The sequence below is a fragment of the Bos grunniens genome, chromosome 23 (genome assembly GCF_055505025.1).
Source record: "Bos grunniens cultivar Pamir isolate PY7600 chromosome 23, Bosgru_T2T1.0, whole genome shotgun sequence".
Classification (NCBI taxonomy): domain Eukaryota; kingdom Metazoa; phylum Chordata; class Mammalia; order Artiodactyla; family Bovidae; genus Bos; species Bos grunniens.
The window spans coordinates 46,205,899-46,782,614 of NC_141187.1; the positions used below are offsets into that span (position 1 = coordinate 46,205,899).

Consider the following 576,716-nt stretch of genomic DNA (forward strand, 5'->3'; position numbering starts at 1 on the left):
TCTATAACTTCACAGTGTCTCTTTAGGAGACCTAGATAACAAACACGGAGAAGGCAATGGCAACCCACTCCAGTACTCTTGCCTGGAAAATCCCATGGATGGAGGAGCATGGTGGGCTGCAGTCCATGGGATCACTAAGAATCAGACACGACTGAGCGACTTCACTTTCACTTTTCACTTTCATGCATTGGAGAAGGAAATGGCAACCCACTCCAGTGTTCTTGCCTGGAAAATCCCAGGGAGGAGGGAGCCTGGTGGGCTGCCGTCTATGGGGTCACACAGAGTCAGACACGACTGAAGCGACTTAGCAGCAGCAGCAGCAGATAACGAACAATGTTCCATGATCAATGACTCATACAATTTTCTCTCAGCCTGAAGCTGGTACCCTAGCTTGTGCTAACATGGCACTGTTTTTAACAAGAGGATTAAAGCAGCATCATGTTCTTGAATCTAACCCGGACACATCTACCTGAGGAATTCTGTGTGTCACTCTGTTGTTAGAACAATAGTCAACAGCCATGGAGATCCATGAGAAGGCATTTTCAAAGAGTAATGTAATTGGATGCATTGTTTTAAGAAAATCAGTTGAGAAACTACAATTCTTTATTCAGACTACCAAAAGGACAATTGCATATACAAACTTTCAGTTCAGTTCAGTCACTCAGTCGTGTCTGACTCTTTGCAACCCCATGGACTGCAGCATGCCAGGCTTCCCTGTCCATCACCAGCTCCCAGAGCTTGCTCAAACTCTTGTCCATTGAGTCAGAGATGTCATCCAACCATCTCATCTTCTGTCATCCCCTTCTCCTCCTGCCTTCAATCTTGTCCAGCATCAGGGTATTTTTAAATGAGTCACTTCTTTGCATCAGGTGGCCAAAGGATTGGAGTTTCAGCTTCAGCATCAGTCCTTCCAATGAATATTCAGGACTGATTTCCTTCAGAATTGACTGGTTTGATCTTCTTGCAGTCCAAGGGATTCTCAAGAGTCTTTTCCAACATCATAGTTCAAAAGCATCAATTCTTCAGCACTCAGCTTTCTTTATAGTCCAACTCTCACATCCATACGTGACTACTGGAAAAACCATAGCTTTGACAAGATGGACATTTGTCAGCAAAGTAATGTCTCTGCTTTTTAATATGCTGTCTAGGTTGGTCATAACTTTCCTTCCAAGGAGAAAACATCTTTTAATTTCATGGCTGCAGTCGCCATCTGCAGTGATTTTGGAGCCCCCAAAAATAAAGTCTGTCACTGTTTCCATTGTTTCTCCATCTATTTGCCATGAAGGGATGGGACTGTATGCCATGATCTTTGTTTTCTGAGTGTTGAGTTTTAAGCCAACTTTTTCACTCTCCTCTTTCACTTTCATCAAGAGGTTTTTTAGTTCCTCTTCACTTTCTGCCATAAGGGTGGTATCATCTGCATATCTGAGGTTGTTGATATTTCTCACAGCAACCTTGATTCCAGCTTGTGCTTCTTCCAGCCCAGCGTTTCTCATGATGTATTCTGCATAGATGTTAAATAAGCAGGGTGACATATACAGCCTTGACATACTCCTTTTCCTATTTGGAACCAGTCTGTTGTTCCATGTCCAGTTCTAACCGTTGCTTCCTGACCTGCATACAGGTTTCTCAAGAGGCAGGTCAGGTGGTCTGGTATTCCCATCTCTTTCAGAATTTTCCACAGTTTATTGTGATCCACACAGTCAAAGGCTTTGGTATAGTCAATAAAGCAGAAATAGATGTTTTTCTGGAACTCTCTTGCTTTTTCGATGATCCAGCAGATGTTGACAATTTGATCTCTGTTTCCTCTGCCTTTTCTAAAACCGGCTTGAACATCGGGAAGTTCTTGATTCATGTACTGTTGAATCCTGGCTTGGAGAATTTTGAGCATTACTTTTCTAGTGTGGCTAGTTAACTTCCACATACAAAGTTTACAAAATCACAAAGATAAAAATGGAGTGACCACAGGATTACCTATCAAAAGCTGTAATTCTATTAATACCACTGGAAGGACCGATGCTGAACTTGAAACTCCAATACTTTGGCCACCTGATGTGAAGAACTAACTCATTGGAAGAGACCCTGATGCTGGGAAAGATTGAAGGCAAAAGGAGAAGGGGATGGCAGAGGATGAGATGGTGGGATGGCAGAGGATGAGATGGTTGGATGGCATCATCAACTCAATGGGCACGAACTTGAGCATATTCTGGGAGAGAGCGGAAGTCAGAGGAGCCTGTCATGCTGCAGTCCACAGGGTTTTGAAGAGTCTGACATGACATAGCAACTGAGCAACAACAAAGACGCTTGACAAACAGCAGGCTTGAAGAATCCCTCACTTAGTGATCATATGATTAAAAACATAAATAAACGTTAGAAGGATTGGAGTCAATTAATGTTGCACAGAACCACAACATATTATTTAAGGAAATCAGGAATACTTGAGGTTCTTGTGCTGAAGGCCAAATTACCATGTTTTCCCACAAAAGTCTTACCCCCTGGCCTTCTCAGACATATAATATTGAGGGGATGGAGAGTATTGTGTTTCCCTATTATTATATGTTTTATTTTTTATCTCCAATTTGAATTTTCTTTCCGTGGATTCCTACAGAATTTTATCTGTACCAACAATATACTAAGTAATCCGTATATGCTGTGCCTTCTATAAATCTATGCATGTCATTTGCTCTACAGAGGTCTTTAGTGACAGAACTAATGATGATAAGGATGATGATGATATAACATAAGATAACATTTATTATACTGTTACTCTGTGCCATGCTTTAGTGGGTTTCAGATTCATTTAATCACCATGCACTCAGCTTTGCATGTCCATTAGGCCTAACAGTACTAAAATAAAATTATCTGTGAAATCAACAAAGGATAAGTAAGTTAAATTGTTTATTTTCCCTTTGAGTATCCTGGGAACATGGGCAGATTTGTTTGAGATCCAAATACACGACCGACTTTTCTCCTTTAAAATTTTCAAAAGCCTCTCCGATCATGCCCTGAGGGCCAGGTCTTCTGAAGGTATGTTTTCCTCCAAGTCCCTAGTGTCACAGGAGTTACCTAACAGGTTCTCAGAAAATGCCCTTAACTCACATATTCCACAGCAACAATTACGAAAAGTGACTTGGCGTAAGCAATAATGGTCTCCTGAGGACACTGCTAAGGACTGTAGACCGTGGACATGCTACCCCTTCAAACCTATAAGCACCAAGAAGATCGTGAGGGATATACGTATACATATATTGGGTGGGTGATGGACAGGGAGGCCTGGCGCGCTGCGATTCATGGGGTCACAAAGAGGTGGACATGACTGAGTGACTGAACTGAACTGGACTGATATTGGGTTGGCCATAACATTCATTTGGGTTTTCCCATAACATCTTACAAAAACCCCGAACGAACTTTTTGGCTTACATGTTTCAAGTAAGCCCTGTGATGAGTTTGAGAGGTCCCTGGATGTTTCTAACTAATTTGACTATATCTTTGTAACAAATTCCAGGAGACAATGAAGGACAGGGAAGCCTGGTATGGTGCAGTCCAAGGGGTTCAAAGAGTTGGACATGACTGAAGACAACAATAAATTCTAGTCCATCTAAAATGTTCTAAAATGCCTGGGTCTGAAGCCTTTTAATACCATGAAAATACTAAAAGAGAAACTGTGTGTGTTATTCTAACACTCCAAAAGGCTTAAAAATAAACTTCAAATATCTGAAAGAAACTCCCACTCTTGGGGAAATTACTAACTTGTGAGTAACATGAAGACATTCTCAATAGCTTCCTAGTTGTATATCCCATTGCCTTCACCGTTTTCTCTTTAATTAAAGTGAGTCCATCCTTTATCTCTCATGAACTCCCAAAGACACACAAGGGCTCGACAAAAATAATCACTCTCCCTACTCCCCTTTCTGCCCCACCCGCCTCCCCTCTAGCACATCTTCCTGAGGTTAGAGTCTCCTGAACCAATGGAGGTTGGGAGAGAGAGGTAGAGGGAGAGGAAGCCAGGGAACCATGGCAACCATGAGCTCCCTCATTATCCTGGAAAATTCTGAAATGGCCTATCTTTGTAACAATCTATGGAATTTGCCTCAAAAAGAAAGCTGGAGAGTTTCCTCCTTTTCTGATGAGGGGAATCTTAGATCCTGGCTTCAGAGTTTATTTCTTCTTGGTGATGGGCGGGAAGTCAAGTGGCTCAATTCCCAAGCCTTCTGGATCTATGTGAAAGTTCTCAGCCTGTACCCAAGCCTTTTTCTCTGCCAAGCGGTGCAATGAAACTTGTGAGAACAGGTTTATCTTGCGAGGTAGCTGATGCATCTACACCCATTTCTGGCAGAAAACCAAAGTAAAAAAAAGATTTGGAGAAAAACTTACAAATATCGAAAGGGACTTGATAGGAATTTGCTCTAGAAATTTAATGACTGCTCAAGGGAATGTGATTCTTGTTTGACCTTTATCTAAGCTGTTTCTCTCCCATCGTGGCACTTACACGTAGCTGTAATTCAGCTTTACCAGCCAGGACTAAGGCAAACCACATTTATTTAGATGAATTATAAGACTTTTACTAGTTCAACATGATCAGCATGTGGTCAAGTAAGTCTTTTTCAACAATGACATTCTACAATAATAAAGCCTTAGAACTGTATGAGCACCGGAGATTTCAAAGGCCTTTGACATGAATTATCACTTTTAATCCTAGGAGAGAATTGCTCCAACTGTACAACAAATTCGTCGATTCTAACACCTCAGTTAAATAAATATTTTCTGTTTCCCATCCTTTCTCTTTGATAAGAAAAAGAATCAAAAGGGAAATATGTATTCTTGTTTTTTATTCAGAAATGCATGGGGACGCAGCTAGCTGCTGCATCTCCTAAGCACTGGGGTCTCAGCCAGCCCTTTGTGGTATCAACGGAATCAGCTTTAACTTTTGCTTCCCCTCCACTCAGACTCAGGACGGTCAGTCACTGAGAAGCTGGGCAATCCCCATCACCCTCTTCTTCGTTCTGCTGTAAGAAGCCCACCATTATCCAACACACACTTGGCAGAGCATCCAAGTAAGGCTCAAGATCACCAACCAATAAGCTGATGAAGACTTATAAAGTGCTTAACTGGTTACCTCATTGAACTCTTAAAACAATGCTTTGGGACAGATACTATTACTTGTCACTTTACAGACAAAAAGTCAGAATTTTAATGAAGATTAAAAGTAACATGCACAGAATCATATAGAACTTGGACTGAATCCATGTCTCACGGCTCTTTGACTTTTGGGGTAAATCCACCACGTCCTTCCTCTTCAGAGCGTGTTCTGGGCACCAGCAGCAATCGCATTACCCAGGAGTTTGTTAGCAATGCAGAGTCTTAGGCCTTCTCCAGAACTGCTGAATCTGCATTCTATCTAGATCTCAGGTAGTCTGCATGCACATTAAAATGTAAGAAGCACCGCTCCACAACATGACTATCTCTAACCAGGAGAGAGTTCAGCTGAAGTTCAGGCGAAGTTCAGCTGAAGCTCCAAAAGCAGAATAACCAAACAAGAGGGGTGTGTCCTTAGGAGGAACATTATGGCCAGCTCCTACTAATGCTGTATTACTCAATTGTAGCTAATTGCAAGATTTAAAGCTCTCCACCTTTCCTAAGTCTGGTGAAACAGAATCTCTCTTTCTGTGGGGCAGGCGCACCTCTGCTCAATGCCTCTGCTCTGGGGTGGGGGTGGGAGCTGGGGGAGGATGGAAAGCATCATTCTCATGTGAATCTTTTCGAAGACCCCTAATGGAAAGAGGCTCTCCTATTAACGCTGGAATCCTAGCTCGTGTCGATCTTTAAAAAACCTGCTTAGTTTGAATGCTATTGAAGATATTTATAGATAAACAATGTCGATTTCTGTTTGAATGAAAGTTAACTGGTAGTTTCAGGGAGTGGGAAAGGGTTGGGGGGAGAGGAACAGTCCTGGGGATCAAGGAGGAAAGCTGCCTCTGACTTCACTCCCTTGCCCACTGAGCATCTCCTACAAGACAGAGCTGAGTAGCCTACTTAGGGCCCGCCTTTGTATGAGTGTGTGTGTTTGTTGCTCAGTCATGTGCAACTCTTTGTGACCCCATGGACTGTAGCCTGCCAAGCTCCTCTGTCCATGGAATTCTCCAGGCAAGGATACTGGAATGGGTTGCCAGTCCCTTCTCCAGGGGATCTTCCTGACCCAGGGATCGAACCCACGTCTCCTGCATTGCAGGCAGATTCTTTACTGTCTGAACCACTGCAGAAGCCCAAGGGCCCACCTTTAAGGTGTTATAATCCAAACAAAAATATTTCCGAGGACCTCCCTGGTGGTCCAGTGGTTGGGAATTCACCTTCCAACCCAGGGGGTGCAGGTTCAATCCCCTGGGGAGTTGGGATCCCATACTTATTTTTTTTTTTCCTCAAGGCCCAAGAGCCAAAAGCAAGGAACAGAACCAATATCATAACAAATACAGTAAATCTCAAAATTGTCCACATCAAAAAAAGAAGAAATCTTAATTTTAAAAAAGTTTCAGTTTTCTTTTCACCTTCTATCCTTCCCACTTTTCCAAAGAAGCAGTCAGGAAATCAAACAGAGATTGGGAAAATTCCAGTTATCCAAAATGCACCTCATGGCCCTGCCTCCAATTCCAGGAATTCTACTAATTAGTATTTCTGCTCAAGGTTGTTTTTTATTTCTCACAGTTGGAATAGTCCTCCTTTTCTCAATGTTGGCTTGGGGACAACTAGAAGATTCAAAATGGCCCAGTCATATGGAGGCTAGTTGTGCTGGTGGCTATGTGGGAGCTTCACTGGACTATTATCTGGGAGCCTCTGTTCTCCTCATGTGGGCTTGTCTATGTGTCTGCTTGGGCTTCTTCACAGCATGGTTGTTAGAGTCTAAGAAGGAGCCTTCCAGAAAGTAAAGGCAAATAAAAGTTAAGACCTTGCCTTGGAGGTACACAGTGTAATTATGAAATACTACACTAATCAAAAGAGTCACTTCCTAATCCAAAGAGGGCAGAGAGGGAAATAAGCTTCACCCCTTTACGAGAGGGTGGCAAGATTACAAAGCAAGAAGGCTGTAAAATGAGACATGGTGTAGACCCCTCGGACACATAACCTATCACAGGCCATTTTAAAAGTCTTCTCGTGTGACTTGAACTGTTTAACACAGCAGGAAAGACCGTTACAAGAACAATACATTTTGAAAGCAAATCAACAGCAGGAAAAACATCATGATGCCACTGTAAGAAAATAGAGGGTGGAAAGCCTGAGATTTGGAGAGTTCTCAAATGAGAGCTACAAGTACATTCTTACTCAATAGATTCAACACATCCCCAATCAGTGCATGGGAAAAAGAAAAGTCAGGGTTCATTTTCACTACTTGACAAAAAGTCAGTTGGGACTGCCGACTAACGGAGCACTGCATGTGTATTACCCTACGGCGATACATGGTGCACGCTCCCTACTGCTAGCACCAGACGGGGTACAGTGGGTGGCACAGGAAGAGGCTGTGCTTGCCCTCTAGCACCTGTATACTTAGATGTATGTTTGAAATGAGAATCCTATTAGAATGGAGCTCCCCAAAGTCTACCCAGTCACATACTCCTGAGTCCTGGGAAGTCGGCCTAAATCTATTAAGAGTTTAACAAACACTTAAATCATTTAAGAAATCATGGCTCGTCTTGCTACAATGCCTCAAAAAGGAATGGTTAGTAGAACCTGATCTAGGGTGAGGTACAGACCATTATTTTGTGGGAAAGAGTCATAGTAGCAAGATCAAATTAAAACCAAGGGCTGTATGGGTGCTCAGAGGAAGAAGGCAGAACCTTGAGGATGTTATCCAGGCATGTGACTCCTAATTACCTACCTCTAATCCTTACTACCTAGCATAGCATCAGAAGCTTTGTTGGATGATCTGAACCTGGACAAAAAGAATATTTTCAAGCATCTTATTACAATAAACTCTGGCAAGAGCAGAGCTGGCACTCTGTACAGTAATCGGAACATTTATCAGAGTACGAGACTACATAGGATTTGTCTGTTGGCAAAATACAAAATCTATTCATTTTTTAAAATAAAAATGTACTTAATTATGTAATGTCCTATGGTAAGCATTCTTCCAAGATAGGGAAATGCTTCATGTCTCCAGATTCGTGGACAGGGTTTGTGTGTGCATGCTCAGTTGCTCCGTTGTGTTTGATTCTTCTCAACCCCATGGACTGTAGCCCGCCAGGCTCCTCTGTCCATGGGATTCTCCAGACAAGAATACTGAAATGGGTTGCTCTTTCCTTCTCTAGGGGATCTTCCCGACCCAGGGATCGAACCCATCTCTCTTGCATTTCCTGCACTGGCAGGCAGAATCTTTCCCACTGAGCCATCAATAGGGTTTCCACCTTTCATAGATATATAATAACAATGAGATCTGATTCCTTGAACTTCTTGATAATGGAGTGTGTAGTACAGCTTTCTACTTGGATTAGAAGGTCACCTTGGGTGTCCTAACTTGTGTGAGAGCAGCACACACATAACAAGCATTCAGCAACTGCTACTGAATGGATAATTTCATGACTGGAACAGACAGGACAGCTTCATTGGATTTTCCAGGTCTCACCACCTGCCCCTAGCTCCCATCTTATACACACAAACCGACCATTTGAGTTGCTTTCAAAGACCCAAGAGACTATAAGCTGCTTCAACTTCTGAGGCATTTCAATTCAAAAGTATAGTAAATATTCCTGAATCTGAACCACACAGACTGCGTTCATTCAGTCTACTACTTTGGAACAGTTGTTTTCTGTAGCAAGACACTCAGCAGTTATAAGTAAGAAATAGGGCTCAAGTGGAAAATATTTATAAAGGGAACAAAAGCAAATGGTGTTGTGTTTGCCAATGACATCTTGGAGAACCAGTGGGTATTAAAAGAGGGAAAACAAAGAGGTCTGATATTATAATATGCCTTTCTTTCAAGCACACAGATACACACAACCAAAATAAGGCAACCCCCTTTCAGGCTCTGAAAGGGGGAACACTTCTGGCAGAAATAATTGCTCTGTACTTATTGCTGCTGGAACTGTGACCCAACAGGGGAATAGAAGGTACAAGGCAATGAAGTAGAGCTGCAAGGGGGACGAATGGGCACTGAACAGCTTACAAAAGGCTCAGTTTGTTCTACCTGGAAAGAGGAGTGTATGTTTTAAAATATCACATTTAATTAACACTTGAAGAGAGGAACCTAATGGCTCATACCAGTAATTCTAGGCAGCTTTTGTATGAAACAGACGAAGGGGAAAAAACCTGATTAGGCACTGGCCGTAAGCACAGTTTCCTTGGATTTCCTTTTTCCTCCTTACCATATAATAACACGGCTGAAAATTAGTTCTGACAGCTAATCAGAGTGAGTGGCTCTTTCTTTTCTTGGAGTGGTTAACAAGTACCGTGCACTATGCCAACACACCATACTGCTGAATGGATGTAGGAAAGAAAGAACTGATTAGTTATTTCACTGCAGCTCTAAACCTCTGTTCAGTTGGATCAGAGGGATTCTGTGGTACTTGGGTCTGTTCTGTGTCTGAGGCCAACCTAGAAGTGTCAGAAGCCAGCTCTGCTAATACAGCAGCCCCTCCTCCTACCTACTGGCCCAGGCCCCACACCACCCCTCTCGAATGCCTCCCACTCAAAGTTACTTCTGTTCCTGGTGGCACATTGGAAAGCAGAACTATGAAGATGGAGTGCTGAACTAAATTTAGACTGTTAAATGATAAAACGGGAATTAGCTAAAGACAAAAGAAGCAGATCAAGTCCAACTCTCCCTTTAAGAGAAGAGCTTGGAACCCAAGAGGCTGGCTCAGACCAGGCTCAGAATTTGCATGTATCAGGCAGATGTGAGCTAAAGCCATCCCAAGTGAATGGGCAGGAGTTTCCCTACCCAAGGAGTGTCCTTTAGTTGGCTGAAGGGAGTCTGCTTGCCTCACCAAGAATTTTGTTTTTATAGTTTGGAATGCAAAAAAAAAAAAAAAAGATTGTTGCTAAAAAGGGCTGTGATGGAATGGAATGGTGGTAAAGAGCTTTAAGATTCTCCAGATGAAAGCTGTGCAAAGGGGTACAGTGATTGCCCCACCAGTTAAAAATAATGGCAACAGCAACGGTGGCCCAAGGGGAGGTGTGTGGGCCAAACAGCCCACGGGATTCCAAATCCTGCCCCCCGAGTTGGGTCTCATTTGAAATCCCAGGAAAGGTGCCTGAAACTACAGCTCCTGACATGTCCCCTTCCTAAGGCAGGAGCCCAGGGAAAGTGTTATGAGCTTAGCAGGGCCATCTCGTAAGCCAAGGCCTGAATGTGGCACCCTCCAATGAGGCTGAGAGTAGCTATGTCCAAGGAATCAAGCTGGAGTGCTCGGTCACAACCCAGTTAGGCTCTGGGCCTGGTTCCTGGAACACTTCCCTTTCAAGCTGTCCCTCGAGGGTGGAATGGGCACTAGTATTCTCCAGGGGGGCTTCCCTGGTGGCTCAGACGATAACACGTCTGCCTGCAAGGCGGGACACCCGGGTTCGATCCCTGGGTCGGGAAGATACTCTGGAGAAGGAAATGGAAATCCACTCCAGAACTCTTGCCTGGGAAATTCCATGGACGAAGGACCTTGGCAGGCTACAGTCCATGGGGTCGCAAAGATAGACACGACTGAGTGACTTTTTCACTTTCATTTTCATTCTCCAGCTCAGTTGTCCTTGGCCCTCTGGAGGGAGGTGAGCCCCTGAAACAAGAACGAGTCTTCTTTAGCACCAATGTCCTGGCATTTTAGGGCTGTGTTTTGCTATGTGTATGCCAGAAGGTCAAAGAAAAAAGAAAAACCAAAATCACTTTATAAATGCACGAGCTGTATCTTGGCTAGATAAACATTTGTCCTATTTTTTTTTTTAATTGTGATAAAATACACTTAACAGAAAACTTATATTTTAATCATTTTGAAGTGTACAATTCAGTGGTATCAAGTACATTCATAATGCTGCTCAACCATCAGCACCATCTGGTTTCAGAACTTCATCACCACGAAAGGAAACTGCTACCCACTGGCAGTAACTCCCTCGTTTCTACCTCCCCCAGTCCTTGGCAGTCACTCATCTGAATGCTGTTGCTATAGATTTGCTCCTTCCTATGTTTCACATAAATAGAACCACACAATATCTGGTCTTTTGTGTCTGGCTTCTTTCACTCTGTATAATGTTTTCAAGGTTCATCCACGTTTTGGCTTGGACTTCATTCCCTTACGGATGAGTAATGTTCTGTGGTGTGGATATAGCCCATTTGGTTTATCCACTCATCAGTGGATGAATATTTGGGTTGTTTACAGCTTTTGCATGTTGTGAATAATGCTGCTGCGAACATTTGTTTACAAGCTTTTGTTTGAACATTTGTTTTCAATTCCTTTGAGTATATACCTACAAGTGGAATTGTTAGGCCCATACGACAAGTCTATATTTAACTTTTTAAGGGACTATGCCCTTTTACATAGATGCTGTACAATCTTACATTCCCATCAGCAGTGAAGGAAGTTTTTGATTTCTCGACGTCCTCACAAACACTGGTCATTTTCTGTTTCACAGTGGCCAACTCTGAGAATGTGAAGTGGTATCTCACTGTAATTTTGATTTGCATTTCTCTAACAACTAAGGATGTTGAGCGTGTTTTCAAGAGCTTGATAACCATTTGAATATCTTCTTTGGAGATGTACAAATAACTACTCAAGTCATTACCTATTTTGATATTATTTTGTTGCTGTTGAGTTATAGGAGTTTTTATGTGTTTTGAATATTAGACCCTTATCAGATATGTAATTTGCAAATAGATTTCTCCCATTTAATGTGTTGTCTATTTACTGTCCTCACTGTCCCATTTTCAAAGAGGGAATACCAAACAAAGCATTCAGATGCTTTTAAGAAAGGACTGCCAGATAAGATAGTAACAATTGTAACAGTTCTGAGCTAAGGAAAGTCTCCCTGCTGTCATTCTTTTACTCTCCTGGCCACAGCCCAACGCTTCCCGAAATAACTAAACCAACAAGTCATGTAAAGAGCCCATGTGCCAGACCGGGTGCTGAGTGCCTTAACTGCATTTTCTGCCATCCTTGTAGCTACATAAGTGTTATGATTCCCATTTTACGGATGAGGAAACTGAGGTGCAGAGGTGTTAATGAGTGACCGTAGGTGTCAATGATCACACACAGCTGTCAGAATCTAAACGCAGGTTTGCCAGACTCCTTCCTACTCATCCACGTGTTCGTTAAATTTTTTCTGGGGAGCTTTAGGGCCTCCATGTGGCTGCCTCTGGGGCTTTCCTGAACACAGAGAGGGGGATCAGTAAAGGGTTTGGGTCTCTGGGGCCAGCACCCACTCCAACCACAGCCCCTCTGCTTTGATTTCTTTTGTAGTTTGGGACTCAGGTATAGGACTTTAGGGAAAAAAAAAAAAAAGAGGCTTCCAGTGTTTTAAAAAGAAATGTTTGAAAACCGCTGCTGAATCATGCTGCTTCATGGGAGGAGAACCCAAAGCTCTTGCAACTTCTTGTAAAATAGAGGTTTAGTTAAAGGAAAACCAGTTCTAAATGCGGAGCTGTTGTTCAATGGGTATACAGTTTCAGTTATGCTAAATGAATAAGTTTGAGAGATCTGCTGTATAACATATGCCTACAGTTAAGACAAGGTCCTGCACTTAACATTTTGTTAGGAGTGTAGATCTCATGTTAAGTGTTCTGATCACAAGAAACAAAAACAATTTAAAAAGCCTAAGGAATACCAGGAAAAGTTGGGAGGTTTCAGAAATGTCTGCTACCTTGATTATAGTGATGGTATCATGTCTTTGCATACATCTGAACTCACCAGTTTGTACACCTTAGATATGTGTGTGCATGCTAAGATGCTTTGGTCATGTCTGACTCTGTGTGACCCTATGGACTGTAGCCCACCAGGCTCCTCTGTCCATGGGATTTCCCAGGCAAAAATACTGGAGTGGATTGCCATGCCCTCCTCCAAAGGATCTTCCCAGTTCAGGGATCAAACTCGCGTCTCCCATGTCTCCTGCATTGGCAGGCAAGTTCTTTACCACTATTACCAATCTGGGAAGCCCTAGATATGTGCAGTTTTCTGTACATTGATACTTCAATAAAGCAACTTCAAAAAAAGGGAATCCAGTTTTTGCCTTCATTGATAGAAACCTTTTGTACTGCATTCACACACACACACACACGCACGCACACCTTCTCCCTCCGTTGCCCTGTTTCTGTACATTCTTCCTTCAGGTGGACAATGCTAGCTCTGCAGGGAGTTGCCTCTGAACACCCACTCACCAAAAAAAAAAAAAAAAAAAAAGTGGCTCTTGCCAGCGACTGTGCCCCACTTCCTGGGAGCCACAGCTGTCCCCATGCCTGTCATTAATCAGGTATGCTGCCTGCTCACCTTTGAGAGCATTCTCAACCAACAGCCAGCCCCAGGGACTCCCCAGACCAGAGTCGCCCTTCTCGTTCTTCTGTTTTGCAACTTAGCATGTGATGACCGTTGTTGGGAACAGAGCCATCCCTGTGGAAACCAACAAGGTGAGGCTAAGTCTTAAGAAAAACAGTTTGCAGGTAAACATCCTACCAGACCAACAGCTGGCTGGGACAGAGAGATGGCTGCATCACCAGGTAAGGGGGTGAGGGCACTGCCCGGCCGACTCAGCGTTTCTGACCTTTGGGCAAGAGGCGGCCAGTGGCTGGTGGAGCTCTGGGTTGGAAGACCCCCTGCACGCAGGAAGCTGGCATGGTCTCGACTCCCTGCCTTTTACTCTTAGGAAACTCGGGCAGCCGGAGGTGAGCTCCATGCCTGGGAGTTGGCATTTGAGCTTTATCAGGGTGTGAAGATGAGCAGTTGTGGAGAGGGCGAGGGGCCCTCCAGCGGGTGGGCAGCGATGTGGATTTGTGTGGCTTCTTAGAACTCCAGCTGGGGTTTCTGAACACTTGTTTTCTGCGCCAGTGAAGTGTTGCCAGATGTCTGCTCAATTCCAGTTCTCATGTGAAATCGCATGGAGAGGTTTAATGCCTTTTAAACTGCTTTGGTCAAAGATGACGGAGGGGTGAGGGGGTAATGAGGAATCTCCCTGCCCACTAGATACATTGAGATCTAAGAGCAGGATGCCCTTTCCTTCTCCACGTGTTCTTTTCTCCAACTTAAACACTATGCAGGGCATCTTGCTTCCTTGTGTTGTTAAAATACCCACTGAAAGTGAGCGTCTATTATCAAACTCCTGTAGGGTAAATGTCAGCAGGGTGTCAGAGAGATGTGCTTTCCAAAACACTGAACGGCCTTCCTCACCTGCACATCCTCCCCAATGATATGCTCAAGTACCCCTCCTCTAATCTAGTGAAAACTTTCCTAAACTTTAAACCACTAAGTCACTATCATGTTAGCTTACCAATACAGCACTGTTGCTGCCGGGAGGCCCCTGGCAAGTACATCTGTCATTGCAGACTCTGTGCTGCTGAGTGACCATCTCTGGAAGATCTAGACCATAAAAATCCAATGAGGCACAGATAAGAGCAAGCCAAGGTGTGTCTGCCACTTGCTGCTTTGGTTTTCACACCAATGCTAGGCCACACCAAACACATCTACCCAGCCAAGCTGTAGTGGGAGGGCCTCAGACACCCAGCATTTGAACGCACCATAAATCATCTCTGGAACACTGAGTGCATACAAGTTGAGAAAATGACCCTTTCCTTCGTCATTCTTCCTTTCAAAGCCTAGGGGTCGAGCTGTAATTTATTCTCTTCTTTACAATCAGAAAAGGGCTTCCCTTGTAGCTCAGTCAGTAAAAAATCTGCCTGCAGTGCAAGAGACCCGGTTTTGATCCCTTTGCTCAGGAAGGTCCCCCAAAAAAGTAAATGGCAACCCATTCCAGTATTCTTGCCTGGAGAATTCCATGGACAAAGGAGCCTGACGGGCTACGGTCTATGGAGTCACAAAGAGTCAGACACAACTGAGCAACTGATGCTTTCACTAACACAATCAGAAAAATTTCCCCTACACCCTGAGAAAGAATAAAGCTGAGAGGAATTTAGCACCGTCTCACTTTCATGCACTGGAGAAGGAAATGGCAACCCACTCCAGTGTTCTTGCCTGGAGAATCCCAGGGACAGGGGAGCCTGGTGGGCTGCCGTCTATGGGGTCGCACAGAGTCGGACACAACTGATGTGACATGGCAGCAGAAGGCAATGGCACCCCACTCCAGTACTCTTGCCTGGAAAATGCCATGGATGGAGGAGCCTGGTAGGCTGCAGTCCATGGGGTCGCTGAGAGTCGGACACGACTGAGCAATTTCACTTTCACTTTTCACTTTCCTGCACTGGAGAAGGAAATGGCAACCCACTCCAGTGTTCTTGCCTGGAGAATCCCAGGGACGGGGGAGCCTGGTGGGCTGCCAGACGTGTATGGGGTCGCACAGAGTCGGACACGACTGAAGCGACTTAGCAGCAGCAGCAGCAGCAGCAGCCAGCCTTATTTCCCGATGTCCCAGGTATTGACATGCACCGTGGTGCCTAGTCTTTTGTCCTTTTATTTTTCAATCAGCAAGATGAGTTACCACAAACAAGCCAGGGAAAGCTTTTGGTGGCAAAGTTTCCAGCTGGGAGCAGCAGAGGGGAAGAAAAGGGCACCCACACACACACCCACTACTGGCCCCTAAGTGCCACTCATCAAGCCTGATGCAATCCTCTCCACCCTGTCACAGCTCTTCAGCCTCTTGGCTTAAAAGGGATGAAACTGATAAGTACTTGAGAAACTCTGAGAAACATCCTGAAGGTGTATGAGAGAGTGGGGAAGAAATCTGTTGGGGGACCACAGTGGCCCCGGAGGGAGGGGAATAGGATAAGGTGCTAAATTCACGTAAACCCTCTGTATCACAGTTTATCTTGCTGGTTAGGATGCGTCATGGTGCTTCTGCTGTTAGATCTTCCTGTTGAACTAAACCAGCAAATCTCAAGGATTTGATTTAGAATGATCCCCAGAATACCTTTCTCTCAGGACTGACATGCTTTCAACGAGCAGCAAATCATAGAATTCTGCTTGAGGATTTGACTTCTGTGAAATCAAGCAACAAGAAACCTTCCTCTCTCACTTCATGAGGGTTTCCCTGAAGCCCTCTGGCACCTCTGAGCCCTCAAGATGTAACCTTAGGCAGCATTTCAAAGTAATTACAGGGCGCACTCTTATTCAGAGGGTTAGATACACAAAATATGGTTACTGCAAGCATTCTTGCTCAATTAATCACAGCTTGCCAAATTAATTCCTATAAGCAAAGAAAGAAGTTAATTTTCTAATGACCCACATTGACTTTTCGAGGTCAATGATGTCTCTAAACAAAGAAAAGAGAAGAAAGTGGTTAAAGTGAACATTGAATTGCAAGAAGACTTTATGAAGAGCCTGAATTTGAAATGGGGTTTTATTTATATTTCAACAATAGCTACCATTCTCTTAATCAGTGGGCATACGTTGAATCCTATCTTCAGAACCACGCCCTGTGTTCATGCTGGTACAGACAGGTCTGGATACACTCAGGATCTGGGGATTAGGCTCATCTATTTAGGGTCTGCATGCTTACTGGGTTTAAGAGGTTCCTAGGAAGTGAATTATTCAACTGTCTCTGTCCTCCTGATTACATAACCCATTTGTGGCAAAAAGTAAAGTGTACAGTTGGATGTCATAAGCTGTTTGTGTTCTTTTAGTGTCTTTTAGTTCTTTTAGTGTGTTCTCCTAGTGTCCCAGCGTCTACCTAAGTCTCACTGTGAACCACAAATCAAGATATCTGATTTAAACAATTGTTTTGGGGAGACTGGCAGGGGTGTGTGTGGCACAGCTGTTAATGAGACATGAATTTGCAAATAACTCTTCGGAAGCTTAAGACTAAAAAGGTATAATTTCTAAAGGATTTAGCATATTTAAAATGGATACATGCAAAACAAGCTTCCTTCTTAAGAAAGAAAATCAATTCTAAGTGTTGCGTCATAGAAACATGGTATTGCATCTGCATACATCTACACCCCTAGCCACACACTCTGCACCTCCGTTTCCCCATTTTAGCAATTCTGTGACACAGGTCATGCTTCTGAGCAGTTGTCACCACGTTATAAAGTCAAGACTGTTTTACTCACTACTAAGGGTGCCTTGATCACCCATTCCCACAGTCTCCTCCAGTTTTCTGGAGATATGAGTACAGCCCAATTATGGACTGCCTGCATGGGAGGGGCGGGGAGGGGATCTTATTCCAAAGGCTGATTCTTCCCCAGATCCACTGAAACAGAATCTCTTGGGTTGGAATCAGCGGTTAAAAAAGATCTCTAGCTAATTCTCATGCACAATGAAGTTTAGTGACCGCTGACAGCAAGACCACAAGTAAATTGGTCCATAAAGGAGCCGACCCAATGCCTTGATTTCATTCTCATATGTATCCCATTAACTGTATCTCCAGTTCACCACCAGTCTCCAATGGTCCAGTGATAAGAAAAAGAAATGTACAAGAAAGGTTTAAATGTGAGGGAGCAAAATAAGAGAAATAAAACCTAAGTAATTCATGCTAAAATGTGAAACATTTTAACTCTTTTTAATGACACCAAGACACCTAAGACATAATTACTTTTAAAGCCATTGTGATTCAGGTAACCAAGATGACTGAAATTACAAACACATTTTAATACGGATGCCTATTTAGAGCAAATGAACTAGAGACAGCAAAGCAAAGCAAAATAAAACAAAACAGAAAGAGGGGTTTTTCTTCAAAATATTTTTTTAAAATGCTTTATTAAAACATATGGATAGACAGTAAAAGTGTTAGTTGCTTAGTCATGTCTCACTCTTGGCAACTTTATGGATTGTAGCCCACCACACTCCTCTGTTCATGGAATTATCCGGGCAAGAGTACTGGAGTGGGTAGCCATTCCTTTCTCCAGGAGATCTTCCAGATCCACGGACTGAACCCTGGTCTCCTGCTTTCCAAGCAGATTCTTTACTCTCTGAGCCACCAGGAAAGCCCTGGATAGATAGTTCAGTTTAGTTCAGTTGCTCAGTCGTGTCCGACTCTTTGCAACCCCATGAACCACAGCACGCCAGGCTTCTCTGTCCATCACCAACTCCCAGAGCTTACTCAAACTCAAGTCCATCGAGTCAGTGATGCCATCCAGCCATCTCATCCTCTGTCGTCCCCTTCTACTCCTACCTTCAATCTTTCCCAGCATCAGGGTCTTTTCAAATGAGTCAGTTCTTTGCATCAGGTGGCCAAAGGACTAGAGTTTCAGCTTCAACATCAATCCTTCCAATGAATATTTAGGACTGATCTCCTTTAGGATGGACTGGTTGTATCTCCTTGCAGTCCAAGGGACTCTCAAGAGTCTTCTCCAACACCACAGTTCAAAAGCATCAATTCTTCAGTGTTCAGCCTTCTTTATGGTCCATTGCTCACATCCATACATGACTACTGAAAAAAATATAGCTTTGACTAGACAGACTTTTGTTTGCAAAGTAATGTCTCTGCTTTTTAATATGCTATCTAGGTTAGTCATAGCTTTTCTTCCAAGAAGAAAGCATCTTTTAATTTCACAACTGCAGTCACCATCCGCAGTGACTTTGGAGCCAAAAAAAATAAAGTCTCTCACTATTTCCATTGTTTCCCCATCGATTTGTCATGAAGTGATGGGACTGGATGCCATGATCTTAGTTTTCTGAATGTTGAGCTTTAAGCCAACTTTTTCACTCTCCTCTTTCACTTTCATCAGGAGGCTCTTTAGTTCTTCACTTTCTGCCATAAGGGTGGTGTCATCTGCATATCTGAGGTTATTGATATTCTCCTGGCAATCTTGATTCCAGCTTGTGCTTCATCCAGCCCGGCATTTCTCATGATGTACTCTGCATATAAGTTAAATAAACAGGGTGACAATACACAGCCTTGATGTAGTCCTTTCCCGATTTGGAACCAGTCTGTTGTTCCATGTCCACTTCTAACTGTTTCTTCCTGACCTGCATACAGATTTCTCAGGAGGCAGGTCAGGTGGTCTGGTATTCCCATCTTTTTAAGAATTTTCCACAGTTTGTGGTGATCCACACAGTCAAAGGCTTTGGCATACTCAATAAAGCAGAAATAGATGTTTTTCTGGAACTCTCTTGCTTTTTCGATGATCCAGCAGATGTTGGCAATGTGATTTCTGGTTCCTCTGTCTTTTCTAAATCCAGCTTGAATATCTGGAAGTTCACAGTTCACGTACTGTTGAAACCTGGCTTGGAGAATTTTGAGCATTACTTTGCTAGTGTGTGAGATGAGTGCAATTGTGCGGTAGTTTTAACATTTTTTGGCATTGCCTTTCTTTGGGATTGGAATGAAAACTGACCTTTTCCAGTCCTGTGGCCACTGCAGAGTTTTCCAAATTTGCTGGCATATTGAGTGCAACACTTTCACAGCATCATCTTTTAGAATTTGAAATAGCTCAACTGGAATTCCATCACCTCTACTAGCTTTGTTTGTAGTGATGCTCCCTAAGGCCCACTTGACTTCGCATTCCAGGATGTCTGGCTCTAGGTGAGTGATCATACCATTGTGGTTATCTGGGTCATGAAGATCTTTTTCGTACAGTTCTTCTGTGTATTCTTGGATAGACAGAATACCAATAAATATACATATACTGGGGACAGAGTTCAAAAGTTTTCTTGATAAGAATACATAATCAAAGGTGTTGGGAGACTACTGCTTTATTTCATTCCTTCACAATCTTGGTAGTTCAGATCAATCTAATAAATTTTTGAATTACAAAATGATACAAATACATGGTCCTCTGTGACCCCTCTTAGAAGATATCTGTATTTTAACAGGGGACAATGCTTACTCCAGAGGAAGCCACTCAAGGTGAGTTTCAGGCTTGCTGGCTGGCAGGTAGATGAGACTTTGGGGTAGAGAAGACTTTCCCATGAAAAGCATATCCAAGAAGAAACTTCTAAGGGTTCTTAACCCTTCCCTTGGCTGGGAGGAGGAAATCAAGACAAGCATGGTTTTTCAGTGAATTCATCAATTACCTTCTATTTTCCCACCTGAGTGGGCTTCAAAATTTGCTCAAGTAGGTTACTGATGGTGTCCTCAGGTAGTCTGAGGATAAGTGTCTTATTGGTGTTTCCTATATTCATATTTTTATTGCAGTTTTACATAGGCTATTTCAGTTTGAAGAATCAACTCCATGAGCACATTAATCCTTTCATTTGAAAGAATATTTTTTGTGTGTTTTGCTTGGGAAGGAAAACTCAGTTCCTTATCTTGCCTCTGTGTTTCTCTCCCTTTCACTCTACACTATAGCCAGCACATGTCTAATTCACGCTTCCCAAAATGCCAAACATTATATCTGCTTTAGAGTGATTGAGTATCCTAGTTTGCCTGGGATTGTCTTGTTTTAATGTTGAGTGTCCTGCATTCCCAGTCTTGCTCACCCAGAGCTGCACTACCCAATATGATCCTCACTTTGTTGCTGTTTAGGTGCTCAGTCGAGTCCGACTCTCTGTGACCCTATGGACTGTATTCAGCCAGGCTCCTCTGTCCATGGGATTTCCCAGGCAAGAATACTGGGGTGGGTTGCCATTTCCTTCTCCAGGGGAGATTTCTGACCCAGGGATCAAACCCACACCTCCTTCATTGTGGGCGGATTCTTTACCACTAAGCCTCCTGGACTTCCCCACTAGCCACATAAAGCAAGTTAAGTCTCAGTAAGTTAAAACAGATAAAACAGCTCCTCACTTGCACTAGCTATAGTTGAAATGTTTAATAACTACATGTGGCTTGTAGTTACCTTATTGGCCAAGGTAGACGTAAAAATCTCCAGCGTTGCAACAAGTTCTGTTGGGTAGTGCTGAGCTAGAGGGTTTTTCCAGCAATTACCTAGAACTAACATCTTTGAAAGCCGTACCCTGGTCAGGCATCACCAGTTGGTTGAGCAAACTCATGTGATGGGGCCTGCCGTCTCAGTGAACACACAGAGTGTGCTAGCTCAGCAAAGCCTCAGTGAAAACTTTTGTTTTTCAGAGTTCACATTTCCTGATGCATCAGGCTTCTGGAACCATGCCCCTAATCTTCCCGGCTCCTGGGGATTCATAAACAGTTGTTGGCATTTAGTGAAAATGGGGACATGGCATATGAAGCGAACATGACAGCAAGAAAAGACAATCTGCCTCCTCTTAAATTGTGTCCGTGAGGGATGAGGGAGCACACCAATTGTGTTCCCGTTTGTGGATTTTCCCCTGATGCACAACACAGCAAAGAGGGGAGCTGGACCTGACTGAGTTAGAGCCAAAGGAGGACATGCAAGAGGAAAACTGTCTTAGGAATGGGGGCTTTTAAGTCAGTTGCATCCCGACCCCAAGCCATCAGCTGGCTGGAGCAAGGATGCTTCTCTTACAAAGTGGCCAAGAGTCACGGAGGACACAGCACTTTGACAACACCCCTGCTCCTCCAGGTCTAAGGAGAATTAGAAACAGAAGCAGGAACAAACCGCCCATTGGTCAGAAGAGTCTTTCCTGCGAGATCTAATTGTGAGCACAGGGATTTATTTGTTTCAATAATAGGTTAAGCACCTACTATGGGCCCTACTCTTGAGTCGTTCATTGTCTAGGAGGGGGGATTAATATGTTCGCTGGCTTTTAAAATATAAAGTAACCAATGGTTGTTTGTGAAGACAGTGATGATGATAATCATGACGGTGATGACTAACATTTATTGAGAGCTTTCCACGTGGCAGGCTCTACTCTGAGTGTTCTACGTGAAGAAATAAAAAAAACACTTAGGAATATAGATGCCGGAAGAACCCCCAGGTGACTATGTAACACACTTTCAAAACTTCCAGGAAATTTAGCAAATAAACAAAGCAAAAGTCTCACAAGTTGCTTGAAAAAATAGCCTAGTAAATCGATTTAGACAATGAATGTTATTTTTCAAATAACCTTCTTTATTTTGGAATGACTTTAGATTCACAGAGTAGTTTCAAAGAAAGCACAGAGTCCCCATATGATAATTGGTTTCTGAGTCAGAGAGAAATGCCTTCAAGTCCCAGTTCTGCTATTTACTGTTATGCCCTTGGATAAGTTATTTAACCACTCAGATCCTCAGATGTGGCTTCCTCAATTGTAAAACAGCACAATAGAAGCTACTTTGGAGGGCCGTGGGAAGGAAAACAATGAGAGAATTTGTGTAAAGTGCTTTGTACATGCTTGGGCCACTGATGTGCTTACTAAACAGTGCATTATTATTTATGTGGGTCAGATCTTTGTTTTAATGAATTAATGAAAATAATATGTCATAATAATTTTAAATGGCCAATACTTAATAGCTATGGTTTTAGCTGGGAAAGATTGAGAGCAGAAGGAGAAGGGGGCAACAGAGGATGAGATGGGTGCATAGCATCACCAACTCAGTGGACGTGAGTTTAAGCAAACTCCGGGAGATAGTGAAGGACAGGGAAGCCTGGTGTGCTGCAGGCCCTGGAGTTGCAAAGGGTCGGGCACGACTGAGCGACTGCACAACAATAACCGCGTAGTTTCCGCACTTCAGAGGACATGTTCTATTTCCTCATCTTGGTCCTTTTCTCAGGCAGTTGAAGAGGTGCTCAGTCTACCCTTCAACAGACTCAGTCTGCATCAGGCCAAAGGGATGCAGCCTCACTTTGTCTCACAGTGTGAACATGTCTCTGCCCACCCACAGAGATGGAGGGGCAGTGGAGTGTACGTACCCACTGTCTTAGATAGCTCAGGCAGAGACAACCAAAACACCACAGACTGGGTGACTTAAGCACAGAAACTTATGCCACATGGTTCTGGAGGCAAAAAGTCCAAGACCAAGGTGCCCGCAGACCCAGTGTCTGGTGTGAGACCACTCTGTGGCTTGTAGATCATCGTCTTCTCATTGTATCTTCACAAGGCAGAGAGCAGAGACAGGAAGCAAACTGTCCAGTGTATTCTCATAAGAGCACTAATCCCGTCTTGAGGGCTCCAGCCTCATAACCTAATTACCCCTCAAAGCGTCTCCAAACACCGGCTAGTTGGGAACTACAGTTTCAACACGTGAGTTCTGAGAGGACACACTCTGACCATGGAATCCATGCAGGATGCGAGGCTGAAATACCCTCCTCTGGTCTGCTCAGGGGGGTCCCTGAGAGGGCTCACACTGCACCCCCTCGGGAGCCCTAGACATGGGCCCAGGGGCTCCTTCTTCTGTGCACTTGGGGAAAGTTCCATAGCTCAGGGTCCCGCTGTCCCCCTGCTGGGCTGGGGCTGGAAGCGGCAGGGCAGAGAGACAGGAGGACGTTTTACAACTTCTTCCCTTTTCTTTCCCGTCTACGATCTCTGTGGTCCTGAGAGCTGTTTCTCTGTTTCTCAAACTCAGAGAACTCCCAGGATCCTTGGGCCCCTGTGTGTCCATCAGAGCCACACACGTGTGTCCCCATCTGAGTGGAGGAAGAGTCACTCCTGCTCTCTGATTCCTTCAGAAGAAAATACTAACTAGATAATATTTGGGCTATGAATTCAAAATCAGTTTTCGGAGGCTTCAGAATTTGGTCAACAGTTGAACACACTTGAATTTTTCCATATGTCACTCTGTTAGCAGAAGACTTCTGATTATTACTTACAATCCCCCTTGATTAAAGCCAAGACTCCAGGTCAACACTTAGCATTTACTTTTCTTCTTATCTACCCTTGCCCACATGAACTCGCCCCCATTACACACACACACACACACACACACACACACACAAAGAAAGAGGTGTGATAATCCACAAACCTTGGACTTCAAGTCTATTTCAGTTGCTCTTTTCAATTCCTAAGAAGCTACTCAGGGTGCACTGGGAAATTCTGAGTTACAGACTTAATGGAAAGCCCCAGGTCAAGAGTAACAGCTCTTCTTCAGTTTAAAAGTTAATGTTGACCTTAAGAGAATTCTAAAATATGCTTGGAAATTGTTCCCATCAAATGTTTTCTGCAAAGAGTTCAGCCTTCTTGCAACGAAGAACCTATTTGACAGATTTAGCACCTCAGCATGCCCTTCACCAAAGATACACTGTGAAAGTTGGCCCTGCCACTTTCCGTTCCTGTACTTTCTAGCAGTGAGGTACCTGTCGGTTAGACGGGCATTCTGACCAGGTGCCAGCTGTGAGGACAGACGGGCTGGGGGTAATTCCCATCATGAAACCTAACACTGACTGAGTACTTACTTAGCACTTCACATGTACTGTCTCATTCAACATCTGATGAGTTGGGCACTCTTATTATCCCATTTTACAGTTGAAGAAACTGAGATTCAGAGATTCATTCACTTGCTTGCTGTCACACAGGTGAGGAGAAGTGAAACTAGGATTTGAAGAAGGACACACTGACTTCGGAGCCCACACTCTTGGCCATTAAGTGACCAGGCTTTGCCTCACTTCACTCCGGAGTCCACGCTTCTTTGGAAGTCAACATTTAGCTGCAGACCAGCAGGCTCACCAAACAGAAAGCAATCTGAGGCCCACCCAAATCATCCAGCATTTTGCAAACCCTTCCTCAGTCACCCCCTCTCTCTCAGTAGCGCTGTAGTGATGTCCCTGATGGGAGAAGAGCAGCAGTGCTGGGACTGCGCGCTGGGTTTTCCTGTGTGGCACTTGGCTTCTAGGCCCAGTGTATTCTCTCTTAGCTCCTGAGACGGTCCTCACTTTGAAAGCTACAACTAGACTCATAGGACCAGGGATGCTCTCTTTAACACCATCAAAGACCCAAAAACTTTGTAAAAGCTGTTCTGTGTTATTACAACAGTTGGGAGTCAATAGGCCTGCCGTGAAACAATCACTGTTTCCGAGAACAGAAAAAAAGTCACCTCCTCAGCACTTCAAGTAGCTCATTGGCGAAGAGGGCTCGTGGTTTGAGGTCAGCCTTGAAGACAAGTGGCTAGGCTTCATCTACTCCCTATGTAGACCTTTTCCATATCATTTTAACATTACTCCCTCTGAATCTTGGAAGGTGGATAGGGAAGGGGAAAAGGCAGAATATCATGGGAAAAGTTTTGATATCTTTGAAGACAAGTATACAAAGGGTTGATACTGGAGTAGAGGGTCAGGAAGAGACCTTACCTCTGACCAGCTGAGAAGCCGCTGTGCTTCTGTCAACAGGAGCTCACAAGCCATAAAACATTCTCATCCTGAGCAGGCCAGGTTTCAAAGAAATCTACTGTTCTTGAAGGTAAGAGAGAGATGTTGAGTTTATTCTGCATTGGCATGTGATTTATTTTTGGCACCAATAAAAACTGGAATCCCTTTGAGTAGCCCCAAAATGCCATGATTCTGGAGGAGAATGATGGAAAATGTACCTCCACCAACCAGACAATGTGAAACATTCTAGATGAATAATTGATACATAATGATTCAGACAGGGTTGGCAGACAGAAAATGCCAAAGGGGCCTACAGATTTGACCTTAAACTTCAGCCATTTTGTAAACAAGTATTCCGGGAGGTTTCACTTCATTTTCATACAGGTCAAGTGTGGCATTTCTATTCAGGGGTCAGTCGAGTAAATTATTAACCAAAACAACTCCTTTTGACCAAATGAGTCAACTCTACAATGAACAATTTGGCAGTTTGTGTGTGTTTTTGGATCTTTTTGTTTACTTTTTTGTTAAGGGGATTTAAAAACAAAACAAAACAAAAAACACAGCAACTTTTTCCTTGCTTTTATGAAACACTGCCCTATGTTTCCAGGCAGAAAAGCAAAAAAACTTTCAAAAGGTCGCCTGATGTCATTTCAGCAATGCAGAAATGAGAAGAAAACCAACTAACATGAAAAAAAAAAAAGATGTATTGGATAACAATCTTTGGCAGATGTCTTAAAGCAGAATGTATAAATATGCCTGCCATAGACGTAATACTAAGAGGATTTCACCTTGAAACTCGATAGCTGTAGTTCCTTAATAAAGACCACTTGTTTGTCAAGGGCTAGATTAATCTCTGAGCTGGGTTCTACAGGAAATCAAATTCTGGTCCATTATAGGAGTCATTATCAATATCCTCCCTGAGCATAAATTTGAGATGGAACAAGAGGCAAATAAAGCCTTTCCTCATTCCAAGCCAGTGCATGTAAACACAGACTGAGGTCCTGAGGTGCTTCTCCAAAGCGTCAGGGGAGAGCATGCTCCCATCTCCCCACAGGATCATGGCCTGGTCCATATGGAGGACGTTGAATTCTTCTGGTTTCTATAGAGTAATGGTCTTCACTTTAGGGGTGATTTTCTCCCCATGGACTTTTGGTAACGTCCAGAGATACTTTTGGTTGTAATATTGGGACCCCGGTGGCACCAAATACACAAAGTAAATCAAGGTAGCATCACAAAGGCTCAGGAAATTAGGTTGTCATTGGAACCATGGTCTACGAAAGTCAGGCCAGGACCTGTGTGCTAACCTTAACAGGGTGACTGATCGCTCAAATAAAAGATTTAAATAGGATTCAGAGAGTCTTAAGATAATAATCAAAATTTCTAGGATACAACTGAAAACCCTGGCCATAACAAGAACCAGAAAAAGCGCAGCTTGAATTCAAAGAAACAATCAACTTCTACCAACACAGAAATGAATAGGATATTGGATTTATCTGACAGAGAGTGTAAAGCAGCTTTACATTAATTTAATATGAAGCATTAAAAAATGCTTTAATGGGCAGTTGAAAATTCTCTTGAAACAGATAAAAAATAGAAAATATCCACAAAGAAGTAGAAGCTATAAAAAAGAACCCAATTAAAATTATAGAATTGAAAGATACAGTAATAGAAGAAAAACAAAAAACCTCACTGAATGGGCTCAGTACCAGAGTAGAGATAACAGAGGATACAACCAATTAACCTTTTTTTTTTTTTAAAGGAAGTTCCATTTATTTATTGAAGGATAATTTTTTTACAGAATTGTGCTAGTTTCTGCCAAATATCATTTCTGGACCAATTTACTCAAGTCAAAAACCAGAGAGAAAATAGACCGGAAAAAAACAAAATCTAATTAGAAGAGCCTTTGGGAACTGTGGGACAACAACTAAAGATCCAAAATTCATACCATTGGAGATCCAGAAGGAAAATAGAAAAAGAGTTAGATTGAAAGAGCATTTTTTTTAATGGCTGAAAATTTCTCAAATTTGGTAAAAGATATAAATCTACAGACTTAAGAAACTACACAATCTCCAAATATGGGAAGTCCAAAGAAATTCAAGCCACAACACATTGTAAATACACTTCAGAAAACTAAAGATAGTTTTCAAAACAACCAGAGACAAATGAAGCATTAACCATAGCGGAACATAGCTTCAAATAAAAGCATGTTTCTTACCTAAAACAGTGGAGGCCAGAAGGAAGTTGCACAGTATTTTCAAGTGCTGAAAGAAAAGAACTGTTAACAGTGAATTCTGTATCTTAGAAAACTATTCTTTAGGAATGAAAGGGAAATAAAAACATTCTCAGATGAAGGAAAACTTAAAAGAATTTTGTTACTAGCAGACTTGCCCTTAAACCATGGCTACAGGAATTACAGTCAGCCCTCCCTATCTATAAAGACCCTGGTGGCTCAGTTGGCAAAGAACCTGCCTGCATGCCGGAGACCTGGATTCGATCCCTGGGTCGGGAAGATCCCCTAGAGAAGGAAATAGCAACCCATTTCAGTATTCTTGCCTAGAAAATTCCATGGACAGAGAAGCCTGGCGGGCTACAGTCCATGGGGTTGCAAAGAGTCAGACATGACTGAACATGTCCATATCTATGAGCTCCACATCTACAGATTCAACCAACTGTGGGTCAAAGATATTCCCCACCTCCCAAAATTCCAGAAAGTTCCAAAAAGCAAAAGTTGAATTTGCCAGACAGAAATTATTAACATAAAATTTTTATTGTTTTTGTAACTATTCATAGACACACCTCATTTTCTTGCACTCTGCTTCATTGTACTTCACAGATAATTGCCTTTTTTTTTTTTTTAAATTGAAGGTCTGTGGCAACCCTGCATCAAGTAAGTCTATCAGCACCAACTTTCCAACAGATCTGTCACTGCGTGTCTCTATGTCGCATTTTGATAACTCTCACAATATTTCAAACCTTTTCATTATTATTATATCTGTTTGGTGTTCTGTGATCAGTGAGTTTTGATGTTTCTACAATGACTCAGATGATGGTTAGCATTTTTTACTAATAAAGTATTTTTTAAATTAAGTTATGTACATTCTTTCAGAAATAATGCTACTGCACACTAAATAAACTATCAGATCAGATCAGATCAGATCAGTCACTCAGTCGTGTCCGACTCTTTGCGACCCCATGAATCGCAGCACTCCAGGCCTCCCTGTCCATCACCAACCCCCAGAGTTCACTGAGACTCATGTCCGTTGAGTCAGTGATGCCATCCAGCCATCTCAGCTTCTGTCGTCCCCTTCTCTTCCTGCCCCCAATCCCTCCCAGCATCAGGGTCTTTTCCAATGAATCAACTCTTCGCATGAGGTGGCCAAAGTACTGGAGTTTCAGCTTTAGCATCATTACTTCCAAAGAAATCCCAGGGCTGATCTCCAACTATAGAAGGCTGTAAATACAATTTTTATATGCCCTGGGAAACCAAAAAATTGTGAGTGACTCACTTTATGATGTTATTTGCTTTATTGTGGTGGCCTGGACCTGAACCTGTAATATCCCCAAGATCTGCCTGTACATAGCATTTATTCTACAGTAGGGACTATAAGTAATTTAGAGATTTAACACGTACAGGAGGATGTACCTAGGTTATAGGCCAATGCTACACCATTTTATATAAGGGACTTGAGCATGTTTGGATTTTGGATCTGCAGGAGGTCTTAAAATTAATCACCCAAGGATCTTGAGGGATGTCTATAATTCTAACTGGAAGACGATGACAAAAGGATGAAGCTTGAAGCATCAGAAAGGATGAAAGAACAATGTCGAGAGCAGATATGTGGCCTAAACAATCGACTAACTCTTCTCATGAGTTTTAAAAATTACTTGATGAGGAGAACAAAAACTGTAACACAATCTGATTTCTAAGAGTATGATATTAAAAGTGGGGAAAGTGAAGGGAGTAAAATGGAAGTAAGAAATCCAAGAGGCAAACTGTAATGCCAGCAGGCTGTAATAAGCACGTGTGTGTTGTCATACCCAGAGCAGTCATTAAGAAAACGACACAGACACATACACTCAAAAATACTATGATTAAACCAAGACAGACTCTTAAGAAGTGTTTAATGAACACACAGCAGGCATGAAAGGAGGAACAGTGGTAAAAAACAAACAAAAAACAGAGGAAACAAGTAACTAAGTGGAAAACTTAAGTCCTAATAAACTAAAACCTACCTTAACTGTAATTGCCTAAATATATCTATTGAAAGGCAGAGACTGGCACAGTGCCTCACAACTCGTCTATGATACTTACACGAAACTTGCTTTAATGTCAACAAAATAGATAGGCTGACAGTAAAAAGATTAAAAATATGTACCATGTAAGCATTCATTCAAAAAGAAAGAATAATATTAATATCAGATAAAGTAGGCTTTATCTGAGCAAAGAAACTTATTAGAGACAAAGTGATACATTACAAGTGTTACAAGGATTAATCACCAGGAAGGTAAGTGATTCTGAAGTTGTATATACCAAATAATAGAGTCTTATACACATAAAGGAAAAACTGAAAGGCTGGAAAGTAGAGATAGCCTAATTTATAATTATTGTTAGGGCCTTCAATACTGCTCTTCAACAAATGACATAATTATTAGATAAAAAATCAGCAAATTAGAGTGCAGTTTCTATATACAAATATACATGACTCAAACATGGTACTGTACAGGCTGCTAAAACAAGGTAGCCAGAGCTTAACCGCTAACCTTCTTGTGGTGAATTTCCCAGGAAAATAGGCATTCACATGAGTTTTAAAAGGTTGAAACTGGAATTACTGATTGGTCAATATTGAATACATTTCTTAACTTTGCTGATTAGTTCAACATGTAGAAGTCTATCTGAAATATCTGAGTTCTTTCATGAGAAAACTCACACATTTCTGATTAACACAGTTTTGCAAAACATGGAATCTGACATGGCATTAAAAAAGTCATTTGTAGGTACACAGCTTCTCTTTAATAACTTCATCAGACCTCACATAATCAAGTGATACACTAATTCAAGCAAGAGAAATACACTTGAAAATTTTAGAACTTGGGTACAAAACAAAGTAATTCAAGAAATAGTGAAAACTCACTGGCCTGATTGTTAAGACACTTGTGTTCTGGTCATTGGTCCCCCCATTAATAGCTGTGTGATTTGGGGCAAGTCCCTTAACCTCTCTGAGCTTTAATTTCTCATCTGACCTCAAACCGTTCTTTCCTGCTCTAAACCTTCAAGACAATGTGAGTCAATTTCATGCTTGTAAACAGGAAGAGTTCTTTGGCCTTGCAACTGAAAACGCACCATTAAAATTATCAAGAGAACTCAGCTCCTTTGAGTGGGTCCAAGAAGGTTAATACAGACACTGCATTCTACTGTGAAAGCAGAGCTGGATTAGAGAGTAAGGTAGATCTGGATCGGGTTTCCCAATGCAACAGCCAACATGAAGGCTAGGAAAGTTCTCATAGATTGGAAAAGGGAAAAAAAAAAAAGGTTCTGATGCCTTTCAGAGTTGGCTTGGTTTGGTGACTGGAAACCCACACGTGGTTTCACCAAACGGACTTCAGATGGGAACCTTTAATAAATGTTCTAGCTTTTAAAAAGCAGGGCAGTAACAATGACATCTAAGAGAAACAAGTGCTGTTAGATGGGACATAAATAACCCAAAGGGTGAAACACTTCATTCTAACTCAGTCCTCAGCCGCTTGTACAGCAAATGGATGAGGGGCCCTAGGGATGCAAAGTCCACTGGAAGGAAGATGCTAATCTCCCTGAACTTGGCTTCAACTGGGCATGACACACATTTAATTATTTCCAGAAACATCTACTTTTTACTGGGGGAAAGAGCCATTAGACGACTGTGGGGGTGATATTGGTTCAGAGGCAGCAGGGCTTCTAGATAAATACAAACAGCTCTGGGTGATGAGAGCAGTAAAGATCAGGAAATCCAAGGGTAAGAGAAACTTCCCCTGCCCCAGGCAGATATTAAGAAAACCACAATACCAGAACTGATCCATGCAAACAAAGTTTATTAGCATCTAGAATTTACCTGCTATCTTAAACAGTGCTGGCTTCCCAGGAGGCTCAGTGGTAAAGAATCCACCTACCAATGCAGGAGATGCAAGTTTGATCCCGAGTTGGGAAGATCCCCCGGAGAAGGAAATGGCAACTCCAGTATTCTTGCCTGGGAAATCCCCTGGACAGAAGAGCCTGGTGGGCTACAGTCCACAAGGTCACAAAAGAGTCAGACACGACTTAGTGACTAAACATCAACAACAAATAAAAAGTGCTGAGGACCCAGAGGTGTATCAGATACCCCGGGAGGCGCTCATAATCTGATTGGCTCCCCAGAATTGCAGCAGAAAGAGGTAGCCCCCACTCAGCTGGGAATTTAATAATGGGACTGTTCACTAAAGGGTGGATGAAGTGAAGAGAGTGTGCAAGGGCTGTGGAGGTATAGATCAACTTTGAAAGGAATGAGCCAAATTGAAATGGCTCTTTATAGGTTAACAGGGTAAGTGGAATACAGATAAGTTCCACCAACTTGTCTTGAAGCTTAAAGGGACTAAGATTGACCAGTTAGTTTGCTTAGCATCGTCAGCTGGAGGGGTCCCTCCCTTGCGCAAGAATGAAACCATAATCCTTCAACCTTTTCGCCATAACCTCAAGAATTTTGAGCTCCACGGCCCTTAATTCCCTCTCACCATTGGGCTACCCGCGGCCATCACTGTGAAGGGTCTTCCACTAACCCTTCCACTGTGGTTGGTGCTATGGCATGCCTGGAAGTGGGTGTGCATCTGCGAGGGCATGGGGCTTCCCTCCAGTCTCTTTAGAGGCAAGCCCCCTTCAACTACTCCTTTAGCCCAGTAGACATCCTGGCTTTAGGAAGCGAGACAATCACCACCTCTTACTTGAGGGAACTAACACCCCAATGGAAGCCAACGTCTGACCAGCTCAAGGTCACGCAGTAGATGCAAGCCCACATTTGAGCCCCTGCCCTTTTGCACTTCATCATTCTGTGGGTGGCCTAGGAATGGGTTATCGTTTCTGTCAGACAAAACTGTTCCCTGTGTTGGTGGCCATAACAACTTTGTTCAGGGAGATGACATTAATTCTTACTTTCTCCTGCACAACCTCCAGAGTCTCCCCTGCTTTAGTCAATGCATTCATCCTTAACTCTGTCTTCTGTATATTTAGAATGACAGAATAAATTTGCAGGCTAATTTAGGCTCCATTAGTACGCTCTGCCTGCCTCTATTACAGTACTTATCACATCGTGCTATAATTTTTTGTTTACATATCTGTCTCTGCCATTTGACTGTGAGTTCCTACAGGGATTAGCCTATGTCTTGCTCATTGTAGTACTGTACCTCCTCCCCAGAAGCCAGCAGCTGAACATTTTGAGTATAGTAGGTATTTAATGAATGAAACAGCTTTATAGTAAGGTTCAATAGACAAGGGGCTTCCCTTGTGGCTCAGCTGGTAAAGAATCCACCTGCAATGCGGGAGACCTGGGTTTGATCCCTGGATTGGGACGATCCCCTGGAGAAGGGAAAGGCTACCCACTCCAGTATTCTGGCCTGGAGAATTCATTAGACAAACACACCCACTATGCACATATTCATTTATTCAACAGATATTTATAAAGTTCTTATTGTGTGCTTAACACTATGCTAAGCTCTAGGAATCAAAACACACCACCTGTCTGTGTTTGAGAGATAATGGGACACACAAAAAGATAAATTCCTAATTGTTATAGACTGTGTTTCTCCAAAATTCATGAGTTGAAATCTTACCCCCAAAGTGATGGTATGGGGAGATGTCACCTTATGAAGGTGATTACGTCATGAGGCTGGAGCACTGGTGAGGGGGCTGGAGTCACTACAAACGGTGCCCCAGAGAGCTGCTGGCCGCTTCCCACACGTGCAGCAATGTGACTGTCTGGAAAGCAAGCTCTCACCAGACAGGATCTACCGGCATCTTAGCCTTGGACTTCCCAGCCTCCAAAACTGAGATAAATAAGTTTCTGTTGTTGAAAAGCCACTCCATCTGTGGTATTTTTGTTACAGCACTAAGACACTAATCATCATGCAATTTGCAGAGATGCACAGGGTATTAAGGGAGACTAGAAGTGGCTATTCAACATGGCCTGGTTGAGGAGAGGTTCAGGTAAGGGTTCTAAGAGAAGGAAACTGCTGAGCTGTATTAGTAAATGGTTATGGGATACCAAGTCAAAGACATGTTAGGAGGAGGCCTCCAGGGAGAAGAAACAGTAAGGGTAAGGGTACAGGACGTGACATAGCCGGTGTAATTGGAAACTCTGCCAATTTGGATTGTAGGAGGAGCATTAAGTATGAGACAAGAGTGCGGCAGGAAACAGCATCAAAGCTAGGTGAGAGGGGCCACTTCATCAAGTTATGGGACTTGGATATTATTCTATTAATGATACCGACACAGTAAAGGGACCTGAGTTGAGGAGAGACAGAGATGTTATAAGGTTGGCATTTTAGGTTGAATCACTCCCTGACCGTGTGAAGAACACAGTTGGGGGATGAGGCGAGAATTAGGAAAATCAGGTAGAACAGAGTTACTGTAGTACTAGAAAGAGATGAAGACTTGCACTAGGGCAGCTGCAGAAGAAATGGTGAGAGGAGGACTGGCTCGGGCTGGATTGGGAGATGAACTTGGCACCGTGAGAGAGAGGAAACAAGGAGGACTCCCAGGAAGAGAATGGGTCCATACTCACAGAGAAGGGAGGGAACAGTCAGGTGTGGGGCAAGGTAGTGAGTTCATCTTATACATCTTGAGTTTGGGGCGCATCTAACTAATTGAGGGAATGTCCAACATGTAGCTGAAGATATGCTTGAAGCTTGATGGGGATGGGGAGAGGGTTGGGACCAGAAGTATGAAATTTTGACCACAAGCTAGAAAGCAGTGGTAGAGACCAAGATGATGGCAAAACCACTGCGGTAATACATAGTGTGAGATGGACAAAGGGCTGGACCAGCTCCCTGGGAAACGCCAGGGAGACTGAGGCCTTTGTCTCCTCTCCTTTCCCAATATTTCTTCAAATCCTTACCCATCTGCAGACCTGTGCTTGAGATTTTGTATAAAGAGATAAAAGTCCCTCAATCCATGATGATGCTTACTAGGAATCCATCCTGGGGGATATAGCACAGGGAGTCACATGAGCACCAAGTTTTAAGATGTATCTGATCCTTTCCTGAGAGAATTTTCTGATGGAAGAAGTAGAGGAAGTGGAGAAATATTGCAAAGGGAGTCTGAGGGTGGACAGAGCACATATGGTTCCTTTGTGGTTAGGCATGATGGCTCAGATGGTAAAGAATCCACCTGCCATGTGGGAGACCTGGGTTCGATACCTGGATTGGGAAGATTCTCCAAAGAAGGGAATGGCTACTCATTCCAGTATTCTGGCCTGGAGAATCCCCACGGACAGAGGAGCCTGGTGGGCTACCGTTCATGGGGTCGCAGACTTGGACACAACTGAGCGATTTTCACTTCACTCTGGTTAGGGTTCAGACTGGAACTCAACCTGCCTCTTAGTTTCTGTTGAATGCATTCAGCTCGGGCTTCAATTTTCTCATCTGAAAATGAGGATTACACTAGAACGTGCTTCATAGCGGTGTTTAGAGTGCTGCACAAAGCACTTGGAACAATACCTCCCGCACGATAAGTACTATATTAGGCAATATTGTTATATTCGGTGTTAACTTGGGCTGTGGACCTGTGTATGGGATTTTATATTTCTCATTTCCCAGACTGCCCTTTCCTTTGAGAATGGTTCCAATGCAGACCTTATACTGTTGGCTCAGGCTTGCTCTTCCCTCGTGTTTAGCACCTGATGTCTAGGATCCAGTGATTCCTAGGAGGTAGTTTGCTTGTGTTTTGCACTCCAGGTACAGCCTGCTGTTCTTTCCCCTAGTTCCTGCGAGCTCTGATTAAATCACCAAGCACCGCCCACTCCAGACTTACTAACTGCACCAAGAGCACTTCCCTCAGGGACCTGCTCAGAACCCTCCGAGCCAGTTGCCCGGGGGAAACAAGCTGGTGATGTCACAAGGTAGACACTTTCAGACCTCTCTGAGGCCCCCTCTGTAGGGCCTGTGGCAGGGCCCAGTTCTGAAAACTTTGCCCAGCCTGAGCATATTCTTGTCCACTCCAAGGCAATGCAGAGACCCTCATTCCCTTCCAGCGGTGTCCGAACTCAGGTATGTTGGGGTCATGGCCACACGTCTCTTCCTGGTTCTCTGGCTACAGACCTCTTGCTGTACTTCTTCCCTCCCAGGGAATAGAAATGCCTATGCAAATGGAGTGTGTGGGACAGCTCTCAGTAACTCTTGGTTCTCTAGCATACAGATAAAAATCCGGGGGGTGGGGGGAGGCAGCTAAAACCCTGGGGCTGATCGATAGAGGATCAAAGGTTATTTCAGATTTCAGAGGGCCTCAGAGACCTTCGGAGCAAGATTACAACACCCTTCCCATTTCTAGTTGCTCCCGTCTGTGTGCTAAACGTACCCACAATCTCTTCCACCAATCTTTTCCACCAGGTTTGTCAACCTCATTCTCATTCTCTCAGGATATATTATGGCAACTTCCTCACGCTTTCCTTTCCCCAAAGGACAGGGTAGAAAAGAGAATATCTGGCTGTGAGGATATTTCACTAGACTTGACTTACCGATGAGGTCATTTAATCATGCCCCACCCTAGCCAAATAGTGCAAAGGGCACTTCTTGCATTGCTCTCTGCCCTCTTCAAAGCCTAAATACTGAAATGCACAAGCAAAGCTGCACATTCCCCGCTACTTTCTAAATGAAGGCATCTGAGACTCAGCCGTAATCCTGTCCCCCACGTTTATCAGGAACAGGAGCCTATGAGGGAAGCAAAACCCAGCTGCGTTGGAGTTGTCAGTCCCAGAGGGGTGTGTTTTACGGTGCTCGTCTCTGGCCTGCCCTAGGGCTTCTGCTGTTACAAGGACTCTGGAAGGAAGCTGCTCACTGCTCTCTGCTTAGACCTAGCCATGACGAGGACATCTACGTGTGTATATCACTTGTTTGTCTTGAGCTGGTATATCTTCCTCAACTTTTATATCTCACGAGAAGGAGAGGATCCGCGGAAATCCCAAATCTTTCTAAATGGGGGACAATGGAAGTACCTAACATTCCTTAATCTGGTAAGTACGCATCAGGAAGCAAGCTATTTGTCTCTAATATCAGTGCCTTAAACGTTAACACCCTTTGATTTTATCCAGTACAAAATTCCATGATCTTTCTTCTTCATAGTTTGTGAGTTTGGGGATTCTCTTTTACTTGGCAATTTGCTCTGAGAAACCCACTTTGGGAGTTATCCATAGCTACCTCTTGTGCTGACTAATTGTGAAACACTTTTTAAAATTCTCTTTTAAAGAAACTTATCTCTTTTTTTAAAAATTATTAAAAATTGTTATTTTTAAAAATGTTTAACTGGAAGATAATTGCTTTACAATGTTGTGTTGGGTTCTGCCATACAACAGTTGGAATCAGATATTAGTCAGTTCGTCCCGCCCACTCCTTCCCCTGCTGTGTCCACAACTCCTTGCCCCCATTGGATGTTTATTTCTCCTCTGCTCAAGCCCCCTCATGAATATGCATGTTCCCTTAGCTTGAAACCTCCCCAGTTTTGCTATTTGGGGAGACACTACTTGAGGAGAGATCCCCAGTGTTCTCCTTACCTGCTACAGGTAATAAATCCTTCCTTCTCAGGAAAAAAAAAAAGAATCTTACCCTGAAGTGCTTCTCAGATGAGCCTAAACGAGGAACTAAAGTCATAGTCTCATGGTTTCCTTATGACATTGACAACATATGCAGAAGAGATTTTGAACTTTGCTTGGGGAAGTCTGTGAGGGAAGGCAGAGTGGCGTATGTTGCGTAGGAAGTGCAATTTCCAGTGGAGGAATAATGCCATTTTACAGCACACCCAGACTAACAGATTTATCTAAGAAAAGCAAATACATTTTGCCACATTCAGATCCCACTTCAATTTTTTTATAGGCTCAGGCTCTATCTTAAAGGACAAATCACCCAACCAAATGGCAAATGCACATTTTCAACCATCCACAAACCAATCATATCGCTTGCTCCTTTCTTCTCTTCCTAGCCCAGCTGACCACAATGGGATGAATGAAATGATGAAGTATAAGTGAACGGGAGAAAAATAGATTTCTAAAAAACATTTGGGGAATATGTAACATTATTTTTGGAGTTAAAAGCTAAGAATGCTGTATCCTTTGGAGATGCTAATTTAAGCTTTGAAATTTTTAACCTAAATGTAGGGTGCAACATAAGTATCTGATTCCAATTCTTTGGCATCATGATCCAGGCATACGTAATGCATGGTAAGAAAAAAAAATGACTCTCTGTAATGCTAAGGAGAGGAAATTCAGAAAGCTCAGTTCACAGAGGCCTGGAATTTCAGCTTCCTCCTCACTGGTAATCTGACTTTGGTACCTGAAGTTTGAGATTTGAGCTCTGTGTACATGCTAAGTCGATTCAGTCATGTCCAACTCCGCAAACCTACGGACTGTAGCCCACCAGGCTCCTCTGTCCATGGGGTTCTCCAGGCAAGAATACTGAATGGGTTGCCATGCCCCCGTCCAGGGGCTCTTCCTGACCCAGGGATCAAACCCTTATCTACTGCGTTGCAGGCGGGTTCTTTACCACTAGTGCCGCCTGGGAAGCCTGAGTACAGCTCTGCCATGCTTGAAAAACATCAAAGTGACTGCCTGTTTCAATTGTAGAATTTTATGAAAACAAGTAAGCAGAAAACAATAACAAAAAATGATTTTGTTGAATTAGAATAATACAGCAAAAGTCTCAGCTTTCTGTATCTATTTGCTTTATATTAAGAATGGTCAATGTAAAGGGAGCAGTGTCAGCCAGGACTCATGATCTAATCACATCTAAATTCTAGTATGGCTGTCCTATCTCACTCTCAGGTCAGTTCCGTCACTCAGTCGTGACCAACTCTTTGCAACCCCACGGACTGCAGCACTCCAGGCCTCCCATCCATCACCAACTCCCGGAGCTTACTCAAACTCATGCCCATTGGGTCGGTGATGCCATCCAACCATCTCACTCTCTGTCGTCCCCTTCTCCTCCTGCCTTCAATCTTTCCCAGCATCAGGGGCTTTTCAAACGAGTCAGTTCTTTGCATCAGGTGGCCAAAGTATTGGAGTTTCATCTTCAACATCAGTCCTTCCAATGAACATTCAAGACTGATTTCCTTTAGGATGGACTGACTGGATCTCCTTGCAGTCCAAGGGACTGCAACACCAACAGTGTTCTCCAACACCACAGTTCAAAAGCATCAATTCTTCAGCACTCAGCTTTCACACTAAGCGTGGCTAACAGCAGATTCATCACCTATTCCCTCAAACCAGCTTAGTGACTTCTAGCTCAGTTACATGTCCCAGAGCCATCACATTTCCAAGACCAGAGAAAGACACTCATCTGTCAAAGACACATTTCCTAGTGCTAATTCCCTGAGTAACAAAAGGAAGACTTTTCTGCATTCTTGAGCACTATAGTCTCTTTGGACATCTTTGGGCCCTTTGAAATGGGCTGAGAGGGGCTTACCTGTGGCTGTTTCCTTTTTTTTAGTTGTCATCTTGAAAATGTGACTTAATGAAGCATTTTCCAATTGATAAAGATGGGTTAAAAATATTTTTAGAGGATTAATTTAAGGTCAGATTTCAAATACGTGACTTCATGTATGAGCCACATATGAGTAATGAACCACCAAGTCCTGTTTCCCCTCTTGCTAGGCTCTCCCCTTCTCCCCTAGTTGTATCGCCCCTCTCATTGTAGGCACTTATTAATTGGTACCTAGATGACCAGATCATCTCTTCACTGTCCTCTCACTATCAGTCCAACCATCCATCACTCAGATTTCAGATTAATCTTCCCGACAAATGGTTTTGGTTTTATTTTGTTTCAAACATCGTGAGCCTGATTGGGAAGTGTGGTCAGCTATTCAAGAAACTAGAGTGGCTCCCTCCTACCTCACAGGATCAATCGAAAGTCCTGATCTGGGAGCTCACCTGCCTACTTCGCTCTCTTTCTGGAGCTCCCCTCCCCAGTAAGGCTGGTCCGTCTCCGGGAAGCCCTGTGTCTTCTCCAGTGTTGGTCCCCAGGCTTCTGCGGTCACTGCTCTATCCACAGTCACACCATCCTTGAACAAAAGGCCCCCCTGCTTCTCCACCACGTTGCTGCTTTCCCAGACCACATGAAATCTCAGATCTTCCTTAAAAATCTCTGCTGAGCCTCTTTGTTTTTTCCAGATTTGTTTTTCCCTTTCCCTGAGTTTTTCCAGCATCTGTTAGTCTCTGCTTATTTATGTATTGTTTGCACATCTCCACCCACATGTGATTCTTAACATTTCAATTTGTAAATAGCTCTAGAACAGTAGTTTGATCTCCAGTCTTCACCAGCCCTAACATTCTACGAGTCTCCATTGTATTATAGTGATGGGCACAGATTATCCCCATAATAAAAATTTGGTGCCTTTGTATATTGACTGGACTTGACCTCAGATTTTTCTGCATTCCTGAGCAGTACAGTCTCTTTGGACAGCTTCAGGCCCTTTAAATGGGCAGAGAGGGGCTTACCTGTAGCTGTTTCCTTTTTGTTAGGTGTCATCTTGAAAGTGTGACTTAATGAAGCATTTTCCAATTGATAAAGATGGGTTGAATATGTTTTAGAGGATAAATTTAAGGTCAGACTTCAAATATGTGACTTCACGTGAAATACTGGGCCTTAAAATTTGTAGCTCTTGAGGTCTTAAAGGATCGTGTTTCCTAATGATTAGTGTTAGCAAATGACTAATTAACTAATGGTTGCATTTATAAAGTCACAGAGGTCTCATAACTTACTATAACACTCTTGGATTTATTTTACGTAAATTTACTGAAGTCAGTACCCCATCCTGCTTCCAGGAAATTTACACCCCTCGCCTTTAAATGGGGCTTCCTAGGTGGCTTCTTAGTGGTAAAGAACTGCCTGCCAATTCAGGAGACATGAGAGATGCAGGTTCGATCCCTGGGTCAGAAAGATCCCCTGGAGGAAGGCATGGCAACCTACTTCAGTATTCTTGCCTGGAGAATCCTATGGACAGAGGATCCTGGTGGGCTACAGTCCATGGGGTCGCAAAGGGTCAGTCAGACATGACTAAAGTGACTTAGCATGCCCGCACTTCTTTAGACAGCCTTAATTTCTAGTGGGCTGAATATCCATTATGGACCCTGAGAACAAAGTCTGACTTAATACAAGTCAGCATTCTAAGAGTGTCTCATTTCTTTCTGAGGCCACCTCAGGGGATTCAAAGGATTGACGCCTGGGGTGTGAGGTGATTTGTGGGAATTTCACGGAGACTGGTCACCATGACCGATTCCTGCCTGGTGCCTAAGGAGAGTAGAGGAAGGAGAGGAGAGATGTGAGTCTCTGAGGGAGTAAACTGACCCAGGGAAGAGGCAGCCAGTTCTCTGTGGAGAGGGAAGGCAGCATGGCCTAGCGGTTATCATTGGCTCTAGGAGCATGGGCTGTGTGGGCAGCTCCTCGGTTCTACCACTCCTGACCCCAGGCTGGATATTTCTTTGTCTCTTACTTCCAAATCTGTCAGACAGAAAAAAAATAGTGCTTAACCACAGACTGACTGTGAGGGACAAAGGACCTGACATGAGGGAAGCACCCAGAATGGTGTTAAGCAGTAAACAGTGGAATGAGAAGATGGGAGAATGCTGGTGAGTTTCTAGTCATCTCAGCTAGAGCAGGGGTGGGGCAGAGGGGAGGGGATTTTGTGGGACATCAGTCCCCTCCCTGAGCACCATGGGTGGTGGGTCATGGATTCAGGCAAGGATCACCCACGTGCCTCACTGCTCAAGTATCTGCCTCCATGGGCTTTGTGCTCCAACTCCCCAGCTGGCAGAGGCCCACAGTGGAGTCCCTGCTTTATCTACGTAACAGAGGCCCAGTGGATGCTCAAGGGGGTGGGGGCGGCACCCTAGGGGAGAGTCTGCAGGCTCAAGTAGAGGGCAGTGAATCCCACTGAATGTGAAAGCTCCCAGAAGCTGGGCGTGGAGATCAGGCAGTGCTGTCGGACACCCTCCGGGTGCTCATGTTGGCAGGGCTTCCAGAGCCTTGATCTTCCACAAACGTTACGTTCCCTCCACTCTGTCTGCTCCACTTCCATCCAGGGGTGGTCCTGGATTCCCCAGGGAATGCAAGCTGGGGAGAGGAGATAGAGGGAATTTTCAGCTACAATTTAAATTGGCTTGCAGAATTCATAGAGTTTGCTGGATTTTCCTCTTTTGAAAAATAAACTTCCTTCTGAAACGTGGTTGGAGGTGGTGCCTCATAACTGGGATCTCCAGGGGAGATTCTGGGCAAGCCCCTCCCTGTTTCCCACGCCCCACTTCATCGACAGAGGCACTGATATTTCCCTCCGCTCTTCATATAAAATTGCCCAAGTCAGGCAGCTCTGACTCGAGTATCATCAAGCTGTCTGGCTCTTTGGCTTCCCTGGTGGCTCAGATGGTAAAGAATCTGCCTGCCAATTCAGGAGCCCCATGTGTGATCTCTGGGTCAGGAAGATCCCCTGGAGGAGGAAATGGCAACCCACTCCAGGATTCTTGCCTGGAGAATTCCATGGACAGAGGACCCTGGTGGGCTACAGTCCATGGGGTCACAAAGAGCCAGACACGACTGAGCTACTTTCACTTTCACTTTCAGGCTCTCAGGATGACAACAGCAACTCCAGTGCATAGGTCCTCAGGGATGGCAGAGCAGGGCCAGGGGGAGAGAGATGCTTGGGGACATCTCATCGTCCAAAGTCCAAGGTAACCCGTGAACAGTGAGAAGACAGGGATTCATTTACAGTATACAGAGCCCACTTCCATACTTGGGACCAACCTCTGATTTCCATCATCAGTCTAATATATTCACTCTCAAGCTCAACAGAGTCAGAAATAAATATACTTAACTGTCTATTCCACAAAAACGCTTGAGATCACTGCTTTTACCTCTCAGAGAGCGGAAAGAATGTGGGCTGATAGGAGGGGAGAGTCCCCACCCAAATAAAAGAACTGCAATTTATTGAGTAACCACGACAACCTTTTGGGAGGTTCACTCTGCACAGTATAAAGACTAGTGGCTGAAGGAAGGCCTAGCTTCCTGGGTGCCCCTCACTTGCCATGTTCTCCTGAGTGAGTTACCTACCTTCTCTGTGCCTCGTGCATAGTGGCTGTGTGGTGTGGCGCACGGACTCCTGCCCTTCCCAGCCTCAAGGTACTCAATCCCCAGCTCCTGGGAGGAGGGTTGACTGCTGATTCCTTACATGCGAGCGCCTGTCCCGCAGCTGTCCTCGGCAGAAGGGAGCAGCCAGGACCAGGGCTTAAGGCCAGTGACCAGCGGACCTGGGCTCCAGAGGCTGGCCTCCAGGACAACTCTGAAGGCAGAGCGAGCTCCAGAGCTCCTTCCCAGAGTGCGAGAGCAGCTGATGGCCCTCAGCTGCACTGCCCTTCCGGTTTTCCTGGCTCCCTTCCTCTTGAGCCCTCCTCTTTGAACACTCGGCATGTAGCTCTCAGCATCTCAGATGCTGTTTCTCGAGGAACCTGACCCACAAAATGTGAGTCAATGTACAGAAACAGTTCCTCTGCCACCGCCTCTTTCTTCTTCTTCCTAATAAAGACATATTAACATAGAGCCTGCCCTGGTCTGTATCATGTCTAATTTCTGGCACCTAACAGACATTCTGTGAATGTTGGCTGCACATGATTAAAACATGACTCCCACTGGTAAGAGTGACTTTCTAGAGAAGCCCATCCCACTGGTAAGACAGTCTACCCCATGGCCATCCTTCCCCTACACAGAAGCCAGCTGTGATCAGCTGCACAACACGGGCCAAGCACTCTGACAAATATATCTTCCTTCCAACCTGTCCCTCAATGTTCTTAATTCACCACTAGATCTCCAGGGAAGCCCCAGTTCAGATCCATTTGGCAAAGGCTTCCTCTACTTGCCCCAAGCACCACCACCCTGACCACCACAGTTATATATTAATAAAACTCCTCAGAACTAATCCCCATTTGCTGCTTTATTCTGGATTAATCTCCAGTGCAAGTGTTGCATCATTCTGAAGGCGAGACCTGAGAAAGTCCCAGCCTGTCTGAGTCAGGCACGGAGAGCTGAGCTGGGCGTTGTATTACTTGACTCATTCAATCAGAGCTGTAATGCCTTGCTCAGGAAATTTGTGGAATCTCCCTCTGTGGAATTATTTTTAAATGAAGCAATTCTCATTTCCTGGGATAGGTTAATAGGGTTCTGGCTTAAAGCAAGGAAAATAAACTTGATGGCTTAGAAAGGTTAATAAGCTTCTGTGTTCTCAAGATTTTTGTGAATCTTGTGAAGACGTACAAATGTAAAAACTGAATATCCTTTAGCTGTGGTTTCTTAAATTGCACTAGTTATAAAAAATGTAAATTAAGCTCTCCCAGGTGGTAAGTTTGTCAGCTAGCAATAAAAATGGAAGACGGTGAACAAACTTAGATCAGCAGCATTTCAGGAGAAGGCATCAAAGAGCCAATGGAATTACGCAAGAAAAGATAAATTAGAGGACAGCAACTCTGAAGTAAACCCTGACTGAGAAGATACCATCAGCTCTGCTTTTCTGAGTAGCCAAAATAGTTGAGGAATGTAAACAACAGTAGTTTTGTTGTAAGAGCCATAAAAGGTGGCCAGTGGTCCTATCTTCTTTGAATGCTACTGTATTAATTTGCTGCTATAACAGCGCACCACAGGCTAGGGGACTTGAACAGCAGAAATTTCCTCAGAGTTCTGGAGGCCAGAGGTCCATGACCAAGCAGTAGCGGGGTTGCTTCTACAAGCCTCTCTCGTTGGCTTGCAGATGGCTGCGTCTCCCTGTCTTCACGTGGTCTACCCTCCGTGTGGTTCTGTGTCCTTATCTCCTCTTCTTATAAGGACACCGGTCCACCCTACCGTCCTCATTTTAACTTCATCAGCTCTTTAAAGGCCCTACGTCCAAACACAGCCCCTTTCTGAGATACTGAGGGTTATAACTTCAACATGTGAATTTGGGTGGGGGAGTGGGTACCATTCAGTCCATAACAGCTGCCATGTTCCCCTTGACTATTCTTTCTGTGAGTGTCTTCTCAACATTCCAGTGTATCATCCTTAGAGAATGAGCAGACGAGTGTCCGTTTTGTGAGCTGATTCAAACCTGGCCTCAAGGCCTTCCCTGAAGCCTCCCTCTCCTTGCTCCCAGCTCTGCTGTGAGCATCCTCTAGGCCCTGTGTGCCTGCTCAGTCGCTTCAGTCCCATCCGACTCTGTGGCCCCATGGACTGTAGCCCACCAGCTCCTCTGTCCATGGGATTCCCCTGGCTAGAATACTGGAATGGGTAGCTATGCACTCCTCCAGGGGATCTTCCCAACTCAGGGATCAAACCTGCATCTCTCATGCCTCCTGCATTAGCAGGAGGGTTCTTTACCTTTGAGGGCTTCCCTGATAGCTCAGTTGGTAAAGAATCCGCCTGCAATGTGGGAGACCTGGGTCCGATTCCTGGGTCGGGAAGACCCCCAAGAGAAGGGAAAGGCTGCCCACTCCAGGATCTGGCCTGGAGAATTCCATGGACTGTATAGTCCACGGGGTCTCAAAGAGTCAGACACGACTGAGCACCTTTCATTTTCTTTACCTTTAGGGCTACCTGGGAAACCCTCAAGCCCTCACTCTCCCTTATTTATTTCTCTTGGCAACCCCCTATCCCCTGCCTCCTGGGCTCCTCCACAAGGGCCCCATAGAGACTCCTTGTTGATGCAGATGGTGGCGCGGCACTGCGGGTGGAGATCAGTGAAGACAAGGCTGCCTCACGTCCACAGTGGGCATCTCTCCAAGGCAGCGTCCGCCTGCGAGCTGAGGGGAGAGGGGAGACGGGGTTGATGGGTTTGTGGGCTCAAGTTGTGTCGGAGAAGGAGAAGCCCCAGAGGCTGTGAGTAAGAGCCGGTGAGAGCCCACTTTCCGTGTTCCGCAACTGGGAAAAGGCAAGAGAAAGTCAGGATGCGCTTGACGTGGGATGACACGAGGAAGGTCCCTGCGGAAAGTGGTCACGTGGACTTCACATGCTGGGCGGAGGCCACTCTCCCTGAGGAGGGAAAACCTGGCAGACGCTCAATGCTCAGTGCGTGATGAATTGCCGTGTTGACAGAACGGTGCAGGCCTCCTCACCGGGGCCCAGGCCCCCGCCGGCCCTCCCTGACTCCAGCAGCTGCCTGCGCTGTCCTCGGGGGGCGAGCTGAAGGCCGCTGGGGAGGAAGGAGGGAGAGGCCTCTGCAGCCAGCTTCCGCGGGCAGAGGCTGCCCCCCGGTTCTGCAGCTCTGAAGGGGCAGAACAGCAGGAGTGAATGACAAGTCCGGGGGTGGTGGCAGCCTCTTCCTGGCCTTTAAAACTGTTGCCCACGGTGGTGCCAGTGGTAAAGAACGCGCTTGCCCATGCAGGAGACTTAAAGAGACATGCGTTCGATCCCTGGGTGGGGAAGATCCCCTGGAGGAGGGCATGGAAACCCACTCCAGTATTCTTGCCTGGAGAATCCCATGGACAGAGGAGCCTGGTGGGCTAGGGTCCCATAGCGTTGCAGAGTCCGACACGACTGAAGTGACTTCCCACACTTTGTTGCACACCCATCCTCGCTGGAAGGCCCCCTTCTGGCTTGAAGCTTCCTCCTCAGGGTCAGATAGGCGTTCTTGCATGTTCCTGCTTTTCTATCATCTGGTCATTCTTGGCTACTTTGCGGCCCCTCCTGCCCCTTAGAGGAGGGTGTTTCCTCAGCCTTGGCTGCCGGCTTCTCTCCTCTTCCTTCTGTCATCTCTTCAGAAACCTCATTCCACCGTGGAGCTTCACTTTCTGCATCTGGGCAGCCCCGCCTCCCTGGAGACTGCGAGGTCTGCGTTTGCAAAAGCAAGTTCCTCTAGACAAGTGATTCTCAACCTTGGCTGCTCTGATGGAATCGCCCGAGAGAATGTTTTAACATCCTGAAGCTAGGTTGCACCCGAAGACTCATTACATTAGAATCTTTGGGGGTTGAGAATCAGACTTCGGGATTTTTTGGAGTCATTTTTAATTCTCCCACCTGGAGACAGTGGTCTCTGGTCTGAGCTCCCACAGTGGTTTCATCTTTGTTCTTAGACAACTGACACGTGGTTTGTTTGTTTGTGGGTTGTAAAGTCTGGCTTGAAAAACAAACTGGGTTTCCTGGCCTTGATATTTATCAACCATGAGACTTCAGGCAAGTTTCTTCAGCCTCAATTTTCTCGTCTGTAAATGGGATGTGGAGAGGAATAATACTACTTACCTCAGGGGGTTGCTACAAGAAACTGAAAGCTTAGATCAGTGCCTGGCATACAACAGGAAATCAATAAAAGTCAACTATTACCCCCAAATCAGCTATCATAGTTTTGAGTAGTCAGTAAGATTTGTAAATGATAAATTTGTGTCTAATCCAGTGGTTCTAGAACCTAAGCCTTTAAAAAGATCACCTGAAGAGTTTATTAGAAAACAAATTCCTGGGCTCTATCCCCAGAGTCTCTGATTCTGCAGGCTGGGGATGGGGTGGGGAGGGGCTGAGCACCCTCATTTCTAACAGACTGGGGGGCATTGCAGGTCTGAGGACCCAGGCGGGAGCGTCCCTGCCCTCTTCCCCCAGCGTCCTTTCCTGCTCACCCCTGCTGCCGCAGGAGTGGCAGGGGGCCAGCTTGGCTAGAGGTCTTCTAGAGTCCCGGACACCGAGATTGTTTTCCAGCCACCGACGTGGTTGATCATTAATTAGTCCAACTGCCCAGGTACCAGAACTTGCCTGACTCAGACTCGGAGCAGAGTCCAGGCTGTTCTTTCCGTACCAATCAGAGCTCTCAAGGAACAGGATGGATTCTGAGGCAATAACTCAAAACCAGCTCCTAGTCTGTACTGTCATGACACTTTTTAGAAGCTGTGGGTTTGTGGCAAACTGTGCGAATGGACAGAGTCTGCTCTGATTGTGATCTATGTCCTCAAAAACGACCCTGCTTCTTTTTTCAAAAATAAAAAATTATTTATTTTTAATTGAAGGATAATTGCTTTACAATATTGGTTTCATTTCTGTCATACATCAGGGGGGGCTTCCCTGGTGGCTCAAACGGTAAAGAATCTGCCTTCAATGCAGGAGACTCAGGTTTGATCCCTGGGTCGGGAAGGTCCCTGAAGAAGGGAATGGCAACCCACTCCCGTATTCTGGCTGGGATGGTTCCACAGGCAGAGGATCCTGGTGGGCTACAGGTCGCAAGGAGTCAGGCGCGACTGAGTGACTAACACTTGCACTTTCACTGGCAGATATCAGCTGGAATTAGCCGTAGCCAATGTACATATGTACATAGCCATTGTACATATGTCCCCTCCCTCTTGAACCTCCCTCCCACCTCCCACCTCTCGGGCGAGGAGAACAGACTTACAGAGACGGGCAGGGGGGAGGAAGGAGGGGGTGAGACGGACAGAGAGAGAAGCAGGGAAGCACATACGCCGCCATATGGGACACAGATAGCCAGTGGGGATTTTCAGGATGACGCAGGGCACTCAGACTGGTGCTCCGTAACAGCCTGCTTCTGTTTTACCCTCAAGGTACTCAGATGTACCCGAGCCCACCAGGTGCTCTATCCCTGTGGACTGAAATCACTCCCTCAGACAGATAGTCTCTGCAAAGCCTTCAGATTGACCCTCTTTGTTTTTAGGTGTTTTTTTTTTTAGTTTATTTATTTTAATTGGAGGCTAATTACTTTACAATATTGTAGTGGTTTTGCCATACATTCTCATGAATCAGTCCCCTCTTAATGAGGCGAGGAGGGGGCACTGGCTTCTTCCTCAGACACGCAAGATGCTGCTGTGTGGGTCTCCCCCGGGGGAGCACAGAGGTCCTTCACGGTGCTCTTGACCCTGATTCTGGCTTCTCTAATGAGATTGCAGCACCAGGCTTTTAAAGCCATTTTCTTCCGAGGAAGGAGCCAGAACACATCCACCACTGAGTCTGGTGCTGTGCCCTGGTGCTGTTTACTTGATTTTCCCCTCCTCTGTGCAGCCAGGGCATCTATCTCATTACATTCTCCTGTTAAGCGGACTCTATTCTGTTTCCATTTTCGCTCAAGTCCATTATGCTAACTACTGTACACATTATTATCCCCTAAACAACTTTACACATTCCGTTTTAGTGAGCAAGGTCAGGGCCCAGTGAGCTGAAAGACCAGCCTTCCAGTTGGCTCCCAACCAGAACAGCCAGCAGCCCCCTGCTTCTCAAATCAACCCTGCTCCCAGAGGGATGGCGCTTCACGTCAGTGAAGAATGTATTAATTAAAGGAAATGAAAATGTGCTCATTTGTTGTAATGAATTTAGGTCTTGCAGGCCATTTTCTTCGGGGTGGCCTGCCTGGAAGATGTGCTGAAAAGAACCAAAGGGAAAAAAGACATTAAGTTTGTAACGGCCTTCAGGGACCTGCTTTTCACCACACTGGCTTTTCCGATATCCACAGTAAGTTACAAAGATATACAGGTGATATAATGCACGTGTCATATGGACCAACGGTTCTCCTAGGCAGCAAGAGCCCATTACTGTAATCCATGGCAACTGCATTTGCATAAATAGCCCGAGGACTGCATTGCACTGCCCAGTGTCTTGGGGAAATAAGACACATCACTGCCAAGATTTATCATTAGCTTTTGTATCTTTGTGAATGTTTGATACGAGATCCTTACTACTGTCTGGCAGGGAAGTCTAAAGGACCTTTCTTAACCAAAATACATCCAAGATAACCTTGGTTCCAACAAGATGACGGGAATGGAGGGTGCTAAAGATGGACAGGGAGGCCTGGCGTGCTGCGATTCATGGGGTCGCAAAGAGTCGGACACGACTGAGCGACTGAACTGAACTGAAAGAAGGAGATGAATAACTTGCCTTTCCTACATTTGGTTTCACTTGAACCATAAGCATTTGTTACTTTTGCAAGTGGAAACCATTTTTTTAAAAAAGGTATGAAACCTTCCAAAGTTGACATTTTGAGAGGAGAGAGACAGTCTGTCTGAAATACCTGGGGTGGGGCCCAGGTGGGTGGTGCCTCATGCATTTTGTTGAATGAGTGGACATCGGGAAAAAGCAAGACATATGCCAGGGGCAGTTGTAGCTGGTACTGTCCACATTTCTACAACATCACTCACGATCTCATTCAGTAGTTAGAATGAAAACAAACTGAAGCCAGGCACGCCAGCGGCCCAGCAGGGCCTGTAATGAAAAATGACTATCTCCTTCCACCTGTCATTGTCCTGCTTCCTACAGTATTGAGACTTTAAACTTAAATCCAGCATGAAACTCTCCAAGCACTAATGAATTCTCAGATGGCAGAGCAAGTACTGGCATTCCAATCTTACTTTGCAGGACACCTTGTCCTCCACCCCCAAAAATCTTCTAAAGCCCAAGTTGCTTAACAATGGAGTTTATTCATTTTTTCTAAGAGTTAGAAATTGAGCCTTTGGAATTTAAGAAGATAGGACAATCAGAAGATTAATGTTTTGTTTTGTTTTTTTATCTCTGCATTGATTTTGTAGCATGGAAGGCAGAGACTGAAAAGATAGCCAAGGGGTACAAGAGGATGGAGATCAATCCAGAGTTCTGAGCAAGAAAGAGATCCAACTGTCAGTTAACTAGCTTGGTGGATTATCCTGGGGGCTTGTCACTTATCCTCCCCCCCAACCCCGACCCCGTCTCCCTGCTCCCCTGGCCACGCCTACCTAGAGAGTGGGCAAGCCCCGCGTAAGGCTTAGCCACTCCATTTGGCTGCTTTCAACCTCCTGGGGAAGCTTAGAGAAGAGAAAAGTCATTGGTTAAAATGAAATGACTTAACGATCTGCAAATTCTGTTTCTCTACATCCTCTTTGCCTGCCACAATGACAACTGATTCCTAACTCTCTCAAGTCCCCAGAGACTGAGCGTTGTAATTCTGTGATTAATAATTTTTTCCTTCATTTAATAATTCTATATAAGAATGTATCTTTAAAACTAGTATCTATTTTTATTTTGCTATGTTTTCTCAACTGTCTTAGGAAGCACTGATTGAAAATAAACCTAATGGTGTTATTTTTCTGTTCTATTTTGCAGTTTGTATTTCTGTCATTCTGGATTCTCTTTCTCTATGATAGAGAACTCGTTTACCCTAAGGCCCTAGATAACATCTTTCCAGTGTGGCTGAATCATGGAATGGTGAGTAAAAGGAAAATTTAGTGAATCCTGAAAAGCAGTTAGACTCTGTTCTGAGAACTCCAAGTGCCTTATTTATGTTTCCAAGCTTCTCCTCAAGCCCCGGCATCCCACTCACTCCTCCCGCTTCACCCTGTCACTGTTTATTTAAAGAGCACACAGGACATGAAATGAACAAAAAGTGGTGCTGTAGTCAGAATCACTGAGAGCAGATGGGATGTCCAGGCAAAACTCTTGCCAAGTTGCTTATGAAGTCATCGAAAAGACATGAAACCAAACGGACAGGCAACTTCTTGGAGGTTCCAGTCCTGAAAGAGAAGCACCTTCAGCAAATATTAATAACGTGTAATGAGATTCCTACCTGGGAATTGAATCAAGCAAGCTTTAAAATTAATCCATCCTGAACGTTAACTAGAGTTACCATGGTAAACATTTTGCCGTACATACGAACGTCAGATCATTATGTTGTACTCCTGAAAGTAATATGTAATTCCTGTCGATTATACTTAAACACCTCCCCCACCAAACCACCCAAGTGTTCAAAGCATATGTCACAGCTCAGAAGTAATTTCTTAGTCAATACCTGATCAGGAACATTTATCACAAAGTGTTCTGCATAATTCTGTTTCCCATTTGATTTTTTTAGTCATGCATTTATTTTTGAGGAACTGAAGAGTAAACAGGACCTGTTCTGAGTATTCAGGTCACAGTATCTGGATGCCCCTGCCAGTGGCCTGCACAAGCAGAGCTGGAGCAGGACTGCCCAGGTCTGGGATGAAGGAGGAGGTCTGAGTCATGGGCACAAAGCAATCGTTCAGAGTGTTTGCTCCACTTCTCAGTATTTACAAAATGTATTTCCACGTTAGTCAGGTGTTCAGAAGGAGGTCCGAGAGTCTGTGAAGCAAATGACGTTTAAAAACCTCCGGGAAATCACAAGGGAGTTGCGTGTCCAGGCAAAAGGAGAAGGGGTCAGCAGAGGAGGAGATGGTTAGATAGCATTACTGACTCAATGGCCAAGAACTTGAGCAAACTCTGGAAGACCGTGGAGGACAAAGGCACCCGGCATGCTGAGACCACGGGGCCACAAGGACCCAGACTTGACTGAGCAACTGAACAACAGAGTGTGTCAAGGCTCCTCGGGTTCACGGACTTTCTTGCACCCTCAACTTTTCCACTGTCCAAAACGTACACGATTAGCAGTTTGGAAAAGCGGCTCCGTCCACTAACTCTGCTCTGCCACATGGCCTGCCCCTTAGGAAAAAAACATACTTTCACTTGAAACATGTTCTCAGTGAGACACTAATTATTAACTAAGGTATACAATTCCAATCGCATTTAGAGTTCAGGACCAAATGTATTAAATAAATCCCAGTGCTCAGAGACCCCTCCTACAACCTTCTCTGTGTCAGATCACCTCCTCACCGTCCCAGCTTCCCATGAGCATTAATCTGAAACCCTTACATAGGGAATATTCTGAATATTTGATGGCACTTACACTGTTAAACGGGCTTCCCAGATGACTCAGTGGTAAAGAATCAGCCTGCCAATCTGGGAGACACAGGAGATGTGGGTTCAGCCCCTGGGTCAGGAAGATCTCCTGGAGGAGAAAATGGCAACCCACTCCAGTACCTGGAAAAATCCCATGGACAGAGGAGCCTGGGGGGCTACAATCCATAGGGTCGAAAAGAGCAGGACATGACTGAGACTGCACTCACAGACACACACACACACTGTGTTAAGCCTTTTCCTCAAATAGGAGCCCATTTAATTCACACAACTTTCTTTAAATAACAACTATAATCCTGACTTTTTTTTCCAAATTTAAAAAACACTCAGAAAATTTAAGTGATTTACCTGGGGCCACTGAACTCATAAGTGGGACAGTATTTAAATCCAAGGCTGATTCACTCTTCGTCACCTTATATTACAGTAAGTGCAGAACTTTTGGTTTGATCTGGTTTCATAATTCACCAGGCAATCAAAAAAGATGTCACTTTGCTGATTAACATAGCAAAGTGAGTATTCTCACTTAAAAAAATCCAAAACCCCCATCTGCCTGCTAATAAGCCAAAGCACTACTTAAGAAAATGAAGCTATTTGAGACAACTGACTGAGCTAGACGTTACTGAAATAAAAAGGCAGAGTATTGAAAGTGTCTTTTATCTGGAGCCAAATACATATATCAAATAAATAGCTTTTCGAGGTTTTGTTAGCCCAGCTAGTAGTTTTCTTACATCTATTTCAAGCTTCCTACCTCTTTGGGGTACCATTTTCCCTCATGGAAGTAAAGTTAGGTTTCTTCCAAATAGTTGTGATGGTGATGCCCAGCACTTGTGAGCTTGCTAAACAGCCATATGGATTTTTGGTACTTTTGGAAGCAGACAGCTTGATAATGTACATCCTATCCATCAGTTAATTAGCCAGGCAGATACTATACAACAGAGAACACAAAATAGTTGCATACCTTCACAATTGGGGGTTTCTTTTGACCCTGCTCCTTGACTTTTGGCCAATCAGGTAACCCGAATCCTTTAACGTGAAAGGTCAAAAAAGGTGGGATGAGAGTGAAAAAGAGAGCAAAAAAGGCAACCTGCCCTGTGTCAGACACAGACTCTTCTGTGATTTTGTTAATTTAATTGGAGAACCTCTCAAGAGAACCATTTCTGGTGACAATGTTGGTGTCAGCAAAACCAGCATTGGGTACACCCAGTGGGATCATCCCCAAACTTCCAGGCTCCTTTTCATGTCTGACCCACATCCAGTGTGCTCACGACTGCCTCTCATCCCTCTCCCCCAGCCTGCCACCCCTACTCGGGACATTTTCTGTCCTCAGTATTAAAGTCTCCTGGTCTGTGGCCTCAAGGAATGCTCTCTGTTAATTTTCTAAATACTGGTACAAAAGAATACAGAAATGACTGTTACTGGGTTAATTTGTCAACACTTCCTACATTGTAACAGTGTCCTCGTGTGACAACTCAAATGAGTAAATAAAAATACCCAGAAACCACCACTGTGGCGGCCAAAGTGATGATGGGTAGTCAAACCGGCATGGATCTAGTTGTCTCCACGTGGGGCTGGGCCTGGCCTTAAAAGGAACCGGTATTGTTCCTTTTTTTCTTTCCACACTATAAGAATTTCTTCTGTACAAATCCAGTGTTATGCTTTCCTGAAAGGGCCTTTCATTTCACAACAGCATTTGCGTTTGCTATTCCTTAGCTTTGGAATATCCTTCCTGTTGTCATTTGCGTTGCTGCCCTGGGATTATTGATATTTGTGCAGTCCTTCGTAGTTTGTAAGGTGCTTATATACACATGCTCAATAATCGGGTGGTATTTTCAAATGCAGAGGGCCTCTGCGGGGGTGGGTGGGGTTCTCTGATATTTTCACCTTTCATTTGGAGAAACCTGAATGATGTAGGTTGATTTCCAGAGAAATAAGTTCCCCAGACACCCCAGGTTAGGATCTAACTGTTTCCTCAGTTACTGAGTCCTCCTCCTGCTGTTTAAATCTGTCTTTTCTGGTTCTGTCTTTAGTAGTCTTTTAGATAATGCCTGAGGAGTTAATGTTTTCCTGGCAAAACCTGGTGGAATACTTTGTCGTTTCTTTCCCTTCTTTCATGAAGACTGGAGAATGCTTAGCAATAAAACAGTTAGGTTGATCTACTTTAAATAAGGCAGCCTGACCGTGGTGGATGTAGGCATTTAACCGATGTTACTGTTTGGTTTGAATATACAGCAAGGATAGAAAAATGTCAATTAAAGGTGATGATCAGCTTTGCACGGTCTTACTGCAATGGCAAGTCCATTATGAACTAGAGGGGTTAGACTGGAAGGAGACCAAAGACTTGAAACATAAAGGTTTTAGAACTACACTGTGTCAAAGGGGAGAGTGGTATTTCTTCATTTGACAAATATTATGTCACTGTAAGATGATCACTGGATTTGCAGTAGTGATCTCTGGTGACTTGCAGGAGAGAAGTTTGATCAAGGGGGCCAAGGAGAGCCTTGGTAGTGCTGTATGTATTCGATTCCTGCTGCTGCTGTAACAAACTAACACAAACTTAATGACTTAAAACAGTACAAATTATTATTTTGCAGTTCTAGAGGTCAGAAGTTCAAGGGGTTTCCCTCGTAGCTCAGTTGGTAAAGAATCTGCCTGCAATGCAGGATACCTGGGTTTGATTTCTGGGTGGAAAAGATCCCCTGGAGAAGGAAATGGCCACCCATTCCAGTACTTTTGCCTGGAAAATCCCATGGACAGGGGAGCCTGGCAGGCTACAGTCCATGGGATCGCAAGAGTTGGATATGACTTAGCGACTAAACCACATGTTCAAAACGGGTCTTAAATGGGCTAAACTCAAGGTGTCAGAGCACCGCTCCTCCTGGCAGCTCTAGGGCAGAGTCTGTTTCCACGCCTTGCCCATCGACAGTCTGCCTGCATTCCTCGGTCCATGGTCTCCTCCTCCTTCACATCTGTTGCACCATTAAATTCTTAAATCTTCTCTGAACATTTTGTACTCTAGACCAAGTCCACGTTAGAAAAAAAAAGCTGTGACTGTCAACAATGACCAGAGAAGGGTGTTGGGAAATAACTTGTCATGTGACTCTGCAGAGGGAAGAGCGGCTCTAGCTAAGCCAATGACTGGATGTGTCAATGCTGTAACCACAGGAAAGATCCTTTTTCACAGCCCTGCCCTAAAGCTCCTGGGCAAGAATGAAACTAGAATCATTCATCACACCTTGATATTTACTTTGGTATTTTTTTCAGGTTTAATCACTACAGTGTTATTTATAAATTGTCCTCTCGCTTTAAAATACCTTATTCTTTCCATTCATCTCCTAATCTAAAGTAGATTAGGCTCTCCAATGGGACTAGAGAAACACTGAGAAGTTAAATGAATGCTTAAAACTCAGCAGTGAAATCAGAAGCTAAGCTGGGATTAGAAGGCAGAGTGAGTTGAGTAAGGACAATAAAGCCATCTTGCCCCTCAGGAAGTCTTAAGGTAAACAGAGGAGATTCTGATAATGAACTTCCAAAGGATTACCAGTCCACTTAGAGTTTTATATAACTAGAACCAATCAATCACAGTGCCTGCTTTCTTCATCACTTGAGAGCAGGAACCAGAATGGTGAAAGTATATCTTTTTTTTTTTAATCCCAATTCAGAGAACTTCCAATGTATGCTAAAGAGTAGCTTTCTTTAATAATTCTATTATCCAGTGATACTCTATCAAGGGGCTGCCTTTTAAATAGAAGAACACCAGTAGAAAATACATCCCAATTTCAAAATCAAGGTCAAAGATTTTTAATGACCAAAAATTATACATGTCTTCTAAGAAGTTACTGGGAATTTGAATAAGTGAAATCATTTGGTGCCCTTGAGGGTTTGCTAGCAGTTCTCCCCTCCTGTGTGATGTAATTAATCCCCACTTCCATGGGAACCATGTGCAATACCACCAAGAGGATGCTAGAGAATAACCAGGATGGAGAAACTCACAACAGAAGATCCTAAACCTCCCTGAAATTCCAAGACAGATAAATAGAACCTAAGTAGGTTCAGTTCAGTTCAGTTCAGTCACTCAGTCATTTTCGACTCTTTGCGACCCCATGGACTGCAGCATGCCAGGCTTCCCTGCCCATCACCAACTCCCAGAGCTTACTCAAACTCATGTCCATCGAGTTGGTGATGCCATTCAACCATCTCATCCTCTGTCATCCCCTTCTCCTCCTGCCTTCAATCTTTCCCAGCATCAGGGTCTTTTCAAACGAGTCAGTTCTTTCCATCAGGTGGCCAAAGTACAAAGCTTCAGCATCAGCCCTTCCAATGAATATTCAGGAGTGATTTCCTTTAGGATGGACTGCTTGGATCTCCTTACTGTCCAAGGGACTCTCAAGAGTCTTGTCCAATACCACAGTCCAAAAGCATCAATTCTTCAGTACTCAGCTTTCTTTATAGTCCAACTCTCAGATCCATACATGACTACTAGCAAAACTAAAGCTTTGACTAGACAGACCTAAGTAGGTAGGGGAGCATTAAAGTCCCATGATCTCAGAACAGAAGTGAAAATGCCCACAAGCAGCCTGGTAGAAAGTGGGAAAGCCTTCTCTGATAGATCTGAATGGACATCCCCTTCCTAATTAGGGAGCCAGCACAGAAAAGCCCCTTCATGCTTCTAGCTGCTTCATTACCCGGCAGCAGACACTGAGAGCTGCAGAGTCCTGCCCTTGAACAGGGAGCTGCTGACAGACTCAACCAGCGCCCACATCTCTTTCCCTGGTCTCTTTATCTTCTCTGCCTACAGAGCAATCACTCATGCCTAACTGGGAATTGAGCCTCTCCAAGTCCTCTAATCTTACTCTCACCTCCAGGGCTTTGGGTTACCAACCAGGAGATGATTTCTATGAGCTTCCTTGGTGACTCAGTGGTAAAGAACTAACCTGCCAGTGCAGGAGGTGCTGATTCCATCCCTGGGTCGGGAAGGTCCCCTGGAGGAGGAAATGGCAACCCACTGCAGTATTCTTGCCAGGGAAATCCCATGAACAGAGAAGCCTGGTGGGCTGCAGTCCATGGGGTTGCAAAATGTCACACAGGACTTAGCAACTAAACCACCACAACAACAAGATTTCTATAGAGAATTATCTAGTCTATTTGATGGTGATTCCACTTGCCCACATATTATACATCCATCGCATGGTTTCCTAGCTCTCACATGCTTATATTCAAAGTTTTGAATTCCCAGCCCTGCCCTCTGTCCCTCCCAACCCAATGGGCACATTCATTTATATATAGGTACTTGCTTGCCAGGTGCTTCCTAAATCTCAACAGCTCTTCCAACCCACCGTAACTTACCAGCTTCAGCCCTTTTCTATCACCTTCATGTACTCATTAGACTCATGCATTTTCTCTAAAAGTTTATATTTAGAACAAAGCCGAAGAGGAGTGAGAACATGGAGATGAGAATGAACTCTTTCTCTAGGGACCTAGGGAGTTTGTGAGTGTTGAGCCACGTGAGACGGGGTGACTGCCAGAGCCTATGGGAGTATGAGCAAAAGATTTGCTCAAAGAGAAGATCCTGCTCTTAAGCTCAGTGATTCTACACTGAGTGCTGAATGTATATGCACCGTCTTTTAATACTGGTCTGACAGCCAAAATGGCCCAGATGCCGTTAAAGAGCATCTCCATTATTATGAAAATCTGTAGGCAGGTCGTGCCCACTCCCCCTAGTCACTCAACGAATCAGCTATCTAATTATGAATGTTTAATAACAGAATAAAAACCTGACGTTAGAAACAAGGCTGCCGATCAGGAGCAAGAGGGCATGGCCATTGATTACTTGAAAATACCATTTTTGCTATTGTTTTAGGACATGTGACTAACAGACAATAATGTAGTGATATTTCCCTTTTTAGCCAATTCGTGCTTGACATTCTTTAGCAGCAGTGATTGGCAGAGATACTAAAATACTTAACCTATCAAACGGTATTTAATAAAAGTCTTTTGTCTCCAATCAACCTAGGGAGTTTAGTTTAAGGCTTATATGTGGGAACATTTTTAATTAATATGCATACTTTTTCTGACATATTTTAAAATACTTTGTGAACCTAATCATGTCAGAGTTAGTGGCATTAAAATATCACAGTGATCACAGAAATTGTAAGCTTAGCAAAAAAGGTGCTTAAGAAATATTTGTTGAATGATATTTGACAACTGGAATATTAAGCTGCCTATCCAATGGGAATGACACTTAATATCTTTTGAGACAGTGACTTTTAGAGCATGGTATATATAGTCTAAGACAACTCCAGGTGCAGATCAGCAGGAAATGTGCCATCTGGTGAACCAAACTCTATCTTCACAAAAGCCCTTTCACATCTGTTAAGGTTCTTCTTGGGCTAAAAAGTTTGAAGGGATAAATATTAGGAAGAAAGGTGCTGACCCTTGATCCCTAAACCTCAGTTGGGGATGAGTGGAAGCAAAATGTCTTGGCTCTGGGTCTCAGTTGCAGAAATGGTTGATCTCAGATCAACAAGTTTTCTACACGTTAAAGTTCGATTTAATGTAAAGATTTTACTTAGGTACCAGAAAATCTCAGTTCTAGCCCCATTTCTGGGATTGTCTTGCTGTGTGGTGTTTGGGAAAGCTAATAGACTTACATTGGGTATTAATTCCTTAAAATAGGTGTGTTTACTCTTCTTAATTCTCCCTGATGCTATTGTTGTTCAGTTGCTAAGTTGTGTCCAGCTCTTTGTGACCCCATGGACTGCAGCACGCCAGGTTTCCCTGTCCTTTACTATCTCCCCGAGTTTGCTCAAACTCATGTTCATTGAGTTGGTGATGCCATCCAACCATCTCATTCTCTGTCATCCCCTTCTGCTCTTGCCCTCAATCTTTTCCAGCATTAGGGTCTTTTCCAATGTGTCAGCTCTTCAAATCAAGTGGCCAAAGTATTGGAGTTTCAGCTTCAGCATCAGTCCTTCCAAGGAATATTCAGGGTTCATTTCCTTTAGGATGGACTGGTTTGATCTCTTTGCTGTCCAAGGGACTCTCAAGAGTCTTCTCCAGCATCATAGTTTGAAAGCATCAATTCTTCAGCACGTAGTTTTCTTTATGGTCCTACTCTCACATCCGTACATGATTATTGGAAAAACCATAGCTTTGTTGACAAAGGTGATGCTATTAGGAGCAAATAAAATAATATGTGTGCAACATAAATGCTATCAGGGATATGTATCAACCTACGCCAAACTGTTGTGAACTTGGAATCATCGTCACCCCTTATCCATCCTCCTCTGTGTAGCAAGGGGTAAGCTTGGAACCACACGCCAGCTCCTAGAATCTCTTTCTCCATATGGTTCCAGGTAAGAACCATGTGCCAATGAGAGGCACACCCGTGAGATGTAAAAGTGGAGATGTAAAGTAAGGAAGCCATTTTTATCTAATGTTCGTTGAAAACAGTTGTGCAGACATGAGATTAGCATCAGCTCCTGGACAGGCACCCAGGAATCACAGGCTTTTATCCTCAGCGGCTAAGTTCAAGGGAGGCAGTGCCCAGAGACTGCTGAGATTTGCTGCAGCTTCTTGGCCAGCTCCCTTGATCGTTCTCTCGTAGTGGAAGTCTCTGTGACTTTCATTGCTTTCCCTTTTCCAATAACTGCCAATGCCTCTAAAACCTTCATGCTTGAAAACCCTCAACGGGCTCCCCTGTTCTTGGGGGATCCTGACTGATAATGAGAGTGAATTCCTGCATCTTTCCAAATCATGCCCTCAACCCTTAACAAGAGGAGAGAGTCATTCATCCAAAGGAAACAAGGTCCTGAGTGATGGCAGTTTCTGGCTACAGAGAGCAAGAGTAGCTTGAAGCAAACACACACACACACACACACACACACACACACACACACTTTACAAGACATCTCAAATGTCAAACAAAATATTTTAAAAATATTAGTAAACATTTGACTTACAAAAAAATAATGGAAATTCTCCAAAGCTAAAATAAAATAGAAGAGGAGCTAAGGAAGAGTGATGTGCAGGCAATATTTGAAGAGAGAATCACTCATTATTTCTTGGAATTTATGAGAAACTAATCCTCAGATTCAAAAAGTGCAATTAAATATAAGACCTACACAGGACACAGAGCATCCATGTCTTGTATGACATCACAGACACCTTAGACAAAAAGATCCTAGAAGTAGCCAGACTAATAAAGTGCATCTTCCCAAAAGAGAACATTGCTACACTGATAGCTGATTTCTCAGTATCAACAAAGAAGCCAGAAGAGGTGGAATCACAGCTTCAAATATCGAAGAAAAAAATGGCCAACCTATTTCCTCACTGAAAGTGTCTTCTGAAACAGGGACAAAGTAAAGACGTGTTTAGACACATCAAAACAGACTTTATCACCTGCAGACCTACATTAGTGGAAAATGCTAAAGGTTATGCTGCAGGAAGACGGAAAATGGCCTCCAGAGGGAAGTATGAGATACCAAAAGTGATGACAAGTAACATGTTCAGTTTATGGTGATTTTAAAAAGAATGAACTAAAATCCTGGATGAAAATAGGGTAAGTTGAGAGAGAGCTGATTAGAATTAAGTTATACCCCTCCTCGATTGCTGGTGGGGAGGGCTGGAAATAATGATTTATATTAGCCATTACCACATTAAATAAGCATGTTTTAATGTCTAGAATGGGCTTACCTGGAGGTTCAGAAGGTAAAACAATCTGCCTGCAACGCAGGAGACCCAGGTTTGATCCCTGAGTCCGGAAGGTCCCTTGAAGAAGGGAATGTCTACCCACTCCAGTATTCTTGCCTGGAGAATCCCAGGGACAGAGGAGCCAGGTGGGCTATATAGTCCATGGGGTCGCAAAGAGTCGGACACAATTGAGTGCCTAACACTTTCACTACACTAATGTCTAGATTCGCTCAGTTCAGTTCAGTCCCTCAGTCGTGTCCGACTCTTTGTGACCCCATGAATCGCAGCACGCCAGGCCTCCCTGTCCATCACCAACTCCCGGAGTTCACTCAGACTCATGTCCATGGAGTCAGTGATGCCATCCAGCCTCTCATCCTCTGTCGTCCACTTCTCCTCCTGCCCCCAATCCCCCCCAGCATCAGGGTCTTTTCCAATGAGTTGGTTCTTCGCATGAGGTAGCCAAAGTACTGGAGTTTCAGCTTCAGCATCAGTCCTTCCAATGAACACCCAAGACTGATCTCCTTTAGGATGGACTGGTTGGATCTCGTTGAAGTCCAAGGGACTCTCAAGAGTCTTCTCCAACACCACGGTTCAAAAGCATCAATTCTTTGGCTCTCAGCTTTCTTCACAGTCCAACTCTCACATCTATACATGACCACTGGAAAAACCATAGCCTTGACTAGACAGACCTTTGTTGGCAAAGTAATGTCTCTGCTTTTGAATATGCTATCTAGGTTGGTTATAACTTTCCTTCCAAGGAGTAAGCATCTTTTAGCCACATAGAAATGGAGTGTATGAATTCTACATCAGTAGAAAGGTAAAAAATGAATAGGAAAAAAAACTGATGAAAATTCAAATCCATAGTGAGAGGCTACTCTAAGATGTGGAGACAAGCATGGGAACAGGACCCAGTGTAAAGTAGATTCAAAGAAAGACCTGTTCTGCAGGATTAAATTCCCGTAACTGAGCTATTTCAGTTAATAATGGAGTCAGATATGCTGGGGGGTGGGGATGGGTGCAGTGGCATTATGGGAAGGTCAGAATATATTTGAAAGGGAAACACAGTTTCTGCAGTACTCATTTTAAAGGGATCGACAGAAGCCAAGAAGGAAAGAACGATTAAATCACCCTCTTTGTTCATCCATTTATTAGGGACAAGAGCCCCATCCCTCAGGTTATTCCACAGGCTGCTATTTAATAATACTAAATTGTGATTATAGATGAATTTGGTGGTATGTTCTCCTTTCTACTTCTGGCGACTGTCCCTGGAGAGGAGGTCCTGAGAGTTTCCTGGCAATTAAGAAAAGGCTCTTGATCCTAAAGTGATCTCTGGAGGTGATCAAATTGCTTGCCTTTCATACTAGGCAATGTAACAATTAAGCACAAGTTTGGTTTTTTTGGGGTGTTTTTTTTTTTTTTTTTTTTACTATTCTGGTACATGCTGTGTATTTATTCGCGTATAATTAAAGTTTCAGGATTGGGTTTTAAAGTCCCAAGATTGCCTGATTTACCTTCCTGTTAATGTCAACAGGGCAGTTCTGCACACACATCTGCAGAATAATCTGGACCTACTAGTGAGTGGAGGGGTGAGATGCATGTCCTACTTGTTAACTGGGATTTCTCCCACTGAGAGAGCTAACTGGAAACCAAGCTCTCAGCTCTCCCCTGAAGCTGCCCAGTGCCCCCACATGGAGACTTTACCAACAGAGGCATGCATGCGTGCTAAGTCCCGTCAGTCATGTCCAACTCTGTGCGGCCTTATGGACTATAGCCCACCAGGCTCCTCTGTCTGTGGGATTCTCCAACAAGAATACTAGAGTGGGCTGCAGTGCCCTCCTCCAGGGGAATCTTCCCAACCCAGGGATGGAACTCACGTCTCTGTGTGTCCTGCGTTGGCAGGTGGGTTCTTTACCACTAATGCCACCTGGGAAGCCCTCGGGGGCTACAAAAGAAAGTGAAAATGAAGTCGCTCAGTCGTGTCCGACTCTTTGCAACCCCATGGATGTAGCCTACCAGGCTCCTCCATCCATGGACTTTTCCAGGCAAGAATACTGGAGTGGGTTGCCATTGCCTTCTTCAGGGGATCTTCCCCACCCAGGGATCGAACCCGGGTCTCCTGCATTGCAGGCAGACTTACTGGGGGCTGTGTGGTTGGCTAATTAGGAGTCTCTTTCAGGGCAGATGCTTCTATTCCAGCCACACATACTAGAAGCAGGCGTGCCTTTCCAAACAGAGCAGCGCCCAAGAGCACTGCCCCAGACCCACACGTGTTCCGTGTACATTTTGCTCATCCCTCTTACTCTGCTCGCCAAGTGTCCCCACGCCGCCAAACCCAGGGCTCCTGCATCCACCCCATCTCACTTGCCTCTCAGCAGCATTAGGCCCACTCCACTTCTCCTTCCCTGAAACTCTGCTTTTTTTGGCTCTACTGATAGCAGACCGACTAGTTTTCCTCCTACCGCAGTCTCTGACGTGCCCTCTGCCTGCCCTAAACGATGGTGTTCTTTAAGGCCAACGCGCTGGTGTCCCCCTTCATTCCTCATGTAGACCTCCAAACTGATCTCCCTGCTTCCATCCTCAACCTTCTCTGTAGAGCAGCAATAAACAGGAAATCCGGTCTCTCTCCTAGTGCCTGCAATGGCTTTCCATTATACTTAGAATAAAGCTCGAACTTCTCCTGGGCCCGGCTGAATGTTCTAGACTCTGGTGGAGCCTGTCTCCCCTGACCCTGTGTTACAGCAGCTTCAGCTCTGCTTTGTCCGTGCATCTGTCAGAGCTCTTTCCCACACGAGGACCTCTGCATATGCTGTCCCCCTTCCCTGGAATGTTCTCTGTCCGCTCTTCCATGCCTTGCACTTACCATATACATCCCAGCTTAAAAACAACCTCTCCAGAATGACCTTCCTGGATTGCGTTATGGAAAAGCAAGCGCCTCCCTCCACTTTCCTTCCGATGCGTAGAGTTTCTTAGCACACTTATCATGACTGGAATCTGTGTGGTTGTTTAGTTGTTTATGGAAAATCTTGCTGGTTAAACTGTAAGGTCTACAAGGCAGGGCTCATATTTGTCTACATTCAATCCCAGCACCTCGTACAGCACATGGCCTGGGGTACACATGCCATGAAATCGAACGGCTGCGCCAAAGAATGAACCAAGTTTTCCCCTGTTGCCCTGGCAGCTCCTCTGTGCCCTTGACTGACCCCAGAGTTCCTCCTCAGGTACAGAGAGAGGTGCGTGGGGCCAAAGGGCATTGAAGGCGGAGAAAAAGCCTTTAGCAGCCCTGCCTTCAGAGTCTGTGGCTGATATTATATACTTGAAACTTTGAGGTGTTCTTTTGTACAGAAAGTTAGGAGTGACGAAAATTATAGAGAGATTATTGGTACCTTGAAGTATCTCTGGTGTTTTAGTTGTTTTATCTGAGATATAGGACTGATTTATGCTCAAAGAGTTGACAGAGTCATAGTAATGACATATCTTTTATTAAAACAGTTGATATTTGTTCTAATTTGGACTGAACTGTGGCTCAAAAACGGTTCTGGAGAAACCATTTCCAGGCTTACACTTTCCTCTGCTATCACCATTCTCAGCTGTTATTTAGGTAACTGAGTATTCATGTAGCCAAAGAGAGTTCAAAAAAACCCATTAAATCAAGAAGGAGGGGTGGCAAAGGCTGAACTTAAGAAGAGGGATGAAGAAATGACCATGGTGAAAAGAAAACCAGATGAAAGAAAAGCAGTCAAAGGGAAGAGGAGAAGAATCAGTTGCAAAAATAGCCTCTTTATTTATTTATTTATTTGTTTTTTTACCTCTATGAAAGTGTGTGAAAGGTCAGTTTCCCCTTCCTCTTTCTGGCTGGGCTAGCCCTGGCTCTGAGACAGACTCTTGATAAGATCCAATCGGGGGTTCTTGTTAATGGGCAGAAGCGAGTAAGTATGGGGTGCATTAGTATATGTGAAAAGTAAGCCCAGTAATGTGGAATCCCACCAATAGAAAAAGAACAGCAACTTAGGTGGCTGCATGGAACCTGATGTTTTAAGAATGCCATCATAATGAAGAACCTTATGTTGAGGGCAGAACAGAAAGTGAAAAAAAAAAAAAGGAAGGACTCATAAGGGCAAGGGAGATTTTAGCATTTCACTTCCCTTACTGAGAACAGAGTTTACCAGTGAAAATTCAGATCTGAAAGCTATAAAAACTAAACAGAAACAAAACAAAAACCTTTGTGCTATTTTCCCCCTGAGTTTGGAAACCAGAAAATGCAAAAATCATTTCAGAGGGGCATCCTGGAGAGCTCAGCTAGCACAAACTGGTTGGGAATTAAAACTCGTGTGTTTTGAGCATCTCTCTCCAAACACATCTAGGAACTCATACAAGCCGCATTTTACTATTCCGTGGTAAGAGGGAATTTTGTGACCTTTTGAGAAACTTGTTTTGTCTTTCCTAAGAAGACCACAATAAGGAAGTCAGCCACATTTCTTGGCAATGGGACACTATTTCAGTCCCCAGGCTTGCATTCCTGGGAGTGGAGAGGGCTCTGAACAAGCGACTTGTCATCAGCTTGTCCCACACGTAGGCTCCCAAAATGTACACTTACAAACATGTCTAGATTTCCACCCACTGCTGGGGGTTTATAGAACAGAAGGCCATGGTAACCATGGAAGCATCTTTATGTTAACCTTCTCCCAGACCCAGGGGCTCCAAGGTCCAAGTCTAACAATACTATGAAGAGGAGGTTGAAACCCAAAGATGCAGGAACCTGGACCAGAAACATGGCAGTCGGCCTAGGAGGAAGAAGGAGCAACCGGGACGTGGTGGCAAGCTCCTTTCTGCCCACCACATGTTCTCAGCCCTAAAACCAGGGGCACTACACCTTTCCTTGGCATTGGAGCACATCTTTTCCTCAAAATACTCTCTGCCTTTACCTTACCGTAGACTGTCTGACACTCCTTTTCAACTACTTCTGCAAGATGGACTTCTTTTGTCCATCACTTAAATCAGGGATTTTCAACTGGGATTGCTTTTGCTCTCCAGGGAACACATGGCAATATGTGGAGACAGTTGTGATTGTCACAACCAGGGCTGGGGGGTGGCGGGGGGCGCTCCTGGCTTCTAGTGAGTTGAAGCAAGGGCCGTGTCACGCCTCCTACAAGGCAGAGTCAGCCCTCAATGACCAGGTATTATCTCTTCAACATCAGTGGTTCAGAGACTGAGAAACCCTGGCTTTCACAGTGTTTATTTCTAGATTCCTTACCATTATTCTCACTCTCATGCATTCTTTGGGTTATCTCATCAACTACCACTAAAAAATCATCCTCGCTCTGATGGCTCACACAGCTCTATCTCCAGCTAGCTTTCTCTTTTGAGCACCAAACTTGCGTATCTACTATCCTATCCAGGCTTCTTCCGTTTACTGTCCTATAAAGGTTCCTTTTGTTTTCACTGTTGGGCTTTTTGATGCTCAGCAAGAAAAATAATTGTTCATAACAGAAAAAGTAGTCTGTGATTATAGCTATCTGCTTTTAATAAAAGAGAATGAAGATTGACTGTTATTTTGAGAGAACAAAACGCAGCTTAGTGACTGTCTATGAGACGTTAAGATACAGACTGTCTTGACACTCCTTTTCTGGGATGCCTCGAAAGCTGTTTGGGAGAAACCCTTGAGTCTCTTAGGTGTGAAGAATTCTTACCTAATGTGTCTTTGCGGTGAACGACAACTTGTTCTCTTTGGTTGTGGACTACAAGGGCTCAACCCAGTGCCGCCTGCTGCTACTTAATGCTGTCAAAGCCTCCACGACAGAGAACCTGCCCAGGTCTGTGTGCAACCTGTAGTGTTAGAGTCAGTGTAAGTTGAAATTCATCAGTATCTTTGTGAGTTCCAAGACCATATCTTCTGGACCTTTTAATGGCCTGGAATGCTGAAACATCTCTGCTGCTCACGAGGTGGTTGATGGATATCAGATGAGGGCACTTCCCAAGCAAACTTTTCTTTTGCTTCCAGACCCCATTCCGATCCATCTCTTCCTTTACGGGGGAGACACAGTGAACTCATGTACCCCCCTCATACAGACTAACTTACAGGCTAACCCTCAATCAACCACTTACATATATCTGGGAAAATCCTCAGTGAGCAACCGCCATTCTTGCCAAACAGCGGGTGAGTCCCTTTAGAGACAGTGTGGAAATGATCCACCGCAGGATCCATCACCTGGAAAGTTTGGAACTTTGCCCCCAGTGCCCGTGCTGACCCGGGGAGGAGAGAGTCGTCGAGAGAAAGGACAGCGTCCTGAGAGACGGGGGCTCTAAAGCAAGGGCGGATTCTTGCGCTTCCCAAACTCTCTCTTTCTTGAAAAGAACAGTCTCCTTCCTCCAACTTGGAGCAGCTTTCTAGAGAGCTGCCCATCTGTCTATGTCTTAAAAACAAGTCTCCATGTGTGCTCTGTGGAGCCAGGCACAGCGGCATGGAGGAAGCATGGATTACAGATGGACAGAGAGGAGGGGTTACAAGGAGGACAGCGGACAAAGCCTGGAGAGTTTCCATCTGGCCCAGTCTCAGAATGGAGGGCCCCAGCCAGTGGGCCCCAGAAAAAAAGAGTCTGCTGGCTCAGCACCTCCTGATTTCCTGCAGGGCTGCAGGGAGGGTGACCCATCTTTACTGAGTCTGTAGTTTAGTTGCCATCATGTGGGCACCCAGAGGTTGTTCGCAGGAGTCACATTTTCTTACAGGTGCTCCTGTGACCCGCAACATACCGGTTTTCAGGATTTGGAGTGCCATCTATAGCTTCCCTGGTGGCTCAGTGGTAAAGAATCTGCCTGGAATGCAGTGAGTACAGGAGACGCATGTTCAATCCCTGGGTGGGGCAGATCCCTTGGATGAAGGCATGGCAACCCACTCCAGTGTTCTTTCTTGCCTGGAGAATCCCATGGACAGAGGAGCCTGGCGGAATACAGTCCATAGGGTCGCAAAAAATCGGATGTGACTACAGCAACTTAGCACACGTGCACGCACTATAGCCATGACAAAGGGTAAAGGTGGCCAGCCTGAAGTGGGGTTGACTCTGTGGCCCTGCTAACCATGGGCATAGCCTAATCTGCTGCTGCCAAGGCCAGCTGAGTCTAGCCTGTGGCTGTTGTCCTCTTGCTCTGCAACACTGACTGTCTTCCCAGGCTATGCAGAAGAACCCTTCTTTCTCTTCTGTCCCACTCTGCTGTTTCACTGATTCAAGCATTAATGCCATAGGTATTCAGTGGCCAGAGAGGTTAAGCCCCATGTTAGACACTGGAGGTCACCTGGAGACAGCCCTCCGCCTCAAGTTGTTTCCATCTCTGGAAGGTCTGGCTAGAATTGGGCGAATGAGATAGTGTGATGCTGTGATGCAGGTGAGCAGAGGGGTGATCCAGCCCTGCCAAGAAAGGCTGCCTGCTAGAGGTTCCGTTCTGCCCTGGAGGCTGTGATACCTACCCTGAGCCCTACAAGGAGAGAAGGTGGAGGGGGCTGAGGAAGGAGAGACACAAGTGTGTGTAATGTACCAGGGGTGAGAACGGGGACCGTGGGTGGAGGGCAGTGTAGTCGGGGGGTAAGGGCCGGGTGAAGGTCATAGGAGAGGGGCTTCGCAGAGCAAGGAAGTCAGATGGGGCAGGCAACTGGATCACGGCGAGCTTTGCAGGCCATGCTGCTGCTAAGTCATGTCAGTCGTGTCTGACTCTGTGCGACCCCATAAACGGCAGCCTACCAGGGTCCGCCGTCCCTGGGATTCTCCAGGCAAGAACACTTGAGTGGGTTGCCATTTCCTTCTCCAATGCATGAAAGTGAAAAGTGAAAGTGAAGTCACTCAGTCATGTCCAACTCAGCGACCCCATGGACTGAAGCCTACTGGGCTCCTCCATCCATGGGATTTTCCAGGCAAGAGTAGTGGAGTGGGTTGCCATTGCCTTCTCCATTGCAGGCCATATTAGGGGTTTAATTCTTTGTGACACACAGGTTCCAATGAAGAAAATCAGTCAAAAAGTATGATTTGATCAGAGGGTGAAAGGGAGTCCTGAAAAAAAATAGGAGGTGAGAGCTTTGACCTTAAATTGTTTATAATCTAATTGAGAATAGAAGAAAAATACATGAAATCAACAGTGTAAAAATGCAAACTGAATATAATTAAGCACAGAAGAGCCTGATGTAAACCGAAAGAGCTGCAGGAGGGGCAGCGAGAGTCCGCATCTCAGGCAGAAGCAGGATGCGTCAGGGGTGGAACACGCCTGTGACTTGGGCCCCAGAGGTGGCAGAAAGGGCTGGCCGCTCAGCTCTGAGAGGCAGGATGGTTTCTGTGGTGAGGCTGCTTACTTGCAATAAAAGAATGTCAGCACCACCACTGACTCTGAATTCCTGCAAGCCTTTAGATCTCTGCGTCATCAACAGTGTATAAAACCTACACTCTAGGGTCTAAGCAGAGAAGGAAACACTGGCTGTTGTCTGACTCACAGGGTGAAAGCCCACAAAAGCACTCGTGGCAGAGATGTTTTTTCTGGAGTCCCTCTATCGCTCAGAAGCCTAGGTAATCGTACAGTGTTATCCCCTTACTGGCAGAATCCCCTTCAAAGTATGTTTTATTATTTTGCCTCCAGATTGTATCAGATTGTATCATTTTAGGGTGTGAGGTCTCTGAAATGTTTTGCTATGGGGACACTGGGGAGACCGGTGCACTATTACTTCAGTCAGTCATTTCAGTCACTCAGTCATGTCCAACTCTTTGCGACCCCATGGACTGCAGCACACCAGGCTTCCCTGTCCATCACCAACTCCCAGAGCTTGCCCAAATTCATGTCCTTTAAGTCATTGATGCCATCCAACCATCTCATGCTTGGTTGTCCCCTTCTCCTCCTGCCTTCAATCTTTCCCAGCATCAGGGTCTTTTCAAATGAGTCAGTTCTTCGCATCAGCTTCAACATCAGTCCTTCTAATCTATATTCAGGACTGATTTCCTTTAGGATTGACTGATCTGATTTCCTTGCTGTCCAAGGGACTCTCAAGAATCTTTAACACCACAGTTCAAAGACATCAATTCTTCGGCGCTCAGCTTTCTTTATGGTCCAATTCTCACATCCATACATGACTCCTGGAAAACCATAGCTTTGACTAAGACAGACCTTTATTGGCAAAGTAATGTCTCTGCTTTTCAATATGTTGTCTAGGTTTCTCAGAGTTTTTCTTCCAAGGAGTAAGCATCTTATAATTGCATGTCTGCAGTCACCATCTGCAGTGATTTTGGAGCCCAAAAAAATTAACTTCTGTCACTGTTTCCATTGTTTCCCCACCTATTTGCCATGAAGTGATGACATGAAGATGCCATGATCTTAGTTTTCTGAATGTTGAGCTTTAAGCCAGCTTTTTCACTCTCCTCTTTCACCTTCATCAGGAGGCTCTTTAGTTCCTCTTCACAATAAAATGCAACAGAAAAAAGTTCTTTGAGGCCTAATTACTAGTGAAAAAGCTTAATTTCCCCTAGAAAAGGAACTGTACATGTTCTCTTTCTTTTCATTCTGGCTCTTGAATGGAACTGCTAAGTTTGAATCTCGACCACAGCAGTCCAGCAAACCTCTGGCAGGCGCGTTCCTGTTTCAGTCTTCTGGGTCCTCATGACCTTTCACATCTTCTCATGTTAATGTGTGTGCTTTTGGTTAGGAGGCATCTCAAAGGTGTGTGGGTCTGACTGAGAGGGAAGAATTGAGAAAAGAGTTAGGTAGATGAGAAGAGGGAGGAGTTCTAGAGAAGGAAACAGAATGGAACACAATAATGAGGAGCTGGGGTTGAGTGGAAGCCTGTGGAGATACTGTGGGAAATTCGAGAGACAGATGAGGTCAGAGGAGTGGACAGTGGGCTGAGGCAACAGGGAGCCACAGAAGTAACACGAAACTTGCCTTAAGAGGTTTGGTCTAATTGCAATGTTGAGTATGTACCAAAATAGGAGAAAGTGAGCGAGGTGAAACTGGGGAAGATAAAAGGAATAGGAGGCCATGGGAAACATCTGAGGGGGGAAGTGAATCGAGTTTGGATTGAGAAGGAAAAGAAATGAGTCACTGATTACAGCTGGTGTCTGGGGTGTTATTATTGCTGGAAAGAGTCAGCTTAGAAGAAGGGGTTTGGGTGCTTTGGAGAGGCAGGGACAGAGAGGAGGAGAACAGGAAGAGGCAGGTATATTCCTGACTGCAGCGTCCTAAGAGCCCAGATCTTTCTTTTGTCTCATCCTTAACTGGATAGAATCTAAATGGGCACTCCTTCACCAGGCTGGACACCATCAGAGCCAACTAGCTTCCTATTTATAGAAGAACTCTGCTTTGAAATGTTGGCTAAACTACTTATTAACCCGAAGGACAATAGCATAGTAAGTAAAAAATCACTTAGAAAGTTCAGAAGATTCAGAAAGTTATCTTTTAACCACCTGCTCAAGTCACATACAAGTTCATAAATAATGGCATGCTTTTCTTCCTCAGCCCAATGGAGCATTCATTTCACTTTCCAGGTCCGTAAGACTATTCACATTGCTCCCAACATTTTATTAGGAATATTTTTAAACATAAAGCACAGCTGAAAGAATTTTATAGAGAACACCTGTAACCTGCCTGATAGGTCCTACTATTAATAGTTTACTGTATTTGCTTTGTCATAAACCTATGTATCTATCTATCCACCAACTCATCTTATTTTTGGTGCAGTTCAGTTCAGTTCAGTCAGTCAGTCATGTCCAGCTCTTTGCAACCCCATGAACAGCAACACACCAGGCCTCCCTGTCCATCAGCAACTCCCAGAGTCCACCCAAACCCATGTCCATTGTGTCAGTGATGCCATCCAACCATCTCATTCTCCGTTGTCCCCAGAGTAAACTGCAAACATTACTACTCTTCTGCAATAAATAAAACTATTGTTTTTTAACTTCTGTTCTCTGAATTTTTACCCAACTGGGCTGTGTCAGCCCACCTAGGTAGACTCTGAAGATCAAAGAGAAGCATTTAGCTCTTTCCATGGGTGGCTTATCTTCCCAGTCCCTCATATCCAAGCACTGACTCTTTGATTACAGTTCAGTCGCTCAGTCCTGTCCGACTCTTTGTGACCCCATGAATCGCAGCACACCAGGCCTCCCTGTCCATCACCAACTCCCGAAGTTCACTCAGACTCACGTCCATCGAGTCAGTGATGCCATCCAGCCATCTCATCCTCTGTCATCCCCTTCTCCTCCTGCCCTCAGTCTTTCTCAGCATTGGGGTCTTTTCCAATGAGTCAACTCTTCGTATGAGGTGGCCAAAGTACTGGAGTTTCAGCTTTAGCATCATTCCTTCCAAAGAAACCCCAGGGCTGATCTCCTTTAGAATGGACTGGTTGGATCTCCTTGCAGTCCAAAGGACTCTCAAGAGTCTTCTCCAACACTACAAAAGCACCAATTCTTCGGTGCTCAGCTTTCTTCACAGTCCAACTCTCACATCCATACATGACCACAGGAAAAACCATAGCCTTGACTAGACTGACCTTTGTTGGCAAAGTAATGTCTCTGCTTTTGAATATGCTATCTAGGTTGGTCATAACTTTCCTTCCAAGGAGTAAGCGTCTTTTAATTTCATGGCTGCAGTCACCATCTGCAGTGATTTTGGAGCCCCCAAAAATAAAGTCTGACACTGTTTCCACTGTTCCCCCATCTATTTCCCATGAAGTGATGGGACCAGATGCCATAATCTTCATTTTCTGAATGTTGAGCTTTAAGCCAACTTTTTCACCCTCCACTTTCACTTTCATCAAGAGGCTTTTTAGTTCTTCTTCACTTTCTGCCATAAGGGTGGTGTCATCTGCATATCTGAGGTTATTGATATTTCTCCCGGCAATCTTGATTCCAGCTTGTGTTTCTTCCAGCCCAGTGTTTCTCATGATGTACTCTGCATATAAGTTAAATAAGCAGGGTGACAATATACAGCCTTGACGTACTCCTTTTCCTATTTGGAACCAGTCTGTTGTTCCATGTCCAGTTCTAACTGTTGCTTCCTGACCTGCATACAGATTTCTCAAGAGGCAGGTCAGGTGGTCTGGTATCCCCATCTCTTTAGAATTTTCAAGTTTGTGCTGATTCACACAGTCAAAGGCTTTGGCATAGTCAATAAAGCAGAAGTAGATGTTTTTCTGGAACTGTCTTGCTTTTTCCATGATCCTGTGGATGTTGGCAATTTGATCTCTGCTTCCTCTGCCTTTTCTAAAACCAGCTTGAACATCTGGAAGTTCACGGTTCACATATTGCTGAAGCCTGGCTTGGAGAATTTTGAGCATTACTTTACTAGCATGTGAGATGAGTGCAATTGTGTGGTAGTTTGAGCTTTCTTTGGCATTGCCTTTCTTTGGGATTGGAATGAAAACTGACCTCTTCCAGTCCTGTGGCCACTGCTGAGTTTTCCAAATTTGCTGGCATATTGAGTGCAGCACTTTCACAGCATCACCTTTCAGGATTTGAAATAGCTCAACTGGAATTCCATCACCTCCACTAGCTTTGTTCGTAGTGATGCTTTCTAAGGCCCACTTGACTTCACATTCTGGGATGTCTGGCTCTAGGTGAGTGATCACACCATCATGATTATCTGGGTCGTGAAGCTCTTTTTTGTACAGTTCTTCTGTGTATTCTTGCCACCTCTTCTTGATATCTTCTGCTTCTGTTAGGTCCATACCTTTTAGTAGTGCCTAATCTGTGCCCTTGGAGAAGGCAATGGCAACCCACTCCAGTACTCTTGCCTGGAAAATCCCATGGATGGAGGAGCCTGGTAGGCTTCAGTCCATGGGGTCGCGAAGAGTCAGACATGACTGAGCGACTTCACTTTTACTTTTCACTTTCATGTACTGGAGAAGGAAATGGCAACCCACTCCAGTGTTCTTGCCTGGAGAATCCCAGGGACGGCAGAGCCTGGTGGGCTGCCATCTACGGGTCCCGCACAATCGGACACGACTGAAGTGACTTAGCAGTAGCAGTAGCAGTAATCTGTGCCCTTGAGTTCCTAGTAAGTAGAAAAGGGAATTTTTACAAACCCAGTTATCTTCCATAAACTCTAGTATTTGATATGGAAAAGACTCCTGGTGGAAGAGTGAAAAAAAGTCCCTAAGATAAATAAGTAATATAACCTATGTCTACATACCTAGATTGCCATCTATGCAGCAAAACTGCACCTTTAGTAACGCAAGGGCCACAGAGAATACAGATGGTTTCTGCTTTTGGATACAAAATATTCCCAGAAAGACCATCACCCCTGTCCCAAACTGTGGGATTTAGAGGCAGAAACTACAGTGAGAGAAGCTGGTGAGGAGTGAGGTCAAGTTTTTTAGCTGGCAAATGGATATTATCAAAACCAGAGATTGCCTTACTAAGATTTACAAAACAACCATTTACTGTGTGTGTTTCACCGTGCGTAGTTTTCAAGCTTAAGGAACATGATCTGCCACTGTAATAACAAGCCCGGGTACAATGGTGTTCTATTAAGATTTGTTTTGCCTCCATCTTCATGTCTATTGTTTTATTTATGTTTACGTTTTAATTGATGTTTTGACCATGTGGTTGCCTTGAGGAGATTTTGTGAAGGCTTCCATTTTGAAACACATTTTAAAAATAATATATTTAATGTACAGTAAGCAAAAATATTCTTGTGTATGTACCCAGAAGTAAAATCTTACTGGTGCACTAAAACTTCATTTTAAATGTCTATCCATTAGTATGATAAACAAACCAAAGACGTGATCTTAGAGTCTCGAGAGAAAGAACCTCAGTTTGGGGAGAGCCAATAGAAGGAACTAATTCTCAGATCCAAGTGCTGCCGAACAGAGAGGAAGGAGGGAGAAGACTGAAGCAAATGTGAACTGGGCAATGTTACATCAGCTCAGGACAAGGAACAGCACATGGAGGAAAAAGCCTCTCGATGACCAGTCTGAGAAGGTGGAGGCTTCTCAGACTGGTCAGCTCAGTCTGGTTGACTGAGTCGGTCAACTCAACCTAAGTTGGTCAACTCAACCTAAGGGCTGGTGTCGTAAGGAAATGAAATAGAGGAAAGAGGCAGAGAACTGACTTTAAAATGTTATTGTCTGATTTTTAAAATGTCTCGGCTCTCTGAGTTTCTTTCGCTGAAAACAATCAAGTGCTCTTGGATCCCCAAAAATCTTGGAGATAAGCGTGTGGCTATCCTAGCCTTCCAAAGGAGGGAGATTTGTCGCCTCTGTGGGTAATCTGAGTGATCAAGACTTGGGTCTTTCTCAATAGTCAGGCAAATGCATCCTGTTTTAATTTGAACCTCAGACGCAGGGAAGCTATTTAGAGCAGCTACTTGTCTACTATGAAGTTAGTAAAACTAAGTGCTCGTTACTTTCTGTGTTGCCATTCGTATAACCTTACAGGAATTCTCCATAGGCTGGTAAATTTTAGTACTTACCTGCAAGGCTACTTTGCAACCACAGACTCTGAAGTGCAATTACTATATGATACTTAAATCAGTCTTTCATGCTTATGTTTCTGTCTCCAAGATGTTCAGATGGAAGTAGGTATCACACAAAGGACAGAAGGAAAGGTGTAACTTAGTAGGAAAAGATGAAAAGAAAGAACAACACTTGCCTTTTAACCAATGCTCTTGGAATGAGGTATTTAAATAAAAATCGACCGAAATGATGGCTCAGTTGACGAGGAAAGATAGCTTCCTCCCATCCCCTCTGTTTACGCATACTATTGTTGCAGCCCATGATGTTTTGTTTACTTTGGAAGGAAATATTTTACCCCCTCAGAGATAATTAATTTTTGTCAGCTTCACTGTTTATAAGGGAAACTGAGAAACTGTTAATTGAAATACAGAATGAGTCACTGTTTTCAGTAATTTTTGGCAGCATTCTAATTTGTGTCAATCCCAGCCCAATTATTAGATTTTTTGGAAGCAGAAAGCATATTTGATTTTTCTCTTACTAAATTTTTCTCCTGTTTTTTTCAAAAATATGTGCTGCCTGACAAAGGTTATGTAATTTATGTCAACGTGAGGTGAAATGCCAGTACCTGTGGAACACCAGGAGGTTTATGGCGTCACACCTGGCTCTTCGCACTGGCTCAATATTTAGAAAGCTCACAGAATACAATCTTCCTCTTTTCCACACTCCTACCCCTCAGCCCTGATCAAACAATGTGATTCTTTTAAAGACCTTTTAGCTGGTATTAAGCCACAGTATATGGCCCATCACTCATGACATCCCTGAAGTAAACTTCCCAGAAGCCATCAGGGAGAACTCATTTGGAAATCCAATTGAATGTCGCTTGCAAAGGGCAGGCTCCTAGAAGAGGCGACCAGTCATGCATTCCTGAGTTATTTGTCCTAAAAGCATTAATCACTGTGAACTCATTTGCTCCCGATGCAAACTCGCCACACTGTAGCACAGGAATTCTGTTCCAAGCGATCATTAACGTAGAGAACAGAAGCTGCTGACTGTGGGCAGGGATAATAAACTCTGTCAGATCAGTGGCCAGTATAATGGGACTGTTAATGGTTCCTAATAGAAGTCGGACCTTCCTGCCGGAGTGAAGGTGGAGCAGAGAGGCAGGCAGCTCCCCTGGGCAGACAGCCCCATCTCTGGCCTGCTGGAGGATGAAAGGAGCATCAGTGGCGGTCACAGAGCATTGCTAGGGCTCTGAGGTGGCCATCGCTGGGAGCATGGGCAGCAGCTATGGGTTGGGGAGGGACCCGTGGAGACGCAACCACACTCCAGCTGGTCGCCGGCCGCAGGCAAGGTTGCCGTCGGACATCTGGCGCTGTGGACATCCCAGAACCTTGAACTCACCCCACTCCACGCTGGGTCACCACTGACAGGGAGGATGGCAATCACAGGGACGATAGCACAGCCGGGCACGGGAGCATGTGACGCGGCTCTGTGACATTCCTAAGCCCCGGCCACTGCTGTGATTGAGGTGCTGACACGGCTGTCCCGGGGCTCAGCAGTGGGGCTCAGTGGCTTCCAAGAGCTGAGGGAACTGGGGAGAAGGGATGGAAGAGGGATGCTCGCTTTAAACATAAAAAGTGTAAAGTACTAACACTGCGAGATATTTGCCAATAAGCACAGAGTATCACAGTGGAACTGAATCAACGCGTTTAATAGATGAAAGGACATTGCCAATAGACTCCAGTCACCTCTCCCAGATGAGTTCCCAGAAACCAGAGCGGAGTGGGACACGCCAGTCTGTGCCAGAAAACACCACTCATCCTCGATTACGTTGTTTACTAAAACCTAGTGTTCAAGAGTTTGAAAGATGTGAGAAAACAGATGGTTATAAAGGAGGAGGTGAAGCAGGGAAAGCGCCGGGAGAGTTTTCAGAGGAGCCTCTCCCCACCCCCTGCCCAGCACCCATCACCGTCAGCAGGACCGTCCCACGGAACTAGGCACCCCACAGCGGGCAGAGATGGGCTGATGGCTTCTCGGCCTCTCCCCCACAGAGCCGACGAACCTGCGCCGAGAGTGCTAGACTCCACGGCACGGGGTATAAATGCAGCGGCACTGGGGGAGCGAAACCAGCAAGAGGGAAATTCAGAGACAGCGGCGTGGAAGACTGCGCTGGCTGTGAACAGCGTGGACGAGATGAACCCGGGGGTGGGGGTGGGGTTCACACAGACTGTCGAGGCATGAACAGGAGTGTGAAGGGGGAACAGCATGCTGAGTGCAAAGAGGGAAGGAAGCAGCCTGGTTCGGTGACGGAGTGTTGCATATGCGTGTGTGTGTGTGTGTGTGTGTGTTAAGATAGTGGAGCAGCAGGCAATACGCAAGACCAGAAGGGTGGTCGCGTGTTACAAAGAGCCTTGGTAGCCAGACAGAGGAGTCCGGATCAATGTGGTGGGCAGTAGAGACCCGCTGTAAGCCCTTGGCCTCTGAGGAGCAGAGCCAAGCCAAGTTCTGGAAAGTTTCATCTGGTGTCTGTGTAGGAGGGGAGACTGGAGGGGAAGAGAGAATTGGGGGCGCTGGGGGCAGCTGGGGCGCCCTGACTTGACTAGCTCTCACCGTTCCTCCTGCAGCACACGTTCATCCTGCCCTTCTCACTAGTTGAGGTCATCCTCAGACCACACTGCTACCCACTGAGGAAGAAAGGACTCACTCTGTTGGCCGCTGCTTGCCTCGCCTATGTCAGCAGGTAAGACTGGCAGAGAGAAAAATCAACTTGGACTGGTCATTCCAGACTCTGAGGAATATTCCAGAAGCAGCACACTGTTCTATAAGCGTGCCTTCATCTTGGGACAGCAGGGATTTCACCATCTTCTAATTTGCAAGAAAAAATGAATCGTATTGCTTGCTTTTGCTGCTCGTGGAGACATCACTTGCCCAAGAATACGTAGGTATGCGTGCGTGCACACACAGCAGGTCACGAGCTCTCCCAACCCCTCGTGAAGAATTCATCTTTGTAAAGCTATGCATGTTACTTTCCCTAGGAAAACATTGATCTTTGGTTCCATCTGTAATTAAAATGTTTGAATGCTTGAATGACCTAGGGCACCTAAACATATTCCATCTGAAAAGTCATTTGACAGATTGAGGGGCCGAGGTTTGTTCCATCCGTCTTGCCTGGATCACCATGGGCTTATTTGCATCAACATCTGGCACTTGAGCACCGAGAGGGCATTTGGGCAACTGCCCAGGGGCTTGCAGAACAGCCTAGCTGGAGGCCTGGGAGATAATACAAGGAGCTGGCCTAGCTTTCATCATTCAGCCACCTGGCGACACTAATTCTCAGAAATTTTGCCCAGTGTCTGTAATCAAGGGAAAGTGCTTGGCCACGCACTGGTAACTGGAAACCCCCCTTTCCATTCCACAGCCTTCTCATCCACGGCCAAGCTCTGGCTCTACTGGGAGGGGCTTACCAAGGAAAATACCTGCAGATTGCATGTAAATCATGGTGTTCCTACGTTAGCCTCGACTCACCTGAGCTTTTCACATCTGCCAATTTGGCTAACTCCCCAACCCCCACTGGGGGAAAGTTTCACCCAGGGCAGTGTTCTGGTAGAGACAAAAGCCTGGGAGAGAACACAGTCCACAGGACTTGGTCTCCAGCAGCTCCTGCTTCCCCAGCCTTTGTCTTAGAGCCGTAACCTTTATGCCCAGAACTCAGGTGCTGGTTCCTCGATAGCCTTCCCTTCCCTTTTGCAAGATATGCTCCTCCTGCACTTCTGCAGCCTTCTTTCCCTGAGGGCAAAGTCCCTTCAGGTTTCTCCTTTCCCTAAGAAATCACTTGCTCAGTAAATCCACCCCAGCTCTCCATTGACCTACACTGTTCACTAGCCTGGGCCTCTGCCTTTTAACAAAGGACAGTTTGAGAGAATAAAGCATAAACTGGGGACCTGCTGGTAGCTGAGGTCTGGAGCACGGTGTCGAGGAGGATTCTGGGACCCTAAAAGAGTTGTGCTATCATCTAGCAATATCTGCCAATAGCATGTGATTGGAGAGTGGTGTTGGAGAAGACTCTTGAGAGTCCCTTGGACTGCAAGGAGATCCAATCAGTCCATTCTAAGGGAGATCAGTCCTGGGTGTTCATTGGAAGGACTGATGCTAAAGCTGAAATGCCAATACTTTGGCCACATCATGCAGAGAGTTGACTCATTGGAAAAGACTCTGATGCTGGGAGGGATTGGGGGCAGGAGGAGAAGAGGATGACAGAGGATGAGATGGCTGGATGGCGTCACCGAGTTGATGGACATGAGTTTGGGTGAACTCCGGGACTTGGTGATGGACAGGGAGGCCTGGTGTGCTGCGATTCATGGGGGTCGCAAAGAGTCAGACACGACTGAGCGACTGAACTGAACTGAACTGGAGAGTGGTGGGACATGTGCTGTGTATTTTCCAAGCCTGGCTTAACCAAAGAAATAAATCCCTAACTACAGAATATCTAGGACCTGGGGTGGGGTAAGCATATGCATAAAAGATACATTTTTTCCTCTTGTGTGTGTTGAGAAGAAGCAGGATGGTAGCTGGTTGATTACGCACATGCATTTCCATACTGGCTTTTTTTTTTTTTTTTTGGTGGACTTTCAGCTGATTTTATTCTTTCTTGCCAAGGGTAACTTTTAGACTTTGTATATAAGATAGCCTTTTTGGTTTATTAATTTTTTTCTGCCTAAGGACTTGGGGGTTGATAATCAATCCTCATATCTACCCTCACTCTTTCTCCTCAGAAACCAAGGAGGTCAAAGAGCACCTGAGGCCACTGGTATTTGGAGAAAACTGTGATGCCTGTAAAGATGAAATGCAATGGTCAAGAGGGTTTGGCTCATAGCTGCCCGGGCATGTACTCTGACATGCAGGGAACGTGGGTGTTGGAGAAAGGAGGTATAACAAGAAGGCACTTATTCCTCAATGCCAGGCATTGAGCAAAAGGTATGAGGACACGGAGATGTACAAGATACCAGGTTGCCTTCAAGAACTGCCCGAGACAGAGAAAGGAAAAGAGACGATGGTCAAACAGGGTGATGAGACTCTCAAAGGGATAAGCACAGGGTGCTGGAGAATGTCGAGGACTGGCTTCTCAAGGGAGGCGGTGTCTGACGTTAAGTCAACAGCGATGTGGAAAAGAGAGTCAGGCAGAGGGAAGGGCATACCCGAAAGGCTAGAGGAGCTGAGGGCATGGCTAAACTGGAAGACAGGGAGGAATTAGATCAAGAATTCACATCAGTGGGTTCAGACTTCTGAACGGAGGGGGTTTTCTCTGTGAAAGTTTTCACAGACAGGTGAAATAACGTGGCTTGTGGAAGAAAGATGACTAGAAAGATGATTCTGGCTGAAAAGTGTGTAAATTAAAGAGGAACAAGACAGGGAAGCCAGTTTGTGGCATTTGCAGTAACTCTGGAGAGTTGATGTTGGCTTACAGATGATGATATCAATCAGTCTGCAAACAGAATCAGACAGGGTGGGTGATGGAAGGCTCAGCGGGTTAAATGACATGGCCAAGGTCACATGGCGAGGGAAAATCAAAGCTGAGACTTAAATCAAGGACTTTCAAATCCAGTTCTCTTTTCAGTGTATTCAGATGGCCAAGTATTTTGTTCACTCCCTGTTTGGGACTTCCCTGGCAGTTCAGATGGTAAAGAATTTGCCTGCAATGTGGGATACCCAGGTTCGACCCCTGAGTCTGGAAGATCCCCTGGAGAATGGCAACCCACTCCAGTATTCTTGCCTGGAGAATCCCACGGACAGAGAAGCCTGGACTAACACGGTGTAAAATATATGCTACTAAATGCTGGAGGGGTGAGAATGCAAACAATCTTACCATCATCTCTAGAGTCTAAAAGCTTGCATGAAGTCCTTCTCAGGTCTGTGCTCAAACTGTACGTTACAGCGAAATAATAGAGCAAATGAAGGGAAGGGACGGAGGCTTATCACCAGCAGGAATGTAGGCAAGTGGACCCTGACAGGGAGTTGAAGTGTTTTGGGATTTGGGTTTTCTTATTATTAATGAGGGGCTTCCCAGGTGGCTCACTGGTAAGCAAGCTGCCTGCCAATGCAAGAGATGGGAGTTCGACCCCTGGGTCGGGAAGATCCTCTGGAGAAGGAAATAGCAACCTGCTCCAGTATTCTTGCCGGGGAAATCCCACGGACAGAGGAGCCTGGTGGGTTACAGTCCATGAGGTCATGAAAGAGAGGACACAATTTAGTGATGAAACAACAACAACTCGTTAAGGAAGTACAAAATCAGCACTCTGGCCCGTAGGCCTCATTTTTGCTGGAGTGCACCAAAGGCACCTGTATACCGGCTTTATACGCTGCCCTCCTTCTTGACAGCTCCCCACTCTGGCTGTTCCCTCACCAGAGGAGCTCAGACTCATTGCTGCCAGCTGCCTCCACCCTTATGTAACACCCTGGGGGCTACATGGGCCTTCTCGGCCACAGATGACCATCAACAAGTCCCACAGACTGTGGATATCCATGGAGATATTTTAGGGTCATTTGTCAGGCGTGTCCATTTGGATGCTCAAATAGGGAAACCACATAGCAGGAATGAGGTAAAGAATATGGTCCCGAGCCAGAGAGAGCGTGGGAAACCAACATGAGTCAAAAAAATGGAAACAGCCCTGACCCGGGGAAGCATTTCTCTGCTGAAACCATGTTACAATGACTTAAAAATAGTCCCCAAGACCATGGGGACGGCCTCCTATGTGGCACTTGCTTTTTTGTTATTTTTCAGATTGCAAAATTGGAGGGTTGACCCCGAAGAGGGAAAATAAAGCTTCGCAATGTAGTAATAACTGTAAATCTTTCATTTCCTTTGGAAAGCATTAGTCATGTATAAATATGGTAGCTCACTCACTCCACCCTTCTCTCTCACCCCGGAACACATCACCTAGCTCTCTGTGAGGCTGTGCTGAAGAGCAGGAAAACAGAAATGTTCCTACTGCTGGCTTTTAGTCACTCTTTTATTGAACAAATATTTCCCCTAACACAGGACTGGTCCTGCTGGGGAAAGCAAAGCTATATAAGGCCAAGCCCCAGCCGGGAGGGGGTTTGTTCTTAATAAGTGGAGATGAGCCATGCATGCAAATTATAAGAACACAAGATGGGAAGTGATAAACTGTCATAACAAGTATGAGGAGCCAACAGGAACACAAGGAGGAAGCGGTTACGTCTGGCTGGGCCGTGTGGGAAGGACTTCATCAAAGGTGTCGTTGGATCTGGGCCCTCAAGGACTGGCTGGGTTGGAGCAGCAAAAAAAAAAAAAAATAGAAACTGAACAACACAGCACAATCGCAAAGCCAAGAGGACACAGATCCCATTAAAGCAATGGTTTCACTTTAGCCGGACCTACAAGTGAAAGAAACTAACAGGAAATGACCCTGAAACTGCCCGCTCACAGTCTTGCAGATGGCAGGCTGGAGGGTATAGACTACATGAGATGTGCCCGTTGCTGCTGTTTGTTTGCTGTGGCATTAGGAGTGAGAATTATAACTTGGCCAGAGAGTCAGGCTTTAAAAAAACTATCCTGACAACTGTACCTATAATGGATTGAAGCGGCAAGACGTGGAAAGCAAGAATCAAGCAATATCCAAATAAAAAGCCATCCAGAATGCTCTGAAGTCATCCAGTTCAGTCACAATGGTTTATTCTACATCCATGGATATTTCACAATTGCAGCGTCTGGACGCTTGGAACATCCTTCTGCAAGGGGTCTAGTCCTCCAAGACTGCCATCTCCGAGGGATCTTAACAACTCAGTGAGTGTTCACACATGGCCCTGTGTACACTGTCCTGAGCATTCCTCTCCCTCACAGACTGTAAAGTCACAGTACCCAACCTCTGGGATTCAACACTCCACTGGGACCTGCCTTAAGGTCAGCTTACCGCCCCCACCACTGTCCCGGCCCACACTGCCCCCGCCCATCAGTCTCCACTGTTGGCAGAAGTAGGATGCTGCTGCTGCTACTGCAGCAGCCCCAGGCCAGTCTCCACTGTTGGCAGAAGTAGGATGCTGCTGCTGCTACTGCAGCAGCCCCAGCTGGCCTGCAGTGCGCCGACACCTTGCTCTTGATGGACCAGAAGTCTGCTGATGCAGTAGGTGTCTCTGCCAGGGTGTCAGGTGTTCCACGCCAGGCGCAAGTGTCACACAGCTGTGCAACTATACCCCAGCCTGGGGAGAGAGATCTGTAAAGTCACTGCTCAACTGCAGTTCTTACGGGGAAAGAAATGATTCCTATCTTCTGTTCTGTGCTCACTTGGGTGAGGGCCCAGAGCAGAGCTGTCTGGTCACTCCTAGTGTAATAACCCTCTAAGTTTCTGCACCCGTTTACACAGTTACACACATAGACATCTTCCCAGAGAAGACATTAGAAACTGCCAGAAGGGCGAACTGAGCTGAGTTCCAGGACCAGCCTCCATGTTATACACGCGCCAACAACCCTCTCCTACCCCTTCTACTGCACTGTGTAAATTCCCTCCCAGAGTCACTGTGACCCTTTCCTGAGATGTGACCTTAGTCCAGGACCATCTAGATGGCACCATTGTTTTACAGCCTACAAAGTTGGGGTCGGAATCCTAGCCTCATTTTCCACAGAAGAACTCCTTAGCCCTCATGTAAATTAATATAGGAAAATAAATATAAAGATGCCACACAGCTTCCCCTGTTATCAACATCTGGGGTCCAGGTCAGCCTGCATGCAAATTGAAGAGGAATGGAAATGGAGGGCTAGGCATGGAAATGAGTGTCTACACTCTTCATGCTTCCTGTGCAAATCTCAGTTCCTGTTCACCCAAAATGCCTGTTACAAAAGTGAGAGATAAGAAGAGGTTGAAAATGGATATAGCTGTACAATTAGGAACGAGGGACATACCTGAGACATATTGTTGGTGGAACAGAATGGGGTTTTATGGATTGATTGGTGTGTAGTAGGCTAATGAAAAGGAAAAATCAAGGAGAATACTCCGGATTTTCAGCTGGTGAACTGGGAAGATGGTGATTCCATTAAAAGATATGGAGACGTTAGAAAACAAATAGTTTTGGGGTACCACTCCAGTACTCTTGCCTGGAAAATCCCTTGGATGGAGGAGCCTGGAAGGCTGCAGTCCATGGGGTCACTGAGGGTCGGACACAACTGAGCAACTTCACTTTCACTTTTCACTTTCATGCATTGGAGAAGGAAATGGCAACCCACTCCAGTGTTCTTGCCTGGAGAATCCCAGGGACGGGGGAGCGTGGTGGGCTGCCATCTATGGGGTTGCACAGAGTCAGACATGACTGAAGTGACTTAGCAGCATAATGTTAAAAAGCCAATTTAAAAGCCCATATCTGGGTCCCATTCCAGAAGATTCTGGTTTAATTGGTTCAGGATATGTCCTGGGCATCAGAATTTTTAGAATGCCCAAGGCAACTCTGGACTCAGCCTGATGGCTCAGACGGTAAAGAATCTGCCTGCAATGCAGAAGACCTAGGTTCAATCACTGTGTCGGGAAAAGCCCCTGGAGAAAGGAATGGCTACCCACTCTAGTATTCTTGTCTGGAGAATTCCATGGACAGAGGAGACTGGTGGACTACATTTAGTCCATGGGGTCACAAAGAGTCGGACATGGCCGAGTGACTAATGCCCTAAAGACAACTCTAAATCTTCAGTCAAAGATGAGCCACTTGTCTAGAGGAACTTGCAATTGGAAATGCAGATCTGGCAGTCTCCAAGGAGGTGGGACTGTGGAGATGCAGGAAGTGGAGCCCCGTGGTGGGATGAGGTTTCTCAAGAGAAGACAGAGGGAAGAGGAGGAAGTGGGCAGCAAAGGCTAAGAAAACACCCTCCTCTAAGGGGCAGAAGGGGCCGCAAAGTACCAAGAATGACCAGATGGTAGAAAACCAGGAACATGAAAGAACCCCATGGCCCTGAGGGAAGAGGAATCTTTGAGGCAGAAGGGAGCCTTCCAGCGAGGGTGGGCAACAGTTTTAAATGCTATGAAGAGGCTGCCACCCCCAACAACTCACATTAATGCTGGTATTTTAAACACCCACCCAGGTAAACTGTTTGTTTATCTAACACTCTAGCTTCACAGTTTCTTTTCACTCCTTTAAAAAAAATTTTTATTTATTTATTTATGTTTTTTGCTTCCCACCTAAGATTTATTTGAAAGTAAATCATGCAGGAAATTTATTTTTAGGGCACTAGTAGAACTTCACAACTTTATATTAAAAAAAATTTAACTCTTGTAGTTATTAAAGCTAGGAAAGTGAAAGTGTAGCTCAGTCATGTCTGACTCTTTGTGACTCCATGGACTGTAGCCCGCCAGGCTCCTCTGTCCATGGAATTCTCTAAGCAAGAATACTGGAGTGGGTTGCCATTTTCTTCTCCAGAGGATATTCCTGACACAGGGATCAAACCCTGGTCTCCTGTATAGCAGACGGATTCTTTACTGACTGAACCACCCGGGAAGCGATCATCCTTCGTATCTTGTCAGGAACAGAAACCCTGGACAGATAGGTGAACTGAGGCAGGAGTTTCGAAGTCAGTACCAGCTCCACCCCCATGCTAAGGAGTCACCAGGGAACAAGTTCTCAGGGGCATTTTCAGTGCAGGAAGTCCTCTGCTAACTTGTCGAATTTATTCACAAAATGTAAATGCAGACTGTGCTTGCTTTCTGGCATCAGATGTAACTGTGACCCTCTCACAGGGTTACTTATGAAGTCTATGAAAACATGGAACCAGAGGATCCTACCATTCTGTTTATTCTGCTGGTCTCGAAAGATATGACGTGAGAATTAAAACGTTGAGAATTATGTGCCTGCAGCCGACCAAACCCCTAGTTATCTACTAACCTCTAACCCAACAGACTTCCACTATTGATAAGACACAGAAAATACAAATTTCATGATCATCATTTGATGCTACAAGATTTAGGATGAGGAGATTATAAAAGATTAATGTTTGGCTACCACTTTATGCCCTCCTAGCCTGACTCACATAGATTCACGTGGCAGACAGCTCCACATACAGTATTCTTTGCCGAACTGAGGGTCAGAAGCATTGACCTCTTCAAAGTATTAATAAAGTGAGCGGCTAATTAACTACTATTTGGAAGGCTACTGTTTACACTTCTGCGGTGTTCTTGCTGCGTCAGCAGCCAAGGCCTGCCTGTAGAAGCCACAGCGAACAGCAGTTAAAAGGAAACACTGGTGCTCGTGGTGCCCCCTCAACAGCCATTTATTTAAAAATAAGGAACTTGGGAAACAGATAACACATATCAGATAAAATCCCCATCCTCATAGAGCTCCCAGAAGCCCTGAAGGAAGACAGACAAATATGAGGGCAGGGTAAATTCATGGTCGGGGAAGCACACGGCATGGCAACCTAATCGGATGTGGGTTGTGGGAAGAATGGGCAGGAAACTTTTCCTGGAGAAATGAACTTTTAAGTTAAAATTCAAACGTGAGGAAGATTCAGCTAGGGACAGAGTAAGAAGTGTGTCCTTGGAAGGGTGAAGATCAGAGTTGTTCCAGAGATCATAGCAGGATGCAGAAGCTGCAGAGCTTGGTCCATTCAAGAAACAGAAATGGGTCCGTAATGGTCGGGCTGCAGATCTGAGGATGGGTGGGTGGACGGGTGGACAGGGCAGGGCCAGGTAGGCTGGGGGAGGAGTGTGGGCTTTTTCCTAAATCAACGTGGATCCCCGGGAGGAGGGGGGAGCGCCGGGAATAGGTATTTTTCTTTTAGAGACATTATTGAGTTGCTGCGGTGTGGAAAGTAGATGGAACGGAGGATCCTGGATTGAAATCATGAAATGAGTGCCCTGCAGAAATACCTAAATAGGATTCCGTGGGATCAGATTGGCAGCTAGGAAGGACCTGGGACTTCCCTCATAGCTCAGCAAAGAATCTGCCTGCAATGCAGGAGACCTGAGTTCGATTCCTGGGTCGGCCCTGGAGAAGGAAATGGCAATCCATTGGAGTATTCTTTTGCCTTGAAAATCCCACGGACAGAGGAGCCTGACAGGCTGCAGCCCATGGCGTCACAAGAGTTGGACACGACTGAGCAACTAAACCATCACCACCACCCCCACCAGGGAGGACCTAACACTGACGGGGGGAGGACCAGGAGGGTTCAGCTGCATGCAGGCTGAGTGCCTTTCCCCTCCCCCACGCCTCCCAACTTCCGCCCTCTCCTTCCGCCTCTCCCTCCCTCTCTCTCTTCCCTTTTTACATATATTCTGGCAAGCCATAAAGAGGTAATAGCACCTGAGCATGACTATCTCTGCGCTCAAGCCTCTCTGCGGACCGTCCTGCATTAAATTGACTGCCATCTCCCCTGACACTCTATTTGTATTTGCATTACTTTCCCCGCCGTCAGTTATCACACTTATAACTTTCTCTGCACCTTCTCTGGGAAAGCACAGACTTCGTTAACTTACCTCAGGAAATTTCCTTTACAAACCTTACTCTGGAGGAAACAAAAAGTAAATAAACAGAAACTTTCCAGGCCTCTAGGAAAACGTCCTTATTTGTATACTATCTTATGTAAATGTGCATGGAAACTAGGAAGCCCTAACTTCAACTCTAGGAAATAAAGCAAGCAAATTAATGCAACCCATTTGGAGTCTGTTTGGAGCTCCTCACCGACCCCAAACGCCTGGCCCTAGGTACTTGAGGGTATTTGCTTTCTGTCCCTAAAATGTTCCTTTCTGTCCCTTCCTCTGTCCTGTCATGCAGCCAGGCAGGAAAGAAGTGTCATGGGTGTCCTTCTAGAATGCACCCACGGGACACACGTGTCACAGAATTCCAGCATTAGTCATAGCGCTAATAACTGTTATTGTTATTGTCCTGTTCTGAGGACATGAGAGCAGCATCTAGACAAGTCCAGGGCAGCAGAGCAACACCAGCAGGGCCAGAACGACACACACACAGCATGCAATTTACCATTTCGAGGACACCGTTTAGTGGCACTAAAGACATTCTCACTGCTGTGCACCCATCACCACTATCCTTTTCCAGAATGTTTTTCTTCCCAAACTGAAGTTTTGTACTCCTTACACAGAAACTCCCCATTCCCTCCTCCCTCAGCCCCATTCTGCTTGGTCTATCCGTTTGATGACCCTAAGTACTTCATGTAAGTGGAATCATACAGTATTTTTCCCTTTGTGACTGGCTTATCTTACCTAGTATCCTCAATTTCCATTCATGTTAGCACATGTCAGGATTTCCTCCCTTTTGAGGGTTGCATAGGGCTTCCCCGGTGGCTCAGCAGTAAAGAATCTGCCTGCAATGCAGGAGACTTAAGAGATGTGGGTTTGATCCCTAGGTCGGGAAGATCCCCTGGAGGAGGGCATGGCGACCCACTCCAGTATTCTTGCCTGGACAATCCCATGGACAGAGGAGCCTGGCGGGCTACAGTCCATAGGGTTGCAAAGAGTCGGACACGACTAAAATGACTTAGCACACATACATGCAAGGGTTGCATAATATTTCATTGTGTGTGTATACCTGAACCACACTTTATCTGTTCATCCTTAAATGGACACTTGGGTTGCTGTCATATTTTAATTATTGTGAGTAATGCTGGTATGAACATAGGAGTACAAATATCTCTGAGTCCTTGCTTTCAATTCTTTTGAGTCTGTGCCCAGAAGTTGGAATTGCTGGATCATATGGTAATTCTAGGTTTAATTTTTTTCAGGAACTGCCATACGGATAGCAGTTACACCATTTTACATTCCTGTCAACAACAGTGCCCAGGGGTTCCAATTTCTGCACATTCTCTTCAACACTCGATGTTTTTTCTTTCTTCTTCTTTTTTTTTTTTAATAGAAGACAGTCTAATGAGTATGAAGGTAGTATCTGACTGCAGTTTTAATTCATATTTCCCTAATGATTAGTGACACTGAGCACCTTTTCCTGTATTTGCTGGCCATGTGTATATCTTCTTTATAGAAAGATCTATTCAAATCCTTTTTCCATTTTTCATTGGATTTTTTATTTCCTGTTGAGTTCTAAGAGTTCTTTATATATTTGCATATTCTGGATAACAATCTTGTATCAGATGCATGATTTGTAAATATTTTCCCCATTCTGTAAGTTGCCTTTTATATCCTGTTGGTTGTGTCCTTTGATACGTAGAGATGAACTTCTGTTCACCTCCCTCACCTCACCCTAGGCCTGGCCCTGATATTAGGCCTTCTCTCTTCCAACAAAGCATTTGACGAAGTATTTGAAACAACCAAGAACGCTTGGGTTCTAAAAATTGAATTAAGTGCATAATTTTCATTCCTCCATCTGAACTCCTATGACACCCTGGGATATCCAAATCTGAACATCGTTTCTGAAGCATAAGCTAGGCTGTGCTAAGTTTCACAAGGGATGAATAGCCATAAAGAAATTGCTGAGGCATGCCCACTGTGCCATCCCTCGGAGAAGAGAAGCTTTTAAATTATTATAGAATGATTATGATATGCCAGACGCTGGTGTGTGTAATTTGCATGTGTTAAATTAACGCCCTTAATCTTTACAATAGCCTTATAAGGTGTATGCCCTGTGCATCCCCACTTTACACAGAGCTTAGGGGGAGAGGAAGCTTAATAAATTAGTGAAGGCAGCGTGGCTAGTAGGAAGCAGAGCTAGGATCTGAATCACAGAAGCCTGGGGCCACGTTCTGTACTCTTAACCAAGTATAAACTGTAGCTGCTACATCATCTTCCTCATATTTAAGGAGTTATTTCAGACTCTGGCATCTTCTGGTGCAATTTGTTTCCAGCAAACTGCATTTTTAGGCTTCACTTAGACATCACGGCTCCTCTCCCAGCATTTCTTTTCCTTCTCTTGGCTGACAGAAATGACTTATATTCTATCCTCACAAGAGCAAAATCTGAGCCTCCTGGAGATCCATCCATTCCTACTTAATACTCTACCCACGGCTATTTCCCCAAGCTGAAATCGAGGCCAACAATTAAACCCCAGGCCTATTGTATTAGAGTAATAGTGCTCAGTCTCTGCCCCTCCTACCCCAACGGGCTTGGGGGAGCTAATGGAAAGCCACATTTAACTCTTAGGTACAGAAAAGCAAACCCCACTTGTCTGGCTGAGAGTGAGCATATTGGGCACCATCTCAGCAAGTTCAATGTCTCAGCAGGTCATATCTCTCAGGGGAAGAAATAATCCATGTTCTTATACATTTTGTTTAGCTAATGATGTGTACAATGTTTTCCCATATTCTTTTATAATCGTTGAATTTTAATGGATTGGGTAAAATAGCCCAGCCCAGCGCATAAAACAGAAGGTCTCAATGAAACAGTCTAGTTATCCAGGAAATACTCACTTCTGTAGCTTCAGCAAACAGCACAGCTGTTAAAAAAAAAAATGTTCCCTGGGGCTTCTTTCCCTCTGCCTGGATTCCAGGATCTCATTGGTCTTGAAGGGACTGCGGCTTTCTCCCCGCTGCTGTCCTAACCATTGTGATTTGTCATTTTTTGCAGGGTCCTATGGATCTACTCTGAGACGGGTACATGGGTATATCCTGTGTTTGCCAAACTCAGCCCAGGGGGTCTAGCAGCCTTCTTCTCTCTCAGCTACATCTTTACCATCGGCATCTACCTATTTGGAGAGAAGCTCAACCACTGGAAGTGGGGTCAGTTCATTTCTCTTTTACGTACAGAAACATGTCTTTGTTATGTGTCTTTACTCCTCCTGAAAACAGAAGGATGCCCTAGTAAAGCAGAAGGCAGTAATGTTTGATGCCTTTGTCCAAAGTAAGAAAAAGCCTGGGGGAGGTTCCCACTTTGTCAAAAGACCCCATCAAATTATCTCCCCCACTGCTCCTCCAAACAACACCTCATTTAACTTTACAGCTAAACGCCATCTTGCTTAGAGAGCTTCGGATCCAAAGAGCACGGTGTCACCATCCCCTCCATGCAAAAATGGACGCAGAACCTCCCTCCCTTAATGGGGACTTGAGATTCACAAGCTCTTCAATGTCAAGATTTCTTCTTCGACTGAAATGGGTCCAGATGACCTTCTGAGCTCCTCCCACCCTCAGCTGTGCCTTCCCTAAAGAGTTACCACCCCTCTCCCACTAGGTTGCTTCTCAGACTTCAGTAAAGTGTTCATCAGGTAAAATCACACCCTGTACTTGAGATCAGAATTCTCGATGGAGGCTTTAGGCAATGTGAGTATGTCAGAGAGCTGAGCTTTCTAATTATAGGTAAGCAGAACCACGTTGCTTCTTCATAGCAAAAAAATAATCCTAACTTAGTTGGTTTTAAAGTGGAAGATTTCATTCTCCTCCCTGCTTCCCCCACTGCTCCCACCCCCAGAATATTTTCTTTTGGAAAAGTAACCACGGAAAAGTCAGGTTGCGAAATATCCATGATTTGTTACCTACCCCAGGAGAAGTGCGGGAACTCCACTCTGATTTTGTACATAAGGAAGGCAAGAGTCACACACAGGCCCCCACCACACACCCACGAGCCATTCTGTTCCATTAAAATAGAAGTGGCATCTTCTGCCCAATCTATGAACTGGTGTGAAAACATAAGCCTGTGTATGCAAAAAAATGAAAAAGAAAAACCAACAATTTCAGAAGGTTCACTACAAGAGTGTATATTTCTGAGAGGAGACTGAGACCCTGGAGAAATAAGCATACAACTTGGCTTTCTCACGTATTTTCGATGCTTGGAGAATTTAACTGGTTAAGAAAGCCTCAAAGGCAATATTCTCCTTGAAAGCAAACACTTTAAAAGAAAAAAAGGACATACTAAAAATTACCCAAAAAATCAGGATTTCAAATCACAGGAAATTATCCAGAAAAAAAAAAAAAAAAAAGTGTTGACATTTCAGATGTGCTGACTTCTGATTCTAACTAGTTTTGGCTTCCTGAAGTTCTGGGTAGATTTTTGATGCCTTCCCAAAATCTATATTAAAAAAAAAAAAAAGAAAGAAAGAAAGGAAGGAAGAAAACTAATCCATTTAAAACTTGGCAGAAAATGTGCAGAGAAAAAAGTGATTACTCAGAGCTTAGAGAACAATAACTTTTTAAATCAATTGTATTGAGTTCAATAGGATTAATTTTAAAATTGACAGTCTACAGTGACTTTTAAACATTTTATTGAATTAAAAAAATTTTTCACTGTATTCATATTATTGAAATTGCTGTTTTCAACACAAAGCCCTTTTAATAAGCCTCATTGTTTAAGTACTATATCCAGTTTTCCACGAAAGCCCCAGTGAGCAAACGAGTTAGTGTCAACATGTGGTCGCTCATTTGCATCATGCATGTGTGAATGTTCATATTAGAGACAGACACTCCCATCAGGGGCTGTGTTTCTCTCTTCTCTCTAGATTTTTAACTCCTTAAGAGCAGAATGGGTATTCTATATGAATTCTATGTAGCATTGGAATAGGATGTGTTCTATTCTGAACTGATCTTAATTATAAATGGTTAAATAAGAAATTAAAAGAGAAATTAGATCACATAAAATTCCAATGGCAGTGAACACTGGCTTGCATGTTCATTCACTCTGTCATGTCTGATTGTTTGGGACGGTATGGACTGTGGCCCACCAGGCTCCTCTGTCCGTGGGATTTTCCAGGCAAGAATACTGGAGTGGGTTGCCATTTCCTACTCTAAGGAATCTTCCCGACCCAGGGGTCAAAACTGAGTCTCCTGCATTAGTAGGCCGATTCTTTACCACCGAGCCACCTGGGAAGCTAGCCATGTCCCCAGTGAACACTTAAATCATCTACAAGTAAACAGAGCTAAATATGTGAAAATATTTCTCACTTCCTATTCTGCTGAAAGCCCTGTAAAGAAAGTAAAAGTGAAAGTCACTGGTCATGCCTGACTCTTTGCAACCCCATGGACTACACAGTCCATGGAATTCTCCAGGCCAGGATACTGGAATGGGTAGGCTTTCCCTTCTCCAGGGGATCTTCCCAACCCAGGGACCAAACCCAGGTCTCCCACATCATAGGTAGATTCTTTACCAGCTGAGCCACCAGGGAAGCCCAAGAATACCGGGGTGGGTAGCCTATTCCTTCTGCAGCGGATCTTCCTGACCCTGGAATGGAACTGGGGTCGCCTGCATCACAGGCAGGTTCTTTACAAACAGAGCTATCAGGGAAGCCTGAAAGCTCTGTAAGTCCTCCTCAATTGACAGATGAAAATCCGAGTCTTCAGAAGGCTCACAAGGGTCTCTGTGAGCCAGGCCCTGCCCTGACTCTTGCTTACCTATCTGCATTAATGCATTCAGGTCCTCAGTGATAAGATGACCTGTATGAAGGGCAATTGCTCATCTCCGTTTGCCCAGGACCGTCCTGGTTAATGCCTGTTGTGCACATGTGAACAGAGTTTTACCCTGGCCAGGCTTGAACAACACATCCTTCTATCTCTGAGTCCCTCTCCAAACCCTCTGTTCTGGATGTATGGAAACATGTAAGTAGCCACCTACTCCATCCGAATTGAGGGCTCACTCTGCTTTCCAGCCTTTCCCACAGCCTGAGCTTCCTTGGATGAGAACAGAAATTCAGAGGAGTGCTTTGATGATGCGGCAGGAGGCAGTGGTTAGGAGAAAACTTCTGTGCCTGATTGCCTGGGCTCCTCCCTCGGGCTCACCACTTACAGACCTATGACCCTGGGCAAGGCACTCCATGTCCTTGCATTCTGGTTTTCTCTTATGCATCATGGAGACAATTTTAGTACCCTTCTCACGGGATTTTGGAGGATCAGAAATGACTTGGGAAGTGTCAACTGCCAAGAACAGGGTCTGGCACACAGGGTTAGCCACTACTGCCCTAATAATTACATTATTACTATTGCTGTAATAATTTCATTCTCACCAAGGAAAAATCAGTAACCTTCTTTTCTGTGTGGATATTCCAATCATCTCCTGCAATGGCATGCACATGTTATCAGTTTCCCCAGCTGAAGGTGATTAAAAGTAGCAACCACCTGCTACTGCTGCTGCTAAGTCGCTTCAGTCGTGTCTGACTCTGTGTGACCCCATAGATGGCAGCCCACCAGGCTCCTCTGTCCCTGGGATTCTCCAGGCAAGAACGCTGGATGGAGTGGGAGCAACCACCTAAGAATGCAAATTGACAGAGGTAGTGTAGTTCCTAGAGAACTTACAGAGTGAAATGGGAGGTCAGGCTAATGGAGGCTAAAATTAATTGGAATCTCTGCTACTGAAATCCTGAGCTACCCTGGCTGGAGGTCACCAGCCAGCCACCAGGTAATCAAGAAGTATCAGTTAGGACCCAGGTCATATGCAGGTGTCTCTCTAGTAATCGTGCTCAAATGTGACTATAGATTTATAAAATCACTAGGGGAATTTTAAGAATACTAAGTCCCAAGCCCACTCCAGACCAATTAAATCCATCCATGGAGATGGGGACGTAGCACGGGTATTTTTCAAAACTTCTCAGTTATTTTAATTTATATTCAGGGTCAAGAACCAATGTCACAGAACAGTGACCCTCAAACTTGTATGTGCCTGAAAATCTTGTTAAAATTAGGATCTTGTTAAGATGTAGACTGTCATTCAGGAGATCTAAAGAAAAGCTTGGAATTCTGTCCTTCCAGCGTGTGCCCCAGAGAGACAGACACTGCTGGTCTGAGAACAAGGCCCGATGTGCCACAGGATGCTGGACTCCTCCCAGCTGAGACAATTGTATCTACCAGCTTCCTTGTGCAATGTGGTGTTTTCCCAGGTCAGATGCTTGGACGAGAAGGCTGTTGGTAATGATGGTCATGTCTACGGACTTTCTGCCTCCTCATGTGTCATGTCAGTAGGTGAAAATGAGAAGCTTTAGAAGGGCAATAACCATGAGTGACACCAGGAATCAAATGTAAACTTGGAAGTGTGTGGCATTCTCTAGGGGTATAGAAATGCAGAGAGCAAGCCCTGGGCACCAGGGAGACAGCCCCATCAGGCCCGCAGGAAGGTGCCACTGGCCTTCAAAAAGATGCTGTGGCTCGGAAAGCTCTCACGAGGTTCCAGAGGACCAACCTGCTTGAGTTGTTACCATCTCATTCCCAGACCTGTACTAGCTTTTCTGCGTCATGGAACAGAGGGGTGGACAAGCACTGAGCCAGTTATTGAGGCCAGAAAACCACTGGGTAAGAGCCATTTTCTACATTGCAGGCAGAGTGAGGTAAAACACGGATTTCCATCCCTGACGAAAGCCAATGGGGGAAGCAGTCTTTGGTAGATCACTGAAAGCTTGGCTCACCATGTCTGAGCACCTAGAGATGCTCTAGACAGATTGCTGCCACTCTGAATGCTCGGAGAGAGGGGCTGTCATGGGGTCCCAACACAGGACCCCTTCTCTGCCACTTAATATTTAACTTTGCTTTTTGTTTTTCCCCCTTCTTAATAAGACATAAAGATTTTGATGCCAGGACACAAGTCCATCAGGAAGAAAAACCCAACAACCCACAAGATATATCAGGCGTGAAAGGGGCCATGTGCCTCCTGGTCAAAATGGAGAGCCTCTTATATGTAGGTGTGGCTGGAGAGGTGGTCAGCTTACCTGTGGCCCATGTTCCCTGTCCTTACATTCACATGAGGGCTATGTGCCAGGCGTATCCTTCGTCAAGGCCCAAGACCACAGATTCTTTCCCCTCCAGGATAGTTTATAAGCTGAAAATTCCAATCTGGCCAAGTAACCTTGTGATGGTGCCTTGGACAGAATGTTATTAAAGTCTTCCTATAATATAACTTCTTATAGATCAGATTTGTTTAAAGGAGATTTTATTGTTGAAAGCTACTTAGAGGCCATCTAGTATATCCCCTCAGTTTTATCCACAAAGACATTTGTTATAAGGTCTGTCTATCTTGCATATTGTCCCTGATCACTTCATAAAAAAGAATCCTACCATGAGCTGACTCCATATGTATGTATAAAGCGTAACCCCACTGGGCACCATTTAGTCAAAAACAAGAATACAGCTCCTTTTTGCATTTCTTGTCCTAACTTCATCTCTCTAAGCTCTAAGAGAGTCCACTCAGGATTATTACTTCTCCCTCTTCCTCAGCCTCTTTTCCCTCGAGGATTTCTCCAGCCAGCTCTCAATTCCATCTCCCCCCTCTACTTTCTACACTGTGACTTGTACTCATCTATGTTCGAATCTCATTCTTCTAACACCTCATATCCCCCCAACAATCTGCCTTCTCACCCTTTTCCAAGCCAAGCCTCTGAAACTCAACAAATGTTCTTCAGATTTTCAGCTCTAAGTCTGTCAGTAGCTTTCATGATTGTGGATACATAGGTGTCAATTTTTTGAAATAGTCTGATTTTACTTATCCCGTGTTCCAACTGTACAAAGAATAGGGTGTGTAATTATATATGTGTCCATAGTGATGTTGGCTAAAGGAGTGGTTTCCCTTACCATGCCCGCAGAAAAGGTTTGAATCTTGCATGAGACGAACGTTAAATGTTTGGCCTAAAATATCTCTACTTCTTGGTACTAACAGAGGATAAAGAGAGGACTGAAATAATTCAGGATGGGAGGAGATCAAAACGGGCTAGTAGGAGGATGCCGGGCTCACCTTCCCTCATGAACACATCAGAACCACAACTACATATAGGGTGACTCTTGATTTCAGCGAGAGTACAGCAGAGCAGCTACTCTCCAACCCAGGCTGTAAAGAAAGATCCATGCAGAGCTGAGGAGGAGGGAGGAGAGGCAATCTGCTCAGGACTTGCCCTCACCGGTGGGGGACACAGGGGCGGGGGAGATATCACGGGCAAAGGGATCCTCCCTGCAGAACGAGGACTTTGAACCGTGTATCAGGCACCTCAGCTCTTGGATCTGACATGGGGAAGATGAGCCTGCTTGGCTGGCTTGAAAACCAGTGGGGTTTACTGAGGGCTGTAAGAGACTGAGACTCCACTCTTAAGGAGGTCATGCACAGGTCTGCTTCCTCCCAACGACAGCACAGAGGCAACTGGTTGCAAAATGCTTGGGGACCGCCTCGGGGTGCCCCTCAGCCCGCACCAGGCTCCGGCTCCAGCCCCTCTTGCTCTGGTGGTGCTGGTCTCCTCTAAGGCAGAGGCCACCATTGCCAGCGAGAGTATGCACACTCGAGGGCATGGAGCCAGCCTGGCCCCTGGCCCTGCTCTGACCTGGGTGGAGGCAACCATTACCAGCTCATGAATCCCTGCCCACACTCTGCAGGGTGAGTGTCATTGCTGCAGGACAGATCCCCTCTGGGGGGCGGAGGGGTGGGGGTGGGGTCAGCTCAGTGGCATGGCATCAGCCTCTAACCGAGGGCACACACTGGGGAGAAAGTAAAACCAGCACTGAAGTGGGGCCCCAAGGCCTTAGGCCCCGCCTTTGTCCCAAACCAAGATGGGACTGCCATCACACCCGAGAGAAACCAGCTCCCTCAGGGGTCCCTGCTCCAGCCCCTATGCCCCCAGCCACTGCCCCGCTCCAGCAGAGCAGTGACAGTCACTGAGCATAGAAGCAGCTCTGCTTGCACCTGGTTCCGGCTCTCGCCCCTCCAACCCCAGTCCTTCCACCCACCAAGGCCATGAGCACCAGCACATCCTGGATGAAGACATGCTCACTTCAAAGCCGGCTCTCTCACCAGAGCTGATGGGCTCACACAGACTCCAAGGGAATCTAACACCAGGACTTGACTTCAAGACAGAGATGAGCATCTGTTTCACCTGACTTCACATAGACAAAGAAAGTTAAACAAAATGAGAAGACAAGAGGACTATGTTTTAAATGAAACAACAAACAAACAATAAAAAGTGCTAATGAAACAGATAAATAATTTACCTGACAAAGAATTCAAAGAAATAGTAATAAGAATGCTAAACTGGAGAAAAGAATAGATGAACACAAAAAGAATTTCAACAAAGAACTAGAAAATACAGGAAAGAATCAGTCAGAATTGAAAAATGCAATGACTGAAATGAAAAATACTCTAGAGTGCATGAGCAGGAGATTATGTGATATTGAGCAATGCATAAGCAGTCCGGAAGATAGAATAATGGAAATCGCCCAAGCAGAAGAGCAAAAAGGAAAACTTAAAAAATGGGAATAGTGTAAGAGACCTCTGGGACATTATCAATTGTACTAACATTTGCGTCTTAGGGTTTCCCAGAAGAAGAGAGAGAGAAAAAAAGTATAAATTGTATTTGATAAAATCATGGTTGAAAACTTTCCAAACCTGAAGAAGGAAACAGATGCCCAGGTACAGAAGCACAAAGAATTCCAAACAAGTTGAACTCAAAGGGACTTACACCAAGACATATCATGATTAAAATGGACAAGGTTAAAGACAAAAAGAGAAGTCTAAGGACAGCAAGAGAAAAACAGCTCCACATACGAGGGAACCCGCCTAAGGCTGTCAACCGATTTGTAGCAGAACGTTTGCAGTTCAGAAGGGAGTGGCATGATAGAGGTAAAGAGCTTAAAGGAGAAAATCACAACCTAGGATACTCCTCCCAGGAAGGTTATCGTTCAAAATTAAGGGGAAGATAAAAAGCTTCTCAGACAAGAAAAAATCAAGAGCTCGTCAGTACTAAACCAATCTTACTTCTCAGGTGGTTCCCTGGTTAAGAATCCACCTGCCACTGTAGGAGATGCAGGAGACGTGGATTTGATCCCTTGGTAGGGAAAATCCCCTGGATCCCCTGGAGGAGATCATGGCAACCCACTCGTGTTCTTGCCTGGAAAATCCCATGGACAGAGGAGCCTGGCAGGCGGCAGTCCATGGCGTCACAGAGTCGGACACAATGGAGTGCATGGAGAGAGAGAGAGAGAAATCAATCTTACAAGAAGTGTTACAGGGTGGTCTTTAAATAAAAATGAAAAGGCTATAAAAAAAAAGATAAAATTATAGGAAGGGGAAAATCCTACTAGTACAGGCAAATATATAGTAAAGGCTGTGGATCAACCACTGACATAAGATAGCGTGAAGCTTAAAAGATAAAAAGGTAAAATAAGCTACAACTACAATAAACAGGGAAGGGAGAGACATGAAGATATAAAATGTGACATCAAAAACACAAAACATGGGGATGAGGGGGAAAATGTAGACCCTTTAGAATGTGAATATTCATTGGAAAGACTGATGCTGAAGCTGAAGGCCAATACTTTGGCCACCTGATGCGAAGAACTGACTCATTAGAAAAGACCCTGATGCTGGGAAAGATTGAAGGTAGGAGGAGAAGGGGATGACAAAGGATAAGACGGTTGAATGACATCACCGACTCAATGGACATGAGTTTGAGTAGGCTCCAGGAGTTGGTGATGGACAGGGAGGCCTGGTGCACTGCAGTCCATGAGGTCGCAAAGAGTCGGACACAACTGAGCGACTGAACTGAGCTGAACTTTAGGACGTGTTTGAACTTAAATGACTACCAGTTTAAAATAAATGGATATAGTTACTGATCAGCATATATGAAGTCCGCAGTAACCACAAGTCAAAAAACTACAATGTATATACAAAAACCAGCTATGCATTGTGAAAACATCAGTTCAGTTCAGTCGCTCAGTCGTGTCCCACTCTTTTCAACCCCATGAATCGCAGCACGCCTGGCCTCCCTATCCATCACCAACTCCTGGAGTTCACTCAAACTCATGTCCATCGAGTCAGTGATGCCATCCAGCCATCTCATCCTCTGTTGTCCCCTTTTCCTCCTGCCCCCAATCCCTCCCAGTATCAGAGCCTTTTCCAATGAGTCAACTCTTCGCATGAGGTGGCCAAAGTACTGGAGTTTCAGCTTTAGCATCATTCAGAGATAAATTCAGAGAAGGAAATGGCAACCCACTCCAGTGTTCTTGCCTGGAGAATCCCAGGGACGGGGGAGCCTGGTGGGCTGCCGTCTATGGGGTCGCACAGAGTCGGACACGACTGAAGCGACTTAGCAGCAGCAGCAGAGATAAATTCTGAAGACTCAAAGAAATCTAGAGACTGTTGAGCGCCATGAGAATTCAGAACTAAGAACCCATCCCTACCTTCTAGAACCCAACATAAAAATATGATTCCAGTGATATTCACAAGATGTGAGTCCCCTCAGAGCTTCGTGGTTGGACATGGAGACTCTGATCCAGTGGAAGGAGCCACCTGCCTTCCTTCCCCTGAGGAACTGCCCACCATCACCTCCACTCCTGCTTCTGCTGTTTCTCTCCAAGACGTCGTGTTCTGTTGTGTCTCTTGACTCAAGAAGGAATCTCCAATCCTTGGCACCCAGGGTTGAAGCAATGAGCTTTTGATTACAGTTAGACTTTGAGGATTGGTAACAACATGGATAAACAAAGTTTTAGGTTGCTTCAGAGAGATCCTGGAAGGAACAACTTTGAGAAGTTTACAATGAGCAAGCTACTGAATACAAGAGAACTAACTTGTTGTTTCAGAGAAGGCAATGGCACCCCACTCCAATACTCTTGCCTGGAAAATCCCATGGACGGAGGAGCCTGGTAGGCTGCAGTCCATGGGGTGGCTAAGAGTCGGACACAACTGAGCGACTTCACTTTCACTTTTCAGTTTCATGCATTGAAGAAATGCATTCATGAAATGGCCACCCACTCCAGTGTTCTCACCTGGAGAATCCCGGGGAGCCTGGTGGGCTGCCGTCTATGGGATCGCACAGAGTCGGACTGAAGCAACTTAGCAGCAACGTGTTGTTTACCTGAAAACAGATTCATTAAAGGTCCTAAATGTATACTTCAGAAAAAAGAAGATATTGTGCTTATGTCTACAGACCTAATGTAGAGAAGACCTAACTGGGGCAAAGAGAATTCACATCAAAAATGTAAAACAAGTGGAAGCATCAATGAAAAGAAGTGAAACATGTAAAGCCAGATAAATCAGCAAGGCTTCACTTACGTTATTGGGTGTAGTATGGATTGATGAGGAACTGAAGAAAGGAGACTGTGCTTAAAGATGTTGAGAGACATGAATTCAAAGGTGGCTGTTGGGGCTGGGTGATTAGGAGCTGGCCACCCTAGAAATCAGTGTGATGAGGGGGCTACAGGAGGACCTCATGTCATCAATCTCTAACACCTCTGAGAAGGGGAGTTCCAGCAAAATGCAATGATAAGCTATTTAAAGTTTACTGTTAAGGATATAACTGATGGAGGGGGCAGGGTTTAAAGAATAAAGCCTGGAATTGCAAACTGAGACTGTTGTGATAATATGAGCCAGGAGTAATGGGGCTCTAGAAGGGCTGAGAAGAGACTGAGCTGAAAAAAGACTGCGTTTGGCAACAGACAGGAAGGACAATGAGCTAATGAAGTTTCTGAAATTTCAAAGTTTATGTGAAGATTTGTGATCATTAAAGATGGAGATACCAATTGTTGGCTAAATGGAAGTCATTCTAGAAATCTAATGCTACAATTTCAGTAGAATAAACCCCTCTAATAAGCTTACTAAACACTAATCAATATTCCAGTACTTTTCTATGCATGCCAATAAACTGATTTGGTTAAAGGTCACAGAACGGCACCTAGTTAGGTGAATAGCCACGCTTCTATTTCCTCTCTCATTTGATTGATGTGGTCTCTTCATCTTCATCTGCAGTCTCAAAATTTGTTGACAGACTGTGTGCAGCCTTCAAACACATGCCGAAAGCAACAGCCATCAGTGGTTCACAGGAAATGTTCAGAGCCACAGGATGCCAACTGCCCCTTTGGTCAGCTGGCCAGCTGTGAGTCACGCCCCAAGCAGGACAGCAGAAGCGTCCCCTCCTGTCCTTGCAGCAGTGCTGGTGGGTTTCAGAGCTCTTCAAGTGCATCATCTCGCCCATGCAAAAGTTTCCTCAACTCTCCACTGTGCCAAGTCAGGGTGGACGTCTACCCACAGGAGAACACCCATCAGGGAAGCCCAAAGACTAAGGTCTCTTTCTGTTCTCGTTTGTGCAGGTGATACAATGCAACCCAGGAAGAAGAGGAAGTGATCAGACACTTTTGCAAGAACTAAGACGGAAGAAAACATGAGAATTTTTTCCCATCTTTTTTTTTTTTTCCTGGTAGGGGAAGGTGGTAGAGCAACATAGAAGAGTAGAAAGGACAGGGAATAACATATAAATTTTAAAAGAGGCTTATGAAGGTAGGGGATTAATTTGAGGACTTTTGGCTTTTGGAAACATTTGCCCCCAAAACAATTCCTGCTCTCTCAGAATGTGTTACCTCTGTCTGACCTCTGGGGAGGATGGTCTGTGGTCAACATCTCGCCGAAGGCCAAAGACACTTGTGTAAATGCAGTGTCAGGGAATGTTTAAAGAGAAAGGAACTTCGGGTCATCCACACTCTTCACAGAGAAGGAGCCTGAGGACCTAGACGGGAAGTTACCTCATGCGGCCAAAGCTTTAGTGTTAGAACCAAGACAACAACTTTTATCTCCCAGATCTGCCAACTCCCAGTCCTGGCCCATGTCTGAATAATCCCAATTTTCCTCAAAAGAAGAGCTTTAATAAGCTAGTTATTTTCATGGATTTCTCATCTATTTTTTTTTTTTCCTGTAAATGGAAATGTAGGAAGATGGCTGTTGCTAGCAAATTAACTGGGGCAATGAGAAAATAAGTTATAAAAATATTGGGAAATCTGTCCCTTTGTGAGCAAGCATTTGGGGCAAGTAAACACAGAACACAGGGACATTGTTAGAATCTCTTACATGGGAATACTGATTGATTCGTTAAATAAATGATCATTTTACTTGGGGAACAATCTGGATGGGAAGTGACATGATTATGACTACTGAGACTGCTTTGGTACGAAGCACTTTGCTGAGTTGCTGTTGTTGTTCAGCTGCTCAGTCGTGTCCGACTCTTTGTGACCCCATGGACTGCAGCACGCCAGGCTTCCCTGTTCTTCACCATGTCCAGAAATTTGCTCAGACTCATGTCCATTGACTCAGTGATGCCATCCAACTCATCTCGTGGCTTAGGTTATGGTTTAAAAAAGCTGATTGTCAACTGATTAACGAACGTGTTCGTAAACCTGCTTTAATTTTCCTAGAGAATTTTTCTGGGTCTTTATTTTCAGACACATTTTATAAAGAACACAAATGATTAGTGGTAGGTAAACATGTTTGAGTCCATCGATACGCCAACAGACCCATATGGGCTGGGTGAATTGTACTTGGGCTTTCCAATCTAACATGATACAGGAGAAATATGGTTAAAATGGACACCAAGGGCGGTTTGATAGACTTAGGGAAGAGAGCAGCGTATTCCAATAGGGCAGGGAGTCCAGGGGAAGACCAGGACAGGCACCAAGAGACCCCCACTCCTCTTCAGTTATGCAAATATGAGCCTTGAGTCTTTTGTTCTGAATCTGGAAACACCACCTCCTTTCCCACACCAGCTGCTTCTTGACTGCTCCACACACCTGGTCTCAGCGGGAGCTGAGAAGCAGTTGTCACAGTGGAAATTCTCCAAAGGTGAAGCCCACAGGGGATCACCCAAATTTTCCACACCCCCCGAATGACTCGGGGCTGCATATTTCTCAGAGTCATAGTAAGCTCCTGCCTGGGATGAGCCTACAAATTTCTATTTGTGACTTCACTGTCCCCGGGACCAAATTAAACTCTGCTAGCTGCATGACTGGCCACCGTGCAGTAGCTAATCCAGCTCTAGAAATACCTCAGAACCATTCCCCAGTGAGCACAGATGTAATCACACAGTGCTTCCTTGACGCTGCTGTAGCTTAGGAAAGGAGAGTAATAGAACACCAGTCATGAACACTGATGAAACGCTCCTTAGAAGGGAGATAGTGTCAGCCGCCCACATAAAGCTGTGTGAGACCCTTAGTGGTTAGAGAACAATACGAACCAAATGATAACGATGAGAAAACTGGCAACAATATTTGTACAGTGTCATGAATTTAGAGCCACTCTCATTCCAAGACCTCATTTTATCTTGGTGGTTGTTCAGTTGTTCGGTCATGGCCGACCCTTTGTCACCATGGACTGCAGCACGCCAGGCTTCCCTGTCCTTCACTATCTCCCAGAGCTGGCTCAGACTCATGGACTGGTCCCTACCTGTGCTTATACTCTGAAGTTGCTCTCTCCCACGTGACACTGATTTTGAGTTTGGGGAGAAGACTTGCCTTGTTTGCCTAAACAGTACATTAGCTCCATCCTCCCTGTGAATGGGTCATCCGTTTCTCAAGCTATTTTTGGCTCCTCTGCACCTACTTGCTTGCAATACTTGTCATTACAGGAAGTCAGTTTCATACACTGTAATCCCCAAACGCCTGGTGCTGGCATGTGGAGAGTGCGGGGTGTGGGGGAGGGGGGTTGAGAAAAGAGTGAGGAGGCCAGTCTCCCAGAAGGCTGCCTGGCTGAGCGCTGAGCCCACCCCAAGTCCGGGTACCCCCAGCCCAAGGGCACAAGTGTCAGAAACCTGAATCCATATCCAGACTTTATTTTCCATTCTCATGTAGCTGATGGTTCTTTTCTTTTCTTTTTTTTTAAATAAGAGCATTTGAGTAGGCAGCAAAGCCAGTCAGAACTGTTTATTTATAGCAGTGGATTTTCAATGCTGTATAAATTAGAAATCATTGCTGAATGAGGCCCGCGCCCACTCACACAGGCAGTGCCGCTATCTGAGAGTCCTTTCACACAGTTTGACTGTACACAGTCTAAAACGGGAGAAAATGACATGCTCCGAGTCAAATGACGGAGTCACAGCTAAACTGCAAAGCAGAAAACCAGCAATTATTTTTCTCCAGCACAATATGGGGAGTACGACAGGTGCAATTATCCAATATTATTTAACAGCACCGGTTTGTGGTGTAGGGAGAAAATAAAGGTTTCTGTGTCGTGGAGAGAAAAAAAGGAAAAGGGAAAGAACTTGCCTCCAGCTCCTGTTTCTGTGGATTAAGCTGTGTTATGTAAATTGAAACTGGCCTGGATTCCAAAAAAGGAAGGAAGAAGCACCTGGCTTCCTCAGCTTGGCTCCCCGGAAGCTCCCCACTTGCGTCACCAGGAAAAAGACCCTTTCCTGGGGATCCTGAGCCTCCTTCTCAGAGGCAGTGGCTCCAGGTAAGACTGTGTGGAAGGCTGAGCTTCCTGAACTCCTGTCCCTTAGAGGGAAAGCATCTCCAGCAATGATTCCTCCACCCTCAACTGAATTAAGATGCAGTAAAAGCGAAGGCAGACCACAGGAATAATTTTCACTCCCTTAATCAGATCTCCAAGATTTTGTCCTTCAGCACACTTTTATTTCCACTCCCAAGCCTTTCCTTTCTTGGCCATCCAACTTGGATGAGTTAGATGGCATCGTCAACTCAATGGACATGCGTTTGAGCAAACTCTGGGAGATGGTGAAGGACAAGGAAGCCTGGTGTGCTGCATCCATGGCGTGGCAAAGAATCGCACATGACTGAGTGACTGAACAACAACAAACCTGGAAAGACCTCTCTTCTTCCAGCTATTATCAAATAAGTTGTCCTTTGTGGCTTCCAACTCTGAGTGTCACTTAGTTCTAAAAAGTTCTCTCTTGCCGGTCCAGGGCAGCGGGCTCTTCCTCTCAACTCCCACCGCAGGCCCCATCCCGCCTTCTAGGCTCTCCTTTTCACCTCTCCCTCTGGGATTCTGTTTCCATAACACTACGGAATGCTGAAAAGAACATAAGCATCAGAACCCCGTCAGACCTGAATTTAAATCCTGACTCCACCACTCAGTATTTATATAGAACCTGGGGAAAGTTTACTTTTCTGAGTCTTGGTTCCTTAAAATCATGTGATAATCCTGATCAAGTGAGATGATTTAAAGTGATGCATGCAAGTGTTTGGCATCCAAGGTTCCCTCCCCATTCCACCTCACTTAGCTGCAAACTCCTGGAGCCCAGGTATTTGTCTATATCCCCCATAATGCCTAACTCCAGGCCATGAGAAAGTACTGAAAATACATGCAGACTCACTTGAGGATTATTTACAACTTCCAAATTCTACAGGCCTAACCACCAAAGAGGAACTAAAAAGCCTCCTGATGAAAGTGAAAGAGGAGAGTGAAAAAGTTGGCTTAAAGCTCAACATTCAGAAAACAAAGATCATGGCATCTGGTCCCATCACTTCATGGGAAATAGACGGGGAAACAGTGGAAACAGTGTCAGACTTTATTTTGGGGGGCTCCAAAATCACTGCAGATGGTGACTGCAGCCATGAAATTAAAAGACGCTTACACCTTGGAAGGAAAGTGATGACCAACCTAGATAGCATATTCAAAAGCAGAGACATTACTTTGCCAACAAAGGTCCGTCTAGTCAAGGCTATGGTTTTTCCAGTGGTCATGTATGGATGTGAGAGTTGGACTATGAAGAAGGCTGAGCACCAAAGAATTGCTGCTTTTGAAATGTGGTGCTGGAGAAGACTCTTTCGAGTCCCTTGGACTGCAAGGAGATCCAACCAGTCCGTCCTAAAAGAGACCAGTCCTGGGTGTTCTTTGGAAGGACTGACACTGAGGCTGAAACTCCAGTACTTTGGCCACCTCATGCGAAGAGCTGACTCATTGGAAAAGACCCTGATGCTGGGAGGGATTGGGGGCAGGAGGAGAAGGGGACAACAGAGGATGCGATGGCTGGATGGCATCACCAACTCGATGCACATGAGTTTGGGTGAACTCCAGGAGTTGGTGATGGACATGGAGGCCTGGTGTCCTCCCAGGGAGGACAGGGAGAGTCGGACACGACTGAGCGACTGAACTGAACTGAACTGAATCACCAAATCACTTCCTTCTTTTCCAGAAGCTGAGAATCCTAGCATGAGATTCACTGTTTCATTTAAGATACTTTCTCCATCTTAAGTCCCAGAATCTTACTGACAATGGTGATCAAATTTTCACATGATACTGCAGTGGAAAGCATATGGATAGAATGGGACTTAGGACAAGTAAATTTTTATAAAGAAATAAAAAGAAAGATGAGGGAAGGCCTGAAGAATAAACATTGCATACAGGTGACTCTCCAGATTGGACTGTCTGAATGACAATGATTAACCCAAGGAGAGCCCACAGAATGCTAGCATTCAAGTCAGGGAGATTGACCTTTAAAAGGTGGGGGGGAGGGCATCAAAAATAAATAGTGTTTAGCTCTGAATTTATTTTCCTTTAGGTGCCTGCCCACCTCTTCCTCACAGATGATACCTGCTGTCATTGAGGCTTGGTCTAGTTTAACTCTTAATTCATCATAACTAAGACTTCTTCAGTCACTCCGTGGTATGAGTCTTCAGGGATGTTGGAAAGGGGACTCTGCCACCCAAATATCTTGCCAATGTACAAAAAACCTCCTTCACTAGAAATTAAAACCTTTCATTTTACAGGGAGAGACATATTGAACATAAACACTTCTGAGGCCTTCCCTGGTGGCTCAGATGGTAAGGAATCTGCCTGCAATGCAGAAGACCCATGTTTGATCCCTGGGTCAAGAAGATCACCTGGAGAAGGAAGTGGCAACCCACTCCAGTATTCTTGCCTGGAAAATTCCGTGGAAAGAAGAGCCTGGCAGGCTACAGGCCATGGGGTCACAAAGAGTCAGATACAACTGAGCAACTAACACTTTCACTTCTTATGAGAGAAGTAACTTATTGACTTACACTCATCCATGTCCAATTACCAATGAAGGATATTTGATGATTTAAAAGTACGGTTTAATATGGCAAGAGGCATGCTTGGAAAAATAAAAATTGGGATATTGTAAGAAAAGGAGCAGTACAGAAAGAGTCAGCTACAGACTCAGAGGACAAACCTTACTAATCCACAGCGTTTTATCACATGGCTGCCAAGAAAGGACTGGCTGTGTGTCCTGTGATGCTCACCCCTCCTTCCGAGAGCTAATCTATGGCTGGAGCACCCCCAAATAGAGTGGACAGTGATCTCAGCCACTGATGGGTCAGAAAAACTCTGCATCCCTTTGAGGAAGCACGGCTGTGACCCACCACACTTGATGATTCCAGTCTTGACCAACTGGCTGCACTACAAGAATTTAAACTTGCTTTATGACTGGGGAGAGAACTCACTACAGGGTTGTCACCATTCTTAAGAAGAGAGGAGACAGCAGAGACAAAAAGGGATCCCACTGGCTCCTGAAGCAATTATGATGCCTTCAGAAATGCATTTTACATCATGATCCAGTAGAAACACACACACACAAAACACACTTTTAATATGTATGATAGACCAATTTATTTTCTATCCTATTATTTTCTACTATTTGAAAGATTTTGTGATAATTGAATTGATTTCTTAATACAATAGCAATAGGGTTGCAAGCAATGAGTTGAACAACACTGTACTCCACCATATTGTGGGATTGATTCATTCACTCATTGAACGGTAATTATAAAGTGCCTACTATGTGTATGAAAGTGAAAGTGTTAGTCACTCAATCGTGTCTGACTCTTTGCGACTCCATGGACTGTAGCCTTCCGGGCTCCTCCGTCCATAGGATTCTCCAGGCATGATTACTGGAGTGGGGAGCCATTCCCTTCTCCAGGAGATCTTCCCGACCCAGGGATTGAACCCAGGTCGTCCACATTGCAGGGAGATTCTTTACTATCTGAGCCACCAGGGATACTTTGTGTATGGCCCTGGCCATGTGCACGCCGTAGCCTGACGACAGGAACGTGGTGGCCGTCATTGCATTAGGGCCTGGGGTGTGCGGCCTTTTATCTTGCTGCACCCCTGGGAATACAGAACCAAGCCTAGTTTTTCCAGCTCAGTCTGTTAGCAGCTGCTCTGCCAGGCTCAGCTCCTCTGAGATGCTGACAGGAAGAAGAGAAAAAACACTTCCACTGCGAGAGCTTACAAAACCTTCCGCTGAGGCTTAAGTCTGGCCTGAGCCAATATATTTGGTTACGCTTTGGGGATTTGTTTTCACTCAACACTTAATTTTATTAAGATTCAAATGATGAAGTTAGATGACGCAGAGTTAGGAAAACATACTATACGACTTCTACCTTGCCAGGAATCTGGTACAGGATTCTGAGAACTCTCAATCTAGGCATGTTTTATTCCATTTGAAAAGTTTTCTAACTAAATCCTAAAATGCACTCATGTTGGACATTTTATGTACATGCATTAACGCAACTTGGCCAATTTTTAAAATCATGGAGTTAAATAAAATTCTTTTTACTGTGAAATAAGTTGCATTGGCACTGCCTGAATTTTCCCCTGTAGACTTCCTGTCATTGTGAACTTCCAGTACCCTTATACCACCAAACCAAAAGGAAGAGGCCAGGAGGTCTATCTGCACCCAATTCAGTCACAGCCGCCTTGCTCAGCAGTGTGGGTAAGCCTCACATTAAGGGAAAGAAAAGATGGGTTGAAAAATATTCTTCCCAGTTACAGACGAACCTCTCCCGGGCCCACCTGGGGGCCATATTAGACCATAGGCATGGAATGAATATAGGGGTTACTTGTGTGACTGTATCAACAATGATGAAGGGAGACTTTGCTGTCATTCTGGTGGGTTTAATGAAAAGGCTGTGTGCTCGTTCTGTGGCTGCTCATTAGGACAGAGATTGAGACCACAACTCTAGAAGCAGATGTCCAAGGATGAAAGCCAGCAAAGTCTAAGCTCTTTGTGTGTGCATGTGTTTATGTGTGCATTACAGGAGTTGTGCTTGTACACCTGAGATTCAAGGGCAGCAAGCCCCTTTCCCCTGGTTGGTGGGTGGAGGTGCCAGGGCAGGCAGCAATGCGACTTGTCCTTATTGCCTTCCTGCCTCTCCCTTTTCCCCCTCTACACGCATCACGCATTAGTTCACGCATCTCTCACACAGTCACCCTTGAACACCCTCCCCGTGCTAGTGGTCTCAGCCCCTAACATAGAATGTCATCAGATAAGTTGTTTATCCAGTATCTAAATAATCTTAATTAACATTTAGCTAAAACAAGAAGGGGATGACAGAGGATGAGATGGTTGGATGGCATCACCAACACGATGGACATGAGTTTGAGTGAGCTCCGGGAGTTGGTGATGGACAGGGAGGCCTGGCGTGCTGCAGTCCATGGGGTCGAAAAGAGTCAGACACAACTGAGCGACTGAACTGAACTATCATTTCTAATTTTAATTATATTTACAATACAGATTCATTTATAGTTGCGATAACCCGGAAGTACTACATTACCTACTGAATTAGTTTCCTCGGGCTACCATAACAAAGGACCACAAAGCAGGCTGACTAAAAACGGCAGAAGTTTATCTGCTCACAGTCCCAGAGGCTGACAGTCTGAAATCAAGGTGTTAGGAGCACCACGCGCCCTCAGAAGGCTCCAGGGAAGAATCCTCCCTTCTGAGGGCTTTTGATGATCCTCGGCTTGCGGCCACAACACTCCAATCTCTTCTTCCGGCTTCAAATGGCATTCTACTTTGTGTGTCTTTGTGCCTCTTACCTTAGAGAAAATCTGGAATCTGTGTTCCAATTCCCCTCTCCTTTCTTGTGTAAAGACAGCAGTCGTTAGTTTTAGGGCCCACCCTAAGTCCAGGATGATTTCATTTTGAGACACTTCACCGATCACAGCTACAAGGGTCCCATTTCCTGATAAGGTGACGTTGTGAACTTCCCAGTGTGCAGTAATATTGCAGAGATGCTGTTCAACCCAACACATTATCCCAGTTTTACAAATGAGAGAACTGAGGGGCACAAGTCGTTAGACATCAGATTTTAGCTTTTAATTTCTCTCTCTTGTCTGTCTTAAGCCAAGCAGTCACCAATAGTTTATACCTCTTTGAGTGCTTACTATAAAAATGGCCATTTACTATGCATTGACCATGTGTTATGCCATTTACTATGCATTATCATCTAGTCTACTGATGCCTTTGAACTGTGGTGTTGGAGAAGACTCTTGAAGAGTCCCTTGGACTGCAAGGAGATTCAACCAGTCCATCCTAAAGGAAATCAAACCTGAATATTCATTGGAAGGACTGATGCTGAAGCTGAAACTCCAATACTTTGGCCACCTGATATGAAGAATCGACTCATTGGAAAAGATCCTGATTCCAGGAAAGATTGAAGGGGATGACAGAGGATGAGATGGTTGGATGGCATCACCGATTCTATGGACATGAGTTTGAGTAAGCTCTGGGAGTTGGTGATGGATAGGGAGGCTTGGCACGCTGCGGTCCATGGGGTCGCAAAGAGTCAAACATGACTGAGTGACTGAACTAAACTGATCTCTCTAGTCCTTCCCTGTCTGAAGGGCAGACATTATTACCCCAGTGTTAAGGATAAAGAAACAGGTTCAATGAGGTTGACGAATATGACCAAAAAAGAAAGTTACCCCTGAAAAATGGAGCTCAAGCCCAGTCTGGTCAATTCAGGTGGCTCCTTTTCTTTACACCATGTAGCTTCTACCAAAGCTTGCTTCTGTTTCCTCTGTGATGTCTTTCCCTCATGATCAGTCCTTCCTGCTAACTCCTTGAGATCACTTTATACCCTCTGATATGACATGGGAAGGTACAGGCCCCAGGAAAATCACATTATAGTGGAAAACTCTCTTTTCAGAGCCGGAGCAGCTCAAATGGCCATGAAAATGGGTTACATGGACATTGTGGGGAGCCTCATACAATGTTCAGCTCAAATGGCCATGGAAATGGCTCACATGGACATTGTAGGGAGACTCATACAATGTGGGGAGGTGGGGAAGGAAATACAGCTGACCCTTGAACAATGCAGGGGTTAAGAGTGACGACCTCGCCCACAGTGGAGAATCTGTGTATCTTGTATAGTCAGCCTTCTGTATCCGAGGTTCCTCTGTACTCATGATTCCACACCCATAGATTTAACCAACAGCAGATCATGCAGTACTGTAGCATTCACTACAGAAAAAAAATCCATGTAAAAGTGGACCTGTGCAGTTCAGATTTATGTTTCTCAAGGTCAACCGTAGTGCAAAGGGCTGTTGGAGCTGTATACAGAAGAGCTATTCAGTCTTGCCTGCATATTTGGAGTCATCTGGGAAGCTTATAAAAATACTTTTGCCCAGATCCCTCCTCCAGAAATTCCAAATTGTTCTAGGCTTTGGATTAGGCATTAGGAGTTTTAAAAGCACTTCTAGGTCATCAATGGGCAGCCAAAGTTGGAAGCACTGATATATGGGAATTCTGTTTGAATATTATTTGGAAGTGGCAGCAGCTGAGGCCTAGTTGAATATAGTAAGTTTTGATTGCTTTAAACATGACCTGGGAGAGCCCCCGCCTTCTATCCTCACTGCCTTCTGAGGCCCTGCCATCCTAGCACCCGGCAGATCTGGAGGCTTCATTGACGGTCTGCTCTATTCGGATGCAGTATCGGAAGTGACTTGGGCAGAGTGCGGGACCAGCCTCTGAGGGTGGTTCACAGTCCTCTCCAGAGCTTTCTGGTGGGGTCTCCTCACAGCTGCCTGTAGATCTCATTGTGGTTCCAGAGGAGGCTCCTGTCGGGAACTCTGCGGGCAATCAGCCTTTGGATCTTAACTGCAGCACTGGCCTGCCTGGATCTCCAGCCTGCAGGCCCACCCTGCAGATTTCAGACCTGCCAGCCTCCATGACAGCTGAGCCAACCTCCGTGAAACCTCTCTCTCTCTTTCTCTCTCCACCTACCCACCCACCCAGACACACACCCACACACCAAGACACACCCACACCCACACCCACACACACCCCCACCCATTGGCTCTGCATCTCTGGAGAACCCTGGCTAACACACCCCTCTCCGTTCCCCTTCCCAGCCTCACTTCTTCACTCCTTGTCTGCGCCCCACCCTTCCCGCTCCATGCCTGCCCCTCATTCACTCACCCCTCTCTGATGACGCCTGCAGCCCCTGTGACTCACAGGCCTATAATAAGCCCTCAGCTTCCGTTTGACAAATTCTCCCTCCTCTCTTCATTCAAGAGTCTCCCCAGATCCCACATCATCCAATCAAGGAAACAACAGTCTGTCCTTCCTCCGATGAGTTCATTCAGTGGAACAGATTTCAGAAAAAAATCTAATGCATGAATGTTGCTTTGAAAATTGAATTCTGAGACTGTTCCACACACGACTGTAAGAGGCCTTGGTGTTTCAAATTTCTCTGCTTTAGGGGCCGGGCTGCAAGGGGCTGGGTGTGGACCACAGAGATTCATCCTTGGCACATTCTCACACATGCTAATGATGCTCACGAGGCCATGGCCTTGGGTGTGACTTCCTGACTGAGGTACTAAAGGCCACTGCCCTCCATGGCTACAGATTTTACAACCAACCTCACACCACCTCTGTCCATGTGACACTGCTTACCAGGTGCACTGGGTCAGAAGGAGTAAAGGGGTCAGGACAAATCCGTAAGCATATGTTCTCCCACCTTCTTTCTGGGGGCAAAGCCCATTCTTACAGCTCAGTTTAGTTCATGTCTGACTCCTTGCGACCCCATGGACTGCAGCATGCCAGGCCTCCCTGTCCGTCGCCAACTCCCGGAGTTCATTCAAACTCATGTCCATTGAGTAAAGGAGTCAGGAGTAAAGGAGTAAAGGGGTCAGGACAAATCCAAAAGCATATGTTCTCCTGCCTTCCTTCTGGGGCCAAAGCTCATTTTTACAAAAGTTCAACACAAATGATCAATATGTTACAATTACTCTGGAGCCTTGTCAACCCCACTTTTGCTTTACCTGCAGACCATTCCACAGTCAGAGGCCACTAGTATCTGAGATAAGAAGAATGAAGGGAAAGTGAAAGTTGCTCAGTCCTGTCTGACTCTTTGCGACCCTATGGACTATACAGTCTATGGAATTCTCCAGGCCAGCACACTGGAGTGGGTAGCCTTTCCCTTCTCCAGGGGATCTTCCCAACCCAGGGATCGAACCCAGGTCTTCCACATTGCAGGCAGATTCTTTACCAGCTGAGCCACAAGGGAAGCCCGAGATGAGAAGAATAGCCATGGCCAAACCATGGCAGTTATTGCAGAAGCTCTGCAAGGGTCATCACGGCCCCCTGCACAGTGGAGGATGGAGGGCTGGGGGGCAGTATCCCTCCCTTTCCTACTGCACGTGCAGAGGGGCCTTGTGGTGCTGCTGCAGCTGCCATCACACCACACTCTCAGCAGGCATTTCAGGGCCTCATTGCAGGGGCTACTGAACACACTGCTCCACCAACGAGCTGCACTTTCAAAGGCTCCTAAATGGTCTGGGGAGAGGAATCCTTGGGTAGCCAGGGGATAAAGAAAACACAAGTTAAGGGCATGGCAACCCACTCCAGTATTTTTGCCTGGAGAACCTTCTAGACGGGGGAGACTGGTGAGCTATATAGTCCATAGGACTGCAGAGTTGGACACAAACTGAAGCGACTTAGTGGACACACACATGCACACAAGCTCATATTATTGAGGCTGGTCTGAAAGACCATGAACTTCACAGGTAAGCAAAATTCAGTGAGTCCACAACATTTACCATCTTGGGTGACTCGTTCAGCCTTTCGGATCTGGGTTTCCTCCTATATAAATTGAGACAGCAATACTTACTTTATGTTAGAGTTACTTTAGGGACAGACTTTAATAATGAAACTACAACACAACCCAGCGTGTGGCCCCCAGTAAACTTCTGTTTCCTTCTCTGTTCTCTTAACTCAAAGGCTCTATTAATCCAATGAGGGGTTAATAATGGGGGCACCAAGGGTCAGAAAATTTTAATGAGAGGGACACTAACCTATCGCTTGCACAGCTTCACAAAATCAACAAAAGGGTCCCAATCATTCCCTGACTGAAAAATACTAATAAGAGACCATTACAAATGACCCAACAATATAAAAGTCAGAGAAGGCAATGAAAACTTGTAAATGCCAACCCAGCAATCCTAGTTTTAGACTCTTCTAAGTCTTGACAGAGCACTGAAATTTTAGCGAACGTCACCACTTCAAGCCTCATTGTAACTCTCCTCTTCCTTCCATGCAACACATGGGAATACCTCCCAAGTGTCCTTGCATTATCATAGAGCATTAGAGATAAATTCATTTTTCAATTAACAAAAGACAAAGAGGCCCTCCTGGACATTCAGAGACAGACTGTTTAAAGCACACTGGCTAGTTTCAATTCTCTCATCTTGTAGTAAGACGACTCGGCAGGATGTCCTTGCAATGGTCGTGTCCAGCTAATGGTGTGGGAAACCATCATACACACATCATCATACATCCTCCTCTGGTCTGCAGACGCAGTTTTGTCCATCTCATGAACAGTTCTGAGCTTACAATTACATGGAATGATGAGAGCCCTCTGGTGGCTAAATTCACTCTTCTGTTTTTCTTAGATTAAATTCCCTTATGTTGTGAAACTCCTATGAGTTATTCTCATTAGCAACTTGCTGCATGAACATCATTGTTTCTCCACCTGTGTCCCTTCCCCCTCTGATAAACAGATGATGAGGTATTTTATTTTCAATCTATTTGATGCTCTCACTCAGCAAATATCTGGGCAGATATTTAATGCTTCTGAAAAGATAAAACACGTTTTAAAAAATTAATTTTCAGACATTTGTCTAACATATCTATTGAGCATCTATGCTATAAGAGATACAAGGAAATTTAAAATATAATCTCTAACTGCAAGGAGCTTACTGAACAGTACAGAAAATAATAACATTCAAGACTCTGGCTTAGTTGGTCCATGGCATGTGGGATCTTATTTCCTGGACCAGGAAATCAAACCCGTGTCCTCTGCATTACAAGGTGGATTCTTAAACCACTGGACCACCAGGGAAGCTCCTGAACGTTTTTATCTTCTTAGGCCTAATGGAGAAGAGGACAACAGAGGATAAGATGGTTGGATAGCATCACCCACTCAATGGACATGTGTGTGAGCACCGGAGATGGTGAAGGACTGGGAAGTCTGGCTTGCTGCAGTCCATGGGGTCACAAAGTATCAGATTTGATTGAGCCACTGGACAACAGCAAAGTTAAGTTTGGCCTCAGGTCAAACAACAGGGAGGGAACACAGCCCTGCCCATCAACAGAAAATCCAATTAAAGATTTACTGAGCATGGCCCCACCCATCAGAATAAGACCCAGTTTACCCTTGTCAGTCTCTCTCAACAGGAAGTTTCCATAAGCTCTTATCCTTATCCATCAGAGGGCAGAGAGAATGAAAACCACAATCATAGAAAACTAATTGAACTGATCACGTGGACTACAACCTTGTCTAACTCAATGAAGCTATGAGCCATTCCATGTAAGGCCACCCAAGACCGACAGTCACGGTAAAGAGTTCTGACAAAACGTGGTCCACTGGAGAAGGGAATGGCAAACCACTTCAGTATTCTTGCCTTAAGAAGCCCATGAACAGTGTGAAAAGGCAAAAAGATGGGACACTGAAAGATGAACTCCCCAGGTCGGTAGGTACCCAATATGCTACTGGATATCAGTGGAGAAATAATTCCAGAAAGAATGAAGAGATGGAGCCAAAGCAAAAACAACACCCAGTTGTGGATGTGACTGGTGATGGAAGTAAAGTCAGATGCTGTAAAGAACAATATTGCATCAGTTCAGTTCAGTCGCTCAGTCGTGTCCGACTCTTTGCGACCCCATGGATCGCAGCACGCCAGGCCTCCCTGTCCATCACCAACTCCTGGAGTTCACTCAGACTCACATCCATCGAGTCAGTGATGCCATCCAGCCGTCTCATCCTCTGTCGTCCCCTTTTCCTCATGCCCCCAATCCCTCCCAGCATTAGAGTCATTTCCAATAAGTCAACTCGTCACACGAGGTGGCCGAAGTACTGGAGTTTCAGCTTTAGCATCACTCCTTCCAAAGAAATCCCAGGGCTGATCTCCTTCAGAATGAACAATATTGCATAGGAACATGGAATGTTAGGTCCATGAATCAAGGTAAATTGGAAGTGGTCAAACAGGAGATGGCAAGAGTGAAGATCAACATCTTAGCAATCAGTGAACTAATATGGACCGGAATGGATGAGTTTAACTCAGATTACCATTATATCTACTACTGTGGGCAAGAAACCCTTAGAAGAAATGGAGTAGCCATCATGGTCAACAAAAGAGTCCGAAATGCAGTACTTGGGTGCAATCTCAAAGATGACAGAATGATCTCTGTTTGTTTCCAAGTCAAACCATTCAACATTATAGTAATCCAAGTCTATGCCCCGACCAGTAATGCTGAAGAAGCTGAAGTTGAACAATTCTATGAAGACCTACAAGACCTTCTAGAACTAACACCCAAAAAAGATGTCCTTTTCATTATAGGGGACTGGAATGCAAAAGTGAGAAGTCAAGAGATACCTGGAATAACAGGCAAATTTCGCCTTGGAGTGAAGAATGAAGCAGGGCAAAGGCTAACAGAGTTTTGCCAAGAGAACGCACTAGTCATAGCAAACACACTCTTCCAACACAAGAGAAGACTCTACACATGGACATCACCAGATGGTCAACACCAAAATCAGATTGATTATATTCGTTGCAGCCAAAGATGGAGAAGCTCTATACAGTCAGCAAAAACAAGACCAGGAGCTGACTGTGGCTCAGATCATGAACTCATTATTGCCAAATTCAGACTTAAATTGAAGAAAGTGGGGAAAACCACTTGACCATTCAAGTATGACCTAAATCAAATCCCTTATAATTATACAGTGGAAGTGACAAGCAGATTCAAGGGATTAGATCTGATAGACACAGTGCCTGAAAAACTATGGATGGAGGTTTGTGACATTGTACAGGAGGCAGTGATCAAGACCATCCCCAAGAAAAAGAAAGGCAAAATGGCTGTCTGAGGAGACCTTACAAATAGCTGAGAAAAGAGAAGTGAAAGGCAAAGGAGAAAAGGAAAGATATACCCATTTGAATGCAGAGTTCCAAAGAAGAGCAAGGAGATATAAGAAAGCTTTCCTCAGTGATCAATGCAAAGAAATAGAGGAAAACAATAGACTGGGAAAGACTAGAGATCTCTTCAAGAAAATTAGAGATACCAAAGGAACATTTCATGCAAAGATGGGCTCGATAAAGGACAGAGACTGTATGGACCGAACAGAAGCAGAAGATATTAAGAAGAGGTGGCAAGAATACACAGAAGAGCTATACAAAAAAGATCTTCATGACCCAGATAACCGTGATGATGTGATCACTCACCTAGAGCCAGACATTCTGGAATGTGAAGTCAAGTGGGCCTTAGGAAGCATCACTACAAAAAAAGCTAGTGGAGGTGATGGAATTCCAGTTGAGCTATTTCAAATCCTAAAAGCTGATGCTGTGAAAGTGGTGCACTCAATATGCCAGCAAATTTGGAAAACTCAGCAGTGGCCACAGGACTGGAAAAGGTCAGTTTTCATTCCAATCCCAAAGAAAGTCAATGCCAAAGAATGTTCAAACTACTGCACAATTGCACCCATCTCACACGCTAGCTAAGTAATGCTCAAAATTCTCCAAGTCAGGCTTCAACAGTATGTGAACTGTGAACTTCCAGATGTTAAAGCTGGATTTAGAAAAGGCAGAGAAACTAGAGGTCAAATTGCCAACATCCATTGAACCATTGAAAAAGCAAGAGAGTTCCAGAAAAACATCTATTTCAGCTTTATTGAGTATGCCAAAGCCTTTGACTGTGTGGATCACAACAAACTGTGGAAAATTCTTTAAGAGATGGAATTATGAGACCACGTGACCTGCCTCCTGAGGAATCTGTATGCAGATTTAGTTAGAACTGGACATGGAACAACAGACTGGTTCCAAATAGGGAAAGGAGTATGTCAAGGCTGTATATTGTCACCCTGCTTATTTAACTTATATGCAGAGTATATCATGTGAAATGCCAGCTGGATGAAGCACAAACTGGAATCAAGCTTGCTGGGAGAAATATCAATAACCTCAGATATGTAAATGACACCACCCTTATGGCAGAAAGTGAAGAGGAACTAAAAAGCCTCTTGATGAAAATGAAAGAGGAGAGTGAAAAAGTTGGCTTAAAACTCAACATTCAGAAAACAAAGATCATGGCATCTGGTCCCATCACTTCATGGGAAATAGATGGGGAAACAATGGAAACAGTGACAGACTTTATTTTGGGGGCTCCAAAATCACTGCAGGTGGTGACTGAAGCCATGAAATTAAAAGACGCTTACTCCTTGGAAGAAAAGTTATGACCTACCTAGACAGCATATTGAAAAGCAGAGACATTACATTGTCAACAAAGGTCTGTCTAGTCAAGGCTATGGTTTTTCCAGTAGTCGTGTATGGATGTGAGAGTTGGACCATAAGGAATGCTAGTGCCGAAGAATTGATGCTTTTGAGCTGTGGTGTTGGAGGAGACTCTTGAGAGTCCCTTGGACTGCAAGGAGAAACAACCAGTCCATCCTAAAGGAGATCAGTCCTGGGTGTTCATTGGAAGGACTGATGCTGAAACTGAAGCTCCAGTCCTTTGGCAAAGAACTGCCTCATTAGAAAAGACCCTGATGCTGGGAAAGATTGAAAGCAGGAAGAGAAGGGGACAACAGAGGATGAGATGGTTGGATGGCATCACCGTCTCAATGGTCATGAGTTTGAATAAGCTGCAGGAGTTGGTGATGGACAGGGAGGCCTGGCATATTGCAGCCCATGGGGTCACAAAGAGTCAAACACAACTGAGTAACTAAACTGAACTAACAGAAAATAATACCCTTTAGTTTTTTAAATTGTGATTTTTCCATAAAACGTAATTGTCTTATCAAATACACATATTTTCCTCTACGAGATATACTCTTCGGTGCTCTTTTTCTGCTCACTTGGGTACTGCAGCAGGAATCTGAGCGCCATCCTGGACCCTTCCTTCTTCCACTCGCCTTTCCAATTACTCACCATGTCCTGCCAATTCTACTTCTCTTTGTTTCTGTTGACACCAGCCTAGCTCAGGGCACCATGATTTCAGGTTATTCTAATATATATTTTTTAATATTTTAATTATTTTCGAGTGATTAAATCATGCACATATTATAAAGTTCAAAAGGTACAATGAGAATACATAAAAAGTAGGTCTCTTTCATACCCTTAGTTCCCTAACTACCCAGTTTCCCTCTATGAAAGCAAGCTACAATCCCAATCTCTTCCATGTGCTTCTAGAGATACTATGTTCATGTATGAGCATATATATATTTTTTTGCATATACATATTTTTTCACAAGTAGTGACATTGTGTTCTGCACTTTGCTTTCACATCTTCCACACATTTTGGAGAAAATCTTAACTATGTGTAAAGAGGGCTGCCTTGTTCTTTTTTAAGAGATTAATAGAATTCTCCTATATGTGTACTACCATAATTTATGTAATCAGTTCCCTATTGATGGAAATTCAGATGGTTTCCAATCTTTTGCTATTATAAGTTGATGCAGCAGTAAAGATCTTCATACAGACATCATTTTGCATGTGTGCCAGAATATATTTAGGCAAAATTCCTAGAAGTGGAAGTGTTGAATTGAATGAAATGTTTTTTTTTTTAAACTACTGAGTTATTGCCAAATTACTCTTCAAAGACATTTTACCACTGTCTACACTCACTGACAAGACATAAAACCCTGTTTCCCCAAATTCTCAACAATATAGTGGGTTATACAATCTTATGGGTAGAAACAGCATCTCAATATAGTTTTAATTTACATTATCCTTATTTTGAGTGAGGTTGAGAGTCTTTTTATGTTTAAGATGTATTTTAGTTTGTGTAATATATATGTATTTCTATGAACAGACTTTTGTATCTTTTCTCCATTTTTCTGTTTTGAGAGTTTTTTGCCTTACTGAAGTGTAGGCACTTACAGCAGGCAGCTTCAAGCGTGACCCCAGATGACCCCCAACTCCTGATATTCACATCCTTGTGTAATCTTCTCTCGTGTCTTACCAGGGTTGGTCTCAGGGAACCAATACAATATGGCAGGAGTGATGGTGTGTCATTTCAAGATCAGCTTGTAAAAGATGTTGTAATTCTCTCTTGGTGGTCCACTCTTTCAAGTTCCTTACTCTGGCAGAAACCAGCTGCCCTCTCAGCCAACTGCTGATGGAGAAGGCCAGTGTTGAGGAGCCCAGGCCTCCAGCAGGCAGCCAATGCGGAACCAGGGTTTCCTGACAGGAGTCACATGAATGACCTTAGAGGTGGGTCCTCTAGGCCCAGCTGAGTGTTTCGATGACGCTGTGGCCCCACCGACAGCTTGCCTGCAGTCTCATCATGAGAAACACTGATCCAGACACCCAGCCTAGCTGCTCTCAGATTCCAGATCCTTAGGAACTGAGAGATAATAAATGTTTGTTCTAAGCTGTTAAGTTTTGAAGTAATTTATTACATATCAATCAATAACAATATAGAATTCCAATTTTAAGAAATCAGTCTTTTCCTTTGAGTCTAACTCTTTGTATGAGTTTCAAGTACTTCTCTCCATGTGTTGAGTGTCTACTGGCCTTCTTTGTGTTTTTTCTTTCTTTTCTTTCTTTCCATGCAGAATTTTAAAAACTCACTGTGTAAACATAGTGAAATTTACCAATTTAGGGGAATGCTTCTATACTCAGAGAACAGTGACAATGAGACTATTAAAAACATTCCAAATTTAATTTCCCTCCTTTTCTAAGAATAAAGGGATGGGCCATTTGCATCAACCCCCTGATAAAAATTTATAAAATAATTTTCCTAAAAGTTTGTAAAAATTCCCAGTCTCTTTAAAAGCATCTAAGGAATGATAAGATAATGAGGAATTACCAGATCAAGTTCTAAGAGAATCTAAAAACCCAGAAAGGCAAGAAAAACAACCAAAGCCTTTTGCCCTGAGGACATATATGGGGGACTTGTGTTACTGTTTTGAAGACTTGACAAAGTAAAAGAGACAAGTCAAAGCTCAGGGTCCACCCAGGTTGAAAGACCAATGTTAGATACCACCTCTGTTAATCTAGAATCCCAAAGGGAGAACCCACCACAGGATAAAGGTAAACCAGAAGTAAAACTACCTACTTCTCACTCCCAACTTCAAACAAACAAACAAACAAAAAAAACCCACCAATAACTAAGAGTCCAAAGACAGAGATGTCTTAATAGAGCAAAGAAAGAAAACAGACACACACACACACATAATCTCTCCTCCAATAGTTCTACCCAGAGACCACCCCCCTGAGAATTTACAGTGTGAATTCAAATCCTAGAAGTAGTTCAGAGAACTTCAAGGCATTACTTTAGTTTGAACTGGTTACAGATAAGTGTTGTTGTTCAGTCGCTAAGTCATGTCCTACTTTGTGACCCCATGAACTGCAGCATGCCAAGCTCCTCTGTCCTCACTATTTCCCAGAATTTAGTAGTAGTGCCATAAATGTCTGGGGAGGTAAAGACAAGACTGTCTGGAGAAGGGCTCCCTTACTCAACTCACAGGAATCACCAAAAACTATGTCTAATGGACACGGATCACTGAGAAGTCAATGACAATCAAGTCACAAGAAAAGTTACAATGAGAAAGAAACAGCAGCAAAAGAAAAGTACTACACTGTATAAACAGACCCTGAAAGACTTCAGATCCTGGAATAATCAGAGGCAAGTTATGAAATACCTATGTTTAAAAAAAATAAAGATAAAATCTACAGTATATAGAAACTTGAAAAAATGACCTAGCAGATTTGAAAAAGAACCAGGTGGGACATCTAGAAATGGAAACTACAAAAACATAAATGAAAAACTCAATTGATGAGGACTTCCCTGGTGGTCCAATGGTTGGGAATCCACCTTCCAGTGCAGGGGACACGGGTTTGATCCCTGGTCCGGGGAACGAAGACCCCGCATGCCCTTGGGGCAAGTAGACTCATTTGCTGCCACTGAGCCTGGACACCTCACCTAGAGAGCCCGTGTGCTGCAAACTACACAGAGCCCAGGCCCCAGGGAGCTTGCATGCCACAATCAGAGAGAGCCACATGCCGCAAGTAGGACCCAAGGCAGTCAAAATGCTTGTTAAAAAATTAAAAAACAGAAAAGCACTACCCCGCCCCCTGGTCGCCCTTTGCCTCCCCCCATGCTGGGCTGCACCACTAAAGGCAAATCAACATAAGGGGCCTCGGGGTGACAGGTTCCTCGGGGACAAACATGGCCAGGCCTGGGGCAGTCGCCACACTGATCTCTAAGCCTGTCACCCACCTCCGTCCGAGTCTGCTGACATGGAGGTCAGAGGGCAGGCTTCCTGTTTTTGCTCTGCTTTTCCTGCACCTGCTGCTTTTACCACCAGTGCACTCCGTCCCCACCCCTACCCACCCCCTACCACTGATTATCACTTGGCTGCTGGCTTTCTGGTACAATCAGCATTTCTGTTCCAAGGATTACAGGTAAACTGCTACCCAAGGTTGCTATGTTTACTCACTTTTACTGCTTTCTCTATGAGGTCGTGTTGATGGCTTTTTCCCTATTCAGGAACTTAAATGAAGTCCTCTGGTTGTTTTACGGGGGAAGCTATTCAGCAAAGCACCATGCAACAGCCCAACTCCTCTTCTTCCTACCATATTCTCTATGCTCTACAGAGAACTCATTTTCTCTAACGGCCTCCAGCCCCTAGTAGGACTAATAGTTCACCAGAGATCTCTGGCCATGAGTCAGAGGCAAAATCCTCATGTCCCCGTGCTGGTAACTAGATGCTCATGTCATGAGGGGAGAAAGTCAGGGTTATAGTCTTTTCCCTTTAAATGCAGGGGACTTTCTGCATAAAAGGTTCCCGGAGCCCCAGTGGCCATATGTAAACTAACCCAATGGTCCTGGGTTCAGACAGTCAAAAGATATAGATCAGCCATCAAGTTCTCTCGAACTTTTATAGCCTCAGAATCCTAACATGTTAATCTAAGAGCAGAGCTGTAAGGACTCTGTGATTAGCTGCCCAAACTCCTACCCCCTGAGGTGGCGTTGATAAATGCAGGGTTTTTTTTTTTTTTTTAAACCATGCTTTTCAATCATTTCTTTTCAAAGATGATATTTTCCATTGCATTTATTCCTTAGTCTGTACCTTTCAGTGACAGGGATACAGGAAATCTGTGAGGATACGTACAGATTTGTGCTTCATTGCAAGGAAGATGTGATTTTGAATCAACCGGAACACACGCTCACTAGACTCAAATCCATTCAGAAAAATGGTCAAGGAAGCATCTTCCCTGGAGACCCTCACAGTAGCGGACACTTGTTTTCTAAACGGTTCCAGGCAGGCAGAGATCGCTGTTTGATCTTTGAGTGTGACTGAAAGCGTGTCCTTAAACCTAAGTTTAAGCCCTACAAATTCCCAGGAAACAGTCCCTCTTTATGACTTCCTAAATGTTCTGACTCAATTTTTTTTTTTTGCTAATAATCTCATCTTCACACAGACTTACACATTACTTCTATTTTTTAAGAATAGAGGTAACTTTGTTCATTGGAATGGCAGCATGAAGATAGATACCGAGAATTCTAATAGCTTTTGCAGAGAGACCAAGGTCAAACATAGGAGCCTGAAGGAAAGTGAAACCAGAGAAATAATTACAATAATAGTTATGCTTATACAATTTGCCAAAGTTTACAAAGCACTTTTACATATATGATCTATAATAATCTACAATCAACTTGGAGGCAAATAACAGACAGGATTCCTGACTAATCGCAGTGGAAATTAGTCAGACTCTTCACTAGACTATGCCAACACTGGGATTCTGCCACCATCGCAGCCATTCTCTGGAGCTGACCTCTAAAAGCACCCAAGTCTTTGTATCCCTCCCTCCAGACTCAGAGTTCCAGGTGGGCCCATCTGATCAGCTGACCCTGTGCCTCAGCTGCTAGAGAGATAAGAAAGCCAGTCTTGACTTCCTTTGCTCTCACCTCTTGGTGTTCAGTACTGAGTGTATCAGTTCCTACTGCTGCATAATAAATTATCACAGACTTAGCAGTGTGAAATGACACAAACTGATTATCTCACAGTTTCTGTGGGCTGGGGATTCTGGCATCGCCTTAGCTGGACTTTCCATTCAGGGTCTCATAAGGCTATAATCAAGGTGGCAGCCAGCTGCATTCTTATCTGGAGAGTCATCTGGGGAAGAATCTGTTTCCAAGCCCCCACAGGTAGCACAATTCAGTGTGTGTGTGAGGCACACACTAGCACAATTGTAGCTGTGTGACTGGGGCCCCTGATTTCTTGCTAGCTGTCTGCTGGGAGCCATTCTCAGCTCTTAGAGGCAGCACTCAAGTTCTTGCCGTGTCCACAGGTCCATCCATCATGGGAAGTTCACAGTCAGACTGCTTGCTTCTTCAGGACCATCAGGGTATCTCACATATTTTCCTTCAGGGAGGCCTCAGCTCTCTTTTAAGAGTTCACTGGCTTAGGTTAAGTCCACCCAGGAAAATCTCCCTTTGCATTAACAATTCTGCTTAAAGCACTGTGGTGATCTGAATGGGAAGCAAGTTCGAAAGGGAGGTAATATATACATATGTATGGCTGATTCATTTCGCTCTATGGTTGAAACTAACACAACATCGTAAAGCATCTGTGTGTGCTAAGTCACTGCAGTCATGTCTGACTCTGCAAGCTCATGCTCTGTAGCCCTCCAGGCTCTTCTGTCCATGGGATTCTCTGGGCAAGAATACTAGAGTGGGTTGCCATGCCCTCCTCCAGGGGATCTTCCCCACCCAGGGATTGAACCCCAGTCTCCTCTAGTTCCTGTGTTGCAGGTGAATTCTTTACAGTTGAGCTACTGGGAAAGCCAAAGCAACTACACTACAACAAAAATTAATTTAAAAAATAAAAATACTTTTTAAAGGAAGATAAAAAGAAAAAAAAGAAACAACTTGGGGACAGGGAGAGAGATCCTTCATACTGGTTAGTATGAGAGCTAAAGTCTACATTCTTACTGTAGCTTTTAAAAAGTGTTTACTCATCACAAAGAGTGATTATTTTCTAATTGAAAAGAATAAAGCTGAAATAGAACTTAAAAAAAAAAAACTTCACAGGAGTAAAACCTCATCATATTCACAGATGTCACCCACACTCAAGGAGAGAGGGTTACGCAGGGTACGTATATCAGGGGTGGGAAATTCTGGGTGCAACTCTGCATTCTGCTTATCATACTTAGCAAAAAATGACAAGAACCCTCCCACTTCACCTTATTGGAGAAGCAGGTCAGGCGTAACATTTCTAATTTTACAGAGGGGAAAAATAAGACTCTGAGAAGTCAGGGACTTGGCTATAGCCACAGAGTTAATACACAGAGGGTGCAGGTTCGACCCCTGGGTTGGGAAGTTCCCCTGGAGGAGGAAATGGCAACCCACTCTGGTATTCTTTGCCCAAAAAATCCCATGGACCGAGTAGCCTGGTGGGCTAGGGTCCAAAGTGTGGCAAAGAGTCGGACACGACTGAACGACTTAAACATAAGCACCGAGTTCAGAAGCAGCTAAACAGGAACATGCCATCCGAACTTTTGACAGTGCTTTTTTCAAAGACAAATGGAAAAGTCAGTAGCAAATGTAAACATTCATGAAAATAAATGATTTGACCATTGATGCCACAAGTTCTGATGGAAATAAGAAATGAAAACTAAAGATGGAGACTTATGACTAATGAGCCCACGCCTGCTAAAGGGAGGCTGTTCTTCAGCCTCGGGAAACAATGCCAACAAAGAACATGAGCTGTCCGTTTGATGTTAGAGAGAATGACATGCATCTGTGACATAACTACTATTTTTATAAGCAGCAATTGAGAGCAGGTTTCAAAGGTGAGTATTCAAGGAGACAAAGGGCTCCAGAAAAGACCACGCAGGCACTAGAGAGATCACTGCTAAAGCCCTGTAGTTTCTCCAGCTCTCCTCCTCTGTGTGTTTTTTGCTTCCTGTTCACCTCTTGACAGTTCAGAGACCACCCTGCCCTCCTTGGGCAGGATTCTCAAAGAGAAATTGGGCTTATGTCAAGCTAACCAGGTTGTTCCCTTCATCACCATAGTGAAAGGTTACCAAAGAAGCTTTTGAAAGGCAGGATTTAGAAAGATAAAAGAGTTAAGGTCCTCAAAACTTTAGTGTGATACTCTACAAATAACAAAATTTTGTTGTCTAAGGATATATAAGTAGAAGTTTAATAGGTCTTTGAATTAATGTCTGTGAATGAAAAAAACACCTAAATGTATAAAAGAGAGCAGTTTTTAAAAATATATTCAAATGTGTCTGAACACATAATAACATATTTAAGGAGATCAAACAAGCCAACCCTAAAGGAAATGAACCCTGAATATTCATTGGAAGGACTGCTGCTGAAGCTGAAGCTCTAGTACTTTGGCCACCTGATTCGAAGAACTGACTAATTGGAAAAGACCCTGATGCTGGGAAAGACTGAAGGCAGGAGGAGAAGGGGACGACAGAGGATGAGATGATTGGATGGCATCACCGACTCAATGGACATGAGTTTGAGCAAGCTCTGGGAGATGGTGAAGGACAGGGAAGCCTGGTGTGCTGCAGTCTATGGGGTCACAAAAGAGTCCAACACGACTTAGCAGCTAAACAACAACAAAATAACAATTCACATGTATACCACATGCAATGAGTAACAATAAAGTTACCAGAAAACCTCTGTGCTAATTTAGAGCCTGCCGCCATCCTGTTGGTGATTTAATTTATTGGATACATCCAATTTTGGATATCACCAATCCAGTATTGAATATCACCATCCTATTGGAGATATGATTTAACTTATAGAGGCCTCAATTTTCTACTGTGTAAAAATAAGTGAGAAAATGTGATTTCTGAAAGCCCTTCCACCTTAAAGTCTCAGTAATTCTTCAATTGACTAGATAGTAAGCAATAGTCAATATTTGGGGAAGACCATCTTTAGATGGAAGGATGTTACTTCACTTTGATCATGGGTGACCATGAATTTAGTTACATTTTGAATTACATTCAACTAAGAATATTATCCAGCCCCTGTTTATCATTTGGGGATATTTGCCTACTGTAGAACAACTTAGCATAGCTATATATCTAGCCATCTAGAATCCCCTACTGTAGAACAACTTAGCATAGCTATATATCTAGCCATCTAGAATCCCCTACAAAAACCCACACCATAAATATAAAGACAACATAGTGACCAGGTTTCACAGAGCAGAAGAAAGGAGTAGCTGAGTTAGCAGAGATTTGCAGGAGGAGAAAAAAAAATAGAAACAGCACACAGCTTTCACAAATTGACATTATCCATATGGATCACCATTAATTATAATAATCGTCTCCTTTTACAACAAGTATACTGTTTGACCCATGTTTTCTTTCTTTCTGTTTTTAAAATTTCTTTTCTCCTTTATTTTTACCTTTAGGCTGTTAATTAACTGCAGCGAAAGATTAAAGGTCTCCATCACATGATCTTTTTGACCTGTCGCTGCTCTCTGCTATCTTTAAAGACTCCCAGCACTTTTACAGGAGAAGGGAACGGCAACCCACTCCAGTGCTCTTGCCTGGAGAATCCCAGGGGCGGGGGAGCCTGGTGGGCTGCCGTCTATGGGGTCGCACAGAGTCGGACACGACTGAAGCGACTTAGCAGCAGCACTTTTACAAACAGCAGTCTGTTTCAGCAAAACCAAGATAGCCAAATCTCTTCTCTTAACCCCTCGTGTTCAATTTTAATTGCAGAACAAAGCACAGGAATGCGAGACCAGAGTCCAGACTCTGAAACACAGTGGAATAGCTGGGACTTGTGCCCACTGTGTTTTCCAATCTATGCAAGAGGAAAGCATATTCTTGCTAGGACCTTCTTAAAAGTCAACTGTATTCTCTTTAAAAGAGATACGGAAACATTTTTTAGGAAAAAAAATTCCATTTTGTTGCCACTTCTGCTTGACATATTCCATCAACCAACTCAGACTGAACAGTCTTTTTCATTGAGGTAACTTCCTCACTTAACAAATGGTATTTCAACTTTACCTATAATTCAAATTTCAATGATTCCCTACTTGTCTACTGTCTTACCCTACTCTCTTTACAGCCAAAAGGAAAGGAAAAGGAAAGTGAAGTCATTCAGTCATGTCTGGCTCTTTGCGACCCCATGGACTGTAGCCTACCAGGCTTCTCTATCCATGGGATTCTCCAGGCAAGAATACTGGAGTGGGTTGCCATTTCCTTCTCCAGGGTATCTTCCTGACCCAGGGGTCAAACCCAGGTCTCCTGCATTGCAGGCAGATGCTTTACCCTCTGAGCCACCAGGGAAGCCTTTACAGCCAAAAATTACCTATGAATTGCTTTGCTCAGTGGGCATGGTGCTTTTACTACCCAACCTGGGGTCAAGTCACGGCTAAGCCCTCTCCCATCTTGGTGAAATTCCCTCTTCCTTGGTTCCTGAGCCTTCTCCTTTTCGTCTGTCCTTTCTACCACTCCAACTACTCCTCTTCTGTCTTTTGGAGGCTTTCTTCCTCTGCCTGACCCCAAAATGTAGGCACTCTTCACAGCTCCATTCCATGGCCCTTTGCTCCTCTCATTCTTTATACTTTTCAGGATTACATTCAAACTCACTCCCCACTCAGTGACTGCCTCTATATCTGTATCTCCAACAAAGACCTGAAATATCTACTAGAAAGCATGAGTAAGATGTTCCTCAGATACCTCATACTCACCTGGGCTGTCTTAGTGCGCTCAGGCTGCCATAACAAAACACCACGGAATGGGTGGCATAAGCAACAGGAATTTGTTTCTCACAGTTCTGCAGGCTGGAAAGTCTAAGATCCAAGTGCCACCTGCCTGAGTTCCTAGTAAGGGCCCTCTTCCTGGCTGGTTCAGTTCAGTTCAGTTCAGTTCAGTTGCTCAGTCGCATCCGACTCTTTGCGACCCCGTGGACTGCAGCACACCAGGCCTCCCTGTCCATCACCAACTGTTGGAGCTTACTCAAACTCATGTCCATAGAGTCGGGGATGCCATCCAACCATCTCATCCTCTGTCATCCCCTTCTCCTCCCACCTTCAATCTTTCCCAGCATCAGGGTCTTGTCCAATGAGTCAGTTCTTTGCATCAGGGGGCCAAATTATTGGAGCTTCAGCATCAGTCCTTCCAATGAGTATTCAGGGTTCATTTCCTTTAGGATTGACTGGTTTGATCTCCTTGCAGTCCAAGGGACTCTCAAAAGTCTTCTCCAACACCACAGTTCAAAAGCATCAATTCTTTGGTGCTCAGCTTTCTTTATGGTCCAACTCTCACATCCATATATGGTGCCATACTTCTTGCTTTGAGCTCTCATGGCCTTAACTTGGTGCATGTGCGTGTGTGTGTGTGTGTGTGTGTGTGTGTGTTTAGAGAAAGAGAGAGAGAGATTTCTGTGTCTCCCTTTTCTTTTAAGAGCACTGATCTCATCACAGCCTCTTGACCTCATGTAACCCTAATCGCATCCCATAGGCCCCATCTCTAAATACCATCACATTGGGGATGATAGCGTCAACATGTGAATTTGGAGGGGACACAGACCTTCTGTTTGTAACAGCAGCCAAAACCAAACGCCTCACCCTCGCACTTACATAGCTGCACCTCGGAGGTCATCTCATTGAGGACAGCACCACCCCGTCAGCTGCCTGACCGGGTAACTGGAAAGCCACCTTCTAGGTTTCCCACATGTTTTCTCATCTGCAAAATAAGGATACGAACAGTATATGAGATTAAGTAAGTTAATACATGTAAAATGCTAATATAACGTAGGACACAGAGTAAGCTATTGGTAATATCACCTCTCACATTTTCCCTGCAATTTCTTTTTATTAAACCCACAAAAAGCTTTAGATCTTACCTTCTGTAATATCCTTGGACTTGCAAACTTTCCCCAGCTCTGTCTCTAGCACCTTGACTTTGGGCAGTTAACTGCACACATAGTAAGCTGGAATTGCCTCCTAACTTGATTTTCTGCGTTCTCTCAGCTATCTGTCTAATCTTTTCAGTACACAGTTATGAGAGTAATCTTTTCAAATTGTAGTTATCATCATCACAGTTCTCTGGTCAAGTCTTCAGTGGCTCCTCATGCTTTCGAAGTTCAAATTCCTTAGTGTTGCCTAAGGTTCCCTTACTGGTGTAGCCCCTGCTTAACTCTCTAGCCGCTGTTGGGAGACTGTCCACCAGGGGCAATAAGTGTCTCTCCCCTCTTGCTGAGGGTGCCAGACTGCAAGAGCCTCCCATCTCCTGACCCAGAGCAGTCCCTGGAGCTGGTCACATAAGGTACCCACAGCGTGACTACTGTGTCACTGCTCACTCCCTTGATGGTTGACTGCTTCCATAAACAGTGCTGTGTCCTTGGCTTTGACTTTCTCAGCCGCCATGCAAACCCACTGAATGGGTAGCATCCATCTAGGTTATCATATCAGCCGAGTGGGACACGGAGGGGAAGGAAAACCAGTGTAAATAGGCTGATGGGAGAAGGCAATGGCACCCCACTCCAGTACTTTTGCCTGGAAAATCCCATGGATGGAGGAGCCTGGTAGGCTGCAGTCCGTGGGGTCACTAAGAGTCAGACACGAATGAGCGACTTCACTTTCACTTTTCACTTCACGCATTGGAGAAGGAAATGGCAACCCACTCCAATGTTCTTGCCTGGAGAATCCCAGGGATGGGGGAGCCTGGTGGGCTGCCGTCTATGGGGTTGCACAGAGTCAGACATGACTGACATGACTTAGCAGCAGCATGGCCACTTCCTCCAGGAAGCCTTCCAGACTTCTAGTGAGGTTTTGAACCCTTTCTCTCTTCTCCCACAGAGCCCTGTGCATGTCTCTACAGAGCTCTTGATGTATTGCACTGTGGCTTATTTCACTTGCACAGCTTCTCTACTGGACAGAAAGCTTCTTGAGGGTAAGGGTCATGTTTTGTCTTTATGTGCCTTGTTGACTTGAGACTTTGTATCCTGCTATACCTGGCCTGTAAATGTTCAATAAATGGTAAATGCCTGAATGCATGACTGGACCTTAGTAGGTTGGACTCATTCTGAAAAGTGAGCTTAGAAACAAATTACTCTCTATGTCCCTCTTTGTCCTCCACATATTTTTTCCTCTTTTTAACCTTCCCATCTCCTTTTTTCTATTCTAAGCTACACCCTATTCTGTGTGCTTAGCGAGACGCAAATAGACTTAAGCGGGGCAGAAAAGTATGACTGGAAAGCCATGAGGTGGATTCCATGCACCAGATGGGAAAACTAACCTCACCTTATATAATCAGGGCCTAAAGAGAGACAGACTTCCTTCCCTCTCTCCAATTTCCCGAGAGATTGCAAAAATGGATTAAGTAGCAGGGATGAAGTAGTGTTTCTATTTTTTAATATTTTTAAATCAATCTCCCCCCAGCCCCCTCCACACACACAACACACCCCTTCTGATAACAGGGAATGGGCCATGGTGAAAACTAAGCAACACTGCCAGGCTTCAGACAAATTTGCTGCTACCACGTGGAAAACTCAACTTTAAATGAGCCCCCTTTTCTGCAGACAGTCCCCAGGCAGCACACCATAAACCTGGATGGTACATCCTGACGTGTACTACATAAATGCATGAGCCGATGAATAATGTTCATGGCATAAATGACCAACCCCATGGACACGAGACTGTAGAAATAAACATTTTCATACAGAAACGAATAATATTTTCCTTCCAAGGAAAAGTCTATGTCCTCCCCTACTTGCCTTAATTACCATCCTGATTCTGACCATGCTTATAAGTGTATTCATAATAAATGGCTAGGACTTCATCCTAGCGCGCTCCGTCACCGAGTCAGTTATTAAGCTACTCTCTCTCCGTGAAATACACCCTTCCCTCCTTGGCCCTGCGATTCTGGCCCTGCTCTGCAAACTCCGGCTCTGCTTTACTGTTCCTTGCATGTTTGCCTCTTCTGTGAGGGCTTAATAGAGAAAAGAGGGACTTGCTCCTTGTTTGTTCACCATTGTGGTCAATGTCCCCCAGCCTCACTTCTTGTGATTCAAAAGAACCTAGCTCTCCCATAAACGGCAAAGAGCCCATCCCCACCCCTGGGGCAGCATCTTCACCGCCTGCTTTCCTGTTGGCTTCCGCGGGCTGCCAGCACTCACGGCTCCGCGCTCCTCCCGGTCATGTCATCATGCTCGCCTCTTCCCTTTCTCCTCTCCCTTTTCCAGCCCTCTGTGAGATCACAGCACTGTCCGTTTATAGGGCAATTGCTAAAATAGCAACTGAGGTGAGACCAAAAATGAGCAGCCAAGAAATAAATATTTGTGCTTGTGTGCTTAAAAATAACCAATCTGGAATGACACAATAGGAAGAATCCAGATAAAACAACGCTTGCCCTGCTATGAAATCTCAAGTGGCTTTACTGCTCGATGCATTTTTTTTTCTGATGGTAGCACAAATATTTAAAAACGAAAATAATCTCATGCATTCCTTAATCTTTCTTCTCTCCAAAACACATTAAGGAATTTAAAAGATTTCATTTAGTGTCCAGCATTACTTTTTCCATTTAAAAGAGGGATAAACTGAGGGGCTGGCAGTTTTAGTGTAAATCTTGTCATTTTCAGCTCAGCCAAAAACTTAAAGCTCCATTATATTTCTTAAAGGGATGACACAGAATTGGTGGGGTATGTAAAAAAAAAAAAGGAAAGAGAAAAGCAGAAGCAGTGACCACCACTGATGCCACCCCCACGACTGCTGCCCCAGTTGCTTGTCAGGTGGGTCACCACCTTGCTCTGTCCCCCCACCCCACCCCTACAACCCTCTGTGTTCTAGAAGAACATGGAACACTGGTGACCTGTCTTCTCAGTGCTGAGCAGTGGCCTGGTTGCTGTCCCCAGAGTTGTCTGAAAAACCTATCCTAGCGCTCTTGTCAGTGTTTCATGGGTAAATGACTTGAATAAGGATGTCAATAACATACTGCTGCTGCTGCTGCTGCTTCGTCGCTTCAGTCGTGTCCGACTCTGTGCGACCCCAGAGACGGCAGCTCACCAGGCTTCCCCGTCCCTGGGATTCTCCAGGCAAGAACACTGGAGTGGGTTGCCATTTCCTTTTCCAACGCATGAAAGTGAAAAGTGAAAGTGAAGTCGCTCAGTCGTGTCCGACTCTTAGCGACTGCATGGACTGTAGCCTACCAGGCTCCTCCGTCCATGGGGTTTTCCAGGCAAGAGTACTGGAGTGGGGTGCCATCACCTTGTCCGCAATAACATACTAAGCAACTGTAAATGGCAATTGATGGAGACACGAGCTAAAACTTTCCATGGGCGAAGGAGAGTCCAAAAAGATCTCAACAAGCAGATAAACAAGCTTAATTAGAACATTTAGGTCCCAACTAATATGTAAGATAAGGGAAGTTTGGCACACATGATAGAGATGAGGCAGTTTTATTGACTGAAGATTCCATATGAATCATTCATGTGTGTGTACTAAGTCGCTTCAGTGGTGTCCGACTCTTTGCAATATGGACTATAGCCCACCAGCCTCCTCTGTCCATGGGATTCTCCAGGCAAGAATACTTGGAGTGACTTGCCATTTCCTTCTCCAGAGAATCTTCCTGATCCAGGGATCGAACCTATGTGTCAATGCATTTCCTGCATTGGCAAGTGGATTCTTTACTGTTGAGCTACCAGGGAAGCCCCAAATCATTCATACAAGTGGTTATTGCATGTTAGGGACCCCTGCTATGAGTTCTCTCTGTGCTTTTGGCTGAATCCTATTACAATGCTTATCACGCAGTACTGCAATGATGTTGTCTATCTTCCACACCACTATAAACTCTCAGAGAGTGGAACACTGTCTTTTTTCTTTCTTTACTTAATTCACAAGTCTAGCATAGTATGTAACCCATTGTGGGAACTTCGTGTCAATTTTCAAAATGAAGTGGACAGCAGTTTTTAACTACAACACTCAATACCACTTATACTATAACAAAATGAAGCTACTTGAAGATTGTAATACTATTTATATTGTATTTGAGGTGAAGTCATATGAGACAGTACAGTGATTAAGCATGAGTGCTCGGAGAGAGACGGCCTTGGTGCTGATTCTGTCTCTGCCACTTACTGGCTGAACAACCTTGGTCAATTTCCTTAGGCCTTTCTATAGCTCAGTTTTTGTCTATAAAGTGGGGTATATAACAACCATCAATTTCAGAGGGCTGTTGTGAGAATTAAATTAGGTAATACCCCTACAGTACCTAAGTATACCTGGCACAAGGGGCGTGTGTGTGTGTGTGTGTTAGCCGCTCAGTTGTGTCCAGCTCTTTGCGACCCCATGGACTGTAGCCTGCCAGCTTCCTCTGTCCATGGGATTCTCCAGGCAAGAATACTGGAGTGGGTTGCCATGCCTTCCTCCAAGGTAAGCACTCAATATACTTTAACTATATGGTTATTATTAACTGTATTAAAAAGATGATAATGATGATGACAAGGACTATAACTGAAGTTATAAGACAGTGACATATTAGAATACAGTACTTGAAACATATGAAAAAGGAATAGCATATAGAATAGATATACATATAAGGAACTGCAAAATTACATTTAAAAATATAATATCAAAGAATGAGGAAAAATGGGATTTCCCTGGAAGTCCAGTGGTTGTGTTTCCAATGCAGGGGGTGAGGTTCGATCCCTGGTGGGGGAACTAAGATCCCATATGCCACTCAGTGTGACCAAAAGGAAAAAAATGAAGACAGGTAATAAAAGACAACTGGTCGAAGTAGAAACACAAATAGCCAACAAATATTTAAACCCAAGCTTATCAATAATTTGGAAAATGTGAAGCAAAATCCATGAAATAACATTTCTCACCTATTAAGTGGGCAAAAATTTCGAAGTCTGATGATATCAAATGTTGACAAGCAGATAGGGTGATGGGAATGCCTATACACAGTGGGTGGAAGTAGAAATTAGCCAAAAATACCTTGCAGGCAAATTTGGCAGTATATATTAAATTTGAACATATCCAAGAACTTGGTGGTCTTCACACCAGGGTTATTCAAGGAGTTCACAAACACAGAGTTTTACTGAACTGGCCTAAGGACCTGCCTGTGTTCACAAAAGCCCTTTCCACATTCATCCCAAATCTTACTTCAGTGTGTTGTTCCTGAGTTTAAAAACCTTTAGGTAAATAAATAAAACAGAAGGTTCCTTTTGTGATTACTTAGAGTACCATAAAGCCCTTGGCCTTCTAGTCTTTCCTATATTACACACATTTCTGTTAAGAGTGAGGTTGGGGTTAAAATGGAATATTTATACGGTAGAGAGGGGTAGAAGAGATAAGCTCTGCATTTTTACCCCTATTATTTTGCCTCTACTATTCCTAGACTAATGTCAAAAATTGCAACTCTACTGGCAGTGGTGGGGTAGGGGAAGTTTATGAGAACAAATCACAGGTAAGATATTTTTAATACTCTATGACTTTTTCACATGTAGGCAATTTCAGGTATAGGCCTTTCTTTTAGGCTGCCCTCAATATTTATGTACAAAAGATATCATCAGCCAGAAAGAAAAGTAGCTTTGAATAACCAGAGGAATACATGTTAGTGACTCAGATTTGTTTTAAATGCACTTGAAATGTTTTCCTGGAACCACCAAACTGTGCAGAGTAAACTGGATAAAATCCATAAATGAAATATAATTCCTTTCTGACTTGGTGTGTGCGCTTCAATAAAGCAGTTAAAATGCATGTGATAAAGGCTTATCATTAAACATGTATTACAGCTGAAGAAAATTCTCATATAATTTTATTTATAAAGCACTTAATCCTTTCTACTCCTCTAACAAAAAAATAATAAAATTATATGTTTGCTTCTAGATCAATGAGTTTCAGTGTAAGTTCTTTTTCCTTCCTTTAAATACTAGGAACGTATCTTAAGGTCTAAAAATTAATAGTGCTATTTATGTGTGATATTTATACTTGCTTCTAATTTAATTATTCCTCATGGCAGAATACCAACAATCAATATGTACACACAAACACATTTGCCAAAGAAACAGCATGCTTTTTTTTACATACCTACTTCAAAATAATTTATGATTTTTGCTAAATATAGTATGCTACATTATTATAAATTAAATAATGAAAAACAACATCTCAATTCGTTATCTTATTTGTATAACTTCTTATAAAGTAAATAAATTATATTACATCTGCATTTCTTAAAATCTCTTTTTACTATGCATTATGAAATGTATTTCTTAGTTGTAGTAGTATTTAATATTTACTCAATATTAAATTCAAGGAATACATAATGAGATTTTTTTAATCCAGTATTAACATTTGAATTAAAAATGAAGTTAAAACACTTCTGTCAGAAAATAAGTCTTATCTTCCTGATAGGTTTAACAAAGGGTACTGGTTTTATTTATACTGGGAGGACTTTTTTTTTAATAAATTAAATGAGATAAATCTGCCACTTAAGTTTGATGAAAATATATTTTAAAACACAATAAGATAAATATTTTGATTAGTAACAAAATTAATGTTTTTATTTTTCAGCTATTACAGAAATTAATCAGAGTATCCTAGTGGCCTGGTGTCTTTAATTGGTAAAGAATCCACCTGCAATGCAGGAGAGCCTGGTTTCATCCCTGGATTGGGAAGATAACCCACAGAAAGCAGTGGCAACCCACTCCAGTATTCTTGCCTGGAGAATCCCATGGAGAGAGGAGCCTGACAGACTAGAGTCCATGGGGTCTCAAGAGTCAGACATGACTTATCAGCTAAGCCGCCACCACCATGTAAGGCCCCGCTCTGAGCTCACTTCACCTTCTAGTGCAAGCGCCCAAGTCTTTCTGCTTCTCATTCTTACTGCTATAAAAATGAGGTTGGGGCAAAAATAATATCAATGCAGAAATCTGTATTGTTCTAGCATTATGCCACTCATCAATGGATTTAAGAATTAACTAGAGAGACAAGCATTATTTCAGAGAAACATTTTCCATGATACTTCATTTTTTCTGTTTAACAAATTACAATAGAAAAATTATTTTATAAAAAAAATTATCTTCGTCAATTGTATTAACAATAATAATTGCAACAACTCAATCTACAAGAAAGTTTGAATACAGCCTTATGATCCCAGGAAATAAAACATATTTTAAAACTTCAATTTCCATTCACTATTTTGTTAAGGAGAAGTATGATAGGGTGGTTCAAAAAGAGACTTCTGGCATGAAAATACATTACATGAAGATAAAATTCTGTGGGAGAATCGGAATGGAAAGAGAAAATGGAAAGAAATAAACTTTCCACAGGAAATTATGCATGCATTTTTCATAATGGATTATGGTTATTGAGTCAAATTGTTATGGTATTTAGACTCCTTTGGATACACTTAAAAGGGTAATCGTTTTATTTTCAAGTGTTAATATTTACAAAATGTCAGAAATTTTATTCTCTGGAACAATTTAAACCTATGACCTAAATCCTTAAATGCCAATGTTAAACTGTGTGAGGGACACAGAGTTTTTCCAAATTCTTTAAGGGTTATGCAAAAAATAAACTTGAAGACTTACAGGTTGAATTGTGTCCTTCCACCAAATTCACGCATTTGAGTCCCAACCCCAGTACTTCAGAATATGACCTTATTTGAAGATAAGGTCTTCACATCTGCATGCTCAGTCATTTCAGTTATGTCTGACTCTTTGGGATCCTATGGACTGAAGCCTGTCAGATTTCTCTGTCCATAGGACTCTCCAGGCAAAAATACTAGAATGAGTTGCCATTCCCTCCTCCCAGGGATCTTTCCAACCCAGGGATCGAACCTGCGTCTCTTGCATTACTGGCAGATTCTTTACCGCTGAGCCCCACCGGGGAAGCCCAAGGCCTTCATAGAGGCAATCAAGTTAAAATGAAGTCATCAAGCATGGGCCCTAATTCAGTATGATTGGTGTCCTTATAAAAAGGGAAATTTGAACACAAATAGACAGAAAAGATAATGTGAATAGACAAGGGATAAGATAGCCATCTACAAGCCAAGGAGAAAGTCCTAGAACAGGTTTTTCCTGACCACCCTCAGAAGAAACCACCCCTGTTAACACTCTGATTTTGACTTCTACCCTCCAAAGCTGTGAGAAATACATTTCTGTTGTGTAAGCCTTCTAGCCTGTACTCCTTTCTGACAGCAGCCCCAGCAAATTGTACAAAGACCACACTCCTGGAGAAACTCAAGTGCAGTCAAGGGGAGATAGACATTACTCACTCCTTGCATTAGCGGGGGTGGATAACTAAAATGGTATCCCAGCATGCCCTGCATAGTGCTGGGGATGGGTTCCCGGAAATGGGAATGCAAAGTCTGGTCTCTCTGGCATTATCCCTTTGGATCCCATGGACAGGGATCCCAGGGACCCCATGGACAGGGAAGCCTGGTGTGCTGCAGTCCATGGGGCTGGCAAAGAGTCAAACATGACTAAGCGACTGAACTGATCTGATCCCTGCGGAGTCACGCTCCTGGGTATCGAGAAGTGGCCAATGCTCTTCCATTCTTTTCAAATGTCCTAAAGGCAGGCTTTGAGCCAGTTTCATGTAGCTTCTTTCCATGCAAATGTCTGGCAATCTTCGGGGTTTCAGTGAGCATCCTGACTCACTTCATCATGCCAAAGGACTTCTGCAGTTCTTAACTTGCAGGCTAATTTTTATCCTTCACATTCCTCTAAATGTGCCCCTTCCGTCACATCTATAACATTTCTATCTTAAAATCCAGCACGGTTCTCTCCCTTGGTCTCTTTGCAACAAGGCTGGCTCTATTTTCTATTACATCAAAGGGCAAAACTGGCAGTATTGAAAATAAATGACCAGACTTCCCTGGTGGTCTAGTGGTTAAGAATCCGCCTGCCAACACTGGGGACATGGGTTCGCCGCCTGGTCTGGGAAGATCCCCCATGCTGAGGCGCAACTAAGCCCGATGACACCCCTACGGAAGCCTGCGCACTCTACAGTGCGTGCTCTGCAACCAGAAAAACCACCGCGATGGAAAGCCCAAGCACCGCAAGGAAGAGCAGCTCTCACTTCCCACAATAATAGAAAGCCCGGCACGGCAACAAAGCCGCAGCGCAGCTAGAAATAAATACAAATGTTAAAATAAATGACGGAATTTTTTAAAAAGGTGGGTTGATGTGGAAAATGATAGAATGGATAGACAGGCAAGTATATGATAAAGTGTGTGTAGTAAATGTGATAAAATGAGTGTGGTAAAAGACCAACGGTATCATGGAATGTGTTTTTTTAAAAAAAACTATTATAAAAACTTAAACCTTCGACTTTTCTGTGTGTTTTCAAATTCTCAAAATATTGGAAAACAAAAAAATAAATGGCAGGCTGGCTACAGCACAGAGTAAACAGCACAAATTACAGTACACGTTTATTAATAACTCAGGTGACCGAGGTTTTTATCAACTGTTACATTAATGAAGTGTCCCTGATGTGATGGCATGAAAATGATTCTTTACCTCTGTGATTTTCTTACCACAGAGAATCCCAGTGTAAACATGAGAAAAACATCAGACAAATCTCAATTCAGAGACCACATGCAAAATACCTGAGCCGTAAAACCTAAAACCTTAAGTTCATCAAAACCAAGGAAAATCTGAGACGCTGTGGCAGCTCAGAGGAGCCTAAGGAGGTCTGAGGACAAAGCGTAACGTGGCATCGTGGCTGGGACCTTGGAACAGAAGCAGACATGGGGTGCAACCTGTGGAAACCTGAATGAAGCATGAATCTTAGTTAATAATGTATCGATACTGGCTAGTCCTTTGATCAATGCACCACAGTAATGGGAGATGTCAACCCCAGGAGAGGCTCAGTATGGAGTAAACAGAGACTTCTGTTCTGTCTTCACGATCTTTCTGTAATTCCAAAACTGTTCTAAAAGTTCACTTGAGAAAAACACAGAAGAAGGACTTTCCTGGTGGCTCAGTGGTAGAGTCCGCCTGCCAGTGCAGGAGACATGGGTTCAATCCCTGATCCAGGAAGATCCCACACGTCCCCAAGTGACAAAGCCCGCGTGCCACAGCTGCTGAGCCTGCGCTCGAGAGCCTGGGAACTTCAAGTAATGAGTTCACATGTGGCAACTAATAAGTCCAAACACCCCAAAGCCCACCTGTGCTCCACAATGAGAGCAGCCATCGCAATGGGAAGCCTGCACTCTGCAACTACAGGGTAGCCTGCTGCAACCAGAGAAAAACCCGAGGAGCAGCAAAGACCCAGCACAGGGAAAAAATAGGTAAATAAATAAAAACTTATATTCAAAAAACAAAACAAACAATTACCTAAAGTACTTAATGTTTCTTTGCAATTATATTACAGGTGCTGTTTGATATATAACTCTCTAAATGCAATTGTAAGATCTTTATTTGTGAGTCCGTATAGAATAAATGCTTTTATTTCCAATGCTGACCATTGTAGTACAAGGCAAAAGCAAAATCAACACAGGAGTGACATGTGGAGTTAAAGCATCTAGTCAGCTCAACTGTTACCATCAACTTTGTGTGTGTGTGTGTTTGTGTGTTTGTTTTTAGGATGATGAGATAGGGAGATGATATTAAACAAACAATTAAATTAAAATGGAAGTGATGGCATTTTCCCAGATTTGAACTGATAATATGTGTTATACAAATTCAAACACATTAATAGAAAAAGTATTTTATGAGAATGCCAAGAGTATTCTTTAACTTATTTATAGTAGCACGTACGAGATTTCAAAGTGCATAAATGCTTCTGTAATGCTTCTAAGACACCCATCTTTATTGCATTTTAAATCTACAGAAAAAAACAGCTTCAGAAGTAGTGTCCTTCAGGGAGTCAGCTTTCCCGTCGCCGCCCTCCTTTGGGCCCTCTGCTGGCTGCTTCAGAGCCTGCCATCTAGACACTGTTCTGCCTCCTGGAGTCTCCAGCTCTCTGGTCACTGGGCTTTCTCCCTCAGCCACTTAACTCTTGCTTACTCTTTTTTTAAGTCTTGAATCAAAAGGCTCAGTTCTAAATTTTTATGGGTTTTTAAAAAACTAACATTTCACATTATACTGAAAACTGCAAAGCATTTCCACATATACAGTTTTATAAATGTTATTTATAAATTGCAAAATGTTATTTAAAAAAAAAAATCCATAAAACTTTGGAACTGAACCTTTTGAGTTGGGAAGATTCCCTGGAGAAGGGAATGGCTACACACTCCAGTATTCTTGCCTGGAGAATTCCATGAACAGAGGAGCCTGGCAGTCTACAGTCCATGGGGTGGAAAAGACTCAGACATGACTTAGGAACTAACACTTTCGCTTTTACTTTTCACATAAATGACCTTGTTTGATTGTCACAGAAATCTTAAGAAATACTCCTGCATTGGCTGAGGAAACTGGGACACCGAGGGAAAGCTGAAGGGCATCCCTGACTCTCACCATCAACTCTTCTTCCTCTCATCTATGCAGCATGCGATTATCCTTACAGCCAGTGGTGAATCCTCCGTCTTATAAGGTAAGCATGCATGTTCTGAGCCTCTGTTTCAAAGTGTATGCTTTTGTCTGGCTGTTTTCACCCAGCATAATTATTTTGAGATTCAGTTAATCAATAATTACCTCCTTTTTATTGCTAAGTAGTATTTCACTGTACTGGCTTTCTAAGTGGTACCAGTGGTAAAGAATCTGCCTGCCGAGGCAAGAGACATAAGAGGTTCAGATTTGATCCCTAGGTCAGGAAAATACCTTGGAGGAGGGCATGGCAACTCACTCCAGTATTCTTGCCTGGAGAATCCCAAGGACAGAGGAGACTATGGGCTACAGTCCGTAGAGTCACAAAGAGTCGAACATGACCGAAGCAAATTAGCATGCAGGCAGACATTCCACTGTATAGAGAGACCATAAATTGTATGTTCATCTACTGATAGGCACTGAGGTGTTTTTGTTTTGTTTTGTTTGGCTTGTTAGCTTGTTTTTCTATTCATCTGTCTGCGTCCAGTCTTGGTTGCAGCACGCGAGTCTTTGCTGTGGGGCATGAGCTCTGTAGTTGTGCCCCGCAGGCTCATCAGTGGCCCTGCTCCGGCATAGTTTCTCTGCAGCATAGTTTCCTAACTAGGGATTGAACCTGTGCCCCCTGCACTGCGAGGCAGATGTTTAACCACTGGGCCACCAAGAAAGTCCCTGGTCGATTCTTTATCTGTTTTGACTCAACATACAACACCCAGCACCTGGCACAGCACTGAGCACACACAATTCCCTCTTTTTCAAAAATGGATGAATGAATGAAGTAGGTTAGGTTCCTCGACTAAGGCGACACAGTGATAAGTTGGGAAGCAGGAACTGGGTTTCTGATTCCTGGCTCAGTTATCAGCTTCATGTGGCACCTAAATTAAAAATTTGAAAGAACTTCTGAACTGCTGTCAGACTCCCATATCTGTTCTGGAGATGCTGATAATGATACCCAGCCTGTAAATCTCTTAATGGGTCAGTCCCTCCATGCCCCGTGATCAGTTGTTGGTGCATTTGGCCTAAAGAACTGTGATGCTCTGAGGTTATTTATGGGTGACTCCAATCTTCAGGAATTTCGGTTGATCCAGTAACTGGCCTAAGAATTCGTTTTTGATGATTTAGCCCTGTGCCTAGTGAATTAATGATGACCAATGATAGGGATTTCTAACTGACACTCCCAGGTAGTTAGCTGTTTTAAACAGTACATTAAATAATGTACTGTACATTAAATAACAGTACATTAAATAATGTAAATAAAGTAACACTAAAGTTCATGTGCCTTAAAAATATTTTATGAAAACCCAGGAGGTGAACTATAAGTGTTGGATTAGTTGCACTAAGAACTGATTTTATAGCTCAGAGGTAGAGCCAGAAGCAGTTCTTTTTCCTCTAAATGAACGTGCCCTTCACTAAGAATACAGGCTCATGATGACTGAATAGCCGAATACGCATTCCAGCTCCCAAGCTTCCAAGATCCAGGGCCTAAAAGGGAGAAGCATGCAAAACTGAATTCAACCACAAGTAAAATTCAGATCAACTCAAATCAAGAGACAGGTCTCAAAAGTTTCTAGGTCATGAAAGACAAAAAGACACCGATGAACTGTCCTACACTGAAGCCAGACGACCAACTAAATGCAATTGATGCTGTCTTAGATTCTAGATCCTAGAAAGAACTTTAGTGTGACAACTGGTAAAGTCTGAAGAAGGTCTGTCAACTAATTAAAGGCATTGTGTGTACTGTTTTAACTGGTTTTGGTCACTGTACTATGGTTACATTTGTGGAAGCTAGAAGAAGAGCATATGAAAAGTTTTGGGACCGTTTTTACACCTTGGTTACAAGACTAAAGTTATTTTATGGTTCGGTGTTTAAAACATCCCTAAAATGAATGAATAAGCCAATAAGATGAATACATCCAAAGAGAGAGACACAATTTCTATGCAAAGAATGTTATAAATATTTAAAATTTCAGGCAGGTTTCAAAGCACAAAAAACAAGATGAAGGGAAAATCAGAACCTATCCTCTTGAGCCTACAGCTCCTCAGGAAAACCAGTTTTATTCATGTAATAGAAGAAAAACAGAGCCACCGCCACTGGTCTCAGCAGATGCAATAGAAGTAGCTCCGAGCAGACACCCGACCTGTTGCCCCGGCCAGCCCTGCAGACAGCGGCCTGCTGCTGCTGCTGCTAAGTCGCTTCAGTCGTGTCTGACTCTGCGACCCCATAGACGGCAGCCCACCAGGGTCCCCCATCCCTGGGATTCTCTAGGCAAGAACACTGGAGTGGGTTGCCATTTCCTTCTCCAATGCATGAAGCCCTAATTCTCACAGGGCCTGTTGTGTACAAGCTTCCTTTTTTCTCTTTAGAGTTGTCTTATATGTTCCAGTTCCTTTGCCTTTCCATGAACATTTTAGAATAACATTGTCTCTAACCACAAAATAATCTTGCTGTCATTTTGATAAGAACTATATTAAGTCTGTTTATCAACTTTGGGAGAACTGACTTCTTAACTGCATTGAATCTTTCAGTTCATTAACTTGGAATATCTCTCCATTTGTTTAGATTTCCTTTGATTTCTTTCATCGCTGTCTGGTGGTTTTGAGCATATGAATCCTGCATATGTCTTGCTAGATTTACATCAAAATATTTTAATTTTTTTAACAATTGTAAACAGTATTGTATTTTTAATTTCAAGTTCCACATGTTAATTGCTAGTGTATAGAAATACAACATTTTTTTATGTTGACCTTGTATCCATACTGACATCACTAAACAGTTGTAGGAGTTATTTTGCAATATTGGGTAGACCAAAAAGTTCATTCAGATTTTTCTTTAAATTCAGATGATCTTAAATGGAAAAATCTGAATGAATTTTTGGACCAATCTAATACATTCCTTGTGATTTTTTTGTGAAACAACATGTAATCTGAAAACAGGAACACTTTTATTTCTTCCTTTCCAATGTAGATGCCATTTAGTTCCTTTTCTTCCTTACCGCACTGGCTAGAACTTCCTGTGTTGAATAGTTGAGAGTAGGTATCCTGGCTTGTTCCCCACCCTAAAAGGAAAGTATCCACTTTTCATCATTATGACTGGTGCAGCTATAGGACTTTTTTATGAACATTCTTTTACTAGATTGTAGTTTTCCCTCTACCCCTATTTTGCTGATTGTTTTATGATGAATGGCTTTTGGGTTTTGTCAAGTATTCATCCTCAATTGATGGATATGATCATGTGACTTTTCTCCTTTAACCTATTAACATGGTAGATTATGCTGACAAAATTTCACCTTGAACCAGGTTTTCATCACAGAACAAACCCGTGTTGGTCACGGTACATAATTCTTTTGTTCTCAGTTCAGTCACTCAGTCGTGTCCGACTCTTTGAGACCCCATGAACCACAGCACACCAGGCCTCCCTGTCCAACACCAACTCCCGGAGTCCACCCAAACCCATGTCCATTGAGTCGGTGATGCCATCCAACCATTTCATCCTCTGTCGTCCCCTTCTCCTCCTGCCCTCAATCTTTCTCAGCATTGGGGTCTTTTCAAATGAGTCAGCTCTTTGCATCAGGTGGCCAAAGTATTGGAGTTTCAACTTCAACGTCAGTCCTTCCAATGAACACCCAGGACTGATCTCCTCTAGAATGGACTGATTGGATCTTCTTGAAGTCCAAGGGACTCTCAAGAGTCTTCTTCAACACCACAGTTCAAAAGCATCAATTCTTCAGCACTTAGCTTTCCTCACAGTCCAACTCTCATATCCATACATGACCACTGGAAAAACCACAGCCTTGACCAGATGGACCCTTGTTGACAACGTAATGTCTCTGCTTTTTAATATGCTATCTAGGTTGGTCATAACTTTCCTTCCAAGGAGTAAGCATCTTTTAATTTCATGGCTGCAATCACCATCTGCAGTGATTTTGGAGCCCCCCAAAAATAAAGTCTGACACTGTTCCCACTGTTTCCCCATCTATTTCCCGTGAAGTGACAGGACCACATGCCATGATCTTCATTTTCTGAATGTTGAGCTTTAAGCCAACTTTTTCACTCTCCTCTTTCACTTTCATCAAGAGGCTCTTTAGTTCTTCTTCACTTTCTGCCATAAGGGTCGTGTCATCTGCATACTGAGGTTATAGATATTTTCCCCAGAAATCTTGATTCCAGCTTGTGCTTCATCTAGCCCAGAGTTTCTCATGATGTACTCTGCATAGAAGTTAAATAAGCAGGGTGACAATATACAGACTTGACATACTCTTTGCCTATTTGGAACCAGTCTGTTGTTCCATGTCCAGTTCTAACTGTTGCTTCCTGACCTGCATACAGGTTTCTCAAGAGACAGGTCAGGTGGTCTGGTATTCCCATCTCTTTCAGAATTTTCCACAGTTTATTGTGATCCACACAGTCAAAGGCTTTGGCATAGTCAGTAAAGCAGAAATAGATGTTTTTCTGGAACTCTCTTGCTTTTTCTATGATCCAGTGGATGTTGGCAATTTGATCTCTGGTCCCTATGCCTTTTCTAAAACCAGCTTGAACATCTGGAAGTTCACGGTTCACGTATTGCTGAAGCCTGGCTTGGAGAATTTGGAGCATTACTTTGCTAGCGTGTGAGATGAGTGCAATTGTGCGGTAGTTTGAGCATTCTTTGGCATTGCCTTTCTTTTGTTCTAGTTCTGTGAAAAATGCCATTGGTAGTTTGATAGAGATTGCATTGAATCTGTAGCTTGCCTTGGGTAGTATAGTCATTTTGAAAATATTGATTCTTCCAGTCCACAAACATGGTATATCTTTCCATCTGCTTATGTCTTCTTTGATTTCTTTCATTGGCATCTTGTAGTTTTCAGAGTACAAGTCTTTTGTTTCAGAGTACAAGTTTATTCCTAGATATCTTATTCTTTCTGATGCAATAGTAAATGGAATTGCTTCTAGAATGTCTCTTTCTGATTTTTCATTGTTAGTGTATAGAAATGCAACAGATTTCTGTGTACTAATTTTGTTACCTAAAACGTCACCAAATTGACTGATGAGCTTTAGTAGTTTTCCGGTACTCTCTTTAGGATTGTCTATGTAGAGTACCACGTCATCCCGGTACTCTCTTTAGGATTGTCTATGTAGAGTACCGTGTCATCTGCAAACAGCAATAGTTTAACTTCTTTTCCAATTTCAATTCCTTTTACTTGCTGTAAAAGGATTGCTCTAGCTAGGACTTCCAAAACTATGTCGAATTAAAGTGAGAAGAGTGAACATCTTTGCCTTGTTCCTGATCTTAAAGGGAATGCTTTCAGCTTTTCACCACTGCGTACGATGCTAGCTATAGGTGTGCTGTATATGGTCTTTATTTTGTTGAGGTACGTACCCTTTAGGCACACTTTCTAGAGAGTTTTTATCATAAACGGGTGCTGAATTTTGTCAAAAGCTTTTTCTACATCTATTGAGATGATCATATGGCTTTTATCCCTCAATTTGTTGATGTGGTGTATCACATTGGTTTGCAGATGCTGGAAAATTCTTGCATCCCTGGAATGAATCCCGCCTAATCATGGTGTATGATCTTTTTAATGTATTGTTGGATACACGTTGCTATTATTTTGTAGAGGATTTTTGCATCTATGCTCATCAGTGATGTGGCCTGTAATTTTCTTTCTTTTTTTTTTTCCGAGGTATCTTTGTCTGGTTTTGATATCAGGGTGATGGTGATGGCCTCTTTTAGATTTCACTTACTGTTGTCATTATACAAAAATAATCTTTTTCATGCATATTGCCCCAGAATGATCTTTTAAAGCATAAAAATGACTGTGTGATTACTCTGCTTCTATCTTTCAGTTATTTCCAGTCACCTGTTGGGAAAAGATCCAAGCCTCATTCTGACCCAGGTCATGGCATACCCTGGCCCCTGCCTTCCTCCCCACCTCATCCTAGGCTGTTTTCTGCTCATCTTCTTCACCTTGATCTCTCTACCTCCAACACTTTCCCCACCTTTTACCCAATTAATTACCCTTCAGATCTTGGTATAAGTTTCCACTCTACACCAAATTGAGTCCAGCTCTTTTTATTTAGCCATTATAGTTGTATATTAATTTCCTCTGCACACAACTTATATGTGATATTTAATGTCTTCCTCTCCCACAAGATGTCAAGCTTCGCATGACCAGGGACCATGGCCGCCATTGTTGCCGCAGTCATCCCCTTACCTGGTAAACAGAAGGAGTCTAAATACTTGTGGGAAAAAATGTAGCAAAGGAAGTCTAAGTGGAGGGGTAAGCAAAGGTACACAGGTGGGTTCAGGGGTCATTGTACTGGGCGACAAAGGGCAGAGTTTTGATTTTTAGATGGAATAAGGAATGCTCTGGCTTGTAGACAAAGGGAGCCACTGGGTTCTTTACGGAGAAGGCTCCTGAACTCGCTTTTATCAATTGTTATAAACTTACATATGCATTAATATTTAACGTCTTTTCTCCCGTGTTTTTCTCTGTAAGATGATCTTTAAGTAGTAAATATGCTTATTACTCACTTATATGTATGTATACAAATTGATTTGATCTTCAGGGTCAGCTTTCAGAAACAAAAAAGGCAGCTAATGGGGCTTCCTTGGTGGTTCAGTGGTAAAGAATCCACCTGCCAGTGCAGGAGACACGGGTTCAACCCCTGGTCCAGGGAGATCCCACACGCCATGGAGCAACTAAGCCCCTGCACCACAACTGTTGAGCCTGTGCTCTAGAGCCCAGGAACCGCAACCACACGCTGCAACTACCGAAGCCAGAGAACTCGAGAGCCGTGCTCCACCACAAGAGCAGCCATGGCAAGGAGGAGCCCGTGCACACAACAAGGGAGATGCCCTTGCTCCCCGCAGCTGGGGAAAAGCCACGCAGGATTGAAGACCCAGCTCAGCCAAATAATAAATAAATAAAATTATTATTTTTTTAAAGGCAGCTAACAAAACATCTTGGTGATCTCAGAAAGTTAAGATCAGAAATTATATTCCAAAATTTTGCTGATGACTTTGCAAAGCCGAATCTCAGATCTTTTTAAATCTATTGTGTTATCTCGTGTAGCTGTGTTTGATTCTGATGAAATCTCTCTTCCTCATCTTCTATGAGTCGACACTTTCCTGAAACTGCTCTCGTCTTTTGTTCCACTCTATCCTTTTGTCTTTCCCACACCCTACTCACAGGCCTTCTCCAGGGTCCCGCCCCCCGACCTTTGCCCCTCCACACTCTTCCTGTCCCAGGCTGACCATCTCTTCATCCAGCATCCCCAGGGGGGTAACTCCCTCTCTGGTGACTCTCAGTGATCCTGATCTCTGGGATCCCTGGCCAGGGGCCAAGTTCCGCAGCTGCCTTCAAGCCCCCAGGATCTCCCAAGTCCTTTTATTCAGAACCCTCTGCAGTCCGCTCGGTTGTAATATAGGATGGATAGAGAAATCCCTGGGTATGTCATATGTAGATGGTCAGATTTCATTGCTATTAATTCCCCATAAAATCTTTTCCTGAAGAAAAGATGAGTCCCAGTACACTGAGCACCATTCAGCTCTTCCTCTGGGAAGGAGCTATTTTCTTCTACTCCAAGAGCAAGAGTCCTGAGAAAATGATTTACATTTCCCTAAGAAAATAAATCTCAGTTCAAGCTCAGAAGCATTTAACCACAGGTTCATCATAAGCATTTAAAAGATATTGATTACCCGGGGAATATCGACATCCATTTCTCCCCAGTTACTGAGTACTCCACTGATTCGAGGGAATGTGCACATTGGAATAATAACTAGCCTGTGACCACAAAGTAACATAACATTTCTCATTTCTCCTTATTGCAAGATTAGCTAAAATAGGTGTGTGTGTAGTGTAAGATTCAGAAGTTTTTTTAAAAAGTTCCAGCTGCTCTCGTTTGCTCTCTTAAATCTCTCCGTTGTTTGTCTTTCTAGATGTGTGGGTCCCCTCTGCACATGTCAGCAACTCCAAAATTTACATTTCTAGCCTTGACTTCTCTCCAGAATTCTACCCCCCAAGTTCTGTCTGCTTGACAGAGCTTCCTGCTTGAAAATTAACTGAATTCCTTGAAAGCAAGAGCAATATCAGATTCCATTTTATATCCTCCGTACTTAGTACAAGGCCTGCTACAGAGCAGACACTCACAGATGTTAAGAAAATGAATAGATGTTTTGTAAAATTGCAAGATTGTGGAATAACACCGGTGGAAAGCACTAATAGTCAAACAAGTTGGCACAGGTAACTATTACTTTTTTAAGTAACAAAAGCAACAGCCGACACTTGCATCACACTTGAAGATATGTGAAAACTGAAATAATGGATCGATATCTTAGACTTAATTTATCACTGTCTTACTCAATGTGGCTGCAAACTTAGCTGCTACTCCTACAAACTAATAAATTTACTCTAGTCCCTGTCTCTGGGACACACGATCTTTGTTTCTTTGCTTCTTTGTAATCCTTTTCTTCTAAAATTGTATTCCTATTTACTCTTATTTAAATTTTCTTCAAAATGATCCATCTACACTCCCATTTTCTGTATAAAGCATTCCCTTAACCTTCAGGCCAACATATCCCTCTTTATCTTCTCAATTCATAAAACCAATGGTCTAACCTCCTAATGGAGAATCAAGATATAGTTGTATGTCTAAGTTCAAGCTCTAGCACATTCTATGCAAACCTTTCAGTTACTTAAGTTTCCTGAACTCTGTTTCCTAATCTGTGGAGAAGAGATTCTAATATCTACCTCAAAAGATTCTCAAAGGTTACATGAAATAATGTTCATAAAGAACTTAGCTAGCACGTCTTAAGTACTTAATGAAGAGTAGCTATACTGTTACTATTGGCACATAATATTTGTCACCTCATTTTGATGTGGACTTTCAATATATATGTCATAACTCCCTAGATTGGAGGTATTTCTTTGTCATTCTTTTATCATCAAGAGTTGTGCCTTACTGATAGATGTCCTTGCTGATTTATTTAATCATGAGAGTTATTGTTGCTGTTATTGTTATTTTAACAGGCTTGCATAATATTTTACAGTGTATAAAGCACACTTGGATGAACATTATCCCAATTTATCTTTATAATCATCTAGTGAAATAGGCCGGGCAAATATTGTTAGAACCTATAATGTACTGGATAAAAAATATTTCGGAGGACTCTCACTTGCATTCGATTGAATTATCTAGTACTACACTTGTTCTAGTGAACTCCGGGAGTTGGTGATGGACAGGGAGGCCTGGCGTGCTGCGACTCACGGGGTCGCGAGGAGTCGGACACGACGAGCGACTGAGCTGAGCTGATCTGACACTTGTTCTTCCACTACACACACATAAACCTAGACAAAACGTATGGCACAAGTGTTTTAGTTACTGGGAAATAGGCATACAAAACTGTAATCACTGAAAAAACAAGAGCAAGTAACAGGAGCATGATCGCTTGACCAGCTTTCTTCCTGTAGGCAATTTCTGGAGCTTGACACAGAACAAGGGAACCTAGGCAGAGCATGGCAGTCTCAATGAATTGAGAATACAGACATCTGAACCCAGGGAGGCTAAAGCGATATAAAAAATATATCGGACAAAGTACAGGAGAAGACAGAGCTGCACAGAGAAAATGTTTCAGAGATTTGAACAGGGCTACCCTTGAATTTTTGCTGAATATTAAGTATCCATAATAATATGGACATTGCTAGCATAATACGTAGGGAAGGAACTGGCAACCCACTCCAGTGTTCTTGCCTGGGGAATCCTGTGGACAGAGGGGCCTAATGGGCTGCTGTCCATGGGGTCACACAGAGTTGGACACGACTGAAGCAACTTAGCATGCATGCATTGGAGAAGGAACTGGCAATCCACTCCAGTATTCCTGCCTGGAGAATCCCAGGGACAAAGGAGCCTGGTGGGCTGCCATCTATGGGGTCGCACAGAGTCAGACACGACTGAAGTGACTTAGCAGCAGCAGCATAATAGGAAAACATTATGAATGATTTTATGCCAATAAATTTAATGGCAGAGGTGACATAGACAAATTTCTTGAAAAACAAAAATTATCAAAACTCCAGAATTAAATCATCTTTATAGCTTTATATCTAATAAAGAAGTTGAGGCTGATGGAGAAGTCATATATCTTGATTATGACAAACATACCCATTTATCAAGCCTCATGGGCTTCCCAGGCGGCGCAGTGGTAAAGACTCTGCCTGCCAATGCAGGAGACGTGGGTTCGATCCCTGGGTTGGGAAGGTCCCCTGGAGGAGGAAATGGCAACCCACTCCAGTATTCGTGCCTGGGAAACCCCATGGATCGGGGAGGCTGGTGGGCTACAGTCCACTGGGTCACAAAAGAGTCAGACACGACTGAGCGAGCATAGCACAGCACACCAGGTGAGTTGGACACGACTTAGCAACTTAACAGCCAACAATGTGGACTGTACACTGAAAATGGGGACCTTTATTGTATTGTAAATTATACTTCAGTCAAGTTGATTTAAAAGGGGGGAAGGAAGGGACGGAAGCGTAGAGGATTTACTTAATTTACTGAAGACCAGGCCCAAAGCAAGGTGCTCTGATTCCCAGTAGACCTCTTTCCCCACCAGATCCCTGTGCCTTGGTGTTACCATGGGGGAAATGTAGTCCTTACGCTCTTTGAGATGAGAAAAAGCAGTCACATCTGTTCAGAAATTGCCACTGGTCATCTGTTTCTAACCTAATTTCCCAAACTTTAATTCAATCTGCATTCTGATCTCTGATCAGGGCAGCACACACATAAACCCGGGGAAAGCGCCTAGGCTGAGGTAGACCTGATGGCTGCCCGTGGGAGTGCAGGTATTCAGAACCTCTCCTTTGTCTCTCATCGCTCTGCACCCCACTCCGCCACGTCCCCCCCGAGTCGGAGCTAGGACTCTGCTCTCCCAATTCATGGTCCCGGGCTCTTGCCGATACACTAAAACCAACATCAGCTGTGAATTAGTGGTGTTCAGCTCTAAACTCACAGTTCATATGGATGTATGCTTTAGAGATACTGGACTGAAATGGACGTCTAATTCATTCCACAGCTTCAAGGCAGAAAGCCCTGCCTCTGCTTTATCCTTCTGCCATTAACATATTAACCAGATTAGCAAGCTATCAGCAGCACTCAGTCCTGGGAGCCTGGTATAGTTCATTCGGGGCATTTCACAGTCTCCTGACTGCCTTTCAGTGAGAGAGAGGGAAGCTGAAAAGAGAGAAGGCAAGAGGGTTAACGTAGGGCACGGGTGAGGACTCGTGTGCCAGGACGGGGTAGCACAGAGTCTGAGGAGCGTGGGGACCCAAGGCATTTAAGAGAGAGCACCCAAAACTGGGGGAAGGAAAAATGCCTCAAGCAAGCAGCTGCTGACTCTCGTGTTTCCCTCAGAGCAGGGGACAGGGCGGTTTGGCGGAAAGTACAGGACTTTCAAAACCAGACGACTCTTGTTCCAGTGCTGCTTAGTTTCTGAGTAAACTTGAGCAGGTGACTTAACCTCTCTGAACTTCCATTTCCTCACTTTGCCATGAAAACAAAGTCTTCCTCATATTGTTAGAAGACCTAAAGGGCCGTGAAAAAGCCACAAGCCTGTTTTGTTCTTCCCTTTCTTCTTTTTTCCTCCATCCCCTCTTCCTAACTCCCTCAATATATGAAAAGTAGAGATCAAAAAGACCCTAAAATCCTTTATGACAACACCCTCCTTTTACAGGTGAGAGAAGCAAAAGACTGCCTGTGATCCCACCGCTGGCCATTGGCAGTGCTGTGATCCCCTGAATATAGCGTGCTCTTTCCACACCAGGGCTGCGGGGTGGGGTGGGGGAGCATGTAATCGACTTAGAAATTCTAAGTCCCAGTTTCCAAAATGCATATGTGCACGAGGAGGAGAAGGGGGCAACAGAAGATGAGATGGTTGGACAGTTTCACTGACTCCACGGACATGAAATGGAGAAAGCTCTGGGAGATGGTGAAGGACAAGGAAGCCCGACGTACTGCGGTCCCTGGGGCTGCAGAGTTGGATACGACTGAGCGACTGAACAACAAAGGACCCTGACTGGGAGACAACTGGAATGGGGATGTGTGGGAGGACTCAGAGGCCTCCTGTTTTCCCAGCCCCCAGTTCGCTCTTGGCCCTTCTTGCCTCCTTTGCCAGCCTCTTCTTCCTTGTCTGATGACGTGCCTCGTGTCCAGTCTGAGAACACTGCTGTCTTCTCCCAGAGGCCTTTGGTATAATCTTGGGAGAGGGGACCAGACTCTCAGCATGCTCTGTGCCCACCCCACACACAGATTCTTCATATCCTGAGACCTGTCCCCACCCCATACTGTTTCTTGATATCCTGAGCCCTATACCTGAAGTCAGAGTACAGCACATTCCAGGAGAGGAGGGATATTTATAAGGTCAAATCCAGTAAGAGATTTCCCCACCAGAAGATTAGCAGGACTGTACTCAGTTATATTGTAAAGGCCTGAATATGTGTGAGGAAAGGGATCATAAGGGCTTACTGGTCATGGAGGAAGGAGCATCATTTTGATCAAGGTAAATTTGGATGCACCAAGCGGTGACTCTGGATGCAGTGATGCTAGCTCGAGCAACTGAGAGTGGTTCCATTAGCTCGCTTTGCTGGCTGAAGAAGACTTGAGATCAATTAGGACTGTAGCCTAGGGAAAGCTGAGATGCCGGAAATGGTGAGGTTCAATTACAGAAAAGAATTCAAAGATGTCAAGAGAGAGGAATGTGGCTGTAGATTTAGGCCTATGGATGATCTCATCATCAAGGCCTGAGACAGACGCTGGCAAAGGAAATGCCAGCATCTTTGAGAAGCAGTGCAGTGGCTATTTTGTGAGGGTTTGGGATAGTGGTAGAAACAGGACCCCCTGACTACAGTGAAAGGTCCCAAGGTGTCAAAGGGCAAGTAGTTACCCTAGAACAGTCAGAGACAAATGAATGTGGTTACTTCAACAGGCATTAGGGCTCATGAGAATAGACGGACCTGGTGAGATTTTAGGGTGTGCTAGATTGGTCGTGGAGACTCCGGGCCAGCTTGATGTATACAACTGAAAACAATTTCAAGTCTTTTGAATCAAGGCTACCACCATATCTAAAAGTTTGACTCATTTCTTTTTTAAAATTTTTATTGGCGTATAGTTGATTTTCAATGTTGTGTTAGTTTCAGGTGTACATCCAAGCGAATCTTTTATGTGCATACGTATATCCACTCTTTTTTCAACTTTTTCCCATAAAGGTCATTACAGATTATTGAGCAGAGTTCCCTGGGCTTTACAGGAGGTCCTGGGTTCTAGGTCCATAATGGCATTATTTTATTCTCTTTTAATGGCTGAGTAGTATTCCATCGTCTATATGTATCACATATTCTTTATCCATTCCCCCATCGATGGCATTTGGGTTGCTTCCATGTCCTGGTATTGTAAATAGTGCTGCAATGAACATTGGGGTGCATGTATCTTTATGAATTATGGTTCTCTCTTGATATATGCCCAGGAGTGGGGTTGCTGGGTCGTATGGGAGCTCTAAATCCCAATCAATTCACTGAATTGTATCCTCTATTGACAGGAAAAGGAAAGTGCCTAAGGAGTCAAGTTCTACTAATGCTGCAAATGTGTTCTGTAAATTTTCCTCCTTGCCTTCCCCAAAGGCACTTGTGTCTGTTTATATGTCACTGTACTGGGGACGGGTTTCCCTGGTGGCTCAGATGGTAAAGAATCTGCCTGCAACGTGGGAGACCTGGGTTGGGAAGATCCCCTGGAGGAGGGCATGGCAACCCACTCTAGTATTCTTGCCTGGAGAATCCCCATGGATAGAGGAGCCTGGCGGGCTACAGTCCATGGGGATGCAAAGAGTCGGATACAACTGAGTGACTAAGCACAGCACAACACACCAGGGAAAGGAAAATGCCCAAACTTTTCAGAAATATCTGGACACTGACTTCAATAATACTATGAAAGCAGGGGGACTAGTGGGGATCAGGTAGTAACTGAATTTTGGAGTGTGTTTTGACCTTTTTGGTTTTTTTGATGGAGGGAAAATATAATAGAAATGGAAAAGAGTGCAAAGATCATAAAGAGTTTTCACTCATGTAACAGCATCCATTCTCCCTTCCCATCGCTGAGTCCCTCCCTCACCTGCAGCTCTGCATCTCCGTCTCCCTTCTCCCTCCCATCCCAGAGTCTTTGAAGAGACTACTCTCTGGTCTGAATATTCCTCTCAGCTCCTCCCACCCCTTCATCTAACTAATCCCACCTCATCCTTCAGAACTCAGCTCCAGGCAGGGTCCCTTCCCTAAGAAACTGTGACTGCCCCTGAATCTGGGTCAGCCTCCTTGCTTCAATGGTATCATGCAATCATGTTCCTTTCCTTCAGAGCACTTTCCCCAGCAGGCCTCTATACATTCACACAGGTGACTTGGTGAATACCGGGTTCTTCCACCAGAGGATCACCACCACAAGAGCAAACTTTTAGCCAGACTATAGAAGCTGACTTAGGAGTCTGGAAAAAAAAAAGATTGTGATGCAAAGGGAAAATTGAAGCATCTCACTGCTCTTTGTTTTGGCATCCTGTGTACTCACAGGCCTAGAAGGGGCTGATGGAAGGGTTTGCAGGCTGAGAGACTGGACTTTAAGTGGTCGGCAGAACTCTAATAAACCTTTGTTTCAAGTCTTTTATTTTGCCATACTTCCCTTTTAACAAACTTTAAGGAAATAACTCCCCCTGAACTACAACAGTGTACTGCCAAAGAGCTATCAAATAAGAAAGGCACGTGTTTCCTGAGTTTGGGTGAATGAACCGCAGCACTCACTTAAAAGCCTTTTTTTTTTTTTTTTTACTAGCAGGGAGGATGCAAAGGTTTTCCTTCATGTTATTTTTCTTGTGAAAACATTTGGCGCCACCTGCTGGCAAAAGCCACACTGACTTCTGAGCATTCACAGAATGTGTTAATAAATGTCTCTCAAACAAACTAGGTATGAAAAACCTTGATGCGGCTTATTTGGTACATTTCTAAGAATACAAGGAATTTACATTTCTTCCTGAAAAAATTCCCATCTGACATACCCCCACCACTTGGGGCAATTTGTGTTCCTGCAGAAGTGGCTTCCTCTAAGGGAAAACTTTCTTTAACATAATAAATTTTATGCATCTCATGTTTGACCTAAAAGAAGGACAAACGAGAGAAAGAAAAGGAATTGCCCAGAAATTCTTAAGGTCCCTTCCAAACTCTAGCATCCTAGGGTTCTGAGGAGGTTTGCGAATGTTTCTGATAAGAACGCCTGGCCCAAGCATTCTCAGCCTATCGGTCAGTCCTCACTTGGAGCAAAGGTGTATGTTCCTCACCCTCGAATAAAACATAAATAGGCCCAGTGAATCCCTGTGATGTTTCATGAACTGGAAACGTACTTCTTCACCTTTCACGCCTGAATATAAGAAAAACAAGAAGAGTGTTATTTAATCTCTTGACTAACTTATGCCAGGTTACCAGTTCTAACTAGCTGACATAATTAATGCAAATTATGTGTCAGGGAATGATTAACGCAAATTATGTTTCAGGGAAATTCACCCCTTTATAAATTGACTGTGTTTTAAAATCTCCACATGCGCAAGCCATGTGTGTGAATTATAGGGGGGAAACATAATTTTCCTGGAAATGTGTAGGTTGATAAGCAGAAACATGCCCTGTCTGCCTGATACTCCAGAGGAACGTTCATGGCAAAAGAGTTAGTGTGCCAGCCATAGGAAACCCGATCCTAAGTGTCAGCCAGGAGAGAAAAATGTCTATAGGAACTGAAGTCCATCCTTGAGAGAGAACAGCCCCCAGAAACAGCCCAGCAGGAGCCTGAATTCACTGATCTTTTAGTTCAAGTCTCTGGCTTCCCTCGTGGCTCAGGTGGTAAAGAATCTGCCTGCAATTCAGGAGACCGGGGTTCGATCCCCGGGTCAGTCAGGAAGATCGCCTGGTAAAGGAAACAGCAACCACTCCAGTATCCATGCCTAGAGAATTCCATGGATGGAGGAGCCCTGCGGGCTACGGTCCATGAGGTCCCAAAGAGTTGGACACGACTGAGCGACTGCCACTTTCTCTTTTTACAGACAAACAGAGGTCTCAAGAGTTTAGGTGACCTTTTCACAGGCCTTTATCAAGTCAGAGAAGAGCCAAAGGTGGGTGCCTGACCTTCTGTGCTTGCTGTTTCTCCCTCTCCATCACCCTGGCTCTAACCAGTGTCCTCTTTTTTGGTGATGCAAAATGCAGAGGTGGTGGGAGAGGTGGCAAAAGCCCCTCTGGAGTATATATAATATACATCACTTAGACTGAATATCTTTCTCTTTCAAATAAATAAACAAAGCTCTTAATGTAAAATAAAGGAGGAAGGAAGAAAACCCCATCCCAGTTAGGCAGAGGGTATGCGACAAAGTGAACACTGATGTCCATGTCATCAGGCATCAACTGCGGCCCACGCACCTTTCACACTTTGTCGTCAAGTCTCATAAACACTCTTCAGTATAGCGTGACTACATTGCAAAAAGTCCTGCTCAGAGAACCTAAGGAGGTGCTGTTTCTAGTAAGTCAAATTAATACAGAGTGTTGCCCCAGGCAGCGTAATCCCAGTAGCTGTTGAGCTCAACATTTGCCTTTAAAAAGAGAATTATTGACTCGGGTATAGACTCCAGTTGAAGCATGAGTCAGGCAGCCTAGCAGACCTGGTTTGTTTTTAGCCAAGTGTCGGGGAAGGGGTGTGCTCACCAGCAAAGCATGTCACAGAGGATGTAGACACACACACGCACACACACACACACTCATCTGCCTAGTACAGCTGGCCCAGGCGTCTCTCGCCTGACAGAGTAGGGGCTGTTTCCGACCCCTACACATCCTTAAGGAATGCGATCCTTGTAGAGTTCATAGACAGGAAATGACCTTGAGGAAAGCCACTCGATGCCATTCTTTGAATGTTCTGCTGTCAGCTCCCAAAACTGTCAGGAATGAGGTAGTGAGTGTCTACTTCAGCTGTACAAACTGGGGCCATCAAAGAATTTCAGGAAAGAAAAAAGCTGGGAATCATCGTAATTCACACTTGAACCAAATATGGCAGCTGCAGCAGGCGGCTGATGGGCATTCTGAACGAGGCCACCTCAAGTTCAAACTCGAGAGCTGCCGTTTTTCAGCATAGGACATTGAAGATCATACATAACATCTCAGGTTTCCCATCTGCTTGGGCGGGGGGAGCGGGGCGGGGGCAGTCCTCAGAGCGTGATAAAACTAGTCAGTCTTTGATAAATGCTGCTCCTCACTCTATCTTTCCAACCCCCTTGATGACCTGGTGAGAATTCACCGGTTTCTATCCGAACCAAAGACTAAGGCCCATACAAAGGGGCTGCCAGCCCAGCTTCCCTGCCACTGAGGTCACATTGATGCTAAAAGGAGCAAATGAGCAAGTTTGACACTTAATACAAAAGTGCTTACATCAGATTCTCAAAAGGCTTCATTTCCCCCAAACGTTTAAGAATCACTGCTATAATTTCTTCCTTGCAGCTCCCAGCACTTTTCCCTCTTCTCCTTGGTAGCTGTCATCACTTCTCCCCAAATACCTGAGAACCTCTCCGTCTCCCTGCCTTCAGCTGCCCCCCACCCACTCTCCCCTCTGCTGCCAGAGTGGGCTCCCTGACACATCAGTCCTTGCGAAGAAAGCCTGGGTTTTATTCGGGGGTCTGCAACTCCCCTTACTGCCTTGTGTGGAGGAAAGATGTCCTTCCCTCCATCTCCTGAAGTGTGACTGTTGGTCTAAGAGTCAGACTATTTGCCTTAACAGCGACTGGTTTACTACCGATCTGCGTCGCAATTCTGAGCATTGATCTGTGAGAGAAGGTTTTTGGCTTTTTCTCAAATTACTCTCATCTATAGGCCACGAAATATTCATAACTATCATCTTACAATCCCCCTGCCTTACTCATGGACGTTGGATTCCCGTGAGACTGGAAGCTCATGGAGCAGAACTTCCCTTATGCTACTTTTCAATTCGTCCCTATTATATTGTATAATAATAGATAAAGAGACAAAGATTCTAGTTCACAATAAAAATAAAATCCACTTGATGATTATGTTTGGCTCCAAACTGTCATCTGTTGTTTTCCAGAATATGGTGTCAGGCTAGATTTCAGCCTTCTTTGCTAATTAGGAGATGGTTCCTAAATGATACAAACAAGGAGACCTCTCTACAGGATGTTATGGTCACACCCAATCAAGGTTTTAGGACACCAAAGACAGAGAGACTTTCAACACCCTGTCTTCTCAGCAGAGACAAGGTCACATACTGGCCTGAGTCATCAAAGTCAACAAGACAGGTAGTCAGAAGGGATCCTGGCAACACCGGCAAGAAGATGAAGTGGACATAAGATACAAGGTCTTCTCCCCTAATCACCCAAATCATTAAATTAAAAATCCCGCCTGTCCCTACACAGTCCAGAGAACAAATTAGCCGCCTTGTGTACAGACCATCTGCAATTAGGGGCAGTAGCATAGCTTCTGTTCCTGTAATTACAACTTCTCCTGTGTGGACAGACAGATCCCTCATTGTGTCTGGAACAATCACAGCATTCCAAACACTAAGCAAGCCAAAGTTGCATACCCCAGGGCCGGCTCTTTCAACAATCTATCGCTCAGCAGCTCCTCCCGCAGCCAGCTCAAGGACCCGGTTTCCTGCCATTGTTAGTGAGTTGAGCCTGGAATTCCATCCAAATGGATTTGACCCCTTCACTAAACAGCAGAGCATGTTTCCCTGATTAGTATATTCCTGTGTTTAGACGGGAAGTGGAAGGATTGGGGGAAGTGGAGGGAGAAGACAAGAAAAATAACAAGGAGGAAGAAAAATACTTCATTCTATTCATGCTATAATGATAACAACTTGGAACTCTGGCTTCATCCACTAGTGTCATTAAAGTTCTCACCCATGCATAAATACACATGGGTCTATCAAAAAGCCCATTTTATACAGTAAAGTAACTGGGCTGAGTATGAGCAAGCGTACCTGGCTTCATTAATAAACAGTTATTGCTCACCAGGCTCTGAGCATTCTAAGCAGGAGAATGCAGAAAATTATAAACTACAGTCTCTTGTGAGTGTACTTTTCTGCGTGAGTTCTGTTCCCTAAGGATATTATTTCTTCTCACGATGATGGTAATTAGGGGACCTTTGATACCAGGTAAGTGGAATGATTCCTAGTTGTACAAGATTGCAAGGGCCCTTCTCCACGACATGCGTTCAGGCACTGCACTCTACTTTTTTGTTTTTTTCTATAATATGAAAGCATTTATCAGTTTTATTGTCTTTTAGGGGATTCCCTGGTGGTCCAGTGGTTTGGACTCCTTGCTTCCACTGCCAAGGCTCTGGTTGATCCCTGGTCAGAGAACTAAGATTTTACAAGCTGCTCAATGCAGCCAAATTTAAAAAAAAAAAAAATTATTGTCTTTTATATCTAGTTGAACCTGCCTTATATAGATCAATACACTATATGTTCTTTGGCAAATATTTAATTATCACATGTATAATAAGGTCTTGGGCTTTGCAGGTGGCTCAGTGGGAAAGAAACCACTTGCCAATGCAAGAGCCAAGGGTTCAATCCCTGGGTCTAGAGGATCCTCCTCGAGGTGGAAATGGCAACCCACTCCAGTATTCTTGCCGGGGAAATCCCAGGGACAGAGGAGCCTGGCCACAGTCTATGGGGCTGCAAAGAGTTGGATACAACCGACAGACTTGAACAAACACACACACACACATTTAATAAGGTCTATACGTCGAAATGACCCAAAGATATAGAAAATGTAACTCGCATTTAAAAGCCTATGAAGTTATAACATTTTAAAACTTAATGTTCCTTAAAGACACCATCAAGAGAGTGAAAAGGCAACCCACAGAATGGGAGAAAAATGTTGTACATCATATATCTGATAAGGAATTTGGATCTAGAATATTTGAAGAACTGTTATGACTCGAGACAAATCACATAGTTAAAAGTGGGAAAGAATTTGAATAGACATTTCTCCAAAGAAGATACACACATGGCCACCGCACACATAAAAGATGCTTAATATTGCTAGTTATCAGAGAAACACAAATCAAAACCACTGCAGATCTGCTCAAAAGTGTGTGTTTGTTGCTCAGTTATGTCTGACTTTTCATGTTCCCATGGACTGTAGTCCGCCAGGCTCCCCTGTCCATGGAATATTCTATGCAAGAGTACTGGAATTCCCTTCTCTAGGGGATCTTCCCAACTCCGAGATCGAACCTGGGTCTCTTGCATTGCAGACAGATTTTTCACCATCTGAGCTACTAGGGAAGCCCAATAAAACTGAAGCGAGTTGCCATTTCCTCCTGCAGAGGATTTTCCCAACCCAGGGATCAAACTGGCTCTCCCTCAAGTCTCCTGCATCGTAGGCAGATTTTCTTTACTGCTGAGCCACCAGGAAGCGCATTTGCTAAGACATCTCTAATAAAGGTGACAGATAATCGTCATTGGTGAGAATGTGGAGAACTCGGAAGCTTCAGACATTGCTAATGGGGATGTAAAACGGTGAGACTTTGGAAGACAATCTTACAGTTCCATATTCAGTTAAACATGCAGTTACCATATGATTCAGCAGTTCCACTCACTCGCAGGTATCCTTCCAAGAGGAATGAAAAAATAGCCACACAAAAACTTGTATATTCATGTGTGCTGTGCTGTTCTGTGCTGTGCTCAGTCATGTCTGACTCTTTGTGACCCCATGGCCTGTAGCCCGCCAGGCTCCTCTGTCCATGGGATTCTCCATCAAGAATACTGGAGAGGGTTGCCATTTCCTCCTCCAAGGATCTTCCCATAGCATCGTTATTCATAATAGCCCAAAAGTGGAAAACAACCCAACGTCTAACAACCGTTCGATGGATAAATAAAATGAGATATAGCTATACAACAGAAAAGTATCCAGCAGTAAAACAAACGAAGCACCGGTGTATGCTACAACATAGGTGAATCTTGAAAACATACTAAACAAAAGAAGCCAGGTGCAAACAGCACATACATTATGATTTCACTTTATGAGATGCCCAGAGCTGACAGAGACAACAGAATTGACAAAACAGAGACAGACAGTAGACTAGTAGTTGCCCAGGGCTAAGCAGGGGCCGCCCAGGTGGTGCTAGGAGTGAGAACCAGAGATTCCAGCGTCAGGAAGACCCCCTGGAGGAGGGCACGGCAACCCGCTCCAGTATTCTTACCTGGACAATCCCACAGGCAGGGAAGCCTGGTGGGCTACAGTCCGTAGGGTCACAAAGAGTCAGACACTGAGCGACTGAGCACACACGAAAACATTTAATTGGTTTTGCTAAACATAGAACCCAGGGAATCCCTACAGAGATGTGGCCCAAGCTGATGTCGTGAGACAAGTAAAGTGCTCCCAGTTTACAGAGTTCCAAAAACAGAAGTAGAAAGCTTTCAAAGATATTATGGTCCTGCTCTACTCATTATCCAGTTAGAACCTTTCTCCAGGCACCTTTAAGAATTTCTAGAAACACCAAAGTCTTCATTGTCTTCTAGCTATTGTGCCGGGGGCAGGGAGAGAGGTGGAGTTTCTGCTCTTGTTTCCATTCATTCCATCCCTTCCCCAGTGTGCTCTAGAGCAGATCTTGGCCTAGACTCTGAAGACCTCCGCTATGCTATCTTCCTGTGCTTACCTTTTTCCCCTTTTTCCTCATCTCACTGAATCCTCTTCAACAGTAGCCTTTTTGCCTCACACTATTTTGGAGTAATAAAAATGTTCTAAATCCATGTAAGTAAATTCTACATTTTATCTACAATTTGCAACCTTCCAATAAATAGAATCTATTCCTGGAATAAATCCAGTCCATGGAATTCTCCAGGCCACAATACTAGAGTGGGTAGCCTTTCCCTTCTCCAGGGGATCTTCCCAACCCAGGGATCAAACCCAGGTCTTTCACATTGAAGGCGGATTCCTTACCAGCTGAGCCACAAGGGAAACCTGACGGAATCATTGAAAGTAACTTAATTCACCTTGGTCATGGACAACTTTTGCAGTTTGGTTTGGTTTTGGTTTGGTTTGGTAAATCTTAGTAGCTTTCAAAAACATTCGAATGGAAAATAGTTAACTTTCCTCTGCAACCTCATTAGCAAGCCATAATGAGAGCAAGTCTCAGGCCAAATTTTCACACACAGACACCTATCTGATAAACATTCATTAACAAAACAGGCTTAGAACAATTCATCAACTGGATTTCTAAACTTGACCAAGCCCCAGCTGCCTGTTCTTTAGGTGTGCCAAACATGTCCTGTAACATGTTTGCTCACCGCAGATATGACAAAATTCCTAAGTAAGAGTCAAAACATTGTAATTGACAACATTTCATCCCTTAAACCAATGACGGGATGTAGGACCAAATAGGGATCAAGCTAAGATGTGAAACGGGTCCATCGTTGAGCTGAATCTTAGGTCCTGCTCATTCAGAGAAGGAGCACCTCTGAGCTCTAGTTTATGCATCTTGAATCCCTTTAAATTCACAGTGAGAAGTAATTAACAAGACTCTAGTTTCATCAATAAAAATCCATTGCTGATAATTATATGAATTAGCAGAGCAATGTAACTGAACGAGGAGACCTTATAAAAGATGTGAATGACCTTTCTGATATAACCCTGGCTGGCCACCTCCTAACTGCTGCTGCTGCTCAGTCGCTTTAGTTGTGTCTGACTCTGTGCAACTCCATAGACGGCAGCCCACCAGGCTCTGACGTCCCTGGGATTCTCCAGGCAAGAACACTGGAGTGGGTTGCCATTTCCTTCTCCAATGCATGAAAGTGAAAAGTGAAAGTGAAGTCACTCAGTCGTGTCTGATTCTTCGCAACCCCATGACTGCAGCCCACCAGGCTCCTCCGTCCAAAGTAGGCCTTCTTAACCTGAGACTGACCTAAAGTAACACACGCAGAGCGTCACTCTCATTATACCCAAGTATTTCTAAAGAGGGGCTTCCCTGGTGACTCAGCAGTGAAGAATCCGCCTGCCAAATACGGGAGATTGGAATTCAATCTATGGGTCTGGCAGATCCCTTGGAGGAGGAAATGGCAACCCACTCCAGTATTCGTGCCTGGAAAATCCCATGGACAGAGGAGCCTGGCGGGCTACAGTCCACGAGGTCACAGAGAGTCGGTCATGACTTTGTGACTAGACCACCAGCATCATTTCAAAGAAACTTATAGGCATCATAACAAGCCCATAAATTAACATTTTGTAGATTGAACCTCTGTTACATATGAACAAACGCTCTAGGATCCGTACCTGTGTGCTTTTGGAGGGTCTTCTGAGTAAGCAATGAAGATGGATGTCTTCCTAGCCACACTGCCTGCTGCCCAGGGAAGGGTCATTTAAGCAATGTTGGAAGCAGAGGGACAACCACTCCCAGCCTGGACTCCCCACCTCACTTACGGACCCCTAATCTCTTCCGGAAAGGGTTGTGTTCGGTGAGTTTTTTTTTTTCCATACCACTCCAGTGACACATTGAAAAACTTAAAGCTCTTACTTTTGTGGTTCAAGGACTACTTTGAGAATGTAGTAATAATCTCTTCAATAAAGGTGCACATACGCACGTGCAAAAAATATTTTTTAAGAAAACTTTAAAAAATTATTTATCTATCTTTGGCTGCCCTAGGTCTCTGTCGCTGCCCTGGGCTTTTTCATTTGTGACGAACAGGGGCTTCTCTTGTCATGGCGCATGGGCTTGAAGCTCTTGGGCTCAGTAGTTGTGGCATATGGGCTTAGTTGCCCCCACGGCATTTGAGATCTTTCTGGACCAGGGAAGTGGCAATCCACTCCAGAATTCTTGCCTGGAGAATCCCATGGACAGAGGAACCTGGCCGGCCGCAGGCCATGGGGTCGCAAAGAGTCAGACACGACTGAGCGACTAACACCACTCTGACTACGGACCAGGGATCCAGCTCACGTCCCCTGCACTGGCAAGCAGATCCTTAACCACTAGACCCCGGGGAAGTTCTGCAAAAATTAAACTTTCAATTCCTTTTCAGAGTGTTTACAAACCCTGGCCCTACCCCCACTCACCACCGTCATCACCAGCTTCTTCCTCTAATTTTCCAGGAATCCACTGAGGCTTTTCAATAGATCACCTCTGGCATTATGACATCAAGAAAACCAGTTACCCGCCTGAGCCCCCAAGTTTCATCTTGCCTGTAGTCTGCTCTCACAGCGCTTCCTCCTCCTCCATCACAGTACTCTGAAGAGGAGTGAAATATCAGTTACGGACGCAGATCAGTTATGGAAGCGCAGATCACGGTGTAAACGCATCGGATTCTGTTAAGGAAAGTACAGCCCACAGTGAGGAGAGGCTTTAGTCTCCTCTGCCTTCCCCTGGACACGTAGGATATTATTAATACCTGGCACCAAGTCTGCTCACACTTTCTGTGTTTTTTCAGAAGCAGACAAGCAACAGTGTTTTCCAGAACGGCCCTCTGCAATGTTGTTGTTTAGCCGCTCAGTTGTGCCCGACTTTGTGACCCCTTGGGCTGTAGCCCACCAGGTTCCTCTGTCCATGGGATTTCCCAGGCAAGAATACTGGAGTGGGTCGCCATTCCCTTCTGCAGGGAATCTTGCCACCAGGGGATGGAGCCTATACCTCCTGCATTGGCAGGATTCCTTACCACTGAGCCACCCGGGAAGCTTTCTGCCATGAGCAGTGCTCGCCTTGGGTTTCTTCTCCCCTCTTGACACCTGGCCCTTGCTTTTACCTCTCAGCTTTCCTTCCCCACCCGTCCTCACTCAGAGCTGACACAGGACCCTGAACTGCTGAGTTAATTCACACTGAAGCCACGTGTTCCAGGAAACTAACTCACTCAGAAGGACAATGCAGATCGTGGAGTGCAGGTTATTACAGCGGCGGGCCCAAGGCAGAGTCTCCTCTTAACCAAGGACCCCGATCAGTTTTTGTGAAAACTTTATACACCCTAAGTATACATGCCCAAACCCACCTCCCCAAATTCCCTGAAACTAGTTTGAACAAAGGAAAAGAAAGATACAATCAAAGTTAACCCGTGATTCATATGCCTTAAGCCTAGGTAGTTAACAGTGGGCAATTATCAGTAGGCCTGTGGTCATACCCCAATAAGCATAACAGAATGTATGATCCTATTTGGTTACACAGATAATTAGGATATTCTTTTAGGCTAAGGAGAGTCTGGGGACGAGCCCTGGGGCTCTTCCCTCCAGGGGCCTGGTTTTCCAGTTGGTATGTTGTTTCCATAGATACTGGGCATAGAGCTCAAAGTCCACATTCCAGCCCACGATGGAGACCTGCCTTCAAGATGGAGCCTGTTCTGTCTGTTTCCTCCTTCATTTACCCCAGCAGTATTTCACATTTTAAAGGCAAGCTGCACTGTCAGCGTTACAGTCGACGCTAAAGTAAGGATCTCTAATGTTGAAATTCCAGTAACTGTCACCCTGGCCTGAGGAAGCTAGTTTTTCAGGAGGATCCTCAAGTCAGTCCTGTAGGCAATCACGTATTCCTGGTCAGCAGTGGTGGGGGGGTGAGGGGTGCGTTAAGAGTGTCATTTGCTTTAGGGAGAGAATATCCTCCTATATCTAGGCAGGAGTATTTCAAAAGAGATAGTGAAGAATTGCACCCATTTTTCTATACGAGCACAGCTTTTCCCTAACAAGAAGGGGAGAATCAGGTCTGTGTCAATATTTATGGCTGTTTTTGGTGTTTAGTCGCTAAGTTGTGTCCCACTGCAGCACGCCAGGCTTCCTCCAATTCGGATAACGTTAGTTATCCCAACGGCTTCCATTCCCACTTGTCCTGGTGTCACCTAGCACTCCCGGCCCACCTTGAACTCATGCGTAAGTGTAGGAGGCGCATCAAGGAACCCACCTCCTTGCTCCACCCTTTACCTCAAAAGCACTTGAAAACACATACTGTTTGATTTCACTTATACGAGATATCTGGGCTTCCCGAGTGGCACTAGTGGTAAAGAAACCGCCTGCCAACGCAGGGGACATAAGAGATGCAGGTTTGATCGCTGGGTTGGGAAGATCCCCCAGAGGAGGGCATGACAACCCACTGCAGTAATCTTGCCTAGAGAATCCCAAGGATAGAGGAGCCTGGCGGCCTACGGTCCATGGGGTCGCAGAGAGTGGCACATGAGTGAAGCAACTTAGCACACACGCAAACGAGAAATCTAGAACAGTCGAATTCTTAGAGTCAGAAAGTGCACTGGTAGACGCCAGGGGCCAGAGGCGGGGGTGGAGATGGAGCGCTTACTGGGAACAGAGTCTCAGGATGTTGTTGTTTAGTCTCTAAGGCGAGTCTGACTCTCTGCAAACTGATGGACTGTAGCCCATGAGGCTCCTCTGTCCCAGGGATTTCCCAGCACAAATACTGGGTCGGGTTGCCATTTCCTTCCCTTGGGGATCTTCCCAACCCAAGGATGGAACCTGCGTCTCCTGCATTGGCAGGCAGATTCTTTACCACTGAGCCACCTGGGAAGCCCGAGTTTCAGTATTCAGTTCAGTTCAGTCGGTCAGTTGTGTCTGAGATTCTTTGCGACCCCATGGACCACAGCATGTCGGGCCTCCCTGTCCATCACCAACTCCCAGAGCTTGCTCAAACTCATGCCCATCGAGTCGGTGATACCATCCAACCATCTCATCCTCTGTTGTCCCCTTCTCCTCCCACCTTCAATCTTTCCCAGCATCATGGTTTTTTCCAATGAGTCAGTTCTTCGCATCAGGTGGCCAAAGTATTGAAGTTTCAGCTTCAGCATCAGCCCTTCCAATGAATATTCAGGACTGATCTCCTTTAGGATGGACTTGTTCTATCTCCTTGCAGTCCAAGGGACTCTCAAGAGTCTTCTTCAACACCACAGTTCAAACGCATCGATTCTTCCACCCTCAGCTTTCTTTATAATCCAACTCTCACATCCATACATGACTACTGGAAAAACCATAGCTTTGACTATACAGACCTTTGTTGGCAAACTAGTGTCTCTGCTTTTAAATATGCTGTCTAGGTTGGTCATAGCTCTTCTTCCAAAGAGCAAGTGTCTTTGAGTTTCAGTTTAGGAAGATGAAAAATTCAGGAGATGGATGATGGTGAGAGTTCACTAACAATATGAATGGACTTAGGGCCACCAACCGTATAGTGAAGTGTGGTTAAAATAACATGTTTGACATTATGTGACTTTTATCACAATACAAACAGGTAAGTAAATATACATTTTTTTTTTAAAAAAAGAACTTGAAGGTTCAAAGTCAAGACCACCCATTTACCTGTTCCCACGTGGCCTTCCCCTACCGGGAGCAAATCTCGGCCTGGATGCCTCCCTCCATGGCAGCTCCCACCTCACCCGGTGACTCTGTCTCACTTCAGTCCAGTAGTCTGGCCCTTGCTCTTGGCCCTCCCCCTACTGCATTTCCCCATCCCCGCCCTCTCCCTGCCCTGGTGCATTTCCCCATCCATGCCCTCTCCCTGCCCTGGTGCATTTCCCCATCCATGCCCTCTCCCTGCCCTGGTGCATTTCCCCATCCATGCCCTCTCCCTGCCCTGGTGCCGCTTGCCTAATCAAATCCTGGCTTGACTCTGTTGGAGAGGCTCTACGTCCAACTCACAGCCCTGACAATTCTAAGCCACCCCAGTCCTGCAGGGCAGAAACAAGGCTCTCCCTGGCTCAGGTTGCCCAGTTCTCTAAGCATACAGCCAGCCCTGCCAAGTTTTAACCAGAGACTTACATTCCAAAGGAGAAACTTATAAATTCAAATGCTTTCCTAGAAACCAATGATGACTCTTTTAATGCAGTCATATCGTGTAAAGAAAACTCAAGCCTGCATTAATTTCATTTTTCATATAATTCATACAAGGAGCCTGGACTCTGTATTTCCTATCCACCTTCTATTTGCATTCTCTGTTGCTCCCCTGTCCAGGTTTTAATGGCTCAGCTGGAATTGAGACCATATTTGCTCCTCATGTTTGTTTGAACACTTAGGTTCTGTAAAAATATTTGCCTCCCAAATTCCCCATCACAGACAGATGTCCTAGCTCATTGCTGTTGTTAAGTATCTTGGCAGGGAGAGAACTGGCTTCATATTTCAAAGAATCCCCTTTTCTACTAAAAAGTTTTGGTATCACTGCACAAAGGCAGTTACAACATGCACTCAGAGTGGAGCCACCAGGACCCTCTTAAAAAGAAAAGGCAAAGCTTCATTTTCTCTCAAGGACGACTAATTAGCTCGGTGACCTCAGGCTTAACCTCTCCAGGCCTTGGTTTCCTCATTTGTAAATGGGGGATTGGTTTGATTTAAAAGGTTTCATCCAGCCACAACCTTCTACTATTCTCTCAAGACAGATCATAGCAAAGGAAACCGTAATTTGACTCTGGGCACAGGGATTTTTAGGAGAATATTACAAACCTACAAATAGAGTTTAAGATGGCATCAGTCTCCCTGTGGTAACAGCATGCATGTCCATTTTCTCCTGCTGTACTCTTTCACTGAGTAATTGGAAAGAGCCTTGAGGGGTAAAGACTTGATGAGCCTCCAGGACAGCGGGGTTCATTCACATTTAGCTTCCGAAAGTAAAAATCCACTGAAGCCAAGTCCTCTCACCAGGCAGGACCAGCAGCCGCCACCTCAGTTGAATCCATCTCAGTGTCGCATGAAATGAATACAAACACACGTTTTCATAAATGGACAAATATGAGAAGGACCCCAGCTCCACTCTTTCGTTCCTTGTTTTTTTCACTGGTAAGATGAACTTTCCCCTTCTGTTGCAGCTACCTTTGACATGCGCACTCAGTTACTCAGTCCTGACTCTTTGCAACCCCCTGGACTGTAGGCTTCTCTGTCCATGGGATTTCCCAGGCAAGAATACTGGAGTGGGTTGCCATTTCCTGGTCCAACCTGCATCTCCCTTGTCTCCTGCATTGGTGGGTGGATTATTTACCACTGAGCCACCAGAAAAGCACTGACACCTTTACTGTTACTACTAAAGCTCTGGTCATAGCAAACACAAGCCTTACAGAGTTCTCTGATTCGTACCAATGAGCTTTCACTCATGGAATCTTACAAAGTGGGAGCTATTGTTAACCCCTTGAACAGACTGGGAATGGAGGAGAAAATGGCAACTCACCCCAAGATTCTTGCCCGGGGAAATCCCACGAACAGAGGAGCTTGGTGGGCTACAGTCCATGGGGTCCCAAAGAGTCAGACACGGCTGACTGAGCACACATGCAGAGATTGAGATACAGACTCCCACAGCATTTTTGTGCCTTCAGATCAGATCAGATCAGTCGCTCAGTCGTGTCTGACTCTTTGCGACCCCGTGAATCGCAGTACGCCAGGCCTCCCTGTCCATCACCAACTCCCAGACTCACGTCCATCGAGTCAGTGATGTCATCCAACCATCTCATCCTCTGTCATCCCCTTCTCCTCCTGCCCCCAATCCCTCCCAGCATCAGAGTCTTTTCCAGTGAGTCAACTCTTCGCATGAGGTGGCCAAAGTATTGGAGTGTCAGCTTTAGCATCATTCCTTCCAAAGAAATCCCAGGGCTGATCTCCTTCAGAATGGACTGGCTGGATCTCCCTGCAGTCCAAGGGACTCTCAAGAGTCTTCTCCAACACCACAGTTCAAAAGCATCAATTCTTTGGCGCTCAGCCTTCTTCACAGTCCAACTCTCACATCCATACAAGACCACAGGAAAAACCATAGCCCTGACTAGACGAACCTTTGTTGGCAAAGTAATGTCTCTGCTTTTGAATATGCTATCTAGGTTGGTCATAACTTTCCTTCCAAGGAGTAAGCATCTTTTAATTTCATGGCTGCAGTCACCATCTGTAGTGATTTTGGAGCCCAGAAAAATAAAGTCTGACACTGTTTCCACTGTTTCCCCATCTATTTCCCATGAAGTGGTGGGACCAGATGCCATGATGTTCGTTTTCTGAATGTTGAGCTTTAAGCCAACTTTTTCACTCTCCACTTTCACTTTCATCAAGAGGCTTTTGAGTTCCTCTTCACTTTCTGCCATAAGGGTGGTATCATCTGCATATCTGAGGTTATTGATATTTCTCCCGGCAATCTTCATTCCAGCTTGTGTTTCTTCCAGCCCAGCGTTTCTCATGATGTACTCTGCATATAAGTTAAATAAACAGGGTGACAATATACAGCCTTGACGTCCTCCTTTTCCTATTTGGAACCAGTCTGTTGTTCCTTGTCCAGTTCTAACTGTTGTTTCCTGACCTGCATACAAATTTCTCAAGAGGCAGATCAGATGGTCTGGTATTCCTATCTCTTGAAGAATTTTCCACAGTTTCTTGTGATCCACACAGTCAAAGGCTTTGGCATAGTCAATAAAGCAGAAATAGATGTTCTTCTGGAACTCTCTTGCTTTCTCTATGATCCAGCGGATGTTGGCAATTTGATCTCTGGTTCCTCTGCCTTTTCTAAAACCAGCTTGAACATCTGGAAGTTCACGGTTCACATATTGCTGAAGCCTGGCTTGGAGAATTTTGAGCGTTATTTTACTAGCGTGTGAGATGAGTGCAATTGTGCAGTAGTTTGAGCTTTCTTTGGAATTGCCTTTCTTTGGGATTGGAATGAAAACTGACCTTTTCCAGTCCTGTGTCCACTGCTGAGTTTTCCAAATTTGCTGGCATACTGAGTGCAGCACTTTCACAGCATCATCTTTCAGGATTTGGAATAGCTCAACTGGAATTCCATCACCTCCACTAGCTTTGTTCGTAGTGATGCTTTCTAAGGCCCACTTGACTTCACATTTCAGGATGTCTGTTTCTAGGTGAGTGATCACACCATCGTGATTATCTGGGTCGTGAAGCTCTTTTTTGTACAGTTCTTCTGTGTATTCTTGCCATATCTTCTTAATATCTTCTGCTTGTGTTAGGTCCATACCATTTCTGTCCTTTATCGAGCTCATCTTTGCATGAAATGTTCCTTTGGTATCTCTGATTTTCTTGAAGAGATCCCTAGTCTTTCCCATTCTGTTGTTTTCCTCTATTTCTTTGCATTGATCGCTGAAGAAGGCTTTCTTATCTCTTCTTGCTATTCTTTGGAACTCTGCATTCAGATGTTTATATCTTTCCTTTTCTCCTTTGCTTTTCACTTCTCTTCTTTTCACAGCTATTTGTAAGGCCTCCCCAGACAGCCATTTTGCCTTACAACAATCATAAAACGCTACTATGCAATTGGGGAAGAGATAATCCAACTCCCCTGTTATACTCATGCCACTCTATAATTATTCAACAGTCTTAAGGATTTAACAGATATTTATTTTAAAATTTTTATAAATGCCTTAAACTCTGTAAAATCATAGTATAAGTATGAGTAGAATATTTACACGTATAGGTAAGTTTGATGAAGAACTATCTGCTTCAGCCCTTTAACATGTACTGTTACCTTCGCATTAACATGCTTTCTACCTTTGACGGGCAGCCACCCAATCACTTGTTCCTTGAGTCAGGGCTGCACCCGGCGCCTTAGTTCTGGAGGAGAGGGTGTGGCCAAGTGGGGGAGACAGAGTTGCCAGTCGTCTGATGACTCCTCCCGAGCCAGGCTGGGAGCTGATTATCAGAGCTACAACTTGCGTTACTCTGTTCTTCTAGCCCCTGACTTCCCCGCACAGCTCTGAAACGTCTCTGCCTTTAGGAAGGGGCAACTCCATGAAAAGGTCCCAGATCACTGTAACTACATCATGAGTCTAATAAGGCCGAGGGGTGAGCTATAAAGCAGTTTGCTGCAGGAGCTTGGCCTGTTTCCTGGAGGTCTTTTGGCCTCTTCTCTCCCATAATTCCCTGGATGCTGTATCTGTCACTGCATTGCTCCTATGGGCTCTTATTCAAACCCACAGGCTGTTTTTCTATGAACAAGCACTAAATTGAGATCCAGGATGTCAGTTTCAGGCACCGATCAGAGGAAACTGCCCATCTTAGCCCTGCCCTCTTACAGAGTTCCAGTCACATAGGAAGATTTTGGGCTCACAATTCAGTCTTCAACCTCCACTCCTCCACATTCCTCTCTTCTAATGAAAAACAGTCTGGGGAGGGAAAAAAACATATACATGACCAGCTGTATCTTCATTTTGTCTACTGTCCTCTGTGAGCAAAAATACAGGTTTTCATTTCTTTCCATTAAATACATAGTTGTGTGCAAGGAGAATGGGTTGAAAGAAGCCTTATTATGTCCAAGAGTTCCTATTTCTTTAAAAATATTTGCTGTTAGGACTTAGAATCCTTTCTACCAACCATGGGTCAGAGAGATCAGGAAAAACATTCACTGCCAGTGATCCCATTTATAAAGGGGTAGGGAAACTTTCCATATGGGGAAAAATGAGGCCAAGCAAAGAGGGAAAAAGGAAGCTTCCCCAACCAAAATAGAGAAAGGGCCCTACAAGAGACCAGGCAACAATATCTCAAAGAAAAGGCATTCCCAGGCAGTGAAGGCACACTGCACACGTGCACACACGCATGTGCACACGCATGTGCACACATGCACACGTACATGTTGTGCTCTTCAGTCACTAAGCCATATCCGACTCTTCGCAACTCCATGGACTGTAGCCCACTAGGCTTCTCTGTCCATGGAATTCTCCAGGCAAAAATATTGAAGTGGTAACCATTTCCTTCTCCAGGGGATCTTCCCAACCCAGGGATCAAACTTGGGTCTCCTGAACTGCAGGCAGATTCTTTACCATCTGAGCCACCAAGGAAGCCAAGATGGTCACAGAAATAGATAATTAGAATAAATATGTTGGGGGCTTCCCTGGTGGTTCAGTGCTGAAGTATCCGCCTGCCAATGCAGGAGACATGGGTTCGATCCCTGGTCCAGAAAGATCCTACGTGCCCCAGAGCAACTAAGCCGTGTACCACAACTACTGAGACTGTGCTCTACAGCCCAGGAGCCAAAAGTACTGAAGCCCGAGCAGGCTACAGCCCATGGCCCACAACAACATAAGAAGCTATTGCAATGAGAAGCCTGTGCACCACAAGTAGAGAAAAAACCCATGCACAGCAATGAAGACAGCACAGCCAAAAATAAATCAAAATTTAAAAAAAAAATAGAAATGTTTGGTATGAAGGAGGGTGTACATCACATGTGGAAACATAGATAAAGGAATGACTAACTCTGCTTAAAGAAACATTTGTGCGGTGTTCACTTCTGTGTGTGGGTGTCGCTGACCACCATGCTCAGAGATCTTAGCTTCATAGTACAAGCAGTCTGGCAGCATCAAGGGATCCTCTTTCCCTCTCTTTCTGTCTGTCCCCCTCTCTCTCTCACCATCTCTCTCTTCCACCGCTGACAACTATCACTGCTAATTTAGGGCTTTGTTGAGAATTTCGGCACTGCTGAGTAACTTTGGCCATAGTGAGAGGGAAGGACAGGAGGAGGCTACTGCAGTCCTCCTTGTAAGAGCTGATGAAGGGAGCCTGGACCCGGGAAGTGAGAAGAGAGATGCAGGCCAGGAATGAGCCGGACCACCCTGTGCTCCTGGTCTCCTAGATTCCTCTCTCCTGGGGGCACCTGGCCTCTCGGCCCCCAGACCACAGTGGGCTCCTGGCTGTGCTGGGAATAGCCGCCAAGCCCCACTGCAGACTGGCAGAAGCACCTAGCTCTTTCTTTCACTCTGGCCCCATGCAGAACCAGAACTCTCGCTAGGTCGGGATGTGGGGGACACCAGCATCCTTCTTGCAAACAACCTTCCATATGGCACATTATGAGGATGGAGCTAGTGGTCTGACTCACCTTTGAAATTGGTTTTAAGAATAAACAGTCCATCTCCTGGGCTCTCAGAAGCAACTTAGTGTTGAGGACGCAGGAGTGCTGAGCACAAGAGCACTTTTTGTTGCAGCTCTGTAGGCACACACCAGTCGCTCCCTCGCCTCGAACGCTAAGTGACTGGTCAGAGTTTCCAACAAGGCGGTGCAGTTATGCACAGATGAGAAGACACCCAGGCAGGCTGTCCCACCATTAGGAATGGGTCGGCAGTGGGGACGAGGGAGTGGGGCTTCTGCGAGAATGAGCATGAAGGAGGGCTCAGATTTCTCGTACTCCGGAAGACAGATTCACCAAGGAAGGTGGGTGGTGAAAACCATGTTCCCCACTCCACCCAGGCAGGTCCCCACCATCCCCAGCAACCTCCAAATAGGGAAGCACAGTTAAGTCAAGAAGGATGGCTGACCTCCCATATTCACTTCTTCTTTTAAGCCTCAAACCTAGCACATTGTTCAGTCGCTACATCGTGTAGTGACTCTTCGTGACCCCATGAACTACAGCACGCCAGGCCTCCCTGTCCTCCACTATCTCCCGGAGCTCGCTCAAACTCGTGTCCATTGAATCAGTGATGCCATCCAACCATCTCATCCTCTGTCAGCCCCTTCTGCTCTTGCCCTCAATCTTTCCCTCTTTTCCAGTGAGTCAGCTCTTTGCACCAGGTGGCCAAAGTTTTAGAGCTTTAGCTTCAGCATCAGTCCTTCCAGTGAATATTCAGGACTGATAGATTTCCTTTAGGATGGACTAGTTGGATCTCCTTGTAGTCCAAAGGACTTTCAAGAGTCTTCTCCAGCACCACAGTTCAAAAGCATCAAAAGCTTCTTGGTGCTCAATAAATGCCTTTGAGTGAATAAGAATAAGTGAATAAGAAGGTTCAACTACACAAGTGGTTTTCAAACTGGGCTTTCTTGAGGCACCAGGTTTTCCCAGAGAAGTTACAGGACCTGCTGTAAGGAAATGTGTGCTGGGGCCCGGCGGGGCCACTCCATCTGTATTCCTGTGACTGTCTGTATCTCCTCTGAATTCAAGCAAAGTCCTCTGTGGCCACCAGAGCTCAGCGAACTGACAGCCAGTGCACGCCAGCAGGTCGTGGGCACGGTGTTTTTCATTCAGTGATGATACATAAAAACCAGCTCTTTCCTCACATCTGGGGAGAAAGGATTTCTAGAAATAGACCAGTTTAGGAGGGATGAGGCTGCCATCATGGGATTTGCCCAGCTAGCTTCATAAATATTATTCTACCCCAGTCTCCAGTTCTTCAGACACTTGGGGATACAACTGTGGTTTAAGATGACCAGCTCTTGCCCACCCTCTGGCCGTAACTCTCCCTCCTCCCACAACCTCTCTAGGGGAGCCGGGCTTCCAACCCAGAATGATTTCATCACCACCAGGCAATTGGACCCGGATTTTTCTCCTCTTAGGATATCTCGCTAACTCGTCATTTCCATAATTAGCTTTAACGACCCTCTTCTTCTGTTTCTTTCCAAACAACACACATTCTCACTCTTTGTGGGGGTGGCAGACCTCCAAGCTTTTGGCAACTCTCCTGTTGACCGAGATCCCAGAGAAGAATTTCAGACGGTCAGCTGAGGGCATCTAAGACAGCTGTGTGAAGAATGAGGCTGGGATGAGAAGGAGGGGTTGGAGGAGGAGAAGGGGGGGAAGAGAACTGTAGAGTGGAAGAAGGACTCAGAGAACATTTACTCCAAGCCCCATTTCACAGATGGGAAAGCTGAGACCTAGACAGGTGAAGCAGCTCACAAGGTTGCCATGGGGAAGTCTTAGGGACATCAGATGATCAGAGCTGGTGCTGGGTTGAAACTCAGACTATCCTTTGTTGGCTTAAGTGGTGAGCTGAGCCCTTTGTACTTTTCCAAGTGAAATGTGGCAGCAGCAAGGTCCAGATTTTTCTGGAAACTCCAGCTCATGTTTCAGCATCTAAGGCACTTAGCTGATCAGGCCTCTTCTGTAGATCTCCTAACCACATCTTGCTGCTGGCTGCTTCTCAGCTCTCTCTGCCATGGTGCTCAAGGTCTCCATGACCCCGGGCCCATGGCAGAAGGAGCTTGGAACCCCGCAGTGTAGAGAAGGGGATTCTCCAGCACCCCAGACAGCTCCCCATGTTTCTCCAAGGGTCTCCTCTCTCCCACGTGCCTGAGCCTATCATGCTTCGCACGTGTGATTTTGAACCTAACCTCTCATATGAACCTTAAATTACTGGGACATACAAGGACCATCCCCTGTGTACTGCCCAGGGGTTCTGAATCCCGACAGCCTCCAGCCTGGGATGAGTGCCCGGCCTAGGCTCGCTGAGGGACTCCAGGGGTACACTCCCTCAGGATACAAGGACTGAAACTACAGTAGCCGGAGGCCCCCAAGAGGAAAAGATGGAGAGAGGCAGGGCAGTGGGCACAGAGGGTCCCGGGGAGGAGAAAGGAGAGCTTGCCACATGCTTGACACAGTTGCTAAGTTCATAACTGAGCATTAAAGAGACACAAGCAATGAGAGCCTTAAGATTTTCCTGGAGAATAGAAAGGTGACTTGAGGTCTGTAAACTTAGAAAGAAGAATTTAGAAACCATGACTCCAATAAACTAAAGAGGTGGGGAGAGAAGGAATGAAGTAATTGGTCTGCTGGGAGCAAACAGCCTTGACAAGGGACAGTGGGGCGCCCGCTGTCCAGGGAGCCGAGGAGATCAGCACCAAGACGATGCCTCCGGTGCGGGGGACTGCCCAGGGCAGCCCAGACTCGGAAAGGGGTGCTCTTAATACCCTTTCCAGCAAAGGTGGCCATCCTTTCCCCAGATCACACACCTGACTGCATATGACAGAGGAAAGAATGACAAGGAGAGTTCACAGTACATCGGGCTTTGCATTCATCACAAAGTAATAATATAATAGTAACAAGGTGTTATAAAGTGATGAATGCAGGGCAAGCCCATTTTGCTAAATGCAAACACACAGACACATACACAGTGCCCACATTTCCCTAAACCACCTGGACCTCTAGGAAGAAATAGATCATTTCCGTTCTCAATCTATCACTTATCAAGGAAAGAAAGATACATTGAAGACACCGGTGAGATAAATTGCATAAACCCAATTCTGACGTTAAAATATGATTACAGAAGATTTCTTAGCATCAGTTAATGATCAGAGTGGAACATTAGCACCCCAAAGAACTTTCCAGCCCAACCAAAGAATCCCCCAGGGCCCAAAGATAGTGGGGTTTAACTGTGTGACTGTTTAGGTAAGGAGGTTCAGCTCTTGTTTGCTCAGCGACACACCAGAACTGCCATCTCCAAATAAACGGCATCCTTCAAAGTAATCCCCTTGGAAAATTACACTCATTCTAACCGTGCTGTCCTTGCTCAGATTATTTTGGGGGCTGTTCTTTTGCATCCCTCTTTATAACCAGTTTATCAGCCACATGCAAAAAGCGGTTCCTTTTTCTGTGGTCTTCTTTAGAATTCATATTAAAAGGAAGGGGGATCAGGACACACAAGATGCCAGATGTGATGGAGAAAACACCCCAGACAGTGAGGTCTCTGAGGGCAACTGCAGGGCTTCCCCTGCTGCCTCGCAGAGTGCCCAGCAGACAGCTGGAAATTCATAGATATAGCTGGAAAAAAAAAATACAATGAAGGTGGAAAAAAGTGAGGCAGCATTATGACAACATTATTGGCTCAAACGGTAAAGAATCTGCCTGAGATGCAGAAGCCTTGGGTTTGCCCTGGATCAGGAAGGAAATAGCAACCCACTCCAGTATTCTTGCCCAGAGAATCCCATGGACAGAGGAGCCTGGCAGGCTACAGTCCACGGGGTCGCAAAGAGTCAGACACGACTGAGCAGCTAACACACACATACGTGGTCAAATGAGTAATGGCAATACACCATGCTCGCCAGCTGTCTGGACCATCCAGGGTGCCTCCCTGTAGAGATCAGCCACTCCTATCGAAAGTCAAAGGACAATTCTCCTCTTTTCCTCCTCATTTCTAATGAAACCACAGAGTCAGGCCTTAACTAAAAATATTCTCAGTCTCAACGTCCATAACCACGTTGGGCACAAAGCCTGAGGGATGTGAGAACGGCCTTAATAGCCAAAGGCAGGCTGGTTCAAAACCACACAACCACACATTGCACACACAGGTCAAAGCCCACAGGTCCGGACAGGCTCTCCCAGAGGCTGGAGCATGTGGTGGCCTGTCTGTCACTCCTGTGCCCTGCTCACGTCCAGGGCTTTGGGACAGCATCAGGCAGGGACAGCCAGGTCAGCATGCACTGGCCCGATCTCCTGGCAAAGCAGACACAGGTCTGCAGAGGTGCCCCACTCTGCTCCTCCCTGACAGTCATGCATTCAGCTCTCCAGACTCGGGGCTACCAGCCAGGGCCAGCAGGGGCCAACAGCGCTCTCTGACTTTTTCTCTCAAAGAAAAGATGTTTCAGAAGCGAGCCCCTCCCTGGGGTGGACTCACGAGTGTTGGGGATGGAGAAGAAGCTGATCTTTGTCCAGACAATCAAGCCCCGCTGTTATCCTTCAGTGCCCCAGAACATGAAAGGAAAAAAAAAAAACACTTTCTTCCTCCTCCATTCAAACACCTTAAAATAAAACAATGACCTGCAGTGTGCCCGCCAGAAAGGCCAACATGGTGCCCGTGGGCCCGTGAGCTGACCTCTGCAGGCTTTTCCCACCCCCAGGCCTCAGGCATGCAGGACTGAAAGAATTTTTTTGGCCAGGGCTGGAAGCTTTTGGGATATGAGCCTGCCACCCTGCCCCCCAAAGCTGAGAAGCCACCCAGGACTCGTCCTGGCCATTCACAGAGCAAGCATTTGTCTGCTGCTGCCTGCCTTCCATTCGGTTCCTAATCTTCTTGGTGTCCAGTGTCCCTTTCCTCTAAATATCCCACTAAAGCACTCACTGATAACTAAGGTAGAAGATTCCCGTTTGAAAAGTAGACTCATACTGGCCTTCCCAGGTGGCGCTAGTGGTAAAGAATCACCTGCCAATGCAGGAGATGTGGGTTCAATCCCTGGGTCGGGAAGATCCCTTGGAGGAGGGCATGGCAGCCTGCTCTAGTGTTCTTGCCTGGAGAGTCCCATGGACAGAGGAGCCTGGTGGGCTACAGTCCATGGGGTCGCACAGAGTCGGACATGACTAAGCGCACGGGCACACACACACACACATATGTATTGGAAAACTCTCATACTTAAAGGAAGACAGCTCTGATGAGGAGGCGATCAGTGTGGACGGGGTAGGTGAAGGCAGGACTCCTTCTGCCTGATTTCCCTAAGAATCACACGGTGGTAGTTGTCACTTAGAAGAGCCACTCAAAAGGCTGGTGTTGCCTACACTCTACAAGGGTCTGTGTACAAAGATTATACATAATAACAGCCTCACCTGAGAGATCTTGGGGTACATCAGCATCCTTTTTTATAAAGCACCTGAGGAGAAGAGAGAGGGAGGAGGAGTAAGAGAGAGAGAGGGAGAATGAGAAAGAGAGAAGTGTTTAACAAATAGTTTCAAGACCTTCTGTTTCCCAGCCACTCTGCTGAGCCCTGATCCTAGGCGCAAAGAAGATAAAGGATGGATGCTGGCAAGAACTCATGAAACAGAAGCAGATACTGTCAGCAACAATGTACCAGCTCTTACAAAACCAATCGGATCAGGGACACATGGACAGAAAATCCGCCCCTAGCCCGGGATTTCAAAGAAGTTTCCCCACGGGGACTTCTCTCACATTAAAAGTACACACTTGGCTTGGCTTCCGATAATTTAGTGCTGGAGATTTCTCCCACCTGGCCGGCCTCCATCAGCGCTCTTCACAGAGCAGTGGTCTGTGCATCATGCCCCTCTAGGTGGAAAGCACCCCCGTTCACCCATGGAGGACTGACTATCTTGCCTGGCCCGCAAGCTTCCATCCCATGAAGGAGCCTGATCTCTGTGTCAGGAGCCAAAGCCACTTGGGGTAGAAAAAGCAAAATTTTGCTGAATCTCACAAAACACTTCTCAACAATGTCATCCTAGAGGCAAGGGCAGAAACCCAGGTTTTGTGGACCTTGAAGCTCAGACAATCTGGGGAACCTCTTTAAGAAAATGCATATGAAAAGATTCTTTCCATAAACTGTCAAAGGCTTATTATTTATGAACATATTGTCTGGGTCCTTTGAAGAAAGGAGTGCCTTTGCACATGGCGGAGAGGGTGGGGCAGGATGCCCAGAGCTCAAGCTTCATGGACTTCGTGGTAAACCCACCTTTGCTCAGGGGCCAAGAAATGGTCTTTCTCTGGAGGAAAGAATTAGGATCCATCCCACCTCCCTCAACTTAGCCATCTTTGAACTGCAAAGGCAGAGCGGCAGGTTGCCTCAGATAGAGAGAAGCCTCCTCTGCCTGTTCCCTTAGGCCTCCAGAAAGATTCCAAGCTATTTTTGGAGCACGAGCTTTCTTCAGCCTTTCAGTTCAGCCTCTTGAAATTTTCACAGCCAAGCAAATTACAGTACTGGGTGGAAACAAAGTAGCTATCCTATTGGTTTTTGTTGTTGCTATTCTAATGAGCCAAGGTCAGAAGATATTAGTTTTTAAGCAACATATCAAAAATATTTGCCCTTATTGCTTTTCTTTCTTTCTTTCTGGAGATTAAAAAGGTCAGAGGTTCAAACATCTTGCATTAATGGGCAATACTGCACTAACTTGTTTTCCTCTAACAAACGGTATTATTTAAGATTCAGAAAAAGGAGTCTCTCAAGCAGTTGGACATTGATAACTGTTGTCTTCATCCTTATTACAGTTCTTGTGCCTATTACTATTACATATTAACAATAGTAATAACCACTCCTTCCCTAAGATTTCACAAGAGAACAATGAATCATTGCTTTTGTTGTTTAGTCATTCAGTCGTGTCTGACTCTAGCGACCCCGTGGACTGTAGCCCGCCAGGGTCCTCTCTGTCCATGGGACTTCCCACACAATACTGGAGTGGGTTGCCATTTCCTTTGCCAGTATAATGAATGAATCCATCAAATAACAGTCTAGGCAGTATTTAGGAAACCAATCGTACTGGTGATGCTAGCCTAGCTGAGATTTCACTCCAATCCCCACCCACATGGCCTCCCTGGTTTTCCAGGCCATGAGGCACTTTCTCTTTTAAAACTCAGCCCGGGCCTTCCCAGGTGCTGCAGTGACAAAAAAAAAAAAAAAATCCACTTGTCAATGCAGGAGACCTGGGTTCCATCCTTAGGTGGGGAAGATCCCCTGGAGGAAGAAATGGCAACCCACTCTAGTACTCCTGCCTAGAGAATCCCATGGACAGAGGAGCCTGGCCCGCTACAGTCCGTGAAGTTGCAAAAGAGTCGGATACAACTGAAGCAACCAAACAACAAGAAGAAGGAAAAATCTCAGGCTGCACTTAGCAGTCTAAGTGCTCCATTAAGACTTTCTCATTTTTACAAGAACATGACTTCTTTCCCCTTTTAAACAATCAAGTCACAAAATACTTTTGTAAAAATAGCATTAATATCAAACCAGGTCTTATGAAGCAACCCGTACTGGCTTAGCAAAGGCCTAAAGTAACTTCTTAGCCTACCATGGCTCTTTTAACTTTTCAACACTTGGCTTAAACGTTAACGACCTATTGTCTGATTTTTATGGACTTTTAAATACTGTTGCCAACTCTTCTGGAAGAGATCGGGTTTTGTCAGCAATTCAGGCATGAAAATTAGAATTTGAAAACAAATAAAAAAGACCCAGTAAGCTCATGAGACTTCTACTCAAAATAGTTCCCACTCTCCTACAAAGCCGAGCGTGCTCTCCTTCTACGACCATATGTACATTCACGATCAGATGCGTTTTCTTTAGGACTGGAGTAATCATGTATAATTTAGATAAGATGACTTCGTGCCAATAATATCTGAGTCACAGGGCCATGAATTTGAACTCCATGCCACCCAGGTGGGATGGGAATTCTGAGTAGTCATAGGAAAGAATTGTAGAGATAATTAAGAATTTTACAAAGAGCCATAGCTTGGAAAAAAATGAGAAAACTTTTCAGGCTTCCCTTGTGGCTCAGCTGGTAAAGAATCTGCCTGCAATGCAGGAGAACGGGGTTTGATCCCTCGGTTGGGAAGATGCCTTGGAGAAGGGAAAGGCTACCCACTCCAGTATTCTAGCCTGGAGAATGCCACAGACTGTATATGTATAGTCCATATACAGAGAGTCAGACACGACTGAGGGGCTTTCACTTTCTATAGTGAGTTCAGTACAAAGGACTTGTTTAGTCACTCAGTCGTGTTCTACTCTTTGTGACCCCATGGCCTGTAGCCCACCCGGCTCCTCTGTCCATGGGATTCTCCAAGCAAGAATCCTGGAGTGGGTTGCCATTTCCTCCCCCAGGGGTGTGAGGTAAAATGAGGTCATAGGATGAGCCAGGCTTCAATATGACTGTTATCCTCACGAGAAAAGGAGATGAATACACAGACAGCTGCAAGATGGTGTGCAGACGTAGGGAGGACAGCCATCTGCAGAACACGGGGAGAGGCCCAAGGAGAAGCCGGTGATGCCCACACCTTGATCTTGGACTTTCAGCCTCCAGCACGGAGAAGAAATACACTTCTATTGTTTAAGCCATCCCATCTGTGGAACTTTGCTCTGGAGCCCTAGGAAATTTATACACCTTCTGTCAAGACCAACGTCTTAAGACACACCTGAGGATGCTCACGGTGGTGGGACAATGCCTCTCTGGTTTACTCTGCATGGAAGTTCTGGCGGCCTCGGGTAAACTCTCACTGGCCCCCTGAAAATCCAGGGGACAGGGTGTAAATCTGCCCCTGGGGCTGTACCCACGCCATATCTGCAGCAGGTCTCCAAGGTGAGCAGCCTCCGGCATGGTGGGACAATAAGGGTAAAGGAGGGGCTTCCCAGGTGGCGCTGGTGGTAAAGGACCTGCCTGCCAATGCTGGGGACTCAAGGGGGTGGGAAGATGCCCTGGAGAAGCAAATGGCAACCCACTCCAGTATTCTTGCCTGGAGAATCCCCCGGACAGAGGAGCCTGGTGGGCCCCACTCCATGGGGTTGCAAAGAGTCGGACACGACTAAGCACAAACATGCACAGTCAGGGCCAAACCCAGTGCCTGCCCTGCAGGATACTCAGTCAGGGTTTCTGAAATAAGTAAATGACTCAGGATAAACTCTTCTGGAATTGAAACGTTCCAGGTGGTCTCACTTGGCGAGCGACTCTTGTCTGAGTGGCTGCCAGCAATCTTGCTCTGTCTCCAGAGGCTACAAATGCATAGCGGCAGGAGTAATCCGTCCAGGGAACAGCCCTCTGGGGAGAGGAGGGGGCTGACCCGGCTCAGTTTGCTCTCTTCTACCCTCAGCGCAGCTGCCTTAGGCCAGTAAGTGCTTAATTAGTGTTAATATCTCTTTTGATAGTATTATCCTATGAGCCGGTACCACAGAATCCATGTTTAGTAATAACACCAATGCAGTCCGAGGCTTTTTCCCTTAGGTATTCACCGCTCCAGGACTGATTCCATTTCATTCTTCCCCATGTCTGTCAATGGTCTCCGCCTTCTCCCAAAGCTCAGACTCAAGCCCTTGGAGTTAGAGATGATTCTTCCTAATCCTGGAATCCCTAAATCCCATCAGGAACAAAATCTTTTCCATCTGACCCTTCCCTGCATCTCCTATCTCTCCCTCTCCAGGCTCAGCACCATCATAACCCAGCCCACACCTCGTGGCAGAGGAATCCTCACTGAGCCACCAGCCTCTAACCTCTCCATGCCATCGTATGACATCATATGACACCTGTGTCAAGCCTCAGAAACTCTTACAAGGAGCCCTGGCTAGGCAGTTAAGAAGGTTAGTCCTAGTTATTTTATGCCTGGTTGCAATAACTAAGAAGTTTGCAAGAGCAGAGGCATTCTAGGCTAGTAGAATTTCTGGAAAGAGCTGCTGTGTTAACCTATAGTCATTGCTGTGGGGTCTTCCGGAATCATAAACTCCATTTCCAGATGCTACTATACAAAACAGGCTTCCTCGGTGACTCAGGCGTAAAGGATCTGCCTGCCAGTGCAGGAGACCCAGCTTTGATCCCTAGGTCAGGAAGATTAGCTGGAGAAGGGAATGGCAACTCGATCCAGGATTATTGCCTGGGAAATCCCATGGACAGAGGAGCCTGGCGGGCTACAGTCCACCGGGTCGCAAGAGAGTTGGACACGACTTAGCAACTAAACAATAGCACTATATAAAATACACATGACCGGGTTCACCTTAGGTGGTGGAATACAAGAACTCGGCTTTTACAACACAGCAGAGTTCGTATGTAAACTGCTAATTATACGATCTTTCCTGTTTGTTTAGTTTTACAAGGATGGTTATATGATGAGGTGGGGTTAGTGGGTGGGAGGCGACATGTGGAGGCCAGAGGATCATGGGGAGAGAAGACGGCTCCCAGGAACCCAGAGCAAGCGCCAAGAACTACAGTGCTAACCTTCGCCCTACATGGTTCAGTGGCTTGTGGGCTGGAAGCAGGAGGGTGACATCTGTGATTGAGTCCATGTGAGATGCTTGACCTCCCCAGTTTCATGCTCCAACGGGCGCGATGTGGGGCTGAGTCCAGCCAACAGAACAGGGAGTGCAGAGCAGGGAATGTTGACAGAAGAAACATCCGTATGTTCTTCTCCGGATGCTAATTACAGAAAGCCTATGTTCCTACGGGCTGTTTCATGGTAAACTTTCTCCTTATGGAAATTTTTTTATAACAAATCAATCTGTTTGGTTTGGTTAACTTTGGAAGGACGACTTCCTGAACATTGACACAGGAAAGACACCTGGCCTGAATTCTCCCTGAGCCCATGTATCTGCCTGTGTCATGGAAGTTTCTGCAACTGAGAGTCCTGTAACAGCCTGTGGCTGACCCCGGATCAGGCCCTAGGATCTCCAGGCTGGACATGTAGTAGGGGGTTGGAATTAATAAAGGACTTGAGAAAAACAGGAATTGTTTATCTTGTTAATTGTTGCAAGTTTAGGCAGCGGCAAACCATCCCTGACAGGTCCACTCAGATCTCTGAATCCTGAGTTTATTCCCTCTCTCTGCCTCTCCCCCACCCTAGCAAAGCTTTGACTAACATGTCCCTGTGGGCACCCGTAACCTAAGAATCCTAATAGCTGAAACTTTGGGGAAACACACAGAAAGGCATTTCCAAGTGCATCTGGCTTACATCATCCAGAAAGAAGGATCAGAGCTCTTCTTACTGAGTCAAATCTGCCTCCTCCCCTGGCAAATGGAAAAATATTCGGACTGACAGAGAACGTCTTTCTGCACATAGATCTATGATTTTAAAATATTGCTCTTTTAAACATTGTTCAACTACTACTGATAACACGTATTAACATGCCTTCATATAATTAATTGACTGATTACCTGTTTTAATTGACTCTGGTAAATACATAAAATGCATGTGCTGGTGACACTGGTATGCTGGCAAACTAGGTCTTCAGGGGAAAAAAAAAAAAGAGAGAGCTCTGATTTGTAGTTTTTGGAGATTTTCATGGTATAAATAGCTCTGCCATAGGCAGTTTCAAGCTGCATGCCTAACATTACTGAACAACCAAGCCATGGACTGGGGAAGACACAGGCTCAGGCCAGCCCCAGCACACACCTGTAGTGTAACCTAAGAAACGCCAACATTGGCTTAAACCAGTTTAAATTCCTCTATTATGGCTTTGTTTTCCATTTTTCTCCTTTTTTTTTTTTGCACTTAGTCATGTCCAACTCTTTGCGACCCCATGGACTGTAGACCAGCAGGCTCCTCTGTCCATGGGGATTCTCCAGGCAAGAATACTGGAGTGGGTTGCCATGCCCTCCTCCAGGGGATCTTCCCAACCCAGGGATCGAACCCAGATCTCCCGCATTACAGGTGGATTATTTACCGTCTGAGCCACCAGGGAAGCCCATTTTTTCCCCCTTAGGATACATAAAAACTCGTGGCAGTTGCTATTGGACAGACAATAGGCAGACACATATGTTGAAACAGAGCTTCCATGAGAGTGGAGAATAAGGGGTGGAAATACTGAAGCCAGGTTGGGGTCCAGGCACCTGGCTGTTGCCCAGCGGGTCAGAGAGTAACGGAAGTAGTGAGGCCATGGCGTCCTCCTCATCACTTCAAGCCACTTAGTCTCGTACCTACTGGAGCAGAACATGCTGGCGGCAGCTCCATTTCCATCAAATTCTTACTGAGCTTTGTGCCAGGAACTCAGCTCAACTCACGGCCCACGACAGACATTCAATAAAAGTAAGCCAAATATGAACGCATTCTATATAACAAGGTCTTGAATTACAGCCATCAGAACACTCAAATAGTTTCTGTTTTGAACAAAGTTAAGCAGACACAACAGGCTGTTGGCCAATTAAGTGGGGGATGGAAGTAATCAGAGATATACCAGAAAGCAAGACGAACACTGACCTCCCTAATGGTGCCTGGATTCATGCTGCTGATGTGTTGAAGCTCTAGGTTAGACCAAGTTTACCAACAGCAGAGAGTTTCTGGGAAATCTATAAATATACTTTCTTCAGGGAATGTAACGCTAGTTATTAAAAACCACTTGCGGGAACAGCATCTCTACTAAGAAGTAGAGGTTCCTGAACTCCAACATAAAATGGAAGCTGTGCTAATAGACCATAACACTTGTACAGTTAAGCTTCCCTGGAGGCTCAGTGATAAAGAAAGCCCTTGCAAGGCAGGAGACGCGGGTTCAATCCCGGGGTGATCCCCTGGAGGAGGAAATGGCAACCCACTCTAGTATTCTTGCCTGGAGAAGTCCATGGACAGAGGAGTCTGGTGGGCTACAGTCCCTCATGGGGTCGCAAAGAGTTGGACACGACTTAGCGCCTGAACAACCACAACAAAGGTCTGTCAGAAGTGTGGTTCTGCCTCTCCATCTCTGAGACACCTGGAGGAATTGTTAAGGGAGTTGATTCCAAGCAGCTCAAACCATAGGCAATACGTAAAATCCCACCTCGGCTGGTCGAGCACACTGAAAGGTCACGATCTCAGTAGTTGTGTCTTTCAGGCTGTGGCAGACAGAATAAAGTCCCCTAAAGATGTCCGCGTCTTAATCCCCAGAGCTATGTGCGACCTTACCCAAGGCAACGGGGTTCTGCAGATGTGATTAAGTTAAGGCTGTAATCACCAGGGCTCTTACGAGGGAGAGACAGGAGGGTCAGAATTAGAGGAGATGTGATGATGGAAGCGAAGGTCAGAGAGATTCAGCTGTGAGCCACAGAGTGCTGGCAACTTCGAGAAGCTGAAAGGGGCAAGGGAAGGACCCTCCCCGGGACGTCCAGGAGGAACCGGCCCTGCTAACACTTGGGCTTCAGTCTAAATGAGACGGGTTTGGACTTCTGATCTCCAGAACCATTAGATGACAAACTGCTGCTTTACATCACTACATTTCTGTTAATTTGTAATACAGGCAACAAGAAACCAATATACACAAAGAGACACGGATCATAAGTCCTAGGAGGGGAGCAACCCTTTCTCTCCTAACCTCCACACATAAGAAGAAAAGATGCAGTCTCCTTGGCATATGACTGTGTCCCTTCCTCAGATGAAATTTCTTCAGAGCAGGAAGTGAAAGTGCAAGTGTTAGTCACTCAGCTGTGTCTGACTCTCTGCGATCCCATGAACTGTAAGCCTGCCACTCCAGGCTCCTCTGTCCATGGGATGTTCCGGGCAAGAATACTGGAGTGGGTAATTATTGCCTTCTGCAAGGGATCTTCCTGACCCAGGGATCAAACCCGGTCTCCTGAATTGCAGGCAGATTCTTCACTCTCTGAGCCACAAGAAAAGCCCTGTGCAGGAAAGCTCTGGTCACCAATGGGCCCTGAACCTTTCAAGAACACAAATAAAACTTAAATCAGGGAATATAAAGGGACGAAGGCAAGCAGGTGGAGGGTCAGTGTGTAAAAATGCTATAAACCATCAGGATTGTTCAACTCAGGTGGTGTATGCATATATGTACTTCTTTTAATTTTAGAAAGGTTCAGGGCAATGGCATTTTAAGTGGATCAAGGAAGCTAAGTGAAGGATTTTCCAAACAAATGTTAGAGAAGAATTGGAAATTGATGACCTCAACTGGATTTTAGCCTAGTCCTCCAAGAAAGAATGAAAGCTCCAGCTTAGAACACGATACGGATGTTGTAAAGCAGTTGGAAACTATTTGTTAGGAAACAATCCCCTTCTCGAAGGAGTCCTGGAGCTCTTTCACGACCTCATGGGGAGTGTTCCCTGGGTCTCCTGGCCCCGCCCATGGACTGCGAGCCACATTTGTAAACTCCAGAAGAACACAGGTCATTGGAGAGTGTCTTACGTATTCTATGGGGTTGGCAGGGAGACCTGAAGAAATCCGAAAGGAAATCAGAGTGTGGCCGACACCCTGGACTCCCATTTGGTTTGGGTTGTCCTATTTCGCGGAAGGCCCCCTGCTGTCTTCTCTTTGAGCCACATGCTTTTCACACAGAGCTGCTACTTTAAATGGAAGGCCTTTCCGTGGGCTCCCTCTAACATGTTTTCATTGTGCTAACTTAGAAAGCATATGGAAAAGTAATCATTAACAATGATTTTCATTTGATATCTATGTAAACCTATACGCCCCCTTGGGGCTCAGACGGTAAAGAGTCTGCCTGCAGTGCAGGAGACCGGGGTTCGATCCCTGGGTGGGGAAGATCCCCTGGAGAAGGAAATGGCAACCCACTCCAGTAATCTTGCCTGGAAAATCCCATGGATGGAGGAGCCTGGGAGGTACAGTCTATGGGGTCACAAAGAGCCGGACACGACTGAGCAATTTCACTTTCACTTTTTTTTTTCAAACCTATATGCACAAGGATCAAATGCTATTCATTTTATTTCTTTACAAGCATATTTGACCCAGGGATCGAATTCCCACCCTCTGCGCATCTTCTGCATTGCAAGCGGATTCTTCCCACCAGGGAAGCCCATTGAGTCTCCACAGCTGCTGCTGCTGCTAAGTCGATTCAGTCGTGTCCGACTCTGTGCGACCCCAAAGATGGCAGCCCACCAGGCTCCCCCATCCCTGGGATTCTCCAGGTAAGAACACTGGAGTGGGTTGCCATTGCCTTCTCCAATGCATGAAAGTGAAAAGTGAAAGTGAAGTCGCTCAGTCATGTCCGACTCAACGACCCCGTGGACTGCAGCCTACCAGGCTCCTCCACCCAGGGGATTTTCCAGGCAAGAGGACTGGAGTGGGGTGCTGTCTCCACAATTCCAGCCAAAGAAAGGCACTTGCCCATCATGGGGGTTTCCCTCCTTGCTGAGCTGACGGGGCAAACCACAAACATAGACGCACAGGAATATCTTGGGTAGGATATAAGTAGAATTGGTTACCAGTGTGTACTTTCATGGGTGGGATTAGAAAAGCCGTAGGGAAACTCCCAATTATTTGTTCGTGGTAAGTGGGGTGATGTGAAAGGTGCGTTCCCTTTTTTTTTTGTTTCATTTGGGCTTTTTTCCCCAAATACATTTCTTTCAACAGAAAATAACATTTCCCTTTTGATTGAAAAGGTGGTAGCATCACAGAGCAGAAAATGGGTCAAGTTCTGATAGTGCTCCCTGAGTTTCCTGAATTGGATCCACTCTTCTTAGAACAGAACTGTCCTGGACTCCTGCAGTGAATGGAAGGTCTATCTCCTGGACAACAGGACAGGGTGGCTCTATTTCAGGAATTCTAGCACAGAGCTTCTCAACCTGGAATGTGCTAATGAATCACCCCGGGGACTTATTAAAGGGCAGGTCTCATTCGGTCATTCCAGGGTGGGGTTGAGATTCAGCGTTTCAAACCAGCTCCCAAAGGATGCTGCTGCTGCTTGCTGGTCCACGGACCAGCTGTGGGTAGCCAGGGCCCAGACCGCTGCCAGACAAGGTAGCAAGCCAGGCGATCTGATTTAGGGATGAGACCACAGAGCAAACTAGCAAGTCAGAAGCTTCCCAAAGTTAGGACCAAGGAACGCCCAAGATCCTCGGGCCAAGAGTGGATTCCGGTACAGGATCAATCAGGAGTGGTCAAGGGCCCAGGGTCTCTGAGGCTGGAGGCAGTTGATTGATGCCCACTGATCTCATCGCTGGAACACCTAGGAAGTGCTAACACCAGTAGAACTAGGTTTAAACATCAGCTCCCCATTTCTTTACTGGCTTTTACCATAAATGGAAAGGCTTTCCCTGGGAAGTCCCCAGGGATCTTACACTGCAGTGTGGTCACTGCTGTTATCGCTGATATTATAGTAAGGCCAGTGATGCCAGTAAGCTGGAATGTTTGTTCCAAACACCAGAATGTCCAGTTCTTTGTGATGATTCTTTAAGGAGAGCCTCTGGTATTTTGAAATTGACACACTTATGAAAAAAAGTAAATACTAGGTGGCCAGCCAGAATCGGAGGGAATTTCCCACCCTGACCTGCACACGCCAAAGCCGGCCAGAACGCTCGGTGGCGTTTTCCTCCTTATTGCTGGCACCGAAACAATACAGGCATCGTAGTGTACGCAGGAGATAGGGTACACCCGCTAACCAAACAAAAGACCAGAACGGGCTTTGTTCTAGGACTCTCCGTTCTGCGGCTGAGGAGCTCCTGAAGGCTTTCTACCTGCAAGTCCTTGGAGTGCAAATTGGATTCCTTCAAGCCCCCAGTGGGCTTCTTCCTATAACCAGGACTTTAGTGAGGACATGACTCCTGGCGTTGCCTGCGTCGTTGTTGTCTTAGTTGTTTAGTTGCTAAGTCCTGCCCAACTCTTCTGCAACCCCATGGACTGTAGCCCACTAGGCTCCTCTGTCCACAGGATTCTCCAGGCAAGAATACTGCAGAGGGTTGCCATTCCCTTCTCCAGGGGATTTTCCCGACCCAGGGATTGAGTCTGTGTCTCCTGTACTGCAGGTGGATTCTCTAGTGCTGAGTCACCAGGGAAGCCCATTGTGTGAGTGTGTGAGTGTGTGTGCATGCTAAGGCTTCAATTGTGTCTGACTCTGCGACCCTACAGACTATAGCCCACCAGACTCCTCTGTCCATAGGATTCTCCAGGCAAGAATATGGAGTGGGTTGCCATGGCCTCCTCCAGGGGATCTTCCTAACCTAGGGATTGAACCCAAGACTCTTAAGGTCTCCTGCCTTGACAGTCAAGCTCTTTACTAAGAACACCACCTGGGACCTTACAAGGGTCTTATTTCTGAAATGGTATCATCCTACCAGACTGAGGAAGCTCCTTAAATTTCTTTATCAAGTGCAAGCAGGTCTCACTGAAGGACTAGAAAGAATTTAAAGGACATCCCCCTTTCTTTGGGGTTCCCCTGCTCTGACTGGTGCCACTTAAAAAGTGAAAAAAGCCCCACAGCTTTAGAAAATATTTGGCAAGAACAAAATTCCTTCTAGACATTAAGATAAATTCCATGCTTATTTTTCTCTTAAATGCTGAAGGTTTCGTAGGCTTTCTATAGACTGAGTCTGAAGCCTGAGGGCAGATACGAATGGGGCTTTCCCAGGGGGCTGCCAAAGCAGGAGACATAAGAAACTCAAGTTGAATCCCTGGGTGGGAAAGTTCCCCTGGAGGAGGAAATGGCAACCCACTCCAGTATTCTTGCTGGGAAATCCCATGGACAGAGGAGCCTGGAGGGCCACGGTCCATAGGATTGCACAGTCGGACACAACTGAAGTGACTCAGCACACGGCACACGTGCAGACGCCTTCGGCTGCGTCTCAGCGCCCACGTCCGCACGGTGTGGTCACTGAGGCCGCTGCGCCCCTGTTGCGTTCGCGGGCTTCCAGCTGTGTTCCCTGGGCCTGCCCTCGCCGCTGCTCTGCACGTCTGCTGGTTTTTCCGTCTCAGGCCCGTGGAAGAACATAAACATTTCGCCTTTTCTGAACGGGACTTGCAGGGAGTGTGTGAGTATCTAACTTCCTAGAAACCAGGGCTGTTTTCTCTTGCCAGGCGCCACCGCCGGGCCTTCCTGTGCAGGAGGTCATTTCAATGAGGACTCGGAGCTTCGTCAACGGAGAAAAGAAGGTCACTCTCAGACAGGATGTAGGGAAGACGTCCTGAGTGAGCCTTGCTGGGCAAGAGACGCCGAGGGGACCAAGAATGTGGGCCAGTCCCCCAGGAAGTTATTCATGAGCCTGCACTGCAGGATAAACAGCCAACCAAAGTCTTTTCTAAACAGCGAAAATCACAATGCTCCGAATTCCAGAAAATCCTCAAACAATGGCTGCACATTCCTTTTCCTCTATTTGCTTATTTGTGCACCGAGTGCTTTCAGATAGACCAGCAACTGGGGTCCTGCCTTGGGCTTCGGGGAGAGAAACAGGCAGGGCAGTGGCCGAGCTCGCCAGTGCTGCCCGTCTTCTCGGAGCGTGTGGGTCTCGCTCCCCACGCCAGCCCCGGAGCTCAGAACCACTCTGCTCCCACGAGCCGGCCCGAAGCCTCTTTAAGCCTCATCAGCAGTATGGGGGGCAAAGGCAGGGACATGCTTCTGTGGTTCATGTCACCACAAGATGTAAATGGGTCAGTTTAGAAAGTTCTTCCTGAGGAAACCAAAAGACTATTTGGGGAACTAGAAATTTCCTGTATATCCACCTGACTTCAGTTCAGTTCCAAAACTCCTCTGATATATATATTTTCAATTAAATTATAACGTACACTTGATTACATATGTACACATACATAGATGTATATAATTATAAAATAATATCCTGAATATTATTTTATTGCAGTTGTTCAGTCACTAAGTCATGTCTGACTCTTTGTGACCCCATGGACTGCAGCACGCCAGGCTTCTCTGGCCTTCACTATCTCCCTGAGTTTGCTCAAACTCGTGTCCATTGAGTCAATGATGCCATCCAACCATCTCATTCTCTATCTTCCCCTTCTCCTCTTGCCCTCAATTTTTCCCAGCATCAGGGTCTTTTCTAATGAGTCAACTCTTTGCAGCAGGTAACCAGGGTATTGGAGCTTCAGCTTCAGCAACAGTCCTTCCATTGACTATTCAGGGTTGATTTTCTTTAGGATGGACTGGTTTGATCTCTTTGCTGTCCAAGGGACTCTCAAGAGTCTTCTCCAGCAACACAGTTCGAAAGCGTCAATTCTTCGGCTCTCAGCCTTCTTTTTGGTCCAGCTTTCACATCCATACATGACTACTGGAAAAACTGTAGCTTTGACTAGATGGATCTTTGATGGCAAAGTGATGTCTCTGCTTTTTAATTCGCTATCTAGGTTGGTCATAGCTAGTCTTCCAAGGAGCAAGTGTCTTTTACTTTCATGGCTGCAGTCACCGTTCATATTGATTTTGAAGCCCAAGAAAATGAAATCCAACACTGTTTCCGCATTTCCCCATGTATTATTTTATAGATAAATAAAAATATTTGTAGAAAATAAACTGTGATGCTTCAGATACGTCATTATCCCAATATTTGTTTATTGGCAAGTATTTATTCTTCACAGGAAGGAATAGAAACACTCGTTTGTCTTTTTCCTTATTCAGTAAAGTTCACTTGGAAATTTTGTTAGCGTTGTCCCTTCCCTGCTCCACCTGCACACCAGATGTCCCTTCACCTGCTCTATTTTTTCTACAGTATTTATAACTTCTAATGCACTGTGTGATTTATTGTTTATTGCTTACCATCTGTCTTCTGCACTCCCCTCCCACCCTTATAATGTAAGTTTTCAAGACAACAATTTTTGGTGTTGTTCCTTTATGTATCCCAATCACAGAATAGCGATTGGCATAACTAAGACCATCAAAATTAATTTTCGAATGAATGAATAACTACTTCTGCCTCATCTCCCCTGATTCAAAAGCATCAACCAACACTTCTGGTCACTGTGAATCTAAATGGAAGGCTGGGGAGGTGTTGGGGTGGGAGGTACTTTCTGAAGGATGGATGACCAACTCAGTTTAATTCAGTTCAGTCGCTCAGTCATGTCCGACTCTTTGCGACCCCATGAACTGCAGCACGCCAGGCCTCCCTGTCCATCACCAACTCCCAGAGTTCACTCAGACTCACGTCCATCAAGTCAGTGTTGCCATCCAGCCATCTCATCCTCTGTCGTGCCCTTCTCTTCCTCTCCCCAATCCCTCCCAGCATCAGAGTCTTTTCCAATGAGTCAACTCTTCCCATGAGGTGGCCAAAGTACTGGAGTTTCAGCTTTAGCATCAGTCCTTCCAAAGAACACCCAGGACTGATCTCCTTTAGAATGTACTGGTTGGATCTCCTTGCAGGCCAAGGGACTCTCAAGAGTCTTCTCCAACACCACAGTTCAAAAGCATCAATTCTTCGGCGCTCAGCCTTCTTCACAGTCCAACTCTCACATCCATACATGACCACTGGAAAAACCATAGCCTTGACTAGACGGACCTTTGTTGGCAGAGTAATGTCTCTGCTTTTGAATATGCTATCTAGGTTGGTCATCACTTTCCTTCCAAGGAGTAAGTGTCTTTTAATTTCATGGCTTCAATCACCATCTGCAGTGACAACTCACAGGCACACAATTAAGAGTCAACAAAAGAGGCATTGGGGTGGGTGTGGAACAAATCGGTTAGATTTTAATAGGCCCAACGGAAGAAACTGGGACTCCCCTGGAACGAAACACAGAAATAAGCCCCCAGAAAGCCTGTGGGGCCCCCACTGTCAGGTAGCTTTGAAGCCCATCATCTGGAGAGGCCAGTTCCCAGAGTGCCTACTTGTGCTTGTAGGACTCAGGCTTCGAAGAAAGACCCTTATAAGCCTCCCCTGCTCTCTTTTTCTGAGATTCTGTGAATTTCTCAGTCCATCCCAGTGGCAGGAATTCACACCACATCAAACTTCCTGATGATGCTGGTAACACGACTGATGTGAAAAGGACTCCAGACGTGGATCCGAGAGAGACGGAAGAGGGTGAGGCTGAGCACTCTGAGGAAAGAGCCAGGGGCGGCTGGCTTTGCTCCGCTCACTTGCTCTGGTTTCTACCAGACGCACATCAATCCTGCAGAGCTTTCAGCGAGCCTTTTCCTGGCAACATTCAGATTATTCCTGAAATCAACACGATGCATTTTTCAGCTCCTTCCGGAGACTGTGATATGGGAGTGGAGGTCTTAAAGGAGACAAGGGGCTCAGTGCTGGAACTCAGTCACAAAACTGGGTCCATGAGGGGTAAAACAGAGTGTCTTTGGGGCTGAGACCTTAATTCCATCCATGCCACCCACCTGCCCAGCCCGTAACTGATGCAATTGCATTATCTAGTCTCTGCATTCCCTAGGTTCGCCGTCTGGTGGCATTAGTGGTATAGAACCCCGCCTGCCAATGTAGGAGACACAAGAAATGCAGATTTGATCCCTGAGTCAGGAAGACCCCCTGGAGAAGGAATTGGCAACCCACTCCAGTATTCTTGCCTGGGAAATCCCATGGACAGAGGAGCCTGGAGGGCTACAGTCCATAGGGTCACAGAGTCGGACACGACTGAAGCAACTGAGCACACACAATGAGATCCTTAAAGCACCCTTGGGTTCTCTAGATAAGACGCACCTCTGTGATGTTGAAGATGGGGATTCATTCAGCGTCACAAAGAGGCATGTAAGGTCCTCTTTCGGCATTTCTGGGCAGAGTGGAGCATGCTATATATTTCATGTCTTTAAGACAGCAATCTCGTAAAGAATGAGGATCATTCTTAATTAAATCATAGATCACCATCCCAACAACAAAAGTCAATACAAATTCATTTATAGGCAGAGAGAGCTTGGAATCCTTGATAGTTGGTAAAGAATCCTCCTGCAACGCAGGAATCCTGGGTTCGATTCCTGGGTTGGGAAGATCCCCAGGAGAAGGGAATGGCTACCCAGTGCAGTATTGTGGCCTGGAGAATCCCATGGACTCTGTGGTCCATGGGGTCACAAAGAGTCGGACACGACTGAGTGACTTTCCCTTTGAATTTGGAAGGGTCACTCATGGCTTTCAAGGCAAACTCAGAATGAAGCAGTCCCACTTCCTGTTGGGGGCACTTTCCTCCTTGAAAGCCATCATTAAGTGGACTCAGGTAGACCACCGATGTTTATAACTTAAACCGTTTTGATCTTGTCATTCAACCCCGGCCACTGAGGCTCTGAGCTTGGGACTCCAATTTAGTGGGGGTTAAATGTTTTTAAATGTTAGCTGCTGCACAAAGACCCTCCTAAAGTAAGACTGTAATTCTTACTTTAACCAGAAGACCGGGGTTTCTTAAAAGGCCACTTCCTTTCCCGCATTTTTTTTTTTGACCCAGCTGGCTGCACTTAGAGCGGATGGTTCTCAGTGCAGTTCAGGGGCTGCCTCTGTCTTGACAGGGCAAGTGGCCAACTGGATCTTAAACCAGCCAGTAAACAAGAAGTACTGGAATTGAAGGAGGGTTGGTGGAAGTGCCTGCCAGGGGGAGGAAGCTGACCACGGGTGCAGAGTCGTTAACTCCAGGGTTAACTGCCCATTGAAATGCTGTCTAAACTGAGCCCTGCCCTTTCTTCAGCAGGTTCTCATAGCTACTGCTTGATCTGCACAGGAATGGAGATGCTGCACAAGATAAGAGCTGGGGACAGCCTGCTTTGGTTCATGGGGTCATAGCAAGCTTGCCAAACAGCTGAAGGGGGTGGGGGAGAGCATCTGCTTTTTAAAAAGAGTCATAAATGTAAAATTAACACACCATATCCTGTTTTGGATGGCCTTCCCTCACGGCTCCGTGGTAAAGAATCTGCCTGCTAACGCAGGAGATGCAGGTTCCATTCCTAGGGTGGGGAAGATCCCCGGAGAAGAAAATGGCAACCCACTCCAGTATCCTTGCCTGGGAGATCCCATGGACAGAGGAGCCTGGTGGGCTACAGCTGGACACGACTTAGCGACTAAACCACAACAACAATCTTGTTTTAGAAGCAGCCGTGCTGCAGCAGCTCTGCCATCTTTCTGTCTGAACTGTGAGCGGGGCTCGGGTCAAAGGTCTACCCCACCCTCCCACTGGCCCAGATACACCGTGCTCAATCAGGGCAACGTCCCAATAAGCCCTTTGCCCGAGGCCAGGATGCCTTGCTCAGAGCAAAGCCTCCAAAGCGGTGGCTTCTCGCCTCTCTAGCTGTTGGCATCACGCACACGGATTCTTAAGTTTCACTTTCGCACTGATTCTGCCCAGTCTGTTTTCCAGGGAGGCTCAGGATCTCTTTGCAAATGATGCCCCAGGAGGCCTCCTCTGTTTCCCCCAGTCCCAGTAGCTTTACGTTCTCTTTTCAGCCCCTGCACACAGTAGCCCTTTTGTTTTCTCTGGAGCCATCATGCTGACACGGCTTCCCTTTGCCTGTTATAATCCGTCTGTCTTTCTGTGTATTTATCTCTGCAGGGATGTAGTTCCGAAGAAAAAAGAGTCAGCTATGCATTGATTCCTCGCAGCCTGCTGGGCTGTTTATGTCCTTACAAAGCACTTGCCCCAGAAAGGAACACGGGCGGCGCTAGACATCCCAGAAAACAAACCATTCCAACATCAGGTAACCAAGCAGGCACACAGGGAGCTCACAACACACCTATTTTTTCCTTTGTATGAGAACAAACGGTGCCTGGGAGTGCCCACACTCGAGTGTTAGGGGAAACAGGCTCGTGATGCCTCAATCAGGATTTCTTCCTTTCCCAGGCCTCCTGTACCCACCCGTGGGCAGCCAAGCCAAGAATGGGAGTGGATTCTTGAGTGGAAGGCTCCAAATGAGACTCTGGAAGGTCCTGGCCCGCTGGGATCTTGGAGGTGGTGGCTGATGGGGCTCTGAAAGTCCTGCCTGGCTTCCGATGATTCCCTTGTATTGATGGTTACACTACCCATTCCAAGTTCCTGAAATATAAGTGTTTACCAGAGGATTTTTAAAAGGAAACTTCTGGAAGCTGATAAAAATTGCTTTCGGCTTTGAGGAAGAATGGCGTTTTGTGCTGCTGTATTCCTCCACAGAGGGCTTCCCTGGTGGCTCAGTGGTAAAGAATCCACCTGCCAATGCAGGAGATGCAGAAGATGTGGGTTCAATCCCTGGGAAGGGAAGATCCCCCAGAGAAGGAATGGCAACCCACTCCAGTATTCTTGCCTGGAAAATCCCATGGACAGAGGAGCCTGGCGGGCTGCAGTCCATAGGGTCGTGAAGAGTCAGCCACAACTTAGCGACTAAAGCAACGTTCTTTCACCAAGGCTTTGACAAAGATACATGATGATATTTCAAAAGGCAAGGCACAGCCCAGGCAGCATAGTTGTGAAAGACGCCAGGGCTCTCCTGCCTTGAACCCTTCTAATCACAACAGAAACTGAGTGAAGCGCCAAAGCCCCGGAGCTCGGCCCACCGTCCTCTCCCCTCCCACCTTCAGCCCTTCTCTTCCCCACGTTCCCAGGGACCGGAAGTCACCCTGGCGTCATTGCCGTCTCCAGGGGTTACAGTTTCTCCCGCTCAAGGCTGCTGTTTGGGGTCGGTCTCAGCCTGTCCGCCAGGAACATCTGAGGGCGCTCCCCTGGGGCCCTGCTCCTGCAGGGAGCCCCCACGACAGTCCCCCTCACTGAAGCTACTTGGAGACTGGACCAGTCCTCGTGGTTCTCATCATGATCACAGATTGTCCCCACCTCTACAACAACCATCCGGGAACTCAGAGAAACCAAGATACATAACTCACAAGTCCTGGGGGCCAAAGCGAGGGAGGGAGAGAAAACACAGACCCAGGCTTCTGCCTTTACTGGGGTCCAGGGAGGAAGAGGAAGGCAGGAAGGAGGGAAGGGCAGGTGAGGGCAGCTGGCAGGGGAGCAAAGTGGAAGTCCCCCTCGGATGAGCCGTGGTGGCTCCCTGAGCCAGGGGGTCACGTGGGAGGCTCAGAGGGGGTGGTGGCAGGAGTGAAAACGGTCTGGAATTCCATCTGGTTAACTGTGGTGCTGGAGAAGACTCTTGAAAGCCCCTTGGACTGCAAGGAGATCCAACCAGTCCATCCTAAAGATCAATCCTGGATGTTCATTGGAAGAACTGATCTTGAAGCTGAAACTCCAATACTTTGGCGACCTGATGCGAAGAACCAACTCATTTGAAAAGAGCTGATGCTGGGAAAGACTGAAGGCAAGAAGAGAAGGGGACGACAGAGGATGAGATGGTTGGATGGCATCACCGACTCAATGGACATGAGTTTGAATAAACTCTGGGAGTTGGTGATGGACAGGGAGGCCTGGCGTGCTGCGATTCATGGGGTCACAAAGAGTCGGACACGACTGAGCGACTGAACTGAACTGAACTGAAAATAGGAGAAACTGTTGATCAGCAGGAGGACGAGGCTCCACAGAGCCCTTAGGATAGCCGCTCCCAAGCCCGGGAGGCATGCTCCTCTCCAGTAGCCCGCAAGTGTCCAAGCGAGAGTGAGTTCAACGAGATTTTCCAAGAAAAGTAGAAGACTTTGCATCCATTCCAAGAATGGTGCCAAGCAGTGAGGTCGGGCCAGGAGGATACCCAGGAAGGTGAGGTCGCCGCCTGCAAGGGTGGTTGGCCGCTCTGCCCCTCCGCAGGGATCTGTCTAGCGTCCACCCTTGCAGCCTGTTCCCTCAATCCAGCCGTGAGCATCCTGGGAGATGAGACCCTGGTCATACTGGGAGCCAGCCTTACGGAAGAAAGAGCAGGGAACTCCCTGCAGGAAGGCACAACGGGGGGTGCCTTGGAATGTCCTTACTGCTTGGGAACTGCTGCCTCTCTCACTGCTGGAAATGAGCCTTTGAAATCACAGTGAGCGGAGAAGCACAGTAAGAGGAAGACCATTCATGATGGCATCTGGGACTGCCTTAGGCTGACTCCTGAAAATTAGCCAATATCAGCTGTTTGTGGCTCAGCTGGTAAAGAATCTGCCTGCAATGCGGGAGACCTGAGCTCAATCCCTGGGTTGGGAAGATCCCCTGGAGAAGGGGAAGGCTACCCACTCCAGTATTCTGGCCTGGAGAATTCCACGTACTGTGTAGTCCATGGACTCGCAAAGAGTCGGACACGACTGAGTGACTTGCACTTTCACGTCACTTTCAGCTGTCCCAGGAGATACGCGTGATGCAAGGTCACCGAGACAGGCTGTTTTGGAAAACAAGGAAGAGGGTGGAAGTGGACAGGCAGTGCGGTGAAGATTTTAGACAGCAAGACCCCTTGGGATTCTAGGGTGACGGGAAGGAGATGGAGATGAGAAGCCTACAGACAGGAGGCAGAGCGCAGCAAGACCAAAACAGTACCACAAGAGAGCCCTGCGTGCGCTGTGATTTTACTCAGAGGTGACATTTGGGGAACAGTGGAGTATTTTGAGGGAAAAGAAACCCTAGAATCAGCGAATTTTGCAGAATATAGCGTGGGATTAGCTCAGTTTCTTCTATCAAAACAATCCACCCAGGTTCAACGGAATAAAGTCAGGATGCACTAGAGTGAAAACAGAAAGTAGGAAAATCAGAAGTCTGGACGGGGCATCCTCACCTTCTGACTTATCCTGCATTCGTAGCCCCCAGGCAGACAGTCTTACTACAAGCACCTCCCTTTCTCCTGAGAACTCACTTCTACTGAGCACAGTACATGTGCTTTGAGGCTTGAGTCTAGCAAGAGGGGGAGGCCCAATACCCCTCGCCGTCCCACTTCAGCAGGAAGTAGCCAGAAAGACTGCCCCTATTCCCAAAGAATTGGGCCTCCCATCTCTTGAGGGGGGAATGTTAGGTAGTTAGAATAGAAAACAGGAGTCCAAAATGGTGGTGACTAAAAGACAAGGAAGGGAAAAATCCACGAAAATAGAACAAAGGAAGGTCCGAGGACCGGAGTGAGGACTTCAAGTAGAACAGCACTCCTGACTAAGCCCAATTTGCATAGGGCAGGCCCAGGGGGAAGAAAAACACATGTAAAAAGAAGAGCCAAACTCCCTCCGCGGGGCTGGGGCGCTCTTCTCTTTGCGTCTTTGAGTCAACGTGCCCTCACGTCTCAAAGATGGATTTTCCTGCTATTATCTAAATAAAATAGAGCTGTAACACAGAGCTGGAACACTGATTTGTCTAAGAGCTATAACATGGTCCGTTCGAGACCTGAGAGCCATAACATGGTCTGTCCAAGACCCAAGAGCTGTGACACGCTGAGGGGGCTTTAATGTCCGTCACTCCAAATCTTTGTTGTGACGAGACAGAACCGAGGAGCATACACTTGCCTGACAACCCCAACCACCCTGAGAAATGGGTACTATTATTCTTCCCATTACACAGATGGGGAAACTGAGGCCCAGAGAAATTAAGCAACTTGTCCAAGGTCACTCATAGAGTAAGTGGCAGAGTCCAAACCCAGATTCAGGCCAGGAGGACTGAAGTCTGTGCTCTTAACCGGAAGCTTCATCACCTCCCAGATGCTGTATTTTCCTGGCTGCAGGAAGGAAAATGAGAAGGAAGAAAGGAGCACGGAAGGAAGAAGAGGGAGAGGGGAAAGAGGGGAAGGGGGGGGTCGTATGGGAACATTCTGAGAAATGGTTCTGCAGATACATTCCAACAGGCGAGGGGTGCAGTTATACCAGATGCAGGAACAAAGCTCCAGTACCAACCAGTCCGGAAAGGTGAGCCAGTGGGCACCCAAGCTCCCAAAGCATATACCACAAACTTGGATATTTTTACCTCTGGCTTATCCCCCCAGCCTCCCACCTCCCTTCCAAGTATTAGTAACACAACATTCTTCTGATAATTTTTCCTTTTAAAGGAGATACTACTCTTACTAAAAGGTCAACCAGCTAAAAATATTTTGCTCCGATTTTCCATGAGCTTTTCAGCATGATTTCGTTGCCTCAAGCTTTGCCTGGGAGAAACAACTGGAATATTTTCCACCCACGGAGAGCCCTTTTCCAGGCCCTGGCGCCAAAGTTTCTCTTCTCCTTGTTCCTTCCCTGTTTAACCCCCTTTGGTCTTATCAGTAACGTTCAGAAGAACCAAAAGAAAGGTTTTGTTTTTAAAGAGTGAAACATTGCTTTGACATTTAAAGACAAAGGGCCCACATTCCTTTTTAGCAAATCCCTGTACAAAAGCAAGGACTTCCCTGGTAGCTCAGCTGGTAAACAATCCTGCTGTAGAAGGAATAGGCTACCCACTTCAGTATCCTTTGGGCTTCCCTGGTGGCTCCGACGGTAAAAAATCTGCCCTCAATGAGGGCAGACCTGGGTTCGATCCCTGGGTCAGGAAGATCCCCTGGAGAAGGAAATGGCAACCTGCTCCAGTAGTCTGGCCTGGAGAACTCCATGGACAAAGGAGCCTGGCGGGCTACAATCTGTAGGCTCGCAACCAGTAGAACAAGACTAAGCGAGTCTCACTTCACTTAAAAAAGCAAAGGCAGGGTGCAGTTGCTGCATGTGAGTAATTGAAATGAGAGTTTTCCTTGAGGTGGGGCCTCCGGGTGCCATGGAGCACCTAGCTGTGGACAGCTCAGCAGCTGTGCCCCAGGTAGAGAGCTCGGAGAGGTGCGGGTTTCCCCCACAATTTGCAGGCAGAGCATTCTCATGAAAACTTTCATAAGCTGAAACGGAGCAAAGGAGCAAGACCTAGAGACACAGCTTGTAAATAGATACACAAAATAAATCAATTTTTGCCTTTTGCCTTTATTCTTAAAAGCAAAAATCCTCTTCAAATTTCTTTCAGTTTGTGAAAACACGTACGGGCGTATCTCAGGGACACTGTGGGTTTGGTATCAAACCATCATGACAAAGCAAGTCCCATGGTATTTTTCGTTTCCCAGTGCATATAAAAGTAACAATTAAAAAAAGTAATAAAAACGTTTGCTGTAGTCTATGAAGTGTACAATAGCATTATGTCTAAAAACAACATACAAACCTTAATTTAAAATACTTTCTTGACAAAAACTATTAACCATCATCTTATCCTTCAGTGAATCGCAGTAAGGACAACAAAGATCACTGATCACAGATCACGATGACGAATGTAATGATGATGAAAAAGTTTGGAATAGTGTGAGAATTCGCAAAATGTGACACAGAGACACAAAGTGAGCAGATGCTGTTGGAAAAGTGCTGACGATGGACTTGAGTCCCCACTGTGGTCCTCCCTGCTGGGGTCCCAAAGGGTCAGACATGACTGAGCAACTAAGCACGCACACGTGCACACACACACACACGTGCACACACACACACACACACACACACACACACAACCTCTATAGCAATGCTTCCCTATGAACAGAGTCAGCCGAAGGGTCTTTGCCAAGCATTATGAATAATTTGTCATTCACACATTCTTTCACAAACCGAGGGCATTGACAAGGGGTTGCAGGTAGGGAGACCTGGCTGGGATGCTCTCACCAGGCAACCTGCGGCCATGGCCAGCTGGGAAGCCCAACCCTTGCACTCGAGATGTCAGCCTCTCCTCATATCTGGTTACACTTTCAATCTGCTACTACTTCCTAAGCAAGGAGGGTTTTTGCTTTTGGTGGGTTTTTTGTGTTTTTTTTTTTCTTCATTAAAACATTTTCAGTTTAAACATGAAAAGTAGTCTGCCTTTTTTTGTTTCAACTTTCTTGATGCTTTGAGAGTATCTTTCAGTCCCGAAGCAGGCCTCATGGGAAATTCTTAGAAGACTCAGAAACTTAGGAGATGAGGAGCAAAGAGTAGAAAGCAGAGATGCCCAGGGGAGGGTGAAAGTAAAAGATGAGTTCTGTTGATTTTTTGACTATTTCTGTCCATATCATGTCCTCCCATTAGGAGCTTTCTCTAACCATGATACTCTCCTCAGGGCTTTTAGAATTGGGTGAAGTTCATCCCAGACATACCAATGCTTTACAAGCAAAAAGAAAAAAGGCCACAGAGGCTGAGATAGAGGGGAAGGTGTTTGCTGGAAGTTCCAGCCCTTTCCAGGAACAGAATCAGCACAGGAACCTCCACGCCTTAACTCTCAGCGCCCAGCAGAGCTCAGCAGAACAGAGCACTCCGACTTAGAACTAGCTGTTAACTTGTCCAAGCACCTTTTTTTGGAGTTCTTTATTCTATTTGTTTTGATTTAACTTAAAAAAAATGTTATTGCAGTATAATTGATTTACCAATGCTGCGTTAGTTTCTGCTGTACAGCCAAGTGAATCAGTTATACATACACGTACATCCCCTGCCTTTTCAGATTCATTTCCTATTAGGCCATTATAGAGCACTGAAGAGTTCCCTGTGGTATATAGCAGGTCCGTGTTAGTTATGGCCTTTGTATATGGTAGTATGTATGCATCAATCCCAGTCTCTCAATTTATCATTCTCCTCCCCTTTCCTCCTCCTTGGTAACTATAAGTTTGTTTTCTCCATCTGTGACTCTATTTCTGCTTTGTATTAAGGTTATAGTTTTTTGGGTTTTTTTATTTTAGGTTCTACATATCAAAACTATCATATGGTATTTGTCTTTCTCTGACTTACTTCTCTTAGTATGATAGTCTCTACCCATGGTGTATCCATGTTGCTTAAAATGGCATTATTTCATTCTTTTTTACAGCTAATATTCCACTGTATATATATGTACCACACCTTCTTTATCCATTCCTCTGCTGATGGGCGTTTGGGCTGTTTCCATGTCTTGGCTGTTGTAAATCGTGCTGCAATGAGCACGGGGGTGCATGTATCTTTTCAGATTATGGCTTTTTCCAGATATCGGCCCAGGACTAGGACCACTGGGTCATATGGCAGTTCTATGTTTGGCTTTTTAAGGAACTTCCATACCATCCTTCACAGTGGCCGTACCAATTTACATTCCCACCCAAAGTGTAGAACGGCTCTCTTTTCTCCACACCTTCTCCAGCATCTACTGTTTGTAGACATTTTGATGACGGCCATTCTGAGCGGTATGAAGTGACGCTTCTCTGCACTTTTGATTCGCATTTCTCTAGTGAACTCCGGGAGTTGGTGATGGACAGGGAAGCCTGGCGTGCTGAGATTCACAGGGTCGCAAAGAGTCGGACACAACTGAGCAACTGAACTGAACTGAATTGAATGATTAATTATGTTGAGCATCTTTTCACATGCTTTTGGTCATCTGGATGCCAAGAACTTTTTAAAAAATTGCAGCGTAGTTGATTTATAATATTGTGTTAGTTTCAGATGTATAACATAGTGATTCAGCTGTTTTTTTCAGATAATATTCCTGTAATTGTGTAATAATAATGTATAATAATGTAATCTTATACATTATTACAAGATGTTCAACACAGTGCCCTATGCTAAACAGTAAATCTATTTTATGTACAGTACTTTTATCTGTCAATCCCAGGATTTTTTCATAGGTTCATGTCATTTGAATCCTGAGGTCCTGGAGACTTGTTTACACAGGGATTTTTGTGTAGAAATAACATCGTGGTTGTATTTGGCAATTTGCAAATAAGCCACTTAGCTGGCGTTTTACAGCTGCTGGGAAAGAGCTCCTGCTACTTCTCTTTCTGTGATAATGAGGGAACACAGTGAGCCAGGGAAAGCAAATGTCAGCGCACAACAGGAAACTCAGGGAACTCTCAGGGTTCCTGCACTTACGGGCACGCCTGGTGGGGAGGCAGCCTCCCAGCGCAGCGTGAAGATGGCAAATACACCCTATACCCGAATCAGCTGACTCAGCTTGTTTCATGATAATATCAGCTGGAGCCTTCTCAGTCTAAAGGTTAAATTCAAAACATGAACAGATTATACATCCAGATACATACAGTTGGCCCTCTATGTCCTCAGGCTCTGCATCCTGGGATCCAACCAACAGTGGATCAAACAAATTCCAGAAAGTTCCAGAAAGCAAAACTTGAATTTGCTGCACATGCACAACTATATACAACTACTTACATAGCATTTTCATTGTATGAGGTGTTGTAAGAAATCTGGAGATGATTTAAAATATACAGAAGGATGTGCATAGGTTACATGCAAACACTGTGCTGTTTTACGGGCTTCCCTGGAAGCTCAGTGGTAAAGAACACGCCTGACAATGCAGGAGACCCGAGTTCAATCCCTGGTTCGGGAAGATCCCCTGGAGAAGGAAATGGCAACCCACCCCAGTATTCTTGCCTGGAAAATCCCATGGACAGAGGAGCCTGGAGGGCTACAGTTCATGGGGTCGCAGAGTCTGACACAGCCGAACGACTGAGCACAAACATGCCGTTTTACGTGAGGGCCTTCTTTCTCAGATTTTGGTATCCGTGGGAGTTCTGGAGCCAGACCCCAAGGGTCCAGGGGACAACTGTATCTAATACATGACTATATATATATGTTTTAAATTTTTTATTTGAAATAATTTCAAAGTTACAGAATAGTTTTTAAAATAATACAAAGAACCCTCATACTGTGTTTATCCAGATAAACCAGATTTTAACATTGATCCACATGTGCTTTATCATTCACTCTCCCTTTACATATAATTATTAATATAATGTATAAATATTAATGTAATTCATAATGTTGGTATTGCTGTGCTTAGTTGCTCAGTCATGACCAACTCTTTGCGACCCCATGGGCTGTAGCCCACCAGGCTCCTTTGTCCTTGGGATTCTTCAGGCAAGAATTACTGAAGAAATTCTTCAGGAGCCTGTTGCCATGCCCTCCTCCAGGGCATCTTCTCAACCCAGGGATCGAACCCAGGTCTTCCTCGTTGCAGGTGGATTCTTTACTGTCTGAGCCACCAGGGAAGCCCGACATTAATATTAATATGAGCACTTACAAACATTGTTCCTCTTTACCCCTGAACATACCAGTGTTTGCCTGAGAACAAAGATATCTTCTCACATGAACACAGTTTAGTTCTCACATTCAAGAAATGCAACACTGATGTGACACCGTGATCTAATCTGCAGTTCATAAATTACGGCTAGAAGGCATTCCAAAAGTCTCAGTGCAGTTATTCGATGTTTTAATAAAACAAAGGAAAATGTTTTACTCACTGCAGGTATCATTCGTGACAAACATTTTACTTTAAAAACAAAGTATTAGCTCCATAAAATATTTACTGATATCTATCTATTTTCAGCTTGTTTATCACCTAGCACTGAAAGCATCTGAATACCTCTTTATAAATCCAGGAAGACCTTCTGACAATCCTGCTGGCATCAGGTTGATTTGAAAGATGTGATATATTATTACAAATGCAATTAATGGTAGGAAATTGTAAATGGTAAAATATAAGCTTTAACGTTTTAGCAAGATTTGGGCTTCTGAGGCATACAAAAACGCAAACGTGGACGAGGAGTATTCTTTATGAACATTACCCCTGTCCCTATAAGATGAGGAAACGCACAGTTAAGCGCCACAGAAGAAGCCGACAGCAAGAGCCACTAACCCAAAGACTGCCCTGTTCCAGTGCTCCTCCTTCTGAAGGGGAGAGGGGTGTTTTCCACTGGAAATGTGTGTGTGTGTGTAATCATTTCATAATAACGTAACATGGAATTCCATCAATACCACCTACTTACCCTCAGACCCACAATCTTACCTCCCTTTCTTCTATGTCATTGCAGGGATGTCTTACCAGGTCAAGGCTCCCCCAGGAATCCATCAAGCTCTCTCTTTCCCGCCCTTCCTCCCCCAGCTTGCCCTCCTTCTCCTCTGGCTACTTCCCCAAGGCCTGGAGCCTACTCAACTCTTGTCCAGAGAGCCAAGTCCAAATACCCCTCGCCTGGAGCAGGTTGAGCTGATGGGTGTTGTGCCTGGGGGGAGGCCGAACTGGGAGGTGCGGGGTCAGAGACAAGGAACCAAATGGACACGCGAGTAAAGAGCTACCATGTGAGTAGAAAGTAAGGCCTTCAGTCCAGAAGGAGAGAGCCTGGGTTGATGGGAAGAAGTTTAAATTAACTTGATAAAATCCCAATGTGCAGAGATAGGGTAAGGAGCGAAATAATACATCAAAGGACTAAATACATCTCTGGCATGTAATAACTATTCACTAAGTATCTTATGGTATAAAATAAACCCTCACGCATACGAGTTGGCTTGAACTAATTTGCAGTGCCTTGAATCCAGGTCGTGTCCTGATAAGAGATGTTACAGAGAACTCCCGTCAGGCGTTCCTTCCCTTCATTAACCAGCTTTAAAAGAAGAAAGGGAGAGGCCACGAAGGGAATTTGAGTTTTCCAGCTCTAGGCAAACCTGCCGGGTTGGGGTCAACGGGTTTCACCTCCCTCTGACCGTCTTCTTTGCTTGGGAGGCAGCTGGGCAGATTGGGTTTCAAGAAGTCTCGCTCCCAGAGCCAGTCCAGGTGGCTGCTTCTGTCTGTTGACAGCAGACGCGAGTGCTAATGGGGAGAACGAGAGATAAGGGCCTCAACAGCAACCAAAATAACGCAACAACTCAGGTTAGGAAAGAAAAATACCGGTAGCAGCAAGGTTCTCTCTGTCACGGGCAGTTAGGGCAGTGCGGACTCACATCCTTTGAGACACAAGCAGCTGACCGGGGAGCACGCCTGTCGTGTTGCTGGAAAATGCAGGTCAGAATGATCTCCATGTGCATGACTTTATGAAGCATGTCTGCAAGCTGGGATTTATTCCAACAGCACTATCCCAGGTGGGGCTAGTGGTAAAGAACTCACCTGCCAATGCAGGAGATGTAAGAGACATGGGTTCAATCCCTGGGTCAGGAAGATCCCCTGGAGGTGGGCACGGCAGCCCACTCCAGTATTCCTGCCTGGAGAATGCCATGGACAGAGGAGCCTGGCGGGCTACAGTCCATGGGGTCACAAAGCGTCGGACACGACTGAAGTGACTCAGTCCGCAGTATGTAGTACACACTGCTGAAGTCTCACAACACCCTGAGGCCGCTTCTTAAATCATTTCATACACGAGGAAACTGAGGCTCTGAGAGATTAAGAAACTTTCTCAAGCTTATATATGGCCATAATAGGTGGGAACCGGTCAAGGATTCCGACTCAGAAGCCCCTGTTCTTTCCCACGAACACCGAGGAAGCGGACACACGGACGATTTAAAAGCGCTGACGGGGCTCCCCACTCGCCTTCCGAGGCTCGTTTCGCGAGGAGAGCACGTTGCCTTCTGACACAGCTTCAGTGGTTTTCCTCTGCCTGTGGGAGAAAATTCAAGTTCACGTGCCTGCTCGGAGCGCTGATGCCTGGCATGTGGTTCCCTTTTCGTGTTGCCTTCCGCGGTCTCCCCCTCGAGCCTCACCTGTCCGTGACTCACCTCACACGTCCCAGTCCCCGCCTGGCTTTCCCTCGTTGTCCCGCCTGAACTGGCCCTGTCCGCCATTTTCCTCTTCACTGCGGGCACCTCTTCTGTCTTTAGAAACAGCCTTCAGGGTCCAACCTATCGCCATGTATTCTGTGAAGCTGCCCTGACTTTCCCAGCCCCCAGGGTCTCTTCCTTGGGGGAAATGCTGAGACAGTTAGCCTGCACCCCTCACTGGACACTTTTCAGATGCAACCTTGGATTTCCTATGAGGGTCCCACTTAGTTTGACCAACATTAAGCCAGGGCCGTATGTAGCAAGGAGAAGGCACTGGCACCCCACTCCAGTACTCTTGCCTGGACAATCCCATTGATGGAGGAGCCTGGTGCGCTGCAGTCCATGGGGTCGCTAAGAGTCGGAGACGACTGAGCAACTTCACTTTCACTTTTCACATTCATGCATTGGAGAAGGAAATGGCAACCCACTCCGGTGTTCTTGCCTGGAGAATCCCAGGGACAGGGGAGCCTGGTGGGCTGCCGTCTACAGGGTCACACAGAGTCGGACACAACTGACGTGACTTAGCAGCAGCAGCAAGAGTATACGCAGCAAACATTATCCAGGAAACTTGGGCCCAGGAAACATCTAGAGGATGTGTAAGTGAGGAGGAACCTGGCAGAGACCTGCCACATATGAAAACACAGGGCTGAGAAGGTTCCAGAGTCCCAGGGCCGAGCGAAGGATGGGGACCTAACATCAACAGACACTGGAGGCGAGAGGAATAACACTGGAGATTAAAACTCAGATATGAAAACCCTGCTTCAGACAGAGTGTGACTGAGCCAGAGATCTGCCTGGGGACACCAGGTAGAACTTTAAAAATGCTTGGGAATGCTATCTAGAAGTCCACAGAATCAGCAAGCGAGATTTCTCTTACTGCAATAGACGTTTTTCAGAGCATTCATGGCAACGAAACAAAGACAAATAGGGTTTCCTGACTCAAAATGTTTCAGTCTTTAAATATGTCTGTGTGAATTGTGAATCTCTAAGACAGAGGCATAGGAGGTAAGTCTGATGAGACTTGCTTGTCCAACTGATTCTTTTCCTCAAAAGCCCCTCCGGGTGAGGGCTCTTCAGCACATACTTAACACAGGCTGTTTACATTTAGTCTGACCCATGTATCATTGTGGCTTAAAAAAGAGAGAAGCTGGGGAAGTTGTAAAGAGAGTGGGCCTTATTTTACCAAATTTATCAGCGTATAAAAAGCCAGCATATTTATTTATCAGCTTTGGACAAAAGGATGAGCCCAGACTGGATTAATAACAGCCAAGATAACCATCAAATTTTTCAAGGTGTACATCATAAAACTGGAACCTCACCAAATGATTTGATATATTTCTCAGGTTGATATTTGATATGTTCCAATATTAAAGACACTGTAGGCATATTTAAGAGAAACAAATTTATCTTTAGCTAGATTGTCCTCATTTCAGTTTATGGAAAAAGCCCAGCTCTAGTGACTGAATCTTGAAGGGCTTATTTTGTTAACTTTGGGGACCTTTCGGAAAAAATCTTATCCACTTGATCCATCTTAATTCTCCATCTACTCTGCATGGAAAGAAACCCTCTGACTCTTGACCATGTCTGCCCTCTTCTGGAGATGGTGAGTGAAGCAAGGTTTATGTTGGAGAAAGAAACGCTTTAAAATATAGAGATATTTGCAAAGTGGGGCTTCCCTGGCGGCTCAGTGGCAAGTAATCTGCCTGTAAGGCAGGATACGCAGGTTCGATCCCTGGGTTGGGAAGATCCCCTGGAGAAGGAAATGGCAACCCACTCCAGTATTCTTGCCTGGGAGATCCCATGGACAGAGGAGTCTGTTGGGCTACAGTCCATGGGGTCGCAAAGAGTCAGACACAACTGAGCAGCTAACAACAGCAAAACCCTAAGGCTCATCAACAACAAGTTCTTTCAGGGTTGCTTGTCGGTTTCTTCTCTCTGCCTCCTGTCCTTCCATAATGTTGAGCTGGTCTTTATTTATGGGTACTGTTGTCATCTAAGTTTCCGTTCAAGCTTTTCACGGTTTCCCAGTGCGTTTTCAAATACCACAAACAGATCTCCGTGGTCTCGGGTGGATGCATTTTTTCACTTGATCCTGATTCTGAGGTTAATCGGCACACTGTTCATTTTTTCCATCTCAGCCAACGAACCTGCTGCTGACACCCTGCCGGCCCCTGCCTGCGGACACCAGACCCTGCCTCCCGTTCCTGTGATACCGAAACTACCCTTTCTTCTTTTGGTCCGTTTTGGTTTCAGAATATTCAGGAAGACGTACACGTTTTGCCTCGACGTGGCAACTTTCCCTGTCCAGATCACTGGCGGTGGGCATAAATCAGTTGAGGTGACACAGGGTCTCTGAAGATTAAGAAGTTCGAACAAGGAAAGGGATAATCTGCTTAGTTAAATGAAAACGTGGGAAACGATGAAACGTGGGGGCACCTCTGCTGATAACGAGCGTCTGTCTACATGGTGGTGTATACGCTGACAACTGAAGATGTCTGATATAAGTAGGATACTTCTGATAGAAGAAAACAGGGTAATGCCCCAGGAAGAACTTGTGTGAACACACTGGGGTCTTTCTGCATCCTTTCTCAAAAAGTCTGAAGCCAAAGCTTTGTGGCAGGAGAGTGAGCCAGTCCTGGGTTACCCAGAAAGTGGTCAGTTTCCACCGGGATCCCTTCAGGCTCCCGAGTTGCTATCGCTACTTTAAGTCTGCTCTTGTATTGGCATTTGTCCAAATAGCTGCCCAGGTCTCAAGAGAGACCTGTGCTTAATCAGGTAAATGGCTTTGATGTTTTTTTAAAGCACTTTTTCCTTTCCCCCAAATAAAACAAATTGTGAGAGTAAAAGAGAGATGTGAAAATTATTTGGAAGCTGAATGCCAACATAGGAGTACCTTATCAATAAAATGGGCCTGTATAGCTCCTCCAAATACTTGTTAAAAAGTACAACAGCAGTTGTACTTTCGATTTGAAATGCTCATCTCTTCTCACTCACCTGGCAAAAAGTCTCTAGTTTAGGCAAGCTCCAAATACACCTACAGATGCACTAAAGCTTAAAGCTGTAGCAGGTATGGCAAATGTCAAGTTCAAGGTGTCAAACTGGTCCAGGTTTCAAAATGTCCAAGAATAACAGACCTAAACTGATGGTGTCCCATTGAAAGTTTCAACCTGCATTTAAGGGAAGACAAGAGAAGCTAACTGATTTTCATGTTTACTGCAGAAGATGTGGTCATAGACTAAGTCTAACATGAGGCTTCCTGGGCACAAGAAGTCAGAACTAGGGAGAAGTCCCAGGTCTGATACCCTCCCACTCTGTCAACACACACAGGGCCTTCAACAGTCTGAAGTCTCCCAAAATTGGTGTTTTCTCAGCCCTACAGTGTCTCTGACCCATCTCTCTATCTTCCCTTATTTTCCACGTCAAAGACAACACATGTGGGACTTCCCTGGCAGTCCAGCGGTTAAGACTTTGCCTTCCAATGCAGGGCGATACGGGTTTGATCCCTGGTCGAGGAGCTAAGATCCCACGTGCCTCGAGGCCAAAAAACCAAAGCAAAGACATAAAACAGAAGCAATATTGTAACAAAGTCAATAAAGACTTTAAAAATGGCTCATATTTTTTTTTTAAATCTTAAAACAACAACAACAAAGACAATACAAGTGTCTTCTTGTAAGACATCCTAGAGTCCTACCCATTGATACTAATTCCCACCAAAAAAAAGCAAAAGGGACAGGAGCTCTGCCATTTTATGAAAATCTGTTTGGTCCTTTCTCTGGTCTGTTAAGTGCCGTCCTGATTTCCTTAATGACCTGGAGTGCACGTGTATCTCCGAGGCCACTACAGACCACGCTGTGTACTGAGACTTGTGCTTTTCAGGTCGGACTCTCTGGAGCTGAAGAGACCAACACCATCTCTGCAAAACAACAAGCAAAGCCAAGAAGCCCGCTTACAGCAGGATCATGGTGGTCGATGACTGCAGGCAGCCGACAGGCAAGTCAAGAGCATCTTTCAGGGTTTTATGCTGACAGCTTTGGCTTCCTTATCTTGTACATATTTGGTTTTGAGAACGCAAGGAATTTGCTAGCTGAGCAAGTTTATCCACTGTTTTCTAAGCAGGCTGTTCCCCACTGAGGTCTGTTTCTGAAAAATTCTCTCGGCAAACTTTGCTGCCAAAGCAGCACACGGTTCAGTGGGACGGTTTAAACCTGAGACAAGTCCTCTCTAAAATCCCAACGTGCATGGTATGGAAACGACTCTGAAATAGAGGTACTTGGACTTACTATTAAAACTCACAGCAAAGTCTAGGAGGACATCAACCTTCCTCCTGCACAGGATGCATGAGAGGAGGAAGCCCATGGGACAGGGTGTTTGCTGAGCGCCCCCTGCAACAGGAGATATTACCTCATTCACTGGTGAGGTAACTGAAGATCACAGAAGTGAATCAACCTGGCCAAGTTAAAATCCTAAATGGCAGAACAGGAATTCAAAATCAAGTTTCACAGTATAAGACTGGTTGTGATACACAGGTATATTCCTCTTATCCCAACAGGTTGACCAACTCTGCAATTAAAAATCACCAAAGTATAGACTTTTAAAGACCATTATGCAATGAGCTGGAGCATGAATTTATGAAAAATAGAAAAATCAAGGTCCAGATTAATGACCTGCCAAAATCATAAAGTTAATGTGGTTTTCCAATTTGTAAGTGACCCCTGAACACTGTATCTTAACCTTCTTTGGAAAATTAGTGACAACCTGGAAACTCTTGGTTTTCCTTGTATTTCATTTCCTCACATGTATCTTTATCAGAAAAATATACATTAATATATGTTATGGAGATGAGTCCAGAAGTATAGGCTGATTTAATTAGGGTTGGTTCACAGACAAGAATGGCCAAAAGCCAGGATAAAATGAAATAGAACTCTTGCACCATCTAGTGATAAAACTCTCTCTTTGCAGGAAAACCAACTAATGTATTTCCATTTTACAATTCAATCCCTAGAACTCTGAGCCTGAAGAATATTCATAAAATTGGCCAAAAGAAAAATGATAACAATGAATTGTTGTTTAGTTACTAAGTCGTGTCCGACTCTTTTGCAGCCTCATGGTCTGTATCCCGCCAGGCTCCTCTGTCCATAGGATTCTTCAGGCAAGAATACTGGAGTGGGTTGCCATTTCCCTCTCCAGGGCATCTTCTGGACCCAGGGATCAAGCCAGCATCTCCTGCATTGACAGGTGGATTCTTTACCACTTGAGCCATCAGGGAAGCCCCAAGAACAAAGAATACAGAAAATTAAAAGTAGACAAACAGGGAGGAGCTCTGACCGCGCTCTCTCCTGGCAGTGGCTGCGCGTCTCAGCGCTTGTTGGGTCCCCACCCCTTTTAAATAAGCCGGGCTGGTCGCCACCTTCACAGACTAGTTGACTCCGGGGAGGCGGCGGCAGCGGCGAGACAGCGGGGGAAGAGAAGTTTTTGTTTTTTTTTTTTTTTTTTAAAAAAAGTAGACAAACAGGAATAGTAAAATGGGACAGATTATTCTGTTAAGATTCTGATAGAAGCTGGATATAAACGCCAGTTCTACTCCTCAAATCTGCCACAGGTCCTGTTTACCTTTTTCTTTATACCCTAAAACTTTAGGTACTATTTTATGAATTAACAAATGTTCAACTTCAAAGGTGGCTCTAGTGGTAACGAATCTATCTGCCAATGCAGGAGATGCAAGAAGTGCACGTTCAGTCCCTGGTCGGGACAATCCCCTGGAGGAAGAAATGGCAACCCACTCGTTATTTTTGCCTTGAAAAACCCATGGACAGAGGAGACTGGCGGGCTACAGTCCATGGGGTCGCAGAGAGTAGGGCACGACTGAGTGACTGAGCATATACACAACTTTAAAACGTCTAAGTGTCCACTTGATAAGTCTGAGATGTTCCTCCTCCCCAATACCTCATTCTCCATCGGAAAACAAGCGCAGGACTTCCCTGGTGGTCCAGTGGCTAAGATCCTGCCTGCCGACGAGGGGGACACGTGTTGACCCCTGGTCTGGGAAGGTGCCACAAGCCACAGGGCAACTGAGCCCGGGTGCCACGACCACTGAGCAGGCCTGACGCCACTGCTGCTCGAGCTGCGTCTGCACAAGAGAAGCCGCCACAGTGAGAGGCCCGAGGGCCGCAATGAAGAGTGGCCCCGACTCATCACAACTAGAGAAAACAAAGCCTGCGTGCAGCACCGAAGACCCGGCACAGCCAAAAATATAAACTTTTTATAAAAGGAAGAAAGAAAACAAGTTCCGTCTAAGAACTGAGGATCTTTCTTCTAGATTACTTTCCCCTCTGGTCTTATTCTAAATGGGTGGCAACAGATATGAAATCCAATGCTTTCTTTCGATGCTCAGTGAATTATCAAGATACCCAAAGACAGATTTCCTTTTACAAAAATACTATAAAAATATTACTTCAGGAGCCCAAAAGAATAAAATCAAAAAGGAAAATTTTAATCTCAAGATTTTTATCTTAAGGACTTTTTAAGACTCATGGTCAGGAAGGAAAATATATTTAATAATTTTATAAATCTTATGGTTGAATGAAGAAGTTACCTAGAAAAAAGAAAATACATTTTAATGAAGCGATACATGAAATAAGTCAGTATATGTGGGGGAAAAAAAAAGTTTACTTATACTTTCTTTGCACAATTTTTAAAGTTAGTCAAGTTTTCATACCAGCAGGGTTTGTTAACAATTACAGTGACTGGCTTTGTTGGCCCCAATCTCTTTTTAGGCTGGAGATTAGTGGACCCTAACTGGGTAACTAGTACCATGCCTTAGGAATCCCCAACAAAAATTCAAAATATGCTTAGATTTGGCAATACAAATCTTGAGGATGATTTTTCAAATCCCTGTATTGCCATCTGGTCTTTGTCTTACCTCATTACAGAGCTTCCCTGGTAGCTCAGTTGGTAAAGAATTCGATTGCAATGCAGGAGACCTCGGTTCGATCCCTGCGTTGGGAAGATCCCCTGGAGCAGGGAATGACTACTCACTCGTGTTCTGGCCTGAAGAATTCCATGGGCTGTATAGTCCAAGGGGCTGCAAAGAGTCAGACACGACTGAGTGACTGACCGATCTCATTACCGGCTCCCTGATACTTCGAAGAAACCAGCACAGCACAGTGGGGGAAAAATATAGGTAATAAAATAAGAAAAGCCCACTTCAGCATTATTAGCTGTGTGACTTTGAGAAGCTGCTCACCCTCTCTGAACCTCAAATGCGTCACTCATAAAGTGAAGGATTACCTTCAGAATTCTTAGTAATCCCCTTAGCCTGAAAGGCTACGTGTTAAAGAATGCCTGTGAGGTGTCTAACAGACTAAGTACTCAGTAAAGGGTAGTCATTTATTAATAAAAGTGACAATGGGCTCTTTAATACAGTGATTCTTAGAAGCAGATCCTTATGTGGCCTGGCACTGTCCTCCGTAAAACTGTGAAGTAGGCCAGGTTTGTCTCTTACATGTGATCAACTTCTCAGTGCTATCTTCCAAATCCACTGTAAAACTGGCCCAGAAAAGCCGACCAAAGGGTAAGAGGAGACACTTGGCCTTGTGTCAGGTTTGAGTCTGCAAGGAATGAGTTGAAAATGTATGTCATAAAGAGACACACACCCTATAAAGCTTTTAAAGACAGGTTTATTTATATATAAGTGCATGAAGTTGAATACAGAAACTTTATTAAAATACTGTATATTACAAATTTTAACCCAATAAATTCTGTGTAATGACATTTAAGTGCTGGAACAGTTGTTCTGTGTGTATCAGTAAAGAGTTCACCCTGTACATTACAAAGCGGAGAGACACATACGGACCTCAGAAATGGTCCTGAGATTAGACGGTGTGTGATGTTAATTGTGCATCTTTTCTGTAAAGCAATGAACTGGAACCTAGACCTTGTCTTTGCAGACCAACGTTCTGTAAATCAAAAATAACTTGCATATATTTATTGCTGCCCTTTGAAGAAAATGAGTGGTGGAAAATAATTTAAAAATAAAGATCAACATTTCTATGCTTACCACAATCAAACCCGATGCTAACTACAATTAAAATTCACTGCAAAGTTTGTGTTCTCCGGGAAAGTACACTATATACACCATGGGATTTGTACATGAGTTGGAAATAAAAAATTGCTTATATAAAATTAAAAATCAATAGTATACAATATTTACAGCTTGTTAGGCATTATAAATAAACATACTTTTTAAATAACCCTTCAAAATTAAACTGTATTATGTAAACATGCAGCACACATACTCATACAGTGTAGATTACAGTCTTAACAGAAGGGGGACCTTTGTGTTCACATAATGCAGGTTACTTCGTCACATACACCTCTGTTTTGTGCACACCCCTCCAAGGTTTCTTCTTCCTGTCTTTAAGTTTCACAGTACATTAAGTGTTTCTAGAGTAAAAAACAAAAAGTCCCTGATGGTAAACATATTCCTAAAAGTGACAATTAAGTGTCTGCCCTTGAACTACAATACGAAGCTGACACTGTTCACGCTAGCGTCTCTAGTTTACAACAAAACCAAGTTTTAACATTCCACATTTAACTGTCTTGACTACATTTTCTCCCATTTCAAACTTACTTGGAAAGAGGAAAAAAAAAAAAAAAACACCACACATCATGATAATGTAATGAAAGCAGTTGTCATCTGTCAAGGATGAAATAACTGTTTACTAAACCACAAGGAGTTAATTCAATTACATCCTTCCTCAGCTCTGAATTCCCAGCAACAGGCATACCAATCCTGAATTCTGCTAAATTCACTTTGCGAAAGTATCTTAACTTCCAAGGCACTAAGGCATCATTTAGCTTTTAAAAACTGCACTGTGGTTTACTAAATGATTCATCAGTGGTCTGAGCATTAACACAGTTTGCAAGTGAGTTTGTAATACCTATCAGGCAAACTATATTTTTGCTATGTAAATAAGAACATTTTAGCTGATTGAGATACAGTTGATCCCCTTGTTCTAGAATGACTAGAGTCAGGAGTTAATACTTCATGGTAGAATCCTATGAATTTTAACCTAGTTAATTAAATTAACTAAAATGAAAAATACTGTGGAATTGTATACTGTTCATCTAAATATACAGAGCTCGTGTGTGTGTATGTGTGTGTTTGGGAGATGGCCAGAACTTTAAAAATTCCTCCAGTGTAAATGCATGTGATATCACAAATACTAAGAAAGCGTCAATAATCAGACTCTCAACTCATCCAGTATTGAAAGTAAATCATTTTTAATTCAAACAGGTGCCTCTCTTTTGCCTTTTATGAAGAAAACTTAAAAATGTCCCTACCCAAAGATACTTAGTGAGGACGTATAAATACGTTAAAGACAAAGGAAATTTCTCACCACCAACAGTACTATCAAGTTACCATTCATTTATACAGGGCTATAAAAAAGGGATGATCTTTAGAAATTACCAATATGCAATATGTTCAGAAGAAAGAGTGTTACAGTTATGGTGATTATACATGATAGCTCCTCTTCCTATGTATTTATGTTACACTGCTTCCCAGTTTCAGTTACATACTTAAACGCAGTCCCCAAAAGAGGACAGGCACATCACCTCTGAGCGGAGATATATATTGGTACAGGACACCATCCTAAAAAAAAAACCACATAGGAGGTCCATGCTCTCTTGATTTGTTTACAGTATTTAATTTTCAGCAAGATTACAGCTGCATAACTGTAAGGTGTTGAGAACATTCTCTTCTAAACCAGCACTTCTGATTCTATCAACAAACTGTACATATGTTTAAACTACCCCGTATGATATGTGTATGGAAGAGGGAGGAATATTAAAAAAAAAAAAAAACTGCTAAATTAGTTCTCAAAAATCAAGACAGGGTTATTATGAAACCTCAACATACATGCAATGAACATAAAGAATGTGAAAACAAGGCCCCTGTGCTCAGGGCAGGAGATGGTTACAGCTCAGCACACTGAGAAATTTGGGTGTTTCCACTAATCTAATAATGTATTAACCGGTTTATCTCCACATTTACAGAAAATACTGTATATATTAAGCGTTACTTTCTCTAAACAAATTCATAGATAAATTTTTAGACAACAGCTTCAGCCACCTCCTCAAAAACACTGTGTTGCCTACCCTGAACAGAGGTCTCTGAGGGAGTGGGGCAAACCGACCACAACACGCACGAAACCGGAGAACAATCTCATGCTCTGTGGTGCGTTTAGTCTCACATATAAAGAAATGCGTTTTGCAAACATGCAGTAAACATACTCACGCGGTGGCATCTGTAGTCTTACCAGAAGGGGAACCTGCGCTCACATACTGCAGGGCATTTCGTCAAATGCCTCTGTCTTTGTGCATTACCCTTCCAACCTTTCTTCCCATCTTTAAACTTTCCCCCTGCTATAAATACTACTACATGTTTGAACATTTTTATCATTTTTTAATCAAATAATGTCCTTTTTATGCTGCAGTCTTCCTCCGCAATGTTATAAAAAGGACAGGAAAAGGGAAATTGCTGGTCAATTTCAACCACAGACATTCTCAGCCTTGAAACCATTTACCCAGTTACCCAAGTGTTGCCAAACTTCTCTGCAATCTAGGTCACTACAATTTTTTCAGTAACTTTCCATTCTTCACATCTTAAAAACAAATAGCGACTCTTTGAAGAATTCTAAGACTTTCAGAGAGACACGTTTGTTACAAGAGTCAAGTGGCTTGAGAATATTTCAGAAAGTCCCCAACATCTTATTATCTCTTGAATTATAAAATGGACATAAATTTAAAACAAAAGTATTACCTTTTAAGTTAAAAACAAACAAACAACAAGTAGGGCTGAAGCACGTTTGCTCCAGGGGAGCAGGGACATGGCAGACAGCACTGCCGAGTTATGTTCTCCTGCAGGCTGGGGTGGCAGGAGAGAGGTGGATGCATGGGCGAGGGGTAACCTCCCCATGCCTAGAACAAGCAGAGTAAGCTGCATGCAGTGGAGATTCAATGGATATTACGCAAGCCAGAGAAAATAAGGGGTAAGTCCTGACAACTTCTCACCTTTCCTGTTTTTTAACTAGTAATACGCACAGCCTGATACTGATTCCTGCCTGCCCTGGCCATTTCTATCACCACCAGCCCCCAGAAGCACTCTTGGAAAAATATCTGGTGATTTAAAAAAAAAAGAGGTTGAAAGTAAGTAAAGAAAGCAACATAAGAGAATTTTTTTTTTAAAGTTTCCTTCTTAAAATACATGTAGGGGAAATGTGGAAATGAAAGACAATAGATGAATCTTACAAAACAATGTATTAACTTGGTATTGCAAAGTTTAATTTAAAAAATTAAAATGACTATCGATCATTTCCTATTAAATACTGAGTATTTTCTTAGTATCTACAGGGGACTGATTCCAGGACCCCCGTGGGTACCAAACTTTGAGGATGCTCAAGGTCCTTATGGAAAACGGTGCAGCCCTTGCATTTAACCCACACACACCCTCCTATATAACTTTAAGTCACCCCTTGATTACTTATACTACCTCACACGATATAAATGCTGTGTAAACACTATGAAAATGTTCTGTGTGGGGCATTTTGCTTTTTGGAGCTTTCTGGATCTTCTTTCCAAATATTTCCACCCAAGGTTGGCTGAATCCCTGAATGTGGAACCACAGATACGGAGGGCAAACTACGCACTTCCACCGTAAACAAACGGTCAGCAAGTGAGAGGTCCTGGATTCAAGCCTGTGTCACCGGCGTGGTTCCAGTGTTCTCGTTGCTGTGCCACAGCAGTGGGGTCTCAGTTTCTAAAATTCCACTTGGTGAATGAGAAAAGTCAGAACTGGGGGAGGGGGCGGGCTGGGGGCTCTCAACTAGAAGCAGGATGTTCTCCCAACTGTTTTAGGATTTAAATCATCTCAGTAGCTCTTGGTGGACTCAAGCGCAGGGATCCCATTTGGAGGTATCCTGTGCTTACTACAGAAAATACTAGGCTCAGCACTTTGTATATATTAGATCCACGAAAAATGCTTACAAAATTGAATTAGTTGGTATGTAAGTGCCAGCCTGGGCACATTGACTTGGCAGCTCCATTCTCCAGATCTTTATTACAGGTTCTCTAAACATGTTTTCCAAGAACATTTTTTTTAAACTTGTTCTTGTTCCTTATACCACAAATAGGATATATGGGGTAGCTCATTTCTTTATTTCTCACTTAAAGTACAAACAAAATCTTCACATTTTGGGAGGATGGTGGAAACACATTCTGCAAATACCAAGAAAGCACACTGGGTTACAAACTGTGAACCTGCTCGGTAAACACACAGACCTAAAGGAAGAGTGAGTAACTAGTGTGAACACGGAGTACGGCCCGAGTTTAGGACTCACGTTATTCTAGACAACCAGTGGGACTGTCCAGGGGGGACTGCTGGCACCTTCTTCATTTAAAGCATTTTAAATTTTAAGCATCACTTGTAGCTCAGATGAGACCCCCTAACTCTGATCTATGGACATTTCTAACCAGTGTGTTAAGTAATTAATGATTAGTTTGGGCAGACAGGAGTCTCTTTCTCAAGGAACTGATTTCACTGTCAGCCATATTTTATTAGCATTTCTTAAGATAAAGATCTATAAACTGCCGAGGCTCTCAGCCCCCTTTCCTCTTGCATTTATCACACACACAAAAAAGTTTACTGCTAAATCACATACAAATTTTAAGAATAACCCAAATATATCAATATGGGCTTTTGTTATATCACAAACAAGGATATCTAGCACTAAGAAACCAAGAAAAATTTCCCCCAATTCAAAAATCTCAAACTTCCTCAAATCTGTTTAAAAGATCATTCAACTGAGCAAATACATTAAATTCTCCATTACATCAAAGTGTTCACTGAACAAAAGCTTTTCAATTAGACTCTATTCATATACAGCAGCTTTACATATATGTGTGTGTGTGTGTGTGTGTGTATAATGACATATATGTGTATAGACATATATCATTAAATGTTTTCTTTGCCTCTATAAGAAAACCATTGACCTTTTAAAAAAAGTCTCATAGAAACAGCTATTAAAACATTTCATCCGTTCACACTACCAGCTGCATTTCACAGCATCAGAAGAGTAACAGCTGCACAAAATCCCAATGAAAGTAACTAAGAACAACGGAAGAAACCAAAATCCCCCAAAGTTAAAAGCGCAGGCGCAGGCACACACGCACAGCTCGTAATACGAAGCGACCTGATAACGAGATGGTTGCAGGGCACGCTGCAAACCGAGCCACCTTCTTAGACTTCTATCCGAGAGCAGAAACAGGAGTTTAAATCTCTTTGGTCCATGCAGCCATACATTTAACGTGTCCAAGTTATTTTCTGGCTAATTTCAGATTCTGAACCACGTGCCCCAGCTACCTTACCAAGATAACTTTCTGAAAACATAAACTAATCACGTGTTAAAATAAATATTCATTTCTGTAGAATCTCAATTTCAATACATTATTGATAATTTCTCCCCAGGAATATGAACACTTTAAATTACTGACAGAATAACCAAAGTAAAGGAAGAAAGTGATTCAAATCTAACAGAAAAGGAAAAGTCAAGTGGACTTGGGAGATTTAGACCTAAATTTAAGAAAACATCAGGAATATAAAGAACATGTGAAACTAATTTCAGGCTAAACATAATAAAAATAATCCACTTTAAGATTTAAAGATCTCTAAGAATGCATAGTTGCTTCTTGGCTTCTATTAAAACAGATTTCCAAACCACAGTGTTATTAAATTACCCCACCCCAAACTGGCTTCCATACTGGAAAAATACCCCCAACACATCATCGAGTTGTTGATGTATTCTGCTTTTTGGTAGAGAAAAGGTGTCGTGGGTAACAAAGGTCTTAAATTTGAATGGGACCTAGTAGAAGCTTACTTGTTACCAAGTTAGACTATAAAAGAGTGAGGCTAGAGTATGGATTGTCCATAACTTCATATTTTCTGCAATTGGCTCTTCTGTTGAATTAACATATATGCAATCATGGGCTTCTCTGGTGGCTCAGTGGTAAAGAATCCGCCTGCCAATGTAGGAGATGCGTGTTCAATCCCTGGGTCAGGAAGATCCCCTGGAGAAGGAAGTGGCTACCCACTCCAGTATTCTTGCCTGGAGAATCCCATGGACAGAGGAGTGTGAGAGGGGCTACGGTCTGTGGGGTCACAAAGAGTCAGACATGAATAGCAACTAAACAACAATGTATAATTGCATCTAGTATTCGAAAAAGTCTCAGTAGGAGACGAATTCAACCAGTTTCTACGCTTCCCTTACTTCTTACACTCTTAAATACAATTACATATGGCCAAAACCTCTTAAAATGTTTTATACCAATAACTTTTCATTCTAATAAATATCACTGTAGGTGCTAGTAAATTTAAATAACAGAATGAAACAAGAGTTGAAAAACTGAAATGAATCACTTAAATATATGTTCAACACTGTACTGATATGCTGAGAGTAACTGCCAAATTTTAAATGTACTATATTCCCCAATTTTTACTTAGAGAAATTATGATGCTACCACACAGCCAAAATAAGATCGTTCATTATTCTTCCTATATGACTTGTTTCTTAACTACAAGTGAGGCTTCTTGTTTTCACAGCCTAATTTAGGCCACTCTTTATATATATTTGATACTCCAGAATGAAAGATTGCTTACATTTTGTCAAAAATCGAGATATATGCAACAAGTAATATAATCCCACTGAGATACCAGTTGTAAAGATGTTTTCTCCATGAGATACATGGCAGAAACTTTCTTCAGAAGGATCAAGAATAGGATGTGTATTTCAGACTTTTCTTACAAAATTTATAAGAAAATTTTCAAATTAAATTTTCATGACACACAAACTACAATCAATATGTGTGACCCAAAAAGTTTTTAAAGTCATAGCAACAGAATGTTTATGCATGAGGGAAACTATTAAAGAGTGTTATTTGAGTGAGTGAAAAGGATGCACCCTATAGATCTACTTTGAATCCTTGAAAGAGTCTAGCAGTTCTCCATTCAGTATTATTTTCCACATAAAGTAAATAACAATAAATACCTAGTTTATATGAAAGCCCTAAATCCCAGAAACGTTCAAAAGTAAAAATCAGGTAATTTGTCTCATAATAAATGACTTGATATTCAGCACTCATACAGGATTTAGCATCACAAAACAAAATTTCTCACTACATCACCTGAATTCATGTCAAATATGTTCACAGCACTCATCTACAGCTACACTTGCAAATTTCACATGATCAATGTTAAAAAAAAAAAGAGTTTGGCACATGTATCAATTCTTCAAAACGTCCCTGTAACTTAACACAACACTGTTAAGAATGATGATTCAACACCAGTGTTAACCTGATTGGCAGCTAAACAAGGTGCTTTTTCTTGTAGCTTCACGCAGCAGTGCGCCTTGCCCGGGACGGAGGCACGTAAGGTGCGGTGCGGTAGTGCAATCATTGAACACCAGAGGGCGATCTTCCCACACGGCCCGAGGCCTTGTGTTTCGACCCGCTCCTTCCACGTCCTTGTACCATCTCACGCCCACTCGCTAACGATGCCGTTTTCAGAGAATCTGTACGTCTGTTTCCTTATGTGAAGTAAAGACATTCCCACAGAAACCTCAGAGTGTGGCGAGGATCCTTGAGAAGGAGATGATGAGAGTCAGTACTGTCTGCCCAACGCCCCACACCAGGGCTTCCAAGGGGGCCATGTTCTTCCCGGCCACTCGGTAAATGCCGGCCACGGCTGCACCTGGCGAGAGAGGAGACGACACGTTCAACTCCCGAGGCTCGCTGCAGGGCTGCCGCCTGGGCTCGCCTTCCCGGGAGCCAGACAGCAAGCCACCAGGCATTCTCATTCTACAGTTCTCTGCGAAAGAGTTTCCATGCGACTGGTACAAGTCACACTCTACCATACCACATTCACCCACAAAACCGAATAACAGGCTTTTCAATTCGACTGCAAAATATGTATTTATGGTATACGCTGCTTACTTGACACAAGATATGTTCATAAAAAAATGAATCACTCATTAATCTCTCAGCTGGGTGTTGACTCAGCCAGATCCCATCAGCACTTTTAAAAACATATGACACAATATATTGATGATTATAAATAATAATATAGAAAAACCACACAATATAATTTCTAAATTATTCAAGAAAAAGTTAATATTAAAGAAATTTTTATGTCTTTCAGTAAAATGAATTCTTAAACGTCATAAATAATATCAGAATTTTGAATAATGTACTTTACAATCTACCGTATAAAATGGTTTAAGTATTTGAATAAAACTGTAAAATTATCTGGAGACTAGTATTTTGACATCTAATAAAAGTGGGAGATGAACCTGACATCTGTTTTAGGAAAATGCTTTAGATATCAGGCACTTCTGAGAATGAGAGACTCTCAGGCACCTTAGTGCCCTGAGGCTCTGGCTCAATACTTTCATCTTACTGCTATAGTATACATAACGGGATCTAAGAGTCTGACTTTAAAAGTACACTCAGAAATCATAAAAGGAGGAAACGTTTAAACTACGGTTATGGCATTGAACAGGTTGAGAAGGCCTTAAAACTTTTGTCTAGAAAAAACTGTCTATATATTCCTAGAATGGTCAAACAAAAGGAAAGAAGAACAGAAATGTTATTTGAAGACACTTGAATTAGATCATTTGAGATAGAAATCTACTCACAAAAATTAGCTAAGAATTAATTCCATAGTTCATCTAAATTTTCCAAATAAAAATTATTATAGTCCTCTACAGAAGATACAAATAGGAAAAGCAAATTATTAATTTAAGCCAAGGGCTTTCATATACATATTTTAAAGAAAGAAATTAAAATGCATAGTATATTTATAGTATATATGTAACTTGTCAGAAAATTTACAAATATCATCTTAAATATCATACCACTCCTGAGTATTATCACTTAATTTAAAGATGAAAAAAAGAGAGGTTCAGAGAGTTTCAGTTACTAGTCCAAGAAAATACATTTAAGTATAGAGCTGGAATTTCAATCCAGATTAGTCTGGCTATAAATCTCCAAATCATTCTATTTTACATTTACACCAAGTGAAAAAATAGAATAAGAAATTCAGTAACTGATAATTACATCAATATTAAATAAAATTCCTAGGAGCACCAACATTTATTCAATCAAGTAGAAAACTTCACTAGTGTAATTGGTCATATCCTTGAATTTTAAATTTTTTTTTGGCTACACAATGCAGCATGCAGGAATTCAGTTCCCCAACCAGGGATCAAACTCAAACCCTCTGCAATGGAAGTGGGGAGTCTTAACCACCAGACCACCAGGGAAGCCCTATCCTCAAATTTTAGAATTGGATAACAACCTGAAAAAAATTTAAATATCTTAGGCTTCTTTGTTATCAGAAAATATGTTAAAATAAACCTGAGAAATACTGTTTTCACTTTGGATTTTCCCTAGATTTCCATGACTATCTTCAATTTTAAAAACCGCAACTTGGCCTCCATTCTCCAGCACTAAATTCCCCTGGTGGCTCAGATGGTAAAGAATCCGCCTGCAATGCAGGAGACGAGGGAACGGTAACCCATTCCAGTATTCTTGCCTGGAGAAGCCCCACAGACAGAGGAGCCTGGCGGGCGACAGTCCATGGGGTCACAAAGAGACTGAGCAACTAAAAAGAAAAAAAATTTCAAAAATGATCCAAGAGGTGAAAAACATAAGCTCAGGCTGCCTGCTGCTGCTGCTGCTAAGTTGCTTCAGTCGTGTCCTACTCTGTACGACCCCAGACGGCAGCCCACCAAGCTCCTCTGTCCCTGGGATTCTCCAGGCAAGAATACTGGAGTGGGTTGCCATTGCCTTCTCCAATGCATGAAAGTGAAAAGTGAAAGTGAAGTCGATCAGTCATGCCCGACTCTTCTCGACCCCATGGACTGCAGCCTATCAGGCTCCTCCATCCATGGAATTTTCCAGGCAAGAGTACTGGAGTGGGGTGCCATTGCCTTCTCAGGCTGCCTGGGAAGTACCAAATATTTAATTCCAACAACTCATGCTTATATAAGGTTAGGAACATGGATTTTGGAGTTAGACTTGTGGGTTAAAATCCGAGCTCACTTATTAGTAGCTGTGTGACAATGAGCAATCACCTAACCTCTCTGTGCCTCATTCCCTCAAATGTAAAATGGGTGGGTATGAAGAGTAAGAGATAATATTTGGAAAGTATTTAGAACAGTGTCTGGCCCTACTATGTACTCCAACTTTTGATTAGTAGTTGTCTAAGTAGTACATGATAAATGAATTTCCAATCAGTGATTCATCATTCAATCAGTTCAGTTCAGTCGCTCAGTCATGCTCGACTCTTTGTGACCCCATGAACCGCAGCACGCCAGGCCTCCATGTCCATCAACAACTCCCGGAGCTTACCCAAACTCATATCCATCGAATCAGTGATGCCATCCAACCATCTTATCCTCTGTTGTCCCCTTCTCCTCCCACCTTCAATCTTTCCCAGCATCAGGGTCTTTTCCAATGAGTCAGTTCTTCACATCAGGTAGTCAAAGGATTGGAGTTTCAGCTTCAGCATCAGTCCTTCCAATGAATATTCAGGACTGATCTCCTTTAGGATGGACTGGTTGGATCTCCTTGCAGTCCAAGGGACTCTCAAGAGTCTTCTCCAACACCACAGCTCAAAAGCATCAATTCTTCGGTGCTCAGCTTTATAGTCCAACTCTCACATCCATACATGACCACTGGAAAACCCACAGCTTTGACTAGACGGACCTCTGTTGGTAAAGTAATGTCTCTCCTTTTTAATATGCTGTCTAGATTTGGTCATAGCTTTTCTTCCAAGGAGCAAGCATCATTTAACTTCATGGCTGCGGTCACCATCTGCAATGATTTTGGAGCCCAAAATACAGTCTCACTGTTTCACTGTTTCCCCATCTATTTGCCATGAAGTAATGGGACAAGATGCCATGATCTTAGTTTTCTGAATGCTGAGTTTTAAGCCAACGTTTTCACTCTCCTTTTTCATTTTCATCAAGAGGCTCTTTAGTTCTTCTTTGCTTTCTGCCATAAGGATGGTGTCATCTGCATATCTGAGGTTACTGATATTTCTTTCAGCAATCTTGATCCCAGCTGGTGCTTCATCCAGCCCAGCGTTTCTCATGATGTACTCTGCATATCAGTTAAATAAACAGGGTGACAATATACAGCCTTGACATACTCCTTTCCCTATTTGGAACCACCTCTGTTGTTCCACGTCCAGTTCTAACTACTGCTTTCTGACCTGCATCCAGATTTCTCAAGAGGCAGGTCAGGTGGTCTGACATTGCCATCTCTTGAAGAATTTTCCACAGTTTGTTGTGATCCACACAGTCAAAGGCTTTGGCGTAGTCAATAAAGCAAAAGTAGATGTTTTTCTGGAACTCTCTTGCTTTTTTGATGATCCAGCAGATATTTGCAATTTGATCTCTGGTTCCTCTGCCTTTTCTAAAACCAGCTTGAACATCTGGAAGTTCATGGTTCACATACTATTGAAGTCTGGCTTGGAGAATTTTGAGCATTTCTTTGCTAGCAAGTAAGATGAATGTTGTATGGAACAACTGATAGCCATTTGTTAGCCTAGATTGATAGCCTAGATTGATAGCCTAGAAATAAATCTAGGTCCCTATTTCACACCACTCCCCAAAGTAAATTTCAGATGGATTAAAAAACTAGTTGTTAAAAACAAATAAATAAAATGAATTTCCCTTGGAAGGTTGTACTGTTCAAGGAAAAGCTTAACACAACCGTAAATAATCCACTTTTCTTTATACTTTCAAGAAACAGAGGGTAAGATCTTCAAGCCTATGATGTTAAGGGTAGAAAACCCAGTGTAAAACTCCAGTTTCCAAAATCAAGGGAGACACTGTAGTGTTATACAGAAAATAAAATGAAGAACCATCTTCCTCCCTGTGGATGATCAGGAACCAGTGTGTGAGTCACAGCTTCCCCCTGAAGGCAGCACTGCACAGCAGTTCCACCGCACTGCATCACTGTGCGACCCGAAGCACTAGCCAGAGAGGACCGCTCCCGTGGGACTCTTCAGCAAAAAGATCGAAAAGAAGACAATTTTGTGTGCCTATTAAATGGTTTTGGAAGCTGCTATTAAATACTGAGCAGACAGGAAGCAGTATTTACAAAATATATGTAGATTATAAAATTAAAGCCAACAGCTGCCCAAGTACCATCATCCAACTGTACACAGGAACGTTACTGTTTTACGTGAGGCTCCCACGGACTCCTCTGTCACACCCCAATTCCTCCCAAGTTTGGTTTTCATCATTCCTTTGCTTTTCTTCAGCATTACCACCTGCCTATATCCTCAGATATTACTTAATTTTTTAAATAAGCAAATTTTATATAAATTGATACTCTAAGTATTTTGGAATTTTTGGCTGTTTGTGGCTCAGATGGTAAAGAATCCACCTGCAATGTGGGAGACCTAGGTTCAGTCCCTGGGTTGGGAAGATCCCCTGGAGGAGGACATGGCAACTCACTCCAGTATTCTTGCCTGGAGAATCCCATGGACAGAGCCTGTAGCCTGGTGGGCTACAGTCCATAGGGTTGCAAAGAGTTGGACACGAATGAGCAACTAAGCACAGCACATATGTCAGGAAATTATCCAGGCTGTTGTATAATATGGAGCTGTAATTCATACATTTCCACTGTTGTGCAGAATTCTAAGTATGGATATACCACAACCTATTTTTCCATTTTAATGTGGATGACACTGTTTCTAATCCTTAATAATGACAAACCCTGCTTCTGTGAACATCCTTGTAACATGACCCCCAGCACACATACTAAATAGAGTTTCCCTACAACATGTGGGTATGCCTATTATGGCATTTTCAACTTTACTAGGTAATGCCAACTTGTTCCAAAGTATTTGAACCAATTTATATTCCATTTACTCCATATCCTCAGGAGCAGCTGATATCTTTAAACACACTTTTTTTTTGGTCAATCTGGGTAAGAGATGTTATCTCTGCAATTAATTTGTGTTCCCCTGATATTTAACGTCACAGAGCTTTTCCTCATATATCATTCAAATTTGACCATTAGGGTTTCTACTTTTACGAAATGCTTGGCATATCTTTTATGCATTTTTCTACTGGACTGTCACTTTCTTATTTGATTCATAGGGTTTTTAAAAACATAGTTTGGATATTAATCTATTGACATTTATATAAGCTAACAAATGTGTTACCCCAACTTGTGCTTTAGTTTTCACTCTTGTTAAGGTATATTTTGCTGAACAATAGCCAGCTGAAAAAGTACAAATATTGTGATCCTTATTTTCTTGGTGAAATATATGCAAGAATGAAGAGGGTAGAAGTATAATAGGGTGCATGAAATAAGTGAAACATGTTTGGAATGGCCACTGTGAACAATGGCAGAAGGTATCAGCTGCTGCTGCTGCTGCTAAGTCGCTTCAGTCGTGTCTGACTCTGTGCGACCCCATAGACGGCAGCCTACCAGGCTCCCCCATCCCTGGGATTCTCCAGGCAAGAACACTGGAGTGGGTTGCCATTTCCTTCTCCAATGCGTGAAAGTGAAAAGTGAAAGTGAAGTCGCTCAGTCGTGTCCGACTCTTAGCGACCCCACGGACTGCAGCCTACCAGGCTCCTCCGCCCATGGGATTTTCCAGGCAAGAGTACTGGAGTAGGGTGCCATTGCGTTCTCTGGAAGGTATCAGCTAGAAATAAGTAAAGATTCCCCAAAGCATTAAGGAGCTAGAGAAGACTGGTATAGCAAAGATGAAGTGGAGAAAACAATTCTGCTGAATTTTTTAAATGGTTTTAAAAAATCAAAAGAAGAGTATTATTTCATTATACATGAAAATTATATGAAATTCAAATTTCAATGTCCATAAACAAAGTTTCATTGGCATACACCCACAGTCATTTATGATACTGAACTATCTTTGCATTTCCAGGATAACATTTTTTTTCAAACTTTAAACTTCTTGTTTCGAATTGGAGCAGAGGGGTTAGCAATGCTGTGGTCGTTTCAGGTGAACAGTGAAGGTCCTGAGCAGTACATATACAAGCATCCATTCTTCCCCAAACTCCCCTCCCACCCAGGCTGGCACCTAACACTGAGTAGAGACCCACGTGCTGTACAGTAGGTCCTGGTTGGTAGGATAATATTCTTGAAGCAAATGAACCTATACTTTTCCATTTTTCTGTAGTCTTCATCTTGTTTAGCAAAAAGATTACAATGATTCAGCAAACATGCTGTGCACAGCTTTTAACCTTTCCATTTTCTGCAATAATCTGGATAAATAGGAACTGTTCCCAGAAAATCTGGTAGAACTCATCTGTAAACCTCATTTGAGACTGGACTTCTTTCAGGGAGGAGGGATCTTCAATATTTCAACTGTTTAATAATATTTATTGTATTACTCATATTTTCTATTTCTTCTTATGCCAATTTTAACAATTTATATTTAGGAATATATAGCTGTGTATAAAACTGCTATTTTTATAATTCTTTATTCTACCTTTATTGTCAAGCCTGTAGTTATTTCTTCTATTTTATCCCACATTTTATTTCTCTGTCTTAACTATTTTAGAGCTAAGGCAACAATATATTCGGCTTATTATCTCTCTAGAAAATTATTTTTTTGCTTTGTTATTAATCTTTCATAAACTTTACTTAAAAAACAGCAATTCTTTATACTAATAAAACTAAACAACATAATTTAAAAAGATACCATGTACAACAACATTAATGTAATAAGGGTTTAGGAATTAACTTAATCAAAATGTATAACTCTCCTATTGGGAGAAGAAAAAACTTTGAAACTCTAACAAAAGAACCAGAAAATGATCTGAACAAATGGGGATATATTACATGTTCTTGGGTGGAATAATTTAATATGTCAATTCTTCCCAAATTAACCTCTACCTTGTATTAAATCCCCACAAAAATCACAGTTATACTTTTTGAGGAATTCAGTAGACATATTCTAAAATTTATATGAAAGAATAAAGGTCCATAAATAGTTATGTGAACTTTGATAAAGAAAAAAATGAGGGACCAGCTCTACCAGATATTAAGAAACAGTACAAAACAGGAGAGATAAAAAATGAGACCTTGCTGAAACAACAGCTAAAAGGACTAAAAAAATCAGAACAGAGTTCAGAGACAGATCCATGTACCTTGAGAACATAGTATACAACAAAAGATGGATCAATGGACGGATTTTTTTTTAGGATGTAGTAAAAATTGACTTACTCTGTGGAAGGAAAAAAAAAAACAACCTGAAATCCTACCTAATTCCAAAAATGAAGACAGACTCTAAACCAGAAGGCGATTATGACCTGAATGTTCAACATCTGCCTTTGCAAATAAAGTTTTATTGGAAGAAACCACGCCCATTCATTTACTGGTAACTATGACAATTGCACCCATCTCACACGCTAGCAAAGTAATGCTCAAAATTCTCCAAGCCAGGCTTCAGCAATACATGAACCGTGAACTTCCAGATGTTCAAGCTGGTTTTAGAAAAGGCAGAGGAACCAGAGATCAAATTGCCAACATCCACTGGATCATCGAAAAAGCAAGACAGCTCCAGGAAAACATCTATTTCTGCTTTATTGACTATGCCAAAGCCTTTGACTGTGTGGATCACAATAAACTGTGGAAAATTCTGAAAGAGATGGGAATACCAGACCACCTGACCTGTCTCTTGAGGAACCTATAGGCAGATCAGGAAGCAACAGTTATAACTGGACATGGAACAACAGACTGGTTCCAAATAGGAAAAGGAGTACATCAAGGCTGTATACTGTCACCCTGCTTATTTAACTTATGCAGCGTACATCATGAGAAACACTGGGCTGGAAGAAGCACAAGCTGGAATCAAGATTGCCGGGAGAAATATCAATAACCTCAGATATGCAGATGACACCAACCTTATGGCAGAAAGTGAAGAGGAACTAAAAAGCCTCTTGATGAAAGTAAAAGAGGAGAGTGAAAAAGTTGGCTTAAAGCTCAACATTCAGAAATCTAAGATCATGGCATATGGTCCTAGCACTTTATGGGAAATAGATGGGGAAACAGTGGAAACAGTCAGACTTTATTTTTTGGGCTCCAAAATCACTGCAGATGGTGACTGCAGCCATGAAATTAAAAGACACTTACTCCTTGGAAGGGAAGTTATGACCAACCTAGACAGCATATTCAAAAGCAGAGACATTAGTCTGCCAACAAAGGTCCATCTAGTCAAGGCTATGGTTTTTCCAGTGGTCATGTATGGATGTGAGAGTTGGACTGTGAAGAAAGCTGAGCGCCAAAGAATTGCTGCTTTTGAACTGTGGTGTTGGAGAAGACTCTTGAGAGTCCCTTGGACTGCAAGGAGTTCCAACCAGTCCATTCTAAAGGAGATCAGCCCTGGGTGTTCTTTGGATGCTGAAGCTGAAACTCCAGTACTTTGGCCACCTCATGCAAAGAGGTGACTCACTGGAAAAGACTCTTATGCTGGGAGGGATTAGGGGCAGGAGGAAAAGGGGACAACAGACGATGAGATAGCTAGATGGCATCACCGACTTGATGGACGTGAGTTTGAGTGAAGTCCGTAAGAGTCGGACACGACTGAGCGACTGAACTGAACTGAACTGATGGCTGTTTTTAAGTCCTAATGGCAGAGCTGGAGAGTTGTGACAGAGACCATCTAGCCTGCAACATTTAAAACAGTTATTATCTGGCCTTTCAAGAAAAGTTTTGCTCAGTCCTGCTCTCGATAAAGACTTTACTACCAAGGTAAAACTATAAAATTAACAAAACACAATATATCAGAGTGTCTTTTGACCTTAGTGTGGGGGAGAACATAAATAAAATTATGAATTATAAACCACAGGCAAAAAACTCTTTAAGCTGGTTACACAGAATAAGAATTTCTACTCAATGAACAGTATCATGGATGAAGGCACTGCTAAAAGACAAAGAAGTTATTTGAGAAGTACAAAACCAACAAGACACCAATGTATCTAAGAAACATCTATCATTTAATAAGAACAAGGACCCCAAAAGAAAAGCACAGAATGAAAAGTAGCAATTTGCAGGGGAAAAAAACTAAATATATAATAAGAATAGAAAGAGATATTCAAATACATTAGTAATCAGAGAAATGCAAATCAAACCAACAAAGAGATGTCACTAATTTAGCCCTCAGACTTGCTAAAATTAGACAGCAACACAATGCCAAGCAATGGCATTATATAGAAACCCATTTCCTCCCAATTCTGGTATTAACTATCAGTACTAACTAAAATGAAAATTCACCCTATCCTGGAAATAAACATCTAAGAGGTAGTAAAATATAATAGTTATGTATCTACATTCAGTCAGTCATCATTTTGCTGAATGGAATATATAGCTGTGACTATGCTAGCGCTCACAAAATGCATTTAAGAAAATAAATGCAGGTAAATATTCACATTGGACAGTCTTCTTAATTCAAGTGTTTGCAGGTCAGAAAATTAGCCAGAAGAAATTTGTATGTTTTATTGTCAACCTGGATACAAGTTTTTACTCGAAATTGTGTCACACGTATTTGTGATAGTCACTCAGTCATGTCCAACTCTTTGTGACCCCATGGAGTGTAGCCCATGGGCTCTTCTATCCATGGAATTCTCCAGGCAAATACTGGAGTGGGCTGCCATTCCCTTCTCCAGGGGCTCTTCCCAAACCAGGGATCAAACCCCAGTCTCCTGCATTGCAGGCAAATTCTTTACAGTTTGAACCACCAAGGGAGCCCAGACATATTTGTAAGGAATTTTAAATATAACAGTTTCTAAAATTATTAGTTTGTTTTATTCTTGACTGAGTTGAAAGTAATACATACACCCATCATTAGAGATAAACAGAAGTAGAATAATGTTCTCTTTAAACTTTATGTATACCAATAAACACACGTGTAATACACACACTATTTTCAGCTTCTGAACAAGCTGTTCCTTCGTCCTTCTGCCTCTGCTCACGGTTCCACAGTTACAGCAGTGGCCACATCAAAAACATGAGCTGTCCCTTTCCAGGCCTCTTTGTACGTCTCCACAGTGAGCAACGACCAATCTGGACTCTCCGCTTTGTCACAGTCCTTATAGCAACTCTTCCATCTCACTGCCACGGCCTACTTCAGATCCAGCCTCAAATTCAGACCAAAAGTTAAAGCCTCGGCTCGTTTTCTCCCTCTCCGCCCGCCCCCTCTTCCCTCCTCCACTTTCTTCTTCCTGTCCTCTGCGCCTCCTCCCTCACTATGTCCATCTATCCAACCAGTATTTCCTGAGTATCTGTTACATTCCGGGTGCTGTTTTATTGCTGGAGATTCATCTCTCAGAGTTTCCTTTTGGTTCTTCCTTCACATATATTTATTCTACATTCAGCCACAAAACAAATTTCCTAGTGAACTGCTCTGCCCCTTTCCAATTCCTTTCTAAAATATCTACTTGCTTTCCATGGCCTGCAGAATAAAGTCCAAATTCTGGCTGACCTTCCAGGATCTTTGAGGATCTGGCTTGTCCCAGCTGAATTTCCCATTACTCCACTCTGTACACTTGGTGCTTCAGCTAAACCTGATTACTTGTTTTAAACCCTATGGCAAAGGGAATGAAGTAGTATATGAGAAAGTTACAGGTGAATACAGCAACAACAACAACAAAAAAACCTAACACAAGATGACACATAAGAATAGTAAATGAAGAAAGGAAGAGAAAATAGACTGCTCACAGCTTACCACAGCTGTGCCCAGGGCAGACCCAGAGCCCCGGGGACAGGGCTATGTTCTCAGGCAAGGCACACTGATCACTCCGGGGAAACGTGACTGTGCCACAAGAGGAGGGAGGCCATAGAGCTATGGTAGGAACAGATTTCCTCTCATCTCTGAGCTAAGGAGGGTCTTGCACACATCCAGTGGTGGCAGGCAGCTGCCCTGGCCTCACGGAAGCAGGCCAGGTGACCAGCAACAGAAGTGCTACTGTTTGCAGGCGGTGATGAGACCACGGCAGCAGACAGCAGCACCAGTGTTGAGCAGAACCACTCGAAGGAAGCAGCTGAGGCCCTCCAGGCTCAACAGGACACATCAAAGTCCCGGTTTAACTAGCACAGCAGAACCTAAGGCTGGAGCTGGGGCCTCAATGCTGTGGTAAGAGGTGAAGGTCAGAGGGCATGAACCTAGGGCCTGCAGGACACACACATGAGGCAGGGAAGTAGAAAACCTCCAGACAACTGGAGGACAGTGTAAAGTGGCTAATAGTTTCTAGTAGGCCAGGGGAGACTTATGTCATAACAACTTGTGTTTAAGAAGGAAGTGCACGATTATAGTCAGTTAATCTATGACAAAGGAGGCAAGAATATAAAATGGAGAAGAGACAGTCTCTTCAATAAGTGGTTCTGGGAAAATTGAGAAGCTACATATAAAAGAATGAAATTAGAACCTTCTCTAAAATCACAAACAAAAATAAACTAAAAATGGACTGAAGACCTAAATGTAACACTGGATACTATAAAATGCCTAGAGGAAAACATAGGCAGGACATTCTTTGAAATAAATTGCAGCAATCTTTTTTTCGATCCATCTCCCAGAGAAATGGAAGCAAAAGCAAAAATAAACAAATGGCACCTAATTAAACTTAAAAGCTTTTTGCATAGCAAAGGAAACACAAACAAAATGAAAAATACAACCTATGGACCAGGAAAAAATATTTGCTAACGATGGGACCAATATTTGCTAACAATTTCCAAAATATACAAGCTGCTCATAAAGCTCAATATTAAAAAAAAAAAAAAAAAAAAAACCCAACAACCCTATCAATAAATGGGCAAAAGACCTAAATGGATATTTTTCCAAAGACGACATACAGATGGCCAACAGGCACATGAAAACATGCTCAACATCACTAATTATTAGAGAAATGCAAATCAAAACTACAATAAGATATCACTTCACACCAGTCAGAATGGTCATTATTACAAAGTCTATAAATAATAAATGCTCGAGAGAGTATGGAGAAAAGGGAACCCTCCTACACTGTTGGGAATATAAACTGGGACAGCCACTATGGAGAACAGCATAGGTTCTTTAAAAAACTAAAAATACAGCTAGTGTGTGTGTGTGTGTGTGTTAATTGCTCAGCTGTGTCTGACTCTACAACCCCATGGACTGTGGCCTGCCAGGTTCCTCTGTCCATGGAATTCTCCAGAATTCTGGATTCTGGGGAATAATGGAATACTGGAGGGGATTCCCTTCCCCAGGGGATCTTCCTGACCCAGGAATCGAACCCAGGTCTCCCACATTGCAGACAGATTCTTAACCATCTGAGCCACAGGGAGGCCCCACATGAATCAGCAATTCTATTCCTGGTTATATAACTGGAGAAAACTCTAATTAAAAAAAGATGCATGTACCCCAATGTTCATCGCAGCACTGTTTAAAATAGCCAAGACATGGAAGCAATGTAAATGTTCACTGATAGACGAATGGATAAAGATATGGTAGACACACCCAGTGGAGTATTATTCAGCAATTAAAACAGGATGAAATAATGCCTCTGCAGCAGCACGGATGGACCTAGGGGTCAGCGCACTGAGTGAAGTCAGAAGACAGATGCCACATACCGTCACTTGGGTGTGGGATCTAAGGTATGGTGCAAATCAACTTTATTTACAAAACAGAAACATACTCACAGACACAGAAAGCAAAGTGGTATTTACCAAATCGGAGAGCAGAGGGAAGGATAAACCTGGAATTAACAGATACAGACTACTATAGAAAAAACAGGTAACAAGGACCTACTGTGTAGCACTAGGAACTATATTTAATATCTTGTAACAACCTATAAAAAAAAATCCCACGGACAAAGGAGCCTGGCAGGCTATAGCCCATAGGGTCACCAAGAGTTGGACATGACTGAGTGACTAAGCACGCACACGCCCACACACACGCGCGCACACACGCACACACAGAATAACCTATAATGAAAAAGCCCCAAACTTACGTGCATATAAAATGACATTCTTAAAAGAGCATCTACTTACTAGTGATCATCGCTCCAGTCACAGAAGCCAGAAATCCGATGCTGACGGCGATGACGGAGATGACTCTCCCTTGCCGATGTCTCTGCAGCATCACGAACATCAGCACTCCGGCAGCACCATGGACGAACAGAGAGGAGAAGAGGGCCCAGAGGAAGATCCAGTACCACATCTCTGAAAGGGAAAGCAAGGCGTTGAAAACTGTGCTGGAAAACCTCTTGGAAAAATCCAGCGTAACAAAGCGTGAGCACCCATGGTCTGGATAATCATGGTCTGGTTAGAGATCATAGATACAAACATGCCCAGTACAATACTTGATACATAGTAGTACGAAATTTTAACAATTATCATCATTACTACTGCTTGATGGGGAAATCAACCTCCATGACTTCACCAGGTCAAAGCCACACTCCAATTTCCTCTAAATGTCCCCATGACACAGCTATGCTCTATTATTTTCTCTGATACACCCTCTTGTTTGCAAATCTCCTGGAATAAATTATATGTTAATTAATTGCTGTCTGATATATAACTGTCTACACTAAGTGTCCAAACCTTAAAAAACAAAAAAAAACTACCCCTTAATTCAAATAATTCCAGAAGTGAGTCAATGATTTTTGTCTTTTACAATTTTAAGAAGTTCAGGTCCTTTCCCTCTTGGCTCTCGACTTTGTATACTGAAGAACTGTCCAAATCTTTTAAGTTCTTTGTCTCAGGTCATATACTAGCCCTTACCCAGAACTCATCAATGTGGTCTCAACTGCTTTCACTGAATTCGGCTACAGCCAGCCAACGGGCATGCCCTCCACTCTCTCTCTAGCACCCACTCCCTTTCTTTCTGGCCACCTGCCCCTCCATCAGTGCCCACGGTTCCTGCAGAGACTGCCTGTCCTCCACCAACTCCATCCCCCTGACTGTGCCTGCGTGGAGGAACATCTGGACAGGCCACTGATCCAAACTGGGTCCATCAGTCCCTTCCCCTGGGAACTCTGAACTGGGACCAAAACCGAGCACCTCAGTCTTTATCCTTCAGGCTGAACCTGAAGGGCTCAGGCTTTGTGAACAGTCATCTCATCATAACTTGATCAAACCCATGATAACAGGGTAAAAGAAAAACAGAAGCATCAAAGGCAAGGGACAACCAAATCCCTTATTCCAGTGCTACATTCAGCCCTGCCATGTTAATACCCTTAGATTCAACGTGATAAAATCTCCTTGTAATGCAATCCTTTTAAATTGGCCCATGTAAGGTTTCTGTTATTTATAGCTGAAAGAACTGACTCCAAAATATTTAGATGTCACCTTCAGGATCAGCCTTGGTATGCAAACATTCTGTAGTGCAAAATGTCTCATCTGCTATTTGAGCTATCTGTTCACTCTCTATCAAGTGAAAAAGAAGGGCAATAAAACAGTCATGAATAAAGAGAACAAAAACGGATTAACTGAAACTTATTTACTCAAACATCAGTGGAGTACAGATATACACTGCTGGTGGGAATGTAAAACAGGGCATCAGCTATGGAAAACAGTGTGGTAGCTCCTCCAAAACTAAAATCAAAATGACCACTTGATCCAGCAATTCCATTTCTGGGTATATATCCAGAAGAATCAAAGCAAGATCATGAAGAGACAGCTGCACAACTATGACTCCAGTGACAGTATTCGCCATTGCCACGAGGGGAAGCGACTCAAGTGCTCATCCATGGGTGAGTAATAAACAATAAGGTTTATATGGCAATGGAATATTCATTGGGAGAACATTCTGCCACATGCTACAGCATGCATGAATCTCCTGGACATTACGCTAAGTAAAATAAACCAGGCCCAAGAGGACAAATACTGGTAAATTCCACTTCTATGAGGTATCTAAAGTAGTCAAGTGAACAGAAACAGAAAACAGGGTGGTGGCTGCCAGGGACTTGGGGCAGAGGAAACGTGGGACTTCTTGTCTTAAAATGGGTACAAACACCGAGGATCTTTGCAGCGGTGGAGTTGTTCTGTATTTTGATTGTGGTGATACACACATATACAAATGGTAAAACTGAAAAGAAATAAATATAAACACACCCATGAGTACAGGTGTACAAGTAACACCTGTGAAATCTGAAAAAGGCTGGTGGACTGTGTCAAGGTCAACATCCTTGTTTTGGTATTACACACTGGTTTTTCCAAGATGTTCCCACTGGGGAACTGGGGTACAGCTCAGTTGGTAAGGAATCATCTGCAGTGCAGGAGATCCCAGTTCAATTTCTGGGTCAGAAAGATCTGCTGGAGAAAGGATAGGCTATGCACCCCAGTATTCTTGGGCTTCCCCTGTGGCTCAGCTGGTAAAGAATCCGCCTGCAATTCAGGAGACCCCAGTTCAATTTCTGGGTTGGGAAAATCCACTGGAGAAGGGACAAACTACCCACTCCAGTATTCTTGGGCTTCCCCTGGGGCTCAACTGGTAAAGAATCTGCCTGCAATACGGGAGACCTGGGCTTGATCCCTGGGTTGGGAAGATCCCCTGGAGAAGGGAATGGCTACCCATTCCAGTATTCTGGCTTGGAGAATTCCATGGACTGTATAGCAGCTTTCACTTTCACTTTTCAGCTGGGGTAAAGGCCACTTGGGTTCTCTCTGTACTATTTCTCACAGCTGCATGGGAATCTACAATTACCTCCAAATTAAAGGCGGAATTTTTAAAAGGGAGGATATATAGCAAACAGATTTTATTTAAAAAAAAAATCAGTTTCACCCTGCCAAATTTGTAAGAACTGACACTTAAAATGGACTGATAATTTCAAGGAAGAGAAATCTGATAAATCTCTGTGTTAAAGAATGCTTCTCTATGGCAGAAGAGCGAGACGCTCGTGATTAAGGAAAACAGACAAAGCTTGCCTTTCAGAGGCTTCTCTCTCTTAGCTTTCAGGGAAACAATGCTTTCATGCTGTCTTTCCCAAACAAATAGCTTCAAATGCATTAAAGACAAAAGCGCTTAACTTGCCCAGATGATATTTGTATTTTAAAAGATCTAACTTTTCAGAGTGAATCTAACCAAGAATATAAGAGAACAAAAATTCTCTAAGGGAGCTTTGAGATGAGGAAAGGCTCTGTGGCAGGTGCCCGCTCTTAATAAGAGGAGTCAGGCATCAGTCATTTGCGCCCCAAGCCTGCTTCTTACCAGAGTGAGCCCCCAGAGCACTTTTCCTTGTTGTCCTTGTCATGCAGGTGGGGTGAAAATTTCGTGACCATGTGTAACACTATGAACAGGAATTATTGGACATTATTAAGTAATGTTGTCTGCCTACTGACTATACAGCTATTGACCTCAACAATAAATTTGCCTAGTAATTAGGAAAAGTAAGTTTTTAAGTCTAATGTCTTATAAAATCCCTAGATATCAAAGAATGATATAACCAAAAGGCAGAATCTCAAACAGTCCTGTAAGGATCAGTCCAGGATTATCCCTCAAGCAGACTGAGCACAAACTACCCAAACGCAAATTTATTTTTATGTTTCTTTTTTTTTTAATCACACTATTTATCACAGAAAAAAAAACCTGAATGCTGCTCAGAATATCTAGAATTAATTTAGGTTGCATGTTGTTACTACTATTTTTTTTTATAATTTTATTTTTAAACTTCACATAATTGTATTAGTTTTGCCAAATATCAAAATGAATCCACCACAGGTATACATGTGTTCCCCATCCTGAACCCTCCTCCCTCCTCCCTCCCCATACCATCCCTCTGGGTCGTCCCAGTGCACTAGCCCCAAGCATCCAGTATCGTGCATCGAACCTGGACTAGCATCTCGTTTCATACATGATATTTTACATGTTTCAATGCCATTCTCCCAAATCTTCCCATCCTCTCCCTCTCCCTCAGAGTCCATAAGACTGTTCTATACATCAGTGTCTCTTTTGCTGTCTTGTACACAGGGTTATTGTTACCATCTTTCTAAATTCCATATATATGCGTTAGTATACTGTATTGGTGTTTTTCCTTCTGGCTTACTTCACTCTGTATAATAGGCTCCAGTTTCATCCACCTCATTAGAACTGATTCAAATGTATTCTTTTTAATGGCAGAGTAATACTCCATTGTGTATATGTACCACAGCTTTCTTATCCATTCATCTGCTGATGGGCATCTAGGTTGCTTCCATGTCCTGGCTATTATAAACAGTGCTGCGATGAACACTGGGGTACACGTGTCTCTTTCCCTTCTGGTTTCCTCAGTGTGTATGCCCAGCAGTGGGATTGCTGGATCATAAGGCAGTTCTATTTCCAGTTTTTTAAGGAATCTCCACACTGTTCTCCATAGTGGCTGTACTAGTTTGCATTCCCACCAACAGGGTAAGAGGGTTCCCTTTTCTCCACACCCTCTCCAGCATTTATTATTTGTAGACTTTTGGATCGCAGCCATTCTGACTGGTGTGAAATGGTACCTCATAGTGGTTTTGATTTGCACTTCTCTGATAATGAGTGATGTTGTTACTACTATTTTAAATTACCTGATAGATCAATACCAACCACCCCATCAGTGAACAGGGAGGGCCTCTGAAGACCTGGATAAACAAGTCTAAGGCGACTCACTTCTGCAAACGCAGGACACCTGGAGAACTACCTGCAGGCCCCTAAGAGCAGAGCACAGACAGACGCCCCAGAGCCCCAGAGCAGAAAGAGGTGCTGAGACCAGGAGAGGAGGGGGACCACCTGTTCTCAACTGCTGTGCACGGCACGGCTCACACGAACAACCCAGAGGCCCAGGCTGCTCTCCCCACTCATACCCCGCCTAACCTGCGCTTCCAGCAACTGACAACAAGGAAAGGAGGGAGCCAGAGGGAGGCTTCTCTGGTGCTAAACAAAATACAAAACAAAAAGTCAAAAAACACACTCTACAAAACAGAAGTATGCCACCCCTTCAATCCCTGCCTCGATAAAGGGAATGATAGCAGAGTCGTGTAGCTCTGTCATCTAGAGAGAGTTTAGCTGCTCTGGGGGTAATTCTTGTGAGCAGCCTGGGTTGAGAAGCACTGGCCTCACAGAGCATCTTCTCCTTTGATGAATTCTAGAATGAAAAACTGTTTTTAAAAGACAGTGTATCTGCAGTAAAACAGTGTGCGTGTGTGTTTACCTTCAGTGGGATCAGAGGCAGGGGAGCTGTGATCTGCTCCAGCGTGTATGTGTGTGTTCGTTCTTGTCATGTGTGTGTGTTCACTCTTGTTGCGTGTGTGTTCATTCTTGCCGTGTGTGTGTGTGTGTGTGTGTGTGTGAGTGTGTGTGTGTGTGTTTACCTTCAGTGGGATCAGAAGCAGGGGAGCTGTGATCTGTTTCAGCCTTCAAGCAATACTAGAAATAGCCTCACTCCCAGTCTGTATCTCCCATCAGCCCTGGTTGCCAAGTCACTAGAAATTATCTTCTGTGCTTTTGTTTTTAATCCTTGGACAAAATTATTTCTGGGAAATGAATTTCTCTAGAGTATATTTAACCAAGTAAAAACAATTCAAAGAATGGTACATATTGTATGACCCTGTATTTGTTAAAAATAATAGGTACAGAGAAATACAGAAAATAATGGCTATCTTCTAAGAATAAGAGAGGATATGCACGATGTTATTTTACTCTTCACTGGTTATGTTTTAGCAACCAGCCTGAAGTTCTGTTTGTTTTACTGCAGATATACTGTCTTTTAAAAACAGTTTTTCATTCTAGAATTCATCAGAGATGCTCTGTGAGGCCAGTGCTTCTCTATCCAGGCTGCTCACAAGAATTACCCACAGATAGCTAAAACTATCTATAGACGGGGACCTGAACAACTCTGTTTTCATTGCCTTTATCAATCATGACATGTAATAAAGACAGAAATCACTGCTCTAGGCTAAGGTTACACATGAGGTACCTATAAAAAAAATCCCAAAGCCATAAAAACAACAAAACGTATCTTACTAGACAAACACTAAATATAATCTTTAATCCTCTACAGTGGATCTAACCCTTCTAACAAAAATCATACTGAACACTTACATGTACTCAACATACTCTAAGCCTCGAGGTGACTATAATACACCAGTAAGACTAAACTTGGGGGCTGCTCATAGTTTCTCTCTTCTTAACAGAAATGGTCCTCACTGTACGTTTAACTGATCTGTGTCCAAAGTGAGTTATCTCAAGCTTCCATCAAATCTAAGGGGTGGCAACTGTCCCCCTTAGTTTCTGACATGAGACCTCTCTGTCGTGGGGGTGTGTCCCACACTGGCGGCTCATTAAATTTCAGGGAGATGATGCCTTTATAATCTGAGAAAGTCACCTAGAGCAGGGATTGGCAGAGTATGATTCACGAGTCCTAGCAACCACCTGACTATGGGGCACATATTACCACAGGGACAAAGAACCAGAGGAAGAAATATCAATCAAGAAAGATCCCAAGAGAATCTGTTACCACCTGAATTGTTAATAAACAGGACTGAACCACTGAACTGAATGATAAAACATACTGGAGACAGACGAGGGTAGGGGGTGGAGAACAGCTCATGGTTCTCAGGCCTGGCTGGTTCTCAGGCCCGGCAACCTCTGGGTCGGCTACTGCCAAGAAATACTGAGAGAAGATGCTCCGGATTACAACGTGGGCTGGGGCCAGGGTGGCTTTTGTGGGGGAGGGGAGGCTGCTTATAGACCCTAAAGATATAGACTTCATTCCAAAGGCTGAAGGTAATAAGGAGCCAATGAAAGACTTTAAACAAGGAAGTGATACAATCACATTTATCTTTTAAAACAAATTAATTATCCTGGCAGATATGGGAAAGGGGGACTAGATGGAGATGAGAGAATATCAGAACATTTCAAGAATCCAAAGAGAAACTGAGGCCTGGACTTAGGCAATGGCCAGAGGGTTGAAAAGAATGTGAAGTGTCTGGACTGGCTGATAGCCTGGATGATGGAGGAGATGCGATGTCTGGCTTCCCTGACTCCTGCTACGGACACAGCTGAATAGAGCACAGGCCATCAGGTATGGAAACACGGGAAATATATTCGGTACATCTGCTGTATACTCAAACGTTGGTGAGCAGCGAACAGTAAAGAAGCTAAAGCCAAGAAAATGTCAAGTAGAAAAATGTGAAGATCTAACCCTATACATTTATATTATGGGACATGTTTTTAAAAAAGAGTAAATCTCAAATTTTTAGTATCTCTAATCTTCCTGTGTGACTTGTCAAATTTTAAATCTATGATTACTAAAACAATTCTGTTATTAGATACAAGTTTGAATCAAATTTACTATAAGGAATGTCATTGTTACCCTAACAATGAGAAGAAGATAAACTACAAACTCACAGTTTTTAAGCCTACCAGTCAGGTGACCCTGCAAGATAACACAGTAACATGAATTCCAAAGAGGGACCCTCCAAGGAAAGGGTCTCCTGTGGCAAAGCACAGGAGCAACAAATGGGTACCATGTGCGTGGGAAAGAAGAGCAGCTGAAACTGTAACTGCAAGTTGAAGGCCAGGTGTGCAGTTAACCTGTCAGCCTGGAGTAAGTGACACAGGAAAGCTCAGGGTCACCTGCAAGCTCTTTCCACGGGTTGCTACCGAGCATTCCCTAGAAATACAGGGTCTCAGGCAGGAGACTGAAGAGAGCTTGACACCAAGTAACGAGCAACAAGGCTGTGATTGGGGGCAGGCAAGTGTGTGGGAAAGTGTCTTCCAGGTAGGCCTGCAGAGATGGCTAAAAGCTGACAACACAGCACGAACACTGTAATGACCCTGCAGCACTGGCCCGCACCCCAAGTACCATGTACAACATCACCTTCTAGAGAATTTGAAGCCTAACCAGTAGCAAGAAAGCTCAAACACCGATCACTCCTGAGTAAATTAAATGAACCTGAACCCTACCCGTCTAGCAGAGGCGGCCCATTTCCAGGCACAAATATTATTTACTTCAGTCACTACTGTTATACATGTGAAGGCCTGAATTCAATAAAAAGTATAAGACACTCTCAAAAATAAGAAAAACAATTCATCATCAAAAAATAAAGTGATCAGACTCAGATGAGCCAGATTTTAAAACAAGCAGACAGGGACTTTAACTATAACCAACATGTCAAAGTCAGTCATGGAAAAGGTCAGCAACTCACATGAACAGATGGGGATGGTTCAGCAGAGAGACAGAAAGTCCAAGAAAAAGTCAAATGAATATCCTCAAGAAAAAAAAAATCCTCAACAAAACAAAAAACAAACAAAAACACATGATATCAAAGATGAAGACTTCCTTCAGTGGGCTCACCAGTAAACTCGACACTGAAGAACAGGTGAGCTTATCACAGCAGCGCTATTTACAAGGGTCAAGACATGGAAGCAACCTAAGTTTCAATTCATGGATGAATGGATAAAAAAGATGAAGTATATATACACAATGGAATATTACTCACCCATAAAAAGAATGAAATAATGTTAGGGCTCATCATATTAAGGGAACTAAGTCAGACAGAGAAAGACAAATATCATATGATATTGCTTATATACGGAATCTAAAAAAAAAAAAATGATACCAATGAGCTTATTTACAAAACAGAAACAGACTCATAGATACAGAAAGCAAATTTACGGTTACCAAAAGGAAAGAGGGGGAGGGATAAATTAGGAGTCTGGGATTAAATATATATACACTACTATATACAAAACTGATAACCAACAAGGACCTACTATATAACACAGGGATGTACTCGTTATCTTATAATACCTTATAACGGAAAAGAATCTAAAAAACAAGTATTTATATATGTATAACTGAATCCTTTTGCTGTAAACCTGAAGCTGACACAACACTGTAAATCAACTGTATTTCAATAAAAAATGTAAAAAATAAACTATCAGTGAACGTAAAGGTTGGCCAACAGAAATTACTCAAATTGAAATACAATGAGAAAAAGGTAGGAGGAGGAGGGAAAAGAGGAACCATACAAGAGCTATGCAACAATTCAAATGGTTTAACGTACATGTAACTGGAGACCCAGATAGAGAAGGAAGAGATCATGCAGAAGAAAAATATTTAAATAAATACTGGCTGAAAAGCCTAAAAATGATAAAAGATATCAAACCACAAATCTAACACTCCCAGAGAATCCCAAGCAAGATAAAGATCACCCAAAAGAAGTAAAAAACAATAAAGCAAAAATAAACCACACAAGCATCATACCGAGATATACCACCGTAACACGACCTAAAACCAAAGATAAAGGGAAATACTGAAGAAGAAATAAGGGAAAAAAGAAAGAGAGGAAAGAGACGTATTACCGAGGGACAAAGATTAAAAAGTACCACAAGCTTCTCATCAGAAACCATCAAATCAGAAGACAAACTAGAGTAACACTTTAAAAGACTAAAAGGGGAAAAAAAAAAAAAAAACAAAACTGCAAAGCCAGGACCTATATTCAAGAGAAATAATTTTCAAAACTGAAGGTGAAATGAAGTTTTTTTCCAGAAAAAAACAAAACAAAACTGGGAGAATTAACTGCCAGCAGATTTGTGCTACGTGGCATATTAAAGGAAGCTCTTCAGACAGCAGGGCAATATGAAATGAGAACCCAAGTCTCCACAAAGCAATGAGCAACAAAGAAAGTTAAAATATATTGTTTCTAATTTTTAATCACTCTAATATTTTAACTGGATTTAAAAATAAGCTGCTGCATTTGTTCACTTGAAGCCTCATTTAACGCAGGAAAAGTTAAAGCTATGATAGATATTTAATAGCTGTCTGCTTCTACTTCTTAAAAAGGGGCAAACACATTAGTTTGAAATTTTAGTTGTGACACCTTCACGAGCTACTTTAGTATACTGCCTCTCTCAGAGCTTATCACAATACTGTTTATTACCTACTTAAACTAAATTACCCTTTTATCGACTAATTATATAATTTTAAACTGTAAATTACAGTACTCATCATTGAACAGAAAAAAAATTCTTAGAAAAACAAGTTATAAATTTAAAACAGAATATCATTTTTTATTTTAAAAAATCAGTTTAAGGCTATTTAAAATAGTTCCAAAATAGCACTATCTTCCTAAAAAATGCCATTCAATTTGCCCTTTTCATAACTGATTAGTTACATAGTTATAAATGTATAGGATTAAATGTCAAAATCTGAGTCTATTATGAAATTAGAACAATATACAATAGTTTGCATTGTTATTATTTATACACCTTTAAGCATCTTAAATTATACATCCTACCAAAAAAAATTTTCAGTAACACGAATTTGTTTGAATCAGTCACTGAACTAAAAAAAACATCTTTTCAGGGATTGATAAAATGTTTTACAACTTCATGATACAGTATTTCCAAGGGATATTTGCACTGAAGACTGAAATAGGAACTCTGCCGGGAGCCGGCGAGAGACATTCCGCTCGTGACAAAGGTCATGAAGGAGGAGGCTCGGCATACGAAAAGGCGGGATCGAGCCTCGGGAGTCTCCCCGGATATTCTTGAGTATCTTCCCCCAAAAAACCAGAGTCTGCCTACTTTATTGCTTTGTGCTCTCACCTCTGACTTTACTGGGGGCTGTCCCCTACCACCATCTCTCTCTCTCTGTCAAAGACTTAACTTACAGCTCCAATTAATAAAGTTCCTGGGCAATTAGGAGTGTTTAAATCCAAACCCCTCAGATGGCTCTCTAACTCGCCTGACAAGTTTACCCCGACTCCTGCAGCTATGCATACGATAGTTTACAGTCTCCCAGCCTTCAGAGGCACGGGAAGCTTAAGATATTCAAATAGCTTAGAGCCTCTCAGAGAGTTAGAAACTGTCAGAATAAGACTAATAAGGGATTTCATTGATGAGTCAATGCTTGCTGCCAAGTTTTCACATCCCCTGAATTGTATCCTTGAATATGTATTAATTAATAGTTGGTATGTAGAAAAAATAAGTAGTGGCCTTGGTGTTAGTAACTTTAGACCCTTAAGGTAATAAATTCTTTCCTTTGTTGTAAACCCATTACACATCCACCCTATAGGAATGCAATTTTATCTTTGGAAGATGGCGCCAAACCTTAAAATAATTACTCTTAGAGAAAATAAGTCTTTGTTGATAAGTCCTTGTCAAGAGTCATAAAATGTTAGTAGGCCTTCTGGCCAGAAGATGATGTAAATCACCTAAACCATTTGTATACGATAAATTTGCAGGAAAGAAACCCCGGTTTTTGATAAGAATCAAAGATTGCTGACTTTGCATCCCCTATTATCCTCTATGTGTAACTTAGGGTATAAAAGCCCCTGTTAAAAATAAAGCTATGGGCCTTGCTCACCAACGCTTGGTCTCCCCATGTCATTCTTTCTTTTCACATTCTGGCTGAAGTCTCCATCTGGAGCGTGGATATCCTCTGCGACCACTTATTTGCCTGGGCTTCTAAGACCCACTCGAGAAGGTGTCTAAGGTGGGGCACCTTCCGCTATTCGAGAGGGCGCCTGCGGCCTCCGTGGTCAGAGCTAACCTGGTGTCACGGGTTATATTGATTTTCCGCGTAAACCAAGCTACTCAGCCTCTTTTCTCCACTGAATTTTCCTACTGAGCTATCCTCATTCTATTACTCTTTATATCTCTAATTACCATTTGAATAGGTCGCCGACGCCGTCTCCCCTTCGAATACCCTGGATCAGCCGGGGCTGGTCCCCGGCAGAACTCTTCACATCAATGAGCATATCTTATAATGAAACTCTCAATGTAACAAATTTCTAAAGTTAAATCTAAATAGGAGTCCAAATGAAGGACAGATCAGAAGATATTAATGAAAGCACAATGGGGAAAACAAATAATGCACAGGCTGGTAAGAACAGTCATACCTTTGATAGGATGACAGTAATCCTGAGGAAGCAGTTATTGCCCACTGAGGTTAAAAAACAAACAAAAACAGATAATCTCAGAACTGGAAGGGATCTTCAGATACTGAATCCAGAGTTTCCTAAATCAAGTTTTAAGAAAGCCCAATTCTAAAAACTAATTATTAAATGGTGTTAAGAGCACAAAGGTTTTTCTAGGTCTTAAACTCTTGCCTGGAAAATCCCATGGGAGTAGGAGCCTGGTGGGCTGCAGTCCATGGGGTCGCTAAGAGTCGGACACAACTAAGCGACTTCACTTTCACTTTTCACGTTCATGCATTGGAGAAGGAAATGGCAACCCACTCCAGTGTTCTTGCCTGGAGAATCCCAGGGGCGGTGGGGCCTGGTGGGCTGCCGTCTATGGGGTCGCACAGAGTCAGACACGACTGAAGTGACTTAGCAGTAAACCTCACAGGTAAAGAATGTGCCTGCAATGAAGGAGATGTGGGTCTGATCCCTGGGTCGGGAAGATCCCCTGGAGAAGGAAATAAGAGCCCACTCCAGTATTCTTGCCTGAGCAATCCAAGGCATTGAGGACTGAGCAACTAAAACAAAAACAAAACAAACCTCACTCTACAAATTAGCAATATTAAAGGTCTGAAGCCCCACTTCAAAAAGAAAGCTTAAAGATAAAAAGACAAATTTATATGCAAATGGGTAAATGTTTTCCTTAACTCAAAATAAAAGTCTCTCAACTTTTTTCTTAACTCATTAATATTTTTAGATCATTTTTCCTTTAACATCAACATGAAAAGTGTTGTCACTGGATTGTGTTATAAATGAGGAAACAGAGGCCTGGTTAAATATGTGGTTTTTCAAGTATAAGAGCAAATTAATAGCATTCAAGGATAAAACTCAGTTTATTGATTCATAAACTCAAGGATCCTATCACTTCTTTAGACTCTTCATTTGGATACAAAAGTCTAGCAGGATCCAATTTATCCCAGTAGGGGGCAAGTTCTGATACCTGCACATCATGTTAAGTATTTACATAAACATTGTTAATGTTTAGTTCTCCCATATATAAACTTCAGATTAAATATAACTTCAGATTAAATATAACTAAAGTGCTTAGGATTTCTTTTAAAATACCATTTAATAAGAATTTTTCTCTGTTGCTAGTAACTCATAAATAAAACATTTTTTTTAAGATAAATTCTAATATCCTCTGGGTTTTCCTGGTGGCTCAGATGGTAAAGAATCCACCTGCAATGCGGGAGACCTGAGTTCAACCCCTGGGTTGGGAAGATCCCCTGGAGGAGGGCATGGCAACCCACTCCAGTATTCTTGCCTGGAGAATCCCCTTGGAAAGAGGAGCCTGGCAGGCTACAGTCCATGGTGTCGCAAAATGTCGGACACAACTGAGTGACTAAACACACAATATTATCCTCTAATGTTAAAAGGCAGTCACTTTTTAAAAAACTGGGTTATAGCATCCTCCTGGAAATGAGTCACTTATGTTGAAATTTTAATAAATCTTTAGCTATACTACAACACTCCATATTTAGACTGAATTATATATCACAAGACAGTTACAAATATCACAAAAAAGCTTAATTTTTAAAAAGTTGGTGTTCCCAATCTTTGAGCTCTCAATACTAAAATCACCTTAGAAAGTGGAGTCACTCAATCATGTCTGACTCTTTGCGACCCCACGGATTGTAGCCTACCAGGCTCCCCTGTCCATGGGATTCTCCAGGCAAGACCACTTGAATGGGCTGCCATTTCCTTCTCCAGGGGATCTTCCCAACCCAGGGATCGAACCCGGGTCTCCCGCATTGCAGACAGGTGCTTTACCATCTGAACCACCAGGGAAGCCCCCAAAAAATCACCTTAAGAGCTAGTTAAAAATGTACCTTCCTAGACTATGTTCTCAAGGGTCCTAATTCCATAGCTGTGGACTGGGGCTGTGGACTGTACCCTTAACCAGCCCAAAGTTATTATGACATGTAGCAAGATTTAGAAACCATGCTGGATTACAGCCATCCATGGAAGGGGACGGGACAGGGAGAGAATTTTAAAATGAAAGTTGACTAGCTACACATAATACCCAAGAGTAATATTATACTTTTAAATTTAATCAAAACCGAGTAGTATCCTGAACCATCCTAAAAGCAGGCAACATCCTCTCCTCCATCTCCATCATCCCTTAAACACGTTCTTTCTCTGCTCTCTACCTCTTCTGTTGTCTTCCAAGTCCCATTATTTGGTTCTCCCTGAACTCTACAAACCACTAGAGTACTATTAACCTGAAGGTTAGTTAGCATTTCTACACTGAACCCCTTATGGATGACTGACATTTTCATTTTTGTTTATCAGTGTTTACCACAGAGACTGGCAAATCACTCAAGATCAAGAAATACCCAACAAGATTGACCCTTGAAAATGCTAGATGCTGCTTTTTAGTATAAATCCTCTACATACATTTAATGAAACAATACATTATATGGCCACTTTGATTATAGGAAGTGAAATGCATGCAGAATGTTTTGCACAGGGCCTGACATGTAGTTGGTGTTCAGTAAACAGAGCCCCATTAGGATTGTTCGTCTGATTCTAAGGTAAGTTCAGTGTTCTGTGTTCTCTGGGCTCTCCTCTTACCTCTGACCATTCTGAATACCAGTTTCCTACCCTGATTCCAATTCCTCTTCCCCATCTCTGCCTCATCCTTCCTCTTCTGCTTAGGATTCCTTTCTATAGGAAAAATATCTCCAGCTACTCCAAGTCCTCTTTGTGAATTATCTTACCTTTCTGGTCATTCCTTCCAATCACTAAGCAAGAAAAGAGAAATGCATTTATATTCTGATAGTTAACTATTCAAGAATCAAACTTACAGCCTACACAGTCTCAAGACTCATCTGGAAATTGCTTTAGGTTTAAGAAATATCATCTGGACCTTGGACGTGGTATTGCCAGAAGATACAGATGCACGATTCAAAGATAATGAGGTGGGAATTAAGAAAGTAAGAACCTGAAGATGACAATTCTAAGTTTTGAAAAATGATAGTGACTTCATTCTTGATCAAGATACACAGCTAGGTCTTCCAAATGACAAAACCCTATAAAGTAAAAGTCACTTATTAATTGGCTCAGCACCACAAAAGAGTAAGGTACTGTTCATGTTTTCAGAAAAAGTGAATTTGGGGATTTGGCATAAATATTGAAAAGTAGCACACTGTCTTTAAGACTACATGTACTTTGAAACATGTGTATTACCATCCGTGAGACAGATCAGCAGTGCAAGTTCAGTGCATGAAACAGGGCACTCAGGGCTGGTGCACTGGGACTACCCTGAGGGAGGGGACGGGGAGGGAGGAGGGGGGGTTCAGGATCAGGGACACATGTACACCCGTGGCTGACTCATGCCATTCATGTATGGCAAAACCCACTACAGTACTGTAAAGTAATTAGCCTCCAATTAAAATAATTAGTTAAAAAAAAGACTACAGTTTCAAAACATATCTGTAAGTGGACATCTGAAATAATTTTACCTACATAAACTCACCGCCTGTAATAGATCATTTGGGAATGGGACATTAGAATACAGGGTAACACTGGGAGAAGCAAACCTGTTTGGGAGCACCACCAAAGAAAGGTTCTGGCTACACGAGCCTGAGGGGTGTTGCTGTTCAGTCATCGAGTCCTGTCCAATTCTTTGTGGCTCCCTTGAACTGTAGTGCCCACCAGGCTCCTCTGTTCATTGGATCTCCTAGGCAACAATACTGGAGTGGGTTGCCATTTCCTGCTCCAGGGGATCTTCTCGACTCAGGGATCGAAGCCCCGGTCTCCTGCTTGGCAGGCAGATTGCCACTGAGCCACCTGGGAAGCCCAGTATGAGATGTGAACAATTACAAATATGCACAGCACATACCCAGTTGTTTTCCCTCTTTTTTTCTGATAATCCGATTAACGCTAAGGTGGCTTAGCAACTACAAAGTCTAAAGGGGGACTATAATAGTGTGTATGTATACAGTGAACATAAGCACACATACATTTTATAAACACACATACAGACCTCTGACCTTCATTCCAGTTTGAATTCCCAGTCTCCCGGTGTTTGTATCAATAGAGGAGAGAGCACCAGCTCCCACATTTGCTGCTGACACTGAGAGAGGGGTGCAGCCTACCTTCGCTTTTTTTCCTAGGGACCAATTATTCCTTTCCCAACACCAGCTGGGCTATGTTTATCCAGGGGTCTAAGGATCCTGCCTCCTTTTAAGTAACAAAATTCTTCTCTAAACTCTTAGCAACCAAGCTTGGGTGGGAACACAAGGTTGGGAGCCAGTGTAAGCTGAAGAAAATAAACATAAAGCAAAAGAATACATTTCACTGTAGACCATTTTTTTAAAAGTCAGGTTAACCACAAAACTGAAAGAATATATACATACTGACTCTAATTTTAAGTTGTGGCAAGGAGGAGGGCTTTAGGACATATTCAGAGAAAGAAAAAATAATTGAGAAGGAAGGAAACCACGTCTCTCTCTACTTGAGTGAGCTGAATAAGCATATAACCTACATACAGTTAACAAACAATTTGGGAATCCTGAGAATCACACACACTGGGAAGTGACAAACACAGAAGAGAACCCTGGCAACAGTTGCTAAGTGACAAAGATGGGGTCTCAAGGGGTTAATCTCCATACGGAATCCCCATACTACTGTCTTCCTGAAAGGAGAAAAACACAGACAGAAACTGGTATAATTTCTAAAAGTAGATATATAATACATATGGGTCACTAACTTTTACAGAGACTATGGCAACTTTACATTTTAGAAAGATTATTACTATTATTATCACTAGTCAATATCTTACAATGTCCAGTATCTTTTATTTCTGGAAAAAATTAGTTCCATTCACCCATTCTTGGGCTCATTTGGGGTGAACACTTACACAGCAACTTTTACTTGCCTTAAGATTTATCATCTGTCAGACCTGCCTGAGTTAAGAACCGATGTGGAATAAAAGCAGAAGGTACAGAACTGAGAGTCAGTGAACATCAGTTTTACTCCTGGCCCTGTCATTAGATGACCGTTTGTTCCCAGCAGTGTGTATTTCAGTAATCCTAAAATGAAGTAACCAAACTTTATAACTTCTATCTCTAAAATGTTAAGCTAGTTCTAATTTCTAGTTCCTATCACTTTTTAAACATGTATTTCTATCAAAGCAATACATTCACAAGACCAGTTTCTAAAAGTTGGTCTTTAGATCTAAAATCTACATCAGCCTGGTTCTACACTATGCTCCTTTCTAGTTTCATTTCCAAGTTTATGATGATGACAAAAATGCCTTCTGACTTAATATGAGTCATCACAATCTGAAAAAGTAGCAGTTTTCACTTATGAGCTACCTGATCCAAGCAAGGCACTCTACGCTTCAATGTCTGAATCTATAAAAGAAGGACAAACACTAACCTCTCTCAAAATGGTTGAAAAGATGAAATAAAACATATGAAAGAATAGCAACTAGCACCAAAAATAGCATTTGTATGTATTAAAGGTATGACAATAATCTCTATAAATTGCTTAAACAACTTATGTCCTCCTTAAAAGCACATTCACTCCAACAGATGTAGCTGAAAAATAAGGCAACCAGAATGTTTTAATCATGCATCTGTGATGTATTGTTTTAAAAGCTCAAAATACATGCATTGGGCATATACTATGTGCCAGATATAACATGCTAGGATTCCAGAATTCTATAATTACAACAAGGACCCAACCTTCAGAAAGCTCACAGTCTCAAAGACACGAATAAAACAGCAAATGTAACTGAAAACCATAACAACAAAAGCATGTACAAAGAGCAGAAGTAGCAGGATGAAGCGAGTAATTCATCTTGTTTGAGGAGGACAGAGAAGTAGCTAAAGCAGCTTGGAAAGGGAGAAGGAGTGGTTCTGCAGGCAGAGGCCGGGGCTTCAGACCCACTTAACCATTTCGAGCTATATGACGTGGGTCAACTTAATTTCCCTCCCTGAACTTCTTTGTAAATATACTGTATTCTGATGATTAGAAGTAATTATTTGTAAAGTGCCTGATACATAGCAGGCATTCAAGAAACAGGAGTTATCTTGTTTCACAAGTCGGGTTTGACTACTTCTTTTTAATAGACTGAGTTCTAAATGGCACTGCAGGTAACATCTCTTAACTCAAGCTGCGTATGGAATCAGGAAGGTCACCAGCATGGAGAAGGCCGTAAGGAACCACATCAGAGTGTCACCACCTGCAGAGTCCGTTTTTTAGCAGTGATGCCGTTCCTAACATGAGCTACATTCACCTGGTGGTGAAGCCTATTTCTAATCTGTTTTCTCCATTTTCACAGAATTTTGCATACTCGAGATTGTATTTATTTCCTAGAACAGGTTCCCATGCTCCTCAGTCCCACCTGAGTCCTGGTTTTGGATATTCAGCATATCCCATATCCTTTATAAAATGGCAAAGTCCAATGAGAGACTGATGATTATTAAGATTACATAAGGAGATAATTAGAGCTAACCCTGGATTGAGACTACTATTGTTAACCTAATGGTTGACCTATGGGAACTAAGCCACTGTAATGATTCAGAATCTTAAAAGTAAGTATTTCAAAATATTGTTAACTCTGGCCAGGAGGTTAAGTTACATTTACTCTATGGTTCCCGAAGTTACTTTTCTCTAAATATCCACTGATGAGTGAAGACAGTCATTAACAGATATAAATACGTATACTCAAATCCTTGTTTTTCATTTTACAATATTTGAAATATTAACAGTGAATAAATCCAAGGAAAGCCCTAAGTAAGATAAAGCAGTCTATCTCAAAATTCAACTGAATTATAAAATGGTTTTTATATCAATTTAGGTTTTTCAGAAATAAAAACATGTTCCTGACCTGCGACCATCATGTAAGATGGGTGTGCTTCGAGTTAAATAACCACAGATTAAAAGCAAGTGAATCAATCCAGAACTGATGTTCATTTTATAGTTTTCACATGCAAGATACCCAATGCCTTTAAAGTCAGCCCTCAATTTTTCTCTATGAATATCTGAATTCCATATATACCAGATTTTATAACATCCTGTATCCTATCAAGACAGGTTACATTTATAAAATAGTCGTCATCCTCTTAACCAGTTTAGCATAATGCATTTTGAAACACTAATGCTCTATCAAAATTAGCTGTCTTATACAAGAATTAAATCCTGGGTATGTCTGTAAGATTTTTCACTGAGAAGCAGGCACTGAGGGGTCATCAAACCGCAACTGAAAGCACTTTCTTGTAAACACTTGTCTTTAGAGGGTATGTTTTAAATTCAGGGTATAAGACAAGCATTTCTATAGTAACCAAGCCAGAAGTTTCTTCACAAAGCAGACCTACAAATTCGATTTTTAAAGTCTGAGTATTATGGCTCACTTTTACAACCAGAAATTGATGTTAATTATTATAACATTTTAAGTCCAATTCCCTCCTGATAGCCTTGACTTGTGAAGGGAAATACACAAAATTATCAAATGTCACAGGGGCAGCAGCTTATGGGCAGAGGGAAAAAGACAAAAGGAGATAGAAGAGGGAGAAGATATACGATAAAAGCAAAAAGTGCTTAGAACGCGCTAGACCTTGGTCCAGCCCGTGACCTAATATAATCTACTCAAGGAGTCATTTATATCGCCAAAAAAAAATTAACTGAAGCAAACTGATCAATCCGAGCAGGCAATTTAAGTCCTGCATTCGACTTGAGATTTGCTAGAAAGCGCTAAATCAGAAAAAGATCGCAAGAGCAAGAAGCGCGTGTGTGTGCGTGTGTGTATGCAGGTGGGGAAGTGTGTGTGTGCGCGCGTGTGTATGTATGCAGGTGAGGGGGGCATAAATAAAGGCTAAGTGTACTAAGACTCGGCGCTAAAGCAGTGCTGCGCGTACTACGGAGGCAGGGCGGGAGGGAGCGAGGCGGGGGTCGTGGACTGTCCGCAGCCACTCTGGAGCCCGGGGGCGCGGGGCGCTAGGGGGGCCGGAGTCGGCACCCTAGAACGGGCACAGACCGGCTCCCATTCCCATCCTCCACGCCGGGACCGGGGGCCGCGAGCTCCGGAGCCAGGGCGGCGCGGAGATCCCAGAGGCGAGGGGCGGCGCCGCGTCCCGCTCCCCACCGGGCGCATCAATTACCCGTGAGGTTCCTCAGCACCGTCCCGTGGGCCCAGAGGCTCAGGACCTGCTGCACCGATAGGTTGATCATGGAGGCGTCGCCCCCCTCCGCCTTCATCTTCCCCGGGGGGCGCCCGCCGCCCTCTCCTCGGGCTCCGGGGGCGGCGGCGGGTGCGCGGCTCCTCCAGGCCGCCGCCAACGCCGCCGCCGCCGGGGGAGGCTTCGGGGCGCTGGGCTGGTCGCTGCTGCCGCCGCCGGGCCTCCGCCGGGGGGCCGATCAGCGCGTCTCCCAGGCAGCCCCCTCCCCGCCGGGGAGACATTGAGGACGGCCGGCCGGCGAGGGGCGGGGGCCGGGCGCTCTCCCCGCGCGGCCCGCGAGCGAGGAGGACTCGGGGCGCTGTGGAGGCCGCGGCCTGTCAGGGGCCGCGCGGCGAGCGTGAGGAGGCCGAGGTCACGCCGCGAGGGCCGGGGTGACGGGCAGCCGGCAGGTGCAGCCCCCGACGGGGCCCAGGCATCACCGCGCGAGGACGACGAGAGCCGAGACGCGGACGAGCCGGCGGCGGCGGCGGCCGCGGCCCCTCCTGCCGCCCGCCTGCCCACCCTTCTGCCGCCGACACTCGAGGACCCGCCCCCTCCACCCGCGGCCGCCGGCGGGCCGCTCGTGCGCGCGCACACGAGCCCCCTCGCCGCCCGCCCGCCCCGCCCTCGCCGCAGCCACCGCGCATGCTCACTCCCGCGACCCGCCGCCCTCCGACAGCCGGCCGGCCCCGAAGCCCTCCTCCTCCTCCTCCTCCCCCCGCCCCTTTCAACTTCTCGCGCGCGCGAGCTCGGGTGGCTCGCGGGGCCGAGCGTAGGCCCCGCAGTGGGGCGGGGGGAAGCGCGGTCTACGTCACTAGCGCCACCGCCGGCACTCGCTACTGATTGGACGCTCCGAGGGAACCGCCTCCACACCCTCCCTCCCTCCCTCCGCCTCCCGCCCCGCCCTCCAGCCGCGGGCGCGCGCCCTGGGAGAATCCCCCGCCCCGCGGTACCCGGACCGCTAGGCCTGGGGCTGCGGCTCGGAGCCAACGCGGCGGGGAGCTCAGTGTCCAGGTCCCACAGGTGGATTCAGTGACTGTTCACATCTTTGGTTTCGAATGAAATGCTTTGAATAAAAAGGTTTGAGTACAACTTTTTTTTTTTAAGTGTAAATACCTCAAAAGATTTGAAATATATGTCAGTTTGCGAGTTTGTTTGTTTGTTTGTTTGTTTGAGAGCATCAGATGACCTGCAAGGAGTGCAGAATATATTTGAAGGCCATTGAAACAGACCCACTTAACGATTCATCCAGTGGATTCTTCCTACAGGAAGACCCTGGGCCTCGCGTGGTTCTCCCCATCTGAAATCACCGACGGTGCCCGGGGCTGGGCAGGTGTCCCAAGAAGGGGGCTAGCTGTTTTTTCCGTGACAATACTCTTTGTATGTAAATTGTAGACGTCTCTATTATTTCCACCCCCTTCCCCATCCAGGACTTAAACTAGATCTCGCTTTCTATGATTAGCTGCCTATCTTCATGTCCATGGGAGGCCAAGGAACTGTCTAAAGTTCAGCTACAACAAATTAACTCCTCCTTCAAGTTTGAAACCTCTTATCTTGAAAACTATTAAGTTTGGGTAATAAAAACATATGCACTAGGCAGCTGCCCCTCCACATCCTTTTGCAAAAGAAAATCTGCCAAGGACACCAAAGCTCTTGCTGTAGCTAAATCATGAAGTATGTTGAGCAAAACGCAGAAAGGGTGAATCACCTGTAAAAGGGTGTTCTTTGGTGACTGCTTTAAAATATATATATATGTATAGTTATGTACGGATGTATTTGTGTGTATGTGAAAAAAAAAAATGTACAGCCCAAGAATGGTGAGTTAAGTTTCATCTGGGGCAAAATGAAGACTATAGCCCGGGAGACAGCCTCTCAGATAACTGCGAGGAACTGCTCTGAAGAGGTGGGGGGAGGTCACTGTATGTGACTTCCATGAAGAGGATGCTTGCACTTAAGCACACATTTTGGCAGACAGTTGCTGCTAGTCGCAAGGAGCAGATACCTCCACTAACGATTTTAGTGCTTTTCTAGATAAGAGAAGATGCAAGAAACTGGGCTCATAAATTCTTCTGAAAGGCTCTAACTATCTGAAGACCTGTTCTGCTAGTTTCTCCTGGAGATTAGAATGCTTCATTCCTGATCTCCTCCCTTATCTCCTTTCAGGGCGTCCTGAATGTTAGTAACTGTACTGGCTAAGGACTTCATGTGTATAGAACCTGAAGTCAAGAGACATTTTTTAGTTGGCCTGTGTTTTGTCTGTTTGATGTCACAACACAGGAGTAAAGGGAAAATTTTGTATCACAGGTGGACATCACCAGATGGTCAACACCGAAATCAGATTGATTATATTCTTTGCAGCCAAAGATGGAGAAGCTCTATACAGTCAGCAAAAACAAGACCAGGAGCTGACTGTGGCTCAGATCATGAACTCCTTATTGCCAAATTCAGACTTAAATTGAAGAAAGTAGGGAAAACCACTAGACCATTCAGGTATGACCTAAATCAAATCCCTTATGATTATACAGTGGAAGTGAGAAATAGATTTAAGGGACTAGATCTGATAGAGTGCCTGATGAACTATGGACGGAGGTTCGTGACGTTGTACAAGAGACAGGGATCAAGACCATCCCCATGGAAAAGAAATGCAAAAAAGCAAAATGGCTGTCTGGGAAGGCCTTACAAATAGCTGTGAAAAGATGAGAAGTGAAAAGCAAAGGAGAAAAGGAAATATATAAGCATCTGAATGCAGAGTTCCAAAGAATAGCAAGGAGAGATAAAAAAGCCTTCCTCAGCGATCCATGCAAAGAAATAGAGGAAAACAACAGAATGGGAAAGACTAGAGATCTCTTTAAGAAAATTAGAGATACCAAGGGAACATTTCATGCAAAGATGGGCTCGATAAAGGACAGAAATGGTATGGACCTAACAGAAGCAGAAGATATTAAGAAGAGGTGGCAAGAATACACAGAAGAACTGTACAAAAAAGAGCTTCATGACCCAGATAATCACAATGGTGTGATCACTCACCTAGAGCCACCCATCCCGGAATGTGAAGCCAAGTGGGCCTTAGAAAGCATCACTATGAACAAAGCTAGTGGAGGTGATGGAATTCCAGTGGAGCTATTCCAAATCCTGAAAGATGATGCTGTGAAAGTGCTGCACTCAATATGCCAGCAAATTTGGAAAACTCAGCAGTGGCCACAGGACTGGAAAAGGTCAGTTTCCATTCCAATCCCAAAGAAAGGCAATGCCAAAGAATGCTCAAACTGCCACACAATTGCACTCATCTCACACGCTAGTAAAGAAATGCTCAAAATTCTCCAAGCCAGGCTTCAGCAGTACATGAACCATGAACTTCCAGATGTTCAAGCTGGTTTTAGAAAAGGCAGAGGAACCAGAGATCAAGTTGCCAACATCCGCTGAATCATGGAAAAAGCAAGAGAGTTCCAGAAAAACATCTATTTCTCCTTTATTGACTATGCCAAAGCCTTTAACATTGTGGACCACAATAAACTGTGGAAAATTCTTCAAGAGATGGGAATACCAGACCACCTGACCTGCCTCTTGAGAAACCTATATGCAGGTCAGGAAGCAACAGTTAGAACTGGACATGGGGGACTTCCTTGGCGGTCCAGTGGTTAAGACTTCGCCTTCCAATGCAGGGGGTGAGGGTTCGATCCCTGGCAGGGAGTTAAGATCCCACATGCCTCATGGCCAAAAAACTAAAACACAAAACAGAAGCAATCTTGTAAAGATTCAATAAAAACTTTAAAAATGGTCTACATCAAAAAAAAAAAAAAAAAAAAGAACTGGACATGGAACAACAGACTGGTCCCAAATAGGAAAAGGAGAACGTCAAGGCTGTATATTGTCACCCTGCTTATTTAACTTATATGCAGAGTACATCATGAGAAACACTGGACTGGAAGAAGTACAAGCTGGAATCAAGATTGCCTGGAGAAACATCAATAACCTCAGATATGCAGATGACACCACCCTTATGGCAGAAAGTGAAGAGGAACTAAAAAGCCTCTTGATGAAAGTGAAAGAGGAGAGTGAAAAAGTTGGCTTAAAGCTCAACATTCAGAAAACGAAGATCATGGCACCTGGTCCCATCACTTCATGGGAAATAGTGGGGAAACAAGTGGAAACAGTGTCAGACTTTATTTTTGGGGGCTCCAGAATCACTGCAGATGGTGATTGCAGCCATGAAATTAAAAGACGCTTGCTCCTTGGAAGGAAAGTTATGACCAACCTAGACAGCATATTCAAAAGCAGAGACATTACTTTGCCAACAAAGGTCCGTCTAGTTAAGGCTATGGTTTTTCCAGTAGTCATGTATGGATGTGAGAGTTGGACTGTGAAGAAAGCTGAGCGCCAAAGAATTGATGCTTTTGAACTGTGGTGTTGGAGAAGACTCTTGAGAGTCCCTTGGACTGCAAGGAGATCCAACCAGTCCATTCTAAAGGAGATCAGTCCTGGGTGTTCTTTGGAAGGACTGATGCTAAAGCTGAAACTCCAATACTTTGGCCACCTCATGCGAAGAGTTGACTCATTGGAAAAGACTCTGATGTTGGGAGGGATTGGGGGCAGGAGGAGAAGGGGACGACAGAGGATGAGATGGCTGGATGACATCACTGACTGGATGGACGTGAGTCTGAGTGAACTCCAGGAGTTGGTGATGGACAAGGACGCCTGGCGTACTGCGATTCATGGGGTCGCAAAGAGTCAAACATGCCTGAGCGACTGAACTTAACTGAACTGAATAGGAACTGATCCAAAACTCATAATGTGGAGTGATTTTCTTTTGAGGACTTAGAATTAATTAGATCTTAGTTTAAGATTTTAAAATATCAGACAAAAGAGGCTTTACCATTTTTGTTAATTCACTTTATTTTGCAGATAGGAAAAACTTATTCTGCAGAGTTGTGTTGACAGAGGTGACACCACTTTGCAATCCAGTTTCTGAATTTCTTAAGTCACTGTCAACTGCATTCTGTTAAGGTTCTGGGTGGGAAGATGCAAGTTACCTAATGGTTACCAATAAGAGAGTTGACATTATATAATTAGTGATATTGGAGAATGTGACTACCTTCAATGTCCGGTTAATGGTAAACTTTCTAAACTCATCAAATTCACATCAGGAATGTTTAGTTTTCATGGAATCATTGAGGTTCTTATCATTACACACTTGTGAACCGTGAACTTCCTGATGTTCAAGCTGGTTTTAGAAAAGGCAGAGGAACCAGAGATCAAATTGCCAACATCTGCTGGATCATGGAAAAAGCAAGAGAGTTCCAGAAAAACATCTATTTCTGCTTTATTGACTATGCCAAAGCCTTTGACTGTGTGGATCACAATAAACTGTGGAAAATTCTTCAAGAGATGGGAATACCAGACCACCTGATCTGCCTCTTGAGAAATTTGTATGCAGGTCAGGAAGCAACAGTTAGAACTGGACATGGAACAACAGACTGGTCCCAAATAGAAAAAGGAGTTCGTCAAGGCTGTATCTTGTTACCCTGTTTATTTAACTTCTATGCAGAGTACATCATGAGAAACACTGGACTGGAAGAAACACGAACTGGAATGAAGATTGCCAGGAGAAATATCAATAACCTCAGATATGCAGATGACATCACCCTTATGGCAGAAAGTGAAGAGGAACTAAAAAGCCTCTTGATGAAAGTGAAAGAGGAGAGTGAAAAAGTTGGCTTAAAGCTCAACATTCAGAAAACGAAGATCATGGCACCTGGTCCCACCACTTCATGGGAAATAGATGGGGAAACAGTGGAAACAGTGTCAGACTTTATTTTTCTGGGCTCCAAAATCACTACAGATGGTGATTGCAGCCATGAAATTAAAAGACACTTACTCCTTGGAAGGAAAGTTATGACCAACCTAGATAGCATATTCAAAAGCAGAGACATTACTTTGCCAACAAAGGTTCGTCTAGTCAAGGCTATGGTTTTTCCTGTGGTCATGTATGGATGTGAGAGTTGGACTGTGAAGAAAGCTGAGCGCCAAAGAATTGCTGCTTTTGAACTGTGGTGTTGGAGAAGACTCTTGAGAGTCCCTTGGACTGCAAGGAGATCCAACCAGTCCATTCTGAAGGAGATCAGCCCTGGGATTTCTTTGGAAGGAATGATGCTAAAGCTGAAACTCCAATACTTTGGCCACCTCATGCGAAAAGTTGACTCATTGGAAAAGACTCTGATGCTGGGAGGGATTGGGGGCAGGAGGAGAAGGGGACGACAGAGGATGAGATGGCTGGATGGCATCACTGACTGGATGGACGTGAGTCTGAGTGAACTCCGGGAGTTGGTGATGGACAGGGAGGCCTGGCGTGCTGCGATTCATGGGGTCGCAAAGAGTCAGACACGACTGAGTGACTGATCTGATCTGATTGTTTAAAACACGGTAGCATGCATTTAAAATATTCAGAACCTGGGACAGTGTCTAGCAAAAGGTATTCATCAAATATTTGTTGAATGAATAGCTGGATAAGCTTCATAGAAAAGTTAGCATTTTTCTTGTTTCTTGTAATTTTTTAAAGTGGAACCTAAGTGTTGATTTCTGGAAATGAGAAAGTAAGACACAGTAAGGAAGCCCCAAGCCATTAATGTACTTTGATAACCAGACAACTTTTCCCCTGCTTTTCAGTTCAATTCAATAAGCATTTATTTGGCATCTCTTACCTGAAATAACATTCTGTGCTAAGAGTTATCTGTAAGATTTGAAGATCATAAGGTCACAGTTCTGTAGGTTAATACCTTGCATTTAACTTGTGTTTGCCTTGATAAAGCTAATGATACTCACTATGTTGAAAGCCTATATTCTTAAGTGAATTGACTGTTTTCCAATGGCTAGGGTTATGAAACCCAAACTGAATTAATGCAGGTGGAAGTTGTATGATTTCTTGCAGATTTTTGATATTGAATTAATGTACCAGTCAAGGAATGGTTCAGTTACATTCCTGCCAGAAATCAGGGAACACCTCCAAGTAAATCCTGGAGGTCTCCTTTAGCCCTGTGGCCTTGAATGTGAAATAGACAGCAATTCACAAAGAGTTCCTGGTTTGTTTCTTACCCACCAGTGAGGGAACACCCAAAAGTCTTAGCATGTTATTAATTCTCTGGAGAGGGCCCAGAAGAAAGCTTTTAAAATCAATTAGAATATAAAATGATATTGATCCCTTGAGAAAAACATTAACTACTGAGGACATCTTTTTCTCCCCTTTATTATCTTTCTTCCCTGTTGTACGGTACTACCTCATAGAGTCACATTACAGAGGCAACCTAATTTCATCTTGCTACACGTTTCACACCTTGAGTAGGATATGTGATATGTATTGTATGAATCCGCTTCTATTTGTCAGTAACCTTTTAGCTTTAAGTCTTTGGTCTTGTAGAAATTTCTGATATACTATATTGTCAGCTTTTTCTTTTATGGTCTCTGAGTTTTCTGCTTTAAAATGTCTTTTCCCTGTCTCAGATTTTATTTTAATTTTTTAAATCTCATATCTTTTCTAAAAACTTTATGGGTGTCTTTGTTTACACCTTTGGCTCACTTGGAATTGTGTTAGTACAGATCTAATTTTGTTTTTCCAGATGGCAACTGAGTTGTCCCAAAACATTTATTGAAAAATCCATCCTTTTCCCACTGACCTAAAATACTAGCTTTATCATGTGCAAAATTTCTATATATACTTGGATTTATTTCTAGACTTTCATTTTTGTTCCATCTATCTGTTCACGTGTCGGCACCGCACTATTTTTATTTTCTTTAATGCTACAGTTTGCTTCAGGTTCTGCTGAGATAGGTCTTTGTTTTTTACTCATTTTCAGTTTTTTTCCTGATTAATCCTGAGTGTGTGTTATTCCAGAAGAACTTTAATTCCTAATTCTAAAAGTATTACTGGTTCTATTTTCATTGAAATAATGTTACATTTATAAATAAATTTAGAGGATCTCGAGAGATCTTAATGTTTTCTTTTACTAAGAAATGTGATTTTGAAAAGATGCGTAATATGTCTTTTTTTAGCGTCTGTGGATATGCATGTGAGTCCTTTGATTCTAAATACATGAGGATTACATTCAAATAGCTCCTAACACATCCTCTTTGACTTTCTGGAGTTAATGGCACTTAGTTATGATCTCTCATTTTTTTAATATCCTACTTAATTCCATGTCTTAATCTTTTATTAGAATTATGTCATCAATATTGTGAGTGAAATTGATCTATGCTTTTCCCTTTAGAGCTGTGTTTAACTTAGTTTCATGGGTTTTATTTATTTTTTGCTAATTAACATTGTGTTGGCTTTATACAAAATATGTAGAAGCCGTCTTATTTGGATTTTTCTTTTCCTTCAGCTTTTGGTGAAATTCAACTGTAAAACTGCTGTCAGTGCTTTGGGGAGGCAGCTCTTTGTCCATTTTCTTCTATGCACCGTGTTTTTTTCTATGGCAATTGGTCCATTTAGACATTTTTTTCTCTTCCTGATTTCTTTCTGTAATTCTTTTATTTGGCTTGTTTTTATCTGATACAATTTAAAAAAATAATTTGCAGTGTTAATCAATACCTCTTTTGTAAATCTTTTAACTTCTCCAACACATTGCTTATTTTGTGAATTCACTTGTCTTAATTATATTTGCTAATCATTCTTTATTTTTCCCAACTAACAAGCTATTCGATGTATTTATCAGTCCTCTGTGTTTCTTTATATTAATTTGCTTTTTTCTTTTATCGTTATTAGTTATTCTGCTTTTCTTTGAGTTGTTTTGTTATTTTCTGTAAATTTTACACTCGCTCCTTGATTCATTCATTTGTATTTCTTCCTGCTTCTTCTGCATCGGCAGGCGGCTTCTTTGCCACTGAGACACCTGGGAAACCTTCTTTTTGTTTCTTCGTGTAAGTATGATGTAACTTTGAATTTGCCGTGAGCACTGCTTTGGTTGTACCCTGTAGCTTTTGATGCATAATGTTCCATTAACATTTTCTATTGTTATCTTCTAGAAATTCTGCCAGTTTACTTTTGATTTCTACTTTGAAGTCATGTAAAAGAGAGATTTTTTTATAACTTTCAACTTTCAAAGGGAGGCAGTTCTATATTTGTTAGCATTTCATAGTTTAATTACAGTGTAGTCAAAGACTGTTATCTATACCATTTCCACTTTGAAGGATATACTGATGTTTTCTTTGTAGCCTAGTATATGGTTAATTTTGGGAAGTTAGTACGCAGTAAAAGAAGGTGTATTCTCTGTTTGGGGGCTTCCCTGGTGGCTCAGGCAGTAAAGAATCTGCAATGCGGAAGAACTGGATTTGATCCCTGGATGGGGAAGATCCCCTGAAGAAGGGATTGGCTATCCACTCCAGTATTCTTACCTTGAGAATTCCGTGGACAGAGGAGCCTGGCAGGTTGCAGTCCATGGAATCACAAAGAGTCAGACACAACTGAAGGACTACTTACTTTTTTCACTTTTCTCTGTTTTTAGGGAATAGTGTGGTCTGCATGAAAGATCTAACATATTTATTACATTACTAAAGGTCATCTGCAATCTGACATTTTTGTCCACTAGATCAGTTCAGTTCAGTTCAGTCCAGTCACTCAGTCACGTCTGACTATTTGTGACCCCATGGACTGCAGCATGCCAGGCTTCCCTGTCCATCACCAACTCCTGAAGCGTACTCAAACTCACGTCCATTAAGTCAGTGATGCCATCCAACCATATCATCCTCTGTTATCCCCTTCTTCTCCTGCCTTCAATCTTTCCCAGCATCAGGGTCTTTTCAAACAAGTCAGTTCTTCACATCAGGTAGCCAAAGTATTGGAGTTTCAGCTTCAGCATGAGTCCTTCCAATGAATATTCAGGACTGATTTCCTTTAGGATGGACTGGTTGGATCTCCTTGCAGTCCAAGGGAGTCTCAAGAGTCTTCTCCAACACCACAGTTCAAAAGTATCAGTTCTTCAGCCCTCAGCTTTCTTTATAGTCCAACTCTCACATCCATACATGACTACTGGAAAAATTGTAGCTTTGACTAGACAGACCTTTGTTGGCAAAATAATGTCTCTGCTTTCTAGTATGCTGTCTAGGTTGGTCATAGTTTTTCTTCCAAGTAGCAAGAGTCTTTTAATTTCATGGCTGCAGTCACCATCTGCAGTGATTTTTGGAGCCCAAGAAAATAAAGTCTCTCACTGTTTCATTCTTTCCCCATTGATTTGCCATAAAGTGATGGGACCAGATGCCATGATCTTAGATTTCTGAATGTTGAGTTTTAAGCCAAGTTTTTAACTCTCCTCTTTCATTTTCATTAAGAGGCTCTTTAGTTCACTTTCTGCCATAAGGGTGGTGTCATCTGCATATCTGAGATTATTGATGTTTCTCCCGGCAATCTTGATCCCAGCCTGTACTTAATTCAGCCTGGTATTTCGCATGATGTACTCTGCATATAAGTTAAATAAGCAGGGTGACAATACAAAGCCTTTACGTACTCCTTTTCCAATTTGGAACCAGTCTGTTGTTCCATGTCCAGTTTTAACTATTGCTTCCTGACCTGCATACAGATTTCTCAGGAGACAGGTCAGGTGGTCTAGTAGTCCCATCTCTTGAAGAATTTTTCACAGTTTGTTGTGATCCACACAGTCAAAAGCTTTGGCATAGTCAATAAAGCAAAAGTAGATGTTTTTCTGAAACATTGGAGAAGGAAATGGCAACCCACTCCAGTGTTCTTGCCTGGAGAATCCCAGGGACAGGGGAGCCTGGTGGGCTGCGGTCTCTGAGGTCCCACAGAGTTGGACACGACTGAAGCGACTTAGCAGCAGCAGCAGCAGCAGCTTGCTTTTTCGGTGATCCAGCAGATGTTGGCAATTTGATCTTTGATTCCTCTGCCTTTTCTAAATCCAGCTTGGACATCTGGAAGTTCATGGTTCACATACCGCTGAAGCCTGCCTTGGAGAATTTGTAAACATGTGAGATGAATGCAATTCTGCAGTAGTTTGTGCATTCTTTGGCATTGCCTTTCTTTGGGATTGGAATGAAAGCTGACTTTTTCCAGTCCTGTGGAACTCGATCAGCCATAGGCTATACATTAGGTTTCACTAGACCATGCTGCATGACAAAGAAACTTCAAATCTCATTAGTTTAAAAAACAAACCTTATTTCTTGCTGGCATTGCATGAGTGCTGCATCCCCACTGTGGTTCCCCTGGGATCCGCCTGGTTCAGCCCAGCCCAGCTGCACAGTCTTCTCACTCCAGATACAGGGCTGAACGAGTACCTACTCTCTGGGTTCATACTATCATCATGGTTCGGGGCAGGAAGCAGAGCCACCAGCAGGAAACTTGCCTTGTGTACAAAATTTAAGAGGACTTAAAAAAAAAAACAACTCAGTGATCAGGATAAATGAATTTTCTAATGCAATATTTTTAAAAATTAATACAAAAATCCATGATGAACAAATATCAAAATTTTTAAATAAAAACAGAATATGACCCTGCACTTGCATGATCCTGCTTCACCCACTCCACCCTCCCCCTGGTCCTGGTAGAACAAGAGTTGCAGGGTCAAACCGTGCGAGCGCATTTAAAGTTTATGCTCGGATGGTCCATGTCACGCGGGTGTGTGGGTGTGTTAGTCGCTCAGTTGTGTCTGACTCTTTGCAACCCCATGGACTGTAGCTTGCCAGGCTCCTCTGTCCATGGCATTCTCCAGGCAAGAATACTGGAGTGGTTGCCACTCTCCAGGGGATCTTCCCAACCCAGGGATCAAACCTGGGTCTACTGCATTGCAGGCGGATTCTTTACCATCTAAGCAACAAGGGAAGCCCATGTCACATATACTCACATTCTTTTGGACAGAGGAGGTTGTGTGGTCAAAACGAAAGTGAACAGGATAAGAGGTATTCTGCCTAAAGAAAAGAATGACAAAGGAGAGGTGGGTGGAGGCAACAGATGATTTGAACACATAACACAGGTTAGCACAAGGGAAGTGAGATCTCCCTCCTAATAGTGATATATTTGTGCCTATTTCTCTCACTTCTTTTTTTTTTTTTTTTTTCAGTTTAGGCTTTATGAACTTTGATTCTATATTTTTGATGAATAGATATTGAAGTGTGTTGGATTTTAATTATGATTCTACTTTTTAATTTAAAATGTCTTAATATGTATTATTAAGTGATGGACAGGGAAGCCTGGCATCCTGCAGTCCATGGGGTTGCAAAGAGTCAGTGCATGGGGTTGCACTGAGTGACTGAACTGAACTGAGCTGAATGTAAAGGTCATGACTTTAGTAGAAATGTTAACTTTTTTGTTGTTTGTATTTGCCAAGTATATCTTGCGTGCATGCTGAGTCATGTCCTACTTTGTGACCCCATGGGCTATATAGCCCACCAGGCTCCTCTGTCCATGGGATTTTCCAGGCAAGACTACTAGAGTGGGTTGCCATTTCCTCCTCCAGGGAATCTTCCCTACCCCGGGATCAAACCCACGTCTCCTGTGTCTCCCGTCTTGGCAGGTGGATTCTTTACGATTGTGTCACCTGGGAAGCCCCTTTAAGTATATCTTGGTTCTTTCTTTTCAAACTTTATGAATCATTTTGTTTTAGGGATTCTCTTGCTGAATTTAACTATTTGATCCAATTTGAGATTCTTATTTTAATAGGAGAATTTAGACAATTTCTGTTTGTTGATTTAATAGGTATGTGGTAGCAGTTGTATCAAAGTTGTATTATTATTTATATTTTTGTTGCTTCTTTTAAAATAGTAATTGGCATGGTTTGTTTCCTGTGCTTTTTTTATGTGTCCCATATAATTTGAAACAGTTGGTTCTGTTTTTATTTTTCATGGTAATCTCTATGACCAACATTGCTAAACACTTCATCTGTTTACAATGTATCTATTGACCCACTCTAAGCAACCCTAATATTATATACCTTTACTTTCTCCCATCTCCTCTTTTCCATCAAATTCTTCCTCCTTTTCTCCATCAGGTTATAGTATATGATATGTTTTCTACTCTTTACCCTCTAAACCCCAATGGGATGATATCTAGAGATTGGGCCTTTGGGAGGTAATTAGGTTGTGAGGGTGGAGACCTCATTAATGGAATTAGTGCCCTTATAAGAGGAGGCACAAGGCAAATGATCTCCTCCAGCCGTGTGAGGATACGACTGGAAGGTGGCCATCTACAAACCATGAAGAAGCCCTTCAGCAAACGTGGAATCTTGCTGCCACCTTGAACTTGGACTTCACAGTCTCCAAAACACTAAGAAACATTCTTGTTTGTGATACCCAATCTATGACACTTAACATAGCAGCTCTCGGTAACTAAAGTTGACTGCCATCCAGATGCAGAGTGACACCTGGGTGGTCTGTGTGTTGGGAAGCTCCAAGAACCACTATGAAGGATTTGAACTACAACCCCCAGAAGAATGATCTGAACCTTGTGCCCTGAACTAGACCACAGGGATTGCTCACTTTAAAATTAAAAAAAGTCATTATTATCCATAAAATTTTAAACAAAATGCAGTTTTACAATATTTTAAATGCCCAGGAAATAATTCAATATTACTGGACATATGAAAAGCCAGGAAAATTTCAGTTTTCATGGGAAAAAAAGATAATCAACAGCTGTCAACTCCAAGATGACACATATGTTGTAATTATCTGACAAAGGTTTTAAAGCAACTCTTATAAAAATGCTTAAGTAAGGAATTAAAGACAATCTCAACAAAGAAATGGAAACTATAAAAAGGAGTTAAGTGGACATTTCTAAACTGAAAAACACAATAAGATTCATTGGTTGCAACAAAGATTCCACTCTGGTATGAGATGTTGATAGTGGGGAATTCTATGGTGTTGGAGGGAAGAAACATATAGGCTCAGTGCTTAATTTTGCCGTGAACTTAAAACTGCTCTAAAAAGATAAAATCTATTGAGAATGCATATCCTCAGAAAAACATGATCTGAAAGGATACACACACCCCAGTGTTCATGGCAGCACTGCTTACAGTAGCCAAAGCATAGAAGCAACCTAAATGTCCATCGACAGAGGAATGGATAAAGATGTGGCACATATATACATACACAATGCAATATTACTCAGCCATTAAAAAGAAGGAAATAATTCCATTTGGAGCAACATGGATGGGCCTATTGTCATCCTGAGTGAAGTCATAGAAGATGTATCATATGACATCCCTTATATGTGGAATCTAAAAAGAAATGATACAAATGACCTTACTTACAAAACAGAAAGATACTCACAGACTTAGAGAACTGAACTTATAGTTTCCAGGGGAAGGATGGGGAAAAAAAGATAGGGAGTTTGGGATGGACATGTACACACTGCTATATTTAAAATGGATAACCAACAGAGACCTATTGTATAGCACATAGAATTCTGTTCAGTGTTATGTAGCGGACTGGAAGGGAGAGGTATTTGGAGGAGAATGAATACATGTAAATGTGTAGTTGAGTCCCTTTGCTGTTCACTGGAAACTATCACAGCATTATTTATTAATAGGCTATACTCCAATACAAAATAAAAAGTTAAAAAAATACATATGCAAAAAATATAATAACCAAAATTAAGAGCTTATCGGATGGGTTCAATAGCAGGAAGTTTACAGCATATCTATCCATAAGCACACAAGATTGCCAGGAGAAATATCAACAACCTCATACAAATGTCCTTCAATAGGTGAATGGATGAATGAGTTGTACTGTAAAATATGTGCAAACTATACAATCAAATACTATTCAGTAGTACAAAGTAATAACAAAACTACTGGTACACTCAAACAACTTGAATGAAGCTTAAAGGCATTATGTGAATGAGGGGAAAAAAGCCAGTCTCAAAAGGTTGCATATTGTATGGTAACAGAGCTCCATGTTTTGGTCAGAAGCCCAAAAAGGGGAGCCCCAGGAAACTGAAGACAAAGCTATAGTGACTGAAAACTGGTTTGTTCTCAGCAATTGGGGTGAAGGGTAGCTTTGACTAAAAGGGGATAACAGGGAATTTGGGGAGGTGATAGAATTATTCTGTATTTTCATTGTGGTGGTGCTCACATGAATTAATATGCATAAAATGCATTAAATGCATAAAAATGTGCATCAAAAAGTTCAATTTGAGTGCATCTTAAAATACAATTTTTTGACAAAATCAGTGAGCCACATTTTCTTCACTGAAGAATTTCAGTTTTTTCTCTATTGTCCTGGAATGGACTGTGGCTAAGAGAAGCTAACTTTCTTGTTTTCATAGGTACTTGATATTTTTCCTTGGGTGCCCACAGAATTATTTTCTTATCTGTGAAGTCCAGTAATTTTACCAGGAAGCATCCCAGACGTCTAAGACAAGAAGCAACAGTTAGAACCAGGCTTGGAACAACAGACTGGTTCAAAATTGGGAAAGGAGTATGTCAGTTGTCAAAGGAGTACATATATTGTCACCCTGCTTATTTAATTTATATGCAGAGTGCATCATGCAAAACACTGGGCTGGATAACTCACAGGCTGGAATCAAGATTGCAAGGAGAAATTTCAACAACCTCAGAGACACAGATGATACCACTTTAATGGCAGAAAGTGAAGAGCAACTAAAGAGTCTCTTGATGAGGGTGAAAGAGGAGAGTGAAAAGGCTGGCTTAAAACTCAACATTCAAAAAAACTAAGATCATGGCATCTGGCCCCATTACTTCATGGCAAATAGATGGGGAAAAAGTGGAAACAGTAACACATTTTATTTTCTTGGGCTCCAAAATCACTTTGAATAGTTACTTCAGCCATGACTTTAAGACACTTGCTCCTTGGAAGAAAAGCTATGACAAACAGCGTATTCAAAAGCAGAGACATCACTTTGCCGACAAAGGTCCATACAGTCAAAGCTATGGTTTTCCAGTAGTCATGTACAGATGTGAGAGTTGGACCATGAAGAAGGCTGAGCACTAAAGAACTGATGCTTTTGAATTGCAGTGCTGGGGAAGACTCTTGAGAGTCCCTTGGACAGTGAGGCGATCAAACCAGTCAATCCTAAAGGAAATCAACCCTAAATATCCATTGGAAGGGCTGATGTTGAAACTGAAGTTCCAATACATTGGCCACTTGCTGCGAAGCTGACTCATTGGAAAAGACCCTGATGCTGGGAAAGATTGAAGGCAGGAGGAGAAGGGGGTGACAGAGGATGAGATGGTTGAATGGCATCACTGACTCATGGACATGAGTTTGAGCAAACTCCGGGAGATAGTGAGGGAAGCCTGGAGTGCTACAGTTTGTGGAGTCACAGAGTCAGACACCACTTAGTGACTGAACAACAGCAATCTCAGAGTTAATCATTTTGAGTCAGTGTTTTCCTAAGACATATTATAGGCTTAAGTCTCTGCTCATTCCTCTGAAGTGCAGGTTCACATGATCTTTTCTGAGTATTTCTCCTCTTCATTTGTTTTGGTTCCTTCTTAGAAGACAGTAAGTAACATATTGGATCTTATTTGTCTGTCTTCCTTAGCTGTCATTTCTTTTTTGGTCCTTTTGGACTGTTCATTTCACTCTCATTGTGCTCACTAATTAATTACAGGACATTATTCTGCCCTTCACTGTGTCTGCAGAAGGGTTCATTATGTTTCAGGCCACTTCCGTTGTGCCTTCACTCTGGATTTCTCTTCTTTCCAAGGTCTGCCAGTTCTTATGTCCTCTCATTCTGTTGTCTTGACAGATATTCTCCAAGCTCTTATTTCTCAACTTCAAGCTCTATGTTTCATCAGCTTTTTAGAGTCCAGTTCAGTATTATTAAGGCCTGGAAGACCATATGTCAGCTGGTCACCCTTTCTCTCTCTCTCTGAACTCTTTGCCTTCCGCTCTTTGTCTGCTGCATTTTAGCAATCCTGACCTTCTTGCTCTTCCTTCCACTCTCCAACACACTCCGTCTCAAGGTCCTTGCAGTCACTGACCTCTCTGCCTGGAACACCCCACCCCAGAGGTCTGCACAGCTTGCTCCTCACTAAACTGCCCTTAAAGAAATCTACCCAATGCCAACCCACAGTATAGATCTTCCATCATATCTCAATACTGTTCCTCCATTGAAGACTTCAGCACTGGTTTAAGAGAATAAAACGTACATTAGAAAGAGTAAGAAGGCAGTTAACAACCTGTGACTGAGTATACACTAGCGTTATATAGTTATGTATACGTATATATGAGAAATCTGTATGCAGGTCAAGAAGCAACAGTTAGAACTGGACACAGAACAACAGACTGGTTTAAAATCAGGAAAGGAGTACGTCAAGGCTGTATATTGTCATCCTGCTTATTTAAGTTATATGCAGAGTACATCTTGTGAAATGCCAGGCTGGATGAAACACAAACTGGGATCAAGATTGCCAGGAGAAATATCAATAACCTCAGATATGCATTTGACACCACCCTGATGGTAGAAAGCGAAGAACTAAAGAGCCTCTTGATGAAAGTGAAAGAGGAGAGTGAAAAGTTGGCATAAAGGCAACATTCAGAAAACCAAGATCATGGCATCCGGTCCCATCATTTCTTGGCAAATTGATGGGAAAATAATGGAAACAGTAAGAGACTTTATTTTGGGGGGCTCCAAAATCTCTGTAGACGGTGACTACAGCCATGAAATTAAAAGATGCTTGCTTCTTGGACGATAAGCTATGACCAACCTAGACAGCATATTAAAAAGCAGAGACATTACTTTGCCAACAAAGGTCTATCTAGTCAAAGCTATGGTTTTTCCAGTAGTCATGTATGGATGTGAGAGTTGGACTATAAAGAAAGCTGAGCACCGAAGAATTGATGCTTTTGAACTGTGGTGTTGGAGACGACTCTTGAGACTCCCTTGGACTGCAAGGAGATCCAACCAGTCTATCCTAAAGATCAGTCCTGGGTGTTCATTGGAAGGACTGACGCTGAAGCTGAAACTCCAGTACTTTGGCCACCTGATGTGAAGAACTGACTCATTGGAAAAGACTCTGATGCTGGGAAAGATTGAAGGCAGGAGGAGAAGGGGACGACAGAGGATGAGATGGTTTGGTGGCATCACCAATGTGATGGACATGAGTTTGAGTAAGCTCTGGGAGTTGGTGATGGACAGGGAGGCCTGGCGTGCTGCAGTCCACAGGGTCGCAAATAGTCAGACACGACTGAATGAATGAACTGAATGGATATATGTGAATGTATTATGTACACATATATAATATGATACATACTATCTGTTATACATGTATATAATGTACAATAGTATTTTAGTATGTATTCTATGTAACATGTATATAATATATATGCATTATGTATTATAAAAATAGTATATTATGTATATTTTATATGTTGCATAATATTTGAATATACTTAGGAAATATATTACATATAGGTATGCCATTTTATATATACATACAATGCAAGTGTGTACTTAGTTACAGACATATATATATATATACACCATACATATATATATTCTATAAATGCTGATGGCTTTATAAGAATAGGACAGGATGAATCAGAGCCTTTTTCAGAACCAAAGCCATGTGATCCAGCTGCAAGTTTGAGAGAAGGTCGTATTTCATAGGGCACTCCACTTCCTCTCTCAGTTCCCCCATCTCTCCTGATGATCAAAGGAATGGAAGACTGTATCTTAAAATCTAGCTAACAAATCCTGATTGAGAAAGGAGTTAGTTGGGCAATGGTTGACCAGATGTCATCTCTCAGAATCAGGCCAAGAGTTCTGTGTAACCAATGAGTTGTACAACCGAATGCAACTTCCTCTTTGCAATCAGGCAGGGCACATTTTTGCTTCTCAAAGTCTGGGCTCTGGGGGAGCCTCCTCTTTTATTGCAACCTCCCTATATTTGTCCTGGATTTCCAAGCTCAAATAAAGTGCAGGTTAGTGTTTCACTGTGAAATATGGTGCATAGAATGCAATAGAAGGATGAATAAAGAATTTAATTTACTCCACGGTGAAGGTAAACAGCAAAAAAATTTTTGGTTCTTATACTAAAAGGCCCATTTTAAAAGATCGCATTTTAAGCAAAGTGACTTTTTGTTAATGATCTTTTTTTTTGTTTGGATGGAAACTCCGGGAAAGTTAAAATGGGAACAAATTAAAGATGGCCCTTTCCGCCTTTACTTGTCCTTCCTCTCTGAAAATCTGAACACGATGTGAATAGTTTATTAAGCATTTTAAAATCATTGTTTATTCCTTTCTGTTCTTTGTAAGCCTTTGGAAAACAAGGCCATTTCTTTCTTGTGTATCCTGAGGTATGAGATATAAGGAGGAAAAAAATAAAGCCATGTACTTAAATGGCTTACTTAGAAATAGCTGAGTGGATTTCAGTTGGAAATTCACCAGTAAAAATTCCATCATTGCTTCAATGAGTAGCCAGTTAGGCCTTGAGTGTTAACATATCTGGGAAAAAATTGATATATATTTGTTTTAAAAAACTTCTGTCAAAACACGTGTCTAGTTTGAAGTCATCAGGGTTTTATGCCAACAAGTTTGATATTCTATTTGAAATCAGAATGTTTTCTTTCACATTTTGGTATTTAAGACTACTTTGATAAATATTTGGTACACCTTTTAAAAATGCCCTCAATGATGCTAATGTTTATAATTTCAGGGTGGACTTGGCATTTGGAAATAGAAGTTGCTTGGTGTCATGTCAGTTGAGTAAACAGCCTGGGAAGATATGTATTTTGATAAAGAATGAGATGTGTCATAATTAATGAAAACTTTGTCTGTGTAGTTTGGAACTATGTGGTTTGGAAGAAAATTAAAAAGTATTTGTGGTGATGGCAATGCCATTAGAATAGCAGTCTACCCTCCAGAACATCTTCTCTGGAGGATAATATCGTCTTGGGACTATAAGTGGTAGTAAGTCATTAAAGTATGTTGTCTATTACTTTATAGTCCCATCTCTTGAAATCTCTCATTTGCACTGGATTTGGTCTTTGACAAAGATTATATTATCGCCAGATTCTTTAGTCTCCCCCTCTCTCTGGAGACTTTATTTATTTTCTGTGTTTTAATATGCATGGACAAGTGCTGTTTAAAAAGAAACAATAACAACATTTACTTTACCACATCTATGACTTATCTAGGACCACTTTTTCCTTTCTTCCACACCAAATTGTTCAAAGAAAAATATATGACGACATGTAACTGAGCTCTTGCAAGGGGGAAGACACTGAGCTAAGCATTTTTAATATTATATTTCCAACCTTCCCAATAGGAGAGTGCTAGGTATCCTCACTTAAGGATAAGGTTACCAAGAATATTGGTTTACTGGAGCTGCCATAGCTAAGTGCCACAAAATGGGTGGCTTAAAGCAATAGAAATGTATTTTCTCACAGTTCAGGAGGCTAGAAGTCCGAAATCAAGGAGTCAGCAGGGCTGTGTCCTCTCAGGTTCCTGGGAGAGAATCTGCCCTGGGCCTTGCTCCTAACTTCCAGGGTTGCCAGCCGTGCTCGGCTTTCCTTGGCTTGCAGCTGCAGGTTAACTCCAGTCTCTGCCTTCATCCTCACGTGGTCGTCTTCCCTGTGTCTGTCTCTCTCTGTCCCTTCCTCTTCTCATGAGGCCAGCAGTCATATTGGATTAAGGGCCCACCTGCTGTAGAATAACTTCATCTTTACTAGTTTATATCTGCAAGAACCCTGTCTGTAAATAAGGTCACATTCTGAGGCTCTGGGAGGGATGTGAATTTGGCGGGATGCCGTTCAGTCCCGTGCATGGAGACTTAGGGCAGCATCTGTGTGTAAAGTTGCCTGGTCTGGGCGGAGCCAGGATTCAGGTGGAGTTGCTCGCAGAGCCTGTCCTCCCAGCTGCTTTATAATTCCGCCCGTGTCCTCTGGCTCACTGTCTCAGCTCCTTCCCTCCCTTGTCTGTGTGATCTGGTCTCCAGTTCCAGATGGTTATTGGTTATTAACTTTTCTCCTAAGGTCCTCATCTTCTGGCTACTTCACCCTCTTCCAGCTCTGGTAACAGAGTCCTCCTCCTTAAGCACCCTGCGGCTTCAGTTCTCTGATAACACCGTCTTTTAGTCTCACCGCCATCTCAGATCCCGTGTTTCCTCTTCATTGGCTCATTTACTTGTCCTGTGCCCTCCATGTGGGTGCCTGCCAACTTTTGTTTCTCTGCTCTCTCCTTCACATTCCTTCTTTGATGAAGCCTCCCTCATTCTCGGCTTCAGCTGTCTCCTCTGTATCACTGACTACTAAATCTGTGTCAGTCTACTTCTCCATGCTGTCTGCTTCCCTAAGCTCCAGCCTCATATTTCCCAACTCCTTTTGACAAGAATTTCTACTATCATCTCTGACTCAGGTTGCTCAAAATCAGATAGTTTTCTTTCTTGGAAAGCGCTTATTGGTCCTTCTTAACACTGCCATCGTCGCCTCGTGGAAGGATCACTATGGCAATGTCCTAGTTACCATGACAGACTCCAGTCCTCACCCTTCCCAAGCACCTTTCATGACCTTGCTCAGCTGCTGCTGCTGCTGCTAAATCACTTCAGTCGTGTCCGACTCTGTGCGACCCCATAGACAGCAGCCCACCAGGCTCCCCTGTCCCTGGGATTCTCCAGGCAAGAACACTGGAGTGGGTTGCCATTTCCTTCTCCAATGCATGAAGTGAAAAGTGAAAGTGAAGATGCTCAGTCGTGTCCAACTCTTAGCAACCCCATGGACCGCAACCTACCAGGCTCCTCCGTCCATGGGATTGTCCGGGCAAGAGTACTGGAGTAGGGTGCCATTACCTTCTCTGTGCTCAGCTAATCCCCCCTAACCAATTTTTATCCTGTTACCCCTCTTCTCAGCATTTTCCTATGTTCTTCATGTTTCAAATTCTTCTCTATTTTTCCACCTTGCTCTCCCAGTTCTCTTTCCTATGACTTCCAATGCTAGTAAGGTTAACTGCTCCTCTTCAAAACTAAATATATTCTCATCTCCATACTTTGGCTTATGTTGTCTACTTGACCATTTATTCTTTCAAATCCCGTCTCTTCCTTCAAGTCCCAAATCTAATCCAACTCTCTGGGAAGTTCTCTCTGACTATTTCAACTTCAGTTCATTTCCATGGAGCCCCAAGAAGGGAATGACAAAAAAGTTGTCAGAAATGCAAGATGCATGCTCTTTCTTTGTATCCTCTGTTCTTAGCTTCTTTGTTTACTTTTTTTTTTCCATTTCTTACCCCTGCCTCTCAGGACTTCTAAAAATCAGCATGAACATCCCTGCACAGTGTCTTGGTTTATTACTGTTGTTCTGTGTCTCTTCCTAACTACTTTACCAGGTAAAGGACGGCATCTTTTGTTTCTATAACATCTATATCACCTAGCCAATGTTGACTATTTATTGAATTTGTTTTGTTTGATTCACTTAATTTAATAAAGTTTCACAATAGTTTGAGAATGTGAAGAAGCCAAGTTTCTAAAACCTAACATGTTCTACAAATTGGTTTTATAAACTAAAAATATTTCACCCGAGGTAAAACAGAGTCTGCAATATGAATAGTAAAGATAGTTTCTAAGTCATGTGATGAAAAATTAGTATTAGGACATTTTAGGGGTTGTGTTACTTCTCTGTCTTTGGTTTTCTAGACATATCCTTCGAACTACACTAACCAATACAAATTACATTGGTAATACTGGAATTGTTTTAATTTAGCAATGTGAGTGAATTTTGCCTTTAGTCACTAAAAATATGTCGTGTAAATTTATGACTCACTCAAGACAAATTTTTGAAAACAGAACTCATCGACATTCAGAGGCCAAAAAAACTGAAGTGCTTTATTCTCACAGTATTAAAATTAGTGACTACCTTGGGAATAATAGTAAGACAAATAAAACTTGATTTCCTTTCTAAGAACAACACAAAGGGATTAAGAGTTAAAAACTCATTTGAAGGAGTCACTGAATATCAAATCCTAAGCATTTTCTGACAATGTGCTGTCTCAGATCAAGAAAGTATACATAAAAGTTTGACACTGATATTTCAAAAGAGCAGAAATGATCTAGGTAACAATACAGAGAACACCCTAGTGAGTGAGCAGGGACACTGCAAGTTTACAGCTAACATGGACCTCAGATGGAGGGAATAGATGAGAGAAGGACTTCCGTCCGTGGGCAAAGCCAAAGGGTACTCGGAACAGTAGGGTTTATGAACAGGGTTGGTTGTTTTGGGGATAAAACTTCCCATAGTCCATATTTGTCTCTGTGTTATTTGGGCTTCTTTTAACAAAAACTTGACTTGACAAGAGAAAAGTGAGAAGTTGGGTATGACAATGATTGAGGGGTTTCACAGGACCCAGAGGCAGGAATGCACCTGGAGTTGTGAAAGGAAGTAAAATCAGCAATTAGCAGCTGGCAGAATCCAGGAAGAGCTCTTGGTTCATATCTGCTTCTCCTTTTTCTGCATTTCCTTCCATCTTCTCTCTCTTGGAAGACTCCATTTCTCCGTCTTCAGTCCACAATGTGGGCTCTGGTTGTAGGCAAACTTTCCTACGAACTTAATTTTGGAATTCCTGAGTGAGAGCGTTATCGGCCCATTTTGTTCAGGTTGTCAGAACTTGAACAATCACTCGTGGCCTTGGAACAGATTTTCTACTGTAAATTTGGCTGCCCAGAGATGGCTTCTGTGGTTTTCCTTGTAACAGGATATTTAAAAATAATTTTGAAATGCTCAGTTGTGTGACCTGCCCTGAATTTCATCAGGGGCAAGAGAACAACTAAACACACAAAATAAATTTAAAGTAAGAGTTTAAAATAAAATGTTCTGTGATTGCTTCTCTGAGTCATGCTTGTTCAGTAGTACAGTTACATTTTAGATAGGGGAGGTTGGCAGATACTCCAGAAATAGATGTCTGTTGGAAGCGCAATCTGAATGTAGCTTACAATTCAAATTTATGTCTTTAGGAAATGCAATTACAACTGTCATAAAAATATGTTGAAAGCTAATATTGTCATATTATAGGCAAACAATAATAATAATAAAATCTCAGAGTCTTGAAAAAATAAAATTACATGCAAAATAATATTAGGTTAAAAATACATCATACAATTTTTATGACACTAGATACAGAAGATTAGAAAAACCAACCCCAAAGGTCAGTTTGGATAATTTCTGGGTTGTGTTATCATGAGTAATTTTTGTTGACTTTATGCTTTAACCTATGAGTTGTTATAAATGAAAAACTAGCTTTTGTAACTTAAAAAAGTCATTTTTTAAAAGGAAAAATTTGCAGTGGGAATATTATTTTAATAATGGAAATGGTGCTTTGATTCTTTAGCAGCTGAGCCACAAGGGAAGCCCGATACTACATTACTGATGTGTAAATAGAAAAGGAAAACATCAGATTAGTGTATTGAACAAGGGCAAAGCTGAAGAACATCCAGGTTCCTTTTGAATAAGCACTTCCCAGTTGAGTATCTGTTTATTCCAGTACCTTTCACTCTAATATTTCTGCTGGGATAATCCCATGGACAGAGGAGCCTGGTGGGCTATGGTTCATGGGTTCGCAATGAGTTGGACAAGACTGAGCGTTCATTGAAAAGATTTTGCTTGCCCAAATGTACTAGTTTGGTACCTTTGTTGAAAACTAATTGATTTTATCAATGTGAGTCCATTTCTGGGCTCACTGCCCTGTTCCATTGATATTTCTCAGTGCTCATGCAATATCACACTGTCCTGATTTTATGTAGTCTTGTGTGTGTTAGTTAGTCACTCAGTCAAGTTCAGCTTTTAGCTGCCTCATGTACTATATAGCCCGCCAGGCTTCTCTGTTCATAGGTTTCTCCAGGCAAGAATACTGGAGTAGGTTGCCATTCCCTTCTCCAGGGGATCTTGTTGAAATAGTGTAAATCCTCCAACTCATTCTTCTTTTTCAGGTTCACTTAAGTCTTCTAATCCATGAACATGGTATTGATATACATAGCCATTTATTTGGGTTTTCCTTAATTTCCCTCAGTAATGTTTTGCATATTTCAGCAGAGAGATCTTGCATGTTTTAATTTATTTCTAAATATTTTATGTTGTAGTTGCTTTTCTAAATGAAAATTTTTATTTTTATTACCATCAAACCAGTAAAATATAAAAGAACAATTGATTTTAGAATATTGACAGTGTACCTTGAAACATTTAAAAATTTGCTAATTCTAGTAATCGCTTATAGTTCAGTTCAGTCGCTCAGTTGTGTCCGACTCTTTGCGACCCCATGGACTGCAGCACGCCAGGCTTCCCTGTCCATCACCAACTCCCAGAGCTTACTCAATGTCCATTGAGTCGGTGATGACATCCAATCGTCTCATCTTCTGTCATCCCCTTCTCCTCACTCCTTCAATCTTTCCCAGCATCAGGGTCTTTTCAAATGAGTCAGTTCTTTGCATCAGGTGGCCAAAGTATTGGAGTTTCAGCTTCAGCATCAGTCCTTCCAATAAATATTCAGGACTGATTTTCTTTAGGATGGACTGGTTGGATCTCCTTACCATACAAGGGACTCTCAAGAGTCTTCTCCAACACTACCATTCAAAAGCATCGCTTCTTCGGTGCTCAGCTTTCTTTATAGTCCAACTCTCACATCCATACGTGACTACTGGAAAAACCATAGCTTTGACTAGATGGACCTTTGTTGGCAAAGTAATGTCTCTGCTTTTTAGTATGCTGTCTAGGTTAGTCATAATTTTTCTTCCAAGGTGCAGGTATCTTTTAATTTCATGGCTGCAGTCGCTATCTGCAATGATTTTGGAGCCCCAAAAAATAGTCTCTCACTGTTTCCATTGTTTTCCCATCTATTTGCCATGAAGTGATGGGACCAGATGCCATGATATTAGTTTTCTAAATGTTGAGTTTTAAGCCAAGTTAAATTGCTTTTAAGTTCCTTAGAATTCTCATGCAAACACATTATGCTCTTTATTTCATTTTCTTGCCCTAGTCCACTGGCTGGGGCCTCCATTACAACATTAAAAGGAGACATCTTTACCCTATGTCCAGTCTGAGAGGAGAAACACTTATTCTCTCACCAGTGAGCATTATATTAACTGCAAGATTTTCATAAATATCCTTTATCAGGTGGAGGAAGTTCCCTTCTATTTCTGGTTTACTTAGAATTTGTTTTAATCCTATAAGAGTTTTTTTTAGTCTGTCAAGTGCTTTTTACACATCTATTGAGGAGATCCTACAGTTTTGTTCCTTTAGTCTGTCACTATGATGAGTAATACTGATTGACTTTTGAATATGAAACCAACCTTGCATTCCTGGGATAAACTCTACTTTGTCATGGTATATCATTCTTTTAATATATTGCTGGATTCTACTTGTGAATATCTCATTAAGGAGTTTGCATCTATTTTTGTAATTTGCTTTAAAAAATAACATTTACATTTTATTTAGAAAGATTAAAACACATTGTACAAAATTTTTCTCATCAAAATAGCAGCAACAATTTCTGTATTATTCCTCTAAAAGAAAAAAAGACCTCTATTTTTCCCAGCTAACTTTTATAAATCAAGACAATGCAGTAGATATAGACATGGAAAGAAAACTAGTAGATGGTAAGTAACTTTGGCTACTGATTCTATCTTGACCATGAAACAAAAGTGTTCAATGTACACTTGCTAGAAAGACTACGACTCAGTTAATGAATAAATTAAATGAATGATTGTGTTAATAAATAACATCCAGAAGTAGAACCACAGTAGATTGTTTTCTATTTGAACTTCAGTTGTTTTTTTTTTTTCTTTACACTCACTTAGTGGAGACAAAATCTACACTTCAGTCTGTCCTTGTTTTGTGAGCTCAAAGTTTCTTCTTATTGGTAATTTTCTTAACTGCCCATTACATATTTTTAATCACATACTGAAACACCTACCAGTCAGTGATCAGTCCTGAGCTTTATTGCAGTATTTTATGAAATATATTCCTTCTCCCCATGCCTCTCCAACATTTACTTCCTCAAAGAATTGGAAACTAATACCTCATCATTTGATTTGTGGCAGTAGTAATGTTCTATTTTAAATGACTCAACTAAAATGTCCCCAGAGTATCACCAAGAGAAGTCACAGAGAAATGAAATGGTCTTTCAGTGCTGTCTTCTGAAATGAGAGGTCTTTGGAGAATAAAAGTTCAAAAAGTGGCCACTTATCAGGTAGTTTATCAACATTTAATGCATTCAGTGGAAGGTCCAGAAGCAAATATTCAGTGATTAAATGCCCTATATGCACCTTAGAGCTTTTCTTCCAAATATCAACTGCAAGGATAAAACCAATTTTTAAAACTTCTAGATATTTTCAGTGGTTTTTGAAAAATACTTGGAGGAAACTCTGGCTTAACTGTATCATTTGATATGTGTTTCTACCATTAAATTAAGATCATATTTTATATCAAGGATTATGTTAAAGTTATTTGACCTCTGGTCTGTTGAAATGTTTCTTAATTATGCTTAAGATGCTGTCATCTAATTTCACTGCTCTCATTCTCAGTCTTCATCAAGGAAGAATATATGGAATCTTCAGCCATGCATGTGTGTGTGTGTGAGTTGCTCAGTTGAGTCCGACCCTTTGTGACCCCATGAACTGTAGCCTGCCAGGCTTCTCTGTCCATGGAATTCTCCAGGCAAGAATATTGGAGTGGGTTGCCATTCCTTTCTCCAGAGGATCTTCCTGACCCAGGAACTGAACTCTGGTTTCCTGCATTGCAGGCAGATTCTTTACGATTTGAGCTACAGGGAAGTCCTTCAGCCATATACAAATAATAAGAAAAAAATTGAAGTGAGACAGGTAGGGGGCTTTGTACATGGTTAATGGATGCTCTATGTCTTTCCTCCGTGTTTTGTTTGATCCTGCTTCCCAGGTGGCGCTAGTGGTAAAGACCCCGACTGCCATTGCAGGAGACCTAAGAGGCCTGGGTTCGATCCAGGGAAGAGCCCCTGGAGGAGGGCATGGCAGCCCACTCCAGTATTTTTGCCTAGAGAATCCCATGGACAGAGGAGCCTGGTGGGCCACAATCCATAGTGTTGCAAAGAGTCAGACACGACTGAAGTGACTTAGCACACAGCACCAACAGCGAAGGTTGGCAGAGAGTGTTGAGAGTGGATTAGTCACTTTGGTACATGCTGGCATGGTGTTGAGTGTGAGTTGTTCTGTGACTGAGGCTGTAAGAGATAAGCATTTAAGAACGGTGAGGTGCTATTCTAAGAAAGTATCTTTAAGGTCCTGAGTAATGTGCCTCACTGTTGGGACAGCAAGTATTTGTTTACAGTAATTCTCAACAGTGAGTTGAGATTATCTTGCTGAGCCCCAAGGAAGTTCTAGGAAATTCCACTTAAAATCAAGTCTGGTGCTGCATCATAGCTTTCTCAAATCAAAATTTACAATAAACATAGATATTTTCCATCCCTTCATATAATGCAATTCAGCAGTCAAGGTGCTGGCAGCAAAGAAATATTGGAAGTGTGGCCCTGGAAATTTTCCCAAAGGCTATTTTAAAAAATAGGACATTTTGATGAACAACAATGATAATTAAATGAAAAATCTGTCAGTGCACTACAGAGAACAAAACCTCAACCAGCTGTAACGTCATTCTAGCTAACATTTGTATCATTATTTATACTATCTAAACACAAAGCAAGTATTTGCAGGAGTTCTACAAAAATTCCAAAAGCATTATACCTGCTATTCGTGGAGAATGGCAAATTTGCTTTGGTTCATTTGCCTTTTATCCCTCACTGTTCTAAAAGAGAACAGATATTACATTGTTGAGCTCTAAAGCAGTTGGGATCAACAGAAAAAAGAACAAATATCTTTAATTGTTCACAAGGCAACAGATGACTCCCACAACAGACACTGCTTCTGACAACCACATATTTAAGGTAGAGGAAAAATAGATTGTGTACATACCATAGGTTTATTCCCTAAAAGTCTAGTCACCATGACTTGCATTTGGGAGAAAGTCCACTAGACATAATCTAAGCCAGACCGCATCAGTGCTCCAAATCTGTCCCCCTCTCTTCCATTGTCACGGTGTGAAATTTCACAGCTAGAATGTCTGCATCAGCTTCTGAAGGAAGAGAGCCCATATTCCTCACTGTGACCTTGATTCCCTGATGAACCTCACCAATACTGTGACTGCTCCTCCCCTGCTCTGTCCATCTTATTATCAGTGAGAATGGAAGAGGTGAGTCTCTCACTTTCCTATTTCTCTCCCGTGGCACTCTCGCCATCTCCAGCACCTATTTTTGTCATGTTTTCAAAAAGATGGATATGTCAACTTCCATTGTCTCAAAGCACTTTCTCAGAACTGCCTCACCAGAAAATCCTCTGCACGCCAGCAGGAGAAAAGAGACCTTTTGAGATTTTTGTCAGCTTCATCTTAATCCAGACATGTGCTTTATAAAAATTGAACTTCCAATAAAGATTTTAGGTACTCTTTGACTTTATTCTCTGCATAATTTAAGGATAAAGAAATCTTATTCTTTACCTTCTTCTTCATCAGCGTTCCAAGGATTGCTGTGGGTTTCCTGCCTTTGTGTTTGTTCCAGTTCAGAATTTTACCATTTCTTTTTTCTGTTTGTATTTCTGATTTCATGATCACTCCATTATTTTATTCATCTTCAGTGTCTCCATGTGGGTTGTTCATATGACTGGTGACATCAGTGACTGCTGGCATAGCATAATCTCAAAGAACTCTTATATTAATAAGTAGTCGTTCTACAAGCCATCAGTTACTTAAGGCATTTGGCAATAATGTTTGCTTAGCAGATCAAGTGGTTTATCTTCTAAGTCGTGTATCTTACATTTCTTCGCCGAATTCTGGCTTCTGTCTAGATCTTGCTGGAACCTGAAGAAAGTCACATGGAGCTGCATCAACTTCCTTGTTCAGCTGGGGACTGTGCAGTCTGATGATGTCACCCACCAGCCAACCTGTTCTTCCCTTCCCTAGCCCCAGTGCAGGGGAGTGTGTCTCCCTGTTGAGGGAGGGGAAAGGAAACCAGATGGGGTGGCCAGTTGGAAACGACTGGTGTTTTAATTTTCTTTTTTTTTTTAATGACTTTGTCAGATTTAGTACCAGGATCTAGCTAACCTCATAGAACACATTGCAAAGTGTTTCCTCATCTTCTGTTTTGGAAAACATTTATGTAAGTTTGATACCTTTTCTTACCTTAGTGTTTAAAAGAGTTCACCAGTGACACCATCTGACCCTGATGTATTTGAGGAAAGATTTCAATCACAAATTCAGTTTACTTAATAAATATATTTTCAGCAATATTTCCTATTTCTTGTTGCGTCTGTTTTGGTAAGTTGCATTGTTTAGGAATTTCATCTAGCTGTTGAATTTATTAACATCAAATTGTTAATAATATATGTAGTATCTGTAGTATACTCACGTATTTATTCCTGGTATTGATGATTTTTCTTATTTTTTTCTTGATTAGCCTATGTAGGGCTTAAGTGTTAGTTGTTCAGTCGTGTCTAACTCCTTGTGACCCATGAACTGTAGCCTCCAGGCTCCTCTTTCCATGGGATTTCCCAGGCAGGAATACTGTTGCCATTCCCTTCTCCAGGGGATCTTCCTGACCCAGGAATCAAACCTGGGTCTCCTGCACTGCAGGCAGATTCTTTACCATCTGAGCCATCAGGGAAACCCATGTAGGGTTATCAAATTTGTTATTGTTTCAAAAAGAAAAAAAAATTTGTTTGTGTTAATTTTCTCTGTCATTTATGTTTTCTATTTCATCGGTTTCTTTTCTTTACTATTTCCTTCATTCTATACGCTTTGGATTTACATACTTTTCTCCACTTACAATGAGGTTATGTCCCGATAAACCCATCGTGAGTTGAATATATCATAGAACTGTTCTGTGGTAATTTCTCACAGGAACTAAAAACAGTTACTTATTTAGTTATATTCAAAAGAGTATATATTTTCTTTTGATTTTTGTAATTAAGAAAAAGAAGAGCAACTTCCGACATGACTCAGAAGCAACCGCGTAATCAGATTTCAATTCATGTAACCTATCCCTTGGTCAAAATAGTTAGTGATACCAAAGAAATATCTGTGTGTCAACACATTTGATTAACCACAGCTTTTAGACAGTTGAAAATAGAAAATCTCAGGTGTCAGAATATCAAACAGGAGCTACAAAAATGTTCTCCATTAGGTTTTGGACAGGTAACATTCATTTGCTTTTAAACATGTTATAAAAGCTGAAGGTTTTACTATATAAATATTGTGGTAGCAATTTGTACCACCCACAAGTTTTAGAGGCTCCATGAATGATTAAAAAGAGTTTCTTGTCTTTGTAAGGAGTTTTAGGAACCTAATGATTTATTTGTGTTCCAAGTGCTGTCTTTCCTCCCTTTCATGTCTTGACAATTCTTATCATACATTCCTTACTGGTGATTTAGTAGACACAGTGAGCAGATCTTAACTTTAAAATTATACAGCTCCCTTATTTAAAGCTGCAGGCTATCTGTTCGGATGTCATTTTGCTTCTTTAGCAAACTTTTATTGATACCTTGTTATATACCAGATACTGTTTGGAACTGGGGGCACCAAAATGAAGAAGCATTGTCCCTTTTTTTTTTTTCATGAGTTTATAATCTACTGGACATCAGAGAAATAATTGCAGTAAGTTTTATAATAGAGAAATGTTCAAGCTGCAAGTGGAGGTAACTGAGGCAGTCTTCAAAGGAAGAGATGACATTTCAGTGTAATATTGCTGCTGCTGCTAAGTCACTTCAGTCGTGTCTGACTCTGTGCGACCCCATAGACCGCAGCCCACCAGGCCCCACCATCCCTGGGATCCTCCAGGCAAGAACACTGGAGTGGGTTGCCATTTCCTCCTCCAATGCATGAAAGTGAAAAGTGAAAGTGAAGTTGCTCAGTCGTGTCCGACTCTTAGTGACCCCATGGACTGCAGCCCACCAGGCTCCTCCGTCCATGGGATTTTCCAGGCAAGAGTACTGGAGTGGGGTGCCATTGCCTTCTCCAGTGTAATATTAGGAGCATGCAAAATGTTATAGCTCAGTAAATTGAACCCTTGTGACTTTTGTATTTAAATGTATGTAAATTTTATCTGAAAAAACTAGCAAGTTATTCAGCTCTAGTTAATAGGAGTGTTTTTTACAGGGATATGGGTTGGCAATTCTGAAAAGTCCATCTGTGTATTATAGGCTTTATTTATATATATGAAATAAATATAGAAATATGTGTTTACTGATAGCATATTGATTGTGATAAATATACTGTTGTTTATAAGAAAATTTTCTCACAAAGATAATCCATTAAAGTATTTAGGATAAAAGGTATGATAACTTCAACCAGTTCTCAAATAATTCATAAAATATGAATATACAGATATAGGTAGAGAAATATATATAAAGAGAAAGGCAGAGAGAGAAAATGATAAAGCAAGTGAGGCACATATAAATAATTGATGAATCTGAATAAAGGTTATTTAGGAATTTCTTTTACTATTCTTACAACATTTGTTTAAATGTTAAGTTATAGAAAAATTAAAAATTATGGTTTCTCTTAAGGATATAAAAAACTATATTTTAAAAAGAAAACATCACTTCCACCATGAAAACAAGAAAATGCAAGATAAACTGTAAAAGTATAGCTCTCTTTGAACCCATCAGAGAACTAAGTTTTCAAGATAGCCAAGAAGTCTGAAATTTAAAGAAGACAGGCCCTTCTGAGGACGTAGGCGCTGTCACACGTGGGTCAAAGCACAAGAGTAAGAGAAGTTAGATGCCATATAAGCAAAATAAAAGAGAAAGAATGGGACGATAATATTTGAAGAGCTAACAAAACTAACATAAGCAAAGGCTTCAAAATGCATACCCAGGAAGAACAGGAAATGTGAGGAAAAAGACATCCACCTAGACAGATAAGAGTGAAACTGCTGGAAACCAAAGACAAGGAGAAAATCCTGAAGACAGTCCAAATAAAATGACAGCAGACTTCTCACCCCAGAAGATAACAGAGTGACATCTTTAAAATGCTGAGAGAAAAAAGAAAAACCTACCAGTCAGGATTCCACACCTTTCAGAAATTAAGTCAAATATTGATTTGTACAAACAAAAGCTGAGAGAATTCATTACCCAACTGCTAAAAAGAAAATTTAAAGTACTTTAGTGGAAGGACTACACTGCTAGAAACTTACCTGTACACAAGAAATGAAGGTCGTAGAAATGCTAAAGAGTAAGGTGTAATGGTTAATTGTTTGTGTTAACTAGACTGAGCCAAATGGTGTTAGATTGTTTCTGGTATGCCTGTGAGGGTGCTTCTGGGTGACATTAGGATTTGAGTGGGTGGATTCAGTGATACCTGACATTGCCCTTCTCGGTGTGTCTGATCATCATTAAATCACTGAGGGCCTGAAAGAAAAACCTGAGGAAGAGAGCGTTTGCCCCTTTTGCTTTCTGCCTGCATGCTTGAGCTGGCAGGGCCTGAAAGAAAAACCTGAGGGAGAGAGCGTTTGCCCCTTTTGCTTTCCGCCTGCATGCTTGAGCTGGCGCGTCAGTCTTCTGCCCTTGAGCTGGGATTCATACCACTGACTCCCCCAATTCTCTGGCCTTCAGACTCAAACTGGAATTACACCAGTGCCTTCCACAATCAGCTTGCAGACAGCAGATTGTGGAAGTTTTCAGCCTCTATAATCAAGTGACACAGTTCCTCAGAATCTCTCTCTCTAGGTATAGAGACATCTGTCAGTTCAATCACTCAGTCATGTCTGACTCTTTGTGAACCCATGGACTGTAGCACGCCAGGCTTCCCTGTCCATCACCAACTCCCAGAGCTTACTCAAACTCATGTCCATCACGTCGGTGATGCCATCCAACCATCTCATCCTCTGTCGTCCCCTTCTCATGCCTTCAATCTTCCCCAGCATCAGGGTCTTTTCTAATGAGTCAGTTCTTCACATCAGGTGGCTAAAGTACTGGAGTTTCACCTTCAGCCATCAGTCCTTCAAAAGAATATTCAGGACTGATTTCTGGAGTTTCACCTTCAGCATAAGTCCTTCAAAAGAATACTCAAGACTGATTTCCTTTAGGATGGACTGGTTGGATCTCCTTGCAGTCCAAGGGACTCTCAAGAGGCTTCTCCAACACCACAGTTCAAAAGCATCAATTCTTTGGCACTCAGCTTTCTTTATAGAGACAGATGGATACAGATATGAAGATGTATAGATATAGATATCTAATGGTTGTGTTTCCTATGGAGATATATAAATGTAGATGTTCTAACGGTTCTGTTTCCCTAGAGGAAATACAGAAAGTAAATATAAAAGACATTATGTAATCGATAATTGCTATAAAATTAAAATACTAATCTTTTAGTGCATGTTTATAGACTATATAAATTAAAATTTATGAAAACTATAGTACACAAGATGGGAAGGAGAACTTGGCAGTGTGTAGATGTAGGTTGTGAGACTCTTAAACTACATGTGGAGTGCTCTATTATTTGAGGTAGACTGTGAATAATTAAAGATACATACATATGCGTGCATGAGTGCTTGCTGAGTCGCTTCAGTCACATCCCACTCTGCAACTCTATGAACTATAGCCCGCCAGGCTCCTCTGTCCATGGGATTCTCCAGGCAAGAATACAGGAGTGAGCTGCTGTCCCTTCCTGCAGGAGATCTTTATGACCCATGGACTGAAGCCATGTCTCCTGAGCCTCATGCATTGCAGATGGATTCTTTACCACTGAGCTACCAGGGAAGCCTAAAGATATCTATCTATCTATCTATTATATATAATAATAATATATATTAATTATATATTTATAATTATATTATATATTTATGTATTTTACTATAATTATATACAATTATAGTAATAATATAATATAGTGTATACTATATATTATATATAATACAATCTATAATATACAAAAGATTATATAATATAATATTTATAATATATACTATAATATATTAATAAATATATATTAATATAATATATTACATATAATAACTTATAATATATAAATATATTTATATATTACTATATTATGTAATATAACATAATTATATAATATAGCAATATATAAATTATATTAAATATATAATTCAACATATTTTAAAATGTAATATTAAATATATCTTTAATTTTAAATATATATTATAATTTAATACTATATATAATATATTTAATATAATATATATAATTTAATAAATTATATAATGTTATATAATGTGGTAATGTATAAATATAATATATTTATATATCATAAATTGTTATTATATATAATATATATTATATAAACCACAGAAAATTATAGAAGAGATATAAGAAATAAGAAACAGAGGATTTAAACTGAAATCATAAAATCACAAAAATACTCTATTAACACAAAAACTTATATGCAGAATACATCATGAGAAATGCTGGGCTGGAAGAAGCACAACCTGAAATCAAGATTGCCAGGAGAGATATCAATAACCTCAGATATGCAGATGACACCACCCTTATGGCAGAAAGTGAAGAGGAACTAAAAAGCCTCTTGATGAAAGTGAAAGAGGAGAGTGAAAAAGTTGGCTTAAAGCTCAACATTCAGAAAACTAAGATCATGGCATCCGGTCCCATCACTTCATGGCAAATAGATGGGGAAACAGTGGAAACAGTGTCAGACTTTATTTTGGGGGGCTCCAAAATCACTGCAGATGGTGATTGCAGCCATGAAATTAAAAGACGCTTACTCCTTGGAACGAAAGTTATGACCAACCTAGATAGCATATTCAAAAGCAGAGACATTACTTTGCCAACAAAGGTCCATCTAGTCAAGGCTATGGTTTTTCCAGTAGTCATGTATGGATGTGAAAGTTGGACTGTGAAGAAAGCTGAGCACCAAAGAATTGATGCTTTTGAACTGTAGTGTTGGAGAAGATGCTTGAGAGTCCCTTGGACTGCAAGGAGATCCAACCAGTCCATTTTAAAGGAGATCAGTCCTGGGTGTTCTTTGGAAGGACTGATGCTAAAGCTGAAACTCCAATACTTTGGCCACCTCATGCGAAGAGTTGACTCATTGGAAAAGACTCTGATGCTGGCAGGAGGAGAAGGGGACGACAGACGATGAGATGGCCGGATGGCATCACCGACTCGATGGACGTGAGTTTGAGTGAACTCCAGGAGCTGGTAATGGACAGGGAGGCCTGGCGTGCTGCGATTCATGGGGTCGCAAAGAGTCAGACATGACTGAGCGACTGGACTGAACTGAACTGAACACAAAAACAGAAAGAAAAAGAGGGGAAAGAGAAGCAAGACAGACCAAACAGAATAGATATAAAACAGTAGCAAGACTGTAGCTTTAAACCCAACAATATGAATAATAACATTCAGTATTACCTTCACTGGGTTTATTCACTGGCTCCAGACTGCCTAGAAAAAGCATGACCTAGCTCAGTCACAGTGATGGATCCCAGCAGAGGCACATCAGTCAAGGCTGTCAGCCAGCTGTTCCTCTCACTGCTCATCTGCTAGTCCTTTCTTGAAGGGAGAACCAAGTAGCACCTCTCCATGATGGCCATACCTGCCCTTTGGCAAGAACTCTGTGCTTTCTACCAAGATGCTGATGTGTGTGTGCACACGCAACTGGCAAAGATTTATTTAACACATTAAAGTAGGAACTGGCATGATGACAATGAGAATATAAAGAAGGAGAGGAAGATCTATTATATCTAGTCAGCAGGTGAAAAGAATGCTGAAATGAGATTACACATTAGATTGAAACTGATCAATGCCGTGTAAAGTCAATCTGTAGGATTTCTTTTTTTCTACTGGATAGGAATAAATTGCAATATATAGACCTTCTATGAGTGGATGTTAACTTTACAGAGCCCTGTCTCTCTGTAGACCTTCTGTTGACTCCCTGGAATAGCCAGACTTCTTTCAGGTTGGGTCCCAACAAAGAGCCAGGAGGAAGCTGTATTGCTGTTTATGACCTCATTGAGAGACAGGGAGCAATGCTGCATGTTCTAGCTCCAGCTCGTCCAGTCTTACAGCTCAGCCTCCTGATAGGTGAGCAAACAAATCTGAGAGATGTCCCAGTCACCATCTGACTGCAGTCTCATGAGGGACCTTCAGCCAGAACCAGCCAGCAGAGCTGCTCGGGAATTCCTGGCTCACAGAAACTGTGCGAGATAATAAACGATTGATGTTTTAAATTACCGCATTAGGAGATGATTTTTCCCCCTGCAATGCTCAACCAAGTTGGCGCAGCGGTCAAGAATCCTTCTGACAATGCAGGAGATTCAAGACATTCGGGTTTGATCCCTGAGTTGCGAGGATCCCCTGGAGTAGGAAGTGGTAACCCACTCCAGTATTCCTGCCTGGAGAATCCCATGGACAAAGGAGCCTGGTGGGCTACAGTCCAGGGGGGTCTCAAAGTCAGGCAGGGCTGAGCGACTAAGCACACACAATGCACAGCCAAATCACCAATACTCACCTGGTCCTTAGCACAGTGCTTGCCTCATAGAGCATAATTGGTCACTTTTCCTGTGTAATGTTAGTATTTTGTAGTTTTAATATTTTTCATGAGTATTTAATTAGTAATTAGAATAAAGAAGACTGAGCACCAAACAATTTATGCTTTCAAACTACAGTGCTAGAGAAGACTCTTGAGAATTCCTTGGACTGCAAGAAGATCAAACCGGTCAAATCCTAAAGGAAATCAACCCTGAATATTCATTGGAAGGACTGATGCTGGAACAGAAGCTGCAATACTTTGGCCACTTGATGCCAAGAGCCAACTTATTGAAAAAGACCCTGGTGCTGGGAAAGATTGAGGGCAAGAGGAGAGAGGACAGCAGAGGATGAGATGGTTAGATGGCATCACTGAGTCCAATGGACATGTTTGTTGTTCAGTCACTCAGTCGTGTCCGACTCTGCGACTCTGCAGCATGCCAGGCTTCCCTGTCTTTCACCATCTTCTGGAGTTTGTTCAAACTCATGTCCGTTGAGTGGAGAAGGAAATGGCAACCCACTCCAGTACTCTTGCCTGGAGAATCCCATGGACGGCGGAGCCTGGTAGGCTACAGTCCCTGGGGTCGCTAAGAGTCGGACACGACTGAGCGACTTCACTTTCACTTTTCACTTTCATGCATTGGAGAAGGAAATGGCAACACACTCCAGTGTTCTTGCCTGGAGAATCCCAGGGACAGGCGAGCCTGGTGGGCTGCCGTCTATGGGGTCGCACAGAGTCGGTGCGACTGAAGCGACTTAGCAGCAGCAGCAGCAGCATGTCCATTGAGTCAGTGATGCCAGCCAACCATCTCATCCTCTGTCGTCACCTTCTCCTCCTGCCATCAATCTTTCCCAGCATCAGGGTCTTTTCCAGCGAGTGGGCTGGACATGAGTTTGAGCAAACTCCAGGGGATAGTGAAGGCCAGGGAACCCTGGTGTGCGCAGGCCGTGGGGTGGCAAGAGTCAATCAGGACTTAGCAAGTGAACAACAATTAGCATTTAATTTGTAGCTTAACTCTGTTTCTGGGCACTAGAGGGCACACTTATCTGTTGATGCGGTCTCAGACCTGCCGGTGCAGTTCTCCAGTCGAGGCACCAGGGGGAGCCCGCCTCTCATTTTTCACTATCCCTTTCAAAAGGTGGACTTCACAGACCGAAGAAGAATTCAAAACCAGTGAACTAGCGTACACAAGGGAGAATGTGTAGTAAGCACATTCTCAAAAAAACAAGAAAACATGAATAACGCTACCTCCGTACTGGATGTGCAGACAAAGAACAAGAAAATACCCCACCCACACTTTTTTTTTTTTCCCCATTTTAAATGTGGTCGAGCAGGTTGTATTTTCTTTAATCCCTGAAAAGGAGAAGGGCTCTGCAAACCTGTTATTTCTAAACAACATTGTACTTAGTCTTCACCATAAACGACAGTGAACCTCGTCTTTACCGTATCTAGGAACAGCGACAGCAGTCTCTCTGTCACAGCTTCTGATGGCGAGAGGGTAATTCTGAGCACTGGTTCCCAGGGGCCCGAGGAGTATTTGTACCACCACTTTCACAGATTTTAAAGGTCTTATTTTTCCCTAGTTCTTATTTACACAGGATTGATAGTCTAGTGGCTGTGAAAATGGGCCATGATTATGATTGCAGGAAATTTGGGAAACGAGAGCCTTGAAATGAATTGCCTGAACCAAACACATTGTAATTCACCCCTCTTTCCAACTAATTCAAAGCAGACTTTACCCATAATCGTTCATAGTAACCTGAGGAGGTTGGCAGCCTGAGCGATGATGACAGTCTGTCCGTCTCAAAGTAAGTCTTGAAAGCTGGCCCTACCCCAGGGTGGCTCAAGTACTCCTGGGGCTTGAATGGGGCAGGGTCTTAAGAATAAAAAAGGGTGGGTTGTGCTGGGTTTATCTGATGAGAGCCTTGTGCTATGAGGCCAGGACTCTGCAAACCCAGAAGACTGTAAGTCAAAGGGGGCTGGGGTGGGAGAGAACTGTACTCTGAAGAGCTGATTCTTTGAGGGCATCCAGAAATGGCAGCCCAAACTCTAGCTGACCCACCAGGTTGATGATCAAGCACAAGATTTGATCAGCTCAGATCCTGTTGTCTTGTTTTAATCCCCATCATACGGGGATTAAAAAGCAGAGACATTACTTTGCCAACAAAGGTCCGTCTAGTCAAGGCTGTGGTTTTTCCAGTAGTCATGTATGGATGTGAGAGTTGGACTATAAAGAAAGCTGAGCACCAAAGAATTGATGCTTTTGAACTGTGGTGCTGGAGAAGACTCTAGAGAGTCCCTTGGACTGCAAGGAGATCCAACCAGCCCATCCTAAAGGAAATCAGTCCTGAATATTCATTGGAAGGACTGATGGCTGAAGCCGAAACTCCAATTCTTTGGCCACCTGGTGTGAAGAACTGACTCATTGGAAAAGACCCTGAGGCTGGGAAAGATTGAAGGCAGGAGGAGAAGGGGGCAACAGAGGATGAGATGCTTGGATGGCATCACTGACTCGATGGACATGAGTTTGAACAAGCTCTGGGAGTTGGTGATAGACAGGGAAGCCTGGCGTGCTGCAGTCCACGGGGTCCCAAAGAGTCAGACACGACTGAGAGACTGAACTTAACGGGTTAAAACAAGGCCAGTACAAACACAAATATATAGTGAAGGTAGTAGAATGATGTTTCTACCTAACACATGTCTGTAAATAGTGATATTACTTTTCAGGTACTACTTAAGGTGAAGTCTTATCATTTGATGTGCAGTGCTTGCTTTAATACATGTAACATACTTTCCTATAACACTCTGGTAATAGCAAACGCTGCCCTCTTTAACTTAACCACAAATTGTGGACTATGGGAACCTCAGAGTATCTCCAGTCCCTCCCAGCTAGTAATGGAAATTTCCAGAGAGTTTCATACACATGCTGCTAAGAAGCCCTAAGTGAAAGAAAGTGAAAGTGAAGTCTCTCAATCGTGTCCGACTCTTTGCGACCTCATGGACTGTAGCCCACCAGGTTCCTCCGTCCATGGGATTTTCCAGGCAAGAGTACTGGAGTGGGTTGCCATTTCCTTCTCCAGGAGATCTTCCCGACCCAGGGATTGAACTGGGGTCTCCCTCATTGTAGGCAGACGCTTTACCATCTAAGCCACCAGGGAAGTCCAAGAAACCCTAAGGCTCCCTCAAACTACTTTGTAGACTTGAAGTAGCAGGTATGCCACGCCCACTGCACTCGTTAGAGGCTACCTGGCTGGGTCCCCAGGTCACTGATTCTGTGAAAAAATGGTGGTAGATGACATTAGGGTGCTTCATGTGAAACCCTATGACAATTCACAAGACAAGGAAATGACCTTGAGTTGTGAACTCTAAAGGGCTTCATGGAGGACAGCCCCCCAGTGGGGAGTAGGGTTGGGCATCCAGGCATGGAGTAATGGACTTTCTGGGCAGGGCTGGGTACACTGAGGCATGGAGGCAGAAAGTGAATACGTCTATTTGGGAACACTTCAGTCCGATTGGATCCTTACATGAAGGAAAACAGCAACAGAGGGTCTAGAGAGGGTTGATTCAAGTCCTAAGTCAAAGTCAGAAAGTTTTATCTAGTGAGCTAGGCCAGTTCTAGCCAACAGAAATGTGTGCAATGATAAAAATGTTCCAAATATAAGTTGTGCAATATGGTGGCCAGTAGATACATGTCACTGTCAAGCACTTGAAATACACTAAGGCAACTAATGAACTGGATTTTAAATTTGGTTTCATTTATTGCTTAATGTTTTTTACATTAGGGTTTGTTCTCTAAAACACTTTTTTATTGAAGTGTAGCTGATTTACCACGCCATGTTAGTTTCTGCTGTACAGCAAAATGAATCAGTTGGGCATATACCCACTCACTTTTGGATTCATATGTGCTTCTCAGGCGGCGCTAGTGGTAAAAAACCTGCCTGTCAGAGCAGGAGACATGAGTTACAGGTTCTATTCCTGGGGTGGGAAGATCCCCTGGAGGAGAGCATGGCAATCCACTCCAGTATTCTTGCCTGGAAAATCCCACGGACAGAGGAGCCTGGTGGGCTATAGTCCATAGGGTCACACAGAGGTGGACACGACTGAAGCAACTTAGCACGCATGCATGCATATAGCTAATGGCCACCATATCTAGCAGTGCATTTCCAGACAGTGGAAAAACGACATGATCAAAAGTGTGCTTCCTTTTGAATAATCTGAAAGCCGACTATAAAGTAGATTTTAGGATCGGTACTCTGAAGATAGGGTCTCATGGTGTGACGTGTGACAGAATCAACATGTGGGTTCCTCTTTTTTTAAGTAAAATACAAAATGTTTTCTCCAAAAACAAAATACACAACTGATTCTGTTTCAATGAGGACACAGAAATGGACTCTGTGAGGGGCACACCACTTTCTTGCCTTATCACCTACAGAATGTCCTTGAGGAATCTCCCTGTGATATCCAGAAACTTCTCAGAACTCAGTTTGTTAACTGCTAAGCCAGGTCAAAAGTAGTGGGGAATGTTACCAGTGAAAGTGAAAGTCGCTCAGTCATGTCTCTTTGCAACCCCATGGACCATAGAGTCCCCAGGAATAGAACCTGTGACTCATGTCTCCTGCTCTGACAGGCAGGTTTTTTTTTATTTGAGGGAGAAAAGAAATCAGAGAACTCTGGAACTGAAAGGTACCCTGGGGACGGTTAGGAGCTCAATTGCCTTCCCCCAAAATTCAGATGTTCTAACTCCTGGTACCTCAGAATGGGACCGTATTTGGAGACAGGACTTTTAAAGAGGAGATCATGAAGTCATATGCGTGGGCCCTAGTCCAGTGTGTCTGGTGTCCTTATGAGAAGAGATTAGGACACAGACGTGCTCACAGAGGGGGGACCATGTGAAAACCCAGGGAGAAGACAAGCTAAGCAGAGAGACTCCAGAAGAAACCAAACCAGCCCATGCCTAGATCTTGAGCTTCCAGCCTCTGAAACGAGGAGCGCACACGGCTGTTGTTTAAGCCGCCCCTGGCAACCCCTGGATCCAACCCTCTTTCCTCCTGAAGAATCCGAGGCCCGGTGTCACACAGCTTGGATCGGTGGTAGGTCCAGGCCCCAGGGGTCTTCCTTCTTGTCCCAGAGGACTTATACCAACCACACCCCTGAATCTGACTTGGATGCATTTCCAGAAAGGAGACAGGAAGATGATGAAAAGAGCAATGAGCAGAGTTGGCATCTACTCGGTTGTGTGAAAGGAATGGGCGGAGAGATGATTCGGTGGTTTGACAGCTTCTTATAAAATCCCGTGACTCTTGAGCTATCTTGCTGATGACTTGTTCCGAATTCTTACTCCCATTCTTTGTTGCTAACTGGGGAAAATGTAGGCATTCCGAAGTGACTTCAGCATGATTTTTAAATACCTGGAATCATGTTGGACTAATGGGTCCAAACGTAACCAAGGAGATCTTACTCTTTCATTTAATGTTTGCATCTCTGATTTGTTGACCGTCTTCCAGAACATCCTTTGATGAAAAAAAAAAAAAAAAACAAACCTCGAACAGCTGGGGGATTCGTGGTGGGAGAGTTTGATTTGTAATTCAATTTTATTTTAGTTTTAGTATCTGTTTTGGGGTTTTTTTTTAAAGCACGGATACATTTTTAGTTTTATTTTTTTAACATGAGGGCCTCAGAATGCTGACTGATTGTCTCTCTCCACCCTGTGTTGGTTTCAGATGACAAGCTTTTCAAAGCACAGCTCTGTGACTTTTAGGGAAGCTCAAGACTCATTGTCTTGTCGCCTTCCTGTCCCCAGCAACTCTTGTTGTTGCCACATCCCGGAGTGCTCTAAATCTCTGATTTCCCTCTTTGAGTGGCTGTCTCCCGTGTATCTTATTTACAGATAAGGCAAAGAAAGCCTTTGAATCTGAATTGAAGCATGGCTAACTGTGCTTAAGTTGTTGGAATCCCCGGATAATCCCGATGTTAAATGAGGGGGGAAATGCCTACAGGCTGTTCCTCAGAAAGCCCATCATTTTCCCCACACTTCTGTAGGTGAAATTCAAGCTTCCGCACCTGTTCCCACTGATTGGTGTGACTGACACGGTGCCAAGCACTGTGCCGTGAGCCTAGTGGCTGGTGGCCTGGCCTGCCTGTCTCTGACACCGACATGGTAAGCTGAGACTGCCGATCAAGTCTGCCCCCACCTCCGCAATTCTTCTTCTGCTCGTGACTATGCCCAGATCATGCGCTGGGGCGGGGCTGTGGGGGGCACGGAAACTGTGCTTTACATTCATTTTCATCACTCGGAGAAGAAATAAAAACAGGCCTGATGCGTAAGGACCAGTATAGGACACAAAATGTAGTGCTTCCTTAAAAACAGGATCCAAACAAACACTCTGACCAAAGATTTGGCGTTGGCGTAAGACAGTTCAACTGCCGAAAAACGTGTATTGGGAAACAGAGTTCTGTTTTTAATCGGTGTTTCGTTTGTTCATTTGTTTTTAACAGACCTTAAGAGTAACTTTTAGGGTCTTGCCCCTGAAAATTGTTCTTAGTTGCATGCTATATTCTGTGCTGTACTAAGTCACTTCAGTCATGTCCAACTCTTTGAGACCCCATGGACTGTAGCCCACCAGGCTCCTCTGTCAATGGGATTCTGCAGGCAAGAATTTTGGAGTGGGTTGCCATTTCCTTCTCTAGGGGGTCTTCCCAATCCAGGGATCAAACCCCTGTCTCTTAGGTCTCCTACCCTGGCAGGCAGATTCTTTGCTGCTAGTGCTACCTGTGCGGTTACCAGCAAATGATATGTGAATTAATTAATATTAAGCCTTTCAAATTAGCTTTTTAAAGTGATAAACAAAATGCATTTTGTTCTAAATGAAAATAAAAAACTCTTCATACTGAAATTTCTTTTAGAGTAACTAGATCAGATGCAAAACCAATGTCTTCCACTTAATTCCTCCTTTACCTACTGCTTTCCCCAAAAGAAAGTGAAGTTATAAAGAAAGAAACTGTCTTCCTGGGATTTTGTTCACCATGGGCCTTTCAGGGAAGACGAGAAAAGTCCTGGTTGCTTCTATTTGCAATCACTTAAACCTCCTTGGAGCTGTTTCATCATTGTGCGGCTCAACTATTTGGAACTCTGGAGAACTTTCAGGGGAAGAGAGCATAAGTGATAAATAGTTTGGAAATGAAGATCAAAAAGAAAGCATTGGGGGAACTGGGGATGTTTAGTCTAGAGAAGAGAAGGAGGAGGAGAAGTCGTGCTTTTTCTGACTGGTGAAAAAGACGAGGACCGTTCTTTCACCCCAGAGTTAAGAAGAGCAAGTGGATATAGGCAGATGCGAAGGATTTAACTTAACGTAATTTCTTTTATTTTTATTTTTAAAATAATAATGGAATGCTCAGGGACTCTTGAAATTATCATATAATGGTTTCAGAATGCTATTCCACAGAGCAATCTGGAGATTAAGAATGTCACAATATCCACCAAGGGGAGTAGAGAATTAATCGTATTCACATAACAGAGTCAGAAATACTTTCCACTGATAATTGCAAGAGTAGTGATGTTTACTTCCAACAGGAATTTAACATTCATCACACATTTGAATGGATTTTCCCTGGTGGCTCAGACAGTAAAGAATCTCCCTACAATATGGGAGACCTGGGTTCGACTCCTGGGTGGGGAAGATCCCCTGGAGAAGGGAATGGCAACCCAGTCCAGTATTCTTGCCTGGAGAAATCGATGGACAGAGGAGCCTGACGGGCTATAGTTCATAGGGTCACAAAGAGTCGGACACCACTGAAGCAGCTTAGCACACACACGCACACATTTGAAGCTGTCTTTAAAATTTGTGTCTGTCTAGCCCGCCACCCTAAAGACCTAAGCACTGGTCTTTAGGAACTGGTAGGAACAGATATCTTAGATTACGCTTAAAGTGCCAAGTTCTCTATTCACGCTGTCCATGCTGCACCAGGAATGTACACCCCGTGCTTGGTGTTGTTTAGTTGCTAAGTCACGTCCTACTCTTTGAGACCCCATGGACTGCAACACGCCAGGCAGCTCTGTCTTCCACTGTCTCCCAGAGTTTGCTCAAGCTCACGTTTATTGAGTCAGTGCTATCTAACCATCTCATCCTCTGCTGCCCCCTTCTTCTTTTGCCTTCAGTCTTTCTCAGCATCAGGGTCTTTTCCAGTGAGTCGGCTCTTCGCATCAGGTGACCACAATATTGGAGCTTCAGTGTCAGCGTCAGTCCTTCCAATGAATATTCAGACTTGATTTCTTTTAGGATTGACTGGATTCAACTCCTTGCAGTCCGAGAGACTCTTGGGGGTCTTTTCCAACACCACAATTCGAAAGCATCAGTCAGGCTTCTTTATGGTCCAGCTGTCACCTCCGTATATGACTACGTGAAAAACCATAACTTTGACTATACAGATTTTGTCAACAAAGTGATGTCTCTGCTTTTTAATATGCTAAGTTTGCCCTCCCATCAGTCCCCACACAACACATTCCTTTTGTATATCGGCCTGATTGTATATTGTATATTGGGCTGATGATTCAATGGGATTCTTCCAGATGCACATCCTGCTCTTACTTGTTGGTGGAAATCATGACTTGAGAGTGTACTTTCTCCCTCACTTCCTCTCTGCCAGCCTTGCTGGCTGTCTTCTTGTGCCTCCCTTCATCCCTTTGCTCAGTGGGCACCTTCATATTTCTCAGGTCTCCCACTCTTGTACTCTTGCCTGGAAAGAGGATGGAGGAGCCTGGTGGGCTGCAGTCCATGGGTCGCTGAGGGTCGGACACGACTGAGCGACTTCACTTTCATTTTTCACTTTCATGCGTTGGAGAAGGAAATGGCAGCCCACTCCAGTGTTCTTGCCTGGAGAATCCCAGGGACGGGGGAGCCTGGTGGGCTGCTATCTATGGGGTCGCACAGAGTCAGACACAACTGAAGCGACTTAGCAGCAGCAGCATAGCTCCTGAGATCAAACCTTCCTGACGATTCTGTTCAAAGGACGTGCTCTCTCTCATCAGCACACCCAGTTCATTCCCAGCAAAGCCCTGACTACAGGCTGTAATTACAGGCTTGTCTGTCTCTCATTTGCTGTCACTCGTCTCCCACAAGAACGTGAGCTCTCTAAGAGTAAGGACTTGCTCTGTCTCACTCATTCCTGTGCCGCTGCTGTCTAGAAAAATGCCTAGCCACAGTAGATGTTCAATAAGTATTTGTTGAGTGAATGAATCCGTTTTTAAGATTATTCAAGCCATTTGTTTTTCCTTGATTGTCTGCCAGTCTGCTCCTTGGTAAGGTATCTGACCATTGGAGGAAGAAACGTGTGTCATTTGCAGCTTCTGTTCAAAGAAGATGTGGAACTTTAATAATTAGAGGGAGGTCCTGGCTTTTAAATCTTAGCTTTGCAGCTGTGTATCCCTTAATCAAAGATTCAGTTAGGAGAGCCAGCAGGGTTTCATGAGCAAATTTTAATTTTTCTATTTTCTGTCTGCTTTGTGAGTTTTATTTTATCTGAATTTGGAATGAGAAGTACTATGGAAGATTTAGGGCTGCCCATATGTGATTTTCAATTATCAAGATGCTAAAAATGCTACAAAATTAACATTTTTGTTTATTTCAAGTACAGTGGTCTCAGGATTACATAACACTAAGTCTTCTTAAGAATTACAAAATAAAGATGCTGATGTGAAACTCATTGCAACCTATGAACTTGTGTCTACAAAACACTGATGTAATGCTATGAGCTCATAATATAAATGGATGCTGAACCATCTGTGTTTTGTGACACACTGTATCATAAAAAAATTTGTGTATAATTCTAAAGTAAAAAATGAAACAAATTTTCAACTAACAGGTGCGTTGCTTCAAACATACAACTCAGCAATTCTAAATCCTGACTTGAAACAATGCCTGCAAAAGCGAAGAGTCAGGGGAAGACACTACATTTGATACTCTTGAAAAATATCAAAGAAGTACCTCTAAAATGTAGTAGAGAAATGATAAATATAAGATGTTGCAAAGCGGGATAAAAGAGTCAATATAAAATACTTCTTTACTGGAAGGAAAGAAAAAGAAAGAAGGAAAGACAAGGAGAGGAAGGCAGAGTTTGCGGAGGAGGGTCCATTCCTGAGCTGGTTGAAGCTCTTGAGCTCAGGCTCTTGGGCTGCGTAGTCAAGAAAACGATGGTCAGAATTCACCTATAGCACATCTTTATCCATTTATCTGTCGATGGACATTTAGGCTGTTTCCATGACCAGCTATTATAGATAGTGCTGCTATGAACACAGGGGTGCATGTACCTTTTTCAAATTAGAGTTCTGTCTATATGCCCAGGAGTGGGATTGCCAGATGGTATGGCTATTTTAAAAGAGATACAGGAGTAATCCCAAGAGGCAGTTTGAAGGGAACAGAAGTAGACATTTATCAAGGTGTTCCATACTTAATGCTTCCCTGGTGGCTCAGATGGTAAAGCGTCTGCCTGCAATACGGGACACCCGGCTTTGAGCCCTGGATTGGGAAGATGCCCTGCAGAAGGCAATGGCAACCCACTCCAGTACCCTTGCCTGGAAAATCCCATGGACAGAGGAGCCTGGTAGGCTACAGTCATCCGGCTCACAAAGAGTTGGACATGACTGAGCGACTTCACTTTCACTTTTCACTTTCCATACTTTATATATGTTACTTAATTCTCATAACACTTCCAAAGAGGTGTTACTAATCCAATTTAGAGAAAATTGATCAAGAGGGAGGGGTCATATGTATACCTATGGCTGATTCATGTTGATACTTGGCAGAAACCAACAAAATTCTGTAAAGCAATTATCCTTCAATTTAAAAATAGAGATAATTGAGTCTCAGTGACTTATTAAATATCTTACTCAAGGTCAGACAATGGAACTAGATCTGAGAACCAGCAGATTGGCTAGGTGGTGGACTAGGATGAGTCAAAGCATTTTCACTTGGCTTGTTTTATAAAGCTGTATTTGTATTTTTATTAATTTTTTTTCTCGTAAATCTGGGAACCTAACATTCATTTGTGCTTGATTGCATATCAAAGCCACGGGCTGAATAGGTTAATGCCCAAAGCAGAGAGTGATGGCCAGATTTGTCTTAGTTTTGTTTCTTCATCCTTAAGGCTAGCATTTGGTTTTAGGTGAGGGAAAGATGAGTTCCTGACAATACACAGCAGTTTAATCAAGACTTATAATGAGGGCTCACCAGCCGGTTAAGGCAAGCAGCCTTCACTAGATTTGCCTGCTCTCAGTGAGTCCCTCTGGGTAGCTGTGACTCTGGGCTGGAGGGGAGTCACAGAGCTGAGGTCCCTGCAAAGGGAAGCCAGCCTGCACGCATTTCCAAGAGTGTCCTGCTGCCGACTGGCGCCACGGTCACCCACTTGGGGCATTTTGAAGCAGCCTCAAATAAGCTTGCAACATCAGGGTTAGAGAAGAAGGTGGGTTAAGAGTCAAGGACACAGCACAAGTTTTAGATTTAGGTTTTAAAACCTGGTAAACTCTTATTTTTCTTTTTTATAAAGAAAAACAGAAGTTTGCAGTCTCCCTTCATTACCCACCGGTGCTTCTGAGCCATGAACTTTCCCCCACTTCGGAAACTTCTCTGGAAAATGCATTTCATGCTTGTCTACTTCAGTAAAAACCCTTGACTGAATTGTTACAAAACAGGAGACTTGGCCCAGGGAGTGTGAGAAATCTCCCGACGCGGCAAAGCCAGTTGGCATCCTTGAAGCCCTGTGTGCTCCGACCCCTGGTTTACCTGTCTTCTTGGACTGTGACCTTCTTCCAGCAGAAGGGGGTTCTGACTGTTCCCATGCCAGGGGGCCAGGAGGAGGCGGTCACAGCACATACATCACTTTCTCAGACACACTGAAGGGTGTCTCTTCGGATGAGGGGGGCTGACCTGACTTCAGGGCTCCAAGCTCACCAATACGTGAGACACAATCTTCAGAGAATTCGCAGAGCAAATCTCTCTGAAAGCCTCAACTTGGATTTTTGCTCTTATAAGGCTATGCCTGCCTTATTGGCAACCCACTCCAGTGTTCCTGCCTAGAGAATCCCACGGACACAGGAGCCTGGTGGGCTACCGTCCAGAGAGTCGGGAGTCGCAGAGTCAGACACGACTGAAGCGACTTAGCTCACAAAGCACACACAAGGCGGTGCCTGCATCATTATTAACTTCTCACTGCTCTTACACAAATGGGATAAGCCTCCTCTTTCTCCGCTGGTACAGACTTTTACCCAACAGTCCTTATATAGATCCTTAGCCAGCCAGTTTCCTGTTCTCCAGCACTGGGGTTTCTGAACTTAATCTCTTTTCTCAAGCTCTCACCCTGTTCTTTACTCCTTCACTCTCAGAAGTTGATCCAAACTCTTGTTTCCTTAAGAAAAGGGAGTATTTTCAATAAGAATTCATTGGGCACCTGCTATAAAGCAGGAAGTATGCTATTTGGGGAACATAAAGACAAATAAGTCATGAACTCTACCCTGGAGGGGCTTATAGCTGGATGAGGGAAAGTCACTCAGTCAAGTCACTCAGATCACTTGACTGAGCGACTGAACTGAATTGATGTGACATGTGGGATCTTAGTTTCCTGACCAGGGATCAAACCCAAGCCTCTTGCACTGGAAGCTTGGAATCTTAGCCACTTTACTGCCAGGGGAGTGCCTCACTGTCATTTTTTAAAATCAGACCCTGACTATTTCTTTTCTGGTCTGTTGGATAGCCCCAATAATGAAGACTCTGCTTTCTGTCTCTTTTTATTTCACTTTATCTTTCATGGCATTTCACAAATTACATTTCTAGAATACAGATTCTTTTTTGAAAAAAAAAATTCCTTAAAATAAAAATTGATGATTTTCCACTGCCTGCACTAAAATTCAAATTTTTGATGTAGCACTCAGGACAGTGTGTCCTTGGCCGCCAGTTTTCTTTTTGAAACTCCCTTCTTTCCTTCTCATTCCACGTACATCATCTGATGTAGCCCTGTGTGATCACAGCGTGCTGCCCTGCCTCCCCAAACTTGCCTTGAATTCTTACACCTCCCAGGACCTACTGTGGTTTCTTCTCTACCTAGAAATGGCTTGTGCACTTGTCGAAATCGTATTCATGCTTCTGAGCCCAGCTTAAGTGTTACCTTCTCTGTGAAGTCTTCCCAGACCTCCTTTTCTCCTGGAAGATCAGTGGGTCTCCCCTCTGTGTTCTCATACCAGAAAAGTGAAAGTGAAGTCACTCAGTTGTGTCCAACTCTTTGGGACCCCATGGACTGCAGCCCACCAGGCTCCTCTCTCCATGGGATTTTCAAGGCAAGGGTACTGGAGTGGGTTGCCATTTCCTTCTCCAGAGGGATCTTCCAAACCCAGGGATCGAACCCGGGTCCCCCACATTGCAGGCAGATGTTTTACATCTGAGCCACTGGGGAAGTCTCTCTCTCTCTTTCTCTCTCTCATACTCTCTCTCAGGGTGGTTCCCAGACCTGGCTGTGCACTAGAATCAATTGAGAAGCTTTAAAAAGATCCCGAAGCCTCAGCCTTACCTCATACCTTACACCAGAATATATGAGGGAAAGCTCTGTGCATTTGTAGCTTTTGAAATCTGATCTCAGGTGCTCAGAATTTGATAAGTTCAGATATTTATTCAAGATTCAATAATGCACAGGTTACTAACGGTCATCAAGGAGAACAAGATTCACTTTATTCTGGGTTAGCCTGATTCTCGGACAAGGAATTACTTTCCTCATCAGTTAGATTGTCTCCAGGATCTCTGTCTTTATCTCCGAAACAGACGTTCTTTGAAAGACCAAAGAAGACAACGGATGAAGTGGCCTGCTGTGATATTCTCATTTTGGGAAAATTACAGAGGTAATTCAGAATAAAGTTGGGACGTCCCATTCTCTGTTCTGTGGTTGTAACATTTTAAATCTCCTCTCTTCCAGGCACACGTGTGTGTCAGAATCTCTCCAGTTCTGCCAAGTCCAACTGCCATCGTACCCATGCTGCTGCTGCTGCTAAGTCCCTTCAGTCGTGTCCGACTCTGTGAGACCCCATAGACGGCAGCCCACCAGGCTCCCCCGTCCCTGGGATTCTCCAGGCAAGAACACTGGAGCGGGTTGCCATTTCCTTCTCCAATGCATGAAAGTGAAGAGTGGAAGTGAAGTCGCTCAGTCATGTCCAACTCTTCGAGACCCCATGGACTTCAGCCTACCAGGCTCCTCCATCCATGGGATTTTCCAGGCAAGAGTACTGGAGTGGGGTGCCATGGCCTAGACAAGACTAAATAAATTGAGATGAAGTGTTCCCTTGCACCACTAAACTGGGGTCTGAAGGTAAGTCTGCTAAATAAATTGTAAAAGATAGTATAATGTTTGTAAGTGAAATATTGTCAATACTCACAGTGAATTGTTTTTATAGTTCAGACGGGAAGTATCACAACAACTTACAGTGTGTCTCAGAACATCAAAAAGGTTCTCATTTGAGAACCAGAGCAATAAGTTTGCTATTACAGATTGGACTGGAAAGCATCAAAGTAATAGAATTGTTTTCTTGGAGGTTTAAATTCATTGAATAACATTTAACTATGATCTGTAGGAGTTTTAAATTCTAGAACTCTTCCCTGTGTCACCAAGCCCAGCTATCATTCTGATCCTCGGGGATGTGAAATGCTAACATATCTGTATGTTCCGTGATTGGGTAGACCAGAGCTCTGCACTTCTCCCCACACACACCTGCCCTTTGCAAGGATGTGCAGACACCACACATGCGTGTACAGATACGTATGCCCACACCTCCACCGCTGGTCTGTCCACAGCCAGGGTCTAGATGAAACTCTGACTTTTAAGGTTGCTGTTTTCTTTGGCTTTTAAATCATGATCTTACTGTGGAATCCAAAACTCAGACAAACATGATGCCAGCGGAAGTCACAGCAGGATCGTTTGCGGAGGTTGGATATCTTTAAATTAAAGAAAAGAAAAAAGAGTGAGAGCGGGTCCTTAAAAACCAACATTTTATAACCTGAGTCATGCTCATGTTTTTGCTCCTTTGCTTAGAAAAAAAACAGTATCTCAGAGCTGACCTAAAACCTGGTTAGTGGTGCACGGCACGGTAGGGGATGGGCTGTGCACACCAAGGGGCATGAAGGAGGGTCCTCCTGCCCTTGGGGTCTGGGCGAGGCTGAAGTCCTGAGGTTCTGGAGGACGATCCTTCTCACTCATACAGAAAACATGTCCATAAGAACAGTGTATCTAAAATATTTTTATTTAAAACTTTTTTAAGGTTCACTGTTCTGAACTGTAAAAATGAGCAGAAGTGACTACCCCTGCCGCCAGTCCCCTACTGGCAAAGCTGCCTCTTAACTATCAAGGCTCAGTTGAATTCAGTGGTTCTCAGCATGCGGTCCCCAGGCCAGCAGCAGCATCACTCCAGAACTTGTTAGAAAAACATATTCTCCAACCCTTCCCCAGGCTTGGTGGCTCAGATGGTAAAGAATCCACCCGCAATGCAGCAGACCTGGGTTCCATCCCTGGGTCGGGAAGATCCCCTGGAGAGGGAATGGCAGCCCACTCCAGTATTCTTGCCTGGAGAATCCCATGGACAGGGGAACCTGGGGGCTACAGTGCATGGGGTCGCAGAGTCAGACATGACTGAGGGAGTAACTCTTTCACTAGCACCCCAGATTTGCCCAATCAGAAACTCTGGGAGTAGGACCCAGAAGTGGGTGCTTTGACTGGGTGTCTAGGTGATGCTGAGGCAGGCTCAAGTTGAGGACCACTGGCTTCAAACAATTCACTCTATGAAGAACCAGCAGGTTGAATATAAGCCAACCATTCGCCATTGCTTACTGATAACATAGAAAAACCAATAGGGTCTCTAGAGTATTTGAGCCTTTTCCTAACATTTTTGTCATGTCAAAGAAAAGGGGGTAATGCAGGTATGGAGAAAAACATGTTTTTCAGCCGAGTCCCATTGATGTAAAAAGTGAAAGGCTGAGTGTCACATAAAGGCACAAAAAGTAAACCCACTTAGATTTTCCTTGTGTTCCTTCCAACAAGAGATAGAACATGTTTAATTTGCTTTTTCCCCAACTAACTATGAAGAACAAAAGACAAAGCCGGGGAAAATAACTGTTTTCTGTTGTGGTTAATTAAAGAGAGATAGCAGACTCTACAGAAGAACTCATTTTCTTGAAGGGCAGAGGCTTTCTCTATACTTCTTTATGTACCTAGAGCACTAGAGGATGGTTGGGTGGCATCACCGACTCAATGGACATGAGTCTGAGCAAACTCCAGGAGATAGTGAAGGACAGGGAAGCCTGGCGTGCTGTAGTCCATGGGGTCACAAAGAGCTGGACACGATTTAGTGACTGAACAAAGCACATTCCTTAATCTGAAATAGGGGTCTAATAACTATTCATTAAAATTGAGGGGAAAAGCAAATAGGAGAAAAGAAAAAGAAGTAAAAAGATAAAAATAGAAAAGCATCACAGGGAGAAATATAAACTTGAGAGACAAAGAAACATCTACAAGAGAAGGAAGATGCCAGGGGGAAATCAAAGAAAGCGACGGAGGTAAAAAGCGAAGTGACAGTTCCCTGAGAAACAGAGAACTCACCTGACTTATCAGTTATATGAATAAGGCTCATGAACTTCAGAGGCAATGATCTGGCTGCTCAGGCATGCAACATTTTCCCCTTTAAAAACCGCTTCTAAAACTCTTTGTCCCAAGATGCTGGCCAAGTTTCAAGGACCAAGGAGCAGACTCTTAGGGACACAGCGTGTGTACTAAGTCACTTCAGTCGTGTCTGACTCTGTGTGACCCCATGGACTATAGCCCGCTAGGCTCCTCTATCCATGGGATTCTCCAGGCAAGAATACTGGAGTGGGGTTGCCATGCCCTCCTCCAGAACCCTCCGACCCGTGGATCAAAAATGTGACTCCTGAGGCTTGTGCATTGGCAGGCGGGTTCTTTAGGTAGAATCCAGCACCACCTGGGATTTTTACCTGAAGAAGGAACACCTTCCGTCAAGAAGAGATACTTGGATCTGAGATGAGTGGCTTATGAGGTAGTGATCTCCCCGTCACAAGGTATTCAAGCCGAGGAGTCCAGGAAGCTGCAAGGAGTACGACAGATGCTGTATCAGAAGAAGGGGGGACTTCCCTGGTGGTCAGTAGCTGAGACTCTGAGTTCCCCATGCAGGGGGCCCAGGTTCGATCCCTGATCAGGGAACTAGATCCCACATGTCGCAACTAAGAGTTTCACAGACTGCGACAAAGGTCAGAGATCCCACGTGCTGTGACTGAGGTCTTGTGCAGCCAGATGGAAAAAAAAGAAAAAAAAAATTTTTTTTAAAGAAGAAGGGGAAGGGAGAGGTTGATTCTTTTAAAATCTTGAACTTTATTGAGCATATTTCTCAGAGTTCCACCTCACAGCTGCTGTTTCACAGATAGTAAGCGTGGGAAATATGGCTCAGTAGACCAAGGCCTGTGAATTCTCAACTTGAACCAAAATTCACCTTCACCTCTTCACCCGTCGCTACCCTATTTCACACTTGGTTTCATCTCCACAATGAGAATATGTCCTCACAGCAGATAGTGCAGATAACTGAGAAAAGCAGTTCTGAGAACTTAAAAAAAATGCAAATGTTCAGTAATTACCCTTTAAAATGTGAGAACAGTGCTTTAGAGCAGTAACTGAATAGTTCAGTCATAAGCAGAGTTGGCCTCAGGGGAAAACATAATCCGACTTAAGAGTTGGCAGGAGACGTGGTACCCACTCCCAAGGAGGGACCTACTTATTCGAGAAAAGATGTCAGAAATCCTGAGCTACCACATGAAAGCAGGAGCTGGTGGCCACTTCTTCCAAGTCAGAGATGGTGATCCAGCCCTGGAAAATGGCAGTTTCTGCAGTTAGTTTTCCCCTTTGGGAAAGCACCAGCACCTCCACACTGCTGATCTGGATACTGGCCTCGGACTTCCCACCACGGGCAATAAACAAGAGAACCACGAGGAAAAGCAACCTGTGCGTCCACCGTCCTTAGACATCGAGGCTTATGTCACTATGGTGGCGGTGCTTTAGTCGCTCAGTTGTGTCCCGCTCCTCGCGACCCTATGACTGTGGCCCACCAGCCTCCTCTGTCCATGAGATTTTCAGGCAAGAGTATTGGAGTGGGTTGCCATTTCCTTCTCCAGGGGATCCTCCCTATCCAGGGATTGAACCAGCTACTCCTGCACTGGCAGACGGATTCTTTACCAACAGAGCCATTTTACAGTTGCTCAAACCCACAGAACGTACAACAGCAAAGGTGAGCCCTAACTCGAACCTTGGCCATTGGGTGATGGCGCTGAGTCCATGTAGATTCATCAGCCGTAACCGATGTAGCGCTCTTCATTCAGCCCAGCATTTTGCGTGATGTACTCTGCATGTAAGTTAGATAAGCAGGGTTATTTAATTTGCTTCGATCATGCCCAATTCTTTGTGACCCAATGGACTGTAGCCCTTCAGACTCCTCTGTCCATGGGATTCGCCAGGCAAGAATACTAGAGGGGATTGCCATGCCCTTCCCAACCCAGGGATCAAACCCATGTCTCTTATGTCTCCTGCATTGGCAGGGTGGTTCTTTACCACTAGTGCCACCCGGGAAGCCCTCCTTCTTTCATTGCTGATGGTCAAAAAATATTTATTATAGGTATACATCTATGCACACCTATTCATATATTGGAAAGAGTGAGATACATGTCGTGTGATGGTAAAATGCATGAATTCTAGAGTAAAACTGCTGGTGTTCCAATACCCCGACCGGCTGTGTACTCTGGGCCAGGTGCTTTGCCACTTTCTGACTCATTTCCTGCTTGTACAACAGGTATACTCAGAGTGTAATAGTTAAGAATGTTTTTGGAACGTTTTAGGCACTTTGCAAGAATTAGCCAATACAGTTGTACCAATAAAGGTAGAACTCTTGAGTAATATTTCTCATTCGGTGCCTGTTGGCGGGAACAATGAACATTTAGTGGAAAGGAGACAGAGATCAAAACTGAGATAGATTTACAGACCAATTAGCTTCTTTTCTGCTCCATGCCCATAGATTTCCCAATCCCCCCTCAGCTATATCAGTGAGGATAGTGGGCCAAAAGAGCTTCCTGAAATGAACCAGTTTTACACTCTCCATAAAACACCACTTCTTGAGGATCAGACATAACCCTCCATTTCATAAGCTCGTCATGAAAGGGAATCTGAGCCTTTCCTGTTTTAATTAGAAGTGCTGATTCCATACACCCATGTTTATAGCAGCATTATTCACAAAAGCCAAAAGAAGCAATCCAAGTCTTCATAGCAGATCAGTGGATGATCAAAATGTGGTATATGCATAAATGGAACACTATTCAGCCTTTAAAAGGAAATTCTAACACATGCTATATAACATAGACAGACCTTGAGGGCGCAATGCTAAGTGAAATAAGCCATTCACAAAAGGACAAATGCTTAAAACGTGTATAATATCATATAAGAAACGAATCGCCAGTCCAAGTTCGATGCAGGATACAGGAAGCTTGGGGCTGGTGCACTGGGATGACCCAGAGGGATGGTACGGGGAGGGAGGTGGGAGGGGGGTTCAGGATGCGAAACACATGTACACCCGTGGCGGATGCATGTTGATGTATGGCAAAACCAATACAATATTGTAAAGTAAAAAATAATACTAATAAAATTTTTTTTAAAAAAGGACAAATGCTGTATGATTCCACTTATGTAAGATACCTAGGGGAGTGACCTTCAGAGACAGAACACAGAAGAGTGGTTTCCACTGCTGGGGGAGACAGGAAATGGGAGTTATTGTTTAATGGATACAGAGTTTCAGTTTTGCAAAATAAAGAGAGTTCTGGGGACTGCTTGCACAGCATGGTGAGTGTACTTAAAACGACTGAACTTAAAAGTGATTTAAAAGTGTACTTAAAAGTGATTAAGATGGTGAATTTTATGTTACCCATATTTTGCCACTTTTAAAACATTTTTTAAAATACTGACTTCAATCAAACCACTACAGGTACCCTGGTGGCCACCAGTTGGGGAAGGGTGTGCTGTTGTTCCTGATCTATAAGACCCGATGAAATTGTTAATGCTTTTTCCTGTCAGCAGCCAATCTCACTGATAGGCTGCAGCTGCTGTCTGTGCGCTCCAGTCCAAACAAGAGTCCGGGCCACCCCCTTCTGGCCTGTGATTCTTTCCTAGGGGAGCTACAAATATGACTCTTAAGTTAAAAGGTATGCATGGGGCACATGCATGCCTGTATCCCCAGGTGGGCTCCCTGTTGAACCCCTGCACATATGGGAGAGTAGGCCAGTACTGAAAGAGTCCACCCAGGTCAGCCGTGTTGGATCACACAATTGTCAGATGTAATGTCTGGGTTTTTGACGCCATCGTTGGAGCTCTAGGTAACGTCCCAGGGTCTCTGGGATTGCACTCTGGGCTTCCCTGGTGGCTCAGTTAGTAAAGAATCTGCCTGCAGTGCCAGAGACCTGGGGGGTTCGACCCCTGGTTTGGGAAGATCCCTGGAGAAGGGAATGGCAACCCACTCCAGTATTCTTGCCTGGAGAATCCCATGGACCAAGGAGTCTGGTGGGCTGTAGTCCATGGCTATAGACCTGGTAGGTGAGAATCCGCCAAGAGTTGGACACGACTGAGCGACTCACACTTTTTGCACTCTGCATGAATGTCAGGTCTGCATGGGAGCTGTTTCCCTGCAAGCAGGGAATGCTTGAGTTTCTTCGTGAATTAAGACCACTTAGATTTCTGTGACAAGTGGTTTCTATATGAGTCTTTTAGATTAGACCTTCTGCCTATCGATTCTTTTAAAATGTATTAGAATTTCACAAGTATGTGTGAATTACGTATCTTTTATTTTTCCGGGTTGGAAAGGAGATGGGCAAAGGACAAACATTTCATGTTTCATCACGAACAAGAACTACTTTCAGGTCCAGCATGCTGATTAACTAATATGATTATCCTTCATAACAGCAGCATGATATAAAGAAGATTTCATTTATTTTATTCATAATTATAATAAATTCTCTGTGCTTCCTTTTCTGATTGCTTACACACTTCCTCATGTATGTTAGTGTGTATGAGACAAAGTGTGTGTGTGGTATATTTTGTGACATCCTGAAATTTGAAACAAGGGCAGCTCACATGACTGAAAGAGCAGAGACTTTGCTTCTGAGACCTCTGACACCTACTCCTGCAAGCTTCTATCAAAAAGTCAGCTGTCAAATAGCTTATAGAAAATAGGCTTTTCAGAACATAAAAAGCAACGTGACCACATTTTACCCTGAATGTCTCTTGATTCAAGCTCTCTTGAGAAATAGAGGCCAAGGGCCACCTGTTACTGGAAAGAGACCAGCTGACCTCTGACCAGACTGCTGCTGGGGAGGTCTAACCACATCTGTGAGTTCCATCAACATCTCCCTTCCTTGGCCCATTAAGAAACTGGGGCAGAACTCAGGAGGAGAAGCTGCTTTCACAAGTCTGAGATGAAAGAGCCGCTGGGATCCAATGGTGATAACAAGGACTGACTCTCTTCCGTGCAGTCCTAAGAGCTGACATGTCCTTGGCCTTCCAAAATGTTGCTTCCAGAATAACAACCCGTCAGGACCCTGGGGAGAAACCACCACAAACGGTGAGACCACTGGCTGTGATCTGTGGGTCTTGGTGATAAAAGCAAAGTGACTCTTCTTCTCTCTCAGCCCCCAGACTCTCAGGTACGGTAGGACACTGTCAAGACTGAGCCTGTGTGCTAAGAGAACTTGGATGGCCTGACTCTGAAGCCCAAGCTGACCTCGGCAGGAACTGTCTTTGCAGAGAACACAGACTCCTGAAAGAAGGGGGAACAAGAGCTTTAAACCAAGTTTGCCTTTTGCATTCCATCAGAAACAGGTGTTTGCTTCGGTGGAAGAGAGAGTTCACAGAGGGATTTCATGCATAGCTAAGAGCAATGGTGGAATTTTTCGGATGTCATAGCTGGGATCGACTTATATCATCAGGGCATTGTCACTCCAGTGGCTTTCTACAAGCAAGATATTAAACACGTGTGTGTGTGCCTGTGTGTACACAATACTTGAAGCTGGTCAAATCAGCACCCACCATTTCTCCAGCATTCTTGGGTATATTTCCAATATAAAGGCACTTCTCTTATCCTCTGGTTATAGTAACCCAAGTTACTTTATTCACAACATCTCCTTTGATTTTCATCACAATGCTATGAGATAGGCATTGTCTCCATTATATAGATGGGAAAACTGATGCTTAGAAAGTTTGTGGAACATGCTGAGGGGACATAACCAGGAAGTGCCAGAGATGGGATTTGATTTTGATTTCACCCCCGATTCTGCTCCCACAGATCCCACAAGATAAACAGCACACGTTGCACGTTGTATTAGCTGCAGAGTCAGTAAAAATTCCCGGGTGACCATCTGCAAAGCCCATTCACTCACCTTCCTCTCCTCGGCCGAGCTGACCCACAAGTACCAAGTGTGGCAGGGCCTCCCTTGTCTCCTCACCGAGTGTCCCTCTGCCTCTGTTGCTTTCAGTCTTTTCCAAGATTAACATCTGACCTACCTTCTTTCCATGACCTGGATGGTCAACCCTCCCAACAACGAGTCCTGAGTGATGGAATCGGGTGAAATGACCTCACCATCTTTCCTAGTAGAATGGCTATCCTTCTGCGGACTTCTGAAGAGGCACCATTTATGCAGCCATAACTAACTGCCCAGTCTTCTGTTTAACCAGAGTTCCAAGACATCAGATCCTCTTGACAGCTGCATAGAAGTAGGAAAAAGTCAGTTTAGCTGTTGATCATCAACTCACTCTTTCTATTCTCGCCCAGATTTCTTTATTCTTTATCTTCTAGCTCTTCAGCTGTCTGCCTTCTTTAAGAAACTGCACTGGGTTGCTCTCTTCGAGATGATAGGTAAATAGACAGAGGGGTGAGTAGATGGGAAGATAGGTAGATATATGATTGATAGATAGGTAGGTAGACAGAATATAGATAGGATCTAGATCGGTAGACTATATATGGGTATGTACTGTATGTGTACATATATTATTGATTTGGGTTCCCCAGAAGCAGATTCTGAGATAAGTGTCCACATGCAGGAAGGAAACACTAGGGTGAGGATGAAGCCATGCAAAACAGGAAAGAGAAGAAAACTAAAGGAGACTAATCAGGCAACTTCTTATTGAAGGCAAGTGGCACTTGATTTCTCTGGGGACCTTGGGAGACTCTAAGACTTCCAGTCTCTCAAGCTCCACCCCAAATCTCCTGAATCAGAACACGAATTTTTAACAATATCCCCTAGTGGTAGAGTTTATAGAGCACTGGAGCAGAATATGCCTCAAAATTAAACTAACAACGGGGCAGGGAAGTTGTGAGATTTATCCTTCCGCTTTCCTATTTGACGTGGGTTGTGGGCAATTTCTGAGGGTTTTCATTCTCTGGCATTTCTGGCTTAACCTTTGTATTGTTGGAATGATCAGACTCCAGTGGCTAGAAAAAGTCCTCAGACAGAGAATTAAGTGTATTAGCAGTAAGCAGTCCTTGGCACATATAGTTATTACTAGTTCAGCTATGATTCAGATGTATATAAATGTGATATTAAAGTTGAGATTGAATTGCAATAATAACAACTTCCATGAGTGTAATACCGATCCAATGTTAACGATGCATTAGGTAGATTGAAGTCAGCAAGATTACATCTGGGCTTTTATTTGAAATAAAGCAGTTAATTTACCTAGCAGAGAAATACCATTATCACAATTAACTTTAGAAGCACTAAAATAAATCCGTATTATTTTTTTCTCAGAGTTATTTGAGGCTTTTTAAAGTAGGCCATGAGTGAGGTCAGGAAATGGGCTCCATCTTTCATTTACTTATTATAATTCCTAATATTAACCCCCAGGAGGGGTTGGGAGGAAGGCAACCAGTGTTCTTCACTGCAGTACCAAACAGTGCACCACACATATCCTGGAATATGTTCAAGAGCTGAAATTATGGTGGAAAAAAAAAGACTTGACTCCTATTATAACGTTAAACACGGTAAAGACATTTGGATGACATCCAGAAAAATCCATCACTGCTCCTGGACACAATAAAGTAACTACAATAAAGTGATTTCAAGAAAATGTTAGTTCTCTTACCCATCACTTGCATTTTAAGGGGATATTAGGGTATTTCATATCACACAAGGAAAAACTAAAAAAAAAATCAGGATGCATCAAAAGTTTCTAAATCAGCTTGGAAAAAATTAGAATAATAACCTCTTATTAATTCAAACTGTGATGTTGGAGAAGACTGTTGAGAGTCTCTTGGACTGCAAGGAGATCCAACTAGTCCATCCTATAGGAAATCAATCCTGAATATTCATTAGAAGGACTGACACTGAAGCTGAAACTCCAAAACTTAGGCCACCTGATGCGAAGAAACGACTCATTGAAAAAGATCCTCATGCTGGGAAAGGTTGAAGGCATGAGGAGAAGGGGACCACAGAGGACGAGATGGTTGGATGGCATCACCGAGTCAGTGGACTTGAGTTTGAGCAAACTCCAGGAGATGGTGAAGGACAGGGAAGCCTGGCATGCTTCTGTCCGTGGGATTGCAAAGAGTCAGACACAACTGAGCAACTGAACAACAACAGTAATTACTAGAAACAACAGACTTAAACAAAAATCCTAAATAAGGATTTTGTGTTCAAATAATAGCTATAAAAAGGTGTGAATCCAAAATTCTGTATTTCATAGGATGTATTCATTATGAGCTCCAATTACAAGCTTAACGTGAACTTAAATAAAATTTACAACAAAAATGAATGAGCAGCATATCCTGTTCTACATTTTTTTGCTCAATATGACACCAAATGAATTTTAATATATGATAAAATTAAACTCATTATTTATTAACCAAGTACCAAAATGAAAAAAACATTTCATTTAGAAAATAAAAAGTTGATGCACAGAGTATATTCTTGAGTAATGAAACCCTACAGAAAATATTCTTATACCTGCTTCTCTCCTCTCGGTCTCCCTTCTGTCTGCCCTTTAGCATTAGCAGCAAAACCAATTTTGTATCTAATAAGTCTCTCTTGAATCCACCAAGCACGTAACTTTCTGTACACTTCCTCCTGCTACAAAAAAAACTGCCTTTTTTAGAATAAAGTCTAGTGAAATTCTGCTTTTGCTGACATCTTCTCTTTCTCTTTATAAGCAGTTCCTGCTCTGTCCAGCCAAGACACTGAAGAAGACATCAGTGGCTTTAAATCGTATATTTATTTATAGTGTGGTTGACAGACTCATTGGTGTTAGAAAGAAATGTTCTGCCAAATTTGACAATTCACTCCTTACTCTAATCCAAATTTCAGTTTAAAAAAAGAACCCACAGTGTGGAATGTCCATTTGGATTGAGGAAGAGGGTATTTTCTTCAAAGAAATAAAATGATTTCCCTTTTCCCCAAAGTCTGTGTAGGAAACAGCTTGTAGAGGTGTTGAGATGAGTCTGCTGAGGGCAGACTGGGCTGCTCACCAGCAAAGGACTCACTGCTGAGACTGAAGTTAAGAAGAGTGCACACTGGGATGGGTCTTTGGGGGTGAGAACAGATGTGTGAACACCAAAGGTCCAAAGCTGAATGGTATGTATCAAAAACTAACTGGATTCTGAACCAGTCCTGTCTAACAGAGGTGTAATGAGAGCTACAAAAGTCATTGTCAATGGTCTGTAGCCTCATTAAAATAGTAGAAAGAGGGACTTCCCTCGTGGTCCAGTGGTTAAGACTCCATGCTCCCAATGCAGGGAGCCCGGGTTTGATCCCTGGTTGAGCTTCCCTGGTGGCTCAGACAGTAAAGAATCTGCCAGCAATGCTGGAGTCTTGGGTTCAGTGCCTGGGCTGGGAAAAACCCTGGAGGAGGGCATGGCAACCCACTCCAGTATTCTTACCTGGAGAATCCCCAAGGACAGTGGAGCCTGGTGGGCTACGGTCCATGGGGTTGCAGAGTCAGACATGACTGAGTGACTAAGTACCCAGGGAACTAGGTCCCACAGGCCAAAACTAAGAGTTGGCTAAAGATACTACAGGCCGCAAACTAAGACATAACAAATATTAAAAAAAAAAAAATAGAAACCAAGTTCATTTAAATAGTGTATTTTAAACCCAATATGTTCAAAATGATATCATTCCTAAAAATGGATGAGATGTGTTTTTTTGCATACTAACTTTTCAAAGTGAAGGGCAAGTGTTATCCTCACAGCACATTTCAAGGGTCCCAAAGTCACTTGTCACTAGTTGCCACTGTGCTGGCCAGCCCAAGTCCAAACAATTCTAAAATACAGAATCTCTGAGAGCCAGATCAGAAGGACTAGGTGAAATCATAAAGCCAGACTACATTCTTATTATCATGCGGTCTGACCTCGTTCATTTATACTTAGAACTCCAGCAACCTAAGAGGCTTTTCCTGCAGTGCAGGCAGCTTCTTTACCATCTGAGCCACCAGGGAAGCCCATTATTTTGTCATCCAACTCGATTTCACATCAACACACGTTATGAGCTGCATACCCTCCCCTACACATATAACCCGGCAGTATCTTATCCTGCAACCCCTGGGAATCTCTTTAAATTAGGAAAGTACTTTAATTCTGACTGGCTTTTCAGAACAAAAAGCAGTGTTGGTACATTTGGGTTAAAAGTGTGATCTGCCTAAGGTACAGAAAAACCGTTATGTCAAAGCTTCATCTAGGTTTTTGTGCGGCCAGAGCAAGGACTTCAAAAAGCGAATAGTTCTGTTACTTGAAAAAGTGATATATGTTAGGGCTCATTTTTAATGTGCCGTGGGCCTCTGGTCAAGTTGTGGAATAAAGAAGGAGACAGAGGCCAGCCTGACACTTCAGTGCATTGTAATGTATGTCGCTCAGCAGCCTGAGCACACTTTGCTGTAATTAGAAAAACGTTTCTCATCCTTAACATGGATCTTGATTGCAGTATTTCTGACACTTAATGTCTCTCCTGAGACAGGAGTTACTTCTGAGATGACTCAGAAATAATAAGGCATGTTTGCACATAATACTACCAGGGAAATCTCAAAGAGTGCTGAACTTGGAGAGCCAAGATTTATCCTGGACTGTCTTCAGGAAACCCCCCACCTCCCAGCGAGAGTCTGAGAGAGACTTAAGTTGAGAAATGTCTTGCTTCAAGGGTTGTCCGAGGAATCGTACTGCTTGAGTGTAGACATGAGTAGGGAGATCATTCTAGGACATAATTGCTACCACTGTGGAGGGACAGGTTTCTCCAAGGGTCAGTGAAGAGTCACACCCTACTGGTTTGAAGAAGGAAGCCCACCTCACAGAGAGGTAAAAGCCAAGGTTCAGGAGCCAACGCTGAGCACACTGTGTGTCTGGGAAAGGTTTAACTTTCTGAGTGATTTTCTCATGAACTATTGGAAGAGCTTTGTGAAGGACACACTGTTAATTTCCCTTCCTCTATTTCTTTATAGTTTTTCTTTGTCTTTATTTTTTTTACTTTGTTTATTTATTTTTTGCCTGCACTGGGTCTTCGTTGCTTTGCACAGGCTTTTCTCTGGTTGCAGCGAGCAGGGGCTGCTCTCTAGTTACGGTGTGTGGGCTTTTCACTGCAGTGACTTCTCCTGTTGCGGAGCATGGGTTCTAGGGCATTCGGGCTTAAGTAGTTGGGGCACACAGGCTCAGTAATTGTGGCTCGAAGGCTCTAGAGAACCGGCTCAGCAGTTGTGACACACAGGCTTAGTTGCTCTGTGGCACGTGGAATCTTCCTGGACCAGGCATCGAACCCTGCTTTGGCAGATGGATTCTTATCCACTGAGCCACCTGGGAAGTCCCTCTTTTACAGCTTTGCAATAAAAGTTTTGTGTGATAGAATAAAAGCAGAACTAGCTATATAATTGCAGGACAAGTGCAAAATGAAAATGCAGGAACCCTTGTTAAAAATTAACAAGAACTCCAACAGAATGTGGTATACACTTATAATCAAATATCATTCAGTCTTAAAAATGAAGGAAATTCTGACACATGGTCAGTAGCTAGCAGCAGAATACTAAAGACCAAAGAAAAATTTTAAAGCAGTCAGAATTAAAAAGTAAATTACTTACAAAGGACCAATAATTAGACTAGCAAAACTCTTATTAGCATTAGTAAAGCCCCCAAAACAATAGCAAAATGACTATGTATTGGGAGAATATAGTCATCAACCTGGAAGGTTCTATCTAGCTAAATTATTATCAAGACTAAAGGTGAAGTAAAGACAAGTTCAAACAAACTGAGCCTGAGAAAGCTTATAACTCAGGGTCTTTCCATCACTGAAAAAACTACAAAAGGATGCGCATCAGTAGGAAGAAAACAAAGGCAAGAAGGGGGACTGACACACGGGTATTTTGTAGTTTCTCATTCTATCCCCATAACTTTTCATATTGTCTATTTCCCTTTTTCTCTGTGCTGCGACAGAGGATGAGATGGTTGGATGGCATCACCAAGTCCCTAGACATGAGTTTGAGTAAGTTCCAGGAGTTGGTGAGGGCCAGGGAGGCCTGGCATGCTGCAGTCCATGAGGTCACAAACAGCTGGACACAATTGAATGACTGAACTGAACTGAACAATGAAAATGGGGGTATATATGGGCTTCCCTGGTGGCTCAGATGGTAAAGAATCTGCCTGCAATATGGGAGACCTGGCTTCAATCCCTGGGTTGGGAAGATCCCCTGAAGGAGGAAATGGCAACCAACTCTAGTTTTCTTGCGTGGAGAATCCCATGGACAGAGGAGCCTGGAGGGCTACAGTCCATGGGATTGCAAAGAGTCAGATATGACTGAGCGACTAAGCATGGCACTCACATACCTTCTCAAATCAGTATTTTCATTTTCTGTGGATAAAGACCCAGAAGTGGAATTGCTGAATCATAAGTTCGTTCCATTCTTAATTTATTGAGGAACCCTCATATTGTTGTCTTCAGTGGCTGCCCCAAGTTATGTCCCACCAACAGTGCACGAGGGTTCCCTTTCCCCTGCACCCTCACCAACCCGTTATTTCTTGTCTTTTTGATAATAGCCATTCTGTTATGTATGAGATAATATCTCACTGTGGTTCTGATTTGCTTTTACATAATGATTAGTGATATTGATCACCTTTTCATGTACCTATTGGCCCTCTGTATGCCTTCGTTGGGAAAATGTCTACTCAGATCCTCTGCCCATTTAAAAAAATAAATTTATTTCTTTGTTTGGCTGCATTGGGTCTTAGTTGTGATATGTGGGTTCCCGAGCTCACAGGCTCAGTAGGTACAGTGCATGGGCTTACTTGCCCCATGGCATGTGGGATCTTCCTTCCCCAACCAGGGATTGAAACTCATCCCCTGCTTTGGAATGCCAGTTCTTAACCACTGGACCACCAGGAAGTCCCTGCCCAGGTTTTAATTGGTTTTTTGTTTGTTTGGAGTTTCTTTGCTACTGAATTGTATGAGTTCTTTATACATTTTGGATACTAGCTCCTTAGTAGACACATGATTTGCAATATTTTCTCTCGCTTAGCAGGTTGTCTTTTCACTTTGTTGTTGGTTTCCTTTTCTGTGCAGAAGCTTTTTAGTTTGATGTAGTCTCATTTGCTTATTTCTACTTTTATTTCCTTGGCTTTTCATGCCAAATCCAAAAAGCCATCGCCAGGACTAATGCCGAAGAGCTTATCACCTATGTTTTCTTCTAGGAATTTTAGTTTCAGGCCTTACATTCATGTATTTAATCCATTTTGAGTTAACTTCTGAGTATGGTGTAAGATAGGGGCCCACTTTCATTCTTTAGCTGTCCAGTTTTCCTAGCACCATTTATTGAATATCCAACTGCTTCTTCAAAAGACTTGAAGCAGCTAGGAATAACCTAGAAATATAGCCAAAGATTTATTACCTGACATATGTATTTTATACCCTTGTGTACGTTCCTAATTTTCCTTCAATCAGAGGGAGATTATTGAGTGACTTACACGCTACAGGACTAAATAATGAGGAAAGAAACCGTAGATCTTGTATATGGTTTCCACTGTCTAGACTTGCTTATTTTAGATCCATCTAACGCATGAAGGATAATGGGACATTTTCCAAGACTGGGAAGAGCAACACGTAAGTGGAGCTGACGTCATAGTCCTTCTCGTGTTAGGAAATTTCCCATCATTGTTCCAAGAAAGCAAACGCTTGGGAACCACACTGCAGGAAATGAATGGTTTCACATAAACGCTCATTTGCCCTGCCGTCTGCAGTGTCATAAAATGTTTTATAATGATGGCATCTCCTGCTCAGTCTCATCCCTTCTTGAGAAAAGTTTGATTCTTTTTAGAGAATGAATTGGTGACTGGGGATTTACATTTTCTCTTGGAGAGAAATGTTTCTCCATGTTTGTGAAAAGTTATACTAACAATAACTGATGCTGAATGTTAGGCATTAGGCTGATGTTTCCAGCACACTTAACTGCTTTTGGTAGGAATCAAGGAGGTCTTATATGTTCTTTCCATCCAACGAGGCTATAGGTGCTTCTGTTATCACCCAAAAGTATCCAAATAACCTACCAGGAGCAGTGACATGTGGCCCACTGACTCTGCATAGAACTGGATGCCCTGTTATAACACACGTTTGAATTCCACAGCCTCTCAGCTGACCACCTGGATGCCTAAAAACAGCCAGGAATTCCTAACTGACCTGGAGTTCAGTGTCCTGGCCATGCCTGAGGATCAAGAATTCAGGATATGGGGTTCCAACACAGTGCATTGCACCACAGAGAACACGGTTGAGCAATCCGGTGGATGGCCTTAAGCCAGCCATTGATTTATGGCCAAGAATGCATTACTGTTTCTGGTGACAGAAAAGCAGCTCTAAGATCCATTCTGGTTGACCACAGTAGCTGTTCTGATCAGAGCAGGCATCGTGAATTGAGTTGGTTTGGTTAATTCCCTGCTATACTCTACATATGGGGCTCCCCTGGTAGTGCAGTACTAAAGAATCTGCTTGCAGTGCAGGAAACGCATGTTCAATCCTGGGTCAGGCAGATCCCCTGGAGAAGGAAATGGCAACCCACTCTGGTACTCTTGCCTGGAAAATTCCATGGACAGGGGAGCCTGGCAAGCAACAGTCTATGGGCTCGCAAAAAGTTAGATGTGACTGAGCATGCCCGCAAGCAGTATAGTACATATACAAGCTCTGTCTACTAAGACAACACTGAATCTGTAATTTCTTCAAAGTTTACAGTAAGTTATAAGAAAATAAAAGACTAGAATCAAGTGCCTAGGCTCTGTATCAGGTTACTCAAAGATTACAAGGAATTCCTCAGAATTTAAGGGAAGCAGCAAAGTCTATTCCAATAGACAGCTACAGATTTGATTTTGATCAAGAGTTTACTCATTTAGTTTGATTCAGTTTGACCTTTGAAGCCTTATTGTGAGCTAGACATTAAGTTACAGAGCAGAAATAAATGGTTCCACATCCTGAGTTTCACTAGCTCACTATACCTAGTGATTATAGAAAAGAAGTTAACATATTTCAACAGATTGCTTTGTCATTTGCTACTCTTTGGTGGGTCAGAATAGAATTGCTCATAGCATATACATGCTGGTTTTTTGTTCTCGAAGTCAGAATATACGGTAATTATAACAGATGATAACTTGTGTATAAGTTATGGTGCCAATAAGTGATATCTAGATCCTTCAGTTTTAATATACTTCACATGACCACTTTCTCCTACACTGGGGGAAAAAAAGCAGAGCTTTTCTCTACCAATCCTACTTTTTAGAATATGATTAAGAAGCTGGATTTTACCCTCAAACCTGCTTAGCTGAGCGATATTTATCTGCAGGATAGAAAACTCCAGACTTCTCAGTGGTGATGGTTACATTAACTCCAGAAGGAAAAAGTGGGGAAAGTTAGAGCAAGTGAGAAAGAAAGAAACCAAAGAAAACAAAACTTCAGCTCCAGAAGAAAAGACAAAGGAAGTTTGGAAATTTAGAAAGAGGAAAGAAAGCAAAAGAAATGATGGACCAAACACTGTTAGGAAAAATATTTTTTAGTCTGAATAGCAGGCTGATTTACTATAATCCTTCATTTCTTTGCTTATATACCCAAAATAGGATTCAACTTAGCTTCAAGTAAATGACATCAAACACCAAAAGCACCAAATGACTCATAAGTTAGAAAATCAGTTGAATGAGCTACAAAAAATAGACCCAAGTTTATTTTTAGAATTTAATAGAGCAGTTTCATTTTCCTCTAATAACATGTCAGAATATACAATGGCATTCTCTAAGGTCTAAAAATATATACTTAAATATATTTTATATGTAAAAATATGATTTAGCATGGTGCTCTCCTCTTGTGAATTTTTTTTTTTTTTAGTTAAGTGCATAGAACATTACAAAACCACTCACAAAGCCATCTAACCATGATTCTTGAGAAAGACGAATAGGGAATGATTGTGTATCATATTAGGATGAATTACAGAACTGGAGTAGGAAAGATGGTATTAGAGATGGTGTTTCTCACCTTAGTATTTTCCGGGTCTTCAAAAGCTCATTGTCCACACCCCCAGCTGTGGTCCATTGTAAAGGTGGTCACACTTTTTAATGGGCCCTATTTTATTGAGTCTGTGTTTTATTTCTCCACCAGTGACTTTCCCACTTGACTTTTAGCTTGTAGTCATTCACCACATAAAAATGCCAGAGCTAATAAGATGATTGGATGAAAATGCAGAATAATAACCATGTAATATGAAATATGCCGTAAATGTGGTGTACACATATTATATATTATGGCAAAACCTTGGTAATTGCCTGTCTGGTTTAATTTTCAGCTGAGTAAAGGGAAAAAAATCTGAGGTTGTGCTATCTTTTGCTCTATTATTCTTATTACAAATATCTGAATTGGTCAGGGAACCACAGAAATCCATCGCTCCAGTTTTATAGCTTTCAAAGTTTTTGGAATTGGAGGCTAACCTAAGGTAAAACATTTACTCAAGCACAGCTCTCCAGAGTTCTGTGACTTTTCTCATCAGAAATGAATTTCAAGTTAACCTTTAAATAATAAGAAACAAGAGTTTCCTATGCAATTGTGGGGTAGCCAAACCCCAGGGAAGGAATGGGGGCAGGACCCAGGGCAAGGACATGGTGTTCTCACTCACCCTTGTTTGTGATGGCTGTAAACACAAATGAACTTGGATCTTGGAATCTTGCTGGGGGGGGGGTCTCTGTACAGAGAAAGAAGTGTCATGATTTGGGAGTGGAGGGTGGACGGTGACGGTAAAATCTTGGGCAAAATTCCAATGTCTACCAATTCCAGCCTCTCTGTTCTCTGTCCTTTGTAGCCTCTGTCTTCCAGCTTAAAGCCTGAGCAAAGCTTGCCTTAGAAGGCACTTCAAGCCTCTGAACTACGGAATTGATCCTCAGATTTCTGCAAACATCCAGGGAGGTTGCCAGGTGCTAGGGATCCCAGGATTAATAACTCCAAGTCCCTGTGTGCAGGTAATTCAAAGTCTGACGGAGAAGTTTGTACTAGCTTCCCAAGGCTGTGGTTAACCAAGTACCACAAACAGGGTGACTTGGACAACAGAAATTTCCTTCCTCCCCGTTCTGCAGGCTGGAACACTGAGATCGAGGTGCCCGCGGGGTTGGTTCTTCCTGAGGGCTGGGAGCGCTTCACAGGCGGCACTAGTGGTAAGGGAACCCCCCTGCCAATGCAGGAGACCCAGGAGACTCAAGTTCAGTCCCTGGGTCGGGAAGATCCCCTGGAGGATGGCACAGCAAGTCACTCCAGTATTGTCTGGAGAACCCCATGGACAGAGGAGTCTGGAGGGCTTCAGTCCACGGGGTCGCAACGAGTCAGACACGACTAAGCAACACACACACACACACACACACACACACACACAGGCTGGGAGGGAAAATCTGTTCCATTATTTTCTCCTGCTTCCAGCAGCCTCAGGCATTCCTTGTCTTGTTGGTAGTGCTCTCCCGTGTCTCCACATTACCTCCCTTCACGTGTATCTGTCTCTGTGGCCAAGTTTCCCCTTTTTATAAGGACATCAGTCATATTGGATTTGGGCCCAACTTAATGACCTCATCTTTTTTTTTCTTTTTTCTTCTATCTTTTGGCTGCCCTGCAGGGCACGTGGGATCTTAGTTCCCCAACCAGGGATCGAACCCACACCCCCTACACTGGCAGCATGGAGTCTTTCATCTCAATGATTCCAGCCACGTTTGAGGCCCCAGTCTGACTTGGAGGTTCATGCTGAACACCGAGCGGCTCCCTAGTCTTTGCCCAGCAAACTACCCCCCACCCTCCCCCACGTCCTTCCCTCCTTCCCTGCACCCCGGCCCTACTTTGTGTCAACAACTTAACTCCCTGTTCCAAGAATTTCACTGAAAAACACCTTTCACTTAGCAAGCATTTTCTACGCCTGTTGGTCTAGGCTCTACTCCTGGAGCTCAGCATATACCCTTGTCTTCAATGAGAAGCTCAGCCTAGTGAAGGACAGTAAAGAGTAAAACTCAGAGGAATAGAGCTTTTGGTAGAAGCCACCATGGGGTGATATTGGTTGGGGGGTGAGGGGCGGTGTAGAATCAGCCCTGAATTCAGCTTCAGGTGAAGAAGAGAGCAGGGAAGGCTTCATGTAGGAGGGGACACCTGAGCTGAGTCTTGACATACATGCAGTAGGGTTTATTCAGGTGATTATGTAGAAGCAGAAAAGACATGCAGTGTGGTGGAAAAGGATATTGGGACAGATAAAAAGACAAAAAGAGAGTACATAAAAAGATGCTCAGTAAATGCTACAATTATTAGGTGAATAAAGAGAAAAGAGGGACTTCCCTATAGCACAAACACTAAAGAATCTTCATGCAGTGCAGGACACCAGGGTTCAATCCCTGGATCAGGAAGGTCCTCTGGAGAAGGGAATGGTAGTCCACCCAAGTGTTCTTGCCTAGAGAATTCCATGGACAGAAAAGCCTGGCAGGCTACGGTTCATGGAGTTGCAAAGAGTCGGATACGACTGAGCGACTAACACACAAAGAGAAAAGGAGAGTAGTGTGCTTGAAAGAGGTGGGTTTGAGCCATTTTCTTTTCAAAAATAGACAGCTTGTCTTGGTCAGCTTGGGCTACTATAAGAAAATACCATAGCTTGGGCACCTTAAACAGCAGACGTTTATTTCTCATAGCTCTGGAGACTGGGAAGTTCAAGATCAAGTTGCTGGAGTGTTTGGTATCTAGTAGGGCTCTCTTCGGAGAAGGCAATGGAAACCCACTCCAGTACTCTTGCCTGGAAAATCCCATGGATGTAGGAGCCTGGTAGGCTGCAGTCCATGAGGTTGCACAGAGTCGGACACAACTGAGCGACTTCACTTTCACTTTTCACTTTCATGCATTGGGGAAGGAAATGGCAACCCACTCCAGTATTCTTGCCTGGAGAATCCCAGGGACGGGGGAGCCTGGTGGGCTGCCATTTATGGGGTTGCACAGAGTCGGACACGACTGAAGCGACTTAGCAGCAGCAGCAGCAGCAGCTGGGCTCTCTTCCTGGCTTGCAGAGGGCTGCCTTCTTGCTGTGTCCTCAGATGATGGAGAAGTAGTCTCTTCTCATAAGGGCACTAATCCCACCATAGGGGTTCCACCCTCAGGATGTCAGCTAAACCAAACCACCTCTTTAGGTCCCACCTCCACATACTGGGTAGACCAACCCAATACCATCACCTTGGGGATTAGGGAGTCAACATACCAATTCAGAGACACACAAACATCTAGTCCATAGCCCAGCTCTTGCTGATATTGGGAGGAGAAGGAATATGTGGTGCAGAAGAAACTGACTGACACCTTCCTCCAGCCAACCCCCAATGCCAGTGGACGTGAGCACAGAAAACCCTAAGATTCCTGTGGTTTGGCTCAGTCAGACCTATGATCAGTTACCAGGGCTCTCATGGTGGCTCATCACTCAGTGTAAGTGTAGACCTGTTCAAGACAGTCTTTTATTATTAATATCTAGCCCTACAAACTGGGGTTTCTCAGAAACCCACAGATTTGCCCAGCTCAGGGCTGCAGAAAGGGGACGCAGTTCTTCCCCAGCCGGGGCGTTAACAATCTCAGCTAGACGGGAGCATTGCTGGGCTTCCTCCCCAGCCATCACGGGTTTGTGACCGCTCTTGCTCCAGCACTGTGGTCATCTGACGTCAGGGGGTCCCCCAGAAGCCTATGTCTAATGCTAATTTAAGACAGGAAGCCTATTCCATGTGACTTCCTTCACCTCAGCACAGAACTCCTTATGCCCTGACACCTTAAAATGCACACGCAACCCTCAGGTAAGTGTGAAGTTTCACCAGGTTGTCCAATAAACCACAAAGCTTAAGCAAGATTACAACTAGGGCTGAAATTTTTGAGTCTGTAAGAAAGTATGGTGAGAATATAGGTCTCATCAGTTACCTAATCATCTGTGTGTTTTTATAAACAAAACTTCGGTGTTCCTTTAATGTCGTGTGGATATCAGGAAGGAAGCAGCTGATGTCATGTGTTTTCCTAAAAGGCATCAAGAGTGTTGACGAGGTCTTAAGCTGGAGAAAAACACTGGTATAGGTGCGATTTGCCATCCTCTAGTATGAGCTGTGCTGGTAGGAAGGAGGAATTGGTTAGAAAAAGACGCAGTGTACACAGGAGAATCTATGTGTCAAAGAACAAGGTCAGTAATGAAGCAATGTGTCTGACCTAGGATCATACTAGCAATGTGTCATACTAGGATCCTGGGTCACTGAGCAATTGTGTTCCTTCTTCTCTGAGTCCTATCTGTCTTTTTCCAACCTCCCTGCTCCTGGTTTGTGGGCTGAGCTAAGTCCCTGTCCTGCACCAGTCATCATCACCCAGAGAGTCTAAAGACGAATACCCTGAGGGCTCGGTTTCCATCCTGGGGTGGGAGAAGAGGGCTGGCATTTCACAGCTCAGGCTCTGAGATTCCACAGCCTCTGAGCGTAAAGGGGAGATGTTTACAACTGCTGTCTGGCTTGAGGGCTGGGGTGTTTCTCTGAGATGTGTTTGATAAAACCAGGATTCTGCCTTTGAGACAGAAAACAATCACATGTTGTTTTTCATAAGAAGGAAATGTATTCCTCTTCTTTCCACATTCAGCTTTGGTTATTGAGAAGGGTCATTTATAGTGTTGACTCAAATTCTGTATGGCATTGCATGAAAGAAATAATGACTTCATTGGTTAATCAGTTCAGTAGATTGGACTGAATTCTTAGTACCTTCTGGGGGGTGGAAATAATGGTTAGACCCAGTCTCCCGTACAATGAACCTCTGAGTGTCTGGGGACCGACAGCAGGGCAGAAAGCTCTGTGCTTCATCCATCACTGTATCTGCCACACGGAGTGTCGTGTTTATTCAGTGCTTACTAGCTGTTCATCAAATATTTGTCAAATAAATGAATGAGGTCAGCCCCGCTTGAGGACAGAGAGTCCTTCCCAAGCTGAGAGGTGAGCCGTTCAGGCACAGGTGACTAGGGCAGGCTTCATGAAGAAGGTGGAATTCGAGCAATGCTTTCAGGAAGGGGTTGGACTCCAGGCATCAGGTGGAGGGGGTGACCAGAAAGGGGTTATTCTTTCAGGTCAGGGGGCAAAGGTGAGTCAAGCCAGGAGGGCGTTTTCAGGAGGTTAAAGGACAGAGTGCAACAGGCCGGGCAGGGGGAGAACAGCCTAAGAAAGGTGGGCTCAGAGCGCGGGCGAGGAAACCACCTCCAAGCTGACTCCCCACGTAGCTGAGGAAGGGGAGCGACGGAGAGACTGGGAAAGGTACACGGGCAACCCAGCCCAGTCCATGGGACTGATGGTCAGCTCCTTCCTGCCGTGATCTTAACCCTTTAGGAAAAGTGGAAAAAAAAAACAAACTGACTTCCTATGTACTTTCCAAGTGAATCTTAAGGATCATTAAGTTCCTAGTCAACTTTGAATAAAGGTATGAAGAGGAATAAGAGCGGATCCCAGAAACCCCAGGGGCTGCTCTCAACCACAAAGTGTCCCAGGGGAGAAGCAGCGGCCCATGTCCCCTGTCCCTGCGATCACGGGCTGGAGGACCGCAGGCGCCCGGGGAGCCCAGGTCACTGCCCTGCAGTGGTGTGGGGTGTGGGGTGCCCATGTGTGCAGGTGAGGTGTGTGTGTGTGGTGTAGTATTTGGGGAGTTTATGTGGTGTGTTTATATGGTATGCGTAGAGATGTGTGTCGGTCTGTGGTGTGTGTGTGTGGGTGTGGTATTTGGGGGTGTGTGGGGTGTGGTGTATGTGTATGAAATGTGTTGGGATGTTTGTGTGTATGTGTGTGTGTGGTGGAATGTGTGTAGGGCTGTGGGGTGTGTGTTATGGTATTTGGGGGTGTGTGGGGTGTGGTGTGTGTGTATGGAATGTGTCGGGATGTGTGTGCGTGTGGTGGGATGTGTGTAGGGCTGTGTGTGTGTGGTGTGGTGTGGCATTTGAAGTGTGTGGTGTAGTGTGTGTGTGTAAGGGTGTGGTGGCACCGAAAGGGCTTAGGGAGGGGTAGACAGGACCTGGGGCTCAGGTCAGGCTCTGCCAAGTTTCCCCTGAGTGGGCCCTGTGTATATGGCAACCTCAGTGACAGTTACACACACACACACACACACACACACACATCCCAAACCCAGAAAAACAAACTAGTCGGGAAAAGGACAAAAAAAAAAAACACTCATGAGATTAGATTTCTCAATAAAATAGTTACAGGAAATTGTTTATACTCCAGGAGAGAGGAATTTTTTTCTAGAATTAGCTTTTACATCCGTGTTGCAATCATGTTATTCATCTAAGTTGGAGCCATCAGCCTTGCCCGCGGCACCCCCCTCACTGGGCACCTCTGCCTTTGTCTCCCCTGCCTCCCTGGCAGCCTGTGACCTCCAGAGGGTGCGGACTGATTCATTTACATAGAGCGTGACTTGTACTAGGAGCTCAGTGAATTTTCTGACTGCCTGGGGTCTGGGACAGGCTTTGAAGTACAGTCTCCTTGGGAGTCTCGAACGTGGGCCAGAGAAGGGGGGCTTGCTGATTGCACACACACCGCGCACACTCACAACTTCCAGAAATGACTGTTGCTTTTTAAACTCATGTGATGTACTATCACATCCAGGAACAAACGTGCTTTCTGAGGACAGCATAAGCATTCAGCACGAACACAGGGGAATTCTATCCCGTGGAATTCGTGCATGAATGCTGCGGACAGTGTCAAGGGCCACTCATCCTCCCCATCCCCAGCCCCACTCACCCTCAGCCTGCCTGGGACCCCTGGTCCAGAAACCCTGGATCTGTCAGGACCAGCTAATCCTAGCCGGCTGCAGGAAGCCCTGCGGAAGCTCTGAAATGCTGCTTTTCTAATCCTTGGGTCCTGTCCCTGTCCTCGGGAGGCCTCTCAGAGACCTTCCATCAGAGGAAGAAGGAGCGTGAGGATTTACGACCCTCTGGGCAAGGACCACTCGACACAGCTCCTACTTTGTTGGGGTTGGTGAGCGGGGTGGGGAGTAGAGTGGAGGGACTGGTTTATCCCACTCTTCTAGTTACAGAAACGAATTTCCAGTGATAAAAACCGGATAGCTCGAACTGTCACAGACATTTAGAGGCAGTAGAATGTGGATCACCAAGCAGTGCCTAGGGAAGAATTCTCCAGGCCCTGGGATTGGAGCCCGTGATGTGGGTACATGGGAAGGCATTCCTAGCATTCCTGTGCAGGGGTCAGCTGAGGGGAGCTGGGAGTGGGCAGAGTCTGTAGGGTCAGGGTTCCCTAAAGCCACTTTCTGTGCAGGAGTCAGAGAGGATGAGAACCTTGCAAAGGCAGGGTATGTGCAAGCGTGTGCGTGCACATGCATGCGTGTATGGGTACACGCACACCCATGCATGCACATATGTGTTTTAATAGGAATCTTTATTTGCACACCCTGCCTCTGAAATCCTTTTACCTCCCTTTTCTTAACCTGAAAAACAAAGCCTGAGCATCAGTCAGGATAACAATAGCTCACATGCGGAACTGCAAACAGCTCCGAAGTGGGCTTGTCATATCTTTGTCTCGTTTATTACATTATATTGTTAGCTGGTTTTGAAGTGATCCCACATCTGCCCACTCCTGGAGCTTTCTGGAATGCTTATCAGCTGAATATTGCATTCTTGCAATGCCACTTAATTTAAATGAACCTTAGAATGTTCTCTCTGTGCTTGGAGAAGCAGATAAGAGTATGCACTTAACACTCACTTGCTTTTCAGAGGTACGCCTCCTCCAGGAGGGTCTGGGAGGAGCAGCAGCAGGAGTGCCCAGGGATCTCTCTTTCTGACGATGAGGGGCTGGGCTGTGAGTCGCTGTTGCCACTCTGACTCTACTATTTCAGCACCAGCTACCAGCTATGGGAGTGTAGGAAGGACCCCGTCCCAGACTTTCTCTCTGCTGCCCACCCACCCACTTCTCACCCTGTTCAAATAAGGGCAAAGCGCCTTTTAGCAAAGCCAGCCAGGGCGAGCTGAATCAAATTTTTACCCTTCTGTCTATTGAAAGCCACGTGCTGTTGGTTATCACATGCTCCCACGCCTTCTCAGCAGCTGTCCCCACTGGGCAAGGTACGACCCGGCCTATGGCCCCTGTTATGTGGAACAAGGTTATTCTTGAAGACTGTGTCAATACGGGAAAATCCCTAAGCGTGTTCTGCTGCCCTAGAGACCGTGGGACCCGTGACAGGCCCAGGCCTTTGCCCTGATCCATGAAGGAGTGTGACGTAGCCCTGAGGCTTAAACTCTGTGGTTGAAGGGAGGGTTCTGAGTTCTAACAACTTCCCAGGTCTGGACTCACTGGAATAGTAATGCGTTTTTTTCCATATAGCCACGCTTTGTTGAGTGCTTACTGCAGGCCAGGTTCTGGGCTTGGTTGAGCATTTGACATCATCAAATCCTCAGTCAGCCTATAAGGTACATGTTGCTGCTCTGTTTCATACACAAGACGCCTGAAAGCCAGGGAGCTTGCTCAGGATCGCACAGCTCAGACCACCGTGCTATGACCTCAGTCTGGCCTCCCCTAACCCCACGTCACTATTTGAAAGAAGACCGCATTCCAGCATGTCAATGCATCCTTTCATTCAATAAAGGTTTACTGAGCTCCTACCAAGTGCCTGGGCAGGAAACACACCTGTGAACAAAACAGACAAAGCTCAGGATCTCATGGAGGTTACATGCTCGTGCACAGAGGCAGAGAATGAACAAGTGTGTAACACGCTTCAGCCAGTTCGGGGGCTCACTCATATCCTACTCTTTGCGACCCCATGGACTGCAGCACGCCAGGCTTCCCTGTCCATCACCAACTCCCGGGGCTTACTCAGACTCATGTACATACAGTCAGTGACGCCATCCAACCATTTCATCCTCTGCCATCCCCTCTCCTCCTGCTTTCAATCTTTCCCAGCATCAGGGTCTCTTCCAACGAGTCAGTTCTACGCATCAGGTGGCCAAAGTATTGGAGTTTCAGCTTCAGCATCAGTCTTTTCCATGAATATTCAAGACTGATTTCCTTTAGGTTGGACTGCCATATGGCATTTAGTATTCCTTTGAGGTGAAGTGAAGTGAAGTTGCTCAGTCATGTCTGACTCTTTGCGACCCCATGAACAGTAGCCCACCAGGCTCTGCCATCCATGGGATTTTCCAGGCAAGAATACTGGAGTGGGCTGCCATTTCCTTCTCCAGGGGATCTTCCCAACCCAAGGATCGAACCCCGGTCTCCTGCATTGCAGACAGATGCTTTTACCGTCTGAGCTGTAAGATATGTTAAATGCCGCAGGGAGCAGTAGATCCTGGTAACTGAGAAGAGCTGGGGGTGGGGCAGTACTGCTTCTTCCTAATGTGGGAGGTAACACATTCCTGACGCTTGGACATAAAAATGCTTCCCATCATGCTGAGCACAGATTCTGGATTCCTGGAACCTGTCATGTCCAGCTGTGATGACAGCACGATGGCTCCCCAGCCAGCAGAAGAGGAGTCTTCTCCAAATAGGTGCATTTCAGCTCAGTGGAACCTCCAGTCAGGACGGAAATGTTATAGGACAGACGGACTGAGAGACTCAGGGAACGATTCAGTCCTGTCCGGAGCCTCACTCCCTAACTATCTCGACTGGGAACTAATTCCTTCCCCTTCTTTCTCCACAAGGAGCTTTTGAAAACCAACCCCACCCCCCACCCCCTGCACCAATCTGGAAACTATTTAGAGATTCCAGAGAGAAAAGAGCTGTGTACCAATGTAATTACTGGTATTGTGCTCATTAAATATGACATGCTTGGGAATTCCTGGGGAAAACCACTCCCCGTCAAGGAAGGAGTTTCAAAAGATGTGACAAATGAGTGTGTCTAAAAATCGGCCATAAAATCAGGAAGTTGATCCACTATTGATGTTTCTAAGCTGTAAAAACAAACAATTCTATAAAGTGTGATTTCGAGATCTTAAGAGAAGGTAGTCCCATGCTTTGGAAACCAAGTAAGCTAACAACATAACCAAGTACTTTGAAAGGATTACTTTCCCGGAGAAATAGCAAGGTTTGTTAATGCCCCCACTGGGGCAAGGAGGTCAGACCTGCCTTGCTGCCCGAAATACCTGGAATGTCAGACTGTAAACAGCCTATCAAAAGCATCGTGTGTGTGTGCTTAGTCACTCAGCTCAGTTCAGTTCAGTTCAGTCGCTCAGTCGTGTCCGACTCTTTGCAACCCCGTGAATCGCAGCACGCCAGGCCTCTCTGTCCATCACCAACTCCCGGAGTTCACTCAGACTCGCAACCATCGAGTCAGTGATGCCATCCAGCCATCTCCTCCTCTGTCGTCCCCTTCTCCTCCTGCCCCCAATCCCTCCCAGCATCAGAGTCTTTTCCAATGAGTCAACTCTTCGCATGAGGTGGTCAAAGTACTGGAGTTTCAGCTTTAGCATCATTCCTTCCAAAGAACACCCAGGACTGATCTCCTTTAGAATGGACTGGTTGGATCTCGTTGAAGTCCAAGGGACTCTCAAGAGTCTTCTCCAACACCACGGTTCAAAAGCATCAATTCTTTGGTGCTCAGCTTTCTTCACAGTCCAGCTCTCACATCCATACATGACCACTGGAAAAACCATAGCCTTGACTAGACGGACCTTTGTTGGCAAAGTAATGTCTCTGCTTTTCCATATGCTATCTAGGTTAATTACTCAGTCATGTCCAACTCTTTGCAACCCCATGGACTGTAGCCCGCCAGGCTCCTCTGTCCATGGGATTCTCCAGGCAAGAGTGCTAGAGTGGGGTGCCATGCCCTCCTCCAGGGGATCTTCCCAACCCAGAGATAGAACCGAGGTCTGTTATGTCTCCTGCATTGGCAGGTGGGTTCTTTACCACTAGAGACACCTCTCAGAAAAGCCAAATATCCTTTGCCTGGGGGGAATTGAAAATTAATCTTAACCAAAAAAAATCCATATAAACTCATAAAACTCCGTGATACTTTACTCTTCTAACTCTTCCTAGCACCTTCAAGTGCTTTGGGGGAGTAAATGGAGTTTAACTTCTTAATTCATTAGGTAATTAATGTAACGACCATTTCAAAACACTATATATTCTCATTTCCTGTCTCAGAAAAAAAACAAAACTTCGATTTTTCATAAGCCAGTTTTTCAAGGTGGAAAGATGGTCTTATTTCCGTTGTAAATTTGTCCACACAAGACTTTTCACTGTCTTCCCTCGATTCAGAAAAAGCAAATAAGAACAGGTTTCCAAATATACCAGCACTGTGATGACAAGCGTACTGTAGAGGACCAGACAGCTTTTGAGGGCATCTAAATCTTGCTGTGTTCTTAATCACTCGATGAAATTCTTGGAACAAAAAAAAAGTTTAAAAAGTCCAAAGTAGTAGTGGTGATATTAGAATTATCGTTATCTTATAAATACCGTAAATTTGCACCTTCCATTGTGGCAGCCACTAGCCATATGTGGCTGTTGAGCATTTGAAACATGGCTCCTCTGAACTGAGAGGTGCTGTTAAGTATAAAATACACACTAGATTTCAAAGAATTGGTGTGAAAAGAATAAAGATCCTGTATTAATAACTTTTTGTTGATTTTATTTAAAAATGATAATATTGGGCTAAGTAAAATATATCATGAGATTTCATTTTACCCATTTTTTAAAACATATTTTTAGTGTAGCTGCTAGAAAATGTAAAAGCATATATGTGGCTTGCATTTTATTGCTGTTGGACAAAACTGCTCCAGAGTTTAAGAAAGCATTAAGAAAGTGTTGATGGACTTCCCTGGTGGCACAGTGGTTAAGAATCTGCCTGCCAATGCAGGGGATATGGGTTCAATCCCTGGTCCAGGAAGGTTCCACATGCCATGGAGCAACAAGCCCCTGTGCCACGACTACTGAGCCTTTGCTTTAGAGCCTGTGAGATGCAGCTACTGAAGCCCACCCACCCCAGAACTACACATCACCGTTAATAGTATAATAGTAAGTGCATGCTCGTATACTCAAGCCCTTCCCCTTCAAATAAGCACAATGGTAGGCAAAGTATAATTAAAAAAGTCAAATCGATGTAAGCAGGCCCAGAACACAATAGACACCTGCATGGACCAGGTATGCAGGCCAGAAAAGCAAGGTCAGCGGTAGCACGTGGCACAGAGATCTGGACCTGCTTCTGGGGCAGGAAATGAGCAAACATTTCTGGGAATTTTGCTCATCTGCAATTATGGTAATTAAAATTACTCTATACAAAGTGGCAACAGGACTAAAGCTGGAGACTGGGGGGAACTTCCCTTTATTAAAAAAAATTATAGTAATAATAATAGTAAAGGCTGAGAAAAGCTCTGCTAATTGTTGCCTGGGAATATTGCCTCTTTGAATTGATAGAGCATAAAAACATTCTCATCTCCAGGAACTGGCCATAAACCTTAATACTTGAAGCCATAATCCTTGAGGTATATGAGCCCTGAACCTGTATCATAAGACTTCTTCGGTCAGCAAGCCCCAAGAAGCCAAATGGAGGCAATTGTAAAAACTAGAGAGAGAAGGATAAGCAGAGAAGGGAAAAAACAAAAAGAAAAAATTCCTTCCCAAAATGAGCCCAGAAACCATGATACCAAAACCAAAGAATAGAAGGCTAAGACAGAGAGCCAATATAAATCAATAAAAAGGATATACATTTAGCCAAACAAAATTAAAGTACAAGAGCAGCCAGACAGAGACTTTCAGGATGATAAAGGACACAGTGAAAGAATAACATCTTTAATAATAACTAAAAATAGAACATAGAATTGGCAAGCAAAATCAGAAAGAAGTGAGACAAAACTGATGGATCTAAAAGAGACAGTGTAAAAAATTTAGACGTGAAGATGTTTTGTTTAACAACTAGACTGTACAGAACCAGGGAACTGGAAGATAACCCTGAGGATTTTACTAGACTGCATCACATAAAGGCAAAGAGAAATATGACAAAACAGTTAAATATCTTACAGGGTAAATGGAAATGTCTAATTTATTTAGTAGAATTTCCCAGAAAGGTAGAAAAGCAATATTTAGGAGAGATTTGCTAATGTTTTTCCAAAACTGAAGAAAGACATGAGTCCTCAGAGTAAAAATTAAGTGTAAGGACCCAGAGGGATAAATAAATATTAATTACTACAAAGTAACAAATGTAGTGAGACTACAAATCACTGAGAACAAAGGGAGGGGGAAAAATCTTACAATGACTAGTGTGAAAAGGTAGATTACTTACAAAGGACTGACAAATTGACAGCAACAGTAGATACCAGGAGATAAAAGAATAATATTCTTAAAATGCTAAGTGAAATTATCTCAGTCTAAACTTTCATACCAGACAAGCTATCATTAAAAAAAAAAAAAGAAGAGAAATAAAGGTGGCTTTAGATTCATGAAGAAAGAACAGGAGAGTTTACCATCAATCGATGCTTATGAATACAAATATTAAAGAATGTATTTAAGGTCTAAAAAATGGACCCAGAGGGAGGGCATGGGATTCAAGAAATAGTGGTAGACAAAATATTAACAAAATGGGTTGATTAATTTAATCAACTATCTTAAAAGCTATTTTAGAAATTTTGGGGCAAAGTTTAAAATCTCCAGGAAATGGTTGTTTAATGAGTAGTTAAATATGCCCACGAAGTTTGTAAGATTCCAAAATTTCTTGACTAAATGTAGACTTCAGTAAAAATATTATAGTCAAAGATTGGAGATGGTAGTAAAATAATAGAAGTAATAAAGTTAAAATAATATAAATACTTCCAAACCAACATACTAGAGAAAAAAGATGCATGGATAGTATTTAAGAGAACAATGACAACAATAACAATAACAAAACCACAACTTTGTCCAAAAAGAACATGGGAGAATGAAGATATATATATATATATATTTAAATCCAATAAAAATAGTAAAAAAAAAAGTGGTAGAAATAAGTTCAAATGTACCAGTGATTATAGCAATGAAAATGGAATAAATTTGTCTAATAAATGACAGAGATTAACAGACTGATTTTTTGTAACCCAACTACTTGCTGTTTGAAGAAACCCTAAGCAAAATCGAAAACACAATCACTCAAAAGATCAAAAATTACGGGAAAAGTGGTATCAGTCAATTGATAACCAAAGAAATTTTGAATAACAATATCAGTATAAGGCAAAACAGAATTTCAGGCACAACAACACTGCTGCTGCTGCTGCTGCTACTTCGAAGTCGCTTCAGTCGTGTCTGACTCTGTGCGACCCCATGGATGGCAGCCCATCAGGCTCCACCGTCTCTGGGATTCTCCAGGCAAGAACACTGGAGTGGGTTGCCATTTCCTTCTCCAGTGCATGAAAGTGAAAAGTCAAAGTGAAGTCACTCAGTCGTGTCCGACTCTTAGCAACCAGATAAAAATAAATTTGGTTGCCACTTCCTTCTCCAGAGGATCTTCCCGACCCAGGGGTTGAACCTGCGTCTCCCACATTGTAGACAGACGCTTTACCATCTGAGCCACCAGGGAAGTCCTGCTGAGTATTACATAATAGTAAAAATAAAAATCCATCAAAAGGTAATAAATACAAACACTTTTAAAAACACTTTAAAAAACTTTTACATGTGCTCCTAAATAACTCAAGGGGAAAACCAGAAATCATAATAGACTTTGCAACATATTCATATATTTTATGTATTTGGAAGTTGTAATTTTAGAGGCATAGAAATATATGACAGTTATAAAATACTTGTGACAGAATAGAAGTATTACTTTAAGAAATTGTTAAAGGTAGCTAGAATGTTGTCAAAGGTTAATATATAACTTTAAGTAAACCAATTAAAAATGAGTGAATTAAATTTACATCTTACGCTAGGAAAGAAGGACAAATCTAATGAAACTTAAAAGAAAGAAAAAAAGCAGAAATTAATAATATACTGAAAACAGAAGCAGTAGAAATGATGAACAGAATCAATACTTGTTTTTAAAATAGCTTTGCTAAAATATAATTCACATACCATAGAGTTCACTGACTCGAAGGGAACACTTCAGTGTTTTTAGTGTATTCTGACAGTTGTGCAACCATTACCACAAGCTGATTTTAGCATATTTTTGTCCCCCTCAGCCCCTTAGCAGTTACTAGGCAATCAGCCACAAGCTGATGGCTATCAAACAACCACTAATCTACTTCCTTTTTCTCTACCAGGTAGTTATCAAAAAACATTCCAGGAGAAGCCCAGGTCCAGTGGTGTAACCGGTACATTCTACCAAATGTTTAAAAAAGAAGACCTATCCTTCATAAATTTTCCCGAAAAAGAAAACATAAGGGGACACTGTCCAACTTACTGTACTAAAGCCGGCATTACCCTGATAGCAAAGCCAGACAGAGACATCACAAGAAACGAAAACTCTACATGCAAACTCTATGACTCGACAGGAAGTTTTTGCATCACTCCTCCTCGAGAGTTAAATCTACAACCAAAAGCAAGAAAATTAGCCATGAAGAATAAGTGATGGATGCAAAGACCTAAGATTTCTGAAAAGGAGTCATTTCGATTTGCCCACTCTAACATACACTGGTGATGCCCACAGATGGGGCCTCCAGAAATGGGCGCTGGTCTCAGATTCTCATCCTAGCTATGGCACAGTTTGGAAGCTCCTCCTTTTGAAGGAATTGCACTAGATTCATGACTGAGAGCAAGGCTATCCCATGCTCGACTTGAATTAAGCAAAGTCAGGATTGATTCAATGGACATGAGTTTGGGCAAACTCCAGCAGATAGTGAAAGACAGAGAAGTCTGGCGTGCTGCAGTCCATGGGGTTGTGAAGAGTCTGACACAACTTAGCCACTGAGCAACGACAACAACAGCATTGATTCATTTCCACCCTCAGCGAATCTTTCCTCATTATTACCCCATAGCAACCCAGTAACCCCAGTTCACCTCTTTTCTCTAGGTCACAATCTCTCAGAATCTTTATTTGCATTAAAGTTGAAACGAGTGATAGAAATATAAAGAATGTTTCAGTCAGACAATGTGCATTTCATCAGAGATTTGAGCTTACACCTCAAGACTGGAAACTGATTGTTCCTGTCATCAGACAATTAATTGTATAGGGAATAATTCAAAAGGCAGGATCATGTCAGTACCGAGGGCCTCTGGATTTTAATGCAGTCTGTATACTGAGAATCTACTTTAACTCTGATGTCAAATTCTAAGTTTCCAAAAACATAAAGAAGGAAACACTCTAACTCTATGCCTGTCTTTATAGAGTCCCTGAAATTTGTCTAGGATGGACACAGTAGAAGGACTTCCCTGGTGGCTTAGTGGTAAAGAACTTGCCTGTCAATGCAGGAGACACAGGTTCGATTCCTGGATCAGGAAGATGCCCGGAGAAGGAAATGGCATCCCACTCCCGTAGTCTTGCCTGGAAAATCCCATGGACAGAGGAGCCTGGAGGGCTACAGTCTGTGGGGTCACAAAAGAGTCTGGCATGACTTAGCAACTAAACAACAATAACAATACACACTAGAGTTTCTGTAAGCAAAATAAACAGACATGCTGTGTATATACGTATATATATACATGTGTATAAACACACACATGCTGTGCTTTCTAAAAGAAGTAAATTTGTCTTTCCTTTCAGTGATATATATGACCAAGACTGTTGAAAACTTCTGTAGATACAACCTCGGAAATATAAATGACTTTAAAACTCACTAGTTTCAATCCATGGGACCATCACGCTGACTTGAAATCTTTTAATGATTTAGACGATGTTTCTAGTATCTGATAACCAGTCACTTTGAATCATGAGTATTTGGTACTATAATCACCATGGAATGTGTGGCCAGGCCTCGGAAAGCCCTATGTCCCTCATTTACCTCTGAGATTAAGAGCATCCATAAGACAGCCATTGTGTTTGCTCCAGGACCATGCAGCCCTTAATTCCCATTGGCACCATCTGGACTAATTCCACTTTAAGACCAAGTAGGTGAAGTCTTCTAATCACTGGCCAGCCTCTTATCACAAAGTCAGATCTCTGTAACTACCAGTGACTTTAATCCTACCCTTGCAATGCCATATAAAGTGTTGGTTCTCAACTTTTTCATTAGAAAAAGAGCAGAGGGCTGAAATGTCGGCAGTCTGCTGAGTCATAAGGTTGAGCTCATGGGTTAAAAACGGGGACAACTGAAATACTATGTGAATGGTGGTATAAACAATTAAATTGCTATTAATGTCTTTAGGTTACAAAAGTAGGGCATACCCCGAAAGAAAAACAAGAAGGAAGGGAGCTAATGTGAAGGTAATCATAAAGATGGAAGCAGAAAAAAGGCATCTCAGCCGAGGATTGTCTCCAAGAGACGGCACTGGGAGACGGCTTTTTAATTTTATTATGTAATAAAAAGGAAAAATGGAGATTTTTTTAAAATAAGGATCAGGCCAAAGAAGTTTTTAGCATGTGTTATGAACTCATTCACAGAGACATCAACATATTTTAGGACAAAACTGTCTAAAAATAACTTGCTCCATCGGCCTGGGACATTTTTCAGTCTTTTGCCAAGAATCCAATTAATGCATTTTTTTTCCAAGCAATTTTCTGTGGCTTTTATATCTCATACTCTTCTGTAAAGAAGATTCATATGCCCAAGTGGGTGTGAGCCCTGTTATATTGTGAGTTGCTAAGATGCTAAGGCTCATTATGGGATTACTTGTTTCCCTCTGGCCCAGGACACTTATAAAGATCAATTAACTCAGTTAAGCTACTCTTCAAGCTCCCTTCCTCTCTGTCCCCAAGTTCCACCATATTTCACTTATGCAGAGAGCTGGCGCTCAGACTCTGCGTCTGTGAAGCAGGTGGTGAGTGAACGAGTTAGGGAAAGACTAGGAAATAGTGGGAAAGTGGAGAGTTCCAGCCAGGGACCCTCAGCCTTGCTCAGAGGTTATGCAAGTAAGTATGTGGAAATATTTAAATCTAAGGGGTGAAGCTGGCCTGTCTTCTTTAGGCATTAGTGAATAATAACACACATTCATGGTAGTCATGTCAGAGACTTCTCTGGTGGCCCAGTGGCTGAGACTCCATGTTCCCAAACCAGGGGCCCCGGGTTTGATCCCTGGTCAGGGAACTAGAGATCCCACCTGCTGCCTCTAAGAGTTCTCACACCCCAACTAAAGATCCCGCGTGCTGCAACTAAGACCCGACACAGCCAAATAAATAAAATAAATACGTAAATAAAAAATAAAATAAATGACAAAACAGTACTCATCAACAATACTCACCTTGGACTTCTTCACATTATTTATCACAACTCTAATACTTATGATGCAAATTTTTAACTGTAAGACTCAAAAGGCCAAGGACTGCATCTGTCTTCTTTGTCATATTAGGAGATATTCAGCACTTAGGAGATAGTCAATCAACATTTATTGAATAAATGATCATCCCACTTTATTACCATCCTGTATATATCTGTCTTTTCAGCCAAAATACGAATTCATTGTTTTAGTCACAAGCATTTATTGAGTTCCCACCTTGTGCTAAGGAGTTAAATACTAGGGACAGAGTCATGAAGAAGATAGATGGGGTCCTTGCCTTTGGAACTCTGCAGAAACTGTGTTTTTGTTTTTCATATCTCAATTCCTGGAAGATACCAACTATGCAATGCTTGCGGAATGAATAAGTGAATTAACTAATGGACACTCTGACCCTGATTATCAGCTGGTCTCTGTTCTTGACACTTTTCCTAATCCTGTGTGTTTGGAATGACCAAAAGGCTAATGGCAGAGGAAAAATGGGCCACGAGCCATGGAATTTCTGGCTGGCAGTGAGCTGGACCAAATAATCACCCACTAGGCAGAAGTGAGATAGGAAAGTCCAAGATGGGATACTGGCAAAAGGGTGGAAGGATGGTTCTAGATACACGGTATCTGGCAGCCTTGGAGCAAAAGGATGGGAGAAAAATTACAATGTCAGTAGAGGAAGGAAGGAAGGAAGGAAAAGGACCAACGAGAGATGAGATCTACCCACTTTTCACTGAAGTTTTTAATTTAATGTCTGTCTCCCATTTTGCATTGTGATCACCAAGACAGAACAATGTCTGTCTTGGTTATCAGAGCATCCCTGGTGCCAGTCGAGGTAGCCATGCTTTCTTGGTGAATGAATGAAATCTCAGGCAGAGTAGGCTCAGAGTCTCAGAATCACAGCTCCTGGAGCTAATGAGGCCAGGACACCTGTTCTATAACTCACATCACCCAGAGAACACACTTCCTGTGATTGGTTCTGGAGCACACCTTCTCCAGATAAGCAGGAAACCTTGAGAGGAGGTTCTTAACCTAGATATTCCAACCAGTTACCAGCCCTGCTGCTGCTGCTGCTAAGTTGCTTCAGTCATGTCCGACTCTGTGCGACCCCATAGACGGCAGCCCACCAGGCTCCCCATCCCTGGGATTCTCCAGGCAAGAACACTGGAGTGGGTTGCCATTTCCTTCTCCAATGCATGAAAGTGAAAAGTGAAAGTGAAGCCACTCAGTTGTGTCCGACTCTTCGAGACCCCCTGGACTACAGCCTACCAGGCTCCTCCGTCCATGGGTTTTTCCAGGCAGGAGTACTGGAGTGGGTTGCCATTGCCTTCTCTGAGTTACCAGCCCAAGATATCCCAAAACCAAAAAAAACAAAAAGGCACAACACAGAGAGCTCAGCCTGGTGCTCTGTGATGACGTAGAGAGGTGGGATGGAGGCTCAAGAGGAAAGGAATATATGTAGTGTAGGGAGATATAGAATACAGGAGGGCTGCGTGCGTGCTCGCTCAGCCATTCAGTCACGTCCATCTCTTTTGTGACACTATGGTCTGCAGCCTACCAGGCTCCTCTGCCCATGGGATTCTCCAGGGAAGAATATGGAGTGGGTTGCCTGCCCTCCTCCAGGGGATCTTCCCAACCCAGGGATCAAACCCGTGTCTCTTACGTCTCCCGCATTGGCAGGCAGTTTCTTTACCACTAGTGCCACCTGGAAGCCCAAAAGAAGGGCTATAGGTACCTTAAGTGAAGAGAGAATGCCTTTAGGGAGAAAAAGGAAGCAAAAATTAAGGGCCTTGAAGACATCAAACATAAATATAGGGGCAAGTTCTACTGAGAGCAGGTGTAATGTTATACCTTCCTATCTCAGTAAAGGTGATATCCCATAACAACTATTAATAAACGTATGATCTCAGGAACCTGACTTTGAATCACAGCACCGTTGATTCTGGACAAGTCAGCATCTCGAGGGTTCAGTTGTTTTGTCTGGATGTGAGCATATGGATGAGATGCCTCTCCTAAGGTGTTGAGAGTACTAAATGAAGGAAGCCCTGTGAAGCACCTGGTACCAAGCACACATTATGTGCTTGGTAAATATTAGTTGTTACTAATACTCATGTCAATGACTTGGCAGGAGGTGTATTCACCATCTGGGCTCATCTTTGATACCAGAGATTTGGAGGAGAACCAGAGGAAATGAGGAGCCCCCGAGAGAACCTCCCTGAGACATGTCCATGCAGACCTGGGCACCCAAGTGGCACTCAGTAAGTGATGACTTTCCTTCCTTCCACTTCGGTCATCTCCCTGTTTCTGTGAAGTTGAGACTCAAATGCACAATTCTCCCTGCCCTACCCTATAGCTTCCCTGTGCCCATGAAACCTTTTCTGGTTTGCAGATGGCTGAACCCAGCCCAGCAACGACACCAAAGGAAAGTGGTCAAAATGCAAATAGGAGTTTTCTTTTTAAAGAAATGCATACTTTAAGGTAACCATCCAGATGCCCAGTTCGCATGAGAATCTAATCAAGCACAGATCATGCAAAGTTGTAAAGCCAGATTATTTATTTATTTTTCTTCTTCATTGAACATTTCGAGAGCCCTGGGGCTCAGGAAGGCGAGGGGCGGTTGCCTCCTGGCTCTGCACACAGATCCCGGAAGGAAGTGAAGTTGAGCGCCCTTGGGCTGCCTCCTTCCCCTTTCCCTTCCCCATTCTACTCCCCAACCTCTGCCCCCAGCTCCGAGCACAGAACCGTCCACAGTTTCCCAACCAAAATCTCCTCTCAAGAAGGACCTGAAACTCATTTTACATTAAAACACAAATAAGGACCACAACTGAGTAGCCCAGTGTGTATCAGCTGAACTACTCACCACTCCCAGATTGCTCACAGATCGTGTTCAGACTGAACTGATAATGGTCCTTCCAAAATGTGATTCTCTTCCAGTGTTCTCAGTCTCAGGAAATAAGAGAGATTGTCCTATGCTGGTTCATGAACTACTCAAATACTTTTATTATTCTGCTTTGAGGCTGGGGCTGTGCAGGGGAGCCCCTGAACTGGGGAGGACAGGAGGGCTGGCTGGAGGTGGGCAGAGAGAGAAGGCTTTAATCTTCCCATGAGAGAGCCAGGGAATAGTGATCAGTATGTGGCTGGATTTATGAGTTTGGAGTTCATGGCAGATGCATGCTAAATCGCTTCAGCAGTGTCCAACGCGACCCAATGGACTGTAGCCCGCCAGGCTCCTCTGTCCATGGGGATTCTCCAGGCAAGAACACTGGAGTGGGTTGCCATTTCCTTCTCCTTTCAGGAGAGATCCCAGGGCTCAAAAATAGATATAGCAGTCAACATGCGGTAATCAGTGAGGATTCAATTTCCCTAATCCATTCACTCTTCAAGTTGACTATCTCACATCCTGTCCTGTCTCCTTAAACCTCCATCACCTCCTCCCCAGACTTCAGTCTTGGCTGATGACCTTATTTTCCATTTCACAGAAGAAATACAAGGGTCAGCAGAGGTCATGCACCCACTCACACCCCCCTACCTGTCGCCTGCCCTTCCTTCTTCATGAGAAGCTGTTACCAACTTTGTTAACATTTGTTAAGGGAAGCGCAGAGTGCAGGATGGTGACTGAGGTTCAACAAAAGACCACAGGAAACAGTGAAGCTTGTTCATTACTATGGATCCTGGAGGAAGCACAGGGCATGGCGCCAGGGGCCACAAAGGGAGGTCACGGTGGGGTATGGCTGAGAGAGTGATGGGGCTTTGGGGTTCCCAGGCAAAAGCCAGATTGGTCAACTCAAACCAAAATGAGTGTGGTTTTGGTGAGCACCACGGGGTCTTATCTACGGGGTGTGTAAGGGGAAGGCCCTGGGAGACAGGGGAACCTGCTGATCACAGGGTCGCTGGGGAAGTCAGATCAGGAACTCAGATTTTGCTTGTGACTCTGCAGGCTGCTCTTTGGGGCATGGGCTTGTATGTGTTCGTTTAAGGCCCCTGCAGGCTACTTGGCTAAACAACATGAAGGCCGAGGCAGCGATGCCGCAGAGAAGTTTAACACACTCTTGGTAGAAGCCATCACCCCCCACTACTTCTTCAATCTCATCCCTTCACTTTCTTCAAGACCTTCCTCCAACAAGTCACTCCTCTCCCCTCATGTCATAAAATCTCCCTGTTAGCTTGTCAACTATTGAAGCACATTAGATCTCCTGCCTTAACAACAACCAAGAAAAGTCTCCCTCATCCCTCTACCCTCTTTGCATTCTCACCCCGTTCTTCTGATTCACAGTCAAGCTCTTGAAGAAGTCATCTGCCCTGAAGCCTCCAACTTCTCTTCCCCTTCCCTCCCACTCACGGCTGAAACTGCTTTGTCAAGGCCACTGTGGGCGCCTGCATCCCTGACTCCAGCGGGCAGTTCCTGGCCCCTGTTGGACTTTCCTTTCAGCAGATGACCTACTTTACACCACCCTGGGTGCTCCTGGGTGGTCTTTCAGGACACCACGCGTTAATAGAGGTCTCTTCCCTTTTAGGTCAGTCCTCCTGAGTCTCCCCTGCTGGGAACCGGCCTCTCCCAGCCTCTCCACTTCACACACCCAACGCTCATGTGTCAGTTCGTTTCCCTTTTTGAGCACATGCCCTTGGTGATCTCATTAGTGTTCAAATGTCACCCTCCATGCCTGTGACACCCAAAGGTCTATCTCCAGACCTCTCCCTGGCATCCGCCTTTGTATATCCTACTTGCTTCTCAGCGGCTACACTCAGGGTCTAAGAACCTTGTAGAACTTAACCTGGGCTTCTCTGGTGGCTCAGTCAGTAGAGAATCCACCAGCAATGCAGGACATGGGTTCAATCTCTGGGTCAGGAAGATCTTCTGGAGAAGAAAATGGCCACCCACTCCGGTATTCTTGCCTGGGCAATCCCATGGACAGAGGAGCCTGATGGGCTACCCCTGCTCCACCCCAATGGGATCGCAAAAGAGTCAGATACGACTTAGCAACTAAACCACCACCACCACCAGAACTTAACCTGCCCTAGATCTAACTCTCTGTCCCACCCCACCATGTCCCCCATAGCCTTCCTCATCTTTTAAAATGACCACTTGCCAGAGCCCAAACCTTTGGGCTTAACCCTGGTTCCTTTCATTCACTCCCCACATCCAACAGATGGATGATAGTAGCAATGCTATAGAAAGATATAGTAATAGGGAGAAAAGATGGTAAGGACCCACTGGATGTATCAAAAGCATTTGGGGGAAAGCTGAGCAATGAAGAATTGATGCTTTTGAACTGTGGTGTTGGAGAAGACTCTTGAGAGTCCTTTGGACTGCAAGGAGATCCAGCCAGTCCATCCTAAAGGAGATCAGTCCTGAATATTCATTGGAAAGACTGATGCTGAAGCTGAAACTCCAATACTTTGGCCACCTGATGCAAAGAACTGACTCACTGGAAGAGACCCTGATGCTGGGAAAGATTGAGGGCAGGAGGAGAAGAGGACAACAAAGGATGAGACGGTTGGATGGCATCACTGACACAATGGACATGGGTTTGGGTGGACTCTGGGAGTTGGTGATGGACAGGGAGGCCTGGCATGCTGTATGGGGTGACAAAGAGTTGGACACAACTGAGGGACTGAACTGAACTGAACTGAACTGAATGATTCCTAGTAACTGTGATAGTGACACCTCCACCTGGAAGCCTCTGTAAATCCTCATATCCCAGTGCTTATCAATCAGAATACAAGCTGACTGACTTGTCAGTTACCCAGCCATTTAGATTTGAGCAACCTGAGGACTTTGGGGAAAGAAATGACATTCACTGGGCAATCCCTATGGGCCTGGCAGAGTGCTAGGTATTTTGCAAATGCTAACGTATTTGATCCCAGAGCAACCCAATGAGATAGGTACGATTTCCCATTTTACATCTGCAGAAACTGAGGTTCCAAGAGATTAACCCAAGATCTTGTAATTGCTCAGTAGCAAGGTGGATATTGGAACCTCTGTCTTTTGGACTCCCTACAAAAAATGTGTATGTTGAGGAATGTTTCTCCTGTCCCTCATGTGTCATCTAGAAGTTCCACACTAAGGCTGACTTTTTGGTTTCTTGTCCAATAGTTAATCCTTTCTTGCTGCTAACAGAACTGAATTTTCTTTGTGTATGGGGCAACCCTGTGCTTCAGCAAAGACTGAGCCCTCTCCTAATCCCCAGAGGCAATATTTGACTAGTCTAAGCAAATGATACCCATCTCATTTGTCATGCTGCTTGATCAGCTGAGGAACAGGCTTGAGATGCAGTTCTGCCTCCCAAGGCTTGAGGGCACATCTGCTGGGGAGTGGGACCCAAAGTGGGGGTAATTTCATTTTGGCTTTATTTATTTATATACTTATTTGCATTTGGATGTGGTTGAGAAGGTACTACCTAGAGCTATTGCAGCCACTTTGCAATTATGAGGGAACCAACCACCTGAGAATAAAACTGACATGAAGATGTTTCTTGATCTACCCCCAGACTTCTTGCTTGGGGAGGTAACAAGTATTTATTATTATTCAAGCCAATTTAAGTTCTATCTTTACATTATTTGTAGACAAAGCATTCAATATACACAATATATTGAGTATATATTTACTCACTGGTTTATCCCCAGATCCTAACACAGTGGTAATTGCTCAAAAAAAAAAAAAAAAAAGAATGTTTTGATTGCCTGTATGAAGAATGTTGTGTGTTTCAGAGTAAAAACGAATGAATTCAATGAATTATTATGGGATACAGAAAATCGAGGTGACAACATGCCACTGGCCTTCTCTCTAAAAGCACAAGAGGAGAGAAAAAAGAGCAAACCACGTAGAAGTAGCCCTGCTCATGTGTAACATGGCGACATCCCAAGGCCTGTCACCAGGGGAAAATATTTATGCTAAGACCTCTATCAGATGGCCATTTCCTCAGGTGTAATTCATTGACGTTTGAAATCAGTTTCTGTCCCGGGTTACCGAGGTCCAGACTAAAGGGCAGCCTAGACTGTGTTCTCCGTCAGGAGGTGGCCGTGTTTGAGATTTGTGTTGGCATCTCTGAGCTGTGACCACAGCACACATTTTTGTGGAAACTATCCGTTGAGACTTCCACGGCAGCATTCTTCCATGAGGAAGGGGGGTGTTGGAGGCAGGCTTCAGCATGCCCAAGAGAAGTTTTCTCCTTCTGAAACTTGTTTCGACTCATTCTTTCCAGATTAATGAGGTCACTTTCCCCTTTCAGAGCAAATGCAGATGGAGAAACAAAAGGGTGAAAATTTAGAAACTTCAGGGTCCCCTTTCCAAAGCCTTATTTCACAAGGCCCTGTGTGGTTTGTGGGAGCAACTTGAGGTCCCGGTGACTGATAAATATGATATAATTTTAGAACTTTCATAAGCCTGTGTGGCCTCTTTGTTGAAGATCAGCAATTAGGACCTTAAAGAACTGAAAGCAATTACCCAAATCGTTTTTGAAATGTCCATATTCAGTATTAATTCTGGGCACTGTTCTCTTCCCCTTGTTCAGCCCCTGCATTTATTCAGTGAGATTCATCCCATGTACCCAGCATCCATTCAGTGTACCCAGGGGTCCATAAGGAAGACATTCCAGCCTTGGCTTTGGAGAAAAGTCTCTCGGTGACCAGTTGCTCCAGCCTTCTTCTGAAAGAAGGGACCCGAGGTGATTCCTTACATATGTACAAATTATCACGTTTGACCCTGTCATCGTGGCTGATGGAAATAGGAGGGGGCAGTTTTGAAGGTGGCCATCCATAAGCTGACCAGCAGCCATAGGGAGCCCTCAATGGGACAGGGCTGTCCAGGGCCCTGTAGTGACCAACGGACTCCATCAGAGACTTTCTCTTAGGAAGCAGGAAGGTGACACACAGAGAGAATTACAAGTGACAGAAGGGTTCAAAAACCCAGAGACTCATGGAGAGAAGGCAGTGGGCTAAAGCCATGAATCAGTAGAATTTAAGATTAAGAAGCTGAGCAGGGCATCGGGGGAAGCTCAACAGGGCGTGAGAAGTGTCAAGAGAGGCCCAGAAACAGGCAGTGGCCTCCTGCGGTGCTGTGGGCAGCTGTGGCCAGGTGTCAGTGAGATCCTGGCGTCTGTAGGCTGAGGACGAAGTGCCAGTTCCTGGGAGGCTCGTTCCACGTGTATGCAGGCTCTTTGCTGTTCTGTCTTACATGCCTTTATCACACATCTTCATTCACTGAAAATCTGATTGTGTCAAACTCTTGCCATCTGAAAAAATTTAAGTACTAAGTTTAATATTTACAAACTTTGTGATCTTGGGTAACCTCCTTGAACATTAGATGTTCATTCTCTATGTGTGAATGGCCCCCAACATGTCCCTGTCCTAATTCTAGGGACCCAAGAAAATGTTCCTTTGTTGTTACTGTTGTTTAGTCACCAGGTCATGCCCAATTCTCTGCAACCCTATGGACTGTAGCCCACCAGGCTCCTCTGTCCGTGGTATTGCCCAGGCAACAATATTGGAGTGGGTTGCCATTTCCTCCTCCAAGGGATCTTCCTGACCCAGGGGTCAAACTCATGTCTCCTGCTTTGGCAGGCAGATTCTTTACCATTGAGCCATCCAGGAAGCCCTATATTACTTTACATGGCAAAAGGGATTTTGTGAGTCTGATAAAGTTAAGGACCTTGAATCGGACTCCTGTATTATCCACGAGAGTCTAAGCTAGTCACAAGAGTCCTTAAAAACAAATAGGAGAACTTTTCCCAGCTGAAATCAGGGGAGAGGTAACTATAGAACAGTTACAGAGATTCAACGTTACTGGCTTTGAAGATGGAAGAAGGGGCCAGGAGCCAAGGAATATGGGCAACTTCTAGAAGCAGAAAAAGGCAAGGAAACAGATTCTCCCCTAAACCTTCCAAAAGAATGCAGCCCTGCCAACATGATAGTTAGCCCGGGAGACCTGTGTTGAACTTCTAACCTCCAGAACTACAAGATAATAAATGTGTTTTTGTCTTAAGCAATTGATTTTGTGGTAATTTGTTACAGCAACAGTAATAAACTAATAAACTATAATATTGCTCTACATATATATGGGAACACATCAGATCAGATCAGTCGCTCAGTTGTGTCCGACTCTTTGTGACCCCATGAATTGCAGCACACCAGGCCTCCCTGTCCATCACCAACTTCCGGAGTTCACTCAGACTCATGTCCATCCAGCCATCTCATCCTCTGTCGTCCCCTTCTCCTCCTGCCCCCAGACCCTCCCAGCATCAGAGTCTTTTCCAATGAGTCAACTCTTCGCATGAGGTGGCCAAAGTACTGGAGTTTCAGCTTTAGCATCATTCCTTCCAAAGAAATCCCAGGGCTGATCTCCTTCAGAATGGACATATATATGTAGATTTAAAAGAATTACACTTTCCAGTGTAACACGGTTATGTTGCCTTTTTGAATTGTTTTCTTCTTCTGTGTTCAAAAATGAGTATATGTTCCTTGTGTTATAAAGAAATTATTTTGTATACTTTTAGTAAGATTTATTTGGTAAATAGTTCAGCAAACATTTCTTGAGGGTACTTTGTGTATGCCTCATATAGATAATGTATATATTTTAGTCTTTGTTAGGCCTGGTATAGTGCATTGTGGCAGAGCTCAAGGTCATGTTGAGAGAGCTCAAAATCTACTGAAAAAATTTAAAAGAAGACTCTGTGATTTCACAATCCATCAGCCTCACCTGAAGTCTAAAAACTCTTAGGCTCATTCACAACCTACCCGATGTCTACAAGGGAGGACTATGAACTGGTATTAGAGTTACCAATGCTGGTGATAAGTACAGCAAATGAGACAGTGAGACTCCTTGGAAGGTTCTTGTGACCCACTTAAGCAAAGGAACTTGGCTTTGGTGAGTTAAAAATGCAGAACACGCCCGCAATACCAGTTCTCACTTGAGCAAGAATTTCTCCATCCTTATCAGGACCAACCATCTTCAGGGCTTTGAATGGCCCTAAACCTAATTTGGCATTTGGACAGGACAATAGGTGCTTTGCATGACCTGATTAGAAAATAATGCAAAGCTGTTCCCATTAGGTCATTTTGATCCGTGGCTGAGCCAAATTCCCTGGACATGCCTCCAGCCAAAATACACCGCAGAGGAATAAAGGAAATAGAGCAGATTTCAGGAGTAGACATCTTAGCTCTTTTCATCACATCTTTATTCATCAGATACTTGTTGGATGTTGTAACCCTGTCCCCAAATGCCCATGTGCATAAGAATTACCTGAGAGGGTTCCCTTCTCCAGAGAAACTGACTCAGCAATTCCAGGATGGGGCCCGGGGATCTATATTTAACCACCTGGTGGGTGATTTTGATGCAGGACCGCTACAGACCACTTTGCAAAATGTTTGGTTTCGTCTCCAAAATGAATAAGCCACAGTTCCTCACCATCCGGAGCCTGGAAGTCCAAGGAGGCAGGCGCACTATGGTGATCCTATGTGATGAGCACAATAATAGTAGTTTTAGGGGCAGTGAATGGGGGAAAGATTCTCTGTCCAGGGGGGCAGCAGTCCTGAAGGACGTTGACGAAAAGAGAAGGAGGAAGAGCATTCTGGGTGGGGGGCAGGCTTTACAAGCCCCAAGTCATGAGGAGATGTGATCTAGAGGGAAGAGCGAGCAGTGAGTGCGACTCTGGGTGAGGATAACAGGAGAGAATCTGAGAAGAGCGCATGGGTCTTGACTCACCAACCAAATCATTTCATTTTACTTTGTAAGCAACAGGGAGTTGGTGGAGGTATTTTTTCTTTTTTTTTTTTTTTGTTGTTGTTGTTGTTGTTTGCTGTGTTTGGGGTTTTTCGGCTGCACAGGGTTTTCATTGCAGCACATGGGCTTAGATGCCCCACCACATTCATGGAGAGTCAGGAGGAGAAGGCTTGCCCCAGATCCACATGGGAGTAGAGGAATCCATCCAGAGAGAAGTAGAGTGAAAACGTGTGAGGTCCAGGGGTGAGATGTCGGCAGCAATAGGCAGAGGAGGTATGCTGAACCGTGAAGGAGATGAACCGAGATGGACAGGGTCCCCCTGCTAGAGGGTCTGAGAGGAGAGAGGTGATGGGCCACTGGGAATGCAGCAGAGGCAAGTCATTGTGATGGCTTTTGGCTTCACCCTCTAGGATGCCATGGGCAACGGTCGCAGGGACTTACTGCATGCAGAGGGCAGGATGGCAGGAAGGCAGTGAGGAGGAAGGGCTTGGACCATGTGGGAGCGAAGGCACGCAGGGTAGACGACTTTCAGGAAAGCTGAGCATCAGAGGCAGGAGGCCCCATAAGAAGGACAGTATTAGGAAGGCAGTAAGTGTTAGGGTCCCTATGAGACTGCAGGCACAAGGCTTCTGCTGGTAAGATAGGAAAAGTGGTGGTAAAGATAGAAGAGGAATGAGTTGGATTTCTTCTCAGAATTTCTATTGTCTTAGAGTAAAATAATTATGTAAAAACTAAAGGGGAAAACAAACAGACATGCTAGTGTTTTAAGCACCAGGAATAAGTAAAAAATATTTCTAAGTCTTCAGAGTTGGGTTGTCTCGGTATGGGACAGTGACATAGAGGCTGCTCTAGTCAGAAGAAGGAAATGTTCAAGGAAAAGGAAAGAAAAAGAACCAGCCATTGTAGACAAAAAAGTGTCCATAAATGATCTTAACACACAGCAGTCCCTCCCTGGGACTGGGCCATGATCAGGGCGGCAGACCTGCCTCGGGAGTCGCATGATTGGACTTGATTTTTTGGTTAAGTGACTGTGTAGGCAGAAAGGAAAATCCAGAAAAATCACTTAATCAAATGACTGATCAACCTTTGGTGTCTGATCTGGGAATCTCTACTCAGGGGCACACCAGTTGGACATAAACCCAGCTTTCTGTGTACTTAGAAAACCAATGACCCAAAGTCGGATAGAAGAGCAGTCTAATCTCTTCAGGCATTGAAGACAGCGGTGTAATTTTATTCCGTATATTCTCATGAATAAGATGTTGTTTTCAAAGTCCTATTTCATGTGAAACCAGAACAGCAGTTTGTACAGTTCCTTCAGAAACCGAGCTTAATCTGATGGTTTCAGTCTTGTGTTCTGTTTGTGCAGAAGAGCACGCTCAAGGGTGAGGTTGCACGTGTGCACGTTGCAACCTGAGAGTGGTTACGTATATTCACACAAACGCCTGGCACACAAATGTCTTGGAAGGACACATACTGAACAGATAGCAAGGGTTCCCTGTGGGCAAAGCCGAGGAGGAAACTGAAATGAGGGCTGATGGTCAGAAAGCATTTTAGTTTTACCTGCAATGTTAGTTTTTTACAATATCAATGTATTAGTTACATATTTTACATTGATTTGTAAAAATAAGCTAACATTGCAGGAAAAACTAAAATGCTTTCAACCATCAGCCCTAATTTCAGTCATTTTTTAATTTTTGTTTGTTTGTTTGTTTTTAATCTTAGCTACACTGTGTTTTCATGGCTGTGTGGGCTTTCTCTAGTTGCAGAGGACAGGGGCCACTCTTCGTTGCGGTCACGGGCTTCCCTTTGCAATGTGCTGCCTTCTCGTTGCGATGGCGTCTCTTGCTGTGGAGCACAGGCTCTAAGCACACGGGCTTCAGTAGTTGCGGTGCAGTGGGCTTAGCTGCTCCTCAGCACGTGGAATCCTCCCAGACCAGCAACTAAGCCCTGCATTGGCAGGTGGATTCCTTCCCCCAGGCTCCTCTGTCCATGGGATTCTCCAGGCAAGAATACTAGAGTGGGTTGCCATGCCCTCCTCCAGGCGATCTTCCCAACCTGCTATAGAACCCAGGTCTCCTGCACTGCAGGTAGATTCCTTACCATCTGAGCCACCAGGGAAGCCCCTTATCCATTGCACTGCCAGGGAAGTCCTAGTTGTATGCTTTTAAAATTAATTTAAAAATTATTGCAAAATCAGCACTATCAAGATTTTCCTAAATTTTTTTTTTTTTGGAAAGTTCAAGGTGGTTATCATCTAGTAGAGGAGTAGGTGACTAAGTTGTCGGTTGTAGAGAAAAGTTGGTGTTTGCCAGATGCTTAAACACAATGAATGCCTCCAATAAATCAGAATCTTCTATGTTTGTCATCAGTTCTCTCTTAAAAAGAATTCAGTCTTCCTTCCTTTTGTTCTTCGTGGGACCTATGTTTCTTCAAACAACTGTTCTGTGAGCCAGAAGAATGGTTTCATCTCTGAAAATATCATTTTCCTCCTAATGATAAACATTTTTATTAATCCAATGGGAATGTTTGAAGGCAGAATTCAAAGGATGGAAGAATGAGCAGAGGATAAGAAGCTGGATGGGTGAAGGAGTGAGGCTCTGCAGAGATCATGAGGGATAATGAGAGAGCTCACAGCGACATCTCACCCCCACAAGGCATGAGCTGAGGGCGGGGCTCAGAGCTCTGGAGAGTAAGGAAAGCTTGGGAAGAAGATGTGACAGATAGTCAGGAGGAGATGAGTAGGAAGGTTCATGAGCTGTAGAAGGGCCTCGGTTGAGGTTATTGGGGGAGAATTTGCCAGAAACAATGTAGTCTTTGTTAACTTGCCCCAGCGAGTTTGGGTAGCTCTGAAGCATGAGAGCAAGTAAGTAGATTGAACTTTCACCTGGGGCTGGAAGTGGATGAACACCCAGAAGAACAAAAACAAGGAAATCAACATTAACGGATTATTGAAATAGCTTTCTGTGGGGTTCTGGTCATGTAAGAGTGCCACACACCAGGACTCGGCTGATGGACCGGCAGAGTAGAAGAGATGGAAGACAAAAATGTCCTGTTACAGGAGAGAGAAAAGGAGAGTTGTAAGCACCAAGATGGGGAAACAGTGGAAACAGTGTCAGACTTTATTTTGGGGGGCTCCAAAATCACTGCAGATGGTGACTGCAGCCATGAAATTAAAAGACGCTTACTCCTTGGAAGAAAAGTTATGACTAACCTAGATAGCATATTGAAAAGCAGAGACATTACTTTGCCAGCAAGGTCCGTCTAGTCAAAGCTATGGTTTTTCCAGTGGTCATGTATGGATGTGAGAGTTGAACTGTGAAGAAGGCTGAGTGCCGAAGATTTGATGCTTTTGAACTGTGGTGTTGGAGAAGACTCTTGAGAGTCCCTTGGACTGCAAGGAGATCCAACCAGTCCATTCTGATGGAGATCAGCCCTGGGATTTCTTTGGAAGGAATGATGCTAAAGCTGAAACTCCAATACTTTGGCCACCTCATGCGAAGAGTTGACTCATTGGAAAAGACTCTGATGCTGGGAGGGATTGGGGGCAGGAGGAGAAGGGGACGACAGAGGATGAGATGGCTGGATGGCATCACTGACTGGATGGACGTGAGTCTGAGTGAACTCCGGGAGTTGGTGATGGACAGGGAGGCCTGGCGTGCTGCGATTCATGGGGTTGCAAAGAGTTGGACACGACTGAGTGACTGAACTGAACTGAAGCACCAAGAGAACAAAAGAGGAAGGTGAATAAGGTTCATTTTGTCATACCTAAAAGTGAAGGAAGGTGTCTGACTCTTTGTGACCGCATAGACTGTAGCCCACCAGGCTGCTCTGTCCATGGGGTCTTCCAAGCAAGAATACTGGAGTGAGTACATTATACCTACTAAATTGAAATTTCTCTTAGGGAAGGAGTGGATTTTCATTCATTTTTTATTTATCATAGCACTTGTTCCATAAATGCTTTTAATATTCTGAGTGAACCAATTAATGGGAATAGCGATCTCACTAATATCCCCAGTCTGCTATGAGTTTTCTGAGGACAGGCCCTATGTCTTGTGAACTGATGCGTCAGCCAGGTGCAGGGGCACTCGGGGGAGTTTGCAGATCCAGCACAGTTACTGCATGGACAAATGAGCTGGATCCTTCTGAGGTCTGATTTCTTCATCTGAAAATTAAAACCACAAGACCAGCCCCCAGTCCCAAGAAGGGAGGAGGCATACATTCTAATACTAGACAACTCTGCTCATAAAACCTGCCAAACCAACTCCTGAGCATGTTCATTTAAATTCCTCAGTGGGCAGCTGACTCCCCATGGCTAATACTGTGTTCAGTCGTGGAGGGAAATGAGTCAAGCCAATGGAATCATAAATACACACACACACACACACACACACACACACTCAGACACATCTTGACCATAGATTTTTTTAAACTTTTCATCCTCCTTGGACCAGACATCCATGACAGATTCAAAACAGTTGCCGGGAGGTTGGCTACTGCCTAACAGATAGTTATAAACCATTCTATGGCGCTGAGATTTCAGCCAGGATGGCACGAAGAAGCTAATTAAAGCAGCCAAGAGGACTGTTTACATCAAGAGGAAAATGTAAACACAGTCTTCACTGGATACAATGATTAGAAATAACACTTGTTTGTTTTTTTTCACAGCCATCTGTGGTTTGTCAAAATTTTGACATGTGGCATAATCTGCCACGAATCAGAACAGAGGAAAACAAATGAAAAAAAGAAGAAGACAGTCTAAGACTGTAAGTAGGAAAACAGACATAGAAAACTTCTATCTTTCCAAGTAGGAAAAGTATTTAGCATGTTTTTCTAAAACAAAGCTGATCTGTCTTTGGACAAAGTTGGAGCTCCCTAGTTTGCCTTGACAGATGTGACTTCTCTGTGTCCTGCAGAGCTCAGCAGTGGGGGTGCAGGCAGCTCAGAGTGGGAAAAGAAACCATGTGGATGCAGATGAAATAACAGAGTTAAGGATAGTCAAATCACCAAATTTAAGGACTTTATTTAAAAGACGCCCAAGCTTAGTTTTGTCTTAGTATAGCTAAGGTGTCATTAACTTACAGAAACAACTCAATGGCGTTAATCTTCGGGTTATATATTATATAACTGTAAAGCATTTTCCTAAGATTTAGCATTTGAATTTATATGGTATGGACATCTACTACAGAAAATACTATTTATTGATAAGGTACTTTAATGATATGGGAAATGCATGGAGAAGCATTTTGAAAAAATTATTTGCTGTCTCTGCTTCTTGTCTTCCTCTATTGATTTGTTATGAAAACTCTACACATACAATAATAAGTGTAGAATAATTCTACCTCAGATCTGGAGCAGGTCCCAATATATAGCACATACTCAAGAATATTTTTTTAAGGAGAGAGAGGGAAAAAAATGGAGTAGCTTAATGATATTTATACCATGAATGCTGCTAAAATGGGTAAAAATTAATGCTGATATGTACACATATAAAGATTAATAGAGACTTTCTTGTTGTTGCTGTATTTCTAAGTCCCAGTTGGATAAGGCGTTGAGCTGAGTATTTCTCTGTTTAAACATAGCATCTGCTTATGGGCAGAGGCCTCCTTAGCCTGATTCAGGCCAGCTCTACGTTTAAAAATAAATGACGTGGATCTGAGTTTCAGAGAAGTAGTACAGGAAAATTGAGACAAAACAACAACAAAACAGAAGTCACAAGAGTGTACCAGACAACAGGAGCAGAGTGTGAAGATAAGGGGAAGGTCAAGGACAGACCTGTCCTTACCTCCGAGACGGAGCTGAAACAACAGACACCATAATCATTTCAGGGTATCGATTGTTCAAACCATCTCCCTCTCTGCTTTCAATCCTCTATGCCACCAAGTCATCTGCTAGGCACCGGCAAGGGGTGGGAAGTGGGGCAAAAAAGGAAAAAAGTAAAGGACTGAACTTACATATAATTTTCCACTAATTAATAATGGTAAGCACACATAACGCTGCTTACTTATTTATTATGCCGGGTGCTCCTTGAGTACTCTGTGTATACTAACTCCTTCAATTCTCACAGCAGTCCTTTGATTATTTCCAGTTTACAGATGAGGGGGTCAAGGCACAGAAAAATCAAAAGTGTTTGAAGAGTAAAGCCAAGATTCAAACCCAGGTGGTCAGTCTCAGAGCACGTCCCCTTGTCTATTACTCAGATGCCCAGGTGGAAGAAGACCCGGATTTGGGATGAAATACTTTCAGATTCCCTTTCACATCATCAGGTAGTCTAGACTTCTGTGTGCTCAGTCACTCAACTGTGTCAGACTCTTGCCACTCCAGGGACTGTAGCCTGCCAGGCTCCTCTGTTCATGGGATCTTCCAGGCAAGAATACTGGACTGGGTTGTCATTTCCTTCTCCAGGGGAATCTTTCCAACCCAGGGGTTGAACCCGCATCTCCTGCCAAAGATTCTCCTGCAAGCAGATTCTTTACCGCTGAGCCACCTGCGGGCTTCTGTATCACATTGTAAATAGGAATGGTCTGTTTGGGTACCTAGCCCCCGGCACAGAGTATAGGTTCAATAAAATACTTGTCCAGTGAAAGGATGTTTCAGGTCAATTTATAATAGAACTCTTTAGAACATATTGATGAATTGATGCTTTCAAATGTGGTGTTGGAGAAGACTCTTGAGAGTCCCTTGGACTGCAGGGAAATTAAACCAGTCAATCCTAAAGGTAATCAAACCTGAATATTCATTGGAAGGTGCTGAAGCGAAGCTCCAATACTTTGGCCACATGATGCGGAGAGTCAACTAATTGGAAAAGACCCAGATGATGGGAAAGACTGAAGGCAGAAGGAGAAGGGGACGGCAGAGGATAAAATGGTTGGATAGCATCACCGACCCAATGGATGTGAGTTTGAGCAAACTCCAGAAGATAGTGAAGGACAGGGAAGCCTGGTGTGCTGCAGTCCATGGGGTCACAAATAGTTGGACATGACTTAGCAACTGAACAACAGAACATATTGAGCTGATAAAACTGAAAAATCCTAAATTAATAGGTCTTAAATAGCCTAATTTTTGCCTCAGTGCAGCCTAAAAAGGTCTTTGTGCCACTAAGAAAGGATATTCCACAGAATTTCATGGCACCAATAACCTAAAGACCACCTCTCTTTCTCAAAACAGCGAACAGTGTAGATCAGAACTAGATGGTTCACCTGTCGCTATACAACCAACTCAGTGAATCAGGAGGTCTGACAGAGAAGAGAGAGAAAAAAAAAAAAAGGCGCACAGAAAGGAAATGAACTGAGACAACATCACTTCTCAGCAACCGGAAGGAAAAACACACAGAGGCTCGCCACTTGTTGTCTACACATGGGGTCGCTCCGTGGGGCCGTGTTCACAGCTGCCTTCAAAAGCCGGTCTGGTGGCCGCAGCTAGAAAGAAGCACAGCCATGAGGCAAGATTGAGCTGCCACCTCCAGCCCGCCCATCCAAAGGGAGGGTGAGGACGCCAGGGAGCCCCGAGGGCCCCACCACCGCGGTTTCGCCCTGGGTGAGTTCCCCAACTCTTGCTGTGGCCTAAGGGGAGGGGCGGGCGGCAGGCTCGCTCAGACTCTGACTTCCTGAGCTGATGTCAGACAGCTGGTGGGGCTCCCCACCGTGGGCACCCCCCCTCTGCAGCTGCTGGGAGGGATACCACATGCCGCCGAGGGGCAATGAGTGGCTCCTGGTCTCCTGCAGGTTGACCTGGAGACGCTGGCTTACAGGCAGCTTCAAATCGATGTGGTTCTGCATTTCAAACCTTCCTGGGTGGGTGCTTCCTGCGTGTAAAGGTCATGGCTCCTCCCCCTTCCTGCTGTCAGAGAGTTTCCCCTGCGATGACCCTGAGCTTTTACTTTTCTGAAATTATTTCAGACCCTCTAAGTGTGGGCTGTCACTTACAACTGATGGTGGATCTGAGTCCCTTATAACTGGTGGTGTTCAGCCTCTGCGGGAATGACTGAGGGACAGGAAGTGGTGACTGAGAATCACTCAGTGAGTGTCTAGACTCTGCCACGAACTGGCTGTTAGCATCCTCTCTGAGGGGGTTGGAGACAAAGGACAGTATTCTTCGTGTCCACACTGAGCCACCCCAACAGCTCCATCCTTGCATTTCTCTGTTTACATTAATTCATTTAACGAATTCGTTCGTTCAATTGCCTTTCTTCCTCAAAGAACTGGAGGCCACCTTTTTATCTTGCTGAATCTATGAATACTTCGAAATGAGAACACACGCAACATGAAAGAGGGAAAGCCCTTCTAAACAGGTCAGGCACTGTCTAAAGCTGCCAGAGGGTTGGTGAACAGGCTGGTCCCCATGTTAGTGACCAGAAGTGAGGGCAGGGGGCTCCAGTCCTTTCAGCTCCTGCTTGGAGAGCCCCTCCCTTCCCCCCAGAAGCTGGTTTCCCATCCAGAAGTGAGTGTGAGGTAGGATCGTCCACAACAGAGCCCTGGGAACCAGCCAAGCGGTCTTCCTCCAATTTTCTGTCTCCTCCCAGGTTTGCTTATTTTTTGGATATTCCTGTTCTAAGAATGGGGCAGAGGGGAGCGGTGGACAGGGCAGGGTGAGAGCCACTTCATGTGAGAGCTCCACTGTTTCTCGTGAACTAGTTCACTAAATTATTGAACAACTGTCTAGTGAGCGTTCACAGTGTGGAAGCCACATTTAAGTCAAAACTTCAGTAAGATGGAACAAAACTGACATTGCCCTGCCCTCCCCCCAGCAAAAGCTTGCAATCCAGGGGAGAGGCAGATGTTGACTAATCATGACCCAAGTGTGATAAGGACCAGAGCACATAGCAGGGAAGCCTGATCTGTCTGGGAGTCAGCGAGGTTTCCATACCCGGGAACCAGGAGAACTGGAAAACGCTTGCACAAGGCAAAGCATTGGGTAGTGCCAGGCAGGAGACCCGAATTGTCTGGCTGAATTAAGGTGTGGCCAGAGGAAAGAGTAGAGTGGCTCAACAGGAGTCCGGACAAAGAGGCAGCACTGAAGATGCTGGTCATTCTAAAACTGGTGGAGAAACTTGGAGCGTTGTCGTCTGATGTGCGTTTTTAAGGAATCCATTTTGCTGCTGTGTGGAGACTGGATGGGAGGGGCCACACCCACAGAGAGGGAGACCGGTTAGAAGGCTGATGAAGTCAGCCAAGCAAGAACATCAGTGGGAGTCCAGACAAGACAAGGGTGTCTAGTGAGTATTCACGGTGGAGACAAAATAGAGAGAAGATAGACAAAATAGACAGAGAGGCATCGAGAAGGACAATCAGCAGGACTTGGGGGCAGACAGGAAAGGAGATCCCAGGGGCAAGGTTGAAGGTGATCCCCGCTGTCCTGGTTGGGGCTTCCGAATGGATGTTGATGCTGCTCGCTGGGACTAGAAGGGTTAATGAACATCCAGGCCTGGGATGAGTTCTCTTGGATTTTGGAGGGCCTTGAACACATCCATGGGCAGATGTCAGCCAGGCCGTTGACATGCTGGCCTAGAGCCCAGAGCATAGGTCTGGGGATCCTTAGTATATACATGCTAATTGGTGCCATGGGTTTGGATGAAATATTTTTGAGAGAGAACATCAAATGAGAAAAGAGGGGGTGACTTGGGATGGAACCTCAAGAAATCCTAACATTTAAACAGCGAGAGGAGCATGAGCTCTCTAAGAAGACTAGGTACTTTCTTGAAAAGTTAGACACAGAATGACGACATATCCTAGCAATTCCACGCCTACCTACATTCCACTCCAAAGAACTAAAAACAGGGACTCAAATCAGTACATGCACATGTGTTCATAACAGCAATATTCACAATTGCCAAAAAGTAGAAATAGCTTAAAAGTCCATCAACAGATGAATGGATAAATAAATTCTTATACAACCGTAAGATGGAATATTATTCAGTCACAGGATAGAATATTGTGTGGGCCTGCACGCTCAGTCATGTCCAACTCTTTGTAACCCTATGGACTATAACCCACCAGGCTCCTCTGTCCATAGGATTTTTCAGGCAGGAATACTGGAGTGGGTTACATTTCCTTCGCCAGGGGATCTTCCTGACCCAGGAATTGAACCTGTGACTCCTGTGTCTCCTGCATTGCATGTGGATTATTTACTGCTGAGCCATCGGGGAAGTCTTGATAGAATATTATTCAGCCACAATAAGGAATGAAGGCCTGATACATGCTACAACATATGTGAACCTCAAAAACATTGTTCTAAGTAAAAGAACACAGCAAGGAGATCAAACCAGTCAATCCTAAAGGAAATCAGTCCTGAATATTCATTGGAAGGACTGATGCTGAAGCTGAAACTCCAATACTTTGGCCACCTGATGTGAAGAACTGACTCATTGGAAAAGAACCTGATGCTGGGAAAGATTGAAGGCTGGAGGAGAAGGGGACGACAAAGGATGAGATGGTTGGATGGCATCACCAAGTCGCTGGACACAAGTTTGATCAAGCTCCAGGAGTTGGTGATGGACAGGGAAGAATGCCATGCTACAATCCATGGGGTCTCAAAGAGTCAAACACAACTAAGCAACTGAACTGAAGTAAAAGAAAACTAGATCCCAAAATGTACGATTCCATTTAAAGGAAATACCGAGAATGGGGAAATCAATAGAAACAGAATGGAGATTGGGGGCTGGGAGCAGGGAAATATGGGGAACCACTGCTTCATGGGTACGGGGTCTCCTTTCGGGGTGATCCAGTTGTTTGGAACTAGATAGAGGTGGTGGCTGCCCCACACTATGGCTATATGGAATGTCACTGAATTGTTCTCTTTAAACTGGCTAATTTATGTTGTGTGAGTTTTAGTTCAATATTTTAAAAAGTTGGTGGGGGGCGGGGGTAGGAAAAAGACTAGAAAAGTATAAGCAGAGGTGCAGGATTACAGACTGACTTTGGTCAAATTATGTAACTTCTGGTGCCTCTTACTTTATATGTAAATAAGGGGAAATTAGTCACTATTGTGAAGGGCTGCGGTAAGGATTACATGTGATTTTTTTTTTTAACTATCTAGCAGAGAAAGGATGTAGTAGAAGCAGTCAGAGTCCTGCCTACATTCTTCAGGCCTCAGCACAACTTTGAGCTGACTTCTAACAGCCTGAATCTTTATTTCATGACCTGAGGGCTATCTCCAGGCCAAGTAGAGCCATTTCCATTGCCCAAAGGCAAATGAAAAGCCCCAGGGATTAACTCTCTCATGGGCTATAGATTAGTACAGTTCAGTTCAGTTCAGTTGCTCAGTCATGTCCAACTCTGCAACCCCATGAATTGCAGCATGCCAGGCCTCCCTGTCCATCACCAACTCCCAGAGTTCACTCAGACTCACGTCCATCCAGTCAGTGATGCCATCCAGCCATCTCATCCTCTGTCGTCCCCTTCTCCTCCTGCCCCCAATCCCTCCCAGCATCAGAGTCTTTTCCAATGAGTCAACTCTTCACATGAGGTGGCCAAAGTATTGGAGTTTCAGCTTTAGCATCAGTCCTTCCAAAGAACACCCAGGACTGATCTTTAGAATGTACTGGTTGGATCTCCTTGCAGTCCAAGGGACTCTCAAGAGTCTTCTCTGACACCATAGTTCAAAAGCATCAATTCTGCAGAGCTCAGCTTTCTTCACAGTCCAACTCTCACATCCATACATGACTACTGGAAAAACCATAGTCTTGACTAGACGGACCTTTGTTGGCAAAGTAATGTCTCTGCTTTTGAAATGTGCTATCTAGGTTGGTCATAACTTTCCTTCCAAGGAGTAAGCGTCTTTTAATTTCATGGCTGCAATCACCATCTGCAGTGATTTTGGAGCCCCAAAAAATAGTCTGACACTGTTTCTACTGTTTCCCCATCTATTTGCCATGAAGTGATGGGACCAGATGCCATGATCTTAGTTTTCTGAATGTTGAGCTTTAAGCCAATTTTTTCACTCTCCTCTTTCACTTTCATCAAGAGGCTTTTTAGATACCCAGCTCCATTAGAGTGGAATACTCTAAGACTGTCTTCACTTCAGTCACTCAGTTGCGTCCGACTCTTTGCAACCCCATGGACTGCAGCACGCCAGGCTTCCCTGTCCATCACCAACTCCTGGAGCTTACTCAAGCTCATGTCCATCGAGTCAGTGATGCCATCCAACCTTTCTCCTCCAGCCTTCAATCTTTCCCAGCATCACGGTCTTTTCCAATGAGTCATTTCTTCACACCAGGTGGCCAAAGTATTGGAGTTTCAGCTTCAGCATCAGTCCTCCCAATGAATATTCAGGATTGATTTCCTTTAGGATGGGCTGGTTGGATCTCCTTGCAGTCCAAAGGACTCTCAAGAGTCTTCTCCAACACCACAGTTCAAAAGCATCAATTCTTTGGCACTCAGCTCTCTTCACAGTCCAACTCTCACATCCATACATGACCACTGGAAAAACCATAGCCTTGACTAGACAGACCTTTGTTGGTAAAATAATGTCTCTGCTTTTTAAAATGCTGTCTAGGTTGGTCATAACTTTCCTTCCAAGGAGTAAGCGTCTTTTAATTTCATGGCTGCAGTCACCATCTGCAGTGATTTTGGAGCCCCCAAAAATAAAGTCAGCCACTGTTTACACTGTTTCCCCATCTATTTGCCATGAAGTGATGGGACCGGATGCCATGATCTCAGTTTTCTGAATGTTGAGCTTTAAGCCAACTTTTTCACTCTCCTCTTTCACTTTCATCAAGAGGCTCTTTAGTTCCCTTGGTATCTCTAATTTTCTTGAAGAGATCCCTATCTTTCCCATTCTATTGTTTTCATCTATTTCTTTGCATTGATCACTGAGGAAGACCATCTTACCTTTTCTCAAAGTTTCCTCCTGGACTTATGCCCCCATTGCCCACATTGGCAACTGACTTGGTCATGTGCCCTTTCTGGCTTTCCTCTCTTCTCTTTTCACTCTTCCCTCCCCCCAGCACTCTTCCTACCCATTCAAGGGCCCTGTGTGGGAGGGCCTTTCTCATCCCCTTGTGAGATTTCACATGGCAAAAGACCCAGGCCCGGGAGGGTCCATTATACTCCGCACCTCCCGTACAAAACCGCACCACGTGAAGACACCTCCCACCTTGAATCACCTCCACTCCCCCTCTGCTTCCTGGCCTTCCCATAACTCATTTGATCAAAATTTCCAAAGTGTGGGACACAATAAGTGGGTATGGTAGGCGACATCAGATGTGGCATTTAATCACACGAGTCACTCGACTTAGTCACTGTGTCATGGAGAGAGATCTTCCATTTCACTCTTTTCATCCTTTGATGTAGGCCTGATCTGAAGACCCATCTAACTGTGGCCATTTACCTTTTCCACAAAGACCTCAGGCTGTGAGCCATCAGCAGGCAGTGGTAGCTAGCTAAAATTTAATGGCACAATTCTGTCTTCTAGTAACCACAGTGGCACTGGCTTTTTATTTGCAGAAGTGGCATGAAAGGTTTTTATTTTTTAATTTACATATCTTTAAAAGAAGGCGTCTTTATTTATTTTCCTTTTTTTTGTTTTTGTATTCTTCCAGTTTTTTTTGAGATATAGTTGACATACAGCAACAAATAATTTAAGGTGTACAACATAATGATTTGACTTAGATACATCATGAAGTGATTGTCATAGTAGAACATCCATCATCTCATATAGATACAACATTAAAGAAATTGAAAAAAATATTTTTTCCTCGTGATGAGAATTCTTAGGATTTATACCCTTAAAAACTTCCATATGTAACATAGAACAATGGTAATTATATTTGTCATGTGGTATGTTATCTGATGGTTCAGCGGTAAAGAATCCACCTGCCAATGCAAGAGACGAGGGTTCAGTGCCTGGCTCAGGAAGATCCCCTGGAGAAGGAACTGGCGCCCCACTCCAGTACTCTTGCCTAGAGAATCCCATGGACAGAGGAACCCGGCAGGCTACAGTCCATGGGGTCACAGAGTCGGACACGACTGAGCGACTACACCACATTACATCCCAAGTACTTATAACTGGAAATTTGTACTTTTTGACCACCTTCATCCAATTGGCCGTCCTCCACCACCCTAAAAGTGGGTCAGTTTAAAGTAAAGGACCATGTCCCTCCTGGTACTGGCAGCACACTTGATGAGGAAACCCCGACAGGTGGGGCCTGACGGAGGGAAGACTTGGAGAGAGGTCTGCGAGAGCAGGTGCTCCGCAACGGCATGGCTGTGTCCCGTCCACCCAGCTGCAGGGCCAGGAGGGGCGGACGTCCTGGGCAGGGGCTGGCTGAGCCAGCCTCCTGTGGGCACCAGGCTTTTTTGGTCATTAAAATAAGCAACTTCACTGTGCCCGCCATGGCTCCCACATGTCCAGGCCGTGAGGGGAAAGACTGCCTGAGATGGGCACAGCCCCAGGCTCCTGGTCGCAGAGTCCTGCCCTGAGGACTGAGGCTGGCCGTTCAGGAGTAACTCAGCAGAGGTGCCGACACGCCCACTTTCCTTTGCACGTTCACTTCAGATTAGAAGTTGTGGTGGAAGGAGGTCTATAATTCAACTGTATTTAATTTTTTTTAAGTTTTTTTATTTGGCTGTGCTGAGTCTTCATAGCTGTGCAGGCTTTTCTCTAGTTGCAGAGAGCAGGGGGCTCCTCTCTAGTTGCTGTGCGCAGGTTTCTCACTGTGGTGGCTGCTCTTGTTTCGGAGTCGGGCTCTTAGGCCACGTAGGTTCAGTAGTTGTGGCTCCTGGGCCCTAGGGCCCAGCCCAGTAGTTGTGACGCGTGGGCTTACCTACTCCGAGGCACGTGGGATCTTCCCTGACCAGGGATCGAACCCGTGCCTCCTGCATGGGCAGGCAGATTCTTTACCACTGAGCCACCCGGGCAGCCCTTCTACTTAATTTCTATTGGCGGCTGTTCTTCCCCAAGCCTCTCCCTCCACTTTCCAAGGAAGATGGTAAATGGGGGCTGCTAATCCAGATCCATTTCACTTGAGAAAAATTTTTAAATACGCGAAACATCTCATGCTGCAAAGAGCTATATGTGATGTGCACACACATTCTAAACAATAGTAGAAGTAAGAAAACAAATACATGTGTACCCACTGCCCACCTTCCCAACACGTGAAGGGAAATGCTGTCTTAAATTTTGTATTAATTACACTCCATTATTTTTCTTTTTAGGCTGGCCTCATGTGCCTATATATATACATGTATAAGCAATTTATATGTAATTAATTTATATGCAGTTTATGTGTATATGCAGTTTATTTTTGCCTGTTTGGGAACTTAAACACAGGTAATCATACCATATACATTCCTCCGTAACTGACTCTGTGACTCCAGACTGACTCTGTGTCATTTTGGAGGGTTATCCATATGGATGCGGATAGATGCTGATGACTCATTTTCACGGCTGTAGAGCATTCTGTTGTGTAAACAAGTGACAGTCTACTTATCATCTCTACCATCTCTATCTCTACTTATTATCTCTATCAATGACAGTCCTAGGTCATTGCCAAAGATGAAGTTTCAAGAATGATTGCAGGAAGGCATAATGCCTCCCAAATTTCTCCCTCTCTCATGTACAAAACCCTACCAGCAGAGGTGTGAAGCAGCTTTGCCTTATGTTAGAAACTGGTTTTAACTGGGGTAACAGGTGAACGAACTAGGCACCTAAAAGCCAGAAGGAAAAAAAAAACATCAAAGGAGGAAAGGGTCCTTAAATGAAAGGAAAGGATAAATAAAAATGACTGGCCATGGCATCACAAGGAGTTGGACACGACTGAACGACTGAGCACACATCCACAGAGGGAAAGAGGAAATAGAACTGACTCCTGGAAGGAGAACTGTCCTGATTGTGGGCACGTTCAGGGAAGCTTTCACTCTCACTGTCCACTTCCCCTACCGCAGAAACCCTTAGTGCAAGGATCTGTGTGATACTTAGTTTTCAAAAGCACCCTTTGCCAAAATCAGCAAATGGCCATGATGAGTTTTAACCACTCTGCTAGATCCTAAAGAGTCCACTTTTCATACAAAACTCCCCCGGAGCCTTCCCACTAGTGTATTTTTAGATTCATCTTTTCCTTAGAGTATATGGGACTGTTCATCACATAGTCATCGAATGGTACCGTGTCCGTGAACCTCTCATAACCTTTTGGCTGTTTCCATGGCTCTGAAATTCCCCACCCACAGCTTCGCCCATAAGGAGTGGAAACATTTAGAGGAAGTGATACTATCAGCGGCTGAGCATCACCATGGGAGGCATTTTCCCCTGAAAGCACGGTGGTGGGCCTGTACCATCACAGCACGGCTCTTGCAAGTGCAGTGTTCTCTCAGTACCTGTGTCTCTAGAGGGAAACGTGCAGCAGAAACGGAACGCTGGGCGGCAGTGCGCTCTGTCCGTCCGCAGAGCAGAGCTGTTGAGGTCAATAGCTAGCGTCAGGGTTAGTGTTACTGGGCTGGCCGGAGCAACTGGTAGAGTGCTTAAGAGGGCAGCTCTGGAGCCAGCCACCTGGGTGGGAAGCCCTCCTCCACCAGCCAGCCGCTGTGTGCTCCTGAGCAAGTTACTTTATCTTTCTGTTTCTCAATTTCTTATCTGCAGCAAGGAGGTAATAACAGTCCTACCTCACTGGGTGGTTTTGAAAGTTATGAGTCAATACTCGGTTTTGAGTGTTCCATAAATCAACATACACCAAATCCCTAAAGCAGTTATTTGACACATTTAATGCTCGATATTTATTAGCTGATAAGAGGAAGAGGGGGAGACAGAATAAGCTTTTTCAAAGAAGGAATCTAAAGAATGAGTGGGATTTGACAAGAAAAGAGCGTTCCATAAGAGGAGAGTATGGAGATATATATTTAGAGAGAGAAGTCTTCTAGGGTGAATGAGTCAATCCAATTAAATTCAGCTCAATCTCTGTAAAGAAAGTCAAAATGGTATACATCTCATTACCTAGGTGATAATCCAGATTACAGAGGCACAAGTATCAAAAGGAAATTTAGGACGGATTTTTTTAAGTTAGCTTTCCTTTGTGATCATGTTGACCAACCTGCGTATCAGCAAATATTAATGGAGTCCCTACAATGGTCCCCACCAGCATGGATCTTTTTTTCAAGTGAGTTAAAAGTCAGAAAATTATTGGGATCATTTGTTTCATTTGTGTTGGTTTGTACGGTACCCAAGTATTAGAATAGTTTCCTCATCATTAATAAACAGAAAAAAAACTTGTATTTTATTTTTGGTCATACATTAGAGCTTGCAAGATCTTAGCTCCCTGACCAGGGATTGAACCTGCACCCTCAGCAGTGAAAGCTCAGAGTCCTAACAACTGGTCCACCAGCCAAGTCCCTGTATTACCTTTAAAGCATAGACAACTCTTGATTTTCTGTGTTAATGAGGACTCACAGGAATAAATATAGTTGATAGATTAAATATGTTTATCTGTAAGTTAAATCATCATCGTTTGCCTCTTAAGTTCAATGCCTTCCCCCATCTGTTTGGATTTCTGGTTATCCTTCTTTCCTTCTCTCTCATTCTCAATTTGCAAACAGCCACCCGGGCCCAGGGGAGATAGGAGAAGCAGCTGTCTTATTCTCCCCAGTAAGTTCTAAGCAGCCTCTTGGTCACTGAACAAAGTGACCTTGGCAAACACCTTATCACCGTCTCCCAAAAAAGAAATGCAATGTGTCCCTGAAACACTGGGGCTTCCCTGGTGGCTTAGTGGTAAAGAATCTGCCTGCTATACAGGAGACCCAGGTTCGATCCCTGGGTTGAGAAGATCCCCTGGAGGGGGGCATGGCAACCCACTCTAGTATTCTTGCCTGGAGAATCCCATGCACAGAGTAGCCTGATGGGCTACGGTTCGTGAGGTCGCAAGGAGTCAGACATGACTGACATGACTAAGCCGCAGCAGCCCTGAAACACTGAGGCTTGTGCTTGTTACCCCTGATCACACAGCCCTGTGAGAGCCAAGATCCTGTCATGTATATCTCTGATTGTTCAGACAGGAAAGCCAGACATTTCATAGTTCGGCAGGATTAATTTGCAAGGGATGCTGTTTGGAAGGTGCCAAAACAGCTCGTAGCTAAATTGAAGTACCTATGGCAATTAGTTGGTCCCAAAGGGTATTATTATTCACCCTTAGAATCACATTGCCAAGGACAGAGCTGAGGAGCTTGGTCTTCAGGAAAGAGTTAAAAAAAAAAAATCAGACAGAAACATTACAAAAATTTCCACTGAAAACTAAGTTCCTTAGAAGAAAAGCTGAGAGATTTGCTAATGTGTAGCTTTCTCTGAGCCTAAGGATGGTCCTCAGCATTTGGGAAGAAAACACAGGGTGTTTGAATGATGGTGGTGGGAGAGGGGACTCCAGGCAGACAGATGGGAATATAGCAGGGCAGGGTGAGTCCTTTAGAATAAGGATCCATTTTAGAGTGAACTACACAGGGGGATGAGTCCAATCTGCTTTCGCCAAGATTCTTACCAATGGGAGAGATTGATAAAACATATTTGCTCCGCTGTGTTTTTCAAAAGTTCAACCATCTAATACCTTTAGCAGGCACATCATACTGCCTGAATGTCAAACATTTCCTTGCTGTAGGATGATCACAGTAGAGAGGAATGTTATTCTTATCCAGCCATTGGTAAGACTTTGTCTTCCTTAATCCCAGAACCTAAATCACTGGTTACTTCAGAGGCTCTGACCTAAATCTTAATTGATGCCATCGCCTGTTTAGACCACTGTGTGTGTGATTTCAGCCAGACAAACCCAGGAGGAAGGATTAAGGTGGCTGCAGTGGAGAACGGCTGACATTCTGACCAGTCACACCGTGAGTTTATTGCAACACCCCTTACCTTTAGCTCTGTAAGTTTCTCCTCTTGAAGTAACCCTCCTGTCTTGACATCCAACATGGTGAAAACTAGGGTTTTATTTCATGTTTTTGATTTACCTCTTTAATCTTGGTGCTAGTTAACACCACTGGATCAAAACGTTAATAGCTAACAAACATTTAGATGTGTGCCATCATGTCTGACCCTTTGCAATCCCATGGACTGTAGCCCACCAAGCTGTGCTGTTCATGGGATTCTCCAGGCAAGAATACTGAAGCAGGTTGCCTTTTCCTTCTCCAAGGGATCTCCCCTACCCAGGGATTAAACCTGTTCCTCCTGCACTGGCAGGCGGATTCTTTACCACTGAGCCACCGGGGAAGCCAGCATTAAGGCGTTAACTTGCAATCCCATCAGAACATTGACCCACATCAACTTATTTAATGTTCACAGCAGTCCTGGGGAGTGTTATTTTATCCTCCACTCTACAGAAAATGAAACTGAGGAGACCAAGGTGATATGAAGTGACTTACGTGAAGTCAGGCAAGTGATCATTTGACAACTGCTAAAACTGAAACCCCAGTCTTTCAAATAAGGTATTTGCATAAAGATGTTCATCTAATGACTAAGCAGCTCCTTGCAGTGGATCCTTACAGCATAGATGCCTATGCTGTGAAGACACTGATTTTTCTTAGAGGAAAATGCATTTATTTAAAGATGGGAGGCTTTTCATTTTATTCCCATCTTTCCCTTGTTGCTTATAAAGTGCTAGCCTTGAAGAGCCAAGCTTTCCTGTAGAAAAATCTACCGTATTTATGAAGTGATCCTTGAGTACCACCAGTTTTTCTTCTTAAATTCCATTTCCTTTTTCTGGCGCTTGTTTTGACCAAGTCCTCTTTCCATATGCCTAATATCCATGGGCTCCTTCCAATTTGACTTTTATCAAAATGTGCTTGTTGGGAAAGATTTGATCTCATTGATTTTAACTGGTGGGATGTCAAGCCGTTACTCTCCTGCTAGTTCCATTTTAAGTCATATTCCTTGCTATGAAATGAGAAACTTGCTTCTCTAGGAAGAGGGGTTTGAGGGAGTAGATGGAGATGAGGTTTTAAAACAAGGACAGCTTCCTTTACCCTCTAAATTCTACTGTATCTATATGTACTCTGCTTACCCAGCCCCATCTCTAACTAGAGCATCTTGACCCATCAACTGAAGCATCATAGCAACTTGCCACACGTTTGTTCTGACACATAGAAAACAGGCATTTAGAAGAAAGTTGCTTTTCTTTGGACTTCCCTGATGGTCCCATGGTTAAGACTTCACACTTCCAGTGCAAGGGGCACAGGTTCGATCCCTGGGATAGGAAGTTCTGTGTGGCATGGCCAGAAAAACATGCAGGTTGTTTTCCTTTGAAAGAAGTGCAAGAATGTTTGTGGAATGCTGGGATCATCTAGTTTCCTCAGTGAAAAGAAACAGGATGTTTCTGCATTCATTAAAAGGTTTGAAAAGTAGGAAGGAGTAAAGGTGATTGGGAAATCATTTCAGCAAACAGAATGTTAAGTATTCTGTTTTTAGACAATGTGTTCCGTTTAGAGAACAAGTAATAGAAACTGTGGTCACCATAATGAAAGGGGATGAAATCACCCCTTCCTGTCCAGCTTCTACCCCAGTTCTTCTGAACACTCAGACTGCTGTACTGACTCCATCACCGATACCACAGTGACCAGTCTCCAGTGGCCATGAGGAGACCACGGAAGAGGTGAAGAAAAAGGAAAGAGTCGAGGTTCCAGTTAGCTGTCAGGAAAAAATGTTATAATGCTGCTGCTGCTAAGTCGCTTCAGTCGTGTTCGACTCTGTGCGACCCCATAGACGGCAGCCCACCAGGCTCCCCCGTCCCTAGGATTCTCCAGGCAAGAGCCCTGGAGTGGGTTGCCATTTCCTTCTCCAATGCATGAAAGTGAAAAGTGAAAGGGAAGTCGCTCAGTCGTGTCCAACTCTTAGCGACCCCATGGACTGCCGCCTACCAGTCTCCTCTGTCCATGGGATTTTCCAGGCAAGAGTACTGGAGTGGGTTGCCATTGCCTTAACAATGTTAAAAATAGTGGGATGAGTTCCATATCATTCCCCTCCCTTTTCCTTCCTCCTAGATGTTTCGGCTTCTTGAAGACGTTCCACTTGTCACTGAGCTGCAGGAAATGTATGGTAGATTTCCTGATGAGCACGTGGAAAGGATGGGTGGCTGATGCGTAATAAAACAATAGTAGTTTTATTGAGCATTTAGTATATTCTGAGCAAACACTCCCCCCTTTAACTCACAATCTCCCAATGAAGGAGGCATTATTATTGTAATTCTGGAGCCTCCACAGGGGTTAGAAGCAAGGGCTCTGAAACCAGCCTGCCTGGGTCCAAATCCCAGCTGGGTCATGTGCCCGCTATGTGACCTTAGGGTAGTTACGTAACCTCTCCATGAACCAGCTTCGTCGCCTTCAAAATTAAAGTAGTGATAATGTCACACACCTGTGTCAGGGTCCCCAAGCCCACCCGTGGGTTTGATGTCTCACTAGGAGGACTTATAGGACTCAGCATATAACCATACTAAGATCTGTTACACCTATCCATGGGATTCTCCGGGCACCAATACTGGAATGGGTTGCCGTGCCCTCTTCCAGGGGATCTCCCTGACCCAGAGATCCGACCCAGAGATCCAACCCGAGTCTCCTGCATTGGCAGGCAGATTCTTTACCACTAGCACCACCTAGGAAGCCCAGCTATTGCATCAAATGCATACAAATCAACCTCAGCAAAAGGAAAACAAATAGGGCAAAGCCCAGAGGAAACCAGGCAAAAACTGCCAAGGTTCATCTCTCAGCAGAGTCACATAGGACATGCTTAAATCTTCCTGCAACGAGTTATGGGAGGTGTGAAGTGCTGTCTACTGGGAAGCTCATTGGAGACTCAGGGCCAGAGCATTGACTGAGCACTGGTTGCTTGGGCACCCTCTGTGTGACATATCAAAAGTCAAGATTCCCAGGAGGCAGCAGCATAAACCCCATGTTTATACAGTTAGGTGCAGGGAATAATTCTCCTCAGAATGATAGGAACCCTCTTGAAATCCAAGTTCTAAGATGCTGCTAATGGTCAGCCTTGCAAGTCTTTTTAAGGATAGCAATCTCAGGCCTGCTATGTTAACTCTTTTTTGTACATCATCTTGTTGGATTATTGTGAAATTAGATGAAGTAACATATATCCATTCCAGTATTCTTGCCTGGAGAATCCCATGGACAGAGGAGTCCGGTGGGCTACCATCCATAAGGTTGCAAAGACTTGGACACCACTGAGTTAGCACAACATATACCTACTGCTTACTGTATATTTACCTACTGGTCACATAGCGGGCACACGACACAGCTGGGATTTGGACCCAGGCAGGCTGGTTCCAGAGCCCTTGCTTCTAACCCCTGTAGAGGCTCCAGAATTATAGTAAGGTAGGCTTCAGCAATACATGGCCCATGAACTTCCAGATGTTCAAGCTGGTTTTAGAAAAGACAGAGGAACCAGAGATCAAATTGCCAACATCTGCTGCATCATAGAAAAAGCAAGAGAGTTCCAGAAAAACATCTATTTCTGCTTTATTGACTATGCCAAAGCCTTTGATTGTGTGGATCACAATAAACTGTGGAAAATTCTGAAAGAGATGGGAATACCAGACCACCTGACCTGCCTCTTGAGAAACCTATATGCAGGTCAGGAAGCAACAATTAGAACTGGACATGGAACAACAGACTGGTTCCAAATAGGAAAAGGAGTACATCAAAGCTGTATATTGTCACCCTGCTCATTTAACTTACATGCAGAGTACATCATGAGAAATGCTGGACTGGAAGAAGCACAAGCTGGAATCAAGATTGCCAGGAAAAATATCAATAACATCAGGTATGCAGATGACACCACCCTTATGGCAGAAAGTGAAGAGGAACTAAAAAGCCTCTTGATGAAAGTGAAAGAGGAGAGTGAAAAAGTTGGCTTAAAGCTCAACATTCAGAAAACTAAGATCATGGCATCTGGTCCCATCACTTCATGGCAAATAGATGGGGAAACAGTGGAAACAGTGTCAGACTTTATTTTTTGGGGCTCCAAAATCACTGCAAATGGTGACTGCAGCCATGAAATTAAAGACGCCTACTCCTTGGAAGGAAAGTTATGACCAACCTAGATAGCATATTCAAAAGCAGAGACATTACTTTGCCGACAAAGGTCCGTCTAGTCAAGGCTATGGTTTTTCCTGTGGTCATGTATGGATATGAGAGTTGGACTGTGAAGAAAGCTGAGCACCAAAGAATTGATGCTTTTGAACTGTGGTGTTGGAGAAGACTCTTGAGAGTCCCTTGGACTGCAAGGAGATCCAACCAGTCCATCCTAAAGGAGATCAGTCCTGGGTGTTCATTGGAAGGACTGATGCTAAAGCTGAAACTCCAATACTTTGGCCACCTCATGCAAAGAGTTGACTCATTGGAAAAGACCCTGATGCTGGGAAAGATTGAAGGTAGGAGGAGAAGAGGACGACAGAGGATGACATGGCTGGATGGCATCAATGACTCAATGGACGTGAGTCTGGATGGACTCCGGGTGTTGATGATGGTGTGCTGCAATTCATGGGGTCACAGAGAGTCGGACACAACTGAACGACTGAACTGAACTGAAGCAGTAAGTAAGTATATAGTAAGTAATACTGCTTACAACAGTGCTTTATACTTAGGAAGCCCTGAAAAAGTTTTTAGCCATAATTATTAAGTGGAAAAAAAAAATATTAGGTTTAGAATGCTGGTGGGACTACCCTGGTGGTCCATTGGTTAAAACTGCACTTCCAATGCAGGTGACATGGGTTCTATCCCTGGTCAGGGAACTTTGGTAAAGAATCTGCCTGCCAATGCAGGAGACATGGGTTCGATCCCTGGATTGGGATGATCCCCTGGAAAAGGAATGGCAACCCACTCCAGTATTCCTGCCATGGACAAAAGAGTATGGTGGGCCACAGTCCATGGGGTCGAAAAAGAGTCAGACATGACTTAGAAACTAAACAACTCCAACTCCAGCTCAGCTTTCACCAGGTTTTCATGTCCTTGGCTATGTCCATGGAATGGGTAGTAGATGCATTCGTTGGCCAGATGCGAAGGTGCTTTAGACAACTGTGGCCCAGTCTTATTAAGCTGAATCAAATAAATCCTTGTATCGAATTGTAGCCCTTGACTGCAATTGAGAGGGAATCCCATCGAGAGGGATCTTTTAATTAAAAAAAAAAAAAAAAGATTTAGAAATGGGACACGGCTAACAGAGTACTTTGAATATTGCCTCAATAGTTCAATTCTAAAAGAGAAACTTTACAAGGAAAGAAATTTAAGTTAAAAGTATGCGTTATCTCTGGGGATTGCAGTATGGCCGTACAGTATGATGAAATGAAAAGTCTAGGAGCAATAATTTATTTTGACATATAGCATAGTTCATTGTTACACATGTGCCTCTTCCAATAAATGAAATTTTTGTAAACTTCCTGGCCATTTTGTCCCCCACAGAGCCGCATGTAAAATTTCCACATGGCAAATGATCAATAAAGATCTATTCCTTTAACATTCAATTCCTAATATCAGTTCAGTTCAGTCACTCAGTAGTGTCGAACTCTTTGCGACCCCGTGGACTGCAGCATGCCAGGCTTCCCTGTCCGTCACCAACTCCCAGAGCTTGCTCAAACACGTTTTTTGAACGTTGAGTTTTAAGCCAGCTTTTTCACTCTCCTCTTTCACTTTCATCAAGAGGCTCTTTAGTTCTTCTTCGCTTTCTGCCGTAAGTGTGGTGTCATCTGCGTGACTGAGGTTATTGATATTTCTCTAGGCAATCCTGATTCCAGCTTGTGCTGCATCCAGCCAATGTACTCTGCATATAAGTTAAATAAGCAGGGTGAGAATATACAGCCTTGACGTACTCCTTTCCCAATTTAGAACCAGTCTGTGCTTGCTTCTTGACCTGCTTCTAACTGTTGCTTCTTAACCTGCATACAGATTTCTCAAGAGGCAGGTCAGCTGGTCTGGTCTTCCCATCTCTTGAAGAATTTCCCAGTTTGTTGTGATCTACACAGTCAAAGTCTTTGGCGTAGTCAATAAAGCAGAAGTAGATGTTTTTCTATAATTCTCTTGCTTTTTCAATGATCTCTTGCTTTTTCAATGGATGTTGGCAATTTGATTTCTGGTTCTTGTGCCTTTTCTAAATCCAGCTTGAACATCCAGAAGTTCACATTTCACGTACTATTGAAATCTGGCTTGGAGAATTTTGAGCATTACTTTGCTAGTGTGTGAGATGAGTGCAATTATGCGATAGTTTGAATATTCTTTGGCATTGCCTTTCTTTGGAATTGGAATGAAAATTGACCTTTTCCAGTATTGTGTCCACTGCTAAGTTTTCCAAATTTGCTGGCATATTGAGTGAAGCACTTTCATAGCATCATCTTTTAGGATTTGAAATAGCTCAACTGGAATTCCATCACCTCTACTAGCTTTGTTCATAGTGATGCTTCCTAAGGCCCACTTGACTTCACATTCCAGGATGTCTGGCTCTAGGTGAGTGATCACACCATTGTGGTTATCTGGGTCCTGAAGATCTTTTTTGTATAGTTCTTCTGTGTATTCTTGCCATCTCTTCTTGATATCTTCTGCTTCTGTTAGGTCCATACCATTTCTGTCATTCATTTTGCCAATTTTTGCATGAAATATTCCCTTGGTATCTCTAATTTTCTTGAAGAGATCTCTAGTCTTTCCTATTCTATTGTTTTCTGCTATTTCTTTGCATTGATCACTGAGGAAGGCTTTCTTATCTCTCTTTGCTATTCTTTGGAACTCTACCTTCAAATGGGTATACCTTTCCTTTTCTCCTTTGCTTTTCGCTTCTCTTCTTTTTTCAGCTATTTGTAAGGCCTCCTCAGACAATCATTTTGCCTTTTTGTATTTTTTTTCATTCTTTAACATTAAATTCCTAATATATTGCCACCTAATAAGAGATTCACCTCTGGGCATGGTGGCTTATGACTTATCCCACACATGTAGGTGGGTATTTCCTGGATGACTATAGTCAACCCAGGGCCAGATTTTTACACCTACACAAATCCTATCCTCCAGTGAGAAAAGCAAGCTGAGAAGGGAACTAAAGTGAAAGAACAATGTGACTGGGATTGTTTAATATTATAATTTGAGGAATAAATAATGGAACCTGGAAAAAATAAGTGAAACTCATAGAATATGGAGGTCGAAGTATTGACTGTGGCTCTGGTTGCTTGTAGCTGGGCCCAAGCGTGCTAGTGAAAGGCTTGACTTGCAGAAGAGGAGCACGAGGCAGAACACGCAAAAGAGGGAGACAGAAAAAGAGAAAGACGAAAGGGGAAGAAAGGCCGCATAGCACCATTCATTCGCACTTTATTTTTTTCCTACGCAGTCTCCTTTAAGTATTCCTTTAATAGGTCCTCTGCTGTTGTTCAGACTAACTTCTTCCTGCCGTGTACCAGGGTCACATTTAGATTTTATACACGCACACACACACACACATCTACAGGAGAAATACCCGTTTTCCTCCTAAAGTAACTTGATTCTCCAAATGGAGAGTCTTTCTCTTCTCTCTTTGGGGGTGTGTCAGGGTCTAGGTCGGGTTGCAGCCACGCATAGATCTCTGTAGTCCACGAAACAGTTCTTGCAGCAATGAAGATGTGTGGGAAGACAGTGCCAAGGTGCTCACCGGTACACAGGCACCAACAGAGAACCAACAGGCCAGTGGATGCAGGATGATTAGGAGCCCTGCACGGCCCGAGCAGGCACTGGAATCATTCATTCTGAGGCTTCCAGGGCGGGTAATGACAAGTTTACCCACAGAAATGAAAAGCTATAGAATCCGCTTGCCAGTGCAGGAGACGTGGGTTCCAATCCCTGGGTTGGGAAGATTCCCTTGGAGAAGGCAATAGCAACCCACTCCAGCATTCTTGCCTGGGAAATCCCATGGGCAGAGGAGCCTGGTGGGCTACAGTCCATGGGGTCGCAAAGAGTCGGACACGACTGAGCGACCAAACAATGTCTCAGCAAGTCAATTTAAAAACTTAAATATGAGGAGAAGGAGTAATGGGTGAAAAGTAAATCAACCAGCATTATAGAATGGAGTCTTTGAGAGTCCAGTGAGTGTGACTGGAGGCCCTGGGAGAGGCAGCACACTTTATTGTATTCAGCACAAAGCCCCTAAAGCTGAGAGCAGGAAATCCTGTTGTTCCCGCCTTTGTCTTCAGCTGAGGTCCCCAGATACCATCAGTATTCCTGAGCTAGCCAGCCGAGACCTCTCTGACACGCGAAGGGGTGCAGGACACGATATGCTTTAGAAAGTTGGTAGAAAAGTCACTGTTGTTGAGGCCAATAAGACATTGATCCAAGGGTGCTGTCCTAGGGGGAGATGAGAGAGTTATAATGATGACAAAGATTAAGGAGATCGGACTAGACCCTCAACTGAGCTTACAGTCTGCAAAGATGCTACGGAAGGTAGCTGAAGGCAAATGAAGATTCCCTGTCAGCCCAGCCCTGCAGAAGAAACCATGAGTGTGAGGCCCAGCAAGCTGTGTTTTCACAAGCCCCCCTGATGCCTGGAAAGTTTGTACCCCTTAGCCCTTGGTGAGGTGTGTGGAAAGTGATTATTAATGACATTTTACACGTCAACATTTGTGAATAGTGATTATTAATGACATTTTACACGTCAACATTTGTGAATAATTTACATGTCAGTTGCAAAGATTTTTTTAAACTACAGACCTCCAATCCACCCAACTCCATCTGAGTTGGAACCTTTGGGTGTGGCTTTGGGTGTCGTAGCCAAGAACACGGATTGCAAGTTCCCCCAGGTGACTCTTAATATCAGCCCGTTGTGGCGACCACTGGTCTATAAGAGCCAATTAACAAAAATTAAATAAAATCATGGAATTCTTGAAGGAGGTCCCTCAGAGAACAGGTTTCCCTACCCCCCATGAATCTCCAACTTTTAAAACTAACAGCAGAGGAACTCTGATGCCTGAAGCAGAAGAGATCACTTGACACCCTCCCACCCCCGCAGGAGCTGCTATGACTATAAAAATCTAGTACTCCCCTTGGTGTGACTGACTGTCCAAGGGCTAAGGAAGTCCTGAGAATGTAGGACTTCCAGTTTTAAAACGGGGACAGTCCCTGTTTTGTCTAGGCTCTGATCTATGCTACTTTCCAGGTCTGGCCAGCGGGACTGTCCCTTCTTGGCTTTGGGATGGGATGATGGTGTTGGTGTCGGTGGTGATGATGCCATCTTACTGCAGGATCCAGACTACCGTGTTTTTTGTTTTTTAACTTTCTCTTTATTCCCTAATTCCAGACGGATGTAAAGAAACACTACCCTCATTTTGTGTGTTAAGATACTTTAAAATACTCTTGTAACCATGCCTTTGTATACATCTGCTCTGTTTTACAAGCCCTCAGGTGCAATATGCTGCAGGCTGACAGACAGAACCTTTGGTCTGGCTTCTGTGTAGCTTCATGGTATTTGCTGTGGACCTATTGTGTCTTGCTGAGGTCTGTGTATTAGCCAGAATTCTTTAGGTTGCCAGTAAAGGAAACCTAACCGCTCACAGCTGAGGAAAATAAAAGGATGGAAGGTATTGGCTCTTGCCACAGAAAAGAGCTTTGGTGGCAGCTGGATACAAGAAGCTCAGTCTCGTCAGGACTGAGTCTCTCTCTCTCTCTCCCTGAACTCACTCAAGCTGGCTCTTCCAACATGGTAACAGGATGCGCCTAGCAGTTTCAGACACACACTGCCTTCTCTCAACAACCCGGCTGACTGCATCTCATTGCCGATAGCTTGTGTAAGAGTCCCTGGATTGACCCTCCTCGGGTTGACGTGTGTCTTGTGCCCATTCCTAAGCCAGGACTGTAGCCAGGACAATGGAGAGTTCTGATTGGCCAGTGGTAGGCATATACCTGCCCCCATCACATCTGATCATGCCTTCAACAGCGTGCACCCCGTTTTCCTCCTCCACCCCCACGCAGCTGAGCTCTAAGTACTATTTTGCCCTGAAACACCAGGCTGTGTGAGTCCAAGGCCATGATCATCCATTCTAATGTTTAAGACCTACACGTATTTGGCTGAAGCTTGAAGCAATCTGAGAACCAAGGACGGAGGCAGCGGGGTGGGAGGGGGGTGGTGTGGTCCACTGGAATCATGAAAAGCTTTTGCTGGGTTGAGAGGTCTGAAATGCAGAGCTCCTGAAAGTCAGGAGCTGGTGACTCACACCCCTTCGGCCCCATCTGGCCCCGCATTTTCCAGCTGGGTCTGTGACATGCGACTCGATCTTTTCTTCAGTGTGTTCCATAGGAAAGGCATAAATAGCCTTAGAGCTCATTTTCTTCCTTCCTTTCTTCCTGTAATTCATACTCAGGCCAACTCGGTTTTGTTCAAACCACAGCCTCTCAGGCTGGCCTGCAAGTTCAGACACAGCTGATTGTTTTAGTCTTCTCTTAAGCCAGGAGTAAAGTTGTACCTTGTGGCTAATTTTTAATCTGTACACCTGATCCCTTTGTAAGCTGAACTCTTAAATCAAATCAGCACAAAAATGCCAGCTCCCCAGAGACATCCGAATCATGACCTCCTAGACCTCTTCCCACCCGGACACACACCTAAGACCTTTCCAACTCTTACAGAAAGTTGCTTTCTTCTACCCATCAGTAAGGTAGTCTTTTGGACGTGAATCTGAGCAAACTCCGGGAGATAGTGAAAGACAGGGAAGCCTCGTGTGCTGCAGTCCAGGGTGTCACAAAGAGTCTGACACGACTTAGCAACTGAACAACAAGGCAGTGTTTGGGGTCTTAAGCAGTTTTTTCTTTCCTCTTCTTGATCAGCCTAATCTCACTCCATTTGATCCATTTTATTTATACATAATTGCATAATATATCCTTCATTTGGATAAAAAACTAGTTTAAGGACTGATGTTGGAGTTGAAACTCCAATCCTTTGGCCACCTGATGCGAAGCGCTGACTCATTTGAAAAGACCCTGATGCTGGGAAGGATTGAAGGCAGGAGGAGGAGGGGACGACAGAGGATGAGATGGTTGAATGGCATCACGGACTCAATGGACATGAGTTTGGTAAACTCCGGGAGTTGGTGATGGACAGGGAGGCCTGGCGTGCTGTGGTCCATGGGGTCTCAAACAGTCAGACACAACTGAGCGACTGAACTGAACTGAAGGCTGTACAAGCATTTCTTTCACAAATAAAAGAATCTCAGTCACGTGGACCCAAACTAGTGATGGAGCCAGGGTGTTACTTTGCTAGAGCTGCATAACACAGTACCAAACCTGTTGGCTTAAAATGACGAAACGTGTTCTCTCACTGTCCCGGAGTGAGTGAGTGAGTGAAAGTTGTTCAGTCAGGTCCAACTCTTTGAGACCCCATGGTCTGTAGCCCACCAGGCTCCTCTGCCTATGGAATTCTTCAGACAAGAATACTGGAGTGGGTTGCCATCTCCTTCTCCAGGGGGTCCTCCCAACCCGGGATCGAACCCAGGACTCCTGCATGGCAGGCAGATTCTTTACCATCTGAGTCACCAGTCCCACAGTCCTGGAGACTGGAAGTCTCAAGTCAAGGTGGTGAGGTCATGCAGTCTCCAGAGCCTCTTGGGGAGGAGCCCTGCTTGCCTCTCCCAGTTTCTGGCATGTTCCCAGATGTTCCTTGGCTCTGGTGACAAGACTCCAGTCTCCTTCCATCTTCACACTGTATCCTCCTCCCCACGGGTCTCAGGCTGCACACAACTTCTCTTCTCTGCTCATCCGGCCCACAGCCATATTGGACTAGAGCTCACCCTGGAGACCTCATCATAACTTAAGCCTGCAAAGAACCTATTTCCAAATAATGCCACATTCACAGGTGCTGGGCATTAAGACCACAAGGTATCTTTTTTAGAGGAGAGAGTAAAGGACACAATTCAACCAATAACAGGCACGTAAGAGAGAACAAGAGAGAAACAAGGGATGGAAAAAAATGACTCTTTGATCTTGGGCAACCCAAACGTGGAACCTCATCTCAGAGGCTGTTTGCCAAGAAGGTGCTTGAGACCCCTGCCAGGAGCATCTCAAGACGGGGGTAAAGGGCCTAGTAATGGATGTGACAGCTAAAAGTGGAAGGGACCCCCTGGAGGGCGAGGAGGCAGAGAAACACCCGCGTTCCAAGAGCCTACCGTGTGTTCCACCCATTTTTATCACCTCGGATCCCCCAATCACTCTACTAAGTAACTACACTCATCCTCACTTAACAGACAGGAAAATAGAGATTCTAAGTCAGGAGAGCCAGGGCTGTGGGTAGAAGAACGGGATTGTTATCATTAATATTACCATTATTTTTATGATTAATAGCTCTCAGTTCTCACGTGCCTACTGGGGGATCTTCCCAATCCAGGGATCGAACCTGGGTCTCCTGCATGGCAGGCGGATTCTTTACCAACTGAGCTACCAGGGAAGCCCACCAAGGACATTACCTGTTAATAAATTAGTTAAACTCCCCACAGTTCTGAGGAATAGACAGTGTCAGCCTCACACAGATGGGAAACTGAAGCTCAGACAGGTTAAGTCACTTACCTGAAGACAGTTAATAATGAACTGAGCGAGCATTCAAACTCCAACCATTGCGCCATGTCGCCTGGGAGGAGGGGTGGCATTAAGACACCCAAATTAACACTGACCTAGCTTCAGAGAAGGAAGCTGCCAGAAGAAGCTGAGCAGAATGAAACAAAGCAACATAAACAAGAGCGTGTTCCTGGGGAACAGGCGAGAGTAAAGAGGCGAGCTCGGATCCATGAAACAGAGGCCAAACTCTGATTGTTCCAAGGCACAGCAGGCTGGGCTCGGTGTAAAAGTCTGTGCTGCCTACCTGGAGAGGCTTCCTCTGCTCTATCTGCACTTGGATGGCTCCGGTGTAGACGACTCACTTCTCTGGAGAAGAGATAAGAGGGGGGAAGGCTGGGGTCCCCAAGCCCCAGACTTCTGGGGATAAGCTGTCCTGTGTCCAGTGAGAGGGAGCAGAAGGGCCCGGGCGTGTTAACACTGCAGGAGAGGAAACCCGGGACACGGCGGGATAAGGGGAACCCTGTGGCGAGCACTGCAGGTGGAGTGCGAGCCGTGGAGGGCCGGCCGGGCCGTGTGCTTGTAGATGGCAGCTGTGGACGTGGTGCCAACAAGCTGGCCTGCCTCTGCTGTCTGCCAGGGGCCCACCGAACAGTTTATCTATCGTTCCCTAACCACTGCGCTGTTAAAAGCCTTCGGAGTCCCCGCCTTGTTGTATGCGGGGGGAAGCCCTGACTCCTCTTAAGGCGGAGGCCCCTCCCGACCCAGCTTGGGCTTCCAGCTCCCAGTCTCCCGTCCCCCTGACCTTGAGCTCAGCCACATGCCCCGGCCCTGGGCCTCCTCAGCCCTTCAGTCTGCCCCCTCGGTTTCCCCGGCTCCCTTCCCACCTCTTTTCCTTCTTGGCCTCTCTGCCCTGCACTTGCCATCAGCTCCCTCCAGAATGTCTTTTCACTCAGCTCTGTGATCATCTGCCAGCTCCCTCTCATCTTCCTTCAGGACTCCTCCTCTCCCCCAAAACCTCTTCTGATTCTCCCAGGCCTGGCCGACATCCCTTCCTCTCCACAAGCCCCCAAGCGTACACCTCCATTCTGTTTACCTAAGCAGCCCAACCGCCTGTCTCCTTGCCCACCTCCCTCCCTCAGGGCGAGTGATGGAGAGGTCTTGCTCAGCATCTTGTTCATAGGCCCCCCAGCCCCGACTACAGCCTCTTGTACAGAGCGGGTACTCAGTAAGCCTGTTCGCTGGCTGGTGACATTGAGGACGGGTGGGCCTGCGGCCTTCTGACTTCCCATCTCCTCTGAGAGTCTGTGAGTCTCTATTTCTGCTCCAGCAGTGAGGCACAGAGGACAGGAAGTTGCCAAAGCCAGATGATAAGACTTCTTCTGTTTGGGGCTGCCCACGTCGGCCTGGTCTTCGCAACTTGTAATCCGGGTATTTAAAAGAAAAACTGAACCAAGAGGAAAAAACATAGTTTTGATGAGGCAAGAGCTGCAAAAGAGCTAGCAGTGTAACAGTGACATGGCGTCTCAACCAGCTGTGGCGTGTCCAGATTATATGGAGCCTCTGGTGGCTGTGGGATTGGGAAGGGTGGACGGGGGCGGGCGGCTTTGTGTAGGAGTCAAAAGGACAACTGTCAAAACTGATCTGAGTGTTTCAAAGCCTCTTCTCCCTCAAGGCATTGCCTCTAGAGGTCAGCCTGACACCTGAAATCCTCACCTTAAATGCTTTCTTCTTGAGGCTGGATGTACCGGAAGAGACCAGACAGAAAAGAAATATGTTACCCAGATGGTGTAACCCTTGAAGTCACGTTTGGCCATTAAATGTGTGTGTTAGTTGCTCAGTCATGTCCGACTCCTTGTGACCCCCATGGATTGTAGCCTGCCAGGCCCCTCTGTCCATGGGATTCTCCAGGCAAGAATACTGGAGTGGGTTGCCATTCCCTTCTCCAGGGGAGTCTTCCCGACCCAGGGATCAAACCCAGGTCTCTTGCTTTGCAGGCAAATTCTTTACTGGCCGAGCTGCCGGGATGCCCTTAATTGGCCATTAAGAGCCGATTGTAAATTAGTTTTTCATTGCCCAGACTAGCTCCTGAAGAACTGTGAATGATGAATATCTCAGTTTAGAAGGTTGGGTAAGACTCTGTACACTGCCCATCAGCTCTTTTGAACGTAGAGATAATCTGAGCTGTAGAGATTGAGGATTTTTAGCACAGATTTGCAAGGAAAGAAATTGAGCTGGGAGAAAAGTGACTTGCCCCAAGTTGTAGCTCATAAAGAGGGAAAGACATGGTTGGGCCTCCAGTCTTCACCGCCCCCACCTCCCACAGCACACCCCCCCACTACTGCCCCTCTTCACCCCACTTCACCTCCTGGTTCTGCTGTATCGGTGGAGAGATGGGTTGGGGGCTGGGCAGCGCGGGCTGGCTCCCCTTTTCCTAAATGTGGAGTCATGAAGGGCAGAGGGGAAGGGGCTGGGGCCTGGAAAGGCTGATGTGAGTGGAGGCAACAGGGAAGTTTGGCTGACCCTGCATAACTCAGCTTCCTGTCAGCCCTGACTCAGTAGCCCTGGACTGAAGCTGGCTGTCCGGGCTCCACAGAGAGAAAAGATTTTCACAGCCTCTCTGCGTGAGGCTCTGAACACAGACTCAGGCTGCTGCCCGCAGCAGTTACTGGTTGAGTGATCAAAGGCAGTCAGGGAGCCTTGAAAAGCTGAGCGGGCTGGGTGGGGGGGTAGGGGTGGGGGGCAGTGGGACTGCTCAGTCAACAACCAGCCTGGATCCGCTCCCTAGCGCTAACCTCCCCTCCCCAGCCCTAACCTCCCCTCCTCCCCAGGAAGAGTCCATGCCAGTCTTGGAGGGAAAGTCTGGAGATAAATCCAAGACAGAGCCAAGCCCTCCCTACCTGCGAATTCTAGTGTGTGCCTCATAATAAGAATTTTTCCCCCAGCAAACAGAGGGGGCCTTTGAACTCACCTGGGGGCCTCTGAGCCTTCTCCTGACCACACAGCAAAAGTGAACCACAGATATCTGCTTCCTCCTTAAAGAGCATTGCTCTTTGGGGTGGGTCTCTAACACCTATCACTGTTCTCTGATCTGGTAAGGACCATCCTCTTCATTGTATTTGGCTTCCCCGGGTGGCTCAGATGGTAAAGAATCTGCCTGCAAGGCAGGAGACACTGATTTGATCCCTGGGATAGGGAAGATCCTCCGGAGAAGGAAATGGCAACCCATTCCATTCTCTTGCCTGGAGAATTCCATGGACAGAGGAACTTTGTGGGCTACAGTCCATGGGGTCCCAAAGAGTTGGACACGATTGAGCAACTAACACTTTTACTTTCTTCTCATCACTGTGTAAGAGACTGCTGAATCAGCACCTACTGCAGAAAATTGCCTTCTATGTAACATACAAGATACAGACCCTACATCCATGGGCGTGTTTATTCATTCGACGAGTGCTTACTGAGAACTTCTATGAGCCAGACTGTCCTTGGTACGGAAGAGGATGGACAAGCTCTCTGTTCTCGTGGAGCTTGTGTTCCAGTGGTGGGGACACAAGGAAGCCAAGAAAGCAAATAGAGACACTAGGCTGTAACCAGAGAGTGCCAAGTGCCATCAAGAAGCGAAAGTGGGTAGTGTGGCATAAGAGACCCTTCAGATAGAGAGGTCTCAGGAGCTGGGACCTGGGGGGTCCAGGAGTCAGAGCCTTGGAGCAAAGAGAATGAGGGGCAGAGTGGTGTTTAAGGAACAGCGGAAGGCCGGTGGGCTGCAGGGCTTGAGCAGCAGGCAGGGTTGAGAGTTGTTAACACCCTCTTCTGTCACGCTGACCCGGCCTTTTGATCTCGGCCTAAGATACCTTTCACCAGCACCGCTTTGCTGACTTCTAGATACTGGTATTTACAACCAGCTCGTGATGTTGTGTACTTTGAACACTCTACAAGTGTTCTTGGGGTTGAAAAGAAGATCCTCTCTCCTCCAGAAAGGCTGCTGGGAGACTTGGGGCAGGGCACGGGACTCAGGGCGCTCTTAGTGTGGTTGGGCAGTCTGAGGTTCCCTGGAAATGAAGCCGTGATGGCGGGGAGAGGCAGCTCTGATTCCTCGTGCAGAGCTAAAGTTGGTTCAAGTGCAGTGCACACACACACACACACACACACACACTCACACCTGCTACCTCAGGGTTCACTTTTCCATCTCCTCCACCTCTGTCCTATACACGGAGATAAGCAAGGTAACACCACAAGTATAAGCTGAAACCCCAAAATCCCCTCACACAGTGTCCCAGACTATATACTGTTGAAATAAGTCATAAATGTCGTGGTGTCTTGTTACCCCAACCAACTTTTCTCCATTTGGTTCAAAGCACTGATCAGCACATCTTCCGCATCTCCCATCCCTGACTCCCAGCAACTCCCTGGTAAATCTTAGATATTCCCTACGTGGGGGAGGGCGGATTTCTGGTCCCTCTTTCCAGGCCCCCTTTCCAACCACCCTGTCCCACACAAGATCTTTCACACTGTGCCTTTCTTTTCTGATGTCTTCTCTACTTTTACTCAATGGACACGAGTTTGAGCAAACTCCAGGAGATGGTGAAGGACAGGGAAGCCTGGCGTGCTGCAGACCATGGGGCCGCAAAGAGTCAGACATGACCAAGTGACTGAACAGCAAGTACTTTCACAAGAACCTCCCAGATTCCTTTTGTTTCCGTTGGAAGAGCTGACTCCTAGCATTTGTAACTCTGACAGTCAGAAGGTCATGGAATGAGAAGTATGAGTTCTCCCCTCCTCTCCCCCATCCCTGAGTCTTAATCTTGTTTCTTTAAATATTCTCTAATGGGGGTGGGGGACTGGTGTCAGAGAAGAAAGAAGGATGAAAAGGAAGAGAAGACTCAAAAATACACAAAGGTACCTGCTTTCTGAACTTTGGAGCTGGAGAAGCTATAACCAGGATGGCAGGTGGGAGGGGACCTCAGGGGACAGTAACCCTTAGAATTCAGTCCCTGTGGGAGAAGTCACCATGAGGTGGCCGTTTGCCTTGGAGGAGGTACCGATGAGGGCGCATACTTCAGAACCATCCAGATGGTTCTGGGTGTTGGAATCTCATTTTATCAGCTGTGACCTGGAATAAACCTGCCCTTAGTTGAAGCTTGGAATCCAGTTCGCTCTTCACGTTGAACAGGCGTGACTCTTAGGACAGGAGTGTGAACGATGCTGTTGGATATTTCACCCCAGGCCCCTTCCAAATGTTCTTCTACCTTGAATGAGTCTACCTTGAACGTCTTCAGTAGGGCGGAACTTCCCATATGGTGGACCTGGTGGGTTTTTCTCAATTGTCTGGACTTTGACGCTAAATGAGGCGCCTACCTCTTGAGAACTGAGGCCACTCTCATATTCTAGTATTATGCCCCCCACAAGTACTTATCAGTATTTTTTATAGCCAGAGATATGTCAGGCCCAGGTGGCACAAAGTCCACAGTTTTAAGAGAGTTTATTCTTACTGATTTTCTAAAAGAACAAAAAGGGGCTTCGGGTGGTAGGTCTCAAGAAGATCAATAGCAGCCCACTCATCTGTATCTATCACTTGCCAACTGCAGCTCCACTTCCCCCTGTTATTTTCCTAACTCCCAAGTTATACCTCTATTTTCTAGTGGGTAAAGTACAAAAAAAAAAAAAAAGCCGAGGAAATATTTACTGTAAGCATCCATAGTTCACCTGAGAGCCTGGGTGAAGTGTCTCATGTGCTGTGCCAACTGTTCACATGTTTAGTCCATGTTACTGTTTTACTCAGGTGTCTTGCCTTTTAACTTGGAGTTAGACTAAAATATAGTGTCCTGAGCTTCATAATATTTCAGTGTATCTTTATTTTAGCCCATCTACTCAATTTTAAATTTGGTAACAGTAAAGGAAGTCAATTCATTCACTCATTTATCCATCCATCCATCCATTCATTCAACATTTGTTACATTGTGTATAATGTAAGACAGCTGGATGGCATCACCAATGCAGTGGACATGAACCTGGGCAAACTTTGGGAGAGGGTGAGAGAAGAGAGGGCTGGCTCTGCAGTCCGAGGGGTCACAAAGAGTCAGACACGACAGGGCGACTGAACAACAACAGATGTGCCAAGTGGTGTTCTTAGCACTGTTGACAGAAAAGAAGTAAGTGGACAGATGTCTGTGCCCACATGGAAGTTACATTCTAGAAAGGAGGATAAAACAACACAAACAGAATATACAGTGTGCTGCCGCTGCTGCTGCTAAGTCGCTCCAGTCGTGTCTGACTCTTAGCGACCCCATGGACTGTAACCCACCAGGCTCCTCCATCCATGGGATTTTCCAGGCAAGAGTCCTGATAAATATGGGACCATGATATATATATGGTCCCATATTTATCATATATATCATATATATGCTATGCTAAGTCACTTCAGTCGTGTCTGACTCTGTGCAACCCCATAGACGGCAGCCCACCAGGCTCCCCCATCCCTGGGATTCTCCAGGCAAGAACATTGGAGTGGGTTGCCATTTCCTTCTCCAATGCGTGAAGTGAAAAGTGAAAGTGAAGTCGCTCAGTCGTGTCTGACTCTTAGCGACCCCATGGACTGCAGCCTACCAGGCTCCTCCGTCCATGGGATTTTCCAGGCAAGAGTGCTGGAGTGGGGTGCCACTGCCTTCTCCGATATCATATATGTCCCCATATATATATGTGGGAGAAAACTAAAAATAAGTAGTAGTGGGCCGCAGCTTTAAACAGAGAGGAAAACCTTGCTGAGAAGGTAGCTTAAAACTTTAACCCACCTTGTTCATTTATCTGCTGTAAAATTCACATATTTCAGTGAAGAGATGGATGATTTTGACCAGTGTACACACCCACGACCCTAATCAAGCCATGGAGAAGTCCCATCTCCCTCCCCAGAAAGGGCTGCCCCACTGTTTCATGTCATTCTCCTACACCCCACCCCCAAGACACCATAGATTTTACTTGTATCTCTATAGATTAGTGTTTCCTGTTAGAATGTCATGTACATGCAATCATATAGCATAAAGTCTTTTGTCCATGGCTTCTGTCAACTTAATCCGTGTTACTGTATTTATCAATAGTTCTGCTCTTTATTACTAAGTATTAATCCACTGTATGAATATACCATAATTTATGTATTCAATTATTTATCATTTCTCTTCTTTCATTCTTTCTGTGGTTTCCATCTGGTATTATTTCCCTTTGGACTGAAGGACATCCTTTACCATAGTCTGCTGGTAATGAATTTTCTCAGATGTTTATTTAGGAACGTCTTTAGATTTTGAAGAATATTTTTGTTTCATATAGGACTCTGGATGGGCAGGATTTTTCATCCGATACCTAAAGAATGTTGCTTTATGGTCTTCTAGCCTCTATTGTTTCTGATGAAAAATTAGCAGTCATTTTAAACTTAGCTCCCCTGTATATAATTTGTCTTTTTTTTTTTCTACCTGCTTTCAAAATTTTTGTCTTTCTGTTCCGTGTTGAGTAGTTCAACTTTGATGTTCCAATGTAGGATTTTCTTTATCTTTATTCTTGAGCTTCTTGGATTTGTAAGTAATTTTTTAAAAATCTGGAATGCTTGACCGCTGTTACTTCAGATATTTTTTTTTTTTCCATTCTCGCTCTCTATTTTTTCTGGGACACGAATCACACATGTGTTACACTGTTTGTCTGATACTCTTCTACAGGTCCCTGACCCTCTGTTCATTTTTCCTTAATCTTTTTTCTCTCTTTGATGATTTCTACTGACCTGTTCCCAGCTTCACTGAGTCTTCTTCCATCTTCACTTTAAGGCCGTCCAGTGAGGGACTCATTTCAGGTAAAGCACAGTTTTAGAATTTCCACATGACTCTTTTTCTGATACATATTTTTCTACTAAGATCCTTACATATTCATTCATTAGGACATTTTTTTAAAATTAATAAGTATATTTTTAATTTTAATTTTTTGAGTATATATTGTAAAACACATATGTTTTGGATTTTTTACCTTCTAAGTTCAACACTTGGTCCACTTTAAAATCAGGTAGGTTTTTTTCTTCTTTTATTGTCTACTGTGGATTACACAATCTTAGTTTGTGTGTTTGCATATCTACTGATCTATGATTGACTACTGGACATTGTGAATTTTGCATCATAGAGACTTGGGATCAGCAATAAAACATCCTGCTTCGAGGAAAATACTCTATGTCTGCACCACGCAATATAGTAGCAGCTGTTAAACACTTGAACATGACTGAGGAACTGAATTTTAAATTTCATTTAATTTTTGTTAATTTAAGTTTAAATATTCACATATTTACCACCCAGAACTGCTCAACCTTTATTATATTTGTTTCGGTTTCACCCTCATGGCAGCAGAGGTTTGGTAAGGCTTGGATGGTTCTGCCTGACATGTGTACAGTCCAGCTCTCGGCCATGAAATCATGAGCAAGCATCCCACACACCTGCATAGACTTCTAGGGCTTTGTTTCCAACAGCGGGGCTCCCCTCAAGTTCCCTTCTCCCAAGCATTAAACTCGTGTGCTGGTTATTTTCCATTGCCTGAAAAATCTCTTGTTGCTGTTCAGTTGCTAAGTTGTATCCGACTCTTTGTGACCCCATGGACTGTAGCCTGCCCGCGGCTACGAGGTCCTGGTCCTGGTCCACGGGCTTTTCTAGGCAAGAATATTAGGAGGGGTTGCCATTTCCTACTCCAGGGGACCTTCCCCACCCAGGATTGAACCCGTGTCTTCTGCATTGGTAGGCAGATTCTTTACCACTGAGCCACCAGGGAAGCCCCCAAAATATCTTAACATCATTATCTTATCCAATTTCCTAATTATCTAACATATAAAGTATCATGTAGTTATAGTACAGCTGAATGGTTTTATTAACTTACTTTAGGAAATTAGATGATGAATGCAAACAGAATCTTGTTGAACCAGAAGCATTTACCATTGTCTCTGTGAAAATGTAGGAAAGAGTCAAGAAATACAGGCAGAGAGAAGTCAGGTGAGTCCTGAAATCCCAGGGCAGTAGCATCTGGGAAGTGAATGATGGCCATTGAGCCCCAGGAAGGTAATGGATACATTACTCAAAGGTTTTGACTAATGCATGTGGTCTCACATTTCATCTGGCCCAACGTGTAACTAATTGGTCATTTCTATCAGAGCCCACTGGAGAAGAAAAACTTGTTGAAACAAGATCTAGTGAGCCAAGACGGGTCAGTCCTACCCCAAACATAAGCTGCTGTGCTTTGGAGATACCTGTGTAAAACATAAGGAAAGCCAGCTTTAAACCATAGGCTTTAAAGCACGTCTAACAACCCCTTGTGACAAAGGATCCATCTCTTTAATAGGATAAGAGCTGTGGGCAGGCTCAGTCCAGGCTGCAAAGAGAACTTTGGAAATGTTTTCTTCTTGTTTTGATTAAGAAAAGCTGGCTGAGAAGTTTCTGTTCTTCTTATATTAGAACAGGCAGAAAATATCCATCCAGGAAACAAAATGCAGTCCACAAAAAGAATGAGGGATGTGTGTATATTCTAATAAAGAATCCTCTCCAACAAAGAAAACTCAGCCATCAAATCAAGGTACAGCCAGAATGATGTTTATGGTATAAGATCATTAGTGTAAAAAATGAAATATAAGTATGCACAGACATAAAAGAGGCAGGCTCTGGGGAAGAGAGTTGAGTAGCTGAGAGTAAGCAGGGAACTTATTTTTCAGTCTATCCTTCAACTCTTGAATTTATTTCTACATGTACTTAAATTCAGATAGGTTGTTTTTCTCAGTTGAAAATATTGAAAAGTTTAGGAGAGAAGAAATAACATCCATAATGAAATTTTCAAAAGAGCTGGAATGGGTCCTTCCCTTTTCCATTTGCAAAACAAGCCATAATCACGCCGGACGCTGGGACCTAAATGAGCATTCATTCAATAGATGAGGTTTAGGATACAGTGCTTCTTTCTGACAGTGCACTCAAGGGTCCCTGAGTGTATTCATTTGCTAGGATTGCTGTAAAAAAGTACCACAAACTGAGTTGCTTAAACAACAGCAATTTATTATCTCACAATTCTGGAGGCTTAAAGTCTGACATCAAGGTGTCAACGGGTTGGTTCTTTCTGAGAGCTCTGAAGAAAATCTGTGAGAGTGAGTAAAAGTTGCTCAGTGGTGTCTGACTCTGCGGACTGTACCCCGCCAGGCTCCTCTGTCCATGGGGCTCTCCAGGCAAGAATACTGGAGTAGATTGCCATTTCCTTCTCCAGGGGATCTTCTCAATCCAGGGATTGAACCCAGGTCTCCTGCATTTCATGCAGCTTCTTTACCATCTGAGCCACAAAATCTGTGCCTCTCCTCTAACTTCTGGTGGTTTTCCGGTAATTCTTAGCGTTTCTTGGTTTGTAGAAGCACCACCCCCAGCCCCACCCTCATCTTCTCACGGTGTTCTCCCTCTGTGTGTGTCCAAATTCCCCCTTCTGTAAGGACATCAGTCATATTGGATTGGGAATGACTAATGACTTCATTTTAACTTACCTAATTACATCAGCAAAAAGCTTATTTCCAAATAAGGTCACACTCTGAGGCACGGGGAGCTAGGACTTCAACATATAAATTCAGTTCAGTTCAGTTCATTCGCTCAGTCATGTCCGACTCTTTGCGACCCTATGAACCGCAGCACACCAGGCTTCCCCGTCCATCACCAACTTCTGGAGTCCACCCAAACCCTTGTCCATCGAGTTGGTGATGCCATCCAACCATCTCATCCTCTGTCATCCCCTTCTCCTCCTGCCCTCAATCTTTCCCATCATCGGGGTCTTTTCCAATGAGTCAGCTCTTCACATCAGGTGGCCAAAGTATTGGAGTTTCAGCTTCAACATCAGTCCTTCCAGTGAACACCCAGGACTGATCTCCTTTAGGATGGACTGGTTGGATCTCCTTGCAGTCCAAGGGACTCTCAAGAGTCTTCTCCAACACTACAGTTCAAAAGCATCAATTCTTCTGCACTCAGCTTTCTTTATAGTCCAACTCTCACAACCATACATGACCACTGGAAAAACCATAGCCTTGACTAGATGGACCTTTGTTGGCAAAGTAATGTCTCTGCTTTTGAATATGCTATCTAGGTGGGTCATAACTTTTCTTCCAAGGAGTAAGTGTCTTTTAATTTCATGGCTGCAGTCACCATCTGCAGTGATTTTGGAGCCCCCAAAAATAAAGTCTGACACTGTTTCCACTGTTTCCCCATCTATTTGCCATGAAGTGATGGGACCAGATGCCATGATCTTAGTTTTCTGAATGTTGAGTTTTAAGCCAACTTTTTCACTCTCCTCTTTCACTTTCATCAAGAGGCTTTTTAGTTCCTCTTCACTTTCTGCCATAAGGGTGGTGTCATCTGCATATCTGAGGTTATTGATATTTCTCCTGGAAATCTTGATTCCAGCTTGTGCTTCTTCCAGCCCAGCATTTCTCATGATGTACTCTGCACATAAGTTAAATAAGCAGGGTGACAATATACAGCCTTGATATACTCCTTTTCCTATTTGGAACCAGTCTGTTGTGCCATGTCCAGTTCTAACTGTTGCTTCCTGACCTGCATACAGGTTTCTCAAGAGGCAGGTCAGGTGGTCAAGAGGGACACAATTCAACCCATAGCCCCAGGTAACCTTCACTTATCCAGACTTACCTTGCTGCAGAGGGGAAGTGTATTGAAATGTGTCTATAAAGCACATCTCCTCACACCCCAAGTGTATAAAGTGGATAAATGCTGGCACAGTTGATTACCTTACCATTTTCGAGGACATTACTATCCTCTGAGGAAAGAGAAAGGCTAAACTTGGTTAATGAAGAATTAATAGTTTCTACAGTCACAGCAGTAAATCGGTAGAACTGATTCCCTCACACGCTCATATCCTGTCCACACCAGCCAAGGGTATAGTCTATCTTTAATGTCTATTAAGCACCTACTGGTGCCTGACACTGCTCTGAGAGCTGAGTAGAGTTGGACAGAGGATCCTCCTTCCCTTCAGGTGTGGAAAACAGACACCCAAAGTAATAATTATGAGATGTAAGTGCTTGTATAGAGATATGAACAAAAAAAGACCCCTAACTCCAGGCGAGAAAGCCTTCCTGTGAGAGGTGATGCTGGGGTTGACTCTTGAGGGTTGGCTCAGAGATAAAGGAGGTGGGTGAGGGCAGGGAGAGGCGAGAAGGAGAAGGGGATGCTGCGTTCAAAGCAGGAGAGATTCAGCCTCCCTTCCGGTGACTGCTGACCAGGATTGGAAACCCAGGAGCATTTCAGCCATCAGCCTGAGGGTTTTGAACTTCCTTATTCTATAGGAGGGCTTCCCTAATAGCTCAGTTGGTAAAAAAAAAAAAAAAAAAAAAAACCCACCTGCAGTGCAGGAGACCCCAGTTCAATTCCTGGGCCTGGAAGATCCCCTGGAGAAGGGATAGGATACCCACTTCAGTATTCTTGGGCTTCCCTTGTGGCTCAGCTGGTAAAGAATCTGCCTGCAGTGTGGGAGAGCAGGGTTCAATCCCTGGGTTGGGAAGATCTCCCACAGAAGGCAAAGACTACCCACTCCAGTATTCTGGCCTGGAGAATTCCATGGACTGTATAGGCCCTGGGGTTGCAAAGAGTTGGACACGATTGAGCGACTTTCACTCACTCACTCATCCTACAGGAAACCCTGGAGCATTTAGAGGAGTTACTTGGTCAGATTTCCTTTACAGAAAGACCTTTCTGAAAGAAAGTGAATAAAGGTGAAAGATTAAAGAGAGGGTAACATGCAAAGAAATTTTTGTAGATAAGGGAAACAATGAGCAATGAACCATGGTCATGATGACAGGAAGAGAGGGGAGAAGGAAGCCTTGTTTTCCCCTATTAGCACGCATACATTTCATTTCCTTAAATTTTTCTATTATTTTCCAGATTATGCAAGTTAATGCAAGCTCATTGGAAAAAACTTTAAATGTGTATGAAATAAAACAAACTGCCAGAATTCTGAAACTCCTTAATTCCAGTTCAGGAATAAGCATGACTGTTTTTGTGTGTATACTATTAGATTTTTTTTTTTCAAGATCATATATGTGAACATATGTAATCATTTACTCAAACTGTTTTTTGTAACCTGATTTTTCCACTCTATATATCTTATTTCCCTATTCCACTAAGTGAATTTGTATAACCTGATTTTTAACTGATATGACATATTTATTTAGCCAACCTAGGGGACAGATTTGCAAACTGTTTAAGGACTACAAATAGTGTGCTGAGGTGACTGATGAGCTGTTAAGGTGTGGAAAAAAAAAAAAAAGGAGAAAACCAGGAAACCCCAACTTCCGGGCAGAAACTTTTCTCTCTGCAGTTGTCTTCCTGTTCAGGTCTGAACTGGAGGGATGGTCAGAGAAAAAAAGACATCCAAAAGGAGTTCGTGAATACGTGTCCTAGTCAATCTCAACAGCGGTGAAAATAAACACTCCTCGGGGCATGCAGACACAGCCCCGTGTTCAGAAACCGCCAGAGCATTCATTAAGAGAGATAAAAATGGCCTGCCCTGAAATCCTCAAAGGATGTGGGTAGATAAGACAAATGCACCCCTAAACACAGCTGCTGGCAGTCCCAAATCCAGCCACACCTGATGAGCCGTCTCAGAGACATGCAAGCAGAGACAGCCTTCTCCACCACGCGGGCAAGCCTCCCCGGGCAGTGCGGCCCTTCCCACCTCTGCACCGGTCACTCCCCTGATGTCGTCCCCGCTTCCTGGGAGGGCGGCTTGTCCTGGCTCCTCCTTCTCCGAGAGGCTTTGTTTTTGCACAGCGAAGTGGGGAGGACAAGGAGTGGCCCTTTTCAAGAGGCGCCTCAGTCCCCGTGAGGCACAATAAGTCCAGCGGAGGTGAATAATGCAGCTTATTCATTTCCAAAAAATGAAAAGCGGAGCTATTTGGCAACAGACTAATTAATCAGGCACCTCACGATAGGTGCAACTTGGTTTCCATTGTCTAATGCAGCTCCTACCTACACTTCTGGGCCTCTTTAGAAAAGGTTTATGGTTGAAATATAACTTGTGGCTATTGACCAATGAGGAGCTGAAAGACTCCTTTTCATCTTATGAATGTAAAGTAATAAATTTCAGTCACTTTCTTCTTTATGTTCATGGGTCAAGTCTCCGAGCAGAATATAAATAATCTCTTCTCTTGCACCTGAGGTAGACTTTCAGAAGCCAAGGACCTTCCTACCTTCCTTCCTTCTCTTCTTCCTTGTTCTTTTCCCAAAGTGTATGAACGATTTCTCTTCTTACTTTCTTTTTGTCTTAAGGGAAACCATGGGGTTTAGGACTATTCCTTATGTGGAGCTGATAGCAAGGCAGTCTCATAGTATTCTGCCAAAGAGAAAATGTGGGATGCACCTTTATCAAAATGCTCCCCATCATGCACAGTTAATTGAAATCACTTGTTCCCTCATTGAGCATTTATGGACCTGCTACTCCTTTCGTGCCTGGCATTGGATTAGGTGTTGGGAAAGTGTAGGGACCACTGCAACCTAGCCCCCAGCCCTGGCTTCAGGAAGCTCACAGTTGACTCGGGAAGTAATTTCAATAGGACTCGATGGATGATATAATGAAATGTAGCACAGAGTGCAAGATCAGATCAGATAAGTCGCTCAGTCGTGTCCGACTCTTTGCGACCCCATGAATCGCAGCACGCCAGGCCTCCCTGTCCATCACCAACTCCCGGAGTTCACTCAGACTCACGTCCATCCAGTCAGTGATGCCATCCAGCCATCTCATCCTCTGTCGTCCCCTTCTCCTCTTGTCCCCAATCCTTCCCATCATCAGAGTCTTTTCCAATGAGTCAACTCTTCACATGAGGTGGCCAAAGTACTGGAGTTTCAGCTTTAGCATCATTCCTTCCAAAGAAATCCCAGGGCTGATCTCCTTCAGAATGGACTGGTTGGATCTCCTTGCAGTCCAAGGGACTCTCAAGAGTCTTCTCCAACACCACAGTTCAAAAGCATCAATTCTTCAGCGCTCAGCCTTCTTCACAGTCCAAATCTCACATCCATACATGACCACAGGAAAAACCATAGCCTTGACTAGACAGAACTTTGTTGGCAAAGTAATGTCTCTGCTTTTGAATACACTATCTAGATTGGTCATAACTTTCCTTCCAAGGAGTAAGCGTCTTTTAATTTCATGGCTGCAGTCACCATCTACAAAGGAGAAGCTAATTCAAGGGCTGTCGAGGTTGGTTTCGCAGGGAAGGTGCATATGACTGTGAGCTAACAGTGCATGCTAAGGGGTGGGATTACAAGAAAGCATGAAGTGTTTGAAGAACTGGAAGAACCTCAGGGGGGTGGAAGCAAAGGCGAGAGTCATAGGTACTAACCAGGAGACCCCCGCCCCCATCCTGCAGGTAATAGAGAGCCTCTGATGAGTCTTAAGGGTCTAAGAATAAGGATGATATGGTCAAACGTGCACTCAGTCAAATGTTCCCTGAACCTTTGTTCACTGCACCGCCATATATGAGTGTCATCATTTTACTAAGCTAAAAGCTGAAAGTCCCATTGGAAACCCTACCCTACAGCTCCTGTAGTGGAAGCATGAAGGTAGCTCAGGGTTTACAACCCTGGGCTGAGAAAAAGATCAAGGACATTTCGTAGATCTTCTTGCTTTACTTTTTCTGTCAGGGCAAAACCCATGTGAACAAAGACCCTCAAATGGTGCTCACGGTGACCAAGATTTTCTGTTTTAATCTTAGATCTTTCATCCTTAAATGCTCGTGAAAGACATGTTGCTTCTGGTTCAAACTTGGGCCAGTGACAAAGCTTTTCATGTTTGTTGACCCAATAATCAGCCATTGCACTCAAAGACTTAGAGTGGATCAGTGTAAAAACAGCTCTTAGTGCATCTGAACGCCAGCCCCCACCCCATAGGCCTGGGCTTGCTGCTGCCACGGGGCCGCTACCACTTCTTCCCAGGGAGGTCTGTGTTTCTTAGCCTGTTTTAACACTAATGTGGATAAACTACTTGTGTCAAATGTGGGCAAATGGCAAACTCACTTAGGAGATTAGCTCACCTCTGTTCCACAGCAAGAGTGGCTGAATGAGATAAACCCAAAGATTTGTGGTGAGACTGGTCTAGTGTCCCTTTTCAGAGAACGGCTCAGGGGTCCTTATGGGAAGGAGGTGGAGCCCCTCTCTTTCTGCTTATCTCAGGAGATCAGCTTTAAACACCCTCGTTTCCTCCAGTCAAGCATTCATTATGGAACCGTCATTTTCCATTTAAACATCGTTGAGCTCTTTATTTCTGCAGCCTTCAGCATGGAGATAAAAGGCTCTTAAATCATCCTGCCTCACTGCTACACTGTATTAAATAATCGCCATAGAATGAATGCTTTGTGGCTCCGCCATTCATATGTTGAAACTTAACCCTCAGCTTGATGGTTTAGGAAGTGGAACATTTGAGAGGTGATTGGGTCGTGAAGGTGGGGCCCTCAGGAATGGGGTTAGTGCTCCTTTAAGGACAGCATAAGGTTGTGCCTTATGCCTCGTGAGGACACAGCAAAAGGATGCTGTCTATGAACCAGGAAGAGGGTTCCCACTAGACAACAAATCTGCTGATGCCCTGACCTTGGAATTACCAGCCTCCAGGGCTATATGAAGTTCTTCCATGGTGGCACTAGAGGTAAAGAAGCCGCCTGCCAATGCAGGAGATGTGAAACATGGGTTCGATTCCCGGGTCAGGGAGATGCTTTAGAAGAGGGCATGGCAACCCACTCCAGTATTCTTGTCTGGAAAATCCTACAGACAGAGGAGCCTGGCGGGCTACAGTCCATGGGATTGCAGAGTCGAACACGACTGAAGTGACTCAGCATGCATGCGGAGCCATTTGAAATAGATATTTGCTTATAAGCCACCCAGCCTATGGTATTTTTGTTATAGCAACCTGTACAGACTAAGAGAGAAACTGCTACTGAGAAGTCGGTTGCTGCTGTAGCAAATATTTTAAAATGTTGTGTGTGTATGTGTGAAAGTTGCTCAGTCATGTCCGACCCTCTGCGACCCCATGAACCATAGCCTGCCAGGCTCCTCTGTCTGTGGAATTCTCCAGGCCAGAATACTGGAGTGGGTATCCATTCCCTTTTCCAAGGGATCTTCCCAACCCAGGGACTGAACCCAGGTCTCCTATATTGCAGGCAGATTACCATATGAGCCACCAGGGAAGCCCAAGAAGACTAGAGCTTAAGATGTGGAGGCATTGCGTAATGAGGATAATGGACAGGGGCTGGGAGAATTTTGAGGTACATGCTAGAAAAATCCTACATGGCGATAAATGGACCAGGTCCATGGGATCCCAAAGAGTTGGACGTGACTTAGCAATTAAAACAATAATAAGAGTGATTCTGGTGAGAGTTCTGAAAGAAAGGAGAACTGTAGAGACAGCCTTAGTCTTCTTAAATAATACCTAACTAATCATGAGCAGAATGTTGGTAGAAATATGGACAGAAAAGGTCATTCTGAGCGGTCTTAGATGAAAATGAGGAATGTGTTACTGAAAACTAGAGAAAAGGCCATCCCTGTTATAAAGTGCCAAAGAACTTGGCTGAACTGTGTTTGTGTTTTAGTGTTTTGCAGAAAGTGAAACTAGTGAGTGATGAAATCAGATGCATAGCTGAAGCTATTCTAAGCAAAGTGTAGAAGGTACAGCTTGTCCACTCCCTACTGCATATAGTAAAATTTGAGAGGAGAGAAAAAACTTAAAGATGGAATTGTTAAGCAAAAGGAAAGCAGAATTTCAAGATTTGGAAGATTCTCAGCCTGTCCATATGGCAAAAAAATGAAGACGATCGCCAGGCGACTGTTTACTAGGAAATGAGTGTGGATCAGCCATCTGAGGCCAATCGCTATTCCTCAAGACTACGGAAGGATGACCCTGAAGGCAACTCAGAAGTCATCAAACATACCACTCCTATCACAGGCCCAGAGTGCAAGGGCCTAGGGAGCAGAGTGATTTCAAAGCGGCAGGGGTGAGGAGGAGGGGAGGGCACCTTTCTGGGTCAGGTGAGGCAAAATGCCCGTGGAGTGCCTCCAGGTGTGGAATCCCTGCAGAGAGATTCCCTTGGTTTGGGCTGCATCCAGGGGAACCGTGGCATGGACAGGGCCTGCTGGGAGAGACAGAAGGTCCCCGCACAGAGCCGGCATGGGGCAGAGCCTGGCAGAGAACTGTAGTCTGGACATGGATGGAGCCCTAGCAGAGAGCCACCAAGGCGCTGTCCCACAGACACATGGCAGGGGGCGACACTGCCACCCTAGCGGGCCTGGAAGGGGGAGCGTTGAACCAGAGTGCGCTCAAGTCTTAAGTTTCAACGCTGTTTACCTTGTTCGGTTTTAGACGGAGCTGGGACCTGACATCCCTTTCTTCTTTCCTGTTTCTCCATCAGGATGGGAGGTCGAGCCTCTGCCTGTCCTACCTTTGTGTCTGAGAAGCAACACAGCTTGTCTGGTTTCAGAGATTCACAACTGGGGAGGAATTCGCCGCAGGATGACTCATGCCTTGAGTCTTGCCCATTTCTGATTTAGATGATATTAAGATGAGACCTGGGACTGTAGACTTTTGAACTGTTGCTGAAATAAGACTTTGAGAGGTATCTGGGATGGAATGAAGAAATTTTGTATGCAGGATGGATACAGATTTCAGAGGGTCAGGGGCAGAATGCTATAGACTGCAGGTCTATGTCCCCCGCAAAGTTCATATATTAAAACCTAATCCCCAGTGTGCTGATGTTTGGAGGTGAGGCCTTCGGAAGGCTGTCATGTCATGAGTCTTCGAGGATGGGATTAACACCCTTAGAAAAGAGACCCCAAAGCTCTCTTGTCCCTTCCTCTACAGGAGGACATGGGGATAGAATGTCTGTAAACCAGAAAGCAAGCCCTCAGCAGACACCGCATCTGCTGGTGCCTTGATTTTGGACTTCCCAGCCTGCAGAACTGTGGAAAAATAAATTTCTGCTGTGTAGCCCCCAGTCCATAGTATTTGGGTTATAAAGAGATCCAACCAGTCCATTCTGAAGGAGATCAGCCCTGGGATTTCTTTGGAGGCAATGATGCTGAAGCTGAAACTCCAGTACTTTGGCCACCTCACGTGAAGAGTTGACTCATTGGAAAAGACTCTGATGCTGGGAGGGATTGGGGGCAGTAGGAGAAGGGGACGACAGAGGATGAGATGGCTGGATGGCATCACCGACTCGATGGATGTGAGTCTGAGTGAACTCCGGGAGTTGGTGATGGACAGGGAGGCCTGGTGTGCTGCGATTCATGGGGTCGCAAAGAGTCGGACATGACTGAGCAACTGAACTGAACTGACCTGAACCTCGATGGACTGAGACAGAAATAGTTCTTTACACTGTGCTAAATGTACCTACCTTCCCCTGGGCACTTCCTCACCTGTGTCATGTTCAGACAAACTAGTGATTTGTGAAAAAGTTCAAAATTCTGTCTTCTCTCCTGTATTTCTCTGTTGCATCTTTCTAGGCAGAAGAATTCTCATCATTTTTGCTATGCTTATATCGCAGTTGCCAGTCCCTGCGATAATTTTGATGGACTTGCTATTTCTGTTCAATCTCCGTTGTGCCCCTTGGGAATGACCAGAGTCTATGCTACCTGCTGCTCCAGTGTGAGCCTATAGGATATTTAAGAAGAGAGGATTTGTGTTTGGTTTGATTTCATTTTCAGTCTTTCCCCATCTCAAGAAACATGGGTAGATATAGTTTACCAATGAGGCTGGTGACTTCCATCTCTAGAGGTCTTGAAAGTTGAGTACACAATATTTCATCAAGGAAAGCTTATACAGTAAGCTGGCTTTTCAATGGATTACATAGACTACAGTCCCTACAACTCAGACCCGAAAGCAGATCTGTGTTAAGAAGGAGGCACTCACTGGCTTGGGGAACCAGCAGAAATCACAACAATACAGTTTGATGAGCAGCAGTGAACACAAGCCTGGAAAAGGTCAGTTTTCATTCCGATCCCAAAGGAAGGCAATGCCAAAGAATGTTCAAACTACTGCACAATTGCACTCATCTCACATGCTAGTAAAGTAATGCTCAAAATTCTCCAAGCCAGGCTTCAACAGTATGTGAACCATAAACTTCCAGATGTTCAAGCTGGATTTAGAAAAGGCAGAGGAACCAGAGATCCAATTGCCAACGTTTGTTGGATCATTGAAAAAGCAAGAGAGTTCCAGAAAAATATCTGCTTCTGCTTTATTGACTATGCCAAAGCCTTTGAGTGTGTGGATCACAACAAACTGTGGAAAATTCTAAAAGAGATGGGAATACCAGACCACCTGACCTACCTCTTGAGAAACCTATATGCAGGTCAGGAAGCAACAGTTAGAACTGGACATGGAACAACAGACTGTCTCCAGATCAGGAAAGGAGTATGTCACAGTTGCATATTGTCACCCTGCTTATTTAACTTATATACAGAGTACATCATGCAAAATGCCAGGTTAGATGAAGCACAAGCTGGAATCAAGATTTCCGGGAGAAATATCAATAACCTCAGATACACAGATGACACCACCCTTATGGCAGAAAGTGAAGAGGAACTAAAGAGCCTCTTGATGAAAGTGAAAGAGGAGAGTGGAAAAGTTGGCTTAAAGCTCAACATTCAGAAAACGAAGATCATGGCATCCGGTCCCATCACTTCATGGCAAATAGATGGGGAAACAGTGGAAACAGTGACAGACTCTATGTTTTGGCTCCAAAATCACTGCAGATGGTGACTGCAGCCATGAAATTAAAAGACGATTGCTCCTTGGAAGAAAAGTTATGACCAACCTAGACAGCATTTAAAAAGCAAAGACATTACTTTGCCAACAAAGGTTCGTCTAGTCAAGGCTATGGTTTTTCCAGTGGTCATGTATGGATGTGAGAGTTGGATGATAAAGAAAGCTGAGCTCCGAAGAATTGAAGCTTTTGAACTGTGGTGTTGGAGAAGACTCTTGAGAGTCCCTTGGACAGCAAGGAGATCCAACCAGTCCATCCTAAAGGAAATCAGCCCTGAATATTCGTTGGAAGGACTGATGCTGAAGCTGAAACTCCAAAATTTTGGCCACATGATACGAAGAGGTGACTCATTGGAAAAGACCCTGATGCTGGGAAGGATTAAAGGTGGGAGGAGAAGGGGACGACAGAGGATGAGATGGTTGGATGGCATCACCAACTTGATGGACATGAGTTTGAGCAAACTCTGGGAGTTGGTGATGGATAGGGAGGCCTGGCGTGCTGCAGTCCATGCAGTCGGAAGAGGTAGAGTGACTGAACTGAACTCCAAATTTCATAGTCAGATCAAAGGGAAAAACCATTTTATGTTCTGTGGTTTATTACTGCTTCTATTTGGGCTACATGGGGCTTCCCTGTGGCTCAGTGGTAAAGAATCCACCTGCCAATGTAGGAGATGCGGGTTCAATCCCTGGGTCAGGAAGATTCCCCCAGAGAAGAAAATTGCAAGCCACTCCAGTATTCTTGCCTGGGGAATCCCATGGACAGAGGAGCCTGGCGGGCTACCCACCATGGGTTCACAAAGAGTGACCGCTTAGCGACTAAATCACCACCACCATTTGGGCCACATCAGAGAGAGGGCACCCTAACATCTCAGTGGTTTGGAGACTTGGCCTAAGAGCCAAAGGCAGAGAAAGAACAGGAAACGGGCTCGGCTCTGTGACATACTTGGTCTTTTCCGCTTGCCTTTGGCTCTCGTTTTTGCAGACGGTAAATATATCTGAATGGAAATTGTGAGTACAGTGGTTCCACCTCTGGTTTTTGCTTCCATGGGCTCTGCTTCTGCGGGTTCCGCCCCCTCCACAACCCAGTTCCAGTTTCCCTGGCATCCTCCTCCGCCTTTCTACAGGCCAGCTGTAGTACATCATTTCATATAAGGGCCTTGAGCATCCGTGAATTTCGGTATCTGTGGAGGATCCTAGAACCGCAATCCCCTCCAGATATTAACAGATGACTGTATTTGACTTCTGTTCTCAGCAGAGTTTGAGTAAAGCAGGCACAGGTGGCCTCTGCTACCTCTAGCCTGTCACCACCCCCTCCCATTTCCTCTACAAAGTCCCCCATCTCCTGGTGCCCTCTCCTTCATTTCAGGGCCCCACCCCCAGACATCTTTCAGATCCATTAGTCATATTAGCATCAGTGTTTGATAAGCTAAAGGTCATCTCCGTCCCAGGATAATATCATATCAATAGGGGTCAAAGTCTTAGCAAAAGAAGGAGTGTCTAACTGTGGAATTTTAATTATAATCCGGTAGAGTAGAGAACCAGCCAGGGCAGGCTATTCCAGGGCTTCTAAACTCCCATGATGTAGACCGGCATTGTCTAAAATAGAAGTCACTCGCTGCACGGGATGACTAATATTTAATTAATTAAAAGTAAATATAAATAAAAATTTTAAAAATTTCTAAAGGGCTTCCCTGGTAGTTCAGTGGTGGAGAGTCCACCAGCTAATGCAGTCCAGTCCCTGATCCAGGAAGATCCCACTTCCCTCGAAGCAACTAAGCTACTGAGCCTGTGCTCTAGAGCCCACGAGCTGCAACTACCGAGCTCCTGTGTCCCAACTACTGAAGCCCGCCCACCCTAGAGTCTATGCTCTGCAACAAGAGAAGCCACTGCAGGGAGAAGCCTGAGGCCACGACGAGAGAGTAGTCCCCACTGGTCACAACCAGAGAAAAGCCCATGCAGCAACGAAGACCCAGCACAGCCAAAACTTAATTAATTTTAAAAAATTGTAAGTAAAAATTCAGTTCCTTAGTCACACTGACCACATTTCAAGTGCTGGACAGCACGAGCACCAAACATTTGCATTATCTCAGAAAGCTCCATCAGACAGGGCAAGTTTAGAGAACGACTTCTTGACCTGCACAGACGCGATCTACCCTTACCCCAGCACTGGATTTCTCAGCCTTGGCACCACTGACATTTTGGACTGGACCTTTCTTTGTTTCCGGATGGGTGGAGGGGTGTCCTGTGCGTTGCAGGGTGTTCAGAAGCGTCTCCGGCATCTACCCTCTGTCATTGTTGTCAGTGCTCACTTGTGTCCACCTCTTTGCAACCCCATGGACTGCACACCAGGCCCTTCTGTCCTCTACCATCTCCCTGAGTCTGCTCAAACTCATGTCCATTGAGTCCATGATGCCATCCAACCATCTCATCCTCTGTTGGCCCCTTCTCCTCCTGCCCTCAGTCTTTTCCAGTGAGTTGGCTCTTTGCATCAGGCGGCCAAAATACTGGAGCTTCAGCTTCTGCATCGGTCCTTCAAATGAATATTCAGGGTTGATTTCCTTTAGGATTGACTGGTTTGATCCCCTTACTGTTCAAGGGACTCTCAAGAGTCTTCTCCAGCATCACTATTCAAAAGTATCAATTCTTGGGCACTCGGCCTTCTTTATCGACCAACTCTCACATCTATATGTGACCACTGGAAAGACCATAGCTTTGACTATACAGACCTTTGTCAGCAAAGTGATGTCTCTGCTTTTTAATATGCTGTCTAGGTTTGTCATAGTTTTCCTTCCAAGGAGCAAGCATCTTTTAATTTCATGGCTGCATGCTGGTAACCCTTCTCATCCAGTTGTCATCATCAAAAATATCTCTAGGGACTTGCCCAGTGGTCATACGGTTACAACTCCAAGCTTCCATTGCAGGAGTCATGGGTTCTATCTCCTGTATGCTGCTTGGTGTAGCCAAAAAAACAAACAAAAAGTCTCTAGACCTTACCAAACATCGCCCATGGGACAAAACTGCTCCATCTGAGAAGCACTGCAGGAAAGCTGGCTGGCGTGTGGGGATCAGAGAGGCCAGCTATCAGCACACTTGGAGTGCTTGGAGGACGGGGACGCTGCAGGGGGCAAGCCATGCATGTTCCATGCGCTCTTGAAACATTACAGAGGAGAAGAATTTCAGAGTGATGTTTATAGCTGAGAAGGAGATTCTTCCCCTGGTCTTAGGAATTCCACTGATGCTGAGTTGCCACATGTGTCAGAGCTCTACAGAGCTGCAGGGAGGGCTGTAAATCAAAGGAAAGCAAAGAAAAGGCCCTGGGGGGCAGGTTGTGGGGTGAGCACCCTTATCCCAGGAAACGGGGTTCGCCCCCACTTCGCTCTGAGATTTTCAGCCTGGCATGCTAAGCCCTCTGTCCCCAGAGTGGCCATTCATGCACTAAACGGCCGTAACTGCCTCATCAGCAGCTTGTCAGCTGTAAATTCTAATCCCAGCCCGGGTCTCTCTTCCCAGGACCAAAGGCATAAAGATGTTTGCCCTTGCACAGGCCTTTGACATGTGCTAGGCCGCATCTGTTTATTTGTCTTAGGGCCCTCTCAAGAGCTTAGCACCTCTCTGTGACCCAGGCGAGGCTTTCTGGGCTCTGCATTCCTCCTGACCATGACATCATGCTTGTACCTCGCCATTGGAGACTGAATCCAAAGGCCGGAGAGGACTTAAGAGTCTTAAACAAGCAAATGTTTTCCATTATTGAAGATGTTAAGGAAACCAAATTCTGAAATATTTACGGCCACAGCCTCCTCTGTGGGTCGTCAGTGACCTCTTCCCTTTCAGGAGGCATCTTACAGAGGGGGCGCCCTGGCCAGCTCCCCCCGAGGCCACTGAGACTGCAGAGCTGAGTCAACCATTCCATGGGAAGACTGGTGAAAAGTGTATTCGCCACACACGCCTAGCTGAGATGACCAAAACCAAACCCAGGAGAAGTCCAAGTTTACCATAGAAGGCAAAGCAGAGACCCAGGACCGCCCTGTGGGCTGCATACCTGCATTCTAGAGTTAGCCCAAGTTGTTTTCCTGTCTTGAGGGACGATGTCAATCATCTCATAAGTAAATGAACACCATCATTCAACAATTCTGTAAACAATGAGAGAAAAAGGAAACCGCCCCACAAAATACTTTGTGTGCTTTAGACAGGGGTAGGGATGGTTACTCGGGGACTTCTGGTGTCGCCTCTCCTCCTGCCTTTTTTTCAGGGTCTATCAGACCTAAGTGGCTCCATGCAGAAGTTCTGCGTGATGCTCTGGCACCATGGGAAGCACTGCAGCATGGTCTGAGCCCCCTTGTGTGTGCCCTGCTGCTGCTGCTGCTGTTAAGTCGCTTCAGTCGTGTCTGACTCTGTGTGACCCCATAGACGGCAGCCCACCAGGCCCCGCCGGAGTGGGTTGCCATTTCCTCCTCCAATGCATGAAAGTGAAAAGTGAAAGTGAAGTCTCTCAGTTGTGTCCGACTTGTAGTGACCCCATGGACTGCAGCCTACCAGGCTCCTCCATCCATGGGATTTTCCAGGCAAAAGTACTGGAGTAGGGTGCCATTGTGGCCCCATGGACTGTAGCCTGCCAGGCTCCTCTGTCCATGGAACTTCCCAGGCACGAATACTGGAGTGGGTTGCCATTTCCTCCTCTAGGGGGGTCTTTCCTACCAAGGGATGAAACCTGTGTCTCTTACGTCTCCTGCATTGGCCGCTGGGTTCTTTATCACTAGCGCCACCTGGGAAGACCTCTGCTGCTGCTAAGTCGCTTCAGTCGTGTCCGACTCTGTGTGACCCCACAGACGGCAGCCAACCAGGCTTCCCCGTCCCTGGGATTCTCCAGGCAAGAACACTGGAGTGGGTTGCCATTGCCTTCTCCAATGCCTGAAAGTAAAAAGTGAAAGTGAAGTCTCTCAGTCGTGTCCAACTCGTAGCGACCCCATGGACTGCAGCCTACCAGGCTCCTCCGTCCATGGGATTTTCTAGGCAAAAGTACTGGAGTAGGGTGCCATTGCCTTCTCCGGGGAAGACCTCAAACCCTGTTAATAGTATTAGTATCAGTCGCTCAGTCGTGTCTGACTTTTTGCGACCCCAGGGACTGTAGCCCGCCAGGCTCCTCTGTCCATGGGATTCTCTAAGCAAAAATACTGGAGTGGGTCACCATTTCCTCCACCAGGGAACCTTCCTAACTGTGCCTAAAGGAGACTTCATTAATGTGCATTAGAGGATACCCCAGGTTAACCTGTTATAGAAAACTGTCTCTTGAGTCTTTAAATTCTATACCAATTCTATACCTCTGGTTGGCTGACTGTTTGTTTCTTTATTTAGGTTTTAAGGTGAATGACCTGGGGATATTTGTTTCCATCAACCTGATTGCAAATCTAAAAGCACAGTTGAAATGTCTATTTTTCTTGCCATCCTCAGAAGAGATTGCTGCAGATCTACTCTATGATTCTCATTCTTTTCAGCTTACAATACAAATAGATTATTATTTTTTGCCATCTATGTCTTATAATAAAGCAGTGCTGAAGAATTAAATAGAAGAAAGTTCAGTTGCCATATAGGCTACTAAAATGATTTGCTGGTGGTGATTTTTAAGCTTGATTCTAAATAGATTTATGAAGAATGGCACTTGGAAGACGTGGTTCAAATTTTGCTGTTTAAGGTATCTTGAAATTATAGGCTCACTCTCCTTAAAATTTCAGAAAGCGTAGAGCTTAGGCTCTTAAGTGTATAGCAGTGATAAAAGCTTTCATAGTCATTTCTAAAAAGCAACACTTCATAGTTTTCTCTCTCCAGTGGTTCTCTAATACACTTGTAGAAGGAAGGCAACAGTTCTTTACAGGTCATAATTAAAAGCCCATTCTTTTATGCAGTGTTCCTCGGTGGGGGTGCTTCTAACTTGTGGGATAGGATGACTCTTCATTACGCAAATGTCTCTGGCTCATTGCAGGGCCTTTAGCACCCCCAACTTCTTGGCACAAAATGCTAGTGGTGTCTACCTTCCACTGAAGTTTAGACAGCTAGTTAGTGTCCTGGCACTATGGTGCCCACGTCTCACCAGGAATGCCTACTGTCCCAGTAAAGTTTTCAGCAGTAATATCTTTGCGACCCCATGGACTGTAGCCCACCAGACTCCTCTGTCCGTGGGATTCTCCAGGCAAGAATACTGAGGTGGGTAGATTCCTCTGGAGAAGGGAATCTACCCAACCCAGGGATCAAACCCAGGTCTCTTACATTGCAGGTGGATGCTTTACCATGTGAGCCACAAGGGAAGTCCTCACCCCAAAAAGAGTCCCAATTTGGATAATAAATAATGTGATCATCCTACTTCATACCCAAGTCCCTCTAACCATCAGTTTATCACTTTTACCACTCCACAACCCTCCCCCTTTCTCTTTTTAATGATTCTCAAAACTTTTCCTCCTCTCTGAGTCCATTTCACATGCTTTCATAACTTGGTCATCCTCGAAGTTTGGGTGGCTATAAATGACAACTCCAGGTCCGGACTGCCTGCACTATGGGGCCTTTGGCTCCTGAGTGGGCGAGGAAGCCAGACACCCCAGGAGAAGGATCAGTGGGTCCCAGGCAAGTCCTCGGCCTTGACCAAAGCCTTGGAAAGCCCCCCGTGTGCTCCGACATCCACAGTAAGAAAGGCTGGAGGTAGATGGGGGGCAGGAAGTCTGATGAACATCCGTGATATTTTTTTTTTTTAATGAATCCAAGATGAACTGAAAAGAAATACACTGTGAAACACCACCCATTCGATTGTGAAAGTCCAGTATGTCCAGATGACTCAAGCGTAGTGTTCATACTCCGTGGTAATGCTTTGAAATCCTTTGTGAATAATAAAAGTTAAATATAAGCAAGAAAGTGTTTCTCATAACAAAATAAAATCCCCTTTCCTTGTCTGCCCCACGGGGCCAAAATACCAGTGCCCGTAATTGATATATCAGTACCACCCTCAAGAATTTCTTAAATGTCATAAACCCACAATGCAGTTTTGGTGGAGGCCCCCAGCAAGCTGTAATCGTGAGCTGTGGGGAGCCTGGCTCTGCAGCTGTGCTTGCTTTCCCTATTGCTGTTAAATCTGCAGCAGAACTAAATACCTGTGCAACGAGACCTTCCCATACCAGAGCTCAACAGACTTGGGAAACACTGGTTAAAATGAAAGCTGGTTCCAAGGAGAGTTGGGAGATGAAAAAGGCTTCTTTTTTAATGTAAGGAATTTTGCTCTTCTATTTAATTAAGAGGCCATTGCACAGACAAGTCTGCCTTCTAACAAGCTCTCTTCCTGACAACCTTGGAAAATACCTACTCACCAACTTCGTTTACTCCGTGGCAAACAACACGGGCTCTGTTGTACAGCTTGGGCAGCTGTGCGATCTTAGGCAAGATCTTACCTAACCTTCCTTGGCCTCAGTTTCCCCAGTTGTGAAACAAGGGCACTAGTGCCCGCCTTATAGGTACCAGTGGCTGTCGTGAAGCGGGAAGGCCATACTGCGTGTGGAGTGCTCAGCATCGTGCTTAGTCAGTCGTTCACACAGTTGTGTCCTGCTTTTTGCGACCCATGGACTGTAGCCCGCCGGGCTCCTCCGTCCATGGGACTTTCCAGGTAAGAGTACTGGAGTGGGTTGCCATGCCCTCCTCCAGAGGATCTTTCCCTATCCAGGGATCAAACCCACGTCTCCGGCATAGGCAGGTGGGTTCTTTACCACTGAGCCACCTGGGAAGCCCTCAACTATAAATACAGACAAGTACTGACATGGACTGTGAAACAGTCTGTAGATATTGTGTTGTGTTTTGAAGCATGGAGAAAAATTTTCCTGGCAGAGAAGGTGAAAAGACTTCCCAAGATTGCTCAGGATAGGTAACCACATACCTGGATGAACGGAAAAAGATGATACAAATGTTTGCTTTGGCACTGGCCTGATTTTTACAGAATACATTATGACTAATTTTTTAAAAATATATTTATTTATTTAAAATAAACAAAGCTACAGCTTTATTTATTTATTTATTTAAATTTATGTATGTATGTATGTATGTATTATTTTGGGTCGTGCTGGGTCTTCGTTGCTGGGCCGGCTTTTCTCTGGTTGCGGCCAGCGGGGTTCCTCTCCGGTTGCGGGGTGCAGGCTTCTCACTGCCACGGCTTCTCTTGCTGCAGAGCACAGGCTCAAGAGCACAAGCACTTCTGCAGTCACGGCTCCTGGGCTCCAGAATGGGAGCTAGCTGCGCTGAGGCCTAGCACATTGGTATCTGTAAGGCAGGCACTAGTATCCTTGTTTCACAACTGGGAGAACTAGCTGCTTCCCAGACCAGGGATGGAACCCGAGTCTCCTGGAATGGCAGGTAGATTCTTAACCTCTGCGCCACCAGGGAAGCCCCAACTATGACTAATTTAAAAAGACAAAGCCCGCTGTTTGTAAGTTCTTTTTCTCCTTTCCCTCAGCCAAGCAAGCAGAGCTGGGGACACTGTGACATCAAGTCTTGTTAGGTAAACAGAACACATTTCCCTGAGGTCCAGGTCATTCATTGGGTCTTCTCTGCCTGGGGGCTTGGCCCAGACCTGCCAAGAACAGCACTGCTTACAATAGAGCGACTCCCAATGGAGCCCACTCTCCAAAGGACTCTCCAGGTTCCCTCTGACCTGCACGGAAAGATTGCTGCTTAAAAAATTTCAGTGTAAAAAAAAAAAAATTTCAGTGTAAACCTTAATACTCAGTGTTTCCGGAAGAGCGCTGTGGGAAGGTCCGCAGTGTTGGGGTCGCAAAGAGGTAGACAAAACTTCACGACTGAACAACAGTAGTGTTGGGGTTCCTACCCCACATCCTAATTGCCAAAAACACTGGCCTTGTAAGAGACAGATCACAGACCCTCAGAAGCTTCAGCTGGCTGGGGCCCAGATTTTCAGATATGGACATGATGTTTCCGGTTGAATGGAAGTGATCATTGCAGAAATCTCCCCAGGAAAACTAGAAGGAGTGAGGAAGTGGGACCTTGGAGGTGAAGGGCAAGGAAAGATACACTGTCAGGAGCCAAGCCAGATAGAGGGTGACAGGGATCAAACCCATGGGGGGCTGCTCCAGGCCAGGGCTGGTGGGGAACACAGGAGTTGCGATGATTCCATCTCCTCCTCCATCATCACTGGTTCAGTGCTGCTGCCGGGGGACTTCAGACTCTGGGCACTGCCTGTGCGCACAGACAGATGGATTCTACAGCCAGAAGGCCGTCCACCGTCACTGTAGGAAGAAAAGTGTACAGGCAGGGCCTGGGCGAAATGAAAATGTGGGAGCCCTTTTTTAAAAAGCAGGGGAAGAGGTGTCATTAGAGGCACTAAAAGAAAAGCTTCTCCTTTCTTCCAGTCTCTCTCCACTTGTCATGTTTTTATTTTTAAAATGCCGCTTTTGAATGCCACTCTAATTCAAGGAAAATTTAAATTTTAAATTGTTAGCATAAATTCTACCCCTTTCATTTCAATGTTGTGCAGTGCCTGTTTTAAATGCAAATAGAAGAGCATTTAACACGTATGCTAATCAACAAAATTACACAATTTGCATATTCCATTCTTACCCTAACGGTGGAAAGACTGCACCCAACTAAGTCACCTGCTTTTATTTCATGTCTTGACACGTGCTCATTGTACCAGCAGTGTCTCTACCTTCTGCTTACTGATGAGTAAGGAGGGATTGAAAGGGAAGAGATGATGAGTGGCCATCTTGCTGCTTTAGGCCATGATTTCTGGTGAGCTGTTGGGGAGGGGTGAAGAGGAAAGAGGAAAAGAGAGGAAAAGGGTTGAGAGAGAGTAAAAGCCTCTGGGGTCCCTCTCACATCCCTGGAGGCTCAACCAGGTGTCTGATGCTGTTTAATTAACCCACGTCCGATTCTTTTACAACCCCATGTAGCCCACCAGGCTCCTCTGTCCATGGGATTTCCCAGGAAAGAGTACTGGAGTGGGTTGCCTGCTCCTCCTCCAGATGATCTACCCCACCCAGGGATCGAACCCGTGTCTCCTGCATTGGCAGGCAGATTCTTTACTATTGAGCCACCCAGGAAGCCCCTACCTGGCAATACTGTGTCCAAAAATCTAGTCCCCACTGGATGCCCATTGACTTTACCTGCTCCTCTGCAGTGAGAGAGCATCTGAAGGGCTGGTGGGTTCCCCCAATTCAGGCCTTAGGTGCCAGGACCCAGGCCACGGTCAGCCTACCTGCCAGTCATCCGCAAAGTGCTTCCATCACTTTAGCTGAATTATGGGAATTAGCCCAATAATATTGCATCTGTTTGTCCACAGATACTTTCAGAAATCTTTGGCCTTCCCGGGAGAGTTTTCCTGGAATCTTTGCCTGCCCTGGCTTGATCATGAAAAACCTGGATCAGCCCGGAAGTTGGATGTCTGCTCACTTGAGCTTTCAAACAGTCTGGCAAAGGGAAGGAGTCCAAGCCACCTTGGTATGAAGTGTTTCCAGCAAAAAATATTAGCACACCCGAATAAGAATAATATCTGGAGGGCTGGGTTCCCATTAGAAATCGGCAAATAAAGCCAGAAGAGCCCCTAGGTTCAGATCTACTTTAAGGGAGCATCTTGGCCGAGGCAGGTTTGAATTTCAGACCTGGGTTTCTCCCAGCTCCCTCGAGACACCAAAGAGAAAACCTGCAGAGAAACACAAAACGCTGCTCACTGTACCTGCTACTTGTTTGCAAGCAATTGTGTGTCTGCCCTAAAAGCCCCACTGGGTTCACCACACTCTGAAATCAGCCTCTGTGATGTAACACGCCCGGCTGTCTGCCCGCACTGCCTGCAGGGTTCGGCATCTCATGAGTGCGGTGGTTGCCCTTCTCTGATCAAACTGTGGCTGCTGGTGGCTCTGGCTTTCATTCAGTGAGCTGCAGCTTCAAGAAAGAGCCAGTCCTCTCCTGTGGCCCCGATCTAGCATAGCTACTGTCTCTCATTGCTCTTCTGTGCACCCACCTTTTTCGGAAAGACAAACCCTATTCTTGGTGGTGCCACCAATGCGATGGACCGTTCAGAAGACAGGCTGTCGATTTCCTCCCTCCCTCCCTCCTTCCCTTCCTTCCTTCCTCTCTTCTTTCCTTCCTTCCCTTTTCTCACTCTCTTTTTTTAAAATAGTTGACAACACACTGTGTGTGTGTATATATATACAAAGAAAGTGAAGTCACTCAGTCGTGTTTGACTCTTTCCAACCCCATGGACTGTAGCCCACCAGGCTCCTCCATCCATGGGATTCTCCAGGGACAAATACTGGAGTGGGTTACCATTTCCTTCTCCAGGAGATTTTCCCAACCCAGGGATTGAATCCCAGTCTCCCAAATTGTAGGCAGACGCTTTACCATCTGAGCCACCAGAGAAGTCTCTTTCTTTCTCTCTCTGTCTATATATACATATACATATATATATATATATATAAAGTCTCAATATATATATATATAAATTTGCTCAGTCATGTCCGACTCTTTGAAACTCCAAGGGCTGTAGCCCACCAAGCTCCTCTGTCCAAGAGGATTTTCCAGGCAAGAATACCAAGTAGGTTGCCATGCCCTTCTCCAGGGGATCTTCCCAACCCAGGGATCAAACCCAGGTCTCCTGCATGACAGGCAGATTCTTTACCATCTGAGCCACCAGGGAAGCCCAGTATAACATTGTTTAAAAGTCTCATAAGAGGCACAGTCTCCTTCCTATTAAGATCTAGGCTTCCCACCCACAACTCCCTGCCACCTACACATTCATAGACACGAGTAAACTGCTGGTATTAATTTATCTGTTTCACTTGCCAGAATTTTTTTCAATGTATACGTAAGGAAATTTGAATGGCTGTCCTTATGCCCCAGTGATGGCCTACAAAACCTGCTGTCCTGCCCCATGCTCTCTTCACTTAGCAGCCTTTCCATACAGAAGCACTGCATTCACTCCTTTTTATAGCACCGTAGTACTCCAGTTGGGTGCATGTGTATAATTTATTGGAGCCTGGTGGGCTGCCGTCTATGGGGTTGCACAGAGTCGGACACGACTGAAGCGACTTAGCAGCAGCAACAGCATATTAATAGAAATGTAGATTGTTTCTGATATTTTGCTCTTACCAACAGTGCCTTACCAAGTGACTTTCTACTATGTCTTTTTTGAACCTGTGCAATTTTGTCTTTTCATTCTGTTCATGGGGTTCTCAAGGCAAGAATGCATGGGATCACAAAGAGTCAGACACAGTTTAGCAACTGAACAACAGTTTTATCTGCATGCCATTTTCCCTGCACTATACAAGTTTATCTGTCTCACAAATTCCTGCACATGCTCCTGCTGGGTCAACAGGGATGTGCACGTGTAATGCTGTCACACACACTGCAGTGGCCACGCTCCCTCCAAGGGTGCGGCAGTGCTGGCTGTGGCTCGTCCCTGAGGCTTTCTGGGGATGAGAAAGGGGTTAGAGAGTATGGGTGGTTATTTAACTGGAGAACTGGGCTCCCCCATTGCAGCGTTCCCAGCTGTAACTGTTGAAATTCTTATTTCAACTCAAGTAGGGAATATTTTTATAGTTTAACTAAATAAATTAAGACTCCTTTGGCTGCAAGTAATAAAATACAGTTCAACTCAGCCCCGTGGCGGGTGGGGCAGTGAGAAAGGAAGGGAGGTGGTCATCATCGTAAGGACGAGGACCCCAAAACAGACAGGCAGCCCTGCTCCCAAGCTCGCACTTGGAGAGGGACTGCATGAGTGACTCAGTGGGCGCGTGAAGGACGTTGAACTTGGGTCAGCCATCCACCCCAGGTCCAGGCAGCTGTGAACAATAAAGCATGTTGTTGTCCAAACCGAAATCTGGAACCTACCACTCTGAGTGAGCAGAGCGACTGAGCAGATATTCCAAATGGCATTGGCTACAGCCACAAATGACATGATTTATCTTAGTCACTTGAATCGTATAACAAAAGAATTTACAAAAGTAGAACAGACATGAAACGGGTTCTGAATGCCCAATAAATCTCTCATTTAAGTCACACTAGCGGTTTCTGAGGTTATCCTATCACTGTGGCAAAAATGAGTCAGGTATAAAGAGGCCAGATCCTCACCTCTGCTACTGTTTCTGCTCAGCAGGTAGTTTCCTAATAACTGGGTTATCAGAGAAGACTTTTAGAATAAAAAATTTTTTCTAACATTTTTAAAAACAAAAATTTCTCTTTCATGAGTTAAAAAAAAAAGAAGACCATAGATTTCAGCCTGGCCTATAGAGCATATTTATTTCAAAGTGACGTGTGATGTCACTTTAGGAAAGTGAGCTGTTTCTTTTTTTCAACCTAAAGACCAAATGGCCAGGGAGAAAGCAGCCAAGACTCTGAGTAATCTTATTGAGGGTTCAATTTTCTAAGTATGACCTTATGCTAGCAACAGCTCCTAAGGAACAAGAAAACAAGCCGAGCAAGGAAGTCTCGCTTCTATGAGACAAGAGCCTCCAAGACAGCAACGTCTGAAGGCAAATTCTAATTACATAACAGGAGTGAGTCATCAATGCCATCAGAGATTACAGACAGCTAAGCGGTCACCCGCCCTCTCCCTGCAGTTTTGAAGCACGTAGGCTCTCACGGACCTCATCCACTCCACACCTGACCTTCACTCTCCCTTCCTTTATTTTCTTTTGTCCCCCTTTTATTTTCCATTTTATGTTGTGTTAGTCAGGGTTCTCCATAGAAACAGACACAATAACATGAACACACACACACACACACACACACATATATATATATGTTTTATTATAAGGAAGTAGCTCATGTGATTATAGAGATGGGCAGGTCCTAAGAATCTGCAGGGTGGGTAGGCAAGCTGGAGACCCAGGAGAGCCAGCGATTTAGTTCCAGTCCAAGTCTGATGGCCTGAGAATGAGAAAGACTGAGGGTGGAGTCTGAAGTTTTCCAAAAGCTGAGAGGCCCAGGAAGAGCCAGTGTCTTCAGTCAAAAAGCAGGAAAACACCAATATCCCAGTTCAAAGACATTCAGGAAGGAGGGATTCTCTCATCCTCGGGAAGAGTCAGTCTTTTTGCTCTGCTCAGACCTTCATCTGATTGGATAGGGCGCACCTACATTAGGGAGAGCAATCTGCTTTACTCTGTCTACTTATTTAAATCTTTTAATTTACTTTAAATACATTCCCCGATGTATGTTATTTGTGTTACAAATTATGCTGAAGCTGAAACTCCAATACTTTGGCCATAGAAGAACTGACTCATTGGAAAAGACCCTAATGCTGGGAAAGATTGAAGGCAGGAGGAGAAGGGGATGACAGAGGATGAGATGGTTGGATGGCATCACTGACTCAAGGGACATGAGTTTGAGCAAGCTCTGGGAGTTGGTGATGGACAGGGAAGCCTGGCGTGCTGCAGTCCATGGGGTCACAAAGAGTTGGACATGACTGAATGCCTGAACTGAACTGATGTTATATATCCACTAGTGTAGATTTATAATTACTTTTTCAGTTTTTGTCTTTTAGACACTGTAAAAGAATCAAGAGTAGAGTTATGAACCAAAATCATAGTGATACTGGTTTTTAGATTTTTTTTTTTTGTATTGACCTTAGCTACAGAAATGTATGCTTCATATGGCTTTGAGCTAGTGTTCTATCTCTTTGTTTCAACCTGAAATATTCCCTTTATCAAAATAAATTACTTAAATGTTAATCTCATCCACAAATATTCATGTGGGAACACCTAGAATAGTGTTTAGCTGAATATATGGACACTCTGTGGCCCAGTCAAGGTGACACATGAAATTCAGCATCTCAGGCGCCTTTCGGTTCTCTTGTGTACAGGCCACTGCTACATGCTCCCCCAACAGTGACCCTGCATGTGGTCAGGTTCTGTGTCCCACTTCTCCTCTTGTTTCTATGGTAAAGTTTCTAGAAAGAGAAATCTAGATTCACTGTCTGAAGTGTCTCAACTCTCACTCACTGTTCAACGCAGATGTCATTTGTCTTCTGTCCCTATCACTGTGTTTTCTTAAGAACATCCACGGGGCTTTATAGTTGGTAAAGAATCCACCTGTAATGCAGGAGGCAGTGATTCAATCCCTGGGTCGAGAAGATCCCCTGGAGAGGGAAATGGCAACCCACTCCAGTATTCTTGCCTGGGAAATCCCATGGACAGAGGAGCCTGGCGGGCTACAGTCCATGGGTCGCAAGAGTTGGGCATGACTTAGCGGCTAAGCCACCACCACCAAGAATGCCAATAATCTAATGTAAAATTCTTTGCTCTCTTGCTCTCTGAATTTCCTCCTACCTCTCCAGCCCCCTCCCCTCAGTGGTGTTCCCCAGGGGACGCACCGTCTTCCTTTTTGACTTTACAATCTCTGTTCATTAGTGTTACACATTCCATGACTTTATCAGCTCTAAGCCCAGACTCAAAGCCTATCTTCAACATTAACCGCTCTCTGAATCCCAGACTTGTATGTTACTGCTCATAGATTCCTTCTCCACATGACATTCCCCACATGAAACTGGAACTTAACACATTACCTTAAATTCATCGTTTTCTCACAGACTTAATTGCTTCTTTCCATAATGACACTGTCATCCACCCAATCTCCTAAGCTCCTAGCAGTACCGTGGGAGACCATGATAAACACCCCCTATCCTTCACCTTCTAATTCCAATCCATCACCATGCTCTATCCATTTTACATGCTGAACACCTGCCTCCTTGCCTCCTTTGGGCTTAACCCGGGCCCTCCTAATTTCTCGTCTAGACCCCAGCAGAGCTCTGCATTGGATTTCTCTCTGTCACCATTCCAGCTGCCTTTCCAGTTCATCCATTAGATTCAGTGTGATTTTCCATGACAACAGAATGTGATCAAGTTACTTTCCAGCTAAAACTTTTCGAAGTCTTCCCCATTGTTTTGAGGTTGCAATGTGAAGACTGTTCAACAGTCCAGGAGAGACACTATGAGCTAAGATAGTGGCAGCTGAGATGGAGAGTTGGAGGAGAGGAAGCCAGAGGGCCTCGGGAGTGAGGAGGATCCCTTAGTGATTAGATGTGGGGAGTGGAAATCAAGGAAGTGCTAAGGAAAGCTTTCTACTTCTGACTTGGATAACTAAGCGATCATGGCCTGGTTCTCTGAGACTGGGGACCCAGCCCTTCCTTTGCTGGTGGACAGCAGCCAGTGGAGTTACCTGGGTGGAGCCCCACGTCTGGGGAAGCAAGGCCTCCAGGAAACCTGTCGGTCTGGGCGGAGATGAGTCAGAACCTAGAAAAGAAGAAGAAATAAAAATTAATACCAGATGGGAGAAGGAGGCAGTTGAAAGTCCCTATAAATAGTCAGCAACTGAGAACTCTACGGGAGTGGAAGGTGCAGCGAATTGTGTCTTCTCTTCTGCCAGGAGGTTCCTAAAAGTTTGCTGGCAAAGGCCAGGAAAAGAACCAGGGCCATGTGCTCAGCAAGACATTACCTAAGTGCAAAAAGGCTTAAAGGACTTAGAACTCTGACTTCCATCCTCATTTATTTCCTGAGCATTGTCGTTCCCTTCTTTCTTGGTTGGGGTTTTGGCTGTAGTTTGGAGCATCTTGCTGTTTACAGAAAATTTTTAAACATGAATTGTTTAGTTGCTATGCCTCCACATTTAGATGTGCACACAGATGAACTAACAGCTTTTCTCATCTCACCCTCTTCACTGAGTCTTCCCGAGTGAAAACAAAGGAAAGGCTTGTCTCATTCACCTTTGAAACATACCTGAGCATTTCCAATTCACGTAATAATCAGTCCCCTCCAGGGATGACTCTGAAAGAACCAAAGTCATCTGCAAGTCTATATACTAACAATATTTAAACTGGCTAAATTGAGCCAAATCACCAATTTGACTGTTTTGTCAAATTCAAGTACATCCAATGCATTAGGATATTCAATCCTCAACAAATTCTTCTTTGGCACAGGCAGAAAGAGATCAGCGGTACTTATTTATTGTTTTTACACAAATGGAAATATATATACGTGTGTGTGTGCTGCTGCTGCTGCTAAGTCGCTTCAGTCGTGTCCGACTCTGTGCGACCCCATAGACGGCAGCCCACCAGGCTCCCCTGTCTCTGGGATTCTCCAGGCAAGAACCCTGGAGTGGGTTGCCATTTCCTTCTCCAATGCAGGAAAGTGAAAAGGGAAAGTGAAGTCGCTCAGTCGTGTCCGACTCTTAGCGACCCCATGAACTGCAGCCCACCAGGCTCCTCCATCCACGGGATTTTCCAGGCAAGAGTACTGGAGTGGGGTGCCATTGTGTGTATACTATATAAATAAATAAATAAATATATATATATATATATACACCATACTTAAGAAAATTTTTCATAGATAACCTGCTTAGAATCCCAAATGGGAATCAAGAGAAGACTGATCTTTCTGGCAAAGAGCAACAAAACATCTGACTTTTTGCTCCACAAGCAGGTGTGGCTGATGGACTGTTTCATGTAAGGTATAATTAATTCTGTCTTTCCGTCTTAGTTACCAAAATAAACTGTGTAAATCCGAACATGATAGAAGGACTCTATCATCAGCTGACAAGGCTCTGCAGCCTAGGGACATGAAATTACTAAGGAAGACAAGTCGGGAAGTGTGTAATTTCAAGAGGCCTCTGCTTCAGATACTGGCAGTGGCCGGACAGTGAAGAGCCAGTGTGCTCAGCTGGCTGACCAGTCAGGGCCTAGAGCTGTCCTCAAGCCATAAGGGGGACGCAGCTGGTTTCAGCCCTTGGGCTCTGCTCCTCCCCCTCTTGGTGTCCTCCTCTAGGGAGCATTACCTGGCCCCCTGACGAGGGTCTTTCTGACACCTTTGCCCATACATCTGACTCAGGCCAAGCCTTGAGCCGTCAGGACACTGCCCAGGTGATGAAAGGGGGACCAGATAAATGCACTCAACTTATGATGTCTCTACTGATGGCTGCTTGGGGCTTCCCAGGTGGCTCAGTGGTAAAGAATCCGCCTGCCAATGCAGGAGACACCAGTTCAATCCCTAGGTCAGGAAGATCCCCTGGAGGAGGAAATGGCAACCCACTCCAAGATTCTTGCCTGGAGAATTCCATGGACAGAGGAGCCTGGCAGGCTATAGTCCATGGGGTTGCAAAAGAGTTGGACATGACTTAGCAACTCAACAATAACAACAACTGATAAATGTCCGGCTTCTGTGCCTTTTCATTAAATAGCACCGCATTTTCACTATCACCTTCAAGGTCTTACATCAAAGGCTCAAGCAAAGTGGAAACATCGCACAGTGTGACAGGGTCAGAGACAGACAGAGTCAGAAACAGAAAGAGACAGGAAGATACTGTCTTTGGTTAATAGCACCTTTTCTGGTATCTCACCAATTACATATCCAAGTGACATGTATTCAGTCCTACATCTAACAAGATGTAGAATTGAGGACACCGTTTTGTCTGAGCCCTTCAGCTCACACATTAGGAAACCAGGGCCTAGAAATGACTGAGCTGCCCACAGTCACACACCTGGGACCAGAGGCCGGGTCTCCTGATTTCAGGCCACTGATCTTCCTACCGCATTCCCAGTCGTGGATGGCCAAATAGAAGAGGAGGAAAGCTGGAGAACCTGGCTTATCTTAGCAGCTACCCAGGCCCCTTCCCACCAAGGATCTTAAATATAAGGGTCAGATACCTGACTAAAGACACATCCAAGAAGAAACGGGGAAGATATAGACTCCGTGGTCCACTGGCCTCAGTGTGGGAAATGAAATAAGTTGCCAGGAAACCAGGAACTTAGACTGTCCGAGGCACGCTGTGAAGGCTGCCTTCCTTAACTGTGGATATCCCAGCCCACAGGAATAGCCATCCTGCATGCAGAAGTCCTGCATGTTCACCTAGGCCTGGGCCAGGAACACTGCCCCTCCTCTGGCTTCCAATCCACCCACCCCTTCCTTTAGAAAGTTCTTCTTTCCTGTCACCAAGAATTCTCACCAAGCTCCAGGGAAAGCGTCTACGTCATCATATGTTTTCATTCAACAAGCATTTATTAAGCATCTACTGGGTACCAGATGGGGCTTCCCAGGTGGCACAGTGGTAAAGAACCTGACTGCCAATGTAGGAGATGCAAGAGACGTGGGTCGGGAAGATCCTCTGGAGTAGGAAATGGCAACCCACTTCATATTCTTCCCTAGAAAATTCCATGGTTAGAGGAGCCTGGTAGGCTACAGTCCACAGGGTCGCAAAGAGTTGGACGTGACTGAGCACGCATGCGCGTAGCATGCAGTGTACTAGATACTAAGCTAGGTCCTGGGGAAATACAGATGGAGCAGACACAGTTATTCTTCTCAAGAGCTCATCATCTGAAGGCCCTATTCATGTGCAACTGCTTGCTCATGGGTCTGATAGCCTCATGTGGACAATGGGCATATTTTTAAACCCCAAATCCCAACATATGGTCCCAAAAAAATTGCTTTTCTAGTTTGCAACTGTTCTATATGAACATCTTTAAAAGGCTTGAAAGTTAAATTGCTTTCATAAGTCCTTTTAACAAGTTTCCTTTACTGAAAAGAAATAAAATATATTAAATCAGGCTTTTTTGAGAAAAATCTGCATTATACGTTCATCAAACCCATATGTGTTAACTTGTAAAACCTTATAATCATAGGCTATTGCAGTTGGAAAGGATCTGAAATAACACCTAAGCCAGTAGCTTTGAATTTTTTAATTTTATTTTTTAAACAATGAAACACGTTTCAAGCCAAATATCACCCAAAGTTCCCAAATACAAAACAGTTAAAACTGGACCTGCTTTGGTCAGAGGAGAGATGGAGAGCTCAGTAGAGTCTTCTCTTCTAAACTCCCTCACCCCTCCCACCACCTCTGTTCCCACAGATTTTGGAACTTCACCCCACAAAAAGGACTGTCCAACCACCCATTATGTCCCAAAATGGGGACACTGAGCTCCAAAGAGAATATGACCTCCTTCTGATGAATTATCTCTATGAAAGAGTCTTATCTAATGAAAGAGGCCTGTTCCCCAATAAGGTCACGTTCTGAGATACTAGGAGCTAGGACTTCAACATATGAATTGGGGAATCGGGGCAGAGGGAATGCAGTTCAACCCACAGCGCTGCTTCCTGCCCTCTTCGGATGAAGGTCCCGGTCAAGCCAAGGAAGTCCCTGATACCAGATCCTTAAGGGACAGTCGTGAACCTGTTTGACCACTGCTGGGAAGAAGTCTGGGGACAGTCAGTGCACAGAGAAATGGGGAGGTTAGAGAGGGTGGCTCCATGGCCAGGGAGAGGGATTAGCCTTAGCGGGAGGGGAGACACTTCCTGTATTGTCGCAAGGAGGTAGAGGGGAGAAGGGATGATTGTGCATGCAGAATGATATACAAATATGAAGGATGGAAGTCAAGGGAGTGGCTTCAGACGGCCCAGCTTTCTTCACGAAGCAGGAGGAGAGACTGCCTGAGGAGACCGACAGTGGAGGCTGGGATTGGGGCTCAGGAGACAGACAGGAAGTGGAACCGGAGATTTGAGGAAGGTAGAGACAGTTCGAAAGAGCCTTGTGCATGACGGACAGTAGTCAGCTCTGTCTTGAGTAGCGGCCCAGCACATTATTAAGCAAGGTCCAGTATCGTTGCTTTAGGAAAATGGTACACAGGGCGGCGAGCTGAGCAGGGGAAGAGAGAAGGGCTGCCTGACAGTAACCAGGGTCCAGATGGCATCGGTGACCAAAGTTTACAGAGGCACCATCTGCAGGGTGTGAGGTTTTTCCAGCCATGCTTCAACAGCCGGGAGATTGATGTAGAGAAAGTAAACAACTGCGTTGATCCAGACCTAGGCTTTGCCCAGGAGGCTGCGATAGCAGGACAAAGGGGCAAGGAGACTGAGGAGATCTGCATGAGGAGGGTGAAGTTGGGGGGAAGCTCAGAGGCCAGGTCGGTAGAGAAGCCAGTGGGCAGTGAGCGGGCTGTGCTATTTCTGCAGAAGAGCATTGCACGTGCCCCCTGCTCTCTGTTGACCAGAGCATGTGGTCTCTACTGCCTGCTGGAGGAGCAGACGCTGCCAGATGTGACCCCTAACGAGCTGTAAGCTGACAGGCTCCTCAGCTGACCTTCCTCCTCTAAGGTGGTCCTGACTGGCCCCAGCTGGGTAATTCAGCGACTTGCACCCAGCCACAAGGGGTAGGCGTGCCCTTGGGACACACATACCCCTATGAAAGGATGAGAGGTCAACACCAGCTGGTGTATTGATTCAATCCCTATGTCAGTTTTCTAATCTGGGTGTTATTTTTAAATGCTGTATGGGTCAATTCTGTTTATTGGGATTTTTATTACTGTGAATCTTCCAAGGCCACATATCTTCTCTTAATGTGCCTCTACTGATATTAATAGTAGTCAACTCAGAACTCCAAGTTACTAGAATCACTTTAGTATCTTCAGATGCAAAATAATCAGGGTGACGGGGAGGGGGGGAGAAACTTTTTAGTATCATATGAAAAATACTCCTAATACAGCATGATTAAAACTAAAAAACAAGTACCAAACTTTGTTAGAAGCAATGGAGACTCTCATACCCTGCCAGTAAGAATGTAAATTGGTACAACCACTTTGGAAAACAAAGTGGTTGTACCAATTTGGTTGATATTTTCCATTAAAAAAACATTGATATTTTCCATTAAAATTGAAGATATGCATATCCATCATCCAGCAGTTCCATTCCTGGGTATATGCACAGAAGAAATAGATAAAGATCTACCTAGCATAAATTCTTGATAATGGTCTAACACCAGCAACAACTCAGTTGTCCATCAGGATTAAAATGGAAGGATACCCACAAGGTGGAATACTGTACAGCAATGAAATCTACAGGCTACAGCCGTAGGCAGCAGCATCAATGAATTTCACATCCGTAATGCCTAGTGGAAGAAACCAACATAAACACATACTGTGTGATATGTCCTGCCTTTAAAGGAAAAGAAAGTTGTATTAGCAAAGGCACTGGACAGTCCTTTCTGGGGTCCTGGCAGTGTTCTATATCTTGACCCGGGTGTGGTTACATTTATGATAATTTATTAAGCTCTACATTGTTTTGTACAGTTTTCCGCATGTGTCATATTTCACAATAAAGAATTATTGGAATCTCTCTATATACATTCTATCCATGGTGCTGCAGTTTATGGGATCCCCATAGACAGATCAGCTCTGAATGGTCACCTTTAAGCTCAGACACCTCGGGCAGTTGAAATGCCTCTGGGGGCGAAGACCTCAGTGAGACGTGGACCCTTTCACAGCTGATTCTCTCCACTGTCCAGACTGAGATCCTTGAGCAACATGGATGGTGCAGGCAGAGTCTGTGAGTTACGGGCCTGTGTCCTCCTGCCTGGCCACTGTGAGTGCCCCGGAGGGAAGTCTTCTTCCTCTTAACCGAAATTACAAATACTGTGTTTATCAAACAAACTACAGGATGACATTCCCATCCTAAGAGAAGTGAAAGGCGCCCAGCTCCCTGTTTCCCTCCAGTTGGAAAGGGAGCGTAAGGAAGGAAGACTAGGAAGACTGCTAGGAAGACTTCTCTGCCTTGAGGCCGCTGATAGGTTCGTTACACAGTTCACCAAGCTTCTACAATGTCTTAGACACAATCCTTATTTTTCTGCTCCACAGTTTAAAACATCCATTTAGTTTTGATTTTTCATTCTGGATGGGAAAAACACTTTCCTTTTACAAAGATTCAGATTCCTGATTCTCAAAAAGACTTCCAAATGCCCCACATGGTTTAAGTATCAAGAGTTTTTCTAAAAATATATATTTCAACTACGGTCTATAAAGATACACACATATCTCATACCAAAACTGAACCTTATGGCTGAGACATGATGAACGGGAAGTGAAAAACTGGCCAGTACTAACCAACCAAAAGCCCAGGCAATTTTTTTTTTTTTTTTTGCAAAAAATCAAATTCCGGGCTTTGTATCTGAGCTGTTTAAAAGGCTCATCGCCAAAGTACCAGTTCTCCTCATTTTGGAGAAACAAGAAAAGCATATGGCTCCAGGGACCTTCACAAGTTGATGCCAAAAAGTGGAGCCAGGCACATTTCAAGATCATCAAAGGAACAGCAGGTTGGATTAGTTTAAAGGGGAATGGGGGCGTCTCAGGTGGCTCAGTGGTGAAGAATCCGCCTGCCAAACAGAAGACACAGGTTCAAACCCTGGGTCGGGAGATCCCCTGGAGAAGGAAATGGCAACCCAGTCCAGTATTCTTGCCTGGAGAATTCCATGGACAGAGGAGCCTGGCGGGCTACAGTCCATGAGGTCACAAAGGGTCGGACACGACTGAGCAACTGAACAGCAGCAGCAGCAGTAAGTGAGGCAGGGAGGTCGAGGTGCAGAAAAACAAGGGAAATCAATGGCAGAGAAAGTTGTAGGTTACAGACAATGAAGGATCACTCATTTCTACCATTTTAGCCCAGTAAGAAACACCTGGCTAACATCTACCCATCGCACAAGACTCCAGCCAACGTTTACTTTTTCCCTCCTTGGTGCCCTTACCACACCCGCTTTGCATTCTGCCAGAATTGCTGTAACATTTTATAGGACCGGATTATTCCGTTTGCCCTCCTAGACTGTGAGCTCTTTGAGAACAGGACCATACTTTGTGCATCTCTAAGGTTTCAGCTCATGCATAATAAAAAGTATATTTACCATATTTTCCATAAGTATTACCCTTGGCTGCATGAATGAACGATGGGTTCCATTAATGAGACAACTCTATTACTGAGACTTTGGATTCTATTAACAAGATTTCCAGCTCCTGTGATGCCACCCATAAGTGATGAAAAGCATCTCGGCCTCTGCCAGAGTTTACCCACTCTTTTTTTAACTTCTCTTTTCAGGCCCAGGAAGCTGTGAGCTCCCTAATGTCATATACCGGCATGAGAACACAGTGTGTTCTCTAAGTAGATCTATGAAAACGAAGAATCTGATCAGCCAACTAAAACACTGGGATCATCCTTTTCAAGACCCAGAGCTCCAGCATTCTTTGGCGTAAGAGACAGAGAGGCACCTGGGAAAATGTGGGCAAGGGTGAGTACTATTGAAAAAACCACGCATTATGTGTGGGCCGACTCAGACAAATGCATTTGAAACAGTAATAGAAATGGTATTCCATTTCCCACCCAGGATTGCAACTAACGCTTGAAATGGAAGGTTTATGTTAGGCCCACAGATTTTGCTCTGTTAGGTGAATCTTTTTACACGGATGTGCTGATACCCACAGAAACTCCTCTTCCATTCAGAAATCTCAGGGGAAGAATCTCTTGGGACAGAGGTCGAATATTCCACCTTGTGTAGTAGTGCCCTAGCAAGTCTGGAGCTTGCACTTCTGAACTGATCAGAAGCTGATCACCTGGGTCGTTGGCCCCCAACGTTTTTGGCACCGGGCACCGGTCTCATGGAAAACAATTTTTCCACGGACTGGAGGTGGGGGATGGGGACGGCGTCAGGGTGATTCAAGGACATTATTTATTTATTGTGCACTTTATTTCTATTATCATTAAATCAGCTCCACCTCAGATCATCAGGCATTAGATCCTGAAGGTGGGGGACCCCTGACCTGGGTTACCAATTAGCCAGTCCTCTGGTGTCTCCTCTCTCTGTCTGCTAGTCCTAAACCAATCCTTTTTCATTCAGCTGTTCCATAAGAAAACATGTTGGCCTAGGGTGGAGGTTAGGGTTAAAAGAGTCCATCCTTCTTTTGAACCAAGGCTTGCTAAGGTCTTATGGAAACTAAGCAAAAGAAGCGACGTGTAATTTCGCCTATTAATTGACTTCTAGTGGAGGCAGGCAGCGTGCTCTTGCGTGGTACCCTTGGAGGCAGACCTGGATTTAAGCCTCACTCCACTAACTTGAGACTTTTGAATCTGTTTTCAAGTTTATAAAATGGTGATAGAAGGACTGTCTTGAGGATGAAATGAGAAAGTGTACATAAAGTAACTTGTGCTCAATGGGAAAAAAGTTAATTCCTCTATGGGTTAGGATCAGTAATCTGTTGTCTCTATCACGTAACAACTAACCATCAACACAAGAAAACTCCAGGTAGCCTTGGGAGTCCATATACACGTAAATGGCTGTCAGTTAAACAAAATGACAAGTACGTTCTTAAAATATTTTAAGTAACAAAAGGATTTCTTTTATTCGACCAGCTAGGCTGTCATATCACTGTACTGTTTGAAAGTTAAAGGCCTATTAAAAATCTTCCCTAGTCCTAGGGTTCTATGACAAAAATCTGTGACAGAATTGGACACTTGGAGGCCTCCACCCAAGTCTGAATTTAAACTGGAGCAAATTACGTTTGTGATTCCTCGAGGCATTCAATGTGAATTAATTTCTTAATGAAGAGTGAAATAAAAATCACCTCCTCTCATTTTTTTCTACCTGCTCAGGCAGTTTTCCTAAAATAAGACAAAAGCAGAGGAAGGAAATAAGAAAGAAAGGGAGAAAGAAGAGGAGGGAAGAAAGGAAGATAGCCTTCTCCAAAGCAAGGCGTATTTCACTTCATTTCAGTCCCTGCAGTGAATATTAGCTCTGGGATATTTCAAATACAGGTTGCTTCTCAACTTTTGGTACCCTCACCTTGAAAACCAGACATTCCTACCACCCGGAATCCTCAATTTGCTTATCTACATTCAGAGTCCAAGAGTCCTTTGAGATCATTAATTTCACAACTTTGGAGTGATTTTTTTTTCTCATCACTGAAATTTATTTAAAATATTCCATACACACACACACACACACACACTTACATGACAGAAGACTATGTAGGATGTAAATATTTGGCAGCTCTCAGTGTCACCTATTAAAAAGGAACATTTATTCCCGGCTGTCAGGGCTTCCTAAGGATATATTCCTGCTGCTCTTCGGGGAGAAGGCGAGACAGTGTGCCGGCTGCACAAACGGCCGTGAAATCAGACTGCCCGATTTGAATCCCAGCGCCGCCACTGATGGGAAGTGGGACTTTGATCAAGTTATTTAACCTGTCTTTGCCTCAGTTTATTCATCTATAAAATGGGGGTGAGAATAGTAATCTACCTCAAGGGGTTCTCTTGATGATTATGTATATAAGTTGCTTAGAGTTGCATTTGGCAAGCCCTCCAGTCAGACCTGGCGAGGGGGTGGGGGCCGCTTCCCAGGTGGCGCTAGTGGTAAAGAACTCACCTGCCAATATGGGAAACACAAGAGACACAGGTTCGATCCCTGAGTTGGGAGATCCCCTGGAGTAGGAAATGGCAACCCACTCCAGTCTTCCTGCCTGGAGAATCCCTGTGCATAGAGGAGCCTGGTGGGCTACAGTCCACAGGGTGGCAACGAGTTGGACACGACTGAGCTACTGAGCACACCCAACAATCAGTGAGACCTGGAGTCCTGTAGCACAGATGAAATAAAGTCTATGCAGCTAAACAAAACCACCAAAGGGGGAAGATGGGAGAAGCAGAGTGTCAGGAAAGGCTGGAGAGATGACGAACCTTTGGGAATCAGGCTTATGCTGACGTGGCTGATCTCCTGAGACCCCTCAGGCTGCGGTTTTCTGGCTCCAAGAGTGACGGTGGAGAACCCATGAGCGCGTGGCCCAAAAAAGTTTGTTTGGGGAGACCTGTGCTAAATCCATAAACACTCCTGAAAGGAAGCACTTACCAAAGAGCTCAGCAAACACCGGCAGGCCCTGAAGCAAACATCAGTACAGATATCAGTGTGAGGAGAAAGTGGAGGGACTTCGCTGGTAGTCCAGTGGCTAAGACTCTGCGCTCCCAGTGCAGGGGCCCGGGTTCTATCCCCAGTCAGGGAACCAGCTCCTGCCTGCCGCAACTAAGACCCGGCGTTTTCAAATAAATCAATATATATTTATTAAAACAACAAAAAAAAAAGAAAGTGGAGAATGCAACTCCCACCTGGAGGGCCAGCTGAGGGCTGCAGAGAGGCCAGCAAGCAGCCTTCTTCTGCATCCAGCTGCAGTCAGTGTGTGTGGGGGCAGCTGGTCAAGCCCCCAGACCTACTTCACACTCTTCCCTAATCTCTTGATGTCAGCCATGGTGGGGGTATTTACAACACAGAAGTCGGCAGAAACTGCTTCATGTTGTTTTGCATTTAGAAAGCCGGGAGTTAAATATTCCCCAACACACTGCTGGGGGAGAGTGAAAGGCTGGCTTGGAAAAGACTGAAGGAAAAAACCCTTTAAACTGCAAAGCTTTTTCTCTGGCGTCCCTGACTCTTCCCCTTTGTATGAAGGCAGGAAGCTGGAAGTTGGACAAGGTCTGTTAGGGTTTCTCTAAAGAAGAAAGCCAGACTGAGTCTGTGCTTCACAGAGGCCAGAAAAGCGCTGACTGACAGAACTTGAAAATGGTGTCCTTTTTTCCCATTAAATATAAGTTCACCCCCGGTCCAAACTAGTTGTCAGATGGTGGATTTACAGGTTTGTGATAAGTGTCCTAAAAAGGAAAATACGTTGAAGTGGGGGTAGTTCACATACTATTTTTTCACCTCTTTAAAAATATGATTTTTTTGATATATTTTAGAGAATACGAAAGCTGTCTACTGGGAATTATTACCTTACCTCCTCCCATCTAAAAAGACACTTTAAGTTGTTCAGATTTCTGAGTTGTTCCTTGAGAGGAAAGATGAAAGAAGAGGGACAGAAATGAAGTACCTTGAAATCTGCCTTTATCAGTCCACAGGGGCTGTCACTATGGAGCCCTCTAGCCCCGGTGACTTCACAGAAACGTATGTTCTGGCGATTCTGGAGGCAGGAAGCCCAAGTTCAAGCTGGCAACAGTCTGGTTTCTCCTGAGGCCTCTCTCCTTGGCCTGTAGGTGGCCATCTTTTCTCTGAGTCCTACGTGGCCTCCTCTCTGCGTGCCTGTGCGCTCATCTCTTCTCACAAGGACACCAGTCCTGCTGGAGCAGCATCCGCTCTGGTGACCTGACTGACCCTTCATCACCTCTTCAGAGACTTATCTCCAGGCCAAGTCACATTCTGAGACGTGGGAGGGGACCTCAACATACAAATTTGGAAAGGGACGCAAGCCCAGAACACTGACTAGCAGGATTAGGTGGAGAGAGGGCTGACCTCAGCGCAGTCACAGTAAAGGCCCCGGCTAAGCGCACAGACCCTCTGGGGTGGCCCTTCCGAGGGTCCGAAACTGAAGCCAAATGGGTGGACCAGCCGCAGGGAGTGGACTGCCCCAGGGAGGAGGCATGATGTCCCTGAGACCAGCCTGAGATGCTGTCTTCTGTTGAGGACGGTCTAAAGGGGACTCATCCGGGAGCTGCCAGTGGCCGAGTCTCCAGGTGCTGACAGGATGATTGCTCGGTCTCAAGTGGGGCCCCCGGTCAGTGCTCTGCAGTGTCCACAGTGACACACATAAATGGATGTCCCCTAAGCGGATGGAAGGATTCACCGTCATCTTCTTAAGAAATTTCTCATCATGGCTCTCAGTAGGTTGCTGCTAAGTCGCTTCAGTCGTGTCCGACTCTGCGACCCCATGGACTGCAGCCTACCAGGCTCTTCCGTCCATGGGATTTTCCAGGCAAGTGTACTGGAGTGGGTTTCCATTGCTTTCTCCTGGTTAAAAGGAGGTTTAACTGAAGGTTAATTGTCTTCAGTAGGTTAAAAGGTGACTAATTCTGAACCCTAAAACATGGAACCCAATTCTGCACACATAGAGAAAGCCCAGCAGGATGGTGACAGAGTGGCTTAGTGGGGAAAGGATGCTCTCTGGGGCCAAAAAGATAGGATTCAAATCTCTACCCCACTCTTTACTAACATTTCTTACCCCCTCTCCACCTCCGATTCCTCCTCTGCAAAGTGAGGAGAATAATGCCAACTTACGTCAGACTGTTGAAAGATTTAAATAAAAAATACGTACTCAGAGCGGCTAGCACTATGTTTCATGCAAAGAAGGCCTCCGAAAAGAATTAGCTGCCTTCCCTTTCTTTCAGCAAATGGAAAAGAGACGATTCCTCTCCTAACTTGAAGGAGGACATCTCTTAGATTCTGGGGTGATCTAAAGATGTCTGGGGACGTTTCTTTCTGCTGTTCTTCACTGTCACCAGCTCTGTCGATGTGGAAATACACCTCCCGTCACAAAGACCTCGCCCCCTTGCATAAATACCAAGTTTATTCCAAAAGTAAAACATGCATAAATTATGTTGGTGTACAATCAAACCAACTCTCCATTTCAATACGTAGTTTTATTGGGGTATAAATCACTACTACGGGGCAATTTAGTGCAGACAGAGATTGTATCAGGAGACTCAGATCCCCTGAGCTTGTCTGGAAAATGGGAAGCGTATTCCAGGATGAAGTGTCGTGCATGGGTAAGGGTTGCTGAGCCTGCAAAGAAACACACCTGGACAGAGGTTGAACTGTCTCATCTAAATCAAGTCAGGTTGAGCTCCCCTTGGTGGGAATGCTGAGGGCTGACTATGTTCGATTGTGGATCACAAAGCCCCAAAGAAGCGACACTGTCAAAGAGACATCAGACCTAGGTCCAATTTGACATGGGGCCACGTGCTTTCCCAGCATCTTCTGGCTTTCTTTTCCCATGGAGAGGCCTCATTTATTCTAAAGTATGAAGCCTTGGGGGTTTCTTGAAAATGGTACTTTCACTCAGTAAAATTAAGTTGGGATGAAAATGGTTTATAGTGGGAATCTGTTCTGGAAAAGGATTAAACTAAAAACATGGAAAGAGCAGCTCTTCCCCTCAAAATGATCAGTAGCCACCTAGACCTGCTCACTTTCCACGTGACAAAAAAAAAATTCTAGAAGCAGCACAAGAAAAACATCACAGCCACTGAGAAGTCAGAGGTGACTCTACACTCACCATCTCCCCACAAACATGACGAGTGTGGGAATCAGCGAGCTTTTCATCCTTAGGCCTATTCTGAGTTCTCTTATTGATGGAGGTTTCTGTTATAATTTTCCCACAATTGTCCTATATTCTCTTTTTAAAAGTATTTCTCTGGGTTTGACCAGGGCTCGGTAACACACACAGAGTCACAATTACACCATAAAGAATCACACATATGCAGCCCTTTAAGCATTACCCACAGATCCTTCTGACTTTTTACCATCTCTTTGAGAGAAACATCTTTGAGAAAGACATCCAAGTAAACAGCAGACTTATATCCAGCTTCCTTCCTCTGTTCAAATCTCTATCTCTGATCTGTACTTGCCATTTATTCAGTTCAGTTCAGTTACTCAGTCATGTCCGACTCTCTGTGAACCGGTGGACTGCAGCACGCCAGGCTTCCTTGTCCATCACCAGCTCCCAAAGCCTGCTGAAATTCATGTCCATCGAGTTGGTGATGCCATCCAACCATCTCATCCTCTGTCGCCCCCTTCTCCTCCTGCCTCCCAGCATCAGGGTCTTTTCCAATGAGTTAGTTCTTCGCATCAGGTGGCCAAAGTATTTGAGCTTCATCTTCAGCATCAGTCCTTCCAGTGAATATTCAGGACTGATTTCCTTTAGGATTGACTGGTTTGATCTCCTTGCAGTCTAAGGACCTCTCAAGAGAGTCTTCTCCAACACCACAGTTCAAAGCATCAATTCTTCGGCACTCAGCCTTCTTTATGGTCCGACTCTCACATCCATACATGACTGCTGTTTATTAGATGTAGCATTTTAGAGCTGGAAGGTCATGCTAGTCAGAGTAGTCCTGCTGTGAGCTGCAGTAACAAGTAAATCCTGTCATCTTGGGGGGCCAGCCCAGTACAGTTCAGTCCTCACTCCTGTGAGAGTCCATGACTCTCTTGGGCAGCTGTCCTCAGGAATCTGGCTTTCCATTATGTGGCCCCACCATCTCAGGGTCCTCCCCTTCCAGCAGTATGGCTAAGAGAGAGAGGGTGGGGGACTTTCTAGGGAGCAGGCCAGGAACATGGAGTAATCACTTCCGCCAGCAGGCTACTAGCTGAGAACTAAGAAGCTCGAAGATGATAGTAGTGTTTGCCTCAGAGAGTCCTCAAATGCCCCTTGCTTCCCATCCCTTCAAGTTTTTTGTTACTTGGTTTTTTTTCAGTTGAGGCAACAGAGACCCAAAGAGCATGTTACACACAGCTCATCACACAGCTAATCAGCAGCAGTTCAGTCTGGCCAAGAGGCTCCTGCCCATTCCTGTTGCTTTCAATTAGTGTATAAAAGGGCTCATAAAAATCTCAAGATACAGTTGGAGCATTGTTTCTAGAACTTTCTATCCAGAACTCCAGGGTGAGAAGGACTATGACCACCCCTGCTCTGAACCCACAATTCCGGCACAGTTCTCAGCCTGGGAGCTGGACAGATGAGTGTTTCAGGGAGCAAGTGCCAGTAGCAAACCCTAATTACAGGAAATGCCTCTTGGCTCCCAAGGGATATGAAATTACTTTGCGGAAAGTCAAGAAAAATAGAAACAGAATACCCTGTAATGCTTTATTCAGAGGCCAGAGTCACCTATTAGGGCTTGTGTTTTGTGCTCGATTCTACCAAGAGAGCTTAAAGGGTGGAGACAGAGATTATATAGAGAGAAAGTCTGGATGGTGTCAGCCCCAGTCCCAACCATCACACTGTCCTGCGAAAAAGACGCCCGGACGTCCTCCTCACAGTTGAAATCGAATGTGAGAAAAAAACAGAGGTTTCCCAAAAATACCTGATAAAGAATGAGAAAGTGGGCCAGGGAAGGCTGGTCTCCTTGTCAAGTTCTGAAAGTTGCCTGGAGAAACCTTGGCCACGTCTCTGACTGTCTCCATCAATGTCTACTGAACATTCAGTTATGTATCTATTTTTTTACACCCTGACTTGATCATCATGAAGGTTCTACATCTGGAATTTTTTTGCCTGGATTTTAACTTTTTCATCTGGAGATATGACATTGAAGACAGGCTGCACGTTAGTTCTCTTAGGTTTAAGAATCTTTGTCAAACTAGTTAACATTCTGAGGTCTCCCCTCCACCACCATAACAACAAGACAGGGAAAAGAAATAAGAAGAATAACTGCCACTTGGCTGGAAATTAAGGTGCTGATCTAATCCAAACATTATCACATAAAATCAAGTAACAGTAATAATAGAATAGACGTATAGCAGTGGCAAATTATATTTTTAGCCAAAGGACAATCACATTTTCATGTTTACAGATTAGATATTAAAAATAGTACAGAATTTAATTACATGTGCCTTTATCCCACCTTTCTACCTCATTCTCTTCTTTCCATGCCCACTGCACCCCTTCTTTCTTCTTTTCTTTTTTCAGCTGCACCGCACAGGCATAGGAGATCTTAGTTCCCTGACCAGGGATGGAACCCTGCCCCCCTGCAGTGGGAACAGGGAGCTCAGAATCTTAACCACCAGGAAAAACCCCCCCCCTTCTTCAAAAAAAGTTTTTTCTTGTAAGTTGGGGAAATAGAGTGACATCTTATTAAGACAGCAAGATGAATGGATTCATTGAACTCAGGTTAATCTATGGCAAAGCTTGAACTCAAAACAAGGGTCAGTCGGGGAAGTAGGAGAGATGGAGGCTGGCTGGTTAAGAGTCTTTAGAGAACTTGGAAATAAGGTTGCTTTCAGAGTGGAACTATTAAAATGCATAGATCAAATGCATACAAAATGGCAAAAGCAGGATGGATATAAATAGCCCACTGTGGAAGTAAGCCAAATAGAAGTATATGGGAGTGTCGCAGACTTCAGCCCCACAGATCTAGGGGTACAGTAACAAGGAGGGTATATATTTGATTGTAGGTTCATGGGTAGAAAACGGAGTGGTTGTTTGGATGAAGGCTGTGTAAGCAGGAGCTGGGTGGCCAAGGAAGCAGTTAAAATAGTCAGGGGGTCACAGAAGCCCTCTGGATGGCAGAGCCCGACAACGTGAAACCATCTAGGGAAGACACAGTCATGGGAGTGTTGAACATGGCAGTATGGCTCTCTTAATGAGACCATCCCTACTTTGGCCAAAGTGCCTCAAACCTTTGTCAGTAACATTTATGACTCTTTGGACACCACTCAACCTTGTCATAATGTGGTTCTTCATGTAGCAAGCCTTCTGGCAGAGCTGTCTCACACCTTTCTGGTCGACTTGCCAGTTGCATTTACTTTAAACTACTCTAACTGATGCTGTGAGCCGGTTCCACCTTAAGCATGCCAACAAAGTCAGTTTTATGAAGCTAACAGACCTTAGACCATGGTATATACTTCGAGGTAAACATCGCTTTATGGGGTGCACCTGGGCAGGAAGTAATATTACTCAGCAACAGCTCAGGCTTGTTCTATGCTCTTCTCAAACTGCAGCTGACCAGCCTTATTCAGTTTTGACTGAATCATATATATAAAGTCAAGATCAAGATGTTTTAATAATATGACTGCTTTTCGTGATCTGACAAAACAATTGCCATATTATAAGCCAGAAACAGTACATAGAATGAAGGGACATAAAGAACCTAAACCATTTTAACAGGCTGTGGGCTGATTTTCAATTACATCTGGGACCCTACCATAGACAGCTTCATCAAAGATACCATGGTCACTGACAACTAATGTTTTCCAGGTTTTCTTCACACCTTATTCAATTGCAGCAATTGTTAGGTGATAAATACAGTGACAGCTCATTATAAAATTCAGCTTCCAGAAGCTGAAAGGGTAAGTGCCACCTCTAACCTGCCAGGTGATGGGTTAGCATCCTAATTAGCCCTGTCCCTTCTCCCTTCTGCTATACAGGTAGGTCATTCTCCACTCTCCTTCCAACAACTTTGTCTGAAATCTTGTACACTGAAGGCTTCAGTGTTCACACAATCCTTTTTAAGTGAAAATAAGCTCAGAAAGCTCTACCGCAGAACCTCAGGAGTTTATAGGACAGTACATAAAGGACAGTCAACTCTGAATATTCATTGGAAGGACTAATGCTGAAGCTGAAGCTCCAAGACTTTGGCCACCTGATGCAAAGAGCCGACTCATTGGAAAAGACCCTGATGCTGGGAAAGATTGAAAGCAGGAGAAGGGGGCGACAGAGGATGAGGTGGTCGGATGGCCTCACCAATTCAATGGACATGAGTTTGAACAAACTCTGGGAGATAGTGAAGGACAGGGAAGCCTGGTGTGCTGCAATCCATGGGGTCACAAAGAGTCAGACACGACTGAGTGATGAACAACAATGAAGGGCAGAGACAGAGGGGATAAAGAACACAGCCTGAGGACTCGAGGGTATTGTTTCTAGTCTCTAGGTGTTCTTATTGATATGTGCACATGTTTGTGTCTATCTGCCCATCTCCTTGTGTGTCTAGGGAGAGGGTTTGTATACTCTGTGACGTCATGCCAGCTTGTCACACACATATAAACCTATGTCTACAGATTAACTACTTGGGTTTATTTAAGTAGCTTTATTGAAGTATACTTGGAATACAATAAATTGCACATATTTAAACTGTAAATTTTCATAGTGTTGACATACATGTACACCTGTAAAACCATTACTACGACCAAGATAATGAACACATTCATCACCTGCTCCCTAATTTTTTCTTGTTTCTTTTTAATCCCACCTTCTGCCCCTTTCTACGCCTGTCCCAGGAAACCATTGATCTCCTTTCTGCCATTGCATTTTCAATTCCTAGAAATTAATATATTAATAAATGAAGCCTATAGTACATACCTTCTTTCTGAATCCTTCTACTGAGGAAAATGAAAAGTCTCTGCATGGACAGATGTTCTCTTTTCTTTTGGTTAAATAAATGCCTAGGAATGAATGAATAGGTCATGTGGTAGGTCTAATGCCCAGCGTTCTAAGAAACTGACAAACTGGTTCCAAAGCAGTTGTACCATTTTACATTCCCGTCAACAGTATACGAGAGTTCCAGTTCCTCCATATGCTTGCTGACACTTGGTATGGTCAGATTTCTCTTTTATTTTTCAGTTCAGTTCAGTTCAGTTGCTCAGTCGTGTCCAACTCTTTGCAACCCCATGGCCTGCAGCACGCCAGGCCTTCCTGTCTATCACCAACTCCTGGAGTTTACCCAAACTCATGTCCATTGAGTCAGTGATGCCATCCAACCATCTCATCCTGTGTCGTCCCCTTCTCCTCCCACCTTCAATTTTTCCCAGCATCAGGGTCTTTTCAAATGAGTCAGCTCTTTGCATCAGGTGGCCAAAGTACTGGAGTTTCAGCTTCAACATCAGTCCTTCCAATGAACACCCAGGACTGATCTCCTTTAGGATGGACTGGTTGGATCTCCTTGCAGTCCAAGAGACTCTCAAGAGTCTTCTCCAACACCCACAGTTCAAAAGCATCAATTCTTTGGTGCTCAGCTTTCTTTATTGTCCAACTCTCACATCCATACATGACCACAGGAAAAACCATAGCCTTGACTAGACGAACCTTTGTTGGCAAAGTAATGTCTCTGCTTTTGAATATGCTTTCTAGGTTGGTCATAACTTTCCTTCTAAGGAGTAAGCGTCTTTTAATTTCATGGCTGCAATCACCATCTGCAGTGATTTTGGAGCCCCCAAAAATAAAGTCAGCAACTATTTCTGCTGTTTCCCCATCTATTTGCCATGAAGTGATGGGACCAGATGCCATGATCTTAGTTTTCTGAATTTTGAGCTTTGAGCCAACTTTTTGACTCTCCTCTTTCACTTTCATCAGGAGGCTCTTTAATTTTTCTTCACTTTCTGCCATAAGGGTGGTGTCATCTGCATATCTGAGGTTACTGATATTTCTCCTGGCAATCTTGATTCCAGCTTGCAATTCATCCAACCCAGCGTTTCTCATGATGTACTCTGCTTTTAATTTTAGCCATTCAGATAGTTGTAGTGGTATCTTACCATGGTTTTACTTAGCATTTCCCTAATCACTAATAATCCTGAATGTCTGTTCTTGTGTTTACTTGTCATCAATGCGTCTTCTTTAATCAAATGTCCATTCATATAGTTTGTCAATTTTTAAGGTTTTCTTATTACTGAGTTTTGAGAGTTTCTTGTCAATTCTGGAAATGATTGTTTTCTGGAGTGAACATTTTCTTCCAGTCTCTGATTTGTCTTTCCATTCTGTTAACATTGTCTTTGGAAGAGCAGACATTTTAAATTTTGATGAAATCATATTTATTAGTTTGTTCTCTTATGGATTGTGCTTTTGATGCAATATCTAAGGAATCTTTACCTAGCCCAAGGCCACAAACAGTTTATCCTACAATACCTTCCAGAAGTTTATGTTTTTGGTTTTACATTTTTCTTTGATCCATTTTGAGTTAATATTTATATGATAGAAGTTATGGATTGAATTTCATTGTTTTATATGGCTATCCAATTGTACCAGTACCATTTGTTGGAAAGACTGTTTCCCCACTCAATTTTTTTTGCACTTTTATCAAAAATCAGTTGTTTGTATATGAATTTTTTCCATTAATCTATTTGTCTACCTTTAAGCCAAAACCCACTGTCTTGATTAGTGTAGCTTACAAGTTTTGAAGTCAAGTTGCATTAGTTCTTCAACTTTGTTCTTTTATCATTTTTTCATTTTTAAACTACTGTTTGTTTTATTTTGTTTTTGCTGTTCTAGGTCCTTTGTACTTCTGTATGAGGTTTATAATCAGTTTTTCAATTTCTAAAAAAAAAAAACCAAACAGCTCTTTTGAAAGATATGATGCTGAATGTATAAATCAATTTAGGGAGAATTGACATCTTACCACTATTGAATGTTTTGATCCATGAACGCATTATATGTCTCCTCTTCTTTAGGTCTTCTTTCATTTTCTCAGCAATGTTTTAATGTTTCTCAGTGTTTAGAGAACTGTATTGTGATTTCTCAATCACAAACCGTAAGGGAGTTAGTCTTGACCAATTTCTTCAAGACAGATATCTTAAAGGCACTCACTAAAGGCTTAAGCCCCTGTATCCTTTTACAGCAATTCAAGACAGGAACTATTAAGAGGAGGTGATAGTATCTATTTCCTAGAGTTGTGATCATTAAATGAGAGAGCGCATCTATGCCGTTTAGTATAGCACAGCCTCTAGGTCAAACTGCCTGTGTTCAAATCCCAGTTTGACCACTTACTGCTGAGCAGTCCTCTAGAATTCAGTTTTCTAATTAGCAAAATGCAGAAAATACTAGCACCTTCCTTAAAAGTGTTCTCACGAGGGTCAGGTGAACTTGTTAAACATTTAAAACTATGTAGTCTCGTCACGTAATAAGCCACAAATAAATGTTAACAACGGGTGTTGATTTTATCATAAATAAACAGCATCTGGAACATAGTAGGCACTCAATAAAGGGTAGATTTTATTATCAGCTGATCCAACTTAAACTAGGCTACTTGGTCAACACCTTCAGGTATGTTTCTCATATGATTTGAATGTCTCAGACTGAACTGAATTTTCTGGAAGGAGGTTTGGTCTTTAAAGACCCGACCTTAATCCTGAACACAGACTCCCCATCCTGCAATTTGGATGTTGCATTTCATTTTCTCTCATTGCTCATTAAAATCCTTAGAAAGCTGACTCCTTCATTAAAAGGCATCTACTGGCTATAGGGTAAACAACAGTCCAGGCTACATGCTGGATTGGTTTTGTGGTGTGATACGATATCCAAGTCCAGGAAGACTCTTGGCACCCCTTGTTACCCAGCAAACACCCACACACACACGGTCTCCCTCCTGGCTTGTTGACGCAAACTGCCCAATTGGAAACCCATTTCTGTGCTAGGTGACTTTGCTCCCTATAAAATCATAAATTACCTTTGAAGGAAAATAATCATTAACTTATGCAGGTAGGTGACAGTATAAAGTAATAGAAAGAGCCCTGGACCACAAGAGTACAGGTTTGGGTCCGAATCCTAGCTGCCTTTTTTCCCTCTCTGTAACCTGAGATCCCATGTAAGCTCCCCGCTATACGACCAAGGAATACTGGAGCGGAGTCACTCATTCATTCAGCAAATCTACACGGCCAGGTATTGTTTAAAGTGCAGGAACACAGCAGCAAACAAAACAAAATCCTGGTCCCACAGAGATTATATTCAAGTCAGAGAGACAGGTAATAATGCAAAGAAACACATATGCAATCGATTATCAAGGAGTGGGGCTTTATAAGGATAAAAAATAAAGCAGGGTAGAGAGACAGAATGAAAAGAAATGCTGGTTTGGTAGAGGATTAAAGGAAGTTCTTTCTGAGACGGCTGGTAGTTCAGTGGAGACCTGAAGAAAGTGAAAAGTGTCTGTTATAGAGAATACACTGGTGGTTACAAATGGCAGAGGGGAGTGGGGAGAGGCGAGATAGGAGCGGGGGACTCAGAGGCACAAACTTCTAAAACATAAATAAATATAAGTAAGCTAAAGGATAAAATAAATAAGCTAAAAGGATATCTTTTTAGCAGGGAAGACAGCCCATATTTTGTATACGAGCATAATCTGTAAAAATTGTTGAATCACTATGGTGTATACCTGAAACCAACATAATATTGTAAATCATCTCTACTTCAATAAAAAAATATATATAGTGATGTGGCATGAGGCTTGTTGGTAGAACATTCCAGACGTGGGGAGTGGTCAGTGCAAAGGTCATAAGGTAGACTTGTGCTTGAGGGAAAGAAAACACGTTCAAGAAAATTGCATGAGGCTGGAAGGGTTGCAGTAAAGAGAAGGCGGGAGGGGCTTCTAGAGACCAAACCCACTGGGGCCCTGTAGGCCAGCATAGTGACTTTTGAGTGTATTCTAAGTGAGATGGGAAACCAGGGGGTGTTTGAGCAGGGAAATAACGAGATCTGACTTATTTTAGGAAAAATCCCTGAGGCTCATGTGCTGACGGCTGATGGTAGGATGGCCAGAGAAGCAGGAAGAACCAGAAGCTGTCGCTGTCGTGCAGGACAGAGAGATTGTGGCTCAGACTAGCAGTGGTGAAAGAGATAAGAAATAAATGGAACATTTGTTAAACAAGTAGATGTAGGGTATGGTTTCCGTGGGCTTCCCAGGTGGCTCAGTGGCGAGGAATCTGCCTACCAATGCAGGAGATGTGGGTTTGATCCCTAGGTCAGGAGGATCCCCTGGAGGAGGAAATGGCAACCCACTCCAGTATTTTTACCTGGGAAATCCCATGGACAGAGGAGTCTGGCGGGCCACAGTCCATGGGATCGTAAAGGGACACAACTGAGCTACTGAGCATGCTCGGCTTCCATGTTGTGGGGTGAGAAAGGAGGAAAGGATGACTCCGATATTTTGGCCTGTGCGAAAAGAGGATGCCATTGACTGAGATATAGAAGCCGGGGGAAGTTTGAGGGGGTGGGGGGACACCCCAAGGACTTGTTTGGGATGTGTGAAGTTGGGGTGGTCTATCAGCTAGCCAAGGGGCAGGTCGAGCAGGCAGTTGCATACACAGGACTGAACGACAGGGGGGCAGTCAGGAGATTTACTTATGGAGCCATCTGTGCCCGCGTGGTGATGAGATAGGTGACTATCGCTGGAAAAAAGAGAGTCCCCACAAGAAGAGTAGAATCCCAGAAAGAGGGAAATGGGGCAGCCAGTGGGGCCAAGGAAAACCCTGGAGAGCACGCAAACAAAGAAGCCAGAATTTAAGATTTTCAAGGAGAGAGTGAGCAAATGCTGCTTCAAGGCTTAGCATGACATTTTTAATCCCTGCAGTTCATTACTGGATTAAATGAGGTGCACACCGGACAGCAGCCTATGAGAGTACTTTGGGCTCCTGGCCAAGTACCAGAAATGACAGGTAGAAGTAGCTGAAACAATAAGAACATCTACCGTGTCTCATGGTATAACTCTGGAAGAAGAGTAGATTTAAGTTTGGTCAATTCATTGACTTGAAGATGGCATCAAGGACCAAGATCCCTTCATCTTTGAGCTCCACTTTCCTCCTGGTGGCAAGAAGGCTGCTGCAGCTCTGGATATCACAGCCCTCACAGTGTCCAGAGGTGGGATAAAGGGAAGATCCTTTACTTGTGTGTCTTTTTATGATTGAGGAAACTTTACTAGTAGCCACTCTGAAGAACTCCCTTTTCGACTAATCCCGAGTGCATCACACACCCATGCCAAAGCTCATCTTAGCAGGAAGAGTGAAGTAAATCAGTACTCACAACCCAGGGCTGAGAAACAGCCCAGGGTCTCTTGAAGGACATGGCCACTCCAAGGAGGGTGATAACAGCGAGGATTCTGAGAGAGAAAGAAGGGCTTGTTGGAGTGGTTCTTGATCCAACGACCGATACTGTCTGCAATGCTAGTGCTTGGCATTCTGAATATGCCTGTCTTTCCTCCATGATGATGACACAAATATAGACACTTACAAATAAATATGCATTATCTCTCAACCAAGATAAAAGAGTTATTCTCCTCAAAGTAGTGTTCAAGCGACTACTGAAATACTCACCTGTGCCTACCATAGCCTCCTAGATCTGGGGCTCAGAAGAGGCCTTGAAGATCCATGGACCCTCAATATAAAGTCCCTGTTGGTGTATGGCAGAAGCCATTGTAATATTATAAAGTAATTATATTCCAGTTAAAAATATAATATAAATATATACATATATAAAGTCCCTACAACTTTGTGTACTACACAAGGTCCCAGCAAGAAATATACGATATACCTGGATTGTCCTACTTTAACAGGAACTCAGAGGGTTTGATGCTATGATCGGGGGCTGGGCAGAGCAAAACCACAGGTTGGTGCAGCCGCCGGAGCTGGTGCAGAGAGGCCCCCCCCCACCATCCATGGGCCCAAGGAGGCCGAGCATGCTGAAGGGGGCACAGCCAGCCCTCAGTGACCCTGCAGGATGAGGGAACATGAGGAATCAACAGCCTGACCTCACCTGCTTCTTCCCTCCAACTAAAAGCCAGAGGGCAAGGAAGCCTATCCCTGGAGTCCCTGCAAGTGAGAGTCTGGGCCACAGAGAAAGGGGGAGAAGAGTGAAGATGCTTCTGGAAGAGCAAAGAGAAGATACCAGCCTACTCTGGAAGGGAAGACCAGGGTCTTCCTGGAAGCCGGCCGGAAGCCACTCATTTCACCTTGGGACACCTCTGACTGCTGGAAAGTTGCCCATCAGCCGGGGGGCCATAAGCAGCAGGAGTCACTGCTCATCCCCACGACGAGGCTTTTGATAGAGGACGGCAGCCTGCACATCTCACAGCCAAGTGCTGGCGCAAAACTTGTCCAGACTGCAGTCCTTGACCCCAGCATCCAGTGGAAGTTGATGTTTGGGGTCTACATATGTGGTTCTCAACCAGGGACGTTAGTCCCCCACCCCTACCCCAGGCAATGTCTGGAGACATTTTTCACTGTCACAGCTTGGAGGAAGAGATACCACTGGTACCAGTGGGAAGAGGCCAGGGATGTTGGGAACCATCCTACAATGCACAGGACCGCCCCCCAGGACGACATGGCCCCAAACGTCACCAGCGCCCAGGATGAGACCTTCAGCGGGGCCTGTCTGTGCAAGGCTGTCCCTGTAAGACAGTCCCCAGGAGCCACACCCCAAAGTTCCCCTAGTGTACTGGGCTGGATCTGTTTTTTCATAGGGATCTAATTTAAAAAAAAAAAAGAGCACCAGGGCCCTTTGAGAGCAAGGGGGTGCCAGGGAGGCATTAGTGGGAGCAGAGATACAGGGGTGAGGCAGGTGAAGGGAGAGGAGGGTCCTCTTTGCGCTTTGAATGGCCACTGTCGAATCTCCCCTGGGTCAGTGGCCCTGCTTCTGAGCTCGGGGCGGGTGGCTTGGGGAGGCGGGGAGAAGCGAGCCGTCGGGGCGCAGCAAGTGGACCAGAGCCAGCCGCTCGGCAGCGTGCAAACCATCACCACATCCCACATCAGTTTTGTGTAGGCAAGCATGCAAACAAGAAGACCAGCCACGAGAAACATAAGAAAGGAATAAACGTTGTTTGGTCTGCCGTCAGGAATAGACTGGTGGAATATTCCAACCCCAGTCCAAAAGGAACAACCAACAATAACAACTAGGAGACCGCATCCGACATTTAGACCCACGAAGCCTGCATTTTCCCTGTGCCGACCATCTCCAGGAGACGGGCCGCTGGCAGCAGCCTCTGTTTCCACCAAGGCCAAACACCACGTTAGGACCAAAAAATGTAAAACTGTCAACCGTGACCACAAATCAAGAGCAGGTGAGCTAAGCTTCTGCTGAAGGTCAGCAAGTGTATTTTGATAAATGTTTGTTGTCAAATAGCAATTCGTTCTTTATTTGGCATCTACAGATCAATCCAAAATATTGTATTTTAAGTATATCTTCCAGATACTTTGTTTAGGAATAACTTCACTGATGTAATCTTTGGGGTTAAAAGTTTTCTGAAAGGTATACCTGTCCCTTTGCTTCATTATACAAAGTATGTGGACGATAACTCTACCTTCTAAAGTGACTCCGGACCATGACTAGAATGTAATAGCAAGAAAACAATGTCTTCAGACCTAGGAGCAGTTTGCACTAAATGAACCCAGATCTTCCTTTATTTTTTATTTGTCGTTGGTTCCTTTGCAAACCCTCCGTGGCTCCTCTCCATCCTCCACTTGGACCGCTGCCAGCGGCTACTCCTTGTTTGTGTCACCAGACCTGCCCACTCATAGCCCTGCCTTCCAGTAACTGCTGCTGTGGCTTAGGACAGTGGTTCTCAGATTTTGGCGGCATGCTGAAATCTCCTGGGAGCTTAAGAAATTATCCATGCCTGGGCTCCATCTGCAGCGTTGTGGAAGTATTTGGCCTAGGGCATGGCCTGGGCATAGGGACGGATTAAAACTCCCCAGATGATGCTCTTGTACGACCAAGGCTGAGAACCAGTGTGATGGGAAATTTGATAGCCAGTCATAATTAGGCATAAAACAAGAGTGAATTGTGATCTGAGAGATTTTCCTATGAGTAAGCTCTAGTATATGAATCTCTGAGGCATGTATTTTTAGAGTTCTTTGAGTCTAATGCTCTCATTTTTTTAGCTGTGCTCCAAGGAAGTGACTCAAGCTGGGGAAAGAGCTAGGATGAATCAGTGGTTAAGTACTCGGGAGCCTAGAGTTCAGATACCTGGGTCCGGACTTGACTCTGCCACTTACTGGGCAGCCTTGGGCAAACGTCTTAACCTTTCTGTGCCTTGGCCTCGTGAATAAAGTTGGGAAGGCTGAAGTGGGTCAGTGTGCGCAGAGGACTGAGAATGGAGCCTGGCACACGACAGCACTCAGCAGAGTTAGTGTTCGCAGTTCGGGGTTTGGTCAAGGTGTTGAGCCGGAGGTGTGGGCAGGGCTAAGCGAGCAAACCAGGGGTGTCGAGGCTCCCAAAGACTGGCAACGGTGGGAAGGCATTCCCAGTCTAGTCTGGAAGGGCAAGAGCAGCAGAGGTGATACCAGGATCCAGTGAAAGCTCAGGCTGGAGAGAGACGTGGGGCGGCTGCCAAAGATACAGAATGAGGAGGGGGTGGGGCAGAAACGCTGGGGTCTCTCTCTCTCCTTCCAACCTCTGAACCTGCTGAGGAGCCAGCCAGCGGAGGGGAGGCAGCCCTCGCGGTCAGCCTCCCAGGGTGCGAAGCTGGGCCGAAAGGGGAGGAGAGGGAACCCGAGTGGGTGGGGAAGCCAACGGAGGAGAACCAGCCCACGTAGCTGTTATTCATGATTACTGCAGGTCGCTGGAGAAAGTCCCTGTTGCCCTGGCGTGGATTTAGCATCAGCTGTAGAATCAGAATTGCCCCTCAAACCACTCTCATTCTGGGAGAAAGGTGCCAATCCCCACAGACCTTTCGCAGCAAACTAAGATGATTATGAATGGCTGTGAGCAAAAGAGAGAAAGAAAGTGAAGTCGCTCAGTCATGTCTGACTCTTTCTGGCCCCATAGACTGTAGCCCACCAGACTCCTCCATCCATGAAATTTTCCAGGCAAGAGTGCTGAAGTGGGTTGCCATTTCCTTCTCCAGGGCATCTTCCTGACCCAGGGATCAAATGCAGGTCTCCCGCCATGCAGGCAGACGCTTTACCGTCTGAGCCACCAGGGAAGCCTTAAGCAAAAGTGAGCAAAAGTCCAGTTGAATTTTTTTTGGAATGTCCTAAGCTCCTTGGGTCTTTCAGGGCTCAGCAAAAAGCCCCTCGCCCCCGTGGACTAGTTCATGCTCCTGGCCAAGCCCATCTCTCACGCGCTCACCTGGGCCTCTTTCCCAGCCCCTGCCCCTGGGCTTCAGAAAGCAAGAGGTCCTGGCTTCCTTTCTTTGCTAATTGAAACCCGTTCCTGAGCCTGGCCAGGCAGCATACTTTGGAATGTCTTCTTCCATCACTTCCCCACCCCCAGACACCATCTCTTTCTTCTTACCCGTGAATGCTGACCTTTCATCCAATAAAGACTGTACTCTTCCCCATCGCCCACTTTCTACTTAAGCGGGCCTTCTGGGGTGTGTTTACATTTGACCTACAAGACTGCCCCGGAGTCTCACTCCCTGTGAGTTCTGAGCTGCTTAAGCAGAAGCCCCCGTGTGTAAGGGGTGAGAGCAGGTGCTCAGGGCGACAGTGGCTTTCCCCATACACATCCACGTGGCGTGACATTTCCTCCCCACGTTTTGCCACCGCCCCACATTGCAAATGAAAATGATTAACTTGTAGCTTCACGCCCGGGCGCGTCTGGCTGTTCTCTTAGGGTGCTGATACACAGGCTCAGCTGCACTGGAGACCCTGCCATGACCCTGGCCTCATTTCCCATCATCATCGGGGTTTTTTTTTTTTTTTCCAGATCCTATAACTAGATATTCCTCGACTAGACTTAATGGAACTATTCATCCTCATTACTCCATTATGTTCATTTCAAATTCCTTTGGATTCATGCTTTCCATCACATACACGCTGCATGCACACACTGAGTTACTATACTGCGTATACCACTGCTTGGCTCCGTTCCCCCTCGGGAGCCTGTCACACGCACACTGAGCGTACACCCTGTGTTATTATACTGCATATACCACTGTTTGGCTCCACTCCCCCTCAAGACCCTGGCAGATGTTACTACTCTGTTCTTCTGAGTAAAGAGAGAGAGAGAAGACAAAACCCTTCCTGTTCCTCTCTCAGACCGTAGGTGCCCTAAAGCAAAAGTATCACAGCGGTGGTGCCAATGCCTCTAAAAGGAGCTTGAAGTTAAAAGATGCCTGGTGAGGTGTGAGTTGGCAGGATTTTGATCACTGATTTGGGGTAAGTGGGCCAGAAGCAATAGTAGCAGAAATAGCAGCGGTCGTGGATAGATAGGTCCCGGGGGCTGAATAAATCCTTACCCGTAAGGAGCTTTCAGGGCTTCCCTGGTGGCTCAGCTGTAAAGAATCTGCCTGCAATGGAGGAGACATGGGTTCCATCCCTGAGTCAGGAAGATCCCCTGGGGAAAGGAATGGCAGACCCATTCCAGTGGTTTTCTTGCCTGAAAAATCCATGGACAGAGAAGCCTGGCAGGCCACAGTCCAAGTGGTTGCAAAGCCTAAACAACAAGGAACTTACATTTTAGAGAAGGAGGGAGGACCCAGCACACACACACACACACACACACACACACACACACACACACTCCTAATAACGCAGGCCAGAATAGAATGAATTTCAATTAGCATATAAATAATAATAACTGAAATGCACTTTAAAAGTCTATAATTTAGACATTTCCCTTAGTCAAGGCTGGTTTTCTCTCCAGGTAATTTCCATTTCTTTGTTATCGGCAGGGTTGTTTTTTTATTATTATTATACTTATAATTCATTTCTTTGTTTATACACTTAACTCTCATGGCCAAAAGATGTCTCCCATTTCCAAACCTAGTTCATTGATTAAAATTTTGAATTCATGTCACATCCACGAATATATTCAAGATGTATCCATCAGTATCTGAAGACTTGTCTTGAAGTGATGTCAAGATAAGAATGTGCTGTGCTAAGTAGCTTCAGTCGTGTCCGACTCTTTGCGACCCCATGAACTATAACCCGCAAGGTTCCTCTGTCCATGGGATTCTCCAGGCAGAAATACTGGAGTGGGTTGCCATTTCCTTCTCTAGGGGATCTTCCCGAGATGATGTCAAGATAAGGGCACTTTAAAGTGAAAGTAATTATTACGCAGAGAGGAAGCACATTTGGATATGGAAGTGTCATTGGCCATTAGTGCAGGCAAGTGCTCTCTGGGCCCCACTTGAGAAAATGCTACTAAAGAAGGAACAGACCCAGCACAAGGGGTCAGAGCTGTTGGATGCAGATTTCTAATTGGACGTGGGAGTCACATCCGTGGGGGGGTCAGTGTGTCCAAGAGGGACAGTTGTTTTCCAGGGAACAACTCCATACTGAACTACGTGCTGAGAACTGCTGACACGTACTCTATCGATCACGGGGTGTTGATCCTGCCTGCAGTTGTACCAACAAGCCCTAGAACCCTTCCCGCCTTGATAACGTTGATGCCAGTGACGTCATACTGAGTCACTGGCAGAATGGAACTTGCCAGCAGGAAAAGGAGCCTCAGGTTGGCACCCAGCGGGGACCACACGTCAAGGGCAGTCCAAGTGAGCAGACAGAGATGAGTATGCACGCCTCAGCCTCGGGGGCTCTGTGTGACACGTGGCACTGTGCAGCCTGCCCCTGCTTTAATTCAACCTTTGGTGTACTGGGCTTCCCAACTAGCTCAGCTGGTAGCGAATCTGCCTGCAGTGCAGGAGACTCAGGTTAGATCCCTGGGTCAGGCAGAGCCTCTGGAGAAGGAAGTGGCAACCCACTCTAGTATTCACGCCTGAAGAATCCCATGGACAGAGGAGCCTGGCGGGCTGCAGCCATGGGGTCACAAAGAGTCTGATAGGACTGTGTGACTAACTTTCACCTTTGGTGCACTTATCTTTATAGAAACTAAATGAAAGGAGAATATTCACTTACGAACAACTTTTTCATTTCACCAGAGTCTTAAATAACACCTCTGCACCAGTAGTTACCATAATTTTTTTTAAATTTCAGCTTCATATATACACTGCTGACACTATGCAGACTACTGACACGTGTCCACTGTTGATAGTGCGTACAAAACAGAGAACCAGGGAGAACCTACTGTATAGCTCAGGGAGCCCTACTCAGCTGCTTGTGGTGACCTAAATGGGAAGGACGGAGAAGGCACTGGCACCCGACTCCAGCACTCTTGCCTGGAAAATCCCATGGGTGGAGAGCCTGGTGGGCTGCAGTCCATGGGGTCGAGAAGAGTCGGACACGACTGAGCGACTTCACTTTTTTCACTTTCCTGCATTGGAGAAGGAAATGGCAACCCACTCCAGTGTTCTTGCCTGGAGAATCCCAGGGACCGGGGAGCCTGGTGGGCTGCCGTCTATGGGGTCGCACAGAGTTGGACACGACTGACGCGACTTAGCAGCAGCAAATGGGAAGGAAATCCAAAAAAGAGGGCATATATGTAAACAGAGAGTTGATGCACTTTGCTGTATAATACATATATCACCATAGAAACTAACACAACATTACAAAGCAACTAAACTCTGATAAAAAATTTTAATAAATAAAAATAAAATAAAATTTTAACATCAATACCTATTTTCAAGAGTATAGCTATTATAAAATACACTCATGTAAGGAAAGGTAAATAGGTAATCATATGGCTGTTTGATGTACAACATTATTGTCTCAGATACCCCTTTCAACAAAACTTCACCTTGTCAAGAAACCACATCCTTGACTGAGTTAAATTAGGCACCAATTAAGCAACAGGGCTATCTTTCCATACCCCAGCACAAGGCCAATCGTCCTTTTGATGATCTGTTAATAAGGAAGACTGGAAAACAAAGAGCCCTGTGTGACTGATCCATTCATTCCCCAGGCCCCACGGCTGTGGGAGTCAGCCTGCTGGCTTGGACAGACCAACAACTTCAGGGTCAAGAGAGAAGCGATTAAGCAAACCGGGAGGGAAGAGAAATGAAAATGAAGCAGACAGTTATGAAGACCAGATAAGCAGCATAGCAATCCAGTATCTGTGTGGATCAACAGTGGTCTCCTTTGCATGCTGCAGAATGTGAAATGAAGCACGAATAGGCTGAGGCCAGGAAGAAAGAAACAGCGCTCCCAACTGCAGCTCCCAGGCACAGCTTTTCTCTCCTTCACTTGGAGAACCCTCCCCAAGGCCTCTTTCCTGGGGCTCTTACACCTATATCACACATCTCGAGGGTCTGTGGGAGCCAAGGCCAGTGCAAGGAGGAGGCAAAGATCCAGCCCGGGGTTGGGAGGGAGGAAGGAAACATACCTTCTGCCAGGTGAAAAGCAGAATTTCCCCAGTTCATGAGCTTGAGGTAAACACCACCTCATCAGATGGTTTCCACCTCGTTTTCCACCTGGTGCTCACACATCCTTGTTGTTGATGTTCTGTCTTCTAGTCTTATCCGACTCTTTGTGACCCCATGGACTGCAACATGCCAGGCCTCCCTGACCCGCACCATCTCCCAAAGTTTGCCCAGGTTCACGTCCATTGCATCAATGATGTCATCCAGCCGTCTCATCCTTCGACGCCCTCTTTTCCTTCTGCCATCAATCTTTCCCAGGATCAGGGACTTTTCCAGTGAGTCGGCCGTTTGCATCAGGTGGCCAAAATACTGGAGCCTCAGCTTCATCACACATCCTACCTTAATTTAAAACATTGCAGGGATTTCCCTGGTGGGCCCCTGGTTAAGACTTCGTGCTTCTAATGCAGGAGGCATGGGTTTGATTCCTGGTGGGGGAACTAAGATCCCACATGGTGTACAGTGCATCCATTAAAAATAAACATAAAAAATTACGAACTACAGAGACACATCTAGGTCAACCTGAGTTCAACTGTAGCAAGAAATCTGAAAAGTAGGAGGTGATCATTTTGTTTCATTTATTGAAAAAGCTTTGGGAAGTGCTGAATGTTAAAAGGTCACGTCGTATCATCACCCCTGCCCCCAATTCCTTCCATGGGACTTCCCCTGTGGTTCAGGGGTAAAGAATCTGCCTGTGGTGCAGGAGATGTGGGTGGATGTGTGTTTGATCCCTGGGTCAGGAAGATTCCTTGGAGGAGGAAATGACAAACCGCCCTAGTATGCTTGCCTGGAGAATCCCGGGGACAGAGGATCCTGGATGGCCACAGCTCGTGGAGTCGCAGAGTCAGACACAACTGAGCGACTGAGCACGTGTTGAGAAAATACTCATAGCTTTGGGAAGTGCTGAGTGTTAAAAGGTCATGTCACATCAGCCACCCCTGAGATCCTTCTACCCCACTGCTCCCCACTCTCCCACCCCCTACCCACTGTCCCCCTCCCTACTTCCTTCCACGGGGCTTGGGCAGGTGGGAGGAGTCACAGATTGTGACCAGTGTAGACAGAGGTGAGAATGGAGGGCGTGCCCAGATCTGGCTCTTTGCATTCACAGAAGGGGTGATGTGGGGAGGCTGTGTCTTCAGCTTGGAGAGAGGGAGGTGAGCTGAGTGCCCAGCTCAGGGCCGATGGACAAAGCAGGTGGGGAGCGGGTCCTGACCCGGCTCTCCAGGTCTTCCCTGGGCCGCCCTTTGCTAAGACAGCTGCCTTCTGCGGTGGGGCCACCTAAGATGAGAGTGGCGAAGTGTCTCAATATGAGAACCAGACGGAAACAGGCTTTAAGGGCAGGGATGCTCGTTGTGGTTTTACGATACACGAGCTTGGTTTACACAGCAGCAGTGGCTCAGACGCAGCTCTGTATGGTATTGTCATACTTGAACTATATGCGTGTTTATTATTTCCTTCCAAGGACAGCTGGAAAGACTGGCTCAGTGAGGTTGGGGAGGAGGGAAGGAAGATGGAGGGAAAATTAAAGCACTGGAACAGATGACCTACAACTTCCCTGATGAATGAAGCTCCAGATCCAGTCGTAATGTGACCGGTGTCAAAGTGTCCTGACTCTGCCTTTTTCCTTCCAAACACAGAAGTAAGGGTGGACATAAAACAGAGCTGGAAAGAAATCAGATGACTTTCTACCGTGACTTCTTACTGGTCTAGGGTGTGTTGACCCTCTCTCCGCACTGGGCCCCTTTTTCTGCAGGCACCTATGGGTCCTTCTCTTGGGGGACTAGCTTTCCCCCCAGAAGCCCAAGAGCTTGGATTTCATCTGCTAATTGTTAAGATTCAGATCCAGCTCTGCCACCAGATCATACCGCAACCCCAGACGGGCCCGCATGGCCCACGCAGGCCTTCCTGCCCTGCCGGTGACTCCACAGTGCAGAAAAGGTGTCAGTCAAGGATTCCGCCGTCTTAGGAATGTGTCAGCCACGAGCACTGCTCAGTTGCTGTTTGCTCAACAGCTTGTCTTGGCCTCTGCCATCACCTGGCTCAGAAGGCTCTCTCCCACCCCCCTACCCCCAATTCCCTTCTGTCATCTAATTCATATTTTCTCTTTTCACCAATATTCAGCCAAGGTATTACCTCCTCCTAGAAGCCTTCCCTGAAATCCTCAAACGATTCTCTTAAATCTACTGCCTTTTTTGGATTCCTAAGTATCTCTTTAGGTTTGTCTGTCCAGCTAGATGGAAAACCTTTCGGAGGCAAGAGCAATGTTCTTTTCATCTTCGTGTTTCCAAAACCAATCATCATGATATGTGTGTGTCAGTCTCTCAATCGTGTCTGACTCTTTGCGACCCCATGGACTGTCGCCCGCCAGGTTCCTCTGTCCATGGAATTCTCCAGGCAAGAATACGGGTTGCCATTCCCTTCTCCAAGGGATCTTCCCCACCCAGGAATTGAACCTAGGTCTCTCGAATTGCAGGTGGATTCTTTACTGTCTTAGCCACCAGGAAAGCCCAGTCACCATGGTAGGCACTCAGCTTATGAATAAATGAGTAGTGCTAATATATATCTGTAGCCACTTAACCTCCAGGCGTTTCAGCTTGTGAAACATAGGCTTGACACTGCAAGGGCTGCTGCAGCTCAGAACGAAGTGAAGTGCTCAAGACTTTCCTGGAGGCTGATAAACTGGCTAAGACAGTTCAAGGTCTCCAACTGTCCTGAAAGTGTCTGCTTGCTTATTTTAGGGAGAGAACTTGTTGCTATTATTCTTGGGAGGGTAGGAAATTCCGGGGGATGGAAAGATCACTGGAGAGTTTTTAATTAGAACAGCGTGAAGATATGTTGGCCTCCCTGGCACTTTTGAAGGGGGAGGGAGAGAAAGCCTGTACTCTGCATTTGGTGACGCTGTAATTATGGCTTCCCCTTAAGAGCAGCGAAATAACTATCTACTAGGTTGTAACCTCAGGGTAATGAGCACTGGAGCTTTGCTTGTTAATTGAAGTTGACAGAAGGCAAGAAGGAGCCCCGTGGCACACCTCTTACCTCTTACCTCATTTTCTCCTTGTTTATGAATAGGGTGTGTTTGTTTATTTTTTATGGCTTACTCCAGGCTTGCAGCTGAGGAAGTAAAGAGGTTATTCTCAGGAACATCCTTGGTGGGGAAAGTCTACTTATTTGTCCTGAGTGTCACCTCCATATTTGGCCTGGCACACACCAGTGATAAGCGATCATGATAATATGTCGTCATAATATGAATGTATCCCTGGGAATAACAACAAACCGAAACAAGCAGGACGGTCTCTCAGTCTTCTTCCCAAAGCTCTCCCCAGCTCTCTAAATAGCCTAAGGCTTCAGAGAAGGTCAGAAATCAGTTGTTCAGGTTGTTCCCAGCAACGAGAATGCCCCATGGCCTAACCAGACGGAGCACAGAGCAGAACTCTGGGGGCAGGGCTTCCAGAATGCATATCCTGCAACGCTATCACCAAGCTTCTCCCCAAGCCCAAAAGCCTCATCAGATACCAGTTTGTGAATCTGCCCAGCATGGGTTAGATTCACTGAATACAGTTAAATCCAGACTCCTGGGCTCGCATTAAACAGTTTCAAACTAAAAGAGAACAGCACTTTTGCACGATAAGGAATCTTAGAATTTGGGCCCTTTCTTTAAGTTCACAAACTCTGATTTCAATGTTCAACCTTATTGAACTTTCTTATAAATAAGTAAAATTCCTCCTCCTAATTTCAGTCAGATTTAAATATCTCTGAAACTAGGTAAGGAACTAAGATGAAATAAAAATAAATGTAATCCTTTTTTTGCCAAACACTGGAATATCCTTTATTGTCATTAAAAGTCAACAACTCTAATTCAGTCTTATTTTATATAGCTGCTCTTTTAGTCCTCTTGTGTTAACAAATGGATGCCTTTTATAAGTCTACTGACTTTATTGTTTACCTTGATTGATAGACATCCAATATTAAAATCACAACCTTGTAGTTTCCAAATCAGAAATTAATTTGATGTAAATTAATTGAAGATCAGTTTTCATTTTCTATCTTGTTACAGCAAACAGAATAGCAACTAATTACACTGTTATGAATTTTCCAGAAAATATTAATACCTTCTTTTGTATTTTTTCATTAGAAGTCTGTTTCAGCTAGAGGTCAAGGAAACAGAGCTGCTAATAAGGGGAAACCAGCCAGGCAGTTAAACCACTTGCCTCGTATCACCACATTCCAAGATTTGCTCCTAGAAGTCAAAATAAATAAATAAATAAATTTTCTCTTTGTGCCAGAGCTAATCAGACTTTCAGGAACTGATTCAGCTCGATCACATGGAAGAGATTGATGTGCAACCTGTAGCGATCAGATGAAGACGATGTGGGAAAGGCAATGGAGCCAGGGCTAGGCGGCATCACACAGGCTGGTCCTTCTAGGAGCTTCATGCTCTGCTTTGGGATCCCAGAAACTTACTCTTATCTGTGTCCAGGGGTGTCCAGGGTTGATCTGTGTCCATCAACCAAAATGCTGGTGTGTTTAGGGTATCCCCTAGAATACCTAATCTATTCAAAATGCAATGGACCAGACTAAGCAGTTATGTGGGTGTGATACCCACCTAGTTCTCAGGCCTTGAGGGAAACTCTGTCCTAGTCTGGAGCCACTCTGTTGGTTCATCTTGAGGAACTATTCTCATAAGAAACAGAATGCTGGCATTTCATGCCATCCCTACCAGAAAACTTGTGGAGAAAGCCAAATAATAACCAGAAGGAAGGGTATATTGTCAACTCAGGAGTTTTGCATCAAATTTTTCAAAGGCTGAAGCCAAATATCTCTCCAAACATGAATTCAAGTTCATTTTCTCTAATACCTCACTTATTCCTGATACACACATGTCCTGCTCTGAAAAGGGTGTGTCCCAGCCAGCAGACAAGTCACAGAGAAAGAATAAATGCACCGTAATTGGCATTAGGAGACTGACATATCCGCTCATGTCATGAGTATGTGGGAGCTTCTGAAAGCTGCCCTAGAATAATTGAGAAATTGGAAAAATAAGCTTTTCAGTTGAGAGTTAAATTGTAAGATCAATATATAGAATACTTCAAAATATGCTTACTTCTGCATCCTCCAGAGGCTCACAAGAATGGTTCAAAGATGTCGTGTTAAGACTGCCTTTCTCCCCAGTGGCCAGGGAAAGGGACTCGAATAGAGGTGAAGATCTGACTGCCTCATCCCAGGGCAGGTGTGTGAGCTGAGTACACACACCAGGGCTGATGGAGACAATGAGTATTATTCTGCCTCCTCCCCTGATTCCTTGTACCCAATAGAAAATCAAATGGCAAAATAGCCTGCCTGTGAAAATGATCCATGCACAGTGTGGTGCTATTCAAATGTTTTGGGTTGGCAAAAGATTTCATTTGGGTTTTTCCATAATGAGTATTTATAGCCAACCCAATAATGTGATAACTGAAATCTCTATTATTGGTAATATAAAATACCTAAGGTTCCAAACATTACAAATGCTCCAAAGGATTGGAGCTTCTGCTTCAACATCAGCCCTTCTAATGATTATTCAGGACTGGTTTCCTTTAAGATAGACTGGTTTGACCTTTAGTGTTAAATTAACACTTCTTGGAGAGTCAGGCCATAGAAGATGCTGCTGCTGCTGCTGCTGCTAAGTCGCTTCAGTTGTGTCCCACTCTGTGCGACCCCATAGACAGCAGCCCACCAGGCTCCCCCGTTCCTGGGATTCTCCAGGCAAGAACACTGGAGGGGGTTGCCATTTCCTTCTCCAATGCATGAAAGTGAAAAGTGAAAGTGAAGTTGCTCAGTCATGTCCGACTCTTAGCGACCCCATGGACTGCAGCCTACCAGGCTCCTCCGTCCATGGGATTCTCCAGGCAAGAACACTGGAGTGGGTTGACATTTTCTTCTCCAATGCATGAAAGTGAAAAGTGAAAGTGAAGTTGCTCAGTCATGTCCGACTCTTAGCGACCCCATGGACTGCAGCCTACCAGGCTCCTCCACCCATGGGATTTTCCAGGCAAGAGTACTGAAGTGGGTTGCCATTGCATTCTCCGGAAGATGATGATAAATGAATCCAAATTAAGGATAAAATCAGGAACATTGATCCCTTAGAAAATCTAGTGAAAAGCAACACAAAATGCATAGATTTATCCACAGCCAGAAATAACAATCTTTGAAGTGCTTTTGAAATGTGTGCTGAGAGACACAGGAAATACATAAGTCCCTGTCAAGGAATTATCATTTTGCAATAATTTGCAATTACATTGCAGCTTGCATGAGGAAAGTCTGGTCTGCAAAAGACTGGTTGACCACATGGGGTCTGTCTAGATAAAAGTGCTAAAGAATGTGTCCACACGTGGACAAGAGACTTACACTGAGCCCTAGGATTCTTCTTAAGCTTCTTCTCTGAAATATGACTAGAGAACACTAGCCTAGTGGTTTTCATACTTTCTAAGTATGGGAGGAACCATCACGGGAGGAAGGGCTTTATTTTAAAACTAAGTAAGTTCTAAGATTCTCCCACATGTAATATAACTTGTTCCTAAAAATTGTATGCAAAAGTTCCAACCTCACACCTGCTGAGACCCGCCTGCTGTGGTCAAAAGCGTTGTTGGGAGAAAGCTCAGGGGTCAATCGTTTCCCTTTTTACACCTCTCTACTTCAATCCAATCTATTGTTATGGCATGTGCTTAGAAATAAATCTTATTATAAGCCTTAGATATAATATTCAAATTAATTAGTTTATGGAATATAGAAGAAAGGCAATTCTTCTCCCCCAGATAAGATCCATATCTCATTAGACACTATAATAGCTTTATTTTTTCACACTAGCTCATTAGTGTTACATCTACACACCCCCATACTCTCCCCACCCCAAGATCTCTGTTGTAAATTAATAATATATGCAGCAAACAGCATACTTCACTGAAAGCCAGTACCTCTAACAGCCCTCGATGCCCAACTTGATCTCCAGTACCAAAAGATTCTCTGCTACCATAAAGCCATAAAGGGTTTTCCCTGGTGGCTCAGATTGTAAAGAATCTGCCCGCAATGCAGGAGAACCAGCTTGGATCCCTGAGTTGGGAAGATCTGCTGGAGAAGAGAATGGCAACCCACTCCAGTATTCTTGCCTGGAGAATCCTGTTGGACAGAGGAGCCTGGCAGGATACAATGCATAGGGTCGCAAAGAGGAGAACACGACTGAAGTGACTGAGCACACGCGCACACAAAGCCAGTTCTACATTTTTAAAATATATACATTAGAGTCAAGTCAAAGGACAAGTATCAAGGCATTATTATTAATAAAATGTTTGGGAAACTACACCCCTGCCACCAAGGAAGTGGTAGCTTCTTATTTTTGCAGAGGCGTCAGACCTCATCAAAGTTTCGGCCCAAGAATTCAGCTCATCAGCTCATCTGGCATCTAATAAACTTGAGAGTCATTTGTTCTTGGCCTGATAGAGTCGGATGGCATGTCACAAGCCATTTCCAGCTTTAGTTTTCTTGAAAAGACACGTATTCAGGAAGCACTGCCAGAGAAATGACTGTGCCTGAAATAAAATAATTGACATCAAGGGATACTGACTTCAGAAAGAGCCGCTGCAGGCAGCGGCTACAGATGCTGAGATTTTCATAGGAGGGCTGTTTATAATTATGACAGGTAATGCCAGCACATGCAGATTTTCTTTGGTGTGAATGCTGTAGAAACTGCTAGGCTGAAAGCAAAATTGCTCCTCCATGGAAGCTATCTCCACTCCCACCTCTGATGCTCTTGATCCACAGTAATGGATGGTCCTTACTGTGAGTGAGAGGAAGGTGGTTCATTCCATACATGCTTATATACCAAGATGGTCCAATCTTCCTGTACTAACTTCCTGCTTAATGCAACTGATCTGGGCCATCACCTGGCTTCTCAGAGACTTCAGATGGTCTGGTTGGACTTGTAGGAATGAGATCAGAGGCCAGCTCAGTCAAGGCTGTTCAGTCACTAAGTTGTGTTCAACTCTTTGTGATCCCATGGACTGCACACGCCAGGCTTCTCTGTCCCCCACTGTCTCCTGGAATTTGTTTACATTCATGTCCATTAAGTCAGTGATGCTCTCTAACCACCTCATTCTCCATTGCCCCCTTATTTTTGCCTTCAGTCTTTCCCAGCATCAGGGTCTTTTCCAATGAGTCAGTTCTTTGCATCAGGTGACCAAAGTATTGGAGCTTCAATTTCAGCATCAGTCCTTCCAATGAATATTCAGGGTGATTTCCTTTGGGATTGACTGGTTTGATCTCCCTGTGGTCCAAGGAGCTCTCTAGAGTTTTCTCCAGCACCACAGTTAGAAAGCGTCAATTCTCTGGCGCTCAGCCTTCTTTATGGTCCGACTCCCGTATCTGCCCATGACCGCTGGAAGAGCCATAGCTTTGACTATATGGACCTTTGTTGGCAAAATGATGCCTCTGCTTTTGAATGTGTTTGTCACAGCTTTCCTTCCAAGGAGCAAGCGTCTTTTAATTTCATGGCTGCAGTCACTGTCTGCAGTCATTTTGGAGCCCAAGACAATAAAATCTGTCACTGCTTTCACTTTTTCCCTTCTATTTACTGTGAAGACTGGATGACATGGTCCTGGGTTTTTAATGTTGAATTTCAAGCCGGTTTTTTCACTCTCCTGTTTCATCCTCATCAAGAGTACCACTGTACTCAGTCAAGGTACTACTGGAAATTACATCTGCCCTTGGCTAGACCACTGATTTCACTGGCAGTTTTTCATTTCTCAGTGACAAATGAATCAATCCCATAGCTGAAGACTAATTGTTGCTGCTGCTTAGAGACCAATAAAAAGCAGAAACTTTGTTTTTAAAGACGTATTTGGCTAAAAGCCCTAGTGGCCAGAGAGACTAAACTCAACTTCTTTTATCTCCAAAATAGAATCCTCTGCCTCCAGACTCACTCTTGTGAGTGAATTAGTTGTCTCTATAGTAGCTACTTTTCTAAGACTTTAGGGCAGGGTTTCTCAAACTGGCACTGTTAACATTTGGGGCCAGAGAGTTCTTTATTGTCGGTGCTGTCTGTGTGTTTAATATGTTAGCAACATCCTTGGCCCCCACCCACTAGATGCCAGTAGCACTTTCCCCACCCTAGTTGCGACAAAAATGTCCCCGGAAGAAATAATCAAATCTCCCCTGAGGTGGGGGTGGGGAGGGTGGGGGGGATGCACCATCACCCCCAGTTGAAAACTGCTGGTTTAGGCCATTCTTTAATAAACACATTTCATCTGTACCCATGACACCTCTCTCCCAACCGCTACAAAAGAATTGCCTCTTGCTCTGTAAAACGTGACCAACTTTTGTTTCTAGGACTTTCCCATCAGTGTTACTGGTTAAGAATAAAGCATGCATCTATTCAATTGTTATCCCAGGATAGAATTCTTAGAGAAAAGTGTTTCCATCCACACATTCTGGAAAACTAAAATTGAAAACTCCAAATGTAGATTCACTGAAAGAATAGGTTAAAGCCCAACGTGTACTCTCCAAAAATTCAAGTGATAGAGAAATTTTTTTTGGAAACAATTTTTACATTTGTTGTTGGCTGCGCTGGGTCTCACTGCTGCATGGGCTTTTCTCTCGGTACGGCGAGCAGGGGCTACTCTCTAGTTTTGGTGCACGGGCTTCCCATTGCAGAGGGTTCTTTTGTTGTGGAGCACAGGCTCTAGGGACGCGAGCTTCAGTAGCTGTGGCGCGGCACACGGGCTCAGTGGTTGTGGCCCGCGGGCTTAGTTGCTCCATGGCATGTGAGATCTTCCTAGACCAGAAAGCAAACCCACGTCTCCTGCATTGGCAGGTGTAGTCTTTACCACTGAGCCACGAGGGAAGCCCTTACATTTAGAAAAAACCTAACATTTAAAAATCACCCCAAACCTCACCATGCAGAAATAACTATTACTGATCTTTGGTGAGTATTCTTCCAGACAGTCTTCATGAACACAGACCAGGTATAAAGCCTGACTCTGTACTGAAGTTCTTCAACAAAACAGCCCAAGATGAATGAATCCCATGATTCCCTGCTGAAATTTATAGAAGAAAAAAGATTACACCTATGCAGTTTTAAATGACAAAAGTTATATTTAACTTTCTCACGAGAAAGACACTGAAACCTGAAGAAACCGATGCATTTCAAATAAATGTTTCTTCACTACTAGAAAGACTGGTTCTTAAATCTCCCTAAATTAAGAAAATCTTTGGGCAAAATTTTAAGAGCTGGAATTACTGTTATTTTTAAACTGTCTCTTTCAACATTAAATGGCGTGCACTAACTTCCTAACAGGAAAGATGAGGAAGTTGGTTAACGTATAGTTTTCTCCTACCCTTGTTCTTCCCATCCCCAATTTGATTAACTGTAATATTTACATATGACCTTTAAGTTCTCTTCCTCAGCCATACTTCCTATAGTTATTTGCTCTCACTTCCATTTTAAATGAATCCACAGCCTCTCGGTTCCTGAATTCTTTAACTCGTTTTTTTAAAATTTGACTTTTTCAATCAAAGTGTAGTTGATTTAAAGCATTGTGTTAATGTCTGCTGTACAGCTGAGTGCCTCAGCTATTCATGTATGTTATTTTTCATATCCTCTTCCATGATAGTTTATCACAGGATATTGAACATGGTTCCCTGTGCTGTGCGGTAGGGCCTTGTTGTTTATCCATCCTGTATATACTGGTTTGCACCTGCTAACCGCCCCAGCCACCACCGTACCTGCCTTTGCAGCCACAAGTCTGTTCTCTATGTCTGTGAGTCTGTTTTTGACAAATATGTTTATTTGTGTCGTATTTTAGACTCCACATGTAAGCGGCATCATATGGCATTTGCTTCCCTGATAGCTCAGTTGGTAAACAATCCACCTGCATTGCAGGAGACCCCGCTTCAATTCCTGGGTTGGGAAGATCCCCTGGATAAGGGATAGGCTACCCATTCCAGTGTTCTTGGGCTTCCCTTGTGGCTCAGCTGGTAAAGAATCTGCCTGCAGTGTGGGAGACCTGGGTTCAATCCCTGGGTTGGGAAGATCCCCTGGAGAAGGGAAAGGCTACTCACTCCAGTATTCTGGCCTGGAGAATTCCATGGACTAATGGGGTCGCAAAGAGTCAGACACAACTGAGCAACTTTCACTTTCATATGGCATTTGTCTTGCTTTTTCTGACTTACTTCGCTTAGTATGATCTCTAGATCTATCCATGTAGCTGCAAATGGCATTATTTCATTCTTTTTATGGCTGAATAATATTCCATTGTGTGTCTGTGTGTGTGTATACACATATGTGAGATGTCTGTATCTCACTTATTTGTGGCTGGATTGTTTTTTAAGACAGTTTTTACTTGCCAAAAGAACCCACTGAGACTGTATTTCTTGAGCTTTTGAAACCTTGATGATAGCTTTCAGCTGTTTTCACACTCTAAGGACAACTTGGCTGGAGATTCAATTTTCAGGCGACCATTTCTTCCCTTGAGCTCATAGACTCCACTCCAGGATTGTTGTTAGAGTTGACAGCCGGCTCCCACAGCAGAGACCTCTGAGCCCACTGGACCCTGGGCACTGTGGCTCCATGGAGCTTCCTGGTTTCTCATCTCTGGAGCATCCCTTAGTGAGGCCGCACCTTCTAGTCCAATCACCTGAAGGCCTTTGCCGCCCATCAGAAGGGGGAGGTGTGGACTACCAGCCCAAGCGAGTCTCTTCCCACTTCAGTAGCCTGTGCTGGGCACAGAGTCCCTCCACCCCCCATCACAAGGCCTGGAGCAGACCCTCCTTCGTCTCCACTGTCCACCGTCCACATGCTCCTCTCTCACTTCTTCTGGTTCTCTTCCCACTGGATCCAGAATGCACAGAGCCATCACTCCCTGCCCTCTCCCTGAATAAACGACCATCACTCTCTCCTCCTCTCTTCTTGCTGCTTAATTTTCCCACTTAAGATCTGCAATTGAGTTCCGCCCTCTGGGCACAACTTGTTCTTCTAGTTCTTCTAGTACTTTATTGTTATTGCTCTTCAGTTGCTAAGTCGTGTCAGACTCTTTCCAACCCCATGGACTGAAGCACGCCGGGCTTCCCTGTCCTTTACTATCTCCCAGAGTTTGCTCAAACTCATATCCATTGAGTCAGTGATGCCATCCAACCATCTCCTCCTCTGTCAACCCCCGCCTTCTCCTCCTGCCCTTAATCTTTCCCAGCATCAGGGTCTTTTCCAATGAGTCAGCTCTTCACATCAGGTGGCCAAAGTATTGGAGCTTCAGCTTCAAAATAAGTCTCTGGTGGGTACCAAAGAGGTCTTCTTATATACTCTTAATATCTCTACTCATTCCAAAATCATACATATGAAATAACCAAAGATTAATTATCCTTGATTCCGTGATGACATTCTGGGGTTAAGTACATCCCTGTCTTTCAGCTTCTTCAACTGTCACTCAATTTATTCTCACGTCTCCCCGCTGAACTTTGACTGCATTTTTCATCTTAGCATGTGGAAAGTCCAGACTGTGTGAATAGTTATCTTTTTAGATTCTCAGAGCAGATACCCTACCCATAGAGGTATTCAGTGAACAACTGTTGATAAAGGGGATGTCTTGAGAATTCTGTTAGCGGGCTCTGGGGCTCAGGGGGAAAAAGGATGCCTAAGGGAGTAGCAAAAACAGTGAAACGTCAGGATATGGAATTTAATCGTAATAATAATTAAAGGAGTGCTTCCTGTGTACTTGGCAGTGCTTTAAGTTGTTTACAGAAGTAGTCTTGTTCCATCTTTATAACAGCCCTAGGAGAAAGGTACTGTTAGAGGCCCTGCTTTTTCCCCAATTAATTGGTTTATTCATTGACTTGTTCATTCATATACTTATTCACTCACTTCACAAATATTAACTGAGTCTTCTGTTGCTAAGAATAGGGTTGCAAAGAGTCCAGCACGACTGAAGTGACTTAGCACGCACGCGTTTCTAAGCAATGCATTGAATACTGTGACTACCAAAAGAGAAAAGAATAAAAAACTGGGGGGAAAAAAACCTCACAGTGTCCCAAACTGAGACCTAGAAGAGGTAAGGAATTTGCTCAGGTCACACAGCTAGTAAGCGGGTAAGTCTGAACCTGAGCCCAGAAAGACTGGGAGATGCTCTACAGGAATTAACTGTGAGGAAAACAAAACCGTCCGCCATCTTGATTTAGGATTGTAAAGGTTTAGGCTTAACAAACCGTGGATTAAAATTTTAGTTAGGACTCATGAACTTTTATAAACGATGGGACTCCGTCCCTCAAGAGGTTACACACTCCCTGGGTCGGTGTCCCAGACAAAAATGACACCTATCCATGTGTGACCTTAACACACACTCTTCGATTCCAACCAAACGATGACCTCATGCCATCCAAGGCCAGGAATGTGAGCTGAGGAGGAGAAAATAACAACTTGCTTTCACTTTCCGAGCGCAAGCGCTGCAGCCCAAGAAGGCTCTCCTCGCCCCACATTCTCTACGACTCGAGAGGGCCCTCGGCATGCCAGACAGATTAAACACGTGGTGAATTTGATACAGTCATTCCTGGGAGGGGGTTTTTCCACTGCTCTCTAACGCAATGAAGTCTGGGCTGGCAGAGACAGTTGAACTGAGAGAGTGACTACATATGCAGAGTCCTTGGAGGTTAGAATACAGTCTGTCTATGAGGGGAAGGCATTTTGCCTTTAGTCTGTCTGGATTTGTAATATCTACTGCAGACTATTAATCGTGCAGGCCAGACTCTTGAACTTCTTTGAACTGTTTTACATTTAATCAGAACCACCCCCATCCACCCCAGCTTACCCCCAGAAAGCTACAAAATCCCACCTGGTTATTTGATCTAGATAATTTTAAACTTTTAAATGATAGTTTACCCAGAACACATACACCCAACATGGAAAATATGCATAATAGGTTTGAAATGGACTCAAACAAAACCAAAAATGCAATTGTTATGCATATCATGAAATCGTGAGAATTAAAAATCAGCCATGGACTTAGTGTTCATTTCCTTTAGATTTTCTGCTAACACATCGGCTATCCTAGATTTCATAGAAATACCATGGGAAAAAATGGAATAACTTAATTTCTATAGGACCATTTCGATCTAATTTTACAAGGCCCACAGTTTGCACATTAATATGTAAATTAATTATGTGTAATAAATAATGTGTAGCATAATTCTGTATGTTAAAATGTCACCTGACTTTATCTGTGACCTTCACAAAAAGCAGATGTCATGACATAAGAAACCACACCTGTCTGAAGAATCCAGGACTATCTCTCTACCCTGCTCCTCCACAAACATATTTTCTGGGCATTCACTTATTTTAGCCTTTCAGCAAATCTATATTATGTTTTTACCTAAGAGTTTTCTATTTCAGTTTTCTGGGCTCTCTAGATGGGAATGCTTTCCTCTAACAGCCCTATCCTGGGATAACAATTGAAGCCAAATTGGAAATGTGAGGTGGTATGCAGGTTCCAGAATCGTCAAAACTCCCCATTCCAACCACACATAAATTCCTAAACTTGTTTCAAGCGGAGAATCCGGGAAGCAAACAGAGTCCCTGTGTTCCTTCTTCTACACTCAGAGGGCAGGTGGCATATTTCCACCTTGGGGCAGGGAGGGAATTGAGACCCATAATTGCACAATCTGGAAGGCGAAAAAAAAAGAGCAAACATTTACCCAGGCCAGGAGAATGTTGCCACAAACCTGTCACCAAGAGAGCCGCCAGAATTTTTCAAAGTGCCAAAGAAAGTAAATCTTGAAAGCAAAGCCTCTTTGGCGCTTTCAGTTTGAAAGTTACTTATTAATTTCCTCTTGCCCTTTTCGGGCCGTCTGAAAGTAGGAGCTTCTTTACCAGTCACTCACAGCAAATAGAACCCAGGCCAGGGGACTGCAAGACAAAAGGCCTCAGCAAACCACAGCCCTGTGTAAATCTAGTCTGGACACATGTCCTGCACCCAACTTCCACACTGGGGAATATTCAAGAATACTTGAGGCTTTTGTTTTGTCTATTTCTTTAAAAAGATGATGTTTCAAAGTCAGATGAAGTTGAGAAATTTGGGAGGTGGTTAAGGTGGAGGTGTCTTCCAAGAAGATCATTTCCAAAGATATCCTCAGGATAAGACAGGAGTCTAACATATCCCAGCAACAATTGTGTGGTGGTCGGCAAGCTTCACCACTGGGCCTGCATGATCTCTCACTGCCCAGGCTTCACCCCTTTGGGATTTTAGTGGAGCAAGAATAGGGGGAAGCAGAGAAAACGAGGTTAAAAACAAGGTGTAGGTTGTGAACAAGCGCCGCACATCCTGGATTTTCTGTCACTTGTGTCCCTGTCATCTCTCCGGTTGTTCCCACAAAGATAGTCATACCTGACAGGTAGTGTGTCTCCATTTTTAACTGGGAAAATTCAAATTATAAACTGGGTGCAGTTTGTAAAAGACAGGACGCAGTTTAACTGCTCCTTGAGGGCAATGACTACAGTGGATTCATCCCTGGATTTCTAATGCCTTATCTGACACATGGCAAATAAAAAGGACTCTGTAAGTTGAACGAATGAATAAACTGAAAAATGACTAAGCTGATGAAAATCAAGATAAATACGGTGTGTGTGTGTGTTTGCTGTAAAGCGGCAGTCACTGAACTGCTAACACCATACCGTCCAGTCCACCAACTGCTCTTATCCCTCGTGGTTCCAATCTTATTGATGTGATTCTCAATGCCTTCATCCTTGATGTAAAGATGGCTAGTTGCTGACATTAATATTTCATCGTGCATACTCAGTTGCTCAGTCATATCCAACTCTCTGAGACCCCACAGACTGTAGCCCTCCAGGCTCCTCTGTCCATGGGATTTCTGTTCATGGCAAGGATACTGGAGTGGGTTACCTTTTCCTCCTGAAGAGGATCTTTCTGATCCAGGGATCAAACCTGTGTCTCCTGCGTCTCCTGCATTGACGGGCGGATTCTTTACCCCTGAGCCACCTGGGAATCCCCAATAGTTGGTTAGTCTATCTTAAAACAATATGCTAAAGATCTGACTTGTTTTTCTAACTCCAGTGAAAGGGAGAGAGTATGTTTCAGACTTCGCATGTTTGTGCATTATTTTTGCAAAGTGTCATTTTTTTGCTTTGAATAAGAGCACACAACAGAACTCCACTGTACAAGCCGTCAACTTTGTTAATAATACCGCATGCCTAGAGCTCGAAGATTGGATGACTATACATGCTCATAAAATCATTTGCGGAGACACCCCTTTGGTGCCTGACTTTAGGGAAGAGGACTAATACTTTCAAAATCCACCTTTTACATCAAGTTTCTTAGGGCCCTGCTCTTTTCAAGGATATGATCACATAATGAATAGAAATCTAAACAATGACTTGCCTTTAAAAAAAACTTGGAATTCACCATTTTTCTCCTTTCAAGGTGGCCTTTGAAGGCAGAAGGCCTTTAAGCTTAGATTAACTGGAAAATGCTTCTGAATACCCAGGTTCTAGGTGGGGAGTGCTGCCCGGGAACACCTTCGCTGACAGACACAGTTCTCCCTGCAAGGCTGTCAGAGCCAGGCGAGGGGAGACGCCCTCATTCTGCCAGAGGGCCTTATTTTACAAGCCTTCTCAGCTGACCCGGGGTCACTGGGTGAAGAGAGGCAGGGACACCCACTTGGAGGAGCACAAAGGTCACGCATGTGTCCCTCTTAACCTAGAAGCCACATCCAGGTCCATCGCATGAACTGCCCAGAGCTGGGTCATGTTTCCAGGTCCCCTGCAGTCCTGCACAAAGAGACTCCTGGGACCCCCAGGAAAAACAGCAGCAGCACCAGGGTGCCAGCAGGAAACCATGATGGGTGCATTTTCTGGCTTCACATTGCAGCTCCTCTTACGACAGAGGAACACCTGCAATGCCAGAAGCCTATGAAGTCATAAATAACCTTTCTCCCAGACACTCAGCAGCCTTATTGTGCTTTGAGTCACAATCAACCCTGATCAATTGATGACTTTGTGCCCTTCCACTCAGATCGACATCACCCCTTCGGAGGGTGTCATGACCTCACTCAGCTTCACAAGCTCTCTAGCCGGGAAGTGTGGGCAACCTCACGCATGGGCTGTCACCACTTGCATGGCTTGGGATGGTTCAGAACCTGCGACCTTTGGTTCAGATGCCAGGGAAAGGGTGTAGATGGCAAGCTGGCTTTCATTGCTGATCAAATAGCAAAAAAAAAAAAAAAAAATTAAAAAATGGGGCTTTAGACCAATAAACGAGTGACCCAAAAGTTAAATGTAAAAAATGTATTCAAACCCACAAAACCACTTCCCTTCAAATTCTTGATAGCAAACGCGTTAAATCCTTAAGTAAGCAAAGTTCAGAGAAGAGCATTCACACCTTCTACAGCAAAACCCATCGGGGTGCTGGAGCTCCGCTCTCACCTTGTTCTCTTGTGATAAAATGCTGATGTGCCGGCCGTGGGGGCTGGACGAAGCCCCTGAGCCTTGCTGGCGGGCACGTGCTAGCCTCCGAGCATTTCACAGCTGAATGGTCCCAGTCTTGTAAACATGCAGTTATGCCAGGAAATTGCTGTGTGTGCTACAAGATGCTGGGGTAAAGTCTGAGTTCATCTGCACTCACTGTGGACTTTGGTTTTCGATGATTCATGTAGAAAAAGGCCCATTCTTAGGTGCTACAGAAGTGCTACCAGTTACGCAGCTGCCACAGAGCCTCTTCCAGCTGGCCTTTGTCTCTTTCAGGATATGCCAGCTCTGCGGAAACTTCTTATTTGTGGTTATTATCAGTTATTCATATCTCAGTGTGAATAAAGGCTGTAAGATTCCATTTTAAAAGCAACAGATGGACACAGGACATGTCTCTGTTGTTGTTGTTCAGTCGCTCAGTCACGTCCGACTCTTTGTAACCTCATGGACTGCAGCACGCCAGGCTTCCCCATCCTTCACTATCTCCCAGAGCTTGCTCAGACTCATGTCCATTGAGTTGGTGATGCCATCCAACCATCTCATCCTCTGTCATCCCCTTCTCCTCCTGCCTCCAGAGACTGACCAATCACTAGAACACTAGATGAGGGATTGAAAAGATAACCTTTATGCTCCTCAATGAAAGCGCACACCCACCAAGCATCTACATTGTGCCTAGCGCTCTGTACGCTGGGGGAAGGCAGAAATGAAAAGCCTCAGTTCTCATCCTGTTGAGAGCTGTGCCTGACACCAGCTCTTCTGTTGACTTGGAACTTAACCTTGCAAATCTCTTAGTGCTTCCCGGCAGACCTCAAGAGCTAGAGGACCCAAAAAATGGAGAAACTAGAACAGAAGGGAAGAGTAAAGAGCAGTGTCTAGAGGAGGGAGAGTGACAGAAAAAAGCACAGTTGAGAAAATTGGTCTGTTCAGGAGACTGAGCCAGATCAGGAGTCCAGAGACCCTAGGGCTGTTCCATGTCATCCCCTGGAATCGTGGACCTTCAGGAAGCATTAGTCCCTGCCCAGGTCCTGCTTTATTAGATAAATGAGGAACATGGAATCCACCAGAGGTTCTCTACCAGGGTCAGTCTGCCCCCTCAGTGGGTATTTGTCAATGTCTAGAGACATTTTTGATTGTCAGAACTGGAGAGAGGGATGTTCTGACATCCAACGTGTAGAGGCCAGAGATGCCACTCAACATCCTGTAACACACAGGACAGCCCACCACAGAGGGTCATCCCGCCTATTATGTCCACAGTGGTAGAGGGGAAAAAGTCTGGCCTGCCTCATTTGCAGGGTCTACTAAGATCTATGTGGTTTATGGCCCCTTGAAAGAGGATTGGTCTGGAGCCAGGAGTCCAGTGGCCATCCTTTGCATTTTCCCCGGCATCTAAGAGACAACATGACCCATTATACTTCGAAATTTTGCCTTGTTTCCTGGCATCCATGAACTCCTGTCCCACATACACAGAGGTTGACCACTGCTACTCAAAGGGAGGTTCAGCCTGCAGCAAAGTTGGAAGGTGCGTGAAAGTGGACCAGTCAGCAAATAAGCCATCCCCATTCAGCAAATATGCCATCCACATGGGGCCATTCCGGGTCTGCACAACGTGTAATTCATCTAAATCCACTCATAATCATTAATCCTCCAAGGCTCCTGCAAAGGCCCTTTTGAATCCACAATTTATAGCAATTATATATTGTTCAGTTGGGGTCGCACAGAGTCAGACACGACTAAAGTGACTTAGCAGCAGCAGCAGTTGCTCGGTCATGTCCGACTCTTTGTGACCCCATGGAACAATTATATACATCATGTTAAAATTAAATATCAAAGAACGCCCTGAAACAGATGCCAGCTACTCTTCCTGGCAATTGTTTGGTGAGTGCAGCCAACAGGAGCAGAGGTGTTCCTGTGGTTTTAGAGGAGGTGGAGAGGTTCCAAGAGTTTGCCAAGAGTTATAGAACCATTCTGCCCTCAGCCACCAATACACCTGGCAGGGAAGGGACCGATGGGAGAGGGAAAACGTTAGCTCCGTGAAGGACGCCACAGGAAGACACTGCTAGAGCAGTGGGGGCTGTGTTTTGTCAGCTGCTTGGTGTAAGAAAGGAGGTTCCAAACTCCCAAGACCAGCAGGCGTGTCAGTCCGCTGCGTCCCGCCACTCCTGAGGCCCGGGACAGCCCTGGGCACTCTGTTGAACAGGTCTGAGACCACCTTCAGCAATAACCACACACAGTGAGTTATGAAATTCCTCTCACTTGGCTGGTCATCAAGACCCCGATGCTCTGTGGTGTGATCAGAGGCGTAGTGATGCTCTTCCCAGATCCCTCTGAAAATATAGTGGAAAAAAAAAATCATCAGGGAAGATGGAGAATACAGGTGTCCCTCGGTTCTTGCTCAGATTACTGAAGTTACCTTCTTACTGGTCTCCTCACAGCTGTCTGGTTCCTCTCCAATCTTCTCCCCAGCACAGTCAGGGTGGTTCTTTCAAACTCAAAGCTAATTATGCTGCATTCCTACATATACGCGTAGAATGGCTCGTTTTTGCTCTGCAGATCAAGATGGAATTAGTTAACAGATCCCAAAAGGCCTTGCATGGATCCAGCTGTATCCTGCCTCTCAACCACATTTTCTGGGCTCCACATACACTGGCTTCCTTTCAGTTCTTTGAAGGCTTCCTGCTTACTTCTGCCACAGGACCTGTGCACATACCATTTCAGTTTCCTCAATGTCCTCCTCCTCCCGGCCCCTGCTTCAGTCTGTTCTCCCTTCAGAGCTCAGCTCAATCATTGCCTCCCTCATAAAATCCTGTCCCACCTCCCTCACTGTATCATGGCACCACTTGGCTCTTCTTCATAGCTCTTTACACAATTACGGTTCTGCATTGACGTGTGCATGGGTGTTCAGTAAACACCTACTGAACAAACAAGCAAATAAATCATTCCCTCCTGGTAGAATACTCTCCTTGACCACACATTCTTATTTCTGTCTCTTTAGTGGTTCCTCTTAGAATTTTCTGTCCAACTGTTAGCTGGCTATGCAGCATGCGAGATCTTAGTTCCTTAACCAGGAATCAAACCCATGCCCCATGCATTGGGAGCATGGAGTTTTAACCACTGGACCTCCAGGGAAGTCACACCCACTCTTTCCTGTGTGAACTCTTCTCTCATTTTCCCATGCTTACAAAACTTATCTGTCTCTCTGTGTGATTCTAGAGCTCTTTATTTGTACCTTTCAATGTAATTATTAAATTTAAATTAAGTTTAAATTAATTATTAAATTAAATATGTAAAACATATATTGAATTATCAAATATACAGTTTAATTAGCATCCACCCTAGGCATGTTAGTCTCCCCCTTTGAATTCTAAACTCTGGAGAAAAGGGACTCAGACTAGCATACTCTTCTGCAAAGCTGTATGTGCTTAATAAATATTTGTTGAACTGAAATGCCACTTGTTAAAGCTCCAGCGTCAGGGAAAAATCTCAATTAGTCACTCTTAGATAACACATACCAATGACATTCTACCCAGTTGAGCTCTAAGATAGGATCCAGAATGTAGAAGGGAAGAGGTGCTTTCTTCATAGAGGGAGAGAAATTAGGTATATTGTGAGCATCTTCTAATTCAAAATAAGCTATGATCATCTTTGGCATTTCTCCTCTTGTTCCAGATGGCTGTCAGGGCAGTAACACTATTCCTCTGCAGGTAAGGTTGTCAGCTTTAGGAAGTAAAAATAGGGGACTCCCAGCTAAATTTGAATTTCAGATCAACAGATATTTTCTTGTAGAAAAACGTCCCAAATATCTCATGAGATATACTAAAAAAAAATTATTCTTATTTATCTGAACTTCAAATGGAGCTTATTCTGTATTTCATCTAACAACCTTAACCCCATGCTTTTGCCATCTAGTTGACGATGCTGTGATATTAATCGGTAGCTCCAAATAACACACACAGACACACAATTGCCAACAGGATGATCACATGGATGTAGTTCCTTCTCGGTGTTCGCTGGCTGGTCTGTGTGGCTGTCGCGTCACCACCTGAATCATCACCATCTTAGAGGGCAGGTGCGGGTCTAGTTCACTGTGTGTGCGAAGCCCTTTGGATGGTGCTGCCGTCACACATGCCCTAGAGGCCTAGCTGTCTTGCTGCCCATTGTGTTCAAAAGAAAGCAATGAACTTTGTTCATAGTCTTTATATCTTCTTACAGATTTAGAGATAATGGTTTCCCACACATACAATTATACATGAAAGAAGGGAAGAGCAGAAATTCATCTTGAACACTTTAAATATGTGAAACCGAAAAGTTCAGGATTTAATTCACAATCAAATGGGGTTGTGCAGGAAAAAGAAAAGGCATAAATTCTCCTGCCACATTCCTGGAGACATACAGCTTTTCAAAGAGGAGGAAATAAAAGTGAAGAATGAGACAGAGGCTCTGATCACATTTTCCCTTCAGAAATACTGACTGCTACATGACACTTACTCCCAGTAACCTTGACTGAGAAGGCCAGATGCTCACAACTGAGGAGGCTTTGTTTAATTTCCTTATGTCTTTTCCTTCCCTTACAATCCTGCAAGGTGGAACTTTATTATTATTATTAACAAGAATTAAAACTCCGTTTGATTTGACAAGTGTTTTTGAGTTAAGTGCACGTGTGAACGCAGCAAAACCAACATAGGATGCTGCCTTGAGAACCTATTAGGACTGAGGTCTCTGCATTTTCTTTGGACCATAATCTGATCCTTGTCCTAGAGGTTCTTGTGAGATATGTCTCGGCCTCCTTAGGGCTTGGCTCTTTGCAAAAATCTTAGATTGTTAAGACAAACTTAGACATTCTTCTGTCCCTACAGTTGCCTCAGACAATAATGTTTTGTTCCTAGGCGACCATCAGGAAGCATCAAAAACATCTTGCTCAAGCTCAATTTTCCAAAAAAATGATTTCTGTGTTGAAATAGAGGGGGGTGGGAGGTACATTCGTATTGTTGCTCTCTGTTTAATTTTTATTTCTTCTTTTTGTTTTAACGGATATGTTGGACCCCAGGATACAAAACCAATTTACACACAAAACAAGCCATGCACTTGAGAGGCAGAACTTTTTCAGGGCAAATAGAACTACACCAGGCCAGGAACGCGTTTCTCTCTGACTTCTCTCCATTTCTGACTTTGCACATTAAGATAGCAACGCTTTGCCTGTGCAGAGGGCTCTGTAGAATCAGACAGAGTAAGGGACATGGAACAAAGATGTCGACTTCCTAGCAGCTCCTTTCTGATCGCCGGGGTGTTTCTTTGACCATGGAAGTGGGTGCTTCCAGGAGGCCCGGGAAAGGTCAACCATAACTTCCAGGGTCTTTAGCGCCATCTGCACTGAATCGTGTTTAAGTGTGTATCCGTGTGTGTGTGTGTGTGTGTGTGTACGGAGGCGTGGGGGCTGCTTGTGTGCATGTGTTAATTTGTTCTGCTCCATTTAAAGGGAAGGAAGGGCCCCCTCGGGTTCATAGAGAGGCATGTCAGCACACGGTTTACAAAGTGAACAGAGATAAATGAATTACCGCGAGGTGGGGAACAGCAGAGCCGGTTTTGATATTTCCGTGGGAACCTGCTGCTCTCTCACTTGAGTGGCACCTCCTTAGACCCTCCAGAGCCCTTTTTCAACTTTTATATTCATCTATATTCTCAGCGGCCCGAGGGCCAAGAAGTTCATAACACACTCAGGCTGGTAGAAAGTGAGAGCGCCATTGTTTCTGGAGAGGCTTCCAGTGCCGCAGCTAAGAGTCCAAAGACAGATCTGAGGATCTAGCGGGGGTGGGACTGCCACACCCAGGCCTGAGAATCAGGCTGTAACTCACACAGTTCAGCCCGTGACTCACAGGTCAGATAACACAGCCTCACACCAGGGCAGAACAGAGCACGCGGGTTCGTGGGGAGGTAAAAGCGGGAAGCAAGGGGAGAATTCTGCCCTTCACCCTCCACTCCACACACACGCACACACGCACACACGCACTCACACAGACTCAGGCTGAGGTGTATAACAACACAGAGCCTGCAGCAAACACACCCTGGGATGCACCCACAGAAAAATTGGACAGACTCTGAGGCAACTGAGTATGAGAGTTACTTCTTTGTAGAAACACCGAGAAAGAACCACATTCTTCAGCAAAACCATACCAAGCCCCAGTTTTATTTTCCCCTTTTAGCTCCGTTCCTAACTCTCCAGCATGTTTCTGAGACTTCCGTGGGTCACTGGAAACAATCCCGTCAGTGGGGGACCTGGATCCGATGGGGGAAGCCTGTGTAGGTCACTTCCACAGCAGACGAGCAGGTTCAGCATTTTCCCACCAAAGTGTTAAGTGTTAGTCACTCAGTCTGCCCGACTCTTTGCGACCCCATGGACTGCAGTCCATCAGACTCCTCTGTCCATGGAGTCCTCCGGGCAAGAATACTGGAGTGGGTTGCCATTTCTTCTCCAGGGGATCTTCCCGACCCAGGGATCAAACCCAGGGTCTCCTGCATTGCAGGCAGATTCTTTACCGTCTGAGCCACCAGGATCCTAATATGCACCCTGCCCACATTAAAGGGGAGAGAGAACCATGAGAGCTGGTGCTTCTGGACACAACTTCTCCACTGCAAGGCTGATGTTTTCCTCTACCCTGTGGGTGTGAGCTCCTTACTTGACTGCCCAGCCTCCAAGATCCTCCTGCTCTCCGTTTAATACCAACCCCCCTGAGATGTCCCCATCATAGGTGTCCCATGACTAGAAGACAAGAGACCCAGGAAGGTGATTTAAACAAAGCAACCACCACCACGTAACAGCCTTATTGTTCCCCGAGACCTTTATCTTCCCTGAAATATAAGCCATAGTAGTTATGCTTGAACTGACATTTCCATGTTGAGAGACTTAAGAGCCAGAGAAAGAAATAATAGGCCACCAGTTTTTATAGGGCTTTAATTTTTTTAATAGGATTACGTTTATTCTTTCCATCAAATGTTATATTTCTTTAAAACTCAAACAGTGCCTTATCCTATACTCCATTGTCTTCTTAAGCCCCGTTATAGGAGCAAAATTCTGTCTCCACAGGTGGAAAATCCAGGCACAATACCTACAGAAATTAAAATATGGTGCACTGACCGGCAGTTAAAGATTACAATTAAAGGTAGTAAGGAATTCGCAGGTGTGTGGTTTCATTCCCCAATCTAGTCAGAAGAACCATTTTAATACTGTTAGGGAGTTCCACCTGGGGCCTTGTTAAATTGATTTGCAAATGAGAACTTTGAAACTGGGGCAGAGGGTGAAGTTTAAAGGAGCCTCCATGCTTGGAGGAATGGGAGTATGTTGCTGTGCCTACTTCCGGAATCTCAGCGTGTTTCGCCAACACCTTTATCCCTTTATCCCAAGGGAACAATTGTAGTCAGGCTCAAAGACTGTCACTGGACTCAGCTAATGTGTCTTTCTGGGATCTGGGGAGGAAGGACTGGATGAAGCATGTGGGAGTGGGTGGGTGGCAGGACCGTCAGCTAAAGCTTCCTTGTAGATTCGGAACGGATTCTGGGTACCACATCATCTCTGTCCTCTTTGGTGGTTAAGGATGCCCAGGGATGCTTCCCCATCTGTGATGTAGAGGAAAAGCAGAGATTCTGGAAGCCACCCCAAGGAGGAACTAATAGAGGGTGAAAGGTGGGGATTCTGGCAAGGCTAGCGCACGACTGTCTCATCTTCATGGCGTGTCAAGTTCAATGCAGGCTTCGGCTACCATGCTTGTCATGGGGCTCTAACTCATCCAGAGCCAACATCTCACCAGTGTTATGATGTTGCACTGTCTTTGACCTCTAAGGACAATGGCCAGTTGGCAGAAGGAGCAGAAGGGACCCTTTCTCCTCCCTGTCGCAGCTCTTCCCTCCCTCCTACTCTCTCAATCATACGCAAGGGCGGGGGTCTGGCTCTGCTCTGGCCATACCCATCCATATGTGCACCTCTTCCAGCGGAGTCACGGGAAGAGGGAGGGCCCGGGTCCAGATACCTCTGTGGGTTGGAGAAGACTGGGAAAGACCAGGTCCTGGCAGGAGCCCCTTCACAAGGGCCTCTACACTTGTGTCAGCATGCACCAGGAGGGCAGACCAGCAGCAGAGGCTGGGAGGAAGCCCACCCCAGCAGACAGAGCACAACCTCCACGCAGCAGGGGGGTCGTGTTGTATATAGCCTCCTGGCCCGTTATGAGTACATGCCATAAGCAGAGGGCTATCCTGACAGGCGGACAAAGCCTGATGTGTGTACATTCAGCAGTTGTCACACAGGTACTGTGCACAGTTACACTGTTTACCTAGTAGTTACTAGTGGCTGACACTGTCATCCTCTGATGCCCATTCTCCTCTTCCCCAGAATAAAGACTACATTTCCCAGCTTCCCTTGCAGCTAACTGTGGCCATGTGACCGATTCTGGCTGATAGAATATCCGCAAAGGGTCCTTGGGCACCTTTCAGGGAAGAGGCACCTTTTTTTTCACCCCTCTCTTCTTGCTGGCGGGAAGGAGGCTGTGATGGCTTGAATCTGAGCTGCCTTGGACATCGTATTGAGGATAGCAAAGCACACAATAGGAGGAACTTAAATCTTTGCAGACTTTATGAAGCCCTCAAACAGCCCTGGATTGCTTTCCTCTAGACTTCTAATAAACAAGAAGAGAACTAACTTTTACCTTTCTTAAGCCCACCCTTCTAGGGTTTTTCTATCATTTTCAGTCAAACTTAACCTTCAATAGGACTCAATACATGTTTGTTGAGTGACTGACTGACTTATTGGGTGATTAATTTAAAAAACTGAATGAATGTCATTGTAGGTACTCAGCACTTTGTCCTCAGCCCTATCCATGAGATTTGAAACCTGCTGACTCTTAATGAAACCCTTGCTGTGTGACCCTGGGCAAGGCATTTACCTCTCTGAGGACCAGGTTCCTCATATCTGGTATGGGATTCCTAACCCCTATCTGATTGGTTGTTACAGAGATTAGATGATGCACTGAGGTGGCAATCCACTACAGTATCCTTGCCAAAAAACCCCATGGACAGAGGAGCCTTGTGGGCTACAAGCCCATGGGGTCGCAAAGAGCCAGACACGACTGAGCATCTGAGAATACACATACATATTAACTGTGTCAGGCGTGTGGTAAGACCTCTTTATGGTAAATACAAACAACAGTCTCCCTATCTCCGGGAGAACTTGCTTCTCCTCTCTCTCTAAAGACTTCACTTCCCAATACCCCCCAACTTTTGCTTTTCCTTTATAAATTGAATTACCATTTATTGGTTGTCATCATTCTATATTCTCTCACAAGTACTCAGTTCATACAACTGACACCATCTTTCTCGATGTGTACAAAAAACTGCATAGCTCGTCTCTTTTTGTGTTAGCCTTTGGAATTGCACCTAGAAAGAAAGGCATAAAGTCAGGGATCAATTGTTACTGCTACAAAGAAACTGGAACGGTGGTTATGGTCATCAGGGATTTGGGGTGGGGAGGAGGAGGGGTGGAGAATGCCTGCTGATGGACGTGGAGCGTCTTTTCAGGGTGATGGAAATGTTCTGGAGTGGGATAGTGATGATGGTGGTATAATTCTGCGAATATACTAAAAGCCACCAAATAGTCCATTCTAAAATGGTGAGCTGTGAGTATGTGAATTGTGTCTCAGTAAGTTGCCTGGGTAAGATAAGGGATTGCCTGCTTCCAAGACCAGCCGTTGTGCAAATGAGGGTCACTCGCCACACACAAGGCACAGTTAGAGGGTCGCAAGTCATACACAGTGGCGCCAGGACGCCAGTGTTCCAGGAGGTGGCCCGGAGGTGAGCCTGCACGAATTCATGAAAAGGACTCATCCGTAGAGACTGGAGGACGTTTCAGGGAGAAGGTGGGGATGAGGGAGGAGTTGGATGAACTTGCAGAGGTGCAAAAAGAGACATTCCAAAGAAGAACCTAGAAGGAGTAAGAGATCATAGTATTGTCTTTACTATGTGGTTGTTGCCTTTTTAATTTCATTTCTTATTACAGTGTTCTCAAAGGGAGGTGGGAAGACTGGTCTCCAGGGCAGAGGAGTTGGGAAAGCAAATCCAGGCAGAACAGGGCAGAGCAGACAAGTCCGCTCCGATGATACCCTGGCCTCGTCTTGATGCGAGGGATGCAGGGTGTAGTCATCACAGCACTCTTTCCCATACCTTTCTGAATACCTGTATCCTGGCTCCTCTGACCTGCCGTGAAGATGGTCTGTTGGAATAAAAACACGTCAACTGGCCTGGTCTTTGCAATTGCTCGTTGTTAAGAGCTGTCTAAACTCTGAAGAAGATGAGGTTTCTTTGTTTGAAAGAAGCACAGCGCTGCAAGGCGCAGGGGAAATTCCTAGGCCAACATCTTATTTTATGTGGGTGTGAAGTGAAAAACCTCTCGTTTTGTAAGCTGAGCAAAACCGAGGTACAGCAGAAGCAAAATGAGTATGCACGGGCCTAAATACCACTTTGAAAGTTCAGGGCGGACTTTGTTGGCTAAACCACAGCACATCTGGGAGGTTTCAATGAATAGGCTTGGCACGAGGCCTTGGTTTTTCTGTAAAATGCCATAGGGTAGTCGCCAAACTACGGTGCCAGGTAAGTTGGTCGAGCCCAGGGCCTGGAAAGCCACACAGAGGTACAGATGTCCGTCTTCTTATATTCCACTTCACTGGGATATTTTGCAGGTTCCCCCTTTGGGATAATGGAAGTCTGCGTCTCTGGCATCTTTTTATCCTTTGGTATTAACATTGTTATTATTTTGCTAGCAGCATAGCGTAATATGACTGCTATTTAAATTTCTGTCCCCCATCCCAAAGTATTTGTCTGCCATGAAAAGAAGTGGTTTGGCATAAAGTGAAAGTTTTTAAGCATCCATTTTCCAGATGGACCTCTCTGTTAAATTTATATACGTATATACCAAAAAAAAAAAAAGAGAGCTAAACCATGTGGAATGCTCCTAAGTGAGTATTATTGTTTACTAGACTTCTTACTCTGTCTTACGGCATTTTATAATAAAATATCAGCAAGCTCATAAAGAGGGCTTTTTCTAAGGTCCATAATCTTTCTAACCATAACAAAAGGGCGGTAAATATATTGTACAAGAGTGCGATGGAAAAATGTGCTGAAGTATTTCCATAAATCAAATGTAGCACTTTGGCATTGACTCTAAAGCATTAAATTTAGTAAATTAGAACCAGATGATTTTAAAATAGAAACTTACATAACTTTACGGTGTGATTTTTTTTTTCTACACAAGTTTATCTTCATGAAGTCCCCTTGGCAGCTACCGTAATAGGTATTTAAGAAGTGAGAGCAGCGTGTGAGTGTTTATACATCTTTGTAATTTCCATCGAGCCTGGCATTCTATTGGGCAATTAGTTAAGTCCTGGTGGACGGATGAATGAGATCTCAGCCGTGATTAACAAGTACAAGTTAATTGGCAAAGGAAATGTAATATAAACATTTATATGGATCTCCAGGTACACAAGACACTGCTACCCCACACTTAACAATAAAATTCTGCCTTGTTTTTCCTTCCACTGTTGAATCTGTGTAGCTAAATCAATGAATCTGAAAGAAAAGGGTAGATCTGCTTCTCATTTGGGTCACCAAATTCCCAGTGGAATTTTCCTAATACATAAGTCTCCTTTTTATTTCTGCCTTCTTAGGAACCAAGGGAAAATGCTCCTTTCTGTCATTTCTGTCTCTCTTCTCTCATTCAGACACAATATCAAAAGGTAGCTGGTAGCTCAAGGGCAAGTTGGGGATTAATGCAACACGCAGACTGAGAAGATTGTAAATGCAGTGCCACGTGGGGGCCAAATGCATAAGGTATCGACTGTGCCCTTCAGGAGAATACTCTCTGGCAGAGGGTTAGTCAGGACACTGTAGTTGCAAGTGAAAAAAGCTCAGCCCCAACTAGGTTAAGCAGAAAAGTGTATTTATTGCTTGAGCATTCAGGTTAAGATCGGAGTTCGGGTGTGGCTGCACGCAGAGACGTAGGCAACAGGATCAGAGTTCCCATCATGCCTCCACTTCAAATATCTTTGCTTCTTGGGTATATAACCATGGTTCTCCCAAGAAACAGAACCAGTAGACCAAGAGGATGTGTGTGTGTGTGTGTGTGTGTGTGTGTGTGCGCGCACACACACGTGCGTGCACAGAGAGAGACTGATTAAGGAATTTCTCACATGACTGTAAAGGTTGACCAGTCCAAACTCTGCAGGGCAGGCTGGCAGGCTGTAGACCCCAGAGAAGAGCTGACAGTGCAGCTCAGTCCAAAGGCCGTCTGGAAGAACATTCCTGCTTCCCAGGGGACACTGGTCTTTTTTCTCTTAAGGCCTTCAACTGATTAGGTAGGTCCAACCACATGATAGAGCCTTAACTGCTTTACTCAAAGTCTACTGATTTAAATGTCATTCCCATCTAAAACGTATCTTCACAACACATCTAGGTTAGAATTTGACCAAATAACTGGATACTGTGGCCTAGCCAGGTTAACACGGAAAACGAATCGTCACACTCAGGGAGCTGAAACCCAGTGCTCTGTGACAGTCTAGAGGGGTGGGATGGAGTGGAAGGTGGGAGGAGGGTTCAAGAGGGAGGGGACAAATGTACACCTATGGCTGCTTCATGTTGATCAGTGGCAAAAACCAACACAATATTGTAAAGCAACTATTCTCCAATTTACAAAAAAATTAAAAAACAAAATGAACCGTCACAATATGTGAATAAGAGGAATTGATAAGAAGCCTCTGGAATACTTGGGTGCAGGAGGAAATGAGAGTTTGGAATTCAGAACACGGGCCAGGGCATGTGATTGTCATCAACGCAGAAATGAGAGTAGAAGTCATTGGAGAAGATAAGACAGATAAAGGAGAAAATACAGAAGAAAAAGACCTAAAGGATGCACCCTTGGGGAAAGTCTGCTTGAAAAAGAAGATGCAAATGCAGGTTCCCTTGGTATCCCCAACAGGATGGACACCAGAATCTCCCGTGGATACCAGAATCCGAGGATGCTCTATCCACGGGCTCCACATCCACAGATTCAACCCGTGCTGGATAGAAAAATCTACACCATCTGCGATTGGTTGAATCCATGGATCAGAACCCTGTATACCAAGGACCAGGTTGCCAACTGTACCCGTCAGTGAGAGAAGAGTAGGAAGAGCCCACTGCCGTGGAGGCTGAAGGAGGGGACCATTCAAGACAGCTGGTGGAGGAGAAGGTCAGGAGTAGAGGGATGCAGATGCCCAAGGAAAGCCCCCAACTTGGGCAAAGGAGGGTGAGTACCTCATGCCACGCCATCTGCAGACCCAGTCCACACAGCACCCAGGCCCACAGCAAGAGTGAAGCTGAGAGTGAGCCCTTCACAGTCTGACAGCCATTAGGAGTCATTTGTAATAATAAGAGAATTGGACCATAAAGAAGGCTGAGCGCTGAAGAATTGATGCTTTCCAACTGTGGTGCTGGAGAAGACTCTTGAGAGTCCCTTGGACATCAAGGAGATCCAACCGGTCAGTCCTTAAGGAAATCAACCTAAAAATTCATTGAACTGGCTGATACTGAAGCTCCAATACTCTGGCCACCTGATGCAAACAGATGACTCATTGGAAAAGACCCTGATGTTGGGAAAGACTGAAGGCAAAAGGAGAAGAGGGTGGCAGAGGATGAGATGGTTGGATGGCATCTGCGACTCGATGGACAGGAACTGAGAGATAGTGATGGACAGGGAAGCCTGGTGTGCTGCGGCCCATGGGGTTGCAAAGAGCCAGACACGACTTACAGACTGAACAACGTGATAGTAACAACAAGCAAGACTTGTATTTCCTAAGTCTTTTTCCTTCCGTCTTTCCAGTAATGTATTTTTAAGCGTGGCCTGATGGCTTGAGAATGGAAAAGGCCGCGATTTTACAGTAGGGAGCATGTGCATGGGGTACACCGGCCTGGATGCAGATGGGTGGAGAGGGTGTCAGAGGCAGAGGCCAGGGGGAGGGGCCCGGGACTGGGCGGTTCAGTGTCTGGTGGCAGCAAGCGACAGAGAGAGCAGAGTGCTTGCGTGGAGTCGGGGCAGGAGAGGCGGCCTAGGAGAGTCTAAGAAGCTGGGGAATGTGTCGGTGGTCCAGGTTTGTTCACCCACGATTATAAGTATAAAAATTCAGCATTCTTTCATGACTTGTTTGGCAGCAAAACCTGCCTGGATTGGCTCAACGTGATACATATTGCTCGTTTACCCACCTTGATACGAACATTCACACACCTGCCGAAATATGAATGAATCTGCGTGCAGTGTGCTGGCCAGGTCCCACTGGGAGTTTTGTTGCATGCCGAATAGACGTGAAATCAGTCCTGAAAAACTGAAATACTCAGAATTCCACAGCTCGCCTGGCCTCCAGGTTTTTGAACAAGGAACCGTGGATCTGTGAGGTGCGAACATCCTTGTAGAGAAGGGGATTTGAAAGACCAGGGGTGGGAATGGGAGCACAGGGACGTGGGGACCTGAGTCCTGGCTGAGTCCTCCCCTCTTTGACGGGGAGGATGGAAAGCACAGAGCTGTCAGGTACTGTGACGTCGCTCAGTCGTGTCCGACTCTTTGCGACCCCATGGACTGTAGCCCACCAGGCTCCTCCACCCATGGGATTTTCCAGGCAAGGGTGCTGGAGTGGGTTGCCATTGCCTCCTCCAGGGGATCTTCCCAACCCAGGGATCAAACCCAGCTATCCTGTATTACGGGCAGACGCTTTACCATCTGAGCCACTAGGGAAGCCTTCAAGTCAGGTAAAGTGGGAGGATTTCATTTCCTGGTGACCTGACTGCATGGGGTTTGGCTTTTGAAGACAGAGAGCAACCTTGAGATGGGAAAATCTAAAGGTAGGGAGCACATGGCCTCCAGCTTCTATGGACAGGAGGGCCACGGCCTGACTGCTTCTCCCAACCCTCCACCCTTCCGAAGACCAGGAGCTTCCCAGGCTGGTTAGAGCCTGAATCGTGAGAATCACAGGCCATCAAAGTTGGAAAACCCTCGCAATCTCCCCTCCCTTGTCTATACCTTCTGATCTAAATCTCAGGGTGCCAGGACTTAAGCTAAGGGAACGGCTACTTAGCATCTGTAAACCTCAGGGCTGTGAGTGAACCTTTAGGTCCTGCACATGCCAGTTCACTGGGCTCCTCCTGGCTTTCCTGACGGAGAAGAGAGCTGCTTGCTGTTTCTTTCCAGCCTCAGTGGCCAGGAAAGAGTGTGCCGGCCACAGTCGCCCAGCCCGTCGAGGGTGGACGCCGGTGTCTCCACCACCGCCCAGTCTCCAGCCCACGCTGGAGAGGCATTTTTCCAGCAGACAAAATAAAAGATCGCTGATAGCTGGAGCGCTTTGTTTGCTCTCTAAAATGAATCAAACTCTTCAAAAGCTTGGATTCAACAGCGCATTCCTCCATCCCCCCCCAACCCTCCTCCTCCCCACCCCCCACCGACCCCAGGCCCTGCATTGCTCAGATTCCTTGGGCCCCGCTCCTCAGCGCCAGCTGGCGGCCGACAGGGTCTGCTCAGATGGGTCAGATGCCTGGGGACGGGGCCTGCTGGACATTCTCTGGCCTCTGCTGAAATGATCTATCCGGGGCCTCCAGTTAAGTGACTGTTCTGTGCTTGAAACACTGTGCCAACCCCCTCATTTCCCTGTTCCCTCCATTCTTCTCCGCCCACCTCCACCCTGAACCTCGCTGGATGCCAGATGGGAAGGGTGACTTTTAGTCACCCGTGCATGCATCCAGAGAATGGTAAAGCTCAGGAGTTGACCGGAAACAGAGCATCCAGCCCCACCCGAGAATGTAGGGCAGGCCGTCCACAAGCCTCTGCCCATTGCACCTGGACGGGAGCAATGCGGGGAGAGTAAGAAGGGCCAGCCAGAGCTCTAGCACAACACGCCGTGTTCTCATGTCCAGGCACAGAGACAGTGATGCTACGGATGCAAGGAGGGGTCAGGAAGTCTTTTCAAATTTAAGAATATACAAAGGAAGAACAGAAGTTACCAAGAAGGAACCATGGGGCCTTTGTCCCTTCTTAGGCTTTCCCGGTGGCTCAGTGGTAAATAATCTGTCAATGTAGGAGACTCAGGTTCAATCCTGGGGTCAAGAAGATCCCCTGGAGAAGGAATGGCAACCCACTTGCCATTCTTGCCTGGAGAATCCCACGGACAGAGGAGCCTGGTGGGCTACAGTCCGTGAGTCTGCAAAGGGTCGGACACGACTGAGTGACTAAACAAGAACAGTTGAACACACACCATGGAGCAGTATCACCGTGCTGGATCCTGCCTTCAGAAAGAGCAGCGGCCATCCTCCGTCCAGTCACAGCACGTCTGTTTATTTGGTCTTGGCAGATCACCTTGACCTACGTAAAAGCCCACAGTCCAAATTTCTACCAGCAGAAGAGATTTCCATGACAGTTTCATATAACAAATCGTTTATTTGGACAAACTAAAGCGTGCACGAACAGAACACCTCAAGGCTGGGGAAAACAGGAGGGAGCCCTTGGCAGGAGTCTGCACAATTTTACTGTGAAAAACTCCTTCTGTCCCACTGAACTTCATTCCTCTGCCCAGCTGGATACATACAAATAGTAGAAATCTAAGCCTTTGCACATTTACGACGATAAATAAACCTAAATCTTTATTATGTGTTTCTAACTTTGCTTATCATTTCACTCCTGAGTTAACTCCCCCAAATCCTTTCGTATAAAGAACACACTAAATGTTAAGATGGAGCCTCACAAATTCTTGTCATATTTCACTAGAGTTAAGTGGATTTACTTAACATATAATTTATTCTGTTACTTTTTTTTTTTAGTTCTTTGCCAGGGGAAAGATAGTAATTAACTATTCCCAAGTTATAATAGCAGTATTCTGTATGTATAGAAATTTTGCAGTTGCACACGTTTTTCAAAAATCAAGTCAAGGTATTAACCATCACCCATTTACAAGGGTCTTTGTAGCATGTTAGTGACACTGTGCTACATGTATTCTTGGAAGATTTATCAAGGACTCAGAGGGGCCTAGGGCTTCCAAGATGGCTCGGTGGTAAAGAATCCTCCTGCCAATGCAGGAGACACAAGTTCGATCCCTGGGTCAGAATAATCCAGATCCTTGACCACTGAGCCACCTGGGAAGCCCTAACCAGACAAAAAAGGGAGGGAGGGGCAGTGACTGCTTAGAGTGGGAAGTGTTCTTGCCCCTGCCTGCTGAACAGTAGCTTATTTTTTTCCAGACTGACATCAGTGAAGGCTTGGTGCGCGGACAAGACATAGGGCCTTGAGAAGACATAGAATGTGATGCAGTGACCTACACAGCTGCAGAAAGGCATCCTTTTCTACAAGCTGCTTAAAAATCTCACTGTGGAGAAGGCATTCTCAAGGGTGAAACAGGACCAGGCAGTAACTGAGCACTAAATGATATGCCCCACGCACAAGGCTGTGTGTAGAATCCTCTGAGGATCTCTGTTCACGTGTAGATACCAAGGTCTCCCATCAGGCCTGTGGAATCCAACTTAGAGGGGACAAGCCAAAGCATCCACAACTGTTTTTTTTCCCCTCAAGGATGAAGTTTCCACATTTCTTTTCCTTTCACATGAATAGAAAGCTGAGTCAAGTGTCCTGCGAAGGGCCGGGCTCGGTGCTGCTGCACAGACTTGACTTTGCGCTTCAAAGGTGCACTGGTCATTTTGAAAACAAAGGATGCTGTGATTTGTTTTTAACTACTAACGATTCCTTGGGTTTCCCATTTGGGTCTTAAGCTGCCAGTTTCTCCAAGTTTCTTTCCAGACGACACCCTGCATTATGCATGATGGCACTTAACCATTGCGGCATTTCATGCTTTATTGCAATTACTAAACGTCAAGAGGGTATGCTAGGACGCCTTGCAAATTTCTTTTGTTGACGTAAATACGGAAATATCGCAACTGGCTTTTAAGGGAGGTCAGATTTGAGAAGCACTGACCCAGACCCTAGGTGATGAGAGACACTGGGAATTGGGGGGATCAACAAAGGAGAGACTTTGTAGGAAAGGTTCCATGAGGAAGATGGGGTGGAAACTGGAAAGAAGACAGGATTTAGGTAAGCAGAGGATGAAAGGAAGGCAGTCTGGGCAAGAGGGACCACGTACACACACACACACACGCACACTCACAGACACAGACTTAAAGTACGAGTTAGTAAGATGTGTGTGTTTTTGTGCACACTAGTAGCCTTATTCACAACTGGAGAATTGTACTTGTTCCTCGGTTAGGCTGAGTCCCACTAGGATGGAGATGCTAATTTACTGAACTCACAAATGGGACTCAGATAACCAAAGCACACAGAGGGCTCCTGGTAGCATGTAGCACCCAAACCCAGGAGCCAGAAAGCCCAGGTTCACATGCCAGACCTGCCCCTACCTGCCTGGACCTTTGTGTAAGTTGAACAAGCTCTCCAAGTCTCCGTTCTGTTACATGTAAACCTAGAATATTGTGACCCACCTCATTAGGGCTTCTTAGGTGAATATTAAGTGAAATAATGTTTGTGACTTGCCCAGGACCGGGCCTAGAACCTGGGACAGTTTCCAGGTACCGACCCCTGAATGAGCTGGGGTCAGTGGGCTGAGGCAGAAAATTCCCAATGACCCAATGAGAAGTTTCTGGAGACTTATGGAATTTAAAAGTTGCTGCAGCCAATTATTTTTTTGAAATAACTCTGGCATAATGTAGACTCTCAAAAAAAAAAAACAACCTGGTATCAAACTAGAAATGATAAAACATGGCTCTAGAGTGAGTATTTCTAGATTGTGTCTCAGGAGATGTGGAAGAATCTCTACACTAATCTGAACTCTGGGATGAGTGTATCTTGCACTGTTCTAGAGCATGGGTCATCAAACTTTTTCTCTGGAGGGCCAGATAATATATTTTTCCCTTTTTAGCTTTGCCCTTTTCACCACCTCTGCTCACACTTACTCAAGTCTGCTATTGCAGCTGAAAGTCAATGTGTAAGCAAACAGGTGTGTCTGTTCCAATAAAACTTTATTTATAGGCACGGCAATTTGAATTTCATGTAATTGTTTCATGTCTTATGAAATATCATCCTTATTTAGATTTTATTCTAATCATTTAAAAGTATAAAAGCTATTCTTAGCTCATAGGTCATATAAAAAGCTGTAGTTATCCAACTGCCCTGCATCCAAGAGCCAGGACAGGGAGCAGGCCTTGAGCTGGTCTGAAGCTCTGCATGTAATAAGTGGAAAGAGCAGTCCTTTCCCTCCCTCTCCTCCTAAACAACAGGCAGAACCTGAAGTCGGCAACATTCTCCTAAGAAGCCTTGGTCTTTTTATTCATTCAGAAGGCATTTCAGCTCCTGTAAGGTATGAGCCTGCAGGGAACTCAGGTCACCTGGGAGCGGGGGACCCAGACATCACCCAGTCGTCAGGACACAGCGTGGAGGAGCCTTCTGCTAGGGCCATGGTCCAGGCACAATAGGGCCATAGTAAAAGCGGGGAGGAATTCGATCTGAAAAGGCGAGGTGGGCAGGGTGGGGGTGTAGACGACGCGGGACAAAAGAGTTAGTGTTGGGACTGGGTTGGAGAGCAGAAGAGGCAAGGGAGGACATTCTGGGCGGAGGGAACTGTCTGTGTAAAGTCAGGACAGTACAAGCGGCTCAGATTCAGTGAATCTGCCCCCCTCCCCTACTCTGTCCCAACGTGTGGAGGATGTCAATGGGGGATGAGGCCAGAAAGGGAGGCTGGGCTCAGATCATAGTCCATGCCGATGCGTGTGGATTCTATTTTTAAGGCACTGGAGTATTTTTAAAGGCTTTTAAATATAGTAGTAACGTGATCGACTCTGTATTCTAGAAATTAAGCAAGTGGCTATGTGGAATATAGACCGAAGCGGAGAGAGATTTCAGGCAAGGAAACTGAAAGTTGTGGCTGGAATAAATCAGACAGGAGATACAGAAGACTGACCTAAAGCACTGACTGTGGTTAGGATCCCCCTCGAGCAGGGCGCCCCCAGAGCGGCAGCTTCATCTTCCTTTCCCCAGGCTAGACGGGGTGACTCACTAGCTTGCTTCCTGCCCTCACGGGCTCTGACTTTGCCCTTCACTCTTAGAGAGAAGCCACATGAGCTCCTCCCAAGTATAGACGGAAGAACCTCTTCCCTCCAGCATCCTCTCTGACTTCTGGTTGCATCCACGCCAGTGCCCAGTGGCAGCTGGAAAATGGTTTGGACGGCCTCTGTGTCATTTCCTTCATTCCGGCCTGCACGAGCTTCTGGTGGGTGGGGAGTTGGTGGGGGTTGGGCAGAGCCCTTGGCAGAGGTGGCAGGCAGGTGGCAAGACCGACAGGCTGAGAGACAGGTTAGTGTCCAAGGCCCGGGGGCCTGGACCACTTTGGGAAGCCATCCAAGGGAGCATGAGGGTGGCTGCATAAACCAATCGCCAGTGTTTATACAGCACAGTTTAAACAGTTATTTCTGCATCCAAAAGCTCCCTTAGTAGATGGGGAGGGGGCTGTTTCTGCTTTAGTTGAGAGAATTTGTGTTTCTCCAAAGGGTTGTGAAGGAAACAGCAGATGATGCTAACAAAGTAACAGTTTCAGCACTATGTAAGTTGCATGAAGAAAAGGCTCAATATTTCAGTAGTCTGCTGTCCATGAGTATTTACACAAACCAAGGGTGAAAACAGAGAGGACTAGATCCTTTGCTTCCCAGCTCAGGACACTCCGGTGACTTCCTGTCACACTCAGGAAAAAATCCAAACCCTGCCACCACACTCTCTCCATCCCTCCTGTGGGTCCTCCTCTCTGAGCATACTGACCTGCTTGCTCTTGAACGCGCCGAGCTCACTAGTACCTCAGACCCTTTCCGTAGGTCACAGCGTCTGTCCGGAACGTTCTTTCCCCAGATATCAGAGCAGATCCTGTATAGTATTCAGATTCCTGCTTCCATGTCAACTCCCTAGAGGGGCTTGCATGACCATTATCTCTAACATGAGATACCCCTCACCCACCCTGGTCTATGAGGGTGGAACCTGCTAGAAACCACCTTCTAGTGGTTTTTCCCTGCTCAATATTTTTCTTCATGGCATCCACCACTTCAAAATTGTATAATATATTCTTTGAACTATTGTCCTCCACTCCTACCAGACTGTGAGCTCTATGAGAGTAAGATCTTTATCTAGACTGCTGTATCCTCCCTTCCCAGAACAGCCCCTGGCATGCGGCAGGTGCTGAATTGATGTTTGTTAAATTAGAAAGCTGCCCAGGGATGGGGTGCCACAGAGATGGGGACATTTCTCCAGCTTCTTCTGAGTGCCCACCACACTTAACAATATCGATAATAGTCTAACAGTGATAATAGTTATAATTAACCATTTTAAATGTATGTATATCATATAACATGAATACTGATATTATAATGATATATGATGTTACAATGTTATATGATAGAGTCATAAAATAATACAAAATAAATTTAATATTAAAAGAATAATGGAAATAATACTAATAAGCAACCATTTCCTAAGGTTTTGTTGTTGTTGTTCAGTCGCTAAGTCATGTCTGACTTTTTGCAACCCTGTGGACTGCAGCATGCCAGGCTTCCCTCTTTTTCACTGTCTCCTGGAGTTTGCTCAAATTCATGCCATTGAGTCAGTGATGCCATCCAACCATCTCATCCTCTGTCGCCCCCTTTTCCTCATGCCTTCAATCTTTCCCAGCATCAGGGTCTTTTTCAATGAGTCAGTTCTTCGCATCAGGTGGCCAAAGGATTGGAGTTTCAGCTTCAGCATCAGTCCTTCCAATGGATATTCAGGACTGATCTCCTTTAGGATGGACTGGTTGGATCTCCTTGCAGTCCAAGGGACTCTCAAGAGTCTTCTCCAACACCACAGTTTGAAAGTATCAGTTCTTTGGCACTCAGCCTTCTTTATGATCCAATTCTGACATCCATACATGACTACTGGAAAAACCATAGCTTTGACTAGACAGAACTTGGTAGGCAAAGTGATGTCTCTGTTTTTTAATACGCTCTCTAGGTTTGTCACCGGAGAAGGCAATGGCACCCCACTCCAGTACTCTTGCCTGGAAAATCCCATGGACGGAGGAGCCTGGTAGGCTGCAGTCCATGGGGTGGCGAAAAGTCGGACATGACTGAGCGACTACCCTTTCACTTTTCACTTTCATTCATTGGAGAAGGAAATGGCAGCCCACTCCAGTGTTCTTGCCTGGAGAATCCCAGGGGCGGGAGCCTGGTGGGCTGCAGTCCATGGGGTCGCACAGAGTCGGACACGACTGAAGTGACTTAACAGAAGCAGCAGCAGGTTTGTCACAGTGTTTCTTCCAAGGAGCAAGCATCTTTTAATTTCAGAGTAAAACTAATGTTTTTACTATGTGCCAAATACTATTCACTTTTATCCACATGATATCATTTAATCCTCATTATAGCCCTAGCAGGTTGGTATTATTCTCTATTTTACATTTCAGAACACCAAAATTAGCAAGGTAGAGATTTGTTGAGATTCTAACATGTTTACCGGACTGTAACACCTTTGTGCTTTTTTATGTGCATGTAACTAACGAGACAGTGACGCAGACCGCCTTGAAATGAACTTCAGGTAGGTTTTCAGGTATATTCTGTATAGGACAGAAGTAGCAAAGCAGGAGAGCCACTTGGGGTGAGTTAAGCTTTTTACCCAGAGAATGAAAAAGCCCTAGCTATGCTTTGGGAAACTGTTTGAAAGCATTAAAATGAGGTGAGAGCGTGTTCACTATTCAATGATGCTCACCAAACAAAAAAGGTGATTCGGCTTTACTGCTGAGGAAGCCAGAGGAATGTTATCTAGATCTCCTGGAGGCCAAAGACTCGTCATCTTACAGATGAGAAGGCCTGTGACATATCCAGGCAGACACCAGAAGAAACATTTCCGGCAAGCTAGCGACTGTTCCGTGTCTGTAGGACTGTTAGGAAGGTCCCTGCCGTGTGTTGACAGTACGGTGTTGTTTAGTCTCTCAATCGTGTCCGACTCTTTATGACCTCATGGGCCGTATAGCCCACCAGGCTCCTCTGTCCATGGCAGCGTCATATGTCGCATGCTTAATGTGTGTTCAGAAGGACCTTGCAAAATCACTCAGGCTCATTTTCCCTCTAAAGCTAAATGAGGGAAAGAGGCCTAGTGAAGGTCCAAAACGGTGAGTCAACCTTGTCATGACCACCTGGGCCGGGTCAGGGGTGGGTGGGTCCTGTCCAGGGAATAGGTGCCTTATTTAAACTGTGGTCTGAGCTGTGAGCCCTATGTCTGGAAACCCCTTTTGTAGGACAGCTCCTCTCCTGTACTTTTTTGCTTAGCTCATAAAAGTAGAATTTTAATCCACTGGGAATTGGGAAGGAAAAAAATCAAACTGATTCTGATCCAACCCGGTCAGGAAAAAAAAAAAAAAACTAAAGGGTTGAGTTTTTCCATCAGAGTCATGTAGTCTGGTTGGAGTCCATCCCTTTCAGGGATAGCCATTGTCTGTATTCACCAAGTCTCAATCCTGAGGTCCCATGAAAAGGAATTTTCCCCTCACCGGTCCACCGCCTCGTAAGAGTTGCTGAAGGTGGCCATTTCTGTCCTCTCCTGGGTGATCTTTCTCTCTATAGAAAGCATGAAGCTGAACCAAATGTTCCGTGCGTAAGCATGAAGCTGAACCAAATGTTCCGTGCGTCAGTGAGAGAAGACTGGTCTTTTTAACCAGCCTTCTCAAACAGCAGGCATTTTTTTTGTCGTTGTTCCCCAGATAATAAGTGTTGGTGGGTTAATGGGTCATCTTCAGGAGAGAGGTCAGAAGGAAAAACTGCAGTGTTCAAAGCTGGAAATAGAAATGCCAGCCATCAAAGAACGCAGTACTTGGTGAACAGTGATGATGTATGGGGCGGGCACACTGGCCAGCCCCATCCGAGAGGTCACAGCTAAGCTTTATCCTCTGCAAAGCCAGAGGAGGTCTCTGAATGCGGCTGACCCCTCAGCTCTCCGAGGCCCCGGTGAGAAGCCAACCAGGGAATCCCTGGTGCCCAGCTTCAGAATTCCCTTTCACTGAGGGAGAATTGTATTCTGTCGCCTTGCAGACTGACACTGCAAGTACTTTGAACACTGAAAAGAACAAACACACAAAAAGCAAACAGCCACAAAAGGAAGGGGAGGGAGGAGAGAAAGGGAGAGAGAGAGATATCAGCAGGGGTAGTTAGTAAAAAGGGGCCCCCGGAGACAGAAAACCTTTTGTTCCCTGAGTTCGTTTCATGTAGAGCTTGTGAGGTGAATGGCTTTGGAATGAAATGGATTTATGAAGGAGTTGCTAGGTCACAGGACGCACGGCTGTCAGACTGCTTTGTGAATTCCATTTCTTTAAAATTTGGATTAAACTAAAAAAAATTCAAAATAGTTCATCTCCTCTTCCCAGGGTTTTGGTAGAGGTTCGGGGTAGATGAAGTATAAGGTTTGGTAAGGTTCCGGGAAGGTTCCGGAGTTTCTTTTCCACCCTCTCCGACAATGTAAAAATAAATGGTCGCATTGCAAGTTCTTTGTCAGTTTCCAGGATTTCGGGGTGAGCGGGGCGTCCGCGTTACCTTGGCCCGCGAGCCAATGGCGAGGCGGTATGCAAACGAGCTCCGTGCTCTGCCGGCCCGGACGAAAACAGTGAGCTCAGAGGCTGGGCGTGCTGAACGGCGCCGGAGGTCCGCGCGGCGTGGACAAGCGGCCCGAAGCTCGGCGGTCCCCGCTTGCGTTTAAGCCTAGCGCTCGATGGAGGGGCGGGCTCGCCGGTGCTTAATGCAGTCTCACTAGTGCAGGAAAACGGCTCAGTTTACCGCTGCCAAGATGAAGTATAAGGTAAGAGAGTGACTTCTGCAGAAGGTTTCTCTGTATTTGTGTGTGTCCACCACTGTGACAACTCCTCTGCTGTGCCCCCAGAGGGGTTCTGAGATGGGTCACCGGGTTGCCAGACAAGCAGGCAGGCAGAGATCCAGCCTCTGAGACCTACGCCGGGAGCTCGCAGCGCGCCCAATCCACCCCCGCTGCAAGTTCCCGGCGTCAGTCTAGGTCTTGGCGCCGGGGTATGGCAGTCACTGCAGACCGGAGAGCGTCTAACTCCAAGGGGAGCTCGCCTGGGCTCAGGACTCCCGGCTCCCGGGGCCTAGCCTCCACTGCCCCCACCCCCCGGAGCCGTAGTAAGAGAAGAATCAAAAGTGCTGAGTCTCTCAGGCTGGCTATTTTCAAGCAGTTTTCATCCTTTGCATTAAAGCGTTCGCTTTGGGAAGCAGTTTGCCATATATAATTTTAGTGGGAGAAGTTAAAGTCTCCAGGTACTATTATACAGCTGATGATGGAGGATTTTGATACCCATAAAGGATGTTGGATTCAGAACCAACTGAGTATATGCTATTTCTTGGAAACACTTTCATGGCGTTTGAATGGACAGAGGGTCTGAAGGCTCCAGCCAGTTTATTGTCTCCGAAACTCAAAATTTTGAGTGCTGGGACGCTCAGCAGCCTGTTTTCCCATGCATTTGTGTGTTTATTGCTGGCAAAAGGATTATAGCTTATTTAGAATATACTATTTTATCTAAATTGCCTCCTTCTAACCAGGCTAGCAGCTTCCAGAGACCCCTATTCAGAGCTGACTGCAAGGAATTGAAAGTGAATTTTCCTTGGAGGATGAACACTTAACTTCTGTTCTGGAATAGACAAGTCCTAGAGACGCAGGGTCAATCACTGGGTTGGGAAGATCCCATGGACAGAGGAGCCTGGAGGGCTGCAGTCCAAAGGGTCGCAATGAGTCCCACAGGACTGAGAAAGAGACTGAGCATTATTGCTACATTAGCAGGTTTAAACAAACATTCCGCTATTGAAATGCGTTTTGGCAAGGTGTTTATGCTTGGGGATTGGCAATTTGAATTACCTGTCTAACCTGCAGGATTGCTTTGCCTTCTTTCTGAATATCTAGCTTCTGGCTCATCCTTTTTTAAATGTGAGGCTGTAAATCCTCAGTCCTGGCTGATAGCCACTGGCTAACCTCCATGATAAGCCTTTTATTCAAAAGCTATAAATCATGTTCAATAGCTCTAAATCTAACTGTTGAAAGTATCTATTGTGATGCATGAGTTATAGTTCTCCTTGAAAAGGTTAGAACCCTCTGAAGGCAGGGGTATCAGTTATCACAACTATCAGCTTTCCATTTTCTGCCTCAATAGGAAAGATCAGAGAGCTGGATAATCCTGAAGATTCTTAGTATTTTTGACGTTAGGATACAACCGGAGGCAGATCCTTCTACCTGGCAGGAAAGCTCTCATTCTTGATATGGTTCACTGGTATTTACGCAGTTTCTTTATTTAGAACAATGATAGTCTATCACTAATGTTAAGTCCCCAGGTATTATTTAGCCTTCAGTGAATCTTTGCCCTCCTCTTCCTACTCTAAATGTCTTTAGATTCGTAAAAGCCTTGGAGGGGGGGGGGGGAGCGGGGGGTGCTGTGGGAGAGAAAATGTGTTCCTGCATTTATTATTGGAAAGCATAAATGGCTGTTTTTAACATAGAGTACTGCAACCTGGAAAGTGACAAAAAGTCTAAAGTCTCTTTTATTCAGTGACCTCATCATGTTTAGTTTTATTTTGTGGAAAGAAAACATCATGGCAGCTGATGATGTGAGCTGTGGTTGGCATTCATGGGGAAACCCTGCCTCTCTGCTGGGTCTTCCCAGCATCAAACACCCTGCCAAATGCTGTAAAGATATGATTTTTATTAGCTTGTGGGCATCTTCACCAGCAAAACTTCTGACTTCCCCAGCTAACCAAATGACAGATTGACACCTTGTGGTGACTATAAACGGAACCAATAGCTGAAGCAATCTACTTTCCCTTTCTTATAAAGCCTATTTTCTCTCTAGTTAATAATGGACTGTTTCAGGAGAAGATTTTGTTATTATAAGTAGAGGAGATGACACAAAGGTAGAGGAATGATAAATAACAGTTTTTAAGACTCACCATGACAATACAAGATTGTCATATTTAGCTTTCCCAATTAACTCCATGAGGTAGTGTTAATACTTTATATTCATTTTCAGATATGGAAATTGTGGCTCAGGGAGGCTAGGTAATTTATCCCAAACCACGCAGCTGGAAAGTAGTAGAGCTGGAATTTGAACCAAGGTGATCTGGCCCCAGAGCTTGTGACTTTAAACAACTATTAAAGAAAGAACTATCTGTGACTTCCTAAAATGTCCTGTGTGACTGCTTTTCCCTCTCCCATGTAGCTCAAGATTCTATGTCATTCAAAGTATCCCTGCAGAATAGGTTTTTTTTTTTTTTTTTTTTTTTAAGACTGTGCCTCTACAAAGCAAAGTGAAATGAATGTCTGGCAGTTACTTCATTGAAGCCACTTAGGTAGTAAAACCAGATAATTATTAGATTGTAAAACCCTGGAATTGGGAATTAGCTTTTAGATACTCTGTTGCTCTAAACAAAATAAATTTAGCTCAGTCAAGACTTAAAAATGCTCACTGAGAGATTTATAATCCAGTCACTATAAGATTTTTTTTTTAACCAGATTATCTGGTTTGGCTGCTTCGGGGATCATAACTAGACAACAACCAAGCCTCCACCCATTTTGAACTTACACACAGTTCCAAGTCAGCCAGCTATGCGTTTACAGTCATCTTGAGCACCGTGGAATGCAAGCTATTAGAAGCTATTACTTTGGTGAATTTTGCGGGGAGCCAGCCTATATCGTCTATTTTGGTTACATTCTATGTGTTTTAATTTGTTCATAGGAAGGGAGCAGTTACTCTCATATGCACTTAAGGTTCCATTGCTCTTTAAAGGATGCCCTCTGGAGTTCTCTAATCAGTAAATTATGGGGGCTTCATTTATTAAGAATTTTCCCCAAGCTCCTTTGAATATACACAGCATGTGCTGAAATACTGGAGGCGGGTGAGGGGGCAATGCCTCAGTGGCCATGGCCTGCTCAGTGAAGGCCTCCCTCCTGAGGGTCTGGGGGTGGGTTGTTGCTACTTTCTGCCAGGAGGGTAATTGAGAGGTGGATGCACAGCTGTGTTTGAGCAGAGGCCCCGCCCACTTTGTGCAGGCCCAGGCCTGGTAAGTGCCCCACAGGCCTGGCCTGTTTGATCTCTAATAGCTGAGCAGCTTTTGTGGCTTGGCCAAATTTCTGTATCCTGTGTGCCTACACTGAAACTCTAAATTATTTATCTAGTCTGCCATTCAACAAATTCATTCTTGAATGTTTTGATTGAAGAAAATTACAGATGAAGCTTAAACTACAAATAAGAAAACTACATTCTGAAGTCCAGATTCTTGGGTTCTGACTGAACATGGGTAAGGTAGGTTAGGGAAAGCAGGAAGTGCGCACTAAAGAAGAGCTTTCCAGGGGACTTTGGAAATGTTTTTATTTTCTCAGAGTGGCTGGAGAAGATGTGATCCGAGTGTCTTCCATTTAGTCAGCATATTTACTTAGTCTATATGTAATTCCTGATTCTTTCCTGGCTTTGCCATTTTGATTTAAAATGTTTTATACGCTTCTGAATGGTGTATTGCATACCCTGCCCCTGCGTCTTTTTTAAATCCCATCTGAGCTTTCAAAGCAACAAAAGATGCTTTGAAAAAAATTAACCGTTTTCTTATGTATTGTTTCACTGATTGAGCAAGCCCATTTTCAGAGCTAAATGACTTACCTACTTGGAGACCAAAGTCTTTACGAGACTGAAGGTGTTCTGAGAGCACCAAGTGTGCAAGATGCACGTAACAGATTCCTTAAGCGCCCCTTCTTTGCTAGGGTGTACATGGGTCCTCTTCTAAGAACTCATCAGCGGCTTCCTGTCTGCACCCCTGCCCCCCACTTCTAAAGAAACTTCCTCTCTACTTTTCAAGCCTCTTTGCCAATTCCCTCCCCTTTTGTGCCCTTAATGACCTCATCGTCTCTCATTTTTTTCATTCAAGCATCCATTATACTTCTCCAGTACCAGACTGCTCCGGGCTGGCCTCCCCCCACCCACACAGACGTGACATACTTAAAGCGCTCTCTGTACCCCTGTCTTCCTCCCCTCTTCTGAGTCTGCTGTGGAAAATCGTGGCCCCTTGCTGCTCCCATTCATTGGCTCCTGTCTCTTTGTGCTTGTGTGACTTGGTTCGTCGGTACTTGCTAGAAGTCAAGTCTCCTCATCCATCCACTCTATACAACAATCAGAAGCCTAAACCTTTATCTCCTATCATCTCTACAATAGGCTTTCTGTTTTTCACCTCTGCCCTACTCTGTTAGCACTGCCTTACTCATTAACCCCTTTCAATAAAATTACTATCTAAATGATACCTGGAACTCACCCAGGCTGCCCACTGGGGCTTTCCAGCTTCAGGTAAGCCCCACTTGATATGAGAGACTCACCCTTTATCTGTGTGTAGAGGCAGATTGGTAGGCAAGTCCTTGAATAAAAAGTATGATCCAGGATCTGTTGTGTGTTGTGGCCTGGACGGGGACTTGGTCTTAGGTGTTCTTGCAGTAGAGGCAAGGTAGAGCGTGGGGTCTGGTGAAAGGCATTTCTGTTTCCTGTGACTCGATGCTCTGTAACCTTGGGTAAGTTAAGCTCTGTGAGCCTCAGCTTTCTTATCTGTAGGGTGGCTCAGCGGTAAAGAATCTGCCTGAAATGCAGGAGATTCAGGTTCAATCCCTGGGTCAGGAAGATCCCTGGAGGAGGAAATGGCAACCCACTCCAGTATTCTTGCCTGGGAAATCACCATGGACAGAGGAGCCTGGCAGGCTACAGTGCATAGAGTTGCAAAGAGTCGGATAGGCTGAGGGAATGCGCACCACCACCACCAAACTAGGGTTGATCTGGCCTCGTGGATTGTTGTAAAGCTGAAGCGAGATATTTTCCATGGGGAGGTGTTTACCATGGCTCCACTGGAAAGAGACAATTCTAGCAGGCCCCAGCCCTCCTTATATAAGTAGATGCCCAACAGATGTTGAAAGGATGTGTGGACTCAAAACTTGGATTATGTCGAAACCCTATTTCCTATGTTAAGATAATCGAGTACTATTAAATATTCCATGGGCCTGGCTGTGTCTTGTAGAAATGCAAATGCCAGACATAGGGGTGTACCAACACACCTGTGTCCCCACTTGCTAATATATTAGTGCTTTGGTATCTTCATTGTTATTAATAAGATTTGATATTCCTGTGGTTATAGGCCCTTGCTCATAGTAGGTACTCAGCAAACATTGAATTGAATGTTGGATTACATGAAATACACAAATAGCTATTAAAAGAGTTTTCCCCATATGGCCTATTGGAAAGAAGATAGATTTTGTTTTAAATCTCACTTTTGTTGCTTTTTAACAGTATAATTTTAGGCAAGCCTCCATTTCCTCATTTATAAAATGGGAGTAATAATACCTGTCTCATTAGATAGTTGTAAGGATATAATATTTGAAAATCATCAGTTTCTAGCACATAGTAGGCATTTAAAAATGGCAGCTATGTTATGATGCATTTATAAGATACATAAAATATTCAGAATACACTCATATATAGGTATATTGATAGACGCACTATATAGGTTAAAATGTAAGAGAAAACCTTCACTAGAATTGTTTTTCCATAACAAAAATATTACTGAAAAAAAGAGAAAAGTCATGACTAAAGAATCAAAGGTGGATTTGATACAGGAGGTGAGTAGGGCCCGGGATAAAGCACATCTCTTATCCTTCTGGGGTCAGAGTGACAGAGGTATAAAGTTAGAGATGCTGATGATCTGTTTTTAGATCACTTTAGCGCTAGAAAGGAACCTAAACAAATTAGTTTGAAATCCCAGCCCTTGGTATCCCAGCCCTCCAGTAACGTATAGACTTAATTACCAAGCCTCCTTGCCAAGATAAACAAAATGGGGCCACTGGGAAGAAATACTCTCTTTTCAATTTAAAATGCAGAAAATAGCTACCAGTTACCTAGGCAATGGATGATTGCAAAGAACGTGGGCATGGAAAAGGGGTCCCCCTTAAAAAAAAAAAAAAAAACCGTTTATACTTTGTCAACAACCCCACCTCCATCTTATTTACTTTGAACATTCCAGTTATCTCCCTGCGGGATTTCTTACTAGTAAAGGAGGACTCCACATGCCTGGGGAACATTACAGTTCAGTTCAGTCACTCAGTCATTTCCGACTCTTTACCACCCCATGGACTGCAACATGCCAGGCTTCCTTGTCCATCACCAACTCCCAGAGCTTGCTCAAACTCATGTCCATCGAGTCAGTGATGCCATTCAACCATCTCCTCTGTCACCCTCTTCTCTTCCTGCCTTCAATCTTTCCCAGCATCAGAGTCTTTTTCAGTGAATCAGTTCTTCGCATCAGGTGGCCAAAGGATTGGAGTTTCAGCTTCAGCATCAGTCCTTCCAATGAATATTCAGGACTGATTTCCTCTAGGATGGACTGGTTGGATCTCCTTGCAGTCCAAGGGACTCTCAAGAGTCTTCTCCAGCACCACAGCTCAAAAGCATCAATTCTTTGGCGCTCAGCTTTCTTTGAGGTCCAGCTCTCACATCCGTACATGACCACAGGAAGACTCATAGCCTTGACTAGACGGACCTTTGTCGGCGAAGTAGTGTCTCTGCTTTGTAATATGCTATCTAGGTTGGTCCTAGCTTTTCTTCCAAGGAGCAAGTGTCTTTTAATTTCATGGCTGCAGTCACCATCTGCAGTGATTTTGGAGCCCCAGAAAATAAAGTCTGTCATTGTTTCCCGTTCTATTTGCCATGAAGTGATGGTACCGGATGCCGTGATCTTAGGTTTTTGAATGTTGAGTTTGAAGCCAGCTTTTTCACTCTCACTCATTACTGTCTTCCTGAGGAATTTTCATTTTAATATAAATGCTTCGTTGGTAACCTTTTCCACTTTGCACTGGAAAGAGCAGTTGTGACTGTCAGCAGTTCTTTCAAAAGGCAGACAGTGTGACCTAGGTGAATTCAGGCATGCACTTTGAGGAAGGTGGAACAGATTGCCCAGGAAGTATAAGCAGTGATAGAATGTGACTGTGATTTTTTCATGGTTGAAGTGGGGGTTGGGGAGGGGCAACTAGTCATAGAGATAATATTGGGTTGGCCAAAAGTTCATTTGGGTTTTTCTGTATATCTTCCATATATAATGAACTTTAGGGCCAACCCAGTAAAGCTGCCAGTGGAGTGTACATATGCTTAGGTCTCATCATGGACTGGGATTCCCAGGTAGCTCAATGGTAAAGAATTTGCCTGCCAATGCAGGAGACACAAGGGACCAGGGTTTGATCCCTGGGTCAGGAAGATTTCCTGGGGTAGGAAATGGCAACCCACTACATTATTCTTGCCTGGGAAATCCCATGCACAGAGGAGCCTGGTGGACTACAGTCCATGGGGCCACAAAGAATCAGACACGACTGAGCAGCTGAGAACACACACACACATCATGGACCACTAAATTCCAGTTTATTCTTTTTTAAAACAAAGAAAAAAATGACTAGTCCCTTCTCTCAGCCTCTTCCCCAATTAATTTAGTACATGAATTGTGCTAAATGGTATTTAGGGCTTCCCTGGTGGCTCAGAGGTTAAAGTGTCTGCCTGCAATGCGGGAGACCTGGGTTCGATCCCTGGGTCGGAAAGATCCCCTGGAGAAGGAAATGGCAACCCACTCCAGTACTCTTGCCTGGAGAATCCCATGGACGGAGGAGCCTGGTGGGCTACAGTCCACGGGGTCACAAAGATTCGGACACGACTGAGAGACTTCACTTTCAAATGGTATTTAGGTAGGTGGTTCATGATCTATTCAAAGGCTGGGTTTACTGATTTGGAGACATCTTATTTCTTTGTAGATCTTGGTATGTACATTGCAGATGAGAATTCCTCCTGGTATTTCTAATATGTCAAGGTAATAGTTATAAGATGTTACAAAGTTGTTCCTTATGTGGAATGTTGATGTTTATACTTACCAGAAGTAAAAATTGAGCAACCCTGAATATGTAAAAGTGCAAGCTTGGCACAAAAATGCTTAATAGCATCTTCTGAATTTAAGTTTAATTCCTTCCTTTACCCTTTGTTGTGTGTGTTGGGGAGAGGGGATTATTTGAGAAACTCTAAGTTGTGATCACCAAACAGCATATACAGCTAAGATTTGAACCAGATCTTTCTATTTAAGTAAAGCAATGTGTATTTAGACAGCATTTTTCCTAACTTCTAGTTATGTGGAAACCCAGTGCTGTCCCTTGTGTGAATTAGCCATAGTCTCACTGACTTGTGGTAGTCGGCGTGTTACCCGGAACTCAGCACCTCACTCCCACAGAAGATGGGGCTGACTCAGGCCTCAGGCGTCTCTGTTCCCAGGCTCTGTACTCTACTGAAAGAATGAGCTGGACTTCTCTCTCTCGGCCCCCGAGTAGCCTTAGCCAGCCCAGCCAGCACACTGTGGAGACAGGGAAGTGGACTTCTAGGCTCTGCAGCCTCCTTACAGGACGTGCCAGTGATCTGTCAACGAGTCTGTTGTTGTCACTGGATTTTGTTTGTTTGCTTGTTGTTGCTCGTCATTCATGGCGTGACTTAGAGTCAGCAGGAAATGTGGCTGAGACGAGCAGCACTGCTTCAGGGCCATCAAAACAACACTGGCAGAAAACCAGTCCCTTTTCCCCTGAGTGCTCCTCTGGGATAGACCTTCCGTGTTCTTCTCTGATTCTCCATCCTTTCCCACTCAGAGCTGCTAAGTGCACCGGGAAAGGGATGATAAGGACACAGTTAGCCCAGGGCGTCCACGGTGAAGTTGGACGGCTCGACAGTCCCACAGAGGCCTGGATGCCCTTGGAGCAGATCTCGATTCCTTGCCAATGAGAGAACATGTCCGTTGACTAAATCCAAGACTCTTATCAGTACCTGTCTTTTTTTCTCCTATATCCTAAATTCAACCAAGGCAGATCCATTAACAAGATACATACTTAGATGTCTATCTTTTACTTTTAGTTTAAAATATATTTCCCTTCTGTGGGTATGTATCCATGTTTCACAGACCCCAACATGGGACAGATGGTCTAACCGCGGGAAGGCTATTTGAAACAGGGACCATCTTGGGAAGTTTACACGTGGTGCTTAGGGACACTAAACACAGGCTGCTCCCAAGATCAATCGGCTGTCCAGGGCATTATCCCTTTTGCCTTAGGTCAGCTTTCTATCTGACTTTTTCCAGCTTTTTATCAGAAAATTGCCTAGGGGCTTTTTTTTCTAAAGTGGATTCTGGCACACCTTTCATAATTTACTTCTAAATAATATCTACAACATCACATTTTACTCCAGGAGATGGTGAGGGACAGGGAAGCCTGGAGTGCTGCAGTCCTTGGGGTCACGAAGAGTCAGCACAACTTGGCGACTGAGCACACACACATTTACTTGTAAATAAGAGGGTCCTTTTCTTTCTCCTTGTGGAAGTGAAAAAATGAAGGCAAGACCCTTTGAAATACAGACCGTGCAGAGGACTCCTGAGAGAGCATGAAGCAGTGAGTGGGGCTGTGTTTCCATTGTTCTTGTTGAAACCTGGCAGGATGGCTCTGCGCTTCAGAGCCTGCGGCATCTGCATCCAGCCTCCCGCCCTCCCTTATTAAGATCTTAATTACAGACGCAGCTTACTTCGTTGCTGGAGGGAAAGAATTTAGCTTCTCTGAACTGTGTCTGTTTTTTGGTGTGGCAGGTGTAATCACGATGAGATCATTCTGGTTTTTCTTTCCCTGGAGGAATTTTTTTCTTTTTTTTTGAGAAGGAGGAGTACAGTTCTTAAGATGCAATTTCATGAGCTCATAATAGTGCAGTAATCATAACTGTGCTTTGATTTTATAGAGACCCTTTCTTCTGAAGAAATCAGAGTGTTTTGCATATATAATTTCATGACTCCTCTTGATGTTATTATAAAGAACGTGTTCATTATCCCCATTTTGCAAATGGGGAAACAGAGGCACAAAAGGCAGTGATTCATTGTCATTAGTCTGACAAGATGAGGACCGAGATTAGACTATCGATTTAGTAATGTCTCATGCATCCTTCTGTCAGGGTTTCCCCCACTCAGCCCTACTGACATTTAGGGTGGATAATTCCTTCTTGTGGGGACTGTTCTGTGCATTGCAGCATCCTTGGCCTCTGACCACTAGCTACCAGTAACATCCACACACGTGCGCACACAATGTGATGACCAAAAATGTCTCTGAACGTGGCCACGTATCACCTGGGGAACAAAATCCCCGCTGGTGAAAAATCACTGCTGCAATCTCCCCGACCTCCTTCTGCTTAAAAATAATTGCCTCAATGGTTTTATGTGATAGAAGCACAAAAATACAACCATAGATCGGTTTGCCATCATTTTATCATGACTGAAGTTGGGCTTCATGTAACAGTTCGTAACCAAAAGGAAGCTCCCTCTTACGTACTTAGCCCCGCTTTGTTCAAGGGAATACCACAAGGTACTAAGAAGCATGGGGCCTCATAAGGTCACGTGTAAAACCATCAGACCATCTCTAAGGCCAGCCGAGCTCTCTGAAGTCTTCTGTTGGCTTCCTTTTCCTAATAATCTTCCTATTGTAGATACAATATATAACATTAAAATGCGTACAATAGCTTTCTTCCAGGCCCATGCATTCTAAATGCATGCTTCATGAGTAATGGACTCTGAAGAAAACTATTTTATTTTCATAAACCAGTGCATCCTTTATACACGTAGGAGCTTGTCTGTTTCCCTGGCCACTGAACAGCTTCATCAGTTTCGTTTGGAGGTCTTCTTCGCCTCTGTTTGCTCCTGCCATCTCTCCTTTCTCTTCTAACTGAGAAGCTAAGATTAGTTTCCCAGCATCTAAAGATTCTTTCTTGAGACAACTCTGCAAATGCAGTGCTGACAGTATGTGATTGTATATAACCGCTCAGCCAAGTATACAAATCCATTTTTTTTTAAACTCTTTGAGGACTTCAGAAATTAAGTAGGAGAATAACAATCAGGCATCAAACCTAGGTCAGGAGTCATCTAAGAGTTCCAGTGAGGGGTGCCACCCAAGTTGCATCAGCTGTGTTCTGGCTGGAAGGCAAAGGTTGGTAGCATGTGTACATATATGCATTCATGGATTTAGATATAACCTCATACCTTGGGGATTGCATACATTGATGCAAGAAGATAAGATAGATGGGCATGTGCAAATAGGAAGATCTTTCCCTTCTTTCAAATATGCTTTATTAGATGTTACAACTTGTGTGTTTTGACTGTTGGGAAATAATACAGTTGGGGGGAATTATATTGTAATATTTGTGGACTAGAGTCTCCTACTCCTTTATGACTTAATTTTCATTTCACTTCCCCAAGTACCTGAATGTTAGAGGGATTTGTCTAGACAGGCAAATAGAAGTCATTCGGTGCCAATACTGTAATGTTGGCTGAAATCCAGATGGTTGTTTTGCTGTTAATAAAACCTATCTTTTGGGTGAGTGGGTGTCAGGCCATCATCATTATATGGCGCCTGTCAGATTTATCTAGGGACAGACCCTGGAAAGCATTTGTGCCTGCCCTGTGGTTTTGATCCTTTGCCAATACACTATGCTTAAATCTATCAAAACCAGGCAACCTGGGACAAATGCTTACAGATTCTGAGGCTTAACAGCAATGGTACTCAATTCTAAGGTGGAGAAGGTTCTCAGGAAGCACACCCTAGTCCAGCAGGAAAAAAAAATCCGAGATTAAGAGGGGAACCAGACACTAGATCTGCTCTGCTGCTTATCTAATAGGAGACCCTCTGGGCTGTAAAACAAGAAGCTTGGGCTAGAATGATCTCTGGGATCCCTTCTTAGTCTAAAATTCTAGCCTGGTGGGTCTGGTCAAGCCATGGGTGACTACTGGTTCTGAGTACCTACAGAAACCTGGGTGTTCTCCCACCTTCTTTCAGACCCTCAGGAGCTGCCCGAGAAAAATCCCCAAACCACAAAAGAGCCGAGAATTGAGCTCATAAAGACACATGTATATCATCAAACTTGTGAGCAAAAGCTGATTTATGTTTCTCAATTAATGTCAGCAATCAAATCCATCCCCTACAGCCAGCCAAGAAGTAATAGAAGTTGGCTATGAAGTCACACACTTACTTGCACACACACCCACACCACCCAACAACCTGTTTGCCATTTTTCTTATTTGAAGCAGAGGGTTTGCTCCCAGCCACCGTTGGTTTCTTGATAAACAGGTCCCAGCGTGTGGATATTTCTGTCCTGCATCAACCTCAAAAATCAGGGGTGAATATGTAGCATTCGTTCTAGGGCAGGCAGAAAGCCAGCACTTGGAGAACCACTTCTTTAATCTCAACTCTGCTCTCCATATCATGGTACAAAATCTAGTTACATAGAAAAATTCTTCTGACATCCAAACACCCAGATTTGTTGGGATTTCCCTGGTGGCACAGTGGATAAGAATCCACCCACCAATGCAGGGAACACAGGTTCGATCCCTGGTCTGGGAAGATTCCACAGGCCTCGGAACAGCTAAGCCTGAGAGCTACAGCTACTGAGCCCGCACGCTGCAACTGCTGAAGTCCATGCACCCAGAACCTGTGCCCCGAAACCAAAGAAGCCGCCACAATGAGAAGCCCCAGCACAGCAACCAAGAGTAGCCCCCGCTCTCCGCAACTAGAGAAAGCCCACGTGCAGCAACAAAGAGCCAGGGAAGCCAAAAATTAATAAATTAATTAAAAATATTCAGGTTTGCAGTGAGTGTCAGATCTGTCTTCTCACTGGCTCTCAAGAACTAATGCCCCTCTGGTCTGTGAACCACAAAGTCATGCTGGATTCTGAACCATCCCTCACCAAACTGGAACAGGCCAACGTGGAAGGAACCAAACCTGGGCACCTCCCGGGCCACCATGCCCGGGGCACAGCCGCACCGGTCACTGCAGGTCAAAGAGCACCTTTGGGAGACGAGTGCCCGAGGCCACATTTTTTAAAAGCACCTTCCATTCAGGAATTAACATCTTAGAGGATGCGAGAACTTGGGGCCAATGAATATTCAGAGAGACATGAATATTCAGAGAGAGTCCAAGACACTGGTGTGAGCTTTGTGATCATCATAGGGCTTCAGAAGCACTTTCCAGGATATGTAAATCATTGGCTGAAATTTGGTCCCGGTGCAGAGGGACCTTTGGTGGACACTGTCCCCAGAGGTCAGGAAACACGACTGGGGACTAGTATTCCTAGACACCTTGCGGGATGTCACACTGCCCTTCTGCAGCTGGTTCAGGGCACCTAATGTGTGTCAGGTCGCAATGGAAAAACATTGCTGAGAAAAAAACCTTAGATGCGCTCTACATCATGTCTTCTGACTCCTAAACCTGAAAGCTTTGTATCTACTACTTAATCTCCAGAGGATTCAGCTCTTTAAAAAATTCAACATTCCAGATGTCATCTGATGAAAGAATCCAGGTCTAAACCAAGTATTCCAAGAATCAAAACCCAGACACTTGCAGATATCCAGGGTTTTGGACCGTGACTGTGTCCTTCTTTGGGGAAATTTCACGTCCCACTATATCCTAAAGATGAGAGCAGGAGGAAGCCAAAGTGGTTTGATGGCTCTCAGACTGGAGCTGATTTTTTTTTTGACTGAAGTAGAGTTGGTTTACAACATTGCGTTAGGTTTCAGCTCTACAGCAAAGTGATTTGGAGATATATATATATACATACACATATATACATGCCTGTATGCATGCTAACTTGCTTCAGTCGTGTCCGACTTTTTGCAACCCTATGGACTGTAGTCTGCCAGGCTCCTCTGTCCATGGAATTCTCCAGGCACGGATTCTGGAGTGGGTTGCCCTTTCCTCCTCCAGGGGATCTTCCCAACCCAGGGGTCAAACCGGCAACTCCTGAGTCTCCTGCTGGCAGACAAGTTCTTTACCACTAGCACCACCGGGAGGCTGTATATATACACAGGATCATACAGGGCTTCCCTGGTGGCTCAGGTGGTAAAGAATATGCCTGCAATGCTGGAGACCTGGGTTGGTCAGGAAGATCCCCTGGAGAAGGGAATGGCTACCCACTCCAGTGTTCTTGCCTGGAGAATCCCATGGACACACACACACATAAGTGTGTGTATCTGTATTCTTTTTAAAATTCTTTTCCATTATAGGTTATTACAAGACACCATATTCAAAATCTCATAATAAACTGTAATGGAAAAGACCTAAGCTGATTTTTGTCGGCAGACTAAAGACACCAGATCGTCTTGCTCTTCTCCCGTGTGTCCCGAGACCGACCTCGCTCACGCTCATGCCCCAGCTACTTCCTTGGGGACCAATTTCCTTGACCATGGCCGTTTCCTCCTTTGTTCTGTATGCATGTCCCTGCTGGAGTCCAGGGCTAAAGTTTGGGGTGGGGGCGGGGTTGGGCACAGGAAAGTCATGTTGTTGCGAATGTGGCGGCCTGAGGCCTTGGCAGGAGCTCCTGTGTGGTAAATATAGAACGAAGCCAAATAATAAGAGGAAGCTGGGCCATTGATGATGCGATCCGTCCAGGCAGGGTAGGGGGAGGGAAGGGAGGATGACACACCAGCCATTGTGTCTCACTTCTCTTCAGAGAACGGCATAAATGGTCATGGAAATTATAAGTCACACCTCCCCATATTTGGAAGATCACTTCCCTGGCAGTAGGAGTAATGCGCTCTCTTGACGTTTTGGTAGCAGGGCAGGCAAGAGCGGGTCTGGAAACCCAGTGTGGTCCGGAGCTCCATGTACTTGCTGTAATGCCCCCGGGCATCTTCTTCCCAGTCCTCAGGCACAGCCTGGGAACCTGGGGATCACAGAAGCCAAGCATTCTGGCCAAGCGTGAATGGTGCTCAGTCACCTACCGCCAGACGTAGGTTGCTGCACTGAAGGGAGAGAAAGGCTCTCTCACAGAGACCATTGTACTTAACCAGATGGGGACGGCCGGCTCCTCTTGGCCTTCCTGTTTGCTTCTGCAGTAGACGCAGGCACCCCATCCTGTTTTAAGAGGGTGGGGCGGGCGCTTTCCTGCCGGCCGCCTCCCACGTTCTCTGGCCCTGAGGCTTAGTGACCTGGACGCGCCGTTTATCTTTCTGGTCCTGTTAGTTCATCTCCCCACGTCCATTTGAAAATCTCCACCGCATACCTCGCAGACATGTCTAGAAAACCATTTCACCCTCTCTGTAGAGAACCAGAATGAGAGTCCATTTCAAGTTAGCAAACACAATGAGTGTGTATTTTGCTTTAGACACTGGTTCTGAAAATGCCCAAGGAAGAACAGCCTCCCTGAACTTAAGGAGTTTGGTCTTGAATGGGATGGTACAAGTCTGTTGTTCAGTCACTGAGTCATGTCTGATTCTTTCTGACCCCATGGACTGCAGCAGGCCAGGCTCCCCTGTCCTCCGTTATCTCCTGGAGTTTGCTCAAGCTTATGTCCATTGAGTCAATGATGCCAACCAACCATCTCATCCTCTGTCGTCCCCTTCTCCTCCTGCCTTCAATCTTTCCCACCATCAGGGTCTTTTCCAATGACTTGGCTCTTTGAATCAGATGGCCAAAGTATTGGAGCTTCAGCTTTAGCACTAGTCCTTCCAGTAAGTATTCAGGGTTGGTTTCCTTTAGGATTGACTGGTTTGATCTCAAGAAATGCTATCACCAAGAACTAGAAAGGGAAACAACTTTGGGAAGAGAACTCTTCTGGTGATGTGGAAGATGAGTTTGGAGGTGGGAAGAAGTTGAATGCAGGAAAACCAGTTGGGAAGCAGTTGCCATACCTGCCCTCTCTTCCCTTCCCACCAAAAATAGGTCGCTGGTGGCCTGAGCGGGGAGCAGCAGTGAGGAGGACGAGCAGGTCCCAGCTGATTGGGGTTCGGGTTGTGGAGTGACTCAGCAAACCTCTGAGGCTCCAGTCTTGGGCAGCTATGTGCCTGCTGTTCACTGAGAGAGACCAGGAGAAGGGGGGTTTGGCACTTGGGTGTGAGGTGAAGATACTCACTAGACGATGGGAAGTACAGGACTGGAGAGCAGAGGGAATATCGAGCTGGATCTGAATATCTGGAGCTGTGGATCTGAGTGTCACCTGGGTGTTTAAATGCCATCAGCATGAATGAGATGTCCTGTAGAGAGCGAGCTCAGAAAGAAGAGAGATCCTTTTGGAACATGACCACTAAAATGATAGGCGGAAAAAAATAGGGGCTTGCCTGGCAGTCGAGGGGTAAGGCTCTGCACTTCCTCTGCACGGGGTACAGGTTCAACCCCTGGTCAGGGAACTAAGATCCTGCATGCCGCACTGCTAAATAAATTTATGTGGCTAAATAAATTAATAATAAACCTTAAAAAAATTTTTTTAATGGCCTGTGGAAGAGAAGGAAAATGACTGGTTTTGAGCTCAAGGGAAGAAGGAGAACCAGGATGGGGAGCACAGAAGCCCAGGACAGTTTCAAGTAAGACCAGGGTGGGGTCAGCGCCACAAGCTGAGATGATTAGAGTCCTTCAAATAGGATTTATGACTCTAAATGCAGATTTCCCATCCTAATTAGAACCGCAGCTTTTGTAGCACATGCCTCTGACTTTATTAAATACCATCCTAATTCTCGAGCTGGAGACAAGAGGCCCGACTTCTTAGCTCAGCTCTCTGACCGTCTTGCCAGGTGACTTGGCAAATCATTAACTTCTGGGGCCTCGTTTTTCTCCTTTGTAAAGTGAACAAGTTGGACTGTAATTGTTTGATGTTCTTCTGGCTTTCGAGTTCTGTGCCCCGACTATGTTGGTGCTTTGCCAAGCTCTAGCTGCGTTTCTAACTGCCAGCCTCTGGAGGCCAACCATCCAGCTGGATATAGAATTACATAGCTCTCTTATCTTTCCCTGATGTGTTTCTGTGTTGACCTTTCCTGCCCTGGAGATAAATATCCCAGGGAGAGTGGGCGAAGCAGTAGGTCTTGACCAGGCAAACTGTCTTGCCTGGGTTTTTGTGAGATATGCAGAGATACCTTCTGACTTTGTGGCCTTAAGGAACCACTGAGAGAAGGGGTCCCTCCAGCTTGTCCTCGCCAGGGAAATTAACTCTTTACCTGCCTGTCTGTGAGTTGCCTGTGCACTTTTGAATGAGATGGTTCCTATTCTGGTTGAAGTTAATTTTGCTATTATCTTCTTACTAAATTCTTGCCTCAACATATCAAGTGTTTTCAAAAGTCAAGCTCCTCTTTGCCCATGTTTTTCCACATTTTCTGATGGGTGGTACTCTTCTGGAACCTCATAAAATTTTTCCAGAAATACCATTGTTGTTTAGTCGCTAAGTCGTGTCTGACTCTTTGAGACCCCGTGGACTGTAACCCACCAGACTCTTCTGTCTGTGGGGTTTTCCAGGCAAGAATGCTGGAATGGAATACCATTTCCTTCTCCAGGGGATCTTCCTGACCCAGGGATTAAACCCATGTCTCCTGCATTGGCAGGCAGGTTCTTTACCACTGAGTCTCCTGGGAAACTTTTATTATTATTATTTTACTTTGTCTCAGGAAGTCTCTTGAATCAACCAATGATTTCACTTTTGTTGTTTGTAGGCAAATACTCAACAAGAGGTTGCAGTGACCAGAACTCATTCTTAATTCAGAGAAATACTGCTTCAACATACAGTTCTCTTGAAGTGTAATTGTGAGCAAGAGAAACATCAGATGTATAAAGAAGTATATATAATAGCATCATTAGACTGAGACCAACCCTTGATTGCGAACTGAGGAGGTAACCTACTAGGAGGCTCACCATCAAAGCACCATCATGCATTAAACAGTCATCATCGCTTCCCAAGGCTCCCACGATGTTCAAGTACTTGACTTGAATGAACTCATTTCATCCTCACTGCAAATCCATGACATAGGGATGTTATCCTCATTCTCATTTTACAGGTGCAGAGGCTGTGGGGAATAATCTGCCCAAGTCACACAGCCAAGACCCCCAAACCCCAAGAATTGACTTATTCCCTAGACATGACAAAAAGAACCGTCGTCTTCAGAGCTTTACTGTAAAATGGAGTGGAGCCCAGTTTGGAGGACAATATGAACTAGAGCTAAGGTGGCCTGGAGTCCTGGAAGGAGAACTGGGCCAAGAGACCACAGTTCTGTTCCGATCTCTGACTCCACCGGTGTGGCCTCAGGCAGATGATAGACTGTCCCCTTCCCCGGATGCGTTTCCTCACCTGTTGGGACAGGGAGGCCGGGTCCAGGTGTCCTCTGAAGGTCCTCTGAAGGAGCTGTAACCCCTCTGTGTGGGAGACTGCTGGCTCCCTGTAGCTCGTGCAGGTATTAAATTACTTATTCCCGTTGCGCCGAGGCTGAGAATAACTCTCAGTGTTGAGGCACCAGGCTGGCAGTGGGTGCCTCTCTAGCAGCCTCACTGGACTCCCTGAATCCCAGTCTCTGTGGGCACGAGGAGGAGCTAGTCCGAAGACACCCACGGTGCGTCCACAAGCGGCTCCCTGGGTTTTCCACGAGAAGCGGCTCTGGCGACCTGTCTGGAAACCTGAACATGCTGCTTAGCTGGTGGTGGTGGAGGGTCACGGGGGCAAGAGACAGAGAACATCAAGACTAGCTTTCGTGCAGGGATTGCTATCCGCCTCGAGCTGGTTGTGGTCCATGGCTCCGCTTCAGCGCCTCCCAGAGCTCCACAGCTGTGACCCAACTCCAGATGCCTGGAGCTCGTGTATGCTGATGAGGTTTGTGGTCTTTCACCCTTCTGGTATTCTCTGTTTTTGTTTTTAGTTTTTGGCCACGAGCAACATAGGGGACCTTAGTTGCCCAGTCAGAGATGGAAACCAGGCCGCCTGCATGGGAAGGTCGAGTCTTATCCACTGGACCACTGGGAAGTCCCTGTTCTGTTTCTTTTCTTTCCCTTCTTGATCACCAGTATCAAGCTCTGGACCCTCAACTCCCATAGATCTGGTCCCAGCCCCGTCACTCCTGATGTCAGGAGGCATCAGGGCCTCCTTGCCAGCCATTCCCAGTCCTTGAATGGGCCCTGGAGAAGGGGACAGAGTCCAGAGTGGTCAGCTGTCTCCCTGCTCTGTCACTTCAGGACAGTTTTGGTGGACTCATGTATGGATGTGAGAGCTGGACTATAAAGAAAGCTGAGTGCTGAAGAATTGATGCTTTTGAACTGTGGTGTTGGAAAAGACTCTTCAGAGTCCCTTGGACAGCAAGGAGATCCATCCAGTCCATCCTAAAGGAAATCAGTCCTGAATGTTCATTGGAAGGACTGATGTTGAAGCTTTGGCCACCTGATGCGAAGAGTTGACTCATTCGAAAAGACCCTGATGCTGGAAAAGATTGAAGTTCAGAGGAGAAGGGGAAGACAGAGGATGAGATGGTTGAATGGCATCATCGACTCAATGGACATGAGTCTGAGTAAACTCTGGGAGTTGGTGATGGACAGGGAGGCCTGGCATGCTGTGGTCCATGGGGTCACAAAGAGTCGGACATGACTGAGACTGAACTGAACTGAACAGACTGAATTTCCTTCCCATCATTTAGGTACAGAGGAAGAGTCTTGTCTTCTTCAATTCAATGAGTTTTCTTTCAAGGACAGATCACCCACAAGATGGGAGAAGAGAAACGTAGACATTTTAAGATTAGGACTCATCCTAAAATGGCTCCTCACGTCAGGTTACGGTGCTGTGTGTTTTATTTTTATGTGTGTGAACTTTTGTTAGAAGGAACCCAAAGCTTCCTAGAATATAAATACCAAGTACAACTTTCACCTGAACACAAACCCCTCAGTATCCTTTAACTTCCCTTTTCTGCCCACCTGTCTACATCATAGGCTTCCTGGATCAAAAAACTGTCAAGAACAAGGACTTCAGTCTTATTCTTAAAGAGCATTACCAGGCTTCCTGGGCACTGAGTTCCAGGGCTTCATCTCCTTCCCTCAGGTTAAGCCGTTGCACTGTACTCAGAGGAGCTTGGTTAACAGAATAAAAGTAGGAACCTCCCCAACCACTGAGCAGGGGACAGACCCCTCACGTAGCACAGCCCACGGCACAGGACCTGTGTTTATGGGGCCTAGTACAGGGGGAGATGGTGAGTGCATGTCAGTGATGAAGGGCTGAAAAGCAGGAGGCTGAAAGAGCAAATCCACATTTTTAGAGAAGAAAACACAGGGGCAGAAATCCAAGCAACAACAGCCCCAAATTCCACGGGTGTGTCATCAGAGCACACTCCATCCAATCGGCAGTCTTTTCTCCCACAGCCGATCGTCATCACCCCAACATCGAGGGCATCCCGACTGTCTAGTGAAGCACTGAAGAGACCGCTTTGAGTTTTCCGATGGCTGGAGATGAATTTGCAACGTTCCAGGGCTCTGTGTGTGCTGGGAAGGAGCCGGCATCTGGGTGGGGAAGGCTACCCTCATGCCCTGAGACGTGACTGATGCCAAGAAATGAAATCGCTGAGCCTTTGAAAGGCTTCCAAGAACGTCGGCATGTACTGCCTACCCGCTCCCCGCCGAATGCCTACTTTGGCTGTCTGCTCAGTACTGTGGCAGACGGGCCTTCACACAAAGAGAGAAAGTGTCTGGGGCCCATGAAAGGGGAGGGCAGAGCCTTTCCGATGTGAATGGTGAGATTCAAGGAGGAGCAAATAAAGTGGCGGGGTGAGGAGGGGCCCTCAGGAAAAGTGGGAATAAAGCACCGGAGAGGACGGGGCGGCCTCTACCTGCCCACGTGGGGCAGCCTCTTTGGAGCTCCACACGCTCGGGTCTGGAGGTGTGGGCCACCGTCACTGCACTCCGCACGGGATTATCGTGGAAACATCCCCCGCTTGTAGAGTCTCCCTGTATCCAAGGACCTCTTGATCAACTGAGAGTAAGAATTGTTAAGGCCTACCAAGGCAGAGATCAGCATACTTCTGTTTCCATTTTAACAGTGGATATAAACGCCATTTGTGCTGTTTGTGGGGGGTGGGGGGAGGTGTTCTTTGACTCTCTTTACCTCCAATATACTTAAAAAAAAAAAACAAAAAACGAAATGTCTGTTGTAGTCCATTTGAATATCTTGGAATATATTTTTCTTCCTTCAGCTGGGTTGAAGCAAGGAAGAAAAATGCTTTGTAGAGTGAACTGCTCTCCAGCTCCTTCACGGAGCTCCTTATAATTCCCTTGGCACAGCCTCTGCTGCTGGAACACAGCACTCGGTGGTGTTCGGAGCTTTTCCGAGGAGGCGGTCTGATGTCATTGGTGGCAGACACAGTACGTATGGATCTGTCTTTTGTCTGCACCATCTGTTTTTCTCCTTACAGCTTATTGTTCAGATCCTCCTCTTTCCAGGAAGTTTGCCTCTCCATAAGAGCACGGGCCTAGGTGTTTCAGGGACTCAGTTCATCTGCTAACCTGCGTTCCTCCTCTTCTCTTTCCTACCTAGAATCTTATGGCCCGAGCCTTGTACGACAATGTCCCGGAGTGTGCCGAGGAGCTGGCTTTCCGCAAGGGAGACATCCTGACTGTCATCGAGCAGAACACAGGAGGACTGGAGGGATGGTGGCTCTGCTCCTTACACGGCCGGCAGGGCATTGTCCCCGGCAACCGGGTGAAGCTTCTGATTGGCCCGGTGCAGGAGACCTCCTCCAATCAGGACCTGCCCACTTCGGGACTGGGGGCGCCGCCGTTTGGCCAACAGAAGCTCTATCAAATACCAAACCCACAGGGCGCCCCTCGAGACACCATCTACCAAGTGCCTCCTTCCTACCAAAATCAGGGAATTTACCAAGTCCCCACCGGCCATGGGACCCAGGAACAAGATGTGTATCAAGTGCCACCCTCAGGGCAGAGAGGCGCTGGGGGCGCTAACGGTCCCCACCTAAGTAAAAAGGTGAGTGAACAACAGCTGGATTTCTGTTCTTAATTTTTTCCAATGCAATCAAAGTATGTGTGTGTGTGCTCCTAAAATAAGAACTTGGAGCTTCCAAGAAACCCGTCGAAGAAGTAAGTAAATCTTCCAAGAAGTAAGAACATGTGAATACTCTAGCTTGCACATTTTTTTTGCGGGGGGGGAGGGCATCATTTTTCCATTCGTTGGTCAGTAAAACCTTCTTGAACACCCACCCCATGCCAAGTACTGTTGATCCATAGCCTTTACGAGTTCCCAAGTTGTGCCAGGTTATCCCGCATCGTCAAGTGTTTCCATCTTTCTGATAGACCTGCTTTTACATGTGGGCTTTGCACTCCACAGTTTCCAGTCTTTCTCTTTCTCCCTTGAGTAGTACAAGGCACCGTACTTTGCACAAGCACAGTGAGGCAGCAAGGACTTTCCTTTCACTAAAAGCTGAATCATGACCCCACCAGCCATGAGCCATGACGCCACACACCTGGCTGCACAAAGAACCCATGAGAAATAGAGGCTGCAAGGAAGGGGAAGTGGGTGATGCCAACCACTGTGTTCTGGAGAGCTATCAGCCTCAAGGTCGACTCACTTAACACATAGACTAGTGAATTCAGAGAAGAGCCAGCCTCCTGTCCTTCTAGTAGTTCCTATAGTAATGCCTGAAGTGGTGGGTGAAAATAGTGGAGCTAGGGTATTTAAGAAGGCATCATACTAAAAAAAAAAAAAAAAAAGTTGAGGGGACTTCCCTGGTTGTCCAGTGGTTAAGGCTTCACCTTCCAATGCAAGCGTTGCATGCAGGTTCTGTCCCTGGTCAGGGAACTAAGATTCCCACATGCCTCTCAGATAAGAAAAAAAAAAAAAAAGTGAAACAGAAGCAAGATTGTAGCAAATTCAATGAAGACTTTAAAAATGGTCCACATCAAAAAATCTTAAAAAAAAAAAAAAAAAAAGAAGGACCTCTTCAGCACTCTCTGTAATTCCAAATGCTGTAAGAATTTGAGATAAGTAGACCATTGAATGAATTTTAAGCATATTTTCGATGCTTGTGATACCGTGATGTAATACCAAGAGTGAATGTGGCCCCCACAATACTTAAACTGTAGGGAGAGACATCAGCCAACACCAAATGTCAGGTGGGAAAACGGCTGTGAAGAAAATAATGGCCGTGAACTTGTGTGTGTGTGTGTGTGTGGAGGTGGCTGGGGGTAGGAGCCAACTGGAAGATGAAACTTCTATGCACATTACAAGGGAGGGCGTTTCTGTTTGGTTTACTGGCAAATTCCAAGGATCTGCAATGGGTCCTGTGAGGTCTGGTATTAAGAAGGGGCTCACTTAACAGAATGAGAAAAGATCACTGAGTCATGAATGAAAGGATGCAGCTAGACACCAGAAAGAGCTTGTTGATACGGAGGACGTGATGTGTACATTACATACGCCCTGCCTCGAAAAACCCAATGCAAGAGTCTGAGTTTATAATCCCAAGTAGATAATGGAATATCTATTTGCATGATAATGGAATCCTCTGTCGGGGAAAAAAAAAGTAGGGGGATTTACTGTTGGAATCTTTTAAATTACAAAGCCACGAATGTATTTTCAAGTCACCTTTCATAAGAAATGTGTGTTTTACAAAATGCTGCTCAAGAGCACAGGTGTTGCATAAGCCTGGTGTAGGATGAATTCCTCAAGGAGTGAACAGTTTTCCAACTTGTATATTGTCCAGGATGACGATCCCAGTCTAGAGGTCATGGATGACATCTGTGACCTTTCATAGTCCTTATCCCAGAGATTTTAGATTCAAAGGGAGAGTCAAGCCAGGCCTGTATCTCCTGGAGATAGGGGAGAGAAAGAATGCTCGAAAGGTGTAACTATAAATAAATAACTTCTCTCATTCTTGGTCCTGGCTGTGGCATCTTAAAAATAGCCCTCCCTCATCGGAGCTGGTGTGAGGCAGGTGGGGGTGGTGTGGCAGGACAGGAAACGCTCGGCCGAAAGGTGGTGGGGTCCGAGCATCCATCACAGTTTATTTTGGCAGGAAGGTGACATGTTTTCATTTCAGACTCAAACCTTTTTAGTCCCAAGCCTGAAAAGTCTGAAACTTGGGACTTCTTCCCGCTTTGTAACTGTTCCGCAGCTTGACTCCGGAACCCTCTGTCCACTTAAAGGGGAGAGACTTTGACACACTTTCCCTTGGATGGAGGTCAGGGTGCTGAGGTTACCCTTGGGCACTTGTTTTTTTTTTAATTCTGAAATCAGTGGTTAAGCAAGAGGCAGGTGATTCCGTAGGAGGATTCTGGAAGGGCACGTGCTCTGCCAGCCCTTCGTGGAGGATGCTGCAGACCTGGGGGAGGTTTACAGAGTGCAGGGGCGGGTGGACCCACGAGGGTGGAGCTTCGAGCCATCAAGGTCTGAGGCTGTTCTCGTGGGGAGGCAGGAGGCATAGCCCGGGCTCGTCTCTGCCATACACCCGGTGAGACCCCTGGCCTCACCTCGAGTCGCCTTAGTGCCGCTGGCTCTGGGCTGCCACCTCCATGCTGCCCACCGGACCACTTGCTCGTACCCCACGGAAGTGGGCTTGTGCTCTTCTTGCCTTTCCTCTCCCTCCCTCCACGCCTCCTGCTCTTTCTGTCTCTCTTGCCCCTTTTTTCTTCCCTCCTTTCTTCCCTTCGTTGCAGTGGAGAGAGCGGACTGCTAACAGGTCATTTTAATCTTCTGAGTGCCAACAGCTGCTTTAAAAGCTCCCATAAGGACTTCCCTGACGGTCCAGTGGTGCTCCTTCCAGTGCAGGGGGCCAATCCCTGGTCAGGGAACTCAGACCCCATATGCTGTGTAGCACAGACAGAAAATAAAAATAAATAAGAATAATAAAGTAATTTTTTAAAAACTTCATCAGCATCTCCTTCAGTTACCGAATCCTTGTCTGTGATGGTCTGTTACTGTGTCGAGTTGAAAAGTAACTTTATGATTGATTATTTCAGAGGATGAAACATGAAATACAGTTTTGCTTACACTCAGCTTTCTCACGTTAAAGTGAGAAGATAATCTTTTTTGGAAAAATTTAAAAACATTGAATTAATTCCTGACACATGAGGTAAAGAGGTATAATTTTTTTTTTTTTTTCCGTAGCACACACACATTAACTCTTTCTTTAACTTATTTTGTTAAAAACATATACGCCCATCTGGTCTGAGCTTTGGCCACAGATTTTTCTTCAATTTTTGAACCTAGTAGAAAAAACAAATGCTCATTCTTCTTTCAAATTTTCAGTGTGAGAAAAATACTGGGATACTTACATGCTACCCTGAAGCTAATTGATAGTATCTTTGTCACTTTGGGATTTAGAAGAATAAAGCAAAACGTTTTTTTGTGCTTGTTAAAAAAAAAAAAATCTCCTCTGACTCAGGAGCTTCTCACTGGGTGAGAATCACACTGATGACGTCAGCCAAGGCCCCAAGAGTTTATCTGGGTACATGGAAGGATAAACCCCCTGCAGGGGTTTTGTTTGTTTGTTTTGAGTTCTCATTGGATAGTTCTCATTTCCTGACTTAACTAAATAGCCCCATATCCAGTTTTCTCTTTTAATTTCCTGGCTGCAAAATGGTGGTGAACCCAGAACTGGCCATTCCTGGTGAATTACGCTCTAGTCCTTGCAATCTCTTAAAGGAGAGAAAGAAGAGGCAGTGGAATCTGGCTCTGAACCACCTAAGTGTAGTTCTAAAATCTGAAACCACTGAAGTGTGGTTTAAAATTTACCTCTCAGCAAGGAAGAGAGGGAAGGTGCGTTGAAATGCAGGTTCCCAGGCCCCGGGGAAGCTGGGAATTTTAGGAAGCTGCTGGGATAGCAGAGGAAGGTGGTCCAGGACTGCACTTAGAGACGAGCTGTGACAGGGCCACGAAGGAGGCTGGATGTGTTCCAACCTGTGATTTGGGACTTTCCACAGTTAAAGATTCCCTTGACGCTGCTACAGCCTGTGGGCTTCAGAAGTTTTATCCACCACAGTTTTTTCTACTAATGAATCATTCAGGAAAAAAAAAAAAAAAGGTGAATTCTGCCTTGTATCAATTCAGCCTTGCTCTCTGGGAAACTCCAGCCCCCACCCTGCTTCCTGCATCCCATCCACAGAAAATGACATTCGTCACTTATTAAATCAGTGGTTAGAGAAGGAAAAAATCATATCATCCCCACCCTTTCCTGAAAGAAAACAGCATGAGCGTTGTGAAAAGAGCCTGGGCTCTGGGGGAGGTCAACTCCTGGTTCTGTTTCTCCGTAGCTGTAAATCTCTTGACAAGTGACCGAACTTCTTTAGACTTTAGTTTCCTCATCTGTCAAATGGGAATAATCATAAGGCTCTGCTAGGGCTGCTGTGAGAACGAAATGACAGACAGCATGGAGAGGGCCAGGGCAAGGGATTTGCAGAGCAGGGCCTTAAAAAACCAGTGCCTGTCCCTGGCGTTTTTCTTTCCTTTCTCAGGGTTTCTTTTGAACTGATCATCTCTGTGTTTTATACTCTGCACTGAATATGCAAATGCTTTATTGCTAGTGTATATGCTGTTCCCATTGACTGTGTGGCTCTTTCTTTGGTTCTCCAGAAATTTTGCACAGAGTGGAAAGAACTCCCCAAATTATCTGGAAACCATATACATTGACACCTTGATTTAATTTCACTGGTCGCTTTCACTCTGGGTTTTGTGTGCAGGGCCGCTATATCCATTAGGCACTGTGGGCAGAATGCCCAGTGTCTACGGGAACCTTGGAGCACTGAATAAAAAAGTTTGGCTCCAAAATACGAAAACTGCAAAATCGAAATTAATAGAAATTAGTAAACATTTAGACAAATGTGCCAGAAACAACACAGTGTCAACTTCATTAATTGTTACATTTAGATGTCATAACCATTTCATTACATGTGAAAGCAATCTGTAGGTTAGATTCTTCTCACTTTGCAAAGACTTCTAAATATGCTCTGTGATTGCCAAGAACTCACAGGCATTTCTAAATTAAATGAGTTACTCATAGTCCAAGCTTTTGAAAAGCTGAATTATATTTTTTAAAAGTGTCCTCGATTTTTTCAAGGCAAAATTGTCCTTTTGGGGGCTCTGTGGTTTAGAGGGGATGGTTTAGACCCACACTTTAAAAGCACAAGGTCAACAAAGGTCTAAGAGGTAGATTTCTCTGCCTCAGAGCTCAAAACCTGCCACCTGAGTTCACCCATTTCGTGCCTGATCTTCACAGGGAATTATGTGTGTTTCTCTGATCCTTTGAACATATGGCTTTTATTCTAACTGGTGGATTTAGATTTCCTATGCATCTTTCTCAAATCAGTTTTGGGCTAAATTATAAATTCCATTAAGGCAGGCAGAGGCCACGGCTGGCTCTCTTTTATTTTTTAAACTTTTTATTTTGTATGGGGGTATAACTGATTAACAATGCTGTGATAGTCTCAGGTGAACGGTGATGGGACTCAGCCATACGTATGCACGTATCCATCCTCCCCCAGACTGCCCTCCCACCCAGGCTGGCGTGGTTGCCTCTGTACTGCGGTAGGCCAAGCTCCTAGCAAACCATCAGCACGTCAATAAAGCCAATGAGAGAATGCACAGGCAGAAGCAAGGAAGGAGGCATTTAATTCAAGTTGACCTTTAAATAAGCTGAAAAGTGGCTCTGATCTTATCACCCCTTCACCAGCACACACAAGTCAGATCCTGCGTCCAGCGCGTTAGTCTGTTACAACACATGTCAGATAATACACGGTCCTTTTCCCCCAGGAGGGTCTTGGAGAATGTCACCATCTGTCTTCTGTAATCATAACTATCTGTTCACAACCAGTGAGCATCCGAAGCATGACTGAGGTCACATTCAGCTTTTCTGAAGGCATAACTTGTATGCATTTTGGAGAATTTAGACAACAGGATAAGTTAACACTCGTATAGTCTCGAAAGAGGAGAATCAAACTGTTCCTACTGAGGACCAGAGCCTCCTTTGCATATGCTACTGTTTACCGCCTTCCCTTCTCTGTGCTACCCGTGAACTTCTGTTCATACTCTAAAACCTATTTCAATGTTCATCTCCTCTGGGAAGCTTTCTCTGCACCCCAGCAATTTCTCCCTTCTCAAGGTTCCCAAAATATGTTGTAAATTTCACCTAATCTTAAGGGAGCTCATGCCTCTGTGCTAAGTCACTTCAGTCATGTCCGACTCTTTGAGACCAACCCCATGGACTGTAGCCCAGCCAGGATCCTCTGTCCATGGGATTCTCCAGGCAAGAATACTGGAGTGGGTTGCCATGCCCTCCTCCAGGGGATCTTCCTGACCCAGGGATCAAACCCAAGTCTCTTACATCTCCTGTATTGGCAGGCGAGTTCTTGACCACTACCACCACAGCTCACAGGCGCACTGAAACAGCCCACCATTATACTGTGTATGATAGACTAGGCTGGGGCACGTTCTGCTTCCGGGTAGCACACAGAAAACTCAAGTAACCTTTAAGATTTATCTAAACCCCATGACATCATCCTTATAAAGACTGCTTCCTACCTTCCAAAATGAGACGTAGCCCAGTATTGGCAGGAAATGATTCAAAGACTTTAGCCAGGTCTTCCAGGCCCATTCCTTGAAAGGTAATATAAGAACCATAAATAGTTGAAGCTACAATGTTTGTGCCTTCTTAGACGCTGAGTCATCATAAATTACACACACCCCCGAAGCCTTTGGTTAGGGGGCAGAGGACTTCCCTTACTGGGATGTGAAGCATTGTGAAATCTGGTTGTCCAGGACAGCACTCCGATACCAGCCAGCTAGCTGCTTATTAGCAGTATGACTCGTCTACCAACAAGTAAAAATAGATTAAAGGAATTAGCGAATATAAACTCTGACTCCACCTCACTTTCCTTTGTTCACTTCCTAGACAGACACATGGAAACACACACACACACAAAACCGTACATACACACCCTGAATAATATTGGGGAGAATCAGAGTTTGACAAGGTAGAGGGTACCTTCAGTTTCTCCACTTATAAATTCAATAAAATATGACCCTGTTCCAGAATTGTGCATTTCTAGATAGCTCTAATTTAATGAATTTTTCCCTCAATACGTGGCTCTTTGGGGTATGTAGAAAATTGGACTTTCACCTAAAATCTCTACCTTCAAAGTCAAGATAAAATTTAAATCTTTAGGGACTTGCCTGGTGGTCCAATGATTAAGGCTCTGCATTCCCAATGCAGGGGGCTCAGGTTAGATCCCTAGCAGGGAACTACATCCCATACGCCCCAACTAAGGTCTGATGCAACCAAATGATTTTTTTTTAATTTAAATCTTACACAAAATTGGAGGTCCTTGAGCATTTCAAGGACTCTGTGACATCACTTTAAAAATGAAAAGTATTTCTTCACTGTCAGCTCACCCACGCCAGTGGGGTGAGCAAATTGTAACACCTTCAAACAAAGGTCTCTTTTGTTTGGTCAGTGCCAAAGCCTTCAAACGCCGTTGCAACTGGTTACAAAGCTCAGAGATAATGCATATTTCTAGGAATGATTTAGTCACTTCTTACAGACTCACACCAAAGCAAACAGAGGTAGTGTCCCGTCCTTCTAGAATGACTTCATGCTATGTGACTGTGCTTATCGGAGAGAACGGGTCAGCATCATAGGTAGTGTGTTGTCTGGGCCGGTAGACAATGCTCTATTTGTGAGGGAGAGGAAAGAATATATAAATTTTGGAGATTTGATGGTAAAGTTGAGACACTATTGGTTGAACACATCTTTAAAGGCAGACTAGTTTGAGTACATTGTGCTCACAGAGGTAGGTGTAGTCAGAAATGCCCCCGGGCGACTCCTGGCAGTCCAGTGGTTAAGACTCTGCTCTTCCATCGCAGGGGGCACAGGTTTGATCCTTGGTGGGGAGCTAAAATTCTGCACGCTGCACAGGGGTGGCCAAAAAATAGGAGAAAAAGAAAGAAAGAAATGCACTTGGTTCTGAATAGCTGTGCCATAAACCTCGTGGTCCAGGCCCCCATCCAGAGAGGCAGGCTGCTCCTATCTAAGTGTGACTCACTGCACAAGTGTGACTCACTGCACAGGTGTGACTCACTGCACAGGTGTGACTCAGGATAGTATGTCTTCCTTCAAAGTTGTGACTCCAGCAATGTGTGAAGAGCACAAGGAGTCTCCCCTTAAAGGGATCCCACAGTAGATCAACTTTTGGAACAAAGAATCCCTTAGCAAGGTCATACTCACATCTGGTTTATTTGAATCATTTTTATAGTGCTCAGTTTCCTTAGAGCAGGGCACACTTAAACCAGCTATTTCTTACAACAGTTTTTTGTTTTCACATTTACCACCAATTAACCTTGAGCATGTTACTAAGTTATTCATTGTTTTAAAGATCATTTTAGATCTAAAGTGGGGGTAACCCGGGGATCCCTCAGAGCTTGGTTGCATGTTAGGGATGTTACATACATAATCTCATGTAGTCCCCCCAGTGGCCTCCTAAGGCGTTCCTCACCACCTCCACTTTCCAGGGGTGGGCTCTGAGGCCTGAGACATGACCTCGCTGATGGATGTAGTTCTAGGAAGATGTCGGATTCATATTTGAGCCCACGTCTGTCTGACTCTGAAGCTAATGACTTTCACATCCCAGCTAATGGCTGATGCTGCCAAGCCCTAAAGTGAGAGGCATATTTAAACACTCCTGAGCAATTCCAGCTCACCAGAGCCCTGGGTGCTAAAAAGCATCCTGTTGGCCAGAAAGAATGAAAGTCACTTCCAAAGGCTGCCACCTCGGATCCAGAGCATGGCCTGGAGGCTGAGGGAGTTGGAGTCAAGGACCCAGGATCTACTGCTCCAGGGCAGGCTGACCCTTAGAAGCTCTGAGCAGGTCATCAAGATGCTGTAAAGACCCTGGTACCGCCGAGAACACTGCCATGATGGCTTTCTCTGCCATTGGAAACACCATCTTTTCTAATGACTTTAAATCACTCCAAGTGGATAAATTCATTTAAGCAGATGCAGTCAATTCTCCCAGAACCTGCTTGCCAGTGAAAGGGGCACCCCCCAAACATAAGCTCCCCAGATGTCAAGTTTTGCTTCTCGAATAAGGAAGTAACTTTCTTTTAGGAGTATTTATTTGTGAAGTTAGAGAGGTGATGTTGTTGCTGTTTAATAGCTAAGTCGTGTCCGACTCTTTTGCGACCCCCATGGACTGTAGCCCACCAGGCTCCTCTGTCCATGGAGATTTCCCAGACAAGAATACTGGAGTGGGTTGCCAATTCCTCCTCCAGGGGATCTTCCAGATCCAGGGATCGAACCCACGTTTCCTGCATTGGCAGGCGGATTCTTGACCACTGAGCCACCTGGGAAGCCCAAAGTTAGAGAGGTAATGTCGGATTTGTTCACTGGCCTGGTAGGGGGGTGGGGGGGGTGGGGGCGCGCCCCTGTCATCACCCAGCTGAATAACCTCTGAACTTGAGTCCCTTCGACTGTGAAATGGGGAGTAGGGTTGGGTTGTCGCTTAATGGTCTTAGCTAAAATTTTATGACCCAGATATCCTCATCTGATTCTTTTCCCAGAGTCTCTTAAAAAGTTTAATTACACAACCTGGCCTTAAGAGTCTTAAGAAAGAAGAAAAGACAGCTGGGCGTTGATGTCAGTTTCAGTTGACCCCTCCGTTTGGGCTCGTCCTTCTTACACCCTTCCTTTAGGATCCCACCCACCTTCTTATCTGGAAACCAGTCTCCCTTAAAAGGCAGAACCGTGTCTTAAAGAGCAAGGAGTAGACAGCAGCACGGGGGTGGGGGGCAGAATGGGGAGCCGGCAGGCAGTGGAGTTAGTCCCATACAGAGCACACTTCCCAGGAGCATCTCATGCCTGCCTTGTTATCAAGAGCTCAGGGAGTGTCATCCTGGGACTCACATTCTGCCCATTTTCCGTTTAATCCTCCGGGCTCGGCAGGGGCCCTTGATGGGTCTGGTGCCTCTCGAAGCGACAGCCCTGCCACAGCTCTGGGTCAGCACCTTTCAGATCCGCCTCCAGGTTCTGCCATGTGAGCCGCCTCTGCCTGCCATCACCCTTTTCTCCCAGTTAAGTCACAGCATCTTCCCGCATCCTATTTAGGAGGAAATGGTACCCAGAGGCATCTGGGTGTGGAAATTCTCGCCCTTCCCTCTTCCCATCATCACATCCCTTTCAGGCAGTCTGTGAGCACCTCTCTGAAAAATCCAAGTCAAAAATCTAGATTTCATGCTTCACGTTTTGTTGAATTTATTTGGACAAGAAAAGAACCAACATGCTTGCGCCTTTTATAGTTTTCTCTCAAAGAACATTTCGGGCCTCGGGATATATTTTTTTTTTTTAAAAATGGCTCTGTTGTGCCCAGCTCTGTCATGGGCTGTATTCAGCCCCGTCCAGAAGAAGACCTCAAGCGCTTGGAAAAGCCGGACGTCATTTCCCATCGTGTTCTTTCACGTTTCAATGCTCCTAGCTGCTCTCTGGCACTTGGTCACTCCATAACTAAATACTGCTTTAGCACTTGACTCACAAAGCACTTCCTGAAAGCAGCAGGGAGACGTGCTGGGGGTCTAACAATCGGTCCACTGTTTGCACAGAGTTGTTTGCCGTCCAAACGCCATGTCAAAGGAGCAGGACCCAAGAGCGCAGTTCCACCTCTGAGTTTCGGTGACTTTTTTCCCATTTGGAAAAAGGACCTGGCCGTGATTGTCACGTGGCTAGCAAAAGGTTTCATTCTAGCCTAAAACCAGACATCCAAATGTCCTTGAAGGAAAGTCGATCACCTCCCCAAATACGGGGGGAGAGCTCTCGATGCACATGGGAGAAGCATTAGGAAGGGTTAACCATGGACACAGCCCAGGAGGGTGTATTTCTAAGGCCAGACTCAGTTTTCATTATATTGTTGCTATGCGAGTAAATAAATGAGCTCACTGCTACACCCAAGCGGAGCAGAGAGAATTTATAGAGAATTAATAATTTCAGCGTCGGCAACTTGTGACATTTCCTCCAGTTGGAGAAAAGCAAGGAGTCATCTTGTACTTTAAACAGACAAACCCCTGTAACTTTGCAGTTTCTGAAAATGGGATCCAAGCTCTCGTGAGCGGGCACTGATAATACTGATGTTGCTTTTCCTGGGGCTTTCTTTAAAGGGAACGGGTCACACCGTCCATGGGCTTTAAGACAAAGAGGTTATTATAAGATGGAATAAATACTGTGGTGGCTCTGTTAATGCTTTTTAAGGGCATTTAGGTGAAATAAGTCCTTTCCAATAGGCAGTTTTTGAAATCAAAATACCCTTGTTAATGCACAAGTCCCAGAGACAATATAAATAAAACACGGTGTCAAGGGATTAAAGATAGACACGCTCAGTCGTGTCCGACTCTGCGACCCCATGGACTGTAGCCTACCAGGCTCCTCCCTCCATGGGATTCTCCAGGCAAGAGTACTGGAGTGGGTTGTCATTTCCTTCTCCAGGGGATCTTCCCAACCCAGGGATCGAACCCAGGTCTCCCGCATAATAGGCAGACGCTTTACCCTCTGAGCCACCAAGGAACCCCAAAGATAGACAGGAAGCCATCTAATTTTACTTTCTACATATATCTAGGAAAATGCAAAAAGATGACTGCTAATCGGTGAGGCCTGCTTTTGAATTCAGACGGTCTTTGGTGCTGTTAGTGTCAAGGTGATGAACACGTGCTGTAGCCACTATGGCATTTTTTCGCTTCTCATCAGTCACCCGTTACATTTCCTGAGCACCACCTGGGTTGCCCAGTTCTTGACGAGGCCTTAGGGCAGAGCACCAGGAGCTGGTCACACACATTCCTGCTCTGCTGGTTTCAAGGGTCAGCTCCACTGCTCCATTACTGAGGCGCTGTTCGTGTTAAGTCGTTTCATTCGTGTCCGACTCTTTGCAAACCTATGGACTGAAGCCCCCCCATCTCTTCTGTCCATGGGATTCTCCAGGAAAAAATACTGGAGTGGGTTGCCATGCCCTCCTCCAGGGGATTTTCCCAACCCAGGGACCAAACCCATATCTCTTACATCTCCTGCATTGGCTGCTGCTGCTGCTAAGTCACTTCAGTCGTGTCCGACTCTGTGCGACCCCAGAGACGGCAGCCCACCAGGCTCCCCCGTCCCTGGGATTCTCCAGGCAAGAACACTGGAGTGGGATGCTATTTCCTTCTCCAGTGCATGAAAGTGAAAAGTGAAAGTCAAGTCACTCAGTCATGCCCAACTCTTAGCAACCCCATGGACTGCAGCCTACCAGGCTCCTCCGTCCATGGGATTTTCCAGGCAAGAGTACTGGAGTGGGGTGCCATTGCCTTCTCCCTGCATTGGTAGGCGTGTTCTTTACCACTAATGCCACTGGGGAAGCATTATCTGGGTATCAGAAGCAAAGGATTATGGAATTCAGACCATTCCTAATGTTGCTTTGGATTGTAGAGAGGGACACGGAATTAAATCATGGAACACAGAGATTAGTTACAGAAGACTCCTTCCTACCCCAAGTGGAATTTCTTATTATTTTTAAAAATTTTGTTAAAACTTTAAAAAATCCTGTTTTTGCGATTTTGTAATTTTTGATAAATACATACATCAACTGTAGAACCATGAATAATAATAGCAATAACAGTAATAAAACATTAGGGGACTTCCCTGGAGCCGATCCAGTGGTTATAAGACTTTTCCTTCCAGTGCAGGGGGTGTGGGTGCGATCCCTGGAGGAGAAGCTAAGATCCCATATGCCTTGTGGCCAAAAACACAAAACATAAAACAGAAGCAGTACTGTAACAAACCCAACAAAGACTTTTTATAAATGGTCCACATCAGGGCTTTCCTGGTGGCTCAGTGGTGAAGGATCCGCCTGCCAATGCAAGAGACATGGGTTCGATCCCTGGTCGGGGAAGATCCCGCATGCTGCAGAGCAACTAAGCCGGGGCACCACAGCTCTTGAGCCCGGGAGCCGCCACTCCGGAGCCCACGTGCTGCAGTTACTAAAGCCTGCGCTGCACGAGAGAAGCCACTAGAATGAGAAGCCTTCGCACCCCGACTAGACAGCCGCCCCTTCCCTCCCCAACTAGAGCAAAGCCTGCACGAAGCAGCAAACACCCAGCACAGCCAAAAATAAATAACATTTTTAATTAGTTTTAAAATGGTCCACATCAAAAAATAAAAAGTTAATAAAAGCTACAAGAACAGGACCGATGGTGCTGAAGTTCCTGTGCTCCTCCGCATCCCGGCCCGGGCTCTCATTCACTCCACCCAATGCTTTCTCTCAAAAAGGAGGACTTTTCTGCATCCTTTTTTCTGTTTTTGTTCTTCCTTCCGGTTGCTGGGAGCGGGGAAGGAGGGAAAGAGTCAAAACAGGAGCATGAGTTGGTTGGCAGAGGGAGATGAGAATTTGTGATAAGTACATGAGCCATAGGGCTGGGGCAAGGGAGTGCAGAACGTGAGAGGGCCTGAGACCCTAATAACGGGCTTTCGCCGGGTTGAGGGCAGGCAGGATCTGCTTTCTTTCACACCTCAGCCAGCTTCCTCCCCACTTTGCTCGGTGCCCCATGAATGGGCAGCGTCTTGCTGAAGCTCTCCTAACCACAGGGCCTCTGCTCTGCTGTGCACCTCCCCGCGCACCCCCCCTCCAACGCCCACCAGCTCTGCTTTAAGAAGGTTCAGTGGATGTCCATGGGAAGCAGTGCCTCCAAGGAGACTCACTGAGACCTTGGTACAAGTGATGCCCTGTGAACAGAAGTTGTCTGGAAAGGAAGTGTTTTGCTTCTAAACATTCCTCATGCATATGCGCCCCCACTTCTCCGTGAGAGCCTCTTGACAAACCAAGCCCACTGAAAAGAAATCCACCGAGGAGAAACTCAGTAGTCTCTTGGATTAGGTTCTTTGCTGTCTTTCTCTTGGATAAATCTCTGTATCTCTCAGATTACAAAGCACGCTTTCTCCTGGGGTTTCCTACTGGCGTGTCTTGTGCTGTTGTGGTGATAACTGTGACAATGGCAACACTGATACGACCAAAGTAAAACAGTAATCCAAGTAAATCCGCTCATGATCACCAGGGCCAAAGTCCTTTGTCATGTCCTTCGTTAGTTTGAAATTTCCACTGCCTCATAGACGCCTTCGAGAACGCTTTATACATTTGCGAAGGTCAGTGTCTTTCTACAGGACTTAGATCTTAGGATGATTACATTTGGTTTTCTCCTGTTTAGTCATGTAACATTTTGAAAGCAAGTGGCTTTGAGATTTGTGATCAGACATCCTCATCCTATTAGGAAGGAAGCAGGAATTGGCTGTTTAGTTCTTGCTTCTCTTGCCTTGTCTCCTGCATTCCTGGTTATCTTTGATTGTGTGTTGGACACTGTGTTTTTTTTAAATATTGGTAGAAATAATCGAAGGCCTATAAAGACGTTCTGTACTTGCAGAGAGGATTTCACTTCTCTCTGCCAGCCTCACAAGTGCACATAAATCTAATTTCAGGCTTTGAGATGTTCTTCCCCACCGTGATGACTTAAAACCTAGCTCAGGCCTGTACAAGAGTACGTTCTCTTCCAGTTAATCCTTACTTTCCCATGCAGCCATTAAGGTCCCAACCCAAACTGGAGGGTGGTTTTCATGGTTTCTACCTTGATGAGCCCTCAAGTCCGCTCACCCATAGAAGCTGAAAAAGCACACTGTAGCCTCTCATACCTGTTTTAGGTCAGCAAATGCCCAGAAGAAAGCAACCTCAAAATTCAGGCTTCTCTTTGTGAATTTCTTCTCCATTTCCCTTTTCTTTGTCTTCTTTTTAAAATGTATTTGGCTGCGCCAGAACTTAGTTGTGGCACGTGAGATCTTCATCACGTCATGTGGGACCTTTTCACTGTGGCAGGCAGGCTCAGTGGCTCCACAGCATGTGGGCTCTTAGTTCCCCAACCAGGGATCGAACCTGCACCCCTGGCATTGCGAGGCAGATTCTTAACCACTAGACCACCAGGGAAGTTGCCCCTTCTCTGCTTTTCTATTTTGACCTGGTAATTCTTTACTATCTTTTAACTTTTGATACCCTCAAGAGGATTTTTCATATTATCTCCTCACTTTTTTAAAGCTGTCTTCATTGAGATGGTTGATCTGAATTACCTAGTGCCCAGTTTAAGTCCAGAAGTAAAATCTGCATAACCTAGGTAATAATTATGATAAAGATAGCTGAGGCTTACAATTTTATACTATACCAGGTACCCTATGTACTTGATGTCACTTAATACTCCTAATAGCCTCTAAGTATTATCATTTATGTGTTACTAATAAGGAAGCAAGCTTTCCTGGTGGCTCAGGTGGTAAAGAATCTGCCTGCAATTCAGGGGCCATGGGTTCGATCCCTGAATCAGGAAGATCCCCTGGAGAAGGAAATGGCAACCCACTCCAATATTCTTGCATGGGAAATCTCATGGACAGAGGAGCCCGGCGGGCTACAGTCCGTGAGGTCACAAAAGAGTCAGACACGATGTAGCGACTAAACAACAGTGAGGGAACAGGCTTAGAACGGGCAAATGCCTTGGCCACGTCATGGCTGCTAGGCGGCATAACCAGGGTCCACACCCAGCTCTGCCTGCGTCCAGCCTATGTTCTCAATCACTGCCCTCGTCAGACCTGATCCTTTCAATGGGCCAGAGACCCACTGTGACCTTGGCCTTCGGTCCAAGGTTTCATGTGACATGGGCCTGTCCCCTGTTTTCAGAACTAGAGAAAGCATGACCCCTGTTCCTTTCTACTGTATCTTCTTTCTGATGCAAAGGCAGAAGGCATTTCTTTTTGCAAAGCTCCCCTATATGTTTCTGGCTTGCAGCTGAGAAGAATGCAGGTGTTTGGGTCACATGCAGGCTCTAGGCTGGGGAGAAGGAAACCACCAAAGAGTGGCGCAGGTGATAAAATGCCTCCGTGGTTTCCCATTGCTCACCTCTACCCAAGACTCCCCTGCTTTGTTGGCCACCCCACTTGCCCAGCACTGCCCTGCATGGCTGATAAGACATGCCCCTCCTCCCATGGGTCCCACTCATCCTAGAGCTGACCTGACTGGAAACCAGCCTCATCCTCTGTAATTCCCCTCTGCAGAGCCACATCCCTTTGCTTAAGAAAAGCCTCGAGTTTTCTTTAGTTCGTGACTATATTCATTCCATGGTGGTGGTGGTTTAGTCGCTCAGTCATGTCCGACTTTTGCAACCCCATGGACTGTAGCCCACCAGGCTCCTCTGTCCATCAGATTTCCCAGGCAAGAATACTGGAGTGGATTGCCATTTTCTTCTCCAGGAGATCTTCCCGACCCAGGAATCAAACCCAGGTCTCCAGCATTGCAGGCAGATTCTTTACCAACTCAGCTAAGAGGGAAGCTATATTCAGTCCATACGTTTATCCAAGATCTACTATGTTCAAGGCACTTTCTCGGCCCTATCTCTGTGTCCACAATGAGAAGAAAAGAGATGAGATAGTCTGAAACAGTCAAACCTCCAGGGATAAGCACTGTTAGAGATGTAAGTACACACGCAGTCAGTTCCAAGGAGGGAGATGTATCTGTCTGGGAAGGGCTTTGTGGGAGAGGGGCACTCAGGGTGGCCCCCCAAATTGAATAAAATTTGCACAGGAGGAAAGAAAGTCGAGCATCTTGTACAGACACAGCATGGGTGAAAGCACAGAGGTGTGGCACAGGGGGTGCCTGTAAAAAGTGGAGTGCGTCCGCCTCGCCAAAGCACAGAACTGGTGCAGAGCTTTTGGGTTCTGCCCTCAGACTGAGGGGGTGGGCGAGGAAGAAATACACAGATGAAAGTTAGGCTGGCACCTGGGGGCCAGAGACATGTGTCGTTGGCCAAGATGCTGTTTGAAATAGTTGAGCCAATTTTGAAAATCAGATATCACATAAAAACCCGGATTTCTGGCTTCTCGTGAAAATTGGAAAGATCTGGCAACCCAGGGAATATTTTTTTTCAAGATGGCAGTTGGCTGGAGCTGAGGACTGGCTGCCACCTCTCAGAAGGGGAGGAATTCTGTGCTCCCAGCACAGGATCTCAGCTTGTCTCTCCCTTCCCCCGACCTGCTCAGCACACAGGCAGCTCAGCATCAGGCCAGGGCCCTGCTCCAGGTGCAAACCCAGGCCAATGGAATGCAGAGACCCGGGTGACAGACCCAGGGCTCCGTCCTGGGCCAGTGACTCGCACACCTGGTGCTGTGCGAGTGATGCCACAAAGAGGGGGCAGATTGTGGCCAATCAGTGTCCCCTAGCTCTCACTGCCACCCTAGACACAGACACCTCATCTTTCAAATTTCAGCATGCACAGGTCTCAAAATTATGAGACGTGGAAGTCTTAATAGCATCTCTAAAGAGCTCATGCTGCCCAGAATCTGAAGCACAAAATGACACAAAGTAAAGTACGGGACAGGGTAAGCCCTGAGCATTTTCTTGCTTTTTCTACAAGCAAAATTAGTAGATTTCATTATATGTACATTAATAATATACAATATTTGTTTTTCTCTTTCTGCCTTACTTCACTCTATAACAGGCTCTAGATTCATCCACCTCACCAGAACTGACTCAAATGCATTCTTTTTTATGGCTCAGTAATATTCCATTGTATATATGTACCATGACTTCTTTATCCATTCACCTGTTGATGGACATCTAGGTTGGTTCCATGCCCTGGCTATTATCAGTGGTGCTGCAATGAACATTGGGGTACATGTGTCTTTTTCAATTATGGTCTTCTCAGAGTATATCCCCAGTAGTGAGATTGCTGGGTCATATGGTAAGCAACCGGAGAAGGCAATGGCACCCCACTCCAGTACTCTTGCCTGGCAAATCCCGTGGATGGAGGAGCCTGGTAGGCTGCAGTCCATGGGGTTGCTAGGAGTCGGACACAACTGAGCGACTTCACTTTCACTTTTCACTTTCATGCACTGGAGAAGGAAATGGCAACCCACTCCAGTGTTCTTGCCTGGAGAATCCCAGGGACAGGGGAGCCTGGTGGGCTGCCGTCTCTGGGGTCGCACAGAGTCGGACACGACTGAAGTGACTTAGCAGCAGCAGCAGCGTGGTAAGCAACACAACATGGAAAAGCAATTGTCTTCCAATAAATTTTTTAAAACCTGAAAAAAAAAAAAAATTAGTGAGTTAACATAACCCCAGTTCCCAAATTTTTGATCCTCCCCTTCTGGGATGCAGCCTCAGATCTATCCCGTGGACTGTCCCCTTTCTACATGTCTACAGTCTGCCCTTTGCTCCATAGCTCTTCTCAGAGAGCCATCTCCAGACTCTTCCGCTAGTTGACACGAATGACAGGTGTACGAGCATCCCAGGAAGGTGGATTTCTCGCCTGGACAGAACACCCTCTGCAGGGGAACCAAGAAGACACTTTCAGGTGCAGCTGGTCACAGAGCCTCGGGAAGCCCACAGTTTGCCCCCTCTTTGTGGCATCACTAAGGAATTAAGAGGTCACTTTGGTAATTCCTAAGGCTAAGCCCTTGTAACTATAAATAAGTACGCAGAACGAAAGGAATGCAGGAAAGAAAAACAAACGGAGGGAGAAAGGAAATGAAAAGCCTGACCTGATCTCATTGAGAAAATTAGTTTCTAAGACACCCTTGGTGTGGAGCAGTGGCATCCGTGCCTTGCCTGCCGTGCAAACATCCAGGAGATTTCGCCCCAAATGTACGTTCCCCTGAGCCAGACCTTGGTGTACCTCGGAGGCTGAGGTTTAGTGATCCTGGGAGAGGAGAAAGGTTTTTGTGGACTTTGTCAAGCAGAAAGAAACTGGCCTTTTAAACCACAAAACTGGATACTTTGTAAGGTACAGAACAGTCAGCACTTTGCTCTGAGGAGAGAACACGCAATTGGCATCAAAGTGACCCAAGCAGTGGGGCGAGGAGGAGACAGTCCAGAAGGGGAAGGCGTCCAGCTCCTGGTCCTTCCAGGCGGCACAAGGGACCTCACGCTACGCCCCACCCACGTCTGACCAGATGCACAGCCCAGGTCCCCGCTCCGTGCCATTTGAGAACTGATGTGAATTGGATGGTCGTGTTGAGGGAGGCTGTATTTTGTTGGCTTTTCCCCCCTGTGGTTTTCACCATCTGTTTCTTTTAATGCATAAACAAGGAAAATGACTGGTTTGGAATGCAAAGTTTAAAAAAAATAGATGACCACAGGCATCCTCTAAATGAGAAAGAGGGAGCACGCAGGAGTTCAGTGACATTTGTCAGGAAGTGAGGCGTTAAATACTGGGGAGCTCAGATGCTCTCTGCCATGGACCGTCCGCACAGGCAAGGCAGAGCCTTGCCGGGGACCCGCCTTCCTGAGACGGCGCCTCCTGTTTACATGTACCAAGGGCTATTTTTGATACCAGCACCACCCCATCTATCTCCCAGCCCCCCTCCGTTTTTCAAACTAAAGATGAAACCCTTCGGCTGGCCTTCAGCATAACCAGCCTTGATTTTCCATTAGCATTATTACTAACTTGGCAGCCTTGGATAGAATCCACTCTTAGAAGCTTGTAGACTGAACAAAAGCAGGGTTGTGAGTAGGTTCTATTACAGAGCCAAAACAGAGAGCTATAAATAGAGGAGCTGATGAGATAGAGGAAGAGAAGGTACTTCATGTCTCTCCTGGACAATAGTGAGTGAAGAAAAAAAAAAAATCATCTAAGGGCATGGGGAACACAGTGTATCTTTCTTGAGCGACCAGCATCCTGCTTTAAAAAGGAAGACTTGCTCTGCAGGATACAGTAGCCACTTTGTGAAATGGTTCTGTATGCTTTGTGCCAGCAAACCTTAAAGCAAGAGACTCCTTTTTTAAAGCTGAGGCAGTGGAGAGATGGGCTGGGCTGGTGGCTGCATACTAATCTCTTTTACCTTCCTTGCAAGACATAATCAGCTACAAGCACCAGGGATTTAAGGAGCAAATTGAACCCAGGCATTTAGAGCCCCCAGGGAGAAGGGCACTGGCGCTTTTGGCTGAGTTCCACCCATTTCAGGGTAAGACGGATATGAGCATTTTTCGCATACTTTTGTAGGCAGCCTGACGCCAGAGTTTTCACATTAGAGAAAGGATAAAAGATGATGGTTTCTCAGGAAACAACCAGCTCTTCCTAATCTGCGATGTCTGTTCTCACAAATGTCATGGAGCTGGGTGCTGTTAGCACGTCACCCCACAGAGGCGAGGCAGACACAAGACCCTGGTCATTTAGAAGCTCTGGGGGGGATTAAATATACTTTCAAAGGAGCTTAAGTTCCAGTCATTTCTCTACCCGGGCTTAGGACACAGTGGGGTGTGTAGATCTGAAAATACGAGCCTGGCTGGTGAGGTTTGTTTCATTGACATTTGTTCCAGATGCTGGGCTGCGATGAGCATATCTGACGTCTGACGTCACTTGGTCGTGGGCACCGTCTGGACGTTTGCTCCCCTGGTGGAAATGGGAAAATGATTAGACCTGAACTCTCTTCCTGGTTGGCTCCAGGACTCAATGTTTCATGCATTTCATTCTTTAGCATGAAAGCTTCTGGAGCCTTCTCAGGACAGTGCTGTGCAAGCTTTAGCTTCATAAACCTATGGAATTCATGCCTATGGAATTTTAGTTATAATCATAATCACGTCAGATGAAGAGGCTTCCGGGGGAAGGTATGAGAGGAATTTTAAGTGGCTCAACTCTATTTACATTATTCACTTTACAAATGGTTTCAGAGCCCTTTTTTTTCCTTTTCTTTTCTTTTCATTATGCTGTGCTCCAGAGGGTTGATCTAGGACTTTCATAATTTAAACACAATTCTCCCTTCAAGTGGGCTTCTGAGGTGGCTCAGTGGGCAAAGAATACTCCTGCAATGCAGAAGATGCAGGTTCAATTCCTGGGTCAGGAAAATCCCCTGGAGGAGGAAATGGAAACTGACCCTAGTATTCTTGCCAGGAGAATCCCATGCACAGAGGAGTCTGGTGGGCCACAGTCCACGGGGTCGCAAAGAGTCGGCCACAACTGAAGCAAATGAACTCGTTCTCTTCAAGTACCTTTTGGGAATCAGGACTTGGTCTGACCAACTCTAAGGTGATTTTATTACCATGAGGAAGGCAGAGAGATTTCAGGGACTGGTTCTTCACTGGGATTCAAGAGGGACTTGAAAGTTGACTGGCTTGGTGTCTCCTCGTCTCCTTCCTTTGGTCTCCTCCCTCTTCCTTTTTGCTTCCTGGTGGGGGAGAGATGGGGGCGGAGCGTCTGATCCAGAGGCTTTGCGATGCCCTCAGGACTCGGTTTGGAAGTTTACTCGTGTCTCCCCATCCACAGGTGATCACGCCGGTGAGGACAAGCCACGGCTATGTGTACGAGTACCCGACCAGATACCAAAAGGACGTCTATGATGTCCCTCCTTTCCAGACGGCTCACGGGGTGCGTACCAAGAACGTGGTCGTCACCGGGGAGGGGCCACCTCGGGGCAGCTTTCCTTCTGGGCTCCAGAGGAAAGGGAAGTTCACAAAATCTGCACATTTCATGTGAAGCTTTACTTAGGTTGTCTATTCAGGGGCCAGGATTACTTGTTTTCTGGATTTGTGTTATTAAGGAATCTGAGGCTTTGATCTCACAAAGCTTTTGTTGCTTATCGTTTTCTCAGGGAGCGTAAAGTTTAAAATACACTTTAAAGTACAGACAGTGTTGGGAATTCCCTGGAGATCCAGAGGTTAGGGGGCACAGGTTGGATCCCTACTCAGGGAACCAAGATCCCCTCATGCTATGCAGTGTAGCCACAAACCATTAAGTTAAATTAAAAAATAATAAAGTACACACAGTGCAGATTTTTTTCACCTAAGATCATTTTTATACTCAATCTAAGTCAAAGAACCCAAAATTGAAAAATTCCGTCAATTTTTATTACATAGAATTCAGCCAAAGAGCAAGGGAATACATAACCTGGTAAACACGTCCATCATTAAAAGCTTAGTACATAACAAAATAACAAGTAGGACTTTTCTTGGTGGCTCAGTCGTAAAGAAACCACCTCCCAGTGCAGGAGACTTGGGTTCGATCCCTGGTCCCAGAAGATCCCACGTGCCACGGAGCAACTCAGCCCGTGAGCCATAACCAAGCCTGTGCTCTAGAGCCGGGGCTCTGCAACAGAAAAAGCCCCCAAAACGCGAAGCCCCCGCACCGCAACCAGAGAGCAGCCTCCTTGTGCCATCACTAGAGAAAAGCCACACAGCAAGAAAGACTTAGCACGGGCAAAAATAGATGTGTAAATTGAAAAAAAAAAAAAAAAAACATAAAAATGACAAGTATTTCCATGCTGGCTGACTCAGGTGTTTCTCCCCAGGTGTATGACATCCCGCCGTCCTCTGTGAAGGTTCCTGTGTTTTCTGTCCCTGTGGGAGAGATAAAGCCTCAAGGGGTCTATGACATCCCTCCTAGCAAAGGGGTAAGTGAGCTACTGCAGAAGCTGCCACAAGCGCGTGCATGTGTGTGTGTGTGTGTGTGTGTGTGTGTGAGTGTGCACACGCTGAGATAATCCAAAGAGGAAAAACTTGTCTTTGTGTGCAAGAACAGGGAGGGAAGGGGAGCCAGGGGGGAAGAAGAGACAACAAAGACAATTGTGGGGATTCCATATTTAACCCCCCTCCCCGTAAGAAAATGGGTAGTCAATAAGGTGAGCCAGTAGGAAGGAAAAGCAATCGATTCTGTTTGGCAAGCAACTCATATATGTCCTATGGTGGTGGTGTAGTCGCCTAGTCATGTCTGACTGTTTTCAATCCCATGGACTGTAGCCCGCCAAGCTCCTCTGTCCATGGGATTCTCCAGGCAGGAATACTGGAATGGGTTGCCATGCCCTCCTCCAGGGGATCTTCCCGACCCAGGGATTGAACCCAGGTCTCCAGCACCTCAAGCAGATTCTTTAGGGACTGAGTGAGGAGGGAAGCCTATATGTTACGTGGCTCATGTTTATACAGGACATCACAGATGACTCAGGCCGTGTACGGGCATACAGGTTTGGAGTCAGTGTGGGCTAGGCCTGCACAGGAAGTACAGTTATCCTGATTCCACATAAGAGGGAACTGCGTCTCAGGACCTTTCAGCAGCTGATTGAGCATCACCTCGCTGGGAGGTCCGGGAGGAGACCTCCGGTCTCCTGACACGTGGGCCAGGAACCCCGAGGGCAGCTGAGACAGGAGGGTCCACACAGGGCAGCGGGGCGTCCAGGGGAGGGCGCCCTCGACAGAGGGTGGGGCGAGAGCCCTGCACAGCCTCAGGAGACGCCTGGTGCGCGGAGGAGAGGGGAGGGGGCGGCACTCGGGAGCACCGCTGGCCCTCGTGGGGACGTGCCGCGTGGTTTCTGCACTGCCGCTTAGACCAGCTCCGCAGATAACAGCGTCCTTGTCCACTTGCCTCCCAGGGATACTCCACTCCACCCTCTGGCTACAGAGACGAGGCCGGGCTCCGGGAGAAAGAGTACGACTTTCCGCCTCCCATGAGACAAGCGGGCAGGCCCGAGGGTGTCTATGACATCCCCCCAACGGGCGCCAAGCCCCTGGGGAAGGACCTGCACCCTAAGTACAACGGCGACGCCCCCGGAGCTGCCGAGCTGGCCCCGCGGAGACACGGGGGCACGTCCCTGACCCAGCCGGCCCCCCAGCTGGGCCCACCCGTGGGCTCCCAGAACAATGATGCCTACGACATCCCCCGGGGCATCCAGTTTCTGGAAGCGCCAGCAGAGACCAGCGAGAAGGCCAGCCCGGAAGAGAGGGACGGGGTGTACGACGTGCCGCTGCACCAGCCGCCGGAAGCCAAGGGCCCCGTGGACGTGGTGGACGGCATCAACCGGCTGTCCTTCTCCAGCACGGGCAGCACGCGGAGCACCATGTCCACGTCCTCCACCACCTCCAAGGAGTCCTCGCTGTCCACCTCCCCGGCGCAGGACAGAAGGCTCTTCCTGGACCCTGACGCGGCCCTCGAGCGGCTGCTCCGGCTGCAGCAAGCCCTGGACGGGGCCGTCTCCAGCCTGATGGCACTGGTCACCACCGACTGGCGGAGCTACGGCTACATGGAGCGGCACGTCAACGGGGTCCGCGCCGCCGTGGACAGGGTGGAGCTGGCCCTCAGGGACTACCTGCACTTCGCGCAGGGCGCCGCGGCGAATGCCGCCTGCCTCCCCGAGCTCGTCCTCCACCACAAGGTGAAGCGCGAGCTCCAGAGGCTGGAGGACTCCCACCAGATCCTGGGCCAGACCAGCCACGAGCTGAGTGAGTGCGGCTGGTCCCTGAACGTGCTGGCCGTCCACAAGCCCCACAACAAGTGGGACAGCCTGGACCGCTTCGTGATGGTGGCCAAGACTGTGCCGGACGACGCCAAGCAGCTCACCACAACCATCAGCACCAACGCCGAGGCCCTCTTCAGACCCGGCCCCGGGAAGGGCGGGCCGGAGAGCATCACGAACTCCACCGAGTACCCGCCCACCGGCTCCCCGGGGCAGCTGCTGCCCCCCGGGGACCACAAGGCCCCCGCCCTCAACAAGCCACTGCCCCCCAGCCTGGGCAAGGAGCAGCCCCCTGACTGTAGCAGCAGCGATGGCTCTGAAAGGAGCTGGATGGATGACTATGACTATGTCCACCTGCAGGTAAAGATTCCAGACCCCGAGGCACCTATATTTACCTGCAGGGGCCTGGGGCTCACACCTGTAAGATGTAGACTAGACCACTGAAGTGGAGACCACGATTAAAGGTTCAGGAACACGGTTAGTGGTTCACAAGCTGGAGGTGGTGTTGTCCAGTAGGAAGAACGCTGGTCTGAGGGTCCAGAGTCCTCTAGACTTTTCCAGGACACTGTGTCACCAGCTTATGTAAACTCACCTGAATTCCTCATTTGCAAAATGAATGAAGCACAGAGTTGAATTAGATCTGATCGATACGCCTCAGGCAAGCAGGAAGAGACCAGCCACCCCTGACCCAAGTAGGATAGTGCTAAGTTGCTTCAGTCGTGTCCAACTCTCTGTGACCCTATGGACTATCGCCTGCCAGCCTCCTCTGTCCATGGGATTCTCCAGGCAAGAATACAGGAGTGGGTTGCCATGCCCTCCTCCAGAGGATCTTCCCAACCCAGAGATCGAACCCGTCTTCCGTGGCTCTGGCACGGAAGGCAGATTCTTTACTGCTGAGCCACCAGGGAAGCCCCAAGTAGGGCAGTGGGCCCTTGAAGCCAGCTCCACTTATATTCACATTTCACGATATGGTTCTGCAGGATATTTAATTTGAAGAAAAGTTAGGAGGAGTGGGTGCTTCACTGTTTTAGAAAAAAGATTCAAAAACCTCTGCACTAGAAAATTTCCTAAGTTCCCTTCAGCTCTGTACTCTGTGTGTGGGGGGGGGTGTAATTACTCACAGAGAAACTTAACCCCACCGTAGACTTGCTTTGAAGACCACTGGGCATTTGCCAATTGATCTAGAAGTTAACCTGCTTATCGGAAATCAGGCCATCACAGTCTGCCTCCTACAAGTGACAGTTCTACCAGATTGACTCAGGATCATGACAGCTTGCCCTTTCCCTTCGGGGAATTAAAACATTCTACAAGATCCGTTATTTAGAATTGGGCTTACTATCTCATTCCGCCATTCTTTTCATTTGACCGACAGCCGTGGATTGTCCCGAGGATTATTGAGCACCGCTCCATCGTGTGCAGCAGGGGGAGGAGAGAGCAGAGCCACCACGCCTTGTGCTGAAGAGCAGTGTGGGGCGAGTAGATGGAGGCATTACACATCTCCCCAGGGACATCCCCGGCAGTCCCGGGGTTACGTCTTTGCACTTCCAATGCAGCGGGCACAGCTCCAGCCCCTGGTCAGGGAATTAAGATCCCACATGCCATGTGGCTGGGCCAAAAGATAACAAACAAACAACAACAACAAAAGCCACTTACCCGGCTGGTTGACCAACTCTGCATTTTGGAAAATACTAATTTGGTGTAGAGCTGCAGATAATTTGAAGAGACTAGGACTTCCCTGGTGGCTCAGAGGGTAAAGCGTCTGTCTACAACGCGGGAGACTGGGGTTCAATCCCTGGGTTGGGAAGATCCCCTGGAGAAGGAAATGGCAATCCACTCCAGTACTATTGCCTGGAAAATCCCATGGACAGAGGAGCCTGGTAGGCTACAGTCCATGGGGTCGCAAAGAGTCGGACACGACTGAGCAACTTCACTTTCACTTTCCAGAAATGTAATGTGGCCACATTTAGACATGCAGGGGCTTCCCTGGTGGCTGAGAAGGTAAAGAATCTGCCTGCAATGCGAGAGACCTGAGTTCTACCCTTGGGTGGGGAAGATTCCCTGAAGAAGGGAATGGCCACCCACTCCAGTATTCTTGCCTTGAGAATTCCCTGGACTTAGGAGCCTGGCGGGCTACAGTCCGTGGGGTCAACTGAGCAGATGACACTTTCACGTTGGGACTTTCCGGGTGGTGCTAGTGGTAAAGAACCTGCCTGCAATGAGGAGACGTAAGAGACGCAGGTTCGATCCCTGGGTTGGGAAGATCCCACGGAGGAGGGCGTGGCAACCCACTCCAGTATTCACGTCTTGAGAATCCCATGGACAGAGGAGCCTGGTGGGCTACAGTCCGTAGGGTCACAGAGAGTCAGACACAACTGAAGCAACTGAGCAGGAGGTTTATGGGTTTGCAAATAATCTATTAGAAAAGAACCCTGAGAAAAAGTACTGCTTAAGGAGGTTGGGGGGAGTGGGGGTCATGGGTAATCCTACAAAAATGGTAAAGTGGAGCGCAGAGTGTGGCGCCCCATATGGAAATGGATCTTAGTTTTCACTTCTGATCTACATAGTGACTCTGGAAGTCCGGATGAGAGCTGGGGTTCACAGGGCCTAGCTGGGCGTGCAGGACGTTTCCAAAGCTGTGGAAAGTAGCAGAGTATTTGCGTGTTTGTCAATGAAGCTGTTAGCATAAGTGAATCATAGTGGTGATGTAATGTTTTCTTTATGTTGAAAAATAATAGGGGAAGGAAGAGTTCGAGAGGCAACAGAAAGAGCTCTTGGAAAAAGAAAATATCATCAAACAGAATAAGATGCAGCTGGAACATCACCAGGTACGTCCAATCGGAACAAAAACTATTTCGTGTTGAAAAGACTTCCCATTTAATAAGAAAGGTGTGACTTCAAAAGATCGTGATTTTGATCCTTCCAGTACACTTTAGCATAAATAGGGTATAAGAACACAAAGAAGGTTCTGTGGCCTTGCTAATCCAGCTGTGTGTACCTGCACTCTGTTCAAATAGCAGCTTTCCAGGCCAAGACTGTACGTCTAACACACTAGGACTGTTTGGGTTAAGGCAGTTGGTCCCAAGGAGCAAGACCCACTCAAACTGGCCCAAGCAAATGGGTTTTATAGTAAAGCCCTAACGGGAGAACTCAAGAACAGAAAATGAAACAGATAGAGCCACATCTGAAAGATCTAAGACTGTACGTTCCCTCTCCTTTCTGTACTTCCTTTGCTTCTCTCTATATTGACTTCCTCTGCCTCTGTTTTCTGCCAGTTTCCTCTGCTTCTCCACTCATTTGGCTTCCCTGGAACTTTTACAGAACCCATAAATGGCCACTCAAAGCCTTTTCTGTAGATAGGTTTTCATCTCGGCTTCCTAAGCTAATAACTCCTTCTGTGGTTTATAAAATTCCCCCCAAACGAAAGTCTGAGCCATATCTATCTGTCCGTCTGTCTCCTTCTCTCCCCTCTCTCTCTCTGTCTCTCCCACACAAGCCCATGGCTTGGCTATTCTTGGTCCAGTCTAAGGGTTGGAGGACAGGATTCACTGTTTTTGAAATATATCCAAGTCCATTTACTAAGGGCTTCAGGCAAGGCACTTTCATTCAAAAGTTGGGCATGAGTGTGGCAAATAATAATGGGTATTGCTAATGTAAGGGCATAAAAATAGCGAGAAATGGATTGAGGATTTCTAGGCCTTTTAAGATGAACTGAAATGGTGTCCAGTGACATGAAATAGCACACAGAACTCAGGGAACCAGAGTTCCCATCTGTGCTTCCTCACCAACCAACTGTGTGACCTTAGTTAAGTCACTTAATCTCCCCAAACATCAATTATTTCTCTATAAAATGAGAAAATCCCCTCCCCTCCATCTAATGAGATGATATGTTTATGAACATACTTGGAAAAGCATAAGCTGACTACGCTGAAGCATCACACTGTGTATGTTTGCTTTGGCATTCGGCCAAGTTAAGACTGCAGGGCTTTAGGGGACTTGTTGGAAATCATAGTAATTCCTAAGAAGAAAACAGAGTCTAAGGAAAAGGAAAGCTCACTGTGCATTTCTCAAGGGAGAAGCTGGGTGAGGTTAGCCATGCTCAGACTCAACCCTATTTGAGGGCAGAAGATTGACTGACTCCTAAACTCCAGTAATGGATAGTCCTTGCATGCCAAAGACAGTCTCTCCTGACACTTGGTGCAATAGCTGGAAATTATTATCATTGCATTTTAAATGATACACCATCTAGGAGCAAGGAGAGAAGGGAGAAAGTTAACACTGAGTCTGATCCGGGGTGAGGTCCCTTCCTTTAGACAGCGTTGAGGGTCTAGGTGTTACGAGCCCAATCAGTGTTCAGATCCCTTTAGAGAAGATCTCTTCCACAGTGCATGTGTATTTGTATGCATTTGTTGTTTTCTTGTTTAGTCGCTAAGTCGTGTTCTACTCTTTGTGACGCCATGGACTGTAGCCCACCAGGCGCCTCTGTCCATGGGATTCTCCAGCAAGAATACCGGAGCAGGTTGCCATTTCCTTCTCCAGCAAATTTTCCTGACCCAGGGATCGAACTCAAGTCTCCTGCATTGGCAGGCAGATTCTTTACCACTGAGTCACCTGGGAAGCCTTATTTATATGCATTAGTCATCCCTGTGTTGCTGGATAATGACATTTATAAACCTGGACAGAAAGAGTAGGCAAAATAGAAAAGGGTCATGGACTATCTTCTATTAAAGGGACAAAGTCGAGGCTTTCCTCTAGAAGGAGCAAACAACATCAGTGGCTGACTTGACAAAAGGATTTGCTTTTCCCTGGCCACCACTCAATAAACATTTACCTAGAGCCTACATAATACCAAACATTATTCTAAGCACTTTGCAAATGTTAACTCATTTAACCTTCGTAAAGACATAGGTAACTGTTGTTATTCAGTTGCTCAGTCGTGTCTGACTCTTTGCAGTTCCAAGGACTGCAGCATGCCAGGCTTCCTTATCCTTCACTATCTCCCGGAGTTTGCTCAAACTCATGTCCATTGAGTCGGTGAGGCCATCCAACCATCTCATCAGGGTGTATAGCTCAGTGGTAGAACATTTGACTGCAACCATCTGATTGTCTGTTGCCCCCTTCTCCTCCTGTCTTCAATCTTTCTCAGCATCAGGGTCTTTTCCATTGAGTTGGCTCTTGGCATCAGGTTTACAAAGTATTGGAGCTTCCACTTCAGCATCAGTCTTTCCAATGAATAGTCAGGGTTGATTTCCTTCAGGATTGACTGGTTTGATCTCTTTGCTGTCCAAAGGAGCTGGGTTGAAACCCTACGCTGCCTGCCCCTCTGAGGACAGAAGAGATCAATCGTGTCCAGTCGCAGAAGTCAGAGCTGGAGGATTCCTTGCTGCTGCTGCTGCTAAGTCGCTTCAGTCATGTCCGACTCTGTGCGACCCCATAGACAGCAGCCCGCCAGGCTCCCCCACCCCTGGGATTCTCCAGGCAAGAACACCGGAGTGGGTTGCCATTTCCTTCTCCGGTGCATGAAAGTGAAAAGTGAAAATGAAGTCGCTCAGTCGTGTCTGACTCTTTGCGACCCCATGGACTGCAGCCTACCACAGTCCTCCGTCCATGGGATTTTCCAGGCAAGAGTACTGGAGTGGGGTGCCATTGCCATCCTCTTTCCCAACCTCTGCATTTTACAGCTCAGGCAAGCCAGGCAACCTGATAAGGCCTGGCATCTAAAAAACCACCTGACGTGAGATCCCTGTCTTACAGCTACAAGCCCTGGTTAGTTTCCACTTCGGCACACACCACCTTGTCCTTAACTAAGTCGGGCTTTTTTTCTCCCCTGCAGCTGAGTCAGTTCCAGCTACTGGAACAAGAAATCACAAAGCCCGTGGAGAACGACATCTCCAAGTGGAAGCCGTCCCAGAGCCTCCCGACCACCAGCAGCGGCGTGAGCGCGCAGGACCGGCAGCTGCTGTGCTTCTACTATGACCAGTGCGAGACCCATTACATCTCCCTGCTCAACGCCATCGACGCACTCTTCAGCTGCCTCAGCTCGGCACAGCCCCCGAGGATCTTCGTGGCCCACAGCAAGTTTGTCATTCTCAGCGCCCACAAACTGGTGTTCATCGGAGACACGCTGACCCGGCAGGTGGCCGCCCAGGACGTTCGCAACAAAGTGATGAACTCCAGCAACCAGCTGTGCGAGCAGCTCAAGACTATAGTTTTGGCCACCAAGACGGCCGCGCTCCACTACCCCAGTACCCCCGCCCTGCAGGAGATGGTCCACCAGGTGACTGACCTGTCCAGGAATGCACAGCTCTTCAAGCGCTCTCTGCTGGAGATGGCCACGTTCTGAATGGAGACGCAGGAAAGGGAGCATTGCCTTGGGTTACTGAGGAAAACTGGAAAATACTCTCTGGTTTTTGTAAATCTTATCTATTTTTGTAGATATTTTGTATAAAAGTGAAAGACTTTAACATTTCATGGGTTAGATGGCATTCAGAAATTCAGGGAACTCCGGGGGGGCGGTGATAGGCAGCATTTTTTCCCCCCTGTGTTGTTCTTATGTACACATATAAGCATCTGAGACACAAACTGTACAGAATCTTATCCACGTGTGTATGACTACATGTTCATGTTCGTTTGTAGATGTTTGTCTGATACATTCCATTAAGAATCATGGGTTAAGAAGCACCTTAGGAAGCACCTCCCAATGCGGCATTTTCTTTTTAGAAAAACCTACCAGCTGGTTGTAATATTGCTCTGCATATACTCGTGATTGTTCCGAGCCTGTCACTCCCAAGTCTGAGACACAGAGTACAGTGTATTTGCAAGTGTTCACCTTCCATAAGGAGGCGGGTTAACACCTTGTTTTCCTTTTTGAAAGCCCTTCCAAAATTGGCCGTATCGGGCACGTAATTGCAAGATGCCTCACTTCTGGTTGAAAAAAAACCCTCTTAGAAAGTTTCAGAAAATATTGATATATCTTAACCCAAACTCTGACGCATTAGGTGCCAGAGGAGAGACACGTGTGTTTTGAGGCCGTGTCCTGATTAGCGCTGGGTTGTTTCAACACAGAGAGGACGCTGTCCCAATAAAAGGAGACCATGTGTTCCCCAAAGATTTTCTTTTATGGCCCCACCAGGTGGCATGTGGGATCTTAGTTTCCAGACCAGGGATAGAACCCAGGCCCCCTGCATTGGGAGTTCAGAGTCTTTAACCCCTGGGCCACCCAGGAAGTCCATCCCCAGGGCTTTTTGATCATCGGCATTTATTAATAATCTGGCCACGAGATTTTCCAAAGGATGTTTTCAGATCATATTGTTTGCAGCAGGAATTCCTAAAGACACATTGGACAATGATCATCCACAAAAGGAGGACAGTTCCACCTGAGTTGTAAGCGGAGGCCTTTCTGACTCTCATCATTCTCTTAGGTGCTGCTGTCCCTGGTACCTGAGGGAATCCCTGGTACCAGTTCCTCAATCACCTAAAGGTTAGAGCCGCCAGGCCGCATCTTATTCTTAAGAGAAGTTGTGGCTTGACTGTACCCTCCCTAAAATGTGCATGTGCAGACCCGGCGCTCAGAGCAGCTGTCTGGAGCCCATCTAGGCTTTACAGCTCTGTCTGTCCATTGACCCCATGTACAGCTCATTAACTGTCCCCCGACTCAGCACAGCATCCATTCCACAGTCTGTCCTCCGGTACATGCTGGGGTTGGCACAGCACAAACACATCACAAGCCATCGGATTCATCAGGGGGCAGATGAAACCCTTCCAACCCAATGGGTAAATGTATTCACATGTCACCAAGTCAAGAAGCAAGTTATTTATGGTTTATCAGCCCAGTTTTTATTTAATGATCCCATTCCAGTCAATTGGAAAATGTTTGATTTGCAATATGTGCCTTGACTTGATTAAGCTTGCTTGTTTTAGACAACCAAATTATTGGAACAGGAAAGGATTTAGGAGAGAAGGATATATGATCTAAGTGGGATTAAAGAAAAAAATAAAAATCAGTGAAACTTACTCAGGAGGTGCTTTTCAGAACAACCACTGTTGTAGTTCTCAACGTTCTATTCTGCCAAAAGAAGTCGGATTGCTGTAGGACAAGCAAGTGTGTGCGGAGGAAGGGGGTTGCTGAAAATCAGCAATGAGTTTGAAAAAGTGTCCTGGTAGATTTCATTGTATCATGTGTATTTCTTAGATGACTTGTTCTATGCTAAGAGGTGACATTTCATGTTTTCAAGACCAAAATGTTCAATGTGTATTAATCTCTTTCCCATACTGTATGTAGAGGCTATTTTTAAATCATTAAAATTTTGGATGTCTGTTTTCATAGACCTTGGGTTTTCTTTTTCCATTTCTTTCTTTGTCACACAGTTAAATGTTAGCTTATTTTGGCACTCCTAACATAGAAAGTTAAATTATGGTGAGTTTATTAATACTATAGATCTGGATTTTTGAGTAAAATTGAGAGCTATTTGTTCATTTTGTGTCACTTCAGGGTGTATTGCATTTGAAGGAAATTCTGGAATTTGTGAGCATTACCAAACCCAAATATCTGGAAAAAGGCTTCTCTTCACCAGGAAGCCTGAATTTTTAAATGGTAGATGGGATGGTATCTGCTGTCATAATGTGAATGTTACTATTCATGTCATTTTAGAATCAAAGAGAATTGCTCAATGCATTTTTGAATAGGCATCAAGAAATATTTAAAAGAAAACTATATTTGATGAAAATAGATTCATAACCACATAAATTATCTTTAATGCTTGGTCCAGTTTCATTCTGCTATCCTACTGAGAGTTACAGATAAACTATTTGAATATACCTTTAGTATACTCTTTTCCCACATCTATAAACATTTCCAAAGAAAGTGTCAAGGCACTTATTGGGAAATGGAAAGTCTTCTTGAAAAAAAAATTGGTGCTGGAAAAACTAGATCTCTCCATGGAAAAAACAGAATATTTACCTTACACCCTACACAGAAATTAACTCAAATGCTCAGCTGGATAACAGACTTGAACATGAAGCTCCAGTACTTCTAGAAGAAAACGACAGAAGAAAAATCTCTGTAATCTTAGGTAGACAAGAGTTCCTTAAGTGGAACAAAAAACATAAATTATAAAAATTGGTAAACTGGACTTCATCACAATTTAAAACTTTTCTAAGAAGACCATTAAGAAAACAAAAGGTCAAACCACAAACAGCAACAAAACATTTGTACCACCTCAGCCCAAGATATGTATTAGAATAAGGATACAAATAACTAAATTTTTTAACTGGGCAAAAATTTTGAACAGAAATCTCACAAAAGAAGGCATGTGAGGGACTTGCCTAGCAGTCCAGTGGTTAGTGTGCCAAGCTTCCTCTGTAGGGGGCGCAGGTTCAATCCCTGATCAGGAAGTAAGAGCTCACAAGCCAAGCAGCTAGCCAAAAAAGAAAAAAGACATGAATATACAATAAGTAAGTGAAATACAAACCCACCAAATAGAATTATTAAAGTAAAAAGATAAGCCATACCAACTGTTGACAAGGAATTTGAACAAACAGAGCCCATACTCTGCTATTGAGAGTGCAAACACTTGAAAAATAGATTGGCAGTTTAAAAAAAAATTAAATGTATTAATTAAATTTAGTTTAATTAATATATTAAAACCATGAATGTGTGCGTGCTCATTCACTTCAGTCATGTGTCTGATTCTTTCCAAGCCCATGGACCATAGCCTGCCAGGCTCCTCTGTCCGTGAGAAGAATACTGCAGTGAGTTGCCATTTCCTCTTCCAGAGGAGCTTCCCGACCCAGGGATCGAACTGAGCCTCCAGGGAAGCCCCATGACACCATGAAAAGAAAAGTGAAAGTGTTAGTCGCTTAGTCGTGTCCAACTCTTTGTGACCCCATGGACTATAGCCCGCTGAACCCTTCTGTCCTTGGGATTCTCCAGGCAAGAATCTTGGAGTGGGTTGCCATGACCTCCTTCAGGGGATCTTCCCAACCCAGGGATCAAGCCCAGTTCTCCTGCATGGCTTTACATGGTAAAGAAGGCAGATTCTTTACCATGCTGCTGCTGCTAAGTTGCTTTAGTCGTATCCGACTCTGTGCGACCCCATAGATGGCAGCCCACCAGGCTCCCCTTTCCCTGGGATTCTCAAGGCAAGAACACTGGAGTGGGTTGCCATTTCCTTCTCCAATGCATAAGAGTGAAAAGTGAAAGTGAAGTCTCTCAGTCGTGTCCGACTCTCAGCGACCCCATGGACTGTAGCCCAGCAGGCTCCTCCATCCATTGGATTTTCCAGGTAAGAGTACTGGAGTAGGGTGCCATTGCCTTCTCCACATGTCACCATAGGACCTAGGAATTAATTTCCTAGGTATTTACCCAAGAAAAACAAAACCATAGGTTGATACGAAAAGCATGTTCATAGTAGCTCTATTTGTAATAGCCCAAAGCTAGAAACAACCCAAATGTCTACGTGAATGAATAAACTGTTAAAAATCCACACAGTGGAATACTACACAGACACACAAAGGAGCAAAGAAACAGGTGAAACAAAAAACAACATGAGTGAACTTCAGAGTCCTGTTGACGCGCACAAGAAGAAAGAGCACACCCAGCGCACATTTATACAGAATTCTGCAAAATGCAAACTACAATGGCGGAAAGCAGATCAGCAGTTGTCAGGGAAGAGATGTGAGTTACCAAGGAGCTCAAGGAAACTGGGGAAAGACGAAAATGCCCATCTTCTCAGTTGCGATGGCTTCACAGGTACACACATGTTGAAACTCCTCAAACTGCACACTTGGAATGAACACAGTTTATTCTTTGTTGGTTATTATCTGTTTTATACAAATGGTCTGAACACTCCAATTACAAGTCAGAGATTCTCAAACTAGATTTTTTTAAGAAATACTAAATTTATATTTTATTTTATTAAAATTATTTATTATTTAATGTTATTCAATTTAAATAATTGAATCATTTAAATTATTTTAAATTATATTTTTAAATAAAAATTTAAATTATATTTAATTTAAATAAACTAACTGTATTTATTTTATCAATTAATTATATTTAATTTATTTTATTATAAGATTATTAACATATATATTATTTATTTCATTATTGGAGTATAATTGCTTTACAATGTTGTGTTAGTCTCTGCTGTACAATGTGAATCAGCTCTATGCATACATATATCTCACCTCCCTCCTACCCCACCCCCTGCAAGATTAAATTATATGCTATTTAAAAGATGCCTGATTTAAGTGAAAATACACAGATAAGTTAAAAGCATGCACATTCTAATTTTTAAAAAGAAAAGCTGGCATGGCTTTCTCAGCAGACAAAGCAGAATTCAGAACTTGGGCAAACAGGGCTTCATCATCATGAGAAGATCAGTTCAGAAAGAAGACAAAATGTTCCTCAATGCAAATGCAGCTAGTCACAAAGGTTCAACATATGGTGAAGCAAAAACAGAGCACCGAAAGGAGAAACAGAAAATAGTTACAGTGCTGGAGACACTCTCTTTTAGTACTTAATAGAACAAACAAATGAAAAATAGTGAAGGACAGGAAAGCCTGGCGTGCTGCAATTCATGGGGTCACAGAGTCAGACACGACTTAGTGACTGAACAACAGCAACAAAACAGAAAACGGTAACCACTGGAGCTCTCTGGAACTCCCCTCCGTTGCTGTAGGAGTGTAAAATGGTAAAGCCATTTTGGAATACAGTCTGGCAATCTCTTACAAAGTTAAGTATACACTTACCATATAACCCAGCCATTCCAAAGGTATTTAGGCAAGTGAAATGAAAATCTATGTCCATTAACAAGGACCTACTATATGGCACAGGTTATTAATATCTTGTAATAACCCAAAAAGAACCTGAAAAAAAGAATTCCTTTGCCGTACACCTGAAACTAACACAACATTGTAAATCAACTGTCCTTCATTTAAAACTTTTTTTGAAAAAGAAAATAAATGTCCACAAAATTAACTGCTTTATTTAGCCTAATCCCAAAATGGAAGCAATCCAGACGGCATCGACAGGTGAGTGGATAAATAAACTGTGGTCTCTGCACACAGTGGAACCCTGTTTAGCAGTAAAAAGAATGAGGGCTTCCCTGGCTGTGCAGGGGTTAAGTCTCTATGCTTCCACGGCACTGGGTGTGGTTTGGATCTCCGGTTGGGGAAGTTCTACGAACTGCAAGGTGTAGCCCTCAAAATTAATTAACTAATTTTAAAAAATAAAAAGGAGAGAACTAATTACAGATCTTACAGCAAGAATGGATCAACCTTACAATCATTATGCTGAGAAAAAGCCAGGTAAATAAAGACTACATATAAACATGGAGCTCTAGAAAACACAGGTCTAATGTGTAGTAGCAGCTCAAATCTGTGATTTCCTGAAATCAGAGTTGGGAGTTAGGAGTTATCTGGAAATGAGCACAAAGGAACTTTTGGGTGTGATGGATGTGTTTTATCTCAATAATATATATATATATATGTTTTATATCAGATATGTGTGCATTTGTACTCTTCACTGTCCAATACAGTGGCCAATAATGTCACATGTTGCCATTAAGATTTTGAAATGTGATGAACCGAGGAACTGCTTTTCATTTTAGTTACTTTTAATTTAAATAGCCACAAGTGGTGAGTGGCTATCACAGTGGACAGTACTGTATTTACATCTCGATTCCTAGGGTAATTATGTGAACCTAAATATTTGCATGTGTGCAGTCTCTCAGTCATGTCTGACTCTTTGCACCCCATGGACTGTAGCCTGCCAGACTCCTCTGTCCATGGGATTTTACAGACGAGAATACTGGAGTGGGGGTGCTAGTCCCTTCTCCAGTGAATCTTCCTGACCCAGGGATAGTACCCAAGTCTCTTGCATCTCCTGCATTGGCAGGCAGATTCTTTACCACTAGCGCCACCTGGGAAGCCCCAATATTTGCATAATATACACTTAAGTGGGTACATTTTATTGTATGTGAGTCATGCAGGAATAAAGTTGATTTTGAAAAGAGGTAAAAATATTTCCCAACTGACTCTAACGTTTCATTGTTTTCAAATCAATATTAATGCTGATATTAATAGAATTGATATTATTTCAAATCAATATTATCGTTCACTGACTCACAGAAACCCTGGAGGGCCTGCAAAAGAAGGGCCAGTCGGAAAGCCCAGCTTTGTAAACAGTCCATCAGGGCTAGTTCATGACCCACCTGGGGACAGACGTGGTTTCCTCCTCCCCAGTCAGTGAAAGGCGGTCTGGTCTTCAGATGATTCCCCATAAATCACATCTACATTCTTCCCAGTGTTTGCAGAGTTACGATGAAAGAAACACTGCCGTTCACCAGAGGACGTGAGAAAGAAGGATTGGTTTATTCATTGAACGTTTCCTGCCTGGCCGAGCAGAGCAGTCAGGCCCGCCCCGTCCATCAATCACATGGCAGGTGCCCCTGCCCAAGCAGCAACCCCAGTCTCACAGCCAGGGTCTCTGCTCAGCAGCGCGCTGGGCACCCAAGGGGCAGGAGGGAAGGGGAACCCTGCTCTCTGCTGTTCTTTGTTTCAGAACAAAAAGTAAATATGCCTCTTACACAAGTCGAGGCAGGGGATGGACCAATGTTCAGCTGAAAGCTTCAGGCAAAGACTCGGGACTCAGGGAGAGAGAGCATCAGAGGGATCCAGGATGGGGAGACAGCCTCACTGGGGCGAAGGAGACTGAGGGCAAAGGAAGGGCTGGCAGGATGGATGGAGGGCGGAGGCGGGGGGTGGGGGGGAGCCGGCTGAGGCTGGCAGGAGGGGAGGGCAGGGCAGAGGCGTGGGGGGCTCCACCACACAGGGATGGGGCTTCACACTAAGCTCACACCCTTTCAGACCAGAGAAAGGGGAGTGAGCGGGAGAAGAGGTGGAGAGGAGACAAAAGAGATGAGAAAGACACGAAGACCGTGAAAGGAGGAGAGTGGAGAGAGGAGGGGAGATGGGGGCAGAAAGAGGGCTGGGGAGAGACCAAGAGCCAAAAAAGACTCTCACTCAACGCTCTGGAACGGCCTCTGCAGGAAAAGAACCTGATAAGACAGGCTATCTCTATATGCATAACTGAGTCACTTCGTTATACACCTGAAGCTAACACAACCTTGTAAATCAACTATGCCCCAATACAGAATAAGAATTGAGTTTAAAAAAAAAAAGCAAAGGGACAGCAGAGCAAATACGAAATGGGTATTCTAAAAATCTATTTGAGGCTCCTTGATAGTCTAGGCTCTGGAGATAGCTTGAGAAATAAATTGTTAGTAGACACGCTGTGGCCTTGTCGTTTTGGAAAACACCACTGAGCACATAGTGAAACTCAGGAGCAGAATAAAGCCTCAACGGAGTCTTGCAATAGAGAAACCTGTCTTGTCTACTGTTAACCTAAACTTTTTTGACCCTAAGATGAGTTTTTTTCTCTCCACACTTACTAAAACCTGGCCAAGGATATTCAGGTAGTTCGTCTTTGTTTTCCTCCCCCCTCAAAAGGCTGAGAGGCGTGCGAATGAGATGTGTTAGTTTCACTGTATCACAAAATGAATCAGCCATCCATACACATGTACCCCCTCCCTCTTTGGCTTCCTCCCCACTCAGGTCACCCCAGAGCATTAAGTAGAGTTCCCTGTGCCCTACAGTCTGTTCTCCTTAGGGACCTATTTTATACCTGGTATCAATAGTATATATGTCATATGAGATGTTTTCCAAATAAAAGGACTTTGAAGATTGGACACAAGAAAGGGAAAGAAATATAAAACACAGCATAGACTGGAAGAGCAATCCAGTCGTAGATTAAGAGGTGTTTAATACATGGGAAGGCTTCTTGAAAAGGGGCCAATAATGATACGGACAAATACGCGCTCTGTTTTGAAAACAGCCCTCTGAAGCACGGGACGAGAGGAGGGGCCTTGTTGCTTGTGGATCTGACCAGCTCAGTTTGGAAGCTCTTTTGTCCATTCCAGGCGAAAGGCAAAGGCAGCCTGGATTTAAAAGGAGGAGTGGAGGTAGATGTGGACAGATTCCAGGTCTGCCAGAGGGGAGTCCGCACGGTCCAGGAAGAGCTGGATGGGAATCTGATGGAGCGGGAGCCAGGCTGCGGGTTCCTCCTGTGGCATCTCCTTGGGTGTGGATCCTTTCTGACCTAGGAAGCACCACGGTCTCAGCTTCTCCATGGAACCGGCCTGTGTGAACTCCACGCTTACTGCACCGTCCCCACCGGGCATGGGACACGGGGCTGCTGGGGAAAAATCTAAGGCAAGAGAGTGACGCCTCTGGTGGTCCAGTGGTTAAGAATCCGCCTTGCCGGGCAGGGCACACCTGGTCCGGGGAGGTCCCAACGTGACAGGAAGCAACTGAGCCCTATGTCACCACTACTGAAGCCCTCGAGCCCCAGAGCCCATGCTCTGCAACAAGAGAAGCCGCGGGAATGAGAAGCCTGCCTAAAGCAACTGCAGAAAGCCCACGCCCAGCAATGAAGACCCAGCACTGTCAAAAATAATAAATAATTTAAAAAAAAATCACAGGAAAACTGCACCAGGAGGAGGACATGTTAGGCCCACCTTCCTTCTTCCCAGGTCCCCGACAAGTAGGCACAGGTTTATTTTGTGGCTGAAAAAAAAAAAAAGAAAAACAATCTTGAAAGGGATTTAATGAGTAGAGGCCAACATTTGGGGTGGGGAAAGGTCTCTAAAGAGGGGTAACTAAAAACCCCGAGTACACACTGACTTTTATCTCAGAGCTGACTATTACCAGCCTCTAAAATTCCTTTGTAGCTGGGGGGCCAGGGGAGTGGGGAAAACAACGCAAAGCTCTCATGGTCTAAGCCACCCCCCAACAACTATCATTAAGAAAACTGAGCTAACAGAAAGGGCACCTTAGTCCGTCTCCTCACAGATAATTTTCCAGGCAGACAAGCGTCAGCAAGAAATGATGTTCAGTGAAAACATACCCGTAATTTTCTCTAGCCGGCTGGGCAGTCAGGATACTGTGAGACTCCCAGGAGCAGCCAGCCCTCCCCTGCGTATCGTCCAAGAACCGTTTACGAGTCTCCTTTATGACCCAGGGAGCCTGACAGGGTCACCCTTTGTGATTTAGGGCCCTAAATCCCTATTAAAAAGCGGTGAATTCTCTAAAGAGGATGGTTGTGAACGGGCCAGCTGCCTGGGTCGTGCCCAGTGTCAAAACACCAAGACAAAAGACGATGCAGGTGTACTTTTAGGAGGATGAAGAAATGTGAATGGACGATGAAGTCGAGGTTGTCCTTGCCCTAGGGCAATTATTTTTACCTCTCTGTCTAGACAGCCAGTCAACACTAGAAAGGGCCTGAGATTTGACAAAAGAAGGTTTTCCTTGAGTAGCGGGTACCCCTATGCTGTTTGCAAAAGGAAAAATCAATAAGCAAGAAACAAAAGGAATGCAAGGAGCGTTAAGAAGAGGGCCTGTCCGGACCTGCCACGGGGAGAAAAGTTTTCTGGAGCAAAGTTCCCCAGAACGGGTGTACAAGTGAGGGTCCCAGGCTGCTGCTGTGGTTGGAAGGAGTCCCTCAAGAGTCCTTTATGTCCCCCCAGGGCGACTGGCCAGCACCCCCTCACCCCAGAGAGCAATGCCTTCATGTGGGCACCTCCTAAGATGGTGGCAAAATTTCTCACGTGAGGGTCCTGCATTTTGTGGCTCTAAAGCAGAGTTCTCTTGGAACCCCTCAGGGTGGCCTCACACAGCACCCCCTTGTGGTCTGGTGGGGAAAGATGGCCCCAGAGTACAATTCGGCTTTTCTGACAGATTGTGCCACGTAAAACCGGGGTTCCTAAGCAGACCTTGCTCAACAACATGGAAATAAGCATTGAAAATAATTCCCAAGTGCTCTGCAAACACGCCGCTGTACTGGGACTCCTCTGCCTCCACATCGCCCTGTGCTCTTGTACATTTCAGACTGGAGAGCGTCTTGAGTTCACCTTCTCCATCTCGTGACCAGGCTCACACAAGGAGCTCAAGTCATGTGTGTTGACTGACCGAGTGAATGAATCCAGTCTCCAAGTACTCCCCACTAATCCCACATTTGGAGGAGCCCTTTGAAACGAAAGGACTTAGCAGAATCCTTAAAGATAGTAAGACCTGAAATCTCTCCAAAGGGCAGGATTGAGAGTGTCCACAAGTTACTGTTGTATTATCTCACGTTGTATAAGTAATTTCCCATCATTTTCCGCAGTGCCTTTTTTTGTTGCTGTTGGATGTCTAGTGATTTCTCTGTTGCTGGTTCCTGAGGTTAGAATCTGTGTTTCATAGCGCCCCATGGGCCCAGCTCCAGTGCACTCCCATGTGGAGTTGGTGTAACTGGACCAAGCCCTCAGTCCCTGGACTCAGAATCTATGGTTTTGGATAACTGTAATGTTACATCACCCCATGTGGTCTCTCAAAACAACTCAACATTCCTGTTACTTCCCTGTCCTGATATGCAGATCTTGAGCACATCCCAGTATTTACAGATGTTTTAACCGTGGCTCCTACAAGTAAAAATCAATTACAGAAAAAACTGACAAGAGGCTAAATGGAATAAAAGTTTTATTACCAGTAAGCGAATTATCGGCAGACGTATTCATATTTAAACGCTGGGGTGTGTTTTGTTTCTCCTGAGTAACAGACAAGGTTTTTCTCATGGAAATGAGATTTTTGTAACTACCTGATGTTTTCACTTTGCCTTTACTGCCAAGGAGTTCAAAGACAAATGCAGAAACCAGGGTCAGTAACTATTTAGTAATCTAAAGCTTGAATATCTGGGTTCTAACTTCTCTCTTCATCTCATCCTTTTTTTTTTTTTCATCTCATCCTTTTGACCTTAAGTATTCCCTGTCAGTTCAAATCATCAATTCTTCGGCGCTCAGCTTTCTTCGCAGTCCAACTCTCACATCAATACATGACTACTGGAAAAACCATTGCCTTGACTAGATGGACCTTTGTTGGCAAAGTAATGTCTCTGCTTTTCAATATGCTATCTAGGTTGGTCATAACTTTCCTTCCAAGGATAAGCATCTTTTAATTTCATGGCTGCAGTCACCATCTGCAGTGATTTTGGAGCCCAAAAAAATAAAGTCTGACATGGTCTCCACTGTTTCCCTATCTATTTCCCATGAAATGATGGGACCAGATACCATGATCTTTGTTTTCTGAATGTTGAGCTTTAAGCCAACCTTTTCACTCTCCTCTTTCACTTTCATCAAGAGGCTTGGACTGCAAGGAGATCCAACCAGTCCATTCTAAAGGAGATCAGCCCTTGGTATTCTTTGGAAGGAATAATGCTAAAGCTGAAATTCCAGTACTTGGCCACCTCATGCAAAGAGTTGACTCATTGGAAAAGACTCTGATGCTGGGAGGGATTAGGGGCAGGAGGAAAAGGGGACAACAGAGGATGAGATGGCTGGATGGCATCACCGACTCGCTGGACGTGAGTTTGAGTGAACTCCGGGGGTTGGTGATGGACAGGGAGGCCTGGTGTGCTGCAGTTCATGGGGTCGCAAAGAGTCGGACACAACTGAGCGACTGAACTGAACTGAACTGATTCCCTGTCTTTTGTTTTTACTTAATATCTTTAAGATCACACGTGTTCATGTATAATATTCTGAGCATATAGTAGCTTGGATGCTTATGGGGTGTGTACAAAAGCATCAATACTGCCTCTTCCTCTGTGGGGTCAAGATACTCCCAGCAGGATGGATGGGGCCTGTCCTGCTGGGCTCATCACTGATTTTCGTCTATAGACGCCCGATGCTAGGGGGCTGGGCTGGGCAAGCTCTCTTCTTGGCTGTTTCTCACACCCCAGATCAATCTTCCTGTTGCAGCTTCTTCCAGGCTTGGGTATGAAACCAGTGTGTATATCCCTTTTTCCTGCTGTCAGTCTCCCCTTGGGGAACTAAAGCCCTTTCCTGAAATGTGGTCTCGGACAGGTATCAAATAGTTAACTCTTAAAGATAAAATTAAGGATTAGAACCCATTCATGTTTCTTGCAGGAGGCATTCAGTTCAGTTCAGTTCAGTTCAGTTGCTCAGTCGTGTCCGATTCTTTGCGACCCCATGGACTGCAACACGCCAGGCCTTCCTGTCCATCACCAACTCCCAGAGTTTACTCAAACTCATGTGCATTGAGTTGGTGATGCCATCCAACCATCTCATCCTCTGTTGTCCCCTTCTCCTGCCCTCAATCTTTCCCAGCATCAGGGTCTTTTCAAATGAGTCAGTTCTTCGCATCAGGTGGTCAGAGTATTGGAGTTTCAGCTTCAACATCAGTCCTTCCAATGAATATTCAGGACTGATCTCCCTTAGGATGGATTGGTTGGCTCTCCTTGCAGTCCAAGGGACTCTCAAGAGTCTTCTTCAATACCACAGTTCAAAAGCATCAATTCTTCGGTGCTCAGCTTTCGTTATAGTCCAACTCTCACAACCATACACGACCACTGGGAAAACCATAGGCGTGGCGGTCACCTTATCACTTCATGGATGCAAGTTGCGTCATCCCTGCCTGGAAACATCCAAGCCCCTGACTGGGCTCTCCCTCAGCCCTAACCCATCCCCCTGTGACACCTGCAAGCTCACAACTCAGAGGCGGGCAGTCCCAGTTCCGGGTGGATGGAGCTCAAACCCCTCGCTCCTCACGTTCCCACAGGAGGGAAGAACTTCCTTCCACCTTGTGACTGCTGTGTCCCCGTGGCAGAGATAGCGCCTCGAGTCTGCTCACAGACTGCATGTGAGTTGCAAGGGGAAAGCAGTGATTATACGGTGAAGAAATCAGACAGCCGCTTGACAGAGAGGAGCGATCACAGGCAATACCACCAGGGGAGCGGCAGGATGATGGGGGCACCTCCAGGAGGGAGACCCCGAGCCGGTCTCCCCGTTACCGAGACAACACCGGATTCCCTGCCCGTCTGTCTCTTCTCAGCTCAGGGTCTCACCCCAGCTTGTCAGCCTAATCGGAGCCACAGTTGTCTCTCTCTGAACGGGCTCACCGTTTCACACGGGCGCATCCACAGTGCAGAGACCACACAGAAGGCGACCTTTTGAAAACCTGACTCACATCCTGGAAGCCGCCTGCCCAGGGCCCTCCAGGCCTCCTCTCTGCGCTGTGACTCCAACCTTGACTTGCAAAGCCCACTGTGATCGCTGCTGACCTCTGACCTCAGCTCAGACCCTGCTGGCCCTGATCCCCCCACGTCCCAACCACGGAGGCCTCTGTTTTGTTCCCCAAACAAGACGAAGTCATTCCTTTGCTCCAGCTGCCTCCCTGCCCCGGGGCTCCCCTCCCAGATGGTCAAGATCAGGCTCCCCATTGTCACCCCGACCTCAAGGTCACCTCCAGGCCACCTTCGAGCACATTCACTTCGCTTAATCCTCTCTGAACCCTAATTAATAGCTCTTATACCTTCTGCCTTTTATAGTCTGCCTGCTTCCACCTAACCTGTGATCTCGTGAGAAAAGAAATTCTTCTGTCTCGCCCACTGTTGTGATCTCAGAGGCAAAAATAGTGCCTGGCATGGCTATAAGCCACCAAGCATTTACTGAATGAGTCTTCGGAACTTTGTAGACTTTGCAACCATGAGTGTTTCTCTCCCAGCTACCACCCCCAGATTTTCAGGGTCAAAGGCAAGACTCCCTAACAGACCTCATAGCACTCAGCTCAGGAAGCATCTTTACTCTGGCCTTTCTTGTCTCTCTCTTGATTTTCCTCTTACCCTGAGTTACTCATCTTGTGTGTGTATGTGTGTGTAATTTTTTAAACTTTTTATTTTTTATTGAGGAATAGCTGATTAACAACAGTGTGAGAGTTTCAAGTGAACAGCAGAGGGACTCAGTCATACATATACGTGCACCCATTCTCCCCCAAACTCCCCTCCCGTCCAGGCTGCCTCATAACGTGGAGCAGCGTTCCCTGTGCTGTACTTGTAGGTCCTTGTTGGCTATCCATTTTAAGCATCTGTCTTGCTCATCTTAAAAAGCAGTTAAGCCGGGCTGAATGGACTGCTAAGCTTCCTTCAACTCAATAACACACAGTGGTGTGTAAATAAATCCTCCAAGTGGCCTTTTGCTACATATTAGGAGCTAGAGTTGTCCAGGTAACAAGAAGGGTCAGCCCCCAGGGTGATGGACCAACCAGGGGTGATGAGAGCAAAGCCCTCCCCATGAATCAGTGCTGGAAGAGGGGGCAATGGGAAAAATCCAGTCCTCACCCCAGGCTGGGGCCCAAGCCCAGCCAAGGCGAGCAGGGCAGGGAGAACATCACAGGATGAGCCCACTCAGCCACACCAGCTGGGACCCCTTATTAAAAATCACGCGTCTGTTGTCTACATCTGAGTCACTATTCCTGCCCAACAAACAGGTTCATTTGTACCGTTTTTCTAGATCCCACATATATGCCTAAATGTACAATGTTATTGTTTTTCTCTTTCTGGCTTACTTCACTCTGTGTGACAGACTCGAGGGCCGTCCACATCTCTACAAATGACCCAGTTCCGTTTCTTTCTATGACTGAGTAATAGTCCATTGTAAATATGGAACACATCTTCTTTAAGGGAGGTATCAACTGGGCGGTTAGGACTGAGATAAATACACTCCCACGTGTGAAACAGATAGCTCATGGAAGCCTGCGATACAGCACCGGGCACTCAGCTCGGGGCTCTGAGACGTCCCGCGTGGTTCTCGGGCGGTCTCCACTTTTCTCACGCCTTCCAGAATGCATCAGCGCTCTGCTCACATTCCGCAGACGACCTCGGTGGCTGTGGTCCGTCTCAGCAAATGACATCATCAGCCACCTGGTTGGTGAAGCCTGCTTATCACGAGTCATTCTGTTCCTTCAGGCCCCATATCCAACCAGTGACCGAGAGTAACAGAATGTTGCCTCTATCACAAATTCGTCCTCTTTCCATCATCCTTGCGGCTAGTCCCTTGATATCAGTTACCATGGTACCAGTGACGTCACTGCGAGGGCCGCCCCGGTGCTCCCTTTCCCTCCATCAGTCCCAATGTGATCGGGTCACCCCTGGGGGTGCTCCAGTGCCCTCCTGGGGGACGTTCAAGGCCCTCCTTGCCCGGAAGCTCAGTCCCTGCATCCTGCCCACGCTTGCTTCGGGCGTTCGTGAAGAGCCCCTCTGCACACACCAGCCCTCCCGCACCTTCCCAGCTTTCTCACGCTGTGTCTCTCCTGCCAGGGGCACGACCACCACGTTCCTTCTTAATTCATCCTCGTCGCCCATCACCCATGAATCTGTCCGGTTCCTACAGGCAGGCTCTGTCCTGGGCATTGTCCTGATGCTGCTGCCCCAACTTCCCACTCTTCATTCAGCGTCTCATTCTCCCCCTCAGATTCTCACGGGCGTTCTGGGTTCTTCGGGCATGTTCTCGGGACCTCAGGTCATATTCTCCACTCCACTACTGCCTTCTCATCCATGCTAAACAGGCATTTCACAGAGAAATAGTACACAGGAACGTCTTAAAGCCCCAGTGTGAAGCTCGAGTAACGTACAAACAAATGCACTGAGATGGATGTTTAAATTCTGAATTATACACACAAAAGAGACTACAAACAATTCAAACCAGTGAAGAATCGCCCTGCTGGGTGCCTCTGTCGTACACAAGTATTCATGCATGAGGCTGAGCCACAGAACAACGAAGAATAGCCCTTCAGTTCCGTGGTGGGGGCCACAAGGCTAAGGTCACAGACGAGCATCCACTCTGCATCCATTTTCAATAGTTTATGAAAAATTACCCTTTCTGTCTGAGGCTCTCTTTGTGTAAGCTCAAATTTCATTTTGGGAATTGTGAAAAGGCTCTCTTCAATGGAAATGAATCGCTTTTCCACACTGTAAAAAACTGTAAATGTTTCTGAACAAAGTTGGTTGAACTTGGAGAACTGGTTGGTCAAAAAGGAAGGAGATCTGTCAAGTAATATTAACAATCAAGACTTGGGGTAAAGAGGATGATATTTTTAAAGGAAAGATGTTCCTTGTTCAAAAAGGAACAAAAAAGGTGTTCCTGTTTTGAATAGCAACTTTAGGAAATGGGAATTTGGATAATCCTTGGTTCAAGTAGGAATAAAAGAAGAGAAACATGGTCATTCACATTGCTTAATGTTTTCATAAAGACACAGCTTTCTAATTTACAAAGCTAACGACAATCTTCTTTTCTCTCTTGTATATCTAACTTCATATTTTCATGTGAAATCTCTCAGACTGATTCCTTAAATAAGAGATAACAATTCATACAGTACCCAGTTGGAATTTGGAAATGATGTTTTCAGTTCTCTTGAGAGGACATCTATCTTCAAATTCACATTTAAATAAAGAACCTCAAAAAAAAAGTAATCTGAATTAAGGAACTAAACTAATCTTCACTCAAAAAATTTAAGAATACAAAATAAGCCAAAATGAAGTCAGAAAAAAAGAATCGGTAGAGATAAAAGCAAAAATAATAAATTAGACAACAAAAAAAGTAGAATTAATAAGGAAAATCAAGATTTTTCCTTTTAAAGGTCCATCAAAAAGACAAATCCCTGGCAACTGTGTACAGGAAAGAAAAGAGAAAAAAAGAAACATGAATCTGTAATATGAGATATGAAAAGGGAAATGAGCACGGTCTAGAGGAAAGACTACTATATGCAATTCTGTTCATGTGTCTGAAAATCTGGATGAAGTAGGACAGTTCGTGGAAAATTTAAATCATCAAAATCAGGGAAGAGGTAGAAACCTGCATGAAAACTAATCCTTTGGGGAAAAAAAACTGAAAAAGTTACAAAGTACAACCCCCAAAATATGACACTAGATTCAGGCGGATTTTAAAGAGTCTTATCAAAAAAGATATAAATAATCCTTGGGTGAGTAAACTATTCTAGAATGTTCCAGACTACAAAGATGCATTTCTAATTCATCTTACATAATCTTAATACCAAAAAGAAAAAAAGAAATGTAGTCTAAATGAATGCAACAGATGCAACGAGTCTACACAAGAAATTAGTAAATTAAAAGAATCACGTACCTCAGTGCATTAGGAGAATCTACCACACTCATGACGCAAAACATGAAAACTCCACTTACTATTTCTTCTAATATGTCTACCTGCGAAATGTAGGAATCTATACCCTCAGCTTTTTTTTTTTTTCTGGAAATATCTTCATTTTGCCTCCTCTTTAGAAGGATATTTTCACCAAATATGGAATTCTAAACTGCCTGTTATCTCCTTTTAGTTTTTTAAAGCTGTCATTTCATCACTTGGTTTCCATAATTTCTGCTGAGAAGTAGCTTTTAGTCTTAAAAAGTAAAGCATCTTTTTTCTGTACGTACTTTCACGATTTCTCTTCGGATTCGATTGTTGTTCAGCCGTGTCCAACTGCTTGTGACCCCATGGACTGCAGTGCTCCTCTGCCCTCCACTGTCTCGCAGAGATTGCTCAGATTAATTCAATTATGTTGTGCCAAAGTGTAAGATTTGATGCCTTGATCCTGCTTGGGGTTCTTAGTAATTTTTGATCCTGTGACTCAAATTTCTTTATCCCTTTTGGGAAATTTCCTTGGTTATTATCTCTTCAAATACTGCTTCTGCTACATTCTCTTTCTTCCCTTTTGGGACTCTGATTCCACTTGCTAGAACATCTCATATGACAGACCGTGTCACATGTCTCGTACACTTTTCTGTGTTTCCATCTTTTTTGTTTTTTTGTCCTTTAGTCGGGCTATTTTCTACTGCACCCTCTCCGGCTCACTAGTCCTCTCTTCAGCTGTGTCCAGTCTGCTGTTAAATACCACTTTTTAGTTCCAATTTTGATTATTTTATATTTTTCAATTCTAGAACTTCTATTTTCTTCTTTGAAAATATTGATTCCAGCTCTCTAGTCTTTGGTTTTTTCATTTATTTTCTCGACGACATTAATTACAATTATTTTTAAATCTGTGTCTGGTAAGGGCAATAATCTGGGACACCTGTGAGTTTATGTCTCTTTCGCTTTTCTCCCTTGGCTCTATGCCTGGGATCCTGGCAATTCTGGGTGGGATGCTCACCCCTGTGCCTGAGAGAAAGCTCTGGATGAAGTTATCTTACTTTGGAGAAGGTTCACTCTCTGGTCTGGCGGGCAGCTTTTCTCAGTTCAGCCAGGAACTAAGGTGATTCAAGGCTGAATTGCAGTGAGGCTTGGTTGATGCTCAGGCAGCCCCCTTAGGACCCCAGCTGAGAGCCTACAGCATTTATGGAGTGCAGCCTCCTGGTCAGTTCCTGGTTTCCAATTTTTATCTCCACAACAACATAAGACTGCCAAAAATTCCATTCTGTTTTCCAGCTTCTTTTCTTGGCATCTCAGCCTTTCACTTTATGTGACTAAGATTCACCAAGGACTTCAAAGGGAAAACCACCAAATGTCAGGCTCCTTTCTCTGTGCCTCCCTTTCTCTCTGGAACCTTTGCTTCTGGAATCCTGGCTGACGTGGGAGCCCCGCGCTCCAGGTTTTATTTCCTCACACCGATAAGGCTGCTGGGAGTGGTGATGCTTCCATGAACCTCTCAGCCTCTTTCTCAGCGCCAAGAGTTACGAGATGCCAAGACGAGAAAAGCAGCTTTCAGGAATCGAGGCCCACTTCAGTGAGCCTCCCTTCCCTCTGGTGTCTTGCCGCGCACCATAAAGGAAATCTTAGTTCCCCGACCAGGAATTGAACCCGTGCAGCTTGCGGTGGAGGCACAGAGCCCTAAACTGGACTGCCGTGGAATTCCTCTCTCTGGTGTCTTGATCCTTCAACTCAGGCTCTTGTAGTGACTCTCTGAAAATTTCAAACAGATCAATTTTAATTGTTCCCAGCTTTTTCAGTTGTTCTCAATGGAAGAGACAGTTTTCTGCTAACTACTCCATCATAGGAAGTGGGGGTTGTCTTTCCATTTCTTTTTACACTTCATAGTACTTCACTTCATGGATACACCATAGCTTATTTAACTGACTCTCTACTGAGAAACATTTGGGTTGTTCCAGCCTTTTGCTGTAACAAATAAGGTCATGTGAAAAGCTTTCTGCATATGTCTTCATATATTTGCAATTGAATATTTGAGATAGACTCCTAGACATATGATTGCTGGATCAAAGAGTACATACATATGCAATTTTGCTAGATAATGCTAATTTCATTTCATAGAAATTGTACCATTTGGGGTCCGCACTTGCAGTGTATGAAAGTGCCCATTTTTATATAGCCTTGCAAAATTTACATTGTCAAACTTGGGAGTTTTTTTTCAATCTGATTGATGAGAGATGAAATCCCAGTAGTTTTGACACGCATTGCTCTTATTGTGGGAGAAGGCAATGGCACCCCACTCCAGTACTTTTGCCTGGAAAATCCCTTGGACGGAGGAGCTTGGTAGGCTGCAGTCCATGGGGTTGCTAGAGTCGGACACGACTGAGCGACTTCACTTTCCCTTTTCACTTTCATGCATTGGAGAAGGAAATGGCAACCCACTCCAGTGTTCTTGCCTGGAGAATCCCAGGGACAGGGGAGCCTGGTGGGCTGCTGTCTATGGGGTGGCCCAGAGTTGGACACAACTGAAGCGACTTAGCAGCAGCAGCAGCTCTTATTGTGAATGAGGGCTATTCATATACCTTTTCTGAGAATTCTCTATTCATACCTTTGCTAATTTTTTTAAAAGTCAGGTTGTAGATCTTTTCCTTTACAATTTTTAGGAAATCTTTATTATATTAAGGGCTTCCCCGATGGCTCCGCAGGTAAAGAATCCACCTGCGATGCAGGAGACACAGGAGACGTGGGTTAAGTAAGTACCTGGTGATATAAGCTGAAAATTTTCCCCATTTGTAATTACTCCAGGAGTTGGTGATGGACAGGGAGGCCTGGCATGCTGCAGTCCATGGGGTTGCAGAGAGTCAGACACGACTGAGCGACTAAACTGAACTGTTAACTCTTTGCAACCCCTTGGACTGTAGCCTGCCAGGCTCCTGTGTCCATGGAATCCTCTAAGTGAGAATGGTTAGATAGCATCACCAACCCAATGGAAATGAATTTGAGCAAACTCCGGGAGATAGTGAGGGACAGGGAAGCCTGGCGTGCTGCAGTCCATGGGGTCATGAGTCGGACATGACTTACCCACGGAACAACAATTATCTTGTGACTTATTTTGTTGTTTGCAAAGTTGTCAAATTTCTTTTATTGTCTAAATTTTTTAGTTAGAAGTTTCCACTTTGGGCTTTAAAAGATTTACCCATTTTTCCTTCTAGTATTTTTCTTTTTTGTTGCTTAATTTTCATTTAGATTTCGAATATATTTATAATTTCTCCTGGAATACATTATGAGAAAAAGATCTAATTTTTTTCTTTTTCTTTACCGAAGTTCATTTGCCCCAATACTATTCAGTTTTTCCTTCTGATTTCAATGCCTCTTTTGTCATATACTAAATTTTCCTTATGTATATTTTTTGGCGTTCTATTCTGATCCACTAGTTTATAAGTCTTTTCCTGAGCCAATACCTCACTGTTTTAATTTAGAGGATGTTAAATGTTTTGCTAACTCTAATAGGATTAGCTATGCATTAAATATTCTTTCCAAATATTTCCTGGCTATTCTTGGCTGTTTATTCTTCCATATAAACTTTATAATCAACTTGTCTAGTTCCAGAAAAAAAAACCTGAGGAAATTTTTATTGAGATTGCATTAAATTTATAAAACTAATTTAGAGAGAAATAACATCTTTATGATGTTAAGTTTCCCTACTCAAGATTATGGTGCTTTTCTACTTAGTTTGTTCAAAGTTATTTTTATATCTTTCACTAGTGTTTTGCAGGTTTCTTATTATTTTTGCATATTTCTTACTAGGTTTCTGTCTAGGCATTTAAAATTTTGTTACTGTATTGTAACAACATTTAAAATTTTGTTTCCTTTCCATTATACCT

The 576,716-nt window shown here is 44.5% G+C and overlaps 3 protein-coding genes and 1 long non-coding RNA gene across 30 annotated transcripts; 2 read left to right on the forward strand and 2 right to left on the reverse strand.

The window, feature by feature from the left end:
- Positions 1 to 13,525: 13,525 nt before the first annotated feature.
- On the forward strand, positions 13,526 to 102,858 carry ADTRP (androgen dependent TFPI regulating protein). 18 transcript variants are annotated; one of them, XM_086370301.1, is made up of 7 exons: positions 13,638 to 13,675; positions 36,172 to 36,387; positions 48,674 to 48,808; positions 50,429 to 50,530; positions 77,759 to 77,874; positions 90,653 to 90,804; positions 102,055 to 102,858. In XM_086370301.1, the coding sequence occupies exons 2-7, from the start codon at positions 36,235 to 36,237 to the stop codon at positions 102,087 to 102,089; spliced, it is 693 nt and encodes a 230-aa protein (XP_086226427.1). In that variant the 5' UTR covers positions 13,638 to 13,675; positions 36,172 to 36,234; the 3' UTR covers positions 102,090 to 102,858. The 18 variants fall into 18 exon arrangements, 12 of the variants coding, with proteins under 12 accessions (XP_086226435.1, XP_086226436.1, XP_086226427.1 ...); XM_086370303.1 differs by lacking the exon at positions 102,055 to 102,858 and adding an exon at positions 91,025 to 91,295; XM_086370304.1 differs by lacking the exon at positions 13,638 to 13,675 and adding an exon at positions 35,206 to 35,425.
- On the reverse strand, positions 49,751 to 261,071 carry TMEM170B (transmembrane protein 170B). 3 transcript variants are annotated; one of them, XM_086370317.1, is made up of 4 exons: positions 260,572 to 261,071; positions 240,584 to 240,754; positions 130,546 to 130,651; positions 49,751 to 50,835 (listed from the first exon to the last, which is right to left on the reverse strand). In XM_086370317.1, exons 1-3 carry the CDS (start codon positions 260,666 to 260,668, stop codon positions 130,569 to 130,571), a joined length of 351 nt encoding a protein of 116 aa, XP_086226443.1. In that variant the 5' UTR covers positions 260,669 to 261,071; the 3' UTR covers positions 49,751 to 50,835; positions 130,546 to 130,568. The 3 variants fall into 3 exon arrangements, with proteins under 3 accessions (XP_086226443.1, XP_086226442.1, XP_086226440.1); XM_086370316.1 differs by lacking the exons at positions 49,751 to 50,835; positions 130,546 to 130,651 and adding an exon at positions 224,050 to 227,261; XM_086370314.1 differs by lacking the exons at positions 49,751 to 50,835; positions 130,546 to 130,651 and having other exon boundaries at positions 240,583 to 240,754.
- Positions 261,072 to 306,888: 45,817 nt separating this feature from the next.
- On the reverse strand, positions 306,889 to 332,166 carry LOC147347752 (uncharacterized). 4 transcript variants are annotated; one of them, XR_015152552.1, is made up of 6 exons: positions 331,300 to 332,166; positions 320,577 to 320,900; positions 316,412 to 316,507; positions 315,884 to 315,975; positions 315,093 to 315,202; positions 306,889 to 313,046 (listed from the first exon to the last, which is right to left on the reverse strand). It is a non-coding gene; the product is annotated as an uncharacterized LOC147347752 (long non-coding RNA). The 4 variants fall into 4 exon arrangements; XR_015152553.1 differs by lacking the exon at positions 331,300 to 332,166 and adding an exon at positions 330,666 to 331,288; XR_015152554.1 differs by lacking the exon at positions 315,884 to 315,975.
- Positions 332,167 to 366,977: 34,811 nt separating this feature from the next.
- Positions 366,978 to 557,116, forward strand: NEDD9 (neural precursor cell expressed, developmentally down-regulated 9). Of its 5 annotated transcripts, none has more exons than XM_086370319.1 (8): positions 366,978 to 367,187; positions 435,751 to 435,940; positions 524,083 to 524,529; positions 545,839 to 545,940; positions 546,860 to 546,961; positions 547,934 to 549,154; positions 551,530 to 551,619; positions 554,625 to 557,116. In XM_086370319.1, exons 2-8 carry the CDS (start codon positions 435,929 to 435,931, stop codon positions 555,132 to 555,134), a joined length of 2,484 nt encoding a protein of 827 aa, XP_086226445.1. In that variant the 5' UTR covers positions 366,978 to 367,187; positions 435,751 to 435,928; the 3' UTR covers positions 555,135 to 557,116. The 5 variants fall into 5 exon arrangements, with proteins under 5 accessions (XP_086226445.1, XP_086226448.1, XP_086226446.1 ...); XM_086370320.1 differs by lacking the exons at positions 366,978 to 367,187; positions 435,751 to 435,940 and adding exons at positions 502,322 to 502,505; positions 520,238 to 521,385; XM_086370322.1 differs by lacking the exon at positions 547,934 to 549,154.
- The last annotated feature ends 19,600 nt before the right edge of the window (positions 557,117 to 576,716 follow it).

Bases quoted from the DNA above. Each gene is read 5' to 3' on its own strand.
- ADTRP (XM_086370304.1), top strand. From the start codon at position 35,384: ATGCAGAGACCCTCATTCCCTTCCAGCGGTGTCCGAACTCAG. The intron at 36,388-48,673 runs GTAAGTACGCAT...TAATGAATTTAG, and splicing joins ACCTAACATTCCTTAATCTG to GTCTTGCAGGCCATTTTCTT. The intron at 90,805-102,054 runs GTCAGTTCATTT...TCGTTTGTGCAG, and splicing joins GCTCAACCACTGGAAGTGGG to GTGATACAATGCAACCCAGG.
- TMEM170B (XM_086370314.1), bottom strand. From the start codon at position 260,870: ATGTCTCCCCGGCGGGGAGGGGGCTGCCTGGGAGACGCGCTGATCGGC. The intron at 240,755-260,571 runs GTAATTGATGCG...TTTCCCTTTCAG, and splicing joins GGTGCTGAGGAACCTCACGG to AGATGTGGTACTGGATCTTC.
- NEDD9 (XM_086370319.1), top strand. The intron at 524,530-545,838 runs GTGAGTGAACAA...CCCCATCCACAG, and splicing joins GTCCCCACCTAAGTAAAAAG to GTGATCACGCCGGTGAGGAC. The intron at 546,962-547,933 runs GTAAGTGAGCTA...CTTGCCTCCCAG, and splicing joins ACATCCCTCCTAGCAAAGGG to GGATACTCCACTCCACCCTC.